Source organism: Apodemus sylvaticus, chromosome 4 (assembly GCF_947179515.1).
Source record: "Apodemus sylvaticus chromosome 4, mApoSyl1.1, whole genome shotgun sequence".
In the NCBI taxonomy this organism is placed as follows: Eukaryota; Metazoa; Chordata; class Mammalia; order Rodentia; family Muridae; genus Apodemus; species Apodemus sylvaticus.
The window spans coordinates 19,497,438-20,074,153 of NC_067475.1; the positions used below are offsets into that span (position 1 = coordinate 19,497,438).

Genomic DNA, 576,716 nt, shown 5'->3' on the forward strand with positions numbered 1-576,716 from the left:
AAATAATGTGTAAATTGTTTTAATTACTTTACATCTCATGAAACTACAATGTCTCCATCTAGCATACATACACACAAATAACAGTCTAAAATTATTAAATGGAAATAAGTAGGAGACACTTAAGCACTTCCTAGCCACTGTCTATTGAAGGGTTTCATTCAGCCAAAACCAGCTCTTACTCACTAGACAGGGGTAGAATTAAGCAGTGAAGGTATGCAAATGTATCAGAGTTTCTGAACCATTTACTGTACTGCAGGAGTCTTCATTGTGAAGATCTTCATAACCCAGGCTAACTGTGAACTAGATATCCTCCTGCTACAGCCTGTTGATCAACTTGCATTTTGTTTTTCTCACTTGATTTTTAGATTTGTTATTTTAAGTGATGAGTGTTTTGCTTGCAATGTATGTTTACTACATATGTTCAGTGCCTGCAGAGACCAATGGAGGAGGTTCAATTTTCTGGAACTAGATTTATGGTTTACTGTTGTCAACCACTGTGTGGATGCTGAGAAAAAGACCTGGGTCCTCTGCAAGAGAGATAAATGTTCTTAACTACTAAGAAGCTTTACCAGCTCTCTGATATACTTATTTTTGAATGGTGCACAGGAAGGTAGTGAGATGATATGATAAATTACCCGAAGTTTAAGAGCTATGATGTTGTCCTGTTCTTTTATTAATTTGTTCTGCTCCTCCTTCATCTTCTCGGTCAGCTGTTTAACGTGCGCCTGGTAGCTCTCTTCCTTCTGCTGCATCATCAGCTCGAACTTCTTCTGCTTGTCTTCTAACTCTCTGTTTGCAGCTTCTGCAGTTTCAGCCTTCATACGTTCCACTGAGGAGAAGCAAAGAGATGAAGATTAAATTTTATGAGTTTCTTTTGATTTTTATCACCCTTAAAAAATTCTCTAAGCTTTGATAAAATTTTCTGTGGCAACTTTTTTTTTAATGGAATAACCAACTAATAAGAAAGAAGCATCCATGCCAGTTAATAAACAACACCATGAATGATGTTTTCGATTCCTCCCCACAATTGAGGATTCCATATGGACCATATTGCTAAACATGTCAAGAGCTCCATCATATGGAGTGCCTTCAGAAGCTCTCACCTTCAACCTTCTTTGCCGCCTCTGTGAGTGACTGATCTGTCTTTAGAAGTGTTTCAACAACATCTTCCTTGGACTCAAAGTATTTTTTCAGCATCGCTTCTGCCTAGTTGTACAGAACAAGTTGGAGACAAGCCAATGTATGTTAACTGACATTTATGTCAATTGATTGCAATCATTAATTGAACTGCTATGTAGCAATCCAAACAGCTTCCTAAGTTTAATGGACCTAAAACTGAAGTAGAGACAACATCAACCCCAAATCTGATCGTTTCCTAGCCCCAACTTTTAATATCTCCTAACTCTTCAAACTAATTGGTATCTTTGGTCTCTTTTCTTATCTGCTTCACATGTCTCATGTAACTATGCTGATCTTGTCAGTTTTAGCTTCAAAAATGTAACACCAGCCTTTTGCTTGTCATCTGTTGCATCCAAAGCTCACAGCCCTAAACTCCTCTGCTTAAACTACTGCTCCAGACCATTTATCTTGGAGTATCTAGAACTTTGCCATGTTACTTTGAGAATGTTCCTATTACTCCAATGCTCTAACATGACTTCCTAGTTCATCCAAAAGAGCAACATGCATTTTTCATTGTTGTCTAGGATGCTCCTTGTCTAGATTGTGATCTTTTTTATAGCTTGCTAATCTCTGTAGTACATTACCTCCCAGAATATCAGATCTCTTGCTACATCTGAAATATATATTCATTTACTTTTATGGACTATTTATGTTGGTTGAAATTTCTATCCCCTATATAGCCACTGGTCTTCCTAACGTCTTTGAGCAATTTGCTAAAGTTTTTCCTCGTAGTCTATCAAAACAGCAAATAACAGTATCTCTTATAAATCTGTAATATCCATGGGATTAAATTCATGTGAAAGGTGTATAATCAGAAAAGACATGGTGCATCTTCAAAATCTTAAGAGGAGCTGGTGCACCATTCTTTTGTCCTTTTGTCCTTCCTTTTTGTTTCAGGGTATAAAGTTGAAGTACAGCCTGACTATCTTGCAACTATTCTAAAGCATGGGTACAGCCCAGAGATCAAGGTCATAGACTAATGTTCTGGTGGAGAACAAAGGAACTTGTTCCTGGGAACAAATAAGTAGTTGAGTCACCACAGAGGCACTGAGTTCTTTTGACCTGACTTATTGACTAGAAGTAAAACAATAAATATCCAGCCCTTTAAAATACATGGTTATTTGTTGATAATACAAATTCAAATCCAATGTTAAACTCTATTACCAGAGTAGAGTAGTCTAGTCTTGACGAATGCACATAATGCTGTCTGGAGTTGCATTCAAGGTGTACTGCTCATTGGCTGTGAGTCTTGTACTTCACTGTGCCTTATTTTCTGTTTCACTTTATAGACACACTAATAATAGTGCATTGTTGTGTAGTGGTATGAGAATTAAGGGAATCAGTTTCTGAAACATGGAGATAGCAATCTAAGTGCTTACTGCTATTACCACCATCATTACTTTTAATCATCTTGTCTCTCAGAACCCAAGAAGCTCTTGACACACAAGGCCAAATAAATAATTTTAGACAATTAGGTGAGCAAATGGTTGAGTGAATGAATAAATTCCACAAACATTTCTAAGAGGCCCAGTTATGATTCTAAGGGAGCAATCTGCTGTCTGTCTCACAGTTGGCTGTCTGCCTAGATGAATGCAAGACAAGGCCACTCTCCAGCAACACCATTGTATCTTCCTCATTCTCACTGACATCTAGAAGAGTTTCCTCACCAATCCCTCAAAATGGTACCAACAACTCGATTTACCTGGAGGCCCTTCCCAGGAGCCTGGTTGTACTTCTTCTCTAGCTCTTGTTTCATCTGAAGGAAAAGGTAGTAACCTCCGGGTTTAGAAAATGCCCCTTGTTTTACTTCTTTTTCCAGAGGTCCAAAAATATCCTGCAGCAAATCTGAGCATCGAGCTGATGACGCATCCATGTTTTTCTTAACAAAGGCTTCTAGCTTGGCTACCAGCAGGTTCTGCATAAGGACAAAACCACAAGGATGGTTGAGAGGTGAGAGATAACACAGCAGACAACTGAAGAATGTCTAATTGAGGACAGGGTCTTCATCTCATTGTGAGAATCTCCCTGAAGAAATTCTATACTGGCTATAGAAACTGACACTTCAAATTTCATTTCCTAAAGGCCTTTATCCCTGTTTTCTTGCTTCAAAGATATTCTCAGAGCACAGGTATCACTTCTCAGGAGGAAAGCCTTTTTCTACTTAAGTCTTTCATTGAAGGAATATTTAGAGCTATGCAGGCCTGTGTGGACTTCCTGAACTCACCTCTTTGATGCTTCATGAACTTGTGATTAGTGAACAAAAGTTTTCTTGTCTAAAAGGATAGAGTAACAACACAAGTCACAGAGGTCTTTAGTCAGACAGTGTGAGGAGCTCTACAGAAATACATACAAAAGGATAATGGCCATTGTAATGCTCTTTAATTTGGGAACATTGCCCTATATTTTCTTACCATATAGCCAAGAAAATGATGAAGATGATATAAAGGGCACGTAGTGTTTGGAAAGCTTAACAGAAGAGTGATCTCTCCAAATGACATTAAGTAAGGAACTAAATGGCAGCACTTTTATCTGCTTTAGATTACAGAGCAGTCAACTCCCTCCTCACATTGACTATGCTGTTTTATCAGAACCTCAGGATGAAGGTCCTTTGTAAAATCCTGTGTTTGTAATCTGAAAGCATAGTCACTGATTAAACAGCAAAACATCTTATGATTGGTTTCCCATTACCAGCTGGAAACACACCAACAATGTATTCCTTAAGAATAAAAATTACATTTGGATGAATAAGGCAAAAACTCTCAATGAATAAAAATATATATTATGAAGCAAATAAATTATCTTTTGTAAATGCACTTGTGCAGTTCCCTCAATGGCTCCCAGAAGAATTGAATCTTTCAATAATCACTGTAAATATGTGTGTACCATTGAGTGTTGCTACCTTGGAGACTAAGAAAAATACTTACCCCCCCCAAAAAAAAACCTATGTTTTTCTTTGTCTTATGATTTGGGGTACCACACCTACCCCTAATTCTGTCTGGAACTTTTGGTCTACATCCTTAAAAGAATTCTTCAGGAAGACCTCAATGGCCTCATTCTCAATTGGCCTGTGTAGGTCCAGCAGCTCCTGGAGGGTCTCTGTGGGCATCTGGATTTTCTTATTCATCTGTTCTTCATAGTGGGTGATAGCCTTTTTCACTGCAGCTGAGTTCTCTATCTGGGCCAAAGTCAGGACAGCATTCTCCATGCAGGGAAGAGACCCACTGCTAATGGCGCCAACATAGGTCTCCACCAGGCTCTTCAGACCTATGAAAGACAAAGTTAAGAAAATGGCTGTCAGTTGGTAAAGAGATCACTCTACATGCAGTTTTTAGAATTCTCTAAGAAAAAGCAGCAATATAACAGTTTATTAACTATAAAGTCCAGAGGGTATTAAATCCTTTATTTCTTGGTTGGTTGGTTGGTTGGTTGGTTGGTTGGTTGGTTGGTCGTTCTTCATTTGTTTAAAAGAGATGTTGGATTCAGCAGCTTCTAGTATTGGTGAAGGAGAGCTATCCAGTTCCTTTACTACCTCTCCTTCCTCTCTCCCCATTTCCTTTCCTCAAATTCATTTGTCCTTGCATTCTTAATTGCTTTAAAAAAAAAAAAAAGCTAAAGTGAGAGCTTTGCCATTTCTGCTGACTTTGTTGTTGTGGGTTTTTAAAATGGTGATTCCTTCTAGTCCTCTCTCTGGCCCATATAATGGATCGACCCAGACGCTCTCCCATAACTTTGTACATTGATGAGAAAATCATCTGGGTTTTCTCTGAGCTTTGCTGATGGATTAAAAACATCACACTACAGGTATCTGCCCTGCCCTTTGGAGCACCACAAGGGGTTGTATGCAGAACACTCAAGAGAGCTAGGCATGTAGACTAGAAAGCTTTGCCTTGCCCTCCTCCCAGAATCCCTGCCTGTCAAATCCTCCACAGAGCTTAGAACCCATGGTGATGTTCTTGAGTCATATCCCCGTCCTTTCAGGATACCATCCTTCCACACTTCTTCAGAGGGGCCCTTTCTCTCTTCCACTCTTCTTTCAGTCAGCCGACTCTTACTTTCTTGAAGTTGCAAAGTTGTGTTCCACTCCAAGTCTTCTTCTGTTATGTTACCCTCTGTCCTTCTGGGTGACTCCTACCCATTCCCATCTTCCCCTTACCTATCAGCTTAAAAACAACAAACAAACAAACAAACAAACAAAAACAGTGTGCACTCTGTCCCCTGGAACCTAAGTCCCACTGGCCTACATACCTGACTCCCAAGTAACAGCTTCTTATTTTTTTTATTAATTATGTGAACTGTTATTTATGAATAACTGTGAATTTTGGGGTTTGTTTGTTTGTTTGTTTCCATTTTAAGTGTCTTTTGGCAATGTTGTATCAGAAGCAGAATGGAAATCATATCTGTTTACCTCTCATTATACTCAATAATTGGCTCGTTAAAGCCATTACTAAACATTTTGTTTGTATGTGAAAGTTTCAGCCCTTAGTGGCAAACTCCATAAATATGGTATTTTCACTTTTCCTGACTTTTATTAATCCTTTTTATATATGGGAACAATGAAAAGGCTTTTAGGGTTGAATTAGGTTCTAGTTATTTTTTCTTTTTCCCTTTTGCTATTACAGACATGATATGGTAAGTAATGGTTTTTCTCCAGTAAATTCCATCATGTGATGCATGCACTCCATTTTCAATGACATCAACTAATGATGTTTGGTCAGCTTGGAAGTGGCTCCCTGAGTATCCTCTACACTGAGAAGAAGGAAAGTCAAGGTAAGAAGTAAAAAAGAACAACTTACGTGGCCCATTGACTATGATGCCACCAGACAGAGTCTTGACAGCAGAGTAGCTGAAGATGTATGAGGTGAATTCTGCAACTTGTTCTATAAATTCACTACACAGCTCCTCCTCCCGCAGAGTCTCTAGTTTGCAGAGTTGCTTCCTCTGAGCAGGTCTGTCAAAGATGAAGCACTTCCTCTTTGGAAAGAATTTCCTGATGCATAGTCGAGGCTCATTAAAGTTTTTAGTTTTCTTATCAGTGCCTGCCAGAATTAGATGCAGTAAACTTTCAATGAATTATTTCTAGATATGACATTTCCAGTTCCATAACTTTCTCAAAGCCTATGCAAGCTTTAGAATACCTAATGAAGAACAAGTGATACAAAAACTTAAAGTAATAGGAAAGAAAACAGCCTTTCTCTACGAAAATGTAGCTTGTGAAATTTCAAGTGGAGTCCAAGTGATTCTGTAAACTGTGTTTTCACTTCTTATAAAAAATGTTAGGATACCATAACTACAAACACAAGACATCTGCCAACCAGGCAGAGATGGCATGTATGAAATTTTTTCCCGTTCATTTCAGAACATTCCACCAAATCCAGGTACCTTTTTTCAGGGTCAGCGAATGCTCCAAGTACTCATCAGAAGTGACAGGTTTTCCATTAACTTCCAGCTCCAGGGAGAAATCCCTCAGAGCCCACACAAAGGTTGGAAAGAAGCCCACAAAGTTAGCAGAGTCGTCGAGCCCACTCTGATCAGGTGATGACTTTGACTTGATAAGATCAGTCAGCTCTGTCACATAGCTGGCATGATAAGTTAAGGAAACTAGAAAAACAATTTTATTATTTTAAGATAAATATTCTACCAGTGTCTCTCAAATTAATGTTTTTCTTATTTATTTGCTGTATTTGGTCTGTTTTTGTCAATTTCACATAACTAGAGACACTTGAGAAGACTAATTACCACAACTGATTAAATTCCTTAATTGAGAAGTTACCTCTATAAACAAGGACTGTGGATATGTCTCTGGGGACATTTTCTCAGTTACTAATTGATGAAGGAAGGTCCAACCCACAGTGTGTAGTGTCATCCCTTTGCAGGTAGTCCCAGGCTATATAAGAAAAGTAGGCTACTAGGCACATGAAGCAAGAAGAGATCCTTCAAGGTTTTTTCTCTAGTCCCTGCATCTTGGTGTGTTCATTGGTTTCCTTGGTGATACATTGTAACATGTCAACCAAACATGCCCTTTCATCTCTAAGTGGTTTCGTGTCATAATGTTCATCACAGAAACCGAATGAAAACTGGGACATTAGCTTTCTCATTCACCGATTCAGTCATTCACCAACATCCATTGAGCCTCGACTATAAATCAGGCAACACCAGGGAAGAAATTTTAAAATTAATTTTAATTGAAGATGCTACCATCATAGAGTTTATGGTGTAAGAGATAGAGACAGAAACAAAAACAATAAGTAACTTATTTCAAAATCTCACATATTTACTACCATCTTGGTATAACAAAATTCCTTTGCCTAAAGTCTAGAGAATAGGTGTGTAGTTACTGAGAGACCTTCATGTGCCTTTTGCAGTACTTATTAACAGAAATCTAAAAGAATTAAAAGAACCATCCATGAAAGCCCCCAGTGGAGAGGCTAGAGAGATGGGTCAGTGGTTGGGAGCAGTTAATGTTCTTGCAGAAGACCTGAGTTCAGTTCCCAGTATCCATGTCCAGGGGAGTACAACTTGGTAAAATTAAAGATTCAGGAAATATGACCCTTCTAGTCTCAGCAAGCAGCTCACATGCACCAACTCACACATGTTGATGTCCAGGGATTGCCTCATATACCACATGAACACCAATCTCAGTAATACAGAGGTAGTTCATGAGCATATACCCCAGGACTGGTTGGCCTGGCACATTTTCCAGATTTAGAAACTGAACCATGACATTGAGTTCGGATTCTACAGGGTTTTAAGCCCAAATCTACATCTGTGCCAAGTTATTTCACCAATCAAGATTTAGGAAAAGATGAATTTTTTAGGAACATGCCTTTGTTATATACTTACCCTGCTCCAATTGGTTGGGGGTATTCAACTATGGCAGGGGACTTGCCTTATCTAATATGCATGTCTTAACTTGTCTATCAGGATAGGACTTACCTACCATTTATGTCTTAACTTTCCAGCCAGGATGTCAGGTACCCACATACAGGTCTCTTGTATTATGCCAAATAGGATGTCAAGCTCCAGAGAGGTCTTGGGTACTTTACTACACCACTAATCAAAATGAACATTTTATTCTAAATAGTTTCTTATATTGGTGCAGGTATCTGTCTTATATTGGGGTTTGTTCCAGGAGACGCTTATAAAGACAAATACCATAAAAGCTTATACATAGATCAGGTAGTACTGTTGGATATTTGGTTCAGGTACAAGCTTATTGTTGGTAACTATATAAAACAGGTTTATAGACTTCTATTGTAACTGGTTTCCCAGGGCACAGAACTTAACAGGATATATAATTAATCTTGGCGTTGGGAATTTTCTTAGTAACTAAGATCAGAAACATAAGAAATGGCAGGATATTTAGGTAACAGTTACATAGGTCTAGATACCACAATTAATAGTAATGAAACATTTGAAACTTCTATTTGGATAACATTCAAGATAGTAGTCAGAAACCCTGTGATAGAAAAATGTGAGTGTATCTAATATGTGTATGAACTCCACTGCAGAGAGTACTAAGGAACTAAGTGGCAGGATATGTAAGTTTGAAGGCTAAAGTAAGAAGTTTCAAGTTTTTTTTCTACTAAGTAGGAAGCAGCTGTAGATTTTCAAAGAAGAAAAGGTAGATATAGCAGTATTTCAAAGGTCACACTATTGGAATTCCAACTGACAGTTAAGAGTGTCAAGGAATAGCATTACAACTAGAGACAATGTAGACAAGACAGTGAGACTGGTCTAGAGAAATAGCTATGCTGATAAGAGTTTTAAACATCAGTGAGAGAATATTTTCTAGGGTATGAAGGAAAGGATCAAGAGCAACTTTGTGGAACTCGTGGGAATGTGCTATAATGGGAAAGGTTGGGGAACTGTTTTCATAAATTTTGAGATGAAATCATCTCTAAAAGATCTAAATGAAGATGAAAAAATTGAATTCTGTCACAGTTTTAAACAGAAATTTGGTGGTGACTGAAATATAGGTGCACAGAAACCTGTCAAACAGAAAAATATTACCTAGGAACTAGGAGGAGAGAATGAAGTGCAGGAAGTGATGAGCTGTGACATTCAAAGTACTCAAAGGAAATGGACCAGTTATCCAGAGAGGGAAGTGCAGTATTAGGAAATGATGAAGTTCCAGATCTAGTTCTAGTTCAAGAAGCAAGTGGTTCTGAAAAGAAATGATATTTGAAATGTTGCTGAGGGATCATAAAATCTGACCTCTGGTTGAGCATAGGGATACAAAAAGAATGCAGTGTGATACCTGAGGTTAAGTTCATGGGTATGCTTGAGGCATTGATAGTGACTTTGGGTCAATGATTGGGAAAGGAGAGGAAGGAGTGATACAAGGAGGAAGAACAGGGAAAGAATAGTGAAAGTCAGTTTCTATTAGCTACCAATACAGCAAGTCTCCAAACAGCAAGAAATAAAATCTTCAGCAAAGAAGGCTGCCTGGGCTAGTCCTAGGGGTTTGATAAAAGGAGGTATTGTGGTTTGAGGGCACTGGCTTCAAAGGACTTCATGTTTCCAATGGCAGAGCATGAAAAAGTGACTGAGCTGTAGATTGGAGAAGCATTGATGCTGGAAGTGCAGGATAATGAGCCATCACCAGCTCAGATCCCTTCATGAAGTTGCAGGATAAATATTACCTATAGTATCCAGGGGGGCAGTTAGGATATTACTAACATTTAAATATAATGACAATACTGATTACTGAGAACATGGGTTCTGAATCACATTGAGGATTTGGACAAATGTAGGACATTGATGAAGACAAGGATACTCTTAGCAGTGTACTACTCTGTCTATGGCAAGATATGATGCAAGACATTTGAATTTGTAGTGGAAAATATGGCAAACTCACATGGGGATTATCAGAGGATTTGTGAATGAGAGATTTAAAAATGCTTAGGTCTTTGCCTGACCATCTTACCTGATGTAATATTGAAGCTGTAATTTCTAGGTTTAGATCTACGCTAGACCACACCTAAAGGATACTGCAGCTGGTCCATGGACTGCTGGTTGATGGTTCCTATGCTGTTGTAGATGAAGGTGCTGCTGAGGAGGACTGCCAAGGCAAAGATCCAAGAGTCGTTCTGGTTGTCACCCTACAGGCCAATGAGTGAAGAAGAGTGACTAAGAGACTTTCCATCAACTCAGGTAGGCAAAGAAGGTCTTTGTCCGTCCCCCATCAGCTATGACATCAAAGGTAAGTCATCTCTACTACACAATAATTTTCTAGCTGTACAATGATTTTATGAAACATCAACTCATGCTGTATAATTCAAACATGACAATGTGCATCCATGTATATGAGAGCATAGAGGACACTGACACTTAGAAGTCATAATGTTGGTCAGTTACTAAAATCTACCCTGGCATGCTGGGCACAGGACATGTTATGCATGGTAAGGGTCATTTTAGCACTAGTGACAGTAAGGTCTTTCAATAAGAGTTATGGTTATCTAGGATGATAACTCATGATTCTCCATAAACAATGATATTGTTGAAGATCTTGCATTGTCATCCTCTTACTGACAGTCCTTTGAAGAAGTGATTAATTTTAAATATATATTATTTTTATATTATATATCTCTATATAAGTATATTTATATATTTATATTTTAAATTATAAATATTATGTATTTATAAATAATCAAATAATTATGTTTATATATTTAAATACATAATTATAAATATATATTAAATATACAATTATAAATAATTATAAATATATATTAAATTATAATATATATTATATTAATTCTTTTAGAGTTCAAAACATTGTTTTTCATCATGGTCCCACATTGAATAATCAGGCATGTTTATAACACATATAGGCAAGTTCAGGTTCTTATTAGCAGTTTCAACCAAAATATCCTATTTTGATTTGACAGAAGAATGACTCAAATATTGTTAGCTATCATTTAAAGGCTCATTCACTATTCTCAACTCTTGGACAAACTTGAAGACCAGCACATTCATCTAATTTTTTGGAAGCATAATTCCAGGATTAGAATTGGTACTACAACATAAAGTATTGACAAGCTACAGGTAGAATCTGAAAGATTTTATTTATTTTACCTTCTCAACATCTTCAAGGCCCTCAGTGTCAAGCAGAACTAGGGTCTGCCCTGCCTTCTTGGGGTGAGGCACACACCACATCCAGATGCCCTTGGTGTGAGACTGCACGGTAGAGCCCAGGGAGAAGCCTGCAATGCATGGGATGGGTAGGGGAGTAAATGAAGATGCTTCCTGATATTGAGTTAAAAATAACATTGTTACATTTGAAAGAGTAAACAACTTCAGCATTAATTGAATAACTAGCCTTGAAATAGGAGATTTGTATTATTTAATGTTGATCAATATATTCATTTCTTAGAGCCAGATATTCGTTCCTCCTGTGTCGACAGTCTAGAAAATGTTTTATAATTCATCACTAAGGAAGTTAGCCAGTTGGTGGTAGTGTGCATCTTTAATCCCAGCATTTGCAAGGCAGAGATGGTCAGATCTCTGAGGTCAAGGCCAGCCTGATCTACAGAGCAAGTTTCAGGAGAGCCAGGACTATAGAGAAACCTAGTCTAGAAAATAAAATTAAGAAAAGAAGTTAACTTTCTCAATGAATGTATTACCTATTTCTCTAAAACACACCTACTATACCGTTTAGTTGGAAAGCAAAGATACCATTTAAAAACTCAGTGGATGAAGATGCCTCAACAGCAAGAAATTCCACTGGTGGACGGATGCTATCCTTTCCTAGTCCTCTCTGTCTCTGACACTCTTCCTCACATCTGCTTTCAGGAGGCTGGTGACATAAGTGAACAGAAGGAACACAACACAGTTCTGTTGGTGACACTCACCTGTTCTCTTCCCAGCCAGCTTGTTCATCAGGTAGGATTTGCCTGTGCGGTAGAGGCCCACAATGGCCACCACCACGACAGGCTGGTTGATGGCTGACAGGATCCTCAGGGCTTCCTGGTTGATTTTTAGTTGAGCCTCAGTGTTCTCAATGAGGCACATGGGTTCCAACATGTGGATCTCTGAAGCCATGTCCAAGATGTTCTTTTTGTCTCTAATGAGAAGATAAATTGGACCTCAATTTCTAGTCAGTTACGTACACTAAATATTATGTACAAAAATTTTCCTTCTTTGAAATGTGTTCCTTGTACGCTTGTAAGAGTTCTGGGGCAGGAATGGCTGTCCTAGAGATTGTTCTACTATTACTTAAATACAACTAATTTGAAGTTCATAGATGACCAGAAAAGTTATGTACTGGGTTCAAAAGGCTGCATATACAATTTCCCAAGCTTTGTCCAATCCCAGTAACCTACTTCCCTGAGTGTAGTGGCTGCCTGGGTTGCAGCATTTTTACAACAGGCTAATGAGGTTGCATACCTTATACCTCCTCTATTTCTTAGTGAACTGTTTACTAGGGCCTCTTTCCTGCTTCCTCATCTAATCCAGGGTCCCTACTTTATCCTCACAACTCTTCAGCTTCCTCTCATCTTCAGTAGATTCTCCATCTTCCCTTATCCTCCATTACTTTACAACTTAGTGGAGTATATCAAAGTTATCTTGTAGAGCACCCTTCAATTAGATCATTATTTAGTTCTTTCTTTAATGTTAGCTTGAAATTCTACTGGTATATAGATGGCAAGAAGGTTCCAGAACAGATACTCTGCAATCGTCACTGATCAAATCAGAGGATGAATGATGTGGACATGACTTGCTCTGACAGTGCTCTTTTGAATATGGTCTCTTGATTAAGAGACTACCTGCCAAGAACTGGTTATAGTTTTGTAATCAAAATTATCACTTGGACAGAAAATAAATACTCAGAATAAAATATCTAGGGTTTAATCACCAGAGAACAAAGCATTGAAGTCCCATCTCACCCCACTGAGAATATCCTGGATAAAGAAAACAAATAACAATGGCTTCCCAGGTTGTGGAAATGAGACCCTTATGAATTGCCAATGGAAATGTAAACTGCTGTAGCCATAGTAGTAAGCAGTATGGAAGTTCCTCAAAAACAATTAGAATTACCAAATGACCAAATAATACTCGTGTGTGTGTGTGTGTGTGTGTGTGTGTGTATGTGTGTGTAGGTATAGATGTGTGTGTGTATATATATACATATATGTGTGTGTATGTAGTGTGTGTATAGTATAGATGTGTATATGTGTGTGTATGCAGTGTGTGTATATAATGTGTGTATATATATGTGTGTATATATATGTATATGTAGATGTATAGATATATGTATAAAGATATATATAAATCAGACTTTAGACAGACACTCAGCACATACAACTTCACCATACTTCATGAGTTTCATCACTACTTTCAGCATCTACTAACAATTCAAGCTTATAAATTACCCATGGTAGCATTTACTTATAGATGACTTTCTATTCTTATTATGCTGGATATTTATTAATGGGGGCCTAACAGCAAGTGGGAGTATTGCTCCTACTTGCATTCATTCATTCATTCATTCATTCATTTGGTTGCATCAGCATAGACTGCTCAGTACTTATTTTATTCCCTGTGTCTTAGTACTTTGATCAGTCTGTATTTTGTTGCCCAGCTTGTTCCCTGTGTTCACTGAGGCTCCTTCAGCTGGATCCTGTGCTTGGCTGGCAGACTTCCATGACATTCCCAGTGCTGTGGGACTCTCTGCCACCACACAGTTTTCCAAACAGAACTCAAATTTTTCCTATATTGCCCTAGAGTTGAGAATTCCTCCCAAAGGTTTGGTTTCCTTCAGTTCACATTGGTATTTATACCAAAAATATCACATGAAACATATTCATTGCTTCATGGTGTGACAGTATTTTCTGGAAAATAATATGGTCTTTGAACCCATTAAGTCACAGCAGCTACAGCTGCCTATAGAAAAACCACATGAAGCTGAGTGATTGGTGGTGCATGCCTTCAATCCAGCACTTGGGGAGCAGAGGCACATAGTGGATCTTGAGTTTGAGGACAGCCTGGTCTATACATGAGTTCCAGGATAGCCAGCACTACACAGAGAAACATCTTGAAAACAAAACAAAATAAAAAAGAAAACCTGCACAAAATCCAGCAGTCAAAATTGCAGCATAGGTTGGTGAGAGTCTCAGCAAGCCCAGTGTATAACTGAGATGATATTGGCAGTTCATGGCTGCTGGAGAAGGCAGGGTTAGTTTTCCTGAGGGATGTGCCCATGTAAGTTACCCAAACTCCACTAGGTGGCCTTATGACCACGCCTGAATGAGCTCAGGAACTTGACTCAGTGAGGACATAAAAGGGGTGAATACAGAATGGGGGATGGGTAGGGGAGATGGAGGAAAGAGTAGGGAATATATACAATGAGAAACACATGACATATAGGATGTTCTTAAGGAATGAATAATATATATATATATGTATAATCATATATATATATATATATATATATATATATATATATATATATATATATATATATATATATATCCAAAATAGTATACACAAAGATTTTGTAGCTCCCTAGATTGTCAAGGAGATAACTACTTCTTTACAAACTCCAAGCAGCCTAACTTATTTAGGTAGACCCTGGCAACAAGTTCAGGGATTTTGTCTGAGTTCCATTAGACAGTAGAGATGATCTAAAATAGTACCTAGAAAGCAATATGAACCTTAAAACACTTATGCTCTCTGTGTGAACTCTTCTTTACCAGAGTTTAATTAATTTGCCATAGTAGGGCAAATTAATTAAGGGTAATTAATTTAGGGTAAAGGCTGCCTCTGTCAACCAGCCCTGCCCCACTCACATCTGTGTTGGTTGCAGCCTCCTCTGGTTAGAGTAAACCAGCAGTCTGGTAAACACTTTTCCACCCCTGCCTCTGTCTTACCTGAAAGGAAATCCTTTAGAGAAGTAGTCTTTCAATGCCTGACAACTTTGCTTCAGGGTCTAGCTGCAGAGTGCCTGGTCCTCTCTCACCGGCGCTGTGACAAAGACCGTGTACTAATCCAGGAAGTTCCAGATTTTTGTGAGAGAACTTGTGAAGAGTTAGCGCTTTAAAACAGAGAAAGGCTTAAGATGATGAAAGTGAAACTAAAGAACTTCCCAACTTCGGTGGGGGGTGGAGAGATGACTCAACCACCACAGCAGGAGTGAGGGGTGTGCTCCTAGGAGGAGGGTCTAGGAGATTTCTCAGCAAGAGATCTATGAATGGTGCAGTCTCTTGTGGGTGTTTAAAAATGCAAGGTGATGCACTTACTGAAGAGGGTGTGGTTTTAAGATCATTCTGTGTGTTTCTGCCCTGTTTTTGTCCATTGGTGTTTGTCTTGTGAAGTTGCCAGTCCCACTGGGTTACACAAAATTAGCAAGAGATTGTGCAATTCAGAAGTGGACATGAATTGTTTAAAAACCATTTCTCTGCACTCTGAATGAGTAAAGATAGAAAGAAAAAATGTTAGAATTAGAAGGAACAGTAAGGGAAGGAAGAAGGAGAAAAAGGGGGGAGACAAAGACAGGGAGGATGAGGGAGAGAAGAAAGGAGGGAGGAAGAAAACATCACTGAAAGTGAAAGTGAATCTGAGTTCTTTTTAACATATCAAATGCTGGGAAATCAGCTGGTTTGTTTGATTGTTTTTGTTCATTTGCCTTTTGACTAGAATAATCTCTGTTAACATTATATACAATCGCAAAACAATTTTAGCACCACTTGAATACTTGTCAGTTATGTAATATTTAAGGGTAAATTAAAGGAATGTTTTTGGTTTCTAAGTTTAAAGGGATGGGATGTCCAATCTTCTTTTGTAGTATGTTTCCTTAGAAACAAGTGAGTCAGAGTCCTGACCCTAAACTACTGAGTGTAAATAACATCTCTCAGAGGCTGAGGGAAGCCACAGTGGCTCTAAATCTTGGAGACAGTCTTCTGTGAGTCTCTGAACTCAGGCTATGAATGATCATGGAGTTGACCAGTAACTGGCACTGTAGCTGTGAGCAGTGTCCAAAACTGTGCTTAGAATTTCTGAAGACGGGGCTGGTGAGATGACTCAGCGGTTAAGAGCACTGACTGCTCTTCCAAAGGTCCTGAGTTCAAATCCCAGCAACTACATGTTGGCTCACAACCATCCTTAATGAGATCTGACTCCCTCTTCTGGTGTGTCTTACATATAAAAATATGTAAAGAGAGTTACAGTGTACTTACATATAAAAATAAATAAATCTTAAAAAAAATTTCTGAAGACATCTAATTAACCTTCATGCTGATCTACCTACTGACTAGCAGGTTTTGTAACCTTTTTTAAAAAATTTTATTATTAAATATTTGCTTTATTTACATTTCAAATGTTATCCTCTTTCCTCCTTATCCCTCCAAAAGCCCCCTATCCCACACAATACCTGCTTACCAACCTCCCCCCCTTCCCTCTTCCCTGTCCTCGAATTCCCCTACACTGGGGCATCAAGCCTTCACAGGACCAATGGCCTCTCCTCTCATTGATGTCTGAAAAGGCCATCCACTGCTACATATGTAGTTGGATCCATTACATGACTAGTACTTCCTTGAACCTTCCCTGAACACAAATCAGACAATAGGCCAGACTCCTAATTTCCTGAGTACATGTGTTTAGTTCTTTCTATGAGCACACATGATAACAGCACGCACTCAAAATTATACTACAGAAACTCTTATACCGCCCACTGTTATGCTATAAGTTAATGTATCACCAGAAGTGTTTTTTAAAAGCCCTGGGTTTAATGCCACCACCAGAAATATAATTATACAGAAAGTATCTTTTGTGTTTCTGTATTCTATGAGAGTGATGAGCCCCATACTATGACATTTTCCTTGTGTGGTACTGCTATTCTGCAGAGTCGATGACTCATCATTAGGAGTCTGAGTGACAGCTAAAAGTCTTGTAATTATCTCCCCTATTACAGAAATTTAGGGAAAGACTTTATTACATCAGGAACAATGTATAGCATGCATTTGAAACAATTATGGTAGGTTGATCATTTTTATTAATAGCTTTCACTTAACCATGCTCTTGCTATAATGTAGAAGGAGTTTATTCTCAGAGACTTGCAAATTATGTCATAGCAGCAAAAGGCAGATAAAAATGAAGCTTGGTTTCAGAAGGAGTGAGACTGTGGTCATGAGCCTCGGAAGAATAGAACAAAATTTATTTTGAGTTCTCCATTTTGTGATTATGGAAGTCATTCTAAGCTCTTAGAAGGAGAAATTGTTTTTAAAAATTATAAAAAGAAATTAGAAAAGGAACACAGAAGGCTGAAGCATGAAGCAAACAAGAAGTTCTCTAAAGGGGGGGCAACTCCCACTCACAGGTGCATTCTGCCTGGAGGGGATTTTTCTCCCACTCTCCAATGGGCTTCTCTGCTCATGCAGCAGCCATACAGCCTTCCCACACTGAGCAATGCCCAATGTCTATCCTGGGAACCAAAGTCTGCAGACAGCGTGAAACCCATGGAGCTGGGTCCTATGGACATGTTCAGATTTTTATCACATTTACAACATGACAATCTCAGCTTAGGGCAAAGCTAACTCTTTGAATTACTTGTGAGCACATGACTAAGAATATCCAGAAGGGTGTGTATGTGATACAAAAAGGTCTACCCAAAGGCAGCTGCCACATTGCTGTGTGGTAAAAGCAAATCCCAATGATACAATTAAGTATGTATACAGAGTCCATGTTTACAATTTCAAATATAAGACCCAATTAAAGATCACATGACTCTTTACTTCTAACACAAACATGAACTAAATCTCTTCATAAGCCAAATATCCTTTTATATGTAAACTTGACTTTGTTAACTCTACTTCTACCTTCTTCCCAATAAAGTGTCATGTCTTCAAGTCTAGTTCAGTGCCAAGCTGCTTCACAGTCCAAAGCTGTCCCTGAAGTTTATTCCTTGTGAGTAGAACCATGGTGGAGAACCTTAGTCTGTTTGAATTTTAGAGTATGGTGCTTGTGAAGATGGCTGCATGTTCTTGATTTTCTCTATCTCTTCATGTAGCATCCTGCTCTTCAGCCTTGAATCCTTCCTTAAGAAAACTTTCCTGTTCCTAAAATAGAGATGGAAAATGAACTCAGACGACTGCATCCCATGTTCCTCAGACTCTCATAGACTCTCCTTTGGTGGTTACAATAAACCCTGGAGGTATTTCAACATTTTTCTCAAAAGGCTTTTTCTTCTTTAACTTACATGATTCTGTCATCTGTCTTCTACACACATACACACACATACACACATATATTCTTTCTCTCTCTCTCTCTCTCTCTCTCTCTCTCTCTCTCTCTCTCTCTCACACACACACACACACACACACACACACACACATTTCTCAAGATTTATAAATGTATCCTAACAGTTCTAAATACCAGTAGCCTACAATCCTCAGGCCCAGTTCTTATATCCTTTGACTCATGTAAAACACAGTTTTCTATAAAATCAACATCAACTTGCCTATTCTTTTTTGCCTCATCTCAGAACTGTGCTGTGTGGACTTTAAAACACATGAAAGAAGACGCAAACAAAATGCAAAGTCACTACCTGAATCAGAATCAGAGTAGGCATTTAATCAAGGGATTTAGTACATGTCACAGTTGTAGTAACCAAGACAGACGAAAAATATATTGAAGCAAGTGGGGTCTTCAGTGCTCAGGCCAATTTATTAGCAACTGTGAAGCCTCAGTATAGATGTCAAAGTCCTTGATAGGTTAGTTGAGGAATCTGTTACAGAAATCCTAGAAAACAACTGAGGAGAATCTGCAATTTAAATCTACAGTTTAACAGACATACCCTGGAAAAGGGGCTTCATTTAGCAAAAAGCAGACTTAAAGAGCCAGTGGTGGTCAAGAAAAAAATGCAATAAGGGGATGAAAATATAATAAGGTTTGTGTTATTGTCCTTGGACTGAGGGTGGGGAAGATGGATCACAGAATCTCTATTTACAACTCAGTCAAGCCTTGACCTTGCAAACCTAGAGACTCAGCCTCTTGATATACATTGTTGACTGAACCACTGGAACTGAAAATTAAAATCGTGCAACAGAATCTGCCAGCCTCCATCAGGCCTGCTAACTAAAAACACAGAACAAAAAAGAACCAGGTAAAAGGCTATAAAAAAAAAAAAGATTTTCCAAGTAAATATACCCAAGAGTCAGACTAGAGTAGTCATTCTCATATCTTAAAAATACACTTTCAACCAAAATTAATCAAAAGAGATGGGAAGGACACCTCATATTCATAAAAGGAAAAATCAACCAGGATGACTTCTCTTTATTGAATATATATGTTCCAAATGCAAGAACACCCTCATTGGTAAAAGAAATATTGCTAAAGCTTAAAGCACATATCAAACCCCACACATTAATAGTAGGAGGCTTCAACATCCCACTTTCACCAAGACAGGAACTAAATAGAGAAATAATGAAATTGAGTTTATGAATCAAATGGACCTAACAGTGAGGCGTTCATTTCTCATATCCCATTAAGAAACTAAGCCATGGACCATATAGACCACATGCTATCATCCTAGGTGAAAAGTATTCTGCTTCTTCAGTTCTTCAGCTGATCAGTCTGACCTAGTCCTATCAGGCTGGCTTCCCCAACCTCCAGTTAGTACCTCAAAATGACATAGCAGGAGACTAGATAAAACTTCTCTAAATTGAAGTCCCAGGTAGAAAGAGGGAGAGGGGTACTCATCTGTCATTTGCCTTGTACCACACTCAGAGCTTGTGTTCACTAGAGTTTGCATATTCAAATCATAAATTGAATAAGAGGTTATAACAGAATTCCTACATGCATATGTACTACAAACAGTTACCTGTCTTAACTTTCACCATTTGTCACTGGATTGCAGGTCATGGGAAGTTTAAAACTGTAACTAGGCCATCCTTGAAGTCTTGCTTTAACAAACTCAGCCAATATCTTATTTCCTGTTTTTGTTTTTGGGTCCTGCAGTGTATATATTATTCACAAACTTCTTTTAATGATGTCCATAACATCTTGTAATATGCCCTAAGTTTTAATCATCTGCTGTAGTCTCAGAAGCAATTAAGAAGTCCTGTTATAAAAAGAACTCTGTTTCTATGGATGTAGCCATTTGGGAAACAATGGTGAACCTTGCATGCTAGATGTTTCTGCAGAATAAATGCTTTTTGACTTTGCATACTATGAGTCTGGTACAACATACCCAAACTTATGTAAAACAATGATAGCAGTGTTAAAAGAAAAGTTCATAGCTCTGAGTACCTTCATAAAAAATTAGAGAATTCTCATTCTGTTGATTTAAAAGTACACCTTAAAGGTCTAGTGTATAGAGGCATAATGGGATGTCATGCCACATGGTAGGAACTTGACATTGATCAAGGTGAACCTCTCCTCCCAGCCTTTGTTGAGCAGGGATTCCTATGCTATTCATAATCCTGCTCTATCTAGGGTGGAGCGCTCAGAGTGAAGGTGAACTTCCTTGTTCCTCCAGGTCTAAGAAGACCTGAATTAAGCAGGTGACCTGCCCAGCTGCCTGAGCAATAGAGCCAATGCCCAGCGAATAGCCAGACCAGTTCCCCGGAACTTGCCCCAGAGTCTGGGAGGAGGAGCTTGCCCAAACTGTTAAATTGTCAGACCTCCATTAAACTTTGGCCTCGATCGGCAAACTGTTGTCCTGGCCCTCATGTTTCTTTTCACCACTTTCCCATCTATCCCTCAGCTTCTGTTCTAGGAACCCAGTTTGCAGTAGCTTTTGGCAGCTACAGTGTAGAAAAAAGGAAGCAAACACACCCAAGAGGAGTACATGGCAGGAAATAATCAAACTCAAGGTTGAAATCAATCAATTAGAAACAAAGAGAACAATTCAAAGAATCAATAAAACAAAAGGTCTGGTTCTTTGAGAAAATGGATCATTAAGAAATTCAACAAGATAGACAAACTCTTATCCAAACTAACTAAAAGGCAGAGAGACAGTATCTGTTGCTTTTTCCATGCAGATCACCTGTTTGCACGCCGCATGGGTCACTAGAATGCAGCACAGGCCACAATGAGGGGTCACAAAAGGCCAGACAGTTCCACCTGGGACTTTATTTAAGATGGGGAAAAGGTACAGAGGTCAGGAAGAAGGAAGGAAAAGAATAGAGAGAGAGAGAGAGGAGAAACACTACCCAATTATATATGGGTGATGATGTAAAGTACAGGTAAAGGTAGGCCCATTGAATTCTGGGTATATGGTGGCTATCACCTTGGCAACAGGCCTATAGTCACACTGTGCTAATTGTCACCTATATGATGTCACAGGTCTCGGTACTAACATCCCTCCATTTCTGTTATTAAAAAGGAAAGAAAAAGAAGAGTTGAGGACCCAATGGTGAAAAGGAGTGAGGGTGGCGTGTCTCTTAAACTGCTTCCTGCTGTCTAGGGGTATTGACTTTCACCATAAGGGTCCACTTGGTACACATTGGCATCAGGTACCTCTGTGGACAGCAGCTCTTCTGTGGGCAGCAGCTGGTAATTCTGTAACAGAAGCTGATTAATAGTTTGGTTAGAAATTTTTTGTATTTGCCGTTGGAGGAATGTAGAAACAAGATTAATGAGGCAGGGAGCAAACAATAACACCAGGAAGATGACTAGAAAAGGCGTTACAAACAGGAGTATCCACTTCTATATGGGGTATTCGAAAATGCCGGAACTGGAGGTCTCACGAGCTATGAAGTCTGACTGAAGCTCCTGGATTTTGTTTCTTACTATCCCAGACTGGTTGACATGGAAACAGCATTCTTCTTGAAGAAAGAAGCAAAGACCACCTTCTTCAGCTGTCAGGACATCTAGGCCCTGTCAGTTCTGAAGCACCATGGCTGCCAAAGAATCGATCTGCTTCTGGATAGTAAGCACAGCTTCAGTCATTCCCTGGAGATCACTTTTAAACTGGGAAGTGAATGTATTGTATGGGGCCAGAAAAGTTGTTATTCCTGCCACACCAGTACCAACACCTATGGCTATTCCTGCAGCAACCAAGAGTGGCACAATCTGAACTGCCCTCTGGTGTCAAGCAGCTATCATATCTACAACTGGGATTGACAGGGGCTCATTTCCCTGGATTACTCCCAGTTCAGGGAAAAGGAGTACCAATGTGCAAACTCCTGACCAGCTGGCAGGTAGGTGATGATATACCTGGGTGCTGCAACGTGTTCTGGATTGCAGGGCATCATGGCAGAGATGATCAAAGAGAGGGACAGAGGTAAGGTATGGAGTCATGGTGACATCGGAGTCTGGGCAGCTGACAAAAGGTGAGGTAAGGTTATTTGGCAGTATCACTGGAGAAGCTGTAAGTAACAGTTTTGAGTCAATTCCTGTGGGTACACATAACCAACAATCTTTAAAGCAACCAGGCCTGGTGACATTAAGGATCTGGTATACTGAGGTCAAGGTTTGAAGCAACAGGCAAAATGACAAGTTAGTGCCATTTATAATGGGTGCTGAAAAAGAATGAAGGACCTCGGAAGAGTGTTTGAATATATCCCCTATTTTTCCAATATCTAGGGGTTGGGCAATTGAGATATGCTTTCTCTGAATATGGATGGTACTTATTGGGGAACTGGGCTGATTTTTACGATAGAGCTTACCAACAACTCCTGTCTCCCTGGAATCCCACGGGTCTTATATATAGAAGAAAAGTGCCTTGCAGTGTTGATAGAAGAAATGATTGACCCATGATCCTAGCATATGCATCTGACAAGACCAATATGGGCAGCCCCCATATTTGTCTGGCCGTTTTTTACAATAATCTTTTGTCTGGACAAAAAGAAAGCAAGTATAGAGATCATAATAATTAGATGGGATAACAGAAACAGGGATGATCATGATTTGGATCAGTTCTTGGCTTCTGGCTATGGAGCAGTTTCCTGACCCTATTTGGAAAGACTGTTATCTATGGGGATTTCTTGAACCTCGAATCTCCAGATGTAAGGACGGCCCTGGATGGAAACGAAGAACAGCAGGGTTGGGACAAGAAACCCATGTCTAATCCAATGAGGTCGAGCTCAGCTGCCAGAGCGGAGTCTCATGTTCTGGAATTGGGGACAGGGTGGATGGTCTCGATGTCCTCCAGAGCTTAATAGAGCACGGTCGTGTTAGGGTTGACGTGTATGAAGAAGAGTCATTTTTAGGTGGAGGGATGAAATGTTTAAGGTGAGACAGGTGGACCCAATGAAAGAATCCTTCGAGTTTAGCAGCTGTAGGGGTCAGGAGAGTCACCTTAAAAGGGCCCTGCCATTTGGGAGAGAGGGGTGAGGGCTGATGATCTGGAGGGGACAAGAGGAACTTGGTATCCAATGTTGACAGGTAGTGGACAGGAGACAGTCTGTGGCCATGGTAGATGGTGGTCAGAAAAGTCCCATAGGAGAGAGCAAAGGTGGCAAAGCAGTGGGGTGAGTAGGTGGTCTGGTAGGGGAGAGCATTTAGGTGAAAGACCAGGAATTAAAACTGGATGTCCATGCATAAGTTCAAAGGGTGAGATAAGAAGAGGTCTCTTGGGGAGAGCTCATAGCCTGAAAAGAGGCAGAGGTAGGAGTTTTACCCAGTCAAGGTGAAGTTCCTGTGACAGCTTAGCAAGACTGGTTATTAAAGAGTGATTAGTTCTTTCTACCTTACCTGAAGATTGAGGATGGTAGGGAATGTGAAAATGCCAAGGGATGTTTAAGGCCTTAGAAAGATTCTGAGAGATCTGGGAAGTAAATTCAGGACCATTGTCTGACTGAAGGGAGACTGGAACACCAAATCGGGGGATGATCTCTTGGAAGAGGAGATCAAAGACTGTCTGAGCACTTTTGTTAGTGGTGGGAAATGCTTCTACCCACCCAGAGAAGTTGTCCACCAAGAACAAGAGGTACTTGACATACTTGACAGTAAGAATATGGGTAAAGTCAGGTTGCCAGTCAGTTCCAGGAAAGAAGCCTCTAGCCTGATGGGTCAGAAAGGGGTACTATGATATCTCGAGTTGAAATCTGACATCTGACAAATTTTACAAGAAGCAGTGATAGATTTTAAGAAACTTAAGTCCTCAGAAGTAGGTTGTAAGTGGGTCTTAACAAAAGAAGATAACGCTCGGCTGTTAGGGTGAAAGAGATGAAGATAGGATAGAGTTTGGCGAGTGTCAGGGGGTGAAGGTAGAGATGTGGGTTGTAGTGTAAGGATGTCTTGGGGAAGGTGAGATGAGTTTAGCACCCTAAGGGCTGCAGCTCTAGCTGCCTCATCAGCTCAGTTGTTTCCCTTGGATACAATAGAGTCATCCATCTAGTGTTATCTGCAGTGGACAATCCCAATAGCTGTGGGGAGATGGGAGGCCTTTACCATGGCTAAAATGTGGTTTGCATTAGTTACCAATCCTCCTGTTATGATAAATAACCCATGCTCTTTCCAGATAGCAGTGTGGGACAAGAGGATGTGGAAAGGATATTTGGAATCTGTATAGATGTTGAGGGATTGTCCCTGTGCCAGTTGAAAGGCACAGGTGAGAGCTATTAGCTCAGCCTGTTGGTTAGTGGTGTGTACAGGGAGGTCCTGTGCCTCTACCCCCTTGGTGTCTAACACTATGGCAAAGCCAGCTTTTCTAGCCCCTTCATATAGAAAGGAGCTTCCATCTGTGTACTAGGTATAAATGGCTTGAGACAATGTGCCCTTCTGCATGTGTGAAGGGTGAGGTAATAGCTGCTCTAAAGTCTCAGTGCAGGAGTGAGACAGGGACTGGTTAGTATTAGGTCAGGGAAGAAGATTAGAAATATTAAGAGGAGGACATGATTGGAAAATGAATGTGGAATCCTCTGTTAGAACTACCTGAAGAGAAAGAACTCTGAAGGGAGGTAGAGTCTGCAAGTCTTTGTAAGTTAGGAGCTGTGACAGGTTATGAGAAGAGAGCACAGTTATGGGAGACCGCAAGGTTAGTTTCTTTGACTCTCAAATAAGGAGTTCAGCAGCTGCTAAGGCACAAATACAAGGTTCCCATCCCAAGATGGTTAAATCTAGTCTTTTTGACAAATATGCTACAGGTGCAAAAGAAGGTCCCAGTTGATGACCTAAGACTCCAAGGGCAAATCCCTCCTTTTCAGTTACATAAAGGAAAAAAGGGCGAGTCAGGTCAGGGAGATGTAAGGTTGGGGCCTTAAGGAGAGCCTGTTGGAGCCTCTGAAAGGGCTTGGAAACAGGTTTGAGAAGAGGTTCATGGGTGGGGCCTAACGCTGCCTCATATAAGAGTTGAGAAAGGAGAGAAAAGGAAGGAACCCAGGAACATAAAAACCTAGCTATTCCTAGGAATGATAAAAGCTCTTCCTTTGTAGAAATGCTAAGCTCTAAGGCAATAGCATTGTGGGTTGGGGTAACTGTTAATCCCAAATAAGTAAACTGAGGAGTGGACAGTTGGACTTTAGAAGGTGAAACCCTGTAACCTCTACTGGAAAGGAAATTTAGAAGAGCAGAAGTGTCTGCTTGGCTAATCTCTAGAGATGGGCTACAGCAAGGATGTCATCTACATATAGAAGAATTTTAGATCTAGGGAGAGATAAAGACAGTAAGTCAGAAGCCAGAGCCTGGACAAATAGGTGTGGGCTGTTTTGGAATCCCTGAGGCAGAACAGTCCAGGTAAGTTGGGTGAAAAAGTGGGTGTCAGGATCCATCCAGGTAAAGGCAAATATGTTTTGTGATTGAGCATCAAGAGGGATAGAGAAAAATGTGTCCTTTAGATCGAGGACAGAGAAATGAAAAGGTCCTGAGGGGATAGTAGAAAGAAGTGTGTAAGGATTAGCTACGACAGGGTGGAGAGGAACCACCGCAGTATTAATGTGCCCGAGGTCTTGAACCAGGCGATAAGTACCATTAGGTTTCTTAACTGCTAGTATAGGGGTATTGAAAGAAGAAGTGGGGTGAAGGAGTTTTTTCCTTAAGAGGTCAGAAATGGATGATTTTCAATGATTTTCTAGATGGATAGCACTTAAATCAAGCTCAGATAATCTATTTAAACAGTCCTAAAACCCCTAAGTAATTAGAAGCAGTTATTAAAACTCTCCTAACCAAAATAAAAAGAGGGTGCCAGATGGTTTTAGTGCAGAATTATACCAGACTTTCATAGAAGAAGTAATAGCAATACTCCTCAAAATATTGCAAAAATTAGAAGCAGAAAGAACATTACGAAGTACATTCTATAAGGTGTCACCCTGGTAACTAAACCACACAAAGACTCAGCAAAGGAAGAGAACTTCAGACCAATTTCTATTACGAACATTAATGAAAAAATACTCAATAAAATACATGCAAACCGAATCAAAAAAATACATCAAATACATCATCCACCACAATAAAGTAGGCTTCATCCCAGAGATGCAGAAATGGTTCAATTTATGAAAATCAATCAATGTAATCTATCATATAAAAAACTGAAAGGAAAAATAAATCACATGATCATCTCACTAGATGCTTAAAAAGCCTTTGACAAAAATCTAGCAGCCCTTCATATTAACAGTCATGAATATTTCAAGGATTTAAGGTTCATACCTAACCATAATTAAAGCAATATACAGCAAGCCAATAGTTAGCATCAAATTAAATGAAGAGAAACTTAAATCAATATTACTAAAATATGGAAATGATAAGGCTACCCACTCTCTCCCTATCTATTCAATATACTTCTTGTAGTTCTAGCTAGAGCAATAAGACAACTAAAGGAGATCATGGGGATACAAATTGGAAAGGAAGAAGTCAAAGTATCACTGTTCTCAGATGATATGATAATATACATAAACGACCACCAAATTCTACGAGAGAGCTCCAACCACTGATAAATACTTCAGCAAAGTGGTAGCTAGATACAAAATCGACTAAAAAAAAATCATTAGCCCTTTTTTATACAAAGGAAACATGGGCTGAGAAAGAAATTAGGGAAACAACAATCGTTACAATAACAACAAATAATATAAAATATTTTGGTGTAACTCTAACCAAGGAAGTGAAAAACTAAGCAAGTGAAAGACATATATGACAAGAACCTCAAGTCTCTGTAGGAAGATATCATAAGATGGAAAGATCTGCCCTACTTATAGATCAGTAGGATTAACATACATAGTGAAAATGACCATCCGAACAAAAACAATCTACAGATTCAATGCAATCTCTGTCATAATTCCAACATAATTCTTTACAATTCTTAAAAGAGCAATTCTCAACCTCATATGGAAAAAAAACAGAAGGCTAAAACAATCTTGTACAGTAAAAGAGCACCTGGATGCATCACCATCCTTAATTTCAAGCTATCCTATAGAACAATAGCAATTAAAACTAAATTGTATTGGCATAAAAACAGACTGGTTGATCAAGGGAATAGAGTCAAAGACCCAGAAATAAACCCATACATCTATGGACAGTTGGCTTATGGCAAAGAAGCCCAAACCATGCAATGGAAAACTAAAAGAATTTTAAACACATGGCTCTGGTCTTATTGGATGTCTACATGTAGAAGAATTCAAATAGACACAAAATTATCAACTTGCACAAAACTCAAGTCCAAGTAGATCACAGACCTCAACATCAAACCATACACACAAAATCTAATAGAACAGAAAGTAGAGGAACTGCATTGATTTCATTAGCTTGGCACAGGAGGCAAATTACTGAACAGAACATCAATAGTTCAGGCACTAAGATAAGCAATTAATAAATAAGATTTCATGAAACTGAAAAGCTTTTGCAAGGCTAAGGAACCCATCAATAGGACAAAATGGCAGCCCACAAAATGGGAAAGGATCTTTATCAATCTTACATCTGGCAGGGGACTAATATCCAAAATATATAAAGAACACAAAAAATTGATTATCAACAAACCAATTTAAAAGTGGGGTACAGAGCTAAACAGAGAATTCTCAACAGAAGAATGTCAAATAGCTGAGAAGCACTTAAAGAAACTTGTAACATCCTTAGTTTCAGAAAAATGCAAATCAAAATGACCCTGAACTTCCATCTTATAGCCAACTCAATGGTTAAGATCAAAAACTGAAGTGGCAGCAAATGCTGACACAAAGAAGAATATTCCTCCACTGCTGGTTGGCATGCAATCTTGTAAAAATCTCTTTGAAAATCAATTTGGCAGCTTCTCAGAAAATTAGGAATAGTTCTATCCAAGACCCAGCTATACCACTCCTGTGTATATACCCCAGAGATGCCCACTATAATACAGGGACAACTATATTCATAGCAGATTTATTTGTAATAGCCAGAAACTGGAAATAAACTAGATGTCTCTGAACTGAAAAATGGATAAAGAAACTGTGATACAAAATGTAATACTATTCAGCTATTAAAGCAAAGGCATCATGAATTTTGCAGGCAAATGACTGGAACTTGAACATATTCTGATTGAGGTAACACAGTACCACAAAGACATATATGGTATGTACTTGTATATAATTTGACATTAGCCATAAATGCAGGATAACCATGTTATAATCCACAGACCCAAAGTAACTAAATATTAAGGATATCCCAAGGGACAATGTAAGACTCTCACTCAGAGCAGGAACCAAAATAGTCATCAAAGGTACTGGAGAGAGGGAACTGGGTGGGAGAGAAGATGAGGAGGGGTATGAGGGTGGTGATCAGGTTTAAAGGGAGGGGGCAAGAGAGGCCTGGGAGTGAAACTGGAAATTAGTGAGTGGCAGCTCACTGGGACCAGCTGGATACCTGGGTTGGGGGAACCTACAGGGAGTCTATAAGGATGATACTAGCTGATATTCCTACTACCAGGGCATAGGGCATATAGAGACTGAACGGGCCACCTCCTGTAGCTAGGCAGGATTTCCAGTAGAATGAGGGGGACATCAACCTATTCATAGAACCTTCAACCTAAAATTTGTTCTGCCTACAAGATATACAGGTTAAAGATATAGTAGAGACTGGCCCAACTTGAGACCCATTCCCAATGGGAGAGAGCCCACCCCTGACACTATTAATGATACTCTGCTACATTTGCAGACAGTAACCTAGTATAATTGTCTCCTGAGAGGCTTCATTCAGCAGCATATGGAAACAGATACAGAGATCCATATCCAAATATCAGGTGGAGTCCTTTGAAAGATTCGAAGATAAAATTGAGGGAAGTGGGGCAGGGGGTGGAGTCAAGGACTCCACAAGAAGAAAAACAGAATCAGCTAACCTAGGCCCATCAAGGCTCCCAGAGATTGAACCACCAATCAAAGAGCATGCAGGGCTTCAACTCAGCATTGTCCACCCCCCACCCCCACACCCATTTGTAGCAGATGTGAAGCTTGGCCTTCCTGTGGCTCCACTAACAGTTGGAGCAGGGGCTGTATCTGAATCTGTTGCCTACCACTGGATTCCCTTCCCCTACCTGGACTGCATAGTTGGGTTTCAAAGTAGTACTAGAGGATATTCTTTGCCCTTCTGAGACTATATGTCCTACAGTGGGTGATATTCAAGGAGGGCTTCCTCCTCTTTGAGAAGTAGGGGAAAGGGGAATAGGAGTAATCAATTATAGGGGCAGAAATGGGGAGGGAAGGGAGGGACTGTAACTGTGATGAAATGTGAATAAAAAATAAATTACAAGGGAAAACAAACAAAACCAAATCAAACAAACAAAACCTACCCAACCAAAGAACCAGGTGCAGCCAGATACCTAAGTTTAAAGGATATGTTTCTTTGTTCTGCCATTTACTCTTTCCTTTCCTGCTCCATCTTCTCACCCAGGTATTTCATGTGCTCTTTTTTTTTTTTTTTTTTTGATTTTTTTATTTGATATATTTTTTATTTTTCAAATGATTTCCCCTTTTCTAGCCCCCCACTCCCCGAAAGTCCCATAAGCCCCCTTCTCTCCCCCTGTCCTCCCACCCACCCCTTCCCACTTCTCCGTTCTGGTTTTGCCGAATACTGCTTCACTGAGTCTTTCCAGATCAAGGGGCCACTCCTCCTTTCTTCTTGTACCTCATTGACTCTCTGATCTTGAGTGAGGGCTTAACCTCCTTCTATCACAATTTCTGTTTTTCTCTCTGACATAATAATTATAAATACTTTATAGTATTTATATATAAATACTATAACTCAATAAGTTAACTTCTAGATAACAGTGAGGAAAATCTAAGTACCAACTGCTATTGCTATATTACTAACCAAGCATTACCTAGTGCTTATAAGAAAAAACTTACTTAAAATACTATTTGAATTACTATATATTTGTTGCATAGCTGATAAAATTAAATTGAATGAAATAAGGATGGTTTGTCTTCCACACACATACTTACCTCTTTATTCCAACCTCTTTCAACATCTAGGCTCAAGTGATGTTAAGAAAGTACCTTGAGTCCAAGGAGGAGGTGGCTGAGACACTTCTAAAGATGGACCAGTCACTCACAAAAAAGGACAAGCAGATTGAAGGTGAGAGCTACTGAGAAGATTCTAAATTCTGAAAATTCTCAGTATGTGCTGCGATATTGGTCCATAGGATGTCATCATTTAGAAAAATATGTCAAACATCACTCTTAGCTTCAGACTGGCTGTTTTTAAACTAGTAGACATGGCAATGTTCCTCCTTGTGACCTGGTTTTCAGGGGAAAGATTCCACAAAGTGGTAAGAAACAAAAGCAGCTCACAAAATTCCTCTTCATCTCCTATGCTTTTTTCTTTTCAGTGGACCGTATGAGAGCTGAAGCTGCAGGAGCTGCCAACAGAGCACTGGAGGAAATTCGAAAGATTCTGGAGCAGCTGATGAAGCAGATGGAAAAGACTTATCAAGAGCACATGAAGGTCTGATAGAATTCTGCATTGAAACCATATGGTCCTGTGCTTTTTTGGTTGGAAGACTTTCTATGACTCCTTCTATTTCTTTAGGGGATACTTTCTCTGTGCCCTTTGGTCAGTCTGGATAAGGGTTTATCTATCTTGTTGATTTTCTCAAAGAACCAGCTCCTGGACTCGTTGATTCTTTGTATGGTTCTCTTTGTTTCCCCTTGATTGATTTCAGCCTTGAGTTTGATGATTTCCTGTCTTCTACTCCTCCTGGGTGAAATAGCTTCTTTTTGTTCCAGGGCTTTCAGGTGTGTCATTAAGCTGCTGGTATATGCTCTCTCCATTTTCTTTTTGGAGGCACTCAGGGCTATGAGTTTTCCTCTTAGCACTGCTTTCATTGTGTCCCAAAGATTTTGGTATGTTGTGCCTTCATTTTCATTAAATTCTAAAAAGTCTCTGATTTCTTTCTTTATTTCTTCTTTGGCCAAGGTGTCATTGAGTAGAGTATTGTTTAGCCTCCATGTGTATGTGGGCTTTCTGTTGTTTTTGTTGCTATTGAAAACCACTCTTAACACCATAGTGATCTGATAGGAGGCATGGGAGTAGTTCGATCTTCTTGCATTTGTTGAGGTCTGTCTTGTGACCAATTATATGGTCGATTTTGGAGAAGGTACCATGAGGTGCTGAGAAAAAGGTATATTCTTTTGCTTTAGGGTGAAATGTTCTATAGATATCAGTCAAATCCAATTGGTCCAAAGCTTCAATTAGTTTTACTGTGTCCCTGTTTACTTTCTGTTTTCCTGATCGGTCCATTGAGGAGAGTGGAATGTTGAAGTCCCCCACAATTATTGTGTTAGGTGCAATGTGTGCTCTGAGCTTTAGTAAAGTTTCTTTTACGAATGAGGGTGCCCTTGCATTTGGCGCATAGATGCTCAGAATTGAATGTTCTTCTTGGTGGATTTTTCCTTTGACCAGCAAGAAGTGTCCTTCAGTGTCTCTTTTGATGACTTTAGGTTGAAAGTCGATTTTATCTGATATTAGAATGGCTACTCCGGCTCGTTTCCCGAGACCATTGGCTTGTAAAGTTGTCTTCCAGCCTTTTACTCTAAGGTAGTTTTTGTCTTTGACATTTAGGTGTGGTTCCTGTATGCAGCAAAATGTAGGGTCTTGTTTCCTTATCCAGTCTGTTAGTCTATGTCTTTTTATTGGGGAATTGAGTCCATTGATGTTAAGAGATATTAAGGAATAGAGATTATTACTTCCTGTCATTTTTGATGTTATTTTTATATTTGAGTGATTATCTTCTTTTGGGTTTGATGAAGGTAGGTTACTATCTTACTTTTTCCAGGGTGTAGTTTCCCTCCTTGTATTGGAGTTTTCCTCCTATTATTCTTTGTAGAGCTGGGTTTCTGGAAAGATATTGTGTAAATTTTGTTTTGTCATGGAATGTCTTGGTTTCTCCATCTATTGTGATTGAGAGTTTTGCTGGGTATAGTAGTCTTGGCTGACATTTGTGTTCTCTTAGAGTCTGCATGTGATCTGCCCAGGATCTTCTAGCTTTCATGGTCTCTGGTGAGAAGTCTGGTGTGATTCTGATAGGTCTTCCTTTATATGTTACTTGGCCTTTTTCTCTTACTGCCTTTAATATTCTTTCTTTGTTTAGTGTATTTGGGGTTTTAATTATTATGTGGCGAGAGGTATTTCTGCTCAGATCCAGTCTGTTTGGAGTTCTGTAGGCTTCTTGTATATTCATAGGCATCTCTCTCTTTAAGTTGGGAAAGTTTTCTTCCATAATTTTGTTAAAGATATTTGCTGGCCCTTTCTGTTGTAAATCTTCACTCTCATCTATACCTATAATCCTTAGGTTTGGTCTCCTCATTGTATCCTGGATTTCCTGGATGTTCTGGGATACAAGCTTTTTGCATTTTGCATTTTCTTTGACTGTTGAGTCAATGGTTTCTATGGTATCTTCGGCATCTGAAATTCTCTCTTCCATCTCTTGTATTCTGTTGTTTATATTTGCATCTATGGCCCCTGATTTCTTCTCAAGGTTTTCTATCTCCAAAGTTGTCTCCCTTTGTTATTTCTTAGTTGTTTCTACTTCTGTTTTTAGATCCAGGATGGTTTTGCTCAGTTCCATCATTTGTTTGTTTGTGTTTTCCTGTAATTCTTTAAGAGATTTTTGTGTTACCTCTTTCATGACTTCTGTCTCTTGACTCAAGTTCTCCTGCATTTCTTTAAGTTTTTTTGCCTTTCTTCTTTATTGGCTTCTATCTCTTGAGCCTTATTCTCCTGCATTTCTTTAAGTGATTTTTCTGTTTCCATTATACGGGTTTCTAGCTTATCCATGTTCCCCTGTATTTCTTTAAGAGATTCAATTATGTCCTTTTTGTGTTCTTCTAGCAGCATCATGATCAGTGATTTTAGATCCAAATCTTGTTTCTCTGGTGTGTTGGTATAACCAGGACTTGCTGATGTTGGAGAGTTTGGTTCAGATGCTGCCATATTGCCTAGATTTCTGTTAGTAGCGTTCCTGCCCTGCGTTTGCCCTTTGCCATCTTGTTCTCTGGATTTCGTTGGTCTTGTCCCTGGCTGGTGTTTGGGCCTCCTGTGGGGCTCTGGGGCTATTACTGCAACACTATATGGCTGGGTTTCCCCTGTAGCAGATTGCTGCTGTGCTGTCCTCCTCTTAGGTGCCCTTGCAGGTCTAGTGTGCTTTGCCCCAGATTGTGTCTGTAGATCAGATGGAGGCCGTGTGCACCCCCAGGGAGCGCTGATGGTATATGCTGCTGGGACCTCCCCTGCGTGCTGATCACTCCGCTGGGCAGCCGATCCCCCAACCGGGCTGGAGCACACAAGGTTAGCCTGGCCGCCCAGGCCCTGGGTCCAGGCAAAAGCCTGGGAGGCCAAGGTCCCGGCAAAGTTCCCATCCGGCTATGACTGTCAACTGGGTCCGCCAGGTGACCAGGATGGTGGGCGTGCGTGCTCCCGGAAAGCGCCGGGAGAGTCTGCTGGGCTAACAACCTCCTGGGCGGGTTGACACACAGATGGCCCACCAAGCCACCCAGTTCTTGGGGTCAGTCCAGGGCCTGTTGGGACCTAGACCCCCGCTTTGTTAGCCTCTGGCTATGCCTGTTAGCTGACTCTGCCCGCCAGAGCTCTCTGGCGTCCTGTAGGCAAAATGGCAGAGCGCGCGCCTGCCCGAGCAAAAAAACCTCCTGGCTGGGTTGGCACCCCGATGGCTCCCCGAACAGCCCAGGGCCTGCGTGCAGGCCAACGCCCGTCGGGCTCAGACTCCCACAGTGTTGGCCTCAGGTTATGTTTGTGTACCTCAGTCTGTCCGATCTCTCTGGAGTCCGAAACCAAGATGGAGGTGAGCCTCTCCTGACTGGCGGGAGGCCGAGTTCTGAAGTGGCTTCCATGCAGCGAAAGGTGCCGCAAATCCGCAGCTGCTTACAGCCCGGCTGGTCAGCGAAGGTCAGTGGTCGTGGGCGCAGGGCCTGACTGGACCCTGTGTCGCCTTGGTTCCACTGCTGATGGCCCTTCAGCTGGACCAGCCACTGCTGCACTGCCGTCACCGCCGCCGTCGCTGCCGCAGATTCCATTTGGTTTGTATCTTTAACCTTGAGTATAACCGGTAATAAACTGACACAGAATTCAACTCCAATGAAGCAGTATCTTTTTATTTAGCTATTAATTGGGAGTTCTGACCTTCTTCATAACAATGGTCATAAAGTAGCAAATATATTTAAAAATAAAGGCACAGAGTTTGGTGTCAAAATAATAGGAGTCTGGTTTTTATAAATTCCTTCACAGACACTCTTCAGACTACCTTGTAAGTGAGCTGAGGAGTTTCAGCCCTGCTCCACATAGTTTACCAGCTCCTGGTAAAATCATAATGAATGCATTGCCAACTGTGTCAAAGATGTTAGAAAACAGTGAGGATTTCTTTCTTGTTCTTTCCATCTCTTCTCTCAGTTGACTTATTTCATTCTTTAACATATCAGATTTCTTTCTGAATCCTTCCATAAGGAGTTCTTCTTGGATCTGTAAAAGAAAACTCTGCCATTATTTGCAGGCAGCATTGTGCATTTCATAACTTTATCTTAAGTACCATTATCTACTTCTCTACCACCTGAGGAGCGTCTTTGATCTTTCAAGACATTCACATGTATCAACAGAAATACCCGTGCTTTATACATATATAGAGGGGATTCCTCAGCAGCTCCTCATACAGAGTGAAGAAATTTGTTCCAATATTCAAAAAAAAATTGCCCTGTGGTAGAGATTGCAGAAAGCAGGTGAACTAAAATTGACTTTCAGTTCTGATGAGGGGTTATCTCTTAGATTATTTAACAGATAATGGGAGTGCAACCTTGTTTAGAAAACACTGGTTATTAAACTGCAGCATGGGTTATTAAACTGCAGGATGGAGGGAAAAATGTATGGGGATAAATAGAGCCATTTATGAGATTGCATCATTCTTTATTTTATTGTATTATTTTGCTTTTGAATTAAATTAATTACTCTGTCTTTCATTGTGAATGTGTGAGCACATATGTAAATGGTTTCATATCCATCTGTTTGTACATGTTCATGGAGGCTAGAGGTTGACTTTTTTTATATCTTTTTTGATTAACTCCACCTTATGTATTATAAAATAATTTTATTGTACATTTTGAGTACTTTGCTTGTGTGTGTGTGTGTGTGTGTGTGTGTGTGTGTGTACTATGTGGATGTGTGCTGCCCACGGATAAGAAAGAAAGGTTTCAAATCTCCTGAAACTCTAGTTTTGGACAATGTACGTTGCCATGTGCTTGATGGGAACTAACTTGGGTCCTCTCTAAGAATAGTAAGTGTTCTTAACACTTGAGACTAACGCTTCCTTTCCAGTCACAGCACCACCCGTCCAGCTCTTCCAAGCCCCATCTACACTCACCTTCAGCTTGTGCTCCAGCATCTTCTCCTGCTCCCTCAGCAGGATCTCCCTTTCCCTCTCCATCTTCTCCTGAAGTTTAGCAATGTTTTCTCGGAAGCTTCTCTCCTGAGCCTCCATTACTTGCTCTTGCTCCTTCTGTCTCTGCCTCAGAAGCTCTCGTTCCTTCTCAGCCACCTCCCTCTTTGTCCGCTCAACTGTTCCACAGATGTTTGACAAAAGAACGAAATCACAGTCAAATGTAGCTAAGGCTCATAGGGAAACCTCTGAGCACTCCCATTAGTCTTAGTCAGGCAGCATCATTGTGGTCCATATCAGGATGGAAAGGTACTAATTGACTGGACATAAAAACACAACACCAAAAACCTTATTGTTTGTATATCTAGGAGAGGTCATGACCTCCAGCAGGAGGAAACTCCTTGCTCCACCAGGACCTTCCTGAGCATCAGTCATAGGGCTTTGCAGAAGGTACACACCCCTCTAACAGCTGAACCCTCTACCCTACCTGCTATGGCCCTCTCTCCATCTGTAAGTGCTTTGTCTGTCTGCAGGATGGTGTCCTCCATAGTAGCCTGTGACTGCAGGAAACTCATAAGTACCTCTTTTGCCTGGGAAGCCAAGACAAGAAAATATAATTTAGGCAGTAAAGATATAGTCTTCTGATGAGGTAGTATTAGTATTTATTGATCAATAAAACTAATCTTTTGACTCCTGCCCTACAATGTTTAATTCATGGTTATAACCAAAAATTCAAGCTCTTTCTGGATATGAAAACCCTCTGCCTCAGCCTCCTTGCTAGCTTCACAGCCTCCATTCCCAGAGATGCTGCCCACTGGCTGCTCCTGCTTACACCTCCTGCCACAGATACATGCAGTTCCAATGACTTATAGCCTCCACTGTTTACCAGGTTTGGATATATTTTGTCTCCTACCTACATCAGTGTTCCAGACTTTATAGCTAAGGTAATACCAACAGACATCTTACTTTGTATCTTAGATGACCAATACTTGTGCGTCTAGGATACTTTCTTAGGTTTTTTTTCCCACATTTATCTTATTATTAACAAATTAAAACTGTACTTGTTTAACTAATACAACATAAAATTTGATTTATTATATACTGTTAATTTATATAATAAAATAAATGTGTACATTACTTACTTCAAATTGTTACCTTTTATTGGAATGTCACTTAGGCCTACTCTTTTGTAAGTTTCAGGATTGTTATATTTAGAGTCACCATTTGATTACCAAAACTAATATGTCTTATTACTATAAGTTCATACCTCTTGATTAATAACTCCCTTTCCTCTGTATGATCAGGTACAGTAATCACCATTATATTCTGTGTTAATGTGGTAGTTTAAATGAGACTGAGCCTCATAGGCTCATAAATTCAAATGCTTGGACCCTAGTTGGTGAAACATTTTGGGAAGGATTAGGAGGTGTGGCCTTGAACATAGTGTGTCACTGTGGGTGGGTTTGAGATTTCAAAAGTCCGCACCAGGCCCAGTCTTTTGCTCTGCCTGCTGCCTGTGCATAAGATGAAAAGCTGTCACCTACTGTCCCAGTGCCGTGCATGTCTGCTTCCCATTATGATGACTATGAATAAATCCTCTACAACTATAAGGAGGCCCCCTGCTAAAAACTTTATTTATAAGACTTGCCTTGGCCATAGTATTTCTTCACAGCAATAGAACAATTAATAAGGCAGTTAATATTGCTTTGCCTTAGTTTATTATTGTTTCCTCCATGCCACTAAATGTGAGCCATGAAATATTTGTCTGTCTAAGGCTTATTTCCATGAACATAATGTCTTCTAGATTCATTCATATTTTCACAATTGGTAGCATTTTTAAAGTTGACTATTAATATGAAATATTATACTATATACTAATATGAATATATGCTAATACAAAATAGATTACAAATGATAGATGATAGATAGATAGATAATAGATAGATAGCTATACAGATAAAAAGAAAGATGATAGATAGATGATAGATAGATAGATAGATAGATAGATAGAAGATAGGTAAATAGATAGATAGATAGATAGATAGATAGATAGATAGATAGATAGATGAAATAAGTAGTTCCAAAACAACATGGCATTCTCATAAAAAATAGACATATGGAGAAATAACAGAGAACTGAGAGCCAAGACAGAAAGAAATTATATCCCTGTTTTACACTTACTATGTAAGTGTAAACTGAGAATGGATTAACCTAAGACCTGGCAATTTAATACTCCTAAAAGTAGGAGAAAAGCCACAGGGCATTGGCTTTGTGATGGTGTTTTAGCTTTAACACCAGAAGCACAGATAAATAGAGAGGTGAGAGGACAGGCAGCAATAGCTTTCTGTACAGTGAAGGGAGGAGTCCATAAGATGAAAGGGGGTATACAGAATGAGAGAAGATGTCTCAAGCTGCACAGTGCTAAGGAATTAATATCTGAAGAAGATGAAGAATGTATACAACACAACAGAGAAAACTAGCATGCTTAAAATAGCATGTAATTGCCCTGCAAAGGTATTTCTTAAAATAAGAAATTCAAATGGCTGGCAAGTATTTGTACTCTGCATTACTAAAATGTTGCAAAATAACAAATCAAACCACAATGGGGCACCACCTCACTCTTGTGATTATGCATATTAAGAAAAATTCAGAAGTTATGTTTGAGTTTGAGGAACACAAAGGAATCTTTAGAGATCTCTTAATGAAATGGAAACCAGTTGCAGTCATGGTGCATAACAGCATAGATTCCTTAAAAGACAGAATTTTGAGATTCTATTGGCTGACCTTACAAATCTGCCAAGGAGTGGCAGTGTTGCCATAGTCACCATTTGAGGCCATATATGCATTACATTTGTCCAGTGCATGAGAGCAGAAAACTGGACTTGTTCACTTATTTATCTTGGGAAATAAAAACTGGTGTTAAAGCCAAGTCATCCAAAATGAACCCTCAGGCCATATGTGAATGCTCAGTGTCTGCTACCCATGATTTCATCTTCAGCTCGGTTAGGTCTACCAGTACCTAGCAGTCAGCATCCAGCTGAGCTCTGTACACCACTGCCTCTGTCATTCCCCACCTTTACTCCCTTCCTGGGCACTTGCTCATAGCCCAGCTCAACCTTCTTCCTGTCTTCTAAGTAGAGGCTGTGTCCCCCAGGAACAGAGAAGGCTCCACATGAGATGCTCTTCCTCAGGGACTCGGAAAGCTTCTCCAGCTCAGCCTGGCAGTGATGGATAGATGCTGCCTCATTCTGTCGCATGAACTCTTCCTTCCTTTCCTCTATGGTGGCCTGCCAGGTGAATAGGGGAAGACAAAACAATCTCTTAGAAGGAAAGTGACACTGTTATCATACTGGATGATCTTAGTGTGACAGCCACAGAGTGGCTGGAGACAGAAGGAAGATCAGGACACTCAGGAGATTTGCTTTAGACCCAGTTGGGTCAATTCTGAGTAACTTCAGGAAGTCTGTTAACATCCTGGGAGTCATACACAGCAACTATGAAAATGACTTGGAAGACACAAGTTTAGTTTCCTCAGAAACAGATTTCAGTGATGAACAAGACAAAAGTAATTTTTGCTTTGGTTTAGAAGTGATATTTCCTCTGAGAATGGAGGTAGGTATGGCCAACAAACCAATTCCTCACAGGTAAGTGTACTCATCAGAGTTTTGAAGCCTCTTTAATTTTCTCAATAATTGTTTGAGTGTCAGCACGCTGGAATAGGTATGTTTTGTTTCATTATGAGGTTGTGTGTGTGTGGTGGTAGCAGGGTGTGTGTGTGTGTGTGTATGTGTGTGTGTTATAACTTATAATCTTGATTAATCTCCTCAATATGAACTAAGAGATTTTTGTCCTTCAGGGTTCAAACTCAGATAAATGGAAACCAGTACCTCTCAGGAAGCTGCCTTTGTCTGGTGGGTTATGGTTGTCCCCTGAGATTTGTTTTTGGGTGAAAACTCTTTTATCAACCTGGGCTAATGAACATAATGGATAGTAATCCTATGCTGATACTAATGATACATACTGATAGTAGTAATCCTGTTATTATATGGCACAGGGTGACCTGGTGTCACCCTTCAAAATGTAAGTTTCTTCCAGATGTGGCATAAACAGAAATCAGAACATTTAGAGACAAGAAAATGGCCCATCCCAGTGCTTCTATGTTTGCTGAGAAGTGGAGAGAACTTCCCCTTGACCTACAGATCAGAACTAATTCCATTTGGCACCACATTTTTTGTTTCTTTGTAATACATTGAGCAGAAACTCACACACCCTTGCTCTACCTCTATTGTGAACTTTGAGATAATAAACTGCATAGTTTCAAGCCATTTAGCACATGACAGCTTGTTACATAGCAGTAAAAGTAAATAAAATTCTATTGTTTTAAAAAAGGGCAAATTCTAGTCCAAGGAGTCATGTTACCCATAAAAATTCTAATGAGAATGATGCAGATCTTGAGATAAGAAAAGTAAAGTCTAGGGGTCCTCTCAAAAGTGTATGGATTAGGAAAGACAAATGCTAAGGTGTATTACCACCAGCCTCTTCTGGAATTGCTGACTCTCATCTTTGAAGGAGTGCTCCATGAAGACAGCAATGGCTTCCTTCTCACAGGCTGCATGCACATCCAGCAGCTCCTGGAGCGTGTCTGTGGGGAGCCTCACTCGCTGGGCCATCTGCTCACTGTAGTGGTCAGCTGCCTTCTGAAGAGCTGTGGAGTTCTCATGATGGGCCAGGGTCATCACTGCATTCTCCAAACATGGCACAGTCCCACTGTTGATGGCATCCACATAGTTCTGCACCAAAGTCCCCAGCCCTGAAAAAATGGAAAATTTCCAAGACAGCCTAGTGTATAGAATGAGTTCCAGAACAGCCAGGGCTACACAGAGAAAGACTGTCTAGAAAACAAAAAAAACGAAACAAATAAAATAATAAAATAAAATGATTGTTCTCACTAATTGTTGCTATAAGCTTTAGACCGAGCATTTATTTAAAGCATCAAAATCCTATTTATCTTGACGTTTCCAGCCCCTCTTATATCTCCCATATCTTCTGTTCTCATTTCATGCCCTCTTGGAACCAGCATCTATTAAATAAAATCAAATTTTTTCCTTTGTAGTTCTCAAATTTAATTCATTAAAAGTAATCAGTGATTATAAACAAGGGGTTTCAAGATTTCTTGGGAAGGGAACTCTACCATATAAATACAGTAAAAGTTTGTTTGAAAGAGAAAGTACATTTCACCTTTTGTGAGACCAAAATCCAAATGAAAATTCAAGCTCCATCAGAATGAAGAAAAAATAAAAACCACCATCAGAAATTTGAAGAAAGAAAATAGAACATGGAATGATGTATGGACACAGTTCATGGTTGAAACCCAGTTACACAGGCAGAGTGTCTATCAGGTTTAGTATACTTAAATTGGTTTCTCCAATTGCATGTGTCTCTAGGCCTGCTGCGTTCTGACTGGTGTCAGTTCATAAATAATCTGTAAAATCAAACTGAGACCCTCTTTCAGGGACCCCAAGAAATTGCAGATTTCTGTTCAGTCATCTTATGGTATTAGTTGTGTGAGATGTGCTAGACCTCAAGAAACACTCATGTACAGAAAGTTCAAGTATGGAACATGCATTGGTGATGTGCACATTTATCTGCATATTCCTTTACATGAACAAACGAAAATGTTCAAGACCACAGAAGAATCAACACTTCATCACATATTCTAAGCCACAGAGACATGCTTGTGACAAAAGAAACTCACGATTTCCTGTGACAATGACTCCCCCTCTCAGAGTCTTGGTCTTGCCATTGGCGAAGATGTATGAACAGAATTTTTTTGATTCAACCTGAAAACTCCATTCCAGCTGGTTTTCTGGAATATTTTCAATTTGGAATAATAAACTTTTGTTGCTTGTGGGCCTGTCAAAGACAAAGCACTTCCGAACTGGAAAAAAATATCGGATACATTCTCTGGTCATGTTGGACTTTTGAACTTTGGGATTGTTTCCTAAAAGGAAAAAAAAAAGTACTCATTGAAGAAATAGCTGCAAGATAAAGCGATTGACAAGGAATGTTTTCAAGGCTGTTATTGCAATAAAATTTGTAAGTCTCCCTTTCTCTGACTGGCTGTACCAAGAGTTTTAAAGCACCCAGGGCATCTAGAGACTTCATAGCTTAGTCATTATAGGGGACTTGACATTATTTTGCAGAGAGACTCTGTGACATAAATTAACTGCTTATAGATGAATGAATAAAAGACAAATATTAATTCTAGGTACTTATCTGTCCTACTAAATATAGTTCATGTAATAAATTGTAATATTAACATGCCAGCACATTGCATAAGGCTGAAGGGCAAAATTTTGGTGGAAAATTAAATATTTCTCATTATAGAAATATAAATCTATCCCCCAACCCCCACCCACTGAGAGCTAAGTAGTTTATACACCTACATCCACTGAAAAGACTAACTTGTTGAGCTAGTATTCCCAATAAAGACATTCTCAATCAAAAAAAAATATTTTTAAAATTAGGTCAATAGAGTTTCTCATGGTTTTAGGTTTTATTTTTTTTGATGAACCATCTTCTCGAAAGAATGTATAAATTAATATGTCACAAGTCAATAAGGCATAGGAACTGACCATTTTGATTGTAATCCTCCCCTAGTTTCATGTATTTTGATTTATTGTAATATTAATGGGTTTTTAATCATTTGTCATCACGTGTTCTCAGTTAAAGTAGCCCCAGGACACTTTCAGGTAATAAAGATTGTTCAAATCACGACCACTTGTCAATTGTCATCTCCTTTAACAAGAGTTTCAATGCTGTCTCAAGCAAGAGATGTCAATCTTTGAGCAGGGCTTAGTTGATTCTAACTTCCCTCCCCACTGATACCTGGGATCAGCTTCAGGGCATTCTCCAGGTACTCATCTTCTGTGATGGGCCGACCATCTAACTTCAGCTCCAGAACAAAGTCTCGAACAGCCCAGATGAAGTCTGGGAAGAAACTTACAAATTCACTAGAGTCTTCCACTTTATCCTCTCTGGGGCTCGATTTTGCCTGGATTAGCTTTGTTAATTCAGTCACATAGCTGGGATTGTAGCTAAGGATATGAAACAAAATATCTTCCAGGGCTCATGTAGACTCAACTACTAAAAATCGTTCCCTTTGGCCTGGGCCTATTCTAATTCAAGGCTTACTGACTTAGACCAGAGAACTGGCAGTGAGTTGCCTTCTTCCTACATTCAACTAAATGTGGCAGTTTAGTCCCTGGAAGGATACTGCAGCTGCTCCAGGGCCTGGTGGTTGATGGTGCTCATGCTGTTGTAGACAAAGGTGCTGCTCAGAAGCACAGCCAGGGCGAAGATCCATGAGTCATTCTTAGGGTCACCCTGGAAATCACATAAGGACAAGTGAATCAAGAATCTCATATTCATTCATTCATTCATTCATTCATCCAATCATCCAACTGTTGGTTCTTTCAGATAAACTATTAGTGAATCTGGGAGAAATAACAAAATTTGAAAATAATGCTACATTCAATACTCATTCCTAATACTTACACTTGTCTCTCTCAGGCCATTTGCTCCTCTAGCAAATAAATTAACTGAGTTAGGATATAGCTCAGTGGTAGGTGCACAAGTTTAGTTTCCAGAACTGACTGATAAAAAGACAAGATATTCGATGTATATAAGACATTTCCTAAGTGTCTAGAATATAGTAGGCAATGAAAAATGGGCAGTTACACTTTTATAAATTTATCTCAATTATAAACACAAACCCTATTTCATTAAATGTAACTCATTGGTTTTCCTGAGACAAAACGCAGAGGCATGTTTTGTGGCTGGCAATTTCCATGTGGTTGCCTTCTGAAAAATGACTTTTGGCAATAGCAAGTAAACTTGTAAACATATAAATACAACCATGATGTTAATTTCTGCCAGAAAGAGAGCCAAAATTATAAACAACAAAAAACAGCATAGAAAGGCACATGGCAGGAGGGGAGCTAATCTGAGAATTTACAGCAAAATGTAATTGTATTAGAGAAGACACTACCTGACCTTTTGTATATCACCAAGGCCTTCAGTGTCCAAAAGGACCAGGGTGTGAGTTGGTTTGGTGGGATGAGGCACACACCACATCCAGATACCCTTGGTTTGGGATTGTACCGTGGATCCCAGGGAAAAGCCTAAAGAGAAGAGGACAACAGGAAAAGGGTCACATCAGAGCAGGAAGACCAGGGCTAGCAGAGTACTGAGGCTATTTCGAGGAAAGGGGTTGCTGCCATTTGAGCAAGGACAATTAATTTAGTCTGTTTATAACAGATGCTTTCAAGAAACACTTGGTAACATCTTCTTGTCTCATTTGTGTGAACCCTCAAAGTAGACTGTGTTATAGAATTAGTGTAGATTCTATTTATTAATTGGAATGTTTTGATCTGAGTCCGAAGATGTCCAAAGGCATGGGGTTCAACAATTGAGAAACAGGAGCGAATGGCCACATAACTGGCCTGAGTTCCCTCGGCTTTGACCCTGGTGAGCCTTAGCATGCCAAGGGCCTATTGCTTCACTTCAACTCACAGTTCTCTTATATTTTATGGTTGTGAGCCTAGCCTTTAATGGCTGAGTCATCTCTCCAGCCCCACAGTTCTCTTAATGCAGTTCCACCCAATATTTCTCTCGCCACAGGTCAATACTCATTCTTCACCTGCCTCTTTCCAATAAGGAGCTTAATTCCTACCTGGCCACTCCCTGGGTATTTGCTCACACCTGCTGGTTCCCTTTGCCCAGCTATGCCACTGTAAGCGGTACCACCGTGCCCTCTCATTACTCCATGAGTGGGTGCTAGAGTTTAGATCTGGAACATCAACCAAAGGCTGATGAGTTTAAAGCTTGTTCTACACGGCGATGAAGGGAATCATTGTGGGAACTTTTAAGAGGCAAGGCCAAGTGGAGGACTTCAGGTATACCTTTGATGGACACTGTAGAATGCTATGTGTCTCTCTGATATTATTGGTGTTGTTACTGTGGCTTTCTCAATGCCTGACTCAAAATTAACAGAGCAACACAGCTTGGCCACAGGCTGCCTGCTGAAGTGTGCTGCCTTTCCCACCAGGCCTGTAAGCACTGGGGCCAGTTACGGAGGACATGAAGCCTCCAGGCACAGATGGTCAACACAAAACTTTGTCGTTGCCAATGACTTCTCCCATGCATCTGGCATGATGATGGACAGCAGGCTGGTATAGTGGGTTTCAATCTCCTGCCAGGCCCCTGAGCTTTTGTTCATTTTTTTGATGCCCCTTCCTCTCTTACCTAGTTCTTTCAATGAGCTTTGTGTCCATTGCCTCATCAGTGGAAGCAACCAAATGGAAAGAGGGTAAGACCCATGACACCTGATGTGATTTCTCTCAAAGACTTAAACCCACTGCAGTCAGGATTGAGAACTACTCCCAGGTACCAGTTGACAACAGGAAGGAGGAGAGAAAAACATAACCAGAAGGAGGATGGGAAAATGGGAAGAAAGGAAGAGGGAGGGAGGGAGAGAAGAGAGAGAGGAGAGAGAGAGAGAGAGAGAGAGAGAGAGAGAGAGAGAGAGAGAGAACCATAGGGGCAGAGAGAGAGAGAACCTGAGAGACAGAGAACCAGAAAGACAGAGTACCAGAGAGACAGAAAGACAGAGTACCAGAGAGACAGAGAACCAGAGAGACAGAGAGACAGAGAACCAGAGAGACAGAGAACCAGAGACACAGAGAGAGAGAACCAGAGAGAGATACACACACATAGAGAGGGGAGGAGGAGAGAGAAACAGAGAGAGAGAGAGACAGAGAGAGAAGGAGGGAGAGAGAACCATAGAGAGAGAGAGACAGAGAGACAGAAGCAGAGACAGAGAGAACCATATGCCTGTGGGTCTAAGTTTTGCACTCAAGTTTCAATCAGAAATCCCACTGAATCTAAGTAATGTATTTCAGAACAAGGCTGCCTGTGGGATTTTTAAAGGTAGAAACTCTATGCAGAATCACGAGAAGAAAGCCCTACAAGTCAGTTCAAACAATACAAGACAACTTAGTAGAAAAAAACAGAATGCTTCACAATAAACAAAAATGTCATGGCACTTGATGCTACTTATAGTGGGTTAGATAGCGTACAATTGTGCAGTATACAGGTCAGAAGAATTAAAAATTTGTCTTATGCTCCTCCCAGTGCTTGAAGGACGCATGGAATGCTGAAAACATCAACAGTGCTCACCAGCAAATGTGTAAGGGATACGTGATATCCTCAGACAACAACAACATGCTATAAAGTGGGGGGGGGGGGGGAAGTATGGACATGCAGGACCAACTCCCAGAAGGAGAATGGGAAGATGGGAAGAAAGGAAGAGGGGGGAAGGGAAGAAAGGAAGGAGGAGGGAGGTTGGCCTGCAGCGTGCACAAGGAATACATACCCACGCATATACAAACTTACTCCCTGACACATAAAGACAGGCTGAACATGCTCCCTGTAAACATTAGTGTCTCGGAGCTTCAGAGAGTGTGAGAGAATGTCCTTGGTGTTCCTGTGGTCAGTCAGCTTCTAGTTCTTAATGAGACGGCTCTGGATGCTCCCTTCCAGTCCATTAATTTCACCATAGACAATTCCTAAAAGCTTCGCTATGGTAATGAAGGCAGTCTCAGAAAGACAAAGGATCTCACTTTCCCTCCTGTGTGGCTCCGTATCTAAACTGAGGCACACATGTGCAAGGACAAGGGTGAAAGGGAGGCTTCTGAGGAATGACAGGGACCAAGAGGAGAGAGGGGGAGAAAGGAGAAGAAATATTATAGGGAGGGAAGCTGCTCAAACATATTACAGCCATGCATGAAAATGGCCAAATGTAGTGCAATATAGCAAAAGAGCAAAGTAAAGCTTTTAAAAGGTTTGACAAGAAATAAAAAATGAAACAAAAACAACAAAGCAACGCACCCCACCCCCACTCCTGCACCAAGACGGGATGATAGCCCAGTTTAGATGTTGGGTATATAAGGGCCATATTACACATCCTTCAGCCCATATTTTTTTTAATTGGACAGGTAGAACAATAGTCATACTTGAAATTTGTGGCTTGTGTAAAGGTACCTAACAGCAAATGGGTGCTTTTGGTTCAGCTGCTGATCAAGACAGAGTAGCAGGGGTCAAAGGGAATACTGTGGTAGATCTTTTGATGAAGTTGGGAAACTATTAATACTCAGAATGTGATTTTTTTTGTAGGTTAGGAACTGTAACTTTTATGATAAGAAGGGGAATTCTCAGTCGTGAGAGGCATTAGACTCTCCATGAGCTGATCTTAGAAAAATGTCATCAGCTCTATGGGACGCTAGTCCAGGTAAATGGTCCCTTGCACACCCAAAGGACACTCACCGTGGTTCCGTCCTGCAAGACGATTCATGAGGTAGGACTTCCCTGTACGATATAAACCGACAATGGCCACCACCACCAGAGGCTGAGCTATCTGCTCAAGAATCCTTACAGCCTCCAGATTTACTGTCAGCTGCTCTTCCCAGTTTTGCACGAGACAAATGGGTGCCTCCATGGTCCAATCGGATGCCACAGGAACCTGTAACTCAGAACAGTCACTTGCTGAAATACGGGATCTTGAAGTCCTCTCTTATCATTCATTACTCAAGATGGACACAACTCAGCTTCTGTTTGTGCAACACATAGCTCAACTTCTATATGTTTCTAAAGCAGAAAATGAGTGCAGCCTTTCCAAACATGCTACACTATTTCTTAAACAATATCTTAGTATTCTTATTTGACAAGAAAAAGTATTCCTCGGCTTTTTAAAGAATAACATGAGAAAACCAACAGCACATGTCTGAGACTAAGAGCACTCAGTTTGGGGTAGAAAGATTTCCTAGCATTCTGAAAGAATCTGAAGCCTGATTCAGTGTGAGAAGTTTGCTGGCTGCGTGTTGGACACTGCCTTAGCAGCTGTTTTGGAAGAATAAACAAAATGGGTGCAAATTCCTACCTTGATGAGTCTCTGTTCAAATGGAAGAGAAAATGAAGCAGGGAATGAACACACACACACACACACACACACACACACACATGTGCATGTGTGCCTTAAAATAAAATAAGAATAAAACGAGGTAGGGACATTGGAGGTTGAATTCAGATAAATGCAAACAGGGACTGACTCTGCCAAAACAAGATAAAATGAAGCCTCTTGGTGACACCTTTGAGGACAGAAGTCTGCTGTCAAGAAAACATTGAAGAAACAAGGCAGGAAACTGGGAGAAGCTACCCTACAAGAGGCTTCTGGAGTACTGAGCTTGGCGCCTGTCCCTAGAGAGGGCTTTCCAAGCTCCCACCAAGGATAGGACACCATCATAGTCTCCAAAGCCAGGGATTGGATGAAGACCCAAGAAAAGCAGTACATGCATGCTTCGGCCACCAGGGGGCGCTCTGCAAGGGACTACAAGACCCTATGTGGTCTGCAGCTTGTGCTCACCCACGCACCAGGGTAAGTCTGCAACCCCACCAAGGAATTAACAGCCCACAGGATCTGTTAAGAGAAACAGTGTGGTGGCTCACCCAGGCGCTGGCTCTGTAACAGGGACAGTCCTCAGCCACCTTGGTTCTTTCTCTGAGCTTCCAACTGCTCCAGCCTCCTGGGAGCAGCCACTGTTAGAAATGGCAAAGTAACAGCCACCCAAACACAAACTGAGATAAAGGGAACTGAAATCGAAACCATGCTCCTTGCCACATGACTCAGTCATTGAGGGCTTGACCAAAATAACAGAATTTGTGACTTCAGCTGAGCTGAGTTGAGCAGGAGGAATTTCCCAGATTCCTCCTGACTTTCTGAATTTATCACCGCACTACATCTTGCAGATTGATACAGTTTTTTCTTTCCTAGAGCGTTTTCCATCACCAATGCTAAAAAGGAGAAAACAGAATCACATTTTTCATACAAATCGGGCTGCAGTACTCCCTACTGAGCACTGCTAATCAGTGATTGTCATCTGTGCTCTGGGTCTCTTGGATTGAGACTTGTGACTTCCTGCTTCCCTTCCACACATTTCAGAGGAAAGGCTCCCTCTCAGATGGAGCAGGAGAGAATAACAGAGCCATTATACAGCCCAAACTCAGGCTGTGTATTCTTGCCAAAGCAGATGACTGGATTTCCCCCAGCAGAGAAGGGCTTTCACCTGCCTTTCCTGTGTTTTCCAGAAGATCAGAGAAATAGAAACTGAAACAGTGTCCTGACAGGAACCAGCTTTGTTTAGGCAGTCAAAGAGGAGTGCTCAAGCCCTGGGTGTTTTAGCCTTTTTGTTAAAGAGAAAAAAAGTCCCCAATTTCTTTAAAGTGCTCATTTGCTGTCACCTCCCTGTTAGAGTCTTTAACCAAAGCTTCATAGAGATGGTGAACTATAGAGATGGCCACTATTTTCAGTGCAATCTGCTTGGGAAGGACAAGGCATAATTCTGTCAGGTCTGTCAGTAGAGATGACAACTCTGAATTGCTCCTTCCAGGCCCTGTCAGGAAGTTCTCAGTGTGCTTTGCCTCTCTTTCTGGGGATGTTCCAGACTACTCTCTTTCTTTCTTGGCCATTTGCCCAATATAAGTGAACATTCCAAATCTACAAATCCAAACATCAAAATCCTCCCAATACTGACTTTTTTTGTGAGTTCTGACATGAACCCACAAGTAGAAAATTCTACTCTATGTGTTGGTATTCTGTCTAAGCTCCACCCCACACTGACTCAGCAACAGCCAGGTATGCCCCGCCCCATAGACCTGGCCCACTATAAAAGGGGCTCCTTGCCCCTCCTCTCTCTCTCTCATCCTGCTCTCACCTCTTTGCCCCTCTCTCCAAGTGGTCATGGCTGGCCTCCTCTACTCTCTTCTCTCTCTCTCTCTCTCTCTCTCTCTCTCTCTCTCTCTCTCTCTCTCTCTCTCTCTCTGCCTTTCTCTACTTCCACTATACCACTAACTCCCAAACTCTACCCTGAATTAACTCTATTCTATACCATGTCTGTGTGTGTGAGGTCCCTCAGGGGGAAGAGGTGCTTGGACATGGGCCTGCCTGGGCACCCCCTTCCCCCACACCGCCACACCACACCCCCTTAACCCCCATTCTCTCTTTTTAAGCCCCCTTCATTGATGCATTTGCCATTCACTATGAAAGTTTCCCTTTCTCAGAAATTATTTAAAATATTGTCTATGTGAACTGGACATGGTAGTGCATACATGCAGCTGCAAGTGGAAGCAGGGGAACCATTCTTAGACATATATTAAGCTTGAGGCTAGCCTGGGCTACATGAGATTTTTGTCTCAAAAATCAAATATATACAATGTGTGGGGCGGGGTCATGGAGGCTATGTTGCCAGTACTCAGACTGCTTCATTTATAGGACCTCTTTTTTCACTTATTCTTGGACAAACTTGTGTTTGCTACTGCATATAGCAGGCTAGGTGACCTGTGAGTTTGCAGGGATTCCCCCATCTCTGTCTCCTACCTCACCATAGGATCAGAGGGATTAGAACTTTCCCATGGGCTCTGGAAATCCAAACTCAGAATCCCTTGGTTATATGGCCAAAGCGGACCTTAAATTCTCAACAGAGAAAAACTCGCCCCTCCATCCACATGCATTAGCAAAATCATCTTCATCCCTTCATCACCTTGAGGGAGTGTTCTAGCACATCAGTGCCCAGCCTGAATAACAGCCAGAACTAAGGAGCAGTTACCCCAGCTCTGTCATAAAACAGATATTATGCAGGTGACATTAGAAACAGGGCATAGCCAGACTGACTTAAGAGAGTTCCAGATGAGCCACAACAGATAACTGCATAGATGTCATCATTAACTCTCCCTGAAACTGGTTAGGTCGCAGTCCTGACATAATAAATATGAGTATCCATTCGTGCTCTCTTTGTCCTTGGTCATAAGAAATGACTTCATCCCCCTACTGGATTGACAGGGCAGACCATGTGACTTGCTATGTAAATTAGCTGTGAGTGAAAGGTACAGAGTTACTCATGGCATTTCCATTTCTCCAGAGTCCAGCTCTCCCTTCCTTACATCCCACAGTGAGAGACGGAAAGCTCTTATACCAACTGCTGCATTCAACTGACACAGAAGGAACCAGCACAAAGCGTACACCTGAATCTAACCCAGAGCCTAGTGTTTGCCTCTGCAGCCTCCGCAATTAATTGAGTTACCAAAAACAAACAAACAAACAAACAAAAAACCAAAAACAACAACAACAACAAAAAACAAAAACAAAAACAGAAATACTCACTGCTTTTTCACAATCTGTTAATATTTTGGGGGGTTTGTTGTGTATTATTACTGCAGCCAAATCTGCCTAGATACATGTCTGCCTATCTTCCAAATAGAAGCAGATTCCCCCAAACCACTCACTTTTCCTGATGGTGAGTTCTTAAGTCTTCCTCTCTCATTGTTTGGTTTCTGGTATAATGTAGAGAATTTCCCAAGCCAGGCAAATCAGAGATGCAATTCTTTAAGTATGTTTGAAGGGTTTGTTCCCGGTTTTCAGCACCAATGAAGGGTCATAAAAAGAGAGAAAAGGATTTAGGGGATGTGGCATGGTGGCGTGGGGGAAGGGAATGCCTAGGCAGGGCCCATTCCCAGGCTCCTCTTCCCCCTGAGGTACCACACACACACACACACACACACACACACACACACATACACACACACACAGACATGGGATATAATCGAGTTTATTCAGGGCAGAGGATGGGAGTTAGAGAGGCAGAGAGAGAGAGAGAGTAGGGAAGTGGAGGAGTGGAAGCTGCCCATGACCATGTGGAGAGAGGGAGGAGGGAAAGAGAGCCCAAGAGGGGCAGAGAGGTGAAAGTACCAAGAGGCAAGCAATGAGAAAGAGGGATGGGAGAGGGAGGAGGGCAAGTAGCCCCTTTTATAGTGGAACAGGTCTATGGGGTGGGGCATACCTGGGATGGGGTAGGGTGGAGCTTTGACAGAATATCAACAATGTTTTTCTCTGTTGACAAGGTAGAAATTCTGACTGGTGTCTGCCAATGGAAAGACTTTTCTCCCTTATCTCTTCCCAAACAAGATACACACCAGAAGAATTCCCCACAAATGACTCACACCAGAAAGATTCCCCATGAGCATCTGTAGCTTTCACCACTGATTTAAAATGTGTTGGCACACCTGGTGGTAATGACACTGATTTTTAATCCCAGCTTTAGGAGGTACGGGTGGGGTAGGTATATTTCTGAGTTCAAGATCTCCTTGGTCTACAGAGTGAGTTCCAAGACATTCAGGGATACACCTAAAAACCCTGTCCTCCCCAGAACCTAGGTATGCCTCTGCAGCCTCAGCAATTGAGTTACAAACAACAACAACAACAAAAACAAACAAAAAATGCATTGGCACAGGAAACCAATACACTAATTGTCCTGACTATTAGGTTAGGGTTAGGGTTAGGGTTAGGGTTAGGGTTAGGGTTAGGGTTAGGGTTAGGGTTAGGGACCTAGTTATTTGGGGAGTGGAGGGGAACCCAAGCCTGAAAGAGAAAAACAGATAAGAAAAGAGAGCGAGGCCAAGCAAAAGCGGGGTCTTGTCAAAGCCTCTTTAATGAAAAGCAAAACACCTGGTTTTGAACACTCCATAAGAGGAAGTAGGGAGGGGCTGGGGGGAATGATAAAAGCACAGAAGGAAGAAATCTCATCCAGGATGGATGCTGGCTGTGGCATTCAACAGCATTTCTGGAATGCTGGTTCCGCCTAGACAACCCCAGGTATTCAGCCAGGATGAGAACCAGTTGATCAGCCTTGTGTGAAGAAGGGGGTGGTTCAGCTGTACACTGCAACGTCAGTGGATTTTCAAGGTGACAGCTGTTGAGGGTCTGGTTTCATAGAGTTTGGTCTCCCACATATCCCCCTTTTTTCTTTCCTAAAGTTTGGTGGAAAGAGGGTCAGTGGAGAGCCTGTTTTAGGCTATGTGGCTTGCTCCCACATCCAGCACCACAGTAACTAGGCCTTTTTAGGTCCTACTAGGGCAGGGCCTCTGTCTTAGGCTATGTGAGTGGCACCCACTCCTGGCATCACATCCCACTCCAATGACTTAATCAGGCCCTTGGTGGTCATGATGAGCACCCAGGTAGTGGACTCACAATAATCCTGTCATGGAATCACCCTGCAACCAATATGTGGTGTGCATCTGGCTCGTGGGACCACAATTATTCCTGTCTTTGGCAACTCCATAGCTTATGGCCTTCAGCCACTATTAGGAGCCGGAGGTCAAAATTTCCACAGCTTACAGAACCAAGAAGGCTCCATGTCTGCAGCAAGGGTGGAGAATTGAAGGCCAACGGTTGCTCTCTCTGCGACGGTGGGAGAGAGGTCTTTGGCTGAGCCTCAGATGTCTAGCCGATGGTAGTGGACTGCAACTGGTTTGTTTATGGCAGAATCGATCTGTGATTTAATGAAACTGGCTAATCTGTTAAAAGCCCAGGGGCCAAATGACAAAAGCAATAAAAGACCCATGAGGGGCCCCAAAAGGCTGGGGAGCAAGGTGGAGAGCCAGGGAGAAGTAGAAAACCAATTTTGATACCAAGATTCTTGTTTTTCTCTATTGCGTTTCCTTTCTTCTAAACTAATTCTGACTTTCTCTATACTATCTTGAACTAAACCAGTCTGATCAGAATAAAAACAACACTCCTTTTTGAGGGCTACACAGAGCCCTCCCTCCTTCAGGAACACCAAGTCACCTCACCTATTTTGTAACACTACCTCAGATAAGGAGACTAAAGAATCTTTTAGATTTTTCAAGCCTTTTTGTAATTCTTGAATATATCTGTCCACAGGGAGGCTAAGCTGGGCGTATTGTTGTTGGGAGGTGACCAGGGAGGCAATACCTGTTCCTGCACCTGCAGCTCCCAAACCAAGGATTACTGCTAGGGTTACTGCGAAATTAGGCTCACTCCTATCGAGGGGCAGGCTAGTGCCTCTTTCCCAAAACTTAAGAAGATCTTCTGCATGGTGTACTGTTAATTTTGATAGAAGTTGGACCAGGACACAGTAATCTTTGTTAGTTAAAAAGGTCTGGGTAACCACATAGGTGGTAAGTCCAGTGGAACATGCTAAATAAGTACCATTAGGAGCCCCAAGATATTGAAAAGTGGCGTTCACAACAGTAGTCTGATTGCAGACCTTTAGCAAGGCCTGAGGGGGGAGCATGGAAGGCCCCAAAAGGCATGAGCCCAGACCTGACACTTGACTCAGTGTGAGGCCTTTGTTCTCCTGATGCCAGCCAAGTCTATTGGTATCATTGGTTGCAACAACTGATCAAAATATGCTACTCCTTCATAGAAAGGGGGTTGAGGAGAAAAGCACATCCAACATTCTTCATATTGGGTAGCATTGGCTGCATGCATAGCAGTGATGGAGGCTTTAACCATGGATAAAATCAAATCGGCAGATGAGGGGGATCCTGCTGGTAGGGTAGGCTGAAACAGGGTGGAAGATAAGGGGGTAGGAGCCGGGGTGGCCCTTTTGGTTGCATTGGCCTGACATTTGGCCCCAGAGGCCGGATGCAAGGCTTGGTTGGGCCCAATAACTACTGTCTTTCGATGGGGAATCTCTTTGAGTAGCCTGACCTTAAAAGTCAGCCCTATATCCTTACCATCTTTGTAGAGGTGTGGGCCCCAATCGGCCCCTCGGGAGTTCACCCAGTCATATTTCTTCCCCGACTCCGTAAAGGTGATCAATAAGGTGTTGTACCACCCTTTTAGTGAGCTATCGCTCCCACATTGACTATTCAAGGACATTTTATTGGGAGTATAGTTTTGCTTGACAGGGAACTTTCTTTTAACTGTGATAAGATCCAATGAGGATGAGGGCTTCCAATAAGTATCTCCAGTGGTCTCACAGCCCCAGGCAGCACAATAGTAGTCAGTGCTGTACCCACAGTGGTGGCCCAAAGAGCGGTCTCTATGGGAAGCCATGGGCCAAACATAAATTCCTCCCTTTGTTAAGGCGAGACTTGCCCTCCTGACTGTATTACTGCAGCCAGGCTCAGTGCTATGATCTGAAATCTCGGGGGCGCGCTATAGAGGCAAATATTTATCTGGCACACCCCAATTGGAGTGAGCCGCTAGGGCTAATTTGCAAAGGTCTATCTCTAGGGGCCTCCAAGAGGCAGAGCTTCCAATTGTGGAAGAAGCATTGGCAACGTTACCGGCCTCGTTAATGATCAGCCAGGTGTAATTATAAAGTTGATAAGGGGTTTTCCTTGTTGACTCCTTACCTGTGATGCACCCTCGGAAAGGTGGGTGCATGTCCAAATCCAGAGGATCAAGAACAGCGTCCCTTGGGGCATTCTCAGCTTTCTATAAGCAAGCACATTTGGGGATCTTCCTCAGGGTTTTTCTTCCCTGGGTGAGTTATATAGTTTTATCAAGCGCTCTGGGAGCCACCTGGGATTTTGAGTCTCTGAATCATAAATACAAGCATGTCCTTTGCCCCATGTAAGGACCGGGTCTGGGCTCTGCCATTTGTTGATAAAGGATCTCTCTACATGGCTTGTGTGCAGTTGTCAGCAGTTGAAGGGTGCCAAAGGCGATCTGCAGCAGACTTGCCTGCAGAGCTGTATGTAAGAAAATTTAAGACAAATAGTGCATGATTCAAAAGGGTCTTAAAGTTGCCAGATTGATGATATAGGATCCCTCCTCCAGACTGTAATTTAAAAAGCATATTCTTAAGGGTCTGATGAGTCCTTTCTATAATACCTTGGTCTTGGGGGTTATAGGGAATGCCAGTAACATGTCTGATGCCTATCTGAGCACAAAACTGTTTAAAGCTGGAACTAATATAATCCAGGCCATTATCTGTCTTGAGGATAAACAAGAGAGAACGTGATTGATAACATGTTTAGTAGCCTCTCCCGTCTGTAAGGATGCACAGATAAAACCACTATAAGTATCAACAGAAATATGAATATATTTTAACTTTCTGAAGGGGGCATAGTGGGTGACATCCATCTGCCATAACCCACCAGGAACTAACCCACGGGGGTTGACTCACACGTGTCTTGGGTAAAAGTGTCAGGCAGCCCTTGCACTGCTGAACAATTTGCCGCTCCTGTTCATGGGTGATGGAAAATTTAAGTCTCAGGGTATGGGCATTAAGGTGGTGTAAATCATGGGCCTGTTGCCCGGCGGCAAGAGGAGTAGTAGACAAGGCAGCAGCCACTACCTGGGTAGCACAATCAACTATGTCGTTGCCTCAGACAGCAGCCCAGGCAGGCCAGAGTGGGCATGAATATGTCCAATAAAAAAGGGAAAATTGTGGGCAAGAATAAATTTTTGAGGTTTAGCAAACAATGGGGAGGCATTGGTAGAGGGGCAGATATATGGAACAGTCTCTAAGAGAGGGACAGAGGCAGCCACATAGGCACTATCTGTATACAGATTAAAAGGGGTTTCAAGCAGGATTTCAAACACCCTGACAATGGCTGCCAGCTCCACAAGCTGCACTGAGGAGAAGTCTGTCATAAAACGTGAGACCTCCCCACCGATGCTGAAAGCAGCCATATCTGAGGAGGATCTGTTGGTAAAGACTACCACGGCCCCAGCAATCGGAGCTGACTTGGTTCTCTTTGGGAAAACCACAGGTGTCCTATGTAGGAAGTGAACCAACTTATCAGCGGGATAATGATTATTGATCACACCCTGGAAGGAGGTGCAATTAATTGCCCAATCATCATTATTTTGAATGAACCACCGAACTTGGGAGGTATCGTAGGGGAGAACAATAATATCAGGATCTTTGCCAAAAAGCCTAAGGGCAATTTCCCTGTTGAGGCACAGGATATATGCAACCAGCTGAGGATAGGTGGGCAGCACTCTAGAGGGAGAAGCCAGCAGGTGGACCCAAAACAGAGGTTTAAGTTGCCACAGAAGGCCAGTGGGAGAAAAGGGAATAGGGAAAACAAGGACCTGAAGAGGTGAATCTGGGGAGAAATATCCAATGTTTTGTTCATTTATAGCCTGTTCTACCTTGGCTAATGACATTCGTGCTTCATGGGTCAGCGTGCATGGGGAGGATGGATCTGAGTCCCCACGTAAAATCTCAAACAAAGGTTTTAACTCTCCCATTGTAAGTTTTAAGTAGGGGCAGAGTTGATATCTCCTAACAGATGTTGAAAATCATTAAGAGTCTGTAAGGAATCTTGCCTTAAATGAACCTTTTAGGAGAGGATCTTATTAGGAAACAACTCAAAGCCCAGAAACAAATGAGGGGCGGGGGTGGGGGGGTGAATCTGAACCTTTTCGGGGGAGATTTGGAGTCCATGACTCTGGAGGGCATTAATGAGTTCTTGACCAACATAATACAATTGACCCTCATCTGGCCCCACAATAAGAACATCATCTGTGTCATCTGTGTAATGTATGTTGCATAAATCAGGATAAGACATCCTGAAGGGATTAATTGTTTGAGCCTTCAGGACGGAGAGGGATGGAAAAGAAGCAATCTTTTAAATCAATGACTAATTTAACATATCCCCTGGGAATAGCCACTGGAGAGTGGAGTCCAGGTTGTAGGGCCCCCATGGGGACCATAGTTTTATTTACTGCCCTAAGATCTTGCAATAGCTGCCACTTGCCATTTCGTTTTTGAATGACAAATATGGGGGTATTCCAGGGCAAAGTAGAAGGTTCAATATGCTCACCTGCCAGCTGTCCCTGCACTAACAGATTGAACCACTCATACCCATTCCCTGGGGAGCAAATAGGCACCTCTTGGAATTGACTCAAGAACAGAGAGGGTAAAAGGAGCGTTAGGTCCATAGGTCCTAACCGCTGTATTGAATTCCCTTAGGCTTTTTTTTTAATCGATATATTTTTATTTACATTTCAAATGATTTCCCATTTTCTAGCCCCCCGCTCCCCGAAAGTCCCGTAAGCCCCCTTCTCTCCCCCTCTCCTCCCACCCACCACTTCCCACTTCCCCGTTCTGGTTTTGCCAAATACTGCTTCACCGAGTCTTTCCAGAACAAGGGGCCACTCCTCCTTTCTTCTTGTACCTCACTTGATGTGTGGATTATGTTTTGGGTATTCCAGTTTTCTAGGTTAATAACCACTTATTAGTGAGTGCATACCATGATTCACCTTTTGAGTCTGGGTTACCTCACTTAGTATGATGTTCTCTAGCTCCATCCATTTGCCTAAGAATTTCATGAATTCATTGTTTCTAATGGCTGAATAGTACTCCATTGTGTAGATATACCACATTTTTGGCATCCACTCTTCTGTTGAGGGATATCTGGGTTCTTTCCAGCATCTGGCAATTATAAATAGGGCTGCTATGAACATAGTAGAGCATGTATCCTTATTACATGGTGGGGAATCCTCTGGGTATATGCCCAGGAGTGGTATAGCAGAATCTTCTGGAAGTGAGGTACCCAGTTTTCGGAGGAACCACCAGACTGATTTCCAGAGTGGTTGTACCAATTTGCAACCCCACCAGCAGTGGGGGAGTGTTCCTCTTTCTCCACACCCTCTCCAACACCTGCTGTCTCCTGAATTTTTAATCTTAGCCATTCTAACTGGTGTAAGGTGAAATCTCAGGGTTGTTTTGATTTGCATTTCCCTAATGACTAATGAAGTTGAGCATTTTTTAAGATGCTTCTCCACCATCCGAAGTTCTTCAGGTGAGAATTCTTTGTTTAGCTCTGTACCCCATTTTTAATAGGGTTGTTCGGTTTTCTGGAGTCTAACTTCTTGAGTTCTTTATATATATAGGATATTAGCCCTCTATCTGATGTAGGATTGCTGAAGATCTTTTCCCAATTTGTTGGTTGCCGATTTGTCCTTTTGATGGTGTCCTTTGCCGTAAAGAAACTTTGTAATGTTATGAGGTCCCATTTGTCAATTCTTGATCTTAGAGCATACGCTATTGGTGTTCTGTTCAGAAACTTTCTCCCTGTACCGATGTCCTCAAGGGTCTTCCCCAGTTTCTTTTCTATTAGCTTCAGAGTGTCTGACTTTATGTGGAGGTCCTTGATCCATTTGGATTTGAGCTTAGTACAAGGAGACAAGGATGGATCAATTCGCATTCTTCTGCATGCTGACCTCCAGTTGAACCAGCACCATTTGTTGAAAAGGCTATCTTTTTTCCATTGGATGTTTTCAGCCTCTTTGTCGAGGATTAAGTGGCCATAGGTGTGTGGGTTCATTTCTGGATCTTCAATCCTGCTCCATTGATCCTCCTGCCTGTCACTGTACCAATACCATGCAGTTTTTAACACTATTGCTCTGTAGTATTGCTTGAGGTCAGGGATACTGATTCCCCCAGACTTTCTTTTGTTGTTGAGAATAGTTTTAGCTATCCTGGGTTTTTTGTTATTCCAGATGAATTTGATTGCTCTTTCTAACTCTGTGAAGAATTGAGTTGGGATTTTGATGGGTATTGCATTGAATCTGTAGATTATGTTTGGCAAAATGGCCATTTTAACTATATTGATTCTACCGATCCATGAGCATGGGAGGTTTTCCCATTTTTTGAGGTCTTCTTCCATTTCCTTCTTCAGACTCTTGAAGTTCTTGTCATACAGATCTTTCACATGTTTGGTAAGAGTCACCCCAAGATACTTTATACTGTTTGTGGCTATTGTGAAAGGGGTCATTTCCCTAATTTCTTTCTCAGCCTGCTTATCCTTTGAGTATAGGAAGGCAACTGATTTGCTTGAGTTGATTTTATAACCTGCCACTTTGCTGAAGCTGTTTATCAGCTGTAGGAGCTCTCTAGTGGAGTTTTTTGGGTCACTTAGGTAGACTATCATGTCATCTGCAAATAATGATAGTTTGACTTCTTCCTTTCCAATTTGTATCCCTTTGACCTCCTTATGCTGTCGAATTGCTCGAGCTAGTACCTCAAGTACAATATTGAAAAGATAAGGAGAAAGGGGGCAGCCCTGTCTAGTCCCTGATTTTAGTGGGATTGCTTCAAGTTTCTCTCCATTTAGTTTGATGCTGGCTACCGGTTTGCTGTATATTGCTTTTACTATGTTTAGGTATGGGCCTTGAATTCCTGTTCGTTCCAAGACTTTAAGCATGAAAGGATGCTGAATTTTGTCAAATGCTTTTTCAGCATCCAATGAAATGACCATGTGGTTTTTTTCTTTGAGTTTGTTTATGTAGTGGATTGCATTGATGGATTTCCGTATATTGAACCAACCCTGCATTCCCGGGATAAAGCCTACTTGATCATGGTGGATGATCGTTTTGATGTGTTCTTGGATTCGGTTGGCAAGAATTTCATTGAGTATTTTTGCATCGATGTTCATAAGGGAAATTGGTCTGAAGTTCTCTTTCTTTGTTGGATCTTTGTGTGGTTTTGGTATCAGCGTAATTGTGGCTTCATAGAAGGAATTGGGTAGGGTTCCTTCTGTTTCTAGTTTGTGGAATAGTTTGAAGAGTATTGGTGTTAACTCTTCTTTGAAGGTCTGATAGAATTCTGTACTGAAACTATCTGTTCCTGTGCGTTTTTTGGTTGGAAGACTTTCTATGACTCCTTATATTTTTTTATGGGTTATGGGACTGTTTAGATGATCTATTTGGTCCTGATTTAATTTTGGTATTTGGTATCTGTCAAGGAAATTGTCCATTTCCTCCAGATTCTCCAGTTGTGTTGAGTACAGGCTCTTGTAGTAGGATCTGATGATTTTTTGGATTTCCTCAGTTTCTGTTGTTATATCTCCCTTTTCATTTCTAAGTTTGTTAATTTGGATACTTTCTCTGTGCCCTTTGGTCAGTCTGGCTAAGGGTTTATCTGTCTTGTTGATTTTCTCAAAGAACCAGCTCCTGATTTTGTTGATTCTTTGTATGGTTCTCTTTGTTTCTACTTGATTGATTTCAGCCCTGAGTTTGATGATTTCCTGCCTTCTACTCCTCCTGGGTGAAATAGCTTCTTTTTGTTCCAGGGCTTTCAGGTGTGTCATTAAGCTGGTAATGTATGCTCTCTCCATTTTATTTTTGGAGGCACTCAGGGCTATGAGTTTTCCTCTTAGCACTGCTTTCATTGTGTCCCATAGTTTTGGGTATGTTGTGTCTTCATTTTCATTGTTTTTTAAAATGTATTTAATTTCTTTCTTTATTTCTTTCTTGACCAAGGTAATATTGAGTAGAATATTGTTCAGTTTCCACGTGTATGTGGGTTTTCTGTTGTTTTTGTTGCTTTTGAAGACCACGTTTACTCCATAGTGATCTGATAGGAGGCATGGGATTAGTTCGATCTTCTTATATTTGTTGAGGTCTGTCTTGTGACCAATTATATGGTCGATTTTGGAGAAGGTACCATGAGGTGCTGAGAAAAAGGTATATTCTTTTGCTTTAGGATAGAATGTTCTATATATATCTGTTAAATCTAGTTGGTCACAGGAGTGGATGGCGGGGACTCAGACCTGTCTATAAAACCGAGGAAGGTTTTGAAGAATTCTTTTTAGGGGAAAGAGAGGTCATTGAAGCTGCCTGAGACAAAGGGCAAAGACAATATTCAGCGACCGACAAAAGCTGCAGTCTATCAGGGTCCTCATTCGCACTCTCTATTACATTGCAAATGTGCCCCCAGTAAGAAAAAATGGTGGCAGGAACAGCATAAGGGCCTTGCCTGGTCAGTTTTTCATTTAGTTCTCGACCCACTTTTTGCCATTTTTTATAGTGAATATCTGGTCTATGATGAACCAGGGGTATGTCTGATCTATAAAAATAAAAAATTTTATCAAATCCTTCTTTTTAACTCGAACTCCCCTTTCCCTGGGAGAAGCTTTCAGGTCTCTAATGAAGACTACTTCTTTAGACAAAGTATGGCCCATTTCTCATGGGACGGAAATATAAACTTACTGAGAAATGCTTTTTCTCTCCTGAGCGATAAGAGTGCTTCCTCCAAATGATTTCTTTGCCGCAGCAGCCTTCTCCTAGGGGATTTCAGTCCAGCAAAGGTCTGTACCTGGAGCACCATGTAGGGCACCACTTGTCCCGATCCACAGGACCTAGTTATTCTGGGAGCCAAGGGGAACCCAAGCCTAAAAGAGAGAAACAGGCGGGAAAAGGGAGCGAGGCCAAGCAAAAGGGAGATCTTGTCAAAGCCTCTTTAATGAAAAGCAAAATGCCTAGTTTTGAACACTCCATAAGAGGAAGTAAGGAGGGGCTGGGGGGAATGATAAAAGCTGTGAATGTGGTTTAGTCATTTATTGCTCAAGGAACAGCGTCAGTGTCTTGGCCACTTGGCCACCCTCAGTTGAGCATCATTTGATGTATGTCACATCGTTGCTGACAACCACAGGAAGAACCCGCCTTAGACTCAACCTTTGTCATGGTCTCTCACATGTTAAGAGATTCCTGGCAAACACTTTAAAAGAATGTTTCCATCCTAAGTTCCAAGACCAATTTATAAAATCTGAATAGATGTGGATTGGCCTCCCTTGACAGTCGGTCAAATCTAATTTATCTGTAGTTTGTTACTCTTCGAGCTATGCCTGTTTCTCTAGTGCTTGTGAAAGGTAGTTTACTAGAGGGTGAGAACTTCTATAATTTTGACTTTACTAATAGACCAATTACAATACTTTGGTAAAGCTATCTGATTATATATTTCATATATGTTTTTATCATTCCAAGGCATTCAGAACCATTGTTTATACCAAGGAAGACAGACAAGAAAGAAAGAAAGAAAGAAAGAAAGAAAGAAAGAAAGAAAGAAAGAAAGAAAGAATGAATTCATGAAATTCTTAGGCAAATGGATGGAGCTAGAGAATATCATACTAAGTGAGGTAACCCAGACTCAAAAGGTGAATCATGGTATGCACTCACTAATAAGTGGATATTAACCTAGAAAACTGGAATACCCAAAACATAATCCACACATCAAATGAGGTACAAGAAGAAAGGAGGAGTGGCCCCTGGTTCTGGAAAGACTCAGTGAAACAGTATTCAGCAAAACCAGAACGGGGAAGTGGGAAGGGGTAGGTGGGAGGACAGGGGAAGAGAAGGGGGCTTGCGGGACTTTCGGGGAGTGGGGGGGCTAGAAAAGGGGAAATCATTTGAAATGTAAATAAATTATATCGAATAATAAAAAAAAAAAAAAAAAAAAAAAAAAAAGAAAGAAAGAAAGAAAGAAAGAAAGAAAGAAAGGAAGGAAGGAAGGAAGAAAGGAAGGAAGGAAGAAAGGAAGGAAGAAAGAAAGAAAATGAGGCTTCAGAGATAGCTTGGCTAGTAAAGTGCTTACTATGTTAGCATGAGAACTTGAACTTAAAACTTACAAAAACATCTGCACACAGTGGCACCACATGCTGGGAATCTCACTTCTGGGGAGGTGGTTTCACAGCTCCCTGGGAGCTTCCTGACCAGACAGGCTTGCCTAATCAGTAAGCCCCAAGGTCCTAAAGAGAGACCTTGTTTCAAAAACAGTGGGTGGCTCTTGGGGAATGACATCCAAAGCTGACCTCTGCTTTACAATTTTAAAAATTATTTTTGTTTTGTGTGTGTGTTTTTGTGCACATTTGCGCATATATGAATGCCCATCTAACACAGTATACATGTGGAGATCAGAGGACAACTTGCAGAAGCCAGTTCATATTCCTGCCATGTGGACCATGGGCATGAATATCATGTTATCTGGTTAGGTGGCAGGCACCTCTATCTGCTGAGCTGTCTTGTTCGTTCTAACTACTCGTTTTTTCTTTTTCTTTTACTACGAATTTACTTTCACTGACTATGAATTCTTTTCATAATTGTAGACGTATGTATTCATAACAATTGTGTGGTTTTCATTTGTGAAAGTATGTGGCAAGAAACAGTCCCTGGGTACATATTGAGGGTTGTTTTCAACTTATTTATGTGGCAGAGAGAGATTTAATAAGTAGTAATTTTGTACAAAGCTGTTGCACCAGGATTTAACTGGGCACACGTGAATTACAGCAGTTTAGACAGAAGAGCCTCCTTAGCATGAGGGATTATGCTGGCTTGCAGACTTAGAAAGAAACCATGGTTATAATAGAGTTACGGAACAAAACAAAGTGGGGAGGAGGATGCTTGTTCCTACAAATAAATCAAAGATACAGTGTTATATCAATAGTAGGTGAGTCATTGGCAATTTTAAACTTTATTCACATAGTAATTTGCTTTTATTCATACAGTAATTTCCTTCAAATATTCTACCATAAGCACTGTGTGGTGCATTTCAATCCCATAGATGTGGGCACCCTTAGTGAGCTTCTTAATTACCCTAATTTGGAAGAACTAAGTTACAAATTGGTGACTTAGGTCACCATCTTTGCTCCTGTGGGTGAGCAGACAGATCCAGACAGCTACACAGAGATCACCCCAGTATAAGATCACTTGGGACATGGCTCCACCTGCACCCAGGAGCTGGGCAAAGCCACAGCTGTCTGTGCACCTACCCTGCCAGGGGACATCTGCACTGTAGGGAATCCCATGGTTAGAGGTGAGATGCAGTCATCTTTGCCCCTGTGACTGTGTAGACAGATGCAGACAGGTACTCAGAGATCGCCATAATATAAGAGTGCTTGGGACACGGCCCACCAGGGCCCCACCTGCACCCAGAAACTGGGTAACACCTCCACAACTATCTGTGCACCTAGTCTGCTACGAATATCTGCTCTGCATTAAGTCCCACAATTACAGGTGAGGCCACCATTTTCACTCCTACAACTGCAGGCTGATACAGGCAGGAAAACAGAGAACAGCCAAGTATAAGAACACTTGGGACTCAGTTTGCCAGGGCCCTACCTGGACCCAGGAGCTGGGAAGCCCCACAGCAATCTGTGCCAAGAGAAAGCCAGTCACCTGGGAATGCTGAGATAGGCTTGCAGGCACACAAGAGGGATAAGCACCAGCAAGTAACAGCAGGACCAACTGACACCAGAGATAAACAGATGGCAAAAGGCAAATGTAGGAACGTTACTAACAGAAATCAAGGCAATGTGGCATCAACCAAACCCAATTCTCCCACAAGAGCAAGTCCTGGATGTCCCAACACATCAGAAAAGCAAGATTTGGATTTAAAATCACAGCTCACGATGCTGACAGAGGGCTTCAAGAAGAGCATAAATAACTCCCTTAAAGAAATACAGGAGAACACAAGTAAACAGGGAAATGTCCTTAATGAACTAAAGGAAACAGTTGAAGGAATTGAACAAAACCATCCAGGATCTAATAATGGAGGTAGAAACGAAAAAGAAGTCACAAAGGGAAACAGCTCGAGACATAGAAAACCTATGAAAGAAGTCAGGAGTCAAGTATCAATAGAAGAATACAACAGATAGAAAAGAGTATCTCAGATGCAGAAGATGCCCTAAAAAGCATTGATACAACAGTCAAAGAAAATTAAAAACGTGAAAAGATCCTGACCCAAAACATCCAGGAAATCCAGGACAAAATGAGAAGACCAAACCTAAGAATTATAGGTATAGAAGAGAGTGAAGATTTCCAACTTAAAGAGCCAGTAAATGTCTTCAAGAAAATTATAGAAGAAAACTTCCCTAACGTAAAGAAAAGGATACCCATGAACATAAAAGAAGCCTACAGAACTCCAAATAGATTTGACCAGAAAAGAAATTCCTCCTATCACATAATAATTAAAACACCAAATGTACTAAACAAAGAAAGAATATTAAAAGCAGTAAGGGAAAAATGTCATGTAACATATAAAGGCAGACCTACAGAATTATACCAGACTTCTCACCAGAGACTATAAAAGCCAGAAGAGTCTGGGCAGATGTCATACAGACCCTAAAAGGAACACAAATGCCAGTTCAGGCAACTATACCCAGGAAAACTCTCAATTACCATAGATGGAGAAATCAAGGTATTCCATGACAAAAACAAATTTACACAGTATCTTTCCACAAATCCAGCCATTCAAAGGATAACGGATGGAAAATAGGACCAAAAGGAGGGAAACTACAAACTAGAAAAAGCAAGAAATTAATCTTCATTCAACAAACCCAAAAGAAGATAACCACACAAACATAACAATTACATGGAAATTAGCAGGAAGCAACAATCACTATTCCTTAATATCTCTTAACATCAATGGACTCAATTCTCCAATAAAAAGACATAGACTAACAGACTGGATTCATAAACAAGACCCAACATTTTGCTGCATACAGGAAACACATCTCAGTGTCAAAGACAAACACTATCTCCAAGAAAAAGGCTGGAAAGAGTTTTCCAAGGAAATGGTTCCAGGAAACAAGTTGGAGTAGCCATTCTAATATCCAATAAAATAGACTTTCAACCAAAAGTCACAAAAAAGACACAGAAGGACACTTTATATTCATCAAAGGAAAAAATCTAACAAGAACTCTCAATTCTGAACATCACTGTTCCAAATACAAAGGCACCCTCATTCATAAAAGAAACTTTACTAAAGCTTAAAGCACTCATCGTAACCCACACAATAATTGTGGGGGACTTCAACACCCCACTCTCCTCAATGGACAGATCAGGGAAATACAAACTAAGCAGAAACACAGTGAAATTAACAGAAGTTTTGGACAAAATGGGTATCTATACAGATACCAAAACAGATATCTATAGAATATTTCATCCTAAATCAAAAGAATATACCTTCTTCTCAGCATCTCATAGTACCTTCTCCAAAATTGACCATATGATTGGTCACAAAACAGACCTCAACAGATATAAGAAGATCAAACTAATTCCATGCCTCCTATCACATCACTATGAAGTAAGGGAGGTCTTCAATAACAATAAAAACAGCAGAAAGCTTATATATACATGGAAGTTGAGCAGTGCTCTACTCAATGATACCTTGGTCAAGGAAGAAATAAGGAAAGAAATCAATGGCTTTTTAGAGTTTAATGAAAATGAAGGCACAACATATCCAAATTTATGGGACACAATGAAAGCAGTGCTAAGAGGAAAACTCATAACTCTGAGTGCCTCCAAAAAAAAATGCAGGAGAGAGCATACACTAGTAGATTAAAAGCACACCTGAAAGCTTTAGAACAGAAAGAAGCTAATACACCCAAGAAGAATAGCAGGTAGGAAATAATCAAATTCAGGGCTGAAATCAACCAAGTAGAAACAAAAAGAACTATACAAAGAATCAACAAAAACCAGGAGCTTGTACTTTGAGAAAATGAACAAAATAGATAAAACTTTAGCCAGACTTACCAGAGGGCACTGAGAGCCAAAATCTAAATTAGCAAAATTAGAAATGAAAAGGGAGAAATACCATCAAAAACTGAGGAAATTCAGAAAAGCATCAGATCCTACTACAAAAGCCTATACTCAACACAACTGGAAAATGAGGATGAAATGGACAATTTTCTACACAGATACCAACTACCAAAGTTTAATCAGGATCAGAGAAACCATCTAAACGATCCAAAAATCCCCTAAAAAAATAGAAGTGGCCATTGACAGTCTCCTAACCAAAAAAAGCCCAGGACCAGATGGTTTTAGTGCAGAATTCTATCAGACCTTCAAAGAAGACCTAATACCAATACTCTTCAAATTATTCCACAAAGTACTAACAGAAAGCACACTACCCAACTTGTTCTATGAAGCTACAATTTTGCTGATAGCAAAACCATACAAATTCCAACAAAGAAAGAAAATGTTAGACCAATTTCCCTTATGAACATCGTTGCAAAAATACTCAATAAAATTCTTGCAATCTGAATCCAAGAACACATCAAAATGATCATTCACCATGATCAAGGAGGCTTCACCCAGGAATACAGAAATGTTTCAATATATGGAAATCCATCAATGTAATCTACTACATAAATTCAAAGAAAAAACACATGGTAATTATATTGCATGTTGAAAAAGTATTTGAAAAATTACCATCCTTTCATGTTAAAGGTCTTGGAAAGACCAGGAATTCAAGGTTCATACCTAAACATAGTAAAAACAATATCCATCAAACCAGTAGCCAACATCAAACTAAATGTAGAGAAACTTGAAGCAATCCCACAAAAATCAGAGACTAGACAAGGCCGTCCTGTCACTCCATATTTATTCATATTTATTCAATACAGTACTTGAAGTTCTATCACTATTTGCAGATGATATGATAGTATACTTAAACAACAACAACAACAACAACAAACAAACAAACAAACAAACAAAACCCTCCACCAGTGTCTTAGTCAGGGTTTCACTGCTGTGAACACCATGACCAATGCAAGTTTTATAAAAGACAACATTTAATTGGGGCTAGTTTACAGGCTCAGATGTTCAGTCCATTGTCATCAAGGCAGAAGCATAGCGACATCCAGGCAGATATGGTACAGGAGAAGCTGAGAGTTCTACATCTTCCTCTGAAGGCTGCTAGTGGAAGACTGACATCCAGACAGCTAGGGTGAGTTTCTTAAGCCCACACCCACAGTGACACACCTACTCCAACAAGGCCACACTTCCTAATAGGGTTATTCCATGGGCCATTCATATACATACCACCACAACCAGAGAACAACAGATGATAAACAACTTCAGCAAAGTGGCTGCATATAAAATTAACTCAAGCAAATCAGTAGCCTTCCATATATATATATATATATATATATATATATATATATATATATATTCTTTATTTACATTTCAAATGATTTCCCCTTTACTGGACACCCCCCCTCCTATCAGTAGCCTTCCTATACTCAAAGAATAAGCAGGCTGAGAAACAAATTAAGGAAATGACACCCTTCACAATAGCCACAAACAATATAAAGTACCTTGGTGTGACTCTAACAAAACAAGTGACAGGAACTTCAAGTCTCTGAAGAAAGAAATCGAAGAAGACCTCAGAAGATGGAAAAATCATCCATGCTCATGGATTAGCAGGATTAATATAGTAAAAAGGGCCATCTTGCCAAAAACAATATACAGATTCAATGCAATCCCCATCAAAAATCCCAAATCAATTCATCATAGAGTTAGAAAGAACAATTCGCAAATTCATCTGGAATAACAAAATAACCAGGATAGATAAAACTATTCTCAACAGAAAAAGAACTTCTGGGGAAATCAGTATTCCAGACCTCATGAAGGACTACAGCGCAATAGTGTTAAAAACTGCATGGTAATGGTACAGTGACAGGCAGGTAGATCAATGCAATAGAATTGAAGAGTCAGAAATGAATCCACACACCTATGGTCACTTGATCTTTGACAAAGGAGCTACAACCATCCAGTGGAACAAAGATAGCCTTTTCAACAAATGGTGCTGGTTCAACTGGAGTTCAGCATGCAGAAGAATGCAAATCAACGCATTCATATCTCCTTGTACTAAGCTCAAGTACAAGTGGATCAAGGACCTCCACATAAAACCAGACACACTGAAACTAATAGAAAAGAAACTGGGGAAGAGCTTTGAGCACATGAGCACAGGGGAAAAGTTCCTGAACAGAACACCAATAACTTATACTCTAAGATCCAAATTTGACAAATGGGACCTCATAAAATTACAGTTTTTGTAAGGCAAAAGACACTGTCAAAGGGACAAAATGGCAACCAACAAATTGGGAAAAGTTTTTACCAGCCCTAAATGTGACAGAGAGCTAATATCCAAGATATACAAAGAACTCAAGAAGTTAGACCCCAGACAACCAAATAACACTATTTAAAATGGGGTACTTAGCTAAACAAAGAATTTTCACCTGAGAAATATTGAACGGCTGAGAAGCACCTAAAGAAATGTTCAACATCCTTAGTCATCAGGGAAATGCAAATCAAAACAACCCTGAGATTTCACCTCACACCCGTCAGAATGGCTAAGATCAAAACTCAGGAGAAAACATATTTGGCAAGGATATAGAGAAAGAGGAACATTACTCCACTGCTGGTGGGGTTGCAAGCTGGTACAACCACTCTGGAAATCAGTCTGGCAGTTCCTTAGAAAACTGGGCATGATACTATGGGAGGACCCCGCTATGCCACTCCTGGGCATATCTCAGCATGTAATAAGGACACATGTTCCACTATGTTCATAGCAGCCCTATTTGTAATAGCCAGAAGCTGGAAAGAACTAGATGTCCCTCAACAGAAGACTGGATACAGAAAATGTGGTGTATATATACACAATGGAGTACTATTGAGCCATTAAAAACAATGAATTCATGAAATTCTTAGGCAAATGGGTGAAACTGGAAAATATCATCCTATGTGAAGTAACCCTATGACAAAAGAACACACATGCTAAGTGGATATTAGCCCAGAAGCTGGGAATCCCCAAGAAACAATTCACATATCAAATGATGCCCAAGAAGAAGGAAGGAAAGGCCCATGTTCCTAGAAAAGCTCAATGCAGCATTGTAGGGGAATTCCAGGACAGGGAAGCAGGAGGGGGTTGATTGGGGAACAGGGGAAGGGAAGAGGGCTTATGAAATATTCGAGGAGGGGGGGTCCAGGAAATGGGAAATCATTTTAAATGTTTCCTTCTATGCTTGCTATAGTGATTTCATATGTAGGTGACTCATTGTGACACGGGGTTTTCTCTAACCATAAACTTAGGTTCAAATTCTTGTGAGAACCGAGACTCCTTGTTAACTAACCACTGGAAAAAGAAAGGTTACTCAAGGAACCTTAACATCTGCTAATACCAATGCTATTACTTTTTCAGCAGTAAGAGAACCAACATTAGGGGAACTAAAGGGTCAGAATCTCATGGCACTGAGCAATAAAAATATCTCTGTCAGCACTCTTGATAGGACCCAGTGGAGATGAAGCTAGAAGTGGAAGCCGGCAACTGATGCCATTGGCGCCCCATAGTTTCTGCTGTGTCCTAAGAGCATGAAATAAAGATCAATTGCCTCGCTGATAAAATCTCCCCAAATAATGCTGTTAAAAGGAAAGGCATCCTTTACCTCTTGAACTCTCAAAGCTTTTACGTTTCCTGCCACCTGTTTAATTCCAGATTTGTCCTCCTGGGAATCTGGAGAAAGTCCAATATCAAACCAAGAAGGCATGGCCATTACATGTTTAATGTAATAGGCATAACGGGTGCCATGTGGATAGGTTTATCTGATGTGGGACATTCTGATATCTACAACGGCTTCTGCCCATCCTTGCCCAGTATCTCTCAGTCCATGAAGTAAAATAACTGGTTGTACCCTTCTGGGCAGTGGGCACAGCAGCAGGCAGTGGGGCTGCAAATCCACCAGCAGGTGGACTGCACACACCATAGGAGAAAAATAATTTAATGGATTACTTTTACTTCCCCCCCTTAATTGAAAATAGATTTTCCCCTCACATAACATACATCATGACCACAATTTCCACAGTTTCCCCTCCATCTGCTCCTCCCACCTCCCCTCCTGTCCAGATCCACCCCCTCAGATACTGATTTAGGGTCCACTCCAGAACATGGAGTAATTTGTTTCCCCAATGAAACTCTTCTGTGCCAAAGATGTTAACATGTAGGGTGAAGGATCTATGGGTACCAGCTTGAGTTCTCCATTGTTCAATGAGTTGTACACATACATGTTGTCTTCAGCAATGGGGTCTTGCCATTAGTTAATGGTAAGTGACCTATATTCTTGGTTTTTGAAACTTAATAAATCAAACTAATGTGAGAAAGACTTCAAAAATAAGGGGTGGGTAAAGCTACAGTTTTCTAACAAGAATTCATTGCCTATTTCATTTGTGTGCTTAAAAATTTCATCCCTAGACCACATAACTTACCACCAGCACCAGGCCATACTGACATTAACACATTTCCAACCCCATCAAAGAGTCGCACACCCACTGAGCTATTCTCATCCTTATTTAGTTGAATCTCTTTTTGTAGTTGGCTTATCTCTGAATCCATTGTTTCATATTTCCTTTTAAATCCCTCATTAAGCATGTCTTCTTGGATCTATAAAAAGAAACACACACTTGGAAAACTGTGCCCATTGAAAGTCAGATGTTTGCACTTGGAACTAGGCCTTAATGACATGTGTCTATCTCTCTATCAAAAAAAGTGCTCATAGATGAATTTTCCTGATTCCTGGGTTATGAGAGATTACCCAAAACAGCTGGATTCCTTCTGTACCTCTCAGAAGAGTGGGAGATGTCAGACAAGGCCAGACCTGGGCACTGTCCTTCTGAGAAGTTCAGTGACCTACCCAGTCTTACCTTCAACTTGTGTGCCAGCCTCTCCTCTTGCTCTCTCAAAATGTTCTTCCCTGCAGTCTCCATCTACTCATGCAGCTGGGCCATATTTTCCTTGTAGCTTCTCTCTTGAGCTTCCATAATCTGCTGCAGCTCCTTCTGCCTCTGTCTTAGTAGCTCCTGCTCTTTCTTGGCCGCCTCCTTCTGAGCCCGCTCAGCTGTCCCACAAAGGTTTGAGAGAGGCAAGACACAAGGGTCAGGACTCAACTCTCCTTTCTTTGGTTCAGAGACATAGCCAATTTTGAACCATGCAAGAAAGAAGTCTGAATTCTAGCCACCACATCCCCAGAACACACTTCAGAGTGATGCTAGAAGGTGACTGTCATGGTCTCTGAGTGAGACCTCTTAATTTCTGATTAGCAGAAGTGTGTAACCTATGTCAGAAGATCTTCCTGTTCATCAGTCAGCAGGCTTAGGAGAAGCCTACCGATCACAATGAAAGTCAACCCCTCCACGTACCTTCCATGACCTTCTGGCCATCAGTGAGGGCTTTGTCTGACTATAGGATGGAAACGACTTTAGGAAGCTCTGAAGGACATGTGTTGCCTGGTGAAACAAGCAGGAGAAATTGTCAGGTCACAAAAACAAACTCAGAGCTGTCTTCTGAGGTTTGCATGGCTGCTCAGTACGCTGAGCTGCCTTGCCTCGTCTTCTGTGGCCTGAAAAAGCATTAGGATCCCAGCCATCCCATCCCGAGATTCTTAAATGTGCACAACAGTAGTACCTAATTATACCCTTATTCTGAGGATTGAATTTTAACTTTCAAAGTGGCATGTGCTTTCATGTTACTGATGATATCTGTCATGTAATGTAAGGTATTACAGTCATGGTGGTTCGTGTCTATAATCCTAACACTGGGGAGGCTAAGGTCATGGGACTACAAATTCAGTGCCAGTGTGGTCTGGTTACATCAGGGTTCCATCTCAGAACAATACAATGGGATCTAAAACATAAAAAGAGGGTGTCAAATACGATAAGTGAACATTATTAGTCTTGCAACCATGATAATACTAATTACATCATTATGTCTGCTCACTGTTTATACCAAGATAATTCTTACCCTGATATAGCCAACTGACTATTTATATCTGAGGCAAGATGATCAATATCTCATGGGCAAGTGTGTATTTGATCTTCAAATCCCATGTACTTAGTTCAGAAACAATTGCCATGTTTATCCAATGGAATAAAAATGTTCTATTCATGTTACAACTATTTAACTATTTACTTTAAACTACTTTGTGGGAGAGATTTATTTTGGGATTGTTGAGAAAAAGATTAGAGAGAGATGAGGGATATGCTCATCATACCATGTGTATAAGAGTTTGTGTGTGTGTGTTTGTGTGTGTATGAAAATTTCTCAATGTAACACAGTATTGTGTGAAGTATAATAATAAAATACAATTAAAATTTTAAAAAATAAATAAGAATAACTTATTCTGGATTTTGAGAAGTTGGAAGTGCAAAGGGAGGCAGGCTCCTCCCTTGCCTCACCAACACTTCAGCTGAATTCCAAGGAGGAAAGAGACTTCCTGTCAACCCTAAACCCATCTCCCTGGTGCTCACTCTCACCCCTCACCTTCACTCCCTTCCTGGGCACTTGCTCATAGTCACGCTCACCTTCTTCCTGGCCTCTAAGTAGAGACTATGGCCTCCAGGAACAGAGAAAGTTCCACATGAGATGCTCTCCCTCAGGGACTCTGAGAGCTTGTCCAGCTCAGCCTGGCAGTGACTGAGAGATGCTGCTTCATTCTGTCATGAGAAATCTTCCTTTTTTCCTCTGTGGTGACTTGCCAGGGGATTGTTGAGATATCAGAGAAGGAAGTTGTAAGAGAATGGATCCAACTGTGGTCTTGAGGGAAGCAATAATAGACTCAACTGTGAAAAGTATAGCACGAGTTAGAGAACTCTCTTTAGTCCCATAGAGTCTCTGAGCCACTGTCCAAGCAACTTCAGAATTTCCCCACCCCTCCCATGGCCAGCCTATCCCCTGTGAAATAACAAGGTCAAATGGCAGAACTGTTGGCCTTTTCAATGACATGACACTGAGATTAACCATGAAGCTACCACCAACTGAGCAATGGAATGTGGCAGGCAGGGAGTTTCCTTCAGAGACTTATATAGGGGAAAATATATCATGAAGAAGCTACTCAGGACAGTGGCAGAACTTTGTATAGGTTCATGAGCCCTTCATTAATTATTTCAGGGAGTATATGGGTGTGTGGAGATATAACAAAACAAGTTGTGCTGTATAAATTACAGTCCAGGGGACTCTCTTGAGTTAGAAGACTCTCCAGAGTTTTCAGGCAAGAACTGAACTCATCTTGTTTCCATCCTCTGATAGCCTGAGCAGAGCATTCTACCCTCCCTGTACCATGCTTATAATCTGTAAAACTGAGCTAACACACACATGCCTTTTCTTCTGATAGGCTCATTGAAAACTCCTCCGCACCAGTGGGGGGAAAAAAAACAATCAGGTCCCTGACTTTTGAACCTGTAGAAGAAACCTAGCACTCACAAGAATGGAGAACCACACGGTTAAGATGGCAGCCATTAATCAATACTCTTAAAGATGGGACTCGGGATAGAAAAGAAAAGAGACAATCACAAGTTCTTCTGGAATTGCTGGCTCTCATCCTTGAAGGAGTGCTCCATGAAGACAGCAATGGCTTCCTTCTCACAGGCTGCATGCACATCCAGCAGCTCCTGGAGCGTGTCTGTGGGGAGCCTCACTCGCTGGGCCATCTGCTCACTGTAGTCGTCAGCTGCCTTCTGCACAGCAATGGAGTTCTCACACTGGGCCAGGGTAGTCACTGCATTTTCTAAACATGGCACCACCACTCCACTATTGATGGCATCCACGTAGGTCGAGAGACAGAATGAAAGACTACATATCAAACTAGCTTTGGTTAATGTCACATGGTTCATGAATCAGCAATGTAGTAGGCTGCTTACACAATGAAAATTTCATGTATGAGAGCGAAGACCTATTTTGTGTGTAACCCCAACCTCAAATCAAAGTGATAATCTATTTTTTATTAAAAAATTTAAAAATTTCAGGGCAATAACGACATTGTGTGAGAAAAACAGCTCTTAGTATTGGCATCATGTGACTGTATGGAGCCATTTTCCCGAAGAATATGAGTATATAAGACAATTGTTATTTTGTCTTATAGGAGGGGGTTGTGTGTGTGTGTGTGTGTGTGTGTGTGTGTGTGTGTGTGTGTAAACCAAATGACAAGCTCTGTTAGCTCAAATACCAACCCTCATTTAAGTTTTATAATTTCTATTATTCTTCCATTTATTATGTCCTGATTGCAGTTTGCCCTCCCTCTGCCCCCCACCTCCACCCTTGCTGCCCCTCACCTTCCCCCTCCTCATCCATTCCCCCTTCATTTTCATTCAGAAAAGGACAGGCCTCCCAGAAATAGTGACCAAACATGGCATATCAAGTGATATCAAGATTAGGTGCCTCACTTCATAATGCAGTTGAAGAAGGCAACACATCAGAGGCTGTTTCTAATTCTCTCACCTGCTTTTAATTTTATATATTTTATTGAGACAATGTCTCTCACTGGCTGAAAGTTGACAGGACTGGCCCCCAGAACCTGCCTGCCTCTGCCAGGCTCCAATTTCCTGGTGTGTATACCCCCACTATCAATTTTGTAAGTAGAATCTGGGGGTTGAACTCATGCTTCCGAGCTAAGCCTTCTACTGACTGAGCCATCATTCTAGGCAAAAATACTGATTTCTTTTTTAATTTCAAACTCACAATAAACTTTTAGGAACCTTAGTATCTTACCTACCTTAGAACTGTCTTTTCTAGACAGACAAAAGAAATGTGACTGTCCTCTGCATTACTTCAAATATACATATTCCCTCTTTATCCTTCGCCTTGCTTCTTTGATAGCATATTAGATTCTTTGACATGTATTAGATGTCAGTAAAGGCCCATGTAGAGAGACCATATTTTTCTAAAAATTTTTGTCCTTCTTAGAAAACAATTATCTGAGTAGCATGAACAGCTGTTTTTTTGTGGTCACATCATATATTAACATACAATCAATGTTTTGCAATACATCGTTTTAACATAGATATTAACTGGGGCAAGGGTGACTCACTGTTTCCATTGACAATGATTCCCTATTTCAAGGTCTTGGTCTTTGCATTGGAGAAGATGTTAGAACAGAATACTTTTGATTGCACTTGGAAATTGTGATCCAACTGGTCCATTGGCATTTCCTCAACATGAACTAAGAGTTCTTTTTCTTTAGCAGGTCGATCAATGACATACTTCTTCTGTCTTGGAAAGAAGTGCCTGATACATTCCCTAGACATGTTAGAATTTTGGGCTTTGAGACTCCTACCTATGAAATACATATAAATGAAATTTGTTCTTTGAAAGGAGAGTCTTCAGGCTAGGGGCCCAGGGTTTTCCTTTCCAGAGAGCTTGAGATCACAGATGTTCTTTTATTTCTCCAGCTGCTGTAATGTTCACACATGACTACTCTTCATTTTAGATTCAACAACAGTGGTTCTTGACCCGTTGACTCCTTTGGGAGTCAAATGGCCATTTTACAGGGGTCATTGAAGACCATTGGAAAACATAGATATTTATATTATGACTCATAACAGTAGCAAATTTACAGTTACAAAGTAGAAATAAAAGAATTTTCTGGATGGGGGTGACCATAAAATGAGGTACTATATTAAAAGGTTAGCACAGGAAGAAGGTTGAAAACCACTGATCTAACACAAGAGTAAATCCATCTCTGCCTGGTGTTAAAGAGCAATGAAGTAATGGTGAAGATTAAGAGGACCATTCATCGATGGGATGAGGGCAACTAACCTTTGTTCTACCTAGTACTTGACACAGGGCCCTGTGGATTAAGAATTTAAAAAATATTTACTGCATAATTAACTAATGAAACCAGAGTGTTAGAAGAAGTTTTCTGATTTTCCTGTATCCTTGTCAGAAATGGATTTGGGCTATGAAACAAAGTGATGTGGAGAGGAATAAGAGGCTACCAGGAAAAATGAAAGATGATATAACATATTAGGTCAGGACAGAAAAACATACATATCAGCTTCCAGTACACACACTCCATAAATACACTCAGGATTCTGTGCCTTGCCAACTATGAGGAATAGTATTAACTGACTGTAATGTAAAGGCCTCTTCTGATCCCTAAATTAGAGTCTGTTAGTGTTGACTTAGAAATAGATATTCCATGCCACCCAAGTATTCAATGAATGAAATAGAGCACTCCTGTGCCACATGAGTACTCAGTGAATGTTCGTTGAATGAAAAAGAAATGAATGAATCAATAAAATTACTGAGAGTCCTCTCAAGAGATAAATACTGTATATTCAATAAATATATAACACCAAATATATTAAGTGTAAGGCTGTCAAGAGAAGAGGCAAATATTATAAGAAATGTAAAATAAAGGACTTGAGTCTTGTTGAAAGGAAAATCAATGTTTTTCTTAACTATTTATAATATAATCCCTCTCTAAAAAATCTTAAGTAGTCAAGTAGTAGTGAAATACACTGTAAAAAAGAATTACAACCTGGAGTAGATTGCTTTATTTTATGTTCTATTTTAAATGAAATAGTAACTACTCAAGCTACAAATATTTATTTAAAATGAGAAAATATTAATGAATGTAGTTATAAATGCTAAAAATGCTATATTTTATTTCAGTTTTCATTTTTTGCTTCTGTATGAGTGCTTCTGTCCTATGGCATGTGAAATTCAGTATAAGCAAGAATTGTAGTATATGAAGTTGAGACATACAGGAGAATCAATTTGGTGAACTTTAAATTTTTATTCCATTTTAATGAACAACAGAATGAGACCAACATAAATAGGTAATTCTCAATTCTCCCTCTCTCCCTCCATCCCTCCCTTCCTCCCATTTTTCTTCTGGATAGATACAGGCAAGGGGTACTTTATTCGAACAAACTAAGGCTATTTTCAGCTGAACAACTACACGGAGACAATGCTTGCCAGATACATCTCAATATAAAAGGGAAATGCACATTCCAAGCATAAATCTATCAATTATGTTACCACAATGTACAGCATGCAATTAGAAGAATTTTAAGACACACAGAATAACCAAGAACAGGGTTTTTTGTTTGTTTTGTTTTGTTTTTAATATTTTTATTTTCTATATTCTTTGTTTACATTCCAAATGATTTCCCCTTTCCCGGATCCCCCCTCCCCATATGTCCCATAAACCTTCTTCTCTCCATCCCTTCTCCAATCACCTCCCTCCTAAGAACAGGGTTTTTTTTTTTATTTTAAAGAAATAAAGGAAATAGAACCAGAAAACAGAGACAAGCTTAGAATAGTGAGAAATCATTTAAATTTTAAATCATCAAAATGACTTTAAATCAGTATAATTCTGTGGTTAAGAATATGGTAGAAAGTGAGCAATATACCTGGCAGGGGATAGACTTTAAGGAAGAAAAACAGAAACAGATAGGACCAAATGCTGATTTTGTGTATCAAAAGCAAAGCATTAGTGATAAAGAGACTTTCTTTATCTCTGATCATGTGACAAAAGATAGAATTAGGAATCAGCAAGATCTGGAGGGACAAATCTCCCTCCACAGGTGAATGACATGATAGTTGACCATGTGACAAAGTTGACTATAATGTGTTAGGGTTCCCAAAAAAGAAATAGAAAGAAAGAACATGCAGATGGGCAGCTGACTGTACTAAGGAGCCAGCCCACTGTCCATGGACCTCCAACCAGTTGAGAAATATGAATCATTTCTGATTTTTTATTTGTACCATCTTCCTATGTCCACCAGTAGAAGAGATACCATGTGATCTGTAGATACTGGCCAAATTCTACCTAACACCCCCTGAGTAACTTAAAATATCTTGAGACAAATATGGCAGGTAGACAGGAGGCACTGGAGCTTCTCAATTACTAGTTGTCTTAAATCCTTCAGTAACTTGTTCCTTTGTGTCTTCAAGGGAAAACAATAAGAATGGGAGGGTCCCAGGGTTTGGTATATTAGTTTATAATACAGTCTTTATGTTTGCGGCAGTGATTCAGTTCCCTTATGGCTTCGATCTGCTGATGAAGTGCTCTGAGTTCAGCTTCCTGCTCAGCCTTGTTCTTTGTAGCCTCTTCCTAAGAAGCAATAAATAGAAACAATAATCTTTATAAAACAAAACAAAAAACTCCTAAGAACAAACGCTACTCTCATTCCTAAGCCACTGGTATCTCTACAGTTAAGTCAATCTATTGTAAGGTAGACAACCCCTGAAAAGCCTTCTTCCATCTGTAAGTGTTGCCTACAATATTCTATGGAATTTCATTGTTTTGCTCCAATTTTGGGCACAACATATTTCACTCTCTGAGCTGTAAATGTCTTTAGAATTCCATCCCAATGCAACCTTCTTCCTTAGATGGAAAAATCTCCTTGGTAATCTTAGTGACATAATCACTTCAGTTCTTACCCACACATTGAATAGAGGGGGATATATTTCTACAAGAAGAGGCTGTATGCAGAGCACAGAGGTGACAATGGGGCCACGCAGAGTGTCAAGTGCAGCACCCTCAGAATGACCTGAAGAGTAAGGTGGCATTGACATTTGATTGGCAGCAAGTGATTGTCCATTCTCCCTTTCAGGAAAACACTAGGATGTCGAAAATAAGTTAGAGTAGCTCCTAAGAAAGCTACTACCAATAGACATACTTGAAAATCAGGGAATGGATAGGGACAGTTATACAAGAGTGATAGCTAAAATTTCATGGAATCTCTGCAGAAGCATCAAGCTGAAAGTCCCATCTGCAAGATGCCTGCATTTGGCTGATTTTTATGGGAAGTCACACAATTCACCTGAGTGCCAGGGACATGATAGTTCTGTTTCATGCTGTTTAGATCAGCAAATGCATACAAAGGTCTGTGTACATAATAAATCATGCCTACTGCTCCCTAAGCACAGAAGGATTAAAGAAACAAAGGTAAAGACCATGGTAAACAGCAGTGGGTAAGACAAGGCAGGAATGGAGACACAGCCCATGAACCTCAAGTAAAAAACAAAACAATAACAACAACCAAAACCCACCATGATTAAGACACATGATTGTCCAGAGTGGAGATAGCTAATTAATGTGATCAAGACATGCCTCCATTCTTACTTAATAATTATGTGCATTCTGGGCCAAACATCACTCTAAATCCAAATAGAACATTTATTAAGATAATCTCATAAAACACATGTTATTCTGCCTCTACCCTGCTCCTGCTGTGCCAGAAAACATTCATGAACCCCAAAAAGACCACCAAGGACCTGATCCCAAGGCAATCGCATTAGTGGCTGTTTATTCAATCACGAGCTTGGGCTCCCACCAACTCTGACCCAGCAAGAAGGTCGAGCTCTAAGCCTAGTTTTAGGCAAGTATTTATAGATGCAAGAAGGGAGTGTCTAGCTTAATACACATCTGATTGGGGGCGGGGTCAGTATGTCCATTAACATAATTGGTTGGTGCTGAGAGCCAAACCATAAACTTAAATTCTGCTTCCCCCACCCCCAAAATGGTGGTTGTGTGAAGTACCAGGGGCAGACTTGTAACCTGGGGGATAGTAGGTGTAGATGTGTTGGAGAATAACTTGGCAACTAGTGCTAGATGCAGGCTTTGCTGCCCAGTGGGGTAGCCTGTAAACTAGTGCTGGTGTCAGTTTGGTAGTTAACTTGTGTTCAACATTAGGTCATGTTTTCTAAGTTGGAGTTTGAACCCAAAAGATTTGGTCTCTCACACCAAAGTATAGAGAGGGAGAGGACAACTTACATGAACATATGTTTGATAAAAGGCGGTCTCTGGGGTTGACACCCCACAGTCTGGCTCCAGGGTCCCTGCCCTGAGCTCTCACATGAACCTGTTTCTCCCCCATGAGCCATCAGACTGTCACCTTGAAAGATGGGAGGGAGATAAGTAGCTGAGTAACATCTGAGAATAAGTAGTTCACAAGTACCTGAGCCCTCCTCGGCACCGTGATCCTCCATATCTCTTCCTCAAACTTTGTCCACTCAGCCTCTATCTGCCTCAGTTGCTCTTGATGCCTTCTCTGCTGCTCTGCTCTCCTTTGCTCTTCCTGGATGTGAAGAGCCTCCAGCCTCCGTGTTTCAGCCAGGGCAGCCTCTGCTCTTGCTTGTTCCTCTGAGGAGAAAGGAACAGGACAAGTCTCTAGGACTCAGTGCTCTCTGCTTGCAAATGCAGGCCCTGCTAGTGTCGGCCTTCCTGTACATCACGCACGGCCTCCATGTCCCGCTCACCTTTCCTCTGCCTCTCCTTGGCCGTGAGAGCCTGGTCCGTTTGTAAAATTGTGTTGCTCACTGGTTCTTTAGCATTCAAGTATTTCTGCAGCACTTCCTCAGCCTGGAAACCACAAAACATGCTGTTAGAATTAGGAAATGCTAATTTGAATGCTGGGAAATGTTTTAATTTCATCTCTCCCTATCTCTCCTTCCTGGGGGATGCTCATTCAGTACATGATGAGACTGTCCGTCAATCCTCATGCAAGGGAATGATGCTGTCCTGGCCAGTCACAGCACCCAGGAATGCTGTAGGTACCAGTCTTATTTACAGGTTATATAAACATGAAAATTAGGGTGGTTTATGAAACTAGGATAGCTGCTGGAGCAGATATGCTTCCCTCCTCTGAGATGTACATGTCTAAGGGCAAACTAAACTTGGGACTTGTCAGAGCCTTTTGTTTTTGTTTTATTTTGGCAGCAGGTGGGGGAGCTGCTTGGAAATGAAGCCAACAATCAGGAAAACAAAACATAAAAGTGAAGTAGAGGCTGGAAATAAACAAACATAAGGGAAATGAATTACATCCTTTGAACCCTGGAATACATGGAATGTACATGGGAATAAAAGCCTTTTAAGCTAATCATTTTTTTTTTATTTCCTTAAACTGGCTTCACTAACTGAGATTCTGCCTGTGGAATCCTAATTAGTGCCTTTGATGTTCATGAACATCAGTGGATACAATGAAAGTCTAGTGATGAAAGCAATGGGTTGCTTTTATCTCTAGCTGTCCCTGAAGCTCAAGCCCTCTGCCATAACATCTGTGCCAGGCAACAGAAGAAAAACTCACGGGCAGAGACAGAGCCCATCACTTCACCTGTACCAGGGATAAAGGATACCTGTGTCCCCTTGCCTGGCCGCTGACGGTACTGTGCCTTCAGCTGTTCCATCCTCTGAAGGAAGAGACTGTGGCCTCCTGGTTTAGCATACAGCCCATGTGCCACTTCCTGTTCCAGAGGCTTAAAAATACTCTGAAGTAGGGTGGAACAGAGGGCTGCAGAAGCATCCACGTTCTTCTTACAAAGCTCATCCTGCTTTGCACTTAGTAGGCTCTTTACATGGACCAAAACAGAACAGAGCAAAACATACAAAAACAAACACAAACATGGAGATGTTAGATATACTTGAGCATTTCTGAGAATTGTTTTTTTCAAAAGAATCTCTATTTTATTTTCTTAGAAACTTAGAAGGTATCTATAAGATTATATCCTTATCAAAGCTGGAAAAGTTGAAAGCATTATAATCTATGAAAAGTTATATTTACTTGGCATTAGAAGTTTTTTTCATTTTTAAACAGAAAATTAATGAAGTTGCTTTATTAAGGGAATGTGAGGCAGAACATGAGTGAGTAGGACACCCTGTCATGTTCTTTTCAATTCCTTCATAGCTCCGACATTTTCCTACATTTATGCAGGGAGGCTCCCTCCTGGCTTCCACCATTGCAGCTTCCTCCTCTCACTTTTTCTCCATCATCCATGGAAACCCTGCTTAGTGCCAAAAAGAAAATCTGTGTGTGTGTGTGTGTGTGTGTGTGTGTGTGTGTGTGTATCAACACTCTTAAATAAACTGAGACCAAGGCCATATAAGTGACTATCATCTCTTTCCAGATAAGTTCTATTGTACATCTTGCAGAAGTATCCTTCCCTTCTGTGACCCTGATGTCTATAAACCAATACAGAAAATAATAACCTCCAATTCTTTCTGGAAATATTGGTCGTCATCCTTGAAAGAATGCTTCCTGAAGATTCCTAGGGCCTCCTGCTCACAGGTCCTGTGCAGGTCCAGCAGCTCCTGGAGGGTCTCTGTGGGCAGCTGCACCCTCTGGCTCATCAGCTGGTCATAGTGAACAATGGCCTTTTGCACTGCTGTGGAGTTCTCTCTCCTGACCATGGTTACCACTGTGTTCTCCATGGAAGGCAGAACCCCACTGTTGATGGCATCGACATAAGTCAGCACCAGGCTTTCTAGACCTTCAAAATAGGAAAAGATGCTTGTATCATGTGCAGGAGTCTAGGATCTGCATGGATTCATTCTAACAATGCTAACTATGTATTACCTGAAGTCTTTCAGTCTTCTGGACTATATTCTAATGGCAGAGGAGTTTCTGAAGAACTATGTGATTAAGAAATCAGGTTGTTCTTTCTTTGAGGAAAAATATACATAAACAACAACAAAAACATAATCTAGTCTTTGTTGAAAGAGGAAAGAAAAATTCTCAAGATCTATGTGATGAGCTACAATTTGTCCTCCTCCATAAAGAAATACAATGGTCACATAAAAGCTGTGGATATTGATTTCATTAAAATGGTTTAGGTCGGCACCAGGGAGCCAGGCAGACTCCATGGCCTTCTGTGCACAGTCTGCCAGGAAGTGTTCTCCCAGCAGTGCCTCCACTTCTGAGCATGGAGGTGAGATCTCCACCTTCTCTCCAATATCTCTCTGTCAAATTTTTAATCTTAACACTTTTTCTATATATTTCTTCAATTTTATCAGAAATATTTTACATGTAATTCTTCAGTTTTTTCACAAAATGTTTCCAGTTCCCTCATCAATTAGTTTAGAAATGTTCTCTATTTCTACAATTTTATCTATAATTTTCCATGAAAATCTTCAATTCTAATGCTTTTTTCTATATATTCCTTCAATTTTATCAGAAATATTTTCCATGTGATTCTTTAGGTTTTTTTCCCACAAAATGTTTACCCTTACCTCTTCAATTAGTTTAGAAATGTTCTCTCTTACTACCTTTTTAGCTATAATGTATGGTAAAATGCTTCAATTTTAACATGTCTTTATATTTCTTCAATTTTTCAGCAATATTTTACATTAATTCTTCAGTTTTTTTCAAAAAATGCTTCTACTTCCCTCTTAGTTTAGAAATGTTCTCTGTTTCTACCATTTTATCTATAATTTTCCATAAAAATCTTCAATTTTAGCACATTTTCTATATATTTCTTCAATATGTTCAGAAATATTATCATGTATATATTCAATTTTATCAGAAAATATTTCTACTTACCTCTTTAATAGGTTTAGAGAATTTTTTCTATATCTACCTTTTTTTTCAAGTTGTTTTTTAAATTTATTTATGTATTTACATCCCCAATGCTGCCTCCTTCCTCCCCTCCCCCACAAGGTTCCTCTTCCCATCTCCTTCTCCTATAAGAAGGAGGCCCCTGGATGTCCCACTTCTACGTAGGATTGAAGCATGCTCACTTGAGTCTTTCTTCTTATTTACCTCAGTCATTGCTAAGGACGCAAAGCACTTTTAAAGATATTTCTTTGCTATTTTTATGGAAAACAAAATATTTTACAGAGTAGATATAATAAAAGCCAAGATAAAGACCTCAGAATTGAGTAACTAAAGACAGTCACAATATGTTTGCTAGGGAAAGTATAAGCATTACTATTAGATGAGAAACAAATTACTTGCCATTTGCCATTATTATTTGATGTTTTCAAATAACTGATCATTAAAATTAAACAATAACAACAATATTGAAATTTCTGAAAAAAGAGGCTATATGTCCAGCAGCAATAGAAACCTTAACTAAGACATAAACTCTCTTTCCCCATACTTTCAATATTGATAAGGAAGCTTATATTTATATCTACCATTTTGCCATCAATTTTTACATGAAAATGTTCCTTTCACACTTTTTCATATTTCAAGTTTATCTCTATTATTTTCCATGAAAATCTTCAATTTTATCAGAAAATTTTTCTACTTAACTCTTTAATTAGTTTAGAAATTTTTTCTGTCTGCCATTCTATCTCTATTATTTTCCATGAAAATCTTCATTTTTAACACATTTTTCTATATATTTCTTCAGTTTTATCAGAAATATATTAATCAAAATCTTCAAATTTATGAGAAAATTTTGTATGTGCTTGGTCATTTTATAAAGATAAATTTTCTATGTTTACCTTTTTACTATTATTATTATTTTCCAACAAATTCTTCAATTTTAACACTTCTTTCCCTATATATCTTCAATTTTATCAGAAATATTTTTCATGAAATTCTTCAATTTGATCAGAAAATATTTCAACATGCTTTGTCAATTAGTTTAGAAATGTTTTCCATGTCTCCTTTTTATCTGTAGTAATTCCCATCGAATATCTCAATTTCCACACTTTTTTCTATGTGTTTATTCAATTTTATCAGAAATATTTTCCATATTAATCTTCAATTTTATCATAAAATATTTCTATTTAACTCTTCAATTAGTTTAGAAGTGTTTTCTATGTCTACCATTTCATCTGTATTATTTTTCATGAAATCATCAATTCTCAAGCTTTTCTCTATATATTTCCTCTATTTTATCAGAATTATTTTCCTTTAAAATCTTCAATTTTATCAGAAAAATATATCACCTTATTTTATCTTACCTTGTGCATATCAAATACTATGTCACGTAATAAAAATCCATTCTATGATGTGTAAATATGGTCAAGTGTGAGTTAATGAATTTCAAGAGGAAAAGCTTCTCTAACTTGACATCTTTGTTCTTATTAAATTTGATGTAACTCTGAGGTTTTACTAAACTAATACCAGAGGTGTGCTTGATATCTACTGTAACTTGGTCAACACAGTATATTGGATTTCCATCATGGTGAATACTGACCAATTTGTCAATTCATCAACAAAGATTCTCTGTGTGTTTGTTATTCTTTATGATGAGTTGGAATAAAATCTTCCTAAAAGTACTCACGAGGTCCATTGACCTGGATGCCTCCTGGAAGAGTCTTGGTCTTAGAATGGGTGAAGATATGAGAACAGAATTCTGACAGGTCCTGCACAAAATCAGGGTTCAGCTCATCATCGCTGAGTGTTTGGAGCTGGGAAAGCTTACTTCCACGAGCAGGAGAGTCAAAAACAAAGCATTTCTTTACTGGGAAGAACTTCTGGATGCACAGGCGGGGTAGATTGAATGTTTGGGTTCTTTCATCACTACCTGGAGAACAAAATAAAGGATTTGTCTAGAATATAATTTATGTCCACTTTAATCTATTTACTTTAAATAAATGTTCTTTCCTCAGATACTGCATAAAGATTGAAAACTAGTGAAGGAAACAATGAAAGGAGAGAAAATTGTTCAATACCTGGGGACTAATGGAATTTAATATTGAACCTATTCATTCTCAATTAAATAATCACTGTTGTTTTCTAGACATGCTGGGAGGGTAAATAAGGAAAATGATATTCTTAGCTGCATTATAAAAATAAATTCCTCAGTACTTTTCTTTCTTTTTCCAAACTGAAGCTCTATTACCTTCCTTCAGCTTCAGTGATTTCTCCAGATATTCATCTGAGGTGATGACCTGCCCATTGGCTTCGAAGTCCATGAAAAAATCTCTCAGTGTCCACACCAAGTCTGGGAAGAAGCTCATGTCAGCAGGTTCCTCAGCTTGATTAGGATCAGGGGAGTTTCTTCTCCAGAGCAGGTCTGTCAGTTCTGTCACATTGCTGAGACCCAATTGAGGAAAGCTGGCAGGAGCAGGGCTGCATCTGACGCTTCCTTAAACCTCTTCCACAGTAACTGATCCAACAGCCCGTTGATGACATGCAGGAGGGCTCTTTTCCTTGTTTCTACTCCACATCGTGTTTTAACAGGTGTGTGTGTGTGTGTGTGTTGTACACATGTGTTTGTGTTTGTGTGTGTGCACTTCCGTATGTGTGTGTGCAGATGTACCTATCTGTTGAGGCTACACACTGGTATTGGCTATCTTCTTCTAGGATATTCCACCTTGGTTTTAGGACAGAGTCTTGCTGAATTATCTGATTGGCTATATCTAATAAGCTCTGGGAACCCTCTTGTCTGTCCACACCCACACTCAGCCTTGAGGTTATAGATAAACATCCCCATGCCTTGCTTGTTGTGTGGATGCTATGAATACAAACTCATGTCCTCATTTGTCTCGTGTGACAAAGACTGAGACCTTAATCACAGGAGAATTTCACTGACTGAACAGTCTTCTTAGCGCCTGTAATGTAACTGTTACTGTTCTACAAGGTTCTACAAGGTCTCAGAGGTACACAGGTGGCATGCTTTTTCCAGCCTGGTGTTGTCCTGGAGCACAAAAGGATACTGCAGTAGGTCGATAGCCCTCTGGTCAATTTTGTTCATCGTGTTGTATATGAAGGTGCTGCTGAGAAGGATTGCCAGTACAAAGAAATGAGTATCATTCTTTTCATCAACCTAGAAATGAGAACAAATTTGAAGCATGCCTCAGGGCATTCACTCACTTGGGTGAGTGTTACTAAAAATCAGATGTTTATATGCAAACAGTAAATAAAAGAAACAAAAACGTTTTCAAGTATGCATTTTGCATGCTTTATTCACCGATAATTTTATATTAATCTGTTCACTGCAAACTCACGATACTTTATTCTAATGATTCTTTGGTAGTTGCAAAATGAATACATCTAGGGGGCGACTAAGTGTTTATATTTAATACTTAAAATACTTAAAACTAAAGTTTTACAGGGGCAAAACAGAACTTATATGCGTGACATGTATATATGTATATATGTATATATGTATATATGTATATATGTATATATGTATATATGTATACTTGTATATATGTATATATGAATATCTGTGTATTTGTATATATGTATATGTGTATATGTGTATCTATGTCTGTGTATATGTGCCTATATGTCTATATGTATACATGTATGTATATATGTATTATGCATTATGTATGTATGCATATGTATGAATATATGTATGTATAATGTATGTATGTATTGTGTACTATGTATGTATGCATATATATATGAATATATGTATGTATGTATAATGTAAGCATATATATATGTATTATGTGTTATATATTATGTATGTATGTAAATAAGTATTTAAATTCCACAATCACAGTGGACATTCAAGAGAATGATCTAGCTATGTCCTAGAACCAGCTCACACTGATTCATAAAAGGTATATCTCCCTAAAACAAAGGAGGACTCTGCATTGAAAGCTTGAAATTTGTGGTGACAGGAACATTTAGGTAAAAGTCAAGTGCTACAGACTGAAGTGCTGTATCTGTGGAGAGGTGTGTGTTCAATGCTTACCAGAGCACAATGAGAGAATGCCCATGTGCCCACTGATCACATAATGAATCAGAAAAGACAAACAGAAAAACATTTCAGGAGACTTTCTCCTTTTGCCAAAATCATGGAAGTACAGGTACTATATATAAGCATGATTTAGGCAACTTGATCTAAGCAGTGGCCAACAATTAGCCCATATTCTCTGCAGGGCTGGGTTGGTAACAGTGGCTTTAATCCCACTATATATAAGTACCTTGGAAGTACTTAGTACACTCTGTGCTGATTCTGCCTTCTGAAGGTATATTTTTACCTGTTGCATCCTAGTTCTGACTATTTAAAAATGGGGAGAAAAGTAGATAGAGTTGGAATTTAGTCTAGGCTCTGCCCCACAGTTACCTAGCAACAGTCAGCTGTGCCTGACTTACTACAAAAGGGGCTGCTTGCCCCCTCCTCTCTCTTGCTCTCTTCATCCTGCTCCTTACCCTCTCTCTTCCCATTCCCTTCCCCATTCTCTCCATGTGCTCATGTGCCAGCATCTACTCAATTCTCTCTCTTCTCTCTTTGCTCTCTCTCTCTCCTTCTCTCCCTCTCTCTGTCTCTACTACCCGCTCAACTCCCCTCCCCATGTCCTGAATAAACTCTATTCTATACTATACACCCTGCATCTGGTCCCTCAGGGGGAAGGGATGCCTCAGTATGGGCCCACAGAGGCACCCTTCCCCCACACCTTACTGCACCTCCACCAAACATATTCCTTCTTTCTTTATTATTATAAAACACAACATGCAGAGGTCAGCTGAAAATACCAATCCAACTGGTGATGGGAAGGGAAATCCCTCACTTCATGAGGAGATGAGTCCCATCCATACAGGACCCTCCCTCCTTACCTTCTCCACACCTCCCAAGCCCTCAGTGTCAAGCAGAACTAGGGTGTGGTCAGGCTTCTGGGGGTGGGGCACACACCACATCCAGATCCCCTTGGTGTGAGACTGCACAGTGGAGCCAACGGAAAAGCCTGGAAAGCAAAGCCAGCCAGAGTGAGGGAAGAGGCCTGCAAGCCTGGTCTACAGAGTGAGCTCAGGACAGCCAGGGCTACACAGACAAACCATGTTTCAAACAAACAAAGAAACAAAAAAAGGTGGGATATGCTGGGTTTTTGTTGTTGTTGTTTTTGTTTTTTGTTTGTTTGTTTTTGATTTTTGGTTTTTGGTTTTTCAAGACAGGGTTTCTATGTGTATCCCTGGCTGTCCTGAACCCACTCTATAGACAAGGCTGGCCTCGAACTCAGAAATCTGCCTGCCTCTACCTCCCAAGCACTGGGATTAAAGGCATGCACCACCAGCGCCGGTACCTGATGGTTTTTTAAAAAAACCATTTCATTCTCCTAAAAATAAAGTGCTTTGACTTTATTTAATTGAATTTATTTCACTGATGCCTTACTTCTTATAAAGGGAACATGTTTTGCTTTTTTTTCCAGAACCATATTGAAGAACAAACACATGCTAAGTCATAGGGGGGGGAGAGAGAGAGAGATAGAGATAGAGAGAGATAGCGTCCCTTTCTCTACCAGCTGATGCAAACAGCAGCTGTGCTACGAACACAAGCTTTCAGTATCCAGCACGGTCCCCAACTTCCTCTCCACATACCCTGGGCAGGATGAGCTCAGTGTGGGTGGCTAGAGAGGACTCAGCAAGCAGTGTTGGGCCTCACCTCTCTCCTTCCCAGCCAGCTTGTTCATCAGGTAGGATTTGCCTGTGAGTGAAAGGCCCACAATGGCCACCACCACCACTGGCTGTGTGATGGCTGACAGGATCCTCAGGGCTTCCTGGTTAGTCACCAGGTGTTCCTCCGTGTTCCTAATGAGACACATGGGTTCTGACATGTGAATCTCCGGGGCCATGTCTGCGATGTCACTTCTCTGTGGGGGAACAAAGCAGATGACCTGAAATGTCTAGTGTTCAAGGAGAGATATTTTACCAACAGAATCCTAGAACAAATGACCTGTTAGAATTGCCTGAGTTTCTAAGAAATTGAAAAATAAGAAATAAAATAAAATAAAGATAAATAACAAAGCACCATAATTCCCTGCACAGACCTGTAGTAGCATACCCCACAGCCTCTTAAGTACTTGATACACACAGGAATCCCATATCCTGGGCCTCTCTATTCACAAGTCGTGTCTAGCTCATCCCATTGGTTTCTGGCTTGCCTATATTTTGGTTTATACCTGCTAATTTCCCTAGAGAAACTGGCTGTCACTGTGTGACCAAACTGCACTACTTTACTGACTCCCAGTAAAAATACCAACATATATCATTTTTAAAAATTACATGTTTATGAACATAATGGAGCATGTGTCTTTATTGCATGCCGGGGAATCTTTTGGGTATATGCCCAGGAGAGGTATAGCAGGATCCTCCGGAAGTGTTATGCCCAGTTTTCTGAGGAACCACCAGACTGATTTCTAAAGTGGTTGTACCATCTTACAACCCCACCAGCAGTGGAAAAGTGTTCCTCTTTCTCCACATCCTCCCCAACACCTACCATGAGCTGTTTCTGACAGTGAGTTACATTTGATCAACAACACATGATTATTTTCTGAATTCTTAGCAAATGTCATGTCATATTATTATGAAAGTACTGTAAGACTATCTTCCCAGGGATGTGTACATACATAGTGAAGTCATTAACAGCCATAATAAAGCCATGGGAAAGAAGTGCCTCTGGTAATGAAACCACAAAGCTAAGATTTTTCACATTTGGAAATTGTCCATATTCGAGTATGTGTATCATTCTAAATGGATTTTCTGCAAGTGGATTTTGATTTCTAATTTTAATGAATAAAATAATTATCAAAACCCCATAAATTTATATGTTTACTTTGTAAAACTGTACTTTTTTAAAAGAAAACTTATTTTATACAGTAGTGAATATCCTTTATTTTCTCCAAATTTCAAAGCAGGATCATCATTGAAACTGTCAAAGTGATTGAAAAGACATCATCCCTGTACCCTGACAGCTATCTAATAAAACAGGATACACAGAATGATATTGGTAACCCTTGCTTTTTTACTTTATTTTTACTTATTTTTACATAGTCACAGCTATCTTTCATTTTAGTACTGATTATTCATTGGAGAAGCTAAAAAGCCACGATCTCCACCATGCTCATTTTTCATTACAATATTAGCATGAAATGACCTGAGCCTGATGTACCAGCAGGCATAAAAAGTATGCATTTCTTTGTTGTTGCATTGATGACCATAAAGACACATTCTCTTCTCATCCTCAGAGGCAGGGTAAGGCAAATAGTGACTCAAGCCCAGGAGCAAGACATTAAAACAGAAGCTGTTTGGATGGAGCAGGCAGGGGAAGATGCATCACAGACAGAGCTACATCCAAGGATGAACACAGGAAGTGCCTAGTGCAAGTCCTTGCCAGAGAGCAGCCATGAACTGAGAATCTCAGATGCCAAGTGCTTGTCTATTCCAGGCCGTTCCTGGTGTGATATTGCTACCTTGTGTCAGTAGAATTCTACTTGCCTTATTTGTACACAGCAGGAGTGAGCATGGTTTTTGCAGAGTATATTGATATGGGAGGCTCACAGCTGTGATCTACAATTGACTAGAACAAGAAAGGTGCCAGCCACAAGCCACAAACTTATAGACCCTTGGTTTTTTTGGATGATGTCAGCAATGAAGCAAGAAACTAACTTAAGTGGGTTTCCATCCTTTGTGAAGAACATTAGTACAGTGTATCTCTAGCATTCATGATATTTAAACGTTGGCACCAAATGGTATCTGAATGGAATCCTTAATGCTTTTGTCAGAGCCAAGTCTCTAATGTCACCGCATAAAAAAAATGTTCCCCAGTCACATTCTTAAATTCATTATTCTGCCCTATGTGGCTCATCCTGTGACTCAGGAATATATTCCCTCCATCAGAGTCTCACAACTTTTAGGGGGCTGGAGAGATGGCTCAGCTCTTATGAGCACCCATACTCTCCCAGAGGACCTAGGTTTGAGTCCAAAATCCCACATGCTATCTTAGAACTGTCTGTAACTCCAGTCTCAAGGGATCCATTGCCCTCTTGGATCTCCGGGGGCACCAGTCACACACATGTCGCATAGACATACAAACAAGTGAACACCCATACACATAAAACTAAATAAAAATCCGGTTTTGATCTGTAGGTTCTATTAAATGCTGATTTCCATTCTCATCCTTGCACCTGGATAGCATTATGATGTCACTCAAGTCTTTCCTACAAGTCTGCTTCCTGCAAGCTAGACATAATTAATCAATATGCACTTATATCAGTAGAAGGTTGGACTGCAGATATTGCCTCAGTGATTAAGGGCACTCGAGGCTCTTGGCGACCTGGGTTTTGTTCCCTTAACCCATACCAAGTGGCTCACAACCACCTATAACCCCAAGTCCCAGGGCACTAAAATACAAATAGGCACATACACACACAAATAAAATTCTTATTAAAAAGAAAAGAAAATGAGAGAAATGTTCACACGGGGAGGTCTTGGGGAAGAAGGCCACCAACAAATCTGAAAGTACTGAGGAGCACTGGGGGGGACCTTCTGGTGTTTGCTCAGTTTTAGTGTGTTTATTCTTGTCTGCCTTTCTCCTGCTTTGATTGCTTTGTTTGGTCTGTGTTTGAAGAAGAGGAGGGATGGTCATTTAGCAGCTAAATTGAAATGTTTAACTGTGTCATGCATGAGGCACAGGACATGGCCAGACGCCACGAGCTCCTGGGGCGATCCTCATAGCCAGACAATACCATCCAGGTAGGTCATTTTTGACTCATCAGTGTATAAAGGTAGAGAGAATGTTGCAGCAGAGACGGAATCCCACACAAATGCGATTTAAAAGTGAGTGACTGCCCAGGAAGAGCAAACATGGAACCTTTAAGAGATGGCAGTACAGCAAAAAGATCTCACTGCTGTGTCAGAAAACCTCTTCCTGGGTACCTTGGGGCTCTCTCTCTCTCTCTCTCTCTCTCTCTCTCTCTCTCTCTCTCTCCCTCTCCCTCTCCCTCTCCCTCTCTCTCTCTCTCTCCCTCTCCCTCTCCCTCTCCCTCTCCCTCTCTCTCTCTCTCTCTCTCAGCTCGGGCTGTGAATATGTCTCAAGCTCCACTGAGGACAAGCATCAGCCCACACAGAGAGTCATGCTCTCTTGGAATTCTCCTCCCAGCAAGGGGAGCACAGTTTAGGGATATAGGAGTCCCCAGTCTCAGACCTTTTACTGAGCAACTCATGCTTTGTTATTCTTCAAGCAAACTGTGTGCTGCCTTGCTTTCCACTGTGCTCATAATGGACTAAACCTCTGAGCTGTAAGCCAGCACCAATGAAATGGCTTCCTTTATAAGATGTGCTGTGGTCATGGTATCTCTTCACAGCAACAGAACTCTAACTATGGTGTACAGTACCACAAGGAAAGATCCTACAGGCCTGTGGATAAGGAAGGATAAAATGAAGCTGCCTTTGTTTGCTGTCATTGGGCTTTTGTGTGAAAATCCCAGGGAATCTGTGTATCATTCTTACAATGAATCGGTGAATTTCCCAAGGCCAAAAGACACCATGTCAATCTGTTAGTTACTTTTCTCCTTGATACAACAAAAGATACTTAATAGAAGCAATTGAAAAAAAAGAAAGATTATCTGGTGTCTTAAGATTTTATTCCTATTTGGGGATATGGGACCTGAAGAGGCCACGTCCCATAGCCAGGCAGGAACCCCAGTGGAGCAATAAAGACACCAACCCATGCACAAAACTTTCAACCAAAAATTCACCCTGTAGAGATGCAGGCACTGGGGAGGGAACAGAGACTGAGGGAATGTTTAACCAATAACTGGCCCAACTTGAGACCCATCCCATGGACAAGCACCAATCCATGACACTATTAATGACTCTCAGTTATGCTGGCAGACAAGAGCATGTTGTCCTCTGAGGGGCTCCACCCAGGAGCTGACTCAGATAGAGACACCCACAGCCAAACACTGTACGGAGCTGGGGACTCTTACGTAAGAACAGGAGGAGGATTGTAGGCCCCAACGGGAATAGGAACTCTGCAGGAAGACCAACTAACCTGGACCCATGGAGATCTCAGAGTCCGAACCTCCAACAAAGGAACATAGACGGGCTGGACCCAGGCCTCCCTGCACATGCACATATGTAGCAGAGGTGCAGCTTGTATGGCCTCAGGCTGAGAGGAAGTGCCTACCCTCAAAGACATATGAAGTGCCACAGTTGGGGGGGCAGGGAATACAAAGATGTCTCCACTCAGAGGAGAAGGGGACAGGGGAGAGAGGAAGAATTGTGAGAAGGGATGACTGGGAGACTAGCAGTAAGCAGGATGTAAAGTAAATACATTGAAAAAAATTAAAAACAAAAAAACAAAACAAAACAGAAAAAACCTATTGGTTTTGCTGCATCAACTGCCTGAGTGCCAGGATCAGGGATGAGGACTGCGTTGCCCAGTCTCTATGCTGCTGAGGATTGAAACCAGGGCTTCACAGGTGCTGGACAAGTACTCTACTAACTGCATTCTGCCCCAGGAACTTTAGCTTACTCTCTGTACACTGATGAGTGACAGGCACAGGGCCCCACACTGGCAAATCATCATCTCCCATCTGCTTCATGCCCATGATGTTGAGGACACATGAACATCATTTCTCTCCAGTGGTTGCTTTCTCTGAAAACAAATCCTCGTGAATAAATGCTTTTCTGTTCAAAGCTGTGATGGTATGCTATCTCTTAAAAGAACCTTGGGTATTAAAGACTATAGACCCTATTACAAACTTTCCCCGATAGAAAAAAACTTCTCCAAGTCACCTTCTCTAAACCGATAAATATCTTAATTGGGAAATTCCAACTCTCAGTGGCATGTCATTATGATGGAACGTGCACTCTGGATGCTGTTTGTCCTCTGGTAGCATCTTAAAAACTATAGGTGTTTCTTTACTTAACACCATTTTACAGTAGGTGTCAAATGGGAAACATAAGCTCACCTTAAATTCTGTGAGAGACACTGCCTTAATGACCATCTCTATGTATATTGGGAAAATATTGATGAACATGTTATTTCTTTTCTCCCTGCACTCACACAGATCTGGGTTATTGTCCCAACTAAGAAGCTTCAAATTCACATTAAGTAAGTAGAACTACACAGCTGCAATTGTTCACATAAATTATCCATGGTTTCCAGAGGTAGCCCGAGTCACAGGAAAGACAGTAAAAACTGCCTCTGCCCCAGATTTTTCACAAGCTCCAAAACCTATCTGAAACCTTTCTTGGATGAACACACTTTGAAACAGTTCACAATACATCAAGGGGTTCAGGATTTACTGCTCTTTTTAACTTTCCAATGGTAAGAATGGGACTGACTCCCCCACCGCAGGGGGCTAGAGTACACTGGTACCACTCAGGTACACCAGAGCGCATTGGGAATCCAATCTGATGCTGCAGGGCATGGCTGTTTCCTGTTTTTCCAACTGCACGCTGAGCACAAGGGGGCGGCAGCACCTAAGCACTGTGTGGATGAGGAGAAAGCTCTGCCAGGACCTTGGGCTTAAGTCCTCTTAAGGGAAGCAGCACAGGGGAAAGGGTAGACCAGAGGAATGGGTAGTCCAAGGCTGATGTTCTTGTTGGAACCTGCTCACCACGCCACCCAACCCCCACCACAAACCCCACCACAACCCCCACCACAACCCCCCCCACAACCCCTACCACAACCCCCACCACAACCCCCACCATGCCTGGCTGTGGTAGCTGCCCAAGAGCAGAGGCATCTCCCACACTGAGGGAAAGGCTGTCAACACATCCTGAGGCTACCAAGCTGCCTCTGATCATGGTGGTCCACCCTCCAGTTTTATTTTGCACCCAGCATGGAGTCTGTGCCCTGGGACCTCAGAGCCTCCCTGAAGCTCCTTAGGAGATGTGCACATTGAATAACTAGTCGCGGGGAACTCACCTGTCTGCAGGGGATGAGTCTCTGCTACCCGGACTCAGCTCCCTTAGGTTTGCTGCTGCTCCTGATTCCTCCTGAAAGCCCTATTCTTAAACCTCAGAGTCAAAACGGATATTGCATGCTTTTAGTTGTGGGGAAGGGAAACTGAAATTGAAACTGCAGGGGCTTTTGACTTTCTGAGAACTTTTTGCACCATTTCCAGGAAAGAAAACAGAATCTCTGGGAAACAAGAGGAAAATCCATAGTCTTCCCTGCCAGATGGTGAGGGGGAAAAATTCACTGATTCTCTAAATACTGACCTTTATTGGGAAATAACAGAATGGTGCAACAGCAATTTGCCAGCTCCTGCCACCGTGAGCCAATGGTTTGTTCCAAGAGGTTGATGCAAACAAAACATTTTTAACTTAAACATTTGCAACACGAGATTGAAATTAATATCAGACATATTAAGAAGATAGTGGGGTGTTTCTATGTGTCATGTTCATAACATAGCTACCTCTTCAAACAGCTAACACTTCTCTCTTCTTCTTCTTCTTCTTCTTCTTCTTCTTCTTCTTCTTCTTCTTCTTCTTCTTCTTCTTCTTCTTCTTCTTCTTCCCCCTTCCTCTTCCTATTCCCCCTCCCCTTCCTCCTCCCCCTTCCTCCTCCTCTTTCCCCCTCCTCCTCCACCTCATGGATCATTTTCCTATGCCTCCTACTATATGAAGTTTTTTAAAAGCAAGACCTGTCCTGCTCGGAAGGCATTAGTCTGGGATGTTAGAGAGAGGATTAGTGTGGGACTCAGATTCTAGAAAGTCCTGTTGTAAAACCCTGGGCTAGAATGGTATCTATTACTTACAGTCTAGGAGGCTTCCTTTTAGAGATTGGCTTCCATGAGAAGATAAACATAAGTTATTAGTTTTAGGTACAGAAATTAAACATGGAATTAACAATTATTTGAGGAAATTAATCACTTTTTAACCTTTCCATTCAGTGAATGGAGCTGGTAGTGGCCTGTCATTTTAAATGATACACTACCTTGGTTATTGGTGCAATTTGAACCATCCTGACTCCTTATTTTTCCACTGTGAAAAATCTTTTTTCTTTGTAGTGATATCAAGTAATGAAAATGTTAGCTCAGTAGTTAATAACTTTTAAATATTAGTTGAGATGACATCCAGTTAAATTATCTCCATCAATTATAGGCTCAGGAATTTGGTTTTTGAATAAATACTAAGGTTCTCTCCCCTTCAGTTTTGTTCTTGAGAAATATTCTTTTCAGACTCTGAGTTTTAATTTTGTCATTTTGGATAAATCCTTTCCCCTCAATTTTCTCTCTCTTTCTAGTTAGAGACACATACTTTCAAACTTGTAAACTAGAAATGCTTGCTGTGAACTTGGATACAAACACTTAGTGGAAAAGAGTCAAAAATGAAATGAACAAGTGGACAAAGATACAATTGGATGCCCTACAATCATGATCACTAGGAACTGCCGTTTTCTCCATTTCATTTCTATAATGGCAATTACTTATCAAGTAACAATAATAAAAGGAATAAAAGAGCTTGAAAAGGTAGATAATACTGGGAACTTATTAGTAATGCTTATTTATCAATGCACAGCTAGCTGATTGCTTTAACATATTTTTTTAGTATCATTATAGGTAATATTAACCAGTATGGGTTGGTTCAGAATTCCGATGTTTGATTCCTCTCTATACAGGAAATGAAGCACATAATTACTAAAAGAGTCTTCTGCAGTATAGGTCTTTATATCACCCCAGTAACAGGGGTCTTTTAAAGCAGCAGCATGTAGAGAGATGAGTAAGAGGTTGCTTCTGATCCTTTAAGCCTTACATATATTAAACTGTCAGAATAAAAACCAGTCCTAGAAATTAGTACTTGACAATAGGACTTACCACTGTGCGTGGATAGCATTTCATGTTTACTTTGGCAGAATCTCAGGTACTATGATTTCAAGTCAGCACTCAAGCTTTGGGAAATAAGGAGAGATGTGTGTGGGGTGTGTGTGTGTGTGTGTGTGTGTGTGTGTCTATGTGGTGAGAAAAAGTTGACATTCTCCTGGGGAAAGTTCTGGCAATTGTACACAGTATTGGGTGACATCACTAAAGAAACACCAGGATGCAAGAAAAGGTCAGTTTAATAAAAATTCAGTTTGAGAGTAAAATGCACGCCCCTCCCCCCTTCTTGTTTTTTGTTTTTTGAGAAAAGGTCTCTACGTAGCTTGGCCAGTTCTGGAACTCACTCTGTAGATGAGACTGGCCTTGAACTCACAGAAATCTGCTTGCCTCTGCCTCCCAAGTGCTGGGATTACAGGCATGCTCCACTACTTTCCAGCAAAATGTTGTTTCATAAAGTAAGGATCAAAGCTTGATTTTGCAAGAGAACTTGCTTATAAATGTCTCTTAAGTTCTTTTAAGAACTGCTAATTTATAATAAATAAGATTTTATCCCCTTTTAATTCTGTCCTTATTTTTTACATTTTTATTAGATATTTGCTTCACTTAACATTCAAATGGTATCCACTTTCCCCATTACCCCTCTGAAAATCTCCTATCTCATCCCTCCTACCCCTGCTCATCACTCCCCCCACCCCCAAATTTCCTGACCTGACATTCCCTTATTCTGGGGAATCAAGCCTTCACAGCACCAATGGTCTCTAAGCTCACTGATGTCTGAAACGGCCATCTTCTGCTACATATGTAGCTGGAGACGTGGGTTGCTCCATGTGTACTCTATGGTTGTTGGTTTAGTCCCTGGGAGCTCTGGGGGTACTGGTTGGTACATATTATTGTTCCTTCTGCAGGACTGAAAACCTCTTCTGCTCCTTGGGTCCTTTCTCTAGCTGCTCCATTGGGGATGATTTTTTGGATTTCTTCAATATCTGTTGTTATGTCTCTCTTTTCATTTCTGATTTTCCCGATTTGGAGGAATCTGTCTCTGTGACCTTTGGTTAGTTTAACTAAGAGTTTATCTAACTTCTTGGTTTTTTTAAAGAACCAGCTTCTGGTTTGGTAGATTCTTTGTATTGTTCTTTTGGTTTCTACTTGGTTGATTTTAGCCCTGAGTTTGATTATTTCCTGTTGTCTACTCCTATCTGCTTCTTTTTGTTCTAGAGACTTCAGCTGGGCTGTTAAGCTGTTAGTGTATGCTCTTTCCAGTTACTTTCTAGAAGCACACAGAGATATCAGTTTTCCTCTTAGCACTGCTTTCATTGTGTCCCATGTTTGGACATGCTGTGCCTTAATTTTTATTAAATTCTAAAATGTCTTTAATTTCTATCTTTCTTTCTTTCTTTCTTTCTTTCTTTCTTTCTTTCTTTCTTTCTTTCTTTCTTTCTTTCTTTCTTTCTTTCTTTCTTTCTTTCTTTCTTTCTTTCTTTCTTCCTTGACCAAGTTATCATTGAGTAGAATGTTGTTCAGTTTCCATATGTATGTGAGCGTTCTGTTGTTTTTGTTGTTATTGGAGACCAGCCTTAGTCTGTGGTGATCTGATAAGGTGCATGGAATTGTTCCAATCTTCTTAAATCAGCTGATGTCGGTTTTGTGACCGAGTATATGGTCTGTTTTGGAAAAGGTACTGTGAGGTACTGAGAAGAAGGTATATTCTTTTGTTTTAGGATAAAATGTCCTATAGACATCTAAATCCATTTGGTTCACATTGTCTGTTAGTTTCACTGTTTCTCTGTTTAGTTTGTGTTTCCCTGATCTGTCCATTGATAAGAGTGGTGTGTTGAACTCTCCCATTATTATTGTGTGGGGTTCAATGTGCACTTGGAACTTTAGTAAAGTTTTTTTTTTGCCTTTTTTATTTTTTTATTTTTTTATTTTTTTTATTCGATATATTTTTATTTACATTTCAAATGATTTCCCCTTTTCTGCCCCCCCATTCCCTGAGGGCTTTTAATCCCTCTTCCCTCCCCCTGTTCTCCCATCTACCCCTTCCCACTTCCCTGTTCTGGTTTTGCCCTATACTGCTACACTGAGTCTTTCCAGAACCAGGGACCACTCCTCCATTCTTCTTGTACCTCATTTGATATGTGGATTATGTTTTGGGTATTCCAATTTTCTAGGCTAATATCCACTTATTAGTGAGTACATACCATGATTAATCTTTTGAGACTGAGTTACCTCACTTAGTATGATGTTCTCCAACTCCATCCATTTGTCTAAGAATTTCACGAATTCATTGTTTCTAATGGCTGAATAGTACTCCATTGTGTAGATATACCACATTTTTTGCATCCATTCTTCCATTGAGGGATACCTGGGTACTTTCCAGCTTCTGGCTATTAAAATAGGGCTGCTATGAACATAATGGAGCACTTATCCTTATTACCTGCTGGGGAATCCTCTGGGTATATGCCCAGGAGTGGTATAGCAGGATCCTTGGGAAGTGATGTGCCCAGTTTTCTGAGGAACCACCAGACTGATTTCCAGAGTGGTTGTACCAATTTGCAACCCCACCAGCAATAAGGCAAAGGACACCATCAAAAGGACAAATCGGCAACCAACAAATTGGGAAAAGATCTTCACCAACCCTACATCAGATAGAGGGCTAATATCCAATATATACAAAGAACTCAAGAAGTTAGACCCAAGAAAGCCAAAGAACCCTATTAAAACTGGGGTACGGAGCTAAACAAAGAATTTTTACCCAAAGAACTTCGGATGGCTGAGAAGCATCTTAAAAAATGTTCAACTTCATTAGTCATTAGAGAAATGCAAATCAAAACAACCCTGAGATTTCACCTTACACCAGTCAGAATGGCTAAGATTAAAAATTCAGGAGACAGCAGATGTTGGTGAGGATGTAAAGTTTCTTTTCTGATTTGGGTGCCCTTGTATTCGGAGAATATACATTCAGAATTGAGAGTTCATTTTCATAGATGTTTCCTTTGATGAGTATGAAGTATCCTTCCTTATTTTTGATTACTTTAGGTGAAAAGTTGATTTTATTCTATATTAGGATAGTAACACCCAATTATTTCTTTGGACCCTTAGATTGGAAAATTCTTTTCCAGTCTTTTAATCTGAGGTAGTGTCTCTTTGTGCCTGAGGTTGAATTCCTGTATGCAGCAAAATGTTTGCTCCTGCTTATGTATCCAGTCTGTTAGTCTATGTAGTTTTATTAAAGAATTGAGTCCATTGATATTAAGAGATATTAAGAAGTGACTGTTGCTTCCTGATATTTTTCTTGTTAGAAGTGGAGTTATGTTGGTATAGCTTTCTTCTTATTGCTTTGTCAAAAGAAGATTAATTTCTTGATATGTTTAGCTCTGTATCCCATTTTTTAATAGGGTTATTTGTCTCTGTGGAGTCTACCTTCTTGACTTCTTTGTATGTATTGGATATTAGCCCCTGTTTGATGTAGGGTTGGTAAAGATCTTTTCCCAATTTGTTGGTTGCCGTTTTGTCCCTCTGACTGTGTCCTCTGCCTTACAGAAACTTTGTAATTTTATGAGGTCCCATTTGTCAATTCTGGATCTTAGAGCATAAGCTATTGGTGTTCTGTTCAAGAAATTTTCCCCTGTGCCCATGTGCTCAAGGCTCTTCCCCAGTTTCTTTTCTATTAGTTTTAGTGTGTCTGGTTTTATGTTCTGTTTGGTTAGATGCAAATGGATCAATTTGCATTCTTCTGCATGCTGACCTCCAATTGAAACAGCACCATTTGTTGAAAAGGTTATCTTTTTTCCACTGGATGGTTGTAGCTCCTTTGTCAAAGATCAAGTGAAAGTGACCATAGGTGTGTGGGTTCATTTCTGGGTCTTCAATTCTATTCCATTGATCTACCTGCCTGTCTCTGTACCAATACCATGCAGTTTTTAACACTATTGCTCTGTAGTACTGTTTGAGGTCCAGGATAATGATTCCGCAGAAGTTGTTTTACTGTTGAGAATAGTTTTAGCTATCCTGAGTTTTTTGTTATTCCAAATGGATTTGAGAATTGCTCTTTCTAACTCTCTGAAGAACTGAGTTGGGATTTTGAAGGGTAATGCATTGAATCTGTAGATTGCTTTTGGCAAGATGGCCATTTTTACTATATTAATCCTGCCAATCCTAGAGCATGGAAGATTTTTCCATCTTCTGAGGTCTTCTTCAATTTCTTTCTTCAGAGACTTGAATTTTTTGTTATACAGATCTTTCACTTGTTTGGTTAGAGTGAAACCAAGATACTTTATATTGTTTGTGGCTATGGTGAAGGGTGTCATTTCCCTAATTTCTTTCTCAGCCTGTTTATACTTTGAGTATAGGAAGGCTACTGATTTGCTTGAATTAATTTTATATTCAGCCACTTTGCTGAAGTTGTTTATCATCTGTAGTTCTCTGATGGAGTATTTTGGGTCACTTAAGTATACTATCCTATCATCTGCAAATAGTGATAATTTGACTTCTTCCTTTCCAATTTGAATCCCTTTGAACTTCTTTTGTTGTGTAATTGCTCTAGCTAGAACTTCAACTACTATATTCAATAAATATTGAGGGAGAGGGCAGAGTTGCTAGTTCCTGACTTCAGTGAGATTGTTTCAAGTTACTTGTCATCAAGTTAGTTTGATGTTGGCTACTGATTAGCTGTATATTGCTTTTAATATGTTTAGGTATGGACCTTGAATTCCTGGTCTTTTCATGACCTTTAACATGAAAGGATGATGATTTTTGTCAAATGATTTTTCAGCATCTAATTAAATGATCATGTGGTTTTTTTCTTTGAGTTTGTTTATGTAGTGGATTACATTGATAGATCCAAATATTGAACCATCCCTGCATCCCTGGGTTGAAGCCTACTTGATTATGGTGAATGATGGTTTTGATGTGTTCTTGGATTCAGTTCTAAAGAATTGTATTGAGCATTTTTGTATCGATATTCATAAAGGAAATTGGCCTGAAGTTCTTTCTTTGTTGGATCTTTGTGTGGTTTTGGTATTAGCAAAATTGTAGCTTATAGAACAATTTGTGTAGTGTTCCTTCTGTTTCTATTTTGTGGAATAATTTGAAGAGTATTGGTGATAGGCCTTCCTTGAAGGTCTGATAGAATTCTGCACTAAAACCGTCTGGTCCTGAGCTTTTTTTGGTTGGGAGACTGTCAATGACCACTTCTAGTTAGTGGTTATGGGACCATTTAGATGATCTATCTGATCCTGCTTAAACTTAGGTAGATGGTATCTGTCTAGAATAATGTCCATTTCATTCAGATTTTCCCGTTGTGTTGAGTATAGGCTTTTGTAGTAGTATCTGATAATTTTTGAATTTCTTCCATTTCTGTTGCTATTTCTCCATTTTCATTTCTGATTTTGTTAATTTGGATACTGTCGCTATGCCCTCTGGATATTCTGGCTAAGGGTTTATCTGTCTTGTTGATTTTCTCAAAGAACTCCTACTTTTGTTGATTGTATAGTTCTTTTTGCTTCAACTCGGTTGATTCCAACCCTGAGTTTGATGATTTCCTGCCTTCTACTCCTCTTGGGTGTATTAGGTTTTTTCTGTCCTAAAGCTTTCAGGTGTGCTATTAAGCTGCTAGTGTTCACTCTCTCCAGCTTCTTTTTGGAGGCACACAGAGCCATGAGCTTTCCTTTTAGCACTGCTTTCATTGTGTCCCATAAATTTGGGTATGTTGTGCCTTCATTTTCATTAAATTTTTAAAAGGCTTAGATTTCTTTCCTTATTTCTTTCTTGACTAAGTTATCATTGAAAAGAGCATTGTTCAGCTTCAATGTGAATGTGGGCTTTCTGTTCTTTTTATTGCTATTGAAGACCACCTTTACTGCATTGTGATCTGATAAGAGGGATGGAATTAGTTCAATCTTCTCATATCTGTTGAGGTCTGTTTTGTGACCAATTATATTGTCAATTTTGGAGAAGGTACCATGAGGTGCTGAAAAGAAGGTATATTCATTTGATTTAGGATGAAATGTTCTAAAGATATCAATTAAATCCACTTGGTCCAAAACTTCTGTTAGTTTCACTGTGTCTCTGATTAGTTTGTGTTATCCTGATCTGTTCATTGATGAGAGTGGGATATTTAAGTCACCCACAATTATTGTCTAGGGTGCGATCTGTGCTTTTAACTTTAGTAAAGTTTCACTTATGAATGATGATGACCTTGTATTTGGAGCACAGATGTTCAGAATTGAGAGTTCTTCCTGGTAGATTTTTCCTTTGATGAGTTTAAAGTGTCCTTCTATGTCTTTTTTGATACTTTTGGTTGAAAGTTTATTTTACAGGACATTAGAATGGCTACTCCAGCTTGTTTTCTGGGACCATTTACTTGGAAAACTGTTTTCCAGCCTTTTACCCTGAGATAGTGTTTGTCTTTCACACTGAGATGCATTTCCTCTATGCAGCAAAATGTTGGGTTTTCTTTACAAATCCAGTCTGTTAGTCTATGTATTTGTATTGGGGAATTGAGTCCACTGATGTTAAGAGATATTAAGGAATAGTGATTGTTGCTTCCTGCTATTTTTGATGTAATTCTTATGTTTGTGTGCTTGTCTTCTTTTGGGATTGTTGAAAGAAGATTAATTTCTTATTTTTTCTAGGTGTAGTATCCCTCCTTTTGTTTGTGTTTTCCATTCATTATTCTTTGAAGGGCTGGATTTGTGGAAAAATACTGTGTAAATTTGGTTTTGTCATGAAAAAGCTTGGTTTCTCCATCTATGGTAATTGAGAGATTTACTGGATATAGCAGTCTGGGTTGACATTTGTGTTCCCTTAGGAACATCTGTCCAGGCTCTCCTGGTTTTCATAATCTCTGGTGAGAAGTCCCTTGTAATTCTGATAGGTCTACCTTTATATGTTACTTGACATTTTTCCCTTACTCCTTTTAATATTCTTTCTTTGTTTAGTGCATTTGGTGTTTATGTGATGGGAGAAATTTCTTTTCTGGTCAAATCTATTTGGAGTTCTGTAGGCTTCTTGTATCTTCATGGGCATCTCTTTCTTTAGGTTAGGGAAGATTTTTTTTCTATAATTTTGTTGAAGATGTTTACTGCCCTTTAAGTTGGAAATCTTCACTCTCTTCTATACCTATCATCCTTAGGTTTGGTCTTCTCACTTTGTCCTGGATTTCCTGAATGTTTTGGGTCAGGAGCTTTTTGCATTTTTCATTTTCATTGACTGTTGTATCAGTGCTTTCTAGGGTATCTGCTGCATCTGAGAGTCTTTCTTCTATCTGTTGTATTCTGTTGTTGATGCTTAGATCCATGACTCCTGATTTCTTTCATAGGTTTTCTATGTCCAGAGTTGTCTCCCTTTGTGATTTCGTTATTGTTTCTACCCCCTTTTTTAGATCCTGGATGGCTTTGTTCAATTCCTACACCTGTTTTTCTTGTGTTTTCCTTTAGTTTTTCAAGGGCTTCTCCCTGTTTTCTTGTGTTCTCTTGTATTTCTTTAAGGGTGTTATTCATGTCCTTCTTGAAGCCCTCCATCAGCATCACAACCTGTGATTTTAAATCCAAACCTTGCTTTCCTGGTGTGTTGGGGTATCCAGGATTTGCTGTTGTGGGAGAATTTGGTTCGGATGTTGCCATATCACCTTGATTTCTGTTAGCAATGTTCCTATGTTTGCCTTTTGTCATCTGGTTATCTCTAGTGTTAGTTGGTCTTGTTGTCACTGGCTGGTACTTGCCCCTCCTGTCTGCCTGCAAGCCTATCTCAGCAACCCTGAGTGGCCTACTTTCCCCTGGCACAGATTGCTGTGGTGCTGCTGAACTCCTGGATGCAGTCAGTGTCCTGGAGGTGGTATGTCCCAAGGGATCCTCTACTCTGGTGATCCCTGTCTACCAGTCTGCCCCTCCCTACTGTGACAGGAGCAAAGAAGGTCTCACCTCTGAACTTGGGATTCCCTCTAACCATGGGACTCCCTGCAGGTCAGATGTTCCCTGGCCTGACAGGTTCCCAGGCAACTTTGGGGCTACCCAGCTCCTTGGTGCAGGTGGAACCCTGGGGGTATGTGTCCTGAGAGATCTTTCACTCTGGTTTTCCCTGTGTACCTGGCAGAGTTGGCTGCTTGGTCACAGGAGCAAAGATGGTCTCCCTCTCAACTTATTTTATTATAATTAAAACTTTTATATTTGACATCAAAATATATTAGCTTCCATCTCTCTTTGACAGTTTTTACTTCCATAATTTTATCCTAAACCAATAACCACTTAATTCTACTAAAGAGTTATATTTTATATACTATGTATAAATTAGAGATGTTCTTAAAAAGCTTGAAACCAATTGTAAATCCATACCATCATGTTCTGCTCTATAAGGACATCACCACTGCATCATGATTCTACACCCCTCATACACTCTCTTCTTTCACTTACATTAACTTTTACTTTGCTGAATTGGAAAGTTATGCCCAGTCTTAGTCTTTACTCTGTTGTATGACTCCAATGTGGTATTTGATCTTTTGTGACTTTCAATTACCCTCTTCATTAGTAGGGGACCATGAGCAAGTGGAAATTCTTTCTCAGGATACTTTGGATTCTGGTGATTATCCCTCCCCTTTGCTATTACATATATGAGGTTGTGAGAATTAGATTTAGCTCCCAGATAAATTCCACCATGAGAGACAGGTACTACATTTCCAAAATCATCAACAATTTTTTTCAGTATGGTTTGAAGTGGTTTTTCAGTATCCTAGAATGAACAGAAGACCGGAGGTAGAAGGGATGACTTACATGGCCCATTCACTATGATGACACTAGACAGAGTCTTGACACCAGAATTATTGAAGATGTATGAGGTGAAGTTTGCAATTTGTTCTACAAATTCTTTATTCAGCTCCTCCTCCCACATCAACTCTAGTTTGGAAAGTTGCTTCCTGTAAGCAGGCCTCTCCAAGGTGAAGCATTTCCTCTCTGGAAAGAACTTCCTGATACACACTTGAGGGTCATTACATCTTGCATTTTTGTCACTAGTTCCTTAAGGAAAGATAAATTAGATGCAGAAACCTTCAAATAAATTCTTTAAAATATATGACCCTTTTAATAATATAACTTCCTCAAAGCAAGGGGGAAAATAATTAATGTGGAATGAGAAAAGCAAAAGAAAAAGGAATGATAAAGAATAGGCCTTCCCCTAAAAAGCTGTAGATAGTACAATTCAAACTCAGCCAAGCTGCTTTCATTTCCCATCAACAGCTCTGAGGAAACACAATTACAGAATCAAAACTTTTACCAGGAATGCAGAAATGATCCTTATGCTATTGTTACCATGATATCCCAAACTATCATTGTGCCCATTTACATGATCTCAGAGCAAGCGAATTCTCCAGTTATACATCAGGAGTGATCGATCTTCCATTAAGTTCCAACTCCAGGGGGAAATCCCTCAGAGGCCACACAAGATGGGAAAGAAGCCTACAAAGTTAGCTGAGTTGTCTACATCACTCTGATCAGGGGATGACGTTGATTTGATTAGACAAGTCAGTTCTATCACACAGCTGGCATGCTCAGTTAAGAAAACTACAGGGAAAACACCAATTTTATGATGTGGATCCCACCACTATCCCTTTAAAATAACATATTTATTTGTTAGCTTATTCATTTTCAGAATTTACTTTGTTACAAATATCTATTTTATGTCTTCTATGGAGCAAGCACTGTCCCTGGAAAAACCTTTTAAAATAAGCAAAAGAAGGCCAATCCAAGAGCTTATATCATACTTAAAGAGACAGACAATAATTACATGAATAAAACACGAGCCATAATGAGACAAGCTAATATACTAGAAGGTGATCATCCTGAAATGCCTGATTCAGATTAGTATATAGTCTGCGACAAGTGAGGCCCCATTCAGCAAGGCTGTGAGGGACTCATTTTAGGAAAGATTCTTGCTATTAATAGGTTTTTCTATTATTATACATATATGATAATCAATAAGTAATAGCACACCCCTTTGCAGGAGATCTCTGCAGATCCAAGAAGATGTACTGTCTTATGGTGATTCTATATAGACAAATAGATGACTTAAGTTTTACTGATGATCCTATAAGAATTCCTAAAATTATATCTGTGATTATTAAGCGCTTTTATAATGGGACTGCTACTAGGTCCTTTTCTGATAGTCAAAACTGCAGTGAAAACTCTGCAGGTCTTTCCAGTGTCACAAGTTAATTGCTCTTAAATGGCAACCAGACTTTCTCCTACTCAGAGCATATTCCAAGAGGTTGTAAAACAATTAACCAAAGGTCATAAAAAGGGAACTAATGATTTATTATAGGTGCTACGACAGAAGATAAAAATATCAACTGGGTTTATCTATACAAAACTTCACTTATAACTTAGTTATGGTTTTAAACTTTCTACGAACCTGTAGAGAAGAGAAGTGGTAGATGTTTAACTATATAATTACTACTAATGGATATGCATGTAAACATTCTCTGTTATAAACTTCTATTTCAATTTATGACTTGGTATTTTGTGTGAACTTGTGATGAACTTTGTAACATGTGATCATGTGTTCTGAAAGATGTTTAAGTACTGAGGACAAAGAGATGAGGTAGATTTAGAGTAGAAATGTTTCTGCTTCCCCAATTAGAGTAGAAATTTTTGACTTTGCCCTCTTAGAAGAATTTTTCCATTTCTCCACTTAGGATCCTTCTGCTTTTCCCTCTTAGATAGCTTTCATAGGAAACTTTTTACAACTTAGTAAGAAACTTATAAACCACTTCTCTAAGTGTCCCATTTTTTTTCTCCCTGTGACTTCTGACTAGCAGGCTGAAAGTTAGAGCCCAGCAGTTTCTGTGGAGACAGTACAAAGGCAACTTACCTAATTCTTAGCAATTTGAGCAAGAGGTGTTAAATGCAAGAAGCTGCAGTCTCTGGCCTTAGAGGATTATAGAAGACAGGTCAGCTACAGTAGCATAATAATCTAGATTTAGATAAATAAACATTTTATGGGCTGGAGAGATGGTTTGGTGGTTAAGAGCACCAAATGCTCTTTCAAAGGTCCTGAGCAACCACATGGTGGCTCACAACCATCCATAATGGTATCTGACACCTTCTTCTGGAGTGTCTGAAGACAGCTACAGTATATTCATATATAATAAATAAATCTTTTTAAAAAATTTTTTATTGTACAGCAACCCTAAATTTTCCATAAGACAAAGTTTTATCTCAGAATTTCATAAGACAGAGTCTTACCCCCGCTGAAGCTCTTCCCCCCTCCACTGCCTCAAGAAGAACCAAGAAGAAAGAAACACCTCTGCTGGACTGGATCCCAGTAAAATGTGATGCAGAAAAATAAACTAGCCCAAGAAATAGTGAATCAATGAAAGTATCTTCATGGGGAGCTTGCAATCAAATTTTTCAAAGAACGACTTGTGCTCTCTGAGATTCTAGGTTTTCAAAAAACCAAACATGGAAGGTATAGCAGAAGAATGTTCCAAATAAAGGTTACATCACTTGTAAACCCTTAAACAGGAAAATGTGATTATATACTGGGTATAAATCATGCTTGCCAATGTGGTGGGCAGATCTTCCAATAGACCTACATGTAGGACATTAAGTAAGACAGACCCTAGACTTCAGTTTGATTTGCACTTTATGTAGAGAAGACATGATACACATTATTTCTGAAGATCATACTGGCTGGGATTCTACTTGATAATCAAGAGCATAAGCAAAGAATCATTTGGCAACTGACATATTCAAAACAAGAAAAGCTTAGACTAGAGTTTGTTGTGGAAGGTATGTAGAGATGGGGGGTGGTGATATGCTGATATTAAGGTCTGGTTCCCTAATTCAATTCTTGATTTGGTCAATAAAGGAGGCCAGGAGCCAAATTGCTGTCTGGAAAAGACAGGGGCGACTTCTGGATACAAGGAGGAAAAAGAGACACAAGATAAGAGAAGGGACATTTCATACAGGCTTTGGAAAGAGAAACACAAAACAACCCTGTAACATCTTGGGGAAGCTAGAGCCAGTAGACTCTATCACCAGCAGATAGCCAAGCAGGTTGGCAGAGGCTAGCTGATATGAGCCATTAAGCTTAGGGCAGGAGGAGAGATTGGAAGAAATACTTATTAAGCACACACATTTACAAGCAGGAGGTATTTGAGCCCAGTAATTGTGCCAGTAAGCAAATTCTAAAGTAAAAGAGCTATCTGAGTATGTTTGATTCCACAAAGGTCAGTAGAGAGAGAAGCCAGGTTGGTGCTAGCAGCTTGGTAAAGCTAAGGATGAACAAAGGGGAACTGGGAAAGACTAGAGTGCAGGCATCAGCTTCAGGATCCCAACTCCCAATCAAAGGTAATAAATAGCATGTTTTTAAAAATACACACAACATAGAGAAGATGTAAGTCTGAGAAAATAGGTTTGCTAATGGATCTGAATAGTAAAATAATGACTTCTTGTCTGCTAGGAAATAGTTAGATCAAGTGATTTTCATGTTTTAAATCTGAGCAATTTTGCAAATGATGGGAAATGTTTCTGCAATTAGAAACAGGGAGAAAGGAGAGATTTTGTGAATTTTGATTTGAATTGCCTCTAAGATACCTTCATGTGGTGGTCCATCAGCAGCTACATGTGAAAGGCTGAATGTGGCTGTACCTACAGATTACAGATTAACATGATGACAGCTGACACATAGGTGCTTCAGAAGCCCTTGAGACAGAAAGACAGTCCCTAAAGACAAAGTAAAACCAGGCTATCAGAGGCACAGTGACTAGAGTCAGACACTTAGAAGCCACCAAAAGAAGAGAATATAAACAGGAAAGTCTTGAAGGTGCGCTGTGTGGAATACTGGATAACTTAGAAACTCTAGCCCTAAAAGACAAGTTATATAGAAAGGAGGAAGAGTTCAACTCATGGCTTCTTCTGAGAAAAACAATACAATGGCCCACTGGATAAGTAGTTACTTGAGCTCAATATTTGAAGTTAAGTTCATTGAAGTTTAACAAATGTTGACAATGATCTAGTCAAGGTAATAGGAGGATGGAAACAATGTGAGAAGAGGAGGGAATAGGTGCTGCAGTGGCTCCAGTAGACTCTGTAAGAGAAAGTTTTACAGATTGAGGCGAGAAATGTCTCCTGGAGCTCTCTGGAACACCTCTATTCAGAAGCCAAAAAATCTCACTTTCCAATTTGCTTTTCTCCTAAACTCTCCCCCTTCTAAGGGACTAAGAAAAAGCAAGCAAAATTAAGATGTAAAAGAATGCGTCTTAAAGTAAGTCACTAGCCAGAAAATTCTGCAATTTTCTGCTCCAGTCATTTATGTAATTACATTTACCTCCCAACAGTATATAAATGAAGTATAGCTCTGACACTGTGGTATGAAAAGCATTAATTAGCACAAGGGTATAAAGATATTTCATGTGTCTTGACTGTACATTGGCTTATAAATAGTTGGACATAATTTAAGAGATATAATTTTATTAAGAAGAGGTTAATTTAACCAGCAACATGTGAAAAGTACAAGTTTCTTTTGTTTTTTGACCCTCATAGTCACCCTTGCAGGACAGGTGGATTTGAAACAATAAGCCCAGACTAGAAGATATTTACCTCTGAAGAACCTTATACAATGTCCTTGCCAAACAGGTGGGTGTTGGGTAAATTAGAAAGAATTTACATTCGAGTTGGTGTAAAGCTCAGAGCTGCCTCAATGGAAGCTTGTGAGGAAATGCTTTTGTCTTGCAGACCCCACCTAGGGGATCTTTGGCCAAAACAACATTCTTAACTTCATCCAGGTATGATTCAGGATGCAGTTCATACTCATTACTCACGGAGACTCATTTAGACTCAGGGAGTTTGAAAAATGTCCTTTAAAGTCTCTTTAAAAGTTTATATCAAGAAGATTGATGTTGTCTGTGTGCAAGCTTCTAAATTCATTACACAGAAAAATGTTTTACCTGGTTGATTTAATACTTCCTTGTGTCAAATGGTTATGCTAATTGCTCCTTGTGCCCGCTTTACTGGATACATCTTTTGATATATAAATATCAATCCCTCATGTTTAAAGGCTCATGCCTCAAAACAGAAAAATACATTCAGATTCAAACCGCCTCTGTGTGTGGTTGTGTCTGTCTGTCATCTCGCTGAACCTGTGCCTTTTCCTGAAATCCAAAACTTCCCCCTCAGATCTAAATCTTCCTGGCTGTGCTCGTCCGCGGCAAATAGGAATATCAGGTATAGGCCACTGCCTTTTGCCCAAAAAATATTGTGTCTAGTGAATGTTTGAAAAGACTACTACGAACACAGTGGAGCCTATGTCATTATTACATGTTGGAGAATCTTCTGTGCATATGCCCAAGAGTGGTATAGCTGGATCTTCTGGTAGTGCTATGTCCAGTTTTCTGAGGATCTGCCAGACTGATTTCCAGAGTGGTTGTACCAGCTTGCAACCCCAGCAGCAGTGGAAGAGTGTTCCTCTTTCTCCACATCCTTGCCAGCACCTGCCAGCACCTGAGTTTTTGATCTTAGCCATTGTGAATAGTGTGAGGTGAAATCTCAGGGTCGTTTTGATTTGCATTCCCCTGATGACTAAGGATGTTGAACATTTCTTTAGGTGCTTGTCAGCCATTTGATATTCCTCAGTTGAGAATTCTCTGTTTGTTTCTGTTTCCCATTGTTAATAGGGTTATTTGGTTTCTGGAGTCTAACTTTTTGAGTTCTTGGTATATATGGGATAGTAGCCCTCTGTAGGATATAGGATTCACAAAGATCTTTTCCTAATTTGTTGGTTGCCATTTTGTCCTGTTGACAATGTCCTTTGCCTTATGTTTATAGTAGCCTTATTTATAATAGCCAGAAGGTGGTGTAAGACCCCAAAAACCGAGGGTGCCCCAGCACCCCACACCCCGGAAGGTGACACCCAAATCACTCGTGAGAAACTGTCTTGATGCAATAGCATGATGATTTCTTTATTCCAGAATTCTGGGTTCCATAGCCGTGCACCACTAGAGGACTATGGACCCCAAGTGCCGAATTGCGACAGCTTTTATACGTTTACAGCAGAGCCCGCGAATCACAAACCAATCATTTCTTAGCATGGAGAGCCCGCGAAATGGGAGCCAATTGATTTGTACCACTCCATAGTTTCTAGGCCAATCAGTTTAAATTATCGAAGCGGACCAATTAGTTTCCTATAATGCCTACAGCTGCGTGAACTCCTGCTTAGGGGTAATGGCATCAGTTTACAGAAGATAAGCTTAGCCCGTTTCCAGTTACCCTATGGGGCCAGGATCACCTATTCAAGGCCTTTCTGTTAGGTCTAAACAAAGGGTGGGCTCTGGAATGTGACCTTTCACCTAGTTTCTAACAAAGTGAGATAGCATTTTAAACTCCTGATTTCTTGGGGTCATTAGTGTTAGGCTGTATTTTCTATCCTTTCAGTGGAAAGAACCCAGATGTCTTTCAACAGAGGAATGGATACAGGAAATGTGTTACATTTACACAATGGAATACTACTCAGCTATTAAAATCAATGAAGTCATGAAATTCTTAGGCAAATGGATAGAACTAGAAAATATCATTCTCTGTGAGGTAACCCAATGACAGCACCTGAGCTGCCACAGTACCAAGTATTGAGCATAGGCCTGGGGAATTAACAGAAGACAAAGACACGGGTCATTCTGTAAGGAGAATACCAAAGCTTTACTGAGGGATTAGCAATATATAATAGAGGCCAGGGAAAACAACAGGAAAAAAAACAATCAATCATAGGTTAGGTACCAGGGAGGTCCCTACCACACTGGGCAGGAAAACAAGAATCAAATTAAGCCACAGGATGCTTTGCAGGATGTTTTTCAGGATGCTTATATGCCCTCAAGGCATATAAATATATTTATATTATATGGAATCCCTGTTTTATGATAATATGTAATTCCGCAAAATATTTTTCAAAGGATCCGCTGGTATATACTGGACGTTATCAGTTTTTTAACTGATTTGGGACTCCCATGCAAGCAAAAGCTTGTAAACAATTATTTATTTACATCTTTTACCTTTTCACTACTATGTGCAGATGCAAAAATCATACCAGAAAAGATATCTATAGATACCTGAACAAGCAGTAGCTTCCCAAATGATGAGACATGATTCACATCCATTTGCCAAATATCATTTGCTTTAAGACCTCGGGAATTCACTCCCAACTTGGGGGATGAAATAAATTGAGCACATTGAGGGCATTGAATAATTTGCACCAGCTTGTTCTCTGGTAATATCACAATGAAACTTCAAAGAATTTGCATTAAGATGAAATTTATAATGCATAGTCAAGGCTTTATCATAATTGGTGGCCAAATTCAATGCAACCAATGGAGGTTGGGTATATACATCAGATTTATGATTGCCCTGTGCCAGGGAACAAAGTAATAATGAATGTTCTCATATATGGCCCACAAATACTGGTTGTTTGCACTGCTATAGAAGAGCTTGTATCCCCAACAGGCAATAATAAATAGAGGAAACAGGTGCTACATAAGCTGCAGTTTCTAATGGTTCTATAATTTGGGAAACATACATATTATCCATATAGATATTACAGACTTTATTAGGGAATAAACTCAAGCCTAATTGAACTGCCTTTAATTCTTCTAATTGTACAGAACAGTTAGGAATTTTTATAACTTTCACTTCATTCCAGAAAATAACAGAAGGTCTCCCATTGGATGATCCATCAGCGAAAACCATTTGAGCACCATCCAAAGTGTAAGAGAAAACAATCTTTAGAAAGACTACTGGATGAGTTTTTTTAAAAATTGACACACTTATTAACTGGACAATGATTATTAAAATAAGAATCGGTAACACATCTAATGAAGACCCAATCAGAAAAACCTTGGGATAAAATTTGAAGCTGTTCCTTATTATAGGGTATAATCATAACATCAGGTTCCTTGCCAAATGTTTGCAAGCTTGTTTTATATGCTTTAAACAGTAAAGATACCACTGCCTATGGATAAGACAATACAATTTTGGAAGGTGAAGCTTGGAAATGTACCCATAATATGGGTCCATCCTGCCAAAAAACACTGTGGTAGAAAGTTTAGAGGCAAAAACCAAAAACAATAATTTTTTAGAATAATCTGTATAATTTAGAAGAGCTTCTTCAAGGACTCTTTGTACTAATCCTAAGCATTCCCTAGCTTCTTTTGTTAATTTCCTAGGAGAGTTGGGTAAAGCATCTCCCTTTAGTATATCAAAAAGCAGCTTTTACTGTCCTGTACTAAGCCTCAATGACGTCTGTAACCAATTTAAAACTCCTAATAATTTCTAGAAATCATTCAATGTTTTTAGGGTATCCAATTTAATTTGCAATTTTTGTGGATGAATTCTTTTTGTAAGAGTTCGTGGCCTAAATATTGATATGGATATTCTTTTTGCACCTTTTCAGGTGCAATAATCAATCCAGCTTGCCTTAAGTCATATTGAAGATCAGCATAAGCTACAAGAAGTACCGGCTCCTCTCTAGCTGTCAAAAGAATATCATCCATGTAATGAATTATATACATCTGAGAATACTTTTTCCTTAAAGGTTGTAGAGCTGTTTAAACATACACTTGACACATAGTGGGGCTATTAGCCATTCATCAGGGCAACACTACCCAATGGTAGTGATAGGCAGGTTCTATAAAATTAATAGAGGGACTACTAAAAATAAAATGCTCACAATCCTTGGGGATGCATGTATAAATTTATAGGAAATATACAAGCATTCATGGAAGCAAATTTTAACAACTTCTCTTTGGATATCAATTATCAATTTTGCCTAAAAGGCTTGCCATGTAATAGGGCAAGTATCAATACTCTGTCATGACCAATTTGATAGCTGATTGAAACAAGGAACAAATGTTTCATCAAGTTCATAAGACATTCTTTTCAAAATACTTTCATGATTCTATCCAAAAATACTTTATCAACACACCAACAGCTTTAGAATAGGATGTTAAGACTTTACTTAGAAATAAAAAAGGGTGACTCTACATTAATGCTCTCTTTTCCACGGAATGGCTGTGAACACATAACATAAATGACTAATTAGGCTGGCCTTCTACTGACCTATGACATGCAATGTGTGAGTGTGGGATAAACCAAAACAAACAATGCCTCAAAGTACCTGAGAGATAAGCAGGAGATATTTCTTCCAGCACATTAACTCGTAGTTAGATGGTAACACTTACAGATGCTGGCAAGACTTGTGATCTGCAGGGGCATACATTTAAATGATGTTGAAAACTTGAGAGACATGGGATATTAAGTCATAAATTGATTTTCTGAGAAGTCTGTGACTCTATTTAAAGGACACATAGGCCAGGAAAGTTTGAACTTCTAATGTGACTGAGGTAAACCTGGTAAAGAGAAAAGGATTTTCCAAATCCCTTACTTTGCTATAGCAATTGTGGTTGAAAGAGAATGGCCTTACTGGCTGGTTCACCTGATAAAATAGTGAAGCTATTTCTTGTAGGTTTAGGGTCCCTTGATAAGTTTGTAGGCTAAATATTACCTATAGCATTCGATGAGCTGTCAGGATATTACTAACATTTAGAGATAATGATAAAACTGACTATTGAGTGGACAAAAGAGCTTTCAAAGAACTGGAACAGCAAATAGAATCATGAATAATAGCAAAACCTATGACCTTAATGCAAAGGTCCTTGGTCTGCAAATTAAAAGACACAAACTGAATGATGAGACAAAACAAACACACCAACAAAAACCCAAACAAACAAAAACCCAGTGTTCCACAGCTGGCCAATGGCTCAGAGTCTAAGAAATTTGTTACTTTTCAAGAATTTGGGAGTTCATCTCCAGCATCCATGTCAGACAACACATACTCATGTGGTCTGTCGGCTCCAGGACATCTAAAGCCTTCTTCTAGTTTCTTTGGGTATATGTGCACACACAAACACGCACATGTATATACATATATTCATACATGCATGGTTAACACAGTACTGAAATTCAACACACCAAGTGAAAGTCAGTACTTGGAGGACATGCTGTAGACAAACTCTGAGAAAATAGACCAGGTAATACTTGCACGAATAGTAAATTTATCTCCCTTCAAAATTACAAAGAAGTTATCAAAATTCATCTGTCATGCCATCAAATAATTTTCTTCATCAATTTTCAAAAGTGTGAGAAGCTCTTTTGGCCACAAACCACACTCAGCAGGTGACAACTGGTGACTAAGTTTTAAACTCGGTGGAGATTGATGTTGCTGTGCATCAAACTGTTATGGTTTTGTTTTCTTTCACTGTCTTCTCTTCCTAAAACACTAACAGCTCTCATTTCAAGCCACTATACCCACTATCCATGGCTTCATATTCCTACAGCTGATAAGCATGTTTAGGAGGCTGGCCTGGGAAGCAGCTCCCACATAACTCATCAGTCATGTCTCCTGATATTCCGACAAAATATCCAACAGAACAATAGTAACTAAAAGCTAGATGCTGTTTGAGAGTCCGAATCTACTCCACCTTGAGACTAGCCTGTATCTTAAAAGAAAAGAGAAGAAGAAGAAGAAGAAGAAGAAGAAGAAGAAGAAGAAGAAGAAGAAGAAGAAGAAGAAGAAGAAGAAGAAGAAGAAGAAGAAGAAACCTGAGAACTTGGCCTCAAGCTGGACCCAAGCCATACCTAAGTACCAGGAAAGACCCAATGCCTTGTCCCTGGCCAAAGCTACACCCTAGCTACTTCCTGACAAAAGGTAATCAAAAATTAGTCTGATTGTTTCAAATGTACTTTTAGACTGTGATTGTATATAGTCTTGCTTCTGAGCACCCACCTATTATCTTACAATAGTCATTCAATTAGATGCTTGCCAAAATGGGCATCCCTCTCACTTGCTTCCATTTTCTATAAAACCTTGTCCCAAAGAGAGTTCAGGGCCGCTTCATCAAACCATCCATCCTGTGGGTCAGTGGTGAGTAGGCCCAAACTTGAGTCTATAATGTGATTACATTGGAGTAGTCTCCTTTGTAGTCTTCTCAGGGTTACAAATGCTTCCTGGCAGAGAAGTATCAGCATAAAACTAGACTTGTTGATCAAAGGAATAGAGTCAAAAACCCAGAAATAGACCCATATACATATGGACAAGTGATATTTGACAAAGAAGCCAAAACTGTACATGAAAAAATGAAATTATTTTCAATAAATGATGCTGGCCTAACTGGACGCCTGCATGGAGAAGAATGAAAATAGACCCATATCTATCACCATGCAAGAAACTCAAGTCCACATAGGTCATAGACCTCCACATTAAACCAAAAACACTAAATCAAATAGGAGAGCAATTGGGGAACTGCCATGAACTCATTGGCACAGGGGACAAATGCTCTGAGATTCCATCTTACACCAACCAGAATGGCTATGACAAAATCTCAAGGGACAGCATAGGCTGGTGAGGATGTAGAGCAAGGGGAACTCTCCTATTGCTGGTGGGAGTGCAAACTTATATAACCACTTTGGAAATCAATTTGACAATTTCACAGAAAATTGGGAATAATTTTGCCTAGAGATTATGCTATACTACTTCTAGGCATATATCCAAAAGAAAGGGATACTTGCTCAACTCTGTTCATAGCAACTTTATTTATGTAATGGCCAGAAAGTAGAAACAACCTACATGTCCCTCAACTGAAGAATGAATTGCAAAGATGTGATACATCTATACAATGAAATACTATGCAGCTATTAAAAATGACACAATGAAACTTGTAGACAAGTGGATAGAACTTGAGACTATCATCCTGAGTGAGGTAATCCAGAGGAAGAAGGACACATATAGTATGTACTCACATATACATGAACATTACCCATAAATTGCAGGATAACCGTGATACAATCGACAGATTCAAGGAAACTGGGGCATAAGGAGGGCTCAAGGGAGGATGCATTAATCTCATTCAGTAGGGAAAACAAAACAGTCATCAGAGGTGGATGGAGAAAGGGAACTGGATAGAAGAGGAGGTGAGGATGGATATGAGGATTTTATTATGTTTGTGGGGAGTAGGGCTAAAGAGAAGTGGGACTGAGACTGGAAACCAGTGGTAGGCATCTTTGGGACCATCTGGAGACCTAGGGTGAGAGAGGCAATGAGAATCTATGGTGGTGATCCCGGCTGAGGTTCCTACAAGCAGGGGATATAGAGAATGAAGTAACCACCTTGTGCAACTAGGCAGGACTTCCAGTTGAAGGAGGGAACATCAACCCACACACAGATCCTTTAACCTAAAATTTGTCCTGCCTACAATATGTGCAGGGATAAAAATGGTGCAGATCATATGGGAACAATCAACCAGTGACTGGCCTGACTAAGATCTATCCATGGAAGAGAACCAACACCTAATACTATTAATGAAACTCTACTATGCTGCAGACAGGAGCCTGGCACAACTCTCTCCTATGAGGCTTCATCCAGCATCAGCTGAAAATAGTGCAGAGATCCACAGCTAAACATCCAATGGATGCTGGGCAGTCCTGTGGAAGAGTAGGGTATAGAATTGAGTGAGCTTCGGGTGTCAAGGACACCAAAAAAATCTACAAAATCACCTCACCTGAGCCCATTGGGATTCATAGAGACTGAACTAACAGAATAACATGTAGAGGCAGGACCTAGTCCCCCTACTCACATTTGTAGCAGATATGTGGCTTAGTCTTCATGTGGTTCCCTAACAATAGGAGAGGGGACCAATAGTAATGTAGTGTGCCATTGGATTCCCCTTCCCCTACCTGGACTGCATGGTTGGACCTCAGTGGGAGAGGATCATAAAAATAGTGGGACTAGATGTCCCAATTTGGGGTGATACCAAAGGGAGGCTTCCCATTCTCAGAGGGAGGGATTTAGAAAGGCAGGATTGGGAAGAGAGTAGGAGGGTGGGCTGCAATTGGAATGTGTATTAATCTGGATCTCTAGAGTCACAGAACTTATGAAACTATCAAGGTAATTTATTGTAATGCTTTACAGTTTATAGTACAGTTAATCCAACAATGGGCAGCTGTGAATGGTAAGTCCAAGCATCTAATAGTTGTTCAGACCCATGAGGCTGATTGCTTCAGCTGCTCTTCTGTATAAGCTGGAATGCAGAAAAAGTAGGTTCTAATAGATATGCTAACAAGTAAGTGAAAACAGTCTAAGACTAATGAGTCTTCCTTCTTCCACTATGCTTAGGTAGGCCTCCAACAGAAGGTATGGCCCAGATTAAAGGTGTGTATTACCAGACCTATTGGTTTAAGAGCATTAGATGCCCAAAAATGACCAGGAGGTTGTCTGAGCTTCCAATTTAATGGAATGTTTGATGTTTTCTGGATTGTACTTCATTCTAGGTGTAGTCAAGTTGACAACCAGAAATAGCCATCAAGGAATGTAATGTGAATTTTAAAAGCTATGAAAAAAAAGAAGAAACTATTGGAAAGTAAAAAACTAAAACAACATCAAATAAACAACAACAAAACACCTTTATCTCACTCTATATTTTAATGAAAGCACTCAGCCTCAACCATTGCAAAGTCGGAATGCTTCAGTATCTCGATATTTCCTCCACCAAGGAAATTCACATCCCAAGCAGCCACAGGACACTGAAAACTCACTGCTAGACTTATGGCCAGAATGGAGCCGGAGTGACCTGTAGCCCAGTTCCTAATGAAGTCCTTCTTTTCCTCTGAAAATCACGGGCCATGCTGTACTGTGTACTTCTCAACATTTTGGTCTCATACACTAGATGTGCATTAAGTGCTCCTACAGCACTCTAGGGCTTGCCTATCCAAAGGCCCCACACACTTCCACATCACTCCTGCAAACTGATTCCATGGGCTGCAGAACAAGGTCAGGTTTCTCATTTTCTTCCAAGAAAAAGGTAGTTAACTGGCCACTTCAATCAACTCCCATGCACCAGGGTCCTGTCAAAACCAACTTCCTTTACATAGAAGAACAGCTGCACAAATGGTTTGTAATTTTAATCTGCACAGTGTTTATTATCAAACAATTTTCTCATACTTTGTCCTAGGAAAATCTACTTTTCACTTTCTACAAGAGCGCTTTGTAACAAATTATCTGTAGTGTGCAACTAGGATACAATCAACAATGTATCTCCATTTGGCCATGTTTCTGTTTGATTTACTTACATCTTTTCTAGAAACAATTTCACTATATTCTGACTGGTTTCCCTCTTTACTATATAGATTATGTTAATGAAATTTGATGGGATTTATGGACGCCAGACCTTTATACTCTTTAATCATTGGTTTGTATCTTTATCCTTGAATATAACTGGTAATAAACTTACACAGAATTCAACTCCAACGAAGCAGTATCTTTTTATTTAGCTATTAATTGGGAGTTCTGACCTTCTTCATAACAATGGTTATAAACTACCACATATATTTTAAAATAAAGGCACAGAGTTTGGTATCAAAATAATAGGAGTCTGGTTTTTATAAATTCCTTTCCAGACATTCTTCAGACTACTTCATAAGTGAGCTGAGGACTTTCAGCCCTGCTCCACAAAGTTTACCAGCTCCTGGTAAAATCGTAATAAATGTGTTGCCAACTGTCAAGGATATTAGCAAAGAGTGAGGATTTTCTTTCTTTTGAATCTCTTCTTTCAGTTGACATTTCATTCTTTAACATATCAGATTTCTTTCTGAATGCTTCCATAAGTAGTTCTTCTTGGACCTGTAAAAGAAAACTCTGCCATTATTTGCAGGCAGAATTGTGCATTTTGTAACTTTATTTTAAGTACCATTATCTACTTCTCTACCAACTCAGGAGCGTCTTTGATATTTCAAGACATTTGCATGTATCAACAGAAATACCCGTGCTTTATACATATATAGAGGGGATTCCTCAGCACCTCCTCATACAAAGTGAAGAAATTTGTTCCAACATACAAAAAAAAAAAAAAAAAAAAAAAAAAAAAAAAAAAAAGCCCTGTGGTAGAGATTGCAGAAAGCAGGTGAATTAAAATTGACTCTCAGTTCCAATTAGGGGGTATCTCTTTGATTATTTAACAGATAATGGGAGTGCTGACCTTGTATAGCAAACACGGGTTATTAAATCCAAGTATGGGATAGAATGGATGGAAAAGGCCTGGGGATAAAGAGAGCAATTTATGAGATTGCAGCATTCTTTATTTTATTGTATTTTTTCTTTTTTTATTATTTTTAAATAGGACATATTCTTTATTTACATTTCAAATGATTTCCCCTTTCCAGGATGCCCCCTCTGTGAAAGTCCCATAAGCCCTCTTTCCTCCCCCTGTTCCCCAATCAACTCCTTCCTGCTTCCCTGTCCTGGTATTCCCCTACACTGCTACACTGAGCCTTTATAGGACCAGGGGCCACTCCTTCCTTCTTCTTTGGCATCATTTGATATGTGAATTGTTTCTTGGATATTCCAAGCTTCTGGGCTAATATCCACTTGCCAGTCAGTGCATACCATGTGTGTTCTTTTGTGATTGGGTCACATCACTCAGGATGATGTTCTCCAGTTCCACCCACTTGCCTAAGAATTTCATGAATTCATTGTTTTTAATAGTTGAGTAGTATTCCATAGGGTAAATATACCACATTTTCTGTGTCCATTCCACTGTTGAGGGACATATGGGTTCTTTCCAGCTTCTGGCTATTATAAATAGGGCTGCTATGAACATAGTGGAGCATGTGCCCTTATTACATGCTGGGGAATCCTCTGGGCATATGCCCAGGAGTGGTATAGCAGGGCCCTCTGGTAGTTTTATGCCCAGTTTTCTGAGGAACCACCAGACTGATTTCCAGAGTGGTTGTACCAGCTTGCAACCCCACCAGCAGTGGAGGAGTGTTCCTCTTTCTCCATATCCTTGCCAGCACCTGTTTTCTCCTGAGTTTTTGAACTTAGCCATTCAGGCTGGTGTGAGGTGAAATCTCAGGGTTGTTTTGATTTTCATTTCCTTGATGACTAAGGTTGTTGAACACTTCTTTAGGTGTTCCTCAGCCATTTGATATTCCTCAGGTGAAAATTATTTGTTTAACTCTGTACCCCATTTTTAATAAGGTTATGTAGCTATCTGGAGTCTACCTCCTTGAATTCTATGTATATCTTGGATATATTAGCCCTCTGTCAGATGTAGTGTTGGTTAAGATCTTTTCCCAATTTGTTGGTTGCCATTTTGTCCTTTTGACAGTGTCCTTTGTCTTACAGACACTTCCTAATTTTATGAGGTCCCATTTGTCAACTCTTGATCTTAGAAGTTAAACTATTGGTGTTCTGTTCAGGAACATTTCCCCTGTGCCCATGTCCTCAAGGCTCTTCCCAGTTTCATTCTATTATTTTCAGTGTGTCTGGTTTTATGTGGAGGTCCTTGATCCACTTGGACTTGAGCTTAGTACAAGGAGATAAGAATGGATCAATTTGCATTCTTCTGCATGCTGACCTCCAGTTGAACCGCACCATTTGTAGAAAAGTATTGTATTATGTTATTTCTCAATTTAATTACTCTGTCTTTCCTTGTGCATTTGTGAGCACATGTGTAAATGGTTGTACATCCATGTGTTTGTACATGTCCATGGAGTCTAGAGATTGATTTTTTTATATCTTCTTCAATTGCCTCCACCTTATGTTTTATAAAATATATTTATTTTTATTTTACATCTTTGAGTAATTTGCTTGCATGTGTGTGTGTGTGTGTGTGTGTGTGTGTGTGTGTATTATGTGCATGTGTGCTAATCATGGATAAGAAAGGTTTCAAATCTCCTGAAACTCTAGTTTTGGACAATTTACATTGCTATGTGCTTGATGGGAACTAACTTGTGTCCTCTCTAAGAATAGTAAGTGTTCTTAACAACTGAGTAACTCTACAGAATCGTTTTGAAGATAACAACTCTACTCAATTTAAGAGCTAGCTGATTCCACTAGGCTGCCTGACTAGAAAACCCCAAGGGTCCCCCTGTCTCTTCTCAGAAAGTTCCAGTTGTCACTGGAACATGTCACTTCTTCCATATTTTTAGCTGGGTTCTGAAGATCCTAATTAGCTCCCTGCGTGTGCACAATGAGAGCTTTACTAACTTAAATTATTTCCCAACCCCATCCTCTTCCTCTGTTTTATACTGGACTGAATCAAATACATTCATACTAGATGGACCTACCTCATGTCTCTTTGAAGATTAAGCCTAGAATCCTAAAGAAAAGTCGGAAGGGTCAAGTAGCTCAAGAAGACCTTCTAAGAATTTCACAAAATAGTAGTTCAGAACCCTGTGGCCACTCTCTGTACACTTGAATCTAACTCTATGCAGATGCTGAGATCTGTGTGCTCACAGGCTTCAGTAAGACCTCAGTCAACTTTGATAAATCATTTGCAGTTGAAGTTACAGGCTTGAGACTAACACTTCCCTTCCCCAGAGCCACAGCACCACCTGTCCAGCTCTGCCAAGCCCCATCTACACTCACCTTCAGCTTCTGCTACAGCATCTTCAGCTTCCTCAGCATCATCTCCCTTTCTGTCTTCAACGTCTCCTGAAGTTTAGCAATGTGTTCTTGGAACTTTCTCTCCTGAGCCTCCATTACTTGCTCTTGCTCCTTCTGTCTCTGCCTCAGAAGCTCTTGTGTCTTCTCAGCCACCTCCCTCTTTCTTCTCTCAGCTGTTCCACAGATGTTTGACAAAAGGAGGAAATCACAATCATAATGCAGCTAGGGCTCATAAGTAAAGCTCTGAGTACTCCCATTAGCCTGGCCAGCATCTGTGTGGTCCATAACCCAATGCATAGGTACTAATTGACTGGACATAAAATACAATATCAAAACCCTTATTGTTTCCACATATAGGAGAGTTCATGACCTCTGGCAAGAGGAAATGCCTTGCTCTGCCAGGACCTTCCTAAGCATCAGTCAGAGGGCTTTGCAGAAGGTACCCACCCCTCTAACAGCTGAACCCTCTACCCTACCTGCTACGGCCCACTCTCCATCCCTAAGAGCTTTGTCTGACTGCAGGATAGCATCCTCCATAGTAGCCTGTGACTGCAGGAAACTCTTAAGAACCTCTTTTGCCTGGGAACACAAGACAAGAAAATATAATTTAGGCAGTAAAGATAAAGTCTTCTGATGAGGTAGTATTAGTATTTATTGATCTATAAAACTTCTAATCTTTTGATTACTGCCCTACAATGTTTAATTCCATGGTTATAACCAAAAAGTCAAGCAAGCTCTTCCTGGATATGAAATCCCTCTACCTCAGCCTCCTTGTTAGCTTCACAGCCTTGCTTCCCAGAAATGCTGCTCTCCAGCTGCCCCAGCTTACAACTGCCACAGTTACATGCAGTTCCAATGACATATAGCCTCCACTGTTTACCAGGTTTAGATATATTTTGTCTCCTACCTTCACCGGTGTCCCAGACTTTAGAGCTAAGATAGCATCTACAAATATATTACTTTGTAATTCAGATGGCCAATACTTTTGTTTCTAGGCCACTTTCTTAGGGTTTTTATCCACCTTTATCTTATTATTAACAACTGAAACTTGTACTTGTTTAAACCACACAACATAATTTTTGATTATATACTGTTAATTAATATAATAGAATAAATTTGTACATTACTTACTTCAAATAGTTACCTTTTATTGGAATAACACTTAGGTGTACTCTTTTGTAGTTTTTAGGTATATAATGAATTGTTGTACTTATACTCACCATTTGATTACCAAAACTAATATGTCTTGTTACTTTATGTTCATACCTCTTGACCATTATCTCCCTTTCCTCTGTATTCTCAGGTACAGTAGTCACCATTGTATTCTGTGGTAATGTGGGGGTTTAAATGAGACTGGACCTCATAGGCTCATATATTCAAATGCTTGGTCCCCAGTTGGTGAAACATTTTGGGAAGGATAGGAGGTATGGCCTTGTTAAACATAGTGTGTCACTGTTGGTGGGTTTGAGATTTCAAAAGTCTGCACTAGGCTCAGTCCTTTGCTCTGCCTGCTGCCTGTGCATAAGATGAAAAGCTCCCAGCTACTGTTCCAGTGTCATGCATATCTGCTTCCCATAATGATGACTATGAACAAATCCTCTACAACTGTAAGGAAGCCCCCAGTTAAAAACTTTATTTTCTAAGACTCACCTTGGTCATAGAAGCTCTTCACAGCAATAGAACAGTTAATAAGGCAGTTAATATTACTTTGCCTTAGTTTATTATTGTCTCCTCCATGCCACTAAATGTGAGCCGTGACATGTAATATTTGTCTTTCTATCTAAGGCTTATTTCCGTGAATATAATATCTTCTAGATTCATTCATATTTTCACAATTGGTAGCATTTTTAAAGTTAACTATTATACTAATATGAAATATTATACTATATACTAATATGAACATATGCTAATATGAAATAGATTACAAATGATACATGATGATTGATAGATGATAGATAGATAGATAGATAGATAGATAGATAGATAGATAGATAGATGATAGATGGTAGATAGGTAAATAGATAGAGACAGATAGATGATAGATAGATAGATACATGGATAGATAGATAGATAGATAGATAGATAGATAGATAGATAGATAGATAGATAGATGATAGATGGTAGATAGGTAAATAGATAGACAGACAGATAGATGATAGATAGATAGATAGATAGATAGATAGACAGACAGACAGACAGACAGACAGACAGATAGATAGATAGATAGATAGATAAAATATGTAGTTCCATTAATCAGTAGTCAAAACAACATGGTAATGTCACAAAAAATAGACATGGAGCAAAAACAGAGAACTGAGAGCCAAGACATAATAAAATTATATCCTTGTATTACACTTACTACATAAGTGTACACTGAGAATGGATTAACCTAAGACTTGGCACTCTAAAAACTTAAAAGTAGGAAAAAAGCCACAGGGCATTGGCTTTGTGATTAAATAGAGAGGTGAGAGGACAGGCAGCAATAGCTTTCTGTACAGCGAATGGAGGAGTCCATAAGATGAAAGGGCATATACAGAATGAGAGAAGATGTCTCAAGCTGCACAGTGCTAAGGAATTAATATCTGAAGAAGATGAAGAATGTATACAACACAACAGAGAAAACTAGCATGCTTAAAATAGCATGAAATCACCTTGCAAAGATAGTTTTTAAAATAAGACATTCAAATGACTAGCAAGTATTTGTACTCTGCATTACTAATCCTTTGTAAAATAACAAAACAAACCACAATGGGGTGTCACCTCACTCTTGTGACTATGCATATTAAGAAAAACTCAAAAGTTAGGGTTGAGTTTGAGGAACACAAAGGAATCTTTAGAGATGTCTTAATGAAATGGAAACCGGTTACACTCATGGTACTCAACAGCATAGATTCCTTAAAAGACATAATTCTGAGATTCTATTGGCTGACCTTAAAAATCTGCCAGGAAGTGGTGGTGTGGCCATAGTTACCATGTGAGGCCATCGAGGCATTACATTTGACTAGTGCATCAGAATAGAAAACTCGGCTGGTTCATTTATTTATCTCAGGAAATATAAACTGGTGCTCCAGCCAGGTCACCTGAAATAAACCCTCAGACTAGATCCAAATGCTCGATGTCTGCTACCTATGAACTCATCTTCAGCTCGGTTAGGTCTACCAGTACCTAGCAGTCAGCATTCAGCTGAGCTCTGTAAGCCACTGCCTCTGTCATTCCCCACCTTTACTCCCTTCCTGGGCACTTGCTCATAGCCCAGCTCAACCTTCTTCCTGGCTTCTAAGTAGAGGCTGTGTCCCCCAGGAACAGAGAAGGCTCCACATGAGATGCTCTTCCTCAGGGACTCTGAAAGCTTCTCCAGTTCAGCCTGGCAGTGATGGATAGATGCTGCTTCATTCTGTCGCATGAACTCTTCCTTCCTTTCCTCTATGGTGGCCTGCCAGGTGAATAGGGGAAGACAAAACAATCTCTCAGAAGGAAAGTGACACTGTTATCATACTGGATGATCTTAGTGTGGCAGCCACAGAGTGGCCAGAGACAGAAGGAAGATCAGGAAGATCAGGAAGATCAGGAGATTTGCTTTAGCCCCAGTTGGCTCAATTCTGAGTAATTTCAGAAAGTCTGTTAACTTCCTGGGGTTCATACCCAGCAGCTGTGAAATTGACTTGGAGGACATGAGTTTAGTTTACTCAGAAGCACATATTTCAGTGATGAACAAGACAAAGGCAATTTTTGCTTTTGTTTAGAAGTGATATTTCCTCTGAGAATGGAGGTAGGTATGGCCAACAAACCAATTCCTCACAGGTAAGTGTACTCATCAGAGTTTTGAAGACTTGAATTTTCTCAATAATTATTTGAGTGCCAGGATGCTGGAATTGGTAAGTTTTGTTTCTTTATTTGGTTGTGTGTGTGTGTGTGTTCATAACTTATAATCTTGATTAATCTCCTCAATATGAACTAAGAGAATTTTGTCCTTCAGCGTTCAAACTCAGAAAAATGGAAACCAATACCTCTCAGGGAAACTACCTTTGGTCCGGTGGGTCTTGGTTGTCCCCTGAGATTTGTTTTTAGGTGAAAACACTTTTATCAGCCTGGGCTAATAAACATTATGGATAGTAATCCTATGCTGATTCTAATTATACATACTGATAATAGTAATCCTGTTACCATATGGCATGGGGTGACCTAGTGTCACCCTTCAAAATGTTACGTTTCTTCCAGCTGTGGCAGAAACAGAAATCAGAACATTTAGAGACAAGAAAAGGGCCCAGCCCAGTACTTCTGTTTGCAGAGAAGTGGAAAAAACTTCCCCTTGACCTACAGATCAGAACTAATTCCATTTTGACACCACATTTTTTGTTTGTTTGTAATGCATTGAGCAGAAACTCACACACCCTTGCTCCAACTCTATTGTGAACTTTGAGGTAATAAACTGCATAGTTTCAAGACATTTAGCACATGACAGTTTCTTACATAGCAATAAAAGTAAATAAAATTCTATTGTTTTGAAAAAAAGGCAAATTCTAGTCCAATGAGTCATGTTACCCATAAAAATTCTAATGAGAATGATGCAGATCTTGAGATAAGAAAACTAAAGTCTAGGGGACCTCTCAAAAGTGTATGGATCAGGAAAGACAAATGCTAAGATGTATTACCACCAGCCTCTTCTGGAATTGCTGATTCTCATCTTTGAAGGAGTGCTCCATGAAGACAGCAATGGCTTCCTTCTCACAGGCTGCATGCACATCCAGCAGCTCCTGGAGCGTGTCTGTGGGGAGCCTCACTCGCTGGGCCATCTGCTCACTGTAGTGCTCAGCTGCCTTCTGAAGAGCTGTGGAGTTCTCATGATGGGCCAGGGTCATCACTGCTTTCTCCAAACATGACACAGTCCCACTGTTGATGGCATCCACATAGGTCTGCACCAAAGTCCCCAGCCCTGAAAAGACGGAAAGTTTCCAAGACAGCCTAGTGTATAGAATGAGTTCCAGAACAGCCAGAGCTACACAGAGAAAGCCTGTCTAGAAAACAAAACAAAATGAAACAAAATGAAACAAATAAAATAAAATAACATAAAATAAAACATAATATAAAATAATAAAATAAAATGGTTGTTCGCACTAATTGTTGCTATAAGCTTTAGGCCTAGCATTTATTTAAAGCATCAAAATCCTATTTATCTTGACGTTTTCAGCCCCTCTTACATCTCCCATACCGTCTGTTCTCATTTCATGCCCTCTTAAAACCAAGCATCTATTAAATAAAATCAACTTTTTTTCCTTTGTAGTTCTCAATTCATTAAAAGCAATCAGTGATTATAAACAAGACATTTCAAGATTTCTTGGGACAGGAACTCTACCATAGAAATAAAGTAAAAGTTTGAAAGAGAAAATACATTTCACCTTTTGTGACATGAAATTCCAAATGAAAATTCAAACTCCATCAGAAGGAAAGAAATAAAAAACACCATCAGAAATTTGAAAAACAATAGAACATGGACTAATGTATGGACACATTTCAGGGTCGAAGCCCAGTTACTCAGGCAGAGTGTCTATCAGGTTTAGTATGCTTAAATTGGTTTCTCCAATTGCATGTGTCTCTAGGCCTGCTGTGTTCTGACTGGTGTCAGCTCACAAATAATCTGTAAAATCACACTGAGACCCTCTTTCAGGGACCCCAAGAAATTGCAGATTTCTGTTCAGTCGTCTTATGGTATTAGTTGTGTGAGATGTGCTAGACCTCAAGAAACACTCATGTACAGAAAGTTCAAGTATGGAACGTGCATTCATAATGTGCACATTTATCTGCATATTCCTTTACATGAACAAACGAAAATGTTCAAGACCACAGAAGAATCAACACTTCATCACGTATTCTAAGCCACAGAGACGTCCTTGTGACAAAAGAAACTCACGATTTCCTGTGACAATGACTCCCCCTCTCAGAGTCTTGGTCTTGCCATTGGCGAAGATGTAGGAACAGAATTTTTCTAACTCAATCTGGAAACTACATTCCAGCTGGTTTTCTGGAACATTTTCAATTTGGAATAATAAACTTTTGTTGCTTGTAGGCCTGGCAAAGACAAAGCACTTCCGTACTGGAAAAAAATATCTGATACATTCTCTGGTCATGTTGGACTTTTGAACTTTGGGATTGTTTCCTGAAAAAGAAAAGGCACTCATTGAAGATATAGCTGGAAAATAAGTGATTGACAATTTTCCAAGAATGTTTTCAAGGCTGTAGCTGCAATAAAGCTTGTAAGTGTTCCTTTCTTTGATTGTCTGCACCCAGGGCTTCTGGAAACTTCATAACTTAGTCATTATAGGGGACTTGACATTATCTTGCAGAGAGACTCTGTGACATAAATTAACTGCTTATAGATGAATGAATAAAAGACAAATATTTATTCTAGGTATTGATCTGTCCTACTAAATATACTTCTGTAATAAATTTATAATATTAACATGCCAGCACACTGCATAAAGCTGGAGGGTGAAATTTTGGTGAAAAATGAAATATTTCTCATTAGTAGGAACATGAATCTATCCACCCACCCCCACCCACCAAGAGCTAAGTAGTTTATATGCCTACATCCACTGAAAAGAATAACTAGTTGAGCTAGTAGTATTCTCAATATAGACATCCTCAATCAAAAAATATTTTTAAAATTAGGTCAATCGAGTGAATTAATGAATTAATAGGTCACAAGTCAATAAGGCATAGGAACTAACCATTTTGATTGCAATTCTCCCCTAGTTTCATGTATTTTGATTTATTGTAATATTAATGGGTTTTTAATCATTTGTCATCACGTGTTCTCAGTTAAACTAGCCTCAGGTCACTTTCAGGTAATAATGATTGTTCAAATCACGACCACTTGTCAATTGTCATCACCTTTAACAAGAGTTTCAATGCTGTCTCAAGCAAGAGATGTCAATCTTTGAGCAGGGCTTAGTTGATTCTAACTTCCCTCCCCACTGATACCTGGGATCAGCTTCAGGGCATTCTCCAGGTACTCATCTTCTGTGATGGGCTGACCATCTAACTTCAGCTCCAGAACAAAGTCTCGAACAGTCCAGATAAAGTCTGGGAAGAAACTTACAAACTCACTAGAGTCTTCCACTTTATCCTCTCTGGGGTTTGATTTTGCCTGAATTAGCTTTGTTAATTCAGTCACATAGCTGGGATTGTAGCTAAGGATATGAAACAAAATATCTTCCAGGGCTCATGTAGACTCACTTACTAAAAATCGTTCCCTTTGGCCTGGGCCTATTCTAATTCAAGGCTTACTGACTTAGAGAAGAGAACTGGCAGTGAGTTGCCTTCTTCCTACATTCAACTAAATGTGGCAATTTTGTCCTTGGAAGGATACTGCAGCTGCTCCAGGGCCTGGTGGTTGATGGTGCTCATGCTGTTGTAGACAAAGGTGCTGCTCAGAAGCATGGCCAGGGCAAAGATCCACGAGTCATTCTTAGGGTCACCCTGGAGAGCACATAGGGACAAATGAATCAAGAGTCTAATAATCGTTCATTCATTTATTCATTCATTCATTCATCCAACCATCCAATTGTTTGTTCTTTCAGATAAACTATTAGTGAATCTGAGAGAAATAACAAAATTTGAAGATAATGCTACATTCAGTACTCACTCCTAATACTTGCACTTGTCTCTCTCAGGCCATTTGTTCCTCTAGCAAATAAATTAACTGACAGAGTTAGGATATAGCTCAGTAGTAGGTGCACAAAGTTCTAGGTTTAGTACCCAGAACTGACTGATAAAAAGACAAGATATTCAATGTATATAAGGCATTTCCTAAGTGCCTAGACGATAGTAGGCAATGGAAAAATGGGCAGTTACACCTTTATAAATTTATCTCAATTATAGACACAAACTCTTTTTCATTAAATGTAGCTCTTTGTTATGCCTCTGACAAAATGCAGAGGCATGTTTTGTGGCTAACAATTTCTACGTGGTTGCCTTTAGATAAATGACTTCTTGCATTATCAAGTAAACTTGTAAACAAATAAAAACAAGCACAATGTCAATTTCTGCCAGGAAGAGAGCCAAAATTATAAACAACAAAAATGGCATAGAAAAGCACATGGCAGGAAAGGCAACTTTAGAGCAAGATGTAACTGTCTTAGAGAAGACACTACCTGACCTTTTCTACATCACCAAGGCCTTCAGTGTCCAAAAGGACCAGGGTGTGGGTTGGCTTGGTGGGATGGGGCACACACCACATCCAGATACCCTTGGCTTTGGATTGCATCCTAGAGCCCAAGGAGAAGCCTAAAGGGAAGAGGAAAACAGAAAAGGGTCACATCACAGCAGGAAGACCAGGGCTAGCAGAGTCCTGAGGCTATTTCAAGGAAATGAGTTGTTGTCATTTCAGCAAGGACAATTAATTTAGTCTGTAAATAACAGATGCTTTCAAGAAAGACTTGGTAATGTCTTCTTGTCTCACTCTTGCAACCCCTCAAAATAGACTGTGTTATAGAATTAGTGTAGACTCTATTAATTGGAATGTTTTGATCTGAGTCCAAAGATGTCCAAAGGCAATTGAGAAACAGGAGCGAATGGACCCATAACTGGCCTTGAGTTCCCTCGGCATTGACCCTGGTGAGCCTTAGCCAAGGGCCTAGTGCTTCACCTCGGCTCACAGTTCTCTTAATGCAGCTCCATCCAATATTTCTCTTGCCACGGGTCAGTACTTGCTCTTTACCTGCCTCTTTCCAATAAGGAGCGTAATTCCTACCTGGCCACTCCCTAGGTATTTGCTCACACCTGCTGGTTCCCTTTGCCCAGCTATGCCACTGTGAGCTGTACCACCGTGCCCTCTCATTACTCCATTACTCCATGAGTGGGTGCTAGAGTTTAGATCTGGAACATCAACCAAAGGCTGATGAGTTCAAGGCTTACTCCACAAGATGATGAAGGGAATCATTGTGGGAACTTTTAAGAGGCGAAGCCAAGTGGAGGTCTTTAGGTATACCATTGAAGGACACTGTAGAATGTTGTGTTTCTCTTTGACATTGTTGGTGTTGTTACTGTTGCTTTCTCAATGCCTGACTCGAAATTAACAAAGCAACACAGCTAGGCCACAGGCTGCCTGCTGAAGTGTGCTGCCTTTCCCACCAGGCCTGTAAGCAGTGAGGCCAGGTATGGAGGCCGTGAAGCCTCCAGGCACAGATGGTCAACACAAACCTTTGTCATTGCCAATGACTTCTCGCATGCATCTGGCATGATGATGGACAGCTGGCTGCAATAGAGGGTATCAGTCTCCTGCCAGGCCCCTGATGGGCACATTAGCGTTTGTTCATTTTTTTTGATACCCTTTCCTCTTTTACCTTGTTCTTTCAATGAGCTTTGTGTCCATTGCCTCATCAGTGTAAGCAACCAAAGGGAAAGAGAGTAAGACCCATGACACCTGATGTGATTTCTCTCAATGGCTTGAGAGAACTACTCCCAGGAACAAGTTGACAACAGACTGTGTCCAATGCTCCAAGAATTTGCCCATCTCCCATACAGAATCCTTTCATTCCATGAGAAACAGATGGCACAATATCCCAAGATCATAAATAAAAAGGTACCATGGTTCAAGGTTTGCCATATTCCGTGATCTCCACAGAAGACAGTATAATCTGTCCTGTTATGCAGAATCTGCATCTGATTTCTGCTGACTAACCTGGGGTAAGAGTGTTCCGAGTGGCCTAATGTAAAAATGATAAGTGTGATTATTCTCCATGGGATAAAGTATTTCAAAGTGAGTCACCCACAAACAGTAACATGGACCTGTTTGTCAACCTTGATTGGGAGCTAGTCTCTTTATCTCTGATATAAGAATGTAGGAACACAGTTCATATCTCTAAAGCATTTTAAAAGCATAAACTCCCTTAGCAGGGCACTGGGAAATTACCTTAGTTATCAAAGTTGCCTTGAGTATAAAATTAAGGCATTACTGTTAAGACTTAACTTTCTGATACCAATCTCTCAAGGATCTCAATTCCAAATCCCTCAACATTTTACAAAGTTATTTGATCCAGGAAAGGAAAAATATCGTCCCATGATTGATGGTCAAGAGTCCTTCAACAGAAAGATGGAGGAAACTGGTTTGTGTAGGAGGCAGCCAAAGAATGGGAAGCACAAAGGGGAGATGGCAGAAGGCAAATGGACAGAAAGGCGGAAAGAAAAACAAAGCCAGAAGGAGGATGTGAAGAGGGGAAGAAGCAAGAGGGAGTGAGGGAGAGAGAGACAGACAGACAGAGAGAGACAGAGAGAAGGAGAGAGAGAGAGAGAGAGAGAGAGAGAGAGAGAGAGAGAGAGAGAGAGACCCAGAGAGAGAGAGACCCAGAGAGAGAAAGAGAGGGAGAAAGAAACAGAGAAAGACAGACTGAGAGAGGAGAGAGAGAACCAAAAAGAGTGAGAACCAGAGAGAACCAGAGAGACAGTGAGTGAGAGAACCATATGCCCTTGGATCTAAATTTTGAACTCAAGTTTCAATCAGAAATCCCACTGAATCTCTGGTGCAGAATCTAAGTAAGAACAAGGATGCCTGTAGGATTCTTAAAGGTAGAAACACTACACAGAACCATGAGAAGAAAGCCCTATAGGTCAGCTAAAACAATGAACGATAACTTAGTAGGGGAAAACAGCATGCTTTACAAAAAAACAAAAATGTCAAGACACTTGACATTACCTATAGTGAGTTAAATAGCATACAGCTGTGCAGCATACAGGTCATTAGAATTGAAACTGTATCTTATCCTCCTCCCAGCGCTTGAGGGAAAGCATGGAATGCTGATAACATTAGCAATGCTCAACAGCAAATGAAAATGATATGTGATATCCTCAGACAACAACAACATGCTATAGACTAGGGGGAAAGTATGGACATGCTGGACAATTCTAAGTGGCCTGCAGGGTGCACAAGGAAACTTACTCCCTACACATACAAACTTACTCCCTGACAAATAAAGACAGGCTGAACATGCTCTCTGTAAACATTAGTGTCTCAGAGCTTCAGAGAGTGTGAGAGAATGTCCTTGGCGTTCCTGTGGTCAGTCAGCTTCTAGTTCTTGATCTGGAGACAGCTCTGGATGCTCCCTTCCAATCCATAATTTCACCGTAGACAATTCCTAAAAGTTTCGCTATGGTAGTGAAGGCAGTCTCAGAAAGACAAAGGATCTCACTTTCCCTCCTGTGTAGCTCCGTATCTAAACAGAGGCACACATGTGCAAGGACGAGAGTGAAAGGGAGGCTTCTGAGGAATGACGGGGACCAGAAGGAGAGAGGGTGAGAAAGGAGAAGAGGAAAGATGATAGGGAGGGAAGCTGCTCAAACATATTACAGCCATGCATGAAAATGGCCAAATGTAGTGCAATATAGAAGAAGAGCAAAGTAAACCTTGTAAAAGGTTTGACAAGAAATACAAAACAAAACAAAAACAACAAAGCAACGCACCCCACCCCCACTCCCGCACCAAGACAGGATGATAGCCCAGTTTAGATGTTGGGTATATAAGGGCCATATATTACACATCCTTCAGCCCATCTTTTTTTTTTAATAGGACAGGTGGAACAGTAGTCATACTTGAAATAAGCTTGTGGCTTGGGCAAAGGTACCGAATGGAGAATGGGTGCTTTTGGTTCAGCTGCTGATCAAGTTAGAGTAGTGGGGGTCAAAGGGAATGCTACAGTAGATCTTTTGATGAAGCTGGCAAAACATTGATACTCAAAGAATGTGATTTTTTTCCGTAGGATACAAATCATAAATTTTATGACAAGAAGAGGAATTCTCACTCATGAGAGGGATTAGACTCTTCCATGAGCTGATCTTAGAAAAATGTCATCAGCTCTATAGGACGCTAGTCCAAGCAAATGGTCCCTTACACACCCAAAGGACACTCACCGTGGTTCCGTCCTGCAAGACGATTCATAAGGTAGGACTTCCCTGTGCGATATAAACCGACAATGGCCACCACCACCAGAGGCTGAGCTATCTGCTCAAGAATCCTCACGGCCTCCAGATTTACTGTCAGCTGCTCTTCCCAGTTTTGCACAAGACAAATGGGTGCCTCCATGGTCCAATCGGATGCCACAGGAACCTGTAACTCAGAACAGTCGCTCACTGAAATACGGGATCTTGAAGTCCTCTCTTGTCATTCATTACTCAAGATGGACACAAGTCAGCTTCTGTTTGTGCAACACATAGCTCAACTTCTGTATGTTTCTAAAGCAGAAAATGAGTGCAGCCTTCCCAAACATGCTACAGTATTTCTTAAACAATATCTTTACTATTCTAGTTTGAACTAGAAAAACCTATTCCTCATCTTTTTAAAGAATAACATGAGAAAACCTACAACACTGATTTCTGAGACTGAGAGCACTTGGTTTTTGGTAGAAAGGTTTCCTGGCATTCTGAAAGAATTTGCAGCCTGATTCAGTATGAGAAGTTAGCTGGCTGTGTGTTGGGCACTGCCTTAGGTAGTTGTTATGGGAGAATAAACAAAATGGGTGCAAATTCCTACCTCAGGAAGCCTCTGTTGAAATGAAAGAGAAAACATAGCAGAGAATGAACACACACACACATGCGCACACACGTGTACGTGTGCACCTTAAAATAAGAATAGAATGAGGTAGGGACATTGGAGGTTGAATTCAAATAAATGCAAACAGGGACTGACTCTGCCAAAACAAGATAAAATGAAGCCTCTTGGTGACACCTTTGAGGACAGAAGACAGCTGTCAAGAAATTATCGAAGACACAACGAAGGCCAATTGTTTAAGAAGGAAACTAGGAGAAGCTACACTACGAGAGGCTTCTGGACTACTGAGTTTGGCTCATTGGCCCAGAGAGGGCTTCCCAAGCTCCCACCACCAAGATGGGACACCATCATTGTCTCCCAAGACAGGGGTTGGATGAAGACCCAAGAAAAGTGGTACATGCATGCTTCGGCCGCCAGGAGGCGCTCTACAAGGGACCACAAGACCCTGTGTGGTCTGCAGCTTGTGCACACCCACCCACCAGCGTGAGTCTGCACCCCCAGCAAGGAATTTTTCCCATCAGGTCTGTTAAGAGAAACACATGTGGCAGCTCACCCAGTTGCTGGCTCTGTAACAGGGACAGTCCTCAGCTACCTTGGTTCTTTCACTGAGCTTCCAACTGCTCCAGCCTCCTGGGAGCAGCCACTGTTAGAAATGGCAAAGTAACAGCCACCCAAACACAAACTGAGATAAAGGGAACTGAAATCGAAACCATGCTCCTTGCCACATGACTCAGTCATTGAGGGCTTGACCAAAATAACAGAATTTGTGACCTCAGCAGAGCTGAGTTGAGCAGGGGGAATTTCCCAGATTCCTCCTGACTTTCTGAAATTATCACTGCACTACGTCTTGCAGATTGAGACAGTTTTTTCTTTCCTAGAGTGTGTTCCAACACCAATGCTAAAATAGGAAAAAACAGAATCACACTTTGAATACAAGTCCATCTGCAGTACTCCCTACTGAGAGAAGCCCTTCTCCTCCCTTTCCTGTGTTTTCCAGGGAATCTGGGAAATAGAAACTGAAACAGTGTCCTGACAGGAACCAGCTTTGTTTAAGTAGACAAAGGTGATTAGCCCTGGGTATTTTAGCCTTTTTTTAAAGGGAAAAAAAAGCCCCCAATTTCTTTAAAGTGCACATTTGCTGTCACCTCCCGGTTAGAGTCTTTAACCAAAGCTTCATAGAGATGGTGAACGATAGAGATGGCCACTATTTTCAACGCAGTCTGCTTGGGAAGGACACGGCATGATTATGTCAGGTCTGTCAGTAGAGATGACAACTCTGAATTGTTCCTTCCAAGCCCTGTCAGGAAGTTCTCAGTGTGCTTTGCCACTCTTTCTGGGGATGTTCCAGACTACTCTTTCTTTCTTGGCCATTTGTCCAATACAAGTGAACATTCTTAATCTACAAATCCAAACTTCCAAATCCTCCCAATACTGATTATTTTTTTAGTTCTGACATAAAGCTACAAGTAGAAAATTCAATTCTATGAAAGTTTTCCTTTTTTACGAATTATTTAAAATATTGTCTATGTGAACTGGACATGGTAGTGCATGCATATAGCGGGAAGTGGAGGTGGCGGACCCTTTCTTAGCTATATATTAAGTTTGAGGCTAGCCTAGACTACATGAGATTTTTGTCTGAAAAATCAACTATATACAATGTGTGGGGCGGGGTCATGGAGGCTATGTTGCCAGTACTCAGACTGCTTCATTTATAGGACCTCTTTTTTCAGTTATTCTTGGACAAATTTGTGTTTGCTACTGCATATAGCAGGCTAGGTGGCCTGTGAGTTTGCAGGGATTCCCCCATCTCTGTCTCCTACCTCACCATAGGATCAGAGGGATTAGAACTTTCCCATGGGCTCTGGAAATCCAAACTCAAAATCCCTTGGTTATATGGCCAAAGCGGACCTTAAATTCTCAACAGAGAAAATCTCGCCCCTCCATCCACATGCATTAGCAAAATCATCTTCATCCCTTCATCGCCTTGAGGGAGTGTTCTAGCACATCAGTGCCCAGCCTGAATAACAACCAGAACTAAGGAGCAGTTACCCCAGCTCTGTCATAAAACAGATATTTACAGGCGACATTAGAAACAGGGCATGGCCAGATTGACTTAAGAGAGTTCCAGATGAGCTACAACAGATAACTGCATAGATGTCATCATTAACTCTCCCTGAAACTGGTTAGGTCGCAGTCCTGACATAATAAATATGAGTATCCATTCGTGCTCTCTTTGTCCTTGGTCATAAGAAATGACTTCATCCCCCTACTGGATTGACAGGGCAGACCATGTGACTTGCTATGTAAATTAGCTGTGAGTGAAAGGTACAGAGTTACTCATGGCATTTCCATTTCTCCAGAGTCCAGCTCTCCCTTCCTTACATCCCACAGTGAGAGACGGAAAGCTCTTATACCAACTGCTGCATTCAACTGACACAGAAGGAACCAGCACAAAGCGTACACCTGAATCTAACCCAGAGCCTAGTGTTTGCCTCTGCAGCCTCCGCAATTAATTGAGTTACCAAAAACAAACAAACAAACAAACAAACAAACAAAAAACCAAAAACAACAACAAAAAACAAAAACAAAAACAAAAACAAAAACAAAAACCAGAAATTGATTTTCACAATCTGTTTATATATTTGGGGGTTTGTTGTGTATTATTACTGCAGCCAAATCTGCCTAGATAGATAGATGTCTGCCTATCTTCCAAATAGAAGCAGATTCCCCCAAACCACTCACTTTTCCTGATGGTGAGTTCTTAAGTCTTCCTCTCTCATTGTTTGGTTTCTGGTATAATGTAGAGAATTTCCCAAGCCAGGCAAATCAGAGATGCAATTCTTTAAGTATGTTTGAAGGGTTTGTTCCCAGGTTTTCAGCACCAATGAAGGGTCATAAAAAGAGAGAAAAGTGTTTAGGGAATGTGGCATGGTGGTGTGGGGGAAGGGGGTACCTAGGCAGGCCCATGCCCAGGCATCTCTTCCCCCTGACTGGAGAGAGGGAGGAGGGAAGGAGAACCCAAGAGGGGCAGAGAGGTTAGAGTGCCAAGAGGCAAGCAATGAGAGAGAGCAATGAGAGAGGGAGGAGGGGCAAGTAGCCCCTTTTATAGTGGGACAGGTCTATGGGGGTGGGGCATACCTGGGATGGGGTGGGGTGGAGCTTAGACAGAATACCAACAATGTTTTTATCTGTTGATAAGGTAGAAATTCTGGCTGGTTGTCTGCCAATGGAAAGACTTTGCTCCCTTATCTCTTCCCAAACAAGATACACACCAGAAGGATTCCCCACAAATGATTCACACCAGAAAGATTCCCCATGAGCATCTGTAGCTTTCACCACTGATTTAAAATGTGTTGGCACACCTGGTGGTAATGACACTGGATTTTAATCCCAGCTTTAGGGGGTAAGGGTAGGGTAGGTATATTTCTGAGTTCAAGAACTCCTTGGTCTACAGAGTGAATTCCAAGACATTCAGGGCTACACCTAGAAACCATGTCCCAAAAATAAACAACAACAACAAAAACCAAACAAAACAAACAAAAAATGCATTGGCACAGGTGAAGGAGTTAATGAAGGAGTCAGGGTTACTAGGATGATGGATTCAGCAGGATGATGAGGCTTAAAGGTGGGGGGTATAGGGGTTAGGTGAGTGTGGCTAGGCGGCGTGGGGGAAGGTGTCCAGGCGGGCCCTTGCCTGGGCACCTCTGCCCCTGAGGGACCACACACACACACAGACATGGTATAGAATAGAGTTTATTCAGAATAGGGGATGGGAGTTAGTGGTGGAGAGAGAGAAGGACAGAGAGAGAGAGAGAGAGAGAGAGAGAGAGAGAGAGAGAGAGAGAGAGAGAGGGAGAGAGAGACAGAGACAGAGAGAGACAGAGAGAGTGGAGGGAGTGGAGGCCGGCCATGACCACGGGGAGGGGGAGGAAGAGCCCCAGGGGCAGAGAGGTGAGAGTATGTGGGAGAGCGGTGAGCAAAAGAGAGAGAGGAGGGGCAAGTAGCCCCTCTTATAGTGGGCCAGATCTCTGGGGCGGGGCATACCTGGCCATTGCCAGGTAGGTGTGGGGTGGAGCTTACACAAAACCCCAACAGTCCCCAATGTTTGGTTAATTAATAAAAGAAAAAGGAAAAAAGAAAAGAAGTGACGGCGCATATGGCGAAGCAGGAATAGGGTCGTTGTTGAGATCTGACTGCTTCATGCTGACATTGGGGCGGTGTGTCTCTGGAAAACCTAGAGAAAGGGGTATGGGGGGGGTGATTGTCCAGTCTCAGGAGGACTGGCTGCTTCTTTGCTGTCCAGGGTTTGTAGAGCCATTTGAGGATAGGTCAGGAGAACAGGTCCAGTAGAAGCTGTCTGCGTCTGGAGAAGCTGAGAGGAGATTGGAGCATCTGAAGGTTGCGTCTCTGGAGCTGTCCTGGATATGGCAAGGGTCTGGACTTAACAAGATGTTGGAACACATTAGTATAGTTAGGGAATAAGACTAAGTACATTTGGGAGAAAGGAAAATTTTCTTAAGATGTACAATTGAAACCCAGAGGAATTCCACCCTTTGGAAAGGTAGTAAAGTGGGTACTTGGGCAGATGTACTTATCTGGATGGAGCCTACTTGGTCCATGAGCAGTAGGTTTGGGTAGGTTTCCTGTAGCTAACAAGTTTATTAAAGAGATAACAACATGAGTTAACCACATGAACAGTCTTTAAGATGAGCCTTTGTAGATCAGAAGGAATAGAATTGAAGGTTGGGAAAGTGACAGAGCGAGAAGAGGAAATATGAAGCATTTAATGGAAACGGAGTTTAGGTAAGGAGATAACTGTCTAGCTGTCAATGTAGTCAGAAGTCTGAGGAATAAACAATAACTTAGCAGTTATATTATTAAAGAATGACAAATTCCAGTAGCCAGCAGTTCTTTGTGGTCTCTGGTCTCCATGGCAGTCTTGGCTGTCAGTCTGGCTTTCAAACACAGAAGATGTACGGCTTTTCTCTGTGGAATGGATACCCATGACATGAGAAATGACTTACCTTTGTTTAGCTAAGTCATTTGACTCAAGGTTTCCGGTTTTGTCCACTGCACTTTCAGGCAGCATCCTGTGGTGGTGTCCATCTTTCTTCTGAGACATCCTGTGGTGGTGTCCATCTTTCTTCTGAGACCTCCTGGGAGAAGCTGTCAGGCCTTTGGGAATTCTGTCTCTCTTAAATCTAATAACAAACTTCTGACAAGATTGAGCGCAAGATAGGAGAGCAATAGTTAAAGAGAGACTAGGAATGGGAATCTTAAGTAGCTTTGACAGGTTGTATAGGTAGAGGAAAGTATATTGCCTTGGTTAGTAAAGATGCTAGGATCACAGAAAGAAAGCTGGCAGCAATGGATAAAATTGTGGTGTCTAGGCAGATTTAGGCTTGTTAACATACACTTGAGCACGCAGTCTATAGGAGCAAATGAACTAAGGGTGTGGGAACACAGATGGGGAGCAGGCAGGGCAAAGAGAAGGCTTAGACCGGAGATAGATAAAAGCTTAAATGTATAGGATTCGGTCCCATTTACCGGATTGCTTATAGTATGTATTAAGATCCCTTAAAACTATTGGATCTAGGGTGTCATTAGGTGGCCATTTTGAATTATTGAGTCTAGACCTTATTGCAGAGGTTTATTAGTTTAGAGACTTGAGATTTTCCAGGAGGCATCCCAGTAGGGTGCCTGGAGGTATCGGCGAAGACACTATTACCCCTCCACTCTCTCTCTCTCTCTCTCTCTCTCTCTCTCTACCACTAACTCCCATCCCCTATTCTGAATAAACTCTATTCTATACCATGTCTGTGTGTGTGTGGTCCCTCAGGGGCAGAGGTGCCCAGGCAAGGGCCCACCTGGACACCTTCCCCCATGCCGCCTAGCCACACTCACCTAACCCCTATACCCCCCACCTTTAAGCCTCATCATCCTGCTAAATCCTTCATTGAATCCATCATCCTAGTAACCCTGACTCCTTCATTAACTCTAACTCCTTCATTGGTGCGGTTGGCCGGGACGAGAAACACCATGGGATATTAAGCCTCTTCCACCAACGGGTAAGTCTTATACTAGTCAGAGGAATAGTCTCTGGACTTCCCACGTTGGACCGTGCTGTTCTGTCGCTCCTTCCTGGTGGAACTCCCGCCACCGCTGCCACCACTGGCCCATGCCAGACCCCCTCCCTCGCCAGAACTGCTGCGGAAGCCGCCGCCACCGCCGCCGCAGCCCATGCCAAACCCCCCCTCCCGCTCCAGAACTGCTGCGGAAGCCACTGCCACCGCTTCTGGGCAGCTCTGCCCCTCCGGCGTCGTTGCTAGGATACGAAACAAACTATTTCCCAGCCACTGTGCTACCTAACTTCCTACTTCCACTGCTGACAGGAAGTTCCGCCCCGCGCATGCGCGATCACTGATGCCTCCTCGCCACAGCAAGCCTGCACTCTTTCACGTTGCTGTGCCCCACCCCCCACCACCATACTGTCCCGCTCTGCTGGCTACAACACAGATTTCTAGGGCCTTTACAAAAGCCTAGCCACAGCCCACGCCCCCATCAATTCTACTACCCAATTCTCTCACAACTCTACAGCTTCTCCCTACCACCCTGTCTTCCCTCTTTTACACTGCGTGGTCTCCCAATGTCCTCTACTGTTAACACAGCAGTCCATGACTGCTCTAGCAGCCACGCACAGGCAGGTGAAGCAAGGTTGGGGGACCGGGTCCCACAGCCAAGCAGTCCACACTGGCTTCCACGTTCCCTGATATCGGATTGCACTTCCTTAGCAAATACCATCAGCCTAAGAAGGTAAGGTCTTTCGGTTGGCTGGGCGGTTTCTTAAGTTCAGAAGGGACCTGGCCAGTCTTCTTCTAGAGCTGGACGCTGCCCCAGCTGGCACTCGTTTTATGACGCTCCACCACAGGTGTATCCCGCTCCAGAAGTAATCCTGAGTCTCCCCATTGGCTTCCAGCCGCTCACTCAAACCCTGGGCCCAGGCAGATTACTTCTTCCGGCTTTTTGCCTCAGCTCCCAGGAGTCTGCACGACGGTCTGGACCCTTTGGCTTAGCTGCCGTTATTTGTTATATACACTCTCCGGGACGCCGATTGTGATATAACAAAACCCCCACACACCTGATGGGAAATAGAGTGTCTTCGCCGGTACCCCCCAGGAACCTCTCTGGGATGTCTCCTGGAAAATCTCAAGTCTCTAAACTAATAAACCTCTACAATAAGGTCTAGACTCAATAATTCAAAATGGTCACCTAATGACACCCTAGATCCAATAGTTTTAAGGGATCTTAATACATACTATAAGCAATCCGGTAAATGGGACCGAATCCTATACATTTAAGCTTTTATCTGTCTCTGGTCTAAGCTTTCTCTTTGCCCTGCCTGCTCCCCATCTGTGTGCCCACACCCTTAGCTCATTTGCTCCTATAGCCTGTGTATCCATTGCTGCCAGCTTTCTTTCTGTGATCCTAGCATCTTTACCAACCAAGGCAATATACTTTCCTCTACCTATACAACCTGTCAAAGCTACTTAAGATTTCCATTCCTAGTCTCTCTTTAACTGTCTTGCACTCAATCTTGTCAGAAGTTTGTTATTAGATTTAAGACAGACAGAATTCCCAAAGGCCTGACAGTTTCTCCCAGGAGGTCTCAGAAGAAAGATGGACACCACCACAGGATGTCTCAGAAGAAAGATGGACACCGCCACAGGATGCTGCCTGAAAGTGCAGTGGACAAAACTAGATACCTTGAGTCAAATGACTTAGCTAAACAAAGGTAAGCCATTTCTCATGTCATGGGTATCCATTCCACAGAGAAAAGCCGTACATCTTCTGTGTTTGAAAGCTAGACTGACAGCCAAGGCCGCCATGGAGACCAGAGACCACAAAGAACTGCTGGCTACTGGAATTTGTCATTCTTTAATAATATAACTGCTAAGTTATTGTTTATTCCTCAGACTTCTGACTACATTGACAGCTAGACAGTTATCTCCTTACCTAAACTCCATTTCCATTAAATGCTTCATATTTCCTCTTCTTGCTCTGTCACTTTCCCAACCTTCAATTCTATTCCTTCTGATCCACAAAGGCTCATCTTAAAGACTGTTCATGTGGTTAACTCATGTTGTTATCTCTTTAATAAACTTGTTAGCTACAGGAAACCTACCCAAATCTACTGCTCATGGACCAAGTAGGCTCCATCCAGATAAGTACATCTGCCCAAGTTCCCACTTTACTACCTTTCCAAAGGGTGGGATTCCTCTGGGTTTCAATTGTACATCTTAAAAAATTTTCCTTTCTCCCAAATGTACTTAGTCTTATTCCCTAACTATACTAATGTGTTCCAACATCTTGTTAATTCCAGGCCTTTGCCATATCCAGGACAGCTCCAGAGAAGCAATCTTCAGATGCTCCAATCTCCTCTCAGCTTCTCCAGACGCAGACAGCTTCTACTGGACCTGTTCTCCTGACCTATCTCCAAATGGCTCTACAAACCCTGGACAGCAAAGAAGCAGCCAGTCCTCCTGAGACTGGACAATCACCCCCCATACCCCTTTCTCTAGGTTCTCCAGAGACACGCCGCCCCAATGTCAGCATGAAGCAGCCAGATCACAACAACGACCCTATTCCTGCTTCGCCGTATGTGCCGTCACTTCTTTTCTTTTTTCTTTTTTCTTTTTCTTTTATTAATAAACCAAACATTGGGGACTGTTGGGGTTTTGTGTAAGCTCCACCCCACACCTACCTGGCAATAGCCAGGTATGCCCCGCCCCAGAGATCTGGCCCACTATAAGAGGGGCTACTTGCTCCTCCTCTCTCTTTTTGCTCACCGCTCTCCCACATACTCTCACCTCTCTGCCCCTGGGGCTCTCCCCCCCCTCCACGTGGTCATGGCCGGCCTCCACTCCCTCCACTCTCTCTCTTTCTCTCTCTCTCTCCCTCTCTCTCACTCTCTCTCTCTCTACCACTAACTCCCATCCCCTATTCTGAATAAACTCTATTCTATACCATGTCTGTGTGTGTGTGGTCCCTCAGGGGCAGAGGTGCCCAGGCAAGGGCCCGCCTGGACACCTTCCCCCACGCCGCCTAGCCACACTCACCTAACCCTTTATATTACCCCCTTTAAGCCTCATCCCATACACTAATATTTGAGCTGCTTGTTTCTTAGGTGCCGTGACTTACATAGCACTTTAGTTGAGAAAGGTGTATCTATTTTTCAAATTTTTACTTTCCTTCTCTATAAAGTGTTCTATATAATAAATACAATTTAAAGGAGAGTGAAGAGAGAAACAAAAAAGACATCTCAGTAATGAAATCCTCTCCTAAAATATACACTCCTCAGTGGAAGAGGATTTACCTAATCTAGTAGATTTAAGACTTGCCCCAGGGAAGGGGAATGCTACCCTCCAGGGTTTACCCTTTCAGATGCCAAGGGGAGGGGAGATGGGATGAAGAACTCTGGGAAGGGGCACCAGGATAAGGGGGAACATTTGGAATCTAAATAAATAAAATAATTAATTTTAAAAAATAAACATGTCAGGGGCGGCGGCGGCAGCGGCGGCAGCAGCAGCAGCAGTGGCTGCTCCAGCTGAAGGGCCATCAGCAGTGGAACCAAGGCGTCACAGGGACCAGTTAGGCCCTGCGCCCACGACCACTGACCTTCGCTGACCAGCCGGGCAGCAAGCAGCTGCAGTTGTGCGGCGCCTTTCCTGCACGGAGGCCACTTCAGAACTCGGCCTCCCACCAGTCAGGAGAGGTGCATCCATCTTGGTTCCGTACTCCAGGGATCGGACAGACTGAGGTACACAAACATAATCCGAGGCCAACACCGAGGTGGTCTGAGCCCGACGGGCGTTGGCCTGCACCCAGGCCCTGGGTGGGTCGGGGGGGCCATCGGGGTGCCAACCCAGCCAGGAGGTTTTTTGCCCAGGCCTGCGAGCGCGCTGCCGCCATTTTGCCTGCAGGACGACAGAGAGCTCAGGCGGGCAGACCTGTAACAGGCATAGCCTAAGGCTAACAAAGCGGGGGTCCAGGCCCCAAAAGGCACAGGACTGACCCCAAGAACTGGGTGGCTTGGTGGGCCATCTGTGAATCAACCCGCCCAGGTGATTGTTAGCAAAGCAGACTCTCCCGGCGCTTTCAGGGAGCGCGGGCGCGCACGCCCGCCATCCTAGTCACCTGGCAGACCCAATTAACAGTCATAGCCCTAGGGGAACTTTGCTCGGACCTTGGCCTCCCAGGCTTTTGCCTGGACTCAGGGACTGGGCGGCCAGGCTAACCTTGTGTGCGACAGCCCGGTTGGCGGATCGGCTGCCCAGCGGAGTGAGCGGAACACAGGGGAGGTCACAGTAGCATACACCATCGGCACTCCCTGGGGGTGCACACAGGCTCCACCTGGTCCACAGACACAATCTGGGGCAAGGCCTCAGGCAGAAGCCCTTAGCTCTACTCTCTCCGCTTCCGGATCCAGATCAGTCTGGGCGGCAGCATTACATCTCCAAGTCCTGCAAGTGGCTAGCTGGGCTTCCAGGCTGCCAGCTGGGAGAAGTCAGGGTGCTCCAGTGAATCCAGCGGGCCCCAGCGGGAGCCTTCGGGTGCCTGCTTTGGGATCAGAACAGCCTGGGCAGCAGCACACTGTCTACAAGCAGTGCAGGAGGTAAGCTGTGCACCAGAGGCCAACTGGGAAGGGGCAGCTTGCACTGGTGAGTCTAGCACTGACAAGATAAACTAACACCAGTGAGAACTAGATGGCAAAAGGCAAACGCAGGAACGTCACTAACAGAAATCAAGGCAATATGGCAACATCTGAACCCAATTCTCCTCTACCAACATGTCCTGGATACCCCATCACACCAGTAAAACAAGATTTGGATTTAAAATCACTGGTCATGATGCTGGTACAGGAACACATGAAGGACATACTTAAAGAAATTCAGGAGAAAATGGATCAAAAGTTAGAAGCCCTTGCAAGGGAAACACAAAAATCATTGAAAGAAATCCAGGAGAATACAAAAGCCAACAAGGAGGAAATGCAAAAAACACTTAAAGAAATACAGGAGAACTTTGGTCAACAGGCTGAGGTCATGAAAGACGAAACACAAAAAGCTCTTAAAGAAATACAGGAGAACTTTGGTCAACAGGCTGAGGTCATGAAAGACGAAACACAAAAATCTCTTAAAGAATTACAGGAAAACACAAACATGCAAGTGAAGGAGCTAAGCAAAACCATCCAGGATCTAAAATCAGAAGTAGAAACAACTAAGAAAACTCAAAGGGAGACAACATTGGAGATAGAAAGCCTTGGGAAGAAATCAGGGGACAGAGATGCAAATATCAACAACAGAATACAAGAGATAGAAGAATCTCAGATGCTGAAGATTCCATAGAAACCATGGACTCAACAGTTAAAGAAAATGCAAAAAGCAAAAAGCTTGTAACCCAAAACATCCAGGAAATCCAAGACACAATGAGAAGACCAAACCTAAGGATTATAGGCATAGATGAGAGTGAAGATTTACAACTTAAAGGGCCAGCAAACATCTTCAATAAAATTATGGAAGAAAACTTCCCTAACCTAAAGAGAGAGATGCCCATGAATATACAAGAAGCCTACAGAACTCCAAACAGACTGGACCAGAACAGAAATACTTCCCGTCACATAATAATCAAAACACCAAATGTTCTAAACAAAGAAAGAATACTAAAGGCAGTAAGAGAAAAAGGCCAAGTAACATATAAAGGAAGACCTATCAGAATCACAGCAGACTTTTCACCTGAGACTATGAAGGCTAGAAGGTCCTGGGCAGATCTCATGCAGACTCTAAGAGAACACAAATGCCAACCAAAACTACTATATCCAGCAAAACTCTCAATCACCATAGATGGAGAAACTAAGATATTTCATGACAAAACCAAGTTTACCCAATATCTATCCACAAACCTGGCCCTAAAAAGGATAATAGGAGGACAACACCAATACAAGGAGGGAAACTTCACCCTGGAAAAAGCAAGATAGTAACCTTTCATCAAACCCAAAAGAAGTTAAGCATTCAAATTTAAAAAATAACGTCAAAAATGATAGGAAGTAACAATCACTATTCCTTAATATCTCTTAACATCAATGGACTAAATGCCCCAATAAAAAGACACAGACTAACTGACTGGATACGTAAACAGGACCCTACATTTTGCTGCTTACAGGAAACACACCTCAGGGTCAAAGACAAACACTACCTTAGAGTAAAAGGCTGGAAGACAATTTTACAAGCAAATGGTCTCAGGAAACAAGCTGGAGTAGCCATTTTAATATCAGATAAAATTGACTTTCAACCCAAAGTCATCAAAAGAGACCCTGAGGGACACTTCTTGCTGGTCAAAGGAAAAATACAAAAAGAAGAACTGTCAATCCTGAACATCTATGCCCCAAATGCAAGGGCACCCTCTTTCGTAAAAGAAACTTTATTAAAACTAAAAGCACACATTGCTCCTAACACAATAATTGTGGGTGACTTCAACACTGCACTTTCCTCAATGGACCGATCAGGAAAACAGAAACTAAACAGGGACACAATGAAACTAATTGAAGCTTTGGACCAATTAGATTTAACAGATATTTATAGAACATTCTATCCTAAAACAAAAGAATATACCTTTTTCTCAGCACCTCATGGTACCTTCTCCAAAATCGACCATATAATTGGTCACAAGACAGACCTCAACAAATATAAGAAGATCGAACTAATCCCATGCCTCCTATCTGATCACTATGGAGTAAAAGTGGTCTTCAATAGCAACAGAAACAACAGAAAGCCCACATACACGTGGAAACTGAACAATACTCTACTCAATGATACCTTGGTCAAGGAAGAAATAAAGAAAGAAATTAAAGACTTTTTAGAACACAATGAAAATGAAAACACAACATACCCAAATCTATGGGACACAATGAAAGCAGTGCTAAGAGGAAAACTCATAGCCCTGAGTGCCTCCAAAAAGAAAATGGAGAGAGCATACATTACCAGCTTAATGACACACCTGAAAGCCCTAGAACAAAAAGAAGCTATTTCGCCCAGGAGGAGTAGAAGGCAGGAAATCATCAAACTCAGGGCCGAAATCAATCAAGTAGAAACAAAGAGAACCATACAAAAAATCAACAATACCAGGAGCTGGTTCTTTGAGAAAATCAACAAGATAGATAAACCCTTAGCCAGACTGACCAAAGGGCACAGAGAAAGTATCCAAATTAACAAACTTAGAAATGAAAAGGGAGATATAACAACGGAAACTGAGGAAATCCAAAAAATTATCAGATCCTACTACAAGAGCCTATACTCAACACAACTGGAGAATCTGGAGGAAATGGACAATTTCCTTGACAGATACCAAATACCAAAATTAAATCAGGACCAACTAGACCATCTAAACAGTCCCATAATGCCTAAAGAAATAGAAGGAGTCATAGAAAGTCTTCCAACCAAAAAAAGCACAGGACCAGATGGCTTCAATGCAGAATTCTACCAGACCTTCAAAGAAGAGTTAACACCAATACTCTTCAAACTATTCCACAAAATAGAAACAGAAGGAACACTACCCAATTCCTTCTAGGAAGCCACAATTACGCTGATACCAAAGCCACACAAAGATCCAACAAAGAAAGAGAACTTCAGACCAATTTCCCTTATGAACATCGATGCAAAAATACTCAATAAAATTCTTGCCAACCGAATCCAAGAACACATCAAAACGATCATCCACCATGATCAAGTAGGCTTTATCCCGGGAATGCAGGGTTGGTTCAATATATGGAAATCCATCAATACAATCCACTACATAAACAAACTCAAAGAACAAAACCACATGGTCATTTCATTGGATGCTGAAAAAGCATTTGACAAAATTCAGCATCCCTTCATGCTTAAAGTCTTGGAGAGAACAGGAATTCAAGGCCCATACCTAAACATAGTAAAAGCAATATACAGCAAACCGGTAGCCAGCATCAAACTAAATGGAGAGAAACTTGAAGCAATCCCACTGAAATCAGGGACCAGACAAGGCTGCCCCCTTTCTCCTTATCTTTTCAATATTGTACTTGAGGTACTAGCTCGGGCAATTCGACAACATAAGGAGGTCAAAGGGATACAAATTGGAAAGGAAGAAGTCAAACTATCATTATTTGCAGACGACATGATCGTCTACCTAAGTGACCCAAAGAACTCCACTAAAGAGCTCCTACAGCTGATAAACAACTTCAGCAAAGTGGCAGGTTATAAAATCAACTCAAGCAAATCAGTGGCCTTCCTATACTCAAAGGATAAGCAGGCTGAGAAAGAAATTAGGGAAATGACATCCTTCACAATAGCCACAAACAGTATAAAGTATCTTGGGGTGACTCTTACCAAACATGTGAAAGATCTGTATGACAAGAACTTCAAGACTCTGAAGAAGGAAATGGAAGAAGACCTCAAAAAATGGGAAAACCTCCCATGCTCATGGATCGGTAGAATCAATATAGTTAAAATGGCCATTTTGCCTAAAGCACTATACAGATTCAATGCAATACCCATCAAAATCCCAACTCAATTCTTCACAGAGTTAGAAAGAGCAATTATCAAATTCATCTGGAACAACAAAAAACCCAGGATAGCTAAAACTATTCTCAGCAACAAAAGGAAATCTGGGGGAATCAGTATCCCTGACCTCAAGCAATACTACAGAGCAATAGTGTTAAAAACTGCATGGTATTGGTACAGTGACAGGCAGGAGGATCAATGGAACAGGATTGAAGATCCAGAAATGAACCCACACACCTATGGCCACTTGATCCTCGACAAAGAGGCTGAAAACATCCAATGGAAAAAAGATAGCCTTTTCAACAAATGGTGCTGGTTCAACTGGAGGTCAGCATGCAGAAGAATGCGAATTGATCCATCCTTGTCTCCTTGTACTAAGCTCAAATCCAAATGGATCAAGGACCTCCACATAAAGCCAGACACTCTGAAGCTAATAGAAAAGAAACTGGGGAAGACCCTTGAGGACATCGGTACAGGGAGAAAGTTTCTGAACAGAACACCAATAGCGTATGCTCTAAGAGCAAGAATTGACAAATGGGACCTCATAAAATTACAAAGTTTCTGTAAAGCAAAGGACACCATCAAGAGGACAAATCGGCAACCAACAAATTGGGAAAAGATCTTCACCAATCCTACATCAGATAGAGGGCTAATATCCAATATATATAAAGAACTCAAGAAGCTAGACTCCAGAAAACCAAACAACCCTATTAAAAAATGGGGTACAGAGTTAAACAAAGAATTCTCACCTGAAGAACTTCGGATGGTGGAGAAGCATCTTAAAAAATGCTCAACTTCATTAGTCATTAGGGAAATGCAAATCAAAACAACCCTTAGATTTCATCTTACACCAGTCAGAATGGCTAAGATTAAAAATTCAGGAGACAGCAGGTGTTGGAGAGGGTGTGGAGAAAGAGGAACACTCCTCCACTGCTGATGGGGTTGCAAATTGGTACAACCACTCTGGAAATCAGTCTGGCGGTTCCTCCAAAAACTGGGCACCTTACTTCCAGAAGATCCTGCTATACCACTCCTGGGCATATACCCAGAAGACTCCCCACCATGTAATAAGGATACATGTTCTACTATGTTCATAGCAGCCCTATTTGTAATTGCCAGATGCTGGAAAGAACCCAGGTATCCCTCAACACAAAAGTGGATGCAAAAAATGTGGTATATCTACACAATGGAGTACTATTCAGCCATTAGAAACAATGAATTCATGAAATTCTTAGGCAAATGGATGGAGCTAGAGAATATCATACTAAGTGAGGTAACCCAGACTCAAAAGGTGAATCATGGTATGCACTCACTAATAAGTGGATATTAACCTAGAAAACTGGAATACCCAAAACATAATCCACACATCAAATGAGGTACAAGAAGAAAGGAGGAGTGGCCCCTGGTTCTGGAAAGACTCAGTGAAACAGTATTCAGCAAAACCAGAACGGGGAAGTGGGAAGGGGTGGGTGGGAGGACAGGGGAAGAGAAGGGGGTTTGCGGGACTTTCGGGGAGTGGGGGGGCTAGAAAAGGGGAAATCATTTGAAATGTAAATAAATTATATCGAATAATAAAAAAAATTGTAATGCATAAAAAAAAACAAAAACAAAAAAAATAAATAAATAAATAAACATGTCAGTCCATCAGGAGACTGTCCCACACAACAGTTCCACAGACTTCTATTACTTTTTTTGTCCACTGCACACATACTGATGTTGGTATTCTGTCTAAACTTCACCCACACTTACCTGGCAACAGCCAAGTATGCCAGGCCCCATAGACCTGGTCTACTATAAAGGGCGCTACTTGCCCCTCCTCTCTCTCTGTCCTCACTCTCATCTCACTCTCACCTCTCTGACCCTTGGGCTCTCCTCCCCTCCCCACTCTCTCCACGTGGTCATGGCTGGTCTCCACTCCTCCATTTCTCTATTCTCTTCTCTCTCTCTCTCTCTCTCTCTCTCTCTCTCTCTCTCTCTCTCTCTCTCTCTCTCTCTCCCTGCCTTTCTCTACTTCCACTATACGACTAACTCCCATCCTTTGCCCTGAATAAACTCTATTCTGTAACATGTCTGTGTGTGTGTGTGGTCCCTCAGGGGGAAGAGGTGCCTGGGCAGGGGCCCGCCTAAGCACCCCCTTGCCCCACACCTCCATGCCAAATTCTCTAAACCTCCCCTTTCTCTCTTTTTAAGCCCCCCTCATATGTCTTTCCATATGAGTGAACACAATCCTGTTCTGCTGTAATCTTGAGCTTCTCAGCATACAGATTGTGTACACTGAAAATACAATAGTTAAAGTTTGCATGCATTCTTCGAACAAAGGGAAAGAGCTGAATGGGTTTGAACTAGAGTGTGAAATGATTCTAGGGACAGCGCACACAGTATCTAAGCACAGCTGTGAATGTGGTTTAGTCATTTATTGCTCAGGGGACAGTGTCAGTGTCTTGGCCACTTGGCCACCCTCAGTTGAGCATCATTTGATGTATGTCACGTCGTTGCTGACAATCACAGGAAGAACCCGCCTTAGACTCAACCTTGATAAGAGATTCCTGGCAAACAGTTTAAGAGACTGTTTCCATCCTAAGTTCAAAGATCAATTTGTAAAATCTGAATAGATACAGATTGGCCTCCCTTGACAGTGGGTCAAATCAGATTTATCTGGTTTGTTACTCTTCACACTATGCCTGTTTCTCTAGTGCTTGTGAAAGGTAGTTTACTAGAGGTTAAGAAGTTCTAGAATTTTGACTTTACTAACAGACCAATTAAAATACTTTCATAAAGCTATCTGTTTATATATTTCATATGTGTTTTTATCATTCCAAGGCCTTCAGAACCATTGTTTATACCAAGGAAGAAAGAAAGAAAAGAAAGAAAAGAAAGAAAGAAAGAAAGAAAGAAAGAAAGAAAGAAAGAAAGAAAGAGAAAGAAAGAAAGAAAGAAAGAAAGAAAGAAAGAAAAGAAAGAAAGAAGAAAGGAAGAAGAAAGGAAGGAAGGAAGGAAGGAAGGAAGGAAGGAAGGAAGGAAGGAAGGAAGGAAGAAGAAGGAAGGAAGAAGGAAGGAAGAAGGAAGGAAGGAAGAAGAAGAAAGAAAGAAAGAAAGAAAGAAAGAAAGAAGAAAGAAAGAAAGAAAGAAAGAAAGAAAGAAAGAAAGAAAGAAAGAAAGAAAGAAAGGAAGAAAGAAAGAAAGAAAGAAAATGAGGCTTCAGAGATAGCTTAGCTGGTAAAGTGCTTACTATGTTAGCATGAGAACTTGAAGTTAATGCTTACAAAAACATCTGCACACAGTGGCACCACATGCTGGGAATCTCACTTCTGGGGAGGTGGATTCACAGCTCCCTGGGAACTTCCTGACCAGACAGGCTTGCCTAATCAGTAAGCCCCAAGGTCCCAAAGAGAGACCTTGTTTCAAAAACAGTGGGTAGTTCTTGGGGAATGACATCCAAAGCTGACCTCTGCTTTACAATTTTAAAAATTATTTTTGTTTCGTGTGTGGCTTTGTGCACATTTGAGCATGTGTTGGCATATGTCCATATATGAATGCCCATCTAACACAGTATACATGTGGAGATCAGAGGACAACTTGCAGAAGCCAGTTCCTTATTCCTGCCATGTGGACCGATGGGCATGAATATCATGCTATCTGGTTGGGTGGCAGGCACCTCTATCTGCTGAGCTGTCTTGTTCATTCTAACTACTCCTTTTTTCTTTTTCTTTTACTACAAATTTACTTTCACTGACTATGAATTCTTTTCATAATTGTAGAAGTATGTATTCATAACAATTGTGTGGTTTTCATTTGTGAAAGTATGTGGCAAGAAACAGTCCCTGGGTACATATTGAGGGTTGTTTTTCAACTTATTTATGTGGCAGAGAGAAATGTAATAAGTAGCAATTGTGTACAAAGCTGTTGTACCAGGATTTAGCTGGGCACAGGTGAGTTACAGCAGTTTTAGACAGAAAAGCCTGCTTAGCATGAGGGATTATGCTGGCTTGCAGACTTAGAAAGAAACCATGGTTACAATAGAGTTACCAAACAAAGCAAAGTAGGGAGGGGGATGCTTGTTCCTACAAATAAATCAAAGATACAGTGTGATGTCAATAGAAGGTGAGTCCTTGGCAATTTTAAAATTTATTCTCAAAGTAATTTGCTTTATTCATACAGTAATTTCCTTCAAATATTCTACCATAAGCACTGTGCAGTGCATTTCAATCAGATAGGTGTGGGCACACTTAGACAGCTTCTTAATAACCCTAATTTGGGAGAACTAAGTTACAAATTGGTGACTTAGGTCGCCATCTTTGCTCCTGTGAGTGAGCAGAAGATCCAGACAGCAACACAGAGATCACCCCAGTATAAGATCACTTGGGACATGGCTTCACCTGCACCCAGGAGCTGGGCAAAGCCACAGCTGTCTGTGCACCTACCCTGCCAGGGGACATCTGCATTGCAGGGAGTCCATGGTTAGAGGTGAGATGCAGTCATCTTTGCCCCTATGACTGTGCAGACAGAAGCAGACAGGTACTCGGAGATCACCATAGTATAAGAGTGCTTGGGACACAGCCCACCAGGGCCTCACCTGCACCCAGAAACTGGGTAGCACTGCCACAGCTATCTGTGCAACCTAGTCTGCTAGGGAATATCTGCTCTGCATTGAGTCCTACAATTACAGGTGAGGCCACCATCTTCACTCCTACAATTGAGCAGACTGATGCAGCCAGGGAAAACAGAGAACAGCCAAGCGTAAGATCACTTGGGACTCAGTTTGCCAGGGCCCTACCTGCACTCAGGAGCTGGGAAGCCCCACAGCAATCTGTGCCAAGAGAAAGCCCAGTCACCTGGGAATGCTAAGATAGGCTTGCAGGCACACAGGAGGAACAAGCAGGGGCCAGTAACAGCAGGACCAACTAACACCAGAGATAACCAGATGGCAAACGGCAAACATAGGAATGTTACTAACAGAAATCAAGGCAATATGGCACCATCCAAACCCAATATTCCAACAAGAGCAAGTCCTGGATGTCCCAACACACCAGAAAAGCAAGATTTGGGTTTAAAAATCACATCTCATGATGTTGACAGAGGGCTTCAAGAAGGGCATAAAAAACTCCCTTAAAGAAATACAGGAGAACACAAGGTAAACAGGGAAAAGTCCTTAAAGAACTAAAGGAAAACACAAGAAAGCAGGTGAAGGAATTGAAGAAAACCATCCAGGATCTAATAATGGAGGTAGAAATAATAAAGAACTCACAAAGGGAAACAACTCAAGACATAGAAAACCTATGAAAGAAGTCAGGAGTCAAGTATCAACAGCAGAATACAAGAGATAGAAGAGAGTATCTCAGATGCAGAAGATGCCCTAAAAAGCACTGATACAACAGTCAAAGAAAATGAAAAATGTGAAAAGATCCTGACCCAAAACATCCAGGAGATCCAGGACAAAATGAGAAGACTAAACCTAAGAATTATATGTATAGAAGAGAGTGAAGATTTCCAATGTAAAGGGCCAGTAAATGTCTTCAACAAAATTATAGAAGAAAACTTCCCTAACCTAAAGAAAATGATGCCCATGAACATACAAGAAGCCTACAGAACCCCAAATAGATTTGACCAGAAAAGAAATTACTCCCATCACATAATAATGAAAACACCAAATGTACTAAACAAAAAAAAGAATATTTAAAAGCAGTAAGGGAAAAAATGTCAAGTAACATATAAAGGCAGACCTATCAGAATTACACCAAACTTATCACCAGAGACTATAAAAGCCAGAAGAGCCTGGGCAGATGTCATTCAGACCCTAAAGGAACACAAAAGCCAGTTCAGGCAACTATACCCAGGAAAACTCAGTTACCATAGATGGAGAAACCAAGGTATTCCATGACAAAATCAAATTTACACAGTATCTTTCCACAAATCCAACCCTTCAAAGGATAATAAATGGAAAATACCAACGAAAGGAGGGAAACTACAAACTAGAAAAAGCAAGAAATTAATCTTCTTTCAACAAACACAAAGAAGATAACCACACAAATATAAAAATTACATGAAAATAGCAGGAAGGCAACAATCACTACTCCTTAATATCTCTTAACATCAATGGACTCAATTCTCCAATAAAAAGACGGACTAACAGACTGGATGCATAAATAAGACCCAACATTTTGCTGCATACAGGAAACACATCTCGGTGTCAAAGACAAACACTACCTTGGAGAAAAAGGCTGGAAAACAGTTTTCCAAGGAAATGGTTCCAGGAAACAAGTTGGAATAGCCGTTCTAATATCCAATAAAATAGACTTTCAGCCAAAAGTCATAAAAAAAAAAAGACACAGAAGAACACTTTATATTCATCAAAGAAAAAAATCTAACAAGAAGAACTCTCAATTCTGAACATCAATATTCCAAATACAAAGGCACCCTCATTCATAAAAGAAACTTTACTAAAGCTTAAAGCACACATCACACCCCACACAATAATTGTCGGGGACTTCAACACCCTACTCTCCTCAATGGACAGATCAGGGAAACACAAACTAAACAGAAACACAGTGAAACTAACAGAAGTTTTGGACAAAATGGATTTAACAGATATCTATAGAACATTTCATCCTAAATCAAAAGAATATACAGTCTTCTCAGCATCTCATAGTACCTTCTCCAAAATTGACCACATTGGTCACAAAACAGACCTCAACAGATATAAGAAGATCAAAGTAATCCCATGCCTCCTATCAGATAACTATGAAGTAAGGGTGGTCTTCAATAACAATAAAAACAGCAGAAAGCCCACATATACATGGAAGCTGAACAGTGCTCTACTCAATGATACCTTGGTCAAGGAAGAAATAAGGAAAGAAATCAAAGACTTTTTAGAATTTAATGAAAATGAAGGCACAACATATCCAAATTTATGGGACACAATGAAAGCAGTGCTAAGAGGAAAACTCATAGCATACAGGAGAGAGCATACACTAGCAGATTAACAGCACACCTGAAAGCTTTAGAACAGAAAGAAGCTAATACACCCAAGAAGAATAGAAGGCAGGAAATAATCAAACTCAGGGCTGGAATTGACCAAGTAGAAACAAAAAGAACTATACAAAGAATCAACAAAAACCAGGAGCTTGTACTTTGAGAAAATGAACAAAATAGATAAAACTTTAGCCAGACTTACCAGAGGGCACTGAGCCAATAACCAAATTAACAAAATCAGAAATGAAAAGGGAGAAATACCATCAAAAACTGAGAAAATTCAAAAAAGCATCAGATCCTACTACAAAAGCCTATACTAAACACAACTGAAAAATGTGGATGAAATGGATAATTTTCTACACAGATACCAACTACCTAAGTTTAATCAGGACCAGAGAGACCATCTAAACCATCCAAAAACCCCTAAAGAAATAGAAGTGACCATTGACAGTCTTCCAACCAAAAAAAAGCACAGGACCAGATGGTTTTAATGCAGAATTCTATCAGACCTTCAAAGAAGACCTAATACCAATACTCTTCAAATTATTCCACAAAGTACAAACAGAAAGCACACTACCCAACTTGTTCTATGAAGCTACAATTTTGCTGATAGCAAAACCACACAAATTTCCAACAAAGAAAGAAAATGTTAGACCAATTTCCCTTATGAGCAATATTGCAAAAATACTCAATAAAATTCTTGCAATCTGAATCCAAGAACACATCAAAATGATCATTCACCAGGATCAAGGAGGCTTCATCTCAGGAAGGCAAAAATGTTTCAATATACAGAACTCCATCAATGTAATCCACTACATAAATTCAAAGAAAAAAACACATGGTCATTATATTGGATGTTGAAAAAGTATTTGAAAAATTACCATCCTTTCATGTTAAAGGTCTTGGAAAGACAAGGAATTCAAGGTCCATACCTAAACATAGTAAAAAGCAATATCCATCAAACCAGTAGCCAACATCAAACTAAATGGAGAGAAACTTGAAGGAATCCCACTAAAATCAGGGACTAGACAAGGCCGTCCTGTCGCTCCATATTTATTCATATTTATTCAATACAGTACTTGAAGTTCTAGCTAGAGCAATTAGCCAACATATGGAGGTCAAAGGGATGCAAATTGGAAAGAAAGAAGTGAAATTATCATTATTTGCAGATGATATGATAGCATTCTTAAGCAAACAAACAAACAAAACAAAAAACAAAAAAAAAAACCTCCACCAGTGTCTTAGTCAGGGTTTCACTGCTGTGAACACCATGACCAAAGCAGGTTTTATAAAAGACAACATTTAATTGGGGCTAGTTTACAGGCTCAGATGTTCAGTCCATTGTCATCAAGGCAGAAGCATAGCGACATCCCGGCAGATATGGTGCAGGAGAAGCTGAGAGTTCTACATCTTCATCTGAAGGCTGCTAGTGGAAGACTGACATCCAGACAGCTAGGGTGAGTTTCTTAAGCCCACACCCACAGTGACACACCTACTCCAACAAGGCCACACTTTCTAATAGGGTTATTCCCTAGGCCATTCATATACATACCACCACAACCAGAGAACAACAGCTGATAAACAACTTCAGCAAAGTGGCTGCATATAAAATTAACTCAAGCAAATCAGTAGCCTTCCATATATATATATATATATATATATATATATATATATATATATATATATATATATATTCTTTATTTACATTTCAAATGATTTCCCCTTTCCTGGATCCCCCTCCGCTATCAGTAGCCTTCCTATACTCAAAGGATAAGCAGGCTGAGAAAGAAATTAGGGAAATGACACCCTTCACAATAGCCACAAACAATATAAAGTACCTTGGTGTGACTCTAACCAAACAAGTGACAGGAACTTCAAGTCTCTGAAGAAAGAAATCGAAGAAGACCTCAGAAGATGGAAAAATCGTCCATGCTCATGGATTAGCAGGATTAATATAGTAAAAAGGGCCATCTTGCCAAAAACAATATATGGATTCAATGCAATCCCCATCAAAATCCCAACTCAATTCATCATAGAGTTAGAAAGAACAATTCGCAAATTCATCTGGAATAACAAAATAACCAGGATAGATAAAACTATTCTCAACAGAAAAAGAACTTCTGGGGAAATCAGTATTCCAGACCTCATGAAGGACTACAGCGCAATAGTGTTAAAAACTGCATGGTAATGGTACAGTGACAGGCAGGTAGATCAATGCAATAGAATTGAAGAGCCAGAAATGAATCCACACACCTATGGTCACTTGATCTTAGACAAAGGAGCTACAACCATCCAGTGGAACTAAGATAGCCTTTTCAACAAATGGTGCTGGTTCAACTGGAGTTCAGCATGCAGAAGAATGCAAATCAACCCATTCATATCTCCTTGTACTAAGCTCAAGTACAAGTGGATCAAGGAACTCCACATAAAACCAGACACACTGAAACTAATAGAAAAGAAACTGGAGAAGAGCTTTGAGCACATGGGCACAGGGGAAAAGTTCCTGAACAGAACACCAATAACTTATACTCTAAGATCCAATTTTGACAAATGGGACCTCATAAAATTACAGTTTTTATAAGGCAAAAGACACTGTCAAAGGGACAAAATGGCAACCAACAAATTGGGAAAAGTTTTTACCAGCCCTAAATGTGACAGAGAGCTAATATCCAAGATATACAAAGAACTCAAGAAGTTAGACCCCAGACAACCAAATAACACTATTTAAAATGGGGTACATAGATAAACAAAGAATTTTCACCTGAGAAATATTGAATGGCTGAGAAGCACCTAAAGAAATGTTCAACATCCTTAGTCATCAGGGAAATGCAAATCAAAACAACCCTGAGATTTCACCTCACACCAGTCAGAATGGCTAAGGTCAAAACTCAGGAGAAAACAGGTGTTGGCAAGGATGTGGACAAAGAGGAACATTACTCCACTGCTGGTGGGGTTGCAAGCTGGTACAACCACTCTGGAAATCAGTCTGGCAGTTCCTTAGAAAACTGGGCATGATACTATGGGAGGACCCCGCTATGCCACTCCTGGGCATATTCCTCAGCATGTAATAAGGACACATGTTCCACTATGTTCACAGCAGCCCTATTTGTAATAGCCATAAGCTGGAAAGAACTAGATGTCCCTCAACAGAAGACTGGATACAGAAAATGTGGTGTATTTATACACAATGGAGTACTATCGAGCCATTAAAAACAATGAATTCATGAAATTCTTAGGCAAATGGGTGAAACTGGAAAATATCATCCTATGTGAAGTAACCCTATGACAAAAGAACACGCATGCTAAGTGGATATTAGCCCAGAAGCTGGAAATGCCCAAGAAACAATTCACATATCAAATGATGCCCAAGAAGAAGGAAGGAAAGGCCTGTGTTCCTAGAAAAGCTCAATGCAGCATTGTAGGGGAATTCCAGGACAGGGAAGCAGGAGGGGGTTGATTGGGGAACAGGGAAAGGGAAGAGGGCTTATGAAATATTCGAGGAGGGGGGATCCAGGAAAGGGGAAATCATTTTAAATGTTTCCTTCTATGCTTGCTATAGTGATTTCATATGTAGGTGACTCATTGTGACATGGGGTTTTCTCTAACCATAAACTTAGGTTCAAATTCTTGTGAGAACCGAGACTCCTTGTTAACTAACCATTGGAAAAAGAAAGGTTACTCAAGGAACCTTAACATCTGCTTCCTCAATGGAAGTGCATATGAGGAAACTACTGAAGTGCTAGAGGGCCATGGTGGTGGTTTCCAGGGACCATGTGAGTACTTGGTCAGCTGGCCTGGGCTAAGCAGCAGGAAGCAATGCAACAACACACAAATAAGAATCTATCTCACACAACGTGGAAGGTGAGGAGAGACAATAGTAGGTGTCCCCCATACCCACACTGACACATATTCAAACACACACATGCACACACACACACATACACACACACACACACACACACACACACACACACACACAGACACTATATAGACTCTTTTTCCAGAATTAAATTTTATTTCACATTGATGGAAACTGTGAAAAACAAGACATTTTGCCACATTACAGCACAAGAATCCAATGGAAAATTTCTTACCCCAAATAAAACTTTACTTATGGTATAAATGAAGGAAGTTTATGTTCTTCAAAGGAAAGCAAAATAGCGAGTGATGTTTTGAAATTGTTTTAAATCCAAATATGAGCACATGGCTTTATTATTAACATTTTATCTAGTACATAAAATGATCTGCACATCAGTTAGCACCCATTCATAAAGATGCCCGTTAGCATGGCCTAAGTTCATTGATAAACAGCAAGAAAAGTAGCAACATATTCAGCTGTTTTAAATATATATATTATAGTGTGTGTCTGTATGTGTGTGTTATAACCAGTCTTTATTACCCATAAATAAATTTTTAAAAATTCATCAATATTCTGGACACTACTAAAATTCAAATTTTTGCTATTTTAATGTATGCACAGGATTCTTATTGTCAAAAACATTTTTACCTAAACTGAAATTTTCAAATTAGTTCATGCCAGATAAAAATAGAAGTTTTTAATATCTCAATTTGAACAGTATTTGATTTTAAGCATAACATATGTAGAGAAAATGTAAACTCAAACTCTTCTATAACTTGCAACTGTTTTAAATTTCAACTGTTTTAGGCTTCAAAACTGATCTTAAGTATTTACTTCTGAACATAACAAGATTTTATTTACCCTTTCAGTTCTTTATCAAAAATAAAACCACAGAATTATTACCAGGACTGAAGATTCTGATAACTCTGCAGTCTAGAATTGGACTGAGGTGCAACAATTTAATATGTAAGCTTAAGTAATCTTTTTTTTAGATTACCTAGATTTCTGATAATACCATGTCTGTGTTTCATATTTGAAACATGTGAAATTACAGTATATATTGGTAGGTTTTTATGGCAGTGAGGCAATATTGGACTTCTGAGGAAAATCAAGAAACAAAGAAAACAACCAACTTTTGTTTCTCAAGAAAAGAAAAATGAAATAGCAGAAAAAGAAAGGCCTAGTTTCCCCCAATAAAAGGACCATTGACTGAAGTAAGTAGTATTACTTTTTTTGACACTCTAAAAGCATTATTCCTAGTATTAAGGATATTGTAATACCATCTAATTCATATGTGTTATAATCATGTATATATGAGTATACATATAAAAATACAGACACTGCCTGGAGAATATAAAATTGTGAAGTAAAATCATAGTCTAATTCACAAAATTAAGAAGTCATTTACATCCTAACAGCTCATTTAGACCTGAAATTTTTTTTGAGTGAGCCCACTAGTAATTTGCAAATGATATATTAAGACTTCGCTGGATTAATTTAAGAGAAAAGAGCTAGCTGCTTACTTCTGCTTTTTTAACACGTATATTCTGGATTGTATAATGCAGATATATGTATAAGAATTTAAAGGTTCATACATTTCCCAGGAGGAAGACATCATTTAGTCTGTCTCACTGGTATGTATTTGAAATCCTTTTAACACTGCAAGCATCAGAAGTTTTCCCATGAGGCCTGGGAAAAGGTTTATACTCTACTACAGTGATGGTGGCAAATGCCTTATACAAGGCTCTTAGTGATGTCAATCATTGGAGGTATAAGTCTATCAATGAATCGCCTGAGATCCATCATATCCTGCTGACATAAGCCATGCGCCAAAGCTTCATAGGCTTTGAAGGTTACATTGGCTGGATTTACTAATGCTGTTACTTTTTCAGCAGTAAGAGAACCAACATTAGGGGAACTAAAGGGTCAGAATCTCATGGCACTGAGGAATAAAAATATCTCTGTCAGTGCTCTTGATAGGACCCAGTGGAGATGAAGCCAGAAGTGGAAGCCGGCAACTGATCAACTGATGCCATTGGCGCCCCATAGTTTCTGCTGTGTCCTAAGAGCATGAAATAAAGATCAATTGCCTCGCTGAGAAAATCCTCCCCAAATAATGCTGTTAAAAGGAAAGGCATCCTTTACCTCTTGATCTCTCAAAGCTTTTACGTTTCCTGCCACCTGTTTAATTCCAGATTTGTCCTCCTGGGAATCTGGAGAAAGTCCAATATCAAACCAAGAGGGCATGGCCATTACATGTTTAATGTAATAGGCATAACAGGTACCATGTGGACAGGTTTATCTGATGTGGGACATTCTGATATCTACAACGGCTTCTGCCCATCTTTGCCCAGTATCTCTCAGTCCATGAAGTAAAATAACTGGTTGTACCCTTCCGGGCAGTGGGCACAGCAGCAGGCAGTGGGGCTGCAAATCCACCAGCAGGTGGACTGCACACACCATAGAAGAAAAATCATTTAATGGATTACTTTTACTTCCCCCCCTTAATTGAAAATAGATTTTCCCCTCACATAACATACATCATGACCACAGTTTCCGCAGTTTCCCCTCCATCTGCTCCTCCCACCCCCCCTTCTATCCTGATCCACCCCCTCAGATACTGATTTATGGCCCACTCCAGAACATGGAGTAATTTGTTTCCCCAATGAAACTCTTCTGTGCCAAAGATGTTAACATGTAGGGTGAAGGATCTATGGGCACCAGCTTGAGTTCTCCATTGTTCAATGAGTTGTACACAAACATGTCTTCAGCAATGGGGTCTTGCCACTAGTTAATGCCAAGCGACCTATATTCTTGGTTTTTGAAACTTAATAAATCAAACTAATGTGAGACAGACTTCAAAAATAAGGGGTGGGGAAAGCTACAGTTTTCTAACAAGAATTCATTGCCTATTTCATTTGTGTGCTTAAAAATTTCATCCCTAGACCAACTAACTTACCACCAGCACCAGGCCATACTGACATTAACACATTTCCAAAGCCATCAAAGAGTTGCGCACCCACTGAACTATTCTCATCCTTATGTTGTTGAATCTCCTTTTGTAGTTGGCTTATCTCTGAACCCATTGCTTCACATTTCCTTTTAAATCCTTCATTAAGCATGTCTTCTTGGATCTATAAAAAGAAACACACACTTGGAAAACCATGCCCATTGAAGGTCAGAAGTTTGCACTTGGAACTAGGACTTAATGACATGTGTCTCTCTATCAAAAAGTGCTCCTAGATGAATTTGCCTGATTCCTGGGTTATGAGATTACCCAAAACAGCCTGGATTCCTTCTGTACCTCTCAGAAGAGTGGGAGATGTCAGACAAAGCCAGACCTGGGCACTGTCCTTCTGAGAAGTTCAGGGCCCCCCCAGTCTTACCTTCAATTTGTGTGCCAGCCTCTCCTCTTGCTCTCTCAGAATGTTCTTCCTTTCCGTCTCCATCTTCTGATGCAGCTGGGCAATATTTTCCTTATAGCTTCTCTCTTGAGCCTCCATCACCTGCTGCAGCTCCTTCTGCTTCTGTCTTAGTAGCTCCTGCTCCTTCTCGGCCACCTCCTTCTGAGCCCGCTCAGCTGTCCCACAAAGGTTTGAGAGAAGCAAGACACAAGGGTCAGGACTGAACTCTCCTTTCTTGGGTTCAGAGACATAGCCGATTTTGAATTCTGAATTCGAAGTCTGAATTCTAGCCACCACATCCCCAGAATACATTTCAGAATGATGCTGGAAGGTGCTTGTCATGGTCCCTGAGTGAGACAACACTACCCTTCTAATTTCTGGTTATCAGAAGTGTGAAACCTATGTCAGAAGATCTTCCTGTTCATCAGTCAACAAGCTTAGTAGATGTCTACCGATCACCATGAGAACCAAGCCTTCCACGTACCTTCCATGGCCTTCTGGCCATCAGTGAGGGCTTTGTCTGACTGTAGGATGGAATCCTCTATGGGAATCTGTGACTGTAGGAAGCTCTGAAGGACATGTTTTGCCTGGTGAAACAAGCAAGAGAAATTGTCAGGTCACAAAAGCACATGTTAGAGCTGTCTTCTGAGGTTTGCATGGCTGCTCAGTACACTGGCACCGAAGACCCCGTGGTCTTCTGTGGCCTGAAAAAGCATTAGGATCTCAGACATCCCATTCTCAGACTCTTAAATGTGTACAACAGTAGTACCTAATTATACCCTTATTCTGAGGATTGAATTTTAACTTTCAAAGTGGCATATGCTTTCAGGTTACTGATGATATCTGTCATGTAATGTAAGGTATTACAGTCATGGTGGCTCATGTCTATAATCCTAACAATGGGGAGGTTAAGGTCATGGGACTACAAATTCAGTGCCAGTCTGGTCTGGTTACATCAGGGTTCCATCTCAGAAATATACAATGGGAACTAAAACTTAAAAAGAGGGTGTCGAATATGATATGTGAACATTATTATTCTTGCAACCATGATAATACTAATTGAATCATTATGTCTGTTCACTGTTTATGCCAGGATAATTCTTACCCTGATTTAGCCAACTGACTATTTATATCTGAAGCAAGATGATCAATATCTCATGGGCCAGTGTGTATTTGATCTTCAAATCCCACATATTTAGTTCAGAAACAATTGCCATGTTTAAGCAATGAAATAAAATTGTTCTATTCCATTTAGAACTATTTATTTTAAACTACTTTGTGGGAAAGATTAATTTTGAGTTTGTTGAGAAAAAGGATAGAGAGAGATGAGGGATATGCTCATCATACCATGTGTATGAGTGTGTCTGTGTGTGTGTATGTGTGTGTGTGTGTGTGTGTGCACGTGTCTGTGTGCATGTATGAAAATTTCTCAATGTAACACAGTATCGTGTGAAGTATAATAATAAAATATAATTAAAAATTTAAATAAATAAATAAGAATAACTTATTCTGGACTTAGAGAAGCTGGAAGTGCAGAGGGAGGCAGGCTCCTCCCTTCCCTCACCAACACTTCAGCTGAGTTCCAAGGAGGAAAGAGACTTCCTGTCAACCCTAAACCCATCTCCCTGGTGCTCACTCTCACCCCTCACCTTCACTCCCTTCCTGGGCACTCGCTCATAGTCACGCTCAACCTTCTTCCTGGCCTCTAGGTAGAGACTGTGGCCTCCAGGAACAGAGAAAGCTCCACGTGAGATGCTCTCCCTCAGGGACTCTGAGAGCTTGTCCAGCTCAGCCTGGCAGTGACTGAGAGATGCTGCTTCATTCTGTCGTAAGAAATCTTCCTTTTTTTCCTCTATGGTGACCTGCCAGGGGATTGTTGAGATATCAGAGAAGGAAGTTCTAAGAGAATGGATCCAACTGTGGTCTTGAGGGAAGTACTAATAGACTCAGCTGTGAAAAGTATAACAAGAGTTAGAGAACTCTCTTTAGTCCCATAGAGTCTCTGGCCACTGTCAAAGCAACCTCAGAATTTCCCCACCCCTCCCATGGCCAGCCTATCCCCTGTGAAATAACAAGCTCAAATAGCAGAACTGCTGGCTTTTTCAATGACATGACACTGAGATTAACCATAAAGCTACTCCCGACTGAGCAATGGAGTGTGGCAGGCAGGGAGTTTCCTTCAGAGATTTATATAGGGGAAAATGTATCATGAAGAAGCAATTCAGGACAGTGGTGGAACTTTGTACAGGTTCACGAACCCTTCATTAATTCATTCATGGAGGATATGGGTGTGTGGAGATATAACAACATGGTGTGTTGTATAAATTACAGTCAGGGGACTCTCTTGAGTTAGAAGACTCTCCAGAGTTTTCAGGCAAGAACTGAACTCATTTTGTTTCCATCCTCTGATAGCCTGTGCAGAGTGTTCTACCCTCCCCGTACCAAGCTTATAATCTATAAAACTGAGCTAACGCACACATGCCTTTTCATGCTGATAGGTTCATTGAAAACTCCTCTGCACAAGTGGAAAAAAATGATCAGGTCCCTGACTTTTGATCCTGTAGAAGAACCCTGGCACTCACAAGAATGGAGAACCGCAAGGTCAAAATGGCAGCCATTAATACTCATAAAGGTAGGAATCAACATAGAAAAGAAAAGACACAGTCACAGTACCGCCAAGTTCTTCTGGAATTGCTGGCTCTCATCCTTGAAGGAGTGCTCCATGAAGACAGCAATGGCTTCTTTCTCACAGGCTGCATGCACAACCAGCAGCTCCTGGAGCGTGTCTGTGGGGAGCCTCACTCGCTGGGCCATCTGCTCACTGTAGTGGTCAGCTGCCTTCTGCACAGCAATGGAGTTCTCACGCTGGGCCAGGGTCATCACTGCATTCTCTAAACATGGCACTGCTCCACTATTGATGGCATCCATGTAGGTTGTCACCAGAGTCGCCAGTCCTGACCAAGACACAGAATGTAAGGCTACATATCAAACTAGCTTTGGTTAATGTCACGTGATTCATGAATCAGCAATGTAGTAGGCTGCTTGGTCAATGAAAATTTCATGTATGAGAGCAAAGACCTATTGTGTGGGACCCCAAACTCAAATGAAAGTGATATCTATTTTTTTCTTAAAAAATTAAAAAATTTCAGGACAATAACAACATTGTGGGAAAAGAACAGCTCTTAGTATTGGCATCATGTGACTGTATGGGCCGTTTCGTCGAAGGATAAGAGTATATAAGACAATAGTTATTTTGTGGGTAGAAAGGTGTTTTGTGTGTGTGTGTGTGTGTGTGTGTGTGTTTGTGTTTGTGTGTCTGAGTGTGTCTGTGTGTAAGCCAAATGACAAGCTCTGGTAGCTCAAATACCAACCCTCATTTAAGTTTTATATTTTCTATTATCCTTCCATTTATTATATCCTACCTGCAGTTTGCTCTCCCTCTGCCCCCCACCTCCTCCCTTGCTTCCCCCTCCCCTTCTCCCTCCTCATCTAGTCCCCCTCCAACTTCATTCCCAAAAGGACAGGCCTCCTAGGAATAGTGACCAAACATGGCATATCAAGTTATATTAAGATTAGGTTCGGCCCTTCATAATTCAGCTGAAGAAGGCAACACATCAGAGGCTGTTTCTGGTTCTCTCACCTGCTTTTGATTTTATATATTTTATTGAGACAATGTCTCTCACTGGCTGAAAGTTGACAGGACTGGCCCCCAGAACCTGCCTTCCTCCTCCAGGCTTCCATTTCCTGGTGTGTACACCCCGACTCTCAATTCTGTAGGTGAAATCTGGGGGTTGAACTCATGCGTCCAAGCTAAGCTTTCTACTGACTGAGCCATCATCCTAGCCAAAAATGCTGATTTCTTTTTTAATCTCAAACTCACAATAAACTTTTAGAAACTCTAGTCTCTTACCTACTTTAGAACCTTCTTTTCTAGCCAGACAAAAGAAATGCAAGTGTCTTCTGCATTACTTCAAATACATTTATTCCCTCTTTATCCTTCACCTTGCTTCTTTGATCACGTATTAGATTCTTTGACATGTATTAGATTTCGGTAAAGCCCCATGCAGAGAGGCCATATTTTTCTTAAAATTTCTGTCCTTCTTAGAAAACAATTATCTGACTAGCATGAACGCCTATTTCTTTGTGGTCACATCAGATACTAACATATAATCAATGTTTTGCAATACACCATTTTAACATAGAGATATTAACTGGGGCAAGGGTGACTCACTGTTTCCGTTGACAATGATTCCCTCTTTCAAGGTTTTGGCCTTTGCATTGGAGAAGATGTAAGAACAGAATACTTTTGATTGCACTTGGAAATTGTGATCCAACTGGTCCTCTGGCATTTCCTCAACATGAACTAAGAGTTCTTTTTCTTTCGTAGGTCGATCAAAGACAAAGCACTTGCGTCTTGGAAAAAAGTGCCTGATACATTCCCTAGGCATGTTAGAATTTTGGGCTTTGAGACTCCTACCTGTAAAATAGATATAAATGAATTTTGTTCTTTGAAAGGAGAGTCTTCAGCTAGGGGCCCAGTGTTTTCCTTTCTGGAGAGCTTGGGATCACAGCTATTCTTTTATTTCTTCATCTGCTGTAATGATCCTACAAGACTACTCTTCATTTTAGCATCAACAACAGTGGTTCTCAACCTGTTGACCCCTTCAAAAGTCAAATGGACCTTTTACAGGTTTCATTGAAGACCATTGGAAAACACAGATATTTATATTGTGACTCATAACAGTAGCAAATTTACAGTTACAAAGTAGAAATGAAAGAGTTCTATGGTTGGGGTAACCACAACATGAGGTACTATAATTTTTTTTCCCACTAACTTTCTTTTTTTTTTTTCATGAGGTACTATATTAAAAGATTGCTATGGTAGGAAGGTTGAGAACCTCTGATCTAAGACAAGAGTAAATCCAACTCTGCTTGGTGTTAAAGAGCAATGAAGTAATGGTGAAAATTAAGAGGATGATTCATCGATGGGATGAGGGCAACTAATCTGTGGTCTTCCTCGTACTTAGTGCAGGCCCCTATGGATTAAGAATTTAAAAACATTTACTGCATAATTAACTAATGAAACCAAAGTGTTAGAAGAAGTTTTCTGATTTTCCTGTATCCTTGTCAGAAATGGATTTGGTCTATGAAACAAAGTGATGTAGAGAAGAATAAGAGGCTACCAGGAAAAATGAAAGATGATGTAACATATTAAGTCAGACAGAAAAACACACATATCAGCTTCCAGTACACACCCTCCATAAATACACTCAGGATTCTGTGCCTTGCCAACTATGAGAAATGGTATTAACTGACTGTAATGTAAAGACCACTTCTGATCCCTAAATTAGAGTCTGTTAGTGTTGACTGAGAAATAGACCTCCCAAGCCACCCAAGTATTCAATGAATGAAATAGATCACTCCTGTGCCACATGAATACTTAATGAATGTTTGTTGAATGGCAAAGAAATGAATGAATCATTAAAATTACTGAGATTCCTCTCAAGGGATAAATACTGCCTATTCAATAAATATATAATATGAAATGTTAACTGTAGAGCTGTCAAGAGAAGAGGCAGATGTTATAAAAAATGTAAAATAAAAGATTTGAGTCTTGTTGAAAGGAAATATTAATGTTTTTCTTAACTATTTATAATAAATTATCTCTGTAAAAAAATCTTAAGTAGTCAAGTAATAGTGAAATACACTGTACAAAAGAATTACAACCTGAAGTAGATTGTTTCATTTTATGGAATTTCATGTGACCTGTGAATTCGCTCTGAGTATATTTGTGTGTGTGGAGAAAGATAGGTAAATAAAAATATATATTTAGGGCTAGGTTTATTATACACCACACATAAACACACACATATGGAGAGTATATATATGTGTGTGTGTGTGTGTTTGTGTGTGTGTGTATGTATATATACTATATATATGTAAAGAGAGAAACTAGATAGATATATGGAACACAGAAATCCTTTATAAAAAACACAATGTGTGGGGTATAGACGTTATAGAACAAAATTACCATACAAATAACTTTTTAATAATTGGCTTGAGACCATTAGGGCCAACATTTGTGCCTCATGTTTCCCCTGCCTTTAAACTCCAGCAGCTGAAGATTTTCCAGTATAATAACCATGGAAAATGTTCAGTTGCTTTTCAGATATCATCAGTTTATTGTTGGCTCAGAGCTTATGTCAATGTCAGATCAACATTTATGTCAAGTTCTGAAGAAGATGGCTAGAGCCCTTCCCACCCAAGCTTGACTTTGATACCTGGAATCAGCTTCAGGGCATTTTCCAGGTACTCGTCTGCTGTGATGACATGTCCATCTAACTTCAGCTCCAGAACGAAATCTCGAACAGTCCAGATAAAGTCTGGAAAGAAACTTACAAACTCATCAGAGTCATCCACTTCTTCAGATCGTGCAGTGGATTTGGCCCTGATCAGTTCTGTCAGTTCTGTGACATAGCTGGGACCTTAGGTAAGGAATAAACAGCACCACTCTACCCTTCCCAGATTTCTTTTACAAATCCATTTTACAAGCACCCTCTTCCTCCCCAATAACTGTCTTAGTCAGGGTTTGCTTGTATTACTGCACAAAACATCATGACCAAGAAGCAAGTTGGGGAGGAAAGGGTTTATTCAGCTTATACTTCCACATTGCTGTTCATCACGAAAGGACAACAGAACAGGAACTCACACAGGGCAGGAACTTGGAGGCAGGAGCTGATGCAGAGGCCATGGAGTAATGCCACTTACTGGCTTGCTTCCCCTGGCTTGTTCAGCTTGTTTTCTTATAGAACCCTGGGTCACCAGCCCAGGGATGGCACCACCCACAATGAGCCCTCCCATCCATGATCTCTAACTGAGAAAATGCCTTACAGATGGATCTCATGGAGGTATTTCCTCAAGAGAGACTTCTTTCTCTGTGATAACTCCAGCTTGTGTCAAGGTGACACATGGAACCAGTCAGTACAATAGCCTTTTCCTAAATCCTAAGAACTGAGTAATATATGTAATATGCCCAGTTGTTACTATCTTAAGTTAACAAAACATGGTGGTTCTGTCCCTGGAAGGATACTGCAGCTGCTCCAGGGCCTGGTGGTTGATGGTGCTCATGCTGTTGTAGACAAAGGTGCTGCTCAGAAGCACGGCCAGAGCGAAGATCCATGAGTCATTCTTAGGGTCACCCTGGAGAGCACAATGGGCAAAGGACTTCACACTCTGACCTCTATTCTTTCATCCATTTGTTTATTTGCTGCTTAGACAGAAGCACAGCAGAATAATAGGATGAAGAATAACAAATTCATAGTTCCTTTTCAATTTTGAAACAGAGCCTTACTAGTTTCCACAACCGAAATCAATGACACTGTCAAAATATGAAATATGTTTGCTATTGTGTTAAACACAATGAAATGTATGCAAAATATTAACATGCTATGTCTTTAACAGTTAGTTGATTATGTCATACTAAAAACTGAAAATCAACTACTATTAATAAACATCTACAAAATCTCATGTTCTACACTGGGTTGTGTGAATGCAAATTTTCATATAACAATAGGGATGGGCAAAAAGTCCTGTACATATGGAAATACAACCATGATGATAATCTGTGCCAAAAGTAGAATGAAATGCTGATAGAGAAGGAAAATAGTTAATTTTAATAAGTGGCAAGAAGGGCTATGTAACTTCAGACTACTGAAATTGGGATATAATGGCAATGGTATAAAAACAGGCTTTTTAAAATAATTGCTAGTAAGTGTAATTATAGATTCAATAAATTAAACATGTAGAAAGATAAATACTTGGTAAATAAAAAAATCATAATGTGCAGGCCATTTGAATGTGTTATACACCTATTTTGTTTGACTGAAGCAGTTGCCATGTGTGAGGACTTGGAAGTTGGAGCAGGAAGTCAAGATTTGAGGTAAGATGTGATGCTGTGAAGGCCAGGCAGTGAGTTAGATGCTATCCTGTCTCAGAAATTTCAGAGCCGGTGAGTCAAACCCTATCATCATGGTATGCTGTGGTGTCTGTCCCTGTACATTAGATGTGATGTACAGGAAGGAAATCTTTTATATTCTGAGGGTATATTTTTAAAAATGCCCATTTTGATAGCCCTAAAAATACTGAATTCAGATCAGTAGAAGCAAAGCTTAGGTCAGACACCAACTTGCTTGCACAAGAATTCATCTTCTTTTAATACAGGGTTGATTGTTGGGAATTTTACATACCATGATGAAATGTTTACCCCTATGTTAACAGTAATAGATGTCTAAGGCTATTGCTACTACCTATGGTTAGATTAGAATTTTTAATAACCTCAAAGGTGACAGCTTGCCTTCAAGAAGAATTATACAACCAGGTAACTTGGCTAATTGTCTACTTCTGTGAACCCACAGCACCTTGTACTGATCTCAGAGTGTATGCCTGCTTTCTCCTGGACAATGTTTTGCATCCCTGCCTTCTACTGCAGGATTGTAGTATATAGTACGAAACCCTGGAATTCACCTTCTCAATAAATATTTACTGAATTGTATTGTTCGCAAAAGTGTCAAGACTCTCCTCCACCACAATGGAGTATTTGAGTCTATCAGAGGAGTACCTTCACCCAGGGAGGCAGCTTATTCTCCTTATCAATAACTTGGTTGCAATTCTGGCAACCAGCACAGAAGTTGGTCTAAAGTAGCAGTCAAATGGTCCACAGAGAACCAAGAACAGATCTCCTACCTTTTCCACATCACCTAAGCCCTCGGTGTCCAAAAGAACGAGTGTGAATTTGGGTTTGCTGGGGTGAGGCACACACCACATCCAGATGCCTTTAGTTTCAGACCTGACTGTGGTGCCCAGATTGAAGCCTGTGTAAGAGAGTACAAAAGCAGCATGGATTTATATGAATCCTTCGAATAACAGGAGGCAGAGGTTCCATCCATAATAGCACTGAGCATATTCAGGTACAAGGTATTAGGAGGGAAAGAGTAACTGCATGATCTATAAAGGAAGAAGAAAGTAGTGGGACCAGGGCAAATTGTGAAGAGGTCAATAAGAAGAAAACAGAATGCTCTGATTCTTAAAAGACTTGAGTGTGCAGTTTACAAAGCAAGACATGCAAATTGCAAAACGTGAAAAGTTATTTCCCCCTGTCATAAGCTAGTGGCTCTGAACCAAGTTCACCATATTAGCAAAATTTAAAATCAGACACAATTTTTGTAAAGGAGTGCAGAATATTCTATTTCTATGAATAAACATATAAACTACACATAAATTTTAACAAGCAATATGATCTCATCAAGAAACACTACACATGCAAATGTCCTGTGATCTAAAGATTCACGTCTGATTGTGCTATACAAAGAAAAGTTCATGCAGAAATGAGGCAATATAAATACAGTCTTACATGTAAATGCCTTGTCCTCAAAAATAAGTGCTGGAAATATATCAGTGCTCACCATAATAAATAATGTTATTTTCATAATGACATGCTATAAAATTAGAAATTAGTAATTTAATAATACTTATGACAAACTGGGTGATGAGCAAAAGAAGCCAGTGACATCAAGATACTTCCAATATAGATATCGTGATACATTAAAATATACATATATGTGTTATATAAATACTTATATATATGCATACTCCTTAAGAACTTTAACAGTACATCAAGGTGAACTGATATTTATAGATACATATTTAGATTTTTTTAATAATTGTTTTGTAAGTCATTGGGGGAAGTTTCATGAAGATAACAAGCCTCGAGAGAATATAAGATGATATAAAATGCCATTTGAATGTTCACAAAGTTTAACATTTTGACCTGGTCAGTAAAGAAATAAGAATTTGTTAAGTATTCCATACACTGTATTTTATGTAATCTTGTGTATGTTGCATTATGCATATTTTAAAGGCTTACAAGAGAAATATAGATACAGCTATTAAGATGAAGCGTAGGGCATAAAACAGTTATCTCAAATAAGATAAACACAAATCCTCCCTCCTTCTTTCCCTTCCTCCCTCTCTCCTCCCTCCTTCTCTCCCTTCCCTACCTCCCTCTCCTCCTGTTTTCTCTCCTCCCTCCCTCCTTCTTGTCCTCCCTCTCCTTCCCTCCCTTTCTCCCTTCCTCTCTCTTTCCTTCCTCCTGCCCGTCCTCCCCTCCTCTTTTTCTGTCTCCTCTCCCTCCTTTCCAGCCTCACAGAGACAGTCCTTCCTCCATTTCTTGCTTCTTTCCTTCTTCCTTCTTTTAATAAACAAACACAATGAATTGCATTTGCATTGACTGCAATGGAAGCAGGATGAGAGAAGGGGGAAACATGATAGGGGTTGGCCTGGGCAGGAGAGAATGACCACTTTGCATTGTCAATGATTCCAAATGGCCTCTGACCTTCTGCATGAGGATGGCACTCACCATGGTTCTGTCCTGCCAAACGGTTCATCAGGTAGGACTTCCCCGTACGGTACAGTCCTACGATGGCCACCACCACCACAGGCTGAGTGATCCTCTCAAGAATGTTTACTGCTTCGGGGTTCACCCTCAGCTCTTCATTCTCATTTTCCACTAAGCAAATGGGAGCCTCCATGTTGGCACCAGATGCCATGGTAACCTGCAAACCCCAAAAAACCTTCTCAGTTGAATATGAGATCTCTATGCCACCTCTAGTGGCACACCAATGTGTCTGCACAATGGGTGCATCAATTTAGGATTACTGTTGTTTGTTGTTGGGTTTATGTGACCATGTTTCAGGTGTCTCTCTGGCACAAGCACTTTCAAAGTAACAGGAGTGGAAGAGAGGAGATGGGTTCACCAGTGACTCATAGGCAGGATAGCTCCTGAAGGCTTCTGTCCAGAGTCCAGTTTCAGTTTCATGATATACTCTAAGAAGTGTGGATCATGAGGTGTGGCAAGCAGGCAAGCAAAGTTTATATTTTTTTTTGTTTTTTTTTTTCCAGAAGCATACATGGGGGTCAAGTTTTTGCTTGGCAAAGACATATGTTACATTTGACAGGAGTAAACTTTTGTGGTTGGGTTAAAGGCAACAACTCATTGTCTTTTCGCTATTTTTCTAGATTGTTCTGCACCAAGGAGCAAAGTGAAGTTCTTCTTGGCAACAGGCAGAGCCAAGAGCAGTACTGTAAGCAAATCTAATAACTGGTCATTTCACCTTATTCCACTTCAACAAGGTCTCCTGTAGCTCAGGCTAACATCAAGCTTTCTATGTAGCAAGGCTGCCCTTGAACACCCAATCCTGTCACAGAGTCTCCTGATCTATGGGGCTTACAAGAAGGAATCATAACACTTGACTGTCCCATTGTGATTTTTCAGGGGTTACATTTTATATTTTAGGATTGTTGTTATTGTTTTGGTCTTTTTCTAGGTAGGATTCCAACAAGTTCAGGGTAGCATCTAATTTTTTTATTTTAATATTTGTTGATGTTTGTTTGTTTATGTAGCAGAGGCTTGTTTTAAACTACTGGTTCTATTAATAGCTCAAACACTAAGATATACACTTAATAAACGGGACTTCATGAAACTGCAAAGATTCTGTAAAGCAAAGGAGACTCTCAATAGGACAAAACTGCAACCTACAGTTTAGAAAAGGATCTTCACCAACCCTACATCTGACAGAGAGATAATGTCTAAAATTCACACAGAACTCAAGACATTAGTTCTTAGACACCAACAACCCAAATAACCCAATTAAAAAATGGGGTACGGAGCGAAACAGAGACTCCTCAAATGGCCAAGAAATACTTAAATGTTCAAAGTCCTTAGTCATCGGGGATATCAAAACAATTTTGAGGTCACACTTTACACCCATCAGAATGACTAAGATCAAAAATTCAAGACATGGTACATGCTGGTGAGGATGTGGAGCAAGTGGAACATCCTCCATTGCTGGTAGTAGTGTAAACTTGTACATCCTCTTTGAAAATCAATTTGACCATTTCTCAAAAAGCTGGAAATAGTTCTACCTCAAGATCCAGCTATACCACTCCTGGGCAAATACCCAAAAGATGCTCCAACATCTTACAAAGACACTTGCTCAACTATGTTCATAGCAACTTTATTTGTAATAGCCAGAAACTGGAAGCAACTTAAATGTCCCTCAAGTGAAAAATGGGTAAAGATAATGTGCTGCATCTACACAATGGAATACTATTCAGCCATTTAAAAGAATACATCATGAATTTTGCAGCGAATGTGAAATTTGAGAATACCATCCTGAGTGAGTATGTGCCAAAAGGACATGCATGGTATATTTTCACTTATAAGTGGGTATTAGCCATAAAATACAGGTACCAAGCTGTATTCCACAGAACCAAAGAAGCTAAACAAGAAGGAAGGCCAAATTGAGGAATCTCACTTAGAAGGAAGAATAAAATAGTAGTAAGAGGCAGATGCAGGGAGAGAACTGGGAGGCAGGGAGGGAGGTAAGGAAGAGAATGGGGGAAAGGATAGGATCAGGTGTGGGGGAGGACAAGAGGGAGGACCAGATAGTCATGAAAATGAGTGACAATCTACAACTGACTGGGGTGAGGAGGTAGGGAGGGGAGTGTCTCCAGGACAAAACAGAAACCTGGGATAAGAGAGGTGCCTAAGAATCAATGGGGGTGACCTTAGCTGTGACTCACAACATTGGGAATATGGAACTTGAAGGGGTCTCCTCTTGTAGTCAGGAAGAAACCTCAGTGGAGCAATAGAGACACGAACCCACCTACAAAGCTTTCAACCCAAAATGTATCCTGTCTACCAGAAAATGCAGGCACAGGGGATGGAACAGAAACTGAGGGAAAGGCCAACCAATAATCAGCCCAACTTGAGACCCATACCATGGGCAAGCACCAATCCCTGGCATTATTAATGATACTCTGCTATTCTTGAAGGAAAGTTGTCCTAGGCTCCACCCAGCAGCTGACTCAGACAGATACAGACACACACACCCAAACAATGAATGGAAACTGGGGACTCTGAAGGAAGAAGAGGAGGAATAATTATGGCCAAGGGGCATAGAAACTCCCCAGCCCATTACACATTGTCAATTACATATTTGTTATGTAGTGGCATCCTGCCCCACCCCCCAACCTCAGCCTGGAGGAAGGCATGGCGCTCTAAACTAGCTGTCTTAGTAGTGAGAGGGTTTGAATGAAAATGTACCCCCATAGGCACATAGGGAATGACATTATTTGAAAAGATTACAATCTGTGACCTTGTTAGAGGACGTATGGCCTTGTTGGAGAAAATGTGTTAATGGAGGAGGGAATGATGGGGCGTTGAGGTTTCAGAAACTCAAGCCAGGCCCAGTGGTTTTCTCTCTTCCTGTTGCCTGCCAATCCAGATACAGAACTCTCATCTCCTCCAGCACCATGTCTAGCTGTGTGCCTCCATGCTTTCCACCATGCTCATAATGGACTAAACCTCTGAACTGTAAGCCAGCCCCAATGAAATGGCTTCCTTTATAGGAGGTGCTGCGGTCATGGTGTCTCTTCACAGCAACAGAACTCTAACTATGGTGTACAGTACCACAAGGAAAGATCCTACAGGCCTGGGGATAAGGAAGGATAAAATGAAGCTGCCTTTGTTTGCTGTCAGTGTGCTTTTGTGTGAAAATCCCAGGGAATCTGTGTATCATTCTTACAACGAATCGGTGAATTTCCCAAGGCCAAAAGACACCATGTCAATCAATGTATTAGTTACTTTTCTCCTTGATGCAACAAAATACTAAACAGAAGGAATTTTAAAAATGAAAGCTTATCTTAAGATTTTATTGCTATTTGAGGATATGGGACCTGAAGAGGCCACCTCCCCTTCCAGGCTAGAATCCCAGTAGAGCAATAAAGACACCAACCCATCCACAAAACTTTTAACCCAAAACTTATCCTGTCTAAAAGAAATGCAGGCACAGGGAAGGGAGCAGAGACTGGGGGGATATGTAATCAATTACTGCCCAACTTGAGACCCATCCCGTGGGGATACACCAATCCCTGACACTATAAATGACTCTCTGTTATGCTGGCAGACAAGAGCATATTGTCCTCTGAGAGGCTCCACCCAGTCGCTGATCCAGACAGATAGAGTCACCCATGGATGGAGCCAGATATAGCCAACACTGGATGGAGCTTGGGGAGTCGTATAGAAGAATAGGAGGAAGGATTGCAGGCCCCAAAGAGGATAGGAACTCCACAGGACGACCAACAGTCAACCCACCTGGACCCTTGGGGCTCTCAGAGTCTGAACCAAAACCAAAAGAGCATACATGGGCTGGACCTAGGCCTCCCTGCACATATGTAGCAGATGTGCATTTTGGTCTTCCTATGGGTCCCGAACAACTGAAATGAGGGCTATCCCAAAAGCTGTTGTCTGATCCTGGGACAAGGTCTTCTAGCTGAGCTGCCTTGTCTGGCCTGAGAGGGAGAGGAAGTACCTAGTCTCAAAGAGATGTGAAGTGCCAGGGTTGGGGGTTTGCACGGAGGGCCCCACCCACTCAGAGGAGAAGTGGGGAATAGAGGAAGGATTGTAGGAGGGGCTGACTGGGAGAGGGGAAGTGAGCAGGATGTAAAGTGAATACACTGACAAAAATTAAATTTAAAAAAAAAAACTGCTTCTGCTGTGTCCAGTGTTTGAGGGCCAGGATCAGGGATGAGGGCTGCCAAACCCAGTCTCTATGCTGCTGAGGATTGAAGCCAGGGCTTCACACGTGCTGGACAAGCACTCTACCAACTGAGATCCGCCCCAGGACCTTCAGCTTACTCTCTGTACACTGATGAGTGACAGGCACGTGACCCCACGCTGGCAAATCATCATCTCCCATCTGCTTCATGCCCACGATGTTGATGAGGACACATGAACATCATTTATCTCCAGCGGCTACTTTCTCTGAAAACACATCCTCATGAATAAATGCTTTTCTGTTCAAAGCCCTGATGGTACATTATCTCCTAAAAGAACCCTGAGTATTAAAGACTATCATGTCTCCCTTTCACATGTGTTGGAGGTCATGCACACATGCTGACTGAATACTTAGGAAGTCTATAAGCTGCCCAGTGGACCAGAGAATAAACACCAACTTGCCTGTCTCCCTTTAATCCTATTACAAAACATCTCTGATAGAACCAACTTCCCCAAGTCACCTTCTGTAAGCCGATAAATATCTTAATTGGGAAATGCCAGCTCTCAATTAATTAGTGGCATGTCATCATGATGTAACATGCACTCTGGATGCTGTTTGTCCTCTGGTGGCATCTTAAAAACTATAGGTGTTTCTTTACTTAACATCATTTTATAGTAGGTGTCGAATGGGAAACGTAAACTCACCTTAAATTCTGTGAAAGACAAGTTCTTAATGTCCAGTTATATCTTAATGACCATCTCTATCTATATTGGTAAAATATTGACGAACATGTTATTTCATTTTCTCCCTGCACTCACACAGATCTGGGTTATTGTCCCAACTAAGAAGCTTCAAATCCACATTAAGTAAGTAGGACTACACAGCTGCAATTGTTCACATAATTATCCATGGTTTCCACAGGTAGCCCGAGTCACAGGGAAGACAGTAAAAACTGCCTCTGCCCCAGATTTTTCACAAGCTCCAAAACCTTTCTGAAACCTTTCTTGGATGGGCACACTTTGAAACAGTTCACAATACATCAGTGGGCTCAGGCTTTATTGCAGTTTTTAACTTTCGAATGGTAAGAACGGGACTGACTTCCCCCACCGCAGGGGGCGAGAGTACACTGGTACCACTCAGGTACACTAGAGCTCTTTGGGAATTCAATCTGAAGCTGCAGGGCATGGCTCTTTCCTGTTTCCTGTCAGCTCCACGCTGAGCTCAAGGGGGCGGCAGCGCCTAAACACTGTGTGAATGAGGAGAAAGCTCTGCCAGGACTTTGGGCTTAAGTCCTCTTAAGGGAAGCAGCACAGGGGAAAGGGTAGCCCTAAATTGATATTCAAATTGGAACTGCTCACAACCCCGCCCAACCCCCACCACAACCCCTACAACAACCCCTACCCCACCCCCACCACTCCTGGCTGTGAAGGCTATCCACCTAAGCAGAGGCCACCAAGCCTCCTCTGATCACGGTGGTCCACCCGCCAGTGTCATCTTGCATCCAGCAAGTTTGTGCCCTGGGACCTCGGGACCTCCCTGAAGCTCCTTAGGAGGTGTGTACAATGGGTTCCTGAATCGCAGGAAACTCACCTGCCTGCACAGGATGATTCTCTGCTACCCAGACTCAGCTCCCTTAGGCTTGCTGCTGCTCCTGATTCCTCTTGAAAACTCTATTCTTCAACCTCAGAGTCAAACCGGATATTTACTTGTGGGGATGGGAAACTGAAATTGAAACTGCATAGGCTTCTGCTGACTTTCTGAGAAGCTTTTGCACCATTTCCAGGAAAGAAAACGGAATCTGCAAAACAAGAGGAAAATCCAATTCCCTGCCAGATGGTGAGGCAAAAACTCACTGATTCTCTTACTACTGACTTTCACTGAGAAATGACAGAATGGTACAACAGGAATTTGCCAGCTCCTGCCACCGTGAGCCAATGGCTTATTCCAAGAGGTTGATGCAAACAAAACATTTTTAACTTAAACATTTGCAACCCGTGCATGATATTAAAACTGTACATATTAAGAAGGTAGTGGGATATTTCTGTGTTTTGTATACATCATGTGATGTATGGTTCAGATTAGGCTAACATAGCTACCTCTTCAGTTACTTCTTCTTCTTCTTCTTCTTCTTCTTCTTCTTCTTCTTCTTCTTCTTCTTCTTCTTCTTCTTCTTCTTCCTCCTCCTCCTCCTCCTCCTCCTCCTCCTCCTCCTCTTCCTCCTCCTCCTCCTCTTCCTCCTTCTCCTCCTCCTCCTTCCTCTCTCTCCCTCTCTCTCTCTCTCTCTCTCTCTCTCTCTCTCTCTCTCTCTCTCTCTCTCTCTCTCTCTCTCTCTCTGTCTCTCTGTCTCTCTCTTGTGGAAACAGAGTTTCTCTATGTATCCCTCGCTGTCCTGGACTCTGCACATCAGGCTGAGGTCTGCCAGATCGTTTTCCTTCTGCCTGGATGCTTGTCTATCTTTTAGCCCTTAGCACACACACTTCATCTGAATCTCTGTCTCCCTTTCAGTTGACTGCTCTCTTGACCTTTGCCGATGGTTTGAATTCCTATGGCATACACTGAACTGTATTATTGACTCTGCCAATTGTTGATAGTGTGCTTTACTCAGCCATTGTGTGGCCCTGGCTATTTATTGAGTAGCTGATAAGATATTTTAAAATCTCAGAAGTACATCTTATTATTATTTTGTTTTCCAGTGTCAAGAATGAAAAGGAGATGTTAAGTAATGTGAGAAATAGGGGCAGTATTTTGAAAGAGAAAACCATGAGGAGAAAACCAAAAGTTATTGAGGACAATACAGAAGTAGGTTCTAAATATAAGCAAAACCTGACCTAAGCATCTCTCTCTGCACACTTCCTTTGCATTAACCTCAGAACTTGAGGTTTGTTTTTTCTTAACTTCTTCTCAGCACAAATATCATTTTGTCCAAACCCTATAATCCATCTCTGAGATATATACCCTATGTTCAGATATGCATTTCTTCACAGATAGATAAGTGAATGAGTAAATGAAGTAGATTCCCACTCTAGGTGCCTTCAGTTATTCATGCTGATAAATAACATATTAGTTTTATAATATTAAAATGACACGTTATATAGGGCTACAGAATAAAGATTATTGTAGAAAGAAGTTAAAAGGGGAACTTGATGGTTTTACTGAAAGGCTACATCTAAGATTTTTCTGGACTGTTTAGTGCCCGGATGTCATTTGTTTGAAATATGAGACAGCCCTTCAGTACTAAAATATGCTGCATGAGATAATCTAAGTCTCATTCCAGTTCACTGTCATTTTGTATTTACAGCAACTTCCAATGCAATTGTTCACATTGTGTCTAGGCTCTGCCCCACAGTTACCTGGCAACAGCCATGTATGTCTGACTCACTATGAAGGTGGCTGTTTGTCTCCCCCTCACTCTCTTACTCTCTTCTCCTCTTGCCTTTGCACCCTTATCCTGTTTCCCCTCTCTCCCCATTCCCCTCACCTCTCTCTCTCCACATATTCAAGGCTAGCCTCTACTCCTCTCTCTCCCTCTATCTCTCTCACTGTCTCCCTGTCTCTCAGTCTCTGTCTCTCTGTCTCCCCCCACCCCACCCCCACCCCCCACCCCCACCACCCCACCCCCCATATCTACTCCCTCAACCTGCCTCCCCATACCTAAACTCTATTATAAATAAACTCTATTCTATACTATACCATCCTGTGGCGGGTACCTCAGGCAGAAGGGATGCTTCAGCAGGGGCCTGAAGAGGCCCCCTCTTGCCCAACATGATACCACACCTCCACCAAACTTACCCCTGGCTTCTCTTTTCTTTTCTTTTCTCTTCTTTTCTTTCTTTTAAACAAAACACAACACAAATGAGCTATGTTTATTAGTGAAGACCAGACAAACCATGCAAAAAAAAAAGCATGCTCTCTGCTTGCACTGAGAACTCACTCCGTAGACAAGACAGGCCTCAAACGCATAAATCCACCTGCCTCTGCCTCCCAAGTATTGGGATTAAAGGAATGCCTCACCACTGCCTAGCTTCTTAGTGCGTTTTTAATTCTCAAGTTTTCAAGTCAGGTTGATTCTGTGACTGGGATGTAACCTCATGCTGTGTTAGGGAGCATCTACACATAGATTAGACTAGTAAAGTATGCATGATTGATGCATTCTTAAAGGCCACCTCGGCATCCTCTTACTGAGCTAGGGTGGACATGGGCTTGGTCAGGACTGAGAACCACAACTTAGTGTGTCTTAATGTTAACCTTCGGGTGGGAACATCAGCTTGACTCCTATCTGTCAGTTAAATTGAAGTAAAGTTCTCGCATAGAACAAAGGTAGATGTGAAATCTGTGGAATAGTAGTTGTCAGACTCAAGACTAGGGCATGAATGCACTTCATTACAGTAACGCAGGATAAATTAGGCATGCCTGGGGTCGGGGCACAGGTAGACACACAAGTTTTACAGCTTTCACAATCTTCTCTATTATGTTGCTTTTTAAAAGATAAAATGGATCTATTTCTATCACCTGGTGTGATACTTTATATATGCTCAGCCCAGGGAGTGACACACTATTAGAAGGCGTGGCCCTAATCAAATAGATGTGACCTTTTTGTAGTGGACGTGGCACTGTGGGTATGGGCTTGAAGACCCTCATCCTAGCTGTCTGGAAGTGAGTATTCTGCTAGCAGCCTTTAGATTTAGATGTAGAACTCAGCTCCTCCTGCACCATGCCTGCCTGGATGCTGCCATGTTCCCACCTTGATGATAATCTGAATGTGTAAGCCAGCGCCAATTAAATGTTGTCCTTATAAGAGTTGCCTTAGTCATGGTGCCTGTTCACCGCAGTCAAACCCCTAAGACACCTGTAGTACAATGAGATCTCCCTGAAATCACCAAGAATAATGACCCAACATGTGGGAAATGCTGTAATAATATGAGTTCAAGGACTTGAGCAGAATCTAGATGGATCTGAGACTCTAATGAGCCTCTGGACACATGCTTTTGGGTAATTCCACACTTCCCTAGGGCACTGTAGGGCGCTGCCTAGGGCTCAGTTAGACTTGAATGTGAGCTCCAGCATCTGCTCTTGCTCTTAAGTGGTTCTCTTTTTCACCCACCTCTATGTTCTCCTTCATTTGGTCAATACTCACCTTGAATCATTCCATTTATAGTGGCCATGGCTTATGACTGTCTCTCTACTGTTCTTAGCTATTTCTTAGAGTGTCTCCCTCATGACCCACTTGGTGCTGTGCAGAGTCTGTAGAGAAAGGAGAAGACAGCAGACTGCATGGGCTATTTTCTCCTGAGCCATCAAGAGCTGATTTTAGAATGTGGTGGGAAAGGTCCTGCTCAGCTGGCCACCAACCACAGTGACACTTGTCATTGTCCAGACTCAGCAGGATGTGCCTTCCACAGAAAGGACTTCCACCCATTAACTTGTAAAGCTTGTCATTCTCACCAGTGACAACTCTAGCTGAAGGATGGATTTCCACATCACTGCCTTACCATCCAGAAATTGCCCAGAGAAACACCATTACCCAAAGAAGCACAAGGAACATAGCAGACACAATGTCAGCCTTTTTCTGAATATATCGTGGTTCTAAATAGTCATATACTGGACACAGGAAAGTTTGAGCCCTTTCTTTTTCTGTTTTTTATTAGTTAATTTATTTATTCATCCCAGTCACGGCCCCTCTTCTCCTCCCAGCTCCACCTTCAGAGAAGAAGAAGGTTCCTTGGGTGCCAGCAGCCTTGGGACACCAAGTCACAGCAGGACCAAGTGTATCCTCTCCCACTGAACCACCACCAGGCAGTCCACTAGGAAAGAAGACCCAATGGTAGACAACAGAGTCAGAGACAGCCCTATGCTCCAATTGTTAGGAGACACACATGAAGACCACCTGCACAGTCTAGTCCTTTCTTCTTCATTTACATCCTTCTGCTTTCCTACATGCTGTGGATAAAGTAAAGTCTGAACTCAGAACAAATGTGAAAATTCCCCATGGTAGCTTTCCTCTCAGCTCTTTAGATGATTCCTGCCCAGTAATGCATTCACCACTCGGATCAAGTTCCAGACAACCAGATCTCTGTGAATGTCCATTTTCATATATCTGCACATTATTTCCTTGTGCCTAGACGTCTGTTCATCCTTTAGCCCTTATCACGCATGCTTCATCTCAATCCCTGTTTTCCTTTCCTGAAAGCTCTCTTGACCTTTGCCGATGAGATTTGAATTCCTATGGCACGCACTGAATTGTACTATTGACTCTGCTGCCAAATGTTCATAGTGTGATTTATTCAAACATTGTGTGTTGAGTACTTGTTAAATATTTGTTGAGTGGCTGATAAAATATTTAATATCTCAGAAGGATATCTGATATTATGTTATTGTTATTGTTTTTGCTTTTGTTTTGCAGTGTCAAGAATGAAAAGGAGACTTTAAGTCATGTGAGAAATAGAGGCAGTATTTTGAAAGAAAAAAAAGTCAGAAGGAAAACAAAAGCTATTGAAAACAATACAGAAGTATGTTCTAAATATATGCAAAACCTGGCCTAAGCATCTCTCTCTGCACACTTCCTTTACATTAACCTCAGTACTTGAGGTTTGTTTTTTCTTAACTTCTTCTCAGAACATGCATCATGTAGTCCAAACCCTATAATCCGTCTCTGAGATATTTACCCTATGTTCAGATATGCATTTCTTCACAGATAGATAAGTGAATGAGTAAATGAAGTTGATCTCCACTCTAGGTGCCTTCAGTTATCCATGCTGGTAAATAATATATTAGTTTTATAATATTAAAATGACACGTTATATAGGGTTACAGAATAAAGATTATTGTAGGAAGAAGTTAAAAGGGGAACTTGATGGCTTTACTGAAAGGCTACATCTAAGATTTTTCTGGATTGTTTAGTGCCTGGATGTCATTTGTTTGAAGTATGAGACAGCCCTCCAGTACTAAAATACGCTGCATGAAATAATCTAAGTCTCTTTCCAGTTCACTGTCATTTTGTATTTACAGCAACTTCCAATGCAATTGTTCACATTCTGTCTAGGCTCTGCCCCACAGTTACCTGGCAACAGCCATGTATGTCTGACTCACTATACAGGTGGCTGTTTGTCTCCCCCTCACTCTCTTGCTCTCTTCTCCTCTTGCCCTTGCTCCCTTATCCTCTTTCCCCTTTCTCCCCATTCCCCTCCCCCTCTGTCTCCACATGCTCACTGTTAGCCTCTAATGCTCTCTCCATGTCTCTCTCTGTCTCTCTGTCTCTTTCTTCCTCCTTCTCTCCCTCTCTCCCTCTGTACTTTCCTCTCTCCCTCCTTCTCTTGCTCCCTCTGCTTTTCTCTGTCTCTATTCCTCAGCTCCCCTCCCCATGCTGGGACCTCAGAGAGGAGAAGGGATGCTTCACCATGGTCCTGCAGAGGCACTCCCTTCCCCCACACCATAACACACATCCACCAAACATATCCATGGCTGCTCTTTTGTTTTATTTTTAAATTAATCCCAACACTGATGACCTATGTTTACTAGTGAAGACCAGATAAATGATGCAACAAAGAACATGACTCTATAAGCCTTGGAGATTGTGACATTGAACATACTCTGCACATTTTTATTTCATTATTAATTGTATTGACTTGGTTTACTGTTGAGTCATAATTTTCCTTGATGATTTAAAATCCCAGCCACTGGAGTCTTTTAAATAATAACAACACACAAGAACCGAGCCCCAGTCCTCATAATCCTGGGCCTTAATCACTCCTAAAACTTGATGGCAATGTAAAATGACAGGGATTAGAAGAGCCTGCCTTCTGAGCCTTTCTCTGCCCTGGTCTTGCTCTGATGCCTGGGTCCAGCTTCAATATCTTCTCTAGGTTGCCATGTTCATGATGAACCATTTGTCTGTTACCAGCTATGCAGTGAAGTCCTGATTAGCTCAAACAAGATCCAGAAAGAAACATGCAGACACAACTGAATCCTGAATTCCCCCACCTCCACCCCCTGAATTTTCCATCAATGATAGTTTGTCCTTTGTTATCTCTGGTTCAGTTGCATAGATATGTCACAGAAATATGCCCTCTTGAGTAGGTTTAGCCCCCATAGACTCATGTGTTTGAATATGCTTGACCCACAGAGAGTGACACCATTAGGGGGTGTGTCCTTGTTGGAATAGGTGTAGCCTTGTTGAATGAAGTATCTCCTTGTGGGCTGAGCTTTCAGTCTCCTATACTCAGGCTCTGCCCAATATGGAGGGAGAGCTTTCTCCTAGTTGCCTGTGGATGAGAGTCTCCTTCTGCTGCTTTTGGATGAAGATGTAGAAGACTCAGGTCCTTCTCCAGTACCATGTCTGCCTGGATGCTGCCATGTTTCCCACCATGTTGATAATGGAGTGAACCTCTGAAACTGTAAGGCAGCCCCATTAAATGTTTTCTTTTATAAGACTTGCCTTGGTCATGGTGTCTCTTCACAGCCATGAAGCCTTAAGACAACTACATTATATTTTACAAACCAAATTTAAAACTACATTTGTGACATTGTTACAAGATATTTCCTATCCACTGACACTGTGGCAGTGAGAGGCAAGTAATTAGGTAGAACATAATAGGGGGAAAAGGGTTGGGAGGTCGGAGACTGATATGCACAAGCAGGAGAGAGACTCCTTAATCCAGATGGAATCAGATGTAAATTTACCTAAAGTTTAAAAATTGGGATAAAAATTTTACTACACTTGATTGGCTCTGTTACTACTATATTAAAATCTTGAACTTGAGCTGGTGGCTCCTGGATAGTGTAGGCACTGCATGGAAGCAAGAGAAAATCAGGATCCCCCACCAGAGAGATGTCAGTCAGAGGGACCTCCAAGCGAGACTGCACTAGGCTGGTAGCCACAGGATATCTGAGGGCTTGGATTGAGCTCTGCGAGCCAGTGGATGGTTGTCTTGTAGCAATGGCAGGTGTGGGAAAGTGTTGGTGCATTTTTTTTTCAATAATTGTCACCACATGGCATTACGTTTTGTCTACCATGTTCCTTCATACACGACAACTAATTCGCAAAAAAAAAAAAAAGCAAGTCTCAGTCGCTCTTACTCAAAGTTCCCTGAAACATGGTGATTTGGACCCTGGAAGAGTTCTGCAGCTGTTCCAGGGCCTGGGAGGTTGATGGTGATACACTGTTGTAGACAACTACTGATCAAATGCACAACAAGGGTGAAGATGCATGAATCAATATTAAGGTCAGCCTGGAAGGCACATGAAGGAAAAGAGAAGGAGGAGTACACTCTTCATCTACATTTATTATTTGAGCTGGGCTTTATGTACTTCAATAGCAGACAAATCACAAAAGTTTGAAGACAATCAAAAACTTCAAATCTAATTCTGGACAGTAGTACCAATCCATTCAGAACCTCAGTTTCACAATTACATATATACAGGAGAAAATGACATTTGTAGTGTGGGTGGAATGTGTAGGACCATCCATTAAAATATAATAGGCACCTAATTAGAAACTACTTCTATGTTAAAATTGTATTTACTGTGGTTATATTGGGGTCACCAAATAAATTATAAAACTATCAGTAGCCATTTATAAATAGCCAGACACAGTATTCATTGTACAGATATTTTCATAAGTCAATAATATGACTATTTTCAGAGACAGGCACACAAGCAAACATAAATAAGGCAGGATTAAAAGAGTATATGATTGTGTAAAGTAAAATGAGCAATTTAGATAAAGCAAACTGTGCTAAGAAACTTAAGAGTCAGAAAGACAGTGGACAGATAGGGTTGAAGCTGTAAATTTTAGGGTAAGATTCAAAGCTATCATTGCTGGGAGGAACAAAACTTGGTTTTCTCGCTTAGAATCCAGTGATGTACAAAATAGACATATAATTATACACACACACACACACACACACACACAAACATATACACACACCCACACTACTGAGTCCATTTAACAGTGCTCATATACAGATCTATACATGTGCCCATTTCACATTGGACTACTTATGTGGGAAATTTTCCCTAAAGAAACCAGTTCTCCTTCAAATCCCAGTTGGCTTCCTATAGGTATAGGAGTGCATTCTCCTGGAATCTCCTCTATCCACATTAGAATTGCATCCGATGTTGGCAGGATACCAGTTTTCTTCAGGCAAACATATGGTTGAGATTTCATGGATACATTTTACCTGTTCTGGCAAGGACACCATCTGACAGCAGGACTTCTGTCCTCCATGTCCTGAAATCTTCCTGCGCTTCATCAAATTTCTTTTCTTAGCCTTAGGTGTAGGTGTGGCATTACAAATGTCTATTTCTCAATTTGTTCGTTGCCGATTTGTCCTTTTGATGGTGTCCTTTGCCGTGCAGAAACGTTGTAATTTTATGATGTCCCATTTGTCAATTCTTTTTTTTTTTTAAAGTTGTTACTTTAATCAGCTGTTGGTGCCCTCTTTAGTGGTAAATAGATATTTCCCCCCAGAAAAATGTCACATAATGTCCTCTAAAGTAGGAATTTTTACTCCAGATTAGAAAATTGAGATTTAGAACAGTTCATGTAAAACTCAACCATGCCATTGACAAAAAATGGAGTTCAGGGTGACTGTATTTATGCTTTTCCGAATATACTACCTCCCGTAAACACAGCCAAAGCAAACAACACTTCTCAGCCAAAATGTTAGTGGGAGACAATAACATGTTTGGGGCACTTTCTTTTTTTTTTTTAATTTTTTTTTATTCGATGTAATTTATTTACATTTCAAATGATTTCCCCTTTTCTAGCCCCCCCACTCCCCAAAAGTCCCATAAGCCCCCTCCTCTTCCCCTGTCCTCCCACCCACCCCTTCCCACTTCCCCGTTCTGGTTTTGCCGAATACTGTTTCACTGAGTCTTTCCAGAACCAGAGGCCACTCCTCCTTTCTTCTTGTCCCTCATTTGATGTGTGGATTATGTTTTGGGTATTCCAGTTTTCAAGGTTAATATCCACTTATTAGTGAGTGCATACCATGATTCACCTTTTGAGTCTGGGTTACCTCACTTAGTATGATGTTCTCTAGCTCCATCCATTTGCCTAAGAATTTCATGAATTCATTGTTTCTAATGGCTGAATAGTACTCCATTGTGTAGATATACCACATTTTTTGTATCCACTCTTCTGTTGAGGGATACCTGGGTTCTTTTCAGCATCTAGCAATTATAAATAGGGCTGCTATGAACATAGTAGAGCATGTATCCTTATTACATGGTGGGGAATCCTAGGGGTATATGCCCAGGAGTGGTATAGCAGGATCTTCTGGAAGTGAGGTGCCCAGTTTTCGGAGGAACCGCCAGACTGATTTCCAGAGTGGTTGTACCAATTTGCAACCCCACCAGCAGTGGAGGAGTGTTCCTCTTTCTCCACACCCTTTCCAACACCTGCTGTCTCCTGAATTTTTGATCTTAGCCATTCTGACTGGTGTAAGATAAAATCTTAGGGTTGTTTTGATTTGCACTTCCCTAATGACTAATGAAGTTGAGCATTTTTTTAAGATGTTTCTCCGCCATCCGAAGTTCTTCAGGTGAGAATTCTTTGTTTAACTCTGTACCCCATTTTTTAATAGGGTTGTTTGGTTTTCTGGAGTCTAACTTCTTGAGTTCTTTATATATATTGGATATTAGCCCTCTATCTGATGTAGGATTGGTGAAGATCTTTTCCCAATTTGTTGGTTGCCAATTTGTCCTCTTGATGGTGTCCTTTGCCTTACAGAAACTTTGTAATTTTATGAGGTCCCATTTGTCAATTCTTGTTCTTAGAGCATACGCTATTGGTGTTCTGTTCAGAAACTTTCTCCCTGTACCGATGTCCTCAAGGGTCTTCCCCAGTTTCTTTTCTATTAGCTTCAGAGTGTCTGACTTTATGTGGAGGTTCTTGATCCATTTGGATTTGAGCTTAGTACAAGGAGACAAGGATGGATCAATTCGCATTCTTCTGCATGCTGACCTCCAGTTGAACCAGCACCATTTGTTGAAAAGGCTATCTTTTTTCCATTGGATGTTTTCAGCCCCTTTGTTGAGGATCAAGTGGCCATAGGTGTGTGGGTTCATTTCTGGATCTTCAATCCTGTTCCATTGATCTGCCTGCCGGTCACTGTACCAATACCATGCAGTTTTTAACAGTATTGCTCTGTAGTATTGCTTGAGGTCAGGGATACTGGTTCCCCCAGAATTTCTTTTGTTGCTGAGAATAGTTTTAGCTATCCTGGGTTTTTTGTTATTCCAGATGAATTTGATAATTGCTCTTTCTAACTCTGTGAAGAATTGAGTTGGGATTTTGATGGGTATTGCATTGAATCTGTATATTGCTTTTGGCAAAATGGCCATTTTAACTATATTGATCCTGCCGATCCATGAGCATGGGAGGTTTTCCCATTTTTTGAGGTCTTCTTCCATTTCGTTCTTCAGAGTCTTGAAGTTCTTGTCATACAGATCTTTCACATGTTTGGTAAGAGTCACCCCAAGGTACTTTATACTGTTTGTGGCTATTGTGAAGGGGGTCATTTCCCTAATTTCTTTCTCAGCCTGCTTATCCTTTGAGTATAGGAAGGCCCCTGCTTGAGTTGATTTTATAACCTGCTACTTTGCTGAAGTTGTTTATCAGCTGTAGGAGTTCTCTAGTGGAGTTTTTTTGGGTCACTTAGGTAGATAGAGGGCTAATATCCAATATATATAAAAAACTCAAGAAGTTAGACTCCAGAAAACCAAACATCCCTATTAAAAATGGGGGTACAGAGTTAAACAAAGAATTCTCACCTGAAGAACTTCGGATGGCAGAGAAACACCTTAAAAAATGCTCAACTTCATTAGTCATTAGGGAAATGCAAATCCAAACAACCCTGAGATTTCACCTTACACCAGTCAGAATGGCTAAGATTAAAAATTCAGGAGACAGCCGGTGTTGGCAAGGATGTGGAGAAAGAGGAACACTCCTCCACTGCTGGTAGGGTTGCAAATTGGTACAACCACTCTGGAAATCAATCTGGTGGTTCCTCCAAAAACTGGGCACCTCACTTCCAGAAGATCCTGCTATACCACTCCTGGGCATATACCCAGTGGGTTCCCCACCATGTAATAAGTATACATGCTCTACTATGTTCATAGCAGCCCTATTTATAATTGCCAGATGCTGGAAAGAACCCAGGTATCCCTCAACAGAAGAGTAGATGCAAAAAAATGTGGTATATCTACACAATGGAGTACTATTCAGCCATTAGAAACAATAAATTCATGAAATTCTTAAGCAAATGGATGGAGCTAGAGAACATCATACTAAGTGAGGTAACCCAGACTCAAAAGGTGAATCATGGTATGCACTCACTAATAAGTGGATATTAACCTAGAAAACTGGAATACCCAAAACATAATCAACACATCAAATGAGGTACAAGAAGAACGGAGGAGTAGCCCCTTATTCTGAAAAGACTCAGTGAAGCAGTATAGAGCAAAATCAGAACAGGGAAGTGGGAAGGGCTGGGTGGGAAAACAGGGGGAGGGAAGGGGACTGATGGGACTTTTGGGGAGTGGGGGAGCTAGAAAAGGGGAAATCATTTGAAATGTAAATAAATATATCAATAAATTTAAAAAAAACAAATGTCTATTTCTGAGTTCTAAGGAAAGGAATCTATGAGTTTATTAAGTTAAAAGGCATGATGTTTTCCATTTTGTTTGCTAGCTTTGGGTTCTGTTCTTACTGCAAGGAGGGCTGAGATAATGAAAACCTAAGAGAGTATAACCCTGAAGTGAACTAGAATGACATACATACTAGAATATCATGTTGATATGTGCATAAGTCATACATTTTTTTAAAAGTACAAGATAAAGAGATAAGAGCAAACCTAATAGTTATCTTTATGGATAGTGAAGGGATTGGATGTTTCATAGCTTGTGAGGTCTATGGAATATATTAAGTATGGGTATATACAGAAACATACAAAGTACACATCTTGGAGACTAAATCATCTGTAAGATGAGCATCATTTATATTTTTACAAAGCCTGACAGAGAATGCCAAGAAGCATCTGAGATTAGAGGAAACAGCCTAGAAGAAACAACAGCACAGCAGTATCTCTGCAGAGGGCCTAGGGCTTGCTCTCTCTCTCTCTCTCTCTCTCTCTCTCTCTCTCTCTCTCTCTGTGTGTGTGTGTGTGTGTGTGTGTGTGTGTGTGTGTGTGTGTGTAAGGCCACTTTATGTAGAAAATAATGGATTGCCTACCTAAGCTCTTTGCTTCAGCCCTTAGTGAATGTCCAAAAAGCAGTGTGTCCTGGGACTCAGGGTATGCAGGGACCAAATGCAGAGGCTGAAGGCCAGGCATTAGCAGACAGCATCTGACCACACGCCATCATTTGGCCTCCCGAGCTGCTCCTCCTGCTTTTACCCAACAGCAAGTGTAGAAGGCATAGTTTGTATTCATTTCTTCTCTTGTCTTTCCAGCTCTACCATTCCTTTAAAAATATTCATGTTATTTACATAATTTCTTCCTTTCATCAAAATAGGATAGATGACAGATGATAGATAGATGATAGGTAGATAAATAAAAGATAGATTGATTTATAGAAAGATAGATGATAGATAGATAGATAGATAGATAGATAGATAGATAGATAGATAGATGATAGATGATAGATAGATTATAGACAAATGATAGATGCGAGTTTGTAAAATCCCTAGTGCTATTATCCAGAAGTAAGCACTATCATTTTGTTGAATGTTCTTGCAAATTATGTCCCCTGCTTCTTCACTTATTCTGAGCTGTCTGTCTGGACTGTAACATCATGAAGCTAATTTAACTTGTTTTCTATTTTAACTAAAACAGTAACTACTCAAGCTACAAAGTAAATATTTATTTAAAATGAGAAAATAAATGTTAATCAGCATAGTTATAAATGCTAAAAATGCTACATTTTATCTCAGTTTTCATTTTTTGTGCTTCTGTCCTATGACATGTGAATTTCAGTATAAGCAAGAATTGTATGTAGTATAAGAGATTGAGACATACAGAAGAATCAATTTACTGAATTTTACATTTTTATTCCATATAATTGAACAACAGAATGAGACTAAACAGGCATAAACAGGCAATTCTCCCTCTCTTCTCATCTCTTTTTTTCTCTTCTCTTCTCTCTTCTCTCTTCTCTCTCTCTCTCTCTCTCTCTCTCTCTCTCTCTCTCTCTCTCTCTCTCTCTCTTCCTCCCTTCCTCCTTCCTCCCTCCCTCCCAGTTTCCTTCTTGATAGATATAGGAAAGGGCTACTTTATTAGAACAAACTAACTCTATTTTTAGCTGAAAAACTACACTGAACCAGTTCTTGCCAGATACATCTCAATATAAAAGGGAAATGCATATTCCAAGCATAAATTTATCAATTATAATTATGTTACCAATAATGTACAGTGTGTAATTAGAAGAATTTTAAGACACACAGAAAAATCAAGAACAGTTATTTTTTATTTTAAAGAAATAAAGCAAATAGAACCAAAATCAAAATGATTTAAAATCAGTATAACTACTGTGGTTAAGAATTTGGTAGAAAGTGAGCAAAATACCTGGCAAGTTATAGACTTACAGAAAAAAAAAAAAACAGAAACAGAAAGAGTCAAATGGTGATTTTGTATATCAAAAGCAAAGCATTAGTGATATAGAGACTTTCTTTATCATTGATCACATGACATAAGATAGAATGTGGACGCAGCAGAATCAGGAGGAGCAAATCTCCCTCCACGGGTGAGTGACATGATAGTTGACCATGTGACAAGGTTGACTATAATGTGTTTGGGTTCCAAAAAAAAATAAATAAATAAATTAAAAAAAAAAAAACAGAAAGGAAGAAGAACACACAGATGGGCAGCTGACTGTACTGAGGAGCCAGCCCACTGTCCACAGACTAGGGCCCTCCAACCAGTTGAGAAATATGAATCGTTTCTGATTTCTTATTGGTACCTTCTTCCTATGTCCACCAGTAGAAGAGATACCATGTGAGATGTAGATATTGGCCAAATTCTACTTGATTAACACCGCCTGAGTAACTTAATATATCTTGAGACAAATATGGCAGGTAGACAGAGGGCACTGGAGCTTCTCAACTACTGGTTGTCTGAAGTCCTTCAGTAACCTTTTCCTTTGTGTCTTCAAGGGAAAACAATAAGAATGGGAGGGTCCCAGGGTTTGGTATATTAGCTTATAATACAATACAATCATTATGTCTGTGGTGGTGGTGGCTCAGTTCCCTCATGGCGTCCCTCTTCTGCTGGCGTGCTCTGTGTTCAGCTTCCTTCTCTGCCTCGATCCTTGCAGCCTCTTCCTAAGAAGCAATAAATAGAAACAGTAAAGCTTAACAAAACAAAACAAAAAACCCTAAGATCAAACTCTGCTCTCATCCCCAGACCTCTGTGTTTCCATACTTAAGTCAACCTTTTGTAATGTAGACAACCCCTGAAAAGCCTTCTTCCATCAGCATGTGTTGCCTATGACATTCTATCATGTTTCATCCTTTTGCTCCAGTTTCAGACACAGCATATTTCAATCTTTGGGTCGTTAGTGTCTTTAGAAGTGCATCCCAATGCAGCCTTCTTCCTTAGATGGAGAAATCTCCTTTGTAATCTCAGGGACATATTCACTTCAGTTCACTATCCCACGGGTGGAATAGTGGAGGATATTTTCTACAGGCAGAGGCTGTATGCAGAGCACAGAGGTGACACAGTGCCACCTAGAGTGTCAAGTGCAGCCCCTTGAGTCTGACCTAAAGAGTAAGGTGGCATTGCCACAGTTTGATTGACAGCAAGTGGTTGCCCACTCTGCTGTTCAGGAAAGCACTGGGATGTCAAAAATAAGTTAGAGTAGCTCCTAAGAAAGCTACTACCTATAGACTTAGTTGCAAATCAGATAGGGACAGTTTCACAAGAGTGACAGCTAAAATTTCACAGCATCTCTGCAGAAGCAGCAAAGCTGAAGGTCCCATCTGCAAGCCTTGGCTGATTTTTGTAGGAAGTCACACAATTCACCCGAGTACCAGGAGCACAACAGTGCTCCTTCATGGGGATTAGATCAGTGAATGCATACAAAAAGGCTCTGTACCTGATAAATAATGCCTACTGCTCCCTAAGCTCAAAAGGACTCAAAAAAACCAAAGGTAAAGACCATGGGAAGCAGCAATGGGTAAGACAAGATAGGAATGGAGACACAGACCATGAATTTTATGTAAAAGCCAAAACAATAACAATAATAAAAACCCACCATGATCAAGACACATGATTGTCCAGAGTGGAGGTAGCTAGTTAATGTAACCAAGAAATGCCTCCATTATTACTTAATAATTGATTATGTGCAATCTGTGCCAAACATCACTTTAAATCTAAATAGTAGAGCATTTATTATAATGATCTCATAAAACACATGTTGTTGCTGCCTCTACCCTGCCTCTGCTGTGCCAGAAAACATTCATGAACCCCAGAAAGACCACCAAGGAGCCAATTCAGGGGCAATCTCATTAGGGGTTCTTTGTTCAAGCTTGAACTTGGGCTCCCACCAACTCTGACCCAGCAGGAAGGTGGAGCTATAAGCCTAGTTTTAGGCAAGTATTTATAGAGGTAAGAAGGGAGTATCTAGCTTAGTACACATTTGATTGGGGACAGGGACAGTATGTCCTTTAACATAATTGGTTGGTTCTGGGAGCCAAACCATTAACTTAACTTCTGCTTCTCTTCTGATTGGTGGTGGTTACAAGTGAAGTGCAAGGGGCAGGGTTGTTACCTGGGGAGTAGTAGGTGTAGATTTGTGGGAGAATAACCTGGAAACTGGTGCTAGATGCAGGTTTTGTTGTGGGTGGGGTAGCCTGGAAACTGGTGCTGGTGTCTGTTTGTTAACTTGAATTCAAACTTATGTCGAGTTTTCTAAGATGGAGTCTGAACCCAAAAGATTTGGTCTCTCACAACAAAGTAGAGAGAGAGGGAGGGGATTGCTTGCAGAAACATGTGTGATAAAAGGTGGTCCCTGGGGCTGACACCCCACAGTCTGGCTCCAGTGTCCCTGCCCTGAGCTCTCACATGAGCCTATTTTACCCCATGAGCCATCAGACTGTCACCTTGACAGATGGGAGGGAGAGGAGTAGCTGAGAAACATCTGAGAGGAAATAGTTCACAAGTACCTGGGCCTTCTGCTCCTGGATCCTCCAGATCCTCCATTGCTCTTCCTGTAACTTTGCCCTCTCAGCCTCTATCTGCCTCAGTTGCTCTTGATGCCTTCTCTGCTGCTCTGCTCTCCTTTGCTCTTCCTGGAGGCAAAGAGACTCCAACCTCCGTGTTTCAGCCAGGGCAGACTCTGCACTTGCTTGTTCCTCTGAGGAGAAAGGAACAGGACAAGTCTCTAGGACTCAGTGCTCTCTGCTTGCTAATGCAGGCCCTGCTAGTGTCGGCCTTCCTGTACATCACACACGGCCTCCAAGTCCCGCTCACCTTTCCTCTGCCTCTCCTTGGCCGTGAGAGCCTGGTCTGTTTGTAGAATTGTATTGCTCACTGGTTCTTTGCCATTCAAGTATTCCTGCAGCACTTCCTCAGCCTGGAAACCCCAAAACATGCTGTTAGAATCAGGAAATGCTAATTTGCATCCTGGTCAATATCTCTATTTCTTCTCTCACTATCTCTCCTTCCTGGGGGATATTCAGTCAGTGCATGATGGGACTGTCTGTCAATCCTCATGCAAGGGAATGATGCTGACCTGGCCAGTCACAGCACCCAGGAATGCTATAGGTGCCAGTCTTATTTACAGATGATAAAACGAGAAAATATGGGTGTTTTAAAAAACTAGTATAGATGCTGAAGCAGATATGTTTGCCTCCTCTGAGATGTACATTTCTAAGGGCAAGCTAAACTTGGGGCATCAAAGCCTTTTGTTTTTGTTTTGTTTTGGCAGCAAGTGGGAGAGCTGCTTGGAAATGAAGCCAGCAATCAGGACAACAAAATATAAAAACAAAGAAGAGGTTTGAAATAAGTAAAAATAAGGGAAATGAATTACATCATTTGAATCCTGGAATGTATCTACACAGGACTAAAAGCCTTTTAAGCCAATCATTTTTTCTGATTTCCTTAAACTGGCTTCACTAACTGAGATTCTGCTTTGTGGAGTACTACTTAGACCTTAGATATTCATGAACATCTGTGGCTACAATGGAAGTCTAGTGATCACAGCCATGGGTTGCTTTGATCTACAGCCGTCACTGAAGCACATGATCTCTGCCATAACATCTGTGCCCAGTGCATGTTCAGGCCACAGAAGAGAAACTCATAGGCAGACACAGAGCACATCATGTCACTTGTACCAGGGATGAAGGATACCTGTGTCCCCTTCCCTGGCCGCTGATGGTACTCTGCCTTTAGCTGTTCCATCCTCTGAAGGAAGAGACTGTGGCCTCCTGGTTTAGCATAGACCCCCTGTGCCACTTCCTGTTCCAGAGGCTTAAAAATACTCTGAAGTAGGTTCGAGCAGAGGGCTGCAGAAGCATCCACGTTCTTCTTACAAAGCTCATCCTGCTTTGCACTTAGTAGGCTCTTTACATGGACCAAAACAGAACAAAAATACAAACAAACACAAACATGGAGAAGTTAGATACACTTTGCCATTTCTGAGAATTGTTTTTTTCAAAAGAATCTACACTTTATTTTCTTAGAAACTTAAATATATAAGATTTCATCCTTATCAAAGCTGAAAACTTGTAAGAATTATAATCTGTGAAAAGTTATGTTTATTTCACATTACAGTTTCATTTTTCACAGCAGATTTATGAAGTTGTTTTATTAAGGGAACGTGAGGAAGAACTTGAGCGAGTCAGAACCCTGTCATGTTCTTTTCAATTCCTTCATAGATCGACATTTTCCTACATTTATGCAGGGAGGCTCCCTCAGGTCTTCCACCATAACCTCCTCTCACCTTTTCTCCTTCATCCATGGAAACCCTTCTTAATGCCAAAAAGTCACTCTACGTGTGTGTGTGTGTGTGTGTGTGTCCCACTGAATTTAGTTGAGGTTACTTGAAACTCTTTTATCAAGAGATTATTTCTAACTTAGAACTCCAACAGGCACCATAATTTAAAATGCAATCAACTGTATAACAACTTTTTTTTTTCAGACTTTTACCTCAAGGTGACAGTGCAATTGAATCACTCACTGCCCCTATTTCTTCTGTTAATCCTACGTTCATTATATCTTAGCAGATTTGAAGGCAATTCTATTTACTTGATCAAAAATGTAAATATTTTCTTAATGAAGTTCTTATTAAAGTAAAATCAATTTCATTTTTTTCATTAGAAGAACACAGTATATGTGAGAGGAGGGGTGTGTGTGTATGTGTGTGTGTGTGTGTGTTCTATGTATGTGTATGTGATTGTCAAGATCCTTAAACTCAGACCAAAGCCACATATGTGACTATTGTCTCTTTCCAGTCCAGGGACAACTGATTGTTTTGATAAGTTCTATTATATATCTTGCAGAAGTATCCTTGCCTTCTTTGACCATGATGTCTGTTTACACATATAGAAAATAATAACCTCCAATTCTTTCTGGAAATATTGGTCATCATCCTTGAAAGAATGCTTCCTGAAGATTCCTAGGGCCTCCTGCTCACAGGTCCTGTGCAGGTCCAGCAGCTCCTGGAGGGTCTCTGTGGGCAGCTGCACCCTCTGGCTCATCAGCTGGTCATAGTGGTCAATGGCCTTTTGCACTGCTGCTGAGTTCTCTCTCCTGACCAAGGTTACCACTGTGTTCTCCATGGAAGGCAGAGCCCCACTGTTGATGGCATCGACATAAGTCAGCACCAGGCTTTCGAGACCTTCAAAATAGGAAAAGATATTTGTATCGTGCAGGAGTCTAGGATCTGCATGAATTCATTCTGACAATGCTGACTATGCATTGTCTGAAGTCTTTAAGTATTCTGGACAATATTCAAATGGCCCAGAGGAGTTTCTGAAGAACTATGTGATTAAGAAATCAGGTTGTTCTTTCTTTGAGGAAAAAAATATATAAACAACAACAAAAACATAATCTAGTCTTTGTTGAAAGAAGAAAGATAGAAGAATTCACAAGATCTATGTGAAGGCCTGCATTTTATCCTCCTCCATAAAGAAATAAGATGATCATATAAAAACTGTGAATATATATTTGATAAAATGCTTTAGGTCTTTGCTTCTTTAAGTTTCCTTTCCCTTTTGTTTCCCTTGGTTTTCTATTTCATTCACATTTCCCCCTTTTTATTTTATTCTATCACAATTAAGGTGGTATGAGTTAATTTCCTCTGTAAATAGGATTCAGTGAACTAGATCTTATTCTTCATAAGAACTGCCTAGATTTTCTTTTCCTTGCCGGTTACTGCATGAGGTGACACAGATTCCTTTCATGTTATAGGAAACATTTACCAAGTTCTAAATCATGAGGTTTTTAAAATGAACTAAATAAGGGGTTTGTATGGACATCTTTAAAGATCCTAAACATTATTGGGGTTTCTTCAAGACCTGTACAAAGCAAATTCTGTTTCTGTGGGTAATATATACATCATCACTATAGAACACACACACACACACACACACACACACATCTTACTTTATCTTATCTTGTGCATATCAAATACTATGTCACATAATACAAATCCATTATTTGTTGTGTAAATAATGAATTTACAAGCCATGTGAGATAATGAATTTCAAGACTAAAAGCTTCTCTAACTTGGCATGTTTGTTCTTACTAAATTTGATGTAACTCTGAGGTTTTATTGATCTAATACCAGAGGTGTGCTCGATATCTGCTGTAACTTGGTCAACACAGTACATTGAGCCCGTTTGTCAATTCATCAACAAAGATTCTCCGTGTGTCCATTATTCTTTATGATGAGTTGTAATAAATCTTTCTAAAAGTACTCACGAGGCCCATTGACCTGGATGCCTCCTGGAAGAGTCTTGGTCTTAGAATGGATGAAGATGTGAGAACAGAATTCTGAAAGGTCCTGCACAAAATTGGGGTTCAGATCATCATCGCTGAGTGTTTGAAGCTGGGAAAGCTTACTTCCACAAGCAGGAGAGTCAAAAACAAAGCATTTCTTTACAGGGAAGAACTTCTGGATGCACAGGCGGGGTAGATTGAAAGTTTGGGTTCTTTCATCAGTACCTGGAGAAGAAAATACAGGATTTGTCGAGAATATAATTTATAACCACTTTAATCTATTTACTTTAAAAAATGTCATCTCCCCTGATATTGCATAAAGATTGAAAACTAAATAGTGAAGCAAACAATAAGGAGAGAAATTTGTTCGGTAACTTGGGACTAATGGAATTTAATGTTGAGCCTATTAGTTCATTCTCAATTAGATAATCACTGTTTATTGTAGACTTACTGGGAAGGGAAATATGGAAAATGATATACTTAGCTACATTATAAAACAAAAATTCCTGGATACTTTTGTTTCTTTTCCCAAATTGAAGCTCTGTTACCTTCCTTCAGCTTCAGCGAATTCTCCAGATATTCATCTGAGGTGATGGCCTGCCCATTGATTTTCAAGCCCAGGAAGAAATCTCTCAGAGTCCACACCAAGTCTGGGAAGAAGCTTGCGTCAGCAGTTTCCTCACTTTGATTAGAATCAGGGGAGTTTCTTGTCAGGAGCAGGTCTGTCAGTTCTGTCACATTGCTGAGACCCAATTGAGGAAAGCTGCAGGAGCGGGGCTGCATCTGACGCTTCCTTGAACCTCTTCCACAGTAACTGAACCAAGAGCTCATTGGTGACACACATGAAGGTCCCTTTCTTTGTTTCTACTCCACATCATGTTTTAGTGTGTGGGTTGAACACATGTGTTTGTGTTTGTGTGTGTGCACTTATGTGTGTGCAGATATATTTATCTGTTGAGGCCACACACTGGTACTGGGTATCTTCTAGTACTCTCCACCTTGTTTTTTGAGACAGTCTCCTCCTGTATTATCTGACTGGCTATATCTAATAAGCTCTGGGAACCCTCCTGTCTGTCCACACCCACACTCAGCCTTGGGGTTATAGGCATACACCGCCATACCTTGCTTTTTGTTTGGATGCCATGGATCTAAACTCATGTCCTCATTTTTGTGTGACAAAGACTGAGAATGTCACTGACTGAGCCATCTTCTTAGCACCTGTAATGTAATTGTTACTGGTCTACAAGGTTCTACAAGGTCTCATAGGAGCACAGGTGGCATGTTTTTTCTGGCCCAGTGCTGTCCTGGACCACAAAAGGATACTGCAGTAGATCAATAGCCTCCTGGTCAATTTTGTTCATGGTGTTGTATACGAAGGTGCTGCTGAGAAGGATTGCCAGTGCGAAGATCTGAGTATCATTCTTTTCATCAACCTAGAAATGAGAACAAATTTGAAGCATGCCTCAGGGCATTCTCGGTATGTGTCACTACAAATCAGATGTTGATTATGCAAACAGTAAACCAAAAAACCAAAAACATTTACAGGTATGCATTTTGCATGCTTTTCTCACTGGTAATTTTATATTGATCTGGTCACTGCAAACTCGCTATACTTTCTTGTAATGATTCTTCGGTAATTGCAAAATGAATACAGTTAGTGGCTAACTGTTTATACTTAATACTTAAAATACCTAAAACTGAAGTTTTACAGGGGCAAATCAGAAGTTATATGCATGACATGTATATATGTATATATGTATATATATATATGTTTATAAGTATGTATGTACCTATGTATGTATTCTTATGTGTATGTATTATATATTATGTATATATGTATAAATGTATGTATATTCCCCAATCACAATGACCATTCAAGAGAATGATCTAGCTATGTCTAAGAACCAGCACACAGTGGTTCAAACAAGGTACATCTTCCCAAACCCAAGGAGGACTCTGCATTGAAGCTTGAAGTCAGTGGTGACAGGAACATTTAGGAAAAAGTCAAGTGCTGTGTCTATGGTGAGGGGTGTGTTCAATGCTTACCAGAGCACAATGAGAGAATGCCCATGTGTCCACTGTTCGCATAGTGAATCACAAAAGACAAATAGAAAAACATTTGGGGAGACTTTCTCCTTTTACAAAAATCACAGAGCTACAGGTACTATAAGCATGAGTTAAGCAACTTCATCTAAGCAGTTGCCAACTATTGGACCATATTCTCTGCAGAGCTGGGTTTGTGACAGTGACTTTAATCCCACTATGTATAACCTTGGAAGTTCTTAGTACCCCCTGTGCTGATTCTGCCTTCTGAAGGTATATTTTTAGCCATTGCATCCTAGCTCTGACTATATAAAGGTGGGAGAAAAGTACATGGAGTTGGGACTTAGCCTAGTCTCCACCCCACAGTTACCTGGCAACAGCCAGGTGTGCCTGACTCACTATAAAAGAACATGCTTGCCCCCTCCTCTCTCTCTTGCTCTTTTGCTCCTGCTCCTTACCATGTCTCTCCCCATTCCTTTCCCCCCTCTCTCCATGTGCTCATGTACCAGCCTCTACTCCCCCCCTTTTTTCTCTACTGCCCTCTCAACTCCCCTCCCCATGTCCTATTCTACACAATGCATCCTGTGTCTGTGCCCTCAGGGGGAAGGGATGCCTCAGTATGGGCCCACAGAGGCACCCTTCCCCCACACCTTACTGCACCTCCACCAAACATATTCCTTCTTTATTTTTATAAAACACAACATGCAGATGTCAGCTGAAAATACCAATCCAACTGGGGGTAAGAAGGGAAATCCCTGCTCTAAGAGTATTTCACTTCATGAGGAGATAAGTCCCATCCAAACAGGATCCTCCCTCCTTACCTTCTCCACATCCCCCAGGCCCTCAGTGTCAAGCAGAACCAAAGTGTGGTCTGGCTTCTGGGGGTGGGGCACACACCACATCCAGATCCCCTTGGTGTGAGACTGCACAGTGGAGCCAATGGAAAAACCTGAAAAGCAAAGACAGCCAGAGTGAGGGAAGAGGGGCCTGGACATCCTGTATTCCCTTGAGAGTGTAAGCTAAGGTGTAAGGGAGAGAAGATTATGAGACAGTGCAACTGGCCAATGATGGTGGAAATGGACTCAGAGGAATGGGGAAAAGTCCTAACGACTGAATGTTGAGATCTGAGTTGGGCGATGGTGGCACATGCTTTTAATCCCAGCACTTGGGAGGCAGAGGCAGGCAGATTTCTGAGTTTGAGGCTAGCCTGGTCTACAGAGTGAGTTCTAGGACAGCCAGGGCTACACAGAGAATGCCTGTTTCAAAAACACAAAACAAAATATATATTTTTTTCATGAATTTATTTCACTGATGTCTTACTTCGTATAAAGGGAACATATTTTGCCTTTCTTTTCCAGAACCATATTGAGGAACAAACACATGCTGAGTCAGAGAGAGAGAGAGAGAGAGAGAGAGAGAGAGAGAGAGAGAGAGAGAGAAAGTTCCTCTACAGCTGATGCAAACAGCAGCTGTGCTACAAACACAAGCTGTCAGTATCCAGCAGGGTCCCCAACTTCCTCTCCACATACCCTGGGCTGGATGAGCTCAGTGTGGGTAGCTAGAGAGGACTCAGGAAGCAGTGTTGGGCCTCACCTCTCTCCTTCCCAGCCAGCTTGTTCATCAGGTAGGATTTGCCTGTGCGGTAAAGGCCCACAATGGCCACCACCACCACTGGCTGTGTGATGGCTGACAGGATCCTCAGGGCTTCCTGGTTAATCACCAGGTGTTCCTCCGTGTTCCCAATGAGACACATGGGTTCTGACATGTGAATCTCCGGGGCCATGTCTGTGATGGCACTTCTCTGCAGGGGAAGAAACGGGATGACCTCAAATATCTAAAGTTCAAGGAGAGACATTTTGCGCACTGAACCCTAGAACAAATGACTGGTTGGGATTGCCTTAGTTTCTGAGAAATTGAAAAATAAAAAAATGCATCACAGATGAAGCTACATCAAAGCATGAACATAGGAAGTGCCTAGTGAAAGCCCTTGCCAGAGAGTAGCCATGAACTGAGAATCTCAGAAGCCAAGTGCTTGTCTATTTCAGGCCCTTCTTGGTGTGATATTGCTACCCTGTGTCAGTAGAATTCTACTTGCCTTATTTGTACACAGCACAAGTAAGCATGGTTTTTGCAGAGTATATTGATATGGGAAGCTGGAAGCTGTGATCTACAATTGGCTAGAACAAGAAAGGTACCAGCCACAGGAAAGGTGGAGATTTATAGACCCTTGTGTTTTGGATGATGTCAGTAATGGAGCAAGAAACTAATTTAAGTGGGTTCTCAGCCTTTATGAAGAACATTAGTATGGTATTTCTCTAGCATTCACAATATTTACACACTGGGACCAAATGGTATCTGGATGGAATCCTTAATGTTTTTATCAGAGCCAAGTCTCTGATGTCACCACATAGTGAATGTTCCCCAGTCACATTCTTAAATTCATTATTCTGCCTTGTGTGGCTCAGCCTGTGACTCAGGAATATGTTCTCTCCATCAGAATCTCACAACTTTTAGGGGGCTGGAGAGATGGCTCAGCTCTTAAGAGCGCCCACACTCTCCCAGAGGATCCAGGTTTGATTCCAAAATTCCACATGTTGGCTTACAACTGTCTAACTCTAGTTCCGAGGGATCCCATGCCCTCTTGGATCTCCCATGAGCACCAGTCACACATCTGTCGCATAGACATACAAACAGGCAAACACCCATACACATAAAACTAAATTAAAATCCAGTTTTTATTTGTAGGTTCCACTTAATATTGATTTCCAGTCTCATCCTTGCAACTGAATAGAATTAGGATGTCACTCAAGTCTTTTCCTACAAGTCTGCTTCCTACAAGCCAGACGCAGTATGCATTTATATCAGTAGAGGGTTGGGCTGAAGATATTGTCTCAGCGATTTAGAGCACTGAGGCTCTTGGAGACCTGGGTTTTGTTCCTTTAACCCATACCAGGTGGTTCACAACTACCTATAACCCCAGTCCCAGGGCACTAAATACATTCAAACACAGACACACACATAAATAAAATTATAATTTTAAAAGAAAAGAAAAGAAATGAAGAGAAGAGAAGAGAAGAGAAGAGAAGAGAAGAGAAGAGAAGAGAAGAGAAGAGAAGAGAAGAGAAGAGAAGAGAAGAGAGAAATATTCCCCAAGGAGGATTTGGGGAAGAAGGCCACCAACAAATCTGAAAGTACTGAGGAGCACTGGGGAGGACTTCTGGTTTTTGCTCAGTTTTAGTGTGTTTATTTTTGTCTGCTTTTCTCTTGCTTTGATTGCTTTGTTTGGTCTGTGTTTGAAGAAGGGGAGGGGTCGTCATTTAGCAGCCAAACTGAAATGTTTAACTATGTCTTGCATGAGGCAGCGGACATGGCCAGACGCCACGAGCTCCCAGGAGTGATCCCCATAGTCAGGCCATACCATCCAGGTAGGTCATTTTTGACTCATCAGTGTATAAAGGTAGAGACAATGTTGCAGCAGAGACGGAATCCAACACAAATGCGATTTAAAAGTGAGTGACTGCCCAGGAAGAGCAAACATGGAACCTTTAAGAGATGGCAGTACAGCAAAAAGATCTCACTGCTGTGTCAGAAAACCTCTTCCTGGGTACCTTGGGGCTCTCTCTCTCTCTCTCTCTCTCTCTCTCTCTCTCTCTCTCTCTCTCTCTCTCTCTCTCTCTCCCCTTTTCCCTCAGATCTGGCTGTGAATATGTTCCAAGCTCCAGTAAGGACAAGCATCAACCCACACATGGAGCCATGCTCTCTAGGATTTACTTCCCAACAAGGGGGACACAGGTTAGGGCCATCGGAGCATCTGACCTTTTACTGTGTAACTCACACTTTGCTATTCCTCAAGCAGACTGTGTGCTGCCTTGCTTTCCACCATGCTAATAATGGACTAAATCTCTGAACTGTAAGCCAGCATCAATGAAATGGCTTTCTTTATAAGATGTGCTGCGTCATGGTGTCTCTTCACAGCAACAGAACTCTAACCATGGTGTACAGTATCACAAGGAAAGATCCTACAGGCCTGGGGATAAGGATAAAATGAAGCTGCCTTTGTTTGCTGTCAGTGTGCTTTTGTGTGAAAATCCCAGGGAATCTGTGTATCATTCTTACAATGAATCAGTGATTTTCCTAAGGCCATAAGACATAAGGCCAACGTGTTAGTTACTTTTCTCCTTGACTCGACAAATATTTAGCAGAAACAATTTAAGAAAAGAAGGCTTATCTGGTGTCTTTAGATTTTATTGCTTCACTGGGGATATGGGACCTCCCATAGCCAGGCAGGAAACCAGTGGAGCAATAAAGACATCAACCCATCCACAAAACTTTCAACCCAAACTATTCTGTCTAAAAGAAATGTAGGCACTGGGGAGGCACAGAGACTGACGGAATGTTTAACCAATAACTGGCCCAGCTTGAGACCCATCCCATGGACAAGCACCAATCCATGACACTATTAATGACTCTCTGTTATGCTTGCAGACAAGAGCATGTTGTCCTCTGAGAGGCTCCACCAAGCGGCTGATCCAGGCAGATACAGACCCCATGGCCAAACAGTGGATGAAGCTGGGGACTCTTATGGAAGAACAGAGGAAGGATTGCTGGCCACAAACAGGATAAGAACTCCACAGGTAGACCAACAGAGTCAACTAACCAGGACCCTTGGGGCTCTCAGAGTCTGAACCAAAACCAAAAGAGCATACACAGGCTGGACCTAGGCCTCCCTGCACATATGTAGCACATGTGCATTTTGGTCTTCGTATGGGTCCCGAACAACTGAAATGAGGGCTATCCCAAAAGCTGTTGCCTGATCCTGGGACAAGGTCTTCTAGCTGAGCTGCCTTGTCTGGCCTGAGAGGGAGAGGAAGTACCTAGTCTCAAAGAGATGTGAAGTGCCAGGGTTGGGTGTTTGCACGGAGGGCCCCACCCACTCAGAGGAGAAGTGGGGAATAGAGGAAGGATTGTAGGAGGGGCTGACTGGGAGAGGGGAAGTGAGCAGGATGTAAAGTGAATACACTGACAAAAATTAAATTAAAAAAAAAAAAAAACCTGCTTCTGCTGTGTCCAGTGTTTGAGGGCCAGGATCAGGGATGAGGGCTGCCAAACCCAGTCTCTATGCTGCTGAGGACTGAAGCCAGGGCTTCACACGTGCTGGACAAGCACTCTACCAACTGAGATCCGCCCCAGGACCTTCAGCTTACTCTCTGTACACTGATGAGTGACAGGCACAGGGCCCCACACTGGCAAATCATCATCTCCCATCTGCTTCATGCCCACGATGTTGATGAGGACACATGAACATCATTTATCTCCAGCGGCTACTTTCTCTGAAAACACATCCTCATGAATAAATGCTTTTCTGTTCAAAGCCCTGATGGTGCATTATCTCCTAAAAGAATCCTGAGTATTAAAGATGTCTCCCTTTCACATGTGTTGGAGGTCATGCACACATGCTGACTGATTACTTAGGAAGTCTATAAGCTGCCCAGTGGACCAGAGAATAAACACCAACTTGCCTGTCTCCCTTTAATCCTATTACAAAACATCTCTGATAGAACCAACTTCCCCAAGTCACCTTCTGTAAGCCGATAAATATCTTAATTGGGAAATGCCAGCTCTCAATTAATTAGTGGCATGTCATCATGATGTAACATGCACTCTGGATGCTGTTTGTCCTCTGGTGGCATCTTAAAAACTATAGGTGTTTCTTTACTTAACATCATTTTATAGTAGGTGTCGAATGGGAAACGTAAACTCACTTTAAAGTCTGTGAAAGACAAGTTCTTAATGTCCAGTTATATCTTAATGACCATCTCTATCTATATTGGTAAAATATTGATGAACATGTTATTTCATTTTCTCCCTGCACTCACACAGATCTGGGTTATTGTCCCAACAAAGAAGCTTCAAATCCACATTAAGTAAGTAGGACTACACAGCTGCAATTGTTCACATAATTATCCATGGTTTCCACAGGTAGCCCGAGTCACAGGGAAGACAGTAAAAACTGCCTCTGCCCCAGATTTTTCACAAGCTCCAAAATCTGTCTGAAACCTTTCTTGGATGGACACACTTTGAAACAGTTCACAATACATCAGTGGGCTCAGGCTTTATTGCTGTTTTTAACTTTCGAATGGTAAGAACAGGACTGACTCCCCCCACCGCAGGGGGCGAGAGTGCACTGGTACCACTCAGGTACACTAGAGCTCTTTGGGAATTCTATCTGGAGCTGCAGGGCATGGCTCTTTCCTGTTTCCTGTCAGCTCTGCGCTGAGCTCAAGGGGGCGGCAGCGCCTAAGCACTGTGTGGATGAGGAGAAAGCTCTGCCAGGACCTTGGGCTTAAGTCCTCTTAAGGGAAGCAGCACAGGGGAAAGGGTAGCCCTAAATTGATTTTCAAATTGGAACCGCTCACAACCCCGCCCAACCCCCACCACAACCCCTACAACAACCCCTACCCCACCCCCACCTCTCCTGGCTGTGAAGGCTATCCACCTAAGCAGAGGCCACCAAGCCTCCTCTGATCACGGTTGTCCACCCACCAGTGTCATCTTGCATCCAGCAAGTTTGTGCCCTGGGACCTCAGGACCTCCCTGAAGCTCCTTAGGAGGTGTGTACAATGGGTTCCTGAATCGCAGGAACTCACCTGTCTGCAAGGGATGATTCTCTGCGACCCAGACTCAGCTCCCTTAGGCTTGCTGCTGCTTCTGATTCCTCTTGAAAACTCTATTCTTCAACCTCAGAGTCAAACCGGATATTTACTTGTGGGGATGGGAAACTGAAATTGAAACTGCATAGGCCTCTGCTGACTTTCTGAGAAGCTTTTGCACCATTTCCAGGAAAGAAAACGGAATCTGCAAAACAAGAGGAAAATCCAATTCCCTGCCAGATGGTGAGGCAAAAACTCACTGATTCTCTTACTACTGACTTTCACTGAGAAATGACAGAATGGTACAACAGGAATTTGCCTGCTCTTGCCACCGTGAGCCAATGGCTTATTCCAAGAGGTTGATGCAAACAAAACATTTTTAACTTAAACATTTGCAACCCGTGCATGATATTAAAACTGTACATATTAAGAAGGTAGTGGGATATTTCTGTGTTTTGTATACATCATGTGATGTATGGTTCAGATTAGGTTAACATAGCTACCTCTACAGTTACCACTTCTTCTTCTTCTTCTTCTTCTTCTTCTTCTTCTTCTTCTTCTTCTTCTTCTTCTTCTTCTTCTTCTTCTTCTTCTTCTTCTTCTTCTTCTTCTTCTTCCTCCTCCTCCTCCTCCTCCTCCTCCTTCTCCTCCTCCTCCTTCCTCTCTCTCTCTCTCTCTCTCTCTCTCTCTCTCTCTCTCTCTCTCTGTCTCTCTGTCTCTCTGTCTCTCTCTCTCTCTCTCTGTCTCTCTCTTGTGGAAACAGAGTTTCTCTATGTATCCCTCGCTGTCCTGGACTCTGCAAATCAGGCTGAGGTCTGCCAGATCATTTTCCTTCTGCCTGGATGCTTGTCTATCTTTTAGCCCTTAGCACACACACTTCCTCTGAATCCCTGTCTCCCTTTCAGTTGACTGCTCTCTTGACTTTTGCTGATGGTTTGAATTCCTATGGCATACACTGAATTGTATTATTGACTCTGCCAATTGTTGATAGTGTGCTTTACTCAGCCATTGTGTGGCCCTGGCTATTGTTAAATATTTATTGAGTAGCTGATAAGATATTTTAAAATCTCAGAAGTACATCTTATTATTATTATTTTGTTTTCCAGTGTCAAGAATGAAAAGGAGATGTTAAGTAATATGAGAAATAGGGGCAGTATTTTGAAAGAGAAAACCATCAGGAGAAAACCAAAAGTTATTGAGGACAATACAGAAGTAGGTTCTAAATATAAGCAAAACCTGACCTAAGCATCTCTCTCTGCACACTTCCTTTGCATTAACCTCAGAACTTGAGGTTTGTTTTTTCTTAACTTCTTCTCAGCACATATATCATATTGTCCAAACCCTATAATCCATCTCTGAGATATTTACCCTATGTTCAGATATACATTTCTTCACAGATAGATAAGTGAATGAGTAAATGAAGTCGATCCCCTCTCTAGGTGCCTTCAGTTATCTGTGCTGGTAAATAATATATTAGTTTTATAATATTAAAATGACACGTTATATAGGGTTACAGAATAAAGATTATTGTAGGAAGAAGTTAAAAGGGGAACTTGATGGATTTACTGAAAGGCTACATCTAAGATTTTTCTGGATTGTTTAGTGCCTGGATGTCATTTGTTTGAAGTATGAGACAGCCCTCCAGTACTAAAATACGCTGCATGAAATAATCTAAGTCTCTTTCCAGTTCACTGTCATTTTGTATTTACAGCAACTTCCAATGCAATTGTTGGTATTGTGTCTAGGCTCTGCCCCACAGTTACCTGGCAACAGCCATGTATGTCTGACTCACTATGAAGGTGGCTGTTTGTCTCCCCTGTAGCTGCCAGCAGCCACATGTAAACCGGGTTACCTGTTGAGAGAATTTTGAGGTTACAGGGACAGGGGAGACGACAAGAGATTTGAGTCAAGGCGGGGATTCCGGTCAAGACTGGTTTTAATAATTTTAAGACAGGTTAAATAGTCTTTTGGGGGATCGACCAACCCCCCACAAGTCTGTGGCTTCAGAGGCGGTCCTGTGAATTCTCTGGCTCCAGGTCTCAGCGGGTCGTCTGCCTTCGGGCTGGCGACTCAGGTAAACACCGGCTTGGGGGCGGTGTCAATAGCCGAGGTGTGGAGCCTATTGTTGACAGAACAAAGGCCGGAGGTAGCTATCAGAAGAGTTGGGTGACTTGCCAGCCAGCTTAGTTGCGGGGGGGGGGGTGGGAGGAGACAATTCCCCCTTAATTATTAATTTTAAACAACTCAGTGGAAATAATTAAGTTCATCCAATGGATGACGGGCATTTATCAGTGAGTGAAAGCAGAGACCCTAGCCCCCTTAAGCGTTCCGGACATCTTTTTCAGGGGGGGGGGGGGGGGTTAGACCGCCTTTTTTTTTCCAGGACAGTCTTTCGATGTCAAACCCCCATGCAGCTGGGTGTGCTTTTCAGGGAAACTCGGAGCCAGGAATTTTTTCCCTTTCCCTTGCAGTGCCTCACCTCGCACCTCAACTGATGCCCATGTTTGTTGTAATAACAAACACGCATGATTCCGAGTACCATGCAGCCTCATCTCCGAGGAATTCCACTGGCAGAGTAAATTCTCTGCGGCTAAGCGCTGGCTGGCAGTAAAGGCTACCCATCCTCAACCTAGGGCCATCGCTGAAGGAATTTCGTCTTCTGAGTGTTATTTGCTTGAAATATAAAAGGAGATTAAGAGAACACCTGTCTGGTTAGTCTTGGGAGCTCAAACCGGTTTTTGTTTAATTGAAATTCAGTGGCCTCAGGCAAGAGGCCTGGCTTGCAACTTAATTTGCAAGAACACAAAGGAACTATACCTCCCCAAGTAACTGGGAGGTGGCTTGAAAACAGCCTTTGAATTAATTATACTTACCAACAGTTTTGGGGGTGGAATCCACTTGTCTTACCAATCTCTCTGGCAACCAACGCGCTCCGTCTTCTTCCTGGGAAAAAATGCAAACCGCACCTCTTCCCCATATTAAAACGGGGTCTGGGCCTTTCCATGAATTATTTAAAGGATCCCGCCACTTAACCATGGCGTAGGAATTGGAAGTAGCTGGATGCCAGTGTCTGTCTGCAGAGGACTGACCTTTAGCATCCGTTTGGAGAAAATTTAAAACGAATAAAACAAAGGCAAGATGTGATTTTGGAGACCGAGGAGGATATAAATTTCCCTTCTTAGTTTTAATAAGCCAATTTTTAAGTGTGCGATGGGCACGCTCCACGATTCCTTGTCCCATTGGATTATAAGGAATTCCAGTTTTAAGTTTTATATTAAATTCCTTACAGAATGAGATAAAGTTCTTACCAGTGTAGGCTGGTCCATTGTCTGTCTTAATGACCTTAGGTACCCCCATGGTATTAAAGGCTTGTAAACAATGATCAATTACATTTCTAGAGGCTTCTCCCATATGCAGGGAAGCAAAAATAAGTCCTGAGCACGTATCAATGCAAACATGTATAAATTTTAATTTCCCAAATTCTGCATAGTGAGTTACATCCATTTGCCAAATTTGATTGGGCACAAGGCCACGTGGGTTAACCCCTAAATGAGGCACTGGTGCTAAGGTGAGACAATTAGGGCATTGCTTTACGATCATTCTAGCTTGCTCTTTTGTGATCTTATGGCGGAGTCTCAACGTATGACTCGAAAGATGAAATTTATCATGATCACGTTTTGCCAATTCTATGGGTGTGAGTGCCAAGGCTTGACCAATTAGCACCTTGTCAATGCACTCATTACCCTGAGCCAGAGGTCCAGGGAGACCCGAGTGAGATCTGATGTGTCCTATATAAAAAGGATTTTTTCTAGCAAGAATGATACCTTGCAATTGTGAAAACAAGGATCCAGCTGGCGTATTAAAATTAAACGTGCCACAGGTTACTAATTGCGGTATAGAAAATGCAACATAAGCACTGTCAGTAAAGAGATTAAACGTACTATTTACAGTTTGAAAAACACACAGCACTGCTGTAAGCTCTGATAACTGAGCGGATAACCCAGGCGTTTCTACGACCACCTGCTGATTGTTAACATGATATCCGGCTTTTCCTTTTGACGAACCATCTGTGAAAACTAGGAGTGCATTCTGCAACGGCCGTAGAGATGTCATTTTAGGAAATACAACCTCATGCATATTTAAAAACTTTATTAACTTGTCTTGAGGATAATGATTGTCTATACACCCTTTAAAACCAATCTGCGCTAGCAGCCAATCTGTGCTATGCTGTTTTAGCCATTCATCCTGATTTACACTGTAAGGTTGTATAATAAAGTCCGGCTCCTTACCAAAATAAGTCAGCGCCTGCTTTCTACCAAGCATAATTACTTGGGCCACTGCCTCAAAATATGGCAAAATATTACGCCTAGAAGACATCCTCAAATGAATCCACATCAGAGGAGCCTTTTGCCATAATAAACCTGTAGGCGAATGAGTAGTATTAAAAATTAGCAGATGCAGAGGTAAGGAATAATCTATATAGGTAACAAATTGGTTTTCAATAGCTTTCTCCACTGTCTGTAAAGCCAAAAGTCCTTCTGAAGTTAATACCCTAGGAGATGTCGGATCAGCATCCCCTTTAAGAATATCAAATAAAGGTTGCAATTCTCCTGTTGTGAGTTTTAAATACGGCCGAAGCCAATTAATGTCACCCAATAACTTCTGAAAATCATTTAAAGTTTTCAAATTGTCCCTGCGGATAATTATCTTCTGGGAAAAAAATTAACTGGTCTGTAAGTTAAAAACCCAGATAATTATATGGCTCCTGGATCTGAACCTTTTCTGGAGCTATCTGCAGCCCTTTAGTGACCAAGGCTTGCTGCAAATCTCTAAAACATAAAAGCAAGGTCTGAGGATTTTTTCCTGCAATTAGAAAATCATCTGTGAAATGGATAAAGTAAATATCTGGCCATTTCTGTCTCACAGGTTGAATGGCCTGTGCTACGAATTTCTGGCATAAGGCCGGGCTGTTAGCCATACCCTGGGGAAGCACTGTCCACTCATACCTGTGCATAGGCTCTGTAAGGTTAATAGAAGGAACACTGAAAGCGAACCTTTTGCAATCTTCAGGGTGCAAAGGAATGGTAAAGAAACAATCTTTTAAATCTATGACTATTTTATGAAACCCTTTTGGGATAGCCGCGGGGGATGGAAGACCCGCTTGTAAGGTTCCCATGGGCAACATTGTTTCATTTACCTTTCTTAAATCCTGTAACAATCTCCATTTGCCGGACTTCTTTTTAATTATGAATATTGGCGTGTTCCATGGAGATAATGACTCTATTAAATGTCCCGCCTCTAACTGTTCCTGCACCAGCAGAGAGGCGGCCTCCAATTTCTCCTTAGATAAAGGCCACTGATCAACCCACACAGGATTGTCACTAAGCCATTGAATTTTATCGGCGTGGGGTGCAGGCAAGATAGTGGCCATTACCGAAAATGCCCCAGACTTCTAGAGTTAGGGTTTGCCTGGGGGTTTTTAAACTTTCTAGTGCCTTGTCCTTCATTTCCAAGCCCCTGAGCAGGTACGGATTCCTCCGACACTGTCTTTTGATTAGAGGCGATTTCATTAGGATTACACAAAATTAAATTCATCTGAGATAGAAGGTCTCTACCCCAGAGGGTAGTCGGCAAGTTCTGCATCACAAAAGGCCGAATTTGTCCTGAATTTCCCTCTGCATCTTTCCAAGTTAAAAGTCTCGCGCTCTGTTTGGGGTTGTTTGCGTAACCGATACCCTGCAGATGCGTTAGGGTCTCTGTCAATGGCCAGTTACACGGCCAGTCCTGTCCCTTAATAATTGTAACATCAGCTCCCGTATCTATTAATCCTTCAAAACTCTTTCCTTCAATAGTCAATTTAAGGTTAGGTCTTTTATTTGTAATAGACTGAACCCAAAACACTCCGGAGGAGCCAAAGCCCTCCTCCCCTCTTTTATCTTTAATGAATTTGGAAGGCAGTGGATGTAAAGGAACCAAAACTAGCTGAGCAATTCTTTGATTAGCCGGTATAGTTATGACACCATGAGGGGAAGCAGCCATAATTTTAATTTCTCCCTCATAGTCATTGTCTATGACTCCTGGATAAATCTGCAGTCCCTTTACAGTAGAACTGCTTCGTCCTAACAGCAATCCCCAAGTGCCTTCGGGTAATGGTCCGAAGACTCCCGTGGGTAAAACCTGAACACCCATCTCTGGCGCTAGTACGGCCTGGCACACGCAACAGAGGTCCAGTCCTGCACTTCCTGGTGTAGCTCTGGCGAGGTCAAAGATGGATTTCCTTGGCTCGGCAGCAGCTGTGCCCCACAGACAGTCTGTCTTAGATGCAATGGGGCCTGGGGCTGGCCCCTCCCCCCGTTTCCCGACACGGGTCTACCTTGGAAATTATTTTTTGACCTGCATCCCTTTACCCAATGATTTCCTTTTCTACACTTATGGCATGTTCCTGGTGGACCACCTGATTGCCCGTTTATACTAGGCTTATTATCAGGACAATCACTTTTAAAATGACCCAGACTACCACATTTAAAACACCTTCTATTCCCTCGTCTCTGTGAAAGAATCTCCTGGATCGTGGTTCCCTGCAGCGCTGCCGCCATAGCTAAACCCTGATTATAGGAGGGACCGATTTCAGAACAAAGACGGTTGTAACCAGCTAGGTCCGTCTTTCCCCTCTGGGGTCTAATGGCCTCCCGGCAGGCCGCATTAGCATTCTCATAGGCTAGTTGAGTAACCAGCGGATTCTCTGCCTGAGAATTTCCAAAAATTCTATTAGCCGTTTTTAGCAATCGGTCTACGAAATCTTGAAAGAGTTCGTCGGGAGCCTGTTTCACAGCTGTTAGATTTCCACTAAGATCTCAATTAGCTGGTAACAGATTCCATGCACAGCGGGCGGCCACCGCAATCTGCGCATACACTGCGATGGGAAACCCAATCTGGTTATTATTTCCTTCATATAGGCCTTCCCCTAGTAACATCTCCGCACTCCATTCTGGATGGCCTGCTTGAGTGTTAGTGGCGGCGGTTCTTTTGCTAGCCTCACGCCATTCAGAACTCCAAAGCAAGAAATCTCCCCCCGACAACGTGGCTTTGCACAGCGTTTTCCAATCCTGTGGAGTTAGATTCGACTCTAACACAGTATCCAATAACGCCTGTGTAAAGGGAGCTGTCGGGCCATACTGGGCTACGGCTAGCTTTAATTCTTTTATCACCTTAAATTCCAAGGTCTGATATTGTCTAATCACATTGTCCTGGTCTTCTATCTCAAGGACTGGAAAAGCTAAGATTTCTGACGTATCCTGCCCCTCCCCACGGGCCTGGTTTATAACTCTTTCTAATGGCGACTGGCGGGTCTCCGAGTTATTATTCTCTCTAGTATTAGAGACCCTTTTTAGCTCCTGTAATTCATTAGTCAATTTCTGCAATTTAATTTCAAACTCTAACTTTTGTAATTGCATGTCCTTCTGGATCTCGGCCTCTGCCATCAAAGTCACAGGCGGAGCAGATGGCGCTACGGGGGGCCAATTTTCTCCATGAACTTCGGTCGCTCCTTTCTCGGGATGAGCTATTTTTTTCTAACAATATGCTCATCAGAACTGTCTCTGTGTTTATGAGACTTAGGTTGTGGAGAATCTTCTATTACAGGGATCCTCTCTACAAGGCCTTTTACTTGAAAATCCTCACTTTCTTGAATAACACCTAATTCTTCCAAACCTCCTTCATCTATGATGTCTTTAATCAGAGTCCAGAGGCAGAGAGTGATATTGTCTGCCTTGGCTGCCTTTAGCGAGTTACCAATTCTCAGCCAAGTTCTCTCATTTAACGTTCGTTTTTCTTGGAACCAAGGACAACAGGAATATATCTGGTCCAAGAAATCCTCCAATCTTTCTTCTTCAAACCCTATCCCTTTCGCCTGAAGCAACTCTTGAATGTTGCGTGCGCAATTTTCGCGCGAACTTTCTTGTCCCATTTTCCCTATCTATTCAACCCAAGCAGCCACTGTGCCGGGCCAACACAGTTTGCTTGAAAAACCGTATCCCTTCTGCACTCACAACGATAGACACAATTTTTCACTAGCGCTAGTTTTGACCTCTATGTTGCTTACCGTGCGGCTACCATTCCTTTTCACCTTTCTTGCGAAGCTTCGCTGGATAGGGTTACCTCAGGAAATTCTCCCGTACCAGGTTTTCCCACGTTCAGGCGCCAATTATGTAGCTGCCAGCAGCCACATGTAAACCGGGTTACCTGTTGAGAGAATTTTGAGGTTACAGGGACAGGGGAGACGACAAGAGATATGAGTCAAGGCGGGGATTCTGGTCAAGACTGGTTTTAATAATTTTAAGACAGGTTAAATAGTCTTTTGGGGGATCGACCAACCCCCCACAAGTCTGTGGCTTCAGAGGCGGTCCTGTGAATTCTCTGGCTCCAGGTCTCAGCGGGTCGTCTGCCTTCGGGCTGGCGACTCAGGTAAACACCGGCTTGGGGGCGGTGTCAATAGCCGAGGTGCGGAGCCTATTGTTCACAGAACAAAGGCCGGAGGTAGCTATCGGAAGAGTTGGGTGACTTGCCAGCCAGCTTAGTTGCGGGGGGGGGGGGGGGGAGGAGGAGACACTCCCCCTCACTCTCTTACTCTCTTCTCCTCTTGCCTTTGCACCCTTATCCTGTTTCCCCTCTCTCCCCATTCCCCTCACCTCTCTCTCTCCACATATTCAAGGCTAGCCTCTACTCCTCTCTCTCTCTCTCTGTCTCTCTCACTGTCTCCCTGTCTCTCAGTCTCTGTCTCTCTGTCTCCCCCCACCCCACCCCCACCACCCACCCCCACCACCCCACCCCCCATATCTACTCCCTCAACCTGCCTCCCCATACCTAAACTCTATTCTAAATAAACTCTATTCTATACTATACCATCCTGTGGCTGGTACCTCAGACAGAAGGGATGCTTCAGCAGGGGCCTGAAGAGGCCCCCTCTTGCCCAACATGATACCACACCTCCACCAAACTTACCCCTGGCTTCTCTTTTCTCTTCTTTTCTCTTCTTTTCTTTCTTTCTTTTAAACAAAACACAACACAAATGAGCTATGTGTATTAGTGAAGACCAGTCAAACCATGCAAAAAAAAAAAAAAAGCATGACCCTGTAAACCTTAGAGATTATGATGTTGAACATACTATGCACATTTTCATTTCACTATTAATTGTATTAACTTGATTTGCTCTACTGTTGAGTCATAAATGTCCTTGATGATTTAAAATCCCAGCCACTGGAGTGTTTCAGATAATAACAACACACAGGAACTGATCCCCAGTCCCCAGTATCCTGGACCTTGATCACTCCCAAAACTTGATGGCAATGAAAATTGATGGGGATTAGAAGACCCTGTCTTCTGAGCATTTCTCTGCCCAGGTCTTGCTCCTATGCCTCCGTTCAGCTTCAAGAGCTTCCCTAGATTGTCCTCTTCACTGATGAACCATTTGTCTGTTACCAGCTATGCAATGAAGTCCTGATTAGCTCAAACAAGATCCGGAAAGAAACATGCAGACTCATCTGAATCCTGAATTAACCCCCTACAACCTCCCACATTTTCCATCAATGGTAGTTTCTCCTTTGTTAGCTCTGGATCAGTTACATAGATGGGTCAAAGAAATATGCCCTTTTGAGGAGGTTTAGCCCCCATAGACTCATGTGTTTGAATATGCTTGGCCCACAGAGAGTGACACCATTAGGTGTGGCCTTGTTGGGATAGGTGTGGCCTTGTTGGATAAAGTATCTCCCTGTAGGGTGAACTTTCAGTCTCCTATACTCAGGCTCTGCCCAATATGGAAGGAGAGCTTTCTCCTAGTTGCCTGTTGATGAGAGTCTCCTTCTGCTGCCTTTGGATGAAGATGTAGAACACTCAGTTCCTTCTGAAGTACCACATCTGCCTGGATGCTGCCATGTTTCCCACCCTGATGATAATGGACTGAACCTCTGAAACTGTAAGTCAGCCCCATTAAATGATTTCTTTTATAAGACTTGCCCTGGTCATGGTGTCTCTTCACAGCCATGAAACCCTAAGACAACTACATTATATTTTACACAAATTTTGCCACAAATTTAAGCCTACATTTGTGGCATTGTTACAAGCTATTTCCTATCCAATGGCATTGAGGCAGTGAGATGCCAGAGATTGGATAGGAAAGAATAGGGGGAGAAGGGTTGGGGGGGTGAGAGAGGGAATTGAACAAGCAGGAGAGAAAGAGACACACATATCCAGATGAAATCAGACATAAAATTACCTAAAGGTTAAAAATTGGGATAAACCTCTTTTTTTAAAGAAAAATTGGGATTCTTTATTTCAAGACACATATTACAGACATCTTATAAGATACCTTTCCTGTATTATAAAAGTTGTCAAGATATAGAAGATCCAGAAAGACTACAGGAGCAAATGAGATTCAAGAATATTACTAAATTCAGTGTGTTGCTGGTTCAGAAAAGTACTGATGTGGCATGTTCATTAAATTGGAATATGATCTGTAAATTTTTCTTTTGTTTTCTTTTTTATTGAATATAATCTTCACTTACATTTCAAATGCTAAAACCTTTCCCAGTTTCCCCAGAAACCCTCAAAACCTTCTCCCACCACCACCCTCCAAGTATATGCCCCTCCACAAGACCCACTCCCACCGCTACCCACAACCCTTGATTTCCATTCATTGGAACATCTATTGAGCCTTCACAGGAACAAGGACCTATCCTCCCACTGATGCCCAACAAGGCATTCCTCCGCCACATTTTTGGCTGGAACCATGTGTACCCTTTGGTTAATGGTTTAGTCCCTGGGAGTCCTGGGGCATCTGGGTGACCAACCTAATTGTTCTTCTCATGGGGCTGCAAACTCCAGCTCCTACAGTCTGCCCTCCAACTCCACCATTGGGGACCCCACCCTCAGTCCAATGGTTGGCTGCTAGCATCTGCTTCTCTATGTGTAAGGCTCTGTCAGCCCCCCTCCAGAGACAACCATTACAGGCTCCTTTGGGTACACACTTCTTGTCGTCCATAATAGTATCAGGGTTTGGTTACTGTTTATAGGATAAATCCCTAGGTCTTTGGGTGGCCTTTCCTTCAGTCTCTGCTCCACACTTTGTCTCTATTATTGCTCCTGTGAGTATTTTGATTCCTTTCTCAGAGGAACCCAAGTACCCCCCCACTTTAGTCCACCTTCTTCTTGAACTTCCTGTGGTCTGTGAATTGTAACTTGTTTATTTTGAGCTTTTGGGCTAACATCCACTTATCAGCGAGTGTATACCATGTGTGTTCTTTTGTGATTGGGTTACCTCTATCAGGATGACACTTTCTAGTTCTATCCATTTGCCTAAGGATTTCATAAATTGATTGTTTTTAATAGCTGAATAGTACTCCATTGTGTATATATACCACAGTTTCTGTATCCATTCCTCTGTTGAAGAACATCTGGGTTCTTTCCAGCTTCTGGCTATTATAAATAAGGCTGCTATGAACATAGTGGAGCATGTGTCCTTATTCCATGTTGGAGCATCTTCTGGGTATATGCCCAGAAGTCCTATAACTGGGTCCTCAGGTAGTACTATGTCTAATGTTCTGAGGAATGGCCAAACTGATTTTCAGAGTGGTTTTACCAGCTCGCAGTCCCACCAACAATGGAGAAGTATTCCTCTCCAGCATCTGCTGTCACCTGAGTTTTTTATCTTAGCCATTCTGACTGGTGTGAGGTGGAATCTCAGGGTTGTTTTGATTTGCATTTCCCTGATAGTTAAGGATGCTGAACATTCTTTAGTTGCTTCAGGGCCATTCAAGATTCCTTCATTGAAAATTCCATGTTTTTCTCTGTACCCCATTTTTAATAGGGTTTTTTGACTCTCTGAAGTCTAACTTTTTGAGCACTTTGTATACATTGGATATTAGCCCTCTATCAGATGTAGGATTGGTAAGGATCTTTTCCCATTTCGTTGGTTGCCTTTTTGTCCTCTTGACCATGTCTGTTGCCTTACAGGAGCTTTGCAATTTTATGACGTCCCATTTGTCGATTCTTGTTCTAGGAGCATAAGCCATTGGTGTTCTATTCAGGAAATTATCACCTGTGCCCATGTGTTCAAGGTTCTTCCCCACTCTCTCCTCTCTAAGCTTCAGTGTGACTGGTTTCATGTGTAGGTCCTTGATCTATTGGACTTGAACTTTGTACAAGGAGATAAGAATGAGTCAATTTGCATTTTTCTGCATGCTGACTTCCAGTTGATCCAGTACCACCTGTTAAAAATGCTGTCTTTTGTCCACTGGAGTGGAAAAGGAGTGGAAAGGAGTCTTTAGCTCCTTTGTTAAATATCAAGTGACCGTAGGTGTGCGGGCTCACTTCTGAGTCTTCAATTCTATTCCATTGATCTTCCTACCTGTTTCCATACCAATACCAGAAAGTTTTTATAACTATTGCTCTGTAGTAGAGCTTGAGGTCAGGGATGGTGATTCCCCCCAGGAGATCTTTTGTTGTGGAGAATATTTTTTGCTATCCTGGGTTTTTTGTTATTCCAGATGAATTTGAGAATTGCTCTTTCTAGATCTATAAAGAATTGATTTGGAATTTTGATGGGGATTGCATTGAATCTGTAGATTGCTTTTGGCAAGATGACCATTTTTACTATATTAATCCTGCCAAGCCATGAGCATGGGAGATCTTTCCATCTTCTAAGGTCTTATTGATTTTCTTCTTTAGAGGCTTGAAGTTCTTGTATACAGGTCTTTCACTTGCTTGGTTAGAGTCACACCAAGGTATGGAATATTATTTGTGACTACCATGAAGGTTGTCATTTCCGTAATTTCTTTCTCAGCTTGTTTATCCTTTGAGTATAGGAAGGCTACTGCTTTGTTTGAGTTAATTTTATATCCACCAATTTGCTGAAGTTGTTTATCAGTTTAGGAGTTCTCTGTGGAAGTTTGGGGGTTGCTTAAGTATATGATCATATCATCTGCAAATAGTGATATTTTGACTTCTTCCTTTCCATTTTGTATACCTTTGACCTCCTTTTGTTGTCTAATTTTCTGGCTAGGACTTCAAGTACTATATTGAATAGATAGGAAGAAAGTGAACAGCCTTGTCTGGTCCCAGATTTTAATGGGATTACTTCAAATTTCTCTCCATTTAGTTTGATATTGGTTTGCAGTATATCGCTTTCACTATGTTTAGTTATGGGTCATGGATTCCCGATCTCTCCAAGACTTTTATCATGAAGGGATGCTGAATTTTGTCAAAAACCTTTTTAGCAACTAATGAAATGAACATGTGTTTTTTTTCCCCTTGAGTTTGTTTATGTAGTGGATTACATTGATGGATTTCTGTATATTGAACCATCCCTGCATCCCTGGGATGAAGCCTACTTGATCATGGTGATCATTTTGATGCATTCTTGGATCCAGATGACCAGAATTTTGTTGAGTATTTTGGATCGGTGTTCATAAGATTGGCCTGAAGTTCTCTTTTCTTGTTTGGTCTTTGTTTGTTTTAGGTATAAGTGTTATTGTGGCTTTATAGAATGAGTTGTGTAGTGTTCCTTGAGTTTCTATTTCATGGAATAGTTTGAAGAGTTTCAGTATGAACTCTTCTTTGAAGATCTAATAGAATTCCCCACTAAACCCATGTGATCCTGAGCTTTTTTTTTTAATGGGAGACTATTAACAACTGCTTCTATTTTCTCAGGACTTATGGTACTATTTAGATGATTTCTCTGATCCTGTTTTAATGTTGGCACCTGGTATATATCTAGAAAGTCTCCCATTTCATCTAGATTTTCTAATTTTGTTGAGTATAAGCTCTTATAGGAGGATCTGATGGTTTTTTTTTTAATTTCCACATTTTCTGTTGTTATGTCTCCCTTATCATTTCTGATTTTATTAATTTGGGTAGTACCTCTATGCTCTCTGGATAGTCTTGCCCAGCGTTTATCTATCTTGTTGATTTTCTCAAAGAACCAGCTGCTGGTTTTGTTGATTCTTTGTAGCATTCTTTTTGTTCCTGTTTGATTGATTTTGACCCTGAATTTGATTATTTCCTGATGTCTACTCCTCTTGGATGTATGTGCTTCCTTTTGTTCTAGAGCTTTCAGGTGTACTGTCAACTTGCTAGTGTAAACTCTCTGCAGTTTCTTTTTGGAGGCACTTAGAGCTAGGAGTTTTCCTCTTAGCACTGCTTTCATTGTGTCCCATAAGTTTTGGTATGATGTGTCTTCATTATCATTAAATTCTAAAAAGTTTTTAATTTCTTTATTTCTTCCTTGATCAAGCTATCATTGAGAAAAGCATTGTTCAAAGTCCACCTGTATGTGTGTTTTCCATTGTTTTTGTTTGAACTTAAGACCAGCCTTAGGCGGTGGGGATCTGATAAGGTGAATGGAATAATTTCAACATTTCTGTATCTGTTGAGGCCTGTTTTTATGACCTATTATATGGTCATTTTTGGAGAAGGTACCATGAGGTGCTGAGAAGAAAGTATATTCTTTTGCTTTAGGATGGAATGTTCTATAAACATCTGTTAGATCCATTTGCTCCATAACTTCAGTTAGTTTCACTGTGTCTCTGTCCTTTGATGAGTATAAAGTGTCCATCTGTGTCTTTTTTGACAACTTTTGGTTGAAAGTCAATTTTATCCCATATAAGAATGGCCACTCCAGCTTGTTCCTTGGAACCATTTATTGGAAAATTGCTTTCCAACCTTTGGCTTTGAAGTAGTGACTGCCTTTGTCACTGAGGTGGGTTTCTTGTATGCAGTAAAATGTTGGGTCCAGTTTACGTATCCAGTCTGTTAGTCCATGTCTTTTTAGTGGAGAATTAAGGTCATTTATGTTAAGAGATATTAAGGAAAAGTGATTGTTGCTTACTGTTATCTTCTTTGTTAAAGTTGAAATTCTGTTTGTGTGGCTATCTTCTTTTGGGTTTGTTGAAAGAAGGTTACTTTATTGCTTTTTGTAGGGTGTAGTTTCCCACCTTGTGTTGGTATTTTCCACCATTATCCTTTGTAGAACTGGATTTGTGGAAAGATATTGTATAAATTTGCTTTTGTCATGGAATGTCTTGTTTTCTCTGTCTATGGTAATTGAGAGTTTTGCTGGGTATAGTTGTCTGGACTGACATTTATGTTCTCTTAGGGTCTGTATGGCATCTGCCCAGGATCTTATAGCTTTCATACTCTCTGATGAGAAGTCTGGTGTAATTCTGATAGGTATGCCTTTATATGTTACTTGACCTTTTCCTCTTACTACTTTTAATATTTTTTGTTTAGTGCACTTGGTGTTTTGATTATTTTGTGACAGGAGGAATGTCTGTTCTGGTCCAGCCTGTTTGGAGTTCTGTAGCCTTCTGGTATGTTCATGGGCATCTCTTTCTTTAGGTTAGGGAAGTTGTCTTCTATAATTTTGTTGAAGATGTTTACTGGCCTTTAAGATGTAAATTCTCATTCTCTTCTATACCTATAATCCTTAGATATGGTCTTCTCATTGTGTCCTGAATTTCCTGGATGTTTTGTGTTACAAACTTTTTGCATTTTGCATTTTCTTTAACTGTTGAGTCAGTATTTTCTATGGACTCTTCAGCATCCAAGATTCTTTCTTCTATCTCTTATATTCTGTTGTTGGTGCTTGCATCTATGACTCCTGAATTCTTTCCAGAGTTTTCTATCTCCAGAGATGTCTCACTTTGCGATTTCTTTATTGTTTCTACTTCCATTTTTAGATCCTAGATAGTTTTGTTTAGTTCCTTCATTTGTTTGTGTTTTCCTGAAATTTTTTAAGGGATGTTTTTGTTTCCTCTTTAAGGACTTCTACCTGTTGACCCATGTTCTCCTGTGTTTCTTTAAGGGGGTTTTATGTTTCCTCTTTAAGGGCTTCTGCCTGTTGACCCATGTTCTCCCATAATTCTCTATGGGATTTTTGTGTTTCCTCTTTAAGGGCTTCTACCTGTTCTCCTGCATTTCTTTAAGGGATTTTAGTGTTTCCTCTTTAAGGGCTTCTACCTGTTGACCCATGTTTTCCTGCATTTCTTTAAGAGATTTTTGTGTTTCCTCTTTAAGGGCTTCTACCTGTTGACCCATATTCTCCCATATTTCTTTAAGGGATTTTAGTGTTTCCTCTTTAAGGGCTTCTACCTGTTGACCCATGTTCTCCTGTATTTCTTTAAGAGATTTTTGTGTTTCCTCTTTAAGGGCTTCTACCTGTTGATCCATATTCTCCTGCATTTCTTTAAGGGATTTTTGTGTTTCCTCTTTAAGGACTTATACCTGTTGACCCATGTTCTCTTGTATTTCTTTAAGCGAGTTATTTATATCCTTCTTGTCCTCTATCAGCATTAGGAAATGTGATTTTAAATCCAGCTCTTGTTTTTCTGATGTGATAGAGTATCCAGGATTTGCTGGTGTGGAAGAACTGGGTTCTGATGGTGTCATGTTGCCTTGGTTTCTGTTGGTAGTCATCTTGCATTTTCCTTTGGCCATAAAGTTATCTCTGGTGTTGGCTGGTCTTGCTGTATCTGACTGTGGCTTCTCTGTCCTGAAAGACTGTGTATCTGTACTCCTGGGATTCCTGTTCTCTCAAACGCCCTGCATTTGGTTGGTTCTCCAGGAAGTATCAGGAGATGAGGTCCTCTCTGTGGCACACCTGGCAAGGGTCAAATGCCCTGTGTGTTGCTGGTTCTCAAATGCTCTGCGTGCTGCTGGTTCTCTAGAAAGTATAAGGAAATGGGGCCTTCCCTAAGGCAGAACTGGCAGGGTGTCTACCACAGTAGAAGGGACTGAGCAGGCTGTGATGGAGGAGGAGGTAGAAGGAACAGAAGGGGAGTCATATTCTGGGGTGAGGGCTAGGTTTTTGTGGTTGCTGGGTAGTGAGTCCCAGCCAGTGGCTCTGAGCCTCCAGAGGTGGTGGTGGGGGCAGGACATTCTTACCAAGTGCCCTGCATGCTGCTGGTTCTCTAGAAAGTATCAGCAGATGGGCCTTCCCTGTGTCAGAACTGGCAGGTGGTCTAACACAGCAGAAGGAACCAGGCAAATGGCAAAGGACGGGGTAGAAGGAACAGTGGGGTAAAACTTCTACTACACTTAATTGGTTTTCTTATAACTGTATTGACATCTTGAATTTGTGTTTTAAATATTCATAAATCTAATTGGCAAATTAATTGAGTGTTAAGAGTCTGTTCTACGAGGTAATTTGTGGAACCACGGTTCTGGGAAGTATAAGAGCTGGTGGCTCCTGGGTAGAGTGGGCACAGTGGTAGCAAGATAAACTCAGTCATCTGCCTTACAGAGATGGCAGCCAGAAGAACCGCTAAGTGACACTGTACTAGGCCAGTAGCCAAAGGAGACCTGAGGGCCTGGAATGAGCTCTGCAGGCTGCAGGATTGTTGTCTTGTAGCAATAGCAGGTGTGGAAAATTATTTTTAAATAATTACCACTACATGGCATTAGATTTTGTCTACCATCGCCTTCTCGCAGGACAACTAGTTTACAATAAAGAAGAAAGTCTCAGCTGCTGTTACTCAACATTCAATAAAACATGGTGGTTTGGACCCTGGAAGAGTTCTGCAGCTGCTTCAGGGACTGGAGGTTGATGGCTTTGCAGCTATTCCAGGGCCTGGGAGTTCATGGTGATATGGTCTTGTAGACAACTTCTGATCAAAAAGCACAAGTGTGAAAATGCATGAGTCATTATTAAAGTCAGCCTAGAAGGCACATGAGGGAAAAGGGAGGGGGAGAACACTCTTCCTCTACACTTATTAGGTATTTGAGCTGGGCTTTATGTACTTCAATAGTAGACAAACCACAAAAGTTTGAAGACAAACAAAAACTTCAAATCTAGTTCTGAACAGTAGTACCAATCCATTGTGAACCTCAGTTTCTCAATTATGTATGTACAGGAGAAAATGACATTTGTCAGTGTAGGTGAAATGTGTAGGACCATCCATTAAAACATAATAGGTACAGAATTAGAAACTGCTTCTATATCAAAATTGTATTTACTGTGGTTATATTGAGGTCATACATGCTACCCAAATAAATTTAGCAAGCAATCAGTAGCCAATTATAAATAGCCAGACACATTATGTGTTGTACAGATAAGTATTTTCACAGGTCAAGAATATGACTATTTTCAGGGACAGACACACAAACAAACATAAATATAATCTTCAATGGCAGGAAGTATATGATTATGGAAAGTAAAATGAGTAATTTAGATAAGTCAAAGAGTGCTAAGAAATTTAAGACTCAGAAAGTCAGTAGACAGATATAATTTGAGGGTAAGATTCAAAGCTATCATTGCTGGGAAGAACAAAGCTTTGTTTCCTTGCTTGGAATCCAATGATGTACAAAATATATAATTACACACACACACACACACACACATGCACACATGCATATGCACACTCACACTACTGAGTCCATTTAACATTGTTCATATACAAATCTATACATGTGCCCATTTCACGTTGGACTACTCATGAGGGAACTTTTCCCTAAAGAAACCAGTTCTCCCTCAAAGCCCGCATTGACTTCCTATAGCTGTAAGGCTGCATTCTCCTGGAATCTCCACTGTCCAATTTAGCATTGCATCTGATGTTGCCAGGATACCAGTTTTCTTCAGGTAAACATATGGTTGAGATTTCTTGGGTACATTTTACCTGTTCTGGCGAGGGCACAGTCTGGCAGTAGGAGTTCTGTCCTCCTTGTCCTGAAATCTTTCTACCCTTCATCAAATTTCTTTTCTTAGCCTTAGGTATAGGTGTTGTATTACATAGGTCTATTTCTAGTTCTAAGGAAAGGAATGTATGAGTTTACCAAGTTAAAAGGCATGAGATTTTCTATGTTTGTTTGCTGGCTTTGGGTTCTGTTCTTACTGCAAAAGAGGGCTGAGATAATGAAACCTAAGAGAGTATAACCCTGAAGTGAACTAGAATGACATACATCCTAGAATATCATGTTGATGTGTGCATAAGTCAGACATTTTTTTAAAGTACAAGAAAAAGAGATAAGAGCAAACCTGATAGTTTTCTTCATGGATAGTTAGTACAAAGGAATTGGATGTTTTGTAGCATTGTGAAGTCTATGGAACATATTAAGTATGACTATATACAGAAACATACAAAGTACACATTTTGGCAGCTAAACCATCTGTAAAATGAGTTTATATTTTTACTAAGTCTGACAGAAAATGCCAAGAAGCATCTGAGATTAAAGGAAGCAGCCTAAAATAAACAATCTCAGGCTCTATCTTTGCAGAGGGCCTAGGGCTTGGTCTCTCACTCTGTAGGTCCACTTTATGAAGAAAATAATGGATTCCCTACCTATGCTCTTTGCTTCAGCCCTTAGTGAATGTCCAAAAAGCAATGTGTCCTAGGACTCAGGGTATGCAGGGACCAAATGCAGAGGCTGAAGGCCGGGCATTAGCAGACAGCATCTGACCACACGCCATTATTTGGCCTCCCGAGCTGCTTCTCCTGCTTTTACCCAACAGCAAGTATGGAAGGCACAGTTTGTGTTCATTTCTTCTTTCTTTCCACTTCTACCATTTTTTTTTAAAAATATTCATGTTATTTACATAATTTCTTCCTTTCATAAAAATAGGATAGAGAATATATAGGTAGATCGTAGATAATAGGTAGATAAATAAATGATAGATAAATTGATCGATAGGTAAATAGATAGATAGATAGATAGATACATAGATAGGTAGATAGATAGATAGATAGATAGATAGATAGATAGATAGATAGATAAATGATAGATAAATGATAGATGTGAGTTTGTAAAATCCCTAATGCTATTATCCAGAAGTAATCCCTATTATTTTCTTGAATGTTCTTGTACATTAGGTCCCCCTGCTTATTCTGGGCTGTCTATCTGGACTGTAACATCATGAAGCTAATTTAACTTGATTTCTATTTTAACTGAAATAGTAACTACTCAAGCTACAAAATAAACATTTATTTAAAATAATAAAATAAATGTTAATCAACATTGCTATAAATGCTAAAAATGCTACATTTTATCTCAGTTTCCATTTTTTTTCCTGCTTGGGTGCTTCTGTCCTATGGCATGTGAATTTCAGTGTAAGCAAGAATCATATGTAGTATATGAGATTGAGACATACAGGAGAATCAACTTAGTGAAATTTACATTTTTATTCCATATAATTGAACAACAGAATGAGACTAGCATAAACAGGCACTTCTCAATTCTCAATCCTCCCTCCCTTCCCCCCCCCCCCCCCCCGTTGTCTTCGGGCTAGATACAGGCAAGGGCTACTTTATTAGAACAAACTAAATTCTATTTCCCGCGGAACAACTATACTGAGCCAGTGCTTGCCAAATACATCTCAAAAGGGAAATGCACATTCCAAGCATAAATCTTTCAATCTTAATTGTTACCAACAATGTACAGCATGCAATTAGAAGAATTTTAAGACTCACAGAAAAACCAAGCACAGTGGTTTTTTTTTTTTTTTAATGTATTTTAAAGAAATAAAGCAAATAGACCCAGAAACAGAGATAGGCTTAGAATAGTGAGAAATCATTTAAAAACTTTAAATTTTAGATCATCAAAATGATTTAAAATTAGTATAATCACTGTGGTTAAGAATCTGTGAGAAAGTGAGCAATATACCTGGGCAGGTATAAACTTTAAGGAAGAAAAACAGAAACAGACAGAACCAAATAGTGATTTTGTGTATCAAAACCAAAGCTTTAGTGATAAAGCGACTTTATCATTGATCACCTGACAAAAGATTGAATGCAACAGAATCAGGAGGGACAAATCTCTCTCCATGGGTGAATAACATGATAGTTGACCTTGTGACAAGGTTGACTATAATGTGTTGGGTTCCAAAGAAAGAAAATGGAAAGGAAGAAGAACATACAGATGGGCAGCTGACTGTACTGAGGAGCCAGCCCACTGTCCTCAGACTAGGGGCCTCCAACCAGTTGAGAAATATGAATTGTTTCTGATTTCTCATTGATACCTTCTTCCTATGTCCACCATTAGAAGAGAAACTATGTGAGATGTAGATATTGGCCAAATTCTACTTGATTTAACACCCCCTGAGTAACTTAAAATATCTTGAGACAAATATGGCAGGTAGACAGGGAACACTGGAGCTTCTCAACTAATAGGTTAACGAATAGGTTGTCTGAAGTCCTTCAGTCTCTTGCTCCTTTGTGTCTTCAATGGAAAGCAATAAAAAAGGGAAGGCTCGAGTTTTGACATGTTAACTTATAAAACAGTCTTTAGATCTGGGGTAGGTCACTCGCCCGGTGTCTCTGTACTGTTGTATAAGTGCTCTGAATTGAGCTTCCTGCTCTGCCTTGATCCTTGCAGCCTCTTCCTAAGAAGCAATAAGCAAACAGTAAAGCTTAACAACAACAACAACAACAAAACTAAGATCAAACTCTGTTCTTTCCTAAACCTCTGTGCCATACTTAAGTCAGTCTATTGTAAGGTAGATAACCCCTGAAAAGCTCTCTGCCATCAGTACATATTGCCTACCACATTCTATCATCCTATCTATTCTTCCTTTTTCTCTAGTTTCAATCACAGCATATTTCACTCTCTGAACTGTTAGTATCTTTAGAATTTCATCCCAAAACAACCTTCTTCCTTAGAGGGAGAAATCTCCTTAGTAATGACATTCACTTCAGTTCTCACCCACACATGGAACAGTGGTGGATATTTTTCTACAAGCAGAGGCTGTATACAGAGCACAGAGGTGACAACAGTGCCACCCAGAGTGTCAAGTGCAGCACACCCCTCCCCCAGTCTGACCTAAAGAGGTGGCTTTGTCCCAATTTGATTGACAGCGAGTGATTGTCCATTCTGCCTTTCAGGAAAGCACTAGGATGTTAAAAATATATTAGAGTAGCTCCTAAGAAAGCTGCTACCTGTAGATGTACTTGCAAATCAGGAAATGGATAGGGACAGTTTTTTAAGAGTCATAGAAAAACTTCCACAGTATCTCTGCAAAAGCAGCAATGCTGAAGATCCTATCTGCAAGCCAATGTGATGCATACTTGATTGATTTTTGTGGGAAGTCACAGAATTCACCTGAGTGCCAAGGACTCAATAGTTTTGTTTCATGAGGATTAGATCAGTGAATGCATACAAAGGTCTGTGTACCTGATAAACCATACCTACTGCTCCCTAAGTGCAGAAGGACTAAAGAAACAAAGGTAAAGACCATGGAAAACAACAATGGGTAAGAGAAGACAGGAATGGAAACACAGACCATGAACCCCATGTAAAAAAAAGCAAAACAATAACAACAACAAAACCCACCAAGATCAAGACACATGATTGTCCAGAGCAGAGGTAGCTAATTAATGTGATCAAGACATGCCTCCATTCTTACTCAATAATTGATTATGTGCATTCTGGGCCAAACATCACTCTAAATCCAAATAGTACAGCATTTATTAAGATAATCTCGTAAAACACATGTTGTTGATACCTCTACCCTGCTCCTGCTGTGCCAGAAAACATTCATGAACCCCAAAAAGACCACCAAGGAGCTGATTCCAAGGCAATCACATAAGGGGCTGTTTATTCAAGGTCCAGCTTGGGCTCCCACCAACTCTGATCCAGCAGGAAGGTGGAGCTCTAAGCCTAGTTTTAGGCAAGTATTTAAAGAGGCAAGAAGGGAGTGTCTAGCTTAATACACATCTGATTGGGGGTGGGGACAGTATGGCCTTTAAAATAATTAGTTGGTGCTGGGAGCCAAACCATAAACTTAACTACTGCTTTTCTTCTCCCAATTGGTGGTTGTGTGAAGTGCCGGGGGCAGGTTTGTTACCTGGGGGAGTAGTTGGTGTAGATTTGTTGGAGAATGACCTGGAAACTGGTGCTAGATGCAGGTTTTGTTGCAGGTGGGGTAGCCTGGAAACTGGTGCTAGGTGACAGTTTGTTAGTTAACTTGAGTTCAGCCTTAAGTCCCATTTTCTAAGATGGAGTCTGAACCCAAAAGATTTGGTCTCTCACACCAAAGTATAGGGGGCTGGGACAACTTGCATAAACATATGTTTGGTAAAAGGTGGTCCCTGGGGCTGACACCCCACAGTCTGGCTCCAGTGTCCCTGCCCTGAGCTATCACATGAGCCTGTTTCTCCCCATGAGCCATCAGACAACGGAAGGGAGATGAGAGCTGAGAAACATCTGAGAGGAAATAGTTCACAAGTACCTGGGCCTTCTGCTCCTGGATCCTCCGCTGCTCTTCCTGTAACTTTGCCCTCTCAGCCTCTATCTGCCTCAGTTGCTCTTGATGCCTTCTCTGCTGCTCTGCTCTCCTTTGCTCTTCCTGGATGTGAAGAGCCTCCAGCCTCCGTGTTTCAGCCAGGGCAGCCTCTGCTCTTGCTTGTTCCTCTGAGGAGAAAGGAACAGGACAAGTCTCTAGGACTCAGTGCTCTCTGCTTGCAAATGCAGGCCCTGCTAGTGTCGGCCTTCCTGTTCATCACGCACGGCCTCCAAGTCCCGCTCACCTTTCCTCTGCCTCTCCTTGGCCGTGAGAGCCTGGTCTGTTTGTAGAATTGTGTTGCTCACTGGTTCTTTGGCATTCAAGTATTCCTGCAGCACTTCCTCAGCCTGGAAACCACAAAACATGCTGTTAGAATCAGGAAATGCTAATTTGCATCCTGGTCAATATCTCTATTTCTTCTCTCACTATCTCTCCTTCCTGGGGGATATTCAGTCAGTGCATGATGGGACTGTCTGTCAATCCTCATGCAAGGGAATGATGCTGACCTGGCCAGTCACAGCACCCAGGAATGCTATAGGTGCCAGTCTTATTTACAAATGATAAAACTTGAAAATTTGGGTGTTTTAAAAAACTAGTATAGATGCTGAAGCAGATATGCTTGCCTCCTCTAAGATGTACATCTCTAAGGGCAAGCTAAAGTTGGGGCATCAGAGCCTTTTGTTTTTGTTTTGTTTTGGCAGCAGGTGGGAGAGCTGCTTGGAAATGAAGCCAGCAATCAGGACAACAAAATATAAAAACAAAGTAGAGGTTTGAAATAAGTAAAAATAAGGGAAATGAATTACATCATTTAAATCCTGGAATGTATCTACACAGGACTAAAAACCTTTTAAGCCAATCATTTTTTTTCTATTTCCTTAAACTGGCTTCACTATTTCCTTAAACTGAGATTCTGTCTTGTGGAGTCCTAAATAGACCCTTAGATGTTCATGAACATCTGTGGCTACAATGGAAGTCTAGTAATCACAGCCATGGGTTGCTTTGATCTACAGCCGTCACTGAAGCACATGATCTCTGCCATAACATCTGTGCCCAGTGCATGTTCAGGCCACAGAAGAGAAACTCATAGGCAGACACAGAGCACGTCATGTCACTTTTACCAGGGATGAAGGATACCTGTGTCCCCTTCCCTGGCCGCTGACGGTACTGTGCCTTTAGCTGTTCCATCCTCTGAAGGAAGAGACTGTGGCCTTCTGGTTTAGCATAGACCCCCTGTGCCACTTCCTGTTCCAGAGGCTTAAAAATACTCTGAAGTAGGGTTGAACAGAGGTCTGCAGAAGCATCCACGTTCTTCTTACAAAGCTCATCCTGCTTTGCACTTAGTAGGCTCTTTACATGGACCAAAACAGAACAGAAATACAAACAAACACAAACATGGAGATGTTAGATACACTTTGCCATTACTTAGAATTGTTTTTTCAAAAGAATCTACATTTTATTTTCTTAGAAACTTAAATATATAAATTTCAGCCTTATCAAAGCTGAAAACTTGTAAGAATTATAATCTGTGAAAAGTTATGTTTATTTCACATTACAGTTTCATTTTTCACAGCAGATTTATGAAGTTGTTTTATTAAGGAAACGTGAGGAAGAACTTGAGCGAGTTAGACACCCTGTCATGTTCTTTTCAATTCCTTCATAGATCGACATTTTCCTACATTTATGCAGGGAGGCTCCCTCATGTCTTCCACCATAACCTCCTCTCACCTTTTCTCCTTCATCCATGGAAACCCTTCTTAATGCCAAAAAGTCACTCTACGTGTGTGTGTGTGTGTGTGTGTGTGTGTGTGTGTGTGTGTGTGTGTGTGTCCCACTGAATTTAGTTGAGGTTACTTGAAACTCTTTTATCAAGAGATTATTTCTAACTTAGAACTCCAACAGGCACCATAATTTAAAATGCAATCAACTGTATAACAACTTTTTTTTCAGATTTTTACCTCAAGGTGACAGTGAAATTGAATCACTCGCTGCCCCTACTTGTTCTGTTAATCCTACGTTCATTATATCTTAGCAGATTTGAAGGCAATTCTATTTACTTGATCAAAAATGTAAATATTTTCTTAATGAAGTTCTTATTAAAGTAAAATCAATTTCATTTTTTTCATTAGGAGAACACAGTATATGTGAGGGGAGGTGTGTGTGTGTGTGTGTGTGTGTGTGTGTGTGTGTGTTCTATGTATGTGTATGTGATTGTCAAGATCCTTAAACTCAGACCAAAGCCACATAAGTGACTGTTGTCTCTTTCCAGTCCAGTGACAACTGATTGTTTTGATAAGTTCTATTATATATCTTGCAGAAGTATCCTTGACTTCTTTGACCATGATGTCTGTTTACACATATAGAAAATAATAACCTCCAATTCTTTCTGGAAACATTGGTCGTCATCCTTGAAAGAATGCTTCCTGAAGATTCCTAGGGCCTCCTGCTCACAGGTCCTGTGCAGGTCCAGCAGCTCCTGGAGAGTCTCTGTGGGCAGCTGCACCCTCTGGCTCATCAGCTGGTCATAGTGAACAATGGCCTTTTGCACTGCTGCTGAGTTCTCTCTCCTGACCAAGGTTACCACTGTGTTCTCCATGGAAGGCAGAGCCCCACTGTTGATGGCATCGACATAAGTCAGCACCAGGCTTTCGAGACCTTCAAAATAGGAAAAGATGTTTGTATCGTGCAGGAGTCTAGGATCTGCATGAATTCATTCTGACAATGCTGACTATGCATTGTCTGAAGTCTTTAAGTATTCTGGACAATTCAAATGGCCCAGAGGAGTTTCTGAAGAACGATGTGATTAAGAAATCAGGTTGTTCTTTCTTTGAGGAAAAAAATATATAAACAACAACAAAAACATAATCTAGTCTTTGTTGAAAGAAGAAAGATAGAAGAATTCACAAGATCTATGTGAATGCCTGCATTTTATCCTCCTCCATAAAGAAATAAGATGATCATATAAAAGCTGTGAATATATATTTGATAAAATGCTTTAGGTCTTTGCTTCTATAAGTTTCCTTTCCCTTTTGTTTCCCTTGGTTTTCTATTTCATTCACATTTCCCCCTTTTTATTTTATTCTATCACAATTAAGGTGGTATGAGTTAATTTCCTCTGTAAATAGGATTCAGTGAACTAGATCTTATTCTTCATAAGAACTGCCTAGATTTTCTTTTCCTTGCCGGTTACTGCATGAGGTAGCACAGATTCCTTTCATGTTATAGGAAACATTTACCGAGTTCTAAATCATGAGGTTTTTAAAATGAGCTACAATAAGGGGTTTGTATGGACATCTTTCAAGATCCTAAACACTATTGGGGTTTCTTCAAGACCTGTACAAAGCAAATTCTGTTTCTGTGGGTAATATATACATCATCACTATAGAACACACACACACACACACACACACACACACACACACATCTTACTTTATCTTATCTTGTGCAAATCAAATACTATGTCACATAATACAAATCCATTATTTGTTGTGTAAATAATGAATTTACAAGCCATGTGAGATAATGAATTTCAAGATTAAAAGCTTCTCTAACTAGGCATCTTTGTTCTTACTAAATTTGATGTAACTCTGAGGTTTTATTGATCTAATACTAGAGGTGTGCTCGATATCTGCTGTAACTTGGTCAACACAGTACATTGAGCTCGTTTGTCAATTCATCAACAAAGATTCTCTGTGTGTCCAGTATTCTTTATGATGAGTTGTAATAAATCTTTCTAAAAGTACTCACGAGGTCCATTGACCTGGATGCCTCCTGGAAGAGTCTTGGTCTTAGAATGGGTGAAGATGTGAGAACAGAATTCTGAAAGGTCCTGCACAAAATCAGGGTTCAGCTCATCATCGCTGAGTGTTTGAAGCTGGGAAAGCTTACTTCCACGAGCAGGAGAGTCAAAAACAAAGCATTTCTTTACAGGGAAGAACTTCTGGATGCACAGGCGGGGTAGATTGAAAGTTTGGGTTCTTTCATCAGTACCTGGAGAAGAAAATACAGGATTTGTCTAGAATATAATTTATAACCACTTTAATCTATTTACTTTAAATAAATGTCATCTCCCCTGATATTGCATAAAGATTGAAAACTAAATAGTGAAGGAAACAATAAGGAGAGAAATTTGTTCGGTAATTTGCGACTAATGGAATTTAATGTTGAACCTATTAGTTCATTCTCAATTAAATAATCACTGTTTATTGTAGACTTACTGGAAAGGGAAATATGGAAAATGATATACTTAGCTACATTATAAAACAAAAATTCCTGGATACTTTTCTTTCTTTTCCCAAATTGAAGCTCTGTTACCTTCCTTCAGCTTCAGTGAATTCTCCAGATATTCATCTGAGGTGATGGCCTGCCCATTGATTTTCAAGCCCAGGAAGAAATCTCTCAGAGTCCACACCAAGTCTGGGTAGAAGCTTATGTCAGCAGTTTCCTCACTTTGATTAGGATCAGGGGAGTTTCTTGTCAGGAGCAGGTCTGTCAGTTCTGTCACATTGCTGAGACCCAATTGAGGAAAGCTGGCAGGAGCAGGGCTGCATCTGACGCTTCCTTGAACCTCTTCCACAGTAACTGAACCAAGAGCTCATTGGTGACACACATGAAGGTCCCTTTCTTTGTTTCTACTCCACATCATGTTTTAGTGTGTGTGTTGAACACATGTGTTTGTGTTTGTGTGTGTGCACTTATGTGTGTGCAGATATATTTATCTGTTGAGGCCACACACTGGTACTGGGTATCTTCTAGTACTCTCCACCTTGTTTTTTGAGACAGTCTCCTCCTGTATTATCTGACTGGCTATATCTAATAAGCTCTGGGAACCCTCCTGTCTGTCCACACCCACACTCAGCCTTGGGGTTATAGGCATACACCGCCATACCTTGCTTTTTGTTTGGATGCCATGGATCTAAACTCATGTCCTCAAATTGTGTGACAAAGACTGAGAATGTCACTGACTGAGCCATCTTCTTAGCACCTGTAATGTAATTGTTGTTGGTCTAGAAGGTTCTACAAGGTCTCATAGGTGCACAGGTGGCATGTTTTCTCTGGCCCAGTGCTGTCCTGGACCACAAAAGGATACTGCAGTAGATCAATAGCCTCCTGGTCAATTTTGTTCATGGTGTTGTATACGAAGGTGCTGCTGAGAAGGATTGCCAGTGCGAAGATCTGAGTATCATTCTTTTTATCAACCTAGAAATGAGAACAAATTTGAAGCATGCCTCAGGGCATTCTCGGTATGTGTCACTACAAATCAGATGTTGATTATGCAAACAGTAAACCAAAAAAACAAAAACATTTACAGGTATGCATTTTGCATGCTTTTCTCACTGGTAATTTTATATTGATCTGGTCACTGCAAACTCGCTATACTTTCTTGTAATGATTCTTCGGTAGTTGCAAAATGAATACAGTTAGTGGCTAACTGTTTATACTTAATACTTAAAATACCTAAAACTGAAGTTTTACAGGGGCAAAACAGAAATTATATGCATGACATGTATATATGTGTGTATATATATATATATATATTTATGTATACATGTATCTATGTATGTATGTATATAAGTATGTATGTACGTATGTATGTATTCTTGTGTGTATGTATTATATATTATGCATATATGTATAAATGTATGTATATTCCCCAATCACAATGACCATTCAAGAGAATGATCTAGCTATGTCTAAGAACCAGCACACAGTGGTTCAAACAAGGTACACCTTCCCAAACCCAAGGAGGACTCTGCATTGAAGTTGAAGTCAGTGGTGACAGGAACATTTAGGAAAAAGTCCAGTGCTGTGTCTGTGGTGAGGGGTGTATTCAATGCTTACCAGAGCACAATGAGAGAATGCCCATGTGTCCACTGTTTGCATAGTGAATCACAAAAGACAAATAGAAAAACATTTGGGGAGACTTTCTCCTTTTACCAAAATCACGGAGCTACAGGTATTATAAGCATGATTTAAGCAACTTGATCTAAGCAGTCGCCAACTATTAGCCCATATTCTCTGCAGAGCTGGGTTTGTAACAATGGCTTTAATCCCACTATGTATAGCCTTGGAAGTACTTAGTACCCCCCGTGCTGATTCTGCCTTGTGAAGGTATATTTTTAGCCATTGCATCCTAGCTCTGACTATATAAAGGTGGGAGAAAAGTACATGGAGTTGGGACTTAGCCTAGTCTCCACCCCACAGTTACCTGGCAACAGCCAGGTGTGCCTGACTCACTATAAAAGAGGATGCTTGCCCCCTCCTCTCTCTCTTGCTCTTTTGATCCTGCTCCTTACCACGTCTCTCCCCATTCCTTTCCCCCCTCTCTCCATGTGCTCATGTACCAGCCTCTACTCCCCCCTTTCTCTCTACTGCCCTCTCAACTCCTCTCCCCATGTCCTATTCTACACAATGCATCCTGTGTCTGTGCCCTCAGGGGGAAGGGATGCCTCAGTATGGGCCCACAGAGGCACCCTTCCCCCACACCTTACTGCACCTCCACCAAACATATTCCTTCTTTATTTTTATAAAACACAACATGCAGAGGTAAGCTGAAAATACCAATCCAACTGGGGGTAAGAAGGGAAATCCCTGCTCTAAGAGTATTTCACTTCATGAGGAGATAAGTCCCATCCAAACAGGATCCTCCCTCCTTACCTTCTCCATGTCCCCCAGGCCCTCAGTGTCAAGCAGAACCAAAGTGTGGTCTGGCTTCTGGGGGTGGGGCACACACCACATCCAGATCCCCTTGGTGTGAGACTGCACAGTGGAGCCAATGGAAAAGCCTGAAAAGCAAAGCCATCCAGAGTGAGGGAAGAGGGGCCTGGACGTCCTGTATTCCCTTGAGAGTGTAAGCTAAGGTGTAAGGGAGAGAAGATTATGAGACAGTGCAACTGGCCAATGATGGTGGAAACGGACTCAGAGGAATGGGGAAAAGTCCTAACGACTGAATGTTGGGATCTGAGCTGGGAGGTGGTGGCACACGCTTTGCTTTTAATCCCAGCACTTGGGAGGCAGATGCAGGCAGATTTCTGAGTTTGAGGCCAGCCTGGTCTACAGAGTGAGTTCCAGGACAGCCAGGGCGACACAGAGGATGCCTGTTTAAAAAACACAAAACAATGTATATATATATATTTCATGAATTTATTTCACTAATGTCTTACTTTGTATAAAGGGAACATATTTTGCCTTTCTTTTCCAGAACCATATTGAGGAACAAACAGATGCTGAGTCAGAGAGAGAGAGAGAGAGAGAGAGAGAGAGAGAGAGAGAGAGAGAGAGAGAGAGAGAGTTCCTCTACAGCTGATGCAAACAGCAGCTGTGCTACAAACACAAGCTTTCAGTATCCAGCAGGGTCCCCAACTTCCTCTCCACATACCCTGGGCAGGATGAGCTCAGTGTGGGTGGCTAGAGAGGACTCAGGAAGCAGTGTTGGGCCTCACCTCTCTCCTTCCCAGCCAGCTTGTTCATCAGGTAGGATTTGCCTGTGCGGTAAAGGCCCACAATGGCCACCACCACCACTGGCTGTGTGATGGCTGACAGGATCCTCAGGGCTTCCTGGTTAATCACCAGGTGTTCCTCCGTGTTCCCAATGAGACACATGGGTTCTGACATGTGAATCTCCGGGGCCATGTCTGTGATGGCACTTCTCTGCAGGGGAAGAAACGGGATGACCTGAAATTTCTAAAGTTCAAGGAGAGACATTTTGCCCACTGAACCCTAGAACAAATGACTGGTTGGGATTTCCTGAGTTTCTGAGAAATTGAAAAATAAAAAAAAATGCATCACAGATGAAGCTACATCAAAGCATGAACATAGGAAGTGCCTAGTGAAAGCCCTTGCCAGAGAGTAACCATGAACTGAGAATCTCAGAAGCCAAGTGCTTGTCTATTTCAGACCCTTCTTGGTGTGATATTGCTACCCTGTGTCAGTAGAATTCTACTTGCCTTATTTGTACACAGCACGAGTGAGCATGGTTTTTGCAGAGTATATTGATATGGGAAGCTGGAAGCTGTGATCTACAATTGGCTAGAACAAGAAAGGTACCAGCCACAGGAAAGGTAGAGTTTTATAGACCTTGTGTTTTGGATGATGTCAGTAATGGAGCAAGAAACTAATTTTAGTGGGTTCTCAGCCTTTATGAAGAACATTAGTATGGTATTTCTCTAGCATTCACAATATTTACACACTGGGACCAAATGGTATCTGGATGGAATCCTTAATGTTTTTATCAGAGCCAAGTCTCTGATGTCACCACACAGTGAATGTTCCCCAGTCACATTCTTAAATTCATTATTCTGCCTTGTGTGGCTCATCCTGTGACTCAGGAATATATTCTCTCCATCAGAGTCTCACAACTTTTAGGGGGCTGGAGAGATGCCTCAGCTCTTAAGAGCACCCATACTCTCCCATAGGAGCCAGGTTTGATTCCAAAATTCCACATGTTGGCTTACAACTGTCTAACTCCACTTCCAAGGGATCCCACGCCCTCTTGGATCTCCTGTGAGCACCAGTCACAACATCTGTCACATAGACAAACAAACATGCAAACACCCATACACATAAAACTAAATAAAAATCCAGTTTTTATTTGTAGGTTCCACTTAATATTGATTTCCAGTCTCATCCTTGCAACTGAATAGAATTAGGATGTCACTCAAGTCTTTTCCTACAAGTCTGCTTCCTACAAGCCAGACGCAGTATGCATTTATATCAGTAGAGGGTTGGGCTGAAGATATTGTCTCAGCAATTTAGAGCACTGAGGCTCTTGGAGACCTGGGTTTTGTTCCTTTAACCCATACCAGGTGGTTCACAACTACCTATAACCCCAGTCCCAGGACACTAAAATACATTCAGACACAGACACACACATAAATAAAATTATAATTTTAAAAGAAAAGAAAAGAAATGAAGAGAAGAGAAGAGAAGAGAAGAGAAGAGAAGAGAAGAGAAGAGAAGAGAAGAGAAGAGAAGAGAAGAGAAGAGAAGAGAAGAGAAGAGAGAAATATTCCCCAAGGAGGATTTGGGGAAGAAGGCCACCAACAAATCTGAAAGTACTGAGGAGCACTGGGGAGGACTTCTGGTTTTTGCTCAGTTTTAGTGTGTTTATTCTTGTCTGCTTTTCTCTTGCTTTGATTGCTTTGTTTGGTCTGTGTTTGAAGAAGGGGAGGGGTCGTCATTTAGCAGCTAAATTGAAATGTTTAACTATGTCAAGCATGAGGCACGGGACATGGCCAGATGCCACGAGCTCCCAGGAGCGATCCCCATAGTCAGGCCATACCATCCAGGTAGGTCATTTTTGACTCATCAGTGTATAAAGGTAGAGAGAATGCTGCAGCAGAGACGGAATCCAACATAAATGCGATTTAAAAATGAGTGACTGCCCAGGAAGAGCAAACATGGAACCTTTAAGAGATGGCAGTACAGCAAAAAGATCTCACTGCTGTGTCAGAAAACCTCTTCCTGGGTACCTTGGGGCTCTCTCTCTCTCTCTCTCTCTCTCTCTCTCTCTCTCTCTCTGTCTCTCTCTCTCCCTCTCTCCCTTTTTCCCTCAGATCTGACTGTGAATATGTTCCAAGCTCCAGTAAGGACAAGCATCAACCCACACATGGAGCCATGCTCTCTAGGATTTACCTCCCAAAAAGGGGGACACAGGTTAGGGCCATCGGAGCATCTGACCTTTTACTGTGTAACTCACACTTTGCTATTCCTCAAGCAGACTGTGTGCTGCCTTGCTTTCCACCATGCTAATAATGGACTAAACCTCTCAACTGTAAGCCAGCATCAATGAAATGGCTTTCTTTATAAGATGTGCTGCGGTCATGGTGTCTCTTCACAGCAACAGAACTATGGTGTACAGTGCCACAAGGAAAGATCCTACGGGTCTGGGGATAAGAATAAAATGAAGCTGCCTTTGTTTGCTGTCAGTGTGCCTTTGTGTGAAAATCCCAGGGAATCTGTGTATCATTCTTACAATGAATTAGTGATTTTCCTAAGGCCATAAGACATAAGGCCAACGTGTTAGTTACTTTTCTCCTTGACTCGACAAATATTTAGCAGAAACAATTTAAGAAAAGAAAGCTTATCTGGTGTCTTTAGATTTTATTGCTTCACTGGGGATATGGGACCTCTCATAGCCAGGCAGGAAACCAGTGGAGCAATAAAGACATCAACCCATCCACAAAACTTTCAACCCAAACTATTCTGTCTAAAAGAAATGCAGGCACTGGGGAGGCACAGAGACTGACGGAATGTTTAACCAATAACTGGCCCAGCTTGAGACCCATCCCATGGACAAGCACCAATCCATGACACTATTAATGACTCTCTGTTATGCTTGCAGACAAGAGCATGTTGTCCTCTGAGAGGCTCCACCAAGCGGCTGATCCAGGCAGATACAGACCCCACAGCCAAACAGTGGATGAAGCTGGGGACTCTTATGGAAGAACAGATGAAGGATTGCTGGCCACAAACAGGATAGGAACTCCACAGGTAGACCAACAGAGTCAACTAACCAGGACCCTTGGGGCTCTCAGAGTCTGAACCAGAAACAAAAGACCTAGGCCTCCCTGCACATATGTAGCACACACGTGTGGGACAAGCACTCTACCAACTGAGATCGGCCCCAGGACCTTCAGCTTACTCTGTGTACACTGATGAGTGACAGGCACAGGGCCCCACACTGGCAAATCATCATCTCCCATCTGCTTCATGCCCATGATGTTGAGGACTCATGAACATCATTTCTCTCCAGTGGTTGCTTTATCTGAAAACACATCTTCATGAAACAATGCTTTTCTGTTCAAAGCTCTGATGGTGTGCTATCTCCTAAAAGAACCCTGAGTATTAAAGACTATCGTGTCTCCCTTTCATATGTATTGGAGGTCATGCACACATGCTGAATGAATCCTCAGGAAGTCTATAAGCTGCCCAGTGGATAAACACCAACTTGCCTGTCTCCCTTTAATAGATCCTACTACAAAACTTCCCTGACAGAACCAACATCCCAAGTCACCTTCTCTAAACCAGTAAATATCTTAATTGGGAAATTCCAACTCTCAATGGCATGTCATTGTGATAGAACGTGCACTCTGGGTGCTGTTTGTCCTCTGGTGGCATCTTAAAAACTATAGGTGTTTCTTTACTTAACACAATTTTACAGTAGGTGTCGAATGAGAAACGTAAGCTCACCTTGAATTCTGTGAGAGACACTGCCTTAATGACCAGCTCTATGTATATTGGGAAAATATTGATGAACATGTTATTTCTTTCCTCCCTGCTCTCACACAGATCTGGATTATTGTCCGAACTAAGAAGCTTCAAATCCACATTAATAAGTAGAACTACACAGCTGCAATTATTCATGTAAATTATCAATGGTTTCCACAGGTAGCCCTGAGAGACCACTAACAATTAGCCTAGACGCAGTGCAACTTAGAAAACTGTCAACCTTAAGATAGCACTCCTGACCAGCACTCCTTCTGGACTCCCTCCAGCTGCAAGGGCGAGCACTCCCCTTGCTTCATGGACCCATCCCCTGCTCAAAGTAACTGTGTTTGCTCAAAATAACCTGTAACCTCCCACTGAGCCATGAATTGCCACTGATCTCCCCATTCCTTATGACATAACTCACAGCCAAAGCATCCCCTCCCCTTTTTCTTTATGGTCTGTTTCTTTAAAAAACCCCAGCTCGGGGTCGAACTCTATCCATGCTTGGGACAAGGGAGCAGCCCAGTGCACTAGAGAATTAAACTGCATCAAGAACGGTCTCTCCTGATTTGGGGGTGCAAAGTCCTATCCCAAGACTTGAGTGAAGATTTCCCAGGATTCGGGAGTCTTTCAGTCCAAGACACAGGGAAGACAGTAAAAACTGCCTCTGCCCCAGATTTTTTACAAGCTCCAAAAACCTGTCTGAAACCTTTCTTGGATGGACACACTTTGAAAAACAGTTCACAATATATCGAGGGGTTCAGGCTTTACAGCTGTTTTTAACTTTTGAATGGTATGAATAGGACTGACTCCCCTACACAGAGGACTAGAGTACACTGGTACCACCCAGGTGCACCAGAGCTCATGGGGAATTCAATCTGACTCTACAGGGGTTGGCTGTTTTCTGTTTCTTCAACTCCATTCTGAGCACAAGGGGGCGGCAGCGCCTAAGCACTGTGTGGATGAGGGAAGCAGCAAGGGGGAAAGGGTAGCCGGAAGGGATGGGTAGCCCTAGGCTGATGTTCTGGTTGGAACCAGCTCACCACTCCACCCAACCCCCACCAAGCCTGGCTGTGGGATGCCTGAGAGTGGATGCATCTCCCAAACTGAGGAAAAGGCTGTCCACATACCCTGAGGCCACCAAGCCACCTCTGATTAGGGTCGTCCACCTGCCAGTGTCATCTTGCTCCCAGCAAGAGTTTGTGCCCTGGGACTTGGGGACCGCCCTGAAGCTCCTTAGGAGATGTGTACAATGGGCACCAAGTTGCAGGGAACTCACCTGACTGCAGGGGAAGAATCTCTGCTACCCGGACTCAGCACCCTTAGGTTTGCTGCTGCTCCTGATTCCTCCTGAAAACTCTATTCTTCAACCTCAGAGTCAAATCGGATATTGGATGCTTTTAGTTGTGGGGATAGGAAACTGAAATTGAAACTGCAGAGGCTTATGCTGACTTCCTGAGAAGCTTTTGCACCCTTTCCAGGAAAGAAAACAATGGAATCTGCAGAACAAGAGGAAAATCCATAGGCTTCCCTGCCAAATGGTGAGGTGAAAACAACTCCCTGATTCTCTAACTACTAACTTTTCATTGGACAGAATGGTGAAACAGGAATTTGCCAGCTCCTGCCACCATGAGCCAATGGCTTATTCCAAGAGGTTGATGTAAACAAAACATTTTTAACTTAAACATTTGCAACCCGTGCATGATATTAATACTGTACATATTAAGAAGGTAATAGGATGTTTCCGTGCATTGTATACATCATGTGATGTCCGGTGCAGATTGGGTTAACACAGCTACCTCTTCAAACAGTAACATTTCTTTTTGAGATGTGTGCCACAGTCGCCCTCATTTACCTCACTAAGGAGCCACAGAGCATCAGACCTCTGGCTTCTCTCTATTTTATATCCCCACAGATCATCTTGCTGTGCTTCGTACTATATGGAGTTTTTAAACGGCAAAACCAAAGTGGAATACAACAGATGTTTGGGGGTGGGGGGGGGAAGGAGGGAAGCTTTGTCTTTAGTGACTTTGTCCAGTGACTTTGTCTTAAGTGACTTATGCCTGCTGACATAAAACAAACTAAGCTGTCATCTTTGGTTGGTTATGCATCTTGGTGACTTTTTTTTTTTGGTTTTGTTGTTGTTGTTGTTGTTGTTGTTGTTTGTTTGAGACAGGATTTCTCTGTATAGCCCTCGCTGTCCTGAAGTCACTCCATAGACAAGACAGGCCTCAAACACATAAATCCACCTGCCTCTGCCTCCCAAGTATTGGGATTAAAGGAATGCCTCACCACTGCCTAGCTTCTTTAATTCTCAAGTTTTCAAGTCAGGTTGATTCTGTGACTGGGATGTAACCTCATGTTGTGTTAGGGAGCATCTACACATAGATTAGACTAGTAAAGTATGCATGATTGATGCATTCTTAAAGGCCCCCTTGGCATCCTCTTACTGAGCTAGGGTAGGCATGGGCTTGGTCAGGACTGAGAACTACCACTTAGTGTGTCTTAATGTTAACCTTTAGGTGGGAACATCAACTTGACTCCTATCTGTCAGATAAATTGAAGAAAAGTTCTCCCATAGAACTAAGGTAAATGTGAAATCTGTGGAATAGTAGTTGTCAGACTCAAGACTAGGGCATGAATGCACTTCATTACAGTAACGCAGAATGAATTAGGCATGCCTGGGGTCGGGGCACAGGTAGACACACAAGTTTTACAGCTTTCACAATCTTCTCTTTTATGTTGCTTTTTAGAAGATAAAATGGATCTATTTCTATCACCTGGTGTGATACTTTATATATGCTCAGCCCAGGGAGTGACACACTATTAGAAGGTGTGGCCCTAATCAAATAGATGTGGCCTTTTTGTAGTGGGCATGGCACTGTGGGTATGGGCTTGAAGACCCTCATCCTAGCTGTCTGGAAGTGAGTATTCTGCTAGCAGCCTTTAGATTTAGATGTAGAACTCAGCTCCTCCTGCACCATGCCTGCCTGGATGCTGCCATGTTCCCACCTTGATGATAATCTGAATGTGTAAGCCAGCGCCAATTAAATGTTGTCCTTATAAGAGTTGCCTTAGTCATGGTGCCTGTTCACCGCAGTCAAACCCCTAACTAAGACACCTGTAGTACAATGACATCTCCCTGAAATCACCAGCAATAATGACCCAACATGTGGGAAATGCTGTAATAATATGAGTTCAAGGACTTGAGCAGAATCTAGATGGATCTGAGACTCTAATGAGCCATATGCCTTTGGGTTTGCCTCTGGACACATTCTTTTGGGTAATTCCACACTTCCCATTGGGCACTGTAGGGCACTGCCCAGGCCTCAGCCGGACTTGACTGTGAGCTCCAGCATCTTCTCTTGCTCTTAAGTGGTTCTCTTTTTCACCCACCTCTATGTTCTCCTTCATTTGGTCAATACTCACCTTGAATCATTGCCTTTTTAGTGGCCATGGCTTATGACTGTCTCTCTACTGTTCTTAGCTATTTCTTAGAGTGTCTCCCTCATGACCCACTCGGTGCTGTGCAGAGTCTGTAGAGAAAGGAGAAGACAGCAGACTGCATGGGCTATTTTCTCCTGAGCCATCAAGAGCTGATTTTAGAATGTGGTGGGAAAGGCCCTGCTCAGCTGGCCACCAACCACAGTCACACTTGTCATTGTCCAGACTCAGCAGGATGTGCCTTCCACAGAAAGGAGCTCCACCCATTAACTTGTAAAGCTTGTCATTCTCACCAGTGACAACTCTAGCTGAAGGATGGATTTCCACATCACTGCCTTACTATCCAGAAATTGCCCAGAGAAACACCATCACCCAAAGAAGCACAAGGAACATAGCAGACACAATGTCAGCCTTTTTCTGAATATATCGTGATTCTAAACAGTCATATACTGGACACAGGAAAGTTTGAGCCCTTTCTTTTTCTGTTTTTTATTAGTTAATTTATTTATTCATCCCGGTCATGGCCCCTCCTCTCCTCCCAGCTCCACCCTCAGGGAAGAAGAAAGTTCCTTGGGTGCCAGCAGCCTTGAGACATCAAGTCACAGCAGGACCAAGTGTATCCTCTCCCACTGAGCCACCACCAGGCAGCCCAATAGGAAAGAAAACTCAATAGCAGACAACAGAGTCAGAGACAGCCCTATGCTCCAATTGTTAGGAGACACACATGAAGACCACCTGCACAGTCTAGTCCTTTCTTCTTCATTTGCATCTTTCTGCTTTCCTACAGGCTGTGGATAAAGTAAAGTCTGAACTCAGAACAGATGTGAAAATTCCCCACAGTAGCTTTCCTCTCAGCTCTTTAGATGATTCCTACCCAGTAATGCATTCACCACTCAGATCAAGTTCCAGACAACCAGATCTCTGTAAATGTCCATTTTCATATATCTGCACATTATTTCCTTGTGCCTAGACGTCTGTTCATCCTTTAGCCCTTAGCACACATGCTTCATCTCAATCCCTGTTTTCCTTTCCTGAAAGCTCTCTTGACCTTGGCCGATGAGATTTGAATTCCTATGGCACGCACTGAATTGTACTATTGACTCTGCTGCCAAATGTTCATAGTGTGATTTATTCAAACATTGTGTGTTGAGTACTTGTTAAATATTTGTTGAGTAGCTGATAAAATATTTAATATCTCAGAAGTATATCTGATTATGTTTTTGTTTTTGTTTTTTGTTTTGCAGTATCAAGAATGAAAAGACTTTGAGTAATGTGAAAAATAGGGGCAGTGTTTTGAAAGAAAAAAAAGTCAGAAGGAAAACAAAAGCTATTGAAAACAATACAGAAGTGTGTTCTAAATATATGCAAAACCTGGCCTAAGCATCTCTCTCTCTGCACAATTCCTTTACATTAACCTCAGAACTTGAGGTTTGTTTTTTCTTAACTTCTTCTCAGCACATATATCATGTAGTCCAAACCCTATAATCCATCTCTGAGATATATACCCTATGTTCATATATGCATTTCTTCACAGATAGATAAGTGAATGGGTAAATGAAGTTGATCTCCACTCTAGGTGCCTTCAGTTATCCGTGCTGATAAATAAAATATTAGTTTTATAATATTAAAATAACACATTACATAAGACTATAGAATAAAGATTATCGTAGGAAGCAGTTAAAAGAGGAACTGGATAGTTTTACTGAAAGGCTACATCTAAGATTTTTTTGCCTAATTTAGTGCCTGGATGTCATTTGTTTGAAGTATGAGACCCTCCAATAGTAAAATATGCTGCATGAAATAATCTAAGTCTCATTCAAGTTCACTGTCATTTTGTATTTACACAACTTCCAGTGTGATTGTTGGCATTGTGTCTAGGCTCCACTCCACAGTTACCTGGCAACAGCCATGTATGTCTGACTCACTATACAGGTGGCTGTTTGTCTCCCCCCTCATTCTCTTGCCCTCTTCTCCTCTTGCCCTTGCTCCCTTATCCTCTTTCCCCTTTCTCCCCATTCCCCTCCCCCTCTGTCTCCACATGCTCACTGTTAGCCTCTAATGCTCTCTCCATGTCTCTCTCTGTCTCTTTGTCTCTTTCTTCCTCCTTCTCTCCCTCTCTCCCTCTGTACTTTCCTCTCTCCCTCCTTCTCTTGATCCCTCTGCTTTTCTCTGTCTCTAATCCTCAGCTCCCCTCCCCATGCTGGGACCTCAGAGAGGAGAAGGTGTACAGAGCCATATTGGGGCAGTCTTGCACTTGGTCAGAGTTTGACTTTGGTCAAGGTTAACTTCTCCCAGTTAGCCAGGATCCTTCTCCACCCAGGGTGGAGCGCTCGAAGTAAAGGTTAAGTTCATTGTTCCTCCAGGTCTAGGAATTCCTGAATTAAGCAGGTGACCCACCCAGCTGCCGGAGCAGTCAAGATGAGGACCTCCAAGAGAAGCTAGACAACTTCCACCGGAACTCAGCCTGGAGTCTGGGGGAAGGGTTGCCCAAACTGTTAAAAGGTCTGGCGCCATTAAAATTTCCGGCTTTGATCAGTGAACATTGTCTTAGCCGCACTTCTTTTCGCCCCTCTTCCCTATAACCCCAAAATTCTCTCAACAGGTAACCCGGTTTACATGTGGCTGCTGGCAGCTACATAATTGGCGCCTGAACGTGGGAAGACCTGGTACGGGAGAATTTCCTGAGGTAACCCTATCCAGTGAAGCTTCGCAAGAAAGGTGATAAATGGTATCCGCACGGTAAGCAACATAGAGGTCAAAACTAGTGCTAGTGAATTCGTGTCTATTGTTGTGAGTGCAGGAAGGATACGGTTTTTCTAGCAAACTGTGCGGGCTCGGCACAGTGGCTGCTTGGGTTAAAAAGATAGGGAAATATGGGGAAGGAATTTGGTAGGCATTTGCCCAAAGCTCGTAAGAGCTGATTTCGGCGAAAAGAAAGGGGTTTTTAAAAATAGGCATATGTCCACAGCCTCTAAGAGCTGTTTGAAGAGAAAAATGGATGTAATTGCTTAATAAGTGCGCTTAACTTTCTGTGTATCTTTCCGTGTTTGTCCCGGTGCACCCACTGTTTGTCTATGTGTATGTTTATGTCCTCTCTGTGTCTTTGTGTGAATGACTGTTTCATGTTAAAAAGAAAAATTGGTAAGGATTTCATCTGCTGGCAACCTCTTGAGCCAGCCACAGTTTGTGTGGGGATTGATTCAAAGCCACGCTGCAACAGCGCAGCTCACTCAAGAGGCAAGCATGGCTGGGGAAAAAGACGCTCTTAAAAGCCCAGAAACCTCAAGATTTGGGAAGACTTTGGTTTGGCTTGTGAAATTCCTGTAGTCGCTTTATACTTGTTTCTAATTGGTTTTAATGGTATAAGGCTTTACATTTCTTGACTAAAGAGTTATAAATTAATTGGTTATTATGTAAAAGATATAGTGTTCGTAAAAAAAAGGTTAGTTTAAAGCTGGTAGTTTAGGGTAGTCGCCATTTTTAAACAACACGTGGCATGGTTAAAGCTGGTAGTTTAGGGTAGTCGCCATTTTTAAACAACACGTGGCATGGTTAAAGCTGGTAGTTTAGGGTAGTCGCCATTTTTAAACAACACGTGGCATGGTTAAAGCTGGTAGTTTAGGGTAGTCGCCATTTTTAAACAACACGTGGCATGACGCAATCCAGGAAATACAGGCCTTTAAGACGCTCCTAAATTGGCATAGTGTTTCATGTGAATCTTGGCCTGGAGATTGGACTTAATGAAGATTAAGATTTAAAATATTGTCTCTTTAATAAGTTACACTGTTATACACTTGAACATAAGAACTGGCAGACAAACCTTGTGCTGTAAATATGTGTTTGCCATTGATTTTAAAGAAAATAGATTGTTTTAAAATTGGGATTTGCTTCCAAAATTACAATTGTGCTCTAATATTACAAGAAAACATTGAGTTACAATAAAAATCAGTGTGTCATTGGCTACAGATTTCAGTTTACAGGCTCATAATTCTTAACATTTTGTAATTAAGATAATTTTGAGAGTGATGCAGCTATGGGTTTTAGAGGTCCATTGCCACTTTTCCACAAGTTTATAGGCTACAATGGTAGGAGCAAAATTTAACCCTCCAAGATTAAAAAGGAGATCTCTGTGGAAATGTATTTGATATCAAGTAGGTTCCTTTGACCATGGAATTACAGGTTTCTTTTGTTTAATCCTCAAAACACAGGTTTGGGTCTGGTCTTAGATAAAAGGCTCAGATCTAGTCCTTGCCAAGGACTAAAAGTGGATCCTAGGGCAGATAAATAAAAAAAAAAATGTGTTTTGTCTCTGTTTCAATACTAGAAGTTAAGATCTTAAAATTTTCAGTGTATAATGTTCATAGAATGTTTGTTACAGGCCCTTGCTCCTATGGACTTTTAGAATTTTTAGGTAAATGGCTTTCAAAAGTTGTTAGGATATATTAATTGGCTTTATCTTATTTACCTCATTTTAAGCTTGCCATAGAAGGTCTTAAACCTCTGTTTTCAAGGTAGGAAACATTTGTTCCTTGCTTCAAGCAACAATCAAATTTATTATTAATGGTTGATCTATTACATGGCAAGCATTTTTAGGCAAAATTAATAATTGTTATCCAAAAGATAATTTGTACTATCAGATCACATGTTTATTCCTTTGTTTCTCCCTGCTTCAACACAGATACCTGAATTGGGTGCTATAGCAGCTATTTTTAAGATGTTAAAGGTCAAGCTTTTAATAATAGTAGATATATATATAGCTCATGGTTTATAATTGCTTAAAATTGGTCCATTTTTAATACTGCTAATTCTTAATTTCTACAGTTTATGCAAATGTGATTCAAAATTCTAAGAACAAAGGATATGTTCTCTAAATGACTGTCCTTTAGGTATTTGAAATAATTTTATATTTTGTGCACATCAAATTATAAAGATTTGTTCTTGATGTCCTCAATTTCTACCTCTACCACGTAATGGTGTTAATCCTAGAGGACTTAGTTATTACAGATAAATGATACTCATTTCTAATTTAGAAGATTAAAAAATATGTGCATGTGACTAATGATTCATTTTTAGGCTGTCTAGTTACAACTGCTCTAACAGAAAAAAACAACTAAAAATGCTATGTTTATTTTATATAATTACATAGTTATTGCCTATGTTATGGGTTATACTTTGTGTTCCAACTTAAATTAATAAAACAATATCTTCTTAGAAGAGAGAAGAGAGGGGAAATCCTGTCCCTGTACATATCATTTATATTATGCTTACATGTTTTTAAGAAAATTTTAAAATTTGGATGCCAAGAAACTCCTTGCTAAATGTATATGACATCTTGTAATTAGGCATATTGATGTCTAGGTGAAATGAAGGAATTCACTTATTGACATATGCCATGATCCTGATTTAATATTGGGGAAGGCATGTCCCCTATGTTTTTTCCACAGAATGGTACAGAAGATATGCTGACTGTGTGCTTGCTGAATGCCCAGACCATAGTAACATAAGACCTATATTGGGTATATGTTCTTGACTTACCTCAATTGTCAAATGTCCCAGGTTAGATAAATTGCCTAGCTTCAAGCTTTTAGACTTTGTGGGACAGAACATGGAGACTGTTAAGCTAGCTTAGGAAAAATTAATCTAAAGAAGAGTTAAAATGACTCTTCTCCTTACTGTGTTCAGCTGACTCAACCATAGACTGGTCTAGAAATAATTCCAATATTGAAGATTTCAATTTTGAAGATGGCTAACAATCTTCAGCCAGCTGTATTAATTTAACATATAGTCTCCACTTTTCCTGAGAAGTAACAGCTTATTTCTTGATACACAAGGCTACCTCTCCCACCTCAGAGGCCAAGCTTTGGGTCCTTAAAGTTGTTAATTTACAACTGAATTGGATACTTCTGGGACAAGTTAATCCTATTCCACCTTTAACTCTTGACCTTGTTTGTTAAGCAGACTGGCTGTCTCCACCCAGGCTCACCTGGATGGAGAGATTGCATGTCTGTTAAAGACACTTGCAGACCCCCCTGGCTTCAAAACTTACACAAGTGGATCTCCAAAGAGGGAGCCACATAGAACTCAGATCTATGTGTGTTTGTTTATGAACAAACATGGGTACCAGCGAGACGTGCCAGGCAAAGCACTGCATGGGGAGGTGAATTTCTGCTTCTGAGTCCCCAGGAAGTACACCTAATTGCATAGGGGTTAACTTCGAGAGGTTGTCCTTAAAATAATAAGGGAGCCTATTACCCCTCCTCTGAAAAAGACATTATACAATATTTAAGAGGAATTACGGTCAATGCTTCCCCTCCTGGTTAAGGCCCGCCTTCTTATGAAGGATATTTATCCACTTGTTTTCTACCTCCTCGTGTTCAAATTAATAAAAAAAGGGAGGACATGTACAGAGCCATATTGGGGCAGTCTTGCACTTGGTCAGAGTTTGACTTTGGTCAAGGTTAACTTCTCCCAGTTAGCCAGGATCCTTCTCCACCCAGGGTGGAGCGCTCGAAGTAAAGGTTAAGTTCATTGTTCCTCCAGGTCTAGGAATTCCTGAATTAAGCAGGTGACCCACCCAGCTGCCGGAGCAGTCAAGATGAGGACCTCCAAGAGAAGCTAGACAACTTCCACCGGAACTCAGCCTGGAGTCTGGGGGAAGGGTTGCCCAAACTGTTAAAAGGTCTGGCGCCATTAAAGTTTCCGGCTTTGATCAGTGAACATTGTCTTAGCCGCACTTCTTTTCGCCCCTCTTCCCTATAACCCCAAAATTCTCTCAACAGGTAACCCGGTATACATGTGGCTGCTGGCAGCTACAAGAAGGGATGCTTCCCCATGGTCCTGCAGAGGCACTCCCTTCCCCCACACCATAACACACATCCACCAAACATACCCCTGGCTGCTCTTTTGTTTTATTTTTAAATTAATCCCAACACTGATGACCTATGTTTACTAGTGAAGACCAGACAAATGATGCAACAAAGAGCATGACCCTATAAGCCTTGGAGATTGTGACATTGAACATACTCTGCACATTTTTATTTCATTATTAATTGTATTGACTTGGTTTACTGTTGAGTCATAATTTTCCTTGAGGATTTAAAATCCCAGCCACTGGAGTCTTTTAAATAATAACAACACACAAGAACCGAGCCCCAGTCCTCATAATCCTGGGCCTTAATCACTCCTAAAACTTGATGGCAATGTAAAATGACAGGGATTAGAAGAGCCTGCCTTCTGAGCCTTTCTCTGCCCTGATCTTGCTCTGATGCCTGGGTCCAGCTTCAAGATCTTCTCTAGGTTGTCATGTGCATGATGAACCATTTGTCTGTTACCAGCTATGCAATGAAGTCCTGATTAGCTCAAACAAGATCCAGAAAGAAACATGCAGACACAACTGAATCCTGAATTCCCCCAACTCCACCCCCTGAATTTTCCATCAATGATAGTTTGTCCTTTGTTATCTCTGGTTCAGTTGCATAGATATGTCACAGAAATATGCCCTCTTGAGTAGGTTTAGCCCCCATAGACTCATGTGTTTGAATATGCTTGACCCACAGAGAGTGACACCATTAAGGGGTGTGTCCTTGTTGGAATAGGTGTGGCCTTGTTGGATGAAGTATCTCCTTGTGGGCTGAGCTTTCAGTCTCCTATACGCAGGCTCTGCCCAATATGGAGGGAGAGCTTTCTCCTAGTTGCCTGTGGATGAGAGTCTCCTTCTGCTGCTTTTGGATGAAGATGTAGAAGACTCAGGTCCTTCTCCAGTACCATGTCTGCCTGGATGCTGCCATGTTTCCCACCATGATGATAATGGACTGAACCTCTGAAACTGTAAGGCAGCCCCATTAAATGTTTTCTTTTTATAAGACTTGCCTTGGTCATGATGTCTCTTCACAGCCATGAAGCCCTAAGACAACTACATTATATTTTACAAACCAAATTTAAAACTACATTTGTGGCATTGTTACAAGATATTTCCTATCCAATGACACTGAGGCGGTGAGAGGCAAGTAATTAGGTAGAACATAATAGGGGGAAAAGGGTTGGGAGGTCGGAGAGTGATATGCACAAGCAGGAGAGAGACTCCTTAATCCAGATGGAATCAGATGTAAATTTACCTAAAGTTTAAATTTGGGATAAAACTTTTACTACACTTGATTGGCTCTGTTACTACTATATTAAAATCTTGAACCTGAGCTGGTGGCTCCTGGATAGTGTAGGCACTGCATGGAAGCAAGAGAAAATCAGGATCCCCCACCAGAGAGATGTCAGTCAGAGGGACCGCCAAGCGAGACTGCACTAGGCTGGTAGCCACAGGAGACCTGAGGGCTTGGATTGAGCTCTGCGAGCCAGTGGATGGTTGTCTTGTAGCAATGGCAGGTGTGGGAAAGTGTTGGTTCATTTTTTTCAATAATTGTCACTACATGGCATTAAGTGTTGTCTACCATGTTCCTTCATACACGACAACTAATTCGCAAAAAAAAAAAAAAAAAAAAAAAAAAAAAAAAAAAAAGCAAGTCTCAGTTGCTCTTACTCAACGTTCAGTGAAACATGGTGATTTGGACCCTGGAAGAGTTCTGCAGCTGTTCCAGGGCCTGGGAGGTTGATAGTGATACACTGTTGTAGACAACTACTGATCAAATGCACAACAAGGGTGAAGATGCATGAATCAATATTAAGGTCAGACTGGAAGGCACATGAAGGAAAAGAGAAGGAGGAGTACACTCTTCATCTACATTTATTATTTGAACTGGGCTTTATGTACTTCAATAGCAGACAAATCACAAAAGTTTGAAGACAAGTAAAAACTTCAAATCTAATTCTGGACAGTAGTACCAATCCATTCAGAACCTCAGTTTCATAATTACATATATACAGGAGAAAATGACATTTGTCAGTGTGGGTGAAATGTGTAGGACCATCCATTAAAACATAATAGGCACAGAATTAGAAACTACTTCTATATTAAAATTGTATTTACTGTGGTTATATTGGGGACCCCAGATAAATTACACAACTATCAGTAGCCATTTATACATAGCCAGACACAGTATTCATTGTACAGGTATTTTCAGAAGTCAATAATATGACTATTTTCAGAGACAGACACACAAGCAAACATAAATATGGCAGGATTAAAAGAGTATATGATTGTGTAAAGTAAAATGAATAATTTAGATAAAGCAAACTGTGCTAAGAAACTTAAGAGTCAGAAAGACAGTGGACAGATGGGGCTGAAGCTGTAAATTTGAGGGTAAGATACAAAGCTATCATTGCTGGGAGGAACAAAACTTGGTTTTCTCGCTTGGAATCCAGTGATGTACAAAATAGATATATAATTATACACACACACACAAACACATACACACACTCACACTTCTGAGTCCATTTAACAGTGTTCATATACAGATCTATACATGTGCCCATTTCACGTTGGACTACTCATGTGGGAACTTTTCCCTAAAGAAACCAGTTCTCCCTCAAACCCCCTGTTGGCTTCCTATAGCTGTAGAAGTGCATTCTCCTGGAATCTCCCCTGTCCAATTTAGCATTGCATCGATGTTGCCAGGATACTAGTTTTCTTCAGGCAAACATATGGTTGAGACTTCTTGGGTACATTTTACCTGTTCCGGCAAGGACACCATCTGGCAGCAAGAGTTCTGTCCTCCATGTCCTGAAATCTTCCTGCACTTCATCAAATTTCTTTTCTTAGCCTTAGGTGTATGTGTTGCATTACAAATGTCTATTTCTGAGTTCTAAGGAAAGGAATCTATGAGTTTACTAAGTTGAAAGGCATGAGGTTTTCCATTTTGTTTGCTGGCTTTGGGTTCTGTTCTTACTGCAAAGGAGAGCTGAGATAATGAAACCTAAGAAAGTATAACCCTGAAGTGAACTAGAATGGCATAAATCCTAGAATATCATGTTGATGTGTGCATAAGTCATACATTTTTTAAAGTACAAGATAAAGAGATAAGAGCAAACCTGATAGTTATCTTCATGGATAGTTAGTACAAAGGAATTGGATGTTTTGTAGCATTGTGAGGTCTATGGAACATATTAAGTATGACTATATACAGAAACATACAAAGTACACATCTTGGAGACTAAACAATCTGTAAGATGAGCATCATTTATATTTTTACAAAGCCTGACAGAGAATGCCAAGAAGCATCTGAGATTAGAGGAAGCAGCTGAGAAGAAACAATAGCACAGCAGTATCTCTGCAGAGGGCCTAGGGCTGGCTCTCCTCTCTCTCTCTCTCTCTCTCTCTCTCTCTCTCTCTCTCTCTCTCTCTCTCTCTCTCTCTCTCTCTGTGTGTGTGTGTGTATGTGTGTGTGTGTGTGTGTGTGTAAGGCCACTTTATGAAGAAAATAATGGATTCCCTACCTATGCTCTTTGCTTCAGCCCTTAGTGAATGTCCAAAAAGCAGTATGTCCTGGGACTCAGGGTATGCAGGGACCAAATGCAGAGGCTGAAGGCCGGGCATTAGCAGACAGCATCTGACCACACGCCATCATTTGGCCTCCCGAGCTGCTCCTCCTGCTTTTACCCAACAGCAAGTGTAGACGGCATAGTTTGTATTCATTTCTTCTCTTGTCTTTCCAGCTCTACCATTCCTTTAAAAATATTCATGTTATTTACATAATTTCTACCTTTCATCAAAATAGGATAGATGACAGATGATAGATAGATGATAGGTAGATAAATAAAAGATAGATTGATAGATAGATAGATAGATAGATAGATTATAGACAAATGATAGAAGTTTGTAAAATCCCTAGTGCTATTATCCAGAAGTAAGCACTATCATTTTGTTGAATGTTCTTGCAAATTATGTCCCCTGCTTCTTCACTTATTCTGAGCTGTCTGTCTGGACTGTAACATCATAAAGCTAATTTAACTTGTTTTCTATTTTAACTAAAACAGTAACTACTCAAGCTACAAAGTAAATATTTATTTAAAATGAGAAAATAAATGTTAATCAGCATAGTTATAAATGCTAAAAATGCTACATTTTATCTCAGTTTTCATTTTTTGTGCTTCTGTCTTATGACATGTGAATTTCAGTATAAGCAAGAATTGTATGTAGTATATGAGATTGAGACATACAGAAGAATCAATTTAGTGAATTTTACATTTTTATTCCATATAATTGAACAACAGAATGAGACTAAACAGGCATAAACAGGCAATTCTCCCTCTCTTCTCATCTCTTTTCTTCTCTTCTCTTTTCTTTTCTTCTCTTTTCTCTTCTCTCTTCTCTCTCTCTCTCTCTCTCTCTCTCTCTCTCTCTCTTCCTCCCTCCCTCCTTCCTCCCTCCCTCCCAGTTTCCTTCTTGATAGATATAGGAAAGGGCTACTTTATTAGAACAAACTAACTCTATTTCTAGCTGAAAAACTACACTGAACCAGTTCTTGCCAAATACATCTCAATATAAAAGGGAAAAGCACATTTCAAGCATAAATTTATCAATTATAATTATGTTACCAACAATGTACAGTGTACAATTAGAAGAATTTTAAGACACACACAGAAAAATCAAGAACAGTTATTTTTTATTTTAAAGAAATAAAGCAAATAGAACCAGAAACAGAGACAAGCTAAGGATAGTGAGAACTCATTTAAAAACTTTAAATATTAAATCATCAAAATGATTTAAAATCAGTATAACTACTGTGGTTAAGAATTTGGTAGAAAGTGAGCAAAATACCTGGCAAGGTATAGACTTTCAGAAAAAAAAAAATAACAGAAACAGAAAGAGTCAAATGGTGATTTTGTATATCAAAAGCAAAGCACTAGTGATAAAGAGACTTTCTTTATCATTGATCACATGACATAAGATAGAATGTGGACGCAGCAGAATCAGGAGGAGCAAATCTCCCTCTACGGGTGAGTGACATGATATTTGACCATGTGACAAGGTTGACTATAATGTGTTTGGGTTCAAAAAAAAAAAACCAGAAAGGAAGAAGAACACACAGATGGGCAGCTGACTGTACTGAGGAGCCAGCCCACTGTCCACAGACTAGGGGCCTCCAACCAGTTGAGAAATATGAATCGTTTCTGATTTCTTATTGGTACCTTCTTCCTATGTCCACCAGTAGAAGAGATACCATGTGAGATGTAGATATTGGCCAAATTCTACTTGATTAACACCGCCTGAGTAACTTAATATATCTTGAGACAAATATGGCAGGTAGACAGAGGGCACTGGAGCTTCTCAACTACTGGTTGTCTGAAGTCCTTCAGTAATTTGTCCCTTTGTGTCTTCAAGGGAAAACACTAAGAATGGGAGGGTCCCAGGGTTTGGTATATTAGCTTATAATACAATCATTATGTCTGTGGCGGCGGTGGCTCAGTTCCCTCATGGCTTCCATCTGCTGCTGAAGTGCCCTGAGCTGAGCTTCCTGCTCTGCCTTGATCCTTGCAGCCTCTTCCTAATAAGCAATAAATAGAAACAGTAAAGCTTAACAAAACAAAACAAAACAAATCCTAAGATCAAACTCTGCTCTCATCCCCAGACCTCTGTCTTTCCATACTTAAGTCAATCTATTGTAAGGTAGACAACCCCTGAAAAGCCTTCTTCCATCAGCATGTGTTGCCTATGACATTCTATCATGTTTCATACTTTTGCTCCAGTTTCAGACACAGCATATTTCAATCTTTGGGTCGTTAGTGTCTTTAGAATTGCATCCCAACGCAGCCTTCTTCCTTAGACGGAGAAATCTCCTTTGTAATCTCAGGGACATATTCACTTCAGTTCACTATCCCACGGGTGGAATAGTGGAGAATATTTTCTACAGGCAGAGGCTGTATGCAGAGCACAGAGGTGACACAGTGCCACCTAGAGTGTCAAGTGCAGCCCCTTGAGTCTGACTTAAAGAATAAGGTGGCATTGCCACAGTTTGATTGACAGCAAGTGATTGCCCACTCTGCCGTTCAGGAAAGCACTGGGATGTCAAAAATAAGTTAGAGTAGCTCCTAAGAAAGCTACTACCTATAGACTTAGTTGCAAATCAGGGAATAGATAGGGACAGTTTCACAAGAGTGACAGCTAAAATTTCACAGCATTTCTGCAGAAGCAGCAATGCTGAAGGTCCCATCTGCAAGTCTGTGTGATGCATGCATTTGGCTGATTTTTGTAGGAAGTCACACAATTCACCTGAGTGCCAGGAGCACAACAGTGCTCCTTCATGGGGATTATATCAGTGAATGCATACAAAAAGGCTCTGTACCTGATAAATAATGCCTACTGCTCCCTAAGATCAAAAGGACTAAAAAAACCAAAGGTAAAGACCATGGGAAGCAGCAATGGGTAAGACTAGACAGGAATGGAGACACAGACCATGAATTTTATGTAAAAGCCAAAACAATAACAACAACAAAAACCCACCATGATCAAGACACATGATTGTCCAGAGTGGAGGTAGCTAGTTAATGTAACCAGGAAATGCCTCCATTATTACTTAATAATTGATTATGTGCAATCTGTGCCAAACATCACTTTAAATCTAAATAGTACAGCATTTATTATAATGATCTCATAAAACACATGTTGTTGCTGCCTCTACCCTGCCTCTGCTGTGCCAGAAAACATTCATGAACCCCAGAAGGACCACCAAGGAGCCAATTCAGGGGCAATCACATTAGGGGTTCTTTGTTCAAGCTCGAACTTGGGCTCCCACCAACTCTGACCCAGCAGGAAGGTGGGGCTATAAGCCTACTTTTAGGCAAGTATTTATAGAGGAAAGAAGGGAGTATCTAGCTTAGTACACATCTGATTGGGGGCAGGGACAGTATGGCCTTTAACATAATTGGTTGGTGCTGGGAGCCAAACCATAAACTTAACTTCTGCTTCTTTTCTGATTGGTGGTGGTTACAAGTGAAGTGCAAGGGGCAGGGTTGTTACCTGGGGGGTAGTAGGTGTAGATTTGTGGGAGAATAACCTGGAAACTGGTGCTAGATGCAGGTTTTGTTGGGGGTGGGGTAGCCTGGAAACTGGTGCTGGTGTTGGTTTGTTAACTTGAATTCAACCTTATGTCGAGTTTTCTAAGATGGAGTCTGAACCCAAGAGATTTGGTCTCTCACAACAAAGTAGAGAGAGAGAGAGGGGATTGCTTGCTGAAACATGTTTGATAAAAGGTGGTCCCTGGGGCTGACACCCCACAGTCTGGCTCCAGTGTCCCTGCCCTGAGCTCTCACATGAGCCTGTTTCTCCCCATGAGCCATCAGACTGTCACCTTGACAGATGGGATGGAGATGAGAGCTGAGAAACATCTGAGAGGAAATAGTTCACAAGTACCTGGGCCTTCTGCTCCTGGATCCTCCGGATCCTCCGCTGCTCTTCCTCAAACTTTACCCTCTCAGCCTCTATCTGCCTCAGTTGCTCTTGATGCCTTCTCTGCTGCTCTGCTCTCCTTTGCTCTTCCTGGAGGCGAAGAGCCTCCAACCTCCGTGTTTCAGCCAGGGCAGCCTCTGCTCTTGCTTGTTCCTCTGAGGAGAAAGGAACAGGACAAGTCTCTAGGACTCAGTGCTCTCTGCTTGCTAATGCAGGCCCTGCTAGTGTCGGCCTTCCTGTACATCACGCACTGCCTCCATGTCCCGCTCACCTTTCCTCTGCCTCTCCTTGGCCGTGAGAGCCTGGTCTGTTTGTAGAATTGTGTTGCTCACTGGTTCTTTGGCGTTCAAGTATTTCTGCAGCACTTCCTCAGCCTGGAAACCCCAAAACATGCTGTTAGAATTGGGAAATGCTAATTTGCACCCTGGGAAATGTCTTTATTTCTTCTCTCACTGTCTCTCCTTCCTGGGGGATATTCAGTCAATGCATGATGGGACTGTCTGTCAATCCTCATGCAAGGGAATGATGCTGAACTGGCCAGTCACAGCACCCAGGAATGCTATAGGTACCAGTCTTATTTAGGTGATAAAGCATGAAACATTTGGTGTTTTAAAAAACTAGTATAGCTACTGGAGCAGATATGCTTGCCTCCTCTAAGATGTACATTTCTAAGGGCAAGCTAAACTGGGGGCATCAGAGCCTTTTGTTTTGTTTAATTTTGAGCTGCTTAGAAATGAAACCAGCACTCAGGACAAAAAATATAAAAACAAAGTAACATTTGGAAATAAATAAAAATAAGGGAAATGATTTATATCATTTTGACCCTGGAATGTATCTATATGGGTCTAAAAGCCTTTTAAGCCAATCTTTTTTTTTTCTATTTCCTTAAACTGGCTTCACTAACTGAGATTCTGTCTTGTGGAGTCCTAAATAGACCTTAGATGGTCATGAACATCTGTGGCTACAATGGAAGTCTAGTGATCACAGCCATGGGTTGCTTTGATCTACAGCCGTCACTGAAGCACATGATCTCAGCCATAACATCTGTGCCCAGTGCATGTTCAGGCCACAGAACAGGCTCACAGGCAGAGACCGAGCACATCATGTCACCTGTACCAGGGATGAAGGATACCTGTGTCCCCTTCCCTGGCCGCTGACGGTACTGTGCCTTCAGCTGTTCCATCCTCTGAAGGAAGAGACTGTGGCCTCCTGGTTTAGCATAGACCCCCTGTGCCACTTCCTGTTCCAGAGGCTTAAAAATACTCTGAAGTAGGTTCGAGCAGAGGGCTGCAGAAGCATCCACGTTCTTCTTACAAAGCTCATCCTGCTTTGCACTTAGTAGGCTCTTTACATGGACCAAAACAGAACAAAAATACAAACAAACACAAACATGGAGAAGTTAGATACACTTTGCCATTACTTAGAATTGTTTTTTTCAAAAGAATCTACACTTTATTTTCTTAGAAACTTAAATATATAAGATTTCATCCTTATCAAAGCTGAAAACTTGTAAGAATTATAATCTGTGAAAAGTTATGTTTATTTCACATTACAGTTTCATTTTTCACAGCAGATTTATGAAGTTGTTTTATTAAGGGAACATGAGGAAGAACTTGAGCGAGTCAGACACCCTGTCATGTTCTTTTCAATTCCTTCATAGATTGACATTTTCCTACATTTATGCAGGGAGGCTCCCTCAGGTCTTCCACCATAACCTCCTCTCACCTTTTCTCCTTCATCCATGGAAACCCTTCTTAATGCCAAAAAGTCACTCTACGTGTGTGTGTGTGTGTGTGTGTGTGTGTGTGTGTGTGTGTCCCACTGAATTTAGTTGAGGTTACTTGAAACTCTTTTATCAAGAGATTATTTCTAACTTAGAACTCCAACAGGCACCATAATTTAAAATGCAATCAACTGTATAACAACTTTTTTTTTTCAGACTTTTACCTCAAGGTGACAGTGCAATTGAATCACTCACTGCCCCTATTTCTTCTGTTAATCCTACGTTCATTATATCTTAGCAGATTTGAAGGCAATTCTATTTACTTGATCAAAAATGTAAATATTTTCTTAATGAAGTTCTTATTAAAGTAAAATCAATTTCATTTTTTTCATTAGGAGAACACAGTATATGTGAGAGGAGGGGTGTGTGTCTATGTGTGTGTGTGTGTGTGTTCTATGTATGTGTATGTGATTGTCAAGATCCTTAAACTCAGACCAAAGCCACATATGTGACTATTGTCTCTTTCCAGTCCAGGGACAACTGATTGTTTTGATAAGTTCTATTATATATCTTGCAGAAGTATCCTTGCCTTCTTTGACCATGATGTCTGTTTACACATATAGAAAATAATAACCTCCAATTCTTTCTGGAAATATTGGTCATCATCCTTGAAAGAATGCTTCCTGAAGATTCCTAGGGCCTCCTGCTCACAGGTCCTGTGCAGGTCCAGCAGCTCCTGGAGGGTCTCTGTGGGCAGCTGCACCCTCTGGCTCATCAGCTGGTCATAGTGGTCAATGGCCTTTTGCACTGCTGCTGAGTTCTCTCTCCTGACCAAGGTTACCACTGTGTTCTCCATGGAAGGCAGAGCCCCACTGTTGATGGCATCGACATAAGTCAGCACCAGGCTTTCAAGACCTTCAAAATAGGAAAAGATATTTGTATTGTGCAGGAGTCTAGGATCTGCATGAATTCATTCTGACAATGCTGACTATGCATTGTCTGAAGTCTTTAAGTATTCTGGATAATATTCAAATGGCCCAGAGGAGTTTCTGAAGAACTATGTGATTAAGAAATCAGGTTGTTCTTTCTTTGAGGAAAAAAATATATAAACAACAACAAAAACATAATCTAGTCTTTGTTGAAAGAAGAAAGATAGAAGAATTCACAAGATCTATGTGAAGGCCTGCATTTTATCCTCCTCCATAAAGAAATAAGATGATCATATAAAAGCTGTGAATATATATTTGATAAAATGCTTTAGGTCTTTGCTTCTTTAAGTTTCCTTTCCCTTTTGTTTCCCTTGGTTTTCTATTTCATTCACATTTCCCCCTTTTTATTTTATTCTATCACAATTAAGGTGGTATGAGTTAATTTCCTCTGTAAATAGGATTCAGTGAACTATATCTTATTCTTCATAAGAACTGCCTAGATTTTCTTTTCCTTGCCGGTTACTGCATGAGGTGACACAGATTCCTTTCATGTTATAGGAAACATTTACCAAGTTCTAAATCATGAGGTTTTTAAAATGAACTAAATAAGGGGTTTGTATGGACATCTTTAAAGATCCTAAACATTATTGGGGTTTCTTCAAGACCTGTACAAAGCAAATTCTGTTTCTGTGGGTAATATATACATCATCACTATAGAACACACACACACACACACACATCTTACTTTATCTTATCTTGTGCATATCAAATACTATGTCACATAATACAAATCCATTATTTGTTGTGTAAATAATGAATTTACAAGCCATATGAGATAATGAATTTCAAGACTAAAAGCTTCTCTAACTTGGCATGTTTGTTCTTACTAAATTTGATGTAACTCTGAGGTTTTATTGATCTAATACCAGAGGTGTGCTCGATATCTGCTGTAACTTGGTCAACACAGTACATTGAGCCCGTTTGTCAATTCATCAACAAAGATTCTCCGTGTGTCCATTATTCTTTATGATGAGTTGTAATAAATCTTTCTAAAAGTACTCACGAGGCCCATTGACCTGGATGCCTCCTGGAAGAGTCTTGTTCTTAGAATGGGTGAAGATGTGAGAACAGAATTCTGAAAGGTCCTGCACAAAATTGGGGTTCAGATCATCATCGCTGAGTGTTTGAAGCTGGGAAAGCTTACTTCCACAAGCAGGAGAGTCAAAAACAAAGCATTTCTTTACAGGGAAGAACTTCTGGATGCACAGGCGGGGTAGATTGAAAGTTTGGGTTCTTTCATCAGTACCTGGAGAAGAAAATACAGGATTTGTCGAGAATATAATTTATAACCACTTTAATCTATTTACTTTAAAAAATGTCATCTCCCCTGATATTGCATAAAGATTGAAAACTAAATAGTGAAGGAAACAATAAGGAGAGAAATTTGTTCGGTAACTTGGGACTAATGGAATTTAATGTTGAGCCTATTAGTTCATTCTCAATTAGATAATCACTGTTTATTGTAGACTTACTGGGAAGGGAAATATGGAAAATGATATACTTAGCTACATTATAAAACAAAAATTCCTGGATACTTTTGTTTCTTTTCCCAAATTGAAGCTCTGTTACCTTCCTTCAGCTTCAGCGAATTCTCCAGATATTCATCTGAGGTGATGGCCTGCCCATTGATTTTCAAGCCCAGGAAGAAATCTCTCAGAGTCCACACCAAGTCTGGGAAGAAGCTTGCGTCAGCAGTTTCCTCACTTTGATTAGAATCAGGGGAGTTTCTTGTCAGGAGCAGGTCTGTCAGTTCTGTCACATTGCTGAGACCCAATTGAGGAAAGCTGCAGGAGCGGGGCTGCATCTGACGCTTCCTTGAACCTCTTCCACAGTAACTGAACCAAGAGCTCATTGGTGACACACATGAAGGTCCCTTTCTTTGTTTCTACTCCACATCATGTTTTAGTGTGTGGGTTGAACACATGTGTTTGTGTTTGTGTGTGTGCACTTATGTGTGTGCAGATATATTTATCTGTTGAGGCCACACACTGGTACTGGGTATCTTCTAGTACTCTCCACCTTGTTTTTTGAGACAGTCTCCTCCTGTATTATCTGACTGGCTATATCTAATAAGCTCTGGGAACCCTCCTGTCTGTCCACACCCACACTCAGCCTTGGGGTTATAGGCATACACCGCCATACCTTGCTTTTTGTTTGGATGCCATGGATCTAAACTCATGTCCTCATTTTTGTGTGACAAAGACTGAGAATGTCACTGACTGAGCCATCTTCTTAGCACCTGTAATGTAATTGTTACTGGTCTACAAGGTTCTACAAGGTCTCATAGGAGCACAGGTGGCATGTTTTTTCTGGCCCAGTGCTGTCCTGGACCACAAAAGGATACTGCAGTAGATCAATAGCCTCCTGGTCAATTTTGTTCATGGTGTTGTATACGAAGGTGCTGCTGAGAAGGATTGCCAGTGCGAAGATCTGAGTATCATTCTTTTCATCAACCTAGAAATGAGAACAAATTTGAAGCATGCCTCAGGGCATTCTCGGTATGTGTCACTACAAATCAGATGTTGATTATGCAAACAGTAAACCAAAAAACCAAAAACATTTACAGGTATGCATTTTGCATGCTTTTCTCAGTGGTAATTTTATATTGATCTGGTCACTGCAAACTCGCTATACTTTCTTGTAATGATTCTTCGGTAATTGCAAAATGAATACAGTTAGTGGCTAACTGTTTATACTTAATACTTAAAATACCTAAAACTGAAGTTTTACAGGGGCAAATCAGAAGTTATATGCATGACATGTATATATGTATATATGTATATATATATGTTTATAAGTATGTATGTACCTATGTATGTATTCTTATGTGTATGTATTATATATTATGTATATATGTATAAATGTATGTATATTCCCCAATCACAATGACCATTCAAGAGAATGATCTAGCTATGTCTAAGAACCAGCACACAGTGGTTCAAACAAGGTACATCTTCCCAAACCCAAGGAGGACTCTGCATTGAAGCTTGAAGTCAGTGGTGACAGGAACATTTAGGAAAAAGTCAAGTGCTGTGTCTATGGTGAGGGGTGTGTTCAATGCTTACCAGAGCACAATGAGAGAATGCCCATGTGTCCACTGTTCGCATAGTGAATCACAAAAGACAAATAGAAAAACATTTGGGGAGACTTTCTCCTTTTACAAAAATCACAGAGCTACAGGTACTATAAGCATGAGTTAAGCAACTTCATCTAAGCAGTCGCCAACTATTGGACCATATTCTCTGCAGAGCTGGGATTGTGACAGTGACTTTAATCCCACTATGTATAACCTTGGAAGTTCTTAGTACCCCCTGAGCTGATTCTGCCTTGTGAAGGTATATTTTTAGCCATTGCATCCTAGCTCTGACTATATAAAGGTGGGAGAAAAGTACATGGAGTTGGGACTTAGCCTAGTCTCCACCCCACAGTTACCTGGCAACAGCCAGGTGTGCCTGACTCACTATAAAAGAAGATGCTTGCCCCCTCCTCTCTCTCTTGCTCTTTTGCTCCTGCTCCTTACCACTTCTCTCCCCATTCCTTTCCCCCCTCTCTCCATGTGCTCATGTACCAGCCTCTACTCCCCCCCTTTTTTCTCTACTGCCCTCTCAACTCCCCTCCCCATGTCCTATTCTACACAATGCATCCTGTGTCTGTGCCCTCAGGGGGAAGGGATGCCTCAGTATGGGCCCACAGAGGCACCCTTCCCCCACACCTTACTGCACCTCCACCAAACATATTCCTTCTTTATTTTTATAAAACACAACATGCAGAGGTCAGCTGAAAATACCAATCCAACTGGGGGTAAGAAGGGAAATCCCTGCTCTAAGAGTATTTCACTTCATGAGGAGATAAGTCCCATCCAAACAGGATCCTCCCTCCTTACCTTCTCCACATCCCCCAGGCCCTCAGTGTCAAGCAGAACCAAAGTGTGGTCTGGCTTCTGGGGGTGGGGCACACACCACATCCAGATCCCCTTGGTGTGAGACTGCACAGTGGAGCCAATGGAAAAACCTGAAAAGCAAAGCCAGCCAGAGTGAGGGAAGAGGGGCCTGGACGTCCTGTATTCCCTTGAGAGTGTAAGCTAAGGTGTAAGGGAGAGAAGATTATGAGACAGTGCAACTGGCCAATGATGGTGGAAATGGACTCAGAGGAATGGGGAAAAGTCCTAACGACTGAATGTTGAGATCTGAGTTGGGCGATGGTGGCACATGCTTTTAATCCCAGCACTTGGGAGGCAGAGGCAGGCAGATTTCTGAGTTTGAGGCTAGCCTGGTCTACAGAGTGAGTTCTAGGACAGCCAGGGCTACACAGAGAATGCCTGTTTCAAAAACACAAAACAAAATATATATTTTTTTTCATGAATTTATTTCACTGATGTCTTACTTCGTATAAAGGGAACATATTTTGCCTTTCTTTTCCAGAACCATATTGAGGAACAAACACATGCTGAGTCAGAGAGAGAGAGAGAGAGAGAGAGAGAGAGAGAGAGAGAGAGAGAGAGAGAGAGAGAGAAAGTTCCTCTACAGCTGATGCAAACAGCAGCTGTGCTACAAACACAAGCTGTCAGTATCCAGCAGGGTCCCCAACGTCCTCTCCACATACCCTGGGCAGGATGAGCTCAGTGTGGGTGGCTAGAGAGGACTCAGCAAGCAGTGTTGGGCCTCACCTCTCTCCTTCCCAGCCAGCTTGTTCATCAGGTAGGATTTGCCTGTGCGGTAAAGGCCCACAATGGCCACCACCACCACTGGCTGTGTGATGGCTGACAGGATCCTCAGGGCTTCCTGGTTAATCACCAGGTGTTCCTCCGTGTTCCCAATGAGACACATGGGTTCTGACATGTGAATCTCCGGGGCCATGTCTGTGATGGCACTTCTCTGCAGGGGAAGAAACGGGATGACCTCAAATATCTAAAGTTCAAGGAGAGACATTTTGCGCACTGAACCCTAGAACAAATGACTGGTTGGGATTGCCTTAGTTTCTGAGAAATTGAAAAATAAAAAATGCATCACAGATGAAGCTACATCAAAGCATGAACATAGGAAGTGCCTAGTGAAAGCCCTTGCCAGAGAGTAGCCATGAACTGAGAATCTCAGAAGCCAAGTGCTTGTCTATTTCAGGCCCTTCTTGGTGTGATATTGCTACCCTGTGTCAGTAGAATTCTACTTGCCTTATTTGTACACAGCACAAGTAAGCATGGTTTTTGCAGAGTATATTGATATGGGAAGCTGGAAGCTGTGATCTACAATTGGCTAGAACAAGAAAGGTACCAGCCATTGTCGCTGGGCAGCTGCGGCGGCGGCGGCGGCGGTAGCAGTGGCTGCTCCAGCTGAAGGGCCATCAGCAGTGGAACCAAGGCGACACAGGGTCCAGTTAGGCCCTGCGCCCACGACCACTGACCTTCGCTGACCAGCCGGGCGGCAAGCAACTGCGGTTCTGCGGAGCCTTTCGCTGCACGGAAGCCACTTCAGAACTCGGCTGCCCGCCAGTCAGGAGAGACTCACCGCCATCTTGATCCCGGGCTCCAGAGATCGGTCAGACTGAGGTACACAAACATAATCCTAGGCCCAACACCGCAGGGGTCTGAGCCAGACGGGCGTTGGCCTGCACCCAGGCCCTGGGCTGTTCGAGTGGCCATCGGGGCGCCAACCCAGCCAGGAGTTTTTTTTTTGCCCCGACCGGTGCACGCGCCGCCATTTTGCCTACAGGAGCCAGAGTGCTCGGGAGGGCAGAGACTGCTAACAAGCGTAGCCTGAGGCTAACAAAACGGGGGTCTAGGCCCCAAAAGGCACAGGACTGACCCCAAGAACTGGGCGGCTTGGTGGGCCATCTGTGTGTCAACCAGCCCAGGAGGTTATTAGCACAACAGACTCTCCCGGTGCTTTCGCGGAGCGCGGACGCGCACGCCCGCCATCCGGGTCACCTGGCGGACCCAAATAACAGACATAGCCCTAGGGGAACTTTGCTCGGACCTTGGCCTCCCAGGCGTTTGCCTGGACTCAGGGCCCAGGCGACAAGGCTAACCTAGTGTGCGCCAGCCCGGTTGGGGAAATCGGCTGCCCAGCGGAGTGAGCGGAGCACAGGGGAGGTCACAGCAACATTCACCTTCAGAGCTCCCTGGGGGTGCACACGGGTTCCACCTGGTCCACAGACACAATCTGGGGCAAGGCCTCAGGCAGAAGCCCCCAGCTCAACTCTCTCCGCTTCAGATCAGCCTGGGTGGCCGCCACATCTCCAGGTCCCTCAAGAGGCTAGTGGGGGCTTCCGGGCAGCCAGCTGGGAGAAGTCGGTGTGCTCCAATAAATCCTGCGGGCCCCAGCGGGAGCCTTCAGGTGCCTGCTTCGGGATCTGAACAGCCTGGACAACAGCACCCTGTCTATAGGCAGTGCAGAGTGTAAGCTGTGCACCAGAGGCCAACGGGGAAGGGGCAGCTTGCACTGGTGAGTCCAGCACTGACAAGACCAAGTAACACCAGTGAGAGCCAGATGGCAAAAGGCAAACGCAGAAACGTCACTAACAGAAATCAAGGCAATATGGCAACATCTGAACCAAATTCTCCTCTACCAGCAAGTCCTGGATACCCCATCACACCAGTAAAACAAGATTTGGATTTAAAATCACTGGTCATGATGCTGGTACAGGAACACATGAAGGACATTGAGGAGAAAATGGATCAAAAGTTAGAAGCCATTGCAAGGGAAACACAAAAATCATTGAAAGAAATCCAGGAGAATACAAAAGCCAACAAGGAGGAAATGCAAAAAACACTTAAAGAAATACAGGAGAACTTTGCTCAACAGGCTGAGGTCATGAAAGACGAAACACAAAAATCTCTTAAAGAAATACAGGAGAACTTTGGTCAACAGGCTGAGCTCATGAAAGAGGAAACACAAAAATCTCTTAAAGAATTACAGGAAAACACAAACATGCAAGGGAAGGAGCTAAGCAAAACCATCCAGGATCTAAAATCAGAAGTAGAAACAACTAAGAAAACTCAAAGGGAGACAACTTTGGAGATAGAAAGCCTTGGGAAGAAATCAGGGGACAGAGATGCAAATATCAACAACAGAATACAAGAGATAGAAGAAAGAATCTCAGATGCTGAAGATTCCATAGAAACCATGGACTCAACAGTTAAAGAAAATGCAAAGTGCAAAAAGCTTGTAACCCAAAATATCCAGGAAATCCAGGACACAATGAGAAGACCAAACCTAAGGATTATAGGCATAGATGAGAGTGAAGATTTACAACTTAAAGGGCCAGCAAATATCTTCAATAAAATTATGGAAGAAAACTTCCCTAACCTAAAGAGAGAGATGCCCATGAATATACAAGAAGCCTACAGAACTCCAAACAGACTGGACCAGAACAGAAATACTTCCCGTCACATAATAATCAAAACACCAAATGTTCTAAACAAAGAAAGAATACTAAAGGCAGTAAGAGAAAAAGGCCAAGTAACATATAAAGGAAGACCTATCAGAATCACAGCAGACTTTTCACCTGAGACTATGAAGGCTAGAAGGTCCTGGGCAGATCTCATGCAGACTCTAAGAGAACACAAATGCCAACCAAAACTACTATATCCAGCAAAACTCTCAATCACCATAGATGGAGAAACTAAGATATTTCACGACAAAACCAAGTTCACCCAATATCTATCCACTAACCCAGCCCTAAGAAGGATAATAGGAGGACAACACCAATACAAGGAGGGAAACTCCACCCTGAAAAAAGCAAGATAGTAACCTTTCATCAAACCCAAATAAGTTAAGCAATCAAATTTAAAAAATAACGTCGAAAATGATAGGAAGTAACAATCACTATTCCTTAATATCTCTTAACATCAATGGACTCAATGCCCCAATAAAAAGACACAGACTAACGGACTGGATACGTAAACAGGACCCTACATTTTGCTGCTTACAGGAAACACACCTCAGGGTCAAAGACAAACACTACCTTAGAGTAAAAGGCTGGAAGACAATTTTACAAGCAAATGGTCTCAGGAAACAAGCTGGAGTAGCCATTTTAATATCAGATAAAATTGACTTTCAACCCAAAGTCATCAAAAGAGACTCTGAGGGACACTTCTTGCTGGTCAAAGGAAAAATACAACAAGAAGAACTCTCAATCCTGAACATCTATGCTCCAAATGCAAGGGCACCCTCTTTCATAAAAGAAACTTTATTAAAACTCAAAGCACACATTGCACCTAACACAATAATTGTGGGTGACTTCAACACTGCACTTTCCTCAATGGACCGATCAGGAAAACAGAAACTAAACAAGGACACAATGAAACTAATTGAAGCTTTGGACCAATTAGATTTAACTGATATATATAGAACATTCTATCCTAAAACAAAAGAATATACCTTTTTTTCAGCACCTCATGGTACCTTCTCCAAAATCGACCATATAATTGGTCACAAGACAGACCTCAACAAATATAAAAAGATAGAACTAATCCCATGCCTCCTATCTGATCACTATGGAATAAAAGTGGTCTTCAATAGCAACAGAAACAACAGAAAACCCACAAACACGTGGAGATTGAACAATACTCTACTCAATGACACCTTGGTCAAGGAAGAAATAAAGAAAGAAATTAAAGACTTTTTAGAACACAATGAAAATGAAAACACAACATACCCAAATCTATGGGACACAATGAAAGCAGTGCTAAGAGGAAAACTCATAGCCCTGAGTGCCTCCAAAAAGAAAATGGAGAGAGCATACATTACCAACTTAATGACACACCTGAAAGCCCTAGAACAAAAAGAAGCTATTTCACCCAGGAGGAGTAGAAGGCAGGAAATCATCAAACTCAGGGCCGAAATCAATCAAGTAGAAACAAAGAGAACCATACAAAAAATCAACAAAACTAGGAGCTGGTTCTTTGAGAAAATCAACAAGATAGATAAACCCTTAGCCAGACTGACCAAAGGGCACAGAGAAAGTATCCAAATTAACAAACTTAGAAATGAAAAGGGAGACATAACAATGGAAACTGAGGAAATCCAAAAAATCATCAGATCCTACTACAAGAGCCTGTACTCAACACAACTGGAGAATCTGGAGGAAATGGACAATTTCCTTGACAGATACCAAATACCAAAATTAAATCAGGACCAACTAGACCATCTAAACAGTCCCATAAAGCCTAAAGAAATAGAAGGAGTCATAGAAAGTCTTCCAACCAAAAAAAGCACAGGACCAGATGGTTTCAGTGCAGAATTCTACCAGACCTTCAAAGAAGAGTTAACACCAATACTCTTCAAACTATTCCACAAAATAGAAACAGAAGGAACACTACCCAATTCCTTCTACGAAGCCACAATTACGCTGATACCAAAGCCACACAAAGATCCAACAAAGAAAGAGAACTTCAGACCAATTTCCCTTATGAACATCGATGCAAAAATACTCAACAAAATTCTTGCCAACCGAATCCAAGAACACATCAAAACGATCATCCACCATGATCAAGTAGGCTTTATCCCGGGAATGCAGGGTTGGTTCAATATACGGAAATCCATCAATACAATCCACTACATAAACAAACTCAAAGAACAAAACCACATGGTCATTTCATTGGATGCTGAAAAAGCATTTGACAAAATTCAGCATCCTTTCATGCTTAAAGTCTTGGAGAGAACAGGAATTCAAGGCCCATACCTAAACATAGTAAAAGCAATATACAGCAAACCGGTAGCCAGCATCAAACTAAACGGAGAGAAACTTGAAGCAATCCCACTGAAATCAGGGACCAGACAAGGCTGCCCCCTTTCTCCTTATCTTTTCAATATTGTACTTGAGGTACTAGCTCGGGCAATTCGACAACATAAGGAGGTCAAAGGGATACAAATTGGAAAGGAGGAAGTCAAACTATCATTATTTGCAGACGACATGATCGTCTACCTAAGTGACCCAAAGAACTCCACTAGAGAGCTCCTACAGCTGATAAACAACTTCAGCAAAGTGGCAGGTTACAAAATCAACTCAAGCAAATCAGTGGCCTTCCTATACTCAAAGGATAAGCAGGCTGAGAAAGAAATTAGGGAAATGACCCCCTTCACAATAGCCACAAACAGTATAAAGTATCTTGGGGTGACTCTTACCAAACATGCGAAAGATCTGTATGGCAAGAACTTCAAGACTCTGAAGAAGGAAATGGAAGAAGACCTCAAAAAATGGGAAAACCTCCCATGCTCATGGATCGGTAGAATCAATATAGTTAAAATGGCCATTTTGCCTAAAGCACTATACAGATTCAATGCAATACCCATCAAAATCCCAACTCAATTCTTCACAGAGTTAGAAAGAGCAATTATCAAATTCATCTGGAACAACAAAAAACCCAGGATAGCTAAAACTATTCTCAGCAACAAAAGAAAATCTGGGGGAATCAGTATCCCTGACCTCAAGCAATACTACAGAGCAATAGTGTTAAAAACTGCATGGTATTGGTACAGTGACAGGCAGGAGGATCAATGGAACAGGATTGAAGATCCAGAAATGAACCCACACACCTATGGCCACTTGATCCTCGACAAAGAGGCTGAAAACATCCAATGGAAAAAAGATAGCCTTTTCAACAAATGGTGCTGGTTCAACTGGAGGTCAGCATGCAGAAGAATGCGAATTGATCCATCCTTGTCTCCTTGTACTAAGCTCAAATCCAAATGGATCAAGGACCTCCACATAAAGCCAGACACTCTGAAGCTAATAGAAAAGAAACTGGGGAAGACCCTTGAGGACATCGGTACAGGGAGAAAGTTTCTGAACAGAACACCAATAGCGTATGCTCTAAGAGCAAGAATTGACAAATGGGACCTCATAAGGTTACAGAGTTTCTGTAAGGCAAAGGACACCATCAAGAGGACAGATCGGCAACCAACAAATTGGGAAAAGATCTTCACCAATCCTACATCAGATAGAGGGCTAATATCCAATATATATAAAGAACTCAAGAAGTTAGACTCCAGAAAACCGAACAACCCTATTAAAAAATGGGGTACAGAGTTAAACAAAGAATTCTCACCTGAAGAACTTCGGATGGCGGAGAAGCATCTTAAAAAATGCTCCACTTCATTAGTCATTAGGGAAATGCAAATCAAAACAACCCTAAGATTTCATCTTACACCAGTCAGAATGGCTAAGATTAAAAATTCAGGAGACAGCAGGTGCTGGAGAGGGTGCGGAGAAAGAGGAACACTCCTCCACTGCTGGTGGGGTTGCAAATTGGTACAACCACTCTGGAAAGCAGTCTGGCGGTTCCTCCGAAAACTGGGCACCTCACTTCCAGAAGATCCTGCTATACCACTCCTGGGCATATACCCAGAGGATTCCCCACCATGTAATAAGGATACATGCTCTACTATGTTCATAGCAGCCCTATTTATAATTGCCAGATGCTGGAAAGAACCCAGGTATCCCTCAACAGAAGAGTGGATACAAAAAATGTGGTATATCTACACAATGGAGTACTATTCAGCCATTAGAAACAATGAATTCATGAAATTCTTAGGCAAATGGATGGAGCTAGAGAACATCATACTAAGTGAGGTAACCCAGACTCAAAAGGTGAATCATGGTATGCACTCACTAATAAGTGGTTATTAACCTAGAAAACTGGAATACCCAAAACATAATCCACACATCAAATGAGATACAAGAAGAAAGCAGGAGTGGTCCCTGGTTCTGGAAAGACTCAGTGAAACAGTATTTGGCAAAACCAGAACGGGGAACTGGGAAGGGGTGGGAGGGAGGACAGGGGAAGAGAAGGGGGCTTACGGGACTTTCGGGGAGGGGGGGGGGGCTAGAAAAGGGGAAATCATTTGAAATGTAAATAAATTATATCAAATAAAAAAAAAAGACAAAAAAAAAAAAAAAAAAAAAAAAAAAAAAAAAGAAAGGTACCAGCCACAGGAAAGGTGGAGATTTATAGACCCTTGTGTTTTGGATGATGTCAGTAATGGAGCAAGAAACTAATTTAAGTGGGTTCTCAGCCTTTATGAAGAACATTAGTATGGTATTTCTCTAGCATTCACAATATTTACACACTGGGACCAAATGGTATCTGGATGGAATCCTTAATGTTTTTATCAGAGCCAAGTCTCTGATGTCACCACATAGTGAATGTTCCCCAGTCACATTATTAAATTCATTATTCTGCCTTGTGTGGCTCAGCCTGTGACTCAGGAATATGTTCTCTCCATCAGAATCTCACAACTTTTAGGGGGCTGGAGAGATGGCTCAGCTCTTAAGAGCACCCACACTCTCCCAGAGGATCCAGGTTTGATTCCAAAATTCCACATGTTGGCTTACAACTGTCTAACTCTAGTTCCGAGGGATCCCATGCCCTCTTGGATCTCCCATGAGCACCAGTCACACATCTGTCGCATAGACATACAAACAGGCAAACACCCATACACATAAAACTAAATTAAAATCCAGTTTTTATTTGTAGGTTCCACTTAATATTGATTTCCAGTCTCATCCTTGCAACTGAATAGAATTAGGATGTCACTCAAGTCTTTTCCTACAAGTCTGCTTCCTACAAGCCAGACGCAGTATGCATTTATATCAGTAGAGGGTTGGGCTGAAGATATTGTCTCAGCGATTTAGAGCACTGAGGCTCTTGGAGACCTGGGTTTTGTTCCTTTAACCCATACCAGGTGGTTCACAACTACCTATAACCCCAGTCCCAGGGCACTAAATACATTCAGACACAGACACACACATAAATAAAATTATAATTTTAAAAGAAAAGAAAAGAAATGAAGAGAAGAGAAGAGAAGAGAAGAGAAGAGAAGAGAAGAGAAGAGAAGAGAAGAGAGAAATATTCCCCAAGGAGGATTTGGGGAAGAAGGCCACCAACAAATCTGAAAGTACTGAGGAGCACTGGGGAGGACTTCTGGTTTTTGCTCAGTTTTAGTGTGTTTATTCTTGTCTGCTTTTCTCTTGCTTTGATTGCTTTGTTTGGTCTGTGTTTGAAGAAGGGGAGGGGTCGTCATTTAGCAGCCAAACTGAAATGTTTAACTATGTCTTGCATGAGGCAGCGGACATGGCCAGACGCCACGAGCTCCCAGGAGTGATCCCCATAGTCAGGCCATACCATCCAGGTAGGTCATTTTTGACTCATCAGTGTATAAAGGTAGAGACAATGTTGCAGCAGAGACGGAATCCAACACAAATGCGATTTAAAAGTGAGTGACTGCCCAGGAAGAGCAAACATGGAACCTTTAAGAGATGGCAGTACAGCAAAAAGATCTCACTGCTGTGTCAGAAAACCTCTTCCTGGGTACCTTGGGGCTCTCCCTCTCTCTCTCTCTCTCTCTCTCTCTCTCTCTCTCTCTCTCTCTCTCTCTCTCTCTCTCTCTCTCTCTCTCTCCCCTTTTCCCTCAGATCTGGCTGTGAATATGTTCCAAGCTCCAGTAAGGACAAGCATCAACCCACACATGGAGCCATGCTCTCTAGGATTTACTTCCCAACAAGGGGGACACAGGTTAGGGCCATCGGAGCATCTGACCTTTTACTGTGTAACTCACACTTTGCTATTCCTCAAGCAGACTGTGTGCTGCCTTGCTTTCCACCATGCTAATAATGGACTAAATCTCTGAACTGTAAGCCAGCATCAATGAAATGGCTTTCTTTATAAGATGTGCTGCGTCATGGTGTCTCTTCACAGCAACAGAACTCTAACCATGGTGTACAGTATCACAAGGAAAGATCCTACAGGCCTGGGGATAAGGATAAAATGAAGCTGCCTTTGTTTGCTGTCAGTGTGCTTTTGTGTGAAAATCCCAGGGAATCTGTGTATCATTCTTACAATGAATCAGTGATTTTCCTAAGGCCATAAGACATAAGGCCAACGTGTTAGTTACTTTTCTCCTTGACTCGACAAATATTTAGCAGAAACAATTTAAGAAAAGAAGGCTTATCTGGTGTCTTTAGATTTTATTGCTTCACTGGGGATATGGGACCTCCCATAGCCAGGCAGGAAACCAGTGGAGCAATAAAGACATCAACCCATCCACAAAACTTTCAACCCAAACTATTCTGTCTAAAAGAAATGTAGGCACTGGGGAGGCACAGAGACTGACGGAATGTTTAACCAATAACTGGCCCAGCTTGAGACCCATCCCATGGACAAGCACCAATCCATGACACTATTAATGACTCTCTGTTATGCTTGCAGACAAGAGCATGTTGTCCTCTGAGAGGCTCCACCAAGCGGCTGATCCAGGCAGATACAGACCCCATGGCCAAACAGTGGATGAAGCTGGGGACTCTTATGGAAGAACAGAGGAAGGATTGCTGGCCACAAACAGGATAAGAACTCCACAGGTAGACCAACAGAGTCAACTAACCAGGACCCTTGGGGCTCTCAGAGTCTGAACCAAAACCAAAAGAGCATACACAGGCTGGACCTAGGCCTCCCTGCACATATGTAGCACATGTGCATTTTGGTCTTCGTATGGGTCCCGAACAACTGAAATGAGGGCTATCCCAAAAGCTGTTGCCTGATCCTGGGACAAGGTCTTCTAGCTGAGCTGCCTTGTCTGGCCTGAGAGGGAGAGGAAGTACCTAGTCTCAAAGAGATGTGAAGTGCCAGGGTTGGGTGTTTGCACGGAGGGCCCCACCCACTCAGAGGAGAAGTGGGGAATAGAGGAAGGATTGTAGGAGGGGCTGACTGGGAGAGGGGAAGTGAGCAGGATGTAAAGTGAATACACTGACAAAAATTAAATTAAAAAAAAAAAACCTGCTTCTGCTGTGTCCAGTGTTTGAGGGCCAGGATCAGGGATGAGGGCTGCCAAACCCAGTCTCTATGCTGCTGAGGACTGAAGCCAGGGCTTCACACGTGCTGGACAAGCACTCTACCAACTGAGATCCGCCCCAGGACCTTCAGCTTACTCTCTGTACACTGATGAGTGACAGGCACAGGGCCCCACACTGGCAAATCATCATCTCCCATCTGCTTCATGCCCACGATGTTGATGAGGACACATGAACATCATTTATCTCCAGCGGCTACTTTCTCTGAAAACACATCCTCATGAATAAATGCTTTTCTGTTCAAAGCCCTGATGGTGCATTATCTCCTAAAAGAATCCTGAGTATTAAAGATGTCTCCCTTTCACATGTGTTGGAGGTCATGCACACATGCTGACTGATTACTTAGGAAGTCTATAAGCTGCCCAGTGGACCAGAGAATAAACACCAACTTGCCTGTCTCCCTTTAATCCTATTACAAAACATCTCTGATAGAACCAACTTCCCCAAGTCACCTTCTGTAAGCCGATAAATATCTTAATTGGGAAATGCCAGCTCTCAATTAATTAGTGGCATGTCATCATGATGTAACATGCACTCTGGATGCTGTTTGTCCTCTGGTGGCATCTTAAAAACTATAGGTGTTTCTTTACTTAACATCATTTTATAGTAGGTGTCGAATGGGAAACGTAAACTCACTTTAAAGTCTGTGAAAGACAAGTTCTTAATGTCCAGTTATATCTTAATGACCATCTCTATCTATATTGGTAAAATATTGATGAACATGTTATTTCATTTTCTCCCTGCACTCACACAGATCTGGGTTATTGTCCCAACAAAGAAGCTTCAAATCCACATTAAGTAAGTAGGACTACACAGCTGCAATTGTTCACATAATTATCCATGGTTTCCACAGGTAGCCCGAGTCACAGGGAAGACAGTAAAAACTGCCTCTGCCCCAGATTTTTCACAAGCTCCAAAATCTGTCTGAAACCTTTCTTGGATGGACACACTTTGAAACAGTTCACAATACATCAGTGGGCTCAGGCTTTATTGCTGTTTTTAACTTTCGAATGGTAAGAATAGGACTGACTCCCCCCACCGCAGGGGGCGAGAGTGCACTGGTACCACTCAGGTACACTAGAGCTCTTTGGGAATTCAATCTGGAGCTGCAGGGCATGGCTCTTTCCTGTTTCCTGTCAGCTCTGCGCTGAGCTCAAGGGGGCGGCAGCGCCTAAGCACTGTGTGGATGAGGAGAAAGCTCTGCCAGGACCTTGGGCTTAAGTCCTCTTAAGGGAAGCAGCACAGGGGAAAGGGTAGCCCTAAATTGATTTTCAAATTGGAACCGCTCACAACCCCGCCCAACCCCCACCACAACCCCTACAACAACCCCTACCCCACCCCCACCTCTCCTGGCTGTGAAGGCTATCCACCTAAGCAGAGGCCACCAAGCCTCCTCTGATCACGGTTGTCCACCCACCAGTGTCATCTTGCATCCAGCAAGTTTGTGCCCTGGGACCTCAGGACCTCCCTGAAGCTCCTTAGGAGGTGTGTACAATGGGTTCCTGAATCGCAGGAACTCACCTGTCTGCAAGGGATGATTCTCTGTGACCCAGACTCAGCTCCCTTAGGCTTGCTGCTGCTTCTGATTCCTCTTGAAAACTCTATTCTTCAACCTCAGAGTCAAACCGGATATTTACTTGTGGGGATGGGAAACTGAAATTGAAACTGCATAGGCCTCTGCTGACTTTCTGAGAAGCTTTTGCACCATTTCCAGGAAAGAAAACGGAATCTGCAAAACAAGAGGAAAATCCAATCCCCTGCCAGATGGTGAGGCAAAAACTCACTGATTCTCTTACTACTGACTTTCACTGAGAAATGACAGAATGGTACAACAGGAATTTGCCAGCTCTTGCCACCGTGAGCCAATGGCTTATTCCAAGAGGTTGATGCAAACAAAACATTTTTAACTTAAACATTTGCAACCCGTGCATGATATTAAAACTGTACATATTAAGAAGGTAGTGGGATATTTCTGTGTTTTGTATACATCATGTGATGTATGGTTCAGATTAGGTTAACATAGCTACCTCTACAGTTACCACTTATTCTACTTCTTCTTCTTCTTCTTCTTCTTCTTCTTCTTCTTCTTCTTCTTCTTCTTCTTCTTCTTCTTCCTCCTCCTCCTCCTCCTCCTCCTCCTCCTCCTTCTCCTCCTCCTCCTTCCTCTCTCTCTCTCTCTCTCTCTCTCTCTCTCTCTCTCTCTCTGTCTCTCTGTCTCTCTCTCTCTCTCTGTCTCTCTCTTGTGGAAACAGAGTTTCTCTATGTATCCCTCGCTGTCCTGGACTCTGCAAATCAGGCTGAGGTCTGCCAGATCATTTTCCTTCTGCCTGGATGCTTGTCTATCTTTTAGCCCTTAGCACACACACTTCATCTGAATCCCTGTCTCCCTTTCAGTTGACTGCTCTCTTGACCTTTGCCGATGGTTTGAATTCCTATGGCATACACTGAATTGTATTATTGACTCTGCCAATTGTTGATAGTGTGCTTTACTCAGCCATTGTGTGGCCCTGGCTATTGTTAAATATTTATTGAGTAGCTGATAAGATATTTTAAAATCTCAGAAGTACATCTTATTATTATTATTTTGTTTTCCAGTGTCAAGAATGAAAAGGAGATGTTAAGTAATATGAGAAATAGGGGCAGTATTTTGAAAGAGAAAACCATCAGGAGAAAACCAAAAGTTATTGAGGACAATACAGAAGTAGGTTCTAAATATAAGCAAAACCTGACCTAAGCATCTCTCTCTGCACACTTCCTTTGCATTAACCTCAGAACTTGAGGTTTGTTTTTTCTTAACTTCTTCTCAGCAGATATATCATATTGTCCAAACCCTATAATCCATCTCTGAGATATTTACCCTATGTTCAGATATGCATTTCTTCACAGATAGATAAGTGAATGAGTAAATGAAGTCGATCCCCTCTCTAGGTGCCTTCAGTTATCTGTGCTGGTAAATAATATATTAGTTTTATAATATTAAAATGACACGTAATATAGGGCTACAGAATAAAGATTATTGTAGGAAGAAGTTAAAAGGGGAACTTGATGGTTTTACTGAAAGGCTACATCTAAGATTTTTCTGGATTGTTTAGTGCCTGGATGTCATTTGTTTGAAGTATGAGACAGCCCTCCAGTACTAAAATACGCTGCATGAAATAATCTAAGTCTCATTCCAGTTCACTGTCATTTTGTATTTACAGCAACTTCCAATGCAATTGTTGGCATTGTGTCTAGGCTCTGCCCCACAGTTACCTGGCAACAGCCATGTATGTCTGACTCACTATGAAGGTGGCTGTTTGTCTCCCCTGTAGCTGCCAGCAGCCACATGTAAACCGGGTTACCTGTTGAGAGAATTTTGAGGTTACAGGGACAGGGAGACGACAAGAGATTTGAGTCAAGGCGGGGATTCCGGTCAAGACTGGTTTTAATAATTTTAAGACAGGTTAAATAGTCTTTTGGGGGATCGACCAACCCCCCACAAGTCTGTGGCTTCAGAGGCGGTCCTGTGAATTCTCTGGCTCCAGGTCTCAGCGGGTCGTCTGCCTTCGGGCTGGCGACTCAGGTAAACACCGGCTTGGGGGCGGTGTCAATAGCCGAGGTGCGGAGCCTATTGTTCACAGAACAAAGGCCGGAGGTAGCTATCGGAAGAGTTGGGTGACTTGCCAGCCAGCTTAGTTGCGGGGGGGGGGGGGGGGAGGAGACAATTCCCCCTTAATTATTAATTTTAAACAACTCAGTGGAAATAATTAAGTTCATCCAATGGATGACGGGCATTTATCAGTGAGTGAAAGCAGAGACCCTAGCCCCCTTAAGCGTTACGGACATCTTTTTCGGGGGGGGGGGGGTTAGACCGCCTTTTTTTTTCCAGGACAGTCTTTCGATGTCAAACCCCCATGCAGCTGGGTATGCTTCTCAGGGAAACTCAGAGCCAGGAATTTTTTTCCCTTTCCCTTGCAGTGCCTCGCCTCGCACCTCAACTGATGCCCATGTTTGTTGTAATAACAAACACGCATGATTCCGAGTACCATGCAGCCTCATCTCCGAGGAATTCCACTGGCAGAGTAAATTCTCTGCGGCTAAGCGCTGGCTGGCAGTAAAGGCTACCCATCCTCAACCTAGGGCCATCGCTGAAGGAATTTCATCTTCTGAGTGTTATTTGCTTGAAATATAAAAGGAGATTAAGAGAACACCTGTCTGGTTAGTCTTGGGAGCTCAAACCGGTTTTTGTTTAATTGAAATTCAGTGGCCTCAGGCAAGAGGCCTGGCTTGCAACTTAATTTGCAAGAACACAAAGGAACTATACCTCCCCAAGTAACTGGGAGGTGGCTTGAAAACAGCCTTTGAATTAATTATACTTACCAACAGTTTTGGGGGTGGAATCCACTTGTCTTACCAATCTCTCTGGCAACCAACGCGCTCCGTCTTCTTCCTGGGAAAAAATGCAAACCGCACCTCTTCCCCAAATTAAAACGGGGTCTGGGCCTTTCCATGAATTATTTAAAGGATCCCGCCACTTAACCATGGCGTAGGAATTGGAAGTAGCTGGATGCCAGTGTCTGTCTGCAGAGGACTGACCTTTAGCATCCGTTTGGAGAAAATTTAAAACGAATAAAACAAAGGCAAGATGTGATTTTGGAGACCGAGGAGGATATAAATTTCCCTTCTTAGTTTTAATAAGCCAATTTTTAAGTGTGCGATGGGCACGCTCCACGATTCCTTGTCCCATTGGATTATAAGGAATTCCAGTTTTAAGTTTTATATTAAATTCCTTACAGAATGAGATAAAGTTCTTACCAGTGTAGGCTGGTCCATTGTCTGTCTTAATGACCTTAGGTACCCCCATGGTATTAAAGGCTTGTAAACAATGATCAATTACATTTCTAGAGGCTTCTCCCATATGCAGGGAAGCAAAAATAAGTCCTGAGCACGTATCAATGCAAACATGTATAAATTTTAATTTCCCAAATTCTGCATAGTGAGTTACATCCATTTGCCAAATTTGATTGGGCACAAGGCCACGTGGGTTAACCCCTAAATGGGGCACTGGTGCTAAGGTGAGACATTTAGGGCATTGCTTTACGATCATTCTAGCTTGCTCTTTTGTGATCTTATGGCGGAGTCTCAACGTATGACTCGAAAGATGAAATTTATCATGATCACGTTTTGCCAATTCTATGGGTGTGAGTGCCAAGGCTTGACCAATTAGCGCCTTGTCAATGCACTCATTACCCTGAGCCAGAGGTCCAGGGAGACCCGAGTGAGATCTGATGTGTCCTATATAAAAAGGATTTTTTCTAGCAAGAATGATACCTTGCAATTGTGAAAACAAGGATCCAGCTGGCGTATTAAAATTAAACGTGCCACAGGTTTCTAATTGCGGTATAGAAAATGCAACATAAGCACTGTCAGTAAAGAGATTAAACGTACTATTTACAGTTTGAAAAACACACAGCACTGCTGTAAGCTCTGATAACTGAGCGGATAACCCAGGCGTTTCTACGACCACCTGCTGATTGTTAACATGATATCCGGCTTTTCCTTTTGACGAACCATCTGTGAAAACTAGGAGTGCATTCTGCAACGGCCGTAGAGATGTCATTTTAGGAAATACAACCTCATGCATATTTAAAAACTTTATTAACTTGTCTTGAGGATAATGATTGTCTATACACCCTTTAAAACCAATCTGCGCTAGCAGCCAATCTGTGCTATGCTGTTTTAGCCATTCATCCTGATTTACACTGTAAGGTTGTATAATAAAGTCCGGCTCCTTACCAAAATAAGTCAGCGCCTGCTTTCTACCAAGCATAATTACTTGGGCCACTGCCTCAAAATATGGCAAAATATTACGCCTAGAAGACATCCTCAAATGAATCCACATCAGAGGAGCCTTTTGCCATAATAAACCTGTAGGCGAATGAGTAGTATTAAAAATTAGCAGATGCAGAGGTAAGGAATAATCTATATAGGTAACAAATTGGTTTTCAATAGCTTTCTCCACTGTCTGTAAAGCCAAAAGTCCTTCTGAAGTTAATACCCTAGGAGATGTCGGATCAGCATCCCCTTTAAGAATATCAAATAAAGGTTGCAATTCTCCTGTTGTGAGTTTTAAATACGGCCGAAGCCAATTAATGTCACCCAATAACTTCTGAAAATCATTTAAAGTTTTCAAATTGTCCCTGCGGATAATTATCTTCTGGGAAAAAAATTAACTGGTCTGTAAGTTTAAAACCCAGATAATTATATGGCTCCTGGATCTGAACCTTTTCTGGAGCTATCTGCAGCCCTTTAGCGACCAAGGCTTGCTGCAAATCTCTAAAACATAAAAGCAAGGTCTGAGGATTTTTTCCTGCAATTAGAAAATCATCTGTGAAATGGATAAAGTAAATATCTGGCCATTTCTGTCTCACAGGTTGAATGGCCTGTGCTACGAATTTCTGGCATAAGGCCGGGCTGTTAGCCATACCCTGGGGAAGCACTGTCCACTCATACCTGTGCATAGGCTCTGTAAAGTTAATAGAAGGAACACTGAAAGCGAACCTTTTGCAATCTTCAGGGTGCAAAGGAATGGTAAAGAAACAATCTTTTAAATCTATGACTATTTTATGAAACCCTTTTGGGATAGCCACGGGGGATGGAAGACCAGCTTGTAAGGTTCCCATGGGCAACATTGTTTCATTTACCTTTCTTAAATCCTGGAACAATCTCCATTTGCCGGACTTCTTTTTAATTACGAATATTGGCGTGTTCCATGGAGATAATGACTCTATTAAATGTCCCGCCTCTAACTGTTCCTGCACCAGCAGAGAGGCGGCCTCCAATTTCTCCTTAGATAAAGGCCACTGATCAACCCACACAGGATTGTCACTAAGCCATTGAATTTTATCGGCGTGGGGTGCAGGCAAGATAGTGGCCATTACCGAAAATGCCCCAGACTTCTAGAGTTAGGGTTTGCCTGGGGGTTTTTAAACTTTCTAGTGCCTTGTCCTTCATTTCCAAGCCCCTGAGCAGGTACGGATTCCTCCGGCACTGTCTTTTGCTTAGAGGCGATTTCATTAGGATTACACAAAATTAAATTCATCTGAGATAGAAGGTCTCTACCCCAGAGGGTAGTCGGCAAGTTCTGCATCACAAAAGGCCGAATTTGTCCTGAATTTCCCTCTGCATCTTTCCAAGTTAAAAGTCTCGCGCTCTGTTTGGGGTTGTTTGCGTAACCGATACCCTGCAGATGCGTTAGGGTCTCTGTCAATGGCCAGTTACACGGCCAGTCCTGTCCCTTAATAATTGTAACATCAGCTCCCGTATCTATTAATCCTTCAAAACTCTTTCCTTCAATAGTCAATTTAAGGTTAGGTCTTTTATTTGTAATAGACTGAACCCAAAACACTCCAGAGGAGCCAAAGCCCTCCTCCCCTCTTTTATCTTTAATGAATTTGGAAGGCAGTGGATGTAAAGGAACCAAAACTAGCTGAGCAATTCTTTGATTAGCCGGTATAGTTATGACACCATGAGGGGAAGCAGCCATAATTTTAATTTCTCCCTCATAGTCATTGTCTATGACTCCTGGATAAATCTGCAGTCCCTTTACAGTAGAACTGCTTCATCCTAACAGCAATCCCCAAGTGCCTTCGGGTAATGGTCCGAAGACTCCCGTGGGTAAAACCTGAACACCCATCTCTGGCGCTAGTACGGCCTGGCACATGCAACAGAGGTCCAGTCCTGCACTTCCTGGTGTAGCTCTGGCGAGGTCAAAGATGGATTTCCTTGGCTCGGCAGCAGCTGTGCCCCACAGACTGTCTGTCTTAGATGCAACGGGGCCTGGGGCTGGCCCCTCACCCCGTTTCCCGACACGGGTCTACCTTGGAAATTATTTTTTGACCTGCATCCCTTTACCCAATGATTTCCTTTTCTACACTTATGGCATGTTCCTGGTGGACCACCTGATTGCCCGTTTATACTAGGCTTATTATCAGGACAATCACTTTTAAAATGACCCAGACTACCACATTTAAAACACCTTCTATTCCCTCGTCTCTGTGAAAGAATCTCCTGGATCGTGGTTCCCTGCAGCGCTGCCGCCATAGCTAAACCCTGATTATAGGAGGGACCGATTTCAGAACAAAGACGGATGTAACCAGCTAGGTCCGTCTTTCCCCTCTGGGGTCTAATGGCCTCCCGGCAGGCCGCATTAGCATTCTCATAGGCTAGTTGAGTAACCAGCGGATTCTCTGCCTGAGAATTTCCAAAAATTCTATTAGCCGTTTTTAGCAATCGGTCTACGAAATCTTGAAAGAGTTCGTCGGGAGCCTGTTTCACAGCTGTTAGATTTCCACTAAGATCTCCCTTAGCTGGTAACAGATTCCATGCACGGCGGGCGGCCACCGCAATCTGCGCATACACTGCGATGGGAAACCCAATCTGGTTATTATTTCCTTCATATAGGCCTTCCCCCAGTAACATCTCCGCACTCCATTCTGGATGGCCTGCTTGAGTGTTAGTGGCGGCGGTTCTTTTGCTAGCCTCACGCCATTCAGAACTCCAAAGCAAGAAATCTCCCCCCGACAACATGGCTTTGCACAGCGTTTTCCAATCCTGTGGAGTTAGATTCGACTCTAACACAGTATCCAATAACGCCTGTGTAAAGGGAGCTGTCGGGCCATACTGGGCTACGGCTAGCTTTAATTCTTTTATCACCTTAAATTCCAAGGTCTGATATTGTCTAATCACATTGTCCTGGTCTTCTATCTCAAGGACTGGAAAAGCTAAGATTTCTGACGTATCCTGCCCCTCCCCGCGGGCCTGGTTTATAACTCTTTCTAATGGCGACTGGCGGGTCTCCGAGTTATTATTCTCTCTAGTATTAGAGACCCTTTTTAGCTCCTGTAATTCATTAGTCAATTTCTGAAATTTAATTTCAAACTCTAACTTTTATAATTGCATGTCCTTCTGGATCTCGGCCTCTGCCATCAAAGTCACAGGCGGAGCAGATGGCGCTACGGGGGGCCAATTTTCTCCATGAACTTCGGTCGCTCCTTTCTCGGGATGAGCTATTTTTTTTCTAACAATATGCTCATCAGAACTGTCTCTGTGTTTACGAGACTTAGGTTGTGGAGAATCTTCTATTACAGGGATCCTCTCTACAAGGCCTTTTACTTGAAAATCCTCACTTTCTTGAATAACACCTAATTCTTCCAAGCCTCCTTCATCTATGATGTCTTTAATCAGAGTCCAGAGGCAGAGAGTGATATTGTCTGCCTTGGCTGCCTTTAGCGAGTTACCAATTCTCAGCCAAGTTCTCTCATTTAACGTTCGTTTTTCTTGGAACCAAGGACAACAGGAATATATCTGGTCCAAGAAATCCTCCAATCTTTCTTCTTCAAACCCTATCCCTTTCGCCTGAAGCAACTCTTGAATGTTGCATGCGCAATTTTCGCGCGAACTTTCTTGTCCCATTTTCCCTATCTATTCAACCCAAGCAGCCACTGTGCCGGGCCAACACAGTTTGCTTGAAAAACCGTATCCCTTCTGCACTCACAACGATAGACACAATTTTTCACTAGCGCTAGTTTTGACCTCTATGTTGCTTATCGTGCGGATACCATTCCTTTTCACCTTTCTTGCGAAGCTTCGCTGGATAGGGTTACCTCAGGAAATTCTCCCGTACCAGGTTTTCCCACGTTCAGGCGCCAATTATGTAGCTGCCAGCAGCCACATGTAAACCGGGTTACCTGTTGAGAGAATTTTGAGGTTACAGGGACAGGGGAGACGACAAGAGATATGAGTCAAGGCGGGGATTCCGGTCAAGACTGGTTTTAATAATTTTAAGACAGGTTAAATAGTCTTTTGGGGGATCGACCAACCCCCCACAAGTCTGTGGCTTCAGAGGCAGTCCTGTGAATTCTCTGGCTCCAGGTCTCAGCGGATCGTCTGCCTTCTGGCTGGCGACTCAGGTAAACACCGGCTTGGGGGCGGTGTCAATAGCCGAGGTGCGGAGCCTATTGTTCACAGAACAAAGGCCGGAGGTAGCTATCGGAAGAGTTGGGTGACTTGCCAGCCAGCTTAGTTGCGGGGGGCGGGGGGGAGGAGGAGACACTCCCCCTCACTCTCTTACTCTCTTCTCCTCTTGCCTTTGCACCCTTATCCTGTTTCCCCTCTCTCCCCATTCCCCTCACCTCTCTCTCTCCACATATTCAAGGCTAGCCTCTACTCCTCTCTCTCTCTCTCTGTCTCTCTCACTGTCTCCCTGTCTCTCAGTCTCTGTCTCTCTGTCTCCCCCCACCCCACCCCCACCACCCACCCCCACCACCTCACCCCCCATATCTACTCCCTCAACCTGCCTCCCCATACCTAAACTCTATTCTAAATAAACTCTATTCTATACTATACCATCCTGTGGCTGGTACCTCAGGCAGAAGGGATGCTTCAGCAGGGGCCTGAAGAGGCCCCCTCTTGCCCAACATGATACCACACCTCCACCAAACTTACCCCTGGCTTCTCTTTTCTCTTCTTTTCTCTTCTTTTCTTTCTTTCTTTTAAACAAAACACAACACAAATGAGCTATGTGTATTAGTGAAGACCAGTCAAACCATGCAAAAAAAAAAAAAAAAGCATGACCCTGTAAACCTTAGAGATTATGATGTTGAACATACTATGCACATTTTCATTTCACTATTAATTGTATTAACTTGATTTGCTCTACTGTTGAGTCATAAATGTCCTTGATGATTTAAAATCCCAGCCACTGGAGTGTTTCAGATAATAACAACACACAGGAACTGATCCCCAGTCCCCAGTATCCTGGACCTTGATCACTCCCAAAACTTGATGGCAATGAAAATTGATGGGGATTAGAAGACCCTGTCTTCTGAGCATTTCTCTGCCCAGGTCTTGCTCCTATGCCTCCGTTCAGCTTCAAGAGCTTCCCTAGATTGTCCTCTTCACTGATGAACCATTTGTCTGTTACCAGCTATGCAATGAAGTCCTGATTAGCTCAAACAAGATCCGGAAAGAAACATGCAGACTCATCTGAATCCTGAATTAACCCCCTACAACCTCCCACATTTTCCATCAATGGTAGTTTGTCCTTTGTTAGCTCTGGTTCAGTTACATAGATGGGTCAAAGAAATATGCCCTCTTGAGGAGGTTTAGCCCCCATAGACTCATGTGTTTGAATATGCTTGGCCCACAGAGAGTGACACCATTAGGTGTGGTCTTGTTGGGATAGGTGTGGCCTTGTTGGATAAAGTATCTCCCTGTAGGGTGAACTTTCAGTCTCCTATACTCAGGCTCTGCCCAATATGGAAGGAGAGCTTTCTCCTAGTTGCCTGTTGATGAGAGTCTCCTTCTGCTGCCTTTGGATGAAGATGTAGAACACTCAGTTCCTTCTGAAGTACCACATCTGCCTGGATGCTGCCATGTTTCCCACCCTGATGATAATGGACTGAACCTCTGAAACTGTAAGTCAGCCCCATTAAATGATTTCTTTTATAAGACTTGCCCTGGTCATGGTGTCTCTTCACAGCCATGAAACCCTAAGACAACTACATTATATTTTACACAAATTTTGCCACAAATTTAAGCCTACATTTGTGGCATTGTTACAAGCTATTTCCTATCCAATGACATTGAGGCAGTGAGATGCCAGAGATTGGATAGGAAAGAATAGGGGGAGAAGGGTTGGGAGGTGAGAGAGGGAATTGAACAAGCAGGAGAGAAAGAGACACACATATCCAGATGAAATCAGACATAAAATTACCTAAAGGTTAAAAATTGGGATAAACCTCTTTTTTTAAAGAAAAATTGGGATTCTTTATTTCAAGACACATATTACAGACATCTTATAAGATACCTTTCCTGTATTATAAAAATTGTCAAGATATAGAAGATCCAGAAAGACTACAGGAGCAAATGAGATTCAAGAATATTACTAAATTCAGTGTGTTGCTGGTTCAGAAAGGTACTGATGTGGCATGTTCATTAAATTGGAATATGATCTGTAAATTTTTCTTTTGTTTTCTTTTTTATTGAATATAATCTTCACTTACATTTCAAATGCTAAAACCTTTCCCAGTTTCCCCAAAAACCCTCAAAACCTTCTCCCACCACCACCCTCCAAGTATATGCCCCTCCACAAGACCCACTCCCACCGCTACCCACAACCCTTGATTTCCATTCATTGGAACATCTATTGAGCCTTCACAGGAACAAGGACCTATCCTCCCACTGATGCCCAACAAGGCATTCCTCCGCCACATTTTTGGCTGGAACCATGTGTACCCCTTGGTTGATGGTTTAGTCCCTGGGAGTCCTGGGGCATCTGGGTGACCAACCTAATTGTTCTTCTCATGGGGCTACAAACTCCAGCTCCTACAGTCTGCCCTCCAACTCCACCATTGGGGACCCCACCCTCAGTCCAATGGTTGGCTGCTAGCATCTGCTTCTCTATGTGTAAGGCTCTGTCAGCCCCCCTCCAGAGACAACCATTACAGGCTCCTTTGGGTACACACTTCTTGTCGTCCATAATAGTATCAGGGTTTGGTTACTGTTTATAGGATAAATCCCTAGGTCTTTGGGTGGCCTTTCCTTCAGTCTCTGCTCCACACTTTGTCTCTATTATTGCTCCTGTGAGTATTTTGATTCCTTTCTCAGAGGAACCCAAGTACCCCCCACTTTAGTCCACCTTCTTCTTGAACTTCCTGTGGTCTGTGAATTGTAACTTGTTTATTTTGAGCTTTTGGGCTAACATCCACTTATCAGCGAGTGTATACCATGTGTGTTCTTTTGTGATTGGGTTACCTCGATCAGGATGACACTTTCTAGTTCTATCCATTTGCCTAAGGATTTCATAAATTGATTGTTTTTAATAGCTGAATAGTACTCCATTGTGTATATATACCACAGTTTCTGTATCCATTCCTCTGTTGAAGAACATCTGGGTTCTTTCCAGCTTCTGGCTATTATAAATAAGGCTGCTATGAACATAGTGGAGCATGTGTCCTTATTCCATGTTGGAGCATCTTCTGGGTATATGCCCAGAAGTGCTATAACTGGGTCCTCAGGTAGTACTATGTCTAATGTTCTGAGGAATGGCCAAACTGATTTTCAGAGTGGTTTTACCAGCTCGCAGTCCCACCAACAATGGAGAAGTATTCCTCTCCAGCATCTGCTGTCACCTGAGTTTTTTATCTTAGCCATTCTGACTGGTGTGAGGTGGAATCTCAGGGTTGTTTTGATTTGCATTTCCCTGATAGTTAAGGATGCTGAACATTCTTTAGTTGCTTCAGGGCCATTCAAGATTCCTTCGTTGAAAATTCCATGTTTTTCTCTGTACCCCATTTTTAATAGGGTTTTTTGACTCTCTGAAGTCTAACTTTTTGAGCACTTTGTATACATTGGATATTAGCCCTCTATCAGATGTAGGATTGGTAAGGATCTTTTCCCATTTCGTTGGTTGCCTTTTTGTCCTCTTGACCATGTCTGTTGCCTTACAGGAGCTTTGCAATTTTATGACGTCCCATTTGTCGATTCTTGTTCTAGGAGCATAAGCCATTGGTGTTCTATTCAGGAAATTATCACCTGTGCCCATGTGTTCAAGGTTCTTCCCCACTCTCTCCTCTCTAAGCTTCAGTGTGACTGGTTTCATGTGTAGGTCCTTGATCTATTGGACTTGAACTTTGTACAAGGAGATAAGAATGAGTCAATTTGCATTTTTCTGCATGCTGACTTCCAGTTGATCCAGTACCACCTGTTAAAAATGCTGTCTTTTGTCCACTGGAGTGGAAAAGGAGTGGAAAGGAGTCTTTAGCTCCTTTGTTAAATATCAAGTGACCGTAGGTGTGCGGGCTCACTTCTGAGTCTTCAATTCTATTCCATTGATCTTCCTACCTGTTTCCATACCAATACCAGAAAGTTTTTATAACTATTGCTCTGTAGTAGAGCTTGAGGTCAGGGATGGTGATTCCCCCCAGGAGATCTTTTGTTGTGGAGAATATTTTTTGCTATCCTGGGTTTTTTGTTATTCCAGATGAATTTGAGAATTGCTCTTTCTAGATCTATAAAGAATTGATTTGGAATTTTGATGGGGATTGCATTGAATCTGTAGATTGCTTTTGGCAAGATGACCATTTTTACTATATTAATCCTGCCAAGCCATGAGCATGGGAGATCTTTCCATCTTCTAAGGTCTTATTGATTTTCTTCTTTAGAGGCTTGAAGTTCTTGTATACAGGTCTTTCACTTGCTTGGTTAGAGTCACACCAAGGTATGGAATATTATTTGTGACTACCATGAAGGTTGTCATTTCCCTAATTTCTTTCTCAGCTTGTTTATCCTTTGAGTATAGGAAGGCTACTGCTTTGTTTGAGTTAATTTTATATCCACCAATTTGCTGAAGTTGTTTATCAGTTTAGGAGTTCTCTGTGGAAGTTTGGGGGTTGCTTAAGTATATGATCATATCATCTGCAAATAGTGATATTTTGACTTCTTCCTTTCCATTTTGTATACCTTTGACCTCCTTTTGTTGTCTAATTTTCTGGCTAGGACTTCAAGTACTATATTGAATAGATAGGAAGAAAGTGAACAGCCTTGTCTGGTCCCAGATTTTAATGGGATTACTTCAAATTTCTCTCCATTTAGTTTGATATTGGTTTGCAGTATATCGCTTTCACTATGTTTAGTTATGGGTCATGGATTCCCGATCTCTCCAAGACTTTTATCATGAAGGGATGCTGAATTTTGTCAAAAGCCTTTTCAGCAACTAATGAAATGAACATGTGTTTTTTTTTCCCCTTGAGTTTGTTTATGTAGTGGATTACATTGATGGATTTCTGTATATTGAACCATCCCTGCATCGCTGGGATGAAGCCTACTTGATCATGGTGATCATTTTGATGCATTCTTGGATCCAGATGACCAGAATTTTGTTGAGTATTTTGGATCGGTGTTCATAAGATTGGCCTGAAGTTCTCTTTTCTTGTTTGGTCTTTGTTTGTTTTAGGTATAAGTGTTATTGTGGCTTTATAGAATGAGTTATGTAGTGTTCCTTGAGTTTCTATTTCATGGAATAGTTTGAAGAGTTTCAGTATGAACTCTTCTTTGAAGATCTAATAGAATTCCCCACTAAACCCATGTGATCCTGAGCTTTTTTTTTTTAATGGGAGACTATTAACAACTGCTTCTATTTTCTCAGGACTTATGGTACTATTTAGATGGTTTCTCTGATCCTGTTTTAATGTTGGCACCTGGTATATATCTAGAAAGTCTCCCGTTTCATCTAGATTTTCTAATTTTGTTGAGTATAAGCTCTTGTAGGAGGATCTGATGGTTTTTTTTTAATTTCCACATTTTCTATTGTTATGTCTCCCTTATCATTTCTGATTTTATTAATTTGGGTAGTACCTCTATGTTCTCTGGATAGTCTTGCCCAGCGTTTATCTATCTTGTTGATTTTCTCAAAGAACCAGCTGCTGGTTTTGTTGATTCTTTGTAGCATTCTTTTTGTTCCTGTTTGATTGATTTTGACCCTGAATTTGATTATTTCCTGATGTCTACTCCTCTTGGATGTATGTGCTTCCTTTTGTTCTAGAGGTTTCAGGTGCACTGTCAACTTGCTAGTGTAAACTCTCTGCAGTTTCTTTTTGGAGGCACTTAGAGCTAGGAGTTTTCCTTTTAGCACTGCTTTCATTGTGTCCCATGAGTTTTGGTATGATGTGTCTTCATTATCATTAAATTCTAAAAAGTTTTTAATTTCTTTATTTCTTCCTTGATCAAGCTATCATTGAGAAAAGCATTGTTCAAAGTCTACCTGTATGTGTGTTTTCCATTGTTTTTGTTTGAACTTAAGACCAGCCTTAGGGGTTGGGGATCTGATAAGGTGAATGGAATAATTTCAACATTTCTGTATCTGTTGAGGCCTGTTTTTATGACCTATTATATGGTCATTTTTGGAGAAGGTACCGTGAGGTGCTGAGAAGAAAGTATATTCTTTTGCTTTAGGATGGAATGTTCTATAAACATCTGTTAGATCCATTTGCTCCATAACTTCAGTTAGTTTCACTGTGTCTCTGTCCTTTGATGAGTATAAAGTGTCCATCTGTGTCTTTTTTGACAACTTTTGGTTGAAAGTCAATTTTATCCCATATAAGAATGGCCACTCCAGCTTGTTCCTTGGAACCATTTATTGGAAAATTGCTTTCCAACCTTTGGCTTTGAAGTAGTGACTGCCTTTGTCACTGAGGTGGGTTTCTTGTATGCAGTAAAATGTTGGGTCCAGTTTACGTATCCAGTCTGTTAGTCCATGTCTTTTTAGTGGAGAATTAAGGCCATTTATGTTAAGAGATATTAAGGAAAAGTGATTGTTGCTTACTGTTATCTTCTTTGTTAAAGTCGAAATTCTGTTTGTGTGGCTATCTTCTTTTGGATTTGTTGAAAGAAGGTTACTTTATTGCTTTTTGTAGGGTGTGGTTTCCCACCTTGTGTTGGTATTTTCCACCATTATCCTTTGTAGAGCTGGATTTGTGGAAAGATATTGTATAAATTTGCTTTTGTCATGGAATGTCTTGTTTTCTCTGTCTATGGTAATTGAGAGTTTTGCTGGGTATAGTTGTCTGGACTGACATTTATGTTCTCTTAGGGTCTGTATGGCATCTGCCCAGGATCTTATAGCTTTCATACTCTCTGATGAGAAGTCTGGTGTAATTCTGATAGGTATGCCTTTATATGTTACTTGAACTTTTCCTCTTACTACTTTTAATATTTTTTGTTTAGTGCACTTGGTGTTTTGATTATTTTGTGACAGGAGGAATGTCTGTTCTGGTCCAGCCTGTTTGGAGTTCTGTAGCCTTCTGGTATGTTCATGGGCATCTCATTCTTTAGGTTAGGGAAGTTGTCTTCTATAATTTTGTTGAAGATGTTTACTGGCCTTTAAGATGTAAATTCTCATTCTCTTCTGTACCTATAATTCTTAGATATGGTCTTCTCATTGTGTCCTGGATTTCCTGGATGTTTTGTGTTACAAACTTTTTGCATTTTGCATTTTCTTTAACTGTTGAGTCAGTATTTTCTATGGACTCTTCAGCATCCAAGATTCTTTCTTCTATCTCTTATATTCTGTTGTTGGTGCTTGCATCTATGACTCCTGAATTCTTTCCAGAGTTTTCTATCTCCAGAGATGTCTCACTTTGCGATTTCTTTATTGTTTCTACTTCCATTTTTAGATCCTAGATAGTTTTGTTTAGTTCCTTCATTTGTTTGTTTGTGTTTTCCTGAAATTTTTTAAGGGATGTTTTTGTTTCCTCTTTAAGGACTTCTACCTGTTGGCCCATGTTCTCCTGTGTTTCTTTAAGGGGGTTTTATATTTCCTCTTTAAGGGCTTCTGCCTGTTGACCCATGTTCTCCCATAATTCCCTATGGGATTTTTGTGTTTCCTCTTTAAGGGCTTCTACCTGTTCTCCTGCATTTCTTTAAGGGATTTTGTGTTTCCTCTTTAAGGGCTTCTACCTGTTGACCCATATTCTCCCATATTTCTTTAAGGGATTTTAGTGTTTCCTCTTTAAGGGCTTCTACCTGTTGACCCATGTTCTCCTGTATTTCTTTAAGAGATTTTTGTGTTTCCTCTTTAAGGGCTTCTACCTGTTGATCCATATTCTCCTGCATTTCTTTAAGGGATTTTTGTGTTTCCTCTTTAAGGACTTATACCTGTTGACCCATGTTCTCTTGTATTTCTTTAAGGGAGTTATTTATATCCTTCTTGTCCTCTATCAGCATTAGGAAATGTGATTTTAAATCCAGCTCTTGTTTTTCTGATGTGATAGAGTATCCAGGATTTGCTGGTGTGGAAGAACTGGGTTCTGATGGTGTCATGTTGCCTTGGTTTCTGTTGGTAGTCATCTTGCGTTTTCCTTTGGCCATAAAGTTATCTCTGGTGTTGGCTGGTCTTGCTGTATCTGACTGTGGCTTCTCTGTCCTGAAAGACTGTGTATCTGTACTCCTGGGATTCCTGTTCTCTCAAACGCCCTGCATTTGGTTGGTTCTCCAGGAAGTATCAGGAGATGAGGTCTTCTCTGTGGCACACCTGGCAAGGGTCAAATGCCCTGTGTGCTGCTGGTTCTCAAATGCTCTGCGTGCTGCTGGTTCTCTAGAAAGTATAAGGAAATGGGGCCTTCCCTAAGGCAGAACTGGCAGGGTGTCTACCACAGTAGAAGGGACTGAGCAGGCTGTGATGGAGGAGGAGGTAGAAGGAACAGAAGGGGAGTCATATTCTGGGGTGAGGGCTAGGTTTTTGTGGTTGCTGGGTAGTGAGTCCCAGCCAGTGGCTCTGAGCCTCCAGAGGTGGTGGTGGGGGCAGGACATTCTTACCAAGTGCCCTGCATGCTGCTGGTTCTCTAGAAAGTATCAGCAGATGGGCCTTCCCTGTGTCAGAACTGGCAGGTGGTCTAACACAGCAGAAGGAACCAGGCAAATGGCAAAGGACGGGGTAGAAGGAACAGTGGGGTAAAACTTCTACTACACTTAATTGGTTTTCTTATAACTGTATTGACATCTTGAATTTGTGTTTTAAATATTCATAAATCTAATTGGCAAATTAATTGAGTGTTAAGAGTCTGTTCTACGAGGTAATTTGTGGAACCACGGTTCTGGGAAGTATAAGAGCTGATGGCTCCTGGGTAGAGTGGGCACAGTGGTAGCAAGATAAACTCAGTCATCTGCCTTACAGAGATGTCAGCCAGAAGAACCGCTAAGTGACACTGTACTAGGCCAGTAGCCAAAGGAGACCTGAGGGCCTGGAATGAGCTCTGCAGGCTGCAGGATTGTTGTCTTGTAGCAATAGCAGGTGTGGAAAATTATTTTTAAATAATTACCACTACATGGCATTAGGTTTTGTCTACCATCGCCTTCTCGCAGGACAACTAGTTTACAATAAAGAAGAAAGTCTCAGCTGCTGTTACTCAACATTCAATAAAACATGGTGGTTTGGACCCTGGAAGAGTTCTGCAGCTGCTTCAGGTACTGGAGGTTGATGGCTTTGCAGCTATTCCAGGGCCTGGGAGTTCATGGTGATATGGTCTTGTAGACAACTTCTGATCAAAAAGCACAAGTGTGAAAATGCATGAGTCATTATTAAAGTCAGCCTAGAAGGCACATGAGGGAAAAGGGAGGGGGAGAACACTCTTCCTCTACACTTATTAGGTATTTGAGCTGGGCTTTATGTACTTCAATAGTAGACAAACCACAAAAGTTTGAAGACAAACAAAAACTTCAAATCTAGTTCTGAACAGTAGTACCAATCCATTGTGAACCTCAGTTTCTCAATTATGTATGTACAGGAGAAAATGACATTTGTCAGTGTAGGTGAAATGTGTAGGACCATCCATTAAAACATAATAGGTACAGAATTAGAAACTGCTTCTATATCAAAATTGTATTTACTGTGGTTATATTGAGGTCATACATGCTACCCAAATAAATTTAGCAAGCAATCAGTAGCCAATTATAAATAGCCAGACACATTATGTATTATACAGATAAGTATTTTCACAGGTCAAGAATATGACTATTTTCAGGGACAGACACACAAACAAACATAAATATAATCTTCAATGGCAGGAAGTATATGATTATGGAAAGTAAAATGAGTAATTTAGATAAGTCAAAGAGTGCTAAGAAATTTAAGACTCAGAAAGTCAGTAGACAGATATAATTTGAGGGTAAGATTCAAAGCTATCATTGCTGGGAAGAACAAAGCTTTGTTTCCTTGCTTGGAATCCAATGATGTACAAAATATATAATTACACACACACACAAACACACACACACACACACACACACACACATGCACACATGCATACGCACACTCACACTACTGAGTCCATTTAACATTGTTCATATACAAATCTATACATGTGCCCATTTCACGTTGGACTACTCATGAGGGAACTTTTCCCTAAAGAAACCAGTTCTCCCTCAAAGCCCACGTTGACTTCCTATAGCTGTAAGGCTGCATTCTCCTGGAATCTCCACTGTCCAATTTAGCATTGCATCCGATGTTGCCAGGATACCAGTTTTCTTCAGGTAAACATATGGTTGAGATTTCTTGGGTACATTTTACCTGTTCTGGCGAGGCCACAGTCTGGCAGTAGGAGTTCTGTCCTCCTTGTCCTGAAATCTTTCTGCCCTTCATCAAATTTCTTTTCTTAGCCTTAGGTATAGGTGTTGTATTACATAGGTCTATTTCTAGTTCTAAGGAAAGGAATGTATGAGTTTACCAAGTTAAAAGGCATGAGATTTTCTATGTTTGTTTGCTGGCTTTGGGTTCTGTTCTTACTGCAAAAGAGGGCTGAGATAATGAAACCTAAGAGAGTATAACCCTGAAGTGAACTAGAATGACATACATCCTAGAATATCATGTTGATGTGTGCATAAGTCAGACATTTTTTTAAAGTACAAGAAAAAGAGATAAGAGCAAACCTGATAGTTTTCTTCATGGATAGTTAGTACAAAGGAATTGGATGTTTTGTAGCATTGTGAAGTCTATGGAACATATTAAGTATGACTATATACAGAAACATACAAAGTACACATTTTGGCAGCTAAACCATCTGTAAAATGAGTTTATATTTTTACTAAGTCTGACAGAAAATGCCAAGAAGCATCTGAGATTAAAGGAAGCAGCCTAAAATAAACAATCTCAGGCTCTATCTTTGCAGAGGGCCTAGGGCTTGGTCTCTCACTCCGTAGGTCCACTTTATGAAGAAAATAATGGATTCCCTACCTATGCTCTTTGCTTCAGCCCTTAGTGAATGTCCAAAAAGCAATGTGTCCTAGGACTCAGGGTATGCAGGGACCAAATGCAGAGGCTGAAGGCCGGGCATTAGCAGACAGCATCTGACCACACGCCATTATTTGGCCTCCCGAGCTGCTTCTCCTGCTTTTACCCAACAGCAAGTATGGAAGGCACAGTTTGTGTTCATTTCTTCTGTCTTTCCACTTCTACAATTTTTTTAAAAAATATTCATGTTATTTACATAATTTCTTCCTTTCATAAAAATAGGATAGAGAATATATAGGTAGATCGTAGATAATAGGTAGATAAATAAATGATAGATAAATTGATCAATAGGTAAATAGATAGATAGATAGATACATAGATAGATAGATAGATAGATAGATAGATAGATAGATAGATACATAGATAGGTAGATGATAGATAGATAGATAGATAGATAGATAGATAGATAGATAAATGATAGATAAATGATAGATGTGAGTTTGTAAAATCCCTAATGCTATTATCCAGAAGTAATCCCTATTATTTTCTTGAATGTTCTTGTACATTATGTCCCCCTGCTTATTCTGGGCTGTCTATCTGGACTGTAACATCATGAAGCTAATTTAACTTGATTTCTATTTTAACTGAAATAGTAACTACTCAAGCTACAAAATAAACATTTATTTAAAATAATAAAATAAATGTTAATCAACATTGCTATAAATGCTAAAAATGCTACATTTTATCTCAGTTTCCATTTTTTTCCTGCTTGGGTGCTTCTGTCCTATGGCATGTGAATTTCAGTGTCAGCAAGAATCATATGTAGTATATGAGATTGAGACATACAGGAGAATCAACTTAGTGAAATTTACATTTTTATTCCATATAATTGAACAACAGAATGAGACTAGCATAAACAGGCACTTCTCAATTCTCATTCCTCCCTCCCTTCCCCCCACCCCCCCCCCCCCCGTTGTCTTCGGGATAGATACAGGCAAGGGCTACTTTATTAGAACAAACTAAATTCTATTTCCCGCTGAACAACTATACTGAGCCAGTGCTTGCCAAATACATCTCAAAAGGGAAATGCACATTCCAAGCATAAATCTTTCAATCTTAATTGTTACCAACAATGTACAGCATGCAATTAGAAGAATTTTAAGACTCACAGAAAAACCAAGCACAGTGTTTTTTTTTAAATGTATTTTAAAGAAATAAAGCAAATAGACCCAGAAACAGAGATAGGCTTAGAATAGTGAGAAATCATTTAAAAACTTTAAATTTTAGATCATCAAAATGATTTAAAATTAGTATAATCACTGTGGTTAAGAATCTGTGAGAAAGTGAGCAATATACCTGGGCAGGTATAAACTTTAAGGAAGAAAAACAGAAACAGACAGAACCAAATAGTGATTTTGTGTATCAAAACCAAAGCTTTAGTGATAAAGCGACTTTATCATTGATCACCTGACAAAAGATTGAATGCAACAGAATCAGGAGGGACAAATCTCTCTCCATGGGTGAATAACATGATAGTTGACCTTGTGACAAGGTTGACTATAATGTGTTGGGTTCCAAAGAAAGAAAATGGAAAGGAAGAAGAACACACAGATGGGCAGCTGACTGTACTGAGGAGCCAGCCCACTGTCCTCAGACTAGGGGCCTCCAACCAGTTGAGAAATATGAATTGTTTCTGATTTCTCATTGATACCTTCTTCCTATGTCCACCATTAGAAGAGAAACTATGTGAGATGTAGATATTGGCCAAATTCTACTTGATTAACACCCCCTGAGTAACTTAAAATATCTTGAGACAAATATGGCAGGTAGACAGGGAGCACTGGAGCTTCTCAACTAATAGGTTAACCAATAGGTTGTCTGAAGTCCTTCAGTCTCTTGCTCCTTTGTGTCTTCAATGGAAAGCAATAAAAAAGGGAAGGCTCGAGTTTTGACATGTTAACTTATAAAACAGTCTTTAGATCTGGGGTAGGTCACTTGCCCGGTGTCTCTGTACTGTTGTATAAGTGCTCTGAATTGAGCTTCCTGCTCTGCCTTGATCCTTGCAGCCTCTTCCTAAGAAGCAATAAACAAACAGTAAAGCTTAACAACAACAACAACAACAACAAAACTAAGATCAAATTCTGTTCTTTCCTAAACCTCTGTGCCATACTTAAGTCAGTCTATTGTAAGGTAGATAACCCCTGAAAAGCTCTCTGCCATCAGTACATATTGCCTACCACATTCTATCATCCTATCTATTCTTCCTTTTTCTCTAGTTTCAGTCACAGCATATTTCACTCTCTGAACTGTTAGTATCTTTAGAATTTCATCCCAAAACAACCTTCTTCCTTAGAGGGAGAAATCTCCTTGGTAATGACATTCACTTCAGTTCTCACCCACACATGGAACAGTGGTGGATATTTTTCTACAAGCAGAGGCTGTATACAGAGCACAGAGGTGACAACAGTGCCACCCAGAGTGTCAAGTGCAGCACACCCCTCCCCCAGTCTGACCTAAAGAGGTGGCTTTGTCCCAATTTGATTGACAGCGAGTGATTGTCCATTCTGCCTTTCAGGAAAGCACTAGGATGTTAAAAATATATTAGAGTAGCTCCTAAGAAAGCTGCTACCTGTAGATGTACTTGCAAATCAGGAAATGGATAGGGACAGTTTTATAAGAGTCATAGAAAAACTTCCACAGTATCTCTGCAAAAGCAGCAATGCTGAAGATCCTATCTGCAAGCCAGTGTGATGCATACTTGATTGATTTTTGTGGGAAGTCACAGAATTCACCTGAGTGCCAAGGACTCAATAGTTTTGTTTCATGAGGATTAGATCAGTGAATGCATACAAAGGTCTGTGTACCTGATAAACCATACCTACTGCTCCCTAAGTGCAGAAGGACTAAAGAAACAAAGGTAAAGACCATGGAAAACAACAATGGGTAAGAGAAGACAGGAATGGAAACACAGACCATGAACCCCATGTAAAAAAAGCAAAACAATAACAACAACAAAACCCACCAAGATCAAGACACATGATTGTCCAGAGCAGAGGTAGCTAATTAATGTGATCAAGACATGCCTCCATTCTTACTCAATAATTGATTATGTGCATTCTGGGCCAAACATCACTCTAAATCCAAATAGTACAGCATTTATTAAGATAATCTCGTAAAACACATGTTGTTGCTACCTCTACCCTGCTCCTGCTGTGCCAGAAAACATTCATGAACCCCAAAAAGACCACCAAGGAGCTGATTCCAAGGCAATCACATAAGGGGCTGTTTATTCAAGGTCCAGCTTGGGCTCCCACCAACTCTGATCCAGCAGGAAGGTAGAGCTCTAAGCCTAGTTTTAGGCAAGTATTTAAAGAGGCAAGAAGGGAGTGTCTAGCTTAATACACATCTGATTGGGGGTGGGGACAGTATGGCCTTTAAAATAATTAGTTGGTGCTGGGAGCCAAACCATAAACTTAACTACTGCTTTTCTTCTCCCAATTGGTGGTTGTGTGAAGTGCCGGGGGAAGGTTTGTTACCTGGGGGAGTAGTTGGTGTAGATTTGTTGGAAAATGACCTGGAAACTGGTGCTAGATGCAGGTTTTGTTGCAGGTGGGGTAGCCTGGAAACTGGTGCTAGGTGACAGTTTGTTAGTTAACTTGAGTTCAGCCTTAAGTCCCATTTTCTAAGATGGAGTCTGAACCCAAAAGATTTGGTCTCTCACACCAAAGTATAGGGGGCTGGGACAACTTGCATAAACGTATGTTTGGTAAAAGGTGGTCCCTGGGGCTGACACCCCACAGTCTGGCTCCAGTGTCCCTGCCCTGAGCTATCACATGAGCCTGTTTCTCCCCATGAGCCATCAGACAACGGAAGGGAGATGAGAACTGAGAAACATCTGAGAGGAAATAGTTCACAAGTACCTGGGCCTTCTGCTCCTGGATCCTCCGCTGCTCTTTCTGTAACTTTGCCCTCTCAGCCTCTATCTGCCTCAGTTGCTCTTGATGCCTTCTCTGCTGCTCTGCTCTCCTTTGCTCTTCCTGGATGTGAAGAGCCTCCAACCTCCGTGTTTCAGCCAGGGCAGCCTCTGCTCTTGCTTGTTCCTCTGAGGAGAAAGGAACAGGACAAGTCTCTAGGACTCAGTGCTCTCTGCTTGCTAATGCAGGCCCTGCTAGTGTCAGCCTTCCTGTACATCACGCACTGCCTCCATGTCCCGCTCACCTTTCCTCTGCCTCTCCTTGGCCGTGAGAGCATGGTCTGTTTGTAGAATTGTGTTGCTCACTGGTTCTTTAGCATTCAAGTATTTCTGCAGCACTTCCTCAGCCTGGAAACCCCAAAACATGCTGTTAGAATCAGGAAATGCTAATTTGCATCCTGGTCAATATCTCTATTTCTTCTCTCACTATCTCTCCTTCCTGGGGGATATTCAGTCAGTGCATGATGGGACTGTCTGTCAATCCTCATGCAAGGGAATGATGCTGAACTGGCCACCCACAGCACCCAGGAATGCTATAGGTGCCAGTCTTATTTATAAATGATAAAACTTGAAAATTTGGGTGTTTTAAAAAACTAGTATAGATGCTGAAGCAGATATGCTTGCCTCCTCTAAGATGTACATCTCTAAGGGCAAGCTAAACTTGGGGCATCAGAGCCTTTTGTTTTTGTTTTGTTTTGGCAGCAGGTGGGAGAGCTGCTTGGAAATGAAGCCAGCAATCAGGACAACAAAATATAAAAACAAAGTAGAGGTTTGAAATAAGTAAAAATAAGGGAAATGAATTACATCATTTAAATTCTGGAATGTATCTACACAGAACTAAAAGGCTTTTAAGCCAATCATTTTTTTTTCTATTTCCTTAAACTGGCTTCACTAACTGAGATTCTGTCTTGTGGAGTCCTAAATAGACCCTTAGATGTTCATGAATATCTGTGGCTACAATGGAAGTCTAGTAATCACAGCCATGGGTTGCTTTGATCTACAGCCGTCACTGAAGCACATGATCTCTGCCATAACATCTGTGCCCAGTGCATGTTCAGGCCACAGAAGAGAAACTCATAGGCAGACACAGAGCACATCATGTCACTTGTACCAGGGATGAAGGATACCTGTGTCCCCTTCCCTGGCCGCTGATGGTACTCTGCCTTTAGCTGTTCCATCCTCTGAAGGAAGAGACTGTGGCCTCCTGGTTTAGCATAGACCCCCTGTGCCACTTCCTGTTCCAGAGGCTTAAAAATACTCTGAAGTAGGGTTGAACAGAGGTCTGCAGAAGCATCCACGTTCTTCTTACAAAGCTCATCCTGCTTTGCACTTAGTAGGCTCTTTACATGGACCAAAACAGAACAAAAATACAAACAAACAAACACAAACATGGAGATGTTAGATACACTTTGCCATTACTTAGAATTGTTTTTTCAAAAGAATCTACATTTTATTTTCTTAGAAACTTAAATATATAAGATTTCATCCTTATCAAAGCTGAAAACTTGTAAGAATTATAATCTGTGAAAAGTTATGTTTATTTCACATTACAGTTTCATTTTTCACAGCAGATTTATGAAGTTGTTTTATTAAGGGAACGTGAGGAAGAACTTGAGCGAGTCAGACACCCTGTCATGTTCTTTTCAATTCCTTCATAGATCGACATTTTCCTACATTTATGCAGGGAGACTCCCTCATGTCTTCCACCATAACCTCCTCTCACCTTTTCTCCTTCATCCATGGAAACCCTTCTTAATGCCAAAAAGTCACTCTACGTGTGTGTGTGTGTGTGTGTGTGTGTGTGTGTGTGTGTGTGTGTGTGTGTCCCACTGAATTTAGTTGAGGTTACTTGAAACTCTTTTATCAAGAGATTATTTCTAACTTAGAACTCCAACAGGCACCATAATTTAAAATGCAATCAACTGTATAACAACTTTTTTTTTCAGATTTTTACCTCAAGGTGACAGTGAAATTGAATCACTCGCTGCCCCTACTTGTTCTGTTAATCCTACGTTCATTATATCTTAGCAGATTTGAAGGCAATTCTATTTACTTGATCAAAAATGTAAATATTTTCTTAATGAAGTTCTTATTAAAGTAAAATCAATTTCATTTTTTTCATTAGGAGAACACAGTATATGTGAGGGGAGGTGTGTGTGTGTGTGTGTGTGTGTGTGTGTGTGTGTGTGTTCTATGTATGTGTATGTGATTGTCAAGATCCTTAAACTCAGACCAAAGCCACATAAGTGACTGTTGTCTCTTTCCAGTCCAGTGACAACTGATTGTTTTGATAAGTTCTATTATATATCTTGCAGAAGTATCATTGACTTCTTTGACCATGATGTCTGTTTACACATATAGAAAATAATAACCTCCAATTCTTTCTGGAAACATTGGTCGTCATCCTTGAAAGAATGCTTCCTGAAGATTCCTAGGGCCTCCTGCTCACAGGTCCTGTGCAGGTCCAGCAGCTCCTGGAGAGTCTCTGTGGGCAGCTGCACCCTCTGGCTCATCAGCTGGTCATAGTGAACAATGGCCTTTTGCACTGCTGCTGAGTTCTCTCTCCTGACCAAGGTTACCACTGTGTTCTCCATGGAAGGCAGAGCCCCACTGTTGATGGCATCGACATAAGTCAGCACCAGGCTTTCGAGACCTTCAAAATAGGAAAAGATGTTTGTATCGTGCAGGAGTCTAGGATCTGCATGAATTCATTCTGACAATGCTGACTATGCATTGTCTGAAGTCTTTAAGTATTCTGGACAATTCAAATGGCCCAGAGGAGTTTCTGAAGAACTATGTGATTAAGAAATCAGGTTGTTCTTTCTTTGAGGAAAAAAATATATAAACAACAACAAAAACATAATCTAGTCTTTGTTGAAAGAAGAAAGATAGAAGAATTCACAAGATCTATGTGAAGGCCTGCATTTTATCCTCCTCCATAAAGAAATAAGATGATCATATAAAAGCTGTGAATATATATTTGATAAAATGCTTTAGGTCTTTGCTTCTATAAGTTTCCTTTCCCTTTTGTTTCCCTTGGTTTTCTATTTCATTCACATTTCCCCCTTTTTATTTTATTCTATCACAATTAAGTTGGTATGAGTTAATTTCCTCTGTAAATAGGATTCAGTGAACTAGATCTTATTCTTCATAAGAACTGCCTAGATTTTCTTTTCCTTGCCGGTTACTGCATGAAGTAACACAGATTCCTTTCATGTTATAGGAAACATTTACCAAGTTCTAAATCATGAGGTTTTTAAAATGAGCTACAATAAGGGGTTTGTATGGACATCTTTCAAGATCCTAAACACTATTGGGGTTTCTTCAAGACCTGTACAAAGCAAATTCTGTTTCTGTGGGTAATATATACATCATCACTATAGAACACACACACACACACACACACACACACACACACACATCTTACTTTATCTTATCTTGTGCAAATCAAATACTATGTCACATAATACAAATCCATTATTTGTTGTGTAAATAATGAATTTACAAGCCATGTGAGATAATGAATTTCAAGATTAAAAGCTTCTCTAACTAGGCATCTTTGTTCTTACTAAATTTGATGTAACTCTGAGGTTTTATTGATCTAATACTAGAGGTGTGCTCGATATCTGCTGTAACTTGGTCAACACAGTACATTGAGCTCGTTTGTCAATTCATCAACAAAGATTCTCTGTGTGTCCAGTATTCTTTATGATGAGTTGTAATAAATCTTTCTAAAAGTACTCACGAGGCCCATTGACCTGGATGCCTCCTGGAAGAGTCTTGGTCTTAGAATGGGTGAAGATGTGAGAACAGAATTCTGAAAGGTCCTGCACAAAATCAGGGTTCAGCTCATCATCGCTGAGTGTTTGAAGCTGGGAAAGCTTACTTCCACGAGCAGGAGAGTCAAAAACAAAGCATTTCTTTACAGGGAAGAACTTCTGGATGCACAGGCGGGGTAGATTGAAAGTTTGGGTTCTTTCATCAGTACCTGGAGAAGAAAATACAGGATTTGTCTAGAATATAATTTATAACCACTTTAATCTATTTACTTTAAATAAATGTCATCTCCCCTGATATTGCATAAAGATTGAAAACTAAATAGTGAAGGAAACAATAAGGAGAGAAGTTTGTTCGGTAACTTGGGACTAATGGAATTTAATGTTGAACCTATTAGTTCATTCTCAATTAGATAATCACTGTTTATTGTAGACTTACTGGGAAGGGAAATATGGAAAATGATATACTGAGCTACATTATAAAACAAAAATTCCTGGATACTTTTGTTTCTTTTCCCAAATTGAAGCTCTGTTACCTTCCTTCAGCTTCAGCGAATTCTCCAGATATTCATCTGAGGTGATGGCCTGCCCATTGACTTTCAAGCCCAGGAAGAAATCTCTCAGAGTCCACACCAAGTCTGGGAAGAAGCTTGCGTCAGCAGTTTCCTCACTTTGATTAGAATCAGGGGAGTTTCTTGTCAGGAGCAGGTGTGTCAGTTCTGTCACATTGCTGAGACCCAATTGAGGAAAGCTGGCAGGAGCAGGGCTGCATCTGACGCTTCCTTGAACCTCTTCCACAGTAATTGAACCAAGAGCTCATTGGTGACACACATGAAGGTCCTTTTCTTTGTTTCTACTCCACATTATGTTTTAGTGTGTGTGTTGAACACATGTGTTTGTGTTTGTGTGTGTGCACTTATGTGTGTGCAGATATTTTTATCTGTTGAGGCCACACACTGGTACTGGGTATCTTCTAATACTCTCCACCTTGTTTTCTGAGACAGTCTCCTCCTGTATTATCTGACTGGCTATATCTAATAAGCTCTGGGAACCCTCCTGTCTGTCCACACCCACACTCAGCCTTGGGGTTATAGGCATACACCGCCATACCTTGCTTTTTGTTTGGATGCCATGGATCTAAACTCATGTCCTCATTTTTGCGTGACAAAGACTGAGAATGTCACTGACTGAGCCATCTTCTTAGCACCTGTAATGTAATTGTTGTTGGTCTACAAGGTTCTACAAGGTCTCATAGGTGCACAGGTGGCATGTTTTTTCTGGCCCAGTGCTGTCCTGGACCACAAAAGGATACTGCAGTAGATCAATAGCCTCCTGGTCAATTTTGTTCATGGTGTTGTATACGAAGGTGCTGCTGAGAAGGATTGCCAGTGCGAAGATCTGAGTATCATTCTCTTCATCAACCTAGAAATGAGAACAAATTTGAAGCATGCCTCAGGGCATTCTCGGTATGTGTCACTACAAATCAGATGTTGATTATGCAAACAGTAAACCAAAAAAACAAATATTTACAGGTATGCATTTTGCATGCTTTTCTCACTGGTAATTTTATATTGATCTGGTCACTGCAAACTCGCTATACTTTCTTGTAATGATTCTTCGGTAGTTGCAAAATGAATACAGTTAGTGGCTAACTGTTTATACTTAATACTTAAAATACCTAAAACTGAAGTTTTACAGGGACAAATCAGAAGTTATATGCATGACATGTATATATTTATATATGTATATATGTATATATATATATGTTTATAAGTATGTATGTACCTATGTATGTATTCTTGTGTGTATGTATTATATATTATGTATATATGTATAAATGTATGTATATTCCCCAATCACAATGACCATTCAAGAGAATGATCTAGCTATGTCTAAGAACCAGCACACAGTGGTTCAAACAAGGTACATCTTCCCAAACCCAAGGAGGACTCTGCATTGAAGCTTGAAGTCAGTGGTGACAGGAACATTTAGGAAAAAGTCAAGTGCTGTGTCTATGGTGAGGGGTGTGTTCAATGCTTACCAGAGCACAATGAGAGAATGCCCATGTGTCCACTGTTCGCATAGTGAATCACAAAAGACAAATAGAAAAACATTTGGGGAGACTTTCTCGTTTTACAAAAATCACAGAGCTACAGGTACTATAAGCATGAGTTAAGCAACTTCATCTAAGCAGTCGCCAACTATTGGACCATATTCTCTGCAGAGCTGGGTTTGTAACAGTGACTTTAATCCCACTATGTATAACCTTGGAAGTTCTTAGTACCCCCTGTGCTGATTCTGCCTTGTGAAGGTATATTTTTAGCCATTGCATCCTAGCTCTGACTATATAAAGGTGGGAGAAAAGTACATGGAGTTGGGACTTAGCCTAGTCTCCACCCCACAGTTACCTGGCAACAGCCAGGTGTGCCTGACTCACTATAAAAGAAGATGCTTGCCCCCTCCTCTCTCTCTCTTGCTCTTTTGCTCCTGCTCCTTACCACGTCTCTCCCCATTCCTTTCCCCCCTCTCTCCATGTGCTCATGTACCAGCCTCTACTCCCCCCCTTTTTTTCTCTACTGCCCTCTCAACTCCCCTCCCCATGTCCTATTCTACACAATGCATCCTGTGTCTGTGCCCTCAGGGGGAAGGGATGCCTCAGTATGGGCCCACAGAGGCACCCTTCCCCCACACCTTACTGCACCTCCACCAAACATATTCCTTCTTTATTTTTATAAAACACAACATGCAGAGGTCAGCTGAAAATACCAATCCAACTGGGGGTAAGAAGGGAAATCCCTGCTCTAAGAGTATTTCACTTCATGAGGAGATAAGTCCCATCCAAACAGGATCCTCCCTCCTTACCTTCTCCACATCCCCCAGGCCCTCAGTGTCAAGCAGAACCAAAGTGTGGTCTGGCTTCTGGGGGTGGGGCACACACCACATCCAGATCCCCTTGGTGTGAGACTGCACAGTGGAGCCAATGGAAAAACCTGAAAAGCAAAGCCAGCCAGAGTGAGGGAAGAGGGGCCTGGACGTCCTATATTCCCTTGAGAGTGTAAGCTAAGGTGTAAGGGAGAGAAGATTATGAGACAGTGCAACTGGCCGATGATGATGGAAACGGACTCAGAGGAATGGGGAAAAGTTGGGATCTGAGCTGGGCGATGGTGGCACACGCTTTTAATCCCAGCACATGGGAGGCAGAGGCAGGCAGATTTCTGAGTTTGAGACCAGCCTGGTCTACAGAGTGAGTTCCAGGACAGCCAGGGCTACACAGAGGATGCCTGTTTCAAAAACACAAAACAATATGTATGTATGTATATATATATATATATATATATATATATATATATATATATATATTTCATGAATTTATTTCACTAATGTCTTACTTTGTATAAAGGGAACATATTTTGCCTTTCTTTTCCAGAACCATATTGAGGAACAAATACAGGCTGAGTCAGAGAGAGAGAGAGAGAGACAGTGTGTGTGGCTAGAGAGGACTCAGCAAGCAGTGTTGGGCCTCACCTCTCTCCTTCCCAGCCAGCTTGTTCATCAGGTAGGATTTGCCTGTGCGGTAAAGGCCCACAATGGCCACCACCACCACTGGCTGTGTGATGGCTGACAGGATCCTCAGGGCTTCCTGGTTAGTCACCAGGTGTTCCTCCGTGTTCCCAATGAGACACATGGGTTCTGACATGTGAATCTCCGGGGCCATGTCTGTGATGGCACTTCTCTGCAGGGGAAGAAACGGGATGATCTCAAATTTCTAAAATTCAAGGAGAGACATTTTGCCCACTGAACCCTAGAACAAATGACTGGTTGGGATTGCCTACGTTTCTGAGAAATTGAAAAATAAAAAAATGCATCACAGATGGAGCTACATCAAAGCATGAACATAGGAAGTGCCTAGTGCAAGCCCTTGCCAGAGAGTAGCCATGAACTGAGAATCTCAGAAGCCAAGTGCTTGTCTATTTCAGGCCCTTCTTGGTGTGATATTGCTTCCCTGTGTCAGTAGAATTCTACTTGCCTTATTTGTACACAGCACAAGTAAGCATGGTTTTTGCAGAGTATATTGATATGGGAAGCTGGAAGCTGTGATCTACAATTGGCTAGAACAAGAAAGGTACCAGCCACAGGAAAGGTGGAGATTTATAGACCCTTGTGTTTTGGATGATGTCAGTAATGGAGCAAGAAACTAATTTAAGTGGGTTTTCAGCCTTTATGAAGAACATAGTATGGTATTTCTCTAGCATTCACAATATTTACACACTGGGACCAAATGGTATATGGATGGAATCCTTAATGTTTTTATCAGAGCCAAGTCTCTGATGTCACCATATAGTGAATGTTCCCCAATCACATTCTTAAATTCATTATTCTGCCTTGTGTGGCTCATCCTGTGACTCAGGAATATATTCTCTCCATCAGAGTCTCACAACTTTTAGGGGGCTGGAGAGATGGCTCAGCTCCTAAGAGCACCCATACTCTCCCAGAGGACCCAGATTTGATTCCAAAATTCCACATGTTGGCTTACAACTGTCCAACTCCATTTCCAAGGGATCCCATGCCTTCTTGGATCTCCCGTGAGCACCAGTCACACATCTGTCGCATAGACATACAAACAGGCAAACACCCATACACATAAAACTAAATAAAAATCCAGGTTTTATTTGCAGGTTCCACTTAATATTGATTTCCAGTCTCATCCTTGCAACTGAATAGAATTAGGATGTTACTCAAGTCTTTTCCTACAAGTCTGCTTCCTACAAGCCAGACGCAGTATGCATTTATATCAGTAGAGGTTTGGGCTGAAGATATTGTCTCAGCGATTTAGAGCACTGAGGCTCTTGGAGACCTGGGATTTGTTCCTTTAACCCATACCAGGTGGCTCACAACCACCTATAACCCCAGTCCCAGGGCACTAAAATACATTCAGACACAGACACACACATAAATAAAATAATTATTTGAAAAGAAAAGAAGAGAAGAGAATTGAAGAGAAGAGAAGAAAAGAAAAGAGAAGAAAAGAGAAGAAAAGAGAAGAAAAGAGAAGAGAGAAATATTCCCCAAGGAGGTCTTGGGGAAGAAGGCCACCAACAAATCTGGAAGTACTGAGGAGCACTGGGGAGGACTTCTGGTGTTTGCTCAGTTTTAGTGTGTTTATTCTTGTCTGCTTTTCCCTGTTTTGAATGCTTTGTTTGGTCTGTGTTTGAAGAAGGGGGAGGGGTCATCATTTAGCAACAAACTGAAATGTTTAACTGTGTCTTGCATGAGGCGGCGGACATGGCCAGACATCACGAGCTCCCAGGAGCGATCCCCATAGTCAGGCCATACCATCCAGGTAGGTCATTTTTGACTCATCAGTGTATAAAGGTAGAGACAATGCTGCAGCAGAGACGGAATCCAACACAAATGCGATTTAAAAATGAGTGACTGCCCAGGAAGAGCAAACATGGAACCTTTAAGAGATGGCAGTACAGCAAAAAGATCTCACTGCTGTGTCAGAAAACCTCTTCGTGGGTGACCACTCCTTGGGGCTCTCTCTCTCTCTCTCTCTCTCTCTCTCTCTCTCTCTCTCTCTCTCTCTCTCTCTCTCTCCCTCCCTCCTTCCCTCAGATCTGGCTGTGAATATGTTCCAAGCTCCAGTAAGGACAAGCATCAACCCACACATGGAGCCATGCTCTCTAGGATTTACCTCCCAAAAAGGGGGACACAGGTTAGGGCCATCGGAGCATCAGACCTTTTACTGCGTAACTCACACTTTGCTATTCCTCAAGCAGACTGTGTGCTGCCTTGCTTTCCACCATGCTAATAATGGACTAAATCTCTGAACTGTAAGCCAGCCCCAATGAAATGGCTTCCTTTATAAGATGTGCTGCGGTCATGGTGTCTCTTCACAGCAACAGAACTCTAACCATGGTGTACAGTGCCACAAGGAAAGATCCTACGGGTCTGGGGATAAGGATAAAATGAAGCTGCCTTTGTTTGCTGTCAGTGTGCTTTTGTGTGAAAATCCCAGGGAATCTGTGTATCATTCTTACAATGAATCAGTGATTTTCCTAAGGCCATAAGACATAAGGCCAACGTGTTAGTTACTTTTCTCCTTGACTCGACAAATATTTAGCAGAAACAATTTAAGAAAAGAAAGCTTATCTGGTGTCTTTAGATTTTATTGCTTCACTGGGGAGATGGGACCTCCCATAGCCAGGCAGGAAACCAGTGGAGCAATAAAGACAGCAACCCATTCACAAAACTTTCAACCCAAACTATTCTGTCTAAAAGAAATGCAGGCACTGGGGAGGCACAGAGACTGACGGAATGTTTAACCAATAACTGGCCCAACTTAAGATCCATCCCATGGACAAGCACCAATCCATGACACTATTAATGAGTCTCTGTTATGCTTGCAGACAAGAGCATGTTGTCCTCTGAGAGGCTCCACCAAGCGGCTGATCCAGGCAGATACAGACCCCATGGCCAAACAGTGGATGGAGCTGGGGACTCTTATGGAAGAACAGAGGAAGGATTGCTGGCCACAAACAGGATAAGAACTCCACAGGTAGACCAACAGAGTCAACTAACCAGGACCCTTGGGGCTCTCAGAGTCTGAACCAAAAACAAAAGAGCATACATGGGCTGGACCTAGGCCTCCCTGCACATATGTAGCACATGTGCATTTTGGTCTTCGTATGGGTCCCGAACAACTGAAATGAGGGCTATCCCAAAAGTTGTTGCCTGATCCTAGGACAAGGTCTTCTAGCTGAGCTGCCTTGTCTGGCCTGAGAGGGAGAGGAAGTACCTAGTCTCAAAGAGATGTGAAGTGCCAGGGTTGGGAGTTTGCACAGAGGGCCCCACCCACTCAGAGGAGAAGTGGGGAATAGAGGAAGGATTGTAGGAGGGGCTGACTGGGAGAGGGGCAGTGAGCAGGATGTAAAGGGAATACACTGACAAAAGTTAAAAAAAAAAAAAAAGACTACTGGTCTGCTGCATCCATTTCACACGTGGTGGACAAGCACTCTACCCACTGAGATCGGCCCCAGGACTTCAACTTACTCTGTACACTGATGAGTGACAGGCACAGGGCCCCACACTGGCAAATCATCATCTCCCATCTGCTTCATGCCCATGATGTTGAGGACTCATGAACATCATTTCTCTCCAGTGGTTGCTTTATCTGAAAACACATCTTCATGAAACAATGCTTTTCTGTTCAAAGCTCTGATGGTGTGCTATCTCCTAAAAGAACCCTGAGTATTAAAGACTATCGTGTCTCCCTTTCACATGTGTTGGAGGTCATGCACACATGCTGAATGAATCCTCAGGAAGTCTATAAGCTGCCCAGTGGATAAACACCAACTTGCCTGTCTCCCTTTAATAGATCCTACTACAAAACTTCCCTGACAGAACCAACATCCCAAGTCACCTTCTCTAAACCGGTAAATATCTTAATTGGGAAATTCCAACTCTCAATGGCATGTCATTGTGATGGAACGTGCACTCTGGGTGCTGTTTGTCCTCTGGTGGCATCTTAAAAACTATAGGTGTTTCTTTACTTAACACCATTTTACAGTAGGTGTCGAATAGGAAACGTAAGTTCACCTTGAATTCTGTGAGAGACACTGCCTTAATGACCAGCTCTATGTATATTGGGAAAATATTGATGAACATGTTATTTCTTTCCTCCCTGCTCTCACACAGATCTGGATTATTGTCCGAACTAAGAAGCTTCAAATCCACATTAATTAGTAGAACTACACAGCTGCAATTATTCATGTAAATTATCAATGGTTTCCACAGGTAGCCCTGAGAGACCACTAACAATTAGCCTAGACGCAGTGCAACTTAGAAAACTGTCAACCTTAAGATAGCACTCCTGACCAGCACTCCTTCTGGACTCCCTCCAGCTGCAAGGGCGAGCACTCCCCTTGCTTCATGGACCCATCCCCTGCTCAAAGTAACTGTGTTTGCTCAAAATAACCTGTAACCTCCCACTGAGCCATGAATTGCCACTGATCTCCCCATTCCTTATGACATAACTCACAGCCAAAGCATCCCCTCCCCTTTTTCTTTATGGTCTGTTTCTTTAAAAAACCCCAGCTCGGGGTCGAACTCTATCCATGCTTGGGACAAGGGAGCAGCCCAGTGCACTAGAGAATTAAACCGCATCAAGAACAGTCTCTCCTGATTTGGGGAGTTGGGGAGGGCAAAGTCCTATCCCAAGACTTGAGTGAAGATTTCCCAGGATTCGGGAGTCTTTCAGCCCAAGACACAGGGAAGACAGTAAAAACTGCCTCTGCCCCAGATTTTTTACAAGCTCCAAAAACCTGTCTGAAACCTTTCTTGGATGGACACACTTTGAAAAACAGTTCACAATATATCGAGGGGTTCAGGCTTTACTGCTGTTTTTAACTTTTGAATGGTATGAATAGGACTGACTCCCCTACACAGAGGACTAGAGTACACTGGTACCACCCAGGTGCACCAGAGCTCATGGGGAATTCAATCTGACTCTACAGGGGTTGGCTGTTTTCTGTTTCTTCAACTCCATTCTGAGCACAAGGGGGCGGCAGCGCCTAAGCACTGTGTGGATGAGGGAAGCAGCAAGGGGGAAAGGGTAGCCGGAAGGGATGGGTAGCCCTAGGCTGATGTTCTGGTTGGAACCAGCTCACCACTCCACCCAACCCCCACCAAGCCTGGCTGTGGGATGCCTGAGAGTGGATGCATCTCCCAAACTGAGGAAAAGGCTGTCCACATACCCTGAGGCCACCAAGCCACCTCTGATTAGGGTCGTCCACCTGCCAGTGTCATCTTGCTCCCAGCAAGAGTTTGTGCCCTGGGACTTGGGGACCGCCCTGAAGCTCCTTAGGAGATGTGTACAATGGGCACCAAGTTGCAGGGAACTCACCTGACTGCAGGGGAAGAATCTCTGCTACCCGGACTCAGCACCCTTAGGTTTGCTGCTGCTCCTGATTCCTCCTGAAAACTCTATTCTTCAACCTCAGAGTCAAATCGGATATTGGATGCTTTTAGTTGTGGGGATAGGAAACTGAAATTGAAACTGCAGAGGCTTATGCTGACTTCCTGAGAAGCTTTTGCACCCTTTCCAGGAAAGAAAACAATGGAATCTGCAGAACAAGAGGAAAATCCATAGGCTTCCCTGCCAAATGGTGAGGTGAAAACAACTCCCTGATTCTCTAACTACTAACTTTTCATTGGACAGAATGGTGAAACAGGAATTTGCCAGCTCCTGCCACCATGAGCCAATGGCTTATTCCAAGAGGTTGATGTAAACAAAACATTTTTAACTTAAACATTTGCAACCCGTGCATGATATTAATACTGTACATATTAAGAAGGTAATAGGATGTTTCCATGCATTGTATACGTTGTGTGATGTCCGGTGCAGATTGGGTTAACACAGCTACCTCTTCAAACAGTAACATTTCTTTTTGAGATGTGTGCCACAGTCGCCCTCATTTACCTCACTAAGCAGCCACAGAGCATCAGACCTCTGGCTTCTCTCTATTTTATATCCCCACAGATCATCTTGCTGTGCTTCCTACTATATGGAGTTTTTAAAGGCAAAACCAAAGTGGAATACAACAGATGTTTGGGGGGGGAAGGAGGGAAGCTTTGTCTTCAGTGACTTTGTCCAGTGACTTTGTCTTAAGTGACTTATGCCTGCTGACATAAAACAAACTAAGCTGTCATCTTTGGTTGGTTATGCATCTTGGTGACTTTTTTTTTGGTTTTGTTGTTGTTGTTGTTGTTTGTTTGTTTGTTTGTTTGAGACAGGGTTTCTCTGTATAGCCCTCGCTGTCCTGGAAGTCACTCCATAAACAAGACAGGCCTCAGACGCATAAATCCACCTGCCTCTGCCTTCCAAGTATTGGGATTAAAGGAATGCCTCACCACTGCCTATCTTCTTAGTGCATTTTTAATTCTCAAGTTTTCAAGTCAGGCTGATTCTGTGACTGGGATGTAACCTCATGCTGTGTTAGGGAGCATCTACATGTAGATCAGACTAGTAAAGTATGCATGATTGATGCATTCTTAAAGGCCCCCTCGGCATCCTCTTACTGAGCTAGGGTGGACATGGGCTTGGTCAGGACTGAGAACCACCACTTAGTGTGTCTTAATGTTACCCTTCAGGTGGGAACATCAGCTTGACTCCTATCTGTCAGTTAAATTGAAGTAAAGTTCTCCCATAGAACAAAGGTAGATGTGAAATCTGTGGAATAGTAGTTGTCAGACTCAAGACTAGGGCAGGAATGCACTTCATTACAGTAACGCAGGATGAATTAGGCATGTCTGTGGTTGGGGCACAGGTAGACACACAAGTTTTACAGCTTTTACAATCTTCTCTTTTATGTTGCTTTTTTAAAGATAAAATGGATCTATTTCTATCACCTGGTGTGATACTTTATATATGCTCAGCCCAGGGAGTGACACGCTATTAGAAGGTGTGGCCCTAATCAAATAGATGTGACCTTTTTGTAGTGGGCATGGCACTGTGGGTATGGGCTTGAAGACCCTCATCCTAGCTGTCTGGAAGTGAGTATTCTGCTAGCAGCCTTTAGATTTAGATATAGAACTCAGCTCCTCCTGCACCATGCCTGCCTGGATGCTGCCATGTTCCCACCTTGATGATAATCTGAATGTGTAAGCCAGCGCCAATTAAATGTTGTCCTTATAAGAGTTGCCTTAGTCATGGTGCCTGTTCAACACAGTCAAACCCCTAACTAAGACACCTGTAGTACAATGACATCTCCCTGAAATCACCAGCAATAATGACCCAACATGTGGGAAATGCTGTAATAATATGAGTTCAAGGACTTGAGCAGAATCTAGATGGATCTGAGACTCTAATGAGCTATATGCCTTTGGGTTTGCCTCTGGACACATGCTTTTGGGTAATTTCACACTTCCCTTGGGCACTGTAGGGCACTGCCTAGGGCTCAGTTAGACTTGACTGTGAGCTTCAGCATCTTCTCTTGCTCTTAAGTCGTTCTCTTTTTCACCCACCTCTATGTTCTCCTTCATTTGGTCAATACTCACTTTGAATCATTCCCTTTTTAGTGGCCATGGCTTATGACTGTCTCTCTACTGTTCTTAGCTATTTCTTAGAGTGTCTCCCTCATGACCCACTTGGTGCTGTGCAGAGTCTGTAGAGAAAGGAGAAGACAGCAGACTGCATGGGCTATTTTCTCCTGAGCCATCAAGAGCTGATTTTAGAATGTGGTGGGAAAGGCCCTGCTCAGCTGGCCACCAACCACAGTGACACTTGTCATTGTCCAGACTCAGCAGGATGTGCCTTCCACAGAAAGGAGCTCCACCCATTAACTTGTAAAGCTTGTCATTCTCACCAGTGACAACTCTAGCTGAAGGATGGATTTCCACATCACTGCCTTACTATCCAGAAATTGCCCAGAGAAACACCATCACCCAAAGAAGCACAAGGAACATAGCAGACACAATGTCAGCCTTTTTCTGAATATATCGTGATTCTAAACAGTCATATACTGGACACAGCAAAGTTTGAACCCTTTCTTTTTCTGTTTTTTATTAGTTAATTTATTTATTCATCCCAGTCACGGCCCCTTCTCTCCTCCCAGCTCCACCCTCAGGGAAGAAGAAGGTTCCTTGGGTGCCAGCAGCCTTGAGACATCAAGTCACAGCAGGACCACTGAGCCACCACCAGGCAGCCCAATAGGAAAGAAAACTCAATAGCAGACAACAGAGTCAGAGACAGCCCTATGCTCCAATTGTTAGGAGACACACATGAAGACCACCTGCACAGTCTAGTCCTTGGATCCTTCTGCTTTCCTACAGGCTGTGGATAAAGTAAAGTCTGAACTCAGAACAAATGTGAAAATTCCCCACGGTAGCTTTCCTCTCAGCTCTTTAGATGATTCCTGCCCAGTAATGCATTCACCACTGGAATCAAGTTCCAGTCAACCAGATCTTTGTAAATGTCCATTTTCATATATCTGCACATTATTTCCTTGTGCCTGGACGTCTGTCCATCCTTTAGCCCTTAGCACACATGCTTCATCTCAATCCCTGTTTTCCTTTCCTGAAAGCTCTCTTGACCTTTGCCGATGAGATTTGAATTCCTATGGCACGCACTGAATTGTACTATTGACTCTGCTGCCAACTGTTCATAGTGTGATTTACTCAAACATTATGTGTTGAGTATTTGTTAAATAGTTGTTGAGTAGCTGATAAAATATTTAATATCTCAGAAGTATATCTTATTATGTTTTTGGTTTTGTTTTTTGTTTTGCAGTGTCAAGAATGAAAAGACTTTAAGTAATGTGAGAAATAAGGGCAGTATTTTGAAAGAAAAAAAAGTCAGAAGGAAAACAAAAGCTATTGAAAACAATACAGAAGTATGTTCTAAATATATGCAAAACCTGGCCTAAGCATCTCTCTCTCTCTCTGCACAATTCCTTTACATTAACCTCAGAACTTGAGGTTTGTTTTTTCTTAACTTCTTCTCAGCACATATATCATGTAGTCCAAACCCTATAATCCATCTCTGAGATATATACCCTATGTTCATATATGCATTTCTTCACAGAATTGATAAGGGAATGAGTGAATGAAGTAGATCCCCTCTCTAGGTGCCTTCAGTTATTCGTGCTGATAAATAACATATTAGTTTTATAATATTAAAATAACACATTACATAAGGCTATAGAATAAAGATTATCGTAGGAAGCAGTTAAAAGAGGAACTGGATAGTTTTACTGAAAGGCTACATCTAAGATTTTTCTGGCTAATTTAGTGCCTGGATGTCATTTGTTTGAAGTATGAGACCCTCCAGTAGTAAAATATGCTGCATTAAATAATCTACGTCTCATTCAAGTTCGCTGTCATTTTGTATTTACAGCAACTTCTAGTGTGATTGTTGGCATTGTATCTAGGCTCCACTCCACAGTTACCTGGCAACAGCCATGTATGTCTGACTCACGATACAGGTGGCTATTTGTCTCCCCCTCACTCTCTTGCTCTCTTCTCGTCTTGCCCTTGCTCCCTTATCCTCTTTCCCCTTTCTCCCCATTCACCTCCTCCTCTGTCTCCACATGCTCACTGTTAGCCTCTAATGCTCTCTCCATGTCTCTCTGTCTCTCTGTCTCTCTCTTCCTCCTTCTCTCCCTCTCTCCCTCCCTACTTCCCTTCTCTTGCTCCTTCTGTTTTTCATTGTGCCTACTTCCTCAGCTCCACTCCCCATGCTGGTTCCTCAGAGAGGAGAAGGGATGCTCCACCATGGTCCTGCAGAGCCACTCCCTTCCCCCACACCATAACACACATCCACCAAACATACCCCTGGCTGCTCTTTTGTTTTATTTTTAAATTAATCCCAACACTGATGACCTATGTTTACTAGTGAAGACCAGACAAATGATACAACAAAGAGCATGGCCCTATAAGCCTTGGAGATTGTGACATTGAACATACTCTGCACATTTTCATTTCATTATTAATTGTATTAACTTGGTCTACTGTTGAGTCATAATTTTCCTTGAGGATTTAAAATCCCAGCCACTGGAGTCTTTTAAATAATAACAACACACAAGAACCGAGCCCCAGTCCTCATAATCCTGGGCCTTAATCACTCCTAAAACTTGATGGCAATGCAAAATGACAGGGATTAGAAGAGCCTGCCTTCTGAGACTTTCTCTGCCCTGGTCTTGCTCTGATGCCTGGGTTCAGCTTCAAGATCTTCTCTAGGTTGCCATGTTCATGATGAACCATTTGTCTGTTACCAGCTATGCAATGAAGTCCTGATTAGCTCAAACAAGATCCAGAAAGAAACATGCAGACACAACTGAATCCTGAATTCCCCCACCTCCACCCCCTGAATTTTCCATCAATGATAGTTTGTCCTTTGTTATCTCTGGTTCAGTTGCATAGATATGTCACAGAAATATGCCCTCTTGAGTAGGTTTAGCCCCCAAAGACTCATGTGTTTGAATATGCTTGATCCACAGAGAGTGACACCATTAGGGGGTGTGTCCTTGTTGGAATAGGTGTAGCCTTGTTGGATGAAGTATCTCCTTGTGGGCTGAGCTTTCAGTCTCCTATACTCAGGCTCTGCCCAATATGGAGGGAGAGCTTTCTCCTAGTTGCCTGTGGATGAGAGTCTCCTTCTGCTGCTTTTGGATGAAGATATAGAAGACTCAGGTCCTTCTCCAGTACCATGTCTGCCTGGATGCTGCCATGTTTCCCACCATGATGATAATGGACTGAACCTCTGAAACTGTAAGGCAGCCCCATTAAATGTTTTCTTTTATAAGACTTGCCTTGGTCATGGTGTCTCTTCACAGCCATGAAGCCCTAAGACAACTACATTATATTTTACAAACCAAATTTAAAACTACATTTGTGGCATTGTTACAAGATATTTCCTATCCAATGACACTGAGGCAGTGAGAGGCAAGTAATTAGATAGAACATAATAGGGGGAGAAGGGTTGGGAGGTCGGAGAGTGATATGCACAAGCAGGAGAGAGACTCCTTAATCCAGATGGAATCAGATGTAAATTTACCTAAAGTTTAAAAATTGGGATAAAAATTTTACTACACTTGATTGGCTCTGTTACTACTATATTAAAATCTTGAACTTGAGCTGGTGGCTCCTGGATAGTGTAGGCACTGCATGGAAGCAAGAGAAAATCAGGATCCCCCACCAGAGAGATGGCAGTCAGAGGGACCGCCAAGCGAGACTGCACTAGGCTGGTAGCCACAGGAGACCTGAGGGCTTGGACTGAGCTCTGCAAGCCAGTGGATGGTTGTCTTGTAGCAATGGCAGGTGTGGGAAAGTGTTGGTTCATTTTTTTCAATAATTGTCACTACATGGCATTAAGTGTTGTCTACCATGTTCCTTCATACACGACAACTAATTCGCAAAAAAAAAAAAAAAAAAAAAAAAAAAAAGCAAGTCTCAGTTGCTCTTACTCAACGTTCAGTGAAACATGGTGGTTTGGACCCTGGAAGAGTTCTGCAGCTGTTCCAGGGCCTGGGAGGTTGATGGTGATGCACTGTTGTAGACAACTACTGATCAAATGCACAACAAGGGTGAAGATGCATGAATCAATATTAAGGTCAGCCTGGAAGGCACATGAAGGAAAAGAGAAGGAGGAGTACACTCTTCATCTACATTTATTATTTGAGCTGGGCTTTATGTACTTCAATAGCAGACAAATCAGAAAAGTTTGAAGACAAGTAGAAACTTCAAATCTAATTCTGGACAGTAGTACCAATCCATTCAGAACCTCAGTTTCACAATTACATATATACAGGAGAAAATGACATTTGTCAGTGTGGGTGAAATGTATAGGACCATCCATTAAAACATAATAGGCACAGAATTATAAACTACTTCTATATTAAAATTGTATTTACTGTGGTTATATTGGGGTCCCCAAATAAATTACACAACTATCAGTAGCCATTTATACATAGCCAGACACAGTATTCATTGTACAGGTATTTTCAGAAGTCAATAATATGACTATTTTCAGAGACAGACACACAAGCAAGCATAAATATGGCAAGATTAAAAGAGTATATGATTGTGTAAAATAAAATGAGTAATTAAGATAAAGCAAACTGTGCTAAGAAACTTAAGAGTCAGAAAGACAGTGGACAGATGGGGCTGAAGCTGTAAATTTGAGGGTAAGATACAAAGCTATCATTGCTGGGAGGAACAAAGCTTGATTTTCTCGCTTGGAATCCAGTGATGTACAAAATAGACATATAATTATATATATATACACACATACACACACACAAACACATACACACACTCACACTACTGAGTCCACTTAACAGTGTTCATATACAGATTTATACACATGCCCATTTCACATTGGACTACTCATGAGGGAACTTTTCCCTAAAGAAACCAGTTCTCCCTCAAATCCCCCGTTGGCTTCCTATAGCTGTAGGAGTGCTTTCTCCTGGAATCTCCCCTGTCCAATTTAGCATTGCATCGATGTTGCCAGGATACCAGTTTTCTTCAGGCAAACATATGGTTGAGATTTCTTGGGTACATTTTACCTGTTCTGGCAAGGACACCATCTGGCAGCAAGAGTTCTGTCCTCCATGTCCTGAAATCTTCCTGCACTTCATCAAATTTCTTTTCCTAGCCTTAGGTGTATGTGTTGCATTACAAATGTCTATTTCTGAGTTCTAAGGAAAGGAATCTATGAGTTTACTAAGTTAAAAGGCATGAGGTTTTCCATTTTGTTTGCTGGCTTTGGGTTCTGTTCTTACTGCAAAGGAGGGCTGAGATAATGAAACCTAAGAGAGTATAACCCTGAAGTGAACTAGAATGACATAAATCCTAGAATATCATGTTGATGTGTGCATAAGTCAGACATTTTTTAAAGTACAAGATAAAGAGATAAGAGCAAACCTGATAGTTATCTTCATGGATAGTTAGTACAAAGGAATTGGATGTTTTGTAGCATTGTGAGGTCTATGGAACATATTAAGTATGGCTATATACAGAAACATACAAAGTACACATCTTGGAGACTAAACCATCTGTAAGATGAGCATCATTTATATTTTTACAAAGCCTGACAGAGAATGCCAAGAAGCATCTGAGATTAGAGGAAGCAGCTGAGAAGAAACAATAGCACAGTAGTATCTCTGTAGAGGGCCTAGGGCTGGCTCTCTCTCTCTCTCTCTCTCTCTCTCTCTCTCTCTCTCTCTCTCTCTCTCTCTCTGTGTGTGTGTGTGTGTGTGTGTGTGTGCGTATGTGTGTGTGTGTGTGCGTATGTGTGTGTGTGTGTGTAAGGCCACTTTATGAAGAAAATAATGGATTCCCTACCTATGCTCTTTGCTTCAGCCCTTAGTGAATGTCCAAAAAGCAGTGTGTCCTGGGACTCAGGGTATGCAGGGACCAAATGCAGAGGCTGAAGGCCGGGCATTAGCAGACAGCATCTGACCACACGCCATCATTTGGCCTCCCGAGATGCTCCTCCTGCTTTTACCCAACAGCAAGTGTAGAAGGCATAGTTTGTATTCATTTCTTCTCTTGTCTTTCCAGCTCTACCATTCCTTTAAAAATATTCATGTTATTTACATAATTTCTTCCTTTCATCAAAATAGGATAGATGACAGATGATAGATAGATGATAGGTAGATAAATAAAAGATAGATAGATAGATAGATAGATAGATAGATAGATAGATAGATAGATAGATAGATTATAGACAAATGATAGAAGAAGTTTGTAAAATCCCTAGTGCTATTATCCAGAAGTAAGCACTATCATTTTGTTGAATGTTCTTGCAAATTATGTCCCCTGCTTCTTCACTTATTCTGAGCTGTCTGTCTGGACTGTAACATCATGAAGCTAATTTAACTTGTTTTCTATTTTAACTAAAACAGTAACTACTCAAGCTACAAAGTGAATATTTATTTAAAATGAGAAAATAAATGTTAATCAGCATAGTTATAAATGCTAAAAATGCTACATTTTATCTCAGTTTTCATTTTTTGTGCTTCTGTCCTATGACATGTGAATTTCAGTATAAGCAAGAATTGTATGTAGTTTATGAGATTGAGACATACAGAAGAATCAATTTAGTGAATTTTACATTTTTATTCCATATAATTGAACAACAGAATGAGACTGAACAGGCATAAATAGTCAATTCTCCCTCTCTTCTCATCTCTTTTCTTCTCCTCTCTTCTCTCTTCTCTCTTCTCTTCTCTCTCTCTCTCTCACTCTCTCTCTCTCTCTCTCTCTCTCTCTCTCTCTCTCTCTCTGTCTCTCCCTCCCTCCCTTCCTTCCTCCTTCCCTCCCAGTTTCCTTCTTGATATATATAGGAAAGGGCTACTTTATTAGAACAAATTAACTCTATTTCTAGCTGAAAAACTACACTGAACCAGTTCTTGCCAGATACATCTCAGTATAAAAGGGAAATGCACATTCCAAGCATAAATTTAACAATTATAATTATGTTACCAACAATGTACAGTGTGCAATTAGAAGAATTTTAAGACACACAGAAAAATCAAGAACAGTTATTTTTTATTTTAAAGAAATAAAGCAAATAGAACCAGAAACAGAGACAAGGTAAGGATAGTGAGAACTCATTTAAAAACTTTAAATATTAAATCATCAAAATGATTTAAAATCAGTATAACTACTGTGGTTAAGAATTTGGTAGAAAGTGAGCAAAATACCTGGCAAGGTATAGACTTTCAGAAAAAAAAAAAATAACAGAAACAGAAAGAGTCAAATGGTGATTTTGTATATCAAAAGCAAAGCACTAGTGATAAAGAGACTTTCTTTATCATTGATCACATGACATAAGATAGAATGTGGACGCAGCAGAATCAGGAGGAGCAAATCTCCCTCTACGGGTGAGTGACATGATAGTTGACCATGTGACAAGGTTGACTATAATGTGTTTGGGTTCCAAAAAAAAATAAATAAATAAATTAAAAAAAAAAACAGAAAGGAAGAAGAACACACAGATGGGCAGCTGACTGTACTGAGGAGCCAGCCCACTGTCCACAGACTAGGGGCCTCCAACCAGTTGAGAAATATGAATCGTTTCTGATTTCTTATTGGTACCTTCTTCCTATGTCCACCAGTAGAAGAGATACCATGTGAGATGTAGATATTGGCCAAATTCTACTTGATTAACACCGCCTGAGTAACTTAATATATCTTGAGACAAATATGGCAGGTAGACAGAGGGCACTGGAGCTTCTCAACTACTGGTTGTCTGAAGTCCTTCAGTAACCTTTTCCTTTGTGTCTTCAAGGGAAAACACTAAGAATGGGAGGGTCCCAGGGTTTGGTATATTAGCTTATAATACAATCATTATGTCTGTGGCGGCGGTGGCTCAGTTCCCTCATGGCTTCCATCTGCTGCTGAAGTGCCCTGAGCTGAGCTTCCTGCTCTGCCTTGATCCTTGCAGCCTCTTCCTAAGAAGCAATAAATAGAAACAGTAAAGCTTAACAAAACAAAACAAAACAAATCCTAAGATCAAACTCTGCTCTCATCCCCAGACCTCTGTCTTTCCATACTTAAGTCAATCTATTGTAAGGTAGACAACCCCTGAAAAGCCTTCTTCCATCAGCATGTGTTGCCTATGACATTCTATCATGTTTCATCCTTTTGCTCCAGTTTCAGACACAGCATATTTCAATCTTTGGGTCGTTAGTGTCTTTAGAAGTGCATCCCAATGCAGCCTTCTTCCTTAGATGGAGAAATCTCCTTTGTAATCTCAGGGACATATTCACTTCAGTTCACTATCCCACGGGTGGAATAGTGGAGGATATTTTCTACAGGCAGAGGCTGTATGCAGAGCACAGAGGTGACACAGTGCCACCTAGAGTGTCAAGTGCAGCCCCTTGAGTCTGACCTAAAGAGTAAGGTGGCATTGCCACAGTTTGATTGACAGCAAGTGATTGTCCACTCTGCCGTTCAGGAAAGCACTGGGATGTCAAAAATAAGTTAGAGTAGCTCCTAAGAAAGCTACTACCTATAGACTTAGTTGCAAATCAGGGAATAGATAGGGACAGTTTCACAAGAGTGACAGCTAAATTTCACAGCATCTCTGCAGAAGCAGCAATGCTGAAGGTCCCATCTGCAAGCCTTGGCTGATTTTTGTAGGAAGTCACACAATTCACCCGAGTGCCAGGAGCACAACAGTGCTCCTTCATGGGGATTAGATCAGTGAATGCATACAAAAAGGCTCTGTACCTGATAAATAATGCCTACTGCTCCCTAAGATCAAAAGGACTAAAAAAACCAAAGGTAAAGACCATGGGAAGCAGCAATGGGTAAGACAAGACAGGAATGGAGACACAGACCATGAATTTTATGTAAAAGCCAAAACAATAACAACAATAAAAACCCACCATGATCAAGACACATGATTGTCCAGAGTGGAGGTAGCTAGTTAATGTAACCAAGAAATGCCTCCATTATTACTTAATAATTGATTATGTGCACTCTGGGCCAAACATCACTTTAAATCTAAATAGTAGAGCATTTATTATAATGATCTCATAAAACACATGTTGTTGCTGCCTCTACCCTGCCTCTGCTGTGCCAGAAAACATTCATGAACCCCAGAAAGACCACCAAGGAGCCAATTCAGAGGCAATCACATTAGGGGCTCTTTGTTCAAGCTCGAACATGGGCTAACACCAACTCTGACCCAGCAGGAAGGTGGAGCTATAAGCCTAGTTTTAGGCAAGTATTTATAGAGGTAAGAAGGGAGTATCTAGCTTAGTACACATCTGATTGGGGGCAGGGACAGTATGTCCTTTAACATAATTGCTTGGTGCTGGGAGCCAAACCATAAACTTAACTTCTGCTTCTCTTCTGATTGGTGGTGGTTACAAGTGAAGTGCAAGGGGCAGGGTTGTTACCTGGGGAGTAGTAGGTGTAGATTTGTGGGAGAATAACCTGGAAACTGGTGCTAGATGCAGGTTTTGTTGTGGGTGGGGTAGCCTGGAAACTGGTGCTGGTGTCTGTTTGTTAACTTGAATTCAAACTTATGTCGAGTTTTCTAAGATGGAGTCTGAACCCAAAAGATTTGGTCTCTCACAACAAAGTAGAGAGAGAGGGAGGGGATTGCTTGCAGAAACATGTGTGATAAAAGGTGGTCCTTGGGGCTGACACCCCACAGTCTGGCTCCAGTGTCCCTGCCCTGAGCTCTCACATGAGCCTGTTTCTCCCCATGAGCCATCAGACTGTCACCTTGACAGATGGGAGGGAGAGGAGTAGCTGAGAAACATCTGAGAGGAAATAGTTCACAAGTACCTGGGCCTTCTGCTCCTGGATCCTCCGGATCCTCTGCTGCTCTTCCTCAAACTTTACCCTCTCAGCCTCTATCTGCCTCAGTTGCTCTTGATGCCTTCTCTGCTGCTCTGCTCTCCTTTGCTCTTCCTGGAGGCGAAGAGCCTCCAACCTCCGTGTTTCAGCCAGGGCAGCCTCTGCTCTTGCTTGTTCCTCTGAGGAGAAAGGAACAGGACAAGTCTCTAGGACTCAGTGCTGTCTGCTTGCAAATGCAGGCCCTGCTAGTGTCGGCCTTCCTGTTCATCACGCACGGCCTCCAAGTCCCGCTCACCTTTCCTCTGCCTCTCCTTGGCCGTGAGAGCCTGGTCTGTTTGTAGAATTGTGTTGCTCACTGGTTCTTTGGCGTTCAAGTATTTCTGCAGCACTTCCTCAGCCTGGAAACCACAAAACATGCTGTTAGAATTAGGAAATGCTAATTTGCATCCTGGTCAATATCTCTATTTCTTCTCTCACTATCTCTTCTTCCTGGGGGATATTCAGTCAGTGCATGATGGGACTGTCTGTCAATCCTCATGCAAGGGAATGATGCTGAACTGGCCAGTCACAGCACCCAGGAATGCTATAGGTACCAGTCTTATTTAGGTGATAAAGCATGAAACATTTGGTGTTTTAAAAAACTAGTATAGCTACTGGAGCAGATATGCTTGCCTCCTCTGAGATGCACATTTCTAAGGGCAAGCTAAACTGGGGGCATCAGAGCCTTTTGTTTTGTTTAATTTTGAGCTGCTTAGAAATGAAACCAGCAATCAGGACAAAAAAATATAAAAACAAAGTAACATTTGGAAATAAATAAAAATAAGGGAAATGATTTATATCATTTTGACCCTGGAATGTATCTATATGGGTCTAAAAGCCTTTTAAGCCAATCTTTTTTTTTCTATTTCCTTAAACTGGCTTCACTAACTGAGATTCTGTCTTGTGGAGTCCTAAATAGACCTTAGATGGTCATGAACATCTGTGGCTACAATGGAAGTCTAGTGATAACAGCCATGGGTTGCTTTGATCTACAGCCGTCACTGAAGCACATGATCTCAGCCATAACATCTGTGCCCAGTGCATGTTCAGGCCACAGAACAGGCTCACAGGCAGAGACCGAGCACATCATGTCACCTGTACCAGGGATGAAGGATACCTGTGTCCCCTTCCCTGGCCGCTGACGGTACTGTGACTTCAGCTGTTCCATCCTCTGAAGGAAGAGACTGTGGCCTCCTGGTTTAGCATAGACCCCCTGTGCCACTTCCTGTTCCAGAGGCTTAAAAATACTCTGAAGTAGGGTTGAACAGAGGTCTGCAGAAGCATCCACGTTCTTCTTACAAAGCTCATCCTGCTTTGCACTTAGTAGGCTCTTTACATGGACCAAAACAGAACAAAAATACAAACAAACACAAACATGGAGATGTTAGATACACTTTGCTATTTCTGAGAATTGTTTTTTCAAAGGAATCTACATTTCAGTTTCTTAGAAACTTAGACAATGTATATAAGATTATATCCTTATCAAAGCTGGAAAACTTGTAAGAATAATAATCTGTGAAAAGTTATGTTTACTTCGCATTAAAAGTGTCTTCATTTTTAAACAGCAGATTAATGAAGTTGTCTTATTAAGGGAAAGTGAAGAAGAACTTGTATGAGTAGGATACACTGTCATGTTCTTTTTAATTCCTTCATAGCTCAACATTTTCCTGCATTTATGCAGTGAGGCTCGTCAGTGGCTTCCACCAATAAGTCACTCTCCCTCTGTGGTGTGTGTGTGTGTGTGTGTGTGTGTGTGTGTGTGTGGTGTCTCACTGAATTTAGTTGATATTACTTGAAATTCTTTTATTAAGAGATTATTTCTACCTTAGATGTAATTTAATGATTGCAGAACTCTAACAGGCACCATAACTTAATTTTAAATGAAATTAATGGTATAACAACATTTTTTTCAGATTTTCTACCTCAAGGTGACGGTGAAATTTAATTACTGTCTGAACCTGCTTCTTCTATTAATCCTACATTCACTGTATGTTAGTAGATGTGAAGACAATTGTATCTACTTATCAATAAAATGTAGTTTCCTAATGAAGATCTTTAGTAAAGTAAAATCAATTTCATTTTTTTCATGAGGAGAACATAGTAAAGGTTATGGGAAGTGTGTGTGTGTATGTGTCTGTGTGTATGCGCGCGTGCTTGTGTGTGTGTGTGTGTGTGTGTGTGTGTGTGTGTGTGAGTGAAGATCCTTAAATAAACTGAGACCAAGGCCACATAAGTGACTGTCATCTCTTTCCAGATAAGTTCTATCATATATCTTGCAGAAGTATCCTTCCCTTCTGTGACCCTGATGTCTATAAACAAATACAGAAAATAATAACCTCCAGTTCTTTCTGGAAATATTGGTCGTCATCCTTGAAAGAATGCTTCCTGAAGATTCCTAGGGCCTCCTGCTCACAGGTCCTGTGCAGGTCCAGCAGCTCCTGGAGGGTCTCTGTGGGCAGCTGCACCCTCTGGCTCATCAGCTGGTCATAGTGGGTAATGGCCTTTTGCACTGCTGCTGAGTTCTCTCTCCTGACCAAGGTTACCACTGTGTTCTCCATGGAAGGCAGAGCCCCACTGTTGATGGCATCAACATAAGTCAGCACCAGGCTTTCAAGACCTTCAAAATAGGAAAAGATGTTTGTATCATGTGCAGGAGTCTAGGATCTGCATGGATTCATTCTAACAATGCTGACTATGTATTGCCTGAAGTCTTTCAGTATTCTGGACAATATTCAAATGGCCCGGAGGATTTTCTGAAGAACTATGTGATTAAGAAGTCAGGTTGTTCTTTCTTTGAGGAAAAATATATATAAACAACAACAAAAACATAATCTAGTCTTTGTTGAAGGAAGAAAGATAGAAGAATTCTATGTGATGGCCTGCATTTTATCCTCCTCCATAAAGCTTTCTACTTCATTAGCATTTCACCGTTTTTGTTTTATTTTATCACAAATAAGGTGGTATGAGTTAATTTCCTCTGTAAATAGGATTCAGTGAACTAGCTCTTATTCTTCATCGGAACTGCCTCGGTTTCTTTTCCTTGCCAGCTTCTGCATAAAGGTAACACAGATTCCTTTAATGTTACAGTAAGCAATTGCCAAGTTCTGCATCATGGGGATTTTAAGATGAACTGCATTAAGGGGTTTTTACAGACATCTTTCAAGATCCTAAACAATATGGGATTTTCTTCAATATTTGTATGAAGCAAATTCTGTTTCTATGGGGAATACACACATACACACACACAAACACACACACACATACATATCCATATTTTATCTTATCTTGTGCATATCAAATACTATGTCACATAATAAAAATCCATTCTATGATGTGTAAATATGGTCAAACCATGTAAGTTAATGAATTTCAAGAGGAAAAGCTTCTCTAACTTGGTGTCTTTGTTCGTATTAAATTTGATGTAACTCTGAGGTTTTACTAAACTTATACCAGAGGTGTGCTCGATATCTGCTGTAACTTGGTCAACACAGTACATTGAGCCCGTTTGTCAATTCATCAACAAAAATTCTCTTTGTGTCTGTTATACTTTATGATGAGTTGGAATAAAATTTTGCTAAAAGTACTCACGAGGTCCATTGACCTGGATGCCTCCTGGAAGAGTCTTGGTCTTAGAATGGGTGAAGATGTGAGAACAGAATTCTGACAAGTCCTGCACAAAATCAGGGTTCAGCTCATCATCGCTGAGTGTTTGGAGCTGGGAAAGCTTACTTCCACGAGCAGGAGAGTCAAAAACAAAGCATTTCTTTACTGGGAAGAACTTCTGGATGCACAGGCGGGGTAGATTGAAAGTTTGGGTTCTTTCATCAGTACCTGGAGAAGAAAATACAGGATTTGTCTAGAATATAGTTTATAACCACTTTAATCTATTTTTTTAAATAAATGTTCTTCCCCCAGATACTGCATAAAGATTAAAAACTAGTGAAGGAAACAAAAAGGGAGAGAAAATTGTTCAATAACTGGGAGACAAATGGAATTTAATATTGAACCTATTCATTCTCAATTAAATAATCACTGTTGTTTTCTAGACATGCTGGGAGGGTAAATATGGAAAATATTCTTAGTTTCATTATAAAAAAAATTCCTCAGTATTTTTCTTTCTTTTTCAAAACTGAAGCTCTATTACCTTCCTTCAGCTTCAGTGAGTTCTCCAGATATTCATCTGAGGAGATGGCCTGCCCATTGGCTTCCAGGCCCAGGAAAAAGTCTCTCAGAGTCCACACCAAGTCTGGGAAGAAGCTCACTTCAGCAGGTTCCTCGGTTTGATTAGGATCAGAAGAGTTTCTTGTCCGGAGCAGGTCTGTCAGTTCTGTCACATTGCTGAGACCCAATTGAGGAAAGCTGTCAGGAGTGGGGCTGCATCTGATGCTTCCTTAAACCTCTTCTACACTAACTGAACCAACAGCCCGTCGATGACATGCAGGAGGGCTCTTTTCCTCGTTTCTACTCCACATCGTGTTTTAACAGGTGTGTGTTTGTGTGTGTGTGTGTGTGTGTGTGTGTGTGTGTGTTATACACATGTGTTTGTGTTTGTGTGTGTGCATTTATGTGTGTATGTGCAGATGTATGTATCTGTTGAAGCCACACACTGGTATTGGGTATCATCTTCTAGGACTCTCCGCCTTGTTTTTTGAGACAGAGTCTCAAGCTGAATGTGGAATTATCTGATTGGCTATATCTAATAAGGTCTGGGAACCCTCCTGTCTGTCCACACCCATACTCAGCCTTGGAATTATAGATCCACCCTGCCACGCCTTGCTTTTTGTGTGCATGCTGTGGATCCAAAACTCATGTCCTTATGTTTGTGTGACAAAAACTGAGGCCTTTGTCACATGAGAATGTCACTGACTGAGCCATCTCCTTAGCACCTGTAACATAATTGTTGTTGGTCTACAAGGTTCTGCAAGGTCTCATAGGTGCACAGGTGGCATGTTTTCTACAGCCTGGTGCTGTCCTGGACCACAAAAGGATACTGCAGTAGGTCAATAGCCCCCTGGTCAATTTTGTTCATGGTGTTGTATACGAAGATGCTGCTGAGGAGGATTGCCAGTGCGAAGATCTGAGTATCATTCTTTTCATCAACCTAGAAATGAGAACAAATTTGAAGCACACCTCAGGGCATTCTCGGTATGTGTCACTAAAAGTCAGATGTTGATATGCAAACAGTAAACCAAAAAAACAAAAACATTTGCAGGTATGCATTTTGCATGCTTTTCTCACTGGTAATTTTATATTGATCTGTTCATTGCAAACTCACTATACTTTCTTGTAATGATTCAGTAGCTGTTTATATTTAATGCTTAAAATACTTAAAAACTGAAGTTTTACAGGGCCAAAACAGAAATTATATGCTTAACATGTATATATGTATATATGTATACATGTATATATGTATCTATCTATGTATGTATAGATGTATGTATGTACATATGTATGCTAGTATGTATTATGTATTATATATTATGTATGTATATATAAATGTATGCATTTTCCCCAATCACAATGACCATTCAAGAGAATGATCTAGAACCAGCTCACACTGATTCATAAAAGTGCATCTCGCCTAACCCAAGGAGGATTCTGCATTGAAAGCTTGAATTTTGTGGTGACAGGAACATTTAGGAAAAAGTCAAGTGCTACAAGTTGAAGTGTTGTATCTGTGGTGAGGGGTGTGTTCAATGCTTGCCAGAGCACAATGAGAGAATGTGCGTGTGTCCACTGATCACATAATGAATCAGAAAAGACAAAATCATGGAGCTACAAGTACTGTAAGCATGATTTAGGCAACTTGATCTAAGCAGGCGCCAGCTATCAGCCCATATTCTCTGCAGGGCTGCGTTGGTAACAGTGGCTTTAATCCCACTATGTATAACCTTGGAAGTTCTTAGTACCCCCTGTGCTGATTCCGCCTGGTTAAGGTATATTTTTACCCTTTGCATCCCACCTCTGACTATTTAGGAGTGGGGAGAAAAGCACATGGAGTTGGGATTTAGTCTAGTCTCTGCCCCACAGTTACCTGGCAACAGTCAGGTATGCCTGGCTCACTCCAAAAGAGGATCCTTGCCCCCTCCCCCCCCCTCTCTCTCTCTCTTGCTCTCTTGATCCTGCTCCTTACCCTCTCTCCCTCTTTCCTTCCCCCTTATCTCTTTCTCTCACATGTGCTCATGTGCCAGCTTCTACTCCTTCCCCCCTCCCTTTGTCTGCACTACCCTCTCAACTCCCCTCCCCATGTCCTGAATAAACTCTATTCTATACTATACATCCTGCATCTGGTCCCTCAGGGGGAAAGGATGCCTCAGTATGGGCCCACAGAGGCACCCTTCCCCCACACCTTACTGCACCTCCACCAAACATATTCCTTCTTTCTTTATTTTTATAAAACACAACATGCAGAGGTCAGCTGAAAATACCAATCCAACTGGTGGTATGAAGGGAAATCCCTGATCTAAGAGTATTTCACTTCATGAGGAAATAAGTCCCATCTAAACAGGATCCTCCCTCCTTACCTTCTCCACATCCCCCAGGCCCTCAGTGTCAAGAAGAACCAAAGTGTGGTCTGGCTTCTGGGGGTGGGGCACACACCACATCCAGATCCCCTTGGTGTGAGACTGCACAGTGGAGCCAACGGAAAAGCCTGGAAAGCAAAGCCAGCCAGAGTGAGGGAAGAGGGGCCTGGACATCCTGTATTCCCTTGAGAGTGTAAGCTAAGGTGTAAGGGAGGGAAGATTATGAGACAGTGCAACTGGCCGATGATGGTGGAAATGGACTCAGAGGAATGGGGAAAAAGTCCTAATGACTGAATGTTGGGATCTGAGCTGGGCAGTGGTGGCACATGCTTTTAATCCCAGCACTTGGGAGGCAGAGGCAGGCAGATTTCTGAGTTTGAGACCAGCCTGGTCTACAGAGTGAGTTCTAGGACAGCCAGGGCTACATAGAGAAACCCTGTCTCAAAACAAACAAACAAACAGAAAAGGATAATTTGGGATCTTATGTTTTTTTTTAAAAAACATCATTTCATGCTCCTAAAAAAAATAGTAGTTTGACTTTATTTCATTGAATTTATTTCACTGACATCTTACTTCTTCTAAAGGGAACATAATTTTGGCTTTGTTTTCCAGAACCATATTGAGGAACAAACACATGCTGAGTCACAGAGAGAGAGAGAGAGAGAGAGAGAGAGAGAGAGAGAGAGAAAGTTCCTCTACAGCTGATGCAAACAGCAGCTGTGCTACAAACACAAGCTTTCAGTATCCAGCAGGGTCCCCAACTTCCTCTCCACATACCCTGGGCAGGATGAGCTCAGTGTAGGTGGCTAGAGAGGACTCAGCAAGCAGTGTTGGGCCTCACCTCTCTCCTTCCCAGCCAGCTTGTTCATCAGATAGGATTTGCCAGTGCGGTAAAGGCCCACAATGGCCACCACCACCACTGGCTGTGTGATGGCTGACAGGATTCTCAGGGCCTCCTGGTTAGTCATCAGGTGTTCCTCTGTGTTCCTAATGAGACACATGGGTTCTGACATGTGAATCTCCGGGGCCATGTCTGCGATGTCACTTCTCTGCAGGGGAAGAAACGGGATGACCTGAAATTTCTAGAGTTCAAGGAGAGACATTTTGCCCACTGACCCTAGAACAAATGACTGGTTAGAATTGCCTACGTTTCTGAGAAATTGGAAAATAAAAAAATGAAAAGAAATAGCAAAGCACAGTAATTCCCTGCACAGACCTGTAGTAGCATACCCCACAGCCTCTTGAGTACTTGATACACCCAGGAATCCCATATCCTGGGCATCTCTATTGACAGTTTGTGTCAAGCTCACCCCATTGGTTTCTGGCATGGTTTTTACCTACGTTTTTCCCTAGAGAAACTGGCTGTCACTGTGTGACCAAACTGCATTACTTTACTGCACCCCGGTAAAAATACCAACATATAACATTTTTTAAAAATTACACATGTGCTTTTTAAAGCTGTACTTTTTTAAAAGAAAACGTATTTTTACACAGTAGTGAATGTCCTTTATGTCCCCCAAACTTCAAAGCATGATCATCATTGAAACTGGCAAAGTGATTGAAAAGACATCATCCCTCTACCCTGACAGCTAGCTAATACAACAGTATACTCTGAATGAGAGGTAACACTTGCGTTTTTACTTTGTTTATCTGAGAGACAACTATCTTTCATTTTAGTACTGATTATTCATTGGAGAAGCTAAAAAGCCACGATCTCCATCAAGCTCATTTTTCATTACAATATTAGCACAAAAGACCTGAGCCTGTTGCACCAGCAGGCATAAAAAGTATGTTTCTTGGTTGGTGCATTGATGTCCATAAAGACACATCTCTTCTCATCCTCAGAGGCAGGGCAGGGCAAATCATGACTCAAGCCCGTGAACAAGAAATTGAAACAGAAGCTGTTTGGATGAGCAGGCAGGGGAAGATGCATCACAGACAGAGCTACATCAAAGCAGGAACACAGGACGTGCCTAGTGCAAGCCCTTGCCAGAGAGCAGCCATGAACTGAGAATCTCAGAAGCCGAGTGCTTGACTATTTCAGGCCCTTCCTGGTGTGATATTGCTACCCTGTGTCAGTAGAATTCTGCTTGCCTTATTTGTACACAGCACAAGTAAGCATGGTTTTTGCAGTGTACATTGATATGGGAAGCTCACAACTATGATCTACAATTGCCTAGAACAAGAGTGGCACAAGCCACAGGAAAGGTGGGGGCTTATAGACCCTGGTGTTTTGGATGATGTCAGTAATGGAGCAAGAAACTAATTTTAGTGGGTTCTCAGCCTTTATGAAGAACATTAGTACGGTGTATCTCTAGCATTCATGTTTACACGTTGGCACGAAATGGTATCTGGATGGAATCCTTAATGATTTTATCAGAGCCAAGTCTCTGATGTCACCACATAGTGAATGTTCCCTAGTCACATTCTTAAATTCATTATTCTGCCTTGTGTAGCTCAGCCTGTGACTCAGGAATATATTCTCTCCATCAGAGTCTCACAACTTTTAGGGGGCTGGAGAGATGGCTCAGCTCTTAAGAGCACCCACACTCTCCCAGAGGACCCAGGTTTGATTCCAAAATCCCACATGCTGTCTCAAAACTGTCTGTAACTCCAGTTCTGAGGGATCCTTTTCCTTCATGGACCTCCGTGGGCACTGTTTGTAGTGAGCCACCCTTTGTTCTTCTCTGTTACAAGATGGCGCTGGCCACATGCTGCTCCCTGGTAGTAAATCACTGGAACACATGCGCAGTGTGCTGCATTCCTTATCTCACTTACATGCTAATGAAGAACTCACTGAGTTCACCTATGAGAATATGGCTGGTTATCTCCCTGGGCAAATGAGGCTAGCTAGGGTATTTAAGGTGAGGCTGGGAGAGAGCCCAGGGCCGCCAATAGAAGTATTAAGTTCAAGTCAAGGTTTCCCGAATAAAACCATTATAAGGAAGAAACTCCTTGTGTCCTGTAATCTTTGCTGGCGAAGGTGGACGTGACAACTGTTGGTACCGAGACCTGCGAGACCTGTGACGTCATATAGGCAACAATTAGTACAGTGAAACAACCAAGGCAACAGCCGCCATATACCCAGAAGTCAATGGCCCACCTTTACCTGTAATTTACGTCATCACCCATATATAATTGGTTAGCGTTTCTCCGCCTCTCTCTCGTTCTTTTCCTTCCTTCTTCCTGCCTGCTACCCCTTTCCCCATCTTAAATAAAGCCCCCCATGGAACTGTTTGGCCTGGTGTATCTCATTGTAGCCCACATCTCCACCGCAGCCCACATCTCCACCACATCCCCGCGGCCCACAAGGAGGGCAGACAGGTGACCGACATGGAAATAAACAACAGGCACCATGTTGCATATGTATATGTTGCATAGACATATAAACAGGCAAACACCCATACTCATAAAACTAAATAAAAATCTGGATTTTTATTTGTAGGTTCCACTTAATAATTGATTTCCAGTATCACCCTTGCAACTGAATAGCATTATGATGTCACTCAAGTCTTTCCTACAAGTCTGCTTCCTACAAGCCATACATAAATAAATCAATATGCATTTCTGTCAGTAGAGGGTTGAGCTGGAGATATTGGCTCAGGGATTAAGAGCACTTGAGGCTCTTGGGGACCTGGGTTTTGTTCCCTTAACCCATACCAGGTGGCTTACAACCACCTATAACCCCAGTTCCAGAGGACTAAAATACACTCAGACACACACACACATAAATAAAATACTTATTAAAACGAAAAGGAAAGAGAAGAGAAGAGAAGAGAAGAGAAGAGAAGAGAAGAGAAGAGAAGAGAAGAGAAGAGAGAAATGCTCACACAAGGGGGGAGGACTTGGGGAAGAAGGCCACCAACAAATCTGAAAGTACTGAGGAGCACTGGGGAGGACCTTCTGGTGTTTGCTCAGTTTTAGTGTGTTTATTCTTGTCTGCTTTTCTCCTGCTTTGATTGCTTTGTTTGGTCTGTGTTTGAAGAAGGGGAGGGATGGTCATTTAGCAGCTAAATTGAAATGTTTAACTATGTCATGCATGAAGCACGGGACATAGCCAGATGTCAAGAGTTCCCAGATCCCCATAGCCGGACCATACCTCCCAGGTAGGTCATTTTTGATTCATCAGTGTATAAAGGTAGAGACAATATTGCAGCAGAGACAGAATCCAACACAAATGCGGTTTAAAAGTGAGTGACTGCCCAGGAAGAGCAAGCACGGAACCTTTAAGAGATGGCAGTACAGCAGAAAAAGCTCAGTGCTGTGTCAGAAAACCTCTTCCTGGGTACCTTGGGGCGCTCTCTCTCTCTCTCTCTCTCTCTCTCTCTCTCTCTCTCTCTCTCTCTCTCTCTCTCTCTCTCTCTCAGCTCTGGCTGTCAATATGTCCCAAGCTCCAGTGAGGACAAGCATCAGCTCACACAGAGAGCCATGCTCTCTGGAAATTCACCTCCCAACAAGGGAAGCACGGGTGAGACTCACACTTTGTTATTCCTCATGCAAACTGTATGGCTGTCTGCTGTTCTGGAGGCAATTCTGTTCTAAGCAGTGATTAAGGATGCCAAGAAGTTAGAACAAGCTGAGATAAACAGTTGGACGTCATCTCTAGCTTTCACTTTAGTCTCTACACACTCTGCTCTCTCATTGACAGGAAACAACGGCACTGAAATGCCCGACCAGGAATTCTGCTTCTCTGATAACACTGCCGTTTAATCTGTAATGGGACTGAATCAGCACCCAGGCTAGGATGCACCCCAACCTAGATAAAATAGTTTAAAAAATAAACCCTAGCAGTCTCTTCCCACCCCTACCGGGTCTTACCTTAACAAAAACAGACAAGCTGGAGCAAGAGCTGCTTCAAACAGGACTTTGCAAGCGTACACACTCGTTGTACCCTTATTTATCTGTGCTTGATTCTGAGAAATAATGGCCAGGCCTGGGAATTTCCTTTCTGCTCCCAGCTCTCTGGGGGAGAACTTGCTTATGAAATGCAAGAGCAGGAGTCTCCAAAAAAAGTTCTCTAAACTGAAATTGAAACTACAAGTTCAGGCTGTCCAATCGAAGGGGTTTCCCTACAGTGGAAGGCTTGGGTGTCTCTGAACTGATTTTACATAGTTTGTAATTATTTTCAGGCATTTTTTAATTATTATTTTGTTCCCTTTGAACTAGGGTGATCATTTCTCTGGTTTTCAATCACATTTGATTTGAAGGGAAATCTCACATACTATTTGAGGACTAATTTCTTATAATTGTATCAGCACCCACTTAGGATAAAACTTATTTGGTAGCTTAAGCAAGGAACTCAGTGTATCTTTTTTGTGGGTTCTTGAATCCCATATATAAAAGAAAAAAAACGGACTTAGGAGGAAAACTGAGGACAACTCTTTCAGAATTTAGAGAAAAAAACAACAGAGCAGACAAACTGTAGATCTCAGCAGGAAAGCAGAAGGGAGAGATGGCAAAGAAAAAGAAAGGTAATCATGCTTGCTGGGTGAGAGGACACACCACAAGCTGACTCAGTCATGAAAGTCTGTAAGCTCCTGCTGGGGTAGGGATGTTTCTTCCGCCACACTGAGGACGCCCAGAGTGAAAGGCCACAGGCTGAGGACTAGTATCTAATAATGGAAAATAGAAGGAGGGAAAGAACGAGTTATCATCTCTAACTAGAGGTCTAGTAGCATCTACGATAGGAGAGGGGTTTCTGGGGCATATAAGTTATACTTATCTCATTGAGGGAATAGTCTCTTTATACATATATCTTAATGCATCTGCAAGCATAACAAGTGCTTAAAGTGACACCTTTTTGAGGGGCATTTTCCTGTCCAGATGATTGACAGACTCATTTACATGAACTCCTAAGAGAAGGAACAATGTGTCTTTGTACTCTCATACTGTTTGGTGCCCTTTGGAATGCCGGCTAATGATGTGACCGAAGTCCAATTCTTCTGAGCAAAATTCAAGCAACAGAGTGAGTTGAAATAATTTTTAAAAATAGATTAATAAAATAGCTATGCTTTATCTAATAGCCTTCCTTAAATAAATCTTCAAGAAAGCTCTTCTACCTCCACTTTTCTAGAATCCAGGCCAAAATACTAGTTTGTTAAAAAGTCCTGGAGATGACACTGCTGTCACTATTGGGACAAGGAAACTCAGGAAATATCTGGTCATATATAGCTAATAAAGATCAGTTATGTAGAAACTGAATGCACCTATTCATTGATATTTGCAGACTTTGTTCTGAAACTCTTGGGAGACTAATGCTTCAAAAAGTAAGCATACTCTCTTCAGATTGCTTTTACCTATAAGCTTGAAAGAGACAGTCTTTGACTTTATTGTGGGTACTGCCTATACTGGTGACTTCGGGTAATATAACCATTATCACAACACTAATTGTACTGATCCATAAACATTGAATGGCCTTCCACTCTAGTGTCTTCTTCGGTTGGGTGGTTGGTTGGTTAGTTGGATGATTGGTTGGTTTGTTTTGTTTTGTTTTTATAATATCAGTTTTTTTAAAAAAAATATTTTTTCTGTGGTATCCCTTTACCAGACTTTCTTTCCATGGACTTGATCACTTCTCACGACAGTGATCAAATCACTGACTTGAGTATGCAGTCTCAGAGGACCTGGCCTCAGATGAAAAGGCATGTCAGCGACTGGTCTCTTTTTCTTGTGTCTTGAGTAAATGCAGAAACAGATTCAAAATCTGTCAGATCTGAGTTCAGGCTGAGTTCTGCAGCATCAGGCCTATCTCTGTCCTCACAACTGTGGCCTTTGGCTTGGGGACAGTGACTCAGCCTGAGACAGAGTTGTCTGAGCACTGCATGGAACCACTGCTTTCAGATGGCTTTGGCCAAGTTCACAGTCAGCAACAGTATCCATGCCATGAGGCATTTCTGAACTATGAACTACAGAGGTTCCCAGGGAATGAATGTATCTAAAAACAATCTTTGAAGCACGCTGGAGTCTGGCGTCTTGGCTCAGTAAGTGAAGTGTTTGCTGTGTATTCATGAGGACCTGAGTTCGAACCCCCAGATCCCACTTAAAAGATACATGCTGTAGTGTGCATCTGAAAGCCCAGCTCTCTTAATGCAGAGCTAGGAAGCAAATAAGACAATCTTCAGAAACTTGTGGGGCCACTGGAATATGTTATGAAACAGAAAACAATGAAAGAGGGACCCTGTCTTAAACAAAGTGAAAAGCAACCCTCCCCATGTAAGTGTGACACATGTGTGACTACATCTTACACACATGAGCATGCATATACACACTGGGAAAAGGAGGAGAGAGAGACAGAGATGCACAGAGACAGAGAGAGATAGAGACAGAGAGACACTGAAAGATCAAACATATATGCAAGATAGAAAAGGAAAAAAACACCACAGGGGTAAGTAGTTGAGTTGCCCTGGAACTTTCATTTTGTAGTTGGCTGTCTCTTTATGTTTTTTTTTTTTTAAATCACATTCCCATTTTGCTGCTTGAGAAAAGCAGCTGATTTCTTAGAAATGCCCAAGTTACATCAGAGGTTCGGTTGTTTTCAAATTCCAGACCTCTTTTTCAGGAAGTGCCAATGCAAAGAGCTGTGCTTTGTCTGCTGAGCTCACCTTCCTGCCTGGAGAACACGCCTGCCAAGCTGCTTGAAAACAACACCTGAAGTGTGCTCAGTCTGGAGAGTGAAACCTCATGGGCCAGATGCCAGAACCACCTTCTCTTATCATGTAGCGCTTGTTTGTTTAAAGTCTTTGTGAAATCAGACTACAAGTAGAATGTAGATAGGCCCGCTGCCAGGGCTTCTCATAAATGCTAATCACCATTTGAACTGTTTTCAATGTATTCTCTGCAAGAGATTCAGTGACTTTTAACACGTGCACGCACACACTCACACACACATACACACACACACACTGAACAATCATATCATTTGCTCAACAATTATAAACGCTTCCTACTGCTCAGCATAAAAGCCCATCTTGCAGTTTCTTACAGTCTGTCCCCTGCTGCCTCTTTCTAACCTCAGTCTATCTCTAATTGACCACAGACCTGCATCCAGAATCAGCCATCCCAAACATGACCTCAATCTAGAGTTTCACACAAAATCCTTCTCCCTAGAACTCATTTTTATTGTGTGTGATCTGAGTACACTGTACTTCTTAAAAGTTTGTCTTAATTCTACATCTCTTGGGAAAATATTTCTGTCTAAATAGGGTCTCCTCTCTATACCTGCTCAGAACATTATCTCCTGCTCCTTTACAGTGCTTAGCAGAAATTAAAATATTCTGCACAACTATTTAATGTCTTCTTTCTAAAAAGCAAAACCAAGCAGCACAAGAATCATGACTTTTCTGATTGTGGCTACATCCCAGGCTCCTTCACTCATGTCCAGTCCATGTCAGTGCCCAGTACACAGTCATTGAATGAACAGATGAAGTTATGTTGGAAAGCCGTACTTTATTGTCTCTTTTCACAAAGGAATTTTACTCTTTGAATCTGAACTCTCAATACAAGTTCCCTCCCACAGTTCTGGAGGTATGACATGTGGGATGGGAGATCTCACAGTCATGACTTATGTTCCCTTGTTGTGGTCCCCAGCAGAGTACAGCATCTTCCCACTGTGTTAGACTTTGGTCCAGGGGTTCTCCAACCCAACAGAAACCCATTACCTAAATTGGATATGCACACTGTAAAAGCAGTGAGCTTAGGGCTTTACTCTGGCTTTACAATTGTAACAACCCTGCAGCATTTGAATCTAATACTAATTATTTAATGCTTTAAACAGAAAATGAAAATTACTCTGAGACTTCTAATGCTGTTGACTCTTTGATCTGAATAATAAGAAAGCTTACTAAGCAGGTGATACTGAAATAATTAAGGTGAGCATTTTTACCACAGTGTGTCAGCTTGTGAAGGCACCCTGAGCTGAGGACTATACTCCTGCTTTGGGTTTCCCAAAGGCTATGTCATTTCCATAAACAAAATACATCAATCCCATTTCAAAACGCCCGCAAATCCTACCTAATCTGAGCATACCCGCCCCCTTTTGTTTAGGGAGACAAAATAAATATATAATAGAAAACTCCAAGGAAGAAAATTATGAATGAAAAAAGAAAAGAAGCTATAGAGGAACTTTAATCCATCCACATGGCTGCTTGGGTAAGGGATCACATCTGAAGACCTGGGACTGTGTGATCTGACCTGAATGCAGACACACCTGTAGTATACACTTTTAATCCCAAACAATGTAGGTAATGTTAGTTTATAGAAAGAAGCAGCTTTGTTAGAAACTGGCATCTAATCGAGGGGCAGGCAAAGTGACAAAACAGAGAGATTTGACAGAATGAGTCAGAGATAGGTTAAGCCCAACTCTCATAAAACAGACAGGAAAAAGAGGTGATTTAAGAGCAGCATGGAGTGAGTCATGAAGGCATCTCAGTGAGTCCAGTTCAGTTGAGCTCAGACAAAGGAGTTCAGTGACGTTTAACTGAGTGGAGTTGAATTCTATAGAGTCAGTTGGGAGTCCGTGCAGTGAGTGCATGCAGGCCGGCAGAGGCACTTGAAGCCAGAAAATAAGAAGGAGCCAGAATATGAGAACAGGTTGCCAGAGCTTGTTTGAGGCCAAGCAGAGCAATTCAGTGAGGAGCAGAAAGAAGCCAGACTGAATCAGTGAGCTTGGAGAGGAGATTTGTGCCAGGAGAGCTGAGTTGAACCAGTCAGCCAGAGTTCAGAAAGCAGTAGAAATGGTGAGAAACTCAGCAGTAAGTCTCAGAGGCTGAAACATTCTAGGCCTAAGATAGCAGATGGGGTCTGGCAGCTGAATCCTTCAAGGTCCGGGATTGCAGATTGGATTGTACAGAAGCTAGATGCTCTCTGGGCTCAGCCCAAGCCATGCATTCATAAAGCTTGGGTACAGCTCTCCCCTCATCCCTTCCTCTAAGGAAATAAAGTGACTTTTACAAGAAGAATGATCTAGCAACAAGAAAAGTAGTCTAGAAGGTCACAGTTAATACAATTATAAAATTATGACTCCCAGCCTTTATAAATTATATTGATTCACAAGGAAGAAATTTCTAAAGCCAGCAAAGTAAAAGCCTCAATTTATCCATAGTGGTAACTAGATCTTATAAAGCTTCACAGAAGTAGAGATATGCAACAAAGTCATGACTTTGAGGTTTAAAGATCTTGTAAACAGTAACACTTAACTGTAGAATCAATTAAACTATAGGCAAGAATATGGCTAAAAGATATTTTTAGGTGTTACTAAACCAGTAAACAAAAATAGAGCGATGCTAAATTAGTATATTTCACTAAGAAGGAACCTGATTCCAGAGAAATAATTTGAGAGAAAATAATGACTGACTGTAAGTCAAATACACACACACACACACACACACACACACACACACCAGTTATTTTATATGAGTATTCATGGTGTTCATCTGAACTCCCATTGGTTTTATCAAAAAAAAAAAAAAAACACTCAATAGAAACTTTAGTAAAAAGTCAAGATGGAACTAAGGGAACAGACAGCAGTAACCTGTCCTTCCGTAGTTGAGATAGAATAAATGGAAACTTAATTTGACTGTTTAAATGAGAATGTGAGTCATGATCTACCATGGGATTTACAGAGCAAAGCTTTCTGTCAGTTGTTAGGTATATAAAGTTTTATTTAAACACAACTGCCTCAATGGCTCATCTTATGACCCAAGAACAGAGCTGATCAGAGCAATAAACACTGCATGTATCACAAGACCTAAATTATTTCCTTCAAGACTTTTTATAGAAGAAGTTTGTGAATGTATAATTTAGGTAAGAGAATAGAGTAGAGAATTTTGCAACAAAGGTGAGGAATTATCTAGGGGGAAAATGACAAAGAATGACCCTGAACATCACAAAAAAGCTATTACATCATCTACATATGGTCAAGTCGTTTGTCTTCTAATGAATTTATAAGTTCAATGTGTTCCATAGACAAAAAAAATGCTTTTATAAATGTAGGAAAAACAGTCATTAATGCAAATGATTAGGGGCAAAAGCAGACTCTGTGTCCTACAGGTGGGGTACTCAGAGTGCATTTGAGAAATCATTGCTGCCGGGTTTAAGGTATATCTTCTTACACTTTGACCTTTGAACTGGGCCACAGATATTTCACCTCAAGTCCCATTGTGAGTTTTCCTGTGACTGAGATGAAACTCAGTTGCCAGAAACACTATTTTCTACCCATCGCTGTCTCTTCCTTCCAATACCAGAGACCAAGGCCATCCAACCCCTTTCATTTACCTATTTATTTTATTTATTCTCTCATATACTACATCCCAAATGCAGTTTCCCCTCCGCTCCCCCCCCTATCCACTCCTCCTCCATTCATCTTCAGAAAATGACAGGCATCCCATGTATATCAACTAAACATGGCATATCAAGTTTCAGTAAGACCCTAGCACCTCCGCTCATATTAAGGCTGGTTGAGGAGATGAAGGAGGAGTGTGAAAGGATCCCAAAAGCAGGCAAAAGAGGCAGAGGCAGATCTCATTGTCACTTTTAGGAGTCTAAAATGAAGACCATAGACAACTGCAGCATATATGCAAAGGTCCCAGGTCAGATCCATCCAGGCTCTCTGAGCCCCTATGAGCTCAGGTGAGTTGATTCTGTAGGATTTCTTGTGGCATCCTTTTTTTCCTATTATTTACTTTTATTTATTTTCAAATTTTAGCCAATCTTGCATTCATAAAATATACTTTCTAAGTATTTGATATGTAAGTGAATTTCAGTAGCTTTTTTAAATAAATATTTATAGTATAGCTTATTTTCTTTCTCTTCCTTTTCCTTTTTCTTACTTTTTTTTTCAGTCTAGTCATTTCTTGCCTTCCGGTCCATCATCCCACAGTTTCTCATCCCATTTCTTCTCCCCCTCGGTCTCCAAAAGAATGGAGCTCACCCCCACCCCAGCTTTGCCAGGCCTCCCCAATACCTGGCGCCTCAAATCTCTAGAGAGTTAGGTACATCTTCTTACTTTTTGGCAGGACCAGGCTTGTGTTGTATATGTGTCAGGGGCCCCAGACCAACTCTTGTATGCTACCTGGTTGGTGGTTCAATGTCTGAAAGATCTCAGTTGTCTGAGTTAGTTGAGACTGCTGGCCCTCCTCCTGAGCCTCCTCCACCATTTCTCTAATAAACCACAAGGGTCACCAATGTCAGTCAAATGATTGGGTGCTTTCACAGACACTTGTTGCTTGTTGGGCCCAGCTGCTTGTTGGGCCTCTCAGAGGACAGCCATGCTAGGCTCCTGTTTCTAAGCATATCATTAGCATCAGTAATAATGTTAGGCCTTGGAGCCTACCCTTGAGATGGATCCCAAGTTGGGCCAGTCACTTGAACACCTTTCCCTCAGTCTGTTCTCCAATTTAGTCCCTGCAGTTTTTTTTTTTTTTAATACAGGAACAATCCTGGGTCAGACTTTTTAACTGTGGGACAAGCTGAGGTGTCCAAGTAACGTTGCTTCAAATCCACTTGGGAGGGATTTGGTGCAAAGAAAGCAATCATGCAAGGCAGAGGGAGGGATTTGGGTAGGAGTTAGGGATGGGATGGGAAAGGGAAACATGATCAGCTATAGGAGGGGGACAAGCTAAGGTGACAGGAGAGAACCCATGAGGGTCAGCAGAATGAATGGAAATATGCAATATTGGGAGGTAGGAGGTGAGGAGACCCTCTAACAGAGATCTGGTATGTAAGACATTATCAGGACTCAAAGGTGATGTCCTTAGATGAAATGCCCAACAATGGGTAGAGGGAATGTGTAGACTCCACCTCCAGAGGAAAGACAGGGCATCAAGTGGAAAGATGGGGTTGCTGTCCCACAGTTAAAAAGTCTTGTGGCATCCTTGACCCTCGGGTTCTGATCATCTTTCTTCCCCCTTTCACAGGATGACCTGAGCTCCCCTAGTTTTTGTCTGTTGGTCTTTGCATCTGCTTCTGTCAGTTGTAAGCCTCTCCGATGTTAGTCTCCTGTCCCTGTGTGTAGCAGAATGTCACTAGGCATCATTTAATTGGCTTCTTTTTATTCCTCCCCTCAGTCCTGTTTGTTTCTATCTTGGGTCTCTGGGCTATCCAGCCTCTGGTTACTGGCCTTCCCGGCAGTGTTAGGCATTGGCTCCCTCTAGTGGCAGGGGTGTCAAGCTGGACCGTCATTAGTCGGTCATTCCCACAATCTCAGTGCCACCTTTACCAGAGCACATCTTGCTGGCAGGACAAATTGTAGGTTGATGGTTTGGTGGCTGGGTTTGTGCTCCAATCCCTCCACTGTGAGTCCTGCCTGGTTACAGGAGATGGTCACTTCAAGCTCTGTCCATGACTGGGAGTCTCAGCTAGGGTCAACCCTAACAGATTCCTGGGAGTTTACATTGCAGTGGATTTCTACTTTGCCCTCAAATTGACCACAATTTCAGTACTCTCTTCCTCCATTCTCCCCTGACCTGATCTCTCCTGTTTCCATCCCCACCTCCCTCCAGTCCACCCACGATATCTGTTCTATTCCTTTTCCCAGGGAGATCCACACATTCCACCTTGAGCCCTCCTTGTTACTTAGCCTCTCTGGGTCTATGTATTGTAGCATGATTATCCTTTAAAGTTTACATTAGCTTATACGTGAGTATATATCATGTTTGTCTTTGTGGTTCTGGGTTACCTCACTCAGGATGACTTTTTTTTCCCCTTGTTCTATCCATTTGCCTGCAAATTTCATGATGTTATTTTGAAATTTGAATTAATTCAGCTGAATAATACTCCATTATGTAAGTGCATCACATTTTCTTTCTCCATTCTTTGGTTGATGAACATCTGGTTTGTTTCCAGTTTCTAGCTATTACAAATATTGCTACTTTAAACATAACGGAGCAAGTGTCTTTGTGGTAAGATGAGTTGTTTTCAGTTTCTGGCTATTACAAATAGTGTTCCTTTAAACACAGTTGAGCACGTGTCTTTGTGGTTAGATGGAACGTCTTTTGGATATATGCCCAGGAGTTGGATCTTGAGGTAGGTTGATTCCCAATTTTCTGAGAAACCACAGTATTGATTTCCAATGTGGCTATGCACGTTTGCACTCAATTGAAGTTTCCCCTTGCTGTGCATTCTTGTCAGCATGAGCTGTCCCTGGTGTTTTGGTCTTAACCATTCTGACAGGTGATAAGATAGAATCTCATCATCATTTTAATTTGCATTTCCCTCATAGCTAAAGATGTTGAACATTTCTTCAAATGCATCTCAGCCATTTGGGATTTCTCTGTTGAGAATTCTCTTTAGATCTGTACCTCATTTTTGAGTTGGATTATTGGTTTATTGATGACTAGTTTTTTGAATTCTTTGTATGTTTTGGATATCAGCCCTCTGTCAGATGTGGGATTGGTGAAGTCTTTTCCCATTCTGTAAGCTGCCCTTTTGTTCTTTTAATGGAATTCTTTGCCTTCCAGAAGCTTTTCAGTTTCATGAGGTCCCATTTATTGATTAGCAGTCTTAGTGCCTGTGCAGCTGACATTCTGTTCAGGAAGTTGTCTCCTTTACCAATGAGTTAAAAGCTATTCCCCACTCTCTCTTCTATCGGTTTTAGAGTATCTGATTTTATGTTAAGGTCTTTAATCTACTTGGAGTTGAGTTTTGTGCAAGGTGATAGATATGGGTCAACTTGAATTCTTCTACATACAGACACCCAGTTAGACCAGCACAGTTTACTGATGTTTTCATTTATGCATTATGTGGTTTTGCCTTTTTTATTAATCAAACACCAAGTGTCCATAGGTGTGTGGGTTTATTTTTGGGTCTTCTGTTCTGGTCCAGGATCTGCTTTTATTGTTAATACCATGCAATTTTTATTACTATTACCCTATACTATAGCTTGAAATCAGGGCTGGTGATTCCTCCATAAGTTCTTTTATTGTACAGGATTGTTTTAGCTATCCTAAGTGTTTCATTTTATCCATATGAAGTTGAAAGTTGCTCTTTCAAGGTTTGTAAAGAATGGTGTTGGAAGTTTAATGGTAATTGCACTGAATAACTGAATAATTGAAAAGAAATCGTAGGTTGTTTTTGGTAAGATAGTCTATTTCATGTTGTCAATTCTGCTGATCTATGAACATGGGAGATCTTTCCATCTTCTTATATTTTCTCTAATTTCTCTCTTCAAAGATGTGCAGTTCTTATCATAAATGTCTTCCACTTGCTTGGTTAGAATTACACCAAGATATTTTATATTTTTTTCTTTTCCTTTTAATTTTGCCATTTGATAGATTTATTTTCAATTATTTCTGCAAAGAAATTTTTATTACATATTTTCTTTATTTAAATTTCAAATGTTTTCCCCTTCTCCAAAAACCCCCTAACTCATCCCCCATCCGCCTGCTCACCAACCCACCCACTCCAGCTTCCCTGTCCTGGTATTCCCCTATACTGGGGCATCAAGCCTTCTCAGGACCAAGGGCATCTCCTCCTTTTGATGTCCAACAAGGCCATTCTCTGCTACATATGCAGCTAGAGCCATAGGTCCCTCCATGTGTACTTTTTGGTTGGCAGTTTATTTCCTAGGAGCTCTGGTTGGTTCATATTGTTGTTCCTCCTGTGGGGTTGTAAACCCCTTCAGCTCCTTGGGTTCTTTCTCTAGTTCCTCTATTGGGGACCCCCTGTGGTCAGTCCAATGGTTGGATTCTTTGTGGCTATTGTGAAGGGCATTGTTTCCCTGATTTCTTTCTCAGCCCATTTATTGTTTGTATAAAGGAGGGCTACTGAGTTTTCTTTGAGTCACTTTTGTATCCAGTCACTTTGTGAAAGTGTTTATGTGCTGTAGGAGTTCTATGGTAGAATTTTGGGCATCACTTATGTATAATATCATATCATCTGAGAATAGCAAAACTTTGATTCTTCCTTTCCTATTTATATTCCCTTGATCTCCTTAAGTTATTGTATTGCTTTAGCTAGAACTTCAAGTACTATATTTAGCAGACATGGAGAGAGTGGGCAGCCTTGTCTTGTCCCTAATTTTAGTGAAATTGTTTTAAGTTTCTCACCATTTAATTTAATGTTGGCTATCAACTTGCTGAATACTACCTTTATGTTTTCAGGCACATCCTTTGTATCCCTGATCTTTCCAAGTTGTTTATCCTGAAGGGATGTTGGATTTTGTCAAAGGCTTTTCAAATAGGTGGTTTCTTTAACTCAGTTTGTTTATGTGGGAGATTATATTGACAGACTTTCATATGTTGAAGCATCCCTACATATCTGTCAAAGCCTACTTGATCACATGGATGATTTCTTTGATCTGTTCTTGGATTTGGTTTGCAAATATTTTACTGAGTATATTTGCATCAATATTCCTAGGGGAAATGTTCTATAATTCTATTCCTTTGTTAAGTCTTTGTGTGGTTTGGGTATCAGGGTGAGTCTGGCCTAATAAAATGAATTTGGCAATGTTCTTTCTGTTTCTATTTTGTGGAATAATTTGAGGAATATAGGTGTTATCTCTTCTTTGAAAGTGTGGTAGAATCTTTGTGCTAAAATGATCTGGCTCTGTGATTTGGGGGGGGGGGGGTACTTTAATGACTGCTCCTATTTCCTTAGGTGTTGTAGGACTATTTAAATAGTTTACCTGCTCTTGATTTCATTTTGGTAAATGGTATCTATTTTATCTATTTATTTCATTTAGATTTTCCAATTTTGTGGAGGACAGGCTTTTGAAGTAAGACCTAATGATTTCTTGAAATCCCTCGGTGTCTGTGGTTATGTCTCCCTTTTCATTTCTGATTTTGTTAATTTGACTAGTCTCTCTCTGCCCTTTAGAGTTAGCTTGGGTAAGAGTTTTATCAAATAACCAACTCTTTGCTTCCTTGATTCTTTGTATTATTTTTTCTCTATTTTATTGATTTCAGTCCTCAGTTTGATTATTCCTGCCATCTACTCCTCCTGAGTGTGTTTGCTTCTTTTTGTTCTAGAGCTTTCAGGTGTGTTATTACTTTGCTAATATACAATCTCTATATTTTCTTTATGAACTTTCCTTGTAGCACTGTTTTCACTGTGTCCAATGAATTTGCTTTTATTTTCATTGAATTCTAGGAAATCTTTAGTTTCTTTCTTATTTATTCCTTCATCAAACAGTCACTAAGTAGAGAGTGGCTCAGTTTCCATGAGTTTTTAGGCTTCTTGTTGTGGGTATTGTTTTAATCTGCAGTGATCTGATGGAATATAGGGTGTTATTTCAATTGTCTTATATCTGTTGAAATTGGTTTGTGACTGAGTATATAGTTAATTTTGTTTGGGTGAAATGTGCTACAAATACCTGTTAGGTCCATTTGATTTATCACACCATCATGTCTGTTAGCTCTATTATTTCTCTGTTTAGTTTTTTTGTCTGGATGGCCTGTCCATTGGTGAGAATGGAGTGTCGAAGTCTCCCACCATTAATTTTTGGCATTTGCTGTACAATTGAAAGTCTAGTAGTGTTTCTTTTACAAGTGTGAGTTCCCTTAGACTTGGGGCACAGATGTTAAGAAATGAGACTTCGTCTTGGTAGATTTTTCCTTTGATGAGTATAAAGAGTCCTTTCCTATTTTTTTGATTAATTTTGGTTGGAAGTATATATTGTTAGATATTATAGTGGCTACACTAACTTGCTGCTTGGGTCCATGTAGTTAGAAAATCTTTTTCTAACCCTTTATTCTGACAAAATGTCTATCATTGATGTTTAGGTGTGCTTCTTGTATGGAGGAGAAAGATGGGTCCTGTTTTTGTGTTGATTCTGATAGCCCATTTCTTTTTATTGTGGAGTTGAGTCTGTTTACTATGGCGTTGAGAGACAAAAATGACCAATGATTGTTAGTTCCTGCTATTTTGTTGTTGTTGTTGTTGTTGTTGTTGTTGTTGTTGTTGCTGGTGGTAGTGATGGTGGTATGTGTGGTGGTGGTAGTGGTAATGTGTACGTGGTGGTGGTAGTGGTGGTGGTAGTAGTGGTGGTAGTAGTGGTGGTCATGGTGGTGGTAATGTGTGTGTGGTGGTGGTAGTGATGGTGGTGGTGGTAATGTGTATGTGTGGTGGTGGTGGTGGTGGTGGTGATAGTGGTGGTGATGGTGGTGTTGTGTGGTGGTGATGGTGTGCAAGTAGGCACACATGTACACAGAGCTCCCTTTTGTTTTTTTCTGTGAGATTATTTATTTCTTGTGTTTTCATGGGTGTAATTATCCTCTTTGGGAAGAAGTTTTTCTTCTAATAATTTCTATATTGCTAGATTTGTGGGTAGATAATATTTAAATTTGACTTGGTTGGGGGAATGTCTTGTTTTCTCCATCTATAGTGACTGAAAGTTTTGCTGGGTATAGTAGTCTACTTTGTCATCTGTGGTCTCTCAGAGTCTACAAGGCATGTGTCCAAGTCCTTCTGTCTTTTAGAGTCTCCACTGAGAAGTCAGGATGTGTTTGCCCTTCTATGTTACTAGGTCTTTTTCTCTTGAAGCTCTAAATATTCTTTCTTTGTTCAGTATGTTTAGTGTCTTGATTATTATGTAGCAAAGGAACTTTCTTTTCTTGTCCAATCTTGTTAGTTTCATACTTCTTGTACATAGATAGGCATCTCCATCTTTAAGTTAGGAAATTTTCGTCTTTGACTTTGTTAATATTTTCTGAGTTTTTGAGCTGGGATTCTTCTCCTTCTATTTCCATTATATTTAGGTTTTTATCCTTTCATAGTGTCCCAGATTTCCTGAGTGTTTTGTGTCAGAAAGGTTTTTAGACTTAACATTTTCTTCATCTGATACATCAATCTCTTCTAACATATCTTCTGTGGCTAAGATTCTCTCTTCCATCCTTTGTATTCTGTTGGTGATGCTTACATCTGTTGTTCCTGTTCATTTAGATTTTTCCATCTCCAGGGTTCCCTTCGTTTGTGTTTTCTTTATTGTTAGTATTGAGACTGCGAGACCTGTGATGTCATGTAGGCGACAATTAGCACAGTGCAACTATAAGCCTATTGCCAAGGCAACAGCCACCATATACCATTGAATAATGGGCCTACCTTGACCTGTAATTTACATCATCACCTGTATATAATTGAGTAGCGTTTCTCTTCTCTCTCTTTTCCTTCTGCTGCACCTTTACCCCATCTTAAATAAAGCCCCACGTGGAACTATTTAGTCTGGTGTGACCTCATTGCGGCCTGCGCAGGGGGGGGGGGGGCAGTGGGGAGGGGGGAGCGCGAACAAGTAACCTGCATCGTGTGCAGGCAGACAAACTGTGTGAAAAAAACAACATTTATTACTTCTATTTTCAGGCCTTGAGCAATTTTATTTATTTCCTTTACCTGTGTTTGTTTTCTTGGCTTTCTTTAATAGACGTGTTTGTTTTCTCCCACTGTTAATTGTGTTTTCTGAATTTCTTTCAGGAATCTCTTCATTTCCTCCCATTTTTTTTTTGGTTGTGTTTTTCTGGATTTCTTTAAAGAATTTATTCATTTTCTTTTTAAGTACATCTGCCATTTTCAAAAAGTTTGGGTTTTTTTTTTTTTTTTTGTGGTTCAGCTATTATAGAAATTTCTGGACTTACTGTAGTAGAATTGCTGGGCTCTGGTGGTACCATATTGCCCTAGCTGTTGTTGATTGTGTCATTACACTGGCATCTAGGCATCTGGGTTTGGGATAATTACATGTTTAGATGCTGATTTGAGTTTATCTTTGCTGGATGAATGTTTTTCTCTTAGTTTCTGTTTACTTTCTGGTCTTCTGACCTGAGTGGTCTGTGGCTCTAGTGACTCTCAAGGTCTCATGTCCAATAGGGTGTCTCCATCAGGGTTTTGGATACCTGTATGACCTCTGGAATTTTGGCTGCCAGCATTACATTGGGGGTTCTGGTGATGGAATGGCCTTTGGGACTCTGGATACCTGTGTAGTTTCTGATTGAGCAGGGGTCCTCTGCCAGAGTTGTGAGTTAGCATGCATAGACAAGGGGACAGTTTGTTGTTGGGGAAGCTGGGTACACCCTAAAGAAGCCTTGGATATCTGCAGGTTGATCTCACCTTGCATTTCAGGTACCAGCATGGCTCCTGGTAGAACAGTGGGCTTCTGCCAGAGTTGTGGGCTAGTATATGGAAACCAATCCCTTTCTAATCAAACAACTTAGATTACTCAGCACCAGTCTTGATTCTCATTTAACTACTGTAATTATCAACTGCTTTATGGATTTAACTTATAAATATACTTCATTTCAAAGCTCCTTGAACCTGTGCCCTCTTATTGAAATTCTAATTATCCATAAATAAATGTGATATTCTTCCTAGCTGACAAAGTTAAAATGGAAGAACATTTTAAAATGTCTAAAATTACACAAAAGGTGAGAGAGAGAGAGAGAGAGAGAGAGAGAGAGAGAGAGATATTGTATCAATTCATTCAGAAAATGTTATCTAAGACTCTTAGTTCCTAAACAGACACTGACAAGCTTGGAGTTCATTGAAGAATTCCCTCAAGGTGCCCCTTGGATCCCATCTTCTGTTTCCATGGTAACATTAGAGTGGACAGCATTACATTCTTCCTAAAGCTTTATAGAATGTTATGGTAGAGCTATTCGACTATGTCTAGATCCATCAAGTTAAAGCTTCTTTCTCTTGATCAAAGGAATGGAGCCTGAGTTTGAACTCTGGCTCTTGGAAGAGACAGGACATTCTAATATTCCCTCCAAATTAAAATATTACATACTATTAACTTCCCTTTAAGAGTAAGTCAAACTGTGCCAAGTAACCACGTCTCTGGAAAGCCAATACGCCTGAAGACATACTAAGGAGGTTGGAGGAATAATAATTCCTCGATGACATGATGTGTTTGTCTAGCCAGAGGCCCCTTCCTTGATGGAGTTGCTTATACATTTTCACTGTAATACATACCTGATTTACTGAGTTTATAATTCAAAAAAATGTAACTTTTGAAGGAACGTGTGGCAACATCAAAGGGAAGGAACAAAGGGAAGGCTACAGATTCCTTCTAACTCTGCACTGTCGTCCCCTGTCTTCACTGTCACCTTTCCCCTCTTTCTCTGTCATACAAAATTCATACAAAATCTTAACAACTTAGTATTAAGCTGAATATCTTTAGAAATCATATGTAGGGGATGCAAACATTTAATTCTTTATGACTTTATCTTTGTGGCTATCCAGTATAGAATGAACCCTACCTCCAGTTATCTCAACCTAAGCCCCTGATCATATCTTTCCATTTATGTTCCCTATACACAGACAGACAGACACACACAAAAAAAACTTACACACACACACACATGCATGTATGCACGCACATGCACACACACTATAAATATTCATATAACAAAGGCACACACAACCTACTCCTCCACCCTCGCTTCACATCTCAATGCTAACTTATTTCTTCCTGTCCCTCAGGAAAAGATACTGGTAGTTTATTTCAACATCACTTTTCCTCTCATACTGTTGACAAATCTGTGTGGCTAGCCTATTACTTCTACCTCCAAAATGTACCCAGAATCAAGATCTTTCACCAAACTCCATTACCACAGTGGCATCTCCATTGCCTTTCTTGTGCATTACTGCAGTACAATGGTTCCCCTTTCACCATTACTTGAAGACAGCACAGTGAACTCATATAAAGTATAAACTACATCTCTCCTCTGCTCAAACTCTCCCTGGCTTCTTTCCACCGGGACAACTGGTCCTGTATCTGCTTTCCCGACTCCTTCACTTCTAGCCACACTGGACTTGTTTATATTTGCAAACACACCTATCCGTGCTTCTGAATGACCTCTGGGGTCTAGATTCACTTCCTTTTGCTATGAGGAACCTCTCCTAACTGAGGACATTGTTCTGCTGCTGCTGAGAGGGTTGTTCAAACATCACCTCACCACAGATACATCTTTTTTTTATTGAATATATACTTCATTTACATTTCAAATGTTACACCACTTCCCGTTTCCCCCCTCCCTGAAAACCCCAACCCATCCTCCCTCCACCTGCCTCCAAGAATATGCTCCTCCACCCAACCCACTCCCACGACCTCCTCTTGATTTTCCCTTTCTGGGGCCTCTATTGAGCCTTTACCTGACCAAAGACATCTCCTCCCACTGATGCCAAAAAAGGCATTCCTCTGCCACTCTTTTGGCTGGAACCATGTGCACCCCTTGGTTGATGGCTTAGTCCCTGGGGAGCCCTGGGGCATCTGGTTGGCTGACACCGTCGTTCTTCCCAGGAGGCTGCAAACCCCCAGCTCCTCCAGTCGGCCCTCCAACTCCTCCATTGGGAATCCCGAGCTCAGTCCAATGGTTGGCTTCTAGTATCTGCCTCTGTATCTGTAAGGCTTTGCAAGGAACCTGCAAAAGACACCCATAACAGGCTCCTTTCAGTAAGCATTTCTTGTCATCCATATTAGTTTTGGGGATTGGTGACTATTTATAGGATGAATCCCCGGGTAGGACAGTCTCCGGGTGGCCTTTCCTTCAGTCTCTGCTCCACACTTTGTCTCCATAGTTGTTCCTGTGAATATTTTGTTCCCTTTCTCAGAGGAACCATACCATGTGTGTTCTTTTGTGACTGGGTTACCTCACTCAGGATGACACTTTCTAGTTTCATCCATTTACCTAAAAATTTCATGAATTCATTGTTTTTAGTAGCTGAATAGTATTCCATTGTGTATATATACCACAATTTCTGCAATACATCTTACACTGTGGAAACTGCCCTGAACCTACACTCACCCTTCCCTTGTCTCAGGCCTTAGAGCTGATGAACACACTCCTTATACCACATTTTAACTCTTTATTTTCATCTCCATGCAATACAGTATAAACCAACAGCAAGCACTCTTTGTACATTCTTTCCTTTAATACTATAAAAAGTTTCTGAAAAGTGTCTATGGATCATGATCACTATAAAATCAATAATCTTGAATCCATCAATGAATGAATAATCGAATAGGCAGAAAGAGGACTTCCGCAGTCTACCTACTTTCTGTCTTAATTATCACAAGGGCATACTACCGCTGCCTGCTTCTTAGTTCCATCTTGAAGCTTGATAAAACCAATGGAAGTTCAGACGAGCACCATGCATCTTCTTGTAAAAATATGCCGGTATGTGCACCTGTGTGTGTGTGTGCATGTTTGTGTGTCTTTATGCATGTGTTTGACTCAATAGTCACGCTTTTCCCTCAAATCACTGCTCTGAGGCGAGGTTCTTTCCTAGTGAAATATACCCATTTACAGGTCTCACTTTATGGACTGGTTCGGTAGCTCCTTAAATCTTCTTCTAACTATATCCATGCCTTTAGTTTAATGGATCCTAAGGTTAAAGGTTAGTGTGTATAAGTTCTTGAAAGTGTGCATTAAGGGTGTGCCCTTCCCAGGCAGACTTAGCTCTAGCATAATTTATGAAGGTCTAATAATCTAAAGCTTGATGATCATTTCTATGAACCTCACTCTTCCCTCAAATGTGGAATTTCTTCAAGACATGATGAGAAATGAAAAGTGTTTTCCACTTCTGGCTTAATAATCCTGCTTCCAGACAGTGCTCAGGTACCTAGGATCAACTTCAAGGCAGTCTCCGGGTAGCCATCCTCTGTGGCAGGCTTCTGTGTAACCTCAGCTCCAGAGTGAAGTCCCCTGCACTCTAGATAAAGTTGGGAAGAAACTTAACAACTCTGATGACAGCTTGGGGAAGACTTTGTCCTTATTATTTCTGTAAATCCCGAAACATAACTTGGATTTATTTAAACAAAAGGAATTGTCTCCATGGAACAGCAGCTCAAAAGACTGGGGACGGTCAGGACCTGGTGCTTGGCATGGACTGAATTTCTGTTAATTGAAGTAATTGATTAAACAATCATCCTGCAAAACTAAAAGCACTTTTGTAGATGTCCAGCAGAGAGCGCAACACAACCAAAGAAATCGGGCTTCCATCTGAAAGAAGCGGTGCAAACCAGTAAAGGCATGAAATTTTCTACAGCAAAAGCCAGCATTAGACCTCAAGTACGGTCGACATAATAAAAGATAGGAAACGCATTTTAAATACAAGACTTCCGTACTTATATACAGCAATACCATAGTTGGTACTGAAAATGCTTAAATTATTTTTCAGAATTCCTTTTTAACCGCCACAACAAACTTGCAAGGACAGTCACCAAAATTTCTATATGAATCAATCCATCCAAAGAACAGCTTGATATGTTAATTTGCATTTTTAATCATTTAGTTGTGTTTGAAGAGCCTTTGCTCATGCCTCTTTTGTATGAGCTTTCTGTTCGTACTTGGTTCTGATGCAACAGCTTTGCCCAAAACATAGTATTTTATCATTTCCTTATTGGATCTGGGCAGGCAGCACACTCCCGAGGGGCACTTCTCTGAGAGGTTAGGTCTGTTCTTGTTTTCAAATGCCCGTTCAATGAGCAAGAATGAAAATTCCCAACCTGTCCTAGCTAGGGTTTCTATTGCTATGATGAAACACCATGACCAAAAGCAAATCAGGGAGGAAAGGGTTTATTCAGCGTACACTTCTGCATAGTAGCCCACCATCGTAGGGAGTCAGGACAGGAACTCAAACGGCAGGAACCTGGAGGCAGGAGCTGATGCAGTGGTCGTGGAGAGGGGCTGCGTACTGACTTGCTCCTTGTGGCTTGCTCTGCCTGCTTATAGAACCCAGAACCTGCTGGGCAGTGGTGGCGCACGCCTGTAATCCCAGCACTCTGGGAGGCAGAGGCAGGCGAATTTCTGAGTTCGAGGCCAGCCTGGTCTACAGAGTGAGTTCCAGGATAGCCAGGGCTACACAGAGAAACCCTGTCTCAAAAAAAAAAAAAAAAAAAAAAAACCCAGAACCACCAGCCCAGGGATGGTGCCACCTACAATGGGATGACCCCTCCCCTTTCAATCACTAATTAAGAGAATGCCTTACAAGTATCTTCTCAACTGAGGCTCCCCCTTCTCTGATGACTCTAGCTTGTGTCAAGTTATCATGAACTGAACTGACCAGTACACAAGGAGTGAGCCAAAAGGCCGTGGAAACAAAATTGAAGAGTTATATCAGAAGTTCCAGACGGTAAGTAAAGGCGTCTGGTGTTTATTTTAGTACTCAATGGCAAATAAGTTCGATTTCCTGTGAGGTGATGTTATTACATCTAGATACCGCAAGAGGGCGCAGGCTGTGCAAATGTGTGTTCAGGTTTCCTCTTCGTGGCTACTTGAATTCCTCTGTGTTGCAGTCACCTATGGAATAAATGCTCCAGTGCGCACCACTCCATAAAGACGTCATCACAACGCTGCCTAGACACTTAGTACCCACAGCAGGAAACTAACTTTAAAACTCTTTCTCCCCCCAATGGAGGATTTATGGAAAGTATTGCAAGTAACTCTAAACTCACTGAAATGTGTTCATTTGCTGTGACAATGCTGTTACTAATTACCACCATGTCGTGCATTAAGAGCTATTAAGGGTTCTTCAAAGTTACCATCTCCTAGGTGGAAACCTCTGCCTTCCCTAGAATCAAAACTTACAAACTGAAAAATGACTTCTCCTGGGGATTTCCATAACAATAAATTCCAAGCTATAAGGGTGTGAGGAGGAGACAACAAGCCAGATACAACAAGCACCATTGAATCTCTGACTGCTAATCTATATTCTTCTCCTTGTCGTCCATTTGACTTCAGAACTACGATCACATAGGATGCGGCTTAAATGCAGAAAGGCAGAGCTGTTGGTAGATTTACACAGCTCCCCAGCTGCAAGGCCTGATCCTAGATCACAGTCAGTTACTGATTATTAAGCATTGTTCCTGTGACAGATGCACAGACCACAGAAAAGATGAATTTTCTAGATATGGTGTCTGGCTCAGATGACCCTAATCAAGGTCCAGACCTTGCAAGTGACAGAGTAAGATCCAAAACTAGACATCTGACAGCATTCATCCTTAACGACTTTTCTTGCTCAAACACTTACTGATTGCAAGTACTCCAGGCAGGGGCAAGACAGCGGCTGAGGTCAGGGCCTGTGAGCTTTTGATTCACAGGAGGCTCCTTCCTAGAAGGGCTGTTCTGGCGGGTGCAGTCCAGCAACTAAACGGAGGCTCACAACTGAATGCCAGCAGCTCTGTGCTAAGTGAAAACCAGAAGCAGATCCCTGCCCTTCCCTCAAGACTCGAGAGACGGAAATACTTATCACTCGGTAAGTATTCCGAGAACAGAGTTCCTTTCAGGACAGGTATGGAAACTATACCATGAGTGACGACCATCCAGTCACATTCGATCATATCTCCATTCATACAAACATTCATTCATTCTTTCACTCATTCATTCATTCATGCTCTAACCTCCCATTGCCATTCAGTCACTTGACAAAAACTTTAGTCATTAGAAGATGTTTTTAGAGTCAGGCCTGGTGGCTCCCCCTTGAAATCCCATTGTAGGAAGCCCTGACTTAATGAAATCCTGAGTGGCTGTGTATTGTTCCGTGTGGACCACATCACTGGCCTGAAGCCTGCTCACCTACAGAGACTGCTCCTACAGAGAGTAGCTAAATCTGCCTCCTTGATTCAGCCATAGCCACAAACCTTGCCTCCTTGTTTATGTGTGTGCAATAACCCCGCCTTCATGTCCAGCTGGATACAACAACCCACCTCCCTATTCAACTCTGCATGATAAACACGCTGAGATCCCAAGTGCTATGGTTTCCCCAGACCACCCAACCCCACTGTGTGTGTGTGTGTGTGTGTGTGTGTGTGTGTGTGTGTGTGTGTCCATGTGAATGCATGGGTCTTTGCAGGCAGGTAAAATCTCTGAAAGCTATGCGAGCGCATAGCATCATACCAGGGTGGGAGCTCAGGTTAAAAAGATTACCGTAAGTTCAAAACCAGTCAGAGCTATATAGCTCCAGTATAACCTGGGAGTGAGCCTCTACCACAATAAAACAAAATGGTAAATAATAATAACAATAATAACAATAGTAGTAGTAGTAGTAGTAGTAGTAATAACAAAAAGCCATCAATACTTTGCTGCTTATTTGTAAGTTTTCACCTTGTAGATTTTAAGGGTGTCAAGTTCTCTCTCATTTTATATCCTTTCTATTTATGGAGTTCCAGAGACTATACGACTCAAATTTAGAAAAAGAACAGACTTACAGCAAAGGAAACGACTTCTTCGGGGTTATATAGTTATTATATTTTCCCATACTCTTTTTCTAGTCTCTGCTAAACATGAGACTCATCTCTGGCACCTATTCTGAGGCTTTATGCCGTCTCATTGGTGAGAGGAAGTGACCCACTCCTCTGTGACAAACCCTATTCACAGGTGTGGCACACCCTCTCCTTCCTGACACGCCTTCACGATACTCTCCATGTTGCTTGAACACACGGTGCGGGTAGGTGACACTCGCTGAGCTTGTGTCTCTTTTGGCTTTACCTGTCTCAGGGAGCCTCAAGTCATGTGTCCCCGAGTAAGACTGTCCCCAGGAACGGTGGCCTTGGCACTGCAGAGCCTAGGACCCCACGCTTTGACTTGTCAGGAGGCAACTGCCCTTCTAAAGGCCGCAACGATGATTTTACCTATTTATTTTTATTTTTGCTTTTAAATTAAGAGATATACGTAAGGGGGTAGGGTTGAATGTCGAGTAGCCACTGGGGAGTAATTACAGTTTACAACAAAGCTGGTATTTTTCTGGGTTTTCAATAACTAAAGAGGAAACAGCTACCTCCATTGCTGGCCTCAGGAAAAATAGCCGGGTAAACTAGAGCCTGGGTGACGTTTATTGGCTTTTCAGTGTTGCGATGCCCACATTCACCTGTCCCGTGTAGGCAGGTATGCATGACAAACACACATCCCTCCTGGTTCTGGGAAGTTTTCTACACATGCAGTTCTCAAGATGAGCCAGAAAGCCCTCCAGACTGCTGGTTAAAGGAGAGTGCCACAGGCCCAGACTAACAGGAAAGGGAGGGTGGAAACCACAGACTTGGGAGGAGAAAGAAATTTGGAGACTAGACTTCGAACATTGGAATATTATTATTTTTAAAAAAGCACTTTAAGTCTGGCTCATCTTCATCTAATCTTGAGCCTTCACAGAAAACAAAACAGAAAACTGTGATGGTGGTGTTGTTGCTTGTTTGTTCGTTGTTTTGGTCTGTCTTTGGTTTGGTTTGGTTTGGTTTTGCTTTGCTTTGCTTTTTTAAGACAGGACTGTGAGCTAGCCTCAGACTTGCTATGTAGCCAATGATGACCTGGAATTCCTTGTCACTCTGTCCCAACCTCCTGAGTGCTGGATCATAGGCCTGTCCAAACATCCCCAGGCAGTACCCAATGTTTGTAACTCTTACCTTGAGCTTTTAGAAGGGTGACAGGAGAGACATTCTCCATTGCCATGTCTTCACCTGTCGAGCTGTGACCCCTTCCCAAGTCCCCCGCTCCCAGATGGCACACATACCATTAGGGTACAACCACACGACAAGCCAGGGTCTAATGAAGTCCCAGGTACCTGCTGATACCCAGGACTCAGAAATGGTACTAACGTTCCTCCTTAGGTTCTGTGAGGTGACATGGTGATCACTGAGAGACCCTGGGGAAACTGATCCGGTAAATGACTAATGAATGAAACACACACACAATGTTTAAGTATTAATTTTGCTTTAAATGTGACCTTTTTTTTTCACCATTTCAAGCACATACATAACACTTTTATCACCTTTCTCCCATTATCTTCTCTTAACCCCTGTACTGAATCCCTTTTTTCTATCAGGTTTTCCTTTTACATTTCTGTCTTTTTATTTTGTGGTGCCACTACATTTTAAGGTCACTGCTGCTTGCATGACCATAGGTAAGGGGTTATTTGCTTGATCCAGAGGAACTTGCCACTGGAAATAAACAATTAATAAATATGACTTCCTCCCCCTACAACTATTAATGCGTATATACTGTCTACATCTCCTTGACGAAGAGTGACTCAGTTTGAGCCCACCTGCATCTACTATGGGCTGTTGATGGGCCCAGTCTTGTGCAATCAGCACTGTTACTCTGAGTTCATGAATGTAGCTACCATGTCTTGTCCAGAAGATAATGCTTCACAGCGTTTTCTCCATCTTTTGGTCCTTACATTCTTCCTACCCTTTCTACTACAATGCTCCTGAGACTTGGAAGAGGTGATTTAGATGTGCCATTTAGGGAGAAACACTGTACAGTCCTTATCCTCTGTGTTAACTACCACCCACTCCAAAAAGGCTTTTCTATCCTAGGCTGAGAGCAGCATTAACCTATGTGTATGTACTATAAATTTGATAAATTGGCATGTGCTGTTCATACTTATTGAAAGAGGACTCAAGGAGCAAGGAGGGCACCTTCGTCTCAAACTCCAGTGTGCTTATTTCAAGTGTCCTCTTGTTCTGGAGCAGGTTGACTCCCTGGTTTTGTGTCAGTAAGAAAGAAAAACAGCAAAACAATTCAAAGTAAAATACCATGCCTTTGAGAAGAGAAAAGATAAATCCTTTAAATAAAAACTTTGCACGTAGTTGGGAATTATCCTGGGTAAGGAAAGTGGCAGCTGGAGGTTCTTCTTCAAGATCTATGACTTCACTTGCCCCAGAAAGTTGGCTAGGACTCCAACACCAGGCATGATTTCCCTTTTGTTGAGAAGGTCTTAAGTCCAGTTAGAGAACAGTTGGTTACCACCAAGGCATGTGTACCACTATTACGCCTTAGGGTTAGTGTGCCATACTGGTCATTGTTGTGTTCAACAGGCACCATCTGTAGGACTATTGGTTATTCTTCCTCCTTTGGAAACTTGCACAATACATTCTGGTACCATGAAAGCTTGTCTTCAGGGAAGAGGCCTTCAGGAAAGTTCTAGCTCAGGAACTTCTGGGCCCTTTGTTTGAAATACAGGCCATCTTCAGCAATAAGATTTTCACCTCTTAGGAAAACAAGAATAATAGTAATAACCTGTAAAGTTTTGGGAGAGCCTATTGTACAACCCTGTATCTGTTGTAATATCTGCTCCTCATCTTTAATTTTAATTTGAATCATCTCTTCTTTCCTTTTGGTTAGGCTGAGTAAAGGTTCATTTACCTTATCTTTTCAAAGAACCATCTCTTAATTTTGTTGATATTTTTCTCTTTCATTACTTTCTGTCCAGATGTTATTTCTATAAATCTGCCACTGTTGGTTTTGGCATGTTCTTGTTTTTCCAAGGCCATTGGGCATATCATTTAACATTAGAGAGAGAAAGGCAGAGACAGAGACAGAGAGACAGAGAAACAGAGAGAGACAGACAGACAGATAGACAGACAGACAGACAGAGAGTGGACCGAGGCAAGAGGAATTTCCACTGAACATCAGGTCAGCAGTGCCTACCCATGGCTCACATGGATAACATGCAACAAATTTCCAGACAGAATAAAGACATTTTCCACTATGTCAATATCTTCTCATAATTAGGGAGTTAAACTCAACTCCAGTTAAAATTCATTGTCAGCTAAAATTTCCCAGTCCTCATATTTGACAGTTATTGCTGAAAAATAGTATCACATTGAATGAAGTAGTCATTATCAGTAGAGACCAATGAAAATCTATTGCAGTTGTCAGTGGGATTTTCCCAGTGATCCCAGTGAGAAATGGAAGGAGATAAAAAAACAAGCAGGCAGCTCCCGATATTCAAGTCACTATGGATAGAATTTCTTGAGTGTGTCTTTCCCTTCCTCTCCAGACTTTTAGGGTAAACATTGTCAAGGTAATTTCTCCCGCTTTCTCTATCCCTCCACCCTGTGCTACAGGTTTCTTCTGGAAGTGATGGACAAGATCAGGACCACAAAAGGCCACCGAGTCACGACTCAACAGAAGGTGATCCTTTCCTTTCCTTTCAGGCTGAGGCTGTTGTCAGGGTCTGCTTTCCATGTTGCACTCCTGATGTCCTGGTTCTCATACCTGCTCTCTAACAAACCAACTAGGAAAAAAGAACAGGACAGCTGAGGAGAGAGAGAGACAGACAGACAGACAAACAGACAGTCAGACAGAAACACAGAGACACAGAGAGAAGTGTCAGTAAAATGTTTGTGGACATAATGACCCCCAGCATACCCACAATGAACTGGGCCAGATAACCCACACTGTATGTAATACTTGGGGTGGTGGAGATAAGTAGATCCCTGGGGAATTACTGGCCCATCAGCCCATCAAATAGTGAGTAACAAACTACAAAATGACATTGACTCTTGACCTCCATATGCATGCACACACACATGCAAACATTCTCACATACACACATGCATACAGACAGACAGACAGACAGACAGACACAAATAATAATAATGAGTAACACAAGGATTGTTGATGAAGAAAGGCCGTTTCCTTTGCCATGGTCCTCACCTTTAGTCCTTGTTGGAGCCTGTGTGGGTTCTAGAATCTTAGCTTGGAAATGTGGCCACCTATCCTGCAATGGAAGAGATGCTAATGCCCAATTCTTAACTGATAGCTTCTAATTATTTTAGTTGACTATGTGTACTTGCCTGCATGTATGTCTGTGCATTATGTGTGTGATGGGTGCCTTCAGAGGCCAAAAAAAGGACATCAGAATCCCTGGACCAGGGTTACAGGCTGTTGTGAACCTCAGCATAGGTTCTGGGAATCAAACCCGGGTCCTCTGGGAAAAATAAAGCAAGTGCTCTTAACCACTGAGCTATCTCTCCAGTCATGACCAAGAGCTTTGGAAACTATAAAATTGTGAGTGCACATCTTTTGTTTAGTAGAATGACACAATCCTTAAGTGAATCATTTCACTTCCTCAGACTATTGAATGGAAAGTTCTCAAGGAAATCTCAGTGGTGACAGTAGAGTACACAAGATCAGTGCTGTAAGTTCAAAAATAAAACCCATGTGATTACTTATGAAACCTACATTTGATGATGACAACGCAGCGCCGCCGCCGATGATGATGATGATGATGATGATGATGGTGGTGGTGGTGGTGGTGGTGGTGGATGTGTGAGCATGTGAGGTGTGTGCCTGTGGCAGTCAGAGGACATTACTGCAGTGGTTATCTCCTCCTGACGTGCATTCTGAGCCCAAATGAGGCTTTTGTAGCAAGTGCATCACTGAGACATCTTGACAGCTCTATTTTTTTTTTCTTAAAGCATCTTAAGTTTACAGGGAAACACGCTTCCTCCTGCCACACTCATTTACGCACGAAACCCTCTTGTTTCTGCCCCCTCACCATCCTTACCAGTCCTCCTCTTTTCCTGCATTCCTTTCTCTTCTCTACGTACCACATTGTTCCATGTCTGCCTTTCCAAGTATGGCGGCTTTACTTCCAGGACCACCCCGGTTACACCCAATGACATGTCGTGCTAATGACATGCACTTTTCTTCAGTACTGAGTAATACTTTATTTCATTGATGTGTACACCATTTTATCTTTATGCATTCACTGGTTGCCTAGGTCAATTCCATAGTGTGTCTACTGAGAAATGCACTAGGAAACTATGGGTGCCATTTCTAGTATGCTGACTTTGATTCCTTTGGTATGCACCAAGTTTCAAGTATGAGCCGTAAGGCTCAGTGAAGAGGAGAGAGATAACCAGGAGGAAAGTTACTTGCTGTATCTTCTTTATAAAGTAATGAGAAAACTTACTTCTTTCAGCAAATGTTTACACTCTCATCCCTGATAAAAGTATATTGTGTACCCTAGAAGCCTGACAGGATTCTATTACACCAAAAATTCTCTACTTGGTGGTTACTGAGTCTGGTGCTATTTTCTTTATCTATAATAATTGCATTGCTATTACATGGACTTGACCACTGCATATATATATATATATATATATATATATATATATATATATATATATATATATATATACATATACACACACACACATATATATATATGAATAGAAGAATAGAACATGTTTTTGATCTGCTTCTCTAACCCATAAGGATGATTTTTTTTGTCTAACAAGCATCTTCAACCAAGGAATATGTATTGTGAGGCTGAGACTAGCACACCTCTTTTATTGTCCTCACTTATACCTTTCTTCTTTCTCTAAAAAGATTTGATTGTGTGCATGTGTGTGTGTGGTATGTGTGTACTAGTGAATTAGTAAAGTGCCCTGAGCACCTGCTGTGGGTGCTGGGAAGCACCATGTTTGGTCCGTGTGAGAAATGAGTACTTTAAATTACTCTTGAAGCATGTTCTCCCCTATCTTTTCAAATCTTACAAAGCAATCCTGTACTCATCTTTTCGTATCTTTTTTAAATCTAATACCATATATTATTGTTGTTGGGTGTGTGATATGTGTGTGTTTATGATATGTGTGTCAAGGTCAGGTGGTCAGACTCGTGCCACAATGCTTCTACCAGCTGAGCCCTCCCTCGGCCTGCACACCTTGCCTCTGCAGTCTGACCCACCCCGAGTCCTCTGCGAGCTGTGTGTGATGAAAGCCGTGTAAACTGATGCTTCTCAAGAGCTTCTCTGAGAAAAAGAAGATGACAATGAGAACATAAAAGAAGACCCAGGAATGAGAGGTTGAGCATGTGTTTATTACCTGGAGTGCCAGGAAGGCAGATGTAAATTTGTCTGTATGCCTTGACTTTACTCTCCTTGAAATAAATGGTTAAAAATACTAACTTTGTGAAATACACAACATACCGACACACTAAAGAGTAATCTAAACTTCCTGTAGAAGATGTATTTGCTTACTTTAGACCACAGCATGAAAACTTCGGCAATTATCAATTACAGCCTGGCAGGAAAATGAGTTCCAGTTTATTAGAATGTGTGTAGAGCCTACTGGTGCACAGTTTCAGACTTAAACTTAGAGCATTGATCCATTGTTTGAGGTAATGATTACGAAATATGGTTCATTGTTTCACAATGGATAAGAAAATAAGTCCATCACCATTCCAATGGAGCTGCCAATTAGACTTCTAGGGAATTTATAAAAATTGCCACCAGACTATATTTGAGGACATGGGAAGAGGACCCCATCCTGAACGTTAAGTTACATTAGAAACTGGCCATTCTACCTACAGCCTCCCTTCTTCAGATCCATCCCATGAATTTCACAAATTAATCTTTCTAAATAGCAATATAATCACATTACTGTTTGGCTTAAAACTCTAGCAACTCCTCATTGTCTACAGAAAGCTAACCCAGGTGATTGCAATAATGGCCCCAAATGGTTTCAAGAATCAGTTACACTGAGACAGTAAACATGTAAGCATGAAAATATGCATCGTATCCCCATAAAGTAGTTGTTTTATAGCTATCTGATGTCTTACATGTAAATACATAAATATTTGCATAAAATGTGCCTGGGAGGGCCAGAGGACAGTGTGTGAGTTTGCCCTTTCTTTCTAGCTTGTGGGTTCTGAGGGTTGGATATAGGTCAGGCCTGGTGGAAAGCACCTCTACCCACTGAACCATCTTGCCAGCCATCTGCTTCCTCGTTAAAAATAAAGTACTCTTACGATTTTAAGTAAAGGGAAATAAGCCAAACATTTGATTCCGTGAAACCTCCGTACATTTGGACAGCACACCCGAATTGTTTCGTAATTACTCTTTTTCTTGTATCTCTCCGGGATTCCTCTGGAAATAAGCAGTGTTGTACGCTTGCTTGTGTATCCAGGGAGGTAGCTTGAAGCGCAGTTTCAAACACATGGCAAAGCAAATACATAAAAGCATTTGGAAACGAATTTTTCCAGTCATAAACATTCTGAGTCACCCTCGGAAAAGTACAAAAGAAGCATTTATAGCTCTCTGGTGGTGATTTTATTTAAGATGGGAAAACGTTAGTAGTCATTTTCCTTGTGCTTTATTTATGGCCTCGTCTCCTCTCTATAAAAGAGCATTTTAATGAGGCCGTGGCTGAAACTGAAGGAAGGCTTACTTGTAGGTGTGATACTATTCCAACCTGTTCTCACTGCCCAAGCGTTCCGTGTCAGAATAATCGGGACAATTTTCCTCAGAACTCTTGACAAACTACATTCTAACTCATGGAATCTTAAACACCTCAAATTGTTTGTGCTCTCACAAATTTCATACTGCCCCTCTCTGAAATGAATCGGAGTGAGAAAATGTATCCCACATAACCCTGGAATGACCGGTGTGGAAAGACCCTGCTCATGCTGCTGCGTTTCAGACTAGGCGGTGATGGCTTCCTTCAAACCCTGACAGGGGTCCCAGTGGCAGCATCACGAAGCTAGATGCCACGGTTATCATGGGGTGACTATTTCTTTATTCAAGTAACACAGATAAGAAAAGATTGAGTTTGAATAGTCGTTTTTAATCTTTAGCGCTATGAAATGTTTTTGAAGCATAGAAATTTTACATACATTAATCAAAAATTTTTTTCTTTTTTTTCTTTTTTTCTTCAATATATTTTTATTTACATTTCAAATGATTTCCCCTTTTCTAGACCCCCACTCCCCGAAAGTCCCATCAGCCCCCTTCTCTCCCCCTGTCCTCCCACCCACCCCTTCCCACTTCCCTGTTCTGGTTTTGCCCTATACTGCTTCACTGAGTCTTTCCAGAACAAGGGGCCACTCCTCCGTTCTTCTTGTACCTCATTTGATGTGTGGATTATGTTTTGGGTATTCTAGTTTTCCAGGCTAATATCCACTTATTAGTAAGTGCATACCATGATTCATCTTTTGAGTCTGGGTTACCTCACTTAGTATGGTGTTCTCCAGCTCCATCCATTTGCCTAAGAATTTCATGAATTCATTGTTTCTAATGGCTGAATAGTACTCCATTGTGTATATATACCACATTTTTTGCATCCACTCTTCTGTTGAGGGATACCTGGGTTCTTTCCAGCTTCTGGCAATTATAAATAGGGCTGCTATGAACATAGTGGAACATGTATCCTTATTACATGCTGGGGAATCTTTTGGGTATATGCCCAGGAGTGGTATAGCAGGATCTTCTGGAAGTGAGGTGCCCAGTTTTCGGAGGAACCGCCAGACTGATTTCCAGAGTGGTTGTACCAATTTGCAACCCCACCAGCAGTGGAGGAGTGCTCCTCTTTCTCCACATCCTCACCAACATCTGCTGTCTCCTGAATTTTTAATCTTAGCCATTCTGACTGGTGTAAGGTGAAATCTCAGGGTTGTTTTGATTTGCATTTCCCTAATGACTAATGAAGTTGAGCATTTTTTAAGATGCTTCTCCGCCATCCGAAGTTCTTCCGGTGAAAATTAATACACAAAGCGAGTTTATGCATTTATTTATAACTAATTCTCAGATGAATATAGATGGTTTTTAACCTCTCTGATACAATGCAACCCCTTCTCCTGAGGCTCGGGAGAAATTGTGGAAGGAAAGAGAAGGATATTTGTAAGAGCCAAAAGACCAGGACTCACCACGCTGCCTGATATGACTGTCTAGATACAGCAGGGAGGTGGCACCCATGACAGCTCAACGATGTGCTTACCTAAATGCTTCTTTAAAATGACAAGATGAAGATGGGGGCTGAAGAAATGGCTCTGTTGGGGCTGGAGAGATGGCTCAGTGGTTAAGAGTACTGACTCCTCTTCCAGAGGTCCTGAGTTCAATTCCCTGCAACCACATGGTGGCTCACAACCATTTGTAGTGGGATCTGATATCTTCTGGTGTGTCTGAAGACAGCTACAGTGTACTCATATACATAAAATAAATAAATCTTTTTTAAAAAAAAAGTCACACACATACACACAAAAAGAAATGGCTCTGTTACCAAACAGCTAGCCTTGCGAGCATAAGGATCTGAGTTCAAATCCCCAGCATCCATGTAAAACCTGGAGTATAGGCTCACCTATAATCTCAGGCCTGAGGAGATGGAGAGGAGATGCCAGCCTGGTGGAGTGCACGCAGTGAAGGCTCCCTAAGAGAGCCTGTCTCAGGGAAAGCAATTAAGAAAGATACCCAGGGTTGACCTCTGGCCTTCTCTCTCTCTGTCTCTCTCTCTCTGTCTGTCTTTGTCTGTGTGTGTGTGTGTGTGTGTGTGTGTGTGTGTGTGTGTTAGTGCCCAAGGGTAAAATGCCAGCATTTACTGACCTTCTGGTAGCTCCTGCCTCACACACCCTGTCAGTTACTCTCAAGTGGAATGTTACCCCAGTTTAAGTGTGTCCCTCCAAAGTTCATGTTGAAATACAATCCTCTTTGTGGTCGTATGAGGTAGGCACAGCCTTTCTGGGAGCTCTTAAGTCATCAGGCATCACCTCGTGAATGAAATTGATTCCCTATTACAGAGTCTCCAGTGTACTGCCTGGCCTTCTGTTTCCTCTGTCATGTGAGGAGACAGCAAGGGGGAAACCAGAGAGTCAGCCCTCCCTCACTGCATAGAAAACCTGGGGGCCTTGATCTTCAGCTTCTTAACTTCTAAAAGCATGAAAAGCTCTCTCTCTCTCTCTCTCTCTCTCTCTCTCTCTCTCTCTCTCTCTCTCCTGCCCCCCTCCATTCTTTCTACAGATCATGATGTAGTTCTTAGCTACTGCTCTAGCACTTGTCTCCATATCCCCATGCTCCCTACCATAATGATAGTGGACTAAACTTCTGAAACTCTAAGCAAGCCCCCCCCCCAATTAAATGCTTTTTAAAATAAAATTTGCTTTCACAATAGAACAATGACTAAGACAGTGTGTACTCATTAAACTGTATTTCCTTAACTTTAATTTTTGTGTAATTTTAATTATTTTTATTTTGAGATTATAACATAATTACATCATTTTATTCTTCAGTGTTTCCTTCCTCCAAACTCTCCCATATACCTGTTTTGACGGCTTTCAAATTCTTGAAGTCTTTTTTCATTAATTATCGATGCATGCATATATGTTTGTGTGTGTAAATATATATATAAATAAACATATATATAAATAAATAAATTATATATATGTATATATATGTATATATATGTGTGTATATATACATATATATATATAAGATTTTGTAAACGTTCATTATGACGTTTCCTTGCATACATATCACTATAGATTGCTTTTGCCCCCAAATTATAAATAACTTCATTGCATCCTCTGCCGCAGCCTCCACCAGCTAGCTAGAACAACCGTTTGCTTTAGTTTCTGCAAGTGCATCTGATGGTGTTGGCCGAACTGCATTTAAAGCCTGTGGAAACTCTTTCCTGCCGAGCTCCCCTGCCTTACGGAATTTGTGTCTTCAGCTCCTCTGGCAGTAAAAGTGCTTTTTACAGCATCAAAGAGAATACCCATTATGCCTGTTATCAGAGGCAAGCAAAGGGAGAAGCAATCTGACTAAGAACAATTGGTTTTTTTTTTTTAATAGGTTTATTTATTTAATTTGTTACTGTTCTATCTGCATGTACACCTACCAGAAGAGGGTATCAGATCCCATTACAGGTGGTTGTGAGTCACCAATTTGGTTGCTGAGAGTTGAACTCAGGACTTTGGAAGAACAGACAGTGCTCTTAACCTCTGAGCCATCTCTCCAGTCCCCAAGAACAACTATTCGATTGGAGCCAATTGTTGCCCAGTTATCAAGACAGTTTTCCTGCCCCCTGTGCAGCAATGTGTGTTGGTACTAACAGCAAATGTAAGTCCCTAATTATAGTTGTTAGTCTTGTTTACTCTAGAACTCCTGCGACCTAGAGACTTCTTTGTTGACAGTTATCTGCACGACCCTGATTTTTCCTCTTTGTCAACATATTTTTTTCATTTTAGTTTAGTATGTAAAGCGTTTCATTATGACGTTTCCTTGCATACCTATCACTATAGATTGCTTTTGCCCCCAAATTATAAATAACTTCATTGCATCCTCTGCTGCAGCCTCCACCAGCTAGCTGGAACAACCATTTGCTTTGGTTTCTGCAAGTGCATCTGATGGTGTTGGCCGAACTGCATTTAAAGCCTGTGGAAACTCTTTCCTGCCGAGCTCCCCTGCCTTACGGAATTTGTGTCTTCAGCTCCAGGTTTCCTTGAGCTTCTTACGACTGGTGGATGGATTTATGGCCACCCCAAGAGTCACTGTTTAAGCAGTTAAATGCTATACAATGTCACAAAAAATGCAGAAATTGGTGCTAAATGGAAATGTTCAGTAGATTCATTCAGAAAGGGGCAGCCCTTTCTTTTCGGAGTGCTCTGACTTCTAGTTTCCCTTCTGGATTAATTGAAGTAAACATGCATATTGACTACGTAAGCTTGTTTTTGTTTTTTGTTGTTTGTTTTCAGACAGTATTTTAGTAAAAAGGTAGTTTTAAATCTGCAGTTACTTGTCTCCGTCGCCTACAACCTGGGTATCGAAAGCGTTTTGGGTGAATATGGAAAGTCTTAAGGGATTCCGTTTCCCTGTTCCGAACTTTCACGCGTAGCCTCCTTTGAAGCAGCTCTTCCTGAGAATTTAACCGTGTCCAAGAAGGCTTGCCAGTTTTCCTCTCCCACCTTTCCTTCCACTGCGTAGACGTGTGGTGAGTGGCTCGGCTATTCCGTCTTTAATATGTACATTGTGCCAGGGTGTGAGAATATCTGTGAGTGCCAAGAATCGTCAGAGCTCAAAGCCACTGCTGTCAGGGAAGCCTCATTAAATGAAACTGTAAATCCACCGTAGGGCTCTGTTTGGTTCCCTCTGCTATGTCCTGCGCCTGGTAATAGAAACCACTGAAACCCCTATTGTGGTTTCCTGAATTCACACCTGCGGTCCAGCAGAGCCAGCAACAGCAGTGACATCTAAGGATCACTTACTTCCCTTCATCTTCCCCACAGTGAGGGAATTCTGAGAGAGAAGACAGTGTTGGGAAATGTGTGCCCAAGAAGATGTTTCCTCATTTTATCCAGTCAGCTCTCTAGCGTTTGATCCCAGTCTCCACCGACCCTATACGGCTTTGCCTTTTGTCACAACTACGATCCCTCCACACGTCGTGCCTCCACAGGCACCCCTCCAGCGATGGAACCACATATTCTGTCTGTAGAGGTTATTATCATGCCACGGCCGGACTTGGGCACACGCTAGTGTTCCCTTCACAGACTGAGGACCAGCCTTAGTCCTGTCCACCTAGGCAGATTTTCATCTCTTACCGGCTACTTTCGGTTAGTATCTGTACTTGTCAGCTTCCTGAGGTAAGTAACGTGTACAGAAGAAAAGCTTACCTTCAATCGCCGTTCTGGAGGTTCTGGTATGCGACAATTTGGCCGCGCAGCCTTGGACCTTCACCAACAGAGCGCAGCATGGCAGAAGCTCGTGGTAGAGTAGAAATGCTCAACACAAAAACAACAGGGAAGGAGAAAAGGCTGAGTTGTACAATCCCCTTCAGGGGAAAGCCACAGTGACCTAACACAGTGACCTAAGTGGCCTTTCTGCTAGTGGTTCCCAAGAGCACCGTTCTGGAGACACGGTCTCTCAATACATGGACCTTTGGGAGACAATATGCAAAACGTTCAGCTCTCCCCTTGTCTTTACCCTCAATTCCTCTGAAAACCACCACCCCTGATGTCCCCTCACCTTAACCGGAAGTTCTCCAAGAACGAGCATGGAGATCAGAAGACCTCTGGAGTCGGTTTTTTCCTTCCACCTTTGCTGAGGTCCCAGGGGTCGAACTGGGCTTGTCAGATTTGAGCAGCAAGTTCCTTTATCTGCAGAGCCATCTCACTGGCCCGGATCAATTTTTTCAGTTTAATTTGGAAACCAGATTAAGGTGTTTTCTAAAGTAATACTTAATTATGCAGTTTTTTTTTTTTAATTCAGATCATCGAAGAGCAAGTACCTGATTTGTGAGCAGCTTGAAATAGGGCTTTCTCTTTATTCCTGTCTTTTGGAGACAATGAAGAAATACACGGAGAAGTTCCATTGTGCATGCTTATGTGTTTTCTTAAAAGACCAGTTCAAGAATTTGCTCATGGCTCTGGTTTTGTAGATGTCAATCCTTAATTAATTAATTATAAATCCTGTCACTTAAAATTCGGCATTATGAGTCGGGCGGTGGTGGCACACGCCTTTAATCCTAGCACTTGGGAGGCAGAAGCAGCCAGATTTCTGAGTTTGAGGCTAGCCTGCTCTACACAGTGAGTTCCAGGGCAGCCAGGGCTACACAGAGAAACCCTGTCTCAAAACAAACAAACAAACAAAAAATTCGGCATTATGCCTGTTTTTTAGAAAATGTCCCTTTAGACACTGTAAAGTTAAAAGGTTGACAGTTGTTTCTCCTGACTTCTCCTTAAATGTTGGAGACTAAAAGTTCATCTTTCCTCTTTGTTTCATTCACTCGCAGTTCTATGGGACGTATTAAAGAATGAGAGACAGGTGGTAGAGACGCAGAAGTTTCCACTATATCCAAGAGAGTCTTTCTTGATCACCAGCAATGCTCTTGCAGGAGAAAAAAAAAAACATTTTCAAGCCATTTTCCCATTTTTGCAAGATTTTTAAGACAGGGTTTCACTATGAATCCCTGAGTTAGTCTAGAATTCAAAACGTAGACTAGGCTGGCTTTGAACTTATGGAGGGTCACCTGCCTCCTGACTGATGGAATTAAAGGCATGTAGCAGCATGTTGGCATTCAATTTGTCAATTTAAAAAACAAAAATTACTAGACTTATTTTTCTATTAATTATTTATTTACATCTCAAATGTTGCTCTCCCCTCATGGTTCCCTCCTCAGAATTCTTCCCCCCTCTCCCATTCCTCCGCCCCCCTCCCCCTCCCCTTCACCTCTGAGAACTCCCTCCCCCCCATATCCCCTCATCCTGGGACACCAAGTCTCTAAAGAATTAGGTACATCCTTTCTCATGGAGGCCAGACAAGACAGCCCTCTGTCACATGTGCACTTGGGGGGCTCAGACCAACCCATGTATGCTCTTTGATTGGTGGCTCAGTCTCTGGGAGCTCCCAAGGGTCCAGGTTACTTGACACTATTGGTCTTCCTATGGGGTGGCCATCCCCATCAGTTCCTTCAATCTTTGCCCAAACTCTTCCATAGGAGTCTCTGACCTCCACCCAACGCTTGGCTGTGAGTATCTGCATCTGTCTCAGACAGCTGCTGGTAAACTCTCTCAGAGGACAGCCCTGCGAGACTCCTGTCTGCAAGAGCAACATAGTATCAGTAATAGTGTCAGGGATTGGTGCCAGTTCATGGGATGGATCCAGTCCCTAGTCGGCCATTCCTTCCGTCTCTGCTTCATTTTTGTCCCTGCATTTCTTTTAGAGCAATTTTGGGCTGAAAGTTTTGTAGGTGGGTTGGTGCCCCCATCCCTCCACTGGACGTCCTGTCTGACTACTGGAGGTGGTCTCTTCAGGATCCATACTCCCACTGTTGGGCATTTTGGCTAAGGTCACCCACACTGAGTACTCTATACTTTTTGGCTAATGTCTACTCATCAATGGTACATACCACGCATGTCCTTTTGGGTCTGGGTTGCCTCACTCATACTATTCAGCTTTTAAAAACGGGGACATCATGAATTTTGCATGCAAATGGATGGATACTAGATTTAAAGACAAATGTGAATATAAACTTCTACTTATGCAGAACTGCATTCTAGAACACCCATTATCCTTTTTGGCTTCCTAGCCCTATGAATATGTAGTTTTTTTTTTAAAGCCAATTTTTCTTATGGTTTTTTTGGTTATATCCCACTATAAAAATAATAGTGCTGCTATCAGAATTCTTATTTGCACAAAAAAACCCACTCTATTTCTCAATAAAGACACAAGATTTGTATAGAATTTATATAAAATAGATTTTATATGAAATACAAAATCACTCACTTTCAGTATGAAAATAGAAACTAAAATGTCTTACCCTGAGAAATGTGGTTTGATGGGGAGATTAATCTTAAATTACCAATCAACATTTTAATTTTAAAAAGGAAAAGCTCTACTTCTTTATCCTCCAAATAGCTAAAGTATAAAGCCAACTGGCAAACACTTGAGGACCATAGAATAATGGACTTACGTGACTATGGAAAACCCTGTGAGAGTAATTTAACATGTGTGCAGACCAGAATGGCAGAGCTGCTTGGAATGGATGTAATTTATCTTGACTTGAACAGAGTCATGGTAGGAATTGAAACCATGATCCCAGAAAAGTATAGTCTGGTGTGCTGTGTCAGCCTCTTCTTCAGCCGGCTGCTGGCCAGACTGTTCCCCTACTTTCTAAACATGCACTTCTTGTCATTATGGGAAGATTATTGGAGACAGCTCACAGCCACAATTTGGTGACATACCAAAGAGGGAGGGTGACCATGCTGCACATCAGGCTACCAAGCCAAATGGCACAGCTCACATAGAACCATTTGTGGTTTGTCTACACAGGCAAAGAAAATGTTGCCCTAATAACAAACCTAGTACAGGAAAAATAAACAATTTTTAATAGTTTTTGGTTATATCCCACTATAAAAATAATAGCTCTGCTATCAGAATTCTTTATTGCACAAAAAAATCACTGTATTTCTCAATAAAAACACAAGATTTGTGTAGAATTTATATAAATTCATCAAGACCTGATCACACCCTGCACATGCATGCACCACCCCCAGAGGTTGCTTCAAGAAAGCTAGTGACCGGTGAGACGGTCTCACAGGGAAAAGGTCATTAAAAACATTATGGACCTGGAAGCCAAATATTATATAAGTTTTGTGTTGAATGTAGGTCATTTCCCCCATATTTGGTGGTCATATTGATGGATACTTTATATTTCCACTTGGAAGAAGACCGGTTTTGGATTAGCTAAAAAAAGTAGAATCATTCAACTTAGCAATAAGATTTACATTTATAAGGTGACCCAAATATAAATAAAGTTGACATTATTAAGTTAAAGAGTGTATAGCCTGGCTAAGAAGATGGTCCTCAGAGGGAACACAGATGGTGACCTATTAGAAATGCATACTGCTGTTTAAAGGTAGAAATGAGCCTCATTTATATGAGAAATGGGTAGCAGACAAGGATATAGCAGAGAAATTAATGTCAACTTGTTGCAAACACTAGTCTTGTATGTAATTTATGAGAAACATGAAACATTTAGAATTCTTGGCTGAATAAAAATGATGAAGAGTTTGAAACTAGGTGACACAAAGACAGGCTAAGTAGATATGACCGTCATCCAGTAGAAGATAAAAAAGGAAGATAACACAGCCTGCTAACTCGCAAAGGGACGGTCGGTATGCAGATGGGGACCAGCTGTCCTCCATCCTGAAATGCGAGATGAGCCAGAGGAAATGGCTCCAACCTCCAGCAACCTTCAGCCTGGGAGATTTGGGCTTAGATATGAAGAACAGCTTCCTCCGAGCAAGTTGTAAAATACTGAGCAAATTCCTGAGCAGCACTATAGGACGTCCCTCCCGGTTATCATTTGAGAACATAATGTGCTTTTCCATCCATGGGAACATCAGTGCACGGCAGAGATGCAGAGCAGTGAAAAAGGAGAGCTCAGTATATGGTATAATTCCTGTCGTTGTGAGTCAACACAATCAAAGTTTGTATTTCCCCCCCCCACACACACAGGGATTTGCATAGTTGGGCTTTTTTTGTTGTTATTTTTTGGAAAGTCCCAATCTGGTGGTTGGGAATTTTACTGGTACTAACGCATTTTTATAGAATGTTAAAACATTATCCTCTACCTCACTATAAATATTTGTGGCTCATTTTTACTGGTCTTTAAAAGTGGGTCAACTCTGCAAAAAAAGAAAAAAAAAACCAACAACTGCATAGTAAATTAAATATTGACTCATTCACTGTTCAAGAACGGATATTGCTATTTGATCATCCTGTATCTCAATCACAATTTCTCAGAAACAAGATCAGTATTTTTAATTACATTTTTGTTGGGAGGGTGGGGGGTATTGTGCCTACCACGGCACATGTGCAGGGATCAGAAACAACTTGTGGGACCTTGCTCTTCTTCCATGGTGTGGGTTCTAGGAATTGAACATCAGACTTGGTAGCTAGTACTTTTACCCCCTGAGCCACCTGACCAAGTCTTTAGATCAATACATTGCTAAATATTTCTATAAATATGTATTTATATGTTTCAGCTTCCAGTGAAACCAAGGCTTGAATCTGAGTTCTAGCAATAAGGATCATGGTATTTTATATTTACTTGGCATATATATTAAGCATTTATATTTTTTTACAATTCTCTTGAAAAATGAGATACAACCTACCTATGTTTCTGAGCACAAGAATCTGCCTCCATGCTTCTGTTCTGATTGTCAGAATAAATCAGGGAGGATAGACAGGTACACAGCTTAGAAGCCATGCTTCTGTGTGCATCAAAAATTAATCTCTAAGATCTGGGTTTGTTACTTTTCTGTTGCTGTCATAAAATGCCATGACCAAAGCAAGTGGCAGAAGGGAGAGCGTTTGGCTTACAGTTCCAGAGGGATACGAGTGCATTGTGGTGGTAAGCACCAAGCACGGTGGTAGGAGCAGGGAGCCAAGAGACCACATGCCATTGGCGAGCCTAGGCATGGAAAGCAACCCGGAAGTGGAAGAGACTGTAGCCTCTCAAGCCTGCCCCATTAATATGCTTCCTCTAGAAAAACTCTTGTCTCCCAAAGGTTCTATAACCTCTGGAAACAATGTTACCAACTAGGGATCAAGTTTTCAAAAATCTGAGCTTATCTCAACCTACCACAATTTCTGAAGTTCTCTAAAGAGACAATTATATTGGGCATAGTTTTACTATTTTTACCAAATAAGTCCTTACATAATATATATAATAATATATATCCTTACATTATATAGCATAACAAGGGCACTTGCTCATTTAATACATCATGTTTGATATTGAGTATGAGAACTTTCCATACTTGTTACCTTACAATGATATTTAGAACTTTCTAAGTTCCAGATTGAATATGTGTGTGTGTGTGTGTGTGTGTGTGTGTGTGTGTGTGTGTGTGCATAACAAAAAATAAAGTATTTTGGCCCAAAGTGGTTAGAATTTACGTTAGAGCTAGATTTCAGAGACTTCAGAGACTTAAGTTTTCCTAGAAACCCTTGTCTCTGGAACACTTCTGTACCCTGGAATATATTAGGAATACTTTTTTGAGGTACCTAATGACACCTTTGTCATATGTAGATACTGGGAGTCAGAATTCACCCATGTGTAATCTCTGGTGTCCACTGCTTTTGAGAGTGTTGATATAGTGAGTGATGATAGAATATACAATGTTTCTTTCTGGAGTAAAGAGCAGGCGTGCTTTCTGTTCCACACTCCATGTTAAGGCACCTGAAGCTCACAATACCATTGCATGTTAATATTCCATTGCAAATGCATGTCCCACCTGACCCGCTTTGAGTGGCCCTGTAAGAAACAAATTTCAAGGAACTGGTACAAAATTGCCATTCTCAGCAGTGGCTATGGCATGAATAATGAATCGTCTTCCTCTCTGACCCAGGAGTCGATCAGAGCCAGCAGCTTTGAAAGATGGCCGCCTGCCCTGTTTACTAGCAAGTAGGTAAATCTCCATACCCTTGCACTTTCTGACACTTCACACCTTGTCTGATTTCATTCACAACCTCCTGTTCATACCTGTGCCACACAGACTCATTCAGAGTTGAGCACTACCAACCACACCATGTAGAACAAAAGACAAAAGAAGAAACGTATTACATTATGCATACATGTAGCACACAGAAGAATGCAAAATGATTTATGGACAATGTATGATTTACTACAATCCTCTTTTCTACAAGTGAGCAAAATCTATCTGTGTAGCGTTACTTCCCTGACATCCATGTTGCATTCTCTTTGCCCTTGGTTATAATTCACTTGGTTTGAGTTATTCATTGATCTAGTATTATGACACATTGATATATAATGATATATTTAGACAATGAGCACCTGCTCCAAAATGAGTAAAGTTGAGTAGAGGGGGAATCCTGGAGACTAGAGGAACAAAGAGAAGAAGGGCAGTGACACAGGGGAGGACAATCAACCAACACAAAAATGTACGAAGATGCCACAGAGAGACCTGTGAGCATGGGGAATAAGGTGCTGTCAAAATGGCTCTGTGCACAAAGGCCCTGCCGCCAAGCCTGACACCTGGGTTGAATTCCGGGGACCCACGGGGTAGAAGGTGGAACCCACTCCCACAAGTTGTTCTCAGACCTCCACCCATACCCAGTCCTCCAACATTTACACAATAACTTCCAAATTACTAAAGATTCAAAATATAAAAAAATAAATAAATGAAACCGGTGGATATAAATGCTGGATTAAGTAAGCAAGAGAAGAGTGACCCTGACAGAACACTCACACTAAACCTGAGCAGAGACTATATGCAGGGAGATATGTGTACATGGCAAAGCTGTAATGACCACAAAGGGAGTGGAAAACATTATAAACATGAAAAGCAGAATAGTGTTTGTAACTCTGTGGAAAGAAAAATAGTATGTTTATACAGCCTTTGGAAAGTAGATAATCCGTTTGCTGGAATGGAGGGTGTATATTAATGTTAATTGCATTAATACTGAATAATAAATATATAGGCCATAAACATAATAATCTTTCTATGCTAGTCATAGAAAATTGGTGTAAAATATTAGTTATTTTCACATCACTTACCACTTTCTTCTTCCTCTTATTTCATTAATAAAAACAAAACAAAGCAAGCACAGCCTCGCCTTGGCACACATCCTCTCCTGGAAGGATCTGGGCATTGATTGTATTGTTTCCTATGTTTGTCCCCTCCCTGGAGATCCTTTTTCTATAGTGATGGTGAAAGAATCAACACACTCAGTAGTGACGTGTTGGTCCACATTCTAGACTGTACCTCTTTCCCTTTCTAACACAGAACCATCTACTGGCAGGGGGCCAACCTTCGAGGCATTTCAGAGTAGGAGCTGAGTCACGTGCCTACAGAACACAGTAATGAAGTTGTATCTGAAATGGCTTATACAGTTTACACTGGGTGCCACTGTCATGACACCAGAAATTCTGATGCTGAAATATACAGTATAGTAGAGAGAAAGATTGTTGTTGTTGTCATAGGTGAGTTTTCCCTGATTGAAATGTTGATGAGATACATTATGAAGGCAGAAAGGCTGGGATTTAGCTTAGTGTACAGTACCTGCCTTGCATGCACAAGATACTGCTTTTTTTTTTTTTTAAAGGGGTGTAAAAACATTGAAGACACAGTATCCGTAGTAACCTATATATGATCTAATTTTTTTCTGTCTCAGACAGAACCTTAGCATCAGCCTGTAGGGACTCTTTCTCCCAGATTCCATCAACTACCAATAACTCCTTGGATAAAGGGTAGAACTTCAGGTCCACCTTCCGATGCTGGAAGTTTTGTCTTGTTTGAGCCACAGTAAATCTTCTGCATAACGTCTCAACTGCTTTGAATGGCTCTGCTATGCCCAAAAGCACTCTTTCCTTGTGGTCAGCTCTTACAATCTTTCTACCTCCTAATCTACTGTGAGACTCTGGTAGGCCTTAGATTACCAGGGACTCCCTGAGTGAACAACACGGAGCGGGGAATCGATGCACAAAGCAAGAGGAATATTTTATTTATTTATTTATTTTTTTAATATATGTAAGTACACCATAGCTATCTTCAGACACTCCAGAAGAGGGAGTCAGATCTTATTATGGATGGTTGTGAGCCACTATGTGGTTGCTGGGATTTGAACTCAGGACCTTCAGAAGAACAGTAGGTGCTCTTAACCACTAAGCCATCTCTATTGTTCCACTCATTGTGGTCATCCTACACCCAAAGGAGAGGTGGTGACCACATGCATAGCTCAGTTGGTCAGTTTTTATACAGTTTTCAGAGCAGCAGCCATTAGGCACAATAGATTAGAAGAACAGTGTGACTTTTAAACTGATTAGTATTTAGGGAATAAGGTGGCAAGTTCTTTCCTTGTCTGTGAGTGGCCAAAGGTCGGTCTGTCCTGCAGAATATGTCTACATGCTCTGGGCCTCCCCCACCCACAGGTGGCTGATGGTCGATCCTCCCCCCATCCCCCACCCCGTCCCCCACCCCTCCACCCCAGGTCCTGTGGTCTGAGGAATGTTAATTAGCCCCTCCCTTCAGGAAGGGAGGGATGCCTAAGTGTTCCATGCCCTTTCTCTTCCAGGAAGGGAGGGCTCTGGTGGAATTTTCCAAAGTTCCTGAGCAGACCTCTTCACTACCATTATCCCTGAGCTTAGGGTGAGGGGTATGGCATAAGTGTCCTGTTTAGGATACGCATTCTGAAGTCTCTCGTTCTTTGTATCTTGGTCTGTTAGGGAATCTCTGTGTTAACGGCCATCTACTGAAACAAGGAAGCTCCTCTGATAAAGGTTGACTGATGCATTAATCTTCCGTTACAACACTAAGTCACTAGGAGTCAGACTAGCACGATTTCCATTTAATAGCAGTAGCAGGTTCTTCCTAGGGCTGTTTATACCACAGGTTCTTGGACACGGTAATGATTCCAGGCATGGGTTTCAACTTGTACAGTTGGATTTAAATCCATTGAGAAAGTGACTGATTACTTCCATAAGATTTGTGCCACTGTTAGACTGGGGGGCATGCCTTGTGCAGTCAGTCATTGGTGTTAGTTGTTTAAAGACTTATTTGTGCCCTACCCCCAGCCTTGAGTACACTAAACAAACCCATGATGGTTTTGCAACCTTGCTGGAGTTAGCTGGCCTCTCTGCATTTGCAATTTCCTACAAGAGCTTTGAAGAACTGATTGCCTGCTGAGCTTGCTTTGCAATTCGGTCCAGCTGACACCAAGGATGGGACTGTGGGCTTTCCTTATATAAATGTGGTGCTGAAAATTAAGCTTTGAGCCTTGATCAGAAACTTTTCTCTTGGCTTCAGCCTTCTCTCACACCTCATCCTTTTTCATTTCCAGCCCCCTTTCAGGTAAGCCACTCAATCCATGGCTGCTGGACAGCTCTCTGTGACTATGTATGGACTGTGTGTGTATATTCACCCGTGTGCATATGCCATAGGAGGATGTCAGATCCCTAAGAGCTGGAGTTACAAGTTATTTTCTCTGCGAGAGCAGTATACACTCTTAACCTGTGAGCCCTCTCCTCTTTAGCCCTCATGTCTATGCTCTACCTAAGATGGAAATTGAATACAAATAAGAATTGTGTCTTCACTATTACCTCTCTTGAATGTTCCTCTGTACATAATAAATATTTCTTCTATGAACAGATGGATGGCATACCTTAGGAATCTACATGATCTATCAATCGAGATAAACTGAATTAACATCGATTCATATAAAGGCTAGCATTCTCAGCCTGAAAATATATGAATGCATTTAAACACGATAATAGATTGTCTATTACTTCTTACATAATTATGAGACATTAAAATTCAACTATATACTGAGTACATGTGGGCAGAGGCACCTTTGAATAAATACAAGGATGTAGTGAAATTCATTTATCTAGAGGTTTGCAATTATTTCCATGTTATTTACCAACAGAAGACAATTTGCTGTTAGCTGTTCTAAGTAGACATATGGCTAACTATTAGAAATTGATCGTCAAAGGAGAAGAATTTTTTAAGTTCTCACAAATCCAATGTTGAGAGACTCCCTTCAACACTAAATAATACAAGCCCCACTTGTGTCAGGTCATTGCTCCTGCTCTATAAATAGAAAGGAAGCAGAACATAGCTCCTCACTTCCAACCAATGAAACAGTAGAGTGCGACGGAATAAGGCTGAACTAGGCAGAGCTCCATGTGTGGATCCTGGCCTTAAATAACAAGCATTGCAGTCCAGTTATCTCACTTATACAAACAGGGAAAACTGCGCAGACACCAGGAAATTAGAGTATTGGTTTTAGTGGTTCAAAGAAAACATTTTGCCACCTCTACCCTGGTTCAAATTACAGAGTATTTGTTAAAGTTGACACAGGAAGATGTGTTTTTATTTTTGGAGCCTTAACCTTTGTCTACCTAATCTTTTTTTCTTGCTAGAGAAACATACTGTGGACTTGTCTCCGTTACAAGTGTGGTCTGATTATGATTTTGGTACCTGATGCTCAGCACAATCCCAACACCTTTAAAGCCGTTTGTCTTTTTGCTAAGTACACTGCACAAATAGATAAGGAGGAGAAAGAAGACTTGATCTTGTCTGAGGCCATGTTTTCCATCAGCAACTGAAAATGCGCCATGGTAAATGACAGTTCCATTTTAACTGGAAAACCTTCTGGGAACGTGAATGATATCATCTCATGTTTAGGTTGTATACAAATCTGCCTCCCTCTTGACACTGCGAACGGTGTCAATTTCAGCAAAGCTTGCCATTCCTACATTTGAATTCAAGGCTTCCTTTAATACTCTCTGGTGGAAAGCCTACCATTTCTAAGTCCAGTCTCAATCACAAATACAAAAACAATTATCCCTAGGAAAGGGGGAATACTGGGGAGGTTAAAAGTTTAAGTGGGGATGGGGTTGGAGTGATAAGAAAGGGTGAATATGGGTTACACAAAGCTAAGAATATATATGAAAAAGTCCTATGGGAACCATTACTTTGCAAAGTAATTAAAAAATATAACTAGGGCTGGCAAGACCTGTGTGCAAAGTGGTGGCTGCCAAGCCTGATGAACTGAGTTTGATCCTAGGGGCCCATATGGTAGAAAGAGAGAACCAACTCCTGAAAGCTGTTCATTGGTCTACACACACACACACACACACACACACACTACATATATATATATATATATATATATATATATATATATATATATATATATATATATATATAACAAATTTTAATATGTATAATTTTTAAAGATGTATAAATGAAAAGTACCCTGCATGGGTAGGCAATGCTTCGCCCAAAACACATAAGTCACATAAGTCAATAAACAAAAAATATCAGAGTTAGGTAGGAGATACCTACAAGTTACTGGTGAGGGCAGTCCCTCAAGCAGCACAGGCTACTGCTTTTGTTCTTAGCTGATCTTCATGGTAAGACCCTGTTGCTGAAGAGACAACACACTTTGGTTCTAGGGCATGAAGAACTCAGGTTCAAACTGACCCAGAAATATCCTCACAGCTAGATAGCTTACAAAGTGGAAGAAGGTACCATGCAGGCCCCTGAGGAGACAAGTCATCAAAGGTCTTACCCAGCAGTGGATTCTCCTTGCTTCAGTAGCATGCTTCCAGACAAGATGTACCCTCTGATGCGGTAATGGATGAGACTTACATTGCAGCTATCAACTGCTTTCTGATTTAAGTCTTGCTCCACTGGAGAAATCTAGTCAAGGGTCCAGTAGAGAGGTCATAAAACTTAAGGGATAATGTACGGTTTTGTTAATGGACATGTTGTCAAACTACATTCTAAATTTTTTAATACCCAGGCATTGCTGTTTTCAACGTTGGTCAGAAAAGCTCCTTCTGCAGTCAGCTAGAAGATGAGAAGGAGTGGTGGGAGACACTGCCTTCTGGGCATGACACGGCCATTGCACCAACAAACTCGCAACTGCTGTGTGGCTGCCTGCACAAGACCCCAGCAGTCAGTGTCCCATCTTGAAAGAAAGGGAGAAGGTGAGGTCTCACGTCACAATGCACCAGCTGAGGAGATACATTCCCCTGCTAGCTGCTAGAGGAGAAGTAATTTTTCTTTGTAAACGTGGTTGCTAGGAGGTTGCCAAGGCTCTGGTGGGTGGTGACGCACCTAGACATGCACAGACAGCATGAATTGGCTACAGGGAGTCACAGAATAATAAAGACACAAATGTAAGAGGGAAATGTGTTAGGGCGCAAGGGGTGATGACTGGATGGACTTGGTAGAAATCATGATACATTGTGTATGTGTGTGAAATGGTCAAACAACAGGTAAAATACATATTTTTAAAGATTTATTTATTTATTTTTTTATTTATATGCATACACTGCAGCTGTCTTCAGACACACACTACAAGAGTGCATCATATCCCATTACAGATGCTTGTGAGCCACCATGTGGCTGCTGGGAATTGAACTCAGGACCTCTGGAAGAGCAGTCAGTGCTCTTAACCTCTGAGCCATCTCTCCAGCCCGTAAAAATATTTTTTTAATTTTAATTATTTAATGTATGCATATGTGTTAAGGTAAACACATGTCACATCTGTGGGGGAGCCTGTGGAGGCAGATGATGGCCTGAGAGCCCCTGAGGGTGGAGTTGTAGGCAGTTATTGCCACATAATGTGGGGTGGAGACTGAGCTCAGGTCCTCTGCAAGAACAGCAAGAACTCTTACGTGTTGAGGCATCTCTACAGCCCCTAAAGTTATCTGTAACAAAAATAATACTAATTAGGAGCTCTCCCTCAAAATTGGCTTACTTTTTAATACATTTTACTCCTTACCAAAATCGATAGTTTAGAAAAATGTCAAAATCAATTTAAAATACCCATTGTGACTCCCTTCTACACAAATTGTAGCTAAACAGTTGGAATTTAATTCCAAGCTATTTTGCTTGTTTTATTGTCTGTGTATTTTAATAAAATAAATGTCCTTAACAGCTTGTAATTAGAGAACCACCTTCGAAAACATTTCCCTGAAATAGAACATATCTTTAATTAGTTAAACAGTCCACGGGTTTTCCAGAAAATGGTGGGTTTCTTTATTTGTGCGCAAATATCATAGTTAACAAGAAAACTCTAGAAAAATTTTAACATGGGGTCACTGTGCCAAATTCCTGAGGATCCCAGAGCTCTGTCTGCAGAGATAAGCTTGCTGAACTGAACATTTATGGGGTCATCCAATGGTTTGGGTTTAAATTCTGGGCCTCCTACTCAAATAACAAAATCGCACAATGTCTCTCATCCACCACTAATTAAATGCAAAGTAAAGAGCTCTTCTCACAGTGAGGCTCCTTTTGACTAACTGGGGGATCATTAGTCTTTATAATCTACTTGCAGATTTAGCTTCTATTAGAAGATATTCACTCTGCCGCATTATCCCGCCCCAGCACTGCTTTGGCGTTTCCTGGAAGAACTCCTCCCTTACCATACCATCCTTTTAAAGTCTTGTCCTTTTAACATGTTTTTATCCCCTCTGTTTAAAGGCTAATACTGTAAAGATTTTATGTCTATGGGTATTTTGCTTGCAGGTATATAAGGGCACCACATTTATGTTCTGCTTCTGGCTAGAAGAGGGCATAAGAAACTGGAGCTCTAGAAAGTTGTGACCCCCATGTGGACATTGGCAACCAAACCAGGTTCTCTGGAAGAGCAGCCAGGGCTCTTTACCACCAAACCATCTCCCCAGGACCATCTAAATGTGCTTTTATTTACATTATAACCTATAACAAGGTTACACGCTCATCCTTATAAACTCACTATAAGATAAGAATGTTAAAAACCAAAATTGTATTTGATATACTGAACCTAGTAAATATCTTACTTAAAGATTTTAATACAGGGCATGTTGTGTGCAAAACTGATTAACCTCACTTCAAAAAGTTTAATCTGGGCATGGGTACTTTTGTCTTTAATAGCAAGCAGTACTTGGGAGGCAGAGGCAGACAGGGCTCATGAGTTGGAGATTAGACTGGTCTACATAGACAGTTACAGGTCAGCCAGAGCTATATAGTGAGATCTCATCTCAAACAAAATAATAATAATGTAAATTGTTAGAGGGAATTTTTTTTTTACCAAATTGTCTATGCAATGTCAATTAAGTACCTGGCACTACCTAAAGTTTTGAGGAGTCTAGAAGAGATGTGACAGCTTTTGAGTATCTTACAGCATAGATACTGAAGCTATGCTAAGACCCAAGTGAGAACTGTCTAACAAATCGCTATCTCAGCTAGCTTTTGCTGCAAATCATGTCCTTCAAACTTAGTGACTTAAGATAACAGTCTTCCTGACCTGCAACTTTGTGAGGTGACAGTGCCAGTTATGGGATTTCTCTTTTGGTCTGGCTCAGACATGCAGCTGCAATTTGATGGTTGGGTGGGACTCTAAGAGACACACATTTATGTCTCTGGTGGCTGGTGCTTGCTGTGAGTTGGTGTTGGCCCCGGGCAGGGAACAGTTATTAATGGTCTAATCCTCTCCATCAGTATAGGCCACCCTTTTTTAAATGTGGTCTTGCAAGATTTCAGGAAGCAAGAGAAAAGTGAGCCCTAATGCATTTGCAGATCTCTTTACCACACTCTCCAAGTCCTTTTCTTTTTTCCTCCCATTTTATGGGCTTGTCAATTCTTTGGCCAAGTCTGAAGTCACTGTGGAAGGGTTTATGCAAAGGCATAAACAAGCATTCAGGAAGGCATGCATACAAGCGGCCACTGGAGTGACATTCCTCCTCAACATGATAAAGTGTCCTGACAGTGACATTGGTGAGCAGTGAGTTCTTAGACAAAATTGTTCTGGTAACAAGAGCTCAGGAAGAACCTCAGGACACTGCAGTTTATAATCATTGTCAGAGAAAGGACAGAAGGTGGGTGCTACAGACAAATCTTTGGAGAGAATCCTAAGGGCGGGTAAACGAGGAAGACCCTGTGAAAAAGCCACAGACTGACAAGACATGTCACAGATGCGGGGTATCAAAGAATAAGCTTGAGTAGAATAAAGTGTCCATGAGAAATACTAGAAAAGAACATTAAGTAGATGTAAGCCATACATGCATGCATACATACACACATGCATACATATATACAAACACAATGCATGCACACATACATACATACATACATACATGGATGTATACATGGATGCATACATATATACATACATGCATGCATACACACATGCATGCATATATACATACACAATGTATAAATATGTATAAATGTATAAATATGTATACATGTGTGTATACATACATGTATACATTTGTTACAATATTCTACATTAAGATAACATTGAGACTACAGAGCAGGAATGTAGTCAACACATCAAATGAGAAGACCATAAATGCACAACGTTGAGACACTGTGGAAGAGTTCTGAAACTCTAGGTTTGTGTGCATTCTTGCTCCCCCTCCCCATTACCTTGTTTTGTAAATCATAGTCTGGCATGTGTTTGAGAAGCACTGTTCTGACATCATCCGTATCTTAAAAGCAATTACATTAGTTTATCAGGTGTTTCTCATAAGCACCCTGCATTTCCCACCTCTGAACATCCCATGATTTCTCAGCATCATTCAGTCTGATACCCAAAACTGTGCATTGTATCTCCCTCCCCTACACCAGAGCAGGTCAGCTTTGATATGAGTACCAGACTTTCACCAACAAAGCCAATTCTACATTTGTTTATCTTCCTGTGATACCACTGGTCAGTTTTGATGTATTCCACAGCATAACTGAACTCATCAGTAATTTTATGGTAATATTCAAAGTCAGGCAGTCCTCAAAATTGGGTTACTTTCAAATAGTTTTTAAGCCACTTTAAAATGTATTTTATTTCTATCATTTATTCCTATTAAAATTTAAAATCCTCCCTCTGGATTAGAGTAATGTTAAAAAATCTTTAATAGGAGCTTGCTTTAGTATTCTCAGCTGCCGGCATGTGGTCCTGCGGTACTCTGAAGCACAAATGCCCTGTTCAGTGATCAGTTTGCTCTTTCAGTAGTGTGACAAGATGCCACTGAGTTAGGTTACAGAATTCTACAACCGCTCTCTCCACTTTTTATGTAAACCTGATCTGTAGAGAGTGAGGAATCTGGAGTCATGAGATGTAAATTAGCAGAAGTTAAGACATTTTTTGGACACCCCTGTATGTGACAAGATGATTGTGGTGAATATGGCAACCCAGTGACAGATGTTCCTGTCATGACGTCATACAATGAATGACAACTGTCAGTGATGGCTTGGCATCCCTCAAGCAAGGGAATCCACACAGAAAGCGAGTGCCACTGTGGCTCAGACAGGCCTCCTCCCTCATTTCCATCCTCCCTTGTCACAAGTTATACAAGTTTTACTGGACATCAGGAGTCCTTTAGCACTATAATTTCTTTTCAAACAATTTTCTAAAGACTGAAAATCATTTCATCTGTTTGACCATTGTCCTAGGTAGGGTTACTATTGCAATGACGGAACACCATGACCAAAGGGGGAAAAAATCAAATTGAAGAGGGTGTTTATTGATTCTTGCTTCTATATTTTAGTTCATTACTAATGTAAGTCAGGACAGGAACTCAAACAGGGCAAGTACCTGGGACACTATCCTCATTCCAAGATCCTGATCTTCGTCACATCTTCAAAGTACACTGTAGTCCAACTAAACCCAAAATGGGTGCCTATGTATCCAGTAGTTCCTCAGTCCATGAAGCTAGATATCTCAGCTGGTCTTCAGTATACGCTAGAACCCTGAAGAAGTGGGTCAAATGTCTGTGAAGGAATGGACTTGCTCACAAGGCAAGAGCCAAAGCTTCCTTCTTCTGTGTCCTTTCATAGGCTCCCTGCGGAAGTCATGGCCCAGATTCGATCCGGATTAAAGGTGTGTCTTTCTACTTCAAAATTCAAGATTAGAAGTAGATCTTCCTACTTTAAATTAAGCAGAGATCCCTCCAGAAGCGTGCCTTCCATTTTGGCGTTTTAGTTAATCCCAGATGTAATCAAAATGACAACCAAGAATAGCCATTATAATCGTATAAGATCAAAGTGCTTTTGTTTTAGGAGATAACATGTCCATGTCCTGAATGGTAAAGGATTTCCCGCAAATTTCATGATCATACATTGCCATCTCCTATGTTAAAAGATTTTTAGGAGTAAGAACTATCTTACTATTTTTCACATTTTGTTAAACATAAATCCTTATGACACAAGCAAAAACAAACCCGTAATACAGACAATCCCTGGTTGTGATTGGTCAACTTAGCCATTTTTTCAGTTTGCAATGATGATGTGATAGTATATACTTTTTAGATAGTATATACTTTTTAGATGATGAGACACGTGTCAGCATTCTGTCTAAACTCTACACACACAGTTACCTGGCATCAGTCAGGTCTGCTCCTCCCACAATTTCCTGGCAACAGCCAGGTAAGCCTGACCCACTATAAAAGGGGCTGCTTGCTCCCTCCTCTCTCTCTCTCTCTCTCTCTCTCTCTCTCTCTCTCTCTCTCTCTCTCTCTCTCTCTCCTCTCTCTCCCCTCTCTCCTCTCTCTCTCTCTCTCCTCCTCTCTCTCTCCCTCCCTCCCTCCTCTTCCTCCTTCCCTTCCCCCCTCTCTCCACCTCTCTCCATCTGCTCATGGCCAGCCTCTGCTTCTCTACTCTCTCTCTCTTTGCCTTTCTCTGCCTCTACTACCCTCTTAACTTCCCTCGCCATGCCCTGAATAAACTCTATTCTACACTATATTGTCGTGTGGCTGGTCCCTCAGGGGGAAGGGATGCCTTGGCATGGGCCCGCTGAGGCACCCCCTTTCCCCACACCTCACCACACCCCATAGAACATATTCTAATAGCTCTTTATCTTTTTATAAGCATATCAGCGTGTATACGGTTTAGAAACCATACTCCCACTTTGTACATGCCTGAGGTTGTTCCTTGTTTAAGGCAGGATCTTGCTAGATAGCACAAACCATCCCAGAACTTGTTCTATTATCCAGGTTGCCCTCAAACTCATGGTCCTTCTATCTTACCTCCCGGAGTGTTGAGATCAAGGCCTGTACTACCACACTGGTCTGTGCTTGGAATTGTGAATCCTGATGCTCTCAATGCCAAGCAGCTACAATAAGCTGTAGCCCCAGTCAGCCCGTGGTCACAAAGACTCTGTGGCACTCTCTAGTGTGGTGTTAAGCTATTGTCTTCCGATGTCCAATGTCAGGTACGTTAAACGCATTTTTTAGACTTTCAGCATTTTCAATTTACAGTGAGTTTTATAGGAAGGATGTAACACCAATATTGGTAGATAATGATCTATCTTTTTTTTTAAAAAAAAAAAAAGCGGGTGGAAATGTGTATGAAAATACAAGACTGACATCATTCGGCAAAGTGACTGCATGTAACATTAACACACACAAAAAAAAAAAAAATCAGTAGCCTCCCTACACACAAATGACAGATTGAGAAAGAACTCGGGAACAGAACCTTTCACAACAGCCGCAAAGAGACTTGTTTAAGAACGATATTCTGAAGCAAGGGAACTGTCAGAAGCCGAACTGGAGAAGCCACCACTAGGGGGCGGTATGCCTCCCACCTGCAGTAACCAGTTTCACCTCTGCCAAATTTCCAGGGCCTCTAGCGGTTTTGGAACGTTTCTTCCTACTGATACTTAACTATCTTTTTCTCCAGTAGAAAATGTCTGTTGTGTGTATATCATTAGCTTTGGAAACTCAGTGGTTCAGAAAGGTAAATCCCAAGTAAGCTTGGTTGAACATTTAGAGTTCATTATACTTTATTAGTTGTCAAATAACTAAGATTTGCAAGGGAAATAATCTCCGGCACAAAGTACTATGTTTACAAGTGAAAGTAAACATGTGGGCTGACAAAGCTAGACTTCTACAAGCGAACTTTGCCCTTCATCTTAAACAGACAGCTGCAACGAGAACCCCTTTGCCCAAAATAGCTCTCCATCAGTCACTCAAGCTGAAATCCATCAGGGCAGTGTTTCCTAGGCTTTTCAGAGTGCGGGCTCCTGCAAGCCAAGACTCGCAGACCCTCCCTGAAAATTCTCCGATTCTGGAGATATATATATGTGTGTGTGTGTATATATAGAGATACATAAATATGTGTAACATCTAAAATACACTGTTTAAAATACTATCATTCAAGGAACTCTGCACAGCAGAGTATATTGAAAAGGTGGGAGATCAGACACGCAAATCAGTTAGAGAACAGTAAGGTTCTTTTCTTAAGTAGGACCATGAACCACAGATGTAAAGTAAATACATTACCTTACTGTTACACTACAAGTTCTGGGGTCTGCAAGAAGATAATCGTTAGCCTTATGGGTTCTATCACAAATGACACTTTTGACATGAAAACATCTTCCTTTTTGGATAAATCTCCTTTAAAACTCACCAACTCTCAGAAATGTTAAAGTGTGTACCCGTCTGCCTTCAATTAAGAAAGGCCAGAGTTCTTTTCCTGTGGTTCATTTATTAGTACACCTGATATAATTTGCTTGTAGCTGCCTACACGGTTTTTTTTTCTCCTGAAGGCATACCAAGGTTAAAGATCTTTTAAATATCAGTGGAAACTTGATCTTGATCTCTCAAAGATGTCACCGTCAAACAGTGTGTCTGCTTGACCTGACCATGGTTCTCTGGTGTCCTACTAAAGTACATAATGAGCATTCTTAGCTCAAGTTTCCTGCAGGGTTTGACATCATAGATGAACTATCTCCTGGCACTCTTAAAGGGATATCTGGCATCATGGAACAGTGGAGAAGGCCAAGATTCCAGAGCTTGTGATAGCCGACGGTGAGGCTCTGCTACTCAGTTTTGGGGAAAGGCAAAGTGCAGAACCTTCCTGTACACCCTGCTCCTGATTCCCACTGATATGCATCAAGCAGGGGACAGAGACAGTTCAATGAAATAAGATATTCACTTAGCTGGGTGACTTTCAAGTTAAGGTTCAAAAATTAAGAAAGCCCACATACAGTATAACCATAAGAAAACAAACCTCAAAGATAGCATTCAGTTGAACATCAATAAAATGCTATCCAATGTGGAGAAAAGCAATTAATGCTACTTAATGATACTTTCCTAGCATCCAAGTTTATTTTACTGCAAAGGAGAAATAAGAAATGCTTCGTCTTATTCTTATAAATTTTCTTAATAAATGTAGAAGAGAGGGGAGAAGGTTATCAGTGAATTTCACCCACCCTAACAGTACAAGTTCCTCTCAAACATCTCTCCATGACTTTAATGTGGACAGACAATTGTAGATCATATTTCATGTGTGGCCCCTTTGACTTCAGTAGACACAATTCTCCAAACTTGTGTCTCCTAGACTGAGTAATGTTAATTCAGCCAATCTCTTTCAAGGTCTTAGAATAGGTGGGTGATTTGTGCATAATTATACCATTAGCTCAAGTTAGCCAAAATGCAATAATCTAAACCAGCTAAACTACAAGCCTTTTCCAGGTATGTCCCATATAACTTTTCCTATCACAAAATTATAGATGACAGTACACTGAAATGAAATCATTGATAGGAAATTCCTCTGGTCATTCAGGAAACTTTAGCCTCAGGCAAAATTATCTGCAAAATGTGATTACATTCCTACACTCCATCAGGAAACTCAGCAATATGATTAAGAAAGTTATAAATAGAAAGACTATAAGTGTTTTGATGTCAGTCTTCATACTTAAATAATGTTTAGCAGGTGTCAAAGCAAGGCCTGCTTCTGTCTGGTATTTTCATTGGTGACCTAGATAAGAACCTGGCAACCTACAGAAGCAAAGTCTCAAAAGAATATAATATTGTAGATGCCTCACTGTGTCCAGCCCACAGTGTCCACTCTAATTTCTTCTCCTACAACCCAGCTTCAGCTCGTTCATACAGCTCAACAGATTTCGTCTCGAAGTTGGTAGCTCTAATTACCATTAAGTTGAGTAACTAACATAATTGTTCTTCCAGATGTCCTAGAGAGTCTAGATTTTTAAAGTAAGTTTATTGAAAATAATCCATTTAACGGGTACAAATAAGTATTTTGAATTATTTATCACCTAGGTTACTGCCTCCTGCCAAGCATGGCTAAAACTCTTCTAAATTCATTGACAATTTTGAAATTGTAGCATATTTGAACCTATATTCTCAATATTATTTAGGTAGCCATCAACAAATGCTTAATTAGCATCTGACACTACATGCAGGGAAGCAGTTGTCTTCTCTGATATATGAATATGTTGTTTAGAGGTAGAGACTAATATTTTATCAAAACACCTCAGAGCTCATTCTAAATATATCTTTACATACATGTGATATATCTTTTATCCTCTTCAGTGAAGCTTGAAGGAGAGAATACTTGACTAGCTTTGGTCCCATGAGAGAGAGAAAGCAGGTCATTCCATGAGGATCTCTCAGATCTAACAATGATTCCAGATCGTAAGAGAAATGCCTGCTGTAATTTGAAATTTTGCAAAGGGATGTTTTAACCATATATAGTACAGGCTTAATGAACCTAAAACTATTTTCTAAATAAAAGAGCAATGAATGACAACTGGAGAAAAAAACCCATAGGGCACACTTAAGAGTAACCACAAATATCTGAGAGGTCGAGAGAACAGACTGCCTCCTGCAGACTTTGCTGTTAAAAATATTCCAGTGATGTATTTTCGTAGCAAGCCAAGGGAAAATGTCCATAAATAGCCCTAGGAAGACCAGCCAGGAACTCATGTTGCCAGTGAAAATATTAAATTCACCATTAGAAATATTTCAAATTCAGTTAGTATTTTGAAGGGGGCAAATATGGAGACACTACACCATAGTGATATAGAAGTATGGAGGGGAATTCCTGCTTGCTAGGTTCTCAGTCTCTCCCCATTTTCACATCCTATGTAACTTCACCCAGAGTTTAGTTTTTATTTATCATGCATGTTCTTTTATTGTTATTGTTCTGAGTGTGTGTATGTGTGTGTGTGAGTATGTGTGTATGTTTGTGTGTGTATGAGTGTGTGTTTGTGTGTGTGAGTATGAGTGTGTGTGTGTGTGTGTGTGTGTGTGTGTATAGAGTCCTGTCAACTTTCCCTCTGAATTCCAAGTGATCTCTTAAGAGTCAACTCCTTTTATGGAAAAACAATCCGTATGGGTGGGGTGGGTGTGAGGTCACAAGAGGAAATATCTACTTTGTGACACAGGATCTGTATCAATAAGAAGTCCTTCATCTTGATAGACACTTCCTCGGGTGTTAACCGCAGGCACTCAACCATAAACTAGGACTTGGCAGCTGTAGACTCTAATCTACCTTCAGGTTTGTGAAGTTTCACAATTTTTTTTCCCCTTGAGAACAGCCAATGCTGAGGTCGTGCAATCCCACGGAGCCCAGATCCATGAATAGCTCACAGCCAGCGTCCATATAAGGAATAGGATACTTGGCCCCTGGCAGCTGAGGAATGCCCAGCTCTTCTAAGCACACAGCAGCCATGATGATGAGGTGAAGGCTTTGCAGCCCATCTCGGAGGGCTTTCTCCCACACTAGATTGACAAAGAGGGCTTAACAGAAACTGAGGTGCTAGCCAGCGACTCTTCAGAAAGATGGCATGTGCGTGGTACCTTCTAATTTCTTTGGAACAATAAATGTGGATTTGCTTGTAAACCCAATTAATTGGGCGTAATTTAACTGGTTATACATTTAATCTGAGAAGCTTCCTACATCAAAGGCTTGTGTATTGCAGCTTCTTCCTCTGATGACATTATGAGCCACTGAAGAGCTCCTTTTACTCCAGCATTAGGGAAGAAAGGAACTGGAAAGTGTAGAAGCAGGAGCAGGACCATGGGTGAATCCCCTTTCCAGCCTTTCCCACGGTGGAGGGAGCTCTTCTGTTATCTTCAGGCACCAACAGCAGTCTTCCTTGTCTTATCCTTGCATTTAACGTAAAAAAAACTTTTAATACATTAAACATATAAATTCTCTCATATTTCAATTTTCTCTTTGCCTCTACTCTCACGGGTCTTTACTAGTTAAACAGTAGAAGGAGTCTCAGCTAACAACTTTAAAACACACAAAAAGGGGCGAAAAGCCAAACAGCAGCAACAACAAAAACCACCCTGGCTTCCTTTCTTACGGTTCTCTGTCAATGAGAGCAACAAAAGCACTTCAGTCAGCAAAAGCTGTTTTCCTGTTTTCCTCCTTCACCGAGGCTACAAATTCTACCGAGAATTTCCAATAGAACAAGAAATCAGTGGAGGAAGGTGACACAGAGGCTGCCATGATTTCCAGACCATGATTCTCCCAAAATCTCTGAGCTTCAGAAACATCTCTAGGGTAGTGCAGAGGTATGCAGAACAACCAGAAATAGATTTAATCTGTCTCTCATTTATTCTCTAACGTAATAAGACTGAAGTTCAGGACACGGAAAATTATCCTGGTTCAGATAAACGTTGGTTCGGGACTTACTAGGCAATTCCTATGTGGTGTGTTTGCTAACGAGGAATGAAAGGGAAAGTTACTGCTCCTAGTGCAGCAGAGGTGTTTTGGTCTTGTGACAAGGAGGCATATGGAATCTTCAGTGTAGCCCACCCAGCTTTGTGTGCATGGAACAAGGCTAATAAAGGCCTCTGGAATTTTAATTTCCCAAACATTCTTGTGCATAAGCATAGGTGAACTACCAGCAGATTAGAACATGGCTCTAACAGGTATGAAAATGATGGTGCCTGTTTCTCACACAAAATGCTCAGCCAACAGACTGGGAAGGAGCCGAGAGCTGTCATTTCACAACTTCGGGGCTTCCACAATTGTCTCAGTCCCCAAAGGCTTCCCCTTGTTCCGCCCTCTGACTAATCCACCCACACAAAATCTTTCCTGTTTACACTGTAAAAGAATGGTATTTATAGACCTGTCCTCCTTAGCTAACGAGCCCTACACAAAGCCTTCACAGCAGCGTACACAATACCTTTTATTTGAAAACCTTTGCAAGTAGTTATCCCTTTGCAAACCCTACACATAGTGCAGAGAAAAAAAAAGTTAAACCCAGACACTTGGCTGCTATAAACATATTTACATCAAGTGTGCTGGAACCTGAGTGAGGATCCCCATTCTCGGGATGTGACACTAACTCCCAGCCTTCTGACCCACAGAATGAATACCAAGACTTCAGGAGTCCCGAGCCTTGTTTTGTTTTTTATCTTGCAAAATTGATCGTCCCTGTGACTTAGATTTTCAGAACTTCGTTGAAAACATTGTTAAACAGAAACAGGAGTTTGTTTCTGATTTCTTAACAACAACAACAACAACAACAACAAAAATGAATAAACATCTAACACAGTAGGTGAAGCGCTTCTCTTAGATAAACAAACTGCCTACCACTGAGATTTCCAGAAATATCTTTTCTGCCTCCTAACCTGTCAAAGGTCAACTGCCTTGAGTTTGTTTAACTTTCTTCCATCTGTGGGAATTTTCGAAATCACTGTTATCTTTTTAAAAGAAGATTCAGTTTTGGAACTGTTGGGGCCTCTGTTCCTCCGGTGCATGGCAGTTCAGTCTGCTCTTCTGGGGCGGGGGAGCCGGGTGCTCTTCTGGGGCGGGGGAGACGGGTGCTCTTCTGGGGCGGGGGAGACGACGGGTGCTCTTCTGGGGCGGGGGAGACGGGACGGGTGCTCGCTGCACGGTTTCAGTGAACAGTTGAATGAAGGACATTTGAATGAATCTGCTGGTATTGTTTTTCTATCTCTAGCACATCCCCAGTTCTGCAAGATATGACAAAGACTGAGTCCAGATCGCAGTAGCAAGCATGGACATTGTTGTTCAGGGTTCATTTCTGCCTGATCCTCACTCTCCATCAACCCAGTTAGCAGCCATGCCTCTGCCTGGCTATTATCTGTTATAAAATTTCAAAGCCCCTGCCAACCGCTCAGAGCTACATTTTGCCTCTGTTGCTTTGTGGTTACTGGGGCTGGAGTACGAAGCTTCTTTAGAGGCACCTCTGTGGTCACACCAGCTTCCATGCAGAGGCTTTTACAGGCTTTGTAATTCACCCCTTCACATAATCCTTTGCCCTTAAGCTTCTCTCCCCTTTAATCATTCCATAAGAAGCAATCATAACTGTTAGCCGCAGTTAACAATAAATGTAAGGTATCATTACTATACAATTTGACTAAGTAATTAGCATGAACTAAACTTGTTCACATTCTTTGACACCCAATAATCCAGGACAGAGTAGCAAGATCAGGTCTGGGTTCTTAACTCCCAGTTCTCTGCTGCCGCCTAAAAGGAATCGCATGGGGAAATGAGTCCTGTGGTCCCACCAGGAAGGCTCACTCAATGACTTGATGGGCAGGGTAATCGAGCTCTCTAAACCTGCTCAACATCAGGGCATCAAAACAAGCAGAGCAAGGCAGGAAGTTTGAACTCTCAGGCTTCAGCAAAATCAGTTTGGATGAAGCAGAAGCAAAGCTGGAGATGATGGGACAAAGTGTAAAGGGACAGGTCGGCCTGCTGCCTGTCCTCTGACTGCAGCTCCTGCACACACACACACACACACACACACACACAAACATGCACAAACACACTCCTATAGGCATGAACCCGAGACAGAGATCACACACACACATGCACAGGAATGAACCTGAGAGATCACACGCACACATGCACAGGCATGAACTTGAGACAGATCTCTCTCTCTCTGACACACACACACACACACAAACATGCACAAACACACACGTATAGGCATGAACCTGAGACAGAGATCACACACACACATGCACAGGCATGAACTTGAGACAGATCTCTCTCTCTCTGACACACACACACACACAAACACACACACACACACACACACACGCATGCACACACACGAACATGCACAAACACACATGTATAGGCATGAACCTGAGACAAAGATCACACACACACACATGCACAGGAATGAACCTGAGAAATCACACACACACATGCACAGGCATGAACTTGAGACAGATCTCTCTCTCTCTGACACACACACACACACACAAACATGCACAAACACACACGTATAGGCATGAACCTGAGACAGAGATCACACACACACATGCACAGGCATGAACTTGAGACAGATCTCTCTCTCTCTGACACACACACACACACACACACACACACCCGCGCGCACGCACAAGCACCAATCACCTTAAATGGAGCTATCTTCCCCACCCTGCCCCCTTCTCTACTATTCTTTGTACTCTGAATAACAGGGCCTCTCATCCCCCGTCCCCCCACCCCATCATTAGCACAAGATGCCTTCTTTCAGGTCCTACATTGATTTATTGCCACAGTTCTGCTGAGAGTTCTATGACAGAAAAGGGGAATGTCTTTCTTTCACTGTTTTTCCTTTTCTAGTTGTGTGGGCAATGGGGACGGAACCTTTGCAAATGCCTCTACCATGGAGTTATAGCTGGGATTCTCTTATTTTTCTTGTTTATTTCTCTTGATGGCATGCACATTCCAGTGATATAAAAATGTAGACCAATAGTCCCATTAAGATACGTTTGTATTATCACTGTGTTCAAATGGTCTAGATGAGTTTTTCATTTGGACTCTTGATGACTTATTAGATAAAGAAAACCCTTGGGGGAAGTGAAGAGCTACAGGCTCACTGGGAAACGTTAAAGTCAAGTGTAACTAGAGAGCACATGAAACAGTGATTTCACGAAGAATCACTGGAGAGATGGCTCAGCAGTTAAGAACACTGACTGCTCTTCCAGAGGTCCTGAGTTCAGTTCCCAGCAACCACGTAGTGGCTCACAACCATCTGGAATGGGAACCCATGCCCTCTTCTGGTATGTCTGACACACCAGTATGCTCATATATAAAGAATCTTATAGCATTAGTACTTGGGAGGCAGAGACAGACAGGTCAAGCCCAGCCTAGTCTACAGAGCAAGTTCCAGGCCAAGCAAGGCTATTATCTCTCAAAATAAATACATAAGCAAGTGAGTAAATAAATAAATAAACAAATCTTATGCCAATGACTTTTATATAATCTAATGTATTAACTTGGTGACTATGACTAATGTATTAATGTAGGTGACTCCAACCTACATTCCCTTAGGTGCTTTGCATGTAAACAGCTCATTTATTCTTCAAAATGCTAATTAAACTATGGGATTAAAACTATTATTATTTATTTATTCATGATTTACTAATCGAGTATTAAGCAATAGTAAGGTTCTGGGTTCAAGCCCTAGCACCTCCTGTGCCCTGTCCTGCTACAGCCCAATTCAGAGAGCCTTGTCCTCCTTGGTGAGTTTGCAGCATCCAGCTAGCCACTTTTCTACAGTCTCCATGGTGACAGCGCTGTTGTCCCCAGCAAAATGACTCTCAGACTCCCCATGAAGCTCAGGATCAGTGAAATGAGGACTGAAAGCCAGGTGCTGGGCCTACATCCTTATCAGCTCAGCGCTTGGAAGCAAAAGGATCAAGTTAGCACAAGAGGATCAGAGGCTCAAGACCAGCCTAGCTGCAGAGCGACGCCCTATCTCAAACGCACAAACAAAACCCAAACAAGGAGACCGAGCAGCTCCTCTGGTATTGTTCAGAGCTGAGTATGAAAACGGAAGTGTAAGTGCTGGAAACATTTACAGGTACAACAAGTGAGTGGAGGAAATTATTCAAGCACTGATCCCAGCACTGGTTACTGGAGTAGCAGAAATCAAACATACACCACTCACTGGCCTCCAGAAGTCCCTCTCCCACTCAGTCATCCAATGGTATTGATCTGCCTGACCTTACTGGTCAAAGATTGCTCTCAATGCTTCTTCTAAGAAACATAAAGTTCTCAGGAAAGAGTCCCCACCCCCCACCCTCACCCTCATCCCCACAAACTGGCTATCAATCACAATCCTACCTCAGGCTGTCAGTGAAGAAAGGGAGTAGACAGGTCACATCCATGTTTACTTTACGCTTGAATAAAACAATAAAAACAGAATGATGGTGTGTGTGAGGGAGGATCCTCAGAAACACACACTGCCCTATCCAAGGTTACCTTGAGTAAGTTAGGGAGGCAGGATTCCAACACAGGCAGCCTGGCACCTCAGCCCAAGGTGGAATTTCAGTACTACAGCTTTAATACAGACCACACTTGGATGAAGAAAGTGGAGCCAACCATCCTAGCCGTTGAGGGCCAGTGAGTGCCCACATATTCAGCCTAGGGTTATTCTGCGTGTTTTGTGAGGGTGCTTTATTGAAAATGACATTTAAGTTGGTTGGTTAAGTAAATCAGACTCTCCTTAGTGTGAGCGGGCCTAATCTAGTCTGTCAAGGGCCTGAAGAGAACAAAAGGGCTGATCCTTCACCTAGCAACAGAATTCCTTTGGCCTGACTGACTCCACACTAAGATAGAAGCTCTGCCTGGCTCTCCGGCCTGCCAGCTGCTGGTCTAGGATTGAACACCAGCTTTCTGGAGACCAAGGCGTTAGACCACGCTCATCACATGTCATGACGTGTCTACTCAGGCTTCACTGACAGCCTGAGGTGGGATTGTGATGGGTTTGGCACACCATCAACTCTGCTGGCTTCAAGTTTGCCGTGGCCCCCTGTGCCTTCGGGATTTGCCAGCTTCTGTAAACTTCTGAGCCTACCCGTTATAGTGCATCTCTTTCTATGTACGTTTGCTTTAATTCCATTTCCTATTGCTTTGATAAACTATTTTGAGGGAAAAAAACTTAGAGGAGAAAGTCTTTATTCTAGTTCCCAATTCCAGGTTCCAGGCCATCGTGGCAGGGAAGCCCAGTGGTAGGAGCTTGAGAGAGGGAGTCGCGTCATAGATGCCCTCACGTTCTGTATGCAGAAGGCGATAGGTGTGCACCCCACCCCACCCCAGTGCTCAGCTTCTCTTTGCTGTCTCTTTCCCTCCAGATCCCGGTCCATGAAACGGCGATTCAGGTGGGCTCACCTCAGTTAGTCCGGTGAGAAACATTCTCACAGGTATGGCCACAGGCCAGCCCAATCTAGACCATTCCTCAGTGAGATTCTTCCCAAATAACTCTAGATTGAGGCAGGTTGACCAGGCTAACTGGTTGTTACAAGAAATAGACCCAGACGGTTCCACTTCTATGAACCCTTATGAACACAAAACTCCATCTATGTGTGCTAGGGACAGTGCCAGTTCTTTACTGAGGTTCTTGGAGTTGACCAAAAGGAAAATGACTATTTCACCGTTATCTTTTCAGAATGTAAAAACATACTACCTTGTGTTATAACTTATGGTTCTGGGAGATTTTAGATATTCATATAAAAATTGATTTGAAACTTTAATTTCCAAATCATCAACCTAAATGGGTAAGAGTTCAGCAATTCATATTCATATCTCAATTTAGTCATGCAGCAAACACTCTAGAAATAAAGATCTGCTGTGGCCTATGAAAGCTTGTTAAAATGTAGGAATAATTTGGGTTTTTGGTTGTCATTCTACTTTACATTATTTACTTATTTGAAGAGGGAGACGAGGAAAAGAGAGGGAGGAGAGGGAGGGGAAGGGAGAGGGAGGGGGAAGAGAGGGAGACTGAGAAGGAGAGGAGGGGAGGAGAGGGAGATGGGGGAAGAGAGGGAGAGGAGGGGGAGGGGAGGGGGAGGAGGAGAGGGAAGGGAAGGAGGAGGGAAAAGGGGGAGCGGGAGAGGGAAGAAGAGGGAGAGGAGGGAGGGGAAGGAGAGGGAGGGGAAGGGGAGGGAGAGGGGGAGGCTGCACCGTGCTGCACACTTGGCAGTCAGAGGGCAGCTTGCAGAAGTCATTCCCTCCCACCAAGTTGTTGCTACTTTGTTTCCAACCCAATTCCCAGGTAAATGAAAGCTCAACTCAACCACTTAACAAAACAAGCTTTAGATTGGGCAGATCTCCCGCTACTCTATTTCCTTCTATAGTATCCCACATAGCATGCAGTTTCTCCAGGCCACGAGCTTTTCTCTCTCTCTCTCTCTCTCTCTCTCTCTCTCTCTCTCTCTCTCTCTCTCTCTCTCTCTCTCTCTCTCTCTCTCTCTCTCTCTCTCTCTTTCTCTCTCTCTTTCTCTCCCGCTTCTCTGTTGATCTCTTGTAGCTCCTCCCCGTCCTGTTCCCCCCCGCCCCCGTTGCTCCTCCCCTTGACTCTCAGCTCCTCCCACTTCCTCCTGCCCAATCATTGGCTCAAGCCTTTATTTGAAAAGTTAAGAGAAGGTTCACCAGGCAACTCCTCGTCTGCAGCCCCTGTGAGGAGGGGAATTAGCATCAAAATACAAGCCCAGGGTTATCCAACACCCTGTAGGTCTCAGGGATCAAACTCAGGTCATAAGTCCCAGCAGCAAACACCTTCACCTGCTGAGCCCTCTTGCTGGCTCATTTTAAGGTTTTTGGTTTGGTTTTGGTGCCCGCCCCACCCCCACCCCCATTTTTGACCGTGCTCTTTCTCTGAAACAGTCTGTAGCTTGATTTTGCTTTTGGACTTGAGTGGTAAGACTGTTCTCTGAGCTTTGGGACTTGATTTTATGTTTTAAGTTATAGATCTATGTTTTGTTTCATTTTTTTATTGTGTATTTATTTACATTTTGAATGTTATTCCCCTTTCCCAGTTTCCCCTCCACAACCCCCATCCCATCTTCTCACTCCCACCCACCCACCCACTCCCACCTCACCGCCCTCACATTCCTCTACACTGGAACATTGAGCCTTCACAGGACCAAGGGCCTCTCCTCCCATTGATGCCTGACAAGGCCATCCTCTGCTACATATGCAGCTGGAGACATGGGTCACTCCCTGTGTACTCCTTGGTTGGTGGGTTAGACCCTGGGAGCTCTGGTTGGTTGATATTGCTGTTCTTCCTATGGAGTTGCAAACCTCTTCAGCTCCTTCAGTCCTTTCTCTAACTCCTCCATTGGGGTCCCCATGCTCAGGGGACTTGATTTTCAACTGAGAAATCTTATTCTTGGGAGATGTTCACTCCTATAGTTAATTGATCAATACATAATCTCATGTTGAAATAGCACCAGAAATGCCAACAGCCTGTGGTTCAGTTCCTTTTATGGTTAATTCCGGATAAGTTATTTTTCTCTTGTTGATAAACAAGTTTTGACACAGAACATGTCCTTTCCTAGTCAGTGTTCTGAGGTCTTAATTAGATGAATGTCTAGCTATTTCCTTTACTTTATGGCCTCTTAAAAATTGCCTTTTGGAACACAAAGATTAGATAAATCTCAATCAAAACATTAAAAATAGAACTCTTCAGAATGCAAACTAATCTGTCTATGGCTTCCTAATGTAGTTATTCCTCTAATGCAATAATATTTACAAACTAGAGCCTCATTAGGTATAATTGCATTCAGCCTTTTGTTTTGTTAATAAAATCAGGAGAGCTGGTGAGATGCCACAGTGGATAAGGTGTTTGCTTTGCAAGCATAGAGAACTGAGTTCTAGCTTTCAACTCTAACCCCAGCATTGAGATTCAAGAGACAGACAGATCTTGAAAGCCTACAGGCCAGCCAGCCTAGAAAACACTGTGAGCTTATGGTTCTGTGAGACACCCCCTCCCCCAACTCCGCACCACCCCACCTGACCGCCCTTACCCCCACCCTGTTCTGCTCTGACCTCCGCAGGTGCACACGAGGGTAATGCTTCCTATACAACTGAATGCATCACTTCACACTCTCCACACACCAAAATAGTTAAACCAAATCAAAGACTAAAACATTTACGTTCCTTTCTCCCAATAACACACACTCAGTACAAAAAGATTGCTTGACATAAAAAGAGAGAATAATCATTGGAGCCAGTTATCAGAAAAGCTTTAATAATTGTTGTTAGGATTCTGTTTAAGCTCCACCCCACAATTACCTGGCAACAGCCAGGTATGCCCAACCCCACAGTTGCCTGGCAACAGCCAGGTAGACCTAGCCCACTATAAAAGAGGCTGCTTGTCCCCCTCCTCTCAATTGCTTTTCTCTCTCACCTCTCTGCCCTCTTGGGCTCCCCTCCCCCCTCTCTCCACATGGTCAAGGCTGACCTCCACTTCCCTTCTCTCTCTGTCTCTGTCTCTGTCTCTATCTCTGTCTCTCTCTCTCTCTCTCTCTCTCTCTCCCTCTCTCTGCCTTTCTCTACCTCCACTACCCCATTAACTCCCATCCTCTGCCCTGAATAAACTCTACACTATACCATGTCTGTGTGTGTCTGGTCCCTCGGGGGACGGGATGCCTGGGCATGGGCCCTCTGGGGCACCCCCTTCCCCACACCGCCGTGTACCACATTCTCTAAACCTCTTTCTCTTTTTATGAACCTAACAATTGTAATTTCTGGGAACATAAAGAGCATGGTGAAAGTTCCTCTGTGTCGCTAAATGAACACCTTCCATCCAGCTGGTTGGTCCCCGAATGGATTTCTAGGATTTTTTTTAATATAGTAATCATCTTTCTGAAATTATAAACATATATAAATGCTTAACTGACAATTGAATGCAGATATCTAGTCTTTAAAACAACTACCCATTACTATTAAAACTTTCCCGTTAAGTTGCTGAATCGTTTGAAATTACTTGGGGAAGGGAGCATCTGAACCAATTACAACAACCCTTGTGCAGCTCTGCCTATTATTGCGCTCTGTGAGTGAATTTACATCATGAGCTTTTCTTTTGTCTCTACCCACATAGGAGTTACAGGGGAGTCTGTGCTCAAAGTCAAGGCCTCCATCTTCAGCATACTCTTATTTCCCAGGTCACAAATTTCCAGGGCATGATCATTCCAGAACATTTCTTTATCAGCCTCTAAATTCTTTTTGCTTTCTTCTCCGAGAGAAAGATGAAGCCACTGTGAAGCACAGCATTTTCAATCCCACACGGTCTGTTTTATTTATTATTTCATTTGTGTGACAAAGACTTTTGCTTTTTGTTTTGTTTTGTTTTTCCTTTCATTTTCAAGTCCCAAGTCACAACTGAGTAAAATGTTACAAAATCATTTAAAACCATATTTGTGTGTGTGTGCTGAGTTGTTTGGTATAGAGTTCTATCAAAATAGAGAAATAGATGTAATAGTTACACCAACGTATTAACCTAGAGACACGGCACTCCTTAAATTGAAATGGACTAGATCTAGTATTGAGAGGAAAACCAGGATTTTGCTTTCTATTTAACAGGGCAATGATATGCTTGACTGCTGAGAAAAGTTTAAGAAGTAGGAACAGTGGACTTGAGTCAGCCATGTTTTGAGCCCATCGGGAGGAGTTTGCAGAAAATATTAGCAGAGTTTGAGTCTAGCTTGAGGTTTCCTCACACTTCATGAAAGGTTAATGTTAAGCACTGTGCGTGATAGGCGGTTCACAAGATAAGGTCCCCTAGGAACACTAGGAGGAATGTTCAAAACACATTGCTTCCCTCCAGTTATCTACTCTGACAAGATTAGGGGGCCTCTGGGGCCTTGCTATTCCTCTACATTGAACCACAAGTCTGATTGCAAACCACTGAGAACACAAAGAATACCCCCTCATATGGAATACACAGATTTGTAGAGGAAGGAGGGTTTTATTCCTGTACTATTAGTGATTCGAGTAAAATAAACCATTGCTGCCTGTCAGAGATTCAGGAACGAAGGGTTAATTCAAGTATTTGCAACTGCCACTGGACATTAGCAACAGAGCATCTGAGGTATTCCAGAACACTTTTAAAACTGTCAAATAGCTACCAGAGACAAAATACACAGGAGAGGAAGTGCTATTGCTACAATTCCTTTTCAGCATGTCAAGGATGGAGCAGAAGACTCTATTAGAGTACCAAGAATACACTTTGAAACAATATCTCAGGTAAGAAGCAATACTCTGACTTTACAGATGCAAAAACTGGGTTTTGGTTACATAACACATCTTCAGGTGTCAAACCATGATCTCCCTGACTCCTTCCTCTCGGTCTACAACTCGGCCCCGGCTCATCAAAGACAAATGTGTGCTGCCAGGAGAGTCAGAGCCTGTTTGACTTAGGAAGGTGTCTTAGTTGTATGAGTGGTTCGGGAAACACTAGACACTGTGGAGAAATAAAGGAGGTGGCGGGGAGCCTCACATCCTGCCAGACAAGGAAGACTGCCGCGTGACCCCACGGGACAGGCAACGGGCTGTTGGAGGCCACTGAACCCCCCACTCCAGAGGGTGAGAAAAGCACATTCTGGGGTCCCTGGGCCTCTGGGAGGCCAGGGTTGACACATTCTAGCTCTTGGGCATCACAGAACACCGCTGGATACCAAGGAAGAGCTGAGAACAGGTGGGAGCCCCAGGGCAGCAGTGGCCCCGAAGGGAAAGGAGGCAGGTAAAGGAAGGGGGCGCTGGCTAGTTCTTGCAGGGATGGTCTGGCGGCTGCTGATGGCTGGGCCTGGTGGGGCTCATGGCTGGAACAGGGAGAGGCCTCCCTGGAGTGAGATTAGAAGCGGCTCTTTAGGGGAAGGCCTATTCCATTGCTCCAGCACAGTGAGTCCAGATGAAAGGAGGCTTCCATGGTTTTAGAGCTTTATTATAGAAAAGTAGAGTGAGAGAGAGCAGGTAGGGAAGTAGAGGCTGGCCATGGCCACATGGAGGCCATGATCACGTGGAGAGAGAGAGGGAAGAAAAGGAGAAATGAAAGAGCCCAAGGGGAGGAGGGGGGAGAGAAACAGAGCAAGAGAAAGGGAAGAGTAAGAGAGGGGAGGGGGCAAACAGCCCCACCTATGGTGGGCTGTGCTACCTGGCTGTTACTAGGTAACTGCAGGGGTGGAGTCCAGCCAGAATACTAGGGGCCTGGGGTGCTGCCCTACGTGACTGATGGCCACAGAATTACAGAGCTGAAGTCTCGTGTCAGGAGCCTAAGTGTCTGGAAGCATGGGCAAACAGACCTTCCATCCTTTGTAGAATTCTCTATTGGGTCGCGGGGATTTAAACCTAACTCAACCAGAACACAGACTACCTTTCACGGTCCAACAAGACACCACAGGAAGGACTGACTGTGCTCTGAGGTAGCATTGACCAAATCACAGGGTGGTGGGGCGGGGGGGGGGGGGGGGCAACACCAGTTATTTTAAGTTGGGTTTTGTTTTCTTTTCTTTCTCACAGATTCCTGAAAAGAAGCAATTCAGCCCCTTCCTGCCCATGGCTATGGCATTTCAATGGCTGTCATAGTAGCCTGGAAAGCACAAATGAATTGGTAATAGGTGTTTGTGGGCCAAACTCGGTGCTAACATCTGCGAATTCCACCTGTTCTCACACAGACACCAAGTCACCTAATTCTTCTGATTCCAACAGGGCCAAGTGTTAGAGGTGGAGCCTTTTCAGGATGTTTAAGGTGGAGCCCTCCCACCTGGGAATAATGGCTTCCTGGAGGAAGGTGGATGGAGCTGTTCATCCATCCATTTTGAGCTCTCTGCTGTATGAGGACAGGACATGCAGAGGATGCAAACTCTCATTGAATGCGAGTCGGCCTGTGCTTTGATCTTGAATTTTTCACTTTGGTCTTGGATATTTCAGCCTTCCGAATGTAAGAGCTGCATGTCTGTAGTGTGTAAATCTACAGCTCGTGCCATGAGTGACCCCATCAGGGGAGCTTCTTGTAGTACATAGGAATTAGCACAGAGATCCACAACTAGACAATGTACTGAAAGGGAGAGACTCTGGAGCACCTCAGTCCTCAATGGGACATCTTGGCTAACGCCTTCCTGCAAAGCTCAGGAATCTCTGTGGAAGAAGAGGCAGAAAGATTATGAGAGCCTCAGGTGGCTATGATTCCCAGGAAACATTGTCTTTCAGATACAGCGGAACTGATGTGCACAGGAAGTCACAGAGACTGTGGTGGTGTTCACAGGGCCTGCACAGGTTCAAGCAAAACAAAATCCCAGCACTGAAAAGGAAAAGTGGCCATGGTGGGATTAATAGGAGATAACAGATCCCTGTGGTATGGGAGACTTTAAGAGGATTATAAAATACTGATACCCTGTCCTGTACCTATTTGCTTCCAGTGGCTGAAGCCGTAATGCTAAGTGAATCAGTGTTTCTAAGGTGATGGCTTCAGGTATTTCGTTTCACAGTGAGAAGATAACTAACATGATTCTAACAAACAAAAGCAACACGTTGGGAAGACAGAGCTCAGAATCCTTTAGGGAGGCTAAATTATTTCCTCTTACAGGATAGGAGCCAATTGAAGAACGTAGAACATGCCAAGATCTGTAGGGGTCAACTGAAGGATTTGGCTAAGTTCTGATATGCTCATGTATGAGACAAGATCACCATTCAGAGCTTAGGAAAGAAAGACCTCTAGCAAACAAGAAGCTGAGAGTTCACAGAGAGCTGACAATTTTGTATTCCCACCAGCCAGAGTAGAAAAGCCTTTAAATACACAGACATTGGGTACAATCCTCAGAAAGATATATCCTAATTAGGGAATAAGATAACTGAAGTTTAGTCTAAAAGCTTTTCTGGACACATCCTACCAAAGCTAAGTTAGCTTGGAAGCTTCAAACTAATTCCAAGTAGTTTAACTCATTTTTTAAAAGTCTATATTACTTAAAGGAATATAGCAAAATACAGCACAAGCTTTACAATAAAAAACACTATGATATTCAAAGACAGAGGAATGCATACACACATATGCTTGCACGTGCACACACAAAGAAAAAATCAGGAACATATACTATCTACAGATATGACAAAGTTATGAAATGAGGAGATAAAAACTTACTATAAATACGACTTTCCTGCTCAAAATAGAGGGATAAATGATATAGAAATGTAGAAGACATAAAAAGATTAGAAATTTGTTTAGATTAATAATACAGTTTCTACAATGAAAAGTACACTAGATTAATTACATAATTACAGCACATTGGACGCTACAGTGAGACCAATTAAGTTAACCTAGATACACATCTACAGAAATGATCCAAAATGAAAATAGGAATTTTTTTGACAGTGAACAGTGTCTGTCATAAAATATAGCATGAAATGGTCTTTGTTGTTGTTGTTGTGTTTTGTTTTGTTTTGTTTTGTCTTGTGTTTTAAAAAGTGTCTCAGGCTGGCAGCAAACTCACTCTGCAGACCTGGATGTCCTTGAGCCTTCGATTTACTATCTTCCCTGCTAAAGACTGTTATGAGTTATGGGTGTACCAGCACCCCTAACTCCTGATATTAAGTGTTCTGACATGCATATAAGTGGAATCTAGGAGAAGACCGTGGGAAACAATGTTCAGTACTAAGTCTAAATTTACCAAGAAACATAAACCACTGGATCACAGAATGTCAATAAACCGCAAACAGAATAAATTCAACAGGTCTACACCACAAATCTATTGATGGGGGCCGGGGCAGGGGCAGCTGGTGCTGAGATGGAGGCATAAGCCAACAAGAAAGCCTTGCAAGTGTGGCCAGTCCTCAGGAGGATTGGGTTTTGCTTTTGTTTGTAGGTGCAAGTGGCACATGCCCGTAATGCTAGTACTGGAGAGGTTGAGGCAGAGGATCATGAGTCTCAGGCCAACCTGTGTACATAGTGAAATGCACTCATTCTTAAAAAAAGAAAAAGACAGAGAAGACAAAAAGACATTTCACACACACACACACACACACACACACACAGGTATATTAAAGGCAGTCTAGAGGTAAACAAGAAAACACAAAATTAAAAATAACAGTACTTCTTGTCAGTGAATATTCAAGGGAAATGACTTGGAACATAATTTTAATTTGTTTTGTTTGTTTGTCTGGTGCAGATTGATGTTGCCTAGGTGATCCTTCTGTCTTAGCCTCCTGAGTGCTGGGATCATAGAACAATATCTTTAAAGTTCCAGAGGGAAAGCAAAGCAAATCTTCCAACCCAGGATTGACACACAGTGAAATCTAGTTCAAGAATGAAAGTCAACTAATGACATTTTCCTAGCAAATACAAGCCAAGCAGGTTCATTGCCAGCAGACTTACCATGAAAAAAATAAATTAAAGGAAGTTCATAGGCAAAAAAGTAAAATGATACCAAATAAGGACGCGAAAAGAAAAGTCCCTGCCCCGGGGCATGGTCAGACAGGGAAAAGCAGCAAAGACACTATTCTCCTGTTTTAAAGCTCATCAATGTTCTAGAACAGCTTAGTGGGTAAAGATTATGGTCTACAAGTGTAAGACATAAGTTCAAGTCATAAGAACCCATAATAGAGCTGGTCACATGGCAACAGTATCTGTAATCACAGCACTTCTTCAGAGAGATAAGCAGCAAAGTCAAAAAACCCCTGAAACTCTCAAGGGCCAGCTTTCTAGACTATGCAGAAAAAAAAAAAAAACCCAAAAAACAAAAAAAACAACAGAGACTGACAAAGGCAGGAAGCTAGGATCAAGGTTGTTTCCTGGCCTCTACTTGTGAGTGGGAGCATGTATGGGCCAACCCATCCTCCCCCCACATACACACACAAGCATATACATACACATACCCAAAAGGAAAGCAGTTAATGATTTGAAAAAAAAATCACATCTTCACAAATATTGAGTTGACGTTGTGAGCTGGTGTCAAACCTTGAAATGAGAGTTCAATATGGGGATAGGAAGCTCTTTGAGAGAGCATGAAGGCAATAGATCTTCCAGAAGACCAGCCCCCGTGTTCCAGGAATTCCAGGGCTGTGATTACTAATAGGAGCCTGATCTTTTCTCTATAGGAATCCTCTAAACTGTTCCCGACAGCTTTGGCTACTCTCTTACCTAAACAGAAAGAGTGATTCATCACTCTTGTCTGCTGACTGACTTCATGCTGAAGGCATCAGGTAATATGGCAAGCTGGAACAGTTGTAATTGCTACCTAGTTCCAAAGAGCAAACAAACAGGCCCCGTGGATCTAATGAAAGGCAACTGGTCCTGATCTTGGACTTCACTGGATAAAGAACAGATGACAAAATACTTTTGAGATGGATGTGTGTGAACCATTTTAGAGCCTGAGGCAGAGCATATCATGCTACCAGTGCAGCTGAGGGAGGCATAGCTGGAAAAGACAGGAGGCTTTAGAGTAGGGAACAAGCCCAGCTCCTGGCAGAAAGAAAGGAGCTGAAGTTGCACCTGTCTGTTTCAAGGCTCACTAAATGCTTGAGTAGCTTTCATACCCTGCTAAGTATTTCATTCTGATGGTTTAATCTACCATCTGGTTACTTATTTGCCATTGAAAGACTTCATTCTTGTTACATTGTTACTAGTATATTTAGGAGGTTTTTCACTAGAAGCAAATCAGGAGCAACATTGTAAAATCTGAGGACATAGATTTTATAAAATGTATAAAGAAGAAAACTGTGATATCCCTCTCAGTGGTGATTCACTGTCCTTACCCTTGTTACCAAGCCCTCAGTGGTTGCTACAGTGCAGTGAAATCCCTGCCCCACCTCCTGGGTCTACAGTTCAAGCCTCAGCTGGTCTTTACATCTCTGGCCACACATTTACCTCCTTTCTCACTGCCTCGCTCTGTCCTTCACTTCGGGGCACTGCTGAAATCATTACATATACATAAGCTTAAATGCCACTTATTCTTTCCCGATATGTTCATAGATGCTTGCGTACCTCATTCTACGATATCACCCAGTAGCCTGTTTGCTTATATATCAGCTGTTTAGAAAACCCTTGCCCAAACATTGCCCTTAGGGGCCACACTGTTATCCTGATCTCAGTTTTCTATAGTAGTCTGCACAGCATTTATTGTTGCTTGAACAGAGTCTGTTCATCCTTTAGTGTCCAGAACAGACACCAAAACGATAGCTCTTTGGGATTATTGTCGTCTGTATTTACCACTTCAGTCACATGTAAGCAAGTACTCAATGAATGGATGGATGAATGAATGAATGAGTGGATTAATGATTTTCAGCAATGATAAATAAATAATTTAATGAAATGTTTCCTATTATTTACTTCCTATGTTCCTACTTTTCTGTGTACTAGGCACAAACAAAATTGGGCATGAATATTGTTTTTCTTTGGAAAGGAAGCAAAGAAAGAACTAATCAAAAAATAACTGAGCCAATGCCATTCCTGGTTATTACAATACTGCCAACAATCCAGCATGTAAGAATGAGTGATAAATTATGTGTTGAAAACTGAGTACCAAAGTAGGTAAAGGGAAAAAATTCTAATGAACATGACATTAATGTTTGTGTTCTTGCAGGGCCATATATTCTATTGATTCTGTTTAGACTCTGTTGAGATAGTTCTAAGTGTCTCCAAAAGACAGCAAGGTTCATGTGTGCCGACCACACTCGTGTTTGCTAGGAATGGTCCTCCGGCTTTGCCAATGCCATTCTATATTGGGCTGGTTCTGGAACTCTGCCAAAACCATGGATGTCTTCAAAGGCCTTTTTCAAATTGCAGGGCAGAGCTGTGTTCTCTGGGAGCTTATGTGTGTTCTTCTAGATGTGCATGGTGACCTTTTCCCAACTCCAGCCAACACGCAAAGATGGCTTCAATCTATTTACAACCACAAGAACTCACTCCCTAGCCCAGAAAGGTGAATTCTAACCATTTCCCCCAGCATTCTGTCTAGGCAAATGAGACACTGGAGTCAAAGGCTCCCCTATTAACCTCTCTCTGAGCATTTGTAGCAATTTAATCTGGTACTCTGCTCTGCCCTGTATATGGTAAGATGATACCTAGTAACAAAGTAAGACAGCTGGTTGAGAAAGAATGTTTTCTGTTTATGATTTCCAAAGAAATACATGCTTTTCAAAGGAATTTGGGATTTCAGACTAAAACATCTTGGAGGATGGAATAATCAAAATCTCCATACACTTGCATGTTCTTTGAAAATATTACATGGTCAAGTGGTTCTCCTTTTACCAATTAAGCAAAAGAATTCAGCATGCCAATGGCTGTAGTAATCACCTCTTGATGTGCAGTAATATCATGTTTGAACCTGCACCTATGAAAGTATTGGACGTCTGGAGTGAAGACACCATATCTGACTTGCAAGCTTTTGCCTGAAATATATGGCATTGTAAACTCTAAGTTGGTAATTGAAGTAAAGGTAGCCTTGCTGAGAATCCCTGGAAACTGCTCCCAATAGGCCTGAAGGCCAATAAAAATCACCAAGTGTTTCTGGAGGTCATTGTTATATTTGGAGACATGACAACTGATTCATGCCAAACTCAAGCAAGGATAGGATTTACCAAAGTTAAGTGCTGTGGTACTTATTCAATCCAACTTGTGTGAGGTCAGTTTGAAAGTGTTTCTGTTTGGTTCTTTACTCTCCTCTGAGTGCCTTGTGGATAAAGACCATACCTCAACCAGGAAAAGGTTTGGAAGACCACGCTGAAACTGTAACAGACCACGAGGGTTCACGAACCAGAAAGAAAGCTCAGAAGTAAATGAGATGCCAGAAACCGTCCTCTCTGCCTATTCATTTGATTGCTTTCTCCTTTGCTATTTTATGTTTTATTTTCTTGTGAGTCGTCTTGGGCGTTAGTAATAATTGAGTGGCTATTTTTTTGAAAAAAACAAACTTTATTAAAATGAATATTTTGTGTACTTTACTGAAGGATAATTTATAAAATCCTGAATCTTTAGTTGTTACAACCCATGTGGTCTGAGACTTGGGATCATGTTCTGCCTCTGGCTGCTATGCGTTTCTCCAGATTGGACAGAGTGCTCAACAGGCTCCTTGCTTTGAAGGAATGAAGAACTTAAAATAGAGGTCTCTTTTTCTTGATGTAGTATACAAGTCGTTGTGACAATAAAGTCTAGTCTACATGGAAAAAAAACCTACATTTTCATGTTGAATCATCATTGAAGGTGGTTTTTTTTTTTTGCCTCATTCAGTAAAAATTGTTTTTGAAGTAAATTGCACATGCTTCATGTATTCAATGTGGTGATTTTGGACAGTTTCTGGCATCTCATTTACTTCTGGGCTTTCTTCCTGGTTTGTGAACCCCCATGGGCCAGACTTAGTGTGTCTCACTGCAATTCCAAACGCTGTTGCCTCCTGGATCAAGTCTGTGCGACCTCTTACACCTGTCATCTGAGTACTCCATGCCTTCCACAGTACACACCGTGCTTTCTTCTGCTTCTTTGAGGCTGGTTTTGTCTTCACACTTCCGTTCTCCACAACACTAAAATCCAGTTTGCCATCGTCTTTACTTCCTAGAGCTTTTAGTCCTTGCAAAAGGATGTCATGTAGGTTTTGATAGAGGGGTGTTTCGGGGTAGTCCAGTAGTTTCACAGACTCCATGTACTTAGCGATCGCACCTGGCTTATTTTTCCTCAGGAAAGCATTTCTCCATCAAAGCTGCGATATTGTCTCTGTATCTAATTTTGGAATCTCTAACATAGTTAGGATCTTTCAAGTTATCCTCCCAAGGAAGACAGCCGCTGAGCCACTGGATCATGCAATAACCAAGTATTTCCAAATCACCACGTCGTGATGGGGCCACAACATTGTGTGTGTCAATGCTGGTGAATTCCAGTGTGTTGTTGTGACACCTATTGAGATCTTCCTTGTACTCCTTATGAACTCCATCTGGGCAGTACTGAAAAGCAAGTCCATAGTCTACCAAATACACCTGGGCAGGGTTCTTGTAACTCAGAAGAAGGTTGGAGGCCTTGATATCCCCGTGCACATACTCATGCTCATGGCTGTACTCCAGGATGTGCAGAATTCTTAAGCTTAGCTGCAAGGCAGTTTTCTGAGAAAACCTTTTGGCATTTGCTTCATATATTTTCTGAAGGTCACTCCCAAAGTGGTGCATTTTCATAAATCTTTAACTTTTCCATTTTCATCACGTAGACCAGATTCCCAATATTTAGGAACACCAAGGTACTTCAATTTATGTGTATGAATCTATTTCTGAATTTGCTCTGGGTTAGCAGCCATCTGGTAGAACTTTAATTCGGTGAGAAGAGGTCCATTGCCCCTGGGTTCCACTTTCACAACACAGGGCACATCACTGCCAGCCAGTATGGAAGAATTTGTGTCCACCAGATAGATGCAGCCAAAGCCACCTTGGCCAATAGGCAATCCTAGTTTCCATTCCTTCCTAGACATGTCAGCTATGATCTCTCTAGCGGCAAACTGCTCTGCAAGGCCCCTCTTTGAGGGTCCCTATCTTCTAGCATGAGCTACTTTTACACAGGACATTTTCACCAAAGCAGTCAACTAGCCTTCCACAGTGTAGTTACTAACATCCAGCCGCTTTCCTAGACTCACCGGAAGTGTAAATTTTAAGCAATGCAGTTTAGCCAATTGAATACTGTTATGAGGCCAACGCCCTTCTAAGAGTTGGACATACAGAAAGAAAGAGCCGGAGTCCTGGACCCCAGGGAGCCCACACTTGTGAAGGACTATTCTTCTTGAGCCCCACTCAGAAGGCCACAACCTGGAGAATTTCTCTAGCCTTTATCTCATTAGCTATGTTTAGCTTCTAGCTGCCTGGAAGATAGTGGTGAGATTCCTAAATAGGTAGATGCAGCTTCATTTAAGAGATGTGATAATACAATACACTTCGTTATAATTGTATCCTCATCATACAGATTCTAGAAACAAAGGAAGCTGAGCAGTAAGAAACTGTGACCCTTTGTCTCCAGTGAGAGTAATAACTGAGGACCAAGGATAGATGAGACCTGGATGATGACTCAGCAGTTAAGAGCACCGGATGCTCTTTCAGAAGTCCCAAGTTAGATTCCTAGCACTCATGAACAATTCACAGTTGTTCATAACTCCAGTTCCAGGGTGCTCAATGGCCTCTTCTGACATTCTTGGATCCTGGGCATGTAGGAGGTTTATATGCATACATGCAAGCAAACATATATACACAAAATTAAATTAAAATCTTTCTAAAGGATTTATGGTAGACCTCTCTGCAAAATGGCATATTAGTAACTTCATGGTTATAAACCATGGGCATCTTCATAACATATCCACAGAAGACCTTGAGTTTTAAATTAAACTGATTTCAAAATTAACAGAAGAATTAGAAATTTTGATACACACTGTTCTGAATTACAACATTGGGGGTTTGGGGATTTGGCTTAGAGGTAGAGCATATGCTTAGCATATGTGAGGCTCTGTGTTTAATTACCAGTGCACACAAAACACACACACACAAACACACACACACACACACACACACACACACACACACAGCGTGTACTGTGGATCATCTTTCCAAGAATGCAAGGTGCAAGCTGACATGGCAGACAGAGGTGTATTATATATGTTACTAAGAAAAGAATTTCATATTTCCTAGGCTCCTCCCTGCTGCCCTTAATACCAGACTTAGTTTTAGCACTATATCCCCTGTGGCACTGTAAAGAAAAATAAATAACAGAAATATTTACCTTTCAAGCCCACAGAAATTAAGACACCAGTAGTCTCGGGCAGATCTGGAGAGTTCTCTGGGCAGCCAGTCTAGCTGATATGATAAACTTCTAGTTAAATGCCAGACCTTGTCACAGGGCAACAAGACAGAGAACAATAGGGAAAACACACAATGACCTCCTGTGGCTTCCTATGCACACACATGGACGTGCATGTCTACACACTTGCATGCATCATAACACAAACGCACAGACACACAGACACACACACAGACACACACACAGACACACACACACATACACACAGAAACGAAAAAAATGCAAGTATTTTATTTTTATTGATGGCCAGTGACATGGAAATCAGAATGCATAAGAAGCTTGAAATCATTGACTTTTATCAATAGGCATAAATACCAATGTAGTATGGTTGAGATCTTGTGTACAGGAGCCAACCTGGAATGAGGCTGGACATTCATTAAGAAAAATAGTGGTTCCTTCCCTCCACCTCTTCCCTAGTATGAAAAGTCAGAAATAAAAATTACTGCTAGGAAAATAAACAGCGTAATATTCCCCTCACATTTAAAAAAAATGTTCTAAATATCTACAGGCATTGGAGAGAATGATTACCCAGTCTAAACTGTGGTGTCCTCGTCTGTACTGTAAATAACGATGACAGCTTATTCATAGCATTATTGTGAGAATACAAACACGCCCCAGAGGCTCCCCAAGCAATGCTGTTGCCGTTGCTCTTTTTGATTGGCCACCATTACTAGATGATAAGATCCTGTTGCTGAAGACACAGCACATGATCATTACGGGGCATGGAGGTATCAAGGACATAGAAAGCGGTGGAAGTGACCTGGAAACTTCATCCTTACCGGCTTGCTCTTAAAATCTAAGCAGGCCACCAGGAGAGAGCAGGCATCAGCAGATTTACCCAACAGTGGACACTGCATACTCTACTACTGATATGCTCATAGGTATAATTGTGACAGGATAGTTACAGGATTATCAACTGCTTTCTGATTAGATTTGAGGCCTGCTCCACCAATGGGAAATCATGTCTGGTTCTGTAAGCCAAGCCCAAGTCTGGGAAAGTCGTAAGCACTATAGGGCAACCCACTACGTTGTTTGACCAAATGGACATATAGTCAAACTGTCTTTACAATGTTTACGTTTGTATCCGTATGTTACTGCCACTCTCAACTCTGGTTAGAGACGCTTCCGTGTGCAGTGGGCAGCTGTCAATGCAGAGACTCAAAACCCGTCAAAGCTCTGAGAATTAGTGACTGTTGAGTCGTCGGCCCTAAATGGTATGTCTCTGTCAAGTCCTGCTGAGGTCAGGGAACATCACCGAAGATGGAGTCGAAAGGTTTAAGAGCTAGAACACGGGAAGAGTGCTGAGAAACACTGCCTCTGGACACGATGTAGCTCTTACACTTACGAACTCACAGCAGCTACACACCAGAGAGGCCCAGATCAAGCCTGTCAATAGTTCCACACGGTTGTGGGGAGGGACTCATGAGGCTCCAGCCCAGGTTAGGAATGATTGGCACGGATGGCTGCTGGTGGAGAGGAAGCCATTTTTTCTCGGAGGGGGCATGGCCACATTGCCCACATACTTTTAGTCAGGGTTAGATAGACTCAGTAGGTTATTTTAAAAGGAAGAGAGGACATGAAGGTTGGGAGGGGCACCTGTATGTGTGTTGGGGCTGTCAGTAGGAATGGGAGGAGTTCGAGAGTTAGGGGTGGAGATGCTCAAGATACATTGTATATATGTATGGAATTGTCTAAGAATAAATAAAAATGTTTTAGAAAAGGAACACGTGGGTGACACACTCTGCCTCATATCCTGAACATGCCCCTAGGACATATTGATGAACAAGAAAATTAGCTCACGCTGCTTATGATCTTACAAGCAAGAGTGACATTAGGTAACAATCATTCCAATTATAGGTTATGGGAAGAGAGTACAAGTGCTATAAAACCTAAATCTAGGGCTGACAAGATGGCTCACTCAGGAAAGGTGCTTGCTGTCAAGGCTGCCCACATGACTTGGATCCCACACAGTAGAAGAGAACCAAGTCCCACAAGTTGTCCTTTGAGCTACATGTGTATATGGCACACACACACACACACACACACACACACACACACTCACACACACACACATACACACACACACACAGAGAGACAGAGACAGAGAGACAGAGACAGAGAGAGTAATCTAAATTTTTCTGTAAAAAGTACATCTAAATAGATTGTGTATGCCTGTGCAGTCTTCTCTTGGGAAGCCTGAGAAGGCTGACACCAAAAAGTAGCATTTAAATCAAAATCTACAATCAGGAAAATAAATTTATAGGTATGGTACTGAGGGAATATAGTGAAGAAACAAAAAAACAAACCCTCATTTCTGCTGAAGATACTTTTATTTAAAACGGATAGAAGAAAAAGTTTCATTGTCTCCACCATCTGAAACTATTAGTATAGATATCAATTAGATTTTCATACTCAAAAGTCAACATAAGAAAATTTTATGTAGTGCAATACATTAAAGTGAATTCACTTATACACACTCAAGTATTGTGGCTTATAGATGCTAAGAACTTTTAAGATGAAGCTTAGAAGCCAGGGTTCTATGGCGTGTTTACGTGACGATGAATTCGGTTTTATTTTCTTTGGATGGTTTCTTCACGTGTCTGTATTTTTAGGCGTCACTGCTGAGTGGAAAGAACACTGAGTCTGACGTCAGGAGCTCTGGGTTCTATTTCTGAGTGTTGATCTTCTGGGAAGCCATGGGGGAGGCACTTTATTAAAGAGAGCATTACGTCCGTGAGTCACTGAGTTTAGCAGAGAGCCGGCTAAGGGGAGGACAGTGGTCACAGCAGAAGATTCCCCAGATCTCTGCCTCCCCTTATGTCAGCATCACATAGCTCGTCCTTTTTGGCTTAAGGACCTTTTTGGGGGGGGGGGGGTAGGGATCTTATTGCCTTAAGATTGGAAGGAAATGGAAAAAAGGCCATCATCCCAAAGGATGGTGATTTAATTAATAACTAAATTGTTATTATGAATAATAAGTAAGATGAATCATTATCTTGAGAGAAAGAGATGATGGGTATTGGAGGTTTATTGCCACTTCAAGCCACTTGGAAACTTCCACCTCCTCTATAATTCTTGGGGCTCTTCACCGCCAATAATACTGCTCTGAACTCCATTCTTGTCTAGAATGTCATTTTCTCTCTCTTGTTCTTGTTCCTTGTCAAGAAGGTACCCACTTGCCTTTACCCCACATACCCCTGGTCTCTTTCTCCTTTTCTTTATCTACTGCCTTCTTTTCCTTTCTTGATTTACCACCTTCCCCCATAAGAGTGTAGCAACGAATGACCATTAATTAAAAGCCTTAGTAAACAGTTAAAGCAAAAGGTGTCATAATAAAAGCCTCAAAATTTCTAATCAGCGTTAGGACAATGGACTGGGACAGTAACATTGCCAACAAATAACACCTGCAGGCCATTGCTCATGTCCCCCAGAAGTGCTTACAGGGCTTTCTCTGGCATGAAGAGAAACATCTGCCACATGTTGCTACTTACATTTTTGAAGAAAAAAAGTATGAAGATTAATAAGAGTTATATTTATGTTCACCGATAAGGCCACTTGGGCTAAATAAATCATTCTGATGTAGTTAAGATATTTTTATGTCATTCTGTAATAGGTACCTCAAGGAGGTTGTCAGCTATAATATTTTCAATTACATAGACAAAAAAATAAATATAGGCAAATACACTTGAACAAAAAAGTTTGATTTATCTTTTATAGAATTAACCATGGGAGTTTTTTTTTTTTAAATTTAAAACTAAAAAGAGAATTACTTGTGGCCAGAATACACACACACACACACACACACACACACATACACACATACACACACACATAAAACATTTTATTTGCATATAAGATATGAACTGTGACCATTTTAGAGATGTTCTTAATATATAAATGGTATAGCAAAATAATTTCTTAGTATCACTACCATGTGGGTAGTATATGGTCCTCTAGCCAACCACTTTGTTGGAGAATGAGATTCATTTTTGACAAGCATCACAACCAATTGTGTTAGCAGTCAGCAGGGTGCGATAACTCCCCTCACCTCACCCCACCCCAATGTTTTTCTTTTGTTTGGGCTTAACTTTTAAGAATTTGCATCAACTTGGGGCCTCCTTCTCCAAAATTCCAATACCATGGAGTTTTAGAAACAGAGAGATGGGAATTTCTTTCTTTGTACCCCATAGAAGTAGATCATAAAAGAATTCTCTGCCTTTCCTGGGGAGCAGGGGCACCCTGATCAAAAGCACCTTCTCTAAAGTATAGCATAAAGTATATCTAAAGATACAATTCCTGCCAAGTTCTTCTCAGCTTATTGCAAGTAGATCAATTTCCCCCAATGTTTCTCTATAACAATCTGCTTGTTTATTAAAAGTCAAAAAAAACAGTATAGACTTCAATATTTCTCCACCCTTTCTTTCTTTCTTTCTTTCTTTCTTTCTTTCTTTCTTTCTTTCTTTCTTTCTTTCTTTCTTTCTTTCTTTCTTTCTTTCTTTCTTTCTCTCTCTCTCTCTCTCTCTCTCTCTCTTCCTTCCTTCCTCCCTTCCTTCCTTTCTTCCTCCTCCTCCTCTTCCTCTTCTTCTTCTTCATTTTTTTTTTACAAATAAAGACTGAGATGATTTATTAATCTTGTTATGAACTCTGATACAAAGCACAGTAAAAGGCCACAGACTAGTAAACAAATCATGTGGCTTTTGGCTACTTTACAAAGGCTGCTACTGCACTATCAGCATAACATACCTTGATCGCTTTGAAGGAAAATATCCAAATGGCTAAGCTTTATCCTGTTTGACTAAAAAAGCGTAATAAAGCTTTTTAAAGTATTTTCTGTTTAAATATTACTAATCTGGAAAAACTTTTTATACATTTTAGTTAACACCAGATTAAAGACAGTTAATAGGTTTGAAGACAAGGCAGATGGAAGTTGGTTTTTATGCCATAAGAAACTTTTGTTCCAGACTTACAAATTAGTAAAGTAGCAAATTGTATTATAGGCCTCAAGTCATTTACATTTATATAGGTTATTATCATTATCTTTAAATATATAATATAAATATACTGTACATATATAGCATATTAATTTTGTTTTCCCAAACAACAGGAAAAATCATTAGCTAAAGACACCATACACTGCAAAACAAAAGGCACATCTTAATGAGATATGTGCCCTCCTATAATCAGGATATGTAGAATTGTTTATAATTTTAACAAAATAATAAGCACAGTGCATTCTATTATTTCTTTCTCCACCATTTCTAAAGACTGTATTGCACAATGTATAGATTGTGTTTGAGTGCTTTGTTTCCTTGGCAATCTGTCTTTTGTTGTGGGCAATGTGTGCACAATGCTAACAATCTTATCTTCCCTACATGGTTGATCAGGTTTAATGGCTGGCAAGGGCTGGGCTGGGCTTGGTAGGAAGCCAGGCAGAGCAATAAAAGAAGTTCTCCGGCTGTGCTAGCTGAGTACGTCTTCTTGGGGGTCCTCTATTGATTTAGTGTTAGAGAGAGCTAATCAAAAGAGGGTGAAACCAAGTGCTCTTGAAGTTCTTGCAATATTCTCCACGTGTGACAGTGCAGGGGCTAAGGCAGGAGGATAGTTAGTTCTTGACCTTCCTTCAAACATTTTAAGCTTCAACATGTTGGCAAACAAAGTTAATTTAGTAATCTTATATTGATATCATGTGCATACATGAAAGGAAAAGCAACTATTTTATCCATTTTACAGACAAATACATACTAATAGAGTCATGAAGTGAACAAAAAGATATTTTTCTGTGATGTTCAACCTAAAAAAACCCCAAGGACTTGGATTCTTTGATAAGATGCCTCATTGAAATAGGGCTGTTATTCTATCCTCCTTTATTTGCTTTCAATATGATGGTGTGTGTGTGCTTGTATTTTATCTGCATGAGTGCTAATACACATATGCCATAACACATACACCGTAACACATATGGAGGGATGTAGACAATTTCAGGTGTTAATCCTTGCCTTCTACCTTATTTGAGTTCTGTTTGCCCCTGAGTATACCAGATAGTTGGCTTTTCAGCCTCCAGAGATAATCTGGTCTTTACCTTCCATCTTGCTATAGGTGAGCTGGAATTAAGGATAAATCATAGTATCTATGTGTTCTGGGAATGCAACGCCATGTGCTCTCATTTGTACAGCCAGTGCTTTACCCATGAGCCATTTCCCCAGGTCCTCTTTCTTTAAATATTTTAGGAAAAGAAGAAGAAAGGAGGAAGAGTAGTAGGAGGAAGAAGAGGAAGAAGAGGAGGAAGAGGAGGAGAAGGAGGAGAAGAAGAAGAAGAAGAAAAGAAGGGAAGAGAAGAAGAGGAGGAAGAGGAAGAGGAAGGAGAGGAAGAAGAAAAAGAGAAGAGGAGGAGGAAGAAGAAGAAAAGGGAAGAGAAGAAGAGGAGGAAGAGGAATAGGAAAAGGAAGAGGAAGAAGAAGAAAAGAAGGGAAGAGAAGAAGAGGAGGAAGAGGAAGAGGAAGAAGAAGAGGAAGAAGAAGAAAAAGAGAAGAAGAGGAGGAAGAAGAAGAAGAAAAGGGAAGAGAAGAAGAGGAGGAAGAGGAAGAAGAAAAAGAAGAAAAAAGGAAGAAAGAAAGAAAGAGAGAGAGAGAGAGAGAAGAAAGAAAGAAATGCTAGAGTTCTTTCTTTCTCTGATGCCTGGAAAAGTAGCGAAATTCTCAGTTCATACTTTGCCAGCATTCAAGACCAAATGACTGGAAGTTAATGGGTTGACTACTCAGGGGTCAATAGTAGTTGATCAGGTTTTTCCCTGAAGTTCAGCAATGTACCGTGGAGTTTTACTAAAGATAAAGGACTTTAATATGAAGTGGCTCTCCTGTAGATAAGCTGCAGCCATAGAAGTGCCATGACTCTGTGTTTCAGTAGTAAAAAGAAATGGAAAGCAGAAATGTTGAAAAGGAAGATTTGAAACAGTCCTTTGGTGCTGTCCAGGCCTGGGATATGGAAGGTGCTATATGACTATCTTCCACTCCTTACTGAAGTGATCACCCATAAACAGAATCCATCCTTCACAACAGTAATTACCCGTGGGAAGAGTCCATTTCTTACAATAGTAATCACCCACAGGAATAGTCCATGCCTTAGAGCAGTTATCACCTGTGGGAAGAGTCCATTTCTTACAATAGTTATCACCCACGGGAATAGTCCATGCCTTACAGCAGTTATCACCTGTGGGAAGAGCCCATTTCTTACAATAGTTATTACCCCTGGATAGCGTCCATATTTTACAGCAGTTATCACCTATGGGAAGATTCCATCCCTTAGAGCAGTAATTATTCGTGGGAAGAGCATGCTTCTTGCGCTAACAACATGAGACTTCCTGAAATGCTTCCTTCTCTCCTTACCTCAATTCACACAACAGCAAAGTTATAATCAAAATTATGTTTTTGAATTACACATTTCTCTGTATAAAGTGCCTGAGAGATTGAAGAGCACCTTATAAACATCTTTTTTAGTATGAATTAACAAAGATTTTCATTACCTCCTAGCAAGCTCGTTTACTACCATGGATGGGTCTTGGCATACCTTTCAATTGTATAGCTGAACTAAATGAGAGCAAATTTCTGAACATACTTAGTTTTAATTGAAGGACCTCTGTGTCTCTCTGTCTCTCTTTCTCTCTCTGTCTCTCTGTCCCTCTGTCTCTCTGTCTTTTTGGCTCTCTGTCTTTGTCTCTCTGTCCCACTGTCTATCTGTCTGTCTGTCTCTCTGCCTCTCTCACCCACACACAACGTATTTGCCTGAGAATTTCAATCTAAAAAGAACCTGTCAGGCACTCCCTTTACCAAATCTTAAATACAACATGAATGAACTAAAATCTTTATTGTTTTATGTAACAACAAATAACCTGTGAAATCTTGCCAGGCATAACATTTATTTAATTAAAATTATGTATAAAATATATTTTGTGTTACATCAAAGATAGTAATTAGTGAATCTGGATAACGGATGCATTGAAGTTCATTGAGGCTTTCTTTCTATTTTGTGCATATGTGACAAGTCCATAACAAAAAGGGAAACAAGAATGAGAAGCAAACAAAAAGACACACCAGGCAATCTAAAGGCCATTTAAAAAAAAATTGTACAATTGAGGCAATGTGGTTTGTTCCATGCCTGGACTCTTCCTGTATTTGTCTCCACAACAAGGAAAACTTCAGCTCCAGTTACATGGGCAAGGGTATCAAGTGTCTGCACTCTGCCTCCTGCCCTGTGCTGTCCCTTTGCCAGACCATGCTATATTTGGATCTGTGTGTAACTGTCAACACTCTGCTTCAAGCTGTAAAGAATCAACTTGTTTCTTTTCTAGGTTGGATAGATTCTTGTCTGCCATTGCTAATGATTTTGAAATATCTGTTAGAGGATGTAAACTTTGTTAGGTGATGTTTCTGCCTTCTTAATAAAATAACTAGACATTATCTTAGAATGCTAGCACCCTTTCCCCCTTAATACATTAATACATTTTATTTCGATCAAATCCATCACTTGTTCTCCCCCTCCCACTTTACCTGGGTTTCTCTCCTCCCATACCCCCCAGAACTTCATACATATCCCCCTTTCCTCTCCCCTCCCCTCCCCTTCCTCTCTTCTCCCCTCCCTCCCTCTCCTCTCCCCCTTCCCCTCTCTTTCTTCTCTCCCTTCCACTCCCCTCCCTCTCCATCTTCTCTCCGCCATCCTCCACACTAAACCAAAAATTGTATTGATTCCAACTGGAGTTGGCTGCATGCAAGTGGCCATAGGATGGTCCGCTGCAGCATGCACAACCAGACATACTTCTGGAAACCTACTTTATCTTCTCTGTGACCAATTTACTACTTGCAGAGTCTCACCTAGTAGTAGGTCCTTGTGAGCATGTTCACCATGCCATACTGGAATATTGACTAGGCAGACCTTGTGCAAGTCTTTTGTAGTCAACCAGAGATGTTGAAGTTTTCTGAGTGCAACTGCCTGTCATGTCCAGGTCGCACTGCTCTGTGGCAGTCATACCTGACTTTTGGCTCTTTCAGTGTATCTGGTCCTTCTCCTTGACTTTTGTGGGGATGGAGCACACAATCACTCCATTTTCGGATGATAACTTCTCAGTCACTTATTTTCTGTACTTTAAAGGTTTATGGTTTTCTGTGGTAAGCTCTCTGTCTGGGGAGAGGGGAGGGCTCTCCAGTAGATGTAAGGATAAATATTTAGAAAGCAGTTGGATGTTGTATCAATTTAGCAAAATTATAGTAGTAAGTCCTCCTTTAGTGTCTACATCCTCTCTAGACATAGGTTCTTGGCCAGATTTATATTACCTTGGATGAGTTCCTGCCTGAAAATGGGGCCTTAAATCCAATCCTATAGCTGTTGGTTACTTTACACACAAAATGTTTGTGCCACTGTTGCACAAAGTGACATATCCTGCCAAGAATGTCAATGTCTATATTCTCCTGTATAGCAAGGGGATCTCTTATTCAAAACACACCCCCACACACACACACACACCACACATTCCTGTCTTTGGACTAGAAACACTTAGGATTACAGTATGATTTCTTAAATATCACACTGATAGAATTAGACTTCCAATTTGACCAGCATCCGTTTTGGAGAGATTCTGTCTTTCCTCTACTGTATATTTCTAGCTTCTTTATCAAAAACTCAGGTTCCATAGGTATGTGAATTTACATCTGAGTCTTCATTTTGGTTCCATTGATCACTGTGTCTGTTGTGCCAAGACCACACATTTTATTACTGTAGTCTGTAGGACAATTTGAGATGGGGAATAGTCATACCTCCAGAAATTCTTTCATTATTTAGGAGTGTTTTAGCTATTCTAGATTTTGTGTGTGTGTGTGTATTTCTAAATGAAGCTGAAAATTATCCTTTCAAGGTTTGTAAAAAATTATGTTGGAATTTTGATGGGGGATTGGGTTGAATTGAAGAATGCTTTTGATAGAATGCCATTTTTACTATATTAATCCTACTAATCCATGGGTGTGGGAGATTTTACATTTTTGATGTCATCTGCAATTTCTTTAGTTTCTTAAAGATTTATTATTGAAGTATTTTACTTGCTTGGCTAGAGTCACCCCAAGATACTTATTTTATTTTATTGAGATGATTTTCTAATTTCTTCTCAGTCTGTCCTTTGCATGTAAGAAGGCTACTGATTTTTGTGTGTTAATTTTATATCCTTCTATTTTTCTGAAAGTGTTTATTAGAAGTTTCCTGGTGGAAATTTTAGGTTCTTTTATGTATAAATCATATAATCTCAAATAAAGGTAATTTGGCTTCACTCTTTTCTGTTTGTATCCTCTTGATCTCTTACAGTTGTTTGCTGCTCTAGCGAAGACACCAGATACTACACTGAGTAGATATTGAGAGTGGACATCTTTGGCTTGTTCTTGATTTTAGTGTGTAAGCCTTGGGTTTCTCTTCTTTTAGATTGACCGTGGCCATGAGCCTGCTGTAAATAGGCTTTATTATGTAGAGGTACACCCCTTGTTCCCTAGACCCTTCAGGACCTCTATCATGAAGGGGTGTTGAGTTATGTAAAAGGTTTTTCTACACGGAATGAGATGATCTGTGGTTTTTGTCTTTCAGCCTGTTGATACAGTGGATCACATCTATCCACTTACATATTTAAGCATCCCTGCATCTCTGGAATGAAGCCAACCTCATTATAGTGGATTGTCTTTTTCATGTATTCTTAGATTCTGTTTGCAATTATTTTTAAAAGAATTTTTGTATCCTTTTTCATAATGGATATTGATGTAAAATTGCATTCCTTCATTGGGTCTTTCTTTGTATGACTTTATCAAAATAATAAAGACTTTGTAATACAAAATTGTTAATGTTGTTTCCTGTTTCTATTTGGTGGAATATTGAAATTAATTCTTCTTTAAAGGTCTTCTTTAAAGGTAGAATTCTGTACTGAATTCCATGGGATTTGTTTGTTTATTTGTTTGTTTGGTTAGTTGGGAACTCATTAATTACTGCTTCTATTTTACTAGGAACTATGGGATTGTTTAAATTATTTATTTCATCTTGATTTAACCTTGGTAAGTTGTATAGATGCAGAAACTTGTCCATTTCTTTCAGGTTTTTCACTTTAGTAGAATACAGATTTTTAAAGTATGCTCTTATTATACCTTGAATTTTCTGTGTCTGTTATAATGTACCCCTGTTATCTCTAACTTTATTAATTTGGAGCTTCTCTCTCTCTCTCTCTCTCTATATATATATATATATATATATATATATATATATATATGTTAATTGGGCTATATATATATGGGTTAATTGGGCTAAGAGTTTGAAAATCTCATTGATTTTTCTCAAACAACTAACTCTTCATTTTGTTGATATTTGATAGTTTTTGTTCTTATTTCATAGACTTCAGCCCTGAGTCTGATTATATTTTGGGTGCTGTTTTTTACTTTTCTAGATCTACCAGGTGTACTGTCAAGCTAATGATATGAAATCTTACCCATTTTTGGATGTAGAACCTTAGGTCTATGAACTTGTTCCTTAGGATTGCCTTTATAGTGTCCCATTTTACGTATGTGTGTTTTAATTTTTAGTTCCTAAGGGTTCTAATTTAATTCTTTGTTTCTGTCTTGACTCCATTTGTCCAATAGTGAGTTTCTTCAGTTTTCATGCATTTGAATACTTTTTACTCTTTCAGTGGTTGTTGATAGCCAGCTTTAATCCCTGGTGGCCAGATAGCATGCATAGTGTTATTTGATTTGTGTCTTAATGTGTGGCCAATTTTGGCAATTTCCATGATCTGCTTAAACAGAAATCTAGTTTTAGTGTTTGGGTGGAATGCTGCATGGATGTCTGCTAAATCCATTTCATCTATGACATTATTTAGCTCTATTATTTCTTTGTCCAGTTTCTGTCTGGACAACATGGCGATTATTAAGAATGGAATAGTTATCTACTACTACTGTGCAAGGATCAACATGGGATTTATCTGGAGCACTGTTTCTTTTATGAACTTGGGTGCTCTTGTGTTTGCTACACAATTAATTGTAATATCATCCTGGAGGATTTTTTTTCTTCAGTGAATATGTAGTGACCTTCACTATTCCTTCTGTTTAGTTTTGCCTTGAAGTCTATTTTGTCAGATATTAAAACAACTATACCTGCTTGGTTCTTGAGTTCATTTTCTTGGAACACCTTTTTCTATCCCCCTTACCCTAAAGTGATAGCTAACCTTGATGGTGAGGTGTGTTTTTATGCAGCCAAAAGGCAGATCTTGTTTTCTTTCTTTTTGTTTGATTGTTTGATGTTTTTCAAAACAAGTCTGACTATATACCTCTATATTCCTACTACAGTCCATATATCATGGAACTCACTATGCAGAGCAGGCTACCCTTGAACTCACAGAGATCTGCCTGCCTCTGCCTCCCAAGTGCTAGGATTAAAGGGGGTGTTCCATATTCTTGGCTAGATCCTTTTGCTAATTCAATCTGTTAGTCTATGTCTTTTTATTGGGGAATTGAGAGTTTTTAATGAACAGTGCTTATTGATTCCTGTTATTTTGTTGTTGTGCTGTGAGCTTTCCTGCCTATTAATTACTATTCTGGGATGATTTATTCTTTGTGTCTTAATTAGCGCTCTTCAGACTGAACTTTTCTTGCTAGTCTCTTTTGTTGAGTGGGATTAGTAGACAGAATTAGTTATATTTGTTTTAATTCTGGAATGTTTTTCTCTTTCAATTGCTTGTACATTATAGTTTTGCATACTATAGTACTGGGTGGGTATCTGTTCTCTCTTAGAGCTTGTAGAACAACTGTTCAGTCCTTTCTGGCTTTCATAGTTTCTACTAAAAGTCAAGTGTTTGAACCTGCATTTGTATGTGATTTTATTTGGGATTAAATGCATGTGACAATACCACCCAGATACTGGCTGGGTAATCTATTCTTTGATTGCTATTGCTTGTTCTGGTTCCTAACCAACTGTGGTGAATCTGGGGTCCATTGTAGAGTGTGCTTCTGATGGTTGGTGGCTACACAAAATACTAATCCACAGTGAAAGGAAAGGCTAAATGGGACATTGGAAAGAAGCAGAGGACCTTTGGTCAACTGTAGGAGGCATAGTCCCCAGAGAATGGAGATGGGGGTGGGAGGAGAGGCTCCTGAAGGCAGGCTGCAGCAGAACTAAGAGCAAGGCTGGAGAGACTGGAGTGGAGGAGGAAGGATAATAAAGGTCACCTACTAATGTCCAGCCTGTATGGCTATGGAAGGTTCCCCTTAGAGAGTGATTCTGTGAGTCTGTGGGTGAAATGGGCCAGAACAAAAGGCCTAGAGGGGTGGCAGGAGATACCTAGTGGGCCTGGATCTGCATTAAGGGACATATTATCCAGGGAATGTAGTAGAGGAAAGGAGAGGCTTCTGCAGGCAGGCTACAACAGGACTCTAGAACTATATTTTTGATTAATTATCAGATCACTTTCAGCACTCCATCCATTAGATTTGGCTACGAATGTTATGCCTTCATGCTTTCCACTGTGCCTACAACATGAATACCTTCCAATCAAAACAACAGTTCCATAGCTTTTTCAGCACATATAAAAGGATTCTAAACACCCTTAGCAGAGGTACTATTCTTTGGATGGAGAGGTTTTAGTGTAAATAAAGCATGGTAAGATTATATTTCCCCAAGGATCTTTCTAATCCAAAATACTACTTAAGATCTCATTTGTCTGTTAGCTTGTTAATTATGTTCTTATAACTCTACTCTTGATGGAGAAATGTGTAGAAAGGTGTGACATTCTAAACTTACTCTCCATAAATCTAAGAAAGACTATTTATTGAGTTGGCAGATTAATTTCTAGCTACAACCAATTAGTAAGGTCTGCTCCAGGTCCCTTTCTTTCTTTCATGCCTTCCTTCCCAAACATCTTCCTCTGCCAAACCTTTTCAATTACTACCTACACATTACCCACAAAATCATTCATGATTTTGAACCTCTTGACTGCTCTGTGAGTCCTCAGTGAAATCGTATGAGGACTATTCCTATTCTGCTATCTCAGACACAGAGCCTCTGCACCATTTTCAATGTCCCATTGATTCTCAGTTCTTAGCCACAGCTTCCTTATCAGTCTAGCCTTCTTGTTCACTAGAAACTGCCTGCAAGATGTATCGTCTCTTTAAGACTGCCCTTCTTCCTTCAGTAGCAATTTTTAATATCATTCAAAAGGAAGAGACTTGAATCACTGAAGCTAATTGAAACCCTGCTTCTTATTTGGTTGTATGTTTCCTCGGTTGCCTAGAAGCTCTGGTTTTATATTCATGCCCATTCTTTTATTTCTTTCTGTTCTCTCGGTATCTGACCTAAGTCTAACCTCCTCCCAGGAGTCCTTGGCGCACATTTGATTTCCTTTAGAATAAATAGCACAGTCTTCTGTTTCTCCTCAATACTGAATATTAAAGTGTGAGACCAGATAATGCCATTTCTCTGTTATAGATTTTCAGCATTAAATAGGAATTCCCTGACAGTACTTTGGAGATTTAAGATATACATTGATGTAGAGCAATGTAAAAACTTTAAGGCAATTCATAGCTTATAAAAACTCATCATGGCCATGTCATCTTGTAATTAAAGGTTTCTGTTATTTTTGAAGGACTGCAAGGGGGTACTGAGTCATATGTTGGATCATAAAATGCTAAAGCAAACATTTATACACTTAGCTAAATACTATATTTAGATGGCATAGTCTACAAACTGTTTCGCCACGTTGGTTAATCTTTTGGTCCCCACTCCCTTTTTGGTTCCAGCTGGCTTTGGTGGAGTTGAATATGGTTTCATGTATGTACAGTGCCTCAATGCTTTGCTCTATGAGAATTACCAAGTCCATGGATATTGGTTTTGCTTCCCAATGGCGCCTGCTAGTGTGAAGTCAAAGATTGTCTGTCAAATCATGACTAATCATTTTATAAATGTTAGTCATGAAGGAGATAGATGAAGAGGAGCCAAAATGGCAGCTCACAACAGGGCAAATAAAAGCATATGTCCTCCAGGATGTGGTTCATGGAGTGCATTTCCCCTCACATACAAATAACTGAACATTTATTTTCTAATTTGCTACAAATTGTACATGGAGGATTCTCAGAATGTTAAATTCTATAGTGTTTCTTCTTTCTCTGGTTTGTAAGACTCTTCAGCCTAATTAATTTCTCATTAAATTATTTCTCATTAAATTAAAATATTCCTATTACTTTATTTTTTATGTATATGGGTATTTAAAACATACTTTTATTACATTTTTAGAATAAATCATACATGCATGATATATTTCTATCTTTTTCCATTCCTTTTCTTTAATCTTCCTTTTCTTATGCCTTCCAAATTTTGTGTACTTTTTAAAATTACTTTAAAATTTTTTTGAATTATAATACTCTTACATCATCTCCCCCTTCCTTTTCCTCCCCTCAGACTTTCCCAAATACTCCACCTTGGTCTCATTCAAATTTATGGTCTCTTTTAATATGTTTTGAGAGCTGACCATTTGGTATTGGCTAACCAATTGGGGTGCTCTTCCCGGGGGAACCTCATTTCTCCTGCTCTGAGCATTCCTTAGTTGTCTATTCTTTCTTGTCTTAGGATAAGGGGCCTTGGGTGCTTTCTCACTTTCATGTTAGCATGTCTATTGTTGCCATCCTTGTTTAGGTCATGTTTAGGTAGCCATGTTGGTGAGACTTCATGGATGCAGCTTCTTTGACATCTCGAGGAGACAAAGTCTTACAGCAAACTTCCTGTTCTTTGGGCTCTGCTCCCTTCTTCAACAATCTCTGAGTCTTTAGTGCAGGGCTTATGTTGTAGTTGTATCTGTGAGGACTGGGCTCCACAGTGGGTGAGTTCTGATCAGTTGTGGTTTTCTGTAACGGCCTTCATCTGTTGCAAAGGTGGTTTTCTTTGATAGGGGTCAGAAACATTGACTTGGGTATAAGGATAAATATTGACAATGTAGTTAGGGATTATGTTATTTTAGTAAAGTGGGAGTTGTTGTAGGTTTTCCTCCAAGATCCATGACTTCACTAGCCTTGGGTAGTTAGTTAGGTTTCCAGTACCAGACTTATTTCCCTACTGTTGGATGGGTCTTACATACAATTAGAGAGCTGTTGGTTACCACCAAGGTGTGTGTGCTATAACCTAAATGGTATCATAGCATGTTAGTTGTTGTCATTCCTTGGCATCACAGCTGGCTAGGTTTGCTGGTTGCTTCCTTCTTGGCGAATATTACATGGTGCCTTCTGGTAACATGAAGACTAGTCTTCAAGGAGGAGGCTTTAAGATCAGATCTAGCTCAGGTCTTCTGGGTCCTGTGTCAGAAATGCATGGTGTCTTCAGCAATAGAGACCATCCACTTCTGGGGGGAAACCAAATAGAACAATAGCCTAGAATGTTTTGGAAGCCTCTTGGAAACCATAACCCTCAAAAGATGGATTCTTATACCTTGTCTTAGGGTTTTTGTTGAATAGTCTATAGCTCTTGGGGAGAGCATTGTGCTTTGTCTGCATGGGTCTATGTAGCACATGAGTATCTCCTGCTCTTATGGTCAGAAGAGGGTATTGGATTATAGATGGTTGTGAGTCCACATCTGTGGAATCTGGGAATCAAGCCCCAGTCTCCTGGAAGAGCAACCAGTGTGCTTAACTGATGAGCCATTTCCCCAGCCCCATAGCTACCATTAAATTTAATCATGCTCTTCATGCATCTGTTTGTTTCTCTGAAAAGATCATGGTTGAAAGACTGAAATAAGGTATCTGTACATAAAGTACCATAGAGTACGTACATAATAGGTGCTAAAGTTCTCTGCTTGTTCTTTACGATGTACTAATCTAATCACTTAATTAGGCAAGTTTTATATAGCTATAATTTAACACCTACTTGGTTCCAAGCATGCTCTGTGGTGCACCCACTGTAGTTAGCTTTTGAATCAGAGAAATGAACATTACACAGATGCATATTAGTAGAAAAAAGTTATAGTTATCCAGAGTATATACAGACGATGTTTCTTATCACTTTCTCTATAATGCAGCATAGTAACTATTTACCCTGTGATATGTAGGGTATCTAGAAATGATTTAAAGTACCAGAACGGTATACACAGGCTATGTGCAAACTCTACAGGATTTTACCCAAGGAATGTGAACATCCAAGGACTTTGCTATTGGAAGGCAGCCTGGAACCAATTAAGTAATATAGTTGGTATGAAGCAATATGGATCATTTGATAACCTCATTATTATTAGTAGTAATTATGATTCTTTTCAAGGTAAAGCAACAGATAAATGCTTCTCACCTAACCACTGTGTGCAGGTAACTGGAGTCCGAGAACATTTGTAGGGAAATAGTTTTGTGAGTTTTCCTTTTTTTGTGTGTGGTACCTTTGTGATGGTGGTGGTAGTAGAGGTGGTGGTGGTGGTGCTGCTGGTGGTGGCGGTAGAGGTCGTAGTAATAGTGATGGTGATAGAGGCTGAGGTAATGTTAGTGGAGGTATTGGGGAGAGGATGAGGCCCTCACACATGCCAAATGGGCCCTCTGTGCCACAGGGGTAGACCCAGATTGGGGGATAATTTTGGAGCTAATTAAAGTTTAATAATTTCCTGGAAATGGAACAGGTGGTGTTTGTTTAAAAGTATGATTTTGGGAGGCATATCTAAAGATTCTAAGTTTGGATGAGACTCAGGAAAAGGCCACTTTCCAAAAGGGCAACTGGATAGGTAACAATTCATGCAGGTCACCTTAACGTGCTCCTTTGTTCTCTAGGCTTTGGACTGGAGTGGGGGAGGGGGGGAGGGAGGGGTGGAGGGGGGAGGTTCAGGGCCTGGTTTGTAATTAGGACTAAAACTTAAGGTACATCTGGGACACACTATTTCCTCTCAGCTCTTCCCTCATCATTTCAAGATGCTTACTCTCTCCTGCTATGGCTTGTGACCTTGGTAATGAAATAGCCTTGATCTAGTTCAGTTTTACTGTGCTTTTAAATCAACCAGATTTAAATTTAAATTTAAATCAAGCAGATGAGGAGGGGAAGAGATGAACTCTTAGAAGGTAACACTAGCTACTGACTTGTCACAAGTGGGATTGTCTATCATGTGTTACTGAATCGCTTGCAACTTTACATTTCAAACCTTGTAAATAAGAATGATGTTCATCTTCTGGAGGCAATCATAAGGTTCACTATTTGCCTTGCAGGGGATATTTGTTTACATGTAACCATTTTCAACAGTTTACTTTTGAGGGATCTGTGAAACATAACCCTAAAACACACTAGATGAATCTCACACTAGAAAAATCTTTCCTGCACACTAGTTTTCTTTTTAGAATGTAATATAATCAGCAACTGCCCAATAAAATATGCAAGTCACATCTATGTTAAAATTTCTTGTATATATGTTAAAAATGAAAAATTTTAACACTGTTTTAAATAAACAGATAGTTAACATGTAATCCACATACCTATTTTTTAAAAATTTACAAAGTTTTAAAAACCCGGTTCATATATGTCAATTTGGCCACTAAACATCCAACCGTACAGTCAAATGTAGTCCTACTGAAACTTATATTTAATAGAAATCCTATCCTACTCATGTATAAATTTAGATTCATAAAAATGATATAAAATGAGTTTAGGATGAGTTAAAGTCATATGGGGCCAGTGGCTACTATTTCAACAGCTTTGGACCTACTCTAGAATTTTGCTTGCACCTCCAGAGTAGACTCTAGACTCAGGGACTTCGATTGAGGTTTATTTTTGTTTGATGCACCACTTGGTTAACACTTGTGCTTTTAATATTTTAATAGCCAATTCAAAGTGTAAGAGAAAACTGCAAGTTTCTTTTGGAGTGTTCACTAAACATTACTAAAGTTTGCTTGTGAATAAATTCTCTGGGCAAAATCAAACAACTTTACAGAAGTAGGTAAATGTGTTGTTGATTTGGAATTAGAAAAATAAGCCGAGGATACGGTGGCTGACTCACTTTTGGCCGCTGCTTTGTATGGCTGTCTTTTAGCTTGACGACAGATTTAACTTCTGCCTATTAGGGTTAGCGATTTTCACCTTCCTGACAAGCAAACTTCAGAGTTTGCACTTCTCATACTGAGGTCTTTCACAAAAGCAAGCAGTAGTCGCTGAACTTGCACCGACAGAGATTTAGCTAAAGCCCTTTTCTATTTTTAGTCGGACCAACTGCGGGTCAATTCAAGTTTCTGCAGAGTGAAAAGCGCCTAAATACAAAACAGAGAAGCGGAAGGCTAGATCTTTGCCAGGTACCAGTCCAAGACTACACCCCGGAGACTACGCCCACCGAAACTCCACAGGGGGAATTGTTTTTGAGGCGGCTGCAGCCGGCCCCAGCAAGTCCCGGAGCACAACAGGGAGACTGCCATCTAAGCCCTGAGCGACACGGCCCCGCCCAGCCGGGGCCACGGGGGCGTGGTCATTAGTGGAGGGGCGTGGTCAGCCTTGGGGCGAGGCGGGGCGAGCGCGGAGGCGGAAGTTCCCCACCGGCTTGAGACGGACGGCGCAGGCACCGGGAGCCACTTGTCAGCGCTGGTCTAAGGCGGAGGGTGCGCCGCGCGGGTCCGGAGGTGAGTGGCCGCGGGCGGTGGAGGGAGCGCGTCCTAGTCCGCGAGGGGACAGGAGGAGAAGCGGGTGACGGGGTGCGGCGCGTGGAGGGGCGCGGGACAGGAGGAGGACGGGGCGCGCGTCTCCCGGTGAGCCGCGGCTCCTCAGGTGCTCCCGGTGCGCGCGGAGGTGTGAGAAGTGCCCGCGCAGGGCGGCGCGCGGCAGGACGGAGCGCCCGGAGCCGGGGCTCCCCGGGACCGGCGCCTCGGAGAGCGGGATGCACCAGGGGGCGCCCGCCGAGCCCGAGGGCAGGCGGCGAAGGGCAGCACCTCGGCCTGGGTCGCGCCAGCCCCCAGGGAGGCTCGGGCGAGCCCAGGACGTGAGCCTGCACTGGAAAGCGGTGCTATTTTGTTTGCCGGCTCCCAGGCTACTGAGAAGCGTTTATTTCCCCCTCCCTGAAACATTTGCAGTTGTGTAACCTGTTAGGGTTACACGTCGGTGCGTCCAGAATGAAAGCCCCACTTAGATCGGTCGCGGTCGCCAGTTTTTCTGAAACTGGTGTACTCGTTGGGGCTCTTGTCAGACCGTGTTTCAGCCGCGTTTGACAATGAGTGGAAAAAGGAAGGGCGTATGGACTGGGCAGAACTTGGAAAGAAAATTCGTGACTGGGCTGGGCAGGTCTAGGGTGTGATCGCCGGATCCTATCCCAGGTCCGCCTTCTTGACCCGAGGGCGTCTGAACCCGCCTGCCACGGAAACTGCTAGCTGGGGAACCTTATTTGGCCAACATGGCTAGGCGTGACCCAAGCTGGGAAACGTCTCATCCTCAGCCCTAGTGCTTCAGTCCTCCCACTATTCTATCTCAGGAAGGGAGAAAGAATCTCTAGGTAGCCTTAATTGAAGGGCTGCCACTCACCATAGGTCTCTCCCCGCTACGCACGCCAAGGAAACTGACACTGAAGTGTGGTTACTTTTAGCCTCCCTCACCAGCAGTAGATGGAAGGCATTATTTAGACTGTCCCTAAAAGAAAAATCCAAAACTCTACAGAAATTCCAACGTTTTTACATGTTTGAAAGCAGAATAAGCTGTGATTTCCTGCCTGCTTGGTTGGTATTTTAGCGTTTGGGCACTAATAACCACATGGGGGAGACTTGGAAAAGGCCAATAAAAATATTGCCGTTGCTTAAGGATCAGAATATTTGAAGACAAATGAATTCCAAGTGAAGCTAGCAGAAAGGGAATTTAGAGAAGAGACCAGTGTTGTGGCTTGACTGACTAGGCTAGTGCTAGAAATGTTAGTAACAAGTGAGAGAAATCAGGAAGGGAGTCCTTAAGAAATGGGAAGTTACATGGATATGGGGTGACACACGCACAATACATTCTCTCCTAGGAAAAATGGAGCCAGAGTACAGTTAGCATAATTTTCACGTTCTTCCCTTAGCATAGTTAAAGATTAAAAAAGGAGAGTGGCCTGTGACCTATCAGTCGGTTTACTGATTTATTTGTGCTGTATGGCACAATCAACACTGCCTCTCTACCGAGATCTTGCGATTCTTCTCTAGCTGGACGGCAGTGTTGTGTGGCTTGTTACTAACTCCCTATCATTTGGCTTTCACCTGGCGTGTGGCTTCCTATGAGTCTTTTTGTATGGCCACTGCTTACTGTGGTACTGAAGAAATGTTACTGCACAGTAGGTCAGTACTATTATTCCGTTCTTAAAAGCTTTGCAGTGTACATTATCCCTAAACTAATTTTTCTTGAGGAACTAGATTTCCTTTAAAGTGTTGCCTCATTTTTTCTTCTTGGGGAAAAAGGCATCCATTTGCATTCTCCTCAGTGGTACATGTGCTACTGAACTTGACGTGTCAGGATAGATGTTGGAGTGGATGTAAAAAGTATATATTAACGTGGTTGATTTAAAAGCCGAAGTCTGATTTTTCATCTTTTAAATCAACCGCGTTAATATACTATATATGCTATATATATGAGAATTGTATATATGCTGAGAATTAGACCCAAGGACTCATGAAGGCTACACAGACTCTCTACCACTGATATATATATATATATATATATATATATATATACATACATATATATATATACATACATATGTATATATGTATGTATGTGTGTGTGCGCATATATATATATATATATATATATATATATATATATATATATGCCCAAAGCTTTGTTTTGACAAATGTCTTTAAAGTATTATCAAGTCATACACCTGCCGTATTTTTACATGGAAGGACTGTATATCCTTAATATTGTTTTTAAAGAGGGAACAATGGTCATTATTCCCATTGCCTCCTAATTCCCAGTAAGATATTCTTGAGTCAATTTGAGTTTTTAAAAGAGTTACCCTGAAGTCATTATGAGCCTAAGTACAGCAAGACAGGGAAAGAAAAAAAAGCACCGCATCATAGTAATTTTCTAAGGCTCCAATTTAGTTTCATTAAGGTTAACCTTGTATTTCAGTTATGTTAGTAGAGCCTCATTTACTGGCTTGGGAAGGCTTAGTGTCTGCTTTGCTGGATTATGGATGAGTATAAAAGAAAACAAAAATTTAGACTAAAATACCACCTGTTCTAAAATATAGCCCATTATTGTCTATATGAAAGAGAAATTAGGTCTTAATAAGGTTCACTTCCCAGCCCCATAAACATACAACTAGACAAACAAAAACCCAGTTTCAGACATACTTCATTCTTAGAAATTCTGAACTGTTACATCAGCAACCTTATCTTTCCTTCCTTGACAAACTTTTCTACCTTTTAAACTCCACCTAAATTTTTATTCCACCACACTGGATTTAGCAGCGTAAGTAGATACTTGACCCACTTAGGATGAAGCAACACTAGTTTTAGGGAATCTAGTTCCTAAAGAAAATTGATTTCAGGGATACTGAGAATGATGTTCCCTTAACTATGGAAAATTCTATAGTCCTATAGAGGAGGCTAGGAGTTACGGTTCTAAATTAGAATTAGAATTAGAATAAGTAATCTCAGTTTTAAATAATGTATTATTTAGAATCCTTGAACAGAGCAGCAGATATGCAGTCCCTTTGATATGTTCACCCGATTGAAGGAAGCGAGATAGAAGGGAACTCTGGCTGCAGGAAACATGAGATGAAGGGAATGGGAAAATCACCTTAATTACAATTGAAATCTTATTCTGACCTGGTATATATTTCCTCCAGTAAAAAAAGTTTTTATGTGAGAATCCACCAAATTTGATTTTGCAATATGGGAGCTGGGCAGATGTCTAAATGCACATCCTGATAGGGAATTGGCGTGAGTTTGAAACTGAGTGTTAATTAGCTCATCAGTTCCTTTTCCTCCCCTGAAACAAATAAAGAGTTTGCTAGGTATGACCCATATGTCTTTTCACCCCACTCCAAAAACCTGAACAGTTTTGTTGGCTTTATAGAAAGTGTAGTGATATATGAAGTTGGGTTTTTAATAAGCATTTTTATTAACTATCTAATTTTCTTTTGCAGTTTCTTTCATTTTCTAGAACTGCACATTGAACCCTCGGAATCATGAGCAACTACAGTGTGTCATTGGTCGGCCCAGCTCCTTGGGGTTTCCGGCTCCAAGGTGGCAAGGATTTCAACATGCCTCTGACAATCTCTAGTGTAAGCAATTTCGACAGATGTTACTACAAATGCTCATTCACTGTCTAGCCTGGGAACTGCAGGACTGGATTGTCGAATTCTCTTTTGACCTGTATTAACTTGTTCTGATTGGGGGGGTTCCTGTTTTTCCCCTCTTACCAGGTTTGGCTGTTTAATAAAGATGTGGAGGGAAGGTACTTTGACAAGGACAGCTTATTTAATTCAGCCTATTGTCAGTTTTCCCAATATTAACAAAACCAAAATAGAAAACATCTAATTGAGGAACAAATTCTACGGTTTTGAATAGCCCCTAGTTTGGGAAATTCTCTGAGCTTTAATTTCTTCAGAAGTACTTTTATGACATTGTACTGTCATGTTTTGATGACCCTTTCAGTTCCAAAAACTGTCTGTTAATGCGAGGAACCATGACTGGTTTGAGCATTATCTCCTCAACTCACATTCTGGTGGAGGTAATAGTCAGGAGTAAGATGGGAAAATACTACTTAGGTCTGTGGTCTTTTTATCACATTTGGGCTTTAGTTGAGTGCAGTGTGTGCAGTGTGTGTGTGTGTGTGTGTGTGTGTGTATGTGTGTGTATGTATGTATGTATGTGTAGAAATATAGAGAGGGAGAAGGAAAAGGAGAGAGGGGAGTTGGGCGAGACTGACACTATGTAGCTCTGGATGATCTGGAACTTGCTATGTAGACCAGGCTGGCTTTGAACTCACAGAGACATCCTGCTGCTACTTCCCCAGTGCTGAGGGTAGAGGTATATATCATCATGTCTTGATGATTTTGAGAGAAGAGGATATTTACAATCAGGCCCAGTTTCACTCACCTAGAGGTGATTATTACTATTTTTTTTATATAACTTCCTGTGTGTGTGGAGTGCGTATGTATGCATATATGTATGTATATATGTATGTATATATGTGTCCTGGCAGACTGTCTGAGGTGCTAGCCTTGGGTTGTGATTCTGATAAGAGGGAACACTGTGTACATACATGCATGCCCTTCCCTGGCACAGAGAAATGCTTTCCTCATGTAGACAGAGTGCTAATTAAAGGATTTTGAGCATACTGATTAAAAGCGACCACGCTAACAAAGCTGCTGAGTTATTTCTGTTCTCTTACAAAAGTGTCTGCCATCTCCTGTGACCTTTTTGGGCCTGTGCAGTGGGGCGTGCAGTTCATTCTGGCCTGGACAGGATGGGGAGGGCAGGGGAGGGGAGGGAATGTTGGCTTGACTGGGTGCCTAGGCTCTTGGCCTGTCAGTAGCCTTATTTTTAACCCCTTAAATGGTTTAGTTTAAACATGTCCAATAACAGTGTCTAGTGAAAATTTGTGCCTAATAACATTTATATTATGTCAAGATTATTACTATTACCAATGCCGTACTTACTTTAATTACCTCTATGATCGTGCTTATTCTGCTTTTTTATATAGAATGGTTGGAATATTTTTCAGTGATCATTAGGTCTTTAATCTTTAATTAACAGTATTAAGAAGCAGTTAAAACCTGATGGTGTGCCTTAAAATGTGTAATTTATGCTTCTCTCATGTAATGATGCATATGAAAATTCTAGCAAAGTTTGGAATGTTATAAAATATCAATTATATAAAAATAACAATTATTTATTGTTTTTTTTGTAATATATAATGAAAATGGAAGGGCTGAAACATTTAATCCTTCATTTTTAGGGAATATGGCAGTCATCATATTATTATTTTTATTTAATGAATGCTAAAATTGAAAAAAAAAAGAAAACCAAAAGCAACCTAGAAGCTTATACTTCTTTATGTTTAGAATTCAGGACTATACAGTTTTTCTTTGATGAGATGTGTTGAACTCTAAAGAGTCATTTCCATTCTGTAGAACACTGGCACTTTGGGGTTTTAAGCTGTATTTGAGGTAAATATAAGCCACTGTCAAGTACTTAAAAGTTCTGTTTCCCTGAGATTTTGTGTAGTAGCATATAAATATGATGTAAAGAATTCGTACTACAAAATTAACATTTTTCCGAGCTTTGTCATTTGTACTGGGTAATGTTTTCTGGGTGGGCTTCTAAGGTAGGCTTAGCAGCTCCTGCCAGTTTCTAGGCAGTGCTCAGACCGGGACAACAGTGTGAGCATGTCATTGTTTTCCTGTTTTCTCTCTAAAATTCAGTGTTGCTGCTGGAGTTTGCAGACTGCTTTTTATGACCCTGTGTTTATGGGAATAGCCCTGAAGCCATGGAATGTGGGGATGGGTTTCATTGTAGCAGTGTTGGTTTGCTGGTCTTTGCCAGTATATTTTATAAGAAGAAATAGGAGACTAGTTGAATAATTCAAGGCTATATTTTGTCAAGCTGTTTTTTTCTTGGTGAAGTTATAAGAACTTTTTGTGTATAAGCATCTTTTAGATTTGAGATCTCAAAGTTGAAGTACTTTGCTGTGTGTGTCATTATCTGATGTTTGACCCCAGAACATCTTTTCTTTATATTTGGATTTCTTTAGTAATCTCCCAGTTCTCCATTAAGCTTGTTTTAGAAGTTGCTTTAGCAGATTAGAATGAGATTAGATTTTTTTTTTTACTCTGTAAAAAATCGACTCTGATTTTCAAGACTTAGAGGAGAATAAATTGCTATATGCTCAGACACATTTCAATTGGATTTAAAAAAAAATGTAAGAAATAAACCAGTTTCTCAAGACAGAATACAGGAAGATTTGGCTGGGAATTCATTTACTTGGAAGTTACAGGCAGTCCTAGAAGTTGCTGAAGATACAATGTTGGGAAATTGGTAGAGAAGAAAGGACAGTACTGTAGTACTGAGTAGTGTGTTGCATTTATCACCTGACAGTATTTGATGGAATAACAGACGTGTTGGTCATGTTTTTCAGTTTTGGTGGGGGTAAATCTTCTGTATTTGGAGGGATTTGCTTCTTTAAAAGGCATTAATTGAAATGGTCCTCAAAGGATAGAATTTGAATACTTTCAGTTTTTCTGTCATTTTTTCATTGTCCTATGATATTGAATACTTTCCCTGTTGTTGCTTGACTCCTACTTAAGCTGTGAATGCAGTTGAGTACTTCTGCAGACATGCCAGCTGCAATTTCTCTCTTGGAGAACAGACTGAATCCCCCTCCAGTCTCTTTAAGCTGAGATGAGAGAAAACTATTTCACTTTGAATAAATGGGTCCATTGTTAGTTTAAAGTTGTTGAGTCATGATGCCCAGTTACAAAGTTAACTTAGTTTATGTAACTACATAATGTACACTTCACATGTATGTTCCCGTGCTGCTTTTAAGATACTAATTGCCTTTTTTGGGGGAGGGTTGTTTTAGAACTCTTATTTTTCTGATGTGATTTTCTCTTTTGTGGTCACAGATGTTAAGTCACCTTAAGATAATTCTGAAGATAGTTTTCTGTTATAAAGAAATAAAAATCAATCTATTTTATTACAAATGAGTAATTTTAAAGATTTTAAGCTTAAAGATTTTAAGCTTTTCACAAATACTGGTTTTATAGGGAAGTTATTTTTAAGAAGGACTCTTGTATCTTATGGAGGAAACAATATCGCAGGGCTTGGCATATAAGACTACCACTTCAGACCTAAGTAGTGAAAGGTTTTCTTGTAACCTGTTCACTTAGGAGTTAGTGTTTTCCCTGTAAATGGAGAGGGCTGATTGAAACTTGTGGTCTTTCTTTGGTTAGTTGAGACCTTTGGTGGTGTTGGGCATGGTGTGTGTGGATATGAAGTTGACCTGTTGCTTTTGTGCCTGGCATCCTATTTGTAGTTGTTCTTGCCCAGATTCCCATTTCCTCAGGGTGAATCATTATCTGTTCTTTCTCCAGTCTTATGATTGGAGGAGAAATCTTGGTAAGATTTCACTAGTCTAGATGCTAATACTGTATTTTTTTTTTTTTTTTGACAAAAAAGAGCTTGTTCTTTTGGTGTCTTCAAGGGTATTATTGTGCTTCAGCATTGGCAAGTGAGACTCTTACTCAGGTGAAGCCCTTACTCAGTGTCTGAGTTGAAAACAAAGACTGAGTAGGTACTCTAAAACTTGACAGAGTGAAGCACTATCATGAGAAATATCAATGTTTGTCTGCATGTAAGTAAATGGCAGAGGGGAAATGAAAAGGGAGAACAGTAATTTGAGTAACTGAAGGACAGGCAGTTCATTGGTCCTCAGCGACTCCAGATGTAGAACAACTGCCCAGCCATGCTGTGAAGGCAGGGGCAATTTATAGTAATAGAGAGAGAAAAATCATAATAGTTTTTTAGGTGATTAATCAGATGGACAAAGCAATATATGTTGAATTTAAACATTAGGTTTAGAAGAGTTTTCTTATGCTGTTGTTTAAGCCCAATATCCTTTTTTCTCTTTAAAGATGTATTTATTTTTATTTGTATGCATATTTTGCCAGTATGTATGTGAGTGTACTTACTGCCTATGTATATGGAGCACACAGAAGGCAGAAGAAAACACTGCATTCCCTTGGAACTGGAGATCCAGTCTGTAATAAGCCATTGTGTGGGTCTTGGGACCCACACCTGGGTCCTCTGCAAGAGCCACAAGTATCCCTAACTGCAGAACTCTCTGTCCGTCCCTAAATTGAATTTCTTAGGTTTTATGTTCACTTTGCCCATTTCCTTAGTGGAGTAATGTACCCTTTCAACAGATACGCTAGTTTCTTTTATAGCCCATAGATATGTTGTTACCCATTTATCTGTCAGTTGCTGGGGCAGAGTTCACAGTACTTGTTGGTATTTGGGCGTTTAGTACTCAGGAGGGCTACACAGTGGTAGCACGTGTCCCTGAGAGGCCTAAAGGTAGGAGCTTAAAGTTAATGTTGAACAGTAATAGGAAAGAATGAAAAAGAAAAAAATTAAAACAAAAAGAGAAAGAAAGAATTTTCAAAGTTTACAACCTTAGTCAAACTTGGTCTTTAAGACATTTTGCTTAATCCTTTACCCCTTCCTGCTATGAAGGAAGTATTCAGTCAAATACTTCATCTACTTAACTTAAAGATATGAATGCTTTTGCCCCAATACTAATTTCTTTCTGAAATATTCAGTTTTAGCATTTTCTTGCATGTACTTCTAGAGATAATCTGTACACATACATGTAAATGAACATGTACTTCATTAATAAAAGAACTAGTTATCATCTTTAAGAAAGAAAGTCATGGCAGTTTCTTTTTTCTCTTAATGTCAATTAACATGTCTTTCTTAAAAGCAGAACTGCTACAATGCTTTTGGACATGTCATAATTTATGTAAGCAGTTTATATTAGTGAATTGCTAGGTTCTTCCTAGTCTTTTGTATTTACTGACACTGGTATAATTTTTTGTGCAAGTGTATACCCCCCACTATACTTATTAGATGAATTCCTAGAAATGGAACAGCAAGTCCAAGACTTGTGTATGTTTGTAATTTCAGTTGGTGTTGCAAAATAACTTTGCAGAGACCCGCCTACTGGTGATACGAGGTTGTCTTCTTTCCCCATACCTGTGCTAGCATGAGTCTAGGCAGACTTTGATCTTTTTCAATCAGATGGGCCAAGTTCCAGTTGCTTCCCCTTTCTACAGCATTTAATTATAAGTGATATACTATGATTTCTCCATCTTAAAATGGCTCATTTCTTTATACTTGCAATTGAGTATATGAAAGAAAACTGTTCTATCTTTAGAAATGATATTGTTATTTTTTTAGGGATACCTAAAAAGTTCCTTCATTTGGAGGTTTTATTAATAGTTATTTCTTTCATTTTTTTTTCTAAGATCTCCTCCCTGTTACCACAACTCTCTGGATACATGGCAAAAGATTGTGTGTGTGTGCGCGCGTGTGTGCGTGTGCGTATGTGTGTGTGTGTGTGTGTGTGTGTGTGTGTGTGTATCTATGTGCATGTGCTTGTGGAGGCCAGAAGTAAACAACTGATGTCTTCTTCCTCAGCCACTTTGCATGTTATTTTTTGTGACAAGGTTTTCCACTAAATGAGTTGTGCTTGGATTTGGCTAGGATGGCTGTCTAGGGAAGGCCCGGGATCCTCTTGTCTGCTAACTCTGGGATTACAGGCACATGCTGTCAATATCTGTTTCCTTCTTTCCTTTTTTAAATGTGGGTTCTGCCCTTATTTATGTCCTCATGCTGGCTGTGCAAGCACTTTACTGGTGGTCATTCCTCCACTCGTCTCTTCCCGCTTTTATGGAATAGTCTTTGACACAGCCCTGTCACAGCTGTTTGAGCAGTTACGCCAACCATATTTAAGGCTTTCGAACTTGTTGTCTTTGCAGTTTTTCTAGCTGCCTGATGAACTGTGTGGTTTTGAATCCCACTTTTCTGTAGCTGGCCAACAGGTGCATCATCAGATTGTAGGTGTATTAATTCACCCTTTAATGTTCTGCTACAAAATTTTAAATGCAAAGAATTTAATTAAAGAAGAATTCCTCATTTCTGTGAGTTATTACACATGCACATGCACACAGACACTCACATGCACACACATATACACTCACTTGCACACATGAACTCACAGGAACTCAGACATATACATATGCTTACACATGTGTTCTTACACACACGATATACACACTTATAAACACCCCTACCCCCCCACACACACATAGTGCTAATAGTCCTAAGGTTAGATTTATAAGTAGCTATCATTGCCACAGAAACATTTTAATTTAGCAAAAGTGGAAATACTCATTTTAATGGCATTAAAAATTGAGCACTATTTACCATTAACTAGACACAGAATCTAAGTGTTGTGATTGAATTATGATGGGAATTTGTGCTGTTCACATTTTTGTTATAGAAGCATCACAGTACCAGCTTCTAGGAAAAGGGTTCATTTTGGCCTCTGCTTTCTAGACATTTCTTTTGACGACTGAGCATACATATTTGCTTTAGGCCCGTGGCTGGGAGCCAGCACATCATGGTAAGAGCACACTTCATAGCAAAATGGTTCTCTTCATGGCTAGTATGAAGAAATAAGAGAACACTGGAGAGAGTAATACCTTCAAGAGTAAGTCCCCAGTGACCAAATTCCTACTTCTTTTTGCCTCCTAGTCATGCCAAGCTGGTTGCTAAGTCTTTAAGACATGGGCCTTTGTGTGACATAAAAGATCCAGACTAAAGCGGACTCAGTTGTTAATCCAGTAGTTTTTCAGTTTCTGAGACATCACATTAAGAAATGTAGGCAGAAGAAGTTTGTGGAAAGTATTCTGAAAGTATTTTTCCTGTAGGACAACTGTCCTTGGAAAATTAATGTTTTGTGTCTTATGTAGGACCTCTTAAAAGATGCTCTGGAGAAAGCCGGGAGCCTATAGGTAAATATAAACATTGTTCCATGATTTCCTGGCATTAGTCTTTACCTTGAAGTACTCTGTGCTACTGAGTTCACATGTTCTATAAGTGCCTCGTCCTATCTTTTTATGCTGCTCTTCTTATATATACCTCTATCCATTTTAGGTGATTCTAGTTGTCTAGCCTCTAGTTACCAGAATGATAATTTTGATATTTTAGCAGACTAGGGTGTTCCCAAAATTGGAGCTTACGGAATCATAGTCTGATTCTTTGTTCTCAGGAGGACATCTTGCCCAGGCCAAGAATTATTGACTCTTATACTATCCTATTTTAGAACTTTAAGAATGTCTTATTACATTTTTGCTTGGCTCCTCTACTATTATGACTTCTCTATTTATGTTTCATATAAATGATCCTATTTAATACAACTGAGTTTGTAATAGAAAATATCAACTTGGAACTCTTAAAAAGTCCTTGTTCTCTATTCTTCATGTATACTACCTTTATTGTTTCTCGTTATTTTTAAAGCCCTACCCATCTTCTGAGACATGTTCATGTCTCAGGATGTTCTCTAAATGTCTGACTAGTCAACTTCACTTGGTACTCCTTTTCTTGTATTGGATTGTAATGATAGAAACATGCTAATGCTTACTGAGCCCTTGTTTTTGTCTAGGTCCTGTTTAAGATGCTTTGTTCATGTGTAATAGGATATTTAATCTCCATCACATTTCCAGTGGAAAGTCTCTTAATATTAAATCTCTTAATTTACAGATGAAGAAACATGGAATCTAAATAATATATCCTAAGTCACATAGTAATCAGACCTAGCACTTGAAACCAGGTTAACTAAGTAGTAGTGATTCTTTTAATCATTATGCTCTATCCACAGGGACAGTGTATACATTTCACAAAGAATAGATACTGTAATCCTGGGTGTGGTGGTGAATACCGCTAATCCTAGTACTGTGGAGCTAGGGGCAGGTGAATCTCTGTAAATCTTAGACGATCCTGTTCTATATGGAAAGCTTCAGTCCAGTTAGCACTATACATAGTGAGACCCTGACTCAAAGAAAAAAAAGAGAAGAAAAAACCACTACCACCATCCCCAGCAGTAACAGCAGCAACAAAGGAGAAGAAAAAGATGCTATAGAATCAAAGACTTGTTCTTATGGGAATACTTGAAATTAGTAATTAAAATTTGAGAGTAGTTTCCAGAGTAATTTCCAAATCCTCAATGAAACTTTAGAAGTGTAGATTCTGTGACTGCTATAGATTGCGTTTAGATGCTTGGGATTCAGATTTACATGTTTTAACCAATGAAGCATTTTGATTTTCTTTGTTTTTAATATTGATCAGGGTTAAAATTTCTAGGCTATTCCTTAGAAATTATAGTAGAGCCCTTCATGTCACAAAGTATATTTTCCTATGTGGTCAGTCATAGTTGACTTCAAAATAGTTTTGATTTCAGTGTTGAGGATAGGTAGAGCTTATTAGAGTCAATTAGAGCACTCTCAATGGCTGTGAGTAAATGGGGTCCAAAGAGGTCACTGTGCCAGTCTCTATTCTAGGAAGGTTTTTATTGTATCCAAAATCTGTAGAACAGTTAGCTTTCCCAAGGGGTGTTTTCCTGACCAGTTGATTGACAGGTCCATTTGGATAGAGTCTTATAAAGAGAGACTGGTAGGTCCTTGTTTACCAGATAGCTCCTGGCTAGATGGTAATTCTGTGATCTTTGGGGCAGTTCAGAATCATTTTATATGTATTTAACCACTCAGCAGTTCTAACTTGGTTTTCTGGTGTAATGCACAGAAGATACTCACAGCTACATATTTCAGTTTTTCACATAGTTCAATGAGTGATATTTCTTGAGGGGGCAAGTAGCTTAATATGCTCAAGGAATAGAAAGGCCAGTATTGTGGCATTGGAGTTAGCGAGAGGGAAGCAGGCTTAGACGAGGTAATTGTGTGATTTGTCTAATGCCAGACTCAGAGATAAGAAGGTTCATGATAGTAATGAGGATGGCATTAGGGTGCCAATAGGCATATTTGAGATTGATTCTCCTATGAATTAGAGCTGAGCTGGATAGAGTTGTTGTAAATTGTGATCTCACCATATCTATGGGATAGTGTGCTTTGTAAATCGCTTTTGAAAGAAATTCCAGGGGAAGAATTCTGAAATTTTTTTTAAGCCATGAAGACTCTATAACCTTTCAAGATTACTATTTTGGAAGTAAAAAATTTTATCATGTATTTGTTTTGAGAAGGTACTTATAGTTCTAACCTATTCATGATTTTTTTTATGGCTATTTATAAACTAAATTTATTGTGTATTTATTGCACATTTTTCCTTGCCTTAACTTTTTACCGTTACTCTAATGGCTTCTGCTTTCACTTCCTTGTGATATTACGACATTTTCTATTCTAAAAGAACTGTTGCACACACATTCGGAAGTTGTTTACAAGTTTTTATGGTAGTGTGCCTAAGAGCCTGTCTCAAACACACGGTGGATGTTAGTTTGTTTATCCTATATCAGATTGGTTGATTTGAAATGGTTTTAGATTATTATTATTATCATTATTATTATTATTATTAATTATTATTATTATTATTTTGTCGTGAGTCAGGACTTCATGTTGCCCAGCTTGGCCTTGAACTTGCTATGCACAGGAGGATGACTTTGAATTTTTCTGATTATCATGCCTCCTCCTGAATGCTGGTTATTTCAGTTGTATTCTACCATGTGAGCTCTAAAACCTGTCGATTTTTTAAGAAGAGTGAATTTAGTCTATTGGTTGATCAGGATAATGCCAAGAGTTGTTTGTAAGGACTGTTTCCTTATTTCTGATGAGGGTTTAAATAATTTAGTAGTTTTTTACATTCATGAAATTTCAGAGATATCATTCAGGGTTAATATTTTCTAGGAAAAAAGTTGATTTATAGTTAATACTTGGATAAACTAAGGGATTTTAATACCTTAGGAACATTATAATTGGACAAAACTCATTGATATTACATAATGGTAGAAGTACTATAAAAATCATAATGCCTGTATTTAGGATAACAAACAGTTCAACTTCTCACTTTATATTTATATTTAAGATTAGCTTTTTATAAATTCAAGAGAATATTAAGTTTGAGTTTTGAGATACATTTACAAAATAATTCTTAGAGAACCCACCTAATAATTATCTGAGTTACATTAAATAGATAAATCAATATACCATGTATAGAACATTACTTTTCTTAATGATTTTATCCTACAATTTAAAGTAATTTAATTGTAATTAATTTCTATACTCAACAAGAATTTAAGATAACAGATTATATAATGATAAATGTTTATGAGTATTTTATAATTAGCTAATTAGGATTTTTTGAGGGAACAAAACACATACAAAGTCTTTCTCTTTTTCTCTATACACCCTCCCTCCCCCATATATAGTAACTTATTGGATTGGCTTATATGAAGGATGGGCAGTCCAATGCTTGTTGCCTGCACCCAGTAGCCTTAGTTCACAGAAGCAGGCGGTGCTGCAGTCTCTCTTAGAGCCTAAAAGCCTGAAAAGGGGAAACATTCATTCTAGCTACTAAACAGCAGTGATTTTACAGAAAACCGCGGGGAAGAAGCCTGGTGGGGGTTCTTTACCTCATGAGGGAATAGAAAGCAGAGAGATGAGAAAGTAGAGGCAGGGACAAGACACCAGAATCATCTGCTTCAGGAAGTACTTCCTTCAGTTGGTCCCAAAAGTACCACCAGGAGATGGACATGCAGTCCACTACCTCTTGTGGGGGACAATTCAAATTTAAGTCAGGCATTAGTTGTTTCTAGGACCACCTTCACAGATACACTAAAAACTGCGATTTGGTAATCTCAGTCTGTTTTTCAGATAAGATTATACTTATATACTAGTTTTATTTCTTCATTTATTTTTGTTCATGGGGCACATTTATATTTTCTCCCAAAATGCTACTTGCTAGATGCTTTTGGTTACATTTATTTGTTTGCTTTCCTATTTGTTTGTTTTTTTATTTGGTTGTTGTTGTGTGTTTGTGTGTGTGCAGATCAGAGGACAATGAGGAGGAGTTGTTTCTCTCATTCCACCATGTGGGTCCTGGGATGGAACTCAGTGCCTTTAGCCGAGTCATCTTGCCAAGCCTGTAATATTTTTGCTGGACTATATTCTATAGGCTTTATGCATAGTTACTATAAGTATGAACTCAAAGCAGAATGTGTATGTGTGAAACTTGGCTCTATAATTTACTTACATATATATTCGGACAGCTACAAATTACTGAGTGGTGCCCCAGGTTTCTGACTTGCTAAATGAGCTTAAAAATGATATTCACATCATTAAATTCTTTATTTTTTTATTTATTTATTTTCTTTAGTATGAAAGCAAGTTTATTTGAGACCTGGCAGGCGGTCTGGAAAAAGGAGTAAAGGCAGAGAAAGGATGGGGCAGAGAAGCACAGAAAGAGAGAAAGAGAGGGGAAGAGGCGGGCCCGGGACACTTGGGAGGGGGGGTGGATTGAATTCTTTATAGAACTGAATAAACCTACATAAAGTTCTTAGAATTAATGTCTGGCATATGGTAAGAGCACTGTAAGGATACCCAATAGTTAATATATCTTATACACCAGATATATAAATACTAATAATAGTAGTAACCTAGTTGAAGCAATTTTGAAACAGTTAATATCTTTGAAATTGAGTTCAAGTTTTCTTTTGGGGAGAGTAGGTGAGTAGACTCAGTCATCCTAATGTAAGTACGTATCTACACGTATACCCTTACAGCTTGAATTGAATTGCCTAATGAGGGTTTGTCTGTGTAGTACATGCATAATATACATTTACTGAATGACTAGTTGTGTTGGCTGTTTTCTCTGTCAACAGTTTCTATGTCAACCCAAAGCTAGAGTCATCTTAGAGGGAACCACAGTTAAGAAAATGCTTCCATTTGATTGGGCTCTAGTCAAGCAAGAATATAGCACATCTTAGTGATTTATAGCAGCAGGCCTAGTCCATTGCCGGTAGGGATTCCTCTAGACTGGTGAGCCCGGGTTCTATAAGAAGGAAGGCTTAGCAAGCACCCTCCATGACCTCTGCATTAGCTCCTGCCTGCAGGTTCCTGCCCTGATTTAGTTCCTTCTTTCATGTCCTTCACTGATGACAGTGACATGGAATTGTAACCAAAATAAACCCTTTCCCTTCAAGCTTCTTTTGGTCATGGTGTTTCATCACAGCAGTAGAAACCATAGCTAAGACAGTGGTTTATTTTCTTACTGTGTCTTTCCTGGCATAAAGTATCAAACGCATTTGAAAGGAACCTTGATACCGCTGGTACATTGGCAGTCACTGTAGGTTTGTTTGGTTTTATTTTGTTTTTCACTTTAAAGTCACATGATATACTATATTCTAATGAGAAGTTTAGTTATAAAAGAAAATGTATAACTGAGTTCAGACTAGAAAAGATAAGCAACATGCCTGCCATCCGTTTCTTCTGTTGCTTTCCAGGAGTGCCCATGGTCTCAACAACCTTTTGTTGAAACCTATGTTTCTGTCACCATTGTTTCTTGTTGCAGCCACAGCCACAGCTGTATGTGGGATGAGTGCTTGACCAAGATGTAACCATTTATAGACAAAATTAGGGGACTGGCATGTGATCATACTAGTTGCAGGCTTCAGGAAGTTTATGACGTACAAAGTTCAGCCAGTCTGAACTTTAGTCATGCAAATAAATGTAAATAATTATTGCTCATTCATTAATTTATTTATTCGTTCTATAAATATCTGTTAACGTTATAATATGCTAAATATTATCCTAGGAAACTGGGCATAATTGCCTAAATTAAACAAAGGTTTGCTCTCTTACATCTGTATTTAGGGGACAAGGAAGACACAATAAATGTAGTTGATAAGAGAACATGGTGAAGTTAACGAGGAGTCTAGGGGAGTGGCAGTGGAATAAATGTTACTAATTTGAAGAAAGTAAGCAAGCAAGGCCTCATACATAGGGAAAAGACGTGGAATCTGGGATGAGCCATGTAGGTGACAAGAAAGACCCCGAGGTGACACAGGTGCAGGTGGTTGGGGTAGACAGTGAGGGGCAGTGGGAAGAGATGCTTTTCAGGTTGGGGCTTGTATTTCCCAGCATTAGCTGGACCAGAGCCCTTTGGTGTGGCTCACTGGTAGGACAGAAACAATTTTTTTCTCATCTAGCTTTAAATAGGATTTTATTAACAGTGAGTCTTTGCCTCTTGGTATTAGGTGCTTTTTTTTTTTCTTCAAATGTTCATTGATTGCAATGCCATTTTATTAAGTATTGATGCTAATTATTAACAGTATTTGAGGCTTAAGAGGTAAATATAGACATTTACATTGTTTGTTTGTAGGAAGAATGACTGAATGAAACTTGGGATGAGAGTGAGTGTATTTCACTGATAGCTTATGGGATGATCACATACCTGGGGGAGGGTGATCACATACTTATTTTCACTGCTAACATTCTAGGAGTAATAACTCAGAACATTAAGATGAAATGATTTATTTTGTCAGACTTTTAACTTTAATTTTAGCTTAAAAAGGAAAATCAAGTAATTCTGGTGTCTATTGGGTATGCTCCAAAGAGGTTTATTAGTCTATACAGTGTTTTAGACTGTTTAAGGCATTTGTTAAAGTACCATTTGAAATTGTTTTTATACCGTTTACTTTAAGAAATGCTTTGGTTTAATTCATTCATTTTTGGTATTAATGACCTCTTGAGGACAGTTAGTTTATCTGGTAAACTTGGTAAACATTGGTCAGTTGGATACTCTTACACTCACTAGTATGGTTTTGTTACAGTTTTAAATGATAAAAAGATATTTTCTTTGGGAGAACAGTTTTTAAAAATCATTTTTAGTTATTTCAAACCATCTTTCCCTTTAAGATATATTTTTTTTATTTCTAGATAAATATCTAACTCATCCTAATTAAACATTTTATTATTTTCACCCCCTCCCCCCCAGAGGTGTAGTGGAATGAGGGGGATGGAAGGAAAGCTGAGAAGACATTACTGTGTGGAAAATACAGGGTGGAGGAGGCCGGCACATAGAACATTAGTTTTGAAAATGCTATAATGAAACCTAGTTCTTTCCTATTTAAAAGTGATTAAAAAAAGAAATTTCCTTATTAAAGGAGATTGTTCTAAGAAGGAAGGGATGCATTCTAATTTTAGGTCACAGGCAGCACTCTGGATGAAAATTGCTTCCCTAGACCTGGTAACAATCTAAAACCTCTATTCTCAATGATTATGGTAAAAGGAGTTCTTAGTTTTTAGAAGTCTGGAGGCTGATTTAGCAAGTGGTTTGGTTTTGAGTCTCCTCTTGGTATATTATTTGTAGATAAAACAGACTCAATGTAGCTGTATGTATTAGGATTATTATTATTACCGTTTTCACTTAAAAGTTAGCACTTCCTTAAAAATAAGAAAATAGGAAAAAAAGTAGATTTGTGTTTAGCAGGAATAAAAGTATCTGATGAGTTGTTTGATATTTTGCAAGACAGAAAGTTATGAATCTGTCACACAGCAATGTGAATATATTTAACACTGGTGTCTGGGTACTTAGTAATTGAGGTGGTAAAGAAAATGGAAGAATAGCAACATTTTTACCTGTCAACAGACATTTAAAACATTACACACCAAATATAGGACTTAACAAATTTATGGAATTTTTTTATATATGATGAATTCAAAGTGGGTAACTTATCCTTATAAGTCTTTGTTTCTTATTGGATTAGAAATTCTGGGTGTTCTGACTGCTTGTCTACCACCATGTGTGTACAGTGCTGGTGGTGGGGAGATGAGAATGCCCGATCCCCTGGGGCTGGAGTATAGCTGGTGGTGATCCACTGTGTGCATGCTGGAAGAAAACTTGGGTGCTCCGGGGAGCAGCAAATGCTCTTAACCGATTAGCTGTCTTTCCAGTCTCCAAGACCCCATCACACTATCATTTTATGCATTTTAGGATGTGTTTGTGCAGTGTTCTGCATCTGTGAAGAGTTACCATGGCAACTCTTATGAAAGAAAGCATTTAATTGGCACTTACCATTTCAGAGGTTTAGTCCAGAGACAGGAGGGCAGACGATGGGGTGCTGGAGAAGTAGCTGAGAGTTCTACATCCAGATACACAGGCAGCCAGGAGAGTGAGCCATGGCTCAGGCTTTGGAGGCATCAGAGCCCACCCCCAGTGACACACTTTCTCCCACAAGGCCACACCTACTCCACCAAGGACATACCTTCTAATCCTTCTCAAGCAGTTCCTTTCCTGTGATGAAAACCACTCACATATTTGAGCCTGTGGTAGCTGTTATTGTTCAGACAATCACAGTTTGCCTGTGCTTTAATTCTGCTTTGTAAATGCCGGTTGAGGTGAGATTTTCAAGGTTTTGTATTACCCCTCATTTCCGTTTATACTGCTGGAATCTATGCTGCTGGAATCAAAAGGACCTAATGCAGATTAAGCATGTGCTCCCCTACTTACAGTCTAGCCCCTTTCACCTTCATGGTTTATTTTGTTTGTACAGAAGGTACCGATAGGAAAAAGGGAGAAGAGAAAGCTATGAGTCACTCCTTATGTGATAGAAGGCCACTAAAGTGACATTTTCATTACTTAATTCTTAAAAAAGAAATACATAGGTTCAGTTTTTGTGGAGGACTAAGAAAATGAAGTCCTGCGTTGCTTAGGACCTAAGATTTCACCAAGCTTCTTAGTATTTTTTTCAACCTCTGCCTATATATAAGCCTCTCAATAAATTGATTTAGCATTAAGAAAAATCATTCTCTTGTTTTTCCTGACACGATCATGTTTAAAATAAATGTAGGTCACTGAAGATACACGTAAGGGTTGTTAAGTACTTTTTTCTAGATTACTAGTAATAATTACATCTGAGATGGAATGTTTGTCTCCTCCTTACCCTTCAAACAAAGGCAAAGATGCTGTAGTCAAAACTTTGTACTGTGTTTTCTCTTGCAAAAAGAGGTGTAGGTCTTGCCTTAGGTACTAAGTAAGTTGGAAAATGGAAACTAGATGCTTTAAGGAAGAAATTTTCACATGTCTGTCAAACATATTTTAGTATACTAAGAATGGTGAAGTAACTAAAATAAGCAAGAGCCAGCTAACAGGCCCAGGCTCTGGTCGAGGAATGATGAGATACTATGTTATCAGAACCTGGATATGGGACTGTTTGGCAGGACTGAAAACTTCAGGGAAGGCATGAGCACAGAGCTGGGACCAGGGCCCATCATGAAACCCATATGACCATGAGACCCATAGGACTATGAGACCTATCTAGAATCCAGAGAGCTAGGAATCTTGGGGAATGTAGTTTCTTGTTATACAAGGAAAGGCAAAACAGAATAAAACAAACAACAAACACACTAGCCAGCCAACCAACCAACCAACCAACCAACCAGCCAACCAACCAGCCAACCAACCAACCAACCAACCAACCAACCAGCTAGCCAACCAACCAACCAACCAACCAACCAACCAACCAACCAACCAACCAACCAGCCAACCAATCAACCAGCCAACCAACCAACCAGCCAACCAACCAACCAGCCAACCAACCAACCAACCAACCAACCAACCAACCAACCAACCAACCAGCCAACCAACCAACCAGCCAACTCAGCTGATTTCTTTTTTGGAGCTGGTGTTACTAGTGTTTTTGTATTCTGAGATACTTCTTTTTCTACAGGACTCAGGATTCTTTATATAGGAAGGAATTTTATATATGGTACATTTTCATGAATGCTCCTCCAGAGGATGTGTGTTTAGTTCCCAGCACCAACATAGTGGCTCACATCAGGATAAAGGGAGGATTATCATTTAAGGATTGACTGCGTCCTGAATGTACTTACTCCTTTTGACACATTGGGACTCCTCCATAGAGTCAGCGTTGCTACTTATTTGATTTGCTTCTGACCTGGAGTGTCATATAACAGAATAACATTCCTGTGCAGTAACAGAATTCTTAACTTGTCATTTTCAAATAGTTGGCTTGTGGTGAGTGAGTGTGTGAGTGAGTAAGAGAAAGTGTTAATATGTATTAATATCAGAAAAACTGTGCTTTTAATTTCACAGTGAGAGATTTTTTTTTAATTTTTAAAAATGATTTATTTTATGTGCTTTGGTGTTTTGCCTGCATATATGTCTATGTGAGGGTGTCAGATTCCCTGGAACTAGACTTACAGACAGGTGTGAGCGACCACATGAGTACTGGGAATTGAACCCTAGTCTCTGGAAGAGAAGTCAATGCTTTTAACCCCATCAACCATTGCTCCAGTACCTCAGGGTGAGCGAGTTTTTAAAAACCAATTTATTTATGTTCAGAAGCATACAGTTTGGCATAATTTGTTACTAATTAACAATCCAATGAGAAAGCTAAAATCTTGTTTATTTATTCATTTATTTATTTACATCCCAAAGGTTGTTCCTTCCTTGAAGACTTCCTCCCACAATTCTTCCTCCCCTTTGCCTCTGAGAGGTTAGTCCCGCCCCTATCTCCCTACCCTGGTGCATCAAGTCTTAGGGCCTTTCCCCCTGAGGTGAGGACAGCTCTCTGCTACATATGTTCTGGGGGCCTTGGCCTAGCCCATGTATGCTCTTTGGTTGGTGGTGGCTCAGTCTCTGGGAGCTCTGAGGGGTCCAGGTTAGTAGAGACTGCTAGTCTTCCTGTGGGGTTGCCATCTCATTGAGGGCCTAAAAGGTAGAATCTTTAAGGAACCTTTCAATATCTATATAAGGAGAACGATATGATGAATCCTTTGTATAGTTCCTGATGTCAACAGCACATAGCCCATTTATTTTTTTCTCATTTATTACTCTTCTTATATTTGGAGCAATTCTAACAAGTGTATAATGTTAGCTATGCATTTAATGCTATACCTCAAAAAGTGAGAATGTTTATTTAAAAATTCTAATCAGGGGCTGGAGAAATGGCTTACTGGTTAAGAGCATTGTCTGCTCCTCCAGAGGATGTGTGTTTAGTTCCCAGCACCAACATAGTGGCTCACAGCTGTCTCTAACTCCAGCTCCAGTGGATCTAATGACCTCTTCTGACCTCTAAGGCCCCAGGCATGTATGTGATTCACAGACATACTTGCACACAAAAGAATCATACACATAAAATAAAAATAGTGAAAAATTAAAAATCATACTATTTAGCATGTTTCAGAAGTTAATGTTTTTCTAGGACCACAGTATTTTCATTTTTTTTAGATTGTCATATATATGTGAACACATACACACAACACACACATATATGTATTTTTTTCAACATTTGAATCAGGATTTCGATAAGGTTCATAGTTTGGTATTCTGTAAAGCTAAGTCCATTTTTCCCCCCTGTAAGTTCCTTTTTAATAGTTTTTTCTTGGGATTGTATATTAAATTAGGCCATATGTTGAATAACACATTCTTTAATGAATAACTTATAGAAAAGTTAAGTGACTTAATATCAGTTTTTGACAAATTGTTCCTATGTTCATAATTACTGACTTATTTTCAATTTGCTATTTGTCTACTGCTGTTATGATTGAGACCCTGTTTTAAAAATAAATCTGCACACTGAAAAATCATTCTTACTCATATATTTTGGATCATGAGTTGGTCTGTTTATCTTAAATATTTAACCATGAAGATAAGCTTTTTACTTCTTTACCGCCCGAGTCACCTTGTGTAGGGAAACACTGCTGTGATATCAGTGCTGTGTCTCCCATTCCATCCACTTACCTCCTGTGCTGAAATCTAATCAGGTGCCCTAGGAGGGACCAATTTGAAACCTTAGACACATTTCCTGTGTGTGTCCAGAAACAAGGTACATTTTGTACAAAGTATGCTTTTACTAGCTCACTGCTAGTGGGGTTTGTTACCAATATGAGATCCTTGTCTGGCCGCCTAAGCATTTTTTATCTTTCAGGTTCAAATTCCATTACATGTGGCATGCTGCTTTACAGAAGGTAAAATAGTAACAGGAGCCTTCTTTTGGATTGCTATTAAAATCTTAAGTTTGTTATTCATAAATGGTGTTAGGCAATGACTGGAAACTTTTTTTTTCTGTTGAATAGGGTTTAGTTTTTCAGGGAAAGTTATGTTTGGAGATTATAAACAAAACAAAAAAAAAACCAACAGTGATTTTTAAAAGTTCCTGAAAATTGTGAGAAAGGCAATTCAGTTTGCTAAATAGTTTGTTTGAAAATAATGAGTAAGGAAATAGAATTTCTCGATATGCCTTACATAGATTTTTGTATGCAACTATGTCAAATAGAATAGATTGTCATTGTTTGCATTTAAAAGTGAACATATTGTATATAAATAAGTTCTTAAAAGTTCTCATGTTCAGGGAATTGTCCTTGTTTTTAAACTCTGCAGATGAAGTTGTAGAGGACAGGAAGAGAGAAGTTAATATTTAGACAACTGAGACACAAGTCAAATACATGCCTGGCTACTTGATACCTGATAATAATTGTTGCAGTAATCTTTGTAAAGATGAATGCGAATATAGATACCATTTGATTATAGCATAGTCTCCCTTAAGTGTTTTGTTAGCCTTCAAGTCTATTTCTCTTAGGCTTCACCATTTATGAATGTTAGCATTTTAGAATTTTGACTGCAAGGTATCTTCCCTTAGATATATGTTATTGTTGTGTTGTCATCCTGATAACATTGACCAGATTGTATTTATTTCATACACCATGGGTGTGGATACTAGGATTTTAGGAAACTATGTGGTTGAAATTGAGTGGACCACAGTGAGTTCTGTGTGGTTTACCAGCCTTGTGTTTAATGAAAACCTTGACTTCCAGTGGGCTTTTGAGCTCCCAATGAAATCATGTAACACACATGTGGGTAAAGGGCAATTGATTCTGAGTTAGGACCAAGGATGGACAGATGGCCTTAAGGCCCTCCTCAGGGACCAGAAAGCCCAGTGTGTTTCTCAGTTCATTTCCTAGATAACCCTTTTGATCTGTTCTTCTGCCAGGACTTCAGTTGCATTTCCTGTGCTCTAAGTGAGCAGAACCAAGCTGTAGGCTGTTGGTTGCTTCGGTCTAACTCGGAATTAGCATTCTTATTTTTAAATTAGTCTTTGCATTTATTTTTGCACTTGATAACATGGCCAAGTATTAAAATGCTATTTGTCTTTTAACTTCAGATGAGCTAGCAAAGTTTTCTAAGTAGCCTGCAGAGTAAGGCTGTAGGCTAAGAGATAAAAGGAAGACCCTTAGTAAGCAGGATGTATTGATGTCTGAGACTGTGAGAAAGTGTGAAACCTGGAGGGCTGGGTTTGGTGTGGAGTTTGACACACATTGCATTTGCCAGTTAAGTCTTTTCATCCCTAACTAGTAGAAGTGCTTTTTTCCTTTTGGCTGTCAGGGTGCTGGCCTAAGGGATTAATTTACAGAGACTTTGCAGTGTACTCTTAGAAGAGGAGGTAGGGAGTCCTATTTTGCTGAGTCAGGTGCCCTTTCTCCTCATTCCCTGTGGAATTTCCTTCTCTGTCTGGAAAAGCGGACATAGTGCTTGGCATTTCTTCTTGCTGTATGTGATAATTAGCTAGATGAAATGTGTGTAGCTGAAGCAAAAGAATGAATTTAGACCAGAGGTGTCTTTGCTGCTGCTGCTTCTGTTGTTTGAGACAGGCTCTCACTTTGTAGCCCTGGCTGGCCTGGTAATCATAAGGTATAGGCCAGACTGCCCTTGAACTCACAGAGATCTGCTAGCCTCTGTCTCTTGAGTACTGGGATTTAAGGTATAAACTACATGCCTGGCCACAGGGGCATCATTTTGAAGCTATCCTGGACTGCTTTTCTTGACACTATTTATAAAAAGAGAATACAGTTATTTCTCTTTGAAACAACAGTAGAAGATTCTCTTTGTAGCTGGATGTTATCTGTAATGTGCTGTATACCAGTCACTTCAGATTTTATGGTAATGTATTTGTTATTAACCTTCTCAGACACTGCTGATATCAGTGGAGCCAATGAGGACCCTAACTTGGGTAGAGAATTATGTTAAAAAGCAAATTTTCAGTATAATTTGAATATAATATATCACCAAGGATCATATGATTCATGCCTGCCTAAAAGTTTGGGTCTTATGTTCTGGTGATTTGATGTCTGGGTGTTGTTTGGAGGTTTTATGCGTCTTGCAGCATGGCCTTTTCTTAAAAGATGTGTGTTTCTGAGATGAGAGACACATCGCTTATATGTGGAAATTCATTATATTCTTTCTGATATTAGCTTGCCTCTGTTCCCTTTGAAATATTTGTTAGGGGTAGAGTCTTGGTTGTGTTTTTTGGCTTGTAATATCCACAGATTGCTTTATCTATTTTACATAACATGAAATCATTTGTATTTTGTGTGGTGATAGGGATATTTATATTTTCCTGTAACTTGAAAATGAGTTTATCTGTGTTTCTCAAGAAATGTGATGGGAACCAGGCAAGTTCAATGCCAATAATAGTAAGATAATCTCAATGAACTGCTTCTTTCCTACACAGAAAAAAGTACAAATAAAACTTGACAGGGCATAAAAGAGTCTCTGGAAATTGAAATTACTAGTACTTCAGATACTAGCAGATAATTATGGCCCACTCAACACTTACTAAACTCTCATATTTAGGGCAAGAGGTGTGGTGTGTTAGTCTTTATTTCCTTTTTTAAAAATCATGATCATCAGTGTTCTGTGTATGGTGGATTTTTGTGTATGTGCACTGACCATGGTGGGTACACATGTGGAGGCCAGAGGTTGATGTCGGGTGTTTCCACTATTGCTCTCCATCTTAGTTTTTGAGATTGGCTCTTTCTCTGGGTATGAATTCCACCTCTAGATTGGAAAATCAGGGATCCTCTGCAATCCTCCTGTGCCTACCTTCCTGTGCTCAGATTATAGGCATGCACTACCATACCTGGCTTTTTATATGGATTTTAGGAATCAGAATTAAGCTATCTTCCTAACCTCTGGGAGATTGTATTCTTAAGCAGTATAAAGGATGTAAGAGCAGAAATGTTCAAGAAATACTCTTTTTGAGTTTTGTTGATTCTATAGGCCCAACACAGGTCCTTTAAGTTGCACTTGTGTATTATAGTGTCAAGTCAGCTGATTCCTCTAGACAAGTGTACCGTCCTGTTGTTACTGACAGTAGTGCTAGCTTGCTGAATAGTGGCTCTGTAATGTGAAATCAATTTTTATAGCTTGTTTTTTTATGTGGTTCCTTAGAATTTGAGGAAATATTTTTCTTGGAGTAATTGAAACTATTCTTGAATGGAAACAGCCTAGTTTTCTACAGATGGCTAAGGAATTGGTTTTCCATTAATGGTGCTTGTCCAATTTGTAGGATTTATTTTCAGCTTGTCCAGAAACTCCTATTTAATTGGAGAAATCTCTCTTTTCTTATTTGTAGGTGTTAACTTTTTAGTCACTCTTTCCCTTAAGCACTTACAAATGGAAGTTTTTAAGTTAAAAAAGAGTATAGCTTACTTATACTTTGGATGGTTTTTAAAAATGTAGTATTATTTCTAGAACCCCATCTTTGGTATTAAATGAGTATCACAGATAGCTCTGGAACAGACATGTTTTCTTTTTCCTTTTTTTTCCCTGATATAAAATTTTACTTCCAAATAAAACACATAAGGAGGACACGGCTTTATACATGCATGCGAAGCTGTCCATAGTAAAGTAAAACTGTGCTTAGTGTGAAATGTCCCCACCTGTTGTGTAAGCTAGCTGGGAGATGTTTTTGAGAGCTTCTTGCTAAGCATGTGGTCTGCATTCCTCTTCCCCACCCTCTTTGTTCATTAGACTTTTATTCATCCTAAAATACTTTGCTCTTTACTAAAGCACATGCTATGAAGGATCTGCCCTAGGGGCAATTACTTTTCTATGAGTAACATACAGGAAGAGTCTTATGAAGGTAAAGTAAACAGAATACTTCATCTCCTTTTATGGGAAGTAATTTTGCAGGAAGAACCACCTTGTCACCTTTATTTAAGAGTCAGGCATTACAGAAAATGGCCATTTGGAATACTACTAAAGGTGTCTTTTTTTCGGTTTATGACATAAAAATAGATCTTGAAGGTTTGGCAATCTCTAACTCTTGGGCTTGTGGGCTGTCTTTGGTCTTCAGGGAATAGATAGTCAAGTGAGACAAGTCTCTATCTAAGCCACTCTAAATCAGGCCTATATCAGTCTGGGACATTCTGTTCCTGGTTTGGGAACTCTACGGCCCCTGGCAGTATCTGTTTGTAGGTTACACAATAAGCAGTTCACTGAAATGCATGTGTCTGTGATATATACCTTAGGCCAAGTTGCATAGGAGTGCAAAATAGGGTGTGTATTGAAATAAGTCTAGAATTTACTGTTTTATGGTTTGGCTTACAATATAGCACTTCCTAATTAGGTGTGGAATGTCCAGAATGTGTAGTGGTATCTTGTAACATCTATTTTAACACACACATAGAAACATAATCTAAAAAATTAGAATTCAATAATTTGTACAATACAAATGTATAAAATAAGAATGACTTAGCTAATCTTTTATTTATTTTTCATTTCTGTGCTATAATATGCGCCATTGTCTTCTCTGAATGTATAGTCTGCAGCTGTCCTTTATCATGTGATACGTAGTATCAGTTTGTTTTCAGATCCGTACATAAAAGCATCCATTTGTGCATCAACATGTTTATTGGTAATAATTGTTAGTGTAGAGCTTTAAAAGTGATTGTTTACCTTTGCCTAATATATATACATACATACATGCATGCATGCATATATATATCTTTATGTGTAAATAAAAAAATCAGATGTAAAGTATCATTCTTTTACTGCTGAGTATTATTTGCAATTTTAATTAAAATTGGTAAATATTTTAAGAATGGCCTGTACAGTTTTAATCAGCAGTGGCTAAAATGTTATAAATTCTGTTTATGAATATCTCTTTACATACCCCAATGTAAACTAGCTTTCTGATCATATTTTTTGCACCAAATTCCTTCTTAAAACAATTCTTCTCTGTGTAGTCCCTTGAATCCGACATTTTCAGCATCACTTGGGAGAAGACCAAGGCAGCAAAGATAAGGGTATGTGCAGCTCCCTGCTTGGGATTTGTAATAATTATATAGATGAGAAAAAGTATCAGAAACAAACAGTTACAGCTTGTTTGCTAATCATGTAATCTAAATGTGAAAATTGATATAATATCCAAGAAGTGATAGTTCCTGATATAAAATTATATTAATAGGCCATTGCTTTTATTGCTACTAATGTTGCACTAAGAAATAATTCAAAAAATTGAAGAAGGTAGGAATGGATTCTTAATAAGTCTTATGCCCAGTTCTTTTTATGCCACTATGTGAATGTGAAATTTATACCGAACGTGATTGTATGTCACTTAAAATATTTTTTTTTTTTTTTTTTTTTTTGGCAAAAGCCATTAGGAAACCTTTATTTTCATCTTTGTCCTAAATCAGTGTGTATATACTGGCTGGGAAGTTTTATGTGCCAGCATATAACTTTGCTTATGTTCATTAACAGAGATTCTCAACTTTGATTTAGGCATGTGGTCACTTTCGCATTTTGGAAGCATTGTAGTGGTCCTCACTTCGTTCAGAAAGAGCGGGGAATTGAATGGCTTCTGGGATCTAGTATTTGTGCTGGTGTAGGTTATTATTTGTATTTACTGGAACCAAACACCTGAGATAAACAACCTAAAGGTGGAAACCTTTGTTTTGGTTCATGATTTTAAAGGGTTTGGTTCATGGCTGCTTGGCCTTTCACGTAGAAAATGTCGCGGTGGAGCGAGAGTAGGGGGTGCTGTTCTTCATGCTAGACAGCAAGCAGAGGAGGAAGAGGATCTAGAGGATATAGAGGTGTAACTGTCAGAGGTCCACCTCCTCCTTCTGCTAAGTGCACCTCCTACTGTTTCCATAACCTCCCAAAATAGTGCCACCAGCTGAGGACCAAGTTTCAAACACAGGAACAGTTAAGGGTCATTTTATATCCAAACCACAACAGTGCTCGAGACAAGAAGGTAGACTCTTCCAACTTCTTGAGGTGTTCACCCTGGTGTTTGATTAAATCACTTCCCTCAGGCACCTCTTAACTTTGACATTGATTATCCTTAGCTGATATAGCATTAACATTATCCCATTACAGAACTGTTTCCTATTTCTTGTTCCTACTTAAATCCTGGAACAGTTTCCTTTCCTTCTTTTGGACCAAGAACAAATTAGATATTAAATAATCTCTTAGGAATGTATTTTCAGTGCCAGTTAACTTGTTGAATATACCACTGGCATGTTATGTTGCTATTCTTTCATGGCTTAGAATATTTTTCAATAACAACCAAGGTTTATAGCCCTTATGAGTAGGGAGTATCAGCTGTTCTTCATTGAAAACATCAGTGAGATGAATTCCCATTTTTATCATCTTTAAATATCAGAGTCAGAAGACTATCACTTTTATTATGATGTGTGTGTATGTATACACACACACACACACACACACACACACACACACACACACACACATATATATATAAAACATACTTTAAAATATTTGCTTTAATTAATTACCTTGATTGGATAGATTATGTATACTTATGGGATATAACATGATATTCTGATATATGTAAATAACATAGATTGGCTGATTTAACCTAACATATTCATCATCTTAGGTGGGTTTTGTCCCTTTTTTTAAAATTTCGTATGAAAGCCCCAGAGAACAAGTTTCAAGATTACCCTTAGCACAGGCCACATTTCTATGTTCACCACTGAATTCTGGACTTCTCCATCATGCCATCTTGGCGGTGTCCTCTTTGTTTCTGTGAGGCAGTGTCTCTCCCAGCTTGACCTCACACTTGTTATTCTGCCTTACCCTTCACAGTTGCTGGGGTGATAGGTGAGGGGCACCATGCCCACCATTCCTTGGTATTTTAAATAACTTTCCTTTCACTACAACACAGTAACTCCCAAACTGTTATCTATTTCCACAAGCAAGATTTCTCTTAAATCTAATTTTATTTCTTTATTAGATGTGTGTGTGTGTGTGTGTGTATGTGTGTGTGTGTATGTGTGTGTGTGTGTGTGTGTGTGTGTGTGAGAGAGAGAGAGAGAGAGAGAGAGAGAGAGAGAGAGAGAGAGAGAGTCCATGTCAGTAAATGATTTATTTAATTATTTGAAATGTATGAGTGTTTTACCTGCATCTATGTAGCGGTACCATTATGTGTGCCTTGTGGCTGTAGAGATCATAGGAGACCATAAGAGGTCTTGGAACTAGAGTTACTGATGGTTAAATTCCAAGTGCCGCCATGTGGGTGTTGGGAACTGAATGATTCTCTGCAAGAACTACAGGAATTCTGAGTCATCTCTCCAGTACTTGGTATAGTAATTTTTAAAAACACAATTTGCATCAACCATATATGAAAGATTAGTAGAAGTAAATATAAAAGCTAAGAGCAAATAAAAGGTATAAAAGTAAACACTATTTTAATTGCTGTAGTTTAATTTTTCGTAATTGTTATAGATACCTTTTCTGTTTTCATGTGTACAGTGTCTGCATGTGTGTGAATATGCTTGCTTGTGCATAATGAAAAGGTCAACTCAGGAACTTTGGAAAGTGCCCTTCCAGAAGGGCAACTGTTCCCCTTCCCAGAAGAGAGAGACTAAGTCACATTCCTCAGACCACAAGAAGGTCCCTGCGGCTAGGAAAGGCCCAGCGTCCATTGGCCACCAACCTCATTCCCTAACAACCAGTTAGTTTAAAGGTAACACTGTTTTGGCAATCACATTGTACCTAATGGTGGTTGCCCTGAGAGCTGTATAAATGGCCTCCACAGCCTGGAGCTTGTGGCTGTTCTGTCTCCATGTGCAAGGCGGCCCTAGCATGTTAGATAGTAAATAAAAATCCTCGTGCATTTTGCGTCGATTCCCCACTCTGCGTGGTCCACTCAGGGGGTTTCTCTGGTAACTTAAGACTCCCTTACAATTGTTAAGAGTCTACAATGTTATCTATGAAGGCCAGAGGCAGAGGTAGGCACTGAGTCTTTTCATTGATGAATTTCTACCTTAGTTTTTGAGATGTAGTCTCTAAATGATGGACTTAAAATTAGCAACTGGTTAGAAGAACTAGTCAGCCAGTCCCAGGTATCTTTGTGGCTCTTCCTTTAGCACTGGAATTACAGGCCTGTGCTGCCAGACCAGCTCTTGACAGACTGCAGGGATCTGAACATGCTCCACAAAATCACATAGCAAGCACTTCACCCCATGAGCTACCTCCCCAGCCGTCTCTTCCTGTGCTTCTGTTTGTTTTCCTTCCTAGTCTTTGCTCAACCTTCAGTTCTCTAGTGTTTTAAAATGTGTATGTATCTATAATTCATAAATTTCCTAGATATTGAATACGGACCCCTCGTTTGTAAGCTCTATTAGCATGTTAACAAGATATGCCCATATCCATTTGGCAAAAAATTATTGAAAGAATTCAGATTCTAATAAAGTTCACAGCTTTTCAAATAGTTTTACAAGATTTCAGAGACTATAAAAGGGGCTACTTTTTCCAAAAGGCACAGTAACTTATCCAGAAGAAAAGTCTATTTTGATTTATTAAGGCATATATAATGACCACTTTTTAATGATGTTTTAGCATTTACAAAGATTTTATATTAAAATTTTTCCTACAAAAGGAAGTATGTGTGGTTTTACCATATATAAAAAGTATCTAAACACTAAACTACTCTTTTCATCTATCTCAGGATCTAAACTATTAGTGTGATAGCACATTACCAAGATAAAGAGGAAGAGATAGTCTGATATATTACTGGAAGATAGTTTGTCAATAATACATTAAAATTACAAGTGTACCAATTCCCTTTGGGGATTTATCCTACAAACAACTTCACATATAGGAAAGAAAACAAAAGGATTTTTTTTTTAAGATTTATTTATTTTATGTATGTGAGTATACTGTCTTCAGACACACCAGAGGATGGAGCTTCAGATCTCATTACGGATGGTTGTGAGCCACTATGTGGTTGATGGGAATTGAACTTAGGATCTCTGGAAGAGCAGTCAGTGCTCTTAGTAACTGAGCCATCTCTTCAGCCCCCCACATTAGAGATTTTAAAGGAGTAATTCTGCATGATAGTTGGAAATTAGTTGGTTTTTTAAAATTAATCAGTGCTTTTGAGCTCTTTATATCCCTCTCTTTATACAGTCTCCTTAGAGAAATTCTTCTATCATCTATGAAGCAGACCAAGGAAAATCCTCCTACCAAAGTAAAATATGGCATATTTGCATTGGGGATGTGTGCCCATGCAGGCCTTTGGGAGTGTGTACCTACATGCATTAGGACAGAGGAGGGTGTTGTCTATTACTTTGCCTTGTTTCTTGGGGGCAGTTTCTCTCATTGAAGCTGGAGCTTGGGTTTTAAGTGATGGTTACATGCATGCTTTTTGTACTGTTGACTATCCAGGTTGCAGCTGACTTTTTCATAGGTCTGAGGCTCTGGGTTCAGGTCCTCATGCTTCCATAGCTAGGGCACTTAAATGCTGAGCCAGGATTTTTCTATTAACAACAAGTCACATGACTCTTAATAATTGTCTTGTATTTATCTTGGTTTATCCATTTTTAGCTTGAAACCTTAGACTTTTTTTCTTAAACAATGAAGAAAGGTTTCTAACTGCAGACTACTCACTCAGTTCTATATCTTTGTGAGTTTATTTTGAGCAGTCTGTTTCCATTAGCTACCGAATAACAAAGTTGTGATTTTGGCAAAGACCAGTTTAATATGCAAGTTTATATCTATTGTATGTAGAATTATAGAAAACTGGTTTAAATTTTCTGTTTTGGAATCATTGCCTTTTTATCTTTGTGGGCCATTTAATTTCCTGTGTTGAAATATTTTATAATATCCCAAATATTCAGAGTTTTGTCTGGCTTTACTTCTTTCATTTTTTCTGTAATCACAGAAAAAGTGCAAAGTTATCTTAGTGTTTCCTTTTGAAGCTCTGTTTATTATTTAATAATATAAATCTATAAACTGAACTATAGTCAGATTAAAATCAGAAAGTGACAGTATTTGCAGTCTGACTGAAGAGTCTGTGTGATATGTGATATGTAATGAGACTTGGGACTTGATGGTTGTACTGAGCTTATTTAATGGTTTTCTTGTTCTCAATATTTATATTCTGTTTATTGATTATGTATTCACTTTATCATCTTCAGATTCATATAGTTATTCTTCAATATCCATGATATATGGTTGGTTATTGCCTTTTTAGGAAAGAACTCTTATCTCTTTGTCTACTTTGTTAAGAATTCTACTTTATTTCTAGAGTGTTCTGAATGCCTCTAAGTTCTTCACTGGACCACTGAATTCTCGAACTGTGCTAAAACAGAAATCATTTCTTCTTCAAACTTGTACTCATGGACTCTAGTTCCTCCTTAGACTTTCTAAACTTCTTCAAGTGAGTGTCTTTAGTGTATACCTTTAAAAAAAAACTCTTGTGAGATTTTAAAACTATAGAGGGAAGAACCCACTCACACAAAGTGTTTTCAAAGACCTACATCACTTAGTGTAACACATCTGACAGTTGTTGTGTAGAGCTGTTTCTTCATATACCAAGCAGTAAGTTTCTAGAGGGTGATGTGTGGCTATCTTCCAAGTCTTCAGTTCTGATACTGTATACCTGTAGACAACATCAATGTCTACATAGACATTGAGGACTTAATCCCACAGGACTGTTTCTATTTGAGGTGCCAGTTGTAAGCAGGAGATTGTTATTTATATTCAGGCTGAATACTAAAGTTCCCATCTTCCCCTATTTGGGTTGATTGATTTGGTGGCATGACTTTATTTACCATAAAGAATGTTACAAAAGGTGTAGGTAGATAGCCAGTCAGATGGAAGAGATCACATATTGTGTGCCTCGTGAGCCTCATAGCCGGTGGGCTGATGATCCATATGAGATGAAGTATTAAGTTGGGCCAATACCATCTTGGCAGGTACTGGGTCAAAAACCTCTAGAGTCTGACCATGTGGTTTATTCCTCTTACACAATTAGTAAAATTTAGGGAAGGAGTTTCCACATAACAGTTATCACAACAAAGCTTTAGGCATATCTTCATAGGTGCTCCCTAACAAGGTAGGTCCTGTGACCTTTATAATAAGAATTCATTCTATTGGCTTGTAAACAGAGTTTGAGGCTAGGGCCTAGAGGAAGGATCTGTGATAAGCATAAGGATAGATTCTATTGGTGGAGTATGCAAAGTACATGGTGCCTCTTTCATAGGGATGTGTTCTGTTCCCCAAGAGTCAAGCTCAAGATTGTAGCCTAAATAATGCTCAGGATACTGAGGGGTTCATGTGGAAGCTGGCTCCTAATAGCATAGCAAACGATCACCAGGTTGTTTGATGGTTGGCATTCCAGGTAACCAGACATCATTCATTTCCTTCCATTGAAGAGAACAGGCCCGTGTGATTGACAATCCTGGTTTCTTGAAATTAATCTACTTTTGTGCATTTTACAGATTATAACAAGGGGTATGAGAAGAAACAGTATCCATGCTATTTCTGGGTGTGCCACTTTCCAAATACTACCTTGTTCAGCTGTCTGGAAATTCTTTGTAATATATTTATGGAAACCTTATTATATAGGAATGATTGGTAATATCGTTGTCTGTTTTATGTCTCCATCTTGAGTATCCGACTGAATTTTTTAGCTCTTTTTTCCCACTTGGTCTTTCTAGTGATCACCCCTCATCCTGGTGCTGTCTATGGTTTCTGAACCCTCAGTCATCTCAGAAACTGACAGTCATTCCTACCAACTTAGAAACTCAAGGATTGGATTTTAAAAGCTATATGTCAGAAAGCATGGATGAAGACAAAATGCCCATTTCATAGTGTCACAGTTTAATCCAGTGTGTGAAAACCATTACTGGGTTCAATATAGTGACTTTAGTCCATTATACATTCCTAAAAGCAGTTTTTTATATTTTTAATTCATTCTTTGAAGATTTCATCTTTTTTTTAACTTTCTTTTTTTTAAATTTTATTTTCTATATTCTTTGTTTACATTCCAAATCATTATGCAATGAATTTTGATTATATCCATTCCCTACTCCTTCCAACTCTTCCCAGAGAACTCCTCAAATCTCCAACCTTGTTTGTTTTTTTTTGTTTTTTAATAGCCCACCAGCACCATTTCCAAGTATTGCTGTTTCTATATGCATTATTGTACATCCTGTCAGCAGCCACACCTCCAAAGAAAATGACTCCTCCTCCTGCAGCACTCAGGAGGTAACGCCTCATTAGCTGATCTTCCATGCCTCCAGCATTTGATGTTATAGGTGACTAGAGGTGCTTGACACTTGGATTCAAATGCTGTGTTTACATTTTCCTCATTATTTTCATTCCTTGGACCAAGTACTTGATATTCAAAAATAGGACTTATTTTGGCCTACAGCTTCAGAGGTTTCAGTACATCGTCCTTTGCTTTGTTGTTTCTGGGCCTCTGGTGGCGCAGAATATGATGGAGGCAGGAACAAGGGACCAGAGAATGAATATGCCTGCCTGCCCTTGCTGGTTTCTTCCCCTTTCATTCCAGATAACCCCTCCCCTGCCTTGTGTGGAGGAGTTCTCAGAGATACATCTAGACATGTTAGTGATAAATCAATTCAGTCAGACTGTCAGTCAGAATTAACCATCGTAGTATTGTTTTAAACTTTTGAATGGAAAACGGAATATACCAAAAATTGATTTGAGTTAGAGTTGGGCTCAGTGCCAGGTCTTTTGTTTTTATATCCACTCAAGGAGATGATTTTGGTTTGCAGATGGTTTTGATGGAAGATAAGATACCCAGTACTTTTCTTCTTTCATTCTTCCAATTAAAACAAATCACAAGAAACATAATGCTTATTTGAAAAAAGAAAATATCATTCCCTCTCTCTGAAATCTGGGAGTGGAACATGCCTCAGGGAGAGTACCCCTCCCCCAATCTGAAACTCGCCCTAATTCTCGAGAGAACAGTCAGCAAACATTTGTTATTGTTGCAGCAGTTTTGGACTAGAACCATTTTTAGTCCATAAAGTGTGTTCTTGACTTAGAAACATTTTGAGGAATCTATTTCCCATCTGAATATTTCTGAGTAATAAGATATATGTGCCAGCACGTTAGTCAGTCTGTGTTTTGGGCCTGTTATATTGCGTAGTATATAGCCGTAGAAATCATAGAATAGAGATGTTTGTTCCTGGAATGAGAGTTTCCATACTCAAATGATAGTTGCTATTCTAGCTTCTTTATACCTTGCTTGGAAATCCAGGAATGGACTTAATTAAAGTGACTAGTTGAGAATAAGAAGTAACTAGTGGGCTACTATGTGGATTTTCTTAGGAATACATTCTTAATGTTTAGCTTTTATGATGTTTGTTAAAGAAAAAGTATCAATGTTAACTCATGAACTAGAAGGGTAAGCTAGCATTCTAAAAATGAGTCATTTAAAATCTCTTTCTGTCTGATCTTTGTCACTGTTATGCAGAAATGGAAGGTGTAGAAATGAAAAAAAAAGTCTAATATAGTGCCTGGTATGAGGTGATTGTTTTTGTCAGTGAGTAGGTACACACACACACACACACACACACACACACACACACACACACACATTATATGTTCATTACTCTTATTCTCAACCTAAAAAATGTAACTGTATAATTTACTTCTCCATTTGTGCAGATCTACACATGTAGAAAGGCTCCCACGTTTCACAACTAACCTCCACTTCTTAGATTATCGCTGCAGTCTCTCAGTGATTCAGGAGCTCTCTGACAGGCTAGACTGTCAGGCTGACAAGTATCAGGGATTTGCTGTGTGGCCCGCACCTGCTGCCTGGCACTAACATGCCTGTCACCATGCCTGGCTTCTCACCTGGGGGGTGGGGATCTGAACTCAGATGTCCTGCATCAACTCCTTTGCCAACGAGACATCTTCCCCCAAAGGTTCACTCTTAGAATATCTTTCTGAACCCTTTCTCTGTTCTGTTTCTTTTTTATGTGATTCATCCTCCTGTCTTTTATTATATATCTTTATGTTTATCGGCTTTTGCTTCTCACCCCCCTCTCCAGAATGAGGTTAGAGTAAATTGTATTATTGTTGTATCATCGAGTCTCGACAGCCTAACACAATAGTAGACACTTAATAAATGCTTGCTTCTCATACTATCGCTGCCTAGTTCTCGTTCGTATACTTACTGCATATATAGTCAATGAATACATACATAATGTAGTATTAAATATCAGGGGGCTCAGCTGCTACTACTGAAAGATGTTTCTATTCTTTAGATTAAATTATAAAATTAATTATTTTTTAAATTAAATTTGTTTTGAGGTCTGAACAAGTGGCAGTTCTAGATGTGCCTGCCTCTGTGCTCTGAATGCCCTTTGCTTAGTTTTCTGATGTAGATGTAGGGTTTCCTTTAGAGACGATCTCTGTTTGCCTGAAGAGAAAAGAGAATACTTTGTATGGTTCACACCTGAGTGTATGTGCACTATTTAGAAAATATTTTTGTTTAGTAACATGGTAGATTTTTATTCTGCCCTCACTTGTTTGAAGTGGTTCCCCTATTTACTCATTTTATCTATATTCTGCTTTAAGTAATATAAGCAGCCCAGATCTTTTGGTAACTTACTTTGTTTTATGGCCATTGAAATTTATCCTGATTTTGTTTGTTTGTTTGTTTGTTTTGTTTTGTTTTTGAGACAAAAACAGCCTTCTGCATAGCCCTGGTTGGCTGTCCTAGAACTCATCATGTAGAGCCTGCTGGTCTTAATCTCACAGAGATCTGATTGTCCCTGCCTCTCCAATGCTAGGGCTAGCTAAGGTATGTACTACCCTGCCCAGCTTATCTTGATTATTACTCATGTATAATATTAATTTTTGTTGCTGCTTTAAGCAATTTCATAAAATCTTGATTTTGGTTGTGCAACAGGTTTTAACAATTTCATGCCAATCTCAAGAATTTTCTATGTATGCTTTGCAACAGAGAAACATGAATAATATATATTAAGCACTTGGGCAATAGTAAGAATTTATGGCAGTGAAGATGGCTACTAATGATGATGGCAATCAGATAAATGAGAGGTTATGAGTGTGTAAAGTATTTCTTATCTTAGAGTTGAAAGAGACTCTAGAATAATTTTATCCTACCATTCTGTTCATCATTTCGGTAACTTACTTTGTTTTATGGCCATTGAAATTTATCCTGATTTTTTTTTTTTTTGGTTTTTTTGTTTTTGTTTTTGTTTTTTTGTTTTTGAGACAAAAAAGCCTTCTGCATAGCCCTGGTTGGCTGTCCTAGAACTCATCATAATGAAGACACACACACATGCAGTGGCTTGCTCAGAGCACAGGAGTTGCTGATGGCTGAGCTAGAACTGTCTTCAGGTTTCTTTGTAATGAAATGTTGGGCAGATGTTGGTTATCATACAAGTGCATACAGCTTGTGGAATTATAATTGGCCACAAATACTCTGGACTTTATTTTAGTGTCATGGAGCAAAACTTGAAATGTATGAAGTTTACCTTGACAAAAGTACAATATTTTTCCCCTCTGTATTTACTAGGAGCCAAATGCCTTTGATATATACTGTAGTATTTTATCAGATGCCCATGTTAGTCTCCAAATGCATGATAGACCAAAAAGACATATGTGATATAATCATTTCTTAGAAGCAGCATTCGTGGACAGACTTGAAATACGAAAATGGATAGTAACTGTTTATAAAGCTTGTATAGTAGTTGGCAGTATTATTTTGTGTGTGTGTGTGTGTGTGTGTGTATGTGTGTCTGTGTGTAGCATAGACACCTGAGTGGAGTACTTTGTGGAGAGGAGAATATACCTGTGAAAAGCGAAAGCGTATGACATGCAGACAAGACAGAGGGCCAGGCACTGTAATATTTATTCTTGGGAGGGAGGGTAGTGCTTTATTGGAATAATTATTAAATGTTGATTTATGGCATGAAGATAAGATTTCAAAAAATTAGATATTTTAAAGCTATGCTTATTTCCTATTTGTATGCAAATATTCACACACACACCCCCAATTAAAAAACATATACCTATTCTCCGTTAGGAATTCCCAAGTTTTCTTGATGTTTGGAGTTTTTAATCTTGGGACATCTGAAAATGGTTTGCTTGTGGGCTGTGGAAGGTTTTTTCCTCACTGTGGAAGTGCCCTGGTGGGGCTGGTGGTTAGGAGCCATGTGTTGAAAAGCTCTGCTCTGGGGCTGGAGAGATGGTTCAGCGGTTAAGAGCACTGACTGTTCTTCTGAAGGTCATGAGTTCAAATCCCAGCAACCACATGGTGGCTCACAGCCATCCGTAAGGAGACTTGATGCCCTCTTGTGGTGTGTGAAGACATCTACAATGTACTTACATATAATAAATAAATAAATCTTTTAAAAAAAAAAAAGCTCTGCTCTAAGGCTTTGCTAAGCCATAAGTTCTTTGGTGTTTGGTCATAGATGCCTTTGAGAGACTCCATCTAGTTTCACTAGATGGAAAATATGTACAATTTGAGATGACCTGTCTAGGCCTGACTAGAACCTGGTGGAGGAAGAGGAGATTAGCGATATATGCTTCTCCCTGTTAATCTCTTCCCTGGCAAATGAGAAGTCAGGTTTTTTTAAAATTATAATTAATAGTGACTTTGTTTAAAAAGTGATTCCACCAAGTATTCCAGATAGGAACACTGATTTTACAACTTGTGACAAGTTTACTTAGTTTTGAAGGTTAGTGCATGTGTTCTTTTCTTCAAACAACTGAGCCTTCACATTTCTGGTAGACTGGTATGTATATGCTAATTGTAAAATTCATGAAATCTTTGGGCACAGACAGACAAATTGACTGTAAAATGCAGATGTTAATACTGCTTCTCAGTAGTGAAGCATAGCTTAAGAAGATGTGTTTTATTTGGCCTTGGTGGAAGAGAATGAGAATTGTTGTCTGGTAGCCTGGTATGTTGGACCAGGTGGCTTCCTGACTTTAAGGAGGGCTGGCGGTGGTGACACTGGCTTACCTTTGTCATAGTGATACACTTTTAGGTATTCTCTGTGCTGCTGCTATATAAGGTAATTTCCCCCTGACTTTTGGGTAAAGTTGCTTACAGTTTGACTCACAAACTAAAAAAATAGAACCCACAGTTAAAGTGCTTCCATGAGTCAGAGTCTAGTTCTTTTATTCAGAGAGGATGTCAGCGACTGCTTGCCAGCCTTGTCGTTCCACTGTTCCAACCTACAAAAAACCAAGTCATTTTATTTAAAAGAAAAAGGCTTTAAATACAAACCAAGCTCAAGATTTAAAGGGATGCTCCATTAGACAGCTCTGTTAGTCTACTTTCTGTTGCTGGAACAAAGTGCTTGATTTGGGGTACTTTATAGAGGTAAGAATTTGGTTTAGCTTTAAAACACATTAAATCTTTGGGCATGGATATATAAATTAGCTATAAAATGAGGCAAACCAGTACATGCTTATATTTTCTAGGGTTTGATAGAAGAGAATAACTAGCGATTTCAATAAATGAGGGGATGTAGGCATTTAACTAAAAGAGCATTAGCAGACTTTCAGTTTTAGAGAATGAAAGTTCAGGATTAGGTTATATATTGATGAAGGCCTTCTTGCTTGAGTAGACACGTGATGGGTTAGCATCATGTGGTGTCTGTGTAGGCGCAAGTCATGTGGCAGGATGGGAAGCCAGACAGAAAGGCTGCACCCAGTCTTGCTGTTTTATTAAAAACCCACTCTTGTGGAAGCTGAACTTTCACAATAATTCCTTCTGAGGACAGCGCACCCAGCAGTGTTTTGTAAACCACAGCCACACTTTAGCAGTTTCCAGAGCAGTGGTAGCCACTTAAAAATGATCTTTAGCATCATTTGAGGACTAGTTCCTGTACAGACAATATATAGTAACGTAAGACAGAGCATTATATACTATACTGTAACTATTACTGTAACATGCATGAATAATTAAGAATTAGAGTGGCAGCAAGCATGTTGGGATGGGAGAAAAGCCTTAGCTGAGTTTTTTTTTTTTTAATAATACTTCATGATCATTTTATTCCTATTACTTTTACTTTTTTAAAAGTTTGTTTGGTTTATGAACCTTTAGTTCAGTGGTTCTCAACCTTCCTAATGCTGTGACCTTTAATACAGTTCCTCATGTTGTGCTCACCCCAACCATAAAACTTTTTTTGTTGCTACTTCATAACTGTAATTTTGCTACTGTTATGAATCATAATGTAAATATTTGTGTTTTCCAGTGACCTTAGGTGATGCTGGTGAAAGGGTTATTTGATCCCCAAAGGAGTTGTGACTCAGAGGTTGACAATTGCTGTTCTAGAACCCTTCATACTTGTTATTTTCGATATTATTGGTTTGGTGGCATTCTGTCACTACTGGGCAAGGAAACAAATTCTCTGTTGTAGGCGTGGCTTTTTACATTCTTACTTGTTTTTGAGAGTTGATGGAAAACGCTACATTATAGTGTCCTGAGAAATACATTGGAGATAGGTTCTTACAAAATTCTCACCATAGACTCATGTTTTTGAATTTACATTTTAAATTCTGTAACAGATATAGTAGATAATGGAAAATACATTTTAAAACAAATTAAACATTATTCATTATTCATTAATCAGATTAAAAACACTACAATTTCCAATTCTTTGCCTCAAGAAAATCCTGCTGATCATGAGGCTTTTTAGTATTCTGTTCTTCCCCTAAACCCCCTCCCCCTCGTGTTTTGGTGATTGCTGTTAAAAAAAAAAAAAAAAAAACCCCAATAGCTTTTATTTTCCCATGCTTTGGTTCTCATGGTTTTTGACATGGGAAACTTCTGTTAGCGTTCCTTTCTGGAGCAATCATATTTATTGTTCCTTTTTTACACTGACTGTGTCTGTGGCATTCCTGCTTACTGGTGGTGCTAGGGTCATGTGTTTTCAAGCATTCCATATTTGTTGAAAATACGCAGAAAGCAGAAAGCTACGACTTGGTAACGTCTCATTATGGAGGTATGTGTCTCATTCTTGTTACTCTACATCTTCATTATAGGAGACTTTCAAAACAGTCTTTTTTTTAAACTAACAGCAAGTGCTGTGTTGAGTGAAATTCTGAAATAAAAATGTTGTTATATATATTTAAAAGCTGATTTCTTATGATGAATTTGGGTTTACATATTTTAGTAAATTGTGCCTTTGTGGTATTTTTTTTTTTTTTTTGACTTTTTTAAGCTGCTAGCCATTTCCAATGAAATAAAAAAAGCTTTCCACTTTTTATTGAGCATTTCTTATAATTTGGAAAGGTGCATTTCATTAGCGGATTTTAAGACAGTCACTACTGTCACCAAACTTTGCGCAGTTTAACTGTTGGAGTAGATGATCACTTTGAAGGAGGCTCTGAGGAGGTAGGCTGCTTCTGTGTCTGCACAGATGTGACAGGATGCGCTCACCGTCAGGAGTCATAAGGAACTTCTTAGAGGGTAGAATGATTTCTAACCAGCAGTTAGACAACCAGTCTAGTTGCAAGTCTAACAGCAGTCGGAGACAGTTGCCTTGGTAATTTGCCTGTCTCAGGTGTTTTCATTTCTGCCTTTTAAAGATGTAGTGAGGCTTTTTCTTTTAAATTAAAAAGTTCTAGGAAGAAACCATTCTGGAACCATGTATTTGTAAGGAAACTAAAGACTTGAGGGACTTGTAGTTTCTAATTTTACTTAAGCTTTTAATAAAATTTATTATTTATTAAGTAAAATTCTTGAGTAAGTTAGAAATGACTCTATTGCACTAGTAAGTCTGTCTTGCCAGGTTTGCCATTGTTATAACTTACAAGGCTCACAGCTGGGAAAGATGGATGATTCATTTTCTTCTTGGTATAATGGAGCAACAGTGGCCCTACTAGACAATTGGCCAAAAATAAAGACCTCGTCCGTCCCAGCAGTGGGTAACTTTAGAGTCATTGGCAAAGTGGTTACAGCACTGTGAAAGCTGACAAGTAGCAAGGAAGCTCTTAGATCAATCAAACTTTATTTCTCCGTGTTCTATGACTTGAGCATGTGCTCAAGTCATAATCAAGGTCTTACTGTCACACAGCCTAGCTGTTCATCAGCTGATAAATAGAAAATAAAAATATGGTATATTTACACTTATTACTCAGCTATTAAGAAAAATAAAGTTAGCAGGTAAATGGGTGGAGCTGGAGAGATCCTGATTGACATAAACCAGGCCATTATAAACAAACGTTGTATGTTTTCATTCATTTATAGGGTGTTAGCTTTGTCTCTTTAGAGGTGTGATTTTCTTTCTTTTTTTTTTTTTTTTTTTTTTTTTGGTTTTTTGGATTTGGTTTTCTTGAGACAGGGTTTCTCTGTATAGCCCTGGCTGTCCTGGAGCTCACTCTGTAGACCAGGCTGGCCTCGAACGCAGAAATCCACCTGCCTCTGCCTCCCAAGTCCTGGGATTACAGGCGTGTGTTACCACCGCCCGGCTTAGATATGTGATTTTCATTTGGAATACTAACAAGCATTAGAAAATTACTGAGGAGCCATAGGGGAGGTTTGTTTAAGGGAAGGGGGAATAGAAGGCACTAGTATAAAAGTTTAATTAAAAATGTAGAACAAGGAGGGATAAATTAGGGTTAGGAAGGGGAGGGCAGAAGAAGATGGAAACTGGGAGAGATAAATAACATTAAAGATTTTTCAAAGAACTCATATGAAAACCTAATATGGAGTTATCCTAAACTGAGGCCTACTAGAACAACAGGCTACCTAGTCCCAGAAATGGGTACCTTTTCAAGTTGTTGGCCATTGAGATCCCAATGACCTCCAAACATTGCAGGCTATTGCCAAAGATCTTAGTTACCCACCAGAGCTTGACAGTTCATTTTTCTCCTGCCAAGAGTGCAGTGAGAGTGTGTGAGCTATATAGAGAGCAATTTTACTTTGAGTTGCCATTCTGGAGGTCCACTGTTGAAGGACCATGCCTGGTGATGGCATTCTTTTTGACAGAGCCCCATGGGTACAGAGAGGATGTCACTTGGGAAGACAGGGGTGCTGGAGCAGGTTCCATTTCTGTTCTTTTTATAACAGCCATCAGGATTTCATCTTGGGAGCCCTCTCCTAATTACCATATTGGGTACTAATCACAAAGGGTAACTACAAACATCATAGATTACATTTCTTCAGTACCTTACAGTGGAGATTAAACCACAGCAACTAAATCCTTGGGAGCACACTCATGCCATTTTTAAACTTCAGCAACCACCGTTTTGGAAATGCTACTGACTGGAGGAAAGGAGAGGAAAGCCCAGGAAGACTGAGGTGAAGATTTTCATTGTAGGCTAGTAGCAGAAGGTGGAGAAGATGGAGGCGAAAGATGATCAGCATGTGGTCAGACGAGTAGAATAGGACTGGTAACATGGTACTCAGGAAAGGGGCAGAATTCATGAAGCTTTATGAGACTTCTACGTTCCATGATCTGGAGGTAAGGACAAGATAAAGTCAGTCTGAGAGAGAAAATGCTGAGAAGTTAGTTGTAAACATTTTTAAGCATCTTAGCATATGTAAGCATCTTAGCATATAGTAGGCATAAGGAGTCTGAGAGTACAACAGCTCATTTTTTGATCCTGTCTTTTGTGTAATTATATTCTTTCTGCATTGATTTTATATAAGTGCTAGAAAGACAATATTTAAGTTGCTTCTGATTATTGTATTTAGAACAAATGACACAAGATTCAGTTTCTGTTTTAATTCACTTTCTGTATAAGAGGATACTAAGGTAATTGAGCTAGGTTTCCGTTTCTGGTTCATCTTACTTGTAAGCTTGTCTCCTTGACCAGAATAAAAGTCTAGGATGATTTGTTTAATTCATAGTTGTCCTTATCCAGACTCTGAATTTTAATATATTTGCTTATTTTAATAGCGAATATCTGTCCCTTTGTCTTCTGGGCTATATTCTTATTTTCTGATGACACTTGTAACTTTGTAATATAGTTTGCATATAGATGAACTTTAAAAATTATGTAGGAGGGAGGAGAGCTTTAAGATCATCTGGATACCTTCTACATTTCTCACAATAGCAATCTGAGGTCGAGGGAATAGTAACATTTATTGAGTTTTAGTATCTCATGTTATCTATTGTAACAGTCCTTTAAATGAGTGAACTGACCTCCAAATCACATATAAAATAATGGCATGATTGACCTCAGCAACTATGTCTCTTATAAATGTGCTTCACAGTTTCAATAATGTAGTTTAGTACAGTAGAGATGAACAGTAAATACATTTTCTGTTAGAGCAGATGTTTTCGCTGATGTTCAAGTTAACAAGAAATGCTATTATAGCAGTTTACTTACTGCAGTGAGATCATGTTAGTTACTGAGTGGAATGCACATTTTGTGAAAGACTGTGATGGGAGGGAACGGAAATACTGCTCCTGTTGGAAAGCTTTCTATTTAAATGTAAATCATTATTTTTGTGTATTGGAATAATCTGCTTTAAGGCAAGAATTTAACAACTTATAATATTGAAAACTTAAATGAGCATAATATATTGTGTATTCCTTTTCCCACTATTATATAACAGTTCTAATTTGGTAAACTAAGAACTTTCTTTCTTTGTTTTAATTAGTATTTCTTACTAAATATTCCCTTTAAGCTTTTAAAAAAAATTACCCTGATAGTCTAAAAAATGTTTGTAACTTATTTAGTTACCTATGTATTTTAAAGTGTGCACTTAGGCTGTATTAATTGAATATGTTCATAGTATTTTATAGTCATCATCCCTGTTTATGGAAACATTTCATTGTTCAGTAGAATCTCTAACATCTTACTGGTTGCCTTCTGGTTTTGGCTTGGTCTCATCTGTCTTCCAGGCACCCAGTGCAGTGTATTAATCCGCTTAGCCTAGTTGGATGCTGAGCTTGCCATTGTGTTAAAGTGGGTACTTTTTTAGCATTTGTTTCATATTTCTAAATATTTATGAAAACTGCATTGCTTTTCTACATATTGTAATTTTGTATTTGTTTTCCTGAGGCAATGAAACATAACTTGCAGCTGGTAGAAGGTCAAACTAAACTTTCAGACTTCTTATTGAGTAATCAAAGAAACACTGGGAGTTGAGGACTCTGATACACACACATACACAAAAATGTCTGGCAGTCTCAAATCAGCATTTCCTTCCCTTCCTGTTAGATGCCTTCAGCAGGAAGCACACCCAGTATGAAAGATACTTGGGCCTGTGATCTAAAGAAATTAATCCCCAAATGCGGATGTAGGCTGGGCTCCAGAGAAGGGGCGTGCCGAGGTTCGCCTCTCATGGTTTGTGCAGACAGCAAGACAGCAGTTTACGGTTATAAAAATATATGTTTTAGAAGAATATACTTTGCTTTAGATTTTATTCCTTTTCTTTTGCTAAAATGAAAAAATTTCATGGATACTTCTTTCTGTTTCTTAACAATCACACACTACTGCAGTATAGTAAATAAATGATGAAATTATTAGAAACCATTTTTCTAATGTTGTTTGTTTCGTAACAAAGAATTTAAGAAAAAAACCATGAAACTCACTTCAATATTAACATCTTTTATCAAGCAAGATAGTTTTATAATGCTCTAACAGTATATTAATGTACTTTTTTGTGTGAAAAAAAGTATCATTTTATCTGCATTGGTGTTGCTGTCTTTTAAACAATGAGGTTTCTGATGAGATTTGTTTGTTACAGCTGAAGGACGGTGGCAAGGCATCACAGGCGCATGTCAGAATAGGCGACGTGGTTCTCAGCATTGATGGCATCAGTGCCCAGGGAATGACTCATCTTGAAGCCCAGAACAAGATTAAGGCTTGTACAGGCTCCTTGAATATGACTCTGCAGAGGTAAGAGGGAGCCCAGCACTGGGAGCATGCTGCTGTGTTTGGTTCATGCTGTGTAAGATGCAGGTTCCCTACTGCTGTTTCAGGTCCACATATTCCGAGTATAATGGCTCTTCAGTTGGATATAAATGTGGCATGAAAATTGATGAAAGATGTGGGGCATTTTTCATGTCATCCATATCTTATAAACATTGGTTGTATGTGATTTGAAAATTCAAGAATTCCTGAAATTTCTCAGTAGAGGTCAGGCTAAGAATTCTTATTATAGGATAAACCATTGCTTCATAGTTGGAACAGTATATTAGGGTATAGCCTTCTATGATATAGTTTGACTTTCCACAGTTTCCTTTTTACCTTTATTATTTTGACTATTTTTATTATGTACATTTGGAAAGTGGACTTTTAATTTTTTTTTTTTTAAGTTCTTCTGTCACCAGTAATAAATAGCTCTCTTACTGATAATAGTCACACGTTTTGAGCATTCTAACACTGGACCTGCATTGCAATCACTCAGTGCTTATTAAAAGCAGTATTGGCCATGCTGATTCAGACCTTCTGCATGTGAAGATTAGAGTTATATGCAGCTGAGTATGAGATTATTGCAGTGTTTCTGACTTAGTATGAAGAAAGAGAATCAGCTCTGAATCTTAATACATATGTAAGGACCCTGATAATTAACCAGGATAGTAAGTCCACTTTTAATGATTTCTATGTTTAAGAAATAATAGTATTTTTATTCTTGGAGAATTTCATGCATGCATACAATGTATTTTCATTATTCACCTAGCCCTCCCTAAGTGGTCTTGATTTTATCATATATGGAAGACATCATGCCTCTCCACTCCCCCAATCCCCTAAGAATCCATATTTTCCTGTAAACAGGAATTTGTCATGCAAATTGTTACTCTCGAATAAAGGAATAAAATATAGGGTATCTTCTAAACATATTTGATAGTAGAAATTTTCCTTTTAAATTGTCTCCTAATATCCAGGTGGTAGTGGCGCAGGCCTTTAATCCCACCACTTGGGAGGCAGAGGCAGAGGCAGAGGCAGGTGGATTTCTGAATTTGAGGCCAGCCTGGTCTACAGAATGAGTTCCAGGACAGCCAGGGCTACACAGAGAAACCCTGTCTCGAAACACGCCCCCCCCCCAAAAAAAAAATTGTCTCCTAAGACAAGTTTTTTATGGAGAGCACTTACGCCTCTCTCCTCTTTGCTGCTGATGTTCCAAGGACTGATACTTAAATCATTAAGGCAAGGCAGAATATGTTTGTTTAGATGAGTATCAGTGTAAAATTGAGTAGGATAAAGTTTTAATATTTATAGTTACTTGGATTTTGGATATAGTGTGTTGTATGATTATCTTTTGATTATCATTATGATTATGATATCTTATGATTATCAATTAACCAATTGAATCTTTCCATTTTTGTAATTTGAAAATTTTTCTTTCAGTGGGACCACTGAATCAGCAGTTATACATATTTAAATTTTTGATAGCTACACATTTTAATGCATGGAAAGACAAGTGAAAAAGAAAATCAGTCTATTCCTAATGCTTCAATGCTGCCTGTCTATCTATATAGGCATGCAACATAAACATTGTTACTGAGTAAATGAAGATGTTCAGTTTTATTTATAGGTGTTTTTGTCAAGTTTGACTTTGAAAGGCAACAAGTACTTAAGAAGCTTGTCTGAGATAATTAAGACTATAAAACAAGCACATATGATGGTATCAGTCTCTCACAGCTTAAAGCTGACTCCATACAGTATCTGTTCCTTCCTGGGCTGGGATCATTTATTTCATAGCTGCCTTCTTGTTTTCACATTGTACTCTTTATTTTATAATCCTGATGCTATATTCCTTGTTTTTATAAACCAGTACTCAGTATCTTACTTTCTTTTGAAAACCCTGAGTCTCATAAGAATAGATGAAAACCAGATGTTACCCATTTTGGATGCATTTCCAACTCCAGCAGGCTGCTACTCACTCTAATAAAGCTACTGAAGTACAGAATCTGACTAACTTACAAAGCCAACTCAATATTATAAACATTTTGGAATTCTGTTGAATCTTATCTTTCTTTTTCCAATATTAATGTTCAGGAGCTCAGAATATGAAAAAGTTTTAGAATTCTGTTGTAACTGTAATTCTCTTAACGTTTCTAAAGATGTCTTGTATTGGGTAATAAGTGCTCTTTGTGGTACTTTGTGTAAACTTGAGGTGTGTGTGTGTATTTATGTGTGTGTGTATATATGTGTGTGTAAGTTAGAGTCCACCTAAGTTGCTATTTTCATTGGCTTGTTCCTTGCCTATTAGACCAAGCTGTCTTGTCAGGGAACGCCAGGGACTGAGCTGCCTATTTCTAAGTCCCCAGTGCTGTGATTATAAATCACGCCTGTTTTGTTTTGTTTGTTGTTTGTTGTTGTTCTTTTTCTCCAAGGGTTCTGAGAGTCTTAACAGGTCATTTGGTTTGGGTGTCAGTAACTTTCCTCACAAGACTATCTTCAGTCCTATTATGGATATTTTTTAGTTTCTGGCATAGCATTGACAATACTACTGAAAAGTACTTTTGCTTTCTAAATAGAAAAATGCAACATTGAAGAACTATTGACTATTCCAACAAAGGCTTATATGTTTCTCAGTTCTTTTTCTTGTATCACAACAAATACTCTGAATCTGTGTAGTGTAATTGATTACTTTTTCTTGCCCCTCACCAGACTGTTCTTAACTCTCCTTCCAGGCTGAATTATCCACAAGAGCACTTTTCCTATGGAATCATTTTTCTTATAAACAGTGAATATGGGATATTCTATATAGATTTGCTTTAGTCCTATTTTCCTAGAACCAGAATGTGAGAATACATGATATTCTGTAGTACTAATATAGGGTTTTTATTTTAAGGTTACGTACAAGACTGAACGGAGCAGTGTTAGGAAGCAGAGGTGAACTTGTGCAAAGACTTGATTCATGGGGATAGCTACCTTCTTGGATCTAGCTGGAAACCTGGGAGCAAAATGGCAGCTTAGCACTTTCCTTGTCTTGAGTCAGGGAGCTGGACTTTGTTCCCTGTCTTGCTCTTGTTAGGCCTTGGTGACTAGCTATCTTGGAGGGACTGCGAGAGGAAGAGGCATGATTAGGACTCAGCTTCTGTTGGTTCTGGCCTGGCAGCAGCCTATTGGGAGTGAGATTTTTGCCCACACCTGAGCCTCTGCTAAGAAGGCTATGCTCTAGTTTCCTTGGGGCTGTCCTGGCCTCTCGGGTTACCCTTACTCATCACTAAAGCCCTTCATTCTGTTTGACTGAGGTTTCTCACATGTCTCTGTGCTGCCTCATCAGATTCTTTTTGTCTGTTTGCTGCCAGTGCATGATACAAAACACTCTTGGAACCTCATCTCCTGCTGTCCCAGTTTGCTTTTCTGTTGCTGTGACAAAACATTGACTAAAAACAACTTGGGAGAGGGAAGGCTTTATTTGGCTCACTGGTCAGTCTGTCACTGAGGGAAGTCAGGACAGAGACTCTGGCCTCCTCCCTCAACCTGGAAGCAGGAACTGAAACAAAAACCTAGAGGAATGCCGCCCTGGGCTTTCTCCCTAAGGCTCTCTCAGTTTGCTTTCTTACGCAAACAAAACCACCTGCCCACAATGGCCATATCCTCTCACTCCAATCTTTAATCTGGCCCTCTGCTGATTTACTGTTTATTGCTGTGAAGAGAAGCCTTAACCTTGACAACTCTTATACCTGAAAACATTTGATTGGGGTTGCCTTCCAATTCAGAGGTTTACTCCAGTACCTTCATGGAAGGCGGCATGGCAGCACACAGGCAGACATGATGAATCAGCAGGCAGCAGGAAGAGAGAATGACTTTGGGCCTGGCTTGACCATTTGAAATCTCAAAGCCTGCCCCCAGTGACACACTTCCTCAAACATGCCACTCTTACTCCAGCAAGGACACAGGTCCTAATGGTGGCACTCCCTAAGAGACTATGGGGACTAGTGTCATTCAGACCACTACAGAGGCAATTCCTTAGCTGAAGGTTTCTCGTCCCAGTTTGTGGAGTTTTCCAAACAGTAAGCACACAATGCATACACATCCTCCTATTGCTGCACCCTATTCACTTTCTCTCTCTGACCGACCTTGAAGGAGACAGTATATGATACTCATTTCTGCATTTAATTACATGCTAGGTACAATGTGAAATATCCAGGCTAATTTCATGAGTCATTTACAAATAAACCTAATTAGTTAATAATCACACCTAATGCTGCCTGTTATTAAGATAATTATCTCATGCATTTTAGAATTCTTTCTTTTTCTAGGCCTGTGGTTTTCACCCTTCCCAATGCTGCGATCCTTTAATACAGTTCCTCATGTTGTGATAATCCCCAACCATAAAATTATTTTGTTGCTATTTTGTAACTGTCCCTTTGCTCTTGTTATGAATTGTAATGCAAATATATGATATGTAGCCCCCAAAGGGGTTGCAACCTACGTATGAGAACTATTGATCCAGCCTTTGTGAAAGAAAGACCATGCTTTCTGTACTCTTTGCATTTCATATAATATGTTGTATAGTTTTATGTTTTTAATATACAGAATAATCATTTGGTATGTCAGTATTACTTACCAAATGTAGAATTATTTATTTCAGAAATATTTATTGAACTTTGCTGTGAGACAAGCATTGTTGTCTATGCTGAAAACAGTGAACAGAGCAGACCAAACCATCTCTTCCCTTACAGTTCTGTCAGTGGGCACATAGACTGAGACTGAGTGTAGGTGTGTCGGTGGCACTTACTGCCATCAGAGAAAAGAAAGCATTTCAGGGATATAGGAAGTGCAGGTGTCAGCATTGTTATTCTAAAGCAGAGGTAAGGAAGCTCCTTAGCTTCCTGGGCACTTGGGACTCCAGTCAGGGAGGCAGAGGGACGAGATAACAAACATACACTTGTGAAGCAGTGTGGAAGAAGGCACAGTCAGAGTGCATAGAGAGGGGCAGAGGTCGATCGTTCCTGTAGGGCTTTGGGGGCCATTAGAAGTTTACTAATGTAAGTTAAATTTCTTTACCCTTTAGGGGAAAAGACATGAGGAACCTTTGGAAAGTTATATTGCTAGAGCAGAGGTTGGGAGATTAATGGCTTTGTTATTAGAAAGAAAGCCTAGTAAAGTAAGAACATACCTTACTTCTCCTTTTAGTTGTGTACAAGTTTCAAATGTATTCCTATCTCTACCCAGGAGCCCACAGTGTGTGTGTGTGTGTGTGTGTGTGTGTGTGTGTGAAGTATCTAAAAGGGATCACAATAAAAAAAAGAAATTTTTGCCATAATTAAAAATCTACTAATTTTTTAAAAAGCCACTAATTTTTAAAGTATATTTTTAAAATATAATTTCATCATAAAATTCAATCTCAGTTATACAATAAAATTTAGATAAGTAAGATAAGGTTTATGTTTGGTAAGATTGTTCTGTGGCTGTTAATCCATATCTTGTCCCATTTTTGCAACCTATAGTAAGGCAAACATTTTCCTTCTCTAATAACTTTAAACAGTCAGACTCAACTCTTGCTCTACTGTAGGTACGAGTGAATAAAGTAGTGAGAAATTTTCTTTTCTATTATATTCTTTTCCAGAATTGGGTTATTTATTTATTCATTTGTTTGTGTGACTTAAACTAATTCTAAGATTGCTACTACTGTACTATGAGAAATTCTAGGATACCAATTAGGATAATCAGGTAAATAGAGGTGATTATTTTTAAATACCAAATCCATTTTGCTTACGATTTTTATCTAAGTCAACGCTTAATTTTAGAAATTGCATCATTTCAGCCAATGAATGAAGAAAACTACTCTCTAGTGCTTTTTAATAATTATTGACTTAAATAATGCTGGATTCTATGAGTAAGACTTTCAGAAGGTTCACATTTCAATAATTCTCCACATGGTTGTTATTAACAAACTTGCTACTAACTTATATGATTTAGGGTAGGTCACTAAACTTCTGTGCCTTAATTTTCTTGACTATAACATAAGATCATATTTGATTTCAAAATCCAATCTTTTCAGTGAAAAGTCTGGTTCTTGTTCTTGTTTTTCAATGGTAAAGGGTAAGTTCCCTAGAGCTTGCCACTAGATTAAACCAACTTTGTTTGCTTATCTTGGCTGAGAGAATCAGGAAATTGGACGTTTTTCAGTGGAGCCATCTTACACTGAACCGGGTTAGCAAAGTGATTTTCAGGTGAAAGGTATGTCAGAGAGATATGCAGATAGTGCTTCATCGCCAGGAGTAGCAAGCACTCTTATCCTTGCTTGTTATTTTTAAATTAGGCAGGTTGAAGTCACAGAACATTTATGTATGACTTTTTTGTTCTTTCTGGTTTTTCATTAGCGGTGGCATTTCTGGGAGTTCTTTTTTTTTTTTTTCTTCTGTTTTCTTCTTCAAGTTTCACTTTGTCTATGTGAATCACTTGATGTGGTTAGAAATGAAAGTTCTAGAAGGGGTGAGTCTTGAAAAATATTGATGGCTTTTTTTCCTGCCTCCTTTGTCTGTATTCTTCAAAAAACAAAACAAAACAATGCAAACCAAAAATTGCCAGAGGTCCAGTAACTACTATTAATGAATGACAGATTGGAATAATTTAACAGGCACATTGAAAAAAAGAGAAAGTGGTCTTGAACCAGACCGAAGCTATTAGTCATCTTCTGTTTTGTTTTACTGGATTGCTTAATGCCCTAGTACTGGAAGCCATCTGGGCTCAGCTCTACAGTTATTTTGCTAAGAGCATAGAGACTGGTTTGTTTTTAAGATCAGATGTTCTCAGTTCTGTAACCGTAATTGAATTAACGATGTTAAGCCAGTTATCTTTCCTTTCAGTAACGAGCTGCACATCCTATTGAGCACCTTGTTTCCTTCTTGTCTTTTTACATGCCTTTTTATACCTGTTCTACAACTTGGCCCTTGTTGGCTCTGGGTTTTAATTCTTAACTTGGAAGATAGCTATATTTCAGGAGGACTTTCTGAGTATATCCCCACCTACCATCCTCACTGTTTGGAAGTAAGCATGTGTGGGTTAGGATTAGAGTTTAAGCATGTTTGTTTTGTGAATAACTTTTCATCTGCATCCTTTAATGCTAAGTCAGTCCAGGAGAGGATGGGGTTAAAATGTCCACCTCTCATAGTTTAGAGTTCATATGATTTGCCTAGCAAAACCAGTTCAAAGGCTGTGCCTCGGCCCTGCCATGCCTTGCCTGCCGTAGCCTTCTGGGATTGCAGGGCTGTAACCAGGGCTGGCTTTCTACTTTTCCTGATATAGCAAAAAGTTTGGGTGACTAGATGACTTCTGTGAGTATACTTTTTTAAAGATGGCGTAGAAGCACAATAGGAACAGCCTGGACTTGAAAGCTCATGTATCTCTCTCTTTTGAGTTTCTCTCACCTCTCAGTATTCTATTATTAGGGATTAGAACCCATTCACTTTCTTTGTGCTAGTGAGCCACTAAAGGCAGTGCTTAGTGGGGGCTGCTGGGTATTTACTTGGTTGCCCGTTTTAAATTTGAATACTACTTACTTTCCTTTCCAGGTTGACTGCTCTGCTAAATTATTATTTCTGAATTAAAGTTTGAACTTAGTTTTTTTTTTTAAATTAAGCTTCTTGTATGTTACTTGTATGTTCCTGCTCTGTATTCAAGAATTAAAAACAATCTTTTTACTTAATATGACTAGAAAAGTAGTATCTATTTTGCATATCTCTTTAATTCAGTAGTGATAAATATTGTTAGACATAAACATTAAAGTTCAATATAGTTGATTTGTGGAATTGTCAATAGTACTTTGACCATAAATATACCTTGTAAATGGGAACTTCACATCTTGAAAGTGTGTAGTTGTTCTAAGCATGTGGTCATTTATTCAGAAAGGGAAGGAAATATTTCAATGTTACTATAAATTTCTAGGGGAAAACCCTAGGGAATAATGCATTTAAAGATTTGCTCTTCACTTGTAAATGAGCATCATAGTGCCCGCTATGAAGAGTTGCTATAATATATTATAATGAGATGTATATAAAGAGCCTATAAGGAAATTCAGGTATTTTTCTCTTCTTTGGTCTGTGTTAAAATAAAAGAGTGTTAATGTGGTATCCATTGTAAAATTACATGGAAGTCATATTTGTTTTGTCTCTTGGAAACATTATTGGGTGTGACTGCAGGAAAACAGAAAAATGAAAGAGAACTTGGCTGATGGATATTTCTGAGGAAGAAAGATACAAGTATTAGATGATAGGATTCTTTAATTTTCAAATAAATGGCTTCTGTAATTAAAACTTTTCCCAAAGAGTGTAATAGCTACAGCATCCTGTCTACTGCTTATTCACTACTGCTCTGGTTCATAATTGTCCTCACCAGTGATTTATGTGCCATCTGGTAGGAAAAATTGTGATGCAAAGAGGAACCAGTACACTCTTGTTTATTCTGCTAAGATCTTGTTCTCATTAGAAGAACAGTAGAGTTACAGTTCTCTTTCTCTGCAATCAAGCCAGAAAGAGCAACAAAAATGAAGACTTTATTCCTTTACTTTTAATTCATTTGTGTTTCCTTTAAAGTAATTTTCTAGGTAACACTGAAATCAAGTAATGTTCTAATTTCTGAACTATGTTTTTATGAAATGTTTAGAAAGAATTTTGTTTTAAAATCTGGTGTTCATCAATAGTACCATTAATACTAATGTTTAGTTGGGAAATATCAGTGATCATAGAAATGTACTTTTTCATTAGTTTTACCTTATGACTAGCACCACCTTAAAGGATAGAGAGTGATTTATAATCTTTTCCTTTAAGAAACTTAGGATTTTTAAAAAACAAAGTCTTTTTAAAATTATTTATTATTTATTCATTTATTTTATTTATATGAGTACACTGTAGCTGTCTTCAGATACACCAGAAGTGGGTGTCTGATCTCACTACAGGTGGTTATGAGCCACCATGTGGTTGCTGGGAGTTGAACTCAGGACCTCTGGAGGAGCAGTCAGTGCTAACCACGGAGGCATATCTCCAGCTCCGGGAAGTTTTTCACTGGGATAAGTCATAGAATGTGCTACATTTCAAAGGAACACAGGATCCCATTTAAATGATCCGTTTCCTGAAGGTGCTCAAACCTGGACCAGGTCTCAAAGGATGAACAAGATAACTTATAGCAATGTGAGCTGGAGTAGGGTGGTTATGAGGAAAGTCCACCAGGATGCATTGGATGGACATGTTGACCAACTAGAGAAAAATGAAAAGGACTTTGTAGGGTCCTAGAACATTAACTGTTTGGTCAAGACATGACAGTCTTAGTGGGGGAACCTGGAGGAAGATGACAAAAAACCAGGGTTGGAGAGACAAGTCAGACATGATGGCAGTAATTGAGGGCTTGTGAATCCCAATTATATAAGCCATAGTATAGGTGAGTAGGAAGAGTGAGAAAAGACTTGTGTGCTCCAACCGAGCCTAGGATCTGATTTCTGGCCCTTTCTCCTTCCTCTTCCTCCCCGAGTAATTTTACTATGGTCTCTGTTTCTTTGTGTTACTAACACTGACTCTCATTTGTATATCTCATAGATTCCTCTAGGACAGTGTTGTCAGAACTGCATCCTGCACCTTGTCTCATAGTTTTGCATCTCTTACTCAGGAGAGCCCTCATGAAGCACCCAAGAGCCATTCCATTACCCAGAGACAAGAACTCTTTCCTTGCCAGCCTATCACTCATCTGTAGGCATCTGGTTGCCAGCCTTTCTATATGTGCCCAAACAGACTGAGTGAAATAAACAATGACATCGCTGTGTGCAGAGTGGGCCAGTCCCTGGGGTGCTGGTCATTGGGAACAGAAAAACAGTCCTCATGTTTGCTCTCCGGAGATTTCAACTTTACCTAAGAACTTTTTTGTATGAAACATTTCCTTGGACAACTCTTTCCACTTCATTACGATAGTTAACAGTAGATTTTATGAATATTGCAGCTAGTTTACTTTTAAATGAAGAAAAAGGTTTTCTACCTTAATTTACAATTATGTATGTATGCATATATATGTATGTATACATACATATATATATATGATTTAAATAGAATTAATTCATCGATCACTTGTAAAAACAAACAAACATTATGACTAAGGTTGGGATGACTAGCCAAATATATTCCAGGCCATCAGAATGTGAGGGAAGGAGAGGAGTTACATGTCTCATGAGGGTGGAGAAGACATAGGGGTGGAGAAAGACATGGACCTATGTCATAAAAAGACAAAGACAGGGCAGTTGGAGAATATTCTCCTGGCTGGATCTACTTATCCGCAGATTAAAAGGGGTATTCCACATCACTGGATTGTACCAAATTAACTTAGTCTTTATTATAATTTAAAATTGAGAAGAAGCTCATTAGAATTTTAAGGTGAACCGAGCAGTCTCCATCTTTACAGTGCGGGATGGAGTGTCCCATGCCTGCCCTCCTGGTCTAAACAGAAGATGCTCACTGCGTACTTACTGCCTTGAATTGCGGAGCATGCCTTGCTTTAAAATAACAGGAGCTTTGCTGCCACTGCCAGATGCACTTAGAACAGCTCTTGGGAAGTTAGTAGAGAGACAGACGACGGCCATTCTTCTGCGCATAATGGCAGCAGTCTCCTTGGAGTTCCAAATAGACATACCTGCCCGTAGCTTAAGGAGCCTTTCAAAGGGTTGAGATTCAGCTATTCCCAGCTGCTCTCCAGTGGCGGCTGTTGTTATTATATTCTCAAGATTGCAATAGCTTGGGCTGTATAGAAGTTGAAAAGTAAATGGGAGGGGTTGGCTGTGTTAAACACACGTGGGGGCAGAGCACTTACACTGTCAAGACTGTTGTCTAAAAGTGCCTCCATTTTCAAAAGTCAGCTTTACAAATCCTTGGTTTAATTAATGACTCTGGTTCTTTTTCATAATTACTTTTTTCTCCTGTGATCCCTATTAATAATTTTCTAGAAATCAATAGAAACTTTGTGTGTGTGTGTAATTCAGTAAGGATCTATTTTCATATTACATTAAGCATTCAGTTGATAATCCTTATTTAAAGTCCCTTTTTACTAATGAGTTCCCTTCATCTTGGCTCTTTTGGCTGACATTTCTAGCAGTGTTTCCCTGTGAAATTCATCCTGCTACAATGAATGCAAGGGACTTTCCAGAGTCTTTAGCTTTACTGGAATTACGTTATATATGCCAGGTTTGAAATAATGAATTACTTATTAGTCCCATGTGTTTTTGTTATCTGAGAATATTTTTGGTTATCATTTATTCTAAAAACTAAGAATTGTTGTATCTGAAAGATAAGGTAGAGTTCACAGCCTCTCTCAAAGTAGAACTTAATTCTCCAACATACTAAAATAAAGAATATCATCTCTTTTCCAGATTTCAAATACTGTATAATGTTGGTATAGACTTCATTCTCTAATGTGGAACCTGGTTCCCTGTAGTGTGTCAGAGAATTGCTCCAAGGCATCAGAATGCATTGTGGAATTGTGCTATGATGGTTTTTATTTTTGCTTGTAAATTCCATCGCTGTGTGATGCTTACAGTTGATGTTATTTTAATGGTATGCAGAAACTCTTTTCTTTTTGTTTATTCATTTGAAGATGCTTATATTAATTGTAACAATATTTGTGTTTCCAAGAACTTTTGGTCATGGTTTTTCTTCTGAAATGCGAGGGAGAATATGTTAATGTTTGGCAGCTGTCTCAGGGTTGTTTTTAGAACTTGCTGAGAATACTAAAGAAGTAACTTGTTTTTCTAAGATACAGAGCAAAAACTCTATATGCACTTAATCTTAATTTTAATGTAGTTATAACAGATATTGCCTAACAAATACTCTAGAGTTTTACAGTTTATACATATACATATGAGAAGTTATTCTAAGTTTCTTTTCCTAATGTAAATTAGTTTTCTATATTACTACATTGTATCTTTAAATATAGAAATTGAAAAATGTAGTCATTTCAAATGATGCCTCTTGCCTAAAAGTTTATTTTGTTCCTCAAAATATACAATAAATAGTTTTGACATTAAATGCAGTTCATAGGAAGTGAAGTTTTACAATAGTTTGACTACGTTTTAGACATGTGGGTAATAGTAGCAAGAGTTGAGCCTGTTTGACAATTTTTGATTTCTTAGAAGCTCACACAATATTCTAGTAGCATCATTCACCAAACAGCCCTAATGAAAGGACTTTTGAATGAGTTAAAGCTGCTTTAATACTCTCTTTTAAGAAGTAGTTCTCAGTTGAATGAAAAGGTGTGACCGCTTTCAAATTTAAAGTCTTCATGATTTAGAGCAGTGCGGAGTTGGAAGAAACAGCTCTTGCCTGAATCATTGGTTTCTACTTACACCTTGAGCAAAAGTTTGTGTCCGCCCCCCCACCCACCCCCACCCCCCATATTCTGAGACAACTCAGTCTCAGTTTGGAACTGGAGTTAGGCACAGGAGTCGTGACAACAGCAGACAGGCCTTGAGTTCCTGGCCTTTCTGCCATGCCTGCCAGTTGACCTTCACGTCTTGCTTTTTCTGTTTGTGGTCCACTTACAGGGCTTTTAAAGCCATCTCCCTAGTATCATGAAATCCTGTAACTATTACACACACTGGTCTGTGTTCCCCATCTTATCTTTTCCTCCTATCTTATTTTGGATTGTTCATTTTTCTGACTTCTCATTTATGGAGTGACTGCATTCCTCCACTGGCCTCTAAGATATCAAAATGTCCTCTCAATACTATATATGTCTGAAATTTGAATAAACCATATGTAACTGACTTACAGAAAGGCCCTGAGTTCAATTCCTAACACACAAATGATGAATAAATAAATAAATAATAAGTAAACCAAAGAATTAATAACAGTAACTAGTTATTTTTTATTGGTAGCTATGAGTAACTCAGAAATCCTTCTCTGTGTATCTCATTTAATATTTTCAAGAATTATTTGAGATACAACTGCTGCTATTATTATTATTATTGTTGTTGTTGTTTTATTCACTTTCTGAGATGACGAAGGGAAGAGAATGGTGCCTTGGTAACCTGCTGATGAATGGAGCCAAGATTCAAAGCTCAGGTATCTTTCCTGATGCAATGAGCAGGGTGGAGAAAGAAGAGACTTGGGTTGGGGCCAGGTTCCCAAGAGTAGGTGGGAAGTGCCAAAGGCCTGTAGGAGGGTGGGGTGAGGGTGGGGCAAGAGCTGTGGAGTTGGCAGGCTGGGCCAGGAACAGGTCGAGTAACTTTCTGTGGAATAGCTCTGCTGATCTTTGTCTCTTTGCCTTCTTCTGTTGCTTATCTGTCCATTTAAAACTCCGCTCTGCTCTTTTGTTTGCCTTTCTCTCTTTGCCTCTTAGTAGCAACATTCATTTAACAAACACTTGCCAGGTTGTCATTGGTGTGGCCCTGCTTTAGTTGCTGTTCAGGGACTGAGGAAGGAAAGTGCTCTGGTTTTCCAGGAGTGTTCCCTGTGGGCCAACAGGGATGATTGCACATTACAGAGAGGCCCTCAGAGTGACAGCAGCCTGTGGGGAGCCGTGCATCACTTGCCTTTGTGCTTCTGTTGACTTATTGTGGTAGAAAATATTTGAGATAATCCATATGGTCTACTCTGTGTAGCTCCCTAGTTTCCAGAAGGTTAGAACGTGGCCCTCTTTAGTGCTACTGATCTCTCCTTACAGCTGCTGACTGTACTGGAGACCCCTCCCTCCTCCCTTTTCCAGATTCTTATCCTTAGAAGGAAAGAGAGGATCTTATGTAAAACTTTCCTAACACCTGCTCTGGACTTAGTACCTTGGGGACAAAGGTCTTCCTTATCATTTCAGTGGCTGCTTGACATTCCTTACAAGCTTACTGAATGCTGAAATAGTCACTGAACTAAGTACTGATCTACAGGGAAAGCCTAAAAGTACTTCTTACCAAGAAGTTGGAAATCAGAGTGCAGGAGTAAGGTTAATTGTGGCCCCCAGTGAAAAAATCAACAGTTTTTACCTGCTGGGGCGGTACCTGGATTGTGTCCCTAGTTCCTTGTTTTCATTATCAACCAAGGAGACATCCTGCCTGCCCATTGTGAGAACAAAACTTCTGACCCATTTCTGCCTACCTGTTGGCTGATGGAGTATACAGTTTCTTTTATGGGATCAGCTCTTACTCTGGGCATGTGTAGCTCACCGGTCCTCACTTGACTGACCCTCAGATAGGGCCACAGTTAACAATGTGTGGAGTGAACAGTGTAGGGATGGTCTCCAAGTTCTACTTTCTCTGTTCTCATGTGGGGTGCTCTGGGCAGAAGGTATAGGTAGACTCTTTTCTTTCCATTTTTAATCTGTCATTTTTCACAAATCGACTGGAGTGGGGGGCAGTGAACAGGAACTTAACCAGGAAATCCCTCTGTTCCAGTATAAATCAGAAACCCTTAATTTGGGCTAAAAGGGGACTTGAATTTGTTACAGAGTTCATTTATTTCTCATTTGCTAACAGTTTCGTTTAGACCATAGCCCCACAGAGACTCCTCTGGGAGGAGGGCTTTGGGCTCATGGCTAGTCAGTGTTCGTCACGCGCTGCTTAAACTGCTCATGGCTATGGTTAGACGTCACCGTTGGGAAATGGGACTTTACTAGATTAACCTATTCGCTGTATTTTTACTAATTTGGATTATTTATTCCAATCTCTAATGATTTTGTTTACTTAATAGGTTTGGAATGAATATCTGTAAGCTTACCTTTAGCACAAGTCACTAAAATAAATAAAATCACAGAAAGTGGAATTATTTATCATTCTTAAAAATACAACATTTGTTAACTAAAAAATATATTTACAGGGTATGAAGTTTATATTTTTAAATTTGTTTTATAGAGAAAAGAGAAACATAATATTTTCTTATTATGGGGCAGTGGACCTGTGCCCGGAAACTTGGTAAGGTTGGCTGGGTTCTGAGACCCTGGAACCTATCCTAGGATGATAGGAGTCTCCCTGCTCCCTACCAGGATTCTTGGCCTGGAACATTTGGCCATACTCTACACAGGGAGTGTAGCTCCGAACAGAGCTCTCCATGCTAATGATGTACTGAGAATTTAGCCAATAAGCTTCCCACCCTGAGGAGGTGGTATGCACCCATTTTCCATGAACAGTCAGTGAACAGTATGGATAAGCATGGACTGTCTCTTTCATCAAGAACCACTGTTAGGAGCATGGAGGAAGCCTTCATCCACAGAGCTGTGCTGTTTAAATCTCCTGCAGAAGGCCCCTCTGTGCTCCCAGACAATTTCAGCTAAACTGAGGAAAATCACAGAGGAGCTAAGCTGGAGTGCCCCACCTCCTCCATTCCCGACTCCTTGTGACTTCCAGCAGCATCTGGTTGTCTGGGAGTCGGGGAACCCCAGCTTTGGCTCAGCCTATGCTGTTCCTCACCTGGACTGAGCCCCACCCAAGGATACATTTCCACCCCTAGAGTAGTGCATTGGTTCTTCATGCGAGCCCATCACCCGACCGCAGGAGTAGGTTAAATGCAGTTTTAGCATCTCCTGTTTTGTCTGCCCAAGTGGAGTTCCTACACCCCAGTGATGAGGTGGAACTTGGAACCACAATTTTCCACCTTAGAGAAATACAAAAGACTACATTTATGTATAGATAGAATGGTTGGCCTCTTAAATAGGCTTGTTCATGAGTGGTAAAGTTACTACTGTTTATTATATATATTAGGACCTTTGACTATGCTTCTTTATCAAATCCTTTCAATAGCTTTTGGCTACTAGAGTAGTTTTCCTGTGGCCCTGGTATAAATTTCCAGAAGCTGAGGGGTTGAAACAACGGAAGCTTACCCTGTTGCATGTTGAGTCCAGAAATCTGAAAGCACCCGTCGGCCTGCTTCTCCATATGGAGGACACTGCTTCCTTACCCCATCAAGCTTCAGGTTGATGTTGGCTCCTCTCTTGTGAAGAGAACTTTTAATATTTTGTAGATTTTATAATTTGTATAATGGCATTTTGACCTGTGCATACATGCTGAAATGATTAGATCATACTAATTAGCATATGTGTCACTTCATATTAATTTTTGTGGCAAGAACATTTAAAATCTGTGCTTTTGGTTGCCGAGATGTCTCAGTGGGTAAAGGACTTGTTATGCAGGTGTGAGGACCAGTGTGGCTCCCCAGCACCTGTAGAACACAGCAGGCGTGGCCGAGCCTCCCCCTTAACCTCAGCACTGGAATGATGGAAGCACGTAGGTCTTGGGGGCTGCCGTCCAGCAGATCTGTGCTTGGCAGCATGCTCCAGGTTCATTGAGAGACCATGGCCAAGAAAGTAAGGGCGAGCACTAGAGAAAAACACCTGCTATTGACGTCTGTTCTACATAGGCACGTGTACCGTACACATATGCACACTCAAGTAAACTAAGAAATACTAAGATGTTTTCTAAAAGCAGTTTTCAAGGATATAGTACATTTTTCTTAAGTGTAATCACCATGTTATAAAATGTTTTTATTCTTGGTGGTTTTTAAGAACATGATACACTGTCATTAGCTCTAATTACTATCTTACACAGTAGACCTCTTGAACTCATTCTTCTGAAATTTTGTATCCTCTGTTCAGTTCCTCCCAAAAGACTCCCCATCTTCCCAACCCCTAATAATTACCATGTACTTTCTACTTCTGGGAGTTCAGCTTTTTTGGATTCTGGCTATATGTGAGAATTAGTGATGCTTGTCTTTATGTGCCTGGCTTAGTGTACCTAAAGCCATTTCTATAGGCTTACAATTTGTTAGCACAAATTATATATTTTCTCCTTTTTCAAAGGTACCTTAGTGGTCGAGTATGTGCCATACTTGAGATGCTGGCTCTATTCCTGGCGCCAGAAAGAGGACAATAGCAGCGATGGTGGGCATGTCCTTGATGGTTCTGTCCCGCTTTCTCTTGATGCTTTCATTCATTGATTATCAGGATAATTAATTTCCTGTTAATACTTGGGACCATTCAATGTGTGTAGTTAGTCATGTCCTCGTTTTACAGGGAGACCCTGAGTGAGAAAATCCTGGCACTGGCCGGACATGAGTAGGGGCTGTCTCTCTTCATCCCCTCAAGTGGTGCCATGCTTGCTTATTCTACTCTTATTTGTAGATGGCTTGTTTTGAAGCCTTACTAGCGTGATCTTGAATTCTATTACATAGATGGACAGTTTTTGTAGCTGATTGTATGGATTCTTTTTTGGATGGTACATGACTAAGATTTATTGGTAAATACTGTAATGTCCAGACAAGTATTAGCTTTTCTCCTAGTTTGCTTCTTTGTTCCTCTGATGTGTTCTAAAACTAAGTTCAGCTTACAGTTTACAGTTCATCACGAGAAGTCGAGGTAGCAGCTCAGGGAGGATCTGGGAGGGAGGAATTAAAGCATGAAGAAACATTGCTTCCTCAACTACCTTTCTAATGCAGTCAAGTCCACCAGTCTAGGAATGGAATCACCCACAGTGGCCTGGGCACTTTTATATTATTTATTAATTAAGAAAAAGCCTCACAAACATTTCTATAGGTCAGCCCAGTGAAGGAAGTTCTTCAGTTGGAGTTTCTTCTTCCCAGGTGACTAGGATGACATGTGACAAATGAAGTTAACTGTGATATTTGTCATGGTTAATTCTCACAGGAGAAAAGGCATCTCTCTGACTGCAGCAGAGTTGTTTTTCTTGTTTAGTGAAACTAATCAGAAGCATCACACTTCTAATCCCTACTTTATTCCTTACTGGCCTCAATTAACAGAGTTTCCCAGTATTTATAATTTGTTTACTCATAAGTTAGGAATCTCTGGTTGATAGGTATTTTTTTTTTCTTTTCATTGTTTGAAGTGCTGGCAGTTGAACTCCAAGCTTCATACATGCTAGCCTATCATGTAAGCTATTTTCCCAGGCCATTAGTCTAGTTTAAACTTGATGTTAAGACTCTATTACACCTGTATTAATCAGGTTTCTTTGAAGGAACAGAACTGATAGAATGAAAAAGTATATATATATATATATATATATATATATATATATATATATATATATATATCCCTCATAGGTGTTCCCAGCTCCCTGATTTTGGTTAATTCCAGATATACACAGTTTGACAGCTGAGATTATCTACCATGTGATAAAATTTGCTGATAGTACATGGAGATATTAGGCTAGTTCCATTAAGTTTCTGATTGGATTTAAAGCTTACTCTACAAGTTAAAACCCATAACTGGCACCATTATTAGGGTCAAGAAACTCTGACTAAACAGGTCCTAGGGCAGAACAGAACCTGCTATTGTTCTACTAAATGGATATTGTAAGTTTTAAACCAATGCCTAATGTGTACTGGCTGGTTTTGTGTGTCAACTTGACACAGGCTGGAGTTATCACAGGGAAAAGAGCTTCAATTTGGGAAGCGCCTCCATGAGATCCAACTGTGGGGCATTTTCTCATTTAGTGATCAACTGGGGAAGGCTCCTTGGTGGTGCCATCCCTGGGCTGGTATTCTTGGGTTCTATAAGAGAGCAGGCTGAGCAAGCCAGGGGAGTCAAGCCAGTAAGTAACATCCCCCCATGGCCTCTGCATCAGCTCCTGCTTCCTGACCTGCTTGAGTTCCAGTCCTAACTTCCTTTGGTGATGAACAGCTGTGTAGAAATGTAAGCTGAATAAACCCTTTCCTCCCCAACTTGCTTCTTGGTCATGATGTTTGTACAGGAATAGAAACCCTGACTAAGACACTGATGCCTATCTCTGTACTTACAAATTAGTGCATTTCTCAGTTCTCATCAAGGAACCTACTTATAGTAGATGGCAGTTAACACAGACACTTCCAACTAGTCAAGATGCAGAGAAAGGGATAAGTACTGAGCCTTAAATGGGGCATTTATATTATACCCTTTCTCCGAAAGCTCAAGAATCAATGCATAAGAGGGAGTGGAAGGATTGTAAGAGTCAGGGGCAATGGGTATGTTTAAGGAACGTTCGATTTTCTAGACATAATAGCTTAGATAACCATGAATTCACAATGACTGTGACAGCATGCATAAGACCTGTGCAGGCTGAAACCAGGCAAAATCCCAGTCTGAAGCCTGGAGACGGGCAATGCAGTCTAGCCGAAGAGCTGTTAGCAAGTGGTGGCCTCTGGGAGACACAGGGTCAATTTTGGTCAGGGGTGGCCCCTGATGCTCTAGTGGACAGCCCCACACCCAAGACTCATATGGACAGCATGTATTTGAACAGGGTGAGTTTTAACAACAATGAGGGTGACAACAATAACAACAGACCGTTTGCTGAGAAGTAAACTGGGGATTGGATCTGAGAGGACTTTGAGGGAGGGTGAATATTATGAAAATATATTGTATGAAATTTGCAAAGGATTAATGTAAAATTTAGAAGGACAGAATCACAGTGAATCCTGTTTTACAGGACAGAGGTTAAGAATTTGGTGAGTACTTTACTTGAATTAAACATATAATTTTAAATGTTTTTAAGTCTTGTTTAATATGTATGGTGTGTCTGCATGTCTGTGCATCATGTGTGTCCAGTGCCTGTGGAGAGTATAATTGGGCATCAGATTCTCTGAGCTGCCACATGAATGATGGGAATTGAACCCAGAGCAGCTGGTGTTCTATTTATGTGAAGTTGGGTTTATATTTGGGGTTGTTCAATAGCAACAGTGAAATTTTACTGATAGACACGTAGGGAATGGATGAGCCCGGGCGGAGAGTGTTTATTGTCTGTGAGCAATGCTTAATGACTCTATCTGAACAAGCCTCTGTTATCCTGTTTGAGTGTCCTTTTGGGGTAAACTTCTAGAGACAAAACCGGTAGATTAAAAGGTATATCCATAGAAAAGGAAGATAGAGTATTATTATTACTAACGTATTTATTTTTAAAGTGAAGATATTCTTCAGCAAATAGCCAAATATTCTCATAGAGAGAAGCTCCTCACTGCCTATAAGTATGAAGTTTGCAATCATTGTCAGCCAAGAGTACAAATGGGGATCAATTAAACTCACATAGTGTTATTAACTTGATCAGGGGCAAATAAGAACATGGCTGATCCTTTGTGCAAATATTTACTTACAGCAGTCAAGAGTGTAGGAGATTAAGAGGTGTAACCAACAGGAATGAGGACAGTCAGACTTAGGTTATGTGGGTGCTTAGTCTAGGATTTACATGATGAAATTCAAACAACACAGGGAACACGACCAGGTGAAGGACATCATATCACCATCCAAGGAAACTGTGTAAGGAGAGTGGCGAGTTGAGAAATACCTATTTATCTCTAAACTGTACAGGGAAGTGGATGTGCCCTGAAGATTAGATGAATTCCTAACGTGATTTTAAAGAGAAGGCCTGTGAGTCACTGGTAGGGAATAAACAGGCACTTTATATTTGATGTCTTAGTTCGCCTTTTTATTATTTCTTTTACCTTTGACTTAGTTAAATGTCATAAAAACAGCCTATTTTTTTCTCATATTGAGAATCAGACGGGATATGAGCCATTTCTATGGAAACCACCAACACCTAACTCAGACCTCTCGTTTTCTACAGTGGCTCTCCAAATGAGTGAGGGCCAGTGGAGTATTGATGTCCATTGCATCTCTGCCTTTCTGGTAGCAAATAAATCTCAACGTTAGGATCAGACTTCTGCTTTCAAAATTATCTATATAAAAATGTCAGATCACATAGACTTAAAAAGCAAAAGGCTTCTAGTATCTATGAAGAGTAAGTCAATCAGTGATGGAAAATCTGGAAGCGTTGTATGTGATCACTTGCTTATAAGCTCCACCATCACACATCACGTGCCGGGAAAAAATGTGGCTGTGGCTCTCCTAGACCTTACCGTTACTTCTCAGAATAACTTCGGTGTATTATTGCCAGTGACATGCTAGCTTAATTGATGCAATTCAAAGTGTCTCTCAAAGACACCACAGACTAATAAAGCATCAGTGACTTGTATGTCCATAATCACCTATTTTGAAACTCTAAAAACACATTGAATTCTAAAAACTGTTATTATGAAATGCAGCTATGTCCAACAGAAATCCTCTGTATACATTTATAATTAATTGTGTCTTAATTATTTCTTTCTAAAATTATCCATCATATTTTGGCATACTCTCTGCACAAGCTAGAAAGAAGTTCATGAAAATTGCATGCAACATTTCTTGGAAAGCCCTGAATAAAACTAGGGTAGTTATTATCATAAAATTAAATATGTGCAGAAATAGTGAAAAGAATGGGAAGTCATTAAGAGAAGAGACAGGTTGAATTACACATTCTGATTTAAGACTTTAGAGGAACAAACTCGGGCCTGAGTAAAGGCAGGGACAAAGGGCTCCCGTCAGATCTGAACATAAGCTGACTGCAGTGTGAAGGGTGCAACAGGCAGCCGCACATCATCTTATGCTAAGGTAGAAATTATCATTTCTGTGTCAGTTTTCAGTAGGTTAGGAAAATACAAAGGGCTTTGTTGTTTTTTAGTGAAGCTATTTCAGTTTTGCCATTCTTTGAGTATACTTACTGACTGCCTATTTTCTGCCAAAGATCTGGCGAGCGCTAGAGACAAAAAAGGGAGTCCCTCCAAGTGCTACATGTACTCGCCATAAAGACTCAACTTTATAACATTCCCATGTTTAGGTCGCCATGTCTGTCAAAGCTGAACTGTAAGAATTTTTAAATGATCAATAAGTCAGTAGACTTCCCTGGGCCTCTCCCAAAACAAGACCTCAAAACATGACTGAGTGTTACAAAGATTGAAATAGATTGACCAGCATCTATCCCACAGATGGCTCGAAAGTCTTTCTTCTCACTCTGTAGCTCATGTGTTCCAAACTGTTAAGGAGCCTGAAAAGACCCACTTCATGCTGTCTTACACCTTCCTAGCATTTATAGAAATGTTCTGACAAGCAGAGGATGCTTACTCTGCATGATAGATTTAAATCAGTGCCCTGGTCATATACTTAGTCACCTGCCCATGTGTGCGCTGTGTGGAAAGGCACAGTAAGGGTTGATTGAAGTCAGCTCTCAAAGGAAAGTCTTCCCTGCAGCAGAGACCAAGTTATTTTCTAGAAAGAAATGCAGGGCTGAAGGAAGTTTCTTTGCTGCAGTGTGTGTGTGTGTATGGAGGTGTGGGGGGGGAGCTGATGGATAGTTCTTTCCCTCTGTGTGTACTCCTGATTATTAAGATGTTAAATAGGCAAAGGGATTTTGCAGTCCAGTTTTAGATAAGAAGGTAGAGCTTTCGCTGTGCCTAAAGATTTTGAAGATTAAATCATGTCCTTAATTGCTACCTAACTTCTAACAAAGAGTTTTTGCAACTGACATGACCTGTAGATACACACACATTTTGACTACCTTAGTTGTAAAACAGACGTTTGTTGACTGCTTTTTATGTGTTACTGCAGTTAACTGTTTTCAGACTTTGGGGAAGTCACTTCCAGCAACAGCCGTATATTGTGTTTGGTGACACGTTTCTTGACGGTGAAATAAATGTATGTATGTATGTATGTGTGTGTGTGTGTGTGTGTATTCTGGCATAATTTTAAGCTATCTACAGGTCTTCACATTGAATGTCTGAGAGATTTGTTCAAAGAAATGTGGTGAACATTCTTGTGGTTGGAAAAACTAGGAGGGGGCGATGAATGTATTGTTTAAAAACTGTATGATGAAATAGATTATAACTCAGACTTAGCGTCTCTAAAATAGACTAAATTCCAACTCTTTTGCTTGTTTTTGGCTTTGAAGCAGTGCCCTGCTTTGTAGCTAAGAATGGTTTGAGCTCTTAATCGTCCTTTCTTAGTTACCCTCCCAAATTCTGGAATGACAGGCATTTGCCACCTCACCCAACAAAATTTTATCTCACAGATACTAACTACTCACATTTAAACGCTCTGAAGAAATAGTGTTGTTTTTAACTTCTGACTATATATAGTATGACTGCAGTAGAGCATTTTTATCAATTGAATGAATATAGAAGTAAAACTACCATAAATTAGCTGCCTGTTCTAGGTGAAAATATTTTAATATATAATTTTCGTATAAACATGTAGCAATAATATGAGTTTTTTTCTCAAGAAAAAAATATATAAATAAGAGAATGATCCATGAAGGAAAGGGCCTTCTGTTTTAGATTTTATATATAAAATAGTAATATTTGAAATTGACTAAAAACATAGCAGAGAAGTCGTGGTCTTTAATCTCAGTACTCAGGAGGAGGAGGCTGGCAGATTTCTGTGAGTTCTAGGACTGCCAAGGCTACACAGAGAAACTCTTTCTCAATAAACATAACAGAAGAATAGAAAGATTGACTAAAACATAGAGCTCTCTATATAGTGTCTGCAGAATGAAGGCACACGACAGCACCATCAAGCACATGTATGATATGGTCACAGAATTTGCAGAGGACAGGAAATAGGGAAGTTTTTTGTTTGATTTTTAAAATATTCTCATCTTAGCCAAAGCGGCTTGTAATTTCACTTGGCATTTATTTCTGCAATTCTTTTGTTAAAAAAAGATTTATTTATTTATTTATTTATTTATTTATTTATTGTAAGTATATCAGACACTCCTGAAGAGGGTGTCAAATCTTGCTATGGATGGTTGTGAGCCACCATGTGGTTGCTGGGATTTGAACTCAGGACCTTTGGAAGAATAGTCGGTGCTCTTAACCGCTGAGCCATCTCTCCAGCCCCCTATTTCTACAGTTCTAAGAATTAACTAGCTCCTAAATGATCAGTTTTACTCATTTTCTGACACCCTCTTTAGGTAGATGAAGATCTCACCTTGTGGGAATATGGCTCAGTGATAGAGTGTTTGCATAACCTGTGTCAGGCCTTCGGTTCTGTCGTATTTCAAAACAAAACAAAACTAAACATGAATATCTGTTTCCCTTTTCATCTTCTCAGGCTTTTATTTGAGGATGGTTGATTATTTAGCAATAATTTCCAAAAGTCCTTAGTAATTCTCATGGCAAATCGTGAACAATTTCAGCTTATCAGTACACAGGGCCCACAAAGCACCTGCTGCTGTGTGGCCAAAGGAGTGTGTAAGTATGTCCGTACTCAGTTTTGTGGACGTCCGAGGTATTCTGTGATCCGTGCCCCATCGCAGAACTGACCATACATAGTCCGTGCTCCTTATCTGCACATTTTATAGTCTGGCTCATACATACTGAGAAATTCAGGTTTTCACACAGCATGAATTTATGTAACATTAGAAGAAGAATTAAGTGGTAAGCTTATAGTTCAGAAAAAAAATTAAAGTCATTTCTCTTTTGTATACTCTTGGTATGCTTATATTCTTCTAGTGTTCTCTCTACACAATGTCTTTGCCAGTCACTTTATTATGAAAGTCACTAAGCCTGTGGTTTTCAACCTGTGGCTCATGACCCTCTTGGGATAGAAGAACCTTTTTTTACAGGGGTCTCCTAAGACCATTGGAAAACACAGATATTTTCCTTATAATTCGAAACAGTAGCAAAATTACAGTTGTGAAGTAGCAGTGAAAATAATGTTAGGGCTGGGAGTCAGTACAACATGAAGAACTGTATTTAAAGGTTTGTAGTTTTGGGGAGGTTGAGAACTACAGTGCTAGATAGCCATCCCTCTTTCTATAGTTTGATTTATTAACTTTCTATCATTTGATTATAGTTTTTACAATTTAGGTTTTTGACCTAGCAGTTTGAGAATTGCATTATCCTTATCTCAAGGGTGGCAGTCACCCCTGTTACAAAGGCAGTTTTCTAGCAAGAGAAAGATAAAGACAGGCATCTGACTCATACCTTATACTGCTGTGCACTGGAAACCGAGTCACAAAGCTTGTCGTGATGAGTTCCAGACTAGCCTGTGGTGCGGTATGAGACCGTACAATCTTGTCTCAAGAAGAGAATCCCATGCCCATCCAGAGACTGCGATCCTTTCCTTTCTCTCTATTCCATGGATTTTCTAGGTGTGTACACAAGCACACATACACAGATATATGTGTAAACACAATACTATTCCTTCACCACAGTTTCAGGAAGACAAACTTGCACACCTGCTACACTAGCTCATGAACAAGACTGCTAGTCACATAGTTTAATTCTGTGTAAAAGCATATTTTTTAAGAGTGTAAAAATTTTAAAGGAGTAATATCACTATCACTTGACCATCTTTTGTCATTGGTAAAAAGCTTACCATCTTGCCATGCAGTAAAATGCCTTTGTCAAATGCCAACATATTAGAGCCTCTATAGTCCAAATGACTTGAAATTCAAAATGCTTGAATAGGCTCAGATTTTGGAACATTTCTGATTTCATATTTTGGGATTAAAATTGCTTAAATGGTAGAGTTTTGCAAATATGAACACCCTTTAAGTCAGTGGCACGTCTCCTTCTAAGCATTTTTGATAAAGGACACTGTACATTGAGAGGGAAAAAAATCCTTTATTCCTGATGTGTCCAGGCTTGCCAACTGTTATTTCATTGTATAATTTTGGTCTAGTAGAAGGGAACATTTTCGTGGAAAATCCTTCTACTTTTCATCTTACCTCTAACTACTCAGCTCTGATTTGAATTTTTCCTTTCAGTTAGTGCAGAAGTGCCAGAGTTCATGATGAATTTGCTCACTAGTGCTCCATATGTTAAGTAGTCCATCTCATAAACACATGGGAATAGCATACAAAACTCAGCTATTTTGCTAATCCTATAAGCTGTGTATATAGTATACGATAATTTATACTTGGTACATAATTTGTGTTGAGGTGGGAGTGCACATGTATGGCATACATGCATGTGAGCATATGGGTTTGTACACATGTGCTCACACATATAAAGTCCAGAATAGGACACTGGGGTTTTCTTCTAATGCTGTCTATGTTATTGTGTTGAAATAGGGTCTCTCTTCTAGCCAGACTTGTCATTACAGCTGGTCTGGCCGTCTGCCAAACTCTCAGATGTCCCTGTCATAGCTTCCTGACACCAGGAAGTCTAGGCTCTCATGGAAGTGCCCTGCTTTTATGTAGGTGTTGGAAATTCAAACTTAGGTTTGTGGTTGCTACATGGTACTTTGTCCAATTGAGACATCTCCCCAGCTCTTTAATTTTTTTCATTTAATTTTTTTGCTGTGCATAATTAATTCTCTGATAGTAACTTCTTTCTTTCTTTCTTTCTTTCTTTCTTTCTTTCTTTCTTTCTTTCTTTCTTTCTTTCTTTCTTTCTTTCTTCTTCTTCCTTCCTTCCTTCCTTCCTTCCTTCCTTCCTTCCTTCCTTCCTTCCTTCCTTCCTTCCTTCCTTCCTTTCTTTCTTTTTTTAAAAAGAAGAAACCTAGAATTCATTACTGGGGACTGTTGTTTTAACGATGGTTATTATGTCTTGCGTTTTTTCTTGACATCTGGTTATTTCTTTGTATCTTGTTAAATGAGATACAATTACTATGCTTGTTTTGAATTTGAAAATAGAGTAAAACAGAATGCTAGCATTTATGTTCAGTAGAAAGGGCAACAAAACAGACTTAAAGCTGTTCCCTCAGAACTTGGATTTCTTCTCCCTCTGTAAGCGAACTCAGTATGTCAGACTGTCAAGATGCTGTTAGCTTATCTGTTTTCTGTAGCCTGGCTTTAAATATATCAAGTGTGATCAAGGATTATAATATTAACCTTGTGTGGGATAATAAAAAATGAAGCTTTGGGGCTTGGTTGCTACTTTTTTAATTTTGTTTTAGGTAAGATTATGAAATGTCAGTTCTCCCCTCTATTGTTTTCTATAAAATGATGAGTGATTTTTCTGAGGGATAGTAAAAAAAAGAGTTATTATAAGTGGATGGTGATTGTGGGTGTTTACTTCAAAACTTATGCAAATAGTTATGATTCATAAGTTGTTTTTTTTGTCTAGAGCACTGTCAATAGTAACAGTGACATTTTGAGTCAAATTTTCTGTTGTTTTTACAAATTAAATAAAATAATTCATACTATATAATTATGATTTTAATTTATTAGTGGTGAATTGTGATAGTTTTGTATCGACCACCTTAATTTTTTCTATTATGAAAACAAATAAAAATGATTTATCATGACGTTAATGTTTATACTGTAGAAAGGATGTCCGGATGGCCTATTAAGCAAGGGTTGTGTTATTTTTTTGCTTTTATCTCCATTGCTGAAGAAATTATTCAGATTTCAGAAACTGCCATAGTTGTCTTACTGTTTAGCTTTATCAGACAGAGAAGGTATTGAGAGTACAAATCATTGAGGGTGCTGCTGAAATTGTAATTTTTTGAATTAGATCTGCTACTGCTGTTTATCCATGCTATCTCAATAAATGTCCATTATAAGTAAGTAGCTACTTTTAGATATACTCAGGACTATCCTAATGCATTGAACTGCTGGTCTCCTTCATAGCTCACACAGTTTACTGAGAGTAGTGAGTCATTCTGCATCTTGTTTTCGTAGAGACACAGAGTATAACCTTATGTCAGTGTTTGCTTTGGGGTATTTTTCCCTCAAAACAAGACATCAGTGGGATGCTAAAGTGCATGCAGTTTTATGTGACAGACAGCTGGAAACAAGGCCCTGGGTGAAAATAGCCAAACTCTCAGATGTTGTGCATATCAAAACGGGAACAAAGATTATAATGCAAGTTGAGTTTTCTGTAAATATGGATTCCATCATTAATTGAGTTATGTAGCTCACCACAGCCTTGGGTGTGGTCCGTGAACACAGCTGCTGCTTTGATCTCTAATTATTACATTTTATTGCCATGTATGATGGGGCCTCTGGGTTATTACTAGTTATGCAAATGAAAGAGAAGGGCATGTTGGTGTACAGAGACATAGATGGTTTTGGCTTTTCTTGTTTGTACTATCATAACTTTTTTGTTCATAACACTTAAAGCAGTTGGAAGTACTTTTGGAGAAAGGTTTAATATTGTGGATTTCTTCGTAGGGATCAGGAGTAATGAATGTTTTCTCATCAGTCCTGTGATAGCTTTTCATTATTTCTTTTATATTTTGAAATGATAATATGATACATTATTTCTACTCCTCTTTCCTCCCTCTAAACCCTCCTATATAACCTTCCTTCTTGTTTTCTTTCAAATTCATGACCTTTTTTCCCTTTGATCATCCTCTTTCTCATTCCTAAATACATGAATACAGCCTACCTAGTTCCTAGTCTGTATAATGTTGTAGGTATGCTTTCAGTGCTGGCCATTTGGTATTGAATAACCAACTGCTGTCCTCTTCCCTGGGGAACAGTTTCTTGTCTATATGGACTATATTTCCAATCGCTGAACTGCTTTTAGAGCCATCCATAGGCCACTGAGCACACTGCCCTAAAACATTATCGCTGACAGCAAGTACAAAGTACTGCATGCTGTGGGCTCCTAAGTGATTTTCTTGTTATCTAGGGTTCATGTGAAACCCAAGACTACAGAAGAGAATCAGTGAATGCACATTGTTCAGAAGAACGGTTTTCTCTTATATAGCTCTATAGATAGGAGCACAGCCACCAAACTCTGATTGCTTAGAAGACAGGATATAAGTCTTATCTGAGGACTTGGGGATCATTCTTCATGTTGGGATGATTCTGAACTGGGCTCTGTCATTTTCCATCACTGTTACTTCTTTTATTATGTCAGTAAGAACTGATATTTTCTAAAATAACGCTACTGGTGGGGTGGCTCTTCCATGATTTTATTGTTAAAGTCTTCTCTCGTAAGAGACGATTCTAGCTGATATTTGTATTCGGTTTTCAAATAATAAAAGTTGATAAATACGGCTGACACTATGACAGAGTCTACTGTTTTCTTTTAGTTTACTATTATTATTATTCCATTCTGATTGAACAATCAGTAAATGGAGGATATAGGGTTAGAATCTAGGCAATCTGCTTTTAAACCAGGACAGTTTAAGGGCTATGATAATGTTTTATCAAACCAACCAAGTAAAGATGGATAATTTTTAAAAAAAAGTTGCTTATCCTTGAGGACATTGTAAGTGCCTGGTTTATTCAGTAGTCTCTTCTGTTTTTTTCCTGCTTATCCTGTCTTAAAAATAAATAAGTATAAAAAGTAAAACAATTAGTTGATATAAATAGTTTATCAGGGTAAAAAAATAAAAAATGAAAAATATGATCCAGTTTATGTGATAGAAATGCTTGTGCTCTCAAGAGCTTGAGAAGGTCTTGAGGACCATTTTGTGTAGACTTCCCCCACACAGGAATTTCTGAAACCACAATACTTGATACCCATTTTAGCTATACAGCTCCATTGTACTCTTAGTATTTGGCAAGGACATTTAAAATTTATTTATTCATTTTATGTGCATGGGTGTTTGGCCTACATGTATGTCTGTATACCACATGTGTGTCTGGTTGCCCAGTGAGGCTGTTTCTGATCTCCTGGAACTAGAGTTATAGCCATTGTTAGCCTCCCTACAGATGCTGATGATAGAGCTTGGGTCCTCTGGAAGAGTAGCCAGTGCTCTTAACATAGGAGCCATTTGTCTTGCCCCAAGATGTACATTTTTTTTTAAATACAGTGAAAACAGTAAAAAACAAAATGATTTTGCAAGAAGAATGGTTATCTTGAGAGAAGTAGGGAACTTTGATGTTATAGCTAAATAAGCATGCTGGTTTGTTATGAATGCTGCTTTAGATTACAGGGAAGAGCATACTGTGCTCGTCTTGTTCTGGCCTCACCCTTTGAGTCCATTAGGAGAGGAGATTAGCTTGGTAGGTATCTCCTGGTCTCATCCTTCTGCAAGCCTTTTCAGAGATTGACCTTGTTAGAAGAGCATCAGGGTGGAGGGTGGAGGGGCTGCTTTTCTTCCTCCTGGGAATCTACTACATAAGTTAGCCATCTTAAAATCGGGTGTGACCTGTCCTGTCTACACTTTCAGACAGGAAAGCTCTGTTTGTTTAGTTAACCATGATGTGTTCCTGCTAAAGAACGTTTATTGTAGAAACAACACATGAGATCTTTAGTTGTCCTTTGTATCCTCGGTAGTTATCTCAGAATTAGATTTGGTAGGATGAGCTTTGCAGACACATCCTGTAGAGAATCTTCTGTTTGCTAAGGGTGCCGTTACATCTGTTTCTTTTGTGCATTTGAGTAATGCACAAAATCATATTCTTTAGAAGTTAAAAACTACTTTGCTGTCCAGGGATGCTATTTCAGAACAACTCAGTGAATATATATTAGTGTGTAACTGCTGTTAGTCAGAGTTCCAGTTTCTTAAATGGCTATAAAGCTGTCTCAGCTCTCTGCCTTTGGATCTGGATTAATGCTTACCATTCCATTCATAGGCCCAAGGCCAATATTCCCACACTGGGTCGTGCATGAAAATGTATGTTTTATTGGTTTGTACTTTAACTGGGTAGATCTTGACATTAAATAAATATCTGAGTATACATTGTGATAAAATTGGAAATAGTTGTTTAGGACAGACTACTCAATTATTGGTGAGTTTTTGTCACTGGGTCTCGTTAGATGCTGAAGTTGGAATAACTGTTTATAGTGGTTGGACCCTGCCTGAGCTTTCAGGTATGACCAAAGGAATTGCCCTATGAACAGATATAGGCCAGTTTGGGTTTTGAGCTTCTACGGTTATACTGTAAGCCGTGTCTAGAGAGCACTATTCTAGATTGCTTCCTGATAATGTAGACTCAAGATGGAGAAAGGTAGATAATTTGGATGATAACCTTGTCATTTAGTGAATTTGTGTCCTTTTGATTAATTAGCAGTTGTCTGTTGTTCTCTCTATAATGTGGAAAGGGCATTAGAGTTGAGAAGAAATTTTGTGTTTCATATAGTTGCTATGTTAAAAAGAAAATGTAATACTTCATTAAGATTGAAAAGCTTTGATTTGTCCTAAATTTAATACAACAAAATTTTTTAAATTATCAGTCAGAAGTATGAGCATATCTATGTCCTTTTACAAACAACCCTGTTTTTATAAGCAGAAAGTTTCCTGATAAGTAGCAAAACCAAAATGAGTTTAGTTCTTTCTGTAATCAAAGAAATAGGAATAGATCACAAAATATTTAGTAATGTTCAAAAGTGTTTGCTCTTTCAGCTACATTTTCTTTTGTTAGATTTTATTATCACTTGGATTAATTTGAAATTCAATAATGAGGCTGCTGGACAAGATTCTACTTCTTAGCCAACAAATGAAAATTAAGAACTAACCTTGAGACTTAAGATAGGCCTTGCCTACCTGTGCCTACTAAGACTGTATTCTGCAGTTTCAAGTGCCTTCAATGGGAGTGTCTGCCTCTAGATTAAAAACAAAAAGTTTAACTCACCCATTATTTTTTAACTGTTAGCTCAGTGGAATAAGCTGAGCTCTAACAAATAAAAAAATTTCATGTTGTACGTTCTTTACAAAAACAGCAGACCGAATGTATGCCTAATAAGGAAGGCTATGTTGAAATACTGGAATGCTTATCCCTTTAAATTATTACTGAAATATCTAAAAATACCCTTTTTAAAAAAAGTTTGTAATGAATGTGTTTTGCCTGGATAAGAATAGCAAAGAGGATGTGTGTGGAGAGAGCAAGTGGCAGACAGTTCTGACCTTGGTGCTGGGTAGGGCACACAGGCTCCCAGCAAGCTTGACCATACGCCAGGTGAGAAGATGCTAGCAGAGCAGTGAGCAGACTGGATGGAGCTTTGGTGTTAACCTAACTTGAAACTTGGGCTAGTGATTTGTCCTGCTCTCAGAAGAGCCGTTAATGTAGAAGAGTTTGGACGTAAAACTAATATTGGTTTCCTTTTAGGACTCTTCAGTTTTCCTACAAAGAACAAGCTAGAATTCAAGTTATAAATTGTGGCTGCCTGTGCCACTTCATGACCCTCCAGCTAGTACCTGATTTCACTGAGGTTTTCCTGAGCACCTAGTTAGCTTTATCCCATGCTTAAAGTCTGTAAAAATAGTTATGGATTATTTTATTGATGCTTTCTGTTATAGTATGAACCATCTTCTTCATGCGAGTATTGTAGCACTTTGACAGTAGATGGGAAGATGGAGAAACACACATTGAACTCTTCCTTTGTTACAAGCAGATTGTTTGCTTTGCAAGCTCATTTTAATGTTGGATATTATTTTCACATTATTTCATATTATTTTCATGCGAAGATAAAATATTTTTCTCTTCTTTATAAAACTGTTAAGGGAGGATTTTTCTCTTTTGTGTTTTTAATAAACTATAAAGGGATTATTTCCTATGGTAAGTACAAAATATAGACTGGGGGTAAGCATGGGAATCATGCTGGCTAACCATTTTCATGAAACAACACAGTATATTCTTCCATTTGTTATCTTAGCATATCTTTAAACTGTTATTAGTAAGTAGTTGAAGTGTGGGTGTATGTTGAAGACGAGGGTATAAGAAATGAGGTGAGGTGCAGGATAGCAAGGGAGAAAGTAGGCTGAAATTAAACTATCCTCTACCAGTCTTCTGGAATCTGCCTGCTTGTGTGCGCTTCATATGAATAGTGATTTGGAAGTATAGATTCATTTACCAACCTTGTGGAAGTTTGAAGTAGAGGTGCTAAGAGGATTAACATGCTAGTATTAGTATCTATCACCTACAGAAGAATAGTGAGCTTCTCATTTCCTATACCTATCAGTTACTGGACCTACTAAAATGATTTTTATCATTTGCACAAAGATTCTGAGCTTAGAAACACAAACAGCCACGGTTATGTAAGATTAGTTCCAAAAATGTTTGTGAAAGTCAAAACTTAGCCACCTATGGTCACACCTCTGTTATCCCAGAATTTAAGAACATGAAGCATGAAGATTGAACGTTCAAAGCCAGCCTGTGAAACCCTGTACAAACACACACACACACACACACACACACACACACACACACACACACACACACACAATCTAAATAGAAGCTGACAGACCATTTCTTGAAATCTGAGAATATGGTCCAGTTTTCTCTTTCTTCAATGACAAAACTAAATAGTTGAATTAGAGCCCATTTAACCGACAGAGTCTACACTGTTTGCTGTATTGTCCTTGTCAATAAATTTTTCTATTTCATAATTCCAATGGACATGTATTTTATTCTTTATGTAAAACCATTTACTGAAATGGTGCTTTCACATAATGACATTTCATAGTAAAAATGGATTATTGTGAACTTAAATAACTTTTAGCATATCTGAGATCTGTTTGTCTGTCTATCTATCTATCTATCTATCTATCTATCTATCTATCAATCATCTATATATCTTACATTCCTTTAGACATAAGCATTTTTGTAAAGCCCAACTGGAAAACTTTACTTTTTCCTTAAGTTATCTTCAGGTTGTTTTTAGTGTGGATAAAAGGCACAGTAGGCAGATAGACCTACTTTAGAAAATATTATTGTGGAAATAAATGTAAAATATAATCTTTCTTCCTCTGAAGTAGAGAATATTGTGAAAATTTGCACATCATTTAAAAAAAGCTTTAAGATATACATGAAGAAGTAATAGAATATAAAACATGTGAGAGCAAGAGTTATCAAGTGACGTGTGAAAGTTACTGAGGCTAGTTAAATTCATCGGTGAATAGGGTTGAATTTTTCAAGATTGCGTAAACTAAACCTCACAGATAGAAAGGAAGTAATGCTAGATCCAGAGGTTGTTCTGAGACTGACATATCAGAGGGTGGGATAAAGTTATCACTGGTACAAATTATTTTGATATATCTTAGCTTTCTTTCTGAAAATTTGAGTACTACAGTGTATCAAAGGTCCTTTATTCACTCTTGAGTTCACAGTAATACTGACCTTAATATGCACATTTAGCCTTTAAAATTTAGCCTGCCAGCCAGTAACCCTGGCTTCTTTTTTTTTCTTGCTGTAATAACAAAACCATTAGATTTGAGAGCTTAGCTGAATTAATATCCTTCCCCCTTCCCCTAACCGTCCTCCCATCCATCCATCCGTCCATCTGTCCATCCACCCGTCCACCCATTCATCCATCCGTCCACCTATCCATCCACCCATCTACCCACCCACCCATCAGCTCTCTAACCTGATTTGTAACTAGTTGGTTAAAATTGGTCTCAAATCTTTTTATCAACTGTTCTAATCACTTCACAAGGAAAATTGCAGCCAATGATCTCAGTAGAAGCAGTTACCAGGAGATAACTTCCTGTCCTTGCCATCTCAGAGCCACACTTGATTTACAGCCACGTGCAGGCACAAGGACAGAGCCCTAGATACATGGCCAGAGCAGTGTTCATGTTCCCTCTTTCTTTATCTGTGCATAGTCCATTCACATTTCTGCTCCTTCTAGGGCCGAGCAATGTGTTTTACTAGTAAGTTTCTGTCGTCAAGAAAGATGTGAAAAGGGAGAGAAAGCGTTTGCACTGCACATGTAAGGAGAGCTTTTAACAAAGCTTTTTTATGTTTGATACATAACTATGCTGTGCTTTTATTTATAGGAGATATTCTCACGTGGTTTATGAAAGGCCAGGGAAGTATTAGCAAGTGTTCAATGCTCGGGTCCGAGGACAGTGAAATACAGAGTACTCTAGGAGAGGCATCCGTTTGCATTCTTGCATGTTTGCTTTCTTTCACATTAGGACTTGCTTTGTTATTATAAATTGACATCTTCGTAATTAAAGTGATTAATGATGTGCCTTAGTGTTTATGGGTCCTAAGGTCAGGAGGTCCAAAGATGGCTATGCTGTGGGAAATTTAGAGCTAGAAGATAGACCAGATTCCTCATCCTTTCTGCATGGCTGTTTATGAGTTAAATGTTAGATGGGTTAAGGAGACACACACTATCAAAAGTAATGGAAATCCATGTAGTTTTGTTGCTTGATTCCTTGTTCTTAACATTATCATGGAAGTTTACTGGCTACTTTTTAAAATAAAAACTACTTGGTTTTGTAAAGCAATATTGGAAAATGCACTAGGGGAAAACATAACTTAAATATCAGCCATTGAGTATTCAGAGTTGCAGTTTTGTGTGATTCTTTTTAATCTAATTCATGACTGAGCTATTGCCAGTTTATGATCATTCTTTTATATTCTTCATTCTAACTGGAACATCACAGTTTTAGATATTTAATGGGTCTCTTATAACTGCAGTATCCTTTCAACTGTTAAGCTGGAAGCCCTGAAACTGCTTATAATGATTCAGGGATTTCTCTTTCAGATACTGCTATTAAAAAAACAAAAACAAAAACAAAACAAAACAAAAAAAAACCCAAGGAACTTTCAAAAACTTGTTCTAGCCACAGGGACAGCTTTGTTCTTTGCATTCCATATACTGGGATAGACTCAGCTAAGGCAGTGGTATCTCACTGTCGAGGCTGACTCTTGTCAGAGCTTCGCACTAAGGAGAGAGAACAATAAGCCAACTGTTGGGCTGTGGCACTGCGCCATTGCCAGGACCTCAGCGGACTGGAAACTCACCCTGCACAGGAGGGACTCACGGTCTCTGCTGTCCAAAGGGAGAGGCTGTACTTTATGACTTGTTTTTTTTTTAATCCTTATACTACAGTTTCTAAATATTCCTTTGTTTAATTGCCTTCCATTGACTCTTTTCCAGGTAGTCTGTGACAGTGCTAAAAGAGAAAATGCTTACTGTTTGTCAGACTTAAGGAAAGATAATTATAACAAATTTAAATTTGGAAAATTATTTTTCATATTCATATGTTAGGGCTTTCTCCAGACAATCGTGAATTCATATACTCATAGATATATCTGATAAAGGAAATAGAACTTCCTTCTTTAAGCATAGTCAGACTATGCTTCATACATGGCCTCCTGGGTATCTTATTAAACATACAGTTTAAGAGAGTACTAGTGAGACAAGAAAGATAATTTTTATAACCAAGTTTTTTTAGATTATTCATTATAAAGTTTTATGATTGTATTTTAAATTTCTTTTCCTTAATTTTATCTGCTACTCCTGGGACACTTAAATAAACTTTTCAGACATTGCAAAGATCTGTTCATTCTTTAAACATTTATTTTAAATGATATTTCCCAAGCCTTACCCTCAGCTCCACTCTTGAGAACTATTCCTAAATAACCCTAAATAAGCTAGCTTTCAAATATGTGTATATGGCAATCTATCGTATTTTCTTTAGGTCTTTTAAGGCTTGTGATTGAGATGATGTCTAACTTGGGCCTTCAATTTTTTTCTACATATCTTTCATAATAGAAGGCTTTATTTAAATTTCTATAAGGTAGTTTACTATGAAATAAACTTTGAGAAAGTTTTTATTATAAAAACCATATATTCATTGTATATAATAGTAGGTATTAGAAAGAGAAAAAGTAAGTATCATTTAAATACAACCTTTCCTAAAATATTGCTAGCAGTATAGGTGTGTTTTAGGCTTATCACAAATGTTGTAGGAAACATTTTATCATACAGTACCAAAATGAAAAATTATTTTGAGAAGGATTTTTGAGGTTTTTACCCCTAAAATAAAGAAGAATATACAATAAAGAAGAAACTTTATTGACCTAACCTACAAATTTACTTGGAAGTCAAAGTAATGCATATTATCAGAACCATTTTAACAGAATATTTCAAACTTTTGCTGGAAATTTGAACTTTAATAAATACTAAGATGTCACATGATGCCAAGGATGTAAGAACTATAAGAATATATTGGCATATAAGAAAACTTTTCTCAGAATTTAATAATCCTATGGTTCATTTTGTGCTTAGTGTTAAAACAAGGGAGCTGACTTTTATTGCTCTTTGTGGTATATGAGATGTTTCATTTGGCTTGTAACTATATGTTGATCTATTTTTCCACGCAGTAAGATGTTTGTGTAATGGACCCACCCTGGGATTTTCGAAGTCATGTTGCCAGCCTTCCTAAAATGCTTATTTTACTTCTTGTAAAGTCTTGTCAGAAGGCAAATAGGACATATTCTGATTATTTTTCTGTAAGTTCAAGAACATACTTTAATAAAGTATGTTTCAATTCATTCTGAACATGATAAGTTGTGGGACAACAAAATTAGTGAAGATACAGTTTTGTGTCTTTGTGTTGCTACTACTACTTAGATTAGAGGGAACTGTATAAAAATGAAGGGGTTTGTTTTCATATATGTAGGGCATCTATATTCATTTTGAGCCTAGTAACTGTTCATAGATATTTTCTTGCTCACTGTGATGCTAAGGATTGGACCCAGGGCCTTGCTCATGGTGGGCAAGCTGAACTACACCCCAGCCACACAGCATGACCTTTGTGTACACATTACATCGCTAGACATGCTCCATGAATCTTAACACATCCGGATGAAAAAGGATATTGGCTTCTCTATTTTGGCAACCTTTCAGTAATGACTTGGGTGGTTTTAATGAGTAGATCATTTGCAATTAAACTGGATCATGAAATTCCAAGGAAGATTCCACTGCTCTGAACTTGAACTTGTTCTTTGTTGAAATAACCCTGCAAGCTAAAGAGAAGTTGTTTGAGAGAATGCATGGAAAGTTGTGCAACGGTACAGGGTATAACCTGTACTACAGAAGCTGAGTGTTAGTATCCACTGTGGCCTCTCATTAGGCTAGTCAGCTATTCTGTTGGTGCTTTTAGTGAGATTAGTTGTTACTGGAAAATTTAGCTGCAGCTAAAATGTTAATTAGGGTTCATTGCTAGGATATGTTTATTCAGAGACCCACTGTTCTAGGTTATCTGTTGTCTATTTATATAAACCAACCTCATGATTTATATAATGAAATTATTATAAATTACTATTTACCTACCTTTCTTACATTCTTCCAATTCCACTCTGATGAGGCATTAGCTTGCTCTTGGTATACTAAAAAATAACACACAGTGAGGAAATAGAGGAGTAGTAGTAGGAGGGGAAGAAAGGGAGGTAAGCTTGATCAAAACATTCTATACATGTATACAATTCTCGACCAATTCTTTAAAAAGATAAAAGTACATTTTAAAACCAAGGAAATACAATATAGGCTATTGGCTTTTTTAATTGTTAGAGACAGATACCATACTGTAAAGTATAACAGCGTGGACCTTAGCTCTAAATCCTAAGCAATTTACTTGATTTTTGAAGGTCCTGTTTTGAAAGATAAAGAAAATCATAGCTTTATTTTATAAGAGATGGTTGCTCTAGACTAATTATTGTTACTGTTTAGCACAATATACCAAAAAAGGCACATAGACAAAATATGAATAGATTAAAAGTAACACTCCACTTTTAATACAGATAGTCCTCTGTTTGGTCAGACTTTCCTTGATCATTCATTACTAGTACCCTTGCACATTCATTATTAGTAATGTATTACCTACCAGGTGCTGCACTGACATGGGTAAAATCAGGACATGCTGTTGCTTTTAGTGAAAGTGTTAAACTGGTGAATTAATTGAACTTAGACTTTAACATGATATAGTAGTTACTTTTCTCATTGCTTTAATATGCTGCATTGACAAAAACAAGTTTAGGAAGGAAGAGGTTGTATCATGGCTCACAATTTGAGGATAGGGTCCATCTGTCATAGTGGGGAAGGTAAGGTGGCCAGAACGTGAAGCAGCTGGTCACATCACATCCAACCAGGAATCACAGGTGATGTTGGCTCACTTTCTCTTTTTGTTCAGTCTAGGACTTCTGCCCTTTGGATGATATTTCCCATACTCACAAGGTCTTTTCCCACCCTCAGTTATCCTAAGCTAGATACTACACCCCAGCCACAAAGTACACATGACCTTTGTGTACACATTACATTGCTAGACATGCTCTATGAATCTTAACACATGTATCTCTCACAGACATGCTCAGAGGTATGTCTCCTAGGAGATTTTACTGTAAAGTTCACAGTTGATAGACATCAACTTGTATGGTGTTTAAGAATATAAACATAAGCCAGGCTGTGTTGGCACACGCCTTTAATCCCAGCACTTGGGAGGCAGAGGCAGGCAGATTTCTGAGTTCAAGGCCAGCCTGGTCTACAGAGTAAGTTCCAGAATAGCCAGGGCTACACAGAGAAACCCTGTCTCAAAAAGACCCAAAACAAAACAAAAGAATATAAAGTAAATTACTTTATTAGGGGTCTTAGTTCCACCTAAATATAATTGTTAACTTTCAGAAAGAGACCTCCATCTGTAGATGCTCTCATGAATGTTAGGAGAAAAACACAGCCACTACTACTAGAAATCAAGATTCAGGTTGGGTTATTAAAGAACTGCTCGGAGGATCAGGAAGTTGTGCTACTTTACCTTTTAATGTGGGAATTGCCTTAGCTTAAGAATTCAAAGCATAGCTACAATAGCAAACAGAGTTGGTATGTTTCTCTTCATTTGAACTTGCAGAACTAGAAAGATGGGTAAACCTTTCAGTATGCATGAATATTGAATTTTGTAACACTGACTTCTAATTACATAAACTAATTAGATCAATCTAAGCACTCCGGAAGCAGAGGTAAGATCTCTGAGTTAGAAGCCAGCCTGGTCTACAAAGCAAGTTCCAGGATGGCCAGGGATATACAAAAAAAAGAGGCAAAAAATAGTGAATAATGAAAACTGATTTATAAAGGTATTAATTCTGTTTCTCTAATATCTTAAAGTACATAAATAGTAAAGTTCTGTTGATGACATTTCTAAATTACAAGAGGATCAGGATTTTTTCTTCTTCTTTCCCCTCCAGAGCTTCTGCTGCAGCCAAGACTGAGCCGGTCGCTGTCCAGAAGGTACGTTTCTAGTTGACCATCACTGGACTCTGTCCATCTTGAAAAGTCAACAGTTCTTGCTGTTCTTGTCCCAGGTTATACAGTGTTGAGTTAACAGTCTCAACACAGCCTTACTTGTTCTTTCCTATAGGACACAAAGAGGGAAGTAGAAACCAGAACTTACTCTGTTAGTCAGGGCTCTCCAGAGGAACAGGACTTATGGAACAGATGTCTATGTGTATGTAAGTGTATAAGTTACAAAGGAGACTTGCTAGAATAGCTTATAGGCTGTAGTGCAGCTAGTCTAACAGTGGGTATCTACCAAACAGTGGGTCCAAGAATCCAGTAGTTCTTCAGCCCACAAGGCCGGATTTCTCAGCTGTTAATATACACTGGAATCTGGAAGAAACAGGCTCTAATGCCAGAGAAAGAATAGACTCGCTAGCAGGGCAAGAGCAAAGAGAAAATTTTCCTTCCTCCATGTTTTTTGTACTATCAGAAGGTGTGGTCCAGATTAAAGGTGGATATTTCCACCTCAAAAGATCTGGATTAAAAGTGCTTCTGCTTCTGTTTTAGTTAACGCTAGATGCAGTGAAGTTGACAACCAGGAATAGCCATCACAGTTACTATTTGTAATTTTTATGAAACTTTTATTCCAAGTACCTACATTGTCAATGATGCATGTCCAAATTCATTTTGTATTTACTTTTAATTTTTTTATATTTACCCCTCTATTTTCTAAAATCCATTATAGCTACCCAAAATTAATTATCACCCCATTCTGTTAGGCTATTGCAGCAATAGCCTGTTTTTCATCCACATCCTCACATTATCGCAAGCCAGATTTTTTAGTCATTGATTTATACTCTTTGAAGTTTTTTCTTCCTCATTTTTTGACAGAGTATTTAGTTGTTCATTTAATTGACTTCTTTCAGTCCTAAGTCATTATTGCCTTTTTTTTTCCTTGTAATTAAGCATTGGTATTACCAGTATATATTTTCTTAAAGATCTAATCTGATTTTCTTTTGGGGGGGGGGGTAGAGTGAAAGTGGTTTTTTTTTTTTTTTTTTTTTGTGTGTTTTAGAAACATAATCTTATTTTAAAGGAGCAAACTTTGAATATGAGTCCAGATAAAGTTTTACTAATTCTGGCGATTTTTAGAGAAACTGGTCTTCTTATTAGTCTTTGCCCCCTGCAACGAGGAAACGTATACAATCATGTTTTTTCTCATGAGACTTAAATATTTTTGAAATATTTTTGAAAAGAGGAAAGAATTTTATTTTCTCTTTGAATAATATCTTAACACACCCAGAGAGGGAAACAGAAGTGGGTCATAGGAGCAACACAGGGCCATTGTTCTTTCTTCATCTGTTTTACACCCCTCCCCCCTGTTCCTTACTCATAACAACTCTAATACATACTTGTGAGTTAGGTGAATTTCCTTAATTGAAGAGTTTAAAACTTGGTGCTTTTCATGACTCAAGTAATTGCACCATGGAGAGAAATAAAATATGTTAGAAAGATGGAATTATAATTGAGGCTTTGGGTATTTTAAAAATAAAATGTTTCAGTTAGTAGTAGTTTGTTTATGTGGAGTAAAATTGTTCATTTAAAACATATCTAAGTTGGCATTTAATAAAGGCTTAGAGAGTATTTTTGCTGTTTTTCTGCTCTGTTTTTAAGTATTTTGGAATGTTAATTTTTTTCAATGAAAATGTGTTTCTTGTATGCATTAGTGTTTTGCATGATAAGATCAGTCAGAATGCATGCTATGCTATACCAACTCATTGTTTTTCTTGAAGACATATTTGAGTTGCTAACATAGTGTTTGTCCTTTTAAAATTGGCTCTCTGTTTATGCACTTAATATATATTTGCATGTGTTTGGTGTGTTTTTGTATATATTTATTTTTATTTCACATAGGGTGAACCTAAGGAAGTAGTTAAGCCTGTGCCCATTACATCTCCTGCTGTATCCAAAGTCACTTCCACAACCAACGTGGCCTACAATAAAGCGCCACGGCCCTTTGGTTCTGTGTCTTCACCAAAAGTCACATCCATCCCATCACCATCGTCTGCGTTCACCCCAGCCCACGCTGCCACCTCATCACATGCTTCCCCTCCACCCGTGGCCGCTGTCACTGCCCCCCCACTCTCTGCATCCGGACTGCATGTTAGTGCCAGTCTTAGTGCTGACCAGAGTTCATCTCCAGCGAACACTGGTAAACCTGCAGTTAATGTCCCACGGCAGCCCACAGTCACCAGCGTGTGTTCCGAGTCTGCTCAGGAGCTAGCAGAGGGACAGAGAAGAGGATCCCAGGGTGACATTAAGCAGCAAAATGGGTAGGTGGTCCAGGGTGGTGTCTGTTCTTTTCAAAACTATTCTTTCAGGCGATTTCCAGGAAACTATCTCCTTTCTCCTCAGCTCTTCTTTGAAGGAAGATGAAATTCTATTTGCTGCACTAACAGTGGCCTCATTTATTTATAAAGTACTGTACAAAGCAGTTACAAGTTAATTGGAACTTGATTATGCATTTTGGTATGTTCTTAGCATGTAACATACTCTACAACTTGCCCTCTAAGTTCCTACAGTGTTGAGCAGCTGGCACGTATAATGCAAGGCAAATCCTTCTCTCTCAAAATTTTCTTTTTTTTCATCACCAAAGGTTTAAGCAGTATGATTGTAATTATTCTCAGTATATCTACACCCCTTAAGGAGAGAGGAAATCAGTGTGTGTTGATCTTTCCCTCCAGGATGTAGTCTAGAAAGCTGAAAACAAATCAGTTCTGACTCATATCTCTGTATAAGACAGCTTAGAGCATTTAGGGATTACATTTTGAAAATTGTTCTGAGCATATTAAGTTATTCAAAGCCCCAAGTTTTAAGGTTGCACGTAAACTTTTGAAGCTGTATTTTTCGGTAGCTAATTTATTTCTTTTAGAATTAGGTGAAGTTATTTGCAGGCAAAATGATCTATGTACAATTTTGGTTGGATTTGTTGTGACAAAATGTACTTTTAAAGGGAAATACTATGCACTTGTGATGGGCTTTGCCAATGCAAGTCTCCAGGAAATTTATAATTAAAATAATTGTGTATAGACCCATTCTAAGAGATCTAACCCCTCTGGAATGTTAGCTCACTTAATGAAGAGGATGTGCTTTCTGTAGTGTTGTTGCCATAGCAGCTCCCAGGCTTTGAAAGAGGAGGTGGCAAGGCTCCAAGCTGCTGCTGAGGGAGCTGAAGGGCCACTGGCTGGCTCCGTGTTGCTCTGTGGGCGGAGTGGGCTTTAAAGTATTGATATAGACATTGAAGTTAATTAGTGCCCTTCAAAGAATGTTAGGTCTCTTTTATCTGAGAAAGAGAGAATACATTTCTATGCTTGGCTTTATTTTTTTGTTGTAGGTCTGTTTTTTGACAATAGATGCTAGAGTAATAAAACTAGGTAACCAGATGCTGCCTCTCAAATGCTTGTCCGCAGCAAACTGAAGCACATGTATACTATAGTTATTAAATTCTAGTTTGAGTAGACAGAAAGTCAATTGAAGTTGTCATGTCTTAACTAAAACCTTTTAATACTTCTGGAAATTTTATAATAAAGTCTTTTTAAGGTAAAAGAAAAGTGAAGTTTTGAAAAAGTATTGAGCTTACAATGAGCTTTGGTTTGTGCATGCTGGGCACTTCCTCAGTAATAGAGGCTGGAATGACTTAGAGGCACTGGTGGGGCTCTTGCTTTAGGACCTTGGTGGCAGCTTCTTAATGAGTCTGCAAGGATTCATGCAGCACATGCCTGGTGTTCAGCACGGTATAAAACTGAGGATAAAGGGGATTATTACATGTTTTGCATCATTAACAAACAAGCTACTGCTTTGCACTGGCAAACCCAAAGTGTTTAAAAATAGCTTCAGTTCAAATGCTGTCCAGATGTTACGACAGTAAGAACAGTTTGGTGCCTGACTAAAATTCTAAGGCGGATGCGTAGCCTTCTTTTTGTTACTGCATTTCGATTGGAGAAGTAAAAAGTTACATACTTGACTAGTCAGTCATGGCTTTTCCTGAAGAGTTGGTGTTTTGTGGCATAGATGAATACTTTCTCCGTATCAACTGTTAACCTGTTTCTGTCAGATGTTTTACTGGTAGACTTCTCAGATTTTTATGACACCAGTAAAACAAAACTCTTGTAAACTTGAGAGCTATTAGTCTTTATTAATTACTTTTAAAATAGCACACACAAATGACCAAACGTTTAAAAGTTTAAAAGGAGACAGTTAGTAAATGGCTGAGTTGTCTTTTCCTTAAAGTATCAGGACTACTGGTTTTTAAGCAATTTGGAATGATTGGATAATTTGCCAGTTTTATGAGTTTCCCACCCACATTTGTGTTGAATCAAAAAATGAGACAAAGGCAAGTGCTTATTGTATCATTATTAAGGTAGAAACTAGCTATTCCCTATTAGTAAGGAGTTTGGCTAGCATACTGATGGTTCTGAGAGTAATTGTTAATAACTACGTATCTACTCTTGTAACTAGTAATGATTAGGGCATTTTAAAGCAAATTTATTTATTTATTTATTTATTTATTTATTTATTTATTTATTTATTTATTTATTTTTGTTGTTGTTGTTTTGGATTTGTTTTTTTAGAGACAGGGTTTCTCTGTATACCCCTGGCTGTCCTGGAGCTCACTCTGTAGTCCAGGCTGGCCTCGAACTCAGAAATCCATGTGCCTCTCTGCCTCCCAGAGTGTTGGGATTACAGGCGTGCGCCACCACTGCCTGGCTTAAAGAAAATTTAAATCCTCCTTCTGCTACCCTTTTACTCCATGGAGAACAGAACAGGGCTTTAATTCCTGACTGGAAACAAGCTGTTTTACAAGAAATAGATTAAGAGATTTGCATTTCACTGTCCACATGCCCTGCATTATAATGTGCCACTGCTCTCAGGAGGTAAGTCTTTTGTGTGTCCTCTATTAATTTTCATTTTCTTTGGCTGCAACTTTGTTTGTATGTGGCATTTTGAAGAATTGGCATCAAAAACTGCAAAAATTAATGATGTATTCAAATAATGGTTTAAAATGCTTTTCTCTTTACAGAAAACACACGTGACAAAGTTAGTATCTACATTACTGGAAAGCAGATATGGTGATTTATATATGAGTAAACAGCATGAATGCTCAGTTTTTGCAAAAATTAACATAATTTTGCAAAAGATTTGTAATTTAGCAAGAACAGTGTTGTCAATAAGTTTGGTTTGCATTGCTATGTTTTAGTGAATTGCCTTATGGTAGTAAGTGTATTGCTTAAGCTATACAAGCTGTATATGATGGGTTAGGCTTGCTGTGCAGTGGCTAAAAGTTGAAATGCTTGGGGAAATTAATTCTAATCAGTCAGTCAAGAGTGTTACAAGACAGAGATAAACAAAAATTTTACCAGTAATATATAGTAAAGCTGAATTATTTCCAAATTGATATCAAAAGCCAGTATTTTCTGTATAAAATAAAAACCTTTCTGATTTTTCAGAGTATTAAATCAGAAAATGTTACTGGCAAGTTTAGATATTTCTGTGTAATGTGTTTGCTTGTATGTCAGTTTTTGAAAGTCAATATGTTTTAAAATTACTAAAAGACATAGTTTACAATTTGCCAAATGTTTCAGTTAGTAGGTATAGACATTGAAAACCTGATATTTTTATTTTTCTTAATTCATACTGATAGTAAAATGACTAGTGATGACTATCTTAAAAACTAGACTGAAACTAAGTTGTTGTAACAACAACTTAGCATTTTTATATTAATTGACCTGTGATTATTCTGAACATGTAGAGAAATTTTTTATTAATATATCACAGTAAAGTCTCTTTGGAAATAAGAAATGTCTGTCATCAGACATATTCAAGAGAGTTAGATGCTGAATTGTTCGAACACCTTTTTTCTAATTGCCTACAATCTACTTATTAACCCCAGCATATTAGTAAGATCCTAAGACACTGAATTATTGTCAATTTAAAGTTAACTGATTATACATAAAAACTGGCTAGTTAGTAGGCTGTAGTGTAGCACATAATTTGTTTGAAAGAAAGAAAGAAACATGGCATTTGAAATAAAGAATGGAAACATATTAAATAGATAGCTTTAAAGCTCAAAAATCAGATCGATTAAGTTGTAGGCAATTACTCTGTATTCTACTGTGTTTCTAAATACTTGATAACAATCCAGTTTTAGCTGAGTGACCAGTAATTTATATATTTTCTTGTTACGCTTCTAGTATGGGAGTTAAGATTTTATCCTGAGCCAAATTTGGTTGTGCCCTCCAGTATGTCACCTGTTGTCACTCAGATGTCTTTCTGTCATTTTGATTTGGTGTCTACTTCTGTTGACTGCAGACTCTAGTTGTGATTCTACCAGTGAGTTAATATGCTTAGGCTAGCACTCTTCCTGAGCACTTGTAGAATATTTCCTCCTACCAACTTTTTTTTTTGTTTGTTTGTTTTTTATGGCTTTCAAATACTTTGCGCATAAGCCCTTGTAAGATGTATGAAGGGTAGGAAGATTTTACTGTTGAAGAAAATGAGCCTTTTGTAGACATACTCTTCCATAATGGAGGTGGGGAATGGACCTCTTAGCTAGTGCAGCTTATCTGGTTCTCCCATGGTCATTATTGCATATGAAGCATATCTGTTTGAGCATAATTTGTAACATATGTGAAAGTATTTGTTGACTATTCCAATTGGTCTCTAGGTTGAAATCAGTCAACTATCTGCTCATAGCCTTCAACACACAACATTGCCTCCATGATTTCATGTTAACACAAAACATTTCCTCTAACCTTTTAACTGTTGGAGTGTACTCCAATAATTGTGTATAAGAGATTATGATTCAAAGTGATATTCTTGCAATATGGTGTTGAGAATGCTTTACTAGCGCAGCCTGTGGGTTGCAGCCCCTTTGGGGTGGGGTGGGGTCAAGTGACCATTTCCCCAGGGTTGTCTAAGACTATAGGAAAATACAAATTATCTATGTTATGATTCATAACAGTAGCAAAATTATAGTTATGAAGTAGCTATGAGAATAATTTTAAGGTTGGGGGTCACCACATCATGAGGAACTATGTTAATATGGTCTCAGCATTAGCAAGGTTGAGAACTGCTCTGTACCCTGTGAGAAAAGAAGGGTAATGCAGGGGATGACCTGTTGCTGTGCTCCGCTCACTTAGTGGGACTAGGTCTCTGTTGTGTTTATGCTGACACCAACATATAGAAATACCAAAGCTCTGTCCAGTTTTAACATAAAGTTGGTAGGTAGTTTCCCTCAATTTGCTTATAGTGCATTTCTACTCTGACTAAATTTTATTGCAGAGTCAAGGAACCAGCATATAGAATTTAAACTTGGTTCTCTATCTCTAATAGAACACAGATGCATTTGTATTTAATAATTTTGCCCATGTTAGGCTATGTGAATGAATTGCATTTTAAAATTTCTCCCTTTCACGTATTAACTGAGTTCTTTCACCACATCAAATCAGATATGCCTTTTTGGGCAGTAATTCTATTCCTTGTAATACAGAACTATGTAATTTCCAAATACTACTTCTGAGCTTTCTGGTGGTGGCTATGGGTAGAAGGGAGAAGTGTTAACATTGATAAAGAGCCCACGATTCCTAGTCTGCTGTTCTTTCTACATTTTCATCAATGGCCATGTGAGAAAATTTAGTGGAACATTCTCTTCCGTGATCAGGGTGATTTATGGGAAGAGATTTTAGTTGTTCTTATATACTTCTATAATGTGAGACTGAAGTTTCTTTTCTGATTTTAAAATCCATTCTTAAACTGATTTCTAAATGATACTTCAGATTGTACTTTATTATGTGCTTTTATAGGAGAATAAGAGTAAGTTCATACCAAAATAATTTTTGTAAAATCCTAGGCATTAAAAAAAAAAAAGGTTCTTCCTTGGTATTTAGGAATTAGGACTTGAACTAACATTAGCACATGAGGTTGCCAGTGCTTGGTGGGATAAAAACAGCTGGTAAACCCTTGTCCTTTTAGTAGTAGTGCGAGAGTTTTGGCTAACATGGTGCCTACTTGTCTGTGGTTTCCGTAATTATTTTGAAGCATGGTGTTTGTGTTCTATCTCTTAGATTGCTTGGATTTTGCTGTTTCATTTTTTTTTTATCTTTCTCTGTTTGTTTGTCCCTGTCACCCTGGGAACCTCCCTGTCTTCCCTGTCACATCTCTTTTGTGCGTACTCTCTCTCCTGCAGTAACCCTGGCACTGTGTAAGTACCCACCTCATGGTTTGTCTTGTAATTTTCACCATTCTCTCTCTAACTTTCCAATTTACCATCTCATAAAATATTCTTAGGGTCATTGCATTGCAAGTATTTTCAGATGTGTTAAGGAATATTTGGTGGGGGGTGCATTTCACACCAGAAGCCTGTATATGAATCCACGGGTATGTTCAGAATGCCCTCATCCCTACAGTAGAAAATGTTACTAAAGCTCACTGAAGGGGCAGCTAGCATTGCAAGCAGCATGCCCTAGAGCTAGAGATGTAATTTGATGTCCCTTACTTTGTTTTTTTTTGTTTTTTGTTGTTGTTGTTGTTGTTTTTGTTTTTTGTTTTTTTTTGTTTTTGTTTTTGTTTTTTTGGATTTGGTTTTTTCAAGCCGGTTTCTCTGTATAGCCCTGGCTGTCCTGGAACTCACTCTGTAGACCAGGCTGTCCTGGAACTCAGAAATCCACCTGCCTCTGCCTCCCAGAGTGCTGGGATTACAGGCGTGCACCCCGCCACCACCCGGCTACTTTGTATTGTTTTAAGAAATAACTGTGGGTGGCCTTCCTAATTTTGAAGGTCTACATTTTGAAATAAATTACTTGCTCTTGAAAGTTCAGTTTTTTCTATTTTCCAAAGATTTTAAAATATCTTAATTTAAAAAACCTTTAATTTTAAAATCATTAATATTTTTAGTGTAATCATCGTATTAAATTTTCACAATGAGGAAATATGAGGTAATGTTTAGAAATGCTTTGTTTTTGTGGTGGTAATTGCCATGAGGCCTGTGATATATTTTCTGTAAACATGTCATGGTAACTACTTCATGGTATTGTGTTATTATTCTTTGTGCCTTACCTTGAAGCCATTGTTTCATGTCATTATAGATGGAACTCATATAGAGGCTAAAACAAATTATGTTTACAAGATTCTAGGTTCTATCCCTGTCAGTGTGTAGGCTGAATGTGATGGCAAACACCTATAATTCACTAAATATAATTCTAGTGCTGGGAGATGGGAACAAGAGGATCAGGGTTAGAGCATCAGCCTGAGTCACCTGTCAGGTATTGAGATCAGCCTGGGCTACATAAAAGAACTTATACTTGACATTGGCAGTAATTTAAGAATAAGTAATGCTTTTGGACACTAATTAAAGAGAAGTTTAAAATTAATAAGGTTTGTATCAGCTATAAAAATTTCAGAAATTATATAAAATTAAAAGCCTTTTATATGCCAAAACTGTATTTTTATTTTCTTATTTTTTTATTTATTGAATATCATCTTTATTTATATTGCCAGTGGTAAACCATTTCCCAATTTTTCCCCTCCCCAAAGACCCCCAACCCTCCTCCACATATATGCCCCTCCGCCCAACCCACTCTCACCTTCCCCCCCCCCCCCCCCGCCCGATTTCCCTTTGTTGGGGCATCTATTGAGCCTTCACCTGATCAGGTGACGACCATGTTTTTATAAATAACTTGTTTTTCTCAGTTTCTAAAATTTTTGTTTATTTTTAAAAGGATTGGTTATTGTTCAGTATTCATAAATATTAAGTAGTTTACTTACACAGTCATGATGAAATATCTCTGTGAATTATGTGTCTTACTCTATTTTTTTCTGCACAAATATCTGTTATGTATATTAATGATCTATAGTCTTAGCTCAGACAGTGCAGCTAAGTTTGTAATCTTATTGAAAGAGCGATATGATGAGTCCTGTGGATTGCAATCTGTGGAAAGCCATTTATGTGCATCATCTACCCTATTTATTCCTCAGAACCACCTTTAAGACAGTCCCCAGTTTTCAGGTCAGATACTTAGAGCAGTTAGTGGCTTCTATAAAGCACACTGACTGGAGAGCGCAGTCCTTCAGACTGCTCACATGAATTCAAAGCTAGGGTTCTTCAGGTGCTGAGGTAGTTTGGAAGCTACGGCAGCCTTAATGCTGCCAGTCCTGCACTGTTGTCGTATTCCAGGGTGAGTTAGCCTAGCAGGTCTGACATCCACATCTAGACACATTTGGAACATTTTCTCTACTCACATCTTAGCACAGCATTCCACCAGACAAGACTTGAGCTCATTTTGTTTGATTTTATGAAATTAAACCCATAGCTTATAATATCTGGCGTTTGACATATTTCAGGAGAAGTAGGAAATACTTATTTTATTCAATTGATCCTGAAATGCTAAGTCATGTATATCATGACTCTCTTAATTTTATACTATATTACTAAAAACATGAACTCAATGTTTGAATATCATACTTTACTTGTCCTTGGCATGTATGATCAGATTAATTCTCACAGCACCACGTTATGTAGTGTGTTTTCCTTTGTTAATGTAAAAGCTTGCGGCTCAGTAAGATAGACTTGTTCAGAGTTGCATCCAAAGAGTGAAGGAGGCAGCGTTTAAGCCTTGGTCCCTTAGAGAAATTGCACATCTTCACTGTGCTGACCTGGACAACGGCTCTGTTTAGGACGGAAGATGCTGTAGATACAATTGAGAAAGTTGTGATTAATAACACTTTTCAAAATTATAGTTGAAATTGCTAGTTTTTCCATATAAACCATTATTGGTTCTGGAGCGTAGTAAATATACAATAATCTAATTTGTGAAAGCCAATCCATTATAGCATTCTAGAAGAAATATTCATATATAATGGCTAAATCATAGTTCATATTGTTTTATATGACCCAGTATGAATATCACAAGTACTTTGAAATTGTTGGATTTTTTTTTTTATCGCTGTAGGCTTTCTGTTGTCTGTTTTCCTTATTCTTTTTCCTTTCCTTTTCTTCATGTTGGGAATCTTTCTTCTGCTGCCTCCTTCTGTCACTTAAAAGGAAAATTCCACCTAAACGGTAATCTTTCTTTTCAGTATAATCCTTCAGCACAGTTTACTCTAACCTATAGATGTGTTTTACTACTATGTTTATTTAGAAGGGTATTTTAATTGAGTATATTTACGTAAACAAACTATATATATATATATATATATATATATATATATATGGGATATTGAGAAGTAGATATATAATTAATAGCTTATCAAAGAATTTTTTTATCATCAATGCAACTTAAATTGTATTTATTGTTTTTTCCTTTTTTGTAGCCCACCTAGAAAACACATTGTGGAGCGCAACACGGAATTTTATCACATCCCCACTCACAGCGATGCCAGCAAGAAAAGGCTGATCGAGGACACCGAGGACTGGCGTCCCCGGACTGGAACGACTCAGTCTCGTTCCTTCCGGATCCTTGCCCAGATCACTGGGACTGAGCATCGTGAGTGAGCTTCTAGAGATCCTGGAGGGGAGTGGTTGGGCTCTGATAGGAATGTTTAGGCTTATTGGCAGTCACAGAGACCAGTCCTAGCAAAGGTTGCTTTTAAATTACGTTGTACATAAAAAGATTCCAGTCTGGGGAGTTGTACTGAAAAGAGGTACATATAAGCCTTGGTGTATAGCCAGTGTGATAATGATATGGATTTGTTTTAGTTGTCTGTGAGGGTATAACATTTGACATTCATACAGATAATTATGTCAGGGATTTTTAAGTTAAACATTTTAAAGGTTAATTTTGGATCTTAATTACATTGCAGTGAAAGAATCTGAAAATGACAATACGAAGAAGGCAAAGTAAGTCCTCTCTTTATGAATTGAATGCTTTCTTTTCCTGAATGGTCTCAGTTTGTTGTCTTCAAACTTTCAAGTATAATGTTGCAGTTTTACTGTTTTTGTAAATAGAAACTAAGGATTTAACCCATAGTCCCTTTAGTGTGACCTAAATGTGTAGCAACAGATTTGCAAATTAGTTGAGAGTGTCTGGATTTTATGTCTAAAGCATTTTCTCTGTAATATTGAAATAATGAATTGGCAAAGGGTATTTTACTAACAGTTCAGATCTCAGTGAATGGGTTTCTGTGTTGTCTTGGATTCCATTTATTTGGTGCATAAAAGAATATTTCCAGGAGGACTCTGCAGACTAATTTCTGTATTTCCAAAAGCTCTCTATCTCTAAACTTTCGCTATTTTTTTTTTTTTTAACAAAACAGCTGTCTGAAAGTAAGCTTTTGCAAGGCATGTTTTCTGCATGTTGGCATTAGTGTAGAACCTTTTCCTTCCACCTTCTTATGACTCTTCTATCACTCTTCTTTTTATTTCCACAGGGAAAAGATACCCCTTCACGTCTTTAGTCCCAAATACACAAAATTACGTGACTGGCACCATGAAGTTTCAGCACGTGCTCTTAACGTGCAGTGACTCTGAGCCCTGCTCCCCCCTAAGCAGCTAGCACATACCTTTCATTCACGTTTTCTTTCTTACATCTCATAGCAAAATCTGTTTTACATTTGGCTCATGAAAACTAGAACAAGTGGTGTGCTTTCCTAACAATTTCCATTTGTGAAAACGAGAAGACTGAACATGGTGTGTCCTAATTGGTAGCTCACAAATGCAAAGGCAAAGGATGGAAAGGAAATGGCCTGACCCCTGCAATGCATTTACACTGCTCTCACTGCTTCAGTCATGATGGCGGTACAGGGTCTCTTTGTAAGGTTGGCTGAAGCAGCGGTAGATGAGCAGATAATGTTCTTGTCTAATTAGGGAAGTGAGCCCCTTATGTCATTACAGTGCCTACGTTTACTGTCAGGTTCATCATTAAGGAATGTTCAAAGTTGACTGTAAATTCTCCCATAGAGCAAACATCAGGAGGCAGATTCAGCAGAGACTGGTAGAGCTCATTGTAGACTTAGGCGTCTTGGAAAGCTGACACTGTTTAGGTGGCTATAAAAGCAAAACAAACCAAAATAAAGAGATATTTTACCCTTGCTTGTAGTGGGGGAACAGTATTCTTTTATTTTAGTTAATTTAAAAAGATCCTGTTATCTACTAAAGGAAATATATGTAAGGTAGTGAGTGGGTGTTTTCATGGAATACATAATTTTTAGTTGTCAACAGTAAGACATGTAGAAGATAGCTTGGCTGCACCTTTATGTTGGAGGAAATGGCATAAGATAAGTTTCAATTTAATGTTTCTGATACTGGAGAAATATTTTCGGGGTTATAGACTACTGTGTGTTGTTGCTGATATTCTTTCAAAGATATATTTTGGGCAGTACAGAGAAATGTGATATATCTGATTCTAAATGTCTTCTGCTTTGTAATATAGTATATTATATATTAGATCTAACGTCAGTAATAAATGCATTTTGAAGTTTGGAAAGAAGTGTAATAAAGTTGTCTGTACCTTTGCTCTATACTTGTTTTCTTTCTTTGAGGATAGTGACTTGTTATCCAGGACTTTTTAAAATGTTATCCAGTAAAATAAGTAACTACCAGGCCTTTTTATTTGGGAACATACACTTCATGAAGTTACCAAACTGTGAATGTAAAACGTGGTGAAGACCTCCTTTCCCCTTTGTCCTCCTGAGATGCTGATTGTTTAAAGCAGCTTCCTATGTGAACAGCATATGATCTGTCTTCCATGACAAGCCAGGAGTCTTTCTTTCATACAGTCATTACTGAGGTTCGTGCCTACATTGAGAGACCAGATTTTACTTTTCCCTGTATTCTCTGTTGTATGTCACCATAGAGTGGAGCTATTGTGGATAATGAAGAACTTACATTGATTTCAGTTAATAACTTGCTTTTATGCATATTTGGCTGTCAGATGCATTTAAACATGGTTGGAGGATTGAGGTGTCTTCCCTGTGACGTTAAGGATGTCCTTTTATTGAAGCATTTTCTCAGATATATGAGGGCTTGCCTTCTTGTGTTTTTATGATCTTGACATCATTCTCAGTTTGTACTGCAATAGAAGTAAATAGAAGAAAAAAATTCCCAGGTTTTTCTGTCCTCTGAAAGAAACTCATTCTTTGACCAGGCCTTTTGTGCCTAATAATTCTTTGCTGATTTGAAAAAAAAAAAAAAGTCTCTGAAAGAATATTGAATTAGAGCCACTTAAAAATAATATATCAGAGTAAATATGGTAATTTTCTCAGCAAAACTCAATTTGAGGGTTTGAAGAACTATTAGAATTTTAGATAAATACTTTTTCTAATATGAAGAACATGTATAGAACTTTTATTTTTTTTTACTAGAAGTAGATGGTGTTGCAAAAAGAGTGCCTTGCCTAATTTTAGTCGTGTTTAATATATCATTGAAAGGGCAGATGACCGAAATAATCTGCATTAGAGTGTGAATCACGTCCAGCAGCATCAAGAAGATGTTCCATTTCATCTCACCAGAACTTGAATTCCTGAGCCCAGTGGCTCTTCTGGGACAGTGTATATTCCTAGCTTAAAGATCTAGCTAGACATTCTAAAAGTTTATAAAAAGTATTTAGTAAGGGTAGTTAACTGATTTATGACTCGTCTCACTTATACAGATTTCATCATGGGCTTCTTTTTAATATGAACTAGGAAGTTACTCTCAAATAATTTCCAACATACTTTTCACATAGTGTTTTACTAGTCAGAGTATGGCATGTGACTTTGTGTCTGTGTCCCACGTATATTACTTTTGCAAACAGAGGCATACTTACTTTGTTATCATTGTGTCCTTTAGGAAAGTGTGTATGAATAGCTGGTTTGAATACTGTCATTAAATTAGGGTACAGAATAATAATCTTTTTTTTTAAGTATAGAATGAAGTTTTCTCCAGACTAATAATTTTATACTTGCTTCGTCTTTGATATGACTTAAGACCATTCCCCCATTAATTCATTCATTCTGTGCTCATTCTTTCAGTTGAGTAATTATGTGAATATTGGGCACCAATCTCTGCTGTGGATTCCATTGTAAATAATGGATAAATAAATACACAGGATAGTTCAAGGTCATTTTATTACCAGATCTTAGAGTAGGCTATATGAAATAGATTTTGCTGAGATAAGGCAGATTGCTGTAGATTATGTGACTCTCTGTGGGCTCAGCCTAGTGCTGACACTTAGGAGACAGTAAGTAGGTTGTATGAGATCTCAGTCAGTACCTGAGGAAAGGAGACAGATGGCAAACCAGGTGGCAGGTCTGTGGAATGGGGAACACAGAAAAACCTATAGAGGAAACAGGTATAAAAACATAATTCGTAGGAATGTAAACAAAAATGTGTATTCTATTTTAACTACTTTAGTAAAATTTAAGGTGAAGAACTATAGCTGCCTGCAGCCACAGTGAACTGGGTCTCCGGAAGAGAAGCTGGGGATAGATGGAGGGGCGGCGAAAAGGAACGGAGGCAAGGACAACCCAATTGCTGATCTAGGCCCCAAGTTTAATTGGGGTCTGACAAGTTAAGGGTTTGGGCGAGTCCCTCCTCCTAAATGCCACTGCTCAGGCAGCTGGGCGGGTCACCTGCTTAATTCAGGAATTCGTTGGAGGAGTAATGAACTTCACCTTCACTCTGAGCCTCTCCACTCTAGATGGAGCAGGATCCTGACTAGCACAGGAATCACTGCTCAACAAAGTCCAGGAGAGGATGTTCACCTTGATCAATGTCGAGTTCCTACCAAGGTGGCTTGACACCCCAATATGGCTCTGTACAAAGAACCATGGTATGTTGGAGTGTTGACAGATTTTTATATAAATACATACCTAGTAGTGAGTCTAACACTGACAGTCAATTTAATATTTTTTCTATTGATATTCAATGAAGATTTAGAGAGGGGGAAGGCTTAAGTGCACTGTCTTTGTAGTATGCATGGAACAAAATATGCTATGGAACTCATATAACATATAACATCATAGAACATATAACAACAAAGTTTGAATGTCTAAAACTTGGCCAATAATCCAGGACCCATAATTTAGTTGGTGGGTTCAACAATTCTGTCATCTCCCTAAAAAGCTGGCTTGATTTATCCTTTTTGTTCCTCTCATGCAATATAATTTCATGATGCAATTCATTTCCTTGATGATTCCTTGAAAAATATCCATCACAGCTTTCATTGCTGTTAGAAATAGTGAGAATCAGAGCCATCAGTGCTGGGTTTGCACTCACGTTTGTTGCTGACTGAGTTTCCACTTCAGTGAAGGACCTGATAGCTGTTTCTGTATGTGCTGGCCGAGCAGCCTTACTCTGTGATTCACCTCAGTGAGCTGATTTTCCTTGTACAGGGGACAAGGAGGTAAAAAGCCTGATTTTTTTTTTAGCACACTTAGAGACAGTGTATAATGTCTCCTGCATCTCTAGGACTGCTATGAAGGTCAGCGGAGGCTGCCCCAGTCCTGCGTGGCAGTTCACCTCTGTTCAGCCCTGATACCTGACTGCTCTTCTTTATTGCTCTTGATTCCCTAGTAGGCAGGTGCCTTCCATGCTAAACTCTGAAACCTGGTCAGCAGACTTGGTTACACAAGTTCTTCTACAGCATGGTCCTCTTCCTGATCCTCATCATTGTTGTCTGCAGTCTCCCATCCTTACTCCTTGATCTTCAGCACAGACCACAACCACAAGATTAAAGGAAGTCTTTGAAGTAAAAGATTAGTTACAGTGCATGGAAGTTAAAAGGAAGACTCATTTACTTTTCTTTGCCTTGAATCAAAGGTATTTCTTTGTTCATCACATTATAGGGCACCTAGACTTAATGACTGGGTAAAGGTATTTAGAAATATATGATAAAGCAGAAATATATAATGAGGCAATTGAAGAAAATAACTGTGTATGTGTAGAGCATACCTAAAATATTACATGTTCAATGTTGCAAATTTAGGTATTTAGCAGTTTAGAATCCTATGGCTTTTTCTTTTGATGAGTCATTTAATATATTTTATCTGGGTGCATCTGTTCTCTCTGTACATTAACTTTACCTCCTATCTCTATTAGGATGCTACTTTTCCCTGTCTCTTAGTAATGCATTAGGTAGTAGGCAGGCACACAAGGTTGGGGGTGGTTCTCAGAGAAGTCACTGGATGTCTTCTTTTTTGTTGTTGTTGCTATTTATTTATTTACTTACACCCTAGATTTTATTCACCCCTACCGCATCCACCCTTCCACTGTTCCACATCCCATACCTCCTTCCCACCCCTTGTCTCCATGAGAATGTACCCCCCCCAGCCCCCACCCAACCAGACTGCTAAACTCCCTGGGGCCTCCAGTCTCTTGAGGGTTAGGTTCATCTCTGACTAAACCCAGACCTGGCAGTCTGCTGCTGTATGTGTGTTTGGGGCCTCATATCAGCTAGTGTATGCTCCCTGGTTAGTGATCCAGCGTCTGAGAGATCTCAGGAGTCTGGGTTAGTTGACACTGCTGGTCCTCCTACAGGGTCACCCTCCTCCCCAGCTTCTTCCAGCATTTCCCTAATTCAGCCACAGAGGTCAGCACCTTCCCTCCATTGGTTGGGTGTAAGTATCTGCATCTGACTCTTTCAGTTACTTGTTGGATCTTCCGGAGTGCAGTCATGCTAGGTTCCCTTTTGTGAGTGCTCCATAGCCTCAGTAATAGTGTCAGGCCTTGGGACCTCTCCTTGAGCTGGATCACACTTTTGGGCTTGCCCCTGGACCTTCTTTTCCTCAGGCTCCTCTCCATTTCCATCCCTGCAGTTCTTTTAGACAGGAACAATTATGGGTGAGAGTTGTGACTGTGGGATTTCATTTCCTCATTTGATGCCCTGCCTTCCTGCTGGAGGTGGGCTCTACAAGTTCCCTTTCCCTACTGTTGGTCATTTCATCTAAGGTGTCTCCCTTTGAATCCCGAGAGTCTCTCACCTTCCAGGACTCTGGTGCATTCTGGATCTTCCCCCAAACCTCCTATATCCCAAGGTTGCCTGTTTCCATTCTTTCTGCTGGCCCTCAGGGCTTCAGTCCTTTTCCCTCCCCCAGTACCAGATCAGGTTCCCCTCTCCCCTCCACCCTCCTGTCGACTTTCCCTCCCAGGTCCCTCCCCAGCTCCTCACTTGTGATTCCTTTCTTCTCCCTCCCAAGTGGGACTAAGGAGTCCTCACTTGTGCCCTTCAGCTTGTTGACCTTTTTGAGTTCTATGGACTGTATCTTGGGTATTCTCTATTTTTCTTTTCTTTTCTTTTCTTTTCTTTTCTTTTCTTTTCTTTTCTCTCCTTTTCTTTCTCTTTTTCTTTTTGTTTTCCTCCCATCCCTTCTCTTCCCTTTCCTCCCCTCCCCTCCACTCCTCTCCCCTCCCTCTTCCCTCCCTCCCCTCCCTTTCCATCTTTCCATCTCTCCTTCTTTCTTTCTTTCTTTCTTTCTTTCTTTCTTTCTTTCTTTCTTTCTTTCTTTCTTTCTTTCTTTCTTTCTTTCTTTCTTTCTTTCTTTCTTTCTTTCTTTCTTTCTCAGATTAGTGAGTACATACCATGCATACTCACTCAGGATGATATTTTCTAGTTCCATCCATTTGTGTGAAAAATTCAGGAGGATGTCCTTGTTCTTAATAGCTGAAGTAGTATTCCATTGTGTAAATGAACCACATTTCCTGTATCTATTCTTCTGTTATGGGACATCTGGGTAGTTTCCAGATTCTGGCTATTATAAATAAGGCTGCTGTGAAAATGGTGTGTTCCTAAGGAGCATGTGTCCTTATTAGATGTTGGAGCATCTTCTGGGTGTATGCCCATAAGAGGCGTATTTGGGTCCTCAGGTAGCACTATTCCCAATTTTCTAAGGAGCCTCCACATTGATTTCCAGAGTGGTTGTACCAGTTTACAATCCCACCAGAAATGGAGGAGTGTTCCTCTTTCTCTACATCCTTGCCAACATGTGCTGTCACTTGAGGTTTTGATCTTAGTCATTCTGATTGGTGTAAGGTGGAATCTCAGGGTTGTTTTGATTTGGATTTCTTTGATCACTAAGGACTTTGAATATTTCTTTAGGTGCTTCTCAGCCATTCTTGAGATTCCTCTGTTGTGAATTCTCAGTTTAGTTCTATAGTTTTGATTAGGTTGTTTGGTTTTTTGGTGGTTAACTTCTTGAAGTTATTGTCATACAGGTTTTCACTTGTTTTGTTAAGAGTTACCCCAAGATATTTCATATTATTTATGGCTATTGTTAATGGAGTTGTTTACCTAATTTCTTTCTCAGTCTGTTTATCATATGTATAAAGGAAGTTTATGCTCTGAGTAGCCCCAGCAATTGAAGACTTGTTCAGCCCTCAGTGCCAGTGCTGTGATACTGAGAATGACTGGCATGAGTGCTACTCTCCTCTGCAGGGTTTTCTGATTCTGTCCTACAACTTCTCTTACATATTCTCTACAATTTACCCTCTCTACACCCACCCCACAGTGCAAGTGAGCACACTTCTAAGCTACTTTACTATACAGATTTTAACTCTCTCCCTACCTCCATTTCTGGTTTTAATTATTAGTATTTGACTTCCTGTCCAGACTTTCTACCAGCTCTATTATAGGTGTAATAGTTTCCTCTGAATACGGCAGTGAGTGTATAAGTAAAGGTTTGTGCAGTTCTATGCAGTGGTTCACCTTGAAGATATCTTAGGTTCTATGATTCTCGTCCACCTCTTAATTATAAATACAGGCTGCCCCAAGATGTACATGTTAGGTGCTTAAGCAGATGGGTTCATTTTTCTCATAGTTCTAGAGCCTAGAATCTAGATCACCGTGTCAGCAGGCTTCGTTAGTTCTAGAGCCTAGGATCTAGATCACCGTGTCAGCAGGCTTCATTTCTGGTGAAGTCTGTTTGTCTGCCTTACAGATAGCCACCTCCTCACTCTTTTCATATAGCATTTTCTTCTCAGCTAGCTCACAGGATAGCATAATGTAAATCATAGCAGGTAAGAAGATTTAGCCTTTTAACTTCCTCCTCTTCTGATTCTGTCCTACAACTCTTCCTCCTCTTCTTCTTCCTCCCCCCTTCTCTTCCTCCTCTTTCTTCTCTAGGTGTATTGCACTTGGGTCCCATATATCCTTCATTATACATTAAAAAAAACTCTGCATAAATTCTATAACACTGAAGGTGAGGACTTTGATGTATGAGTTAGGGTGGGGAGACCTTTCAGTCTGTGACTGCACCATGGCCTCTCCTCACCCTCTTTTAAGTAACTGCTTAAGAAGTAAGAGGAGTTACTGCCCTGGATTCACTCAGAAGCACTGTCACTTCCTCTGTGCTGCTCTTCCTGCTTTGGGTAACAGGTATTATACCTTGTCCTGCGGGCCCAACTAGAGTACACTCTCCTAGAATTTAAGCATTAGAGTTCTCTACTGTACTTGATATTAGCAGTCATTGATTGAGTGTGATTTCCCATCTTTCTCCTCTCTGCTAAACATCAGGAAAATTAGTTATACAATAGCACACCATTCCCATTAAAGAATCAATAATAGAGGGTTAAGTTTTTGTTAAAATATCAAAATTAATGCTTACATTTGGAGTAAAAAAATGGAACCTACCTGTCTCTTGAAAGGAAAATTGCAGTACTTCCAACCATGCATTTGCCTGTAGTTGACACTTTTCAACTAAAGTTATCTGCTCATAAAACAGGCATGAAAGTGTTTTGTTTGTTTGCATCATTAAAATAGCCTTTGCTTTTTATAGTCTTTTGTTTTTGTGGGATGCTTCTGCAGGCATCCTGGTATCTCATGGGTCAAGAAAACAACTAAGCTTTGAAACAAATACATGAGACACTTAGAGCTCTGATTGGTAAAAGAAACAAATCATTTGCCACTCATGTGTAGAGAATCTACTTTATATCAAGGACTTACAAAGGCAACAGCAGGGCCAAGATGTACGTAGAGCCCTTGTTGTGTATGTGTTACTGGGTTTGGTCTCCAGAACTACGGATACAAATAAATAAGCTAAGAACCATCATGTTACTAACATAGTATAAATAGAAAGGGGGGTGATGATGGTGATGATGATGTTGGAGTGTGTACTAGGATAGAAAATTATGGGAAGCCATTGAAACTTTTTTTAAAAATTACTTCCTTAAAACATTTATATGTAAAATATACAATTTTGTCAAACATGATACCACTTATTTAAATTTAAGGAGTGCTCTTCATGGTATCATTTTTTTCTGTTAAAAGGAGTATTAATAATTTGCAGTTTATGTGTAAATAAATATAAACTAAACAATTTACTTGAGCAAGAGAAATAGCTTAAACTTGTTAGGGTGAAGCATAGCTCGCCAGCCTTTTATCCTTCTTTTATCCCACCTCAGAGGATGGAGTTTTAGTATTTTGTAGTGAGAAGGTGGCTCAGCAGGTGAGAGCACTTACTATGTAAGCTCGAGGCCCTGTGCTTGCGTCTCCAACACTCAGTGTAAAGAGAAATTCAGGCATGCTTGTCCGTGCCTGTAACTCCAGTACTGGGGCATGGAAAGATGGATTCTGGCAGCTCTGTGGAAAGCTGGGCTAGCAGAAGGGTGAGCTTCTGATTCCGTGAGAGAGGCTTCTCATGGCCGTGAGGAGAGTGGTTCATGGTTCAGCATCCTCCTCTGGCCTCCACATGAGTGTGCATAGGCACACGTACCTATACATTTACATGACACAATGCACACAAATATGTACACATCACATATAAAAGCACAGAGAATTATAGCACAAGATGTGGTTTTCTGCTTTTCAAAGAATTGAAATGGTTGGCAGATGAAAATGTTTGTGAAAAGTTTCAAACTGGAATCTCCGGTTATACCATGAAGCTGAAACAGTCGCGGAGTGAAGATTCTCCTCTTCAGAGCTGCCTGTGGCTCCAAGCGGTGCCCATAGGATTCCAGCCTTATGACCATCAGAGTGGGATTTTCCACTGGAAGAAAGCATCTGAGTTACTTCTGAATAGAGACCTGTCATATTTACACATTCATTGACAATTTAGAAACAAACTACAGGAGACTTCCCTAATACATTCTTTTGCAAGTTAATTTTTTTTAAAAAAATATTTTCACAGGTGAATAAATATGAGCCCATAAAAGTTGGAAAAAACTTTCTGGTCGATCTCATGTCTTCTTTATTGTTCTATTTCAGAAACATATTTATTAAGACACACACACACACACACACACACACACGGACTGGGGACATAGTTCTATTAATAAACTTCTTGCCCTTGCAGTCATGAAGACCTGAGTTTAACCCCAAACACATGCAACAAGCCAGTCCTGTGTGCTAGTAAGGTGGAGACAAGAGTCCCAGCGCTTGCTGGTCAGCTAGGCTTGCCCAGTTGATGAGCTGTGAGCTCAGGGAGCACTCATCCTAAGATTAAGGTGGATGGTAATAGAACAAGACACTATTTCTCGTCCACATATTCATGTACCCAAGTGCACACACACCTGCATATGCATATGTACATACACAAGGATGCATGCTAGTTAAGCATGTTTGTTACCCTAAATTGCCATTTCATACGCTCTGCAGAGGAAGTGAGAATTGTTCTCCATCTGATATTTGCTATGAGATCAGTTAACAATCACACTTACATCCAAAGCCCCCACATCAGTCTAAATTTATAAAAAGATTCTGAAAATAGCTAGCTACAATCCCCTAACTGCTACTGTCTCAAGCATTCCTGTGTAGTATGTTTGACAATCTGGAAAAGAGTCATAAATCAAAAATGGGTACACAAGCAAGTCATTTGTGTCTTGACATATAGAGTATTTGTCCGTGATCTCCCTTAAAGTTCTGTTGGTACGTTATTCCATGGTTTAGCAACAGTGTGTTGGTGACTAATGCAGCTATCGCCATCTACTGAACATAAGTAATTATTACACTTGAATCTTTCCGGCAGTAGTTTCTCTGTATTTTTATGTATATATAAGTTGTTCTCTGTATAGTTTTAAAACTGCTTTATGACTTTGTTGAATTATCTGTGGCTTATTACCTTTTATAAAGCTCTTTATTATAAGAATCAGTGTTTTAATATATAGACTCGATTTATTTATAAAGCCCATAATACATGCCAAGTGCCCCAGAACTTGGGCACACTTGTCAGATTGGTAAGATGCTGATCCAGTTGATTTCTTCCACCCCGCCCTTCACAGAATAAACACAATGTTGTTACTGTCTGTTTGAAAATGCAGTATCCAACAAGATGCCTGCAGGCTAATTTTTTCTAACAAGAAGCAAATGACAACTTGTAGTAACACTTAGTAGCATTGACAGTAGGCAAACAATGAAGATTCGTTTGACCTCCTTTTATTCTAGTTTATTTCATATATTTCAACTACACTAATATTTCAGAAAACTGCTATTCTGCTTTTATGTTTATATGAAGATGTTTTTCTTATTTTATCTTATAAATAAAGCCAATACATTGCTTGATAAAAAGTAAAGGATGAGAAGGATAATATAACAACTTAATTTCTTTCTTAAAGAACTTGATTTTTAAATTGCAACCATCTTCAAGCCTGTCTCACCTTGTCCCAGCATTCTCTCCCAGGCCTCCGTTTCAGTATCTATTGAAAGGTGTCTGTTGAGCTTCCCCGTGCCTGCCTTAGTGCTAGGTGCTCAGCACACAGGACTCGCCTGTGCAGTTAATTGCTCTTTTGGTGTCTGGCCTTACAGCTTTGTACAGAATACACTAAAGGTGGATAATCCTGGGGAGATTTTTGAGGTAAATTTGTTTTTTTCATGTACTTTATTTTTTTATCACCATAGTCTGGCAATTCATAAGAAGGAAACTGAGAATGAACTTTTGGGAGATGTTATAACTTCAGATACTTGTATGTATTGGCTAGACATTAGGGTATTTGAAATTTTATTACCTGTTTAGATAGTAAAAATCAAGGGTATCAAACTGCATGAAAGGGAGCAGACGTCTGTAGCTCTTATAAAAGAAATTATAAGCATATCACATGATGTTAAGAAAATGAACCCCAATCTAGATTGCTTTTTGTTGCTGTGCTAAACACCATGACCTAAGGCAACTTGGGGAGGAAAGGGTTTATTTGGCTTATGCTATCCAGGACACAGTGCATTACTGAGTGAATTCTGGGCAGGAAGTCAAGGAAGAAGTTGAAGCAGAAACCATAAAGGAACTCTGGCCAGACACACCTGCCCGGTGCTGATACTGTCTACTGTCGGCTGGGCCATCTTCCACCAAATCTCAATGAAGACAGCTCATCACAGCATTGCCACAGGCTGCTTCTTTAATTGAGGCTCTCTCTTCCCAGGTTACACGTGGCTGTGTCAAGGTTCTGATACAGACTAAGAAGCACACACCTCTCTCTCAACAAAATAAAGTAAAACTGCCAACCAGCATTAATGTGGGGCATTAAAAAAGGGAAAGAAACAGAAGCAGTGTTGTCAGTGCTTATTGTGAGATTTTTGTTTTGAGTTACTCACCTCTGGAAGGAATTGATGCTCACATATAAACTGATTCTAAGATACTCTGAATCAGATTTTTTTTCCTTCTAGGCATATTTTTCTCAATGATTTACAAAAGAATATTGTTAAGGAGAATTGTCTACATTTTTTTAAGCCAAAGAATGGCAAAGAAAATAGAATAAGAAGAGGAAAATATTCTTTTTCAAAAATGGAAAGGTTTACTTTGAAATAAACTAGTTTAAATTTGAACACACTTGGCATAAAAATCTAGATGACATTCTTAGAGAGGGAACTTGGAGAGGGAGAAAGAGCATGTGGTGTGTATCCGTGTATATGTGTGTGAAATTGGTCACTTGCATGCAATGGTATGCGTGTGGGTAGATCAGGTGACAGCCTTTGGTACTGCTCTTTCCTTTACATCTGGTTCAAGAAAATTTCTCTCTCTTTTTTTTTTTTTTTGTTGTTTTTTTTTTTTTTCCTACAAATGGCAGGCAAGCTGTCTTGTGGGCTTCTTAGGAATTCTCCTGCCTTTGGTTCACATCTCCCTAAAGAGAATAGGGGTTACGACTCTTGGCACTTTAGCTTTTGCAGTCCTGGGATTCTAATAGTTATTCATACTTCCGTGGCGAGCACTGTTACCCATTAAGCCATTTATTTAGCCTCTAGATGGTGTTCTTAACCACATGGCTAGTGAGAGATAAGACAAGTGACAAGACCCAGAAGGAGTTCTCAAGAGCTAGGTCACATACAACCGTAATATGGATTTTAAAAGGTTGAGGGAAATAGTAATTTCAACAGATCATCAAAGAAAAGGTGTGTAAGACTTCTGTACAGTTAATAATGATTACCATGTATTCATATTCATATCAGGTTGGTGGAATTTAAGCAGAAAATACTGCTTAAAGGATCAACCATTGACTTGGGTGAAGACCTCCACAACTCTGCCCCCTAATTTTGTATGTATTGTGAATATATGCATCTGTTACCAGATCATCCTTCAAATATATATTAAGAATTTATGAAATTGGGCCAATTCTAGTGAATAGAAAATTTGAAATTTAATATATCTATGTGCAGTTGAAACCAACATATATTACTCTTCTGTGATACCCAATACAGTCCTCTGTATTTTAAGAGCAAGACCTTACAGTCATGCGCAAAAGATAGCATTTCATAGAACTTCTCATTCATTACCTTTCTCCCCCTCACCTTCTGTGATGTTTTTTGAAGCTCCTATATATATAGACACACAAGTGCAGTGCTAGTAGATACCACATGGTATATTACCTTTCAATTCTTGATATTGGTTTGCAAGAGCTTTATACACAACAATCCTGAAAAACAAAGAAACAAGTAGCCAAGAAATTCCTGTGCATCGATGTATTTTTGCATCAGGAATTGTTATATTACACATTGAACATTTTGCTTTCATTGCAGCCCTCATAGATTAGCAATGGCTCAGGGTCACACTTAGTTCCTTTGGCCCTCACATCTGTGGGTCCTAAGTCCACCCAACTATGAATCTAAACTTTTTTCCATCTAGATTGTATAGACTTTTATTCCCAGCCATTCTCTCCACAATATCATACCTATTTCCTTAACATTTACATTGTGTTTGGCTTTATAAGTAGTAATCTAGAACAAGTGCCAGTGCCCTGCACCTGAACTTGTAGTTACATAGGGTGGTGAGAGAGGAGAATGGAAAGTTCAGGGTGAGCTTAGGTGGCAGAAGACCTTGGCATAAAAAAAAAAAAAGTTCAGCAAAAGCTTATGAAGTCCTTACTTTGTGCCACTCACTTTCCAGGTGCTAGACCCCAGGGGAACGAGAATGCTGGCGAAGCGAAGAAGGACATACAGAGTGACAAGAAATACAAGGGGGGTTTAGTTTACCGTGTGGCTTATATATGGAGCATGGTGTACAATAGGAAAGAGAAGGCTGAGGTCAGTCACTACTTAGGGATGTCCATGTATTTAATCCTCAGCATAAACCACTTCACACAGCTCATCAGTCTCTTACTCTCCTCGTTAAGGTTCATGGATAACCAACCATTTAACCTTCTGTAAATCCCAGACTGGACTGTGTCATGGTCTCATCTCTGGGTCCCCCAATTCTGGCTGTAGCACCTGTCTCAGGGCCTCCTCTTTGCTTCATTCTACAGTTGTTATCAGTTACCCTAGTGGCAGTGTGTTAAATCATCGAATACCTGGGGTATGAAATCCTTTGACTTATTTCAATTATGGGATATGTTTTCCCAAAACTAAGCTTAAGTCTTGGAATTTGATAGCCACACAATCCAAATTTCCATGTAATATGCACAAAGTCTAGATTTTTTTTTAAGTACCCTTACTTACTCTTACCTCCTGATTTCTGTCAGCATTTTTACAGAGCCAACTTGGATTGTTCCTAAATGTAATATTTCCAACTCTCATCCTCCAATATTTCTACAGTCCAACTCCTTCTCTAAAGCACAGCACTAGCTCCACATCAAAAAGGTGTAGAGGTTAGAGCAGAAGGAATAGCATTTGTGAGTGCTGCCAGTGAGGGGAGTTAGCTGGATTAGGAAAGACAGAAAGGGTGAATATGAGCCTAGGAAATGATGGATGGGCAGGAATAGCAGCACAAGGAGGTTCTTCGTTCAGGCTTATTGGAGGAAAGAGGCTCTACCTAGTAGGTGACCCTTTGAGGAGAGCTTTCACTGAAGTTTTCAATACAAAGGATGATAAGAAAAAAATATTTTAAGGCACTGTGACTAAAAAAAGACAGGACTAGATTAGACAAAATTTGGTTATAGTGTAAGAAATAGTAATAGTAAGTAATAGTAAGAAAGAAAATAGATACTTATCACACTACTGGTAAACATGCTTAGTCTAGATGGAAAAAGGATGATGGCTGCGTATGGAGGAGGGGGATGGGTTAAAGATGGATTAATAATGTGATAATGGAGGTCATGGCGGAGGTAATGTAGGTAAAGGGTTTCTTCTAGTTCCTAACAATATTATGGCCATCAAATGGAATAACTTACTTTGGGGGAAATCTTAAGAGTTCATTTTGGAAAAAAAAGTTATTTTTGATATGATACACAAAAATAATCTAAACAAACATTCACAGCACAGGCTACTGTTGACAGATCACTGAGATAGAGACAGTGTTACATTGCTACTTTAAGATATGAAAGAGTATATATGTCATTCTACAAATTATATTGCTCAGGTGGTGACATGAGAGAAGGCATAGCCAGCGGAATACTGATCTGGCAAATAGTGGGGTTGTGGTACTGAAAACAAGAGATGTTCAGTTAAGTAAGACACTGAGACTGGGGAATAGACTATTCCCCGTGTCAACAGTGCCAAACTCACATAAGCAAAGTACAATTAAAGAGTAGGTGAGCATTGTGGACTTGCAAGATGAAAACACTTAAAAGTTGGTTCATAATGTTATTTAATAACACTGAACTATACATTAAAATAACAGAAGTACATTTTATGTTTTGTAGTTTTTAACCACCATAAAAACATGATAGATACAAATTTGCCAATCCAACTTTATAATCATAAAGAAGCCGTGAGTGTCCTTGACAAAAATATGAGTATATTGGGGCTGAAGTTTGACAAGTGATAAGGACACAGTCATTTCAATTTGACTGAAAGGGGCATAGGAAATAGAAGATGGAAGTAGTTGAACCAGGACCACTTGTTGAAAAGGCTATCTTTTTTTCCACTGGATGTTTTCAGCTCCTTTGTCGAAGATCAAGTGGCCATAGGTGTGTGGGTTCATTTCTGGATCTTCAGTCCTATTTCATTGGTCCACCTGCCTGTCACTATACAAATACCATGCAGTTTTTAACACTATTGCTCTATAGTATTGCTTGAGGTCAGGGATACTGATTCCCCCCAGAAGTTCTTTTACTGTTGAGAATAGTTTTAGCTATCCTGGGTTTTTGTTATTCCAGATGAATTTGAGAATTGCTCTTTCTAACTCTATGAAGAACTGAGTTGGGATTTTGATGGGGATTGCATTGAATCTGTATATTGCTTTTGGCAAGATGGCCATTTTAGTTATATTAATCCTGCCAATCCATGAGCATGGAAGATTTTTCCATGTTTTTTCTGAGGTCTTCTTCAATTTCCTTCTTCAGAGACTTGAAGTTCTTGTCATACAGATCTTTAGCTTGTTTGGTTAGAGTCACAGCTGTTATTGATGATGTCTTTAAAAGAACTATTGCATTTTGAAGGGCACATGTATGTAATACTTGATGTAGGAGACCTCAGTTGAGAGCATTCTCTCATTTGATCCTGCAGAATGGTGAAGATGGTAGCAACTGATTTGCCTAGATAGATTATTAATATGAGTGCAAATGGAAACACTTAGGCATGGTTGCAAAGAAAAACACAGTCCACAAATAGCTCTTTGTTCATTTTCCCTGAGAAAAGCAGCCAAAGGCTGCAAGCCCGGCTTTGCAGATGTATCTGAGAAGCAAAAACTTCAGACCTTTCTTGTGGAAATCGAAAGCTTAGTCAAGCAGCAGCCAAGGCGGAAAGTTGACTGCTTTGAATGTGCTGATAATCAAAACTCTGAACACTAAAAGGAATGACTATTAGGGACTGTCCGTATGAGAGCATGCTGATGTCTGCTCCATGTTAGTAGTTTTAAAGTCTCTCATAAACCTTGTCTTTTACAAACTGGCTAAATAACAACTAGGTAATTGTGTATGACACATGGAAAACTTCCCAATTGCATTGTTCAGAACTTGAGAAATCTAGCTTTTAAAAGTATTATATAAATTTTAATCCTCAAATATTTTCAGTCAGAATAGCTTTTAGAAGCATCAAAAAACTTCTTCAGCCCAGTCTTTTACACATAAACTCTGATTATTAGCATGTAAATAATTATGATGCTTTATAGTTCTCTTAAAATACAAGGGCTTGTTATGATTCAAAACACGTTCTATGCATGTTTTTGAACCCTAGTCATTTCTTTGGTCATGTGTCTTTCTTAGACAATAATGTTTGTTTAGTTGGACTATGATATATCTATAGAGCTACAAATGTTCTAAGACAAACATATACACATTATCATAGACTCTGTATTTGAAAACAGGAAGTTTCACTACTTCAGTTCGTAAATATTTAACTTATGATAAGTATTATATTCAATTTTGTATTTGTCTATATCATGGTTTCTGAAATATGGAAAAGTTTTGCTTAGTGAGAGTCTGACTTTAAACAAATTATTCACACAAATAGTACAATATAATAATAATACATTGCTTGCAAGAAGACAAAAAGTGTTATAAACACATGTAGCATTGACAATATCACAGAGGAGGTACCTTTGAACTGAGTTGAGAAGGATGCTTAGAAATTAATCAAGTGCGGTGTGATACAGTGACGTAATGAAAAACAGAAGTAGCAGAGTTTGGTCTGTTTCAAGAAGGAATAGAATGCTAGAGAGAGGAATGCTCAGTGAGAATGCTGGAGAACAGCTAGAAGAGTCAGCTATCCCTATACCTCAGTGCTGGAAGATGTAAGCAACACATGTCACGAGGTTTGCACTTTAAAGGGCAGTATGTTAGCTGTCTTAGTCAGGGTTTCTATTCCTGCACAAAACAGCATGACCAAGAACCAAGTTGGGGAGGAGAGGATTGATTCAGTGTACGCTTCCACATTGCTGTTCCTCACCGAAGGCGGTCAGGTCTTGAACTCAAGCAGGTCAGGAAGCAGGAGCTGATGCACAGGCCATGGAGGGATGTTTCTTACTGGCTTGTTTCCCCTGCCTTACTCAGCTTGCTTTCTTATAGAACCCAAGGCTACCAGCCCAGGGATGGTACCACCCACAAGGGGCCCTCCTCCCTTGATGAGAAAATGCCTTATAGCTGGATCTCATGGGGGCATTTCCTCAAGGGAGGCACCTTTCGCTTTGTCAACTCCAACTGTGTTTACACTCCTTTTCTTTCTTTTCTTTTTCTTTTTTTCTTTTTTTATTCTTATTTTCCTTTTCCATTTCCTTTTTCTTTTTCCCTTTTGGCTTACTAAATGTCCAGAACACAAACACATCGAATTTTGTGGGTAATTTAGTGTGCTATAATTACTCAACTCTCCACATACTATTAATAGACATACATACATAAATGAATGAGCTTAACATATCCCAATAAAACTTTATATATATGTACTGAAATATGATGCCATGTAATTTGCATGAGGGAAATCATGGGAAATATTCTTAGTTTTGTAAAAAATAACTTTTTAGAAATATGGAAACTATTTTCAGTTTGTAGTCTTTGTAGAGTAAGATGGTGGCTGGTTTTGGACATTGGACTATAGTTTACTAACTTGTGCTGTGTAATTTCTTTTAGTTTTGTATGTACCTCTCAAGGAACTTTATTTCTGTATGTCAGTTTCTCAAGTTGTTGCAATTTTTCAGAACTTTAATAGATGACCAATTCTAAATAAAAAAAATGGCAATACAAATGCTCCTTTTCTGCCTGTTTCCCTTAAATTTACATTTTCCGTATAAGAATCAGTGAAATATGGCTGACCAATTCCATTTTTCCATATATGGGTTTTTTAAGAAAATGGGCAACTTTGTATTTTTCTTGTGAAATCTTCCCAATGTTATATTTGGTGCTTGCTTGCTTTGAAACCAACATTTTGTTGTTTCCATCTTTTCTTTACCTGCTAATATTTCTTCTAAATTTAATATTGCATCCTAAAGAAAAATTGGCATAGGTATATTTTAAAAAAACAGCAAAACGTGAGTGAAAACAGAACCTGAAAGTAGGAGAGAGATTTGGGAAAGAGGAATACAGTGGGTGCTGGGGGGCTTTGATCAAAGAACATCTTTAAAATACGTATTTATATAAGTTGTAAAATGTTTAAAAGGGGTGTGTAGGAATTGAGAATATCAATACAATAAATTGTATGCAAGTGTTATTATAAAAAATTTAATTAAATAAAAAAATCACCACAGCTGCTTGCACCTGTTAGCTGTGTAACTAGATAAACTACTTTCTTTACATACATCAAGATGTATACCATCCCTATGATTTCAGATCTACAAAAATGTAGTCCATTACCCAAGCCAGTGGAAACAGTAGGGGCAGAATTGGTCCACATTTCATGTGACTTGTATTATATGTGAAATGTTGACACCTTAGTATGTTCTTGGAGTTTAAATCTTTTAAAGTAATTCAAAGCTGCTTAATCAGTGAATGGGAATTTGCAGCCACCTTTCCCTTTAAGCAGAATCTGTTATCATGTGGGCTTAGCCATGTTGAGTGGTTTGGGAGAAGAGCCTATATTTGGTCATGAGGATGTGGTTTGGATTTGGTTTGTAGATACAGAGCTAGAAATAAGAACCCATTACAGCATTCCTAGATGTGAATTGCTGACAGTTAATGACGGTATGCATGGTAAACACTGTCTCAATTTACATTAATCTTGCCTTGTTTTTTCACTTCTGAAAACTTAGGTTCTACAGTTCATTGGAAGACCCACTTAAGAACGGGCCACACCCACCTGCAGCTCCCCAGGTGTTAAATTTTCCTAGTCAAGTAGCCACAGTTTCTAAGGAAGCAGCCACTTACTCTAGGTAGAGTTCTTTTTCCATTGCAGTGCTGGTGATGACTCTAACTACTAAACTCACTGAAAATGGGAGCACGGTTGGGGATTAAGGAGCTAATGTCATTAACAGACATACTTAGCCTCAGGACACTGCTTTAGTCTACTTTTATATTCTATGTGTGCTTTGGTTTAGTTTTTAACTTCTAATACAGAATGAAGAAGTTTGTGCCTTTTGTTTATTCACTTTGAGATACAGTATCTGTTTGGCTTAAGTCTGCTCTTCAGTTCAGTCATTTACCTCTGAAAGAAGAGAGGCAGAGAGAGATTTCATTCTTCAGTCAGACTTGTTCTTAGATGATAGAGAACCTGCAAGGCATTGATAGTTCTTTCATATTTATTATTTTTTTAACCATTGGAGGGTAGAACTTCATTAGTTTCCTCCTTTGCTGGACTACAGGATGGCTTACTGTTACATATTTAGCTAATTATTTTAAACCTTGTTTCTATTTCTTATTCACCATCACTTTTCCTCCATAGTAACCATTGACTCAAAGACAGGAGTAACTGAGAAACCCACACAGTGAACCTTTTGGAAACTGCCTTTACCCCTAGCACTCACATGTCCTCACTGTACTAATGCATCTTCATTTTCCCTCTCCACTCCTCTTTACTAACTCTTCATAGCAGTTGTTAAAACTTAGCCATATTGTTCCGACTACAGATAGGTAGATCACCTTTGTTTCTATATAATATATTGAAACTGACTTCCTATAGTTTCTTCAGTTTCTTTCCAGTGATTTATATAATTAATTACATCGATGGAGTCAGTTCTTGATAGATAACCTTTGTGGATTTTGCCTCATCATGTGTTGGAGGTAGCCATTGGCACAACTCTTTAAACCAAAAAAGAGTTATAGTGCTATAGCAATATTATTATTGGTAACTTTCATCTATTGAGGAAGATAAGGAGAAAATCCCACACCATGTTTTTAGACTATCCTACTTAATTAGAAAATTTTCAATTAAATCTTGATCACCAGTTTTGAGAGTACTCCATTCCTAATGCTGGAATATAAATTCCTGCTCAGATATTTTACTATTTGTAAAAGAAGAAAAAAATAATTATTTTAAGTCATAAGGACACTTCTGAATATGAAATTTTATCTCATTTAAATATCTAAATGACAGCTAAGTCAAAATAGAAATGGGGGCTTTTGCAGAGAAGATGCTTTGTTTATTTATATTCTTAAGTAGTTTTATTTTTGCAAAGATTCTTACCATCCAGAATAGTTCAACTTATATTACTTTAAAGTTTTTTTCTTGTTTATGTTAATAAAGCTGTTGCTGCTGAACATGTAGTCGGTTCTGCTTCTAAAACCATTTCTCATTAAAATGCCATGCCCCTTGGTTTTTGTCTACTCCCAGACCACTTCTTATGTAAAGACCTTTTTAGGAAAGTCCCTTTATCTCTGTGTATAGGGATACAGTGTATTTTCAGGTTCATTTTCTTCTTAGTTGCATATGTATCACTCTTCAAATACATGATCTACAATTTGGATGTAGTTGACATTACATTGTACTTGGTGAAAACCAGTCAATTTTAGATAGGCTTACGCATTAAATATAAATGTCTGAAATTTGGGATCTAAGTGACTTAAACAACTGTGCCCCTTTTATGTGATTCTCCTTCATGTCTGAATATTGATGCTGACTTGCATGGGTGCTGACGTGCGTTTAGTCTGCTGTCTTTTCTTACTTTTATTTTTCTTGCCCTGCCTTTCTTTCCCCATCAGTGTAAGCAGCTCAACAAGAACTGTAGAAGGTACTTTGGAAGGGTTTGCCAACTTTTCTGCCTTCTCCTCTCCTGCTCGATACAGTGCTGTAGCTGTCAGTGGTGCGGCTGCCACTGTGTCTGCTGCTCTTGCTGCAAAAACCAGGTAGCTGTGTGTGTGCAGTGCATGTCTGTGGTGCCAGCATCTCCCAGTGTCCACGAGGTCACTTCAGAGAGAGCTGACCTGTGCAGGAGCAGGGTTCTGTAACAAGCTCCCCCTTGTGTCGTATGCCTTTCACACAGGCTGTAAGGAAATCCCTGGGACTGGAGAATGTTCTTGAAAAGCAGCCGTGGCTCTGTTTTCCCAGCTACTACTTACAGCGTATTACTCAGTTGTGCTCACTAGTATGTGTTACATTCTTACAGACTTGAGAGTTTTACCACTGTCAGTTGTTGTTGAGGCTGAGTCAGGTAGAAATTAAATTTCTGATGATTCTACCAATTTCCACAGCGAATACACAATGAATTAACGCCTAATTACTCGCTGTAATAGCCCTTCTGTGTCCCTTGTTTCTGTTATTTCTATCACATTTATAGGTTTAAATGGTTTTGAAGCTAGCCTTGCATGACTGTAATAAAAATTTCCTTAGTTGTTTTTGTATTTGAGACAAGGTCTCTCTGCATAGCTCTAGCTGCCTGAGGAACTTACTTTGTAGACCAGGCTGTTTTAAATCCAACTCACAGAAAGAGCCATCTGCCTGACTCTGTCTCTCAAGTACTGGGATTGAAGGTGTGTGCTGTCCTCCCCAGCCAAATTTCATCAATTTTATATAGATGAGTAAAATAATACAATGAATTCATGGTGTTTCTATTCACTGTCCACACTGCTTTTCATGTCTCTCTTCCTCCTCCCTGTCTCTCTCTCACTCCTAAGGGAAAAGTCTCAGATCATAGTCCGAAAACTGGCTTTCTTTTGTGGACACCAAGTTTTCACTGACACCCTTCTCTGAACGCTTGGCAGGCTCTCCGGCCCTGAAAACTCCCGGTCCCTTCTGGATGCTCTTTGCATCAGCACTGTTCCCAAGTCTCTAGCTCTTTCCTGTCTTCAGTCCTCTGAGGAGTCAAGTGGCTCTATCCATGTTATGAAGAGCAGGTACTATGGGAGGGAACATGGCCTGTGGAAGATTGTTTCCTCTAACAACAGGTTACGATGGTAACAGGCCAGATGAAACGTTACAGAACTGACATAACCAGTTTGGAATTAGCTGCAGTTTCAATGCAGTGCCCACACACATGCATGCTCTCTCGTTTGCCTATCAGCTCACCTTCTAACTCACTGTAGTGTCTTCAATAGCACTCTTGATGATTGGCATAAAGTCTTGAATAATTGTGCCAACATTTAAACGGTAGTGGAATCCGGACTTTTATCATGTGGCTATAGCTGTAGTAGCATAGTAAAATGATTAATAAGCCATGCGTTTTCAAAAGATGGAAAGCAATATAATTACTATGGCTGACTCCTATCTTATAGTCCATATACATGAGAATTTTACCTGAAAAGTTAATTTTTACTATATGTGCGAAATGCGTGTGTTCAGCTTTATATGGCTGTGATAATATACACGAGATAGGCAGTTTGTGTGGACGTAAAGATTCGTGTGGCTCATGGATTGGGGTTTCAGTGCATGGCTGCCTGACTCCATTGCTTTTGTGCCTGTGGGATGCAAAGCATCGTGGTCTGGATCAAATGCTTAGAGCTGAGCTGCTTAACCTCACAGTGGCGGGAAAGGAAGGGAAAGAGAGGGGATGGGTCCCTGAGCCGGCTGTAAGGACACACTGCTTGTCATCTGACTGCCTCCCAATGATACTCACCTCCTCAAGGGTTCACCATGACCTACCGTGCCATAGGCAGCCACGTAAGCCATTCCAGAGCCACACTGTAGAAATTCAGAAACAACAACAACAACAACAAAATTAATGGTTAACCCAAAAGTTACAAAGCATAATACAGAGATAAAAATACCCCAGGGTTGGCTAAATGTGTGATCTCAGTGAGTCAGCTAGAGAACATACTTTATGACAAAATCTCCCAGCGTTACAGAGATCCTCAGTATGCTGAACTACAGTTCTATTACTTTTCAGTAAGGTGTTTAAGCTGGTGGCAGGGAGAGCAGACCATCTCTAAGGGGGAAAATGAAATTGTTAACTTTGGGGTTCTTGAGTGTAGTTGAACTGCACTTTATGTAAATGTCCTCCATCAGAGCCCTTGGTTCACCGTCACACAGGTGTGCCTGCAATTCCACCTGAAAGAAGCCCGTGGGGACCCGTGAGAGGGAACGTTAGCAGGCTGTACTGGGCCTTTTATCAACAGTGATACAGACAGCACATAGGTTGATATTTGAGACAGAGTAGCAGGCTAATAGCATTCTGAAATGAAGGAATGCTGGTTTTCTGAGAAGACCCTCACCAACAGTGAGAAGAAGGCTACTACAAAAAGAGCAGAGGATATAGTACTAGTGCATCTTCTCCCTTAGCTTAGCTTTTGTATGATACCGAGTTTCAAAATCAAGAGTATAGAGCTAGGAGCATGGCTTGTCTTAAGAATAGAGAATCTGGGTTCTGATTCGATCATTGGAAAAATAAACAGTGTACATGAGTACATATGACTTAGATTTGTACAGCTTCTCTATAGTGTGCCTAAAATCCTTAATGTCTGAAGAGTAAGTTTAAAATTTAAGTATTATGTGCCATGGGAGAGCGAATTATATAAACCTTTATATAAAAAAAAATACAACCTAAATTAAATTTAGGCTAGCTTACAATAATCTTCATAGGACTTTTTATGTAATTTAAAAAAATTGTAATTTAAAATTGTATCCCTAACCCTAACCATAAAATCCAGGACTGAAACTGTATTTATAAGTAAATTGTTATATGAAGTTTTAATTTAGTAACTGTATTTACTAATAATATTTTTACCATTGAACTACATACTTAAAACATAGACAGTCATCAGTGCCATTTTCTTTTTCTTTTTCTTTCTTTTTTTTAATACGGAATGCTTCATGAATTTGCATGTCATCCTTGCGCAGGGGCCATGCTAATCTTCTCTGTATGTTCCAATTTTAGTATATGTGCTGCCAAAGCAAGCACCAGTGCCATTTTCAATACATAACTCTGTGCTGACCATTGTACAAGTACTTTATGAGCAATACTTAGAATTTTAGTTTGTGCTTGTTGTAACCCTGGAAGAAAGGCAATATATTTGTACTGTTTGAAGATGAAGAAAGTTACCAAGGTTAAGTAATAGACCCCTAGCACGGCAGAGTTCCCTCGTCAAGTAATGTACAATGAAGTGAAGACTAGATATATAGAAAACTCACAGTGTTTAAAACAGCGATCACAGGTGAATGATCTTAAATGAGTGATATAAAGAGATAAGTGAATTACAAGTGTCTCTACTTGTAGCAGCTTGAGGAGTTAAATGTAAGTTGATTGTGATAACTGCTTATCGTAGACCACAGCACTAAGTGGTACTCTTAGTTCTTCCACTAAGCACAGGTAGAATTTGGATGCTTATAAAAGGAAGGTGTTGGAGGGAACCTGCTGTACAAAGTCTGCCTGGAAAGAAAAATATAAAGTGTAGCACGGAGAATAAGGATATCCAGAATCCATAGTTTCTGTGACACCACAGGAGAGCTGAATTAGACCTATAGATTATAGCCATGTCTTAAAGGTATGGCTGGCATGCTGAACTGTAACTCAGTTCTCCTCTCTCTTATTGGCCACTTCCATTTAGAGTTCCCACCTTCTGCCTTAGCGCCTCTCAGCTGAGTCAGGACTTTCAGTGTGTAAGGTACCGACATTGTCCTTTGAATGGTTTTCCGTATTAGGAGTGCATCCTTTATTGAACCGCATCCGTCTCGCTGCAGATTGGGTTTATGAGGAGTACACAACAGGTAACCGCATAGACTATGTGTAAGGTTGCCAGGGCCACTCAAGGGTTTTCATACCTTGGGCCATGTAGTGCTGCCACTTCCGACACGCAGATTCACTGTCTGGCATGGGATTCCTGTCATCCACTTTACTGACTCATAAGTTTGGAAGATATATCCTGGAAGTCAATTGTAATTCCTTCAGATGATTAAATGGCAAGGGTTTGCACTTTTAGTGTTTCTGGATTTTATTTTTGTGTGTAAGCTCTTTCCTTAGAGTTATGATTATGTAGCTCATTATTTTGTGTAATATACATGAGTAATTTATCTCAGAATAAGAAGTTCCCATATATAGTGCTTTAAAACTAATTTGTTTGTAATGAGTAAATATATTGAGAATATAGGTATTTTATCGTTCAATGTTTATTAGCCTTTCATATGTTAAGCTTGCCTTCTATGTCCTAAATAAGTTACGAATCTTATATTTAATTATTCTACTTAAACCACATGGTTTTTTATCATTAAAGTATTAATGACCTTATTTAGTTTAGATAATAGACTCTAAAAGCAAATAATTGCCTATCGGAATTGAGAAAAGTTAATAGTAGCTAGATCTCGTCTTTCCTGGGCATTCTACAAGGCAGGAGATACTGTCTCTTTGTTATACCGTCCGCCTTATGGTAGATGTCTGAGCACTACTGAATGGCTGGGTGACTATACAGTGGAAAATGGTGACAGGGAAACAGTTCGTAAAGTCCCAGAAGACTGTGTAAAAAGAGCAACGTTGATGCTGCTTCATACAGGTTATTAAGGATACTCCAGCAACTAATGCTCTTGGTCTCATGATTCTTTTGAAATGTTAACTAGGAACGTAGAGGGAAAATTCACTGTGAGGATTGGTTATATAACCTATTGTAGACTATTTGAAAATTCCATCATACAGAAAAAAATGTTAACCACTTTTTCGTCTTAACAAAGGGAAGTCCTTCATGATTTCACAATTGTGTATTATTTGTCTGTAAAGTAGCAGACTTCCTTATAGCATTTTCATTTATGCTTGCTTTGTTGATTTCCTTCTCTGCTTTTCTCTAACTCCCCACCTACACTCCCCACCCCAGTGTTCTGCTTCCCACTTAATGTCACGTGTTCTATTCTCCCAACCCACTCTTGCAGTTTTCTTTTTTAAAAATAAAAATTCATGGCTATTTTGTTTTCCTTAAGGATTTAATAGGTTTGAAGAAGAAAGACTCATTGCTGAGTTCGATTGATTCACTTCACCACAGCTGTTCCCTTCCTTTCCTTGCAGCAGCACCCAGGGGCCTTCTCAGCAGTCAGCTTCATCTGGAGCTTCACCTCTGAGCGCATCTGAGGGGCCGGAGAGCCCAGGTGCGAGCAGGCCAGCGGTGGCTGGCCTCAGGTCTGCGGCTGCTTTCAAGCCTGTAGGATCCACCAGCGGCAAGTCACCAAGCTGGCAGCGTCCAAACCAAGCAGGTATTCCAAAGAAATCCTTCACTTTTGGCTTTTCTAGAATGAAATTCTGAAAATGTGTTTTAGCATGTACTTTGCTAGTGAAAACCATTCTCAATGATTTAAGACTCAGGAACAACTATCAGAGGCTGCTTTGCTCTTCAGAGTGTCTTAGCATCATCCTCTGTGCCTCAAATGTGTCCTTTGCTTGTTCTGGAGACATATAAAGCCAGAAGGGAGAAGAGCACAAAGTACTGGAAAGGAGGTGTTTAAATACTGACACACAACACTTCAGGCTCAGTGAAGAAGGCTAAATTCTTGGACACCCCTGTAGATAAGAACTTCCAATGCAAATATTCATCTCTCCGACACTCCATCTTCTGATATATAAAATTCAGGAATTCTAAACCATCTACTGTTTCTCCGACACAATGTCTATGGGTATAATGACAGAAATAGCCATGCTAGGAGTAGGTAGGTAGCTTAGTTGGTCAGTACCTTACATATTAGCCAGAAAGTCTGAGTTTAGCCCCCAGAACTCATTTTAAAAAGTCTGCATAGCTGTATGTGCTTGTAATCCGAGCACGGGGAGACAGAAACCAGAGGATCTCTAGTGCACCATAGCCTGCCAACCTGACCTATCAGCATGTCCCAGGCCAGGGCGAGACCCTGTCTCATAAAACTAGACAGATGGCACCTGGGAATCAGCCCCAAGGTTGGCCTCAGGCTTTCACAGCACATGCACCCATGCACCCAGGTGCGCGCGCACAGACACACACACACACACACACACACACACACACAGACGAACATTTGTTAAAAGGATGGGGCTATACCAACCCCGTTCAGCTTCACTTCTCAGTTCACTTGCTTTCCCTCCTTCTGGATAATGTGTCATCTAAGTTAGTTCCTTACACTACCTGACCATTGATTTGCTATCTTGTGTCTGATGATCTCCAGTATCCTCAAGTCCTTTGAAATGCCTGGTGTGTCCTGGTAACATTTCAAATGCAGTGTGCCTGAAAATGTGATTTCCTACCCTGGAGAATGGTGTATGCACATTATGAACCTTCTTTGTTTCACAGTAACCAATACCAGCAGGCTCTCCGATAATTCATGCCACAGTGGTGTTTCTTACATGCTGTTGATTCTGTGGAGAAGCTCCAAGAACAGTTGTCCCTCAGTATGCCTGGAAAATTGACTCAAGCTCACTTGCAGATGTACAAACCCCTTATACAAAATGACATATTTGTGTTCCCTAATGGTTGAAAGATGTTGAACACCTTATTAGCCATTTGTATTTCAGCTCATGAAGAACCCTGGTCAGTTCCATAGCCCTCTTGATATTTTCATTTCGAGTTGTTTGTGTACTCTAGATATCAGTTCTCTGTTAGATATATTCACACAAAGATCCAACTAAGAAAGAGAATTTCAGGCCAATTTCCCTTATGAATATTGATGCAAAAATACTCAATAAAATTCTTGCCCACCAAATCCAAGAACACATCAAAACGATCATCCACCATGATCATGTAGGCTTCATCCCAGGGATGCTGGGATGGTTCAATATATGGAAATCCATCAATGCTATCCACTATATAAACAAACTCAAAGAAAAAAGCCACACGATCATTTCATTAGATGCTGAAAGAGCATTTGACAAAATTCAGCATCCTTTCATGCTAAAAGTCTTGGAAAGGACAGGAATTCAAGGCCCATTTCTAAACATAGTAAAAGCAATATACAGCAAACCGGTAGCCAACATCAAACTAAATGGAGAGAAACTTGAAGCAATCCCATTAAAATCAGGGACTAGACAAGGCTGCCCCCTCTCTCCATATCTTTTCAATATAGTTCTTGAAGTCCTAGCTAGAGCAATTAGACAACATAAGGAGATAAAGGGGATACAAATTGGAAAGGAAGAAGCCAAACTATCACTATTTGCAGATGATATGATAGTATACTTAAGTGACCTAAAAAATTCTACCAGAGAACTCCTACAGCTGATAAACAACTTCAGCAGAGTGGCTGGTTACAAAATCAACTCAAACAAATCAGTAGCCTTCCTATACTCAAAGGATAAGCAGACTGAGAAAGAAATTAGGGAAATGACACCCTTCACAATAGCCACAAACAGCATAAAGTGTCTTGGTGTGACACTAATCAAACAAGTGAAAGACCTATATGACAAGAACTTCAGATCTCTGAAGAAGGAAATATAAGAAGACCTCAGAAAATGGAAAAATCTTCCATGCTCGTAGATTGGCAGGATTAATATAGTTAAAATGGCCATCTTGCCAAAAGCAATATACAGATTCAATGCAATCCCCATCAAAATCTCAACTCAGTTCTTCATAGAGCTAGAAAGAGCAATTCTCAAATTCATCTTGAATAACAAAAATCCCAGGATAGCTAAAACTATTCTCAACAGTAAAAGAACTTCTGGGGGAATCAGTATCCCAGACCTCAAACATTTCTATAGAGCAATAATGATAAAAACTGCATGGTATTGGTACAATGTCAGGCAAGCGGATCAGTGGAATAGGATTGAAGACCCAGAAATGAACCCACACACCGATGGTCACTTGATCTTCAACAAAGGAGCTGAAAGCATCCAGTGGAAAAAAGATAGTCTTTTCAACAAATGGTGCTGGTTCAATTGGAGGTCAGCATGCAGAAGAATGCAAATGGATCCATTCTTATCTCCTTGTACTAAGCTCAACTCCAAGTGGATCAAGGACCTCCACATAAAACCTGATACACTGAAACTAATAGAAAAGAAACTGGGGAAGACCCTTGAGGACATGGGCACAGGGAAAAAGTTCCTGAACAGAACACCAATAGCTTACGCACTAAGATCAAGAATTGACAAATGGGATCTCATAAAATTACAAAGTTTCTGTAAGGCAAAGGACACTGTCAAAAGGACAAAACGTCAACCAACAGACTGGGAAAGGATCTTCAACCCTAAATCTGACAGAGGGCTAATATCTAATATATACAAAGAACTCAAGAATGTAGAACCCAGAAAACCAAATAACCCTATTAAAAAGTGGGGTACAGAGCTAAACAAATAATTTTCACATGAAGAACTTCGGAGGGCTGAGAAGCACCTTAAGAAATGTTCAACATCATTAATCATTAGGGAAATGCAAATCAAAACAACCCTAAGATTTCACCTCACACCAGTCAGAATGGCTAAGGTCAAAAACTCAGGGGATAGCAGGTGTTGGCGAGGATGTGGAGAAAGAGGAACACTCCTCCAAAGCTGGTGGGATTGCAAGATGGTGCAACCACCTTGGAAATCAGTCTGGTGGTTCCTCAGAAATCTGGGCATGACACTTCTGGAGGACCCTGCTATACCACTTCTGGGCACATACTCAGAGGATTCCCCTGCATGTAATAAAGACACATGCTCCACTATGTTCATAGCAGCCCTATTTGTAGTAGCCAGAAGCTGGAAAGAACCCAGGTGTCCCTCAATGGAGGAATGGATACAAAATATGTGGTATATTTACACAATTAGAAACAATGAATTCATGAAATTCTTAGACAAATGGATGGAACTGGAGAACATCATACTAAGTGAGATAACCCAGTCTCAAAAGATTAGTCATGGTATGCACTCACTGATAAGTGGATATTAGCCTAGAAACTTTGAATACCCAAGACATAATCCACATATTAAATGATGTCCAAGAAGAACCGAGGAGTGGCCCCTGGTTCTGGAAAGACTCAGTGCAGCAGTATAGGACAATATCAGAACAGGGAAGTGGGAAGGGGTAAATGGGGGAACAGGAGGAGGGAAAAGGGCTTATGTGACTTTCCGGGAGTGGGGAGCCAGAAAAGGGGGAAATCATTTGAAATGTAAATAAAGAATATATGGAATTAAAAAAAAAAAATTCCTGGGTAAAACACTACATTAAAATAACCACAAGAGGGGGATAGAGTTCTTTCTTCTCCAAGTCTTAATAAGCAAATCAGACAGCAACTATAACCCAGGCTCTTTTTTATTTATTTATTTATTTTAATATTCAATATAGCAGACTTAGTTTATTTGTGACTTACACATTATAGATACACCAGGAATTCATTTATTATCCCATGGCTTAGTGAGAAGTGAGGCTCCGTGACAGCAGATAGAGGTTTTGATTAGGATTCATCTGTGTAGCACAAATGCTTCCCATGTAATGTAAACTATATCTATACTACAGCTCTTGGAGAAGGTACTGCTTTGCCACTGTGAGCCAACATCCCAGGAAATGAACTCTGCAGATTGGCCCAGACACAGGAGCTTTATAAAAAGTGTGAATAGAATATACATGTATAAACTGAAGCACTGGACAGGCTACCTACCTTGGGGGAAGTTTGATTGCAACCCTTAGGTATCTGAAGGAAATTTAGGAGACAGTAGGTGTTGGCGAGGATGTGGAGAAAGAGGAACACTTCTCCACTGTTGGTGGGGTTGCAAATTGGTACAACCACTCTGCAAATCAGTCTGTCGGTTCCTCAGAATACTGGGCACGTCACTTCTGGAAGATCCGGCTATACTACTCCTGGGCATATACCCAGAGGATTCCCCAGCATGTAATAAAGATACATGCTCCACTATGTTCATAGCAGCCCTATTTATAATAGCCAGAAGCTGGAAAGAACCCAGCTATCCCTCAACAGAAGAATGGATGCAAAAAATGTGGTATATATACACAATGGAGTACTATTCAGCCATTAGAAACAATGAATTCATGAAATTCTTAGGCAAATGGATGGAGCTGGAGAACATCATACTAAGTGAGGTAACCCAGTCTCAAAAGATGAATCATGGTATGCACTCACTAATAAGTGGATATTAGCCTAGAAAACTGGAATACCCAAAACATAATCCATACATCAAATGAGGTACAAGAAAAACGGAGGAGTGGCCCCTTGGTTCTGGAAAGACTCAGTGTAGCAGTATAGGGCAAAACCAGAACAGGGAAGTGGGAAAGGGTGGATGGGAGAACAGGGGGAGGGAAGGGGACTTATGTGACTTTTGGGGAGTGGGGGGGCCAGAAAAGGGGAAATCATTTTGAAATGTAAATAAAAAATACATCGGAAAAAAAAACATATTGAGATTTTAAAAAGAAAAAAGAAAAAAGAAAAGGTGAATAATGGTTAGTATATAACTTTAGCTAGTGGCTTTCCTTGAGAATATACCCTCTACCCTTAACATCGCACACTGACTATAACCCAGGCTCTTATGTTTCTATTATTTCGTACCTGGAAGTATGTCATTTAAAAGAGCAAAATGACTCTCCTTTAGAACATACTGCTAGCATTTGACATTTCTAAGAGAGTCCTAGTGAAGGTTTGAGAGCCCTTTGAAATTAGGGCATGGTTGGTGGTTCTTGATTGTTTCACAGTTCACCTGTGAAAGCAGCAGTGCAGGTCAGAGGGCAGCAACACCTGACAGCACAGGTCACTGGGCCACTGTGACTCACATAGCATGAAAGCCAGGGCCTTGGTTGCTGCCCCACTAAGAGCTTCAAGCTTGTTTTTCTAGCTAGTTCGCTCTAGTATCCAAACGGGAAAGAAAAACAGACTTGATCTAAGTATTTTTAAATAACTCCAATAGTTGTCTGGGAGAGAGGGTCAGAATGAGCAAGTTCCAGTGTGTCATCAGCTTAGTTGATTCTGAAGTCAGTGTAATAGCTTTGAGATAGCATTTATTTAGCTTTACTTTCTTGGGACATATTTGTAAGTCTTTATGGGGTACATTCTGCTAAGTTGGCACATGTATACCTTGTTTGATGACAGAATCAGTAGTACTTCCGTTTCTTCAAAATCAAAAAATATTTTATTGTGTTAGAACTTTGTACTCTTGTATGTAGCCAGCATGCCCCCAAATGAAATAGAATGGCGCAGAACATTCCAGAGTATTTTGCTTTGCTATTTAAAAATACTGTGAGAAGTGTCATTTTATAAACGTGTTTCATGATATACCTACATAAGAAAATGGGGAAATGTTTAAAGGCCAGCACACAGATATGCTTTGGATCCAAAGGCAAGGAAGTGTGTTTCTTACTGTGCTTTATAGTGTAAAAAATCATGTGAAGGACTTCATTTTTAAAAATATATATTGTAACTTTCAGTAATTGAATTAGTTATGCATTTTTAAATAAAAGGCTAAAACACTCAAAAGAAAACAAAGGAAGGACTTTACCAAAAAGGGTTTTTGAAAGTATAAGACATTCCAGTATATTCTGAGCCTGTCCTTCACTTCTATGAGTCTCCTGAAGTTCTGCCTTTATTAAATGTTTCCCTTGCGGTGCTGTAGAGCTTGTATGCAGTATATAACATAGTATATAGTGTATAGTGTATAGTTGTGTATGGTACTCTGGCAGGCACCTCCCAGAGTACAGGGATACTAGATAAGATGGCACCCAGGAATTGAGTGGGCATGTAGCAGCATTAGAGTTTACACTGGACTGTGTTCTTCTCAGGCATGTAGTTGAATGTACACCCCATCGTCACTGCCGCTTTGTTTTATCATTAAACACTTGCTAGCCGGTCATAAAAAGATAACTGTTTTGAGATGCAAAGTGTTTAAAATTCATAGACCAAATGAAAATGGTAAGATAGAAAAGTAGTAAGGATTCATGGGGAGTTTTGAACAAGTTGTCAGTACTGCTGCCAGATGTCTCTCATGCCAGTGTAACATGACTGTCACAAATAACATGCGATGACCTCTTTGGAAACAGTGACTAGAATCTAGAGGGGTACATAGAAATGGAGTTTTTTCTTGTTATTTCTCAGAATTGGGATTTTTAAATCTATATTGAGTTCCATTTTGTTTGTTTGAAGGGCTGGGGATGAACGACTGGGCTTCAGACATTGAAGGCATGTGCTGTACCACTGAGCTATATCCTACAGCCTCAGTATTCATGAAACCTTCATATTATATATAAATAATAAGTGCTATATGAGTATTTTAAACCTTTGTAAATGTAATAGTAATGGTTTAAAAATATATATCTGTGTTTTTGTAGGTGACCTAATTTGCTATGTAATGGTTTTTCTACATTCCTAGTAAGTTATGATTACCAGATTAGGTAAACTTAACTCACTAGATGCAAAACATGTATAAAAATATTACTGTCTCACCAAATATAGTAAAACATTTTTCATGAAGGCACAGAGGGCCATTTTGTGTTGGAATACATTAATTAGCTTAATCAAGCACAAAATGCAAACGATGAATTTCTGGGATAGAAGCAGTGCCTTCCTACCTCAGGCTCTATTGTGCATTGTGCTGAGCTGTGTGCTGGGGCCTCGGTGTGCATAACGTGTACCCCACCAGGCCTGAGTTCCAGAGAGCCACCCTTTTCAGTGTCATGTGTCTGCCTTTTCAAGAAGGGTTTTGTATGACTCTGAGGTCCTTCTGCCTCCACCTCCCTAGCAGCTATGATTATTGGTTTGTATCACTATGCCCAGCGCTGAGGCTAAAACCTTTTGAGTCTACAATTTCTTTGTTAAAATAAAGATCTTAAAGTACCTCCGTAGCGCTGTTGTGAACATATGATCTGGCATACTGACATGCTTAGAAGATAAAACAGGAAGGGTTCAGACTCCACCCCTTGACACTGTCATCACTGTACCAAGAACTTATAGTGTTGTGAGCCAACTAAAAGGATGTCACAGAACTTCCCTGTGTGCCGCGGTTTGGAGCTCCCACTGCGGGTAGTGTAGCTTCTTCTGGGGCCTTCAGCGTTTCCTCCTCACCTCCACTGTCTCCTGCAGCCTCCTTCCGCAAGGCTGCTCCGTACCTTTCTAGTTCAGTCCTACGGAAGTTGCCCACTTCATTATTCACACAGCTCCACGCCTTGGACAGGCTGCTCTCGTGTGAAGTACTTGGCCTGCCTCCCACTCTGTAACTGCATTAGCCAAACACCTCTATCACCTGCGTAGTAGCTTCGTTGAGTCTCCGCCTGGGCAGTTATTCTTTCTCCATGGTCCGTACAGCTGTGGCAATGTCTTTACCATAGAATTTATGTTCATTTTAATTGCTTTTATAGACCTTGAAGGGTGTGGCCAAGGTTTACCATACCCATCCTTGCTTTAGAGCACCTGCCTGGTATGTGGCCGTTTCTTTGGTAAATGTTAGTGGGTGAGTCCATAGACCAAATGCCTTATTTTGAAGCCTTTCATGTAATTTGGGGGACACAGCATTCATTTGTCATCGTGTTGTTCCGTCTTCTTGGGCTTCGGATTTCTTGAAGTGTTACTGAACAAGGTGAGAGCAGTGTCTGACAAAGCAGCTATTTAAAAATCCCAGAGTGCTAAAGACAAGGCAGTCCGTGCTGCCTGCCTTGCGAAGCATCAAATTAAGCATTAAAGGAGGTGAGTGTAAGCAATCCTGTGATTAGTTGCTGCCCTCTATAGCCAGGAATTCAAAATATTAGGCCTGATTTTCTTTCTCTAAAAAAAATTAAGGAAATCATTGTAACCAAGGGGCCAAGCAGCAGCGCAGTGGGAATATTAGGGATGTGGGCTCATCTTACTTTGGATAGTAAATTTGAGCACAGAGCACCAGTATATTGCATAGAAATCAACAACAGATGTACACAGAAATGTTAACTCTGATTACAGGGCCCAGGTCAGAAGAGGTGGAGCTAGGCATCGGCAGAAAGGGAGCAAAAACACTTGAATAAAGAGTACAACTTGGAGGCGGAGAATGTATTTGTTTGTGGTGGAGTTTTATTTTGTTCAGGAATAAGATTTTAATGTTTATGTACACATACATACAAAAAAAGAAAAAAACCCAAAGAACCGCTAGAGCTTGATTTCTTAAGGGAAGTGCAGGTTGTTCGGGATGTTTTGATGGCAAGAGAGAAAGAATTAATGGAGTAGTGGGGACCTAGCCGTCAAGTGCTTAGAGTGTATCATAGTATGGCTTTGCTTCTGAAAAGAAGTTATTAAAAGAGCTGTAATCTGTGCAGGAGCAGAGTCAGCTTGGCTCTATTGAAAGATCAGTAGATCTTTAATGTGTTTAACAGACCATGCTGATTTCTTGTAGTGATTCAGACTGGAGTCCAGATCCCCATGTTAGAGGTTATAGAGGTAGTGATGGCAGATATCAGTCACCTTAGGTGGTAGAAATAGAGTTCTGGGGAGATCAGACCTGTGACCTTCTTAGCATCTTTACCTGAGTCAGGTGCTGCTTTACCCACTGTTTTCCCAGGAAAGGGATTGTGATACAGAACTTAGGCAACACAGTCTAAAACCTTGTCAGAGTGATCAAGTATGTAAAGTGTGTAGCTTAGAGAAAACAGACATTCAACCCATTCCTGACCTCACACCCCATGTCCAGGAATCTACCTCCACCGATTTAGTCAGCCCAGGACTTAAAATTTTACAGAGAGAAAACAAATGAATCTGAACTAAAAATATCTGAAATAGTTTAACAATATAAGATGTGCTTAGGTTATATTCAAGTACAATGCCTATTACATAAGGGCTTGTGCATCTGAAGATTT

General features: G+C 40.4%; 7 protein-coding genes, 1 non-coding gene and 3 pseudogenes across 33 annotated transcripts in view; 1 reads left to right on the plus strand and 10 right to left on the minus strand.

Annotated features, from left to right (window-relative positions):
- Positions 1–15,375, minus strand: part of LOC127682622 (guanylate-binding protein 1) — a 16,933-nt gene extending 1,558 nt beyond the window's left edge. The window contains exons 1-10 of the mRNA XM_052179102.1: positions 15,051–15,375; positions 12,033–12,244; positions 11,257–11,384; positions 10,171–10,280; positions 6,559–6,755; positions 5,973–6,215; positions 4,163–4,443; positions 2,882–3,094; positions 1,104–1,206; positions 636–829 (exon numbers count right to left, since the gene is read on the minus strand). Coding sequence (XP_052035062.1) covers positions 636–829; positions 1,104–1,206; positions 2,882–3,094; positions 4,163–4,443; positions 5,973–6,215; positions 6,559–6,755; positions 10,171–10,280; positions 11,257–11,384; positions 12,033–12,222 — 1,659 coding nt within the window. The 5' untranslated portion in view covers positions 12,223–12,244; positions 15,051–15,375. The remainder of the gene's footprint in view (positions 1–635; positions 830–1,103; positions 1,207–2,881; positions 3,095–4,162; positions 4,444–5,972; positions 6,216–6,558; positions 6,756–10,170; positions 10,281–11,256; positions 11,385–12,032; positions 12,245–15,050) is intronic.
- Positions 15,376–34,609: 19,234 nt separating this feature from the next.
- On the minus strand, positions 34,610–138,061 carry LOC127682624 (guanylate-binding protein 4). 2 transcript variants are annotated; one of them, XM_052179109.1, is made up of 11 exons: positions 137,914–138,061; positions 47,282–47,477; positions 43,952–44,079; positions 43,173–43,282; positions 42,785–42,981; positions 41,652–41,897; positions 40,426–40,706; positions 38,971–39,183; positions 36,384–36,486; positions 35,882–36,075; positions 34,610–34,989 (listed from the first exon to the last, which is right to left on the minus strand). In XM_052179109.1, the coding sequence occupies exons 2-11, from the start codon at positions 47,451–47,453 to the stop codon at positions 34,771–34,773; spliced, it is 1,863 nt and encodes a 620-aa protein (XP_052035069.1). In that variant the 5' UTR covers positions 47,454–47,477; positions 137,914–138,061; the 3' UTR covers positions 34,610–34,770. The 2 variants fall into 2 exon arrangements, with proteins under 2 accessions (XP_052035069.1, XP_052035068.1); XM_052179108.1 differs by lacking the exon at positions 137,914–138,061 and adding an exon at positions 48,461–48,606.
- LOC127682495 (acyl-protein thioesterase 1-like) lies at positions 70,487–72,092 on the minus strand (annotated as a pseudogene).
- Positions 77,891–96,569, minus strand: LOC127682628 (guanylate-binding protein 5-like). The gene is made up of 11 exons (XM_052179128.1): positions 96,454–96,569; positions 90,181–90,388; positions 89,358–89,485; positions 87,500–87,609; positions 86,683–86,876; positions 86,122–86,364; positions 83,096–83,376; positions 82,246–82,458; positions 81,370–81,472; positions 81,069–81,253; positions 77,891–79,219 (listed from the first exon to the last, which is right to left on the minus strand). Exons 2-11 carry the CDS (start codon positions 90,368–90,370, stop codon positions 79,100–79,102), a joined length of 1,767 nt encoding a protein of 588 aa, XP_052035088.1. The 5' UTR covers positions 90,371–90,388; positions 96,454–96,569; the 3' UTR covers positions 77,891–79,099.
- On the minus strand, positions 121,674–182,489 carry LOC127682623 (guanylate-binding protein 4-like). 4 transcript variants are annotated; one of them, XM_052179103.1, is made up of 21 exons: positions 182,383–182,488; positions 176,592–176,787; positions 174,920–175,047; positions 173,268–173,377; positions 172,459–172,655; positions 170,409–170,654; positions 168,851–169,131; positions 167,827–168,039; positions 166,662–166,764; positions 166,160–166,353; positions 136,724–136,919; positions 134,407–134,526; positions 132,978–133,105; positions 132,189–132,298; positions 131,801–131,997; positions 130,731–130,976; positions 129,475–129,755; positions 128,043–128,255; positions 125,299–125,401; positions 124,805–124,995; positions 121,674–122,056 (listed from the first exon to the last, which is right to left on the minus strand). In XM_052179103.1, the coding sequence occupies exons 2-20, from the start codon at positions 176,779–176,781 to the stop codon at positions 124,817–124,819; spliced, it is 3,435 nt and encodes a 1,144-aa protein (XP_052035063.1). In that variant the 5' UTR covers positions 176,782–176,787; positions 182,383–182,488; the 3' UTR covers positions 121,674–122,056; positions 124,805–124,816. The 4 variants fall into 4 exon arrangements, with proteins under 4 accessions (XP_052035063.1, XP_052035065.1, XP_052035064.1 ...); XM_052179104.1 differs by lacking the exon at positions 121,674–122,056 and adding an exon at positions 122,417–122,470; XM_052179105.1 differs by lacking the exon at positions 134,407–134,526 and having other exon boundaries at positions 182,383–182,487.
- On the minus strand, positions 163,842–165,026 carry LOC127682629 (acyl-protein thioesterase 1-like; annotated as a pseudogene).
- A 13,359-nt stretch (positions 182,490–195,848) lies between the features above and the next one.
- On the minus strand, positions 195,849–318,724 carry LOC127682627 (guanylate-binding protein 5-like). 9 transcript variants are annotated; one of them, XM_052179123.1, is made up of 11 exons: positions 318,636–318,724; positions 242,120–242,327; positions 241,335–241,462; positions 239,767–239,876; positions 238,992–239,185; positions 238,425–238,667; positions 237,052–237,332; positions 235,815–236,027; positions 234,925–235,027; positions 234,627–234,808; positions 195,849–197,107 (listed from the first exon to the last, which is right to left on the minus strand). In XM_052179123.1, exons 2-11 carry the CDS (start codon positions 242,307–242,309, stop codon positions 196,985–196,987), a joined length of 1,767 nt encoding a protein of 588 aa, XP_052035083.1. In that variant the 5' UTR covers positions 242,310–242,327; positions 318,636–318,724; the 3' UTR covers positions 195,849–196,984. The 9 variants fall into 9 exon arrangements, with proteins under 9 accessions (XP_052035083.1, XP_052035084.1, XP_052035082.1 ...); XM_052179124.1 differs by lacking the exon at positions 318,636–318,724 and adding an exon at positions 282,739–282,756; XM_052179122.1 differs by lacking the exon at positions 318,636–318,724 and adding an exon at positions 247,165–247,271.
- Positions 260,865–342,152, minus strand: LOC127682625 (guanylate-binding protein 5-like). 9 transcript variants are annotated; one of them, XM_052179118.1, is made up of 11 exons: positions 341,932–342,152; positions 313,256–313,463; positions 312,593–312,720; positions 311,043–311,152; positions 310,267–310,460; positions 309,700–309,942; positions 308,327–308,607; positions 307,082–307,294; positions 306,200–306,302; positions 305,902–306,083; positions 260,865–261,763 (listed from the first exon to the last, which is right to left on the minus strand). In XM_052179118.1, the coding sequence occupies exons 2-11, from the start codon at positions 313,443–313,445 to the stop codon at positions 261,641–261,643; spliced, it is 1,767 nt and encodes a 588-aa protein (XP_052035078.1). In that variant the 5' UTR covers positions 313,446–313,463; positions 341,932–342,152; the 3' UTR covers positions 260,865–261,640. The 9 variants fall into 9 exon arrangements, with proteins under 9 accessions (XP_052035078.1, XP_052035077.1, XP_052035075.1 ...); XM_052179117.1 differs by lacking the exon at positions 305,902–306,083 and adding an exon at positions 263,629–263,819 and having other exon boundaries at positions 341,932–342,146; XM_052179115.1 differs by lacking the exons at positions 305,902–306,083; positions 306,200–306,302 and adding exons at positions 263,629–263,819; positions 263,936–264,038 and having other exon boundaries at positions 341,932–342,142.
- Positions 342,153–419,361: 77,209 nt separating this feature from the next.
- Positions 419,362–420,598, minus strand: LOC127682067 (serine/threonine-protein kinase VRK1-like; annotated as a pseudogene).
- A 20,789-nt stretch (positions 420,599–441,387) lies between these two features.
- Pdlim5 (PDZ and LIM domain 5) overlaps positions 441,388–576,716 on the plus strand; it is a 174,369-nt gene continuing 39,040 nt past the window's right edge. Inside the window, exons 1-8 of one of the 6 annotated variants that reach the window (XM_052179135.1) lie at positions 441,388–441,491; positions 444,977–445,114; positions 488,188–488,339; positions 527,968–528,010; positions 530,240–530,331; positions 539,366–539,538; positions 539,855–539,891; positions 540,422–541,481. In XM_052179135.1, the coding sequence (XP_052035095.1) occupies positions 445,019–445,114; positions 488,188–488,339; positions 527,968–528,010; positions 530,240–530,331; positions 539,366–539,538; positions 539,855–539,891; positions 540,422–540,515 (687 nt within the window). In that variant the 5' untranslated portion in view covers positions 441,388–441,491; positions 444,977–445,018 and the 3' untranslated portion in view covers positions 540,516–541,481. Of the gene's footprint in view, positions 441,492–444,976; positions 445,115–483,415; positions 483,488–488,187; positions 488,340–527,967; positions 528,011–529,912; positions 530,332–539,365; positions 539,539–539,854; positions 539,892–540,421; positions 541,482–567,040; positions 567,226–576,716 lie in introns of those variants that run through there. The other 5 variants (XM_052179134.1, XM_052179129.1, XM_052179130.1 and 2 more) reach the window with 5 other exon arrangements.
- Positions 564,847–564,952, minus strand: LOC127683814 (U6 spliceosomal RNA). The gene has a single exon (XR_007977616.1). It is a non-coding gene; the product is annotated as a U6 spliceosomal RNA (small nuclear RNA).

Bases quoted from the DNA above. Each gene is read 5' to 3' on its own strand.
- LOC127682624 (XM_052179109.1), bottom strand. From the start codon at position 47,453: ATGGAGGCACCCATTTGTCTCGTGCAAAACTGGGAAGAGCAGCTGACA. The intron at 44,080-47,281 runs GTGAGTGTCCTT...TCTTCTCTTTAG, and splicing joins TCTTGCAGGACGGAACCACG to GCTTTTCCCTGGGATCCACG. The intron at 36,076-36,383 runs GTAGGGTAGAGG...TCTGTGGAACAG, and splicing joins TGGAGAGAGGGCCATAGCAG to TTGAGCGGACAAAGAGGGAG.
- LOC127682628 (XM_052179128.1), bottom strand. From the start codon at position 90,370: ATGGCCCCGGAGATTCACATGTCAGAACCCATGTGTCTCATTAGGAAC. The intron at 86,877-87,499 runs GTATCCTTTTGT...ATTGGGTCTCAG, and splicing joins AGGGCTATCGACCTACTGCA to CAATGTGACAGAACTGACAG. The intron at 83,377-86,121 runs GTGAGTACTTTT...CCTATTTTGAAG, and splicing joins CATCCAGGTCAATGGACCTC to GTCTAGAAAGCCTGGTGCTG.
- LOC127682625 (XM_052179117.1), bottom strand. From the start codon at position 313,445: ATGGCCCCGGAGATTCACATGTCAGAACCCATGTGTCTCATTGGGAAC. The intron at 308,608-309,699 runs GTGAGTACTTTT...CCTATTTTGAAG, and splicing joins CATCCAGGTCAATGGGCCTC to GTCTCGAAAGCCTGGTGCTG. The intron at 306,303-307,081 runs GTATCCTTCATC...TGGGGTTTCCAG, and splicing joins GGCCAGGGAAGGGGACACAG to GCTGAGGAAGTGCTGCAGAA.
- LOC127682623 (XM_052179103.1), bottom strand. From the start codon at position 176,781: ATGGCATCTGGTGCCAACATGGAGGCTCCCATTTGCTTAGTGGAAAAT. The intron at 134,527-136,723 runs GTGAGTGTCCTT...TTTTTACATTAG, and splicing joins TCTTGCAGGACGGAACCACG to GCCACTCGGAACACTCTTAC. The intron at 132,299-132,977 runs GTCAGGTAGTGT...TGTGCTCTCCAG, and splicing joins GCCTTGGTGATGTAGAAAAG to GGTGACCCTAAGAATGACTC.
- LOC127682627 (XM_052179120.1), bottom strand. From the start codon at position 206,553: ATGGCCCCGGAGATTCACATGTCAGAACCCATGTGTCTCATTGGGAAC. The intron at 203,470-204,050 runs GTATCCTTTTGT...ATTGGGTCTCAG, and splicing joins GAGGCTATTGATCTACTGCA to CAATGTGACAGAACTGACAG. The intron at 201,625-202,709 runs GTGAGTACTTTT...CCTATTTTGAAG, and splicing joins CATCCAGGTCAATGGGCCTC to GTCTCGAAAGCCTGGTGCTG.